At 47.9% G+C, this 576716-nt stretch overlaps 1 protein-coding gene and 1 long non-coding RNA gene across 3 annotated transcripts; one reads left to right on the top strand and one right to left on the bottom strand.

The window, feature by feature from the left end:
• Nucleotides 1-214657: 214657 nt before the first annotated feature.
• Nucleotides 214658-304411, bottom strand: LOC138570168 (uncharacterized). Its single transcript, XR_011303412.1, has 3 exons — nucleotides 304063-304411; nucleotides 217553-217618; nucleotides 214658-217458 (listed from the first exon to the last, which is right to left on the bottom strand). It is a non-coding gene; the product is annotated as an uncharacterized lncRNA (long non-coding RNA).
• Nucleotides 304412-304482: 71 nt separating this feature from the next.
• On the top strand, nucleotides 304483-552057 carry SNRK (SNF related kinase). Of its 2 annotated transcripts, none has more exons than XM_069648838.1 (6): nucleotides 304483-304930; nucleotides 335007-335695; nucleotides 418820-418961; nucleotides 441020-441232; nucleotides 535735-535869; nucleotides 548234-552057. In XM_069648838.1, the coding sequence occupies exons 2-6, from the start codon at nucleotides 335107-335109 to the stop codon at nucleotides 549441-549443; spliced, it is 2289 nt and encodes a 762-aa protein (XP_069504939.1). In that variant the 5' UTR covers nucleotides 304483-304930; nucleotides 335007-335106; the 3' UTR covers nucleotides 549444-552057. The 2 variants fall into 2 exon arrangements, with proteins under 2 accessions (XP_069504939.1, XP_069504940.1); XM_069648839.1 differs by lacking the exon at nucleotides 304483-304930 and adding an exon at nucleotides 304945-305161.
• Nucleotides 552058-576716: the final 24659 nt, after the last annotated feature.

Raw genomic sequence — 576716 nt, 5'->3', positions numbered from 1 at the left:
GCGGTGCAGAAAGTCACTTGGCCCGCCCCCCCCACCACTTTTGCAAACGTGTTTCCAGTACCTGCTTCCCCTGAGACTCTCCGTTCTCCCAGCGTGTAGCAAAATGGTGAGGAAACCCTCTGTTTATATTGCTAAACTAGCTGATCCATCTGTAACTGCTTCACTCTGGGGAGTTTGCAATTTTGTACCTCCCGCAGTGTTCACCAGTGCAGAACAATGGCTTTAGTTCACTTCCAGTCCCTCGTGTTTGCAGATCACCAACTAATCTAAAAGGGAGACAGGCAACAAAGAATGGGCCAGCATAGTATCCCAACCCCAAAGACGCTTGCCCGAGCTCAGAAACCTCATGATTTATATACAGTTTTACACAATGGACCTCACACAGACAAGTCCGTAAAAGTCATATAGGGCCTCATTACACGTTGTGCGGTAACCATGGCGCTATTAGCGCCATGGTTGCCGCCAGTATTTTAACGTGTCCGCCTTGGTGGATAGCGGAATTACCGGCCTACTCCAAGGTGAGCGGGGCCGGTAATTCCCCATTCACCAAGGCCCTTCCCCATTCCCATTTTTGCCCCCATAGGGCATAATGGGAATGGGGAAGGTGCAAATTACGGTACCGTAATTAGCACCGAGGTCACTTTGCGGCACCCTACTTTAACGGCTGGTAAAACCAGCCGTTAAGGTCGGGTCCCGCAAAGGGAACTCGTACTAAGGCAGTAAGGGTTTACTGGTACCGGTGCCCTTACCGGTACCGGTAAACCCTTACCGCCTACCGTGTAATGAGGCCCATAGTCTGTTATATTCCTAATGGTACATCCTGGGGGCATCCAAGCTCAATGTAATACTGCTCAGCCCACCCACGTGTCACCCACCACCTCCTTTCCGAGAGCTTTCCATTAAACTTAACTGCACAGAATTGTGGAGTCAGCACTCGTGTTGTCAGAAGCAGCTGAACTCGCCTTCATGAACTAACGCGAGGTGAAGAGGTAGGCGTACCAATGCTCAGACGCTGGGTTACTTCATCCTCACACAGCCTTATGGGCACGTGTGCGCTTGCTAACCAATCGCTATTTGTTCTGTGCCAAATCCCCCATCATAATCGCAGTTCCATCATCGTTGGCAGAATTATGGATACAATTCAGCACCATCAGAGACTCATATTCGTGCACAGAACTGAAGTAAAATGCCACTTGTCATGTTGACGTTCCCATGGTAATGCAGGGGCGGGAGGGAACGAGGAAGGGGAAGTGACGTAACGGGGGCGGGATCGGGGAGTTCGGGGAAGAAGTTGAATAAAGAGGACGTGAGTGTCAAGTGCTCCGTGTCCTGCGTCTCTCTTGCTGTGCTGCAGGCCCGCTATTCTACGCGAGGTCACCACAATGGAGACGAGGATGGGATCGGGGGCAGGGCAACGCTCCTAGGAGCCCACAGCAGCCCACCCCTGCCGAACGCAGCGAAGAAGCTTGCAGCAGTGGGCCCCACCAGCTGGCATAGTTTACGTGCGGCCCGAGCCGTGGCGGTGAGAAAACACCCCCGGCGACGCTTCAGTGCCTCGGGCGAGGCCCAACATCCGCGCCCGACATCCACGCCGGGAGCAACCTCACGTGGCGGCCATCCGGGACACAACGCTCACGTGTCCCGTGCTAACGAGAGGAAGCGCAGGCTCAGGAAGCCCGCGAAAGGCCCCGGGCACGTGAAACCAGGAGGTAAGCCCTGCAGGCCGTCTCGGAGCTCACAGGGCGCCGCATGGAGTGCCAAAGGCCTTTCCCCCGAAGGAACTTGAGCAGGGTGCCCCCCCTCTCTGCAGACTGTGTTCGTGCCCTGTGAGGCGGCCGTCCTACACCGACAGAAGGCGGGGCCACACCGCAGAAGAAAGGTCAGAACCAGCCTTCCCAAAGGCACGCCACACAGTTGAGGGCTTGAGGCGTCAACAGAACGCCCATCACCATGTCAGGTCGATGGCCAAGGGGGGCAGGCACAGGCGATCGCACCCCCAGCACAGGGAACACCCGCACCAGATCAAGTGCCCTATCAGCTACTGGACACCTTGGCTGCCCAAATGCCAGGAGCATTTGATGTAACGGACACAAGTAACATGGGCCCTCGGTGGACCAAATGGATCCGAGATTTCGACCTGTACATGGGAGCTACAGGCCCAGTCGCAGATGCACGACAGGTATGTCTGCTAAAGCTAGCTGTAGGCCCTGCAACCCGAGACATAATCAATGAAATGCCACAAGACTCCATAGACACGATCAAAGACCTCAAAGAAGCATTAGCGGCATATTTTGCACCCCATACCAATGTAGATTACGAAAGACATCTATTTCATAGCACCAAGCAGATCAAAGGGGAGTCCATGGATGCCTATGTGATGCGACTACGCACCAAGCTAAAGCACTGTGACTTTGCCAACTATTCAAATACCGAAGCACTAAGATCGCAAATCATCTCGGGGTGCGAATCACAGACTTTTCGACGGAAGCTGCTGCAGAAATCTCGCACGCTGGAGGAAATTCTAGCACTGGCGACAGTAGAGAGAGCCATCGACTCCCAGGTCGAAAGTTTCGGCAACACCACCATAGGGGAGAACGTCAACAAATCGCAACTGGAAAGGAAACCCAAAGAACTCTTCTGTTATAAGTGCGGTTTCGAATATCCACATGAGGGTACATGTCCAGCCATAGGCCAACGGTACACCTCGTGCGGTGAAGAGGGTCACTTCAAGGCGGTGTGCAGACTGTTCCGTGACAGAGGTAGAGACAGGCCCAGGGAAAACACCTCTCGCCCAAGAAGCAGACACGGAGGGTCCACAAGCAACAATCCAGTCCCCACCACAGGGACCACTCCAAATCAACCTTCAGGTGATCAGCGAGACAGAGAGTCCGGAGAAGACCGGCAAAGAAGAAGGGAAAGGAGAAGGCAAGCCATGCGCCCATGAACGGACCGCCGGTCCCGTCGCCACGTGCGATACCTGGTGGAACAGTCCCCCACAGATTCTGACCTCAGCTCATCAGGGAGCGATCAGAAGAGGAAAGCATATGTATATGCACTAGGGAACCCCACAGCAACCGCCCACAGCCCAACGCTCATCATCAAACTTCAAGAAAAGCCCACCGAATTTCTCATAGACACTGGGGTCACCGTCAATGTGGTAAGCGAGAAGATTTACAACGATCTCCCACAAAAACCCAAATTACACCCCGCAACTGTGAACATATATGCATATGGAGCCAAGACACCTTTGAAATGTTTGGGACAATTCAATGGCCTCTGCAGGTACAAGGGCCATGAAATGAAGGTACCCATACACGTACTAGCCACCGAGACAGACAGTGGTTGCGTCCTTAGCTTTAAGGCAGCCGCGGACATGGGCCTCATTCACATTTTGTACAACATCATGGTGCACAAATACATAGACCCCGCGGAAATGGTGAACAACCTATACCCCAAAATCTTCAAAGGGATAGGGAAGCTTCGCAACAGACAAATACGGCTCCATGTGGACGACTCCATCCACCCCGTAGCACAGCCATATCGAGGGATTCCAGTTAACATTAAAAAAAAAGGTGGAGGATGAGCTCAAAAAGCTACTCGAACAAGACATCATCGAGAGGGCCACCGGTCCCACAACATGGGTCTCACCGATTGTCCCGGTTCCCAAGAAAGGCTCTGATGCCATAAGACTATGGGTCTCATTACACGGATGGCGGAGAACCATGGCGCTATTAGCGCCATGGTTCATGCCGGTAAAATACCGGCACCGCCTTGGCGGAAAGGGGAATTACCGCCCCATTCCAAGGTTGGCGGGGCGGTAATTCCCCCTTCCACCATTGCCCTTCCCCATTCCCATTTTTGCCCCATAGGGCATAATGGGAATGGGGAAGGCGCTAATTACGGTACCGCAAATTGCGGTACCGTAATTAGCTCCCTGGGTCCCTTTGCGGGTTGGTTTTTAATGCCTGCAAAAAGCAGGCGTTAAATCCCCCAACCCGCAAAGGGACCTCGTAGTAAGGCGGTAAGGATTTACCGGTACCAGTAAATCCTTACCGCCATCCGTGTAATGAGGCCCTATGTGTAGACATGCAACGCCCTAATCAGGCCATCAAAAGGGAAAGACACCCGGCGCCAAGAATCACAGACATGATACATTTGCTGAATGGAGCGAAAGTATTCTCCAAACTGGACCTACAAAAGGGATACCATCAACTAGTCCTACACCCAGACAGCAGAAACATCACGACGTTTGTTACACATGTTGGTCTCTTCAGATACAAGGGGCTAAGCTTTGGGGTGTCGTCGGCCGCAGAAACATTCCAGGCTGAGGTCCACAACGTTATAAAGCACATTCCGAACTGTCTAAATTATTCAGATGACATACTGGTGTTCGGAACAGATGCTAACAAGCACGATGAGACCCTGATGTTGGTGTGCAAGGCGCTACATGATGCCAATCTCACGCTTAACAGAGAGAAATGCGAATTTCGGAAGAACACACTGAAATTCTTCGGACACATCTTCTCTGAAGCAGTTATGACCACGGACCCGGACAAAGTGGCAGCACTTAACGACACGGCAGCCCCCGCCAATGTGTCAGAGCTTCGGTCGTTCTTAGGTCTTGCCAGCTATTGTAACCGATACATTCGAGATTTCGCATCGGTCAGCGAGCCGCTCAGACAACTGACACATCAGGACACCAAATTTGAGTGGACACAAGGCTCAAATTTGAAGAGTGCCAAAAGGCTTTCGAACTGATAAGGGAAGAGTAGCCAAAGCAGAAAATAGGTCCTACTAGGACCCAAGCAGAAAGACTGAACTCGCGGTTGACGCCAGCCCTGTTGGACTGGGTGCTATCTTGGCACAAAAGGACCCGAAAGACCCGTCGAGGAAACACATAGTAGCCTACTCCAGCCGCAGCCTATCCTCCACTGAAACAGCATATTCTCAAGCGGAAAAGGAAGGATTTGCTGTCGTATGGGCGTGTGAACATTTCCATCTATTCCTTTATGGCAAACCATTCTAAGTTGTCACCGACCATCAGGCACTCCTGTTCCTATATAGCAACCCACAGGCCAAGATGCCCCCGCGAATCGCCTGATGGGGTCTGAGGCTTCAAGACTATGCATTCGAGATCATCCACAGACCTGGAAAAGGTGAAAACCCGGCTGATTTTCTATCCAGGAGACCAAGAGGAGAAATTGCCCCAGAAACATCAGTGGCTGACAGATACTTACGATATCTTGTTCACCAGGCTGCCCCAGAGGGAATCAACATGGAAACACTAGCCAGGGAAACAGAAAATGATCCAGCTTGCCGCATCATTTGTGAAGGTCTGGAGTCAGGACAGTGGCGAAGAGCAAAAGAAAAGGGGAGAGCTGCCGGCGGTAAGGTGCAGGAGGACGTGGAACGACTATTACAAGTAAAAGACGTACTCACAGTATCAGAGGATCACATGATCCTAAAGGCCTGCAAGTTATTCATTCCGGAAGAAATGAGGGCCAGAGTCGTGGAACTGGTACACGAGACACACGGAGGCATGGTCTCCACCAAACGCATGCTCCTGCAGAAGGTGTGGTTTCCCCACATGGATGCGCTAGTAGAGGCCGCCCTGAGAACATGCCCCATTGTTGCCTCATTACGCCAAACCGACACCCCGAACCACTAGTCATGTCGGAACTTCCACAGAGAGTATGGGAAGCTGTGACGGCGGACTTTTTCGGGCCCAATGAAGGAGGGAAGTACGTCCTGGCAGTAATGGATGAATACTCACGGTATCCCGACGTGAGGATCATATCATCCACCGCAGCGCATCATGTCATCCCAGTTCTGGACCACATGTTCTCAGCCTACGGGGTACCAAGAGTACTCAAGACGGACAACGGGGCCCCATTCTGTGGACATCAGTTCACCCAATTTGCAGAATACATGGGTTTTCACCACAGAAAGGTCACGCCACTATGGCCTCAGGCAAATGGGATGATAGAGCGATTTATGGCCAATTTGAAGAGAGCCCTCGCTCACAGGCCAGCCATATGAGCAGGTGCTAAATCAATTGATGAGAGACTATAGAGGAACCCCTCACAGCACCACAGGAAGGACACCTGCCGAATTGATGTTTGGACGCAATACCCAGACACGTATCCCACAAGCAGGAGGCATGACACCATCACCCGCCCTGGATCAAGAGGTGCGAGAAAGAGACGAAGCAGCGAAAGCTCGCATGAAAGAATATACTGATGCTCGCAGGCAAGCTCAGCCCTCCACGAATGGAGTCGGAGATGTAGTAGCGGTGCGACAACCGGTGACACACAAGCACACGGCCCCCTTTCGCGAAGAACTTTTGCTTGTCACCCAGAAAAAGGGGTCCATGATCACGGCCCAAGGGCCTGAGGGGTCCGTCACGAGAAACTCATCTCACTTCAAAGAACTTCCTCCCAGTGGAGCCAGGAGGCTAAGCGGCAGGGTGCAGATGCATCTAGACTTTGAGTCGGACGACTCCTACCAGGCGGATCAGTGGGACTCAGAGGACGCCGAGCCGGAAAGAGAAAGCCCCAGCGTGGGAAGCAGACCTTCGCCCGGGCCAAGTCAGGCCCGTCCACAGCGGGCTTGGAACAGACCTCGTCGATGGATAGAGGAAATGGACTAGAAGCCCACCAGAACCTCGCCCGTTGCGAGAAGACTGGTAACCGTTTAAAAAGGGGGGAGATGTCATGTTGACGTTCCCATGGTAACGCAGGGGAGGGAGGGAACGAGGAAGGGGATGTGACGTAACGGGGGGCGGGATCGGGGAGTTCGGGGAAGAAGTTGAATAAAGAGGACGTGAGTGTGAAGTGCTCCGTTTCCTGCGTCTTTCTTGCTGCGCTGCAGGCCCGCTATGCTACGCAAGGTCACCACACCACTAGCTTTCCTTTTTTCACTGTGTAATTTTCTATCTGCAGGACTCTCAAATCAACATCAACTTCGGTATGACTCATGATGGAATAGGTTTCCTTGGGCATCGGTGCCGGAGGTCAAAATGTATTTTCTCACTCGTCGGGGGTTTTGACACATTGCAAGGTCGCTCCCTGCCAGGGAAGGGGTTCCTTGCCTGAGGTGGGAGTTTGGCTTTGGTTGGAGGGTGCTTCAGACTTCCTCTAACCTATGGGGGTCCCTACCGCGTACCCCTTTGACTCTGGGAGGACCTAGACTCCACAGATGGGTCCCCTGGGGCCTGCATGTGACGGTATCTTACCCAAGGGCACAGGCCTTTGTAACAGTGGATAAAAAGCCAAGCAACATTCAGGGGATGTTCTTCCTCCCATGCAATCACATACCTATCTTCAAATGACAATACTTTTGGCTAGTAGGCTGCGCTTACAGCAACTCCTAATAGCCAAAACTAAACATATGCAATGCCGTCCTGGCCGGGAGTATAGCTCAAGAGCAACACGCTTGCCTTGGAAGCAAGACAATACGGAGCAACATCGGCTCTATCCCTAGGTCCGTGCTTAGAAACCTCTGGGTATTAAGCGCGCTATAAATAACCAATTACAATTCTATGTGGTAAAAACCTATCAAGGGAAAGGATTGGTTAAGGGATCATATCTATTTACAGAATATATAATGATTAGTACTTTATTGGTTACTCTTTGTCTGTAGGGCACGCCTTGAACTAACTCTACATACATACAGTATAAATAAATAATGGACAAACTCTCAGTGGATTGGTCTTTACAGCATTTTATGTTAGGTTGTCCCTCAAACCCACCAAATGGTTAGCATACTATTCCAACCTTGGACGTTCGACTCTTTTAGCAGCACATAAGCGAAACGAAACGTAGGTGTTTGATTTCTGTCCGACTACTCCCTGTTTTCCCAATTAGTTGATAACCTCTCATCGGTAGGCCATAAGCCAAAGTCTTCTTTTTGTAGTTGCCCTTGCTAACTGCTCACTGGCCTGGAGCATTCAAGGGAGTGTAAGCACAACACTATCTTTGTGTGAGGCTTAATGAATAGCTCTTGTTCTCTTCTCCGAAATTGCATGTTAGCAGACCACAAATTTGGCGATTTCAGCCTTCTATTTTCTGCTATGTGATTTAACTATGCTGGCTGTTCTTGCTCCTCTTGGCCGCCACAGACTGGCTCACTCTCTCTCATATGAACTTTGTGCACTTTTAATTGACCAACAGTTAGCTCTTGCAGATGCTTTCTAATTCTTCAATCTATGAGGAATGTTCCATATTCAGAGTTTATCCATGTAACTCCCTTTGTGCTCTGTGCTTATTCCTCAAAATAGCATCCTTTATTCTGGGCCAACATTGATTTGTGGGTTCTGCAAACGGAACTATTCTTCCCCATTGTTACTCTTTAAGTATTTTCATATCGTTTTAACTGTGAGGAAGGCATGGTATCAAAGCAAGACAGACGCAAGTGATCACAGTTCAAGGGTGTTTATTAAACTGTAAAAATGGGTGAGATAAACAAACCTAAATCAAGATGAGAGCAAGCTACGACCATCAAATAATAATAATAGTGGAGTCCAGTCAAAATAAAAGGGCCTATACAAAAAAAAAAATATTCCCATTCCTTACCGCTATACTACAAAAGAGTGTGGGATAATGTTCACAAGAAAAGAAAGAAGTGTTCATAAAATGATAAGTCAGGATGATATGGCTGGGGTCTCCCTTCCCCACGTTTTTAGCACGGGGCCAGGTGGGACTCTCGAGCACACTCCTGGGCCTTTCCGGCACAAATGTACAGTTCTTTTCCAATGTCAGCGCCTTCTGTGCCCAAGTCTCTTTCATGCAAAGTCTCTTGCTTCAGAAGGCCTGGTGTAACGTACACAGCAACAAACGTTTATTTGGTTACTCTTTACGGTGGGCGATTACTCCTCGCCCCTGGATCTCCCTCAGCCGGGCTACGATCCTTCTCTCAGAGTAGTCTCCCTCAGTCAGCCTCATACAAATCACTCACTGTGGAGATCCCTCAGTCGGATTCCCGTTTGTTGACACAATGTTTGCGGTGTATCACTGTTCACCCCAATTTGTAGGCATCCCTCAGTCGGGTTTACATTTGCCATTAAATCTAAATATCATCACTTCGTAATATTTGGGAATCTTAATGTCTTTTTAAACAATTGTGCAGCTCAATCTCTTCCTTGACGGTTTCCAAAAACACTCGCCAATTGAAACAAAGACTTCCGGAGGGCGATTACGTCTCGCTGGGTTATTTGGTTTTCCCCATGATAGACGTTGGTTTTCACAAAATCAAATGGCGTTCCCCTCTTCTAGGCGGAAACGACCCCTTCCCAATTCCTTTAGTCTCATGCACACTTTCACTACGTGTCAAAGACCTTCGACTGTACAAGGGGTTTGACTTGACCCTCGCATGGCCACTTTGACACTTTATGTCGGCCACCATAAGGCCTCCTCATTCGGTAGTTTTGTTACCCAAATAGTTGCTTGTTTATTACTTTCTCTTTCCCTACAAGAGGGGTACTAGTTAGAGACATTCGAATGGACGCCCACATGATGCCGGACCACTCTATCTTTAGTACAATGTTTGTTTCACAAAAAGACCTCTGTCTATTATCTTCCTTCTTATGATGTTGCCACTGCAACCTTGAGCCTAACACAGTCCGGTTCAGTATCAGTTGTCTCCGACTCATTGGCTATGCTGAACTCGCTGGTTCTTTTTCTGCCTCAGGCGTCAAGGACTATACCACGGTGGCAATCGCTTCTCCCCGCCCTGGCTATCAGTGCCGGAGGGCTGCGTGTACCGTTGACATCTGTCACACCAATTGCCAAGTGCGATTCCTGGTCTTACAATTCCTTTTGCAGAGGCCTCGCAGGTCTGGGTTGAAACGGGCGAGGGCAATTCCCTCCTGGTTGTCCTCTCAGCTCCCATGCCTTTCTCCTCCATTTAAACTCCCATCCTGGAATGGCTGCTAACTCGTGCGTTCGGCCTTGCTCAAAGAGTGCTCTCGTGCTGCCCCTTTTATGGGGGAGACAAAAAAGGTCAGGTGTGTGTTGTCAAGGTGTGGTGCTTGACTGGCCTGACCTTATTAGCGGTACAGCACCTAAGGGTGAAATTAGAAGTATTTCTTTCCTTGGGTTCAATGCCTGGAACATGTACGGAAGAAAGGGGATTCTCTCTGCCTCCTAATTCAAACCCTCATTTTAGGGGGGTTGGTAAACTTGGAAGGGTGAAAATTGTAGGGTTTGTGAAATGATAATTCCATAAAATACTATTTTTGAAGTCTGGCAAGGAAATTGCTAGGATTATTGTCATGAAACGAAAAGGGGGGTTTGTGGGAACTGTAATGTTTTGTCCAAGTGGAATGGGCGCCAGAAAATAGTAATCAGAGGGATGGAGAAGAATGACTGGAAGTACTCGGGTAGGTAACTGGAAAATAGGGATTCTGGGAGATGTAGTTCCCCCGGCAATTGGGTTTGGATTCGTAATAGGTTTAGCATATGCGGAGCGGTTGTTGAATTCTGGTGAGCGAGATTCATTGGGTGGAAGGGAGGCTGATCTGGAACAGCTTATCCCCACGTTGTAATACTGCGTCTGGGGCACCCAGGTGATCCTCCTTCGCTCGTCTACCCCCAGGGTTGTGATCAGCCCTTCCCAAGCCACCTGAATAAGGGCTTCTCTGGGCCTATTTGGGAGAATACCCTCAGTTTGCTCATATAACATAGGTTAATATATCTTCTTTATGACATCACTCTATTCTCATCAGATTTCACTTAATGCTCCATGATGGCCACAGGTGTGTGCTGGCATCCTTCTATGTGGCATACTTCTACTGCCTCAAAGTGAGGGTACATTGTGTACGGCTGTCTGAGTGCATAACGTCTCTCATACACTTGATGTCGTATGGGAGCGACACAGGGGGTCCCATTTACTGTTCTTCTCAGACCATACCAGTATGATGGTGGTGAGGGGGCGGGAACTAGTGAGAAACAAACAGCTGATCCTCTACACAGCATGTGTGGCATACTGGTCGGGGCAGACCAAGGATCTACCGCATGTGTGGGTGGAGCAGGGCCTGGCTACCCCCTATTTAGTGGCGGTAGAGGTTACTGATGAGACTGATATGATATGATATGGTATTTGTAACGCGCCTGTACACAAGTGTTTCAAGGCGCGACGAGGCAGGGAGGGGGGGACAAGGGGAGACAGACAACGATCCTACTAGGCCAGGTGTCATTCAGATCGCGCAAGTGCAGGGGTAGGGGAGTGGGAAAAAGTGCAGGGGGAAGGGGAGGGGGAAAAGTGCAGTACAAGGTAAGTGGCGTACGTAATAAATAAATAAATAGGACCAGCTGGTGGCAAGTGTGAGGTAAGTGCAGAACAAGTGCTGGGGGAGGGGGTGGCTGTAGGGATACAGAGACAGTCCCGCAGTGCAAAGGGGTTCCAGGGCATCAGTGCAAGTGGAGAGTGGCAGGGCCCAGGACCGAGGCCGTTTAGAGTGGTCCAGTTGCAGGATCAGTGCAGTTTCAGTGAAAATTAATTAGCAGTTCAGCAGGGGAGAGGGAGAGGGAAAGCAGAAGCAAAGAGGAAGGTTTTGAGGTGCTTCCGGAACCGGAGATGGTTCTCCTCAAGTTTCAGGGAGGCAGGAAGGCTGTTCCAGAGGGAGGCCCCTGCCGCGGAGAGAGATCTACCCCCAGCTCGTTGCTTCGAGAAGCGGCTAACCCTGAGGGAGTTGGAGGCGGATGAGCGAAGGGCTCGGGAAGGAAGATATTTGGGAAGAGAGAGTTGAAGGTATTTAGGACCCAGGCCCCAGAAGGCCTTGTGGACAATGCAGAGGGTTTTGAACTTTATCCTCGCAGCCACTGGGAGCCAGTGTAGAGATTTCAGTCCCGGAGAGATACGGTCCCCGGGCTTGAGGCCAAGGACAAGTCTCGCAGTTCTGTTCTGGATGAGTTGCAGAGGGCGGAGAGTGGAGGCAGGCAGATTAAGATAGAGGCTGTTACAGTAGTCCAGCTTCGAGAGAACCAGGGCTCGGGAGACAGTGAGCTTCTGGGGGAAGTAGAGGAAGGGAAGAATACCTCTGAGGAGGTGCAGCTGGTAGTGTGACCTCTTGGCGACGTCAGAAATATGAGGAGAGAAGGAGAGTGTGGAGTCGAAGATGACCCCAAGGTTTTTAGCCTTGCAGGTAGGAGCAGGGAGGGGGCCAAGGGAGGCAGGCCAGAGAGCTACAGGGAAGGAGGGAGTGGGAGTACCGATGAGTAGAATCTCAGTCTTACTGGCATTAAGGCAGAGGTCATTGGCGGCACACCATTCTTGGATAGCAGACAGACAGTCAGAGATGAGGGAAGGAGAGGGGGAGGCTGAGGGTAGCCTGAAAATGAGCTGGGTATCGTCCGCATAGCACTCCCCCAACGGACCTGAATCCCATTAAAATGACGTACTGGACATGCCACCAAACGGGTAATATAGTAAACAAAACCAGCCTCTTCGCCCCTTGTCTCAGATGGTGGAAATCCCCAACCCATGAGATAACGCTAGATCCTACGATGTACAGGATGTGGGAACAGGCAGGCATAGGGGAGTGGGAGGACCTGCTAGTGGGGTCAATTCATAACCGCTGGAGACTTCTTTGCCGAAAACACCAGTAAACACCTTTATGTAGCATAGATTAAGGTCTGCTTTGAAACACAAATGGAGGGACCATCCAGTAGCAACTCCAACCTCACAAATTGTCCAAACCGTCATAGGTGCCACCAACAACTCAGGCTTATTTTTCAAGAATGTATGACTACATACAAAATAACAGGAAGCTGAATGCGCCCTCCGCCCCTCAAAAGTGGAGGGCCATATCCAGTCGGGGAGTGGGGGGAGCGAGGATAACTGGAGAAAAATCTGCAGCGGCCTCACTAGAGGCACAGCCATAAGTACGAGGCTGCACCTGATCAATACAAAATATATACACAGATATTACTACGCCCCGACCCGCCTGCACAGGATGGTCCCCACATGACCGCATGAACACCCGAGATGTCCGGAGGATTGTGCAGGGTTTCTGCATATGACATGGGCGGTGCTCCCAGATCAAAGAACACTGACTATGGGTGACACAGACGCCAGCTGAAATTCTGGCCTGCGAGGTCCCCCTCGACCCCATGGGATGCCTACTGGGCATCTTCTCTGCTAGCCAGGAGCTGAATGGCAGGTGTGGAAGGCTGGCCCTAGTCCTGGCATGCAGGAGAACAGCCTTACACTGGCTGAGGAAACAAGCACCCAGGGATACCGATTGGGTGAGGGACATGATTGACATTAGTGATATAGAGGCTGGCTTCCCACAACCATGCGACCCCCGGCCTGCCCTATGGACATATGGGAAGGGTTTAGAGCAGGGTTGTCCAGATCCAAGCATTGCGGGCCGGAAACGTATTAGGTTTTTCAGGATGCCCCTCATTAATATGCATGAGATAAATTTGCATACAATGATTATACATGCATACACATTTCTTCTCATGAATATTAATGAGGGATATCCTGAAAACCGGTCAGGATTTCGGCCCCTGAGTCCTGGAGTTGGACAACTCTGGCTTTAGAGGTTTCCTCAGCAAAGGGAGTAGAAAAAAGGGGGAGGAAGGCATGAAAGTTGAATCATTGCAACATAACACACGGCCCTTCGCAAACATGCACGAACCCAAAGGGTTGGCGAGTACATAAAAGAGAGAGCGACCACGTCACCTCTGACCCGTAGAACACATAGCACTGCTAGATTGTACTAAGCAGGTCAAACCGGGAGCCAGCCTGAATTCACATGGTGGCTAATTCTGTCAACTTCAATCTTTTTCTCTCCCGCAGGCGTAATGGTACCATGTGCTGTTCGAGGGTCACACTATTGGTTTCCTGGTGTCCACTTTTTTTAAAACTTGTGTGCAATCGAATACATGAAATCGCATGAATAAAGGTGTGATAAATAAATACATAAATAAATAAATAAATAAATAAATAAATACATCAATTTCATTCATATAGCGTCTTCCCCATGAGGGTTCTTTATATCTGACTAACATTTGCAAGAAGCCTCCCAATGAAGAATGATGTCACAGAGGGGGCTTGGTCTCACTGTCACTCCCAATTCTGCCCGCCTCCGCCCTAGCCCGCCAGCCTCCCGGGATGAATTGGTAACGGGGCCTAGGAGGGGGACACCCACACACCGCTCACTGCAAATATGGCAGCACCTTATTAATGCAGCAGGCTGAAGGGCATGTTCTGGCCATCGCTGCAGATGCAGAGGGGTAGCTGATGCAGAAGAGCATGCTCCTGCCATGCATGGGCCATAACGAGCATGTCAGGATCCTTCAGCAGAAGCAGCGCATGAGGAACTAGCTGCCGGTCGCTGGGTCTAGTACCGACTTGGTGGCAGCCCACTAAGTGCTTTTTCTTTACATATGTCGTTGTCAATGGCAGGTCAGTGGCAATGATAGGATGTCTTGTTGGCCCCATGAAAGCGTTTACTGGGGAAGTGCTGCCATATGGTGAGAGCTCAGTGATCATAAAAGCATGCTTTACAGTGGCAATGCTAGCAGATATTGTGAGCACAAGCGTCATGAAACTGTGTTGCTACATGCTCATGTGTGCTAGGGGTGACCTGCATATATTGTACTTTTCCCTCTGGTACCCCAAATAAATGATTGCAAATTTGATGGCTATTCACCATTTTTCCCTAAAATGCTGTGCTGTAAAAAAACGACCTCAGGGAAGAACTTTGGTGGGAGCGTTTAATAGGAGGCTTGAGACCATCTTGGACTATAGCAGCCACAAAAATTTTGGACCAGACCTTTGCACACGCACCTCTGTGCTAGAGTGAGCCGATACAAACAGATGGTGGGGAGTGTTCTCACTTTGTGATTTTGCCTCCGCTTTCACCCTCACTATTCTCATCTTCACCTTTACCTCCATCTTCATCTTTATTTTACTTTTGAAACCTTATAATATCTTCACGACTTTTCGTTTCATTTTTTTGATTGGACAAATATGCTGTGAAATTTCTGTTCATCTTCTTGTAAAAATCACTACGGTGATTATATACTCGTATAATAAAAAAAAAAACACTACTTCAATCCATTATTTTAAAAACCTTCTCTGGGGGAGGTGGCCTTCCTGCCTCCTAATCATTTAGTGTACTTCTTCTCCCACTGTGCTTGGTCGCGCCTGCTATTTCGGGGGTAACAATAGCATATCACAGGTTGTCATGAACCTTAAATCATTTAGAATTAAGGTGCTCCTTTAGCTGCCCCACCTGGCACCAAGAGCTCCCTCCAGCACAGCACAGAGGAGAGGCAGCAGCCATTATTGAGAACAGAATCCACTCAGAATCTGCTGGCTCCTGGTGCCACCTAAAGGAAATGAGTGGCCACAGAGAGGCGATGAAAGAAGGGATGCATGTGAAGGATGACAGAGGCAGACGGGTGGACGGTCAAAATCTCGAAAAAAAATCTCGAATGACAATAAGGTCGAAAAAAAAATCTCAAAAAAAAAAGTCGAATTCCTCTTTTTTAATTATATATTTATTTTGGGGTCCGGGATAAAAAAAAAATGGGTAAAAAAAACAAAGGGGGGGGTTAGGGGGGAACCCCCCATTTCGAATAAAAAACGGCATAAAAAAGGTGACTTTTTTTTTCGACCTTTTTTTTTCGACCTTTTTTTTCAAGATTTTATTTTTCGATTTTATCACTATATACCAGGCAGACGAGGTTCAGCTCGCCAGGGCAGTAGGTACCCACTGAAACGATTGAAAATGAGGCAGCCCAGCCTTTTGGAAACCTCCTGAAGCAAACCAGCGGCAGGAAGATGGCCCACCTATGGGAGAGGAGCAATGTGGCAATCTCTAGCCCTCACCTCCCTACACTGTTAATCCCTGTAAGAAGCAGTGGAATGAGCACACGTGCAACAGCAAACACCACAGCAAGCACGCACTGCTTGCCCACAGACCGTGGACAGAGGGAGCTCTGTCAGCCACAGACCTAGTCTTGGTCACTGGTGTTCATTCACATGCTATTGGAGCAGGAACATCCACAGCCAGCGATGACCACATCATAAACTCCCATGCGCCCACTCCATAGTAAGACGCATAAAAACACTCAGTTTGAACTGGGTAGAGGGCATTGTCGATTGTAATGTAGGTGCTTAAACACAGTCCCTGCCCACTCTCAGCTGGGGAAAAAAGCTTAAAGAACCCCCCCCCTCATCTCCCCAGCTTTTCTGTGCATGAAATGAGCATGCATCCCTGACAGCATTGCATTTCCATTTTAGTGGCCATGGCTGAATGCCAATGGAATCTGTCTGGTTTTCGCAACTGCATTAACCAGAAGGTTCTTACATGCCAAGGTAGGCCGCCATGCACGTAAAAGGTGGACATTACTATGATTGCTAGGAAACCGCAGACCGCGCAGATTTCTGTGCATGATTCACACTTACGTGAGTAATATAGCACATACAGAACTGCTTACAACCATGCATATCTGTAGGTGATTAATATAGCACAAGTCTTGCTACAAAGTAACTGGGCAACACACAAAAAAGGGAGTAGAAAATACAGGCGCAGATTGGCTTGTCAGTCGATGGTCCTTATTTGTAGGTGAAGTACTCCTTGAAGAACAGGGTCTTCAGATATTTCCTGAATGGCAGGAGGAATGGAGCCAGCCTGATGTTATCAATAAGAGTTGGGAGTATAGCTGGAGAGTTCTTTTCTTCTGGTCTGGGTGAGATCTTGACTCCTGGTGCTGTGTTGACCTCCTAAGAGGGTGATCTTTTCAGCTAAGTATGTTGGAATCTTGGATTTTAGAGCTTTGTAGGCGAAGCATTCTATCTTGAAGGTGATGCGAGATTGGATTCATAACCAGCGTAGTTCCTTGAGAGAGGATGACACTTGGTTTAATGTCTTCAGTCATGCGACATGGCATGTTGTGGTGTGCTGGACAGCTTTCGCAGGGGACAGAGAGGTGGCTGGACCACCTGCCAGAGGGCTTTGCCACCATCCAGTTGGGTGAGCACCAGGGCCTGGACGAGGTGGGGATGAAGGGTTCAATTCGGCATAGGAATGAGAGCAAGTACCATGCTGTTTGTGTCTTCTTGGCGATGCAGATTGTGACCTCTCTTTTTGAAGGAAAGATCAAAATCAATAGTGAAGCCAAGGAACGTTGCACTAGGGGTGAGTTAGAGGGAGATGCCATCGAGATCTATCTGTGTCAGCCAGTTTTTGAACTTGGGTGCATTTGGTGGTGCCCCTAGCGAGGATAATTCTGTTTTGTTAGGGTTGGCATTTCAGATCTAGGCTTGAATGAGGGACAGGCAGTGTTTCCAATGTTGAATATCATTGAAGCAGTTAACCTCTGTTAAGACGGATTTCTGAACTCTGTCCTGGTGGCGCAGAAGTTCAGAAGGCCAACCTAATTACTTGGAACAGGGTAACCTCTGGACGAGCCAGACCAATCAAGGTAGCGATCGCGGCGGTCAAGACTAGGTCTCAAGAGGGGTGAGGGTGACTGAAAGCCCGCAATGAGCACACAAAGCAAGATCACTTACAAACTACTCCAAACAGTTGTTATATCAAAAATATATACACATTTATTTTAAGGCCTTTTGTGTCACCGCCATACTGGTGGATTCTGATGTTGAAGCTGCCCAATAATGCCCACAGTGGCTCCATGAAGAGTTTGAAGATTATGGTAGACAGGGTGGATCCTTGTGGGACTCCACAGGTCATTGGGAGTGATGGGATCTGCAGCTACCCATCTGGATGATCTTTATATGTTGCTGAGGTTGGAGTAAAACCATTGACTGTGGCATCAAATCCATGCAGGAGGACAGAGGGGTGAGTAGCACTTGTGTGGCCGACTGTGCTGAATGGGGCAAAGAATTGACCAGTAGTGGGTGGCATGGGTCACCCTTGTCCATGATAAGAAATGCCTCATGGATGACCTCAATGGTGGTAGTCTCGGCATTGCACCTTGGTCAGAAACAGGACTAGCATTCTTGAAGTAGTTTCTTTTGGCCAATCTTTTCATGTAGTTGGAGCATGACTGTCTTCTTGATGATCTTGTCAATGAAGGGTAGGTGGGTGATGGGGTGGTAGTTAGCAAGGTCGTCCGGGTCGAATGTGGGCTTCTTTAATGGGGACAGGACCTGGCCAGTTTTCAATGCTATATGCTAAATTCATATAGTTTCAGATGTGCACCAATATACATACATGTGCATCTGAACATATGCCATCAGGACAGCCATTCATTCATACTGAACCAACACAATCCTAAGAACAAGTACCTATCAAACCCAATCCTGTTACAGAAGGGCATTCATTGTATTCTCTGACATGTGCTGCAGAGAAGTTCGGAGGAAAAAAACCATCAGAAAACCAGGCCGAAATCATGGCTTGCAGACAGCATATAAAATCAAAGTCCTCAAACGCTCAACAACCAACCTGTCACCCAAGACAACAACACTCAATGGTCACAATACTAAACCACTACAGAAAAAAGAAGATTGAATATCTTATACGTCTGTTAACCTGCAGTCACATGCAAAATCAACAAACACTGAGGCTTGAATTATTGATTCCATTTCAATGATCAATCACCACTCCAAGAGTGTCTCTCAGATGACAATCCCGAAGTTTAGAAAATCACAGTGTCATCCCTTCTTACAGATACATTCTAGTAGGGCAATAGAAAAGTGTGTCACTAACCTCCATCTTTCCACCAACAGGGGTAGGATTCAAATTGCATGGTATCCGGAACTGCGCCATGCTAAACAGACATGTCCTCAACTGGCACATTTTCTCATAGTGATAGTAAAGCCTCCCATGGCATGTATTTATGGCATTGCCACAACCATTAATGCATGACCACTCCTCTTGTTCCATTTCTCATTACAAGTGAAGCGACTGTTACCGACAGCGACATGGAAACTGCTAACTGCACCAGCACCACCTCCCATAGAACCTCCCCCAAGGTCACCATCTCCATCAATCCATCTGTCACTCACTCCACCACCAGATCATCTATTGGGATTGCTTCTGGCAGGGGTACTATCAGCACTGCCTCTTATTCTGCTGCCATCCCCAGCCTTGCAGCCTCAGCCAAGGCAGTTGGCTGCCAACCATGTTATAGCTGGTTACCTGAACAGAAGTCAATTTCCAAGGGGGTCTGTGGGGTCTGCAATGTTCATCTCATGCTCCTCTTGCTGCATTGCCATCAAAACAAGAAGTTCCTATTGTGGAGTCTGTGCCAATGGTGATGGCAGTGGATGAGGCGGAAGGGAAAGATGCAGAACCTCTTTCAGGGGGGGGAGGACTTCCAAAGTGATGCTCGTCATCATCAGAACACACTTCACATCACTGATGGCAAAGATGGAGATCATATTGGTGGGTCGCATGTGCCAGCACCACCCCTCAAGCCAATACAACATGGGCTCCACCCCAAGAGGGGTGACACCCGGGTGGTGCTAGAGGGCCCAATCCAGCATGGCAGGCTCTCCGTGAGCTCCGTCAACTAGCCTGATTAATCCTTTGAAAGCTGCTGTCTACAAGCCCCTTTGCCACCCCGGGGGTAGCAGAGAATGCAGCAGAACTCTGGCAGAGGAGGTTGGTGGCTACATGGCTCCTGGACCGGCCACTGTTGCAGGCTGCAGGCTTGAGTGAGCACGGAGGGCAGAGGCCGCGCGGCCCGGTCCGCAGTGCAACAGAACGGCGTGGTGGGTGAATATCCCCAGCGGACTGATCCCGCTCCCAGTGGGGGCAAGAGGTCCTAGCGTTGAACAACTTTGTGTGAATGCCAGTGCCCCCCCGCCCCACCCAGTTCGGTTGCTCACTTTGCTGCTGGCACACCGTGGAAGAAAGAGGTGGAGCCATCACAGAGCCGGTGCCTCCTGGCTGGTCCACACACTTGAAAAGGCTGCAAACCCAGGCCCAGAGGAACACTGAGCAGTCGGTGGACTCCGGCAGATGTGCGGCTTGAGTGGAGACACGAAGACTGAGGGGCCATCTGCTCCCTGCCCGTAGCAGTGCTGATGGCAGAGACCCGGTCAGAGCTCGGGCAAAGGGGCTGTACGCTGCAGACAGAGAGGTCCGACGCAGGCCTGGCTACAGCACGGGGGCCTGACGCCCCAAGGCCACCCCTTTCCCCCCCTATTAAGGAGGCCTTGAATGTGGTACTCGAGGGAGTAGGAGCATTGTGGGGCTGGGGGGGGCTTTTTTCTCTAAATGTGCAGCAGGAACCTCAGGGAGATTAGCATTCTGACACGCTGCACTGCAGGTGGACAATGATCAATGCCCTGCAGCCATGAAAGCAAAAATGGCCAGGGAGATGAAGTGCCATTCAAACTTCGTAAGTGAGGTCGCACACTTAATCAAGCACACTTACTTAAGCAGGGTTTCTACAGCTATTTTCTCAAACCTTAAATCACAAAGTAGGTTTCTGTAATTTAAATTATGTTCATTTTTTGTGGGAATATAGCAGTTATCTACATCATGCTTAATAAAATGCTTTACTATATCAAACAATAAATGACACATGATGTTACCTGCACACAGATATCTGCAGAAGGTGCATCAATCGACTGGTGCCTGTCGGATTGCCGAAGAAGGAAGCTGACACAAAGATGGCATAGTGGTGGTTATGGTCTTTTATTTGTGCATAAAAAGACCCTCACTATCCCTATCTTCTAGGAGGGGTTTCCCTGCCTCAAAACTAATACTAAAGGGTCCATCAGAATGGCCGTCAAATCAAACTCCACCATCCTGTGTCACAAACTATTTCTATCCCTTACACTATAACTAAAGGATAAACTAACAGAAAGTTCCTTGTCGAGGAAAATGTCACCCTTTGCCTGATGCTTAGATAGTATTTTAAAAGAATGTTCTCTTGCAACAAGAAAGCCAGGGGGAATGACTCCCATCCCCTGGCTTGCGGGTTTCACAAAGCCTTAGTATAATGTATATAATGTCCACGTCCAGGAGAATGGCTCCCTTCTCCTGGTATAAGTCTATACAGTTTCCAATAAAGCCAGGGGGAATGACCCCCTTCCACTGGTGTCGCTAACACAACTCTCAGTTCGAGACCAGGAGAATGACTCCCTTCTCTTATATTTCTTGGCACAGTTCACACCAAGGTCAGGGGGAATGACTCCCTTCTGCTGGTGTCTAAAATGTTCTTTCCCACACTTTTCATCTTGATGTACACTTTGCCACTCTATTATGGTGTTAGCAAAGTCCCAAATCCTTCTTTGCTGATAACTAGGCTTAAAGCCAACACTGCAATGAGGTTTTCCTTGCTTGCTTAGTTCCCTTTTGTTGGGGTCCCAGACCCTTATCTGGGGGTTAGTGGACTTATTACTGCCACTGTGACAAGGAAGGTATACTCGGGTGCTTGGTTTCCAATAGTTGGGGTCTCCAACCCATCTCTGGTGGTCAGTGGGCTTATTGTCACCACTACGTTGAGGAAGCTGTCCTTCAATGCTTATTTTACGATTGTTGGAGTCTCCGACCCGTCTCTGGTGGTAAGTGGACTTGCTGTTGCCACTGCAGTGAGGAAAACCTCCTTGGATGCTTGGCTTGTAGTGATTAGGGTCTCCAACCCGTTTCTGGTGGTCAGTGGACTTATTGCCACCACTGCATTAAGGAAGCTCTCCTTGGATGCTTGGTTTTGTACTGGTTCAGGTCTTTGACTCGTCTCTGGCAGTCAGTTGGCTAATTGTCGCCACTGCAATGAGGAAACCATCCTCGGATGCTGTGTATACAAGTGTTAGGAACCCCAACTCATCTATCTTCCACACTATCGACCCCTCTGGGTCTCTCGCATCTCCCGTTACCTTCTGAGAGATTTCGGCATGCCACTGGGATTTCCTGGGACTGGGGTTCTTCTTTCCAATGCACCAGGCTTCTCTCTCCGGTTTCCACAGCAGTGCTGCAGCTCCACGCTCTGTTATGCTGCTCTGCTTTTTTCTCCTGCTTCATGTTCGGGTCTGCATCAGCTGGACCCACAGAGAACTCCTTCCACGCTTTGCTGGCGTCCTCTGCTCTCCTCCGACTCTTGTCTCCCCACAGCTTTTGAAACTCCCGCTGGTTTCTGCACGTTACCTCTCCCGACTGGGTTTGACAACAAGGTAAGTCCATCTTCCATTTTTATAGGCGTTTTCATCTTTGGATAGTTACAAGAATCTTTTGTCAGTTTTACTAAGGCGATCTCTATGCCTCCTCGGGGCTTCCTCGTCCTATTACTACTAGACCTTCACAAGTTACAATATAGCATCTGAGTACAGGAAGGCGTATCTGGTGGTGTACAGGTATGCTGGATGATGGTGTTATTTAAGGAATACGGTGGTTGTTGTCCAGAACATACGTCCTCATCCCCAAGAGGGGAACCCTCCCGTGGAAGGCCCTCTCGCATGTTACCACCCCTAGGGGAAATATTGCTTAGCAGCCGCACTGCCCTAGCCTTATAGGGAAGTGCTCCCCAATGTGTAGAAGTGACTTTATTGAGAGATTCATCACAGGGCCCTTTGAAAATTACATTGGAAATATATATTCTGCTGCATTAACAACTTAAGTGCAAGTAAAGAAAATAAGGTTGGTAGTAACAAAAATGTAATTCTGGAGGGGAGAGTAGTAAAATCAAAAAGTGATGAATGCAAGGATTTCAATTTAACATTACCACTCATTGCTCTGCACAACATTCCATGCCATAATTCTTTAGTATGTCTCTGCTATTACAGAAGTGGACAAGCCATTAGCAAATGACTCTTGGTACTGCCACCAAAAGGTGCAGTTCAGTCTCAATTGCTAGGTCATGTAACGTCTGCACTAGAACACAAGCAACCACAGGCATGTTTAGGCTTTGTGGTCTAGCACTCTAGCAGTTTGGGCAGGGCTGCTCACATTAGTGGCACGGCCAGGGCTGATTTCCAGATAGTGGTATGGACGGCTGACCAGAGCAATGCCGGTGGTTACGATTGGATCAGACACTTGCATCCATCCTTTTTTAGTTTAGCTTACTAGGTGTAAACCAGAACCTTTGCAGTGGAACACAGATAGGATGGAGACAAGATATGAGGAGAAACACACATCCTACGGGTGTGTTTTGTTATTTACCCACCCAATGACTAAATGACTAGCCATGGCTATGTGAATGCCTATGACATTACTACCAACTACCTGCCCCTCACCACCAAAACATACCATTTGAGCAAGCTCTATCACACAGTAACACCAATCTTTGCGCTGTATAAGACCTGGCAGAGTTATAGCGAAGCATTCCTTTGAGTGGTTAATTACTTAATTCCCTCTGTAAATTAGCTCCTAGTGTGATAAAAACCTCTTAATGTGTGTCTTCAGCCAGTCAATTTTATGAGCAATATCTGTGTCAATTCCTCTGTTCTTTGCACGTAAGTTCTGTCTAAAACAAGCAATCACACAGCCAGCAGTTGTGGCTTGTGTATAAGTATTAGACAGACATTTGCCAGGCAACAACTTCATATGCCCAGGTACTCGCACAGTTCCCCTACTGTTCCTATTTTATGGCCAGGCGATACCCTTGTGGCAGTGCCTGGCAAATGTCTATCCATGCTTAAGCAATAGCCAAAGCTGTTGAGTTTGCCAATGCATATTGGTTTCAGTTTGTCTGCCTAAGTGAAAGTGTATATGCCCGGATGTGGGTCTTTTGTTTGCTATACATAGGGAATTAAGCAGCACATCGCTGACTTTGTTCAACAAGGCCCTAGCTGAAAATGACAAGGCGTGGATGGCAAGTATGGACCAATTTCAGATCTTCTCATGAGTACTTGCCAGTGGGGCTCCGAACTAAATAGAATGTATCTTTGTCTGTATGGAAGCCTAACCTGAACTGCTAGAACTTTTAATGATTCAAACTGATAAGTACTGAAGGAATAACCTCCTACTGCTTGAATAACTTAACAGATTTTGCATGCAAACAGAATTAATCATGTGTATTGGGGTCTTGTTTGGAAAGTATGATGTAAATCCTGGGTGATAGGTGTTTAGGAAGTGCCGGAAATGGAAATTATTTGCTGTGGGACCCACCAGTGATGAGGAGGGGAGCGGGTTGGGAGAATGGTTCCCAAACCCCCAAAAAACATTTGCCTCTCAGAAGATTAATCATGAACACCCGTAAAATAACACAAGAGAAGAGCATTTCGTTTAATGTTGCGGGCAAAGTTAAAAGATGCATCTTTTAAAACTAAAAAACAGTATTTCAATATTTCCTAAAGAATGCTGGCAGAGGTGGATTTAACATCTGGACAAGAGACAAATGCCCATTCCCCTTCCACCTGCTTTGCCTCTTTCCCCTCAAACACAGACAGCCCGGGCTACATATGGCTACATATACCCTCCCAGTGAGGTCTTATCTTTTCAATGTGTCTCAGAGGCAGATTATTTACAACAGGAAGTGATTAGAGATTGTAAAGGTAACTGGCAGTGACCATTGCTGTGACACTTTTTTCTTAAAATTATATAAGGTGGGATTGTTGGGTGATTAGAAATTAAGGGGATGCAGAACAATCTGTGTGAAACAATGACCTGGGCATGCATTTCATTTCACTTTGTCTCTTTAGACAATTTTTGTAAGTTCTATTATTTTCTATGCTGGAGCTTGTAGGCTTGCATTCAGGATGAGGAAAATAAAGCTACAATCATAAGGGGTCATTTTCCAAGTCAAGCGAAGTGGAATGAGTGGGGCAAAAGCATTAATCAACACTTTCATGCACTGCAGGATTTTGCATGATTTGGCAGGCGAAGTTGGAGAGCAGATCGGACTTAACATGTTTGCCTGTTCATATATGTCCCCCTGCCGAATCCGATTGGTTTTCCACCAGCATTTATTTTTGTGTTGGTAGAACACCAATGCATTCCCATGGAATCTGCCCGACTTTTACACTCTGGTAAAGCTGGCAGATTAAAAAAGAAATCATTGCTAGAGGGCCATCCAAGATGGCCGCTTAGGTCAGAGCTCCCTCGTAGCCCCGCATCAATCCTGGAAAATCCTGCGGATCCTGGCGTTACTGACCCCCAGTCTGCCTGTACACGAACTGCTGATGTCCCCAGCTATGCCACCCTGAAGTTTCGTGTAAAATCGGAGCTCCCAGCCCGAGACTCGGCCCGAGAGGCCCAGCTGCCGTAACTCGCGGGGTCGGCCACTCGGCCCCGCGCATCAAGAGCTGAGCTCCTTCACTGCGGAGCCCGACGCGCCCCCCCAGCCACCCACGAGACGGGGGCCAGTATCCTGGCAAGGAGTCGGCAGTGGCCCGGGAAGGCCGGCGGGAGATCCTGACCACCCCCCTCCTCCCGCCCGGAGCCATCGCCAGAGCGGAAGAGTCGGCCGTAAGACGCCAGGGCCTCCCCCACGCCCGGAATCTGCACCTGCGGCTCCGGCATCCGGCTTCCCAGCCGAGGACCGTGGAGCGACAGGCCCCGGATGGCGGCCGGCCACCCAGCAAGAACCCCCACACCCACCTGGTGGCGACGAGCGAAGGGGTCGTTCCCGGGGCCCCGGGAGGTAAGGAGTGGTTGGGAGACGGCACTGTTCCCCCCCCTTCCGCCTTCGGGACTCGGCAGCGGCCTTACCCGCAGTGGCAGGGGCAAGCAAGCAGCACAGCGCCCCCCGGCAAACCATTCACTTCTGCAATCCGCTGGGCTGGGACGGGTGCGGCACCCGCACACACGGACGACCTGAACCCCACCACTTGGGGTTGAGCATCCTCCCTGTCGCGGACCAACACACAGCCCTGTACTACGAACCAGGAGCACAGGGGGTTGTCCAACACTTCACCCCCTGAACCAGGAAGAGCTGGCAGAAAGCCTCTGTAAACCTCTTTGACACGAGCCAACATAGCGCCTTAACAGTCAACCCCTGCCCGCATAGCGGGTAACATACATCCTACGCCAGTCTTCCACTGAAACCCACCAAAGGGGCTGTGCTAACAGTGGAAGAGCACAGCGCATGACGACATCCGGCCCCCACCCCGCATTGCTGATCAAGCACCACATTCAACCAGCCGCGGCCACCCCGATCCGGAGGGGGGTCCGAGGCACAACTTGACCACCTGCAGCCAAGATGGGAAAAAACGATAAATCTCAGAGGAAGCTAAACTTTGAGAGTGGCCCGACCCCCAGAGCCCCTCACCACCCAGAAGATCAAGCTTCATCGTCCGAATGCTCCCACCAGGATGGAGTGGCGGAGAACCCCTTTGAAATCAAAGAAATCCTCCTTGACTTAAAAGCAAGCATTGGCAGCCTAAGTAACAAAATGGACGGTCTTGCGTCCAAAGTCGATCTCATGCAACACCGTATGGACTCCCAGGCCGAACGCCTAAACGAGATGGAGCAGAGGGTGTCAAATCTCGATGACAGTTCGGCAACCCTCACTAATAGAGATTCGCAGCTGGAATCGCAAATGAAAGTAACCGCCGCCAAGTGCGAGGACCACGAAGGTCGGTCGAGGAGGAATAATCTACGGATAGTCGGTGTGAGAGAACATCAAACGCAGGAGAAAATGGAAGACTTCGTGGAAGCCTTATGCATCACTCTATTCGGCCGCAAAGCCCTATCCCGCCTATTCATAATCGAGAGAGCCCACAGGATTCCCGCGACGAGACCTGCTCCAGGGGCTCCCCCTAGGCCCATAATAGCGAGACTGCTGAACTACAGAGATCGCGACTCCTTGCTCCGCCTCGCCAGAGAAAAAGGCGAACTGAGCCACGACGGGGACAAAATTCACTTTTACCCTGACTTCTCCCCGGCAGTTCAGACACAAAGGAAAACATTTGCAAGCGTCAAACAGAGACTCCGCAACAGCCAACTGACGTATTCCATGCTCTACCCAGCACGCTTAAGAGTCCAACACGAGGGAAAGGTCCAATTTTTCCAAACCCCAGATGAAGCAAATTTGTTCCTGGACCGTCTAGGGCTCCCGGATCAGAATCAGGCTCGCCCCAGACCACAAAGAGACAGAATCCCCAGGAACCCTCCTTAAACGGTTGGACACAGCTGGACGCAAGACCCGGCACAGCAGCATTGAGTCGGCCAGACCAATTACAGCAGCACAAGTCAGGGCTGGGACACTTGGGAGACCCCGGGTGCCCCTAGCTCAGCTACCGTTAAGTTACTGTTAGCCTGAGTGGTGTCTGCCCGGTGAGGCGTGGACCGCACATCTCGGCATGGCGACTCCAAGGGCCGTTTTGGTTTGGGGTTGGGAAAGTTGGAACCTCCCGATGAGCATGTTCAGGGTTGCCCACCCTCGGGAGAGCTACGTCTTGGGCCAGTTGGGGATTGCCCGAAGTTTGAATATTACAAAGTTAATGGAGAAGTTCAACGCCACCGGTTCCCGATTGTGCCACTCGCCGCCTGCTCCCTACTCGCTGCCATATTAATCATCGCATTGTGACTCCCATCCCTCACATACAGACCCAGTCAGCAGCTCTGGCTCAACCCGACCACGGCCGCCCGCTGACTCAGAAATGAGATCCGAAATAAATGCAAAGTTGCCCCGTTCAACGTTTTAACATGGAACATAAGAGGAGGTAACATCCCGGCTAAATCTAGGAAAATTCTGCATGATGTAGACGTGGCCCTGATTCAAGAGACGCACTTTACGCCGGGGAGTGTCCGCCAGTGGGCCAAAAGCTGGGGCTGCCACAGATACTTTTCATCCTACTCCACGTATTCGAGAGGAGTTGCAATCCTCATACACAGGCGGCTCAGCTTCTGGCTACTGCACACGGCAAAAGACGAGGAAGGCAGAGCACTAAGGGTGAGTGGCATCGTCGCAGGTCAGAAAGTGACCTTTGTCAATTCATATGCTCCGAATGTGGATGGCCCTAACAACTTCGGCTGGGTGTTGATACAGCTCTCCGCGCTCGGCCCAGCCACGGTCGTCTGGGGCGGCGACATGAACACGGTTATGGACCCTTCGAGAGATAGATCATCGGCCATATATCAACCATCCTCAAAAGCTGCTCTCCAGATAAATGAAATCTGCAAAACATTTGATTTACAGGACACTTGGAGAGTCTCCAATGGGGAAAGGCGCGAGTACACCTTTCATTCTACAGTCCATAATACAAGCTCCCGAATTGACTACTTTTTTACCTCAACTAACAGCACCCTGGCGTGTGGCCGGTGCCACATCCACCCGAGAACACTCTTGGACCACGTGCCAATCTTCCTTAAGCTCAGGCCAGCTAGCCCCACCCCGCCGCTACAACGCTGGCGCTTCAAACAGGGATCACTGCGGGACGAGGTCTTTGCCTCCGAATTAAGCGAGGAAATAGATGTGTTCTTAGGAGCCAACCTGGGTTTGGTCCCCTCAGCAAGCATAATTTGGGAATCCTTTAAATGCTTTATCAGAGGGGTCTGCCTCGCCAAAGAAAACGGCATTCTCAAGCTCATTAGGGGCGAGCTTGCAAGCAGCGAAAATAAATTAAAACAGCTCGAAACTCAGAACGCGAACAATGACAACCCGGAAGCTGCAGCGGCATTGAAGACGGAATTGCAGAAATTCAACGACGCAGCGGAACGTGAGGTTACATTTCTGCACCGCACCAACCAAATTCGCCAATACGGCGAGGGCCAGAAACCAGGAGCTTTACTGGCAAATCTAATTAAAGCCGACAATAAACAGTCCCAAATCGAAAGGATCAGAACTAGGCAAGGGGAAGTGGTCCACACTGACGAAAAGATAGCGGAGGAATTCAGCCTATTCTACCAAGATCTTTACAGTGCCAAGCTACCGAAAGACTCGCACCTCCCCCTGGAATATCTGGAAGTCACAGAGCTCTACTGGGTCGAACATCAACTACGTGAACCTCTGAACGAACTAATCGCACAAGAAGAGATTAAAGCAGCCATAAAGACCCTACCACCCTCCAAAGCACCAGGCCCTGACGGCCTAACGGGAGAATTCTATAAGGCCTTTGCAGAACCCCTGGCTCCGTTGCTGGCAGCGGTGTACGAGGAAGCGCTAGAGGTTGGGGCCCTTCCTCACTCTTCGCGTGAGGCCAATGTCATTCTTTTACACAAATCAGGAAAACCACCAGACGAATGCGCCTCGTATCGCCCGATCTCCCTGCTCAATCTGGACAATAAAATCCTTGATAAGATCCTGGCGAATAGATTGATGCCCCTGATGCCTGCCCTAGTGCTAGCAGACCAGGCAGGTTTCATACCTGGCCGCAATACGACCTTCGGCATCCGGAGAATGTTTGGAATCATCGAGGCTTTAGACCCTACAGGCCAGGCAATCGTGGTCCTGCTTGATGCAGAAAAAGCATTTGACTCAGTGGAGTGGCCGTTCATGTTCATGGTGCTCACCAGAATGGGGCTGGGGGCCCGCTTTATCAAACTGGTCTCTCTCCTGTACACCTACCCACAGGCCAATATCATAGTGGGCAAGGCAAAATCAGCAGCAATAAACCTGCAGCGCGGCACGAGACAAGGATGCCCCCTGTCAGCACTAATATTCGCTCTGGTAATGGAGCCACTAGCCTCCAACCTGCGGGATCCACGCCAACAAATGGGACTCACCATCGGCCCACACAAACTAATCGTATCCTTATACAACGACGACGTAGCACTATTCATAAGAGATCCTGAAGTCAATCTGAACCTGGTCATGCGGGAAGTCATCAGATTCGGGGCAGCCTCCTGACTGAAAACCAATCACTCAAAATCAGTCGTCTTCCCACTGACCCGAGACACGAAACAATTCGCCGAAAACTTCGGACTCGAGTGGAGAACCTCGAGGGTCTGTTATCTTGGAATCCAACTGTCACTGGACCCACAAGAGGTATTCCGGGACAATTATGAGGAGGTGTTTAAGTCTCTACAGGACAAGGTCACGCGCTGGAGGACGCTCCCACTGACACTCTGGGGCAGAACCTCCTTAGTCAAAATGGTAATGCTGCCAAAATTACTGTATCTCTTCAACAATATCCCGCTGCTACTACCACAATCCTTCTTGAAAAGGCTGAAAAGCTTGGTTCTGGATCTACTGTGGGCTGGCAGACCAGCCAGAGTGGCGTACACAATACTGACGCTTCCCGTGTCCAGCGGTGGTCTAGCCCTCCCCGACATGGAAAAATACTTCTGGGCAGCCCAAGCACAGAACCTCAGCCATTGGTACGCAACGCAAACGATTCGCCCCCATGTACAGGTCGAGAGGGCGTTGGCAACTCCCAACTTCCTAACTGCCGTGGTTTTCAGTCAGCTTCCCGTTCCCAACCGCACAATGAACGTGATGCTCACAACCACCAGTGGGTCGACAAACTACACATACAATCCCTAGGAGACCTATTCACAGAGGAGGGCTTCCTGACCCCTGGCCAAGCCAAACAGAAAGGGGGCAACTCAGCACTAGACGTGTTCCTCTACTTCCGAACTCGATACACTATGCAGACCCACCTGCCTGGTTTCCCGAGACAGCCACCGACCTGGCAGCTACTGCATGATGTCATTCAAGCACAGGGGGAAGGCAGGCTGGTGTCGCAAATCTACAAAGCACTGACCACCGGAACGCCCCCCGTCAACTCTGGAGCGAAAACAAGATGGGAACGAGCGCTAAACGCAAGTATACCGGAGGTTGATTGGGACTACATTCTGAAGCAGACCCAGAAAATTACACTTAACTCCCAGCTCAAACTTATCCATTTTAATTTCCTCCACCAAACCTATTATACACCGGAAAAAGCTAATAAACACCATCCCGACACCCAGGCAGAATGCAGGAGATGCAGTATTCTATCAGCGAGCTTCATACACCTGGCATGGGAATGCCCTGAAGTAGCCCCATTCTGGACACGACGAGTGTTGGACACGACATCCGCAATCGTGGGTGAAGTAGTACAACCGAGATGCACAGCAGCTTTGTTGGGAATGACGAGGTTGCTATCCACGCCGTCGAGGAAACTGACCGGAGTCCTACTGACACTAACCCGCAGGAGAGTTGCCATGGCATGGGGCCGCGGCCCCCCACCTTCCTACACCGCTTGGCGGAAAGACTTACTCTACTACCAGGACACAGAAGCAGATTTCATAAAACTCCTCCCGCTTCACGCGCGCCCGCCCGACATATGGGGCCTACTGATATCCTCCTGATAGGGGAGGCCGACACCTCCTCAGAGGGACCACTAGACGCTGGGAACACACCCTGATGCAGTCTTAACTCGGACTGACAAGAATTACCACAGGGTCGCAGGGAGGCTGAAATGATGCACAATGGGGACGATGCGGAGATGCGGCAAGGGCTGGGGGGGACTCGGAGGTGGGTGGGGGGGTTGGGGCACTGGTTGACGGCGTAAAGTTAAATCCACCCTAATGTGGGTGCGTATTTGTATGGTGTGTTGAAAGACCAAAAATAAAGGTTTAAAAAAAAAAAAAGAAACCATTATGGATGGCTCCCACAATCGTTACTTGTGGGAGGGATTTACACTTTTCCAGACACGTAGTGGAAACGTGAAGATCAAAGGTGATATTTACCAGTGTTTTATGCTTTACTTTACCGGTACTTGGTGGAAGCAATTCAAATTTCATGGTGGAGTTCTTTTGCAAAAAAACACTAGTGGTCCCCTCTGTGCAATTTAGGATTCAAAACCAATTGACTCCTTTACTCTTTTTATCAACACGTTTCTACAATGATGCGTAGATTATCAGGTTGGTTTATCATGTGACTTTTTAAAGTAATTGTATACAATTAAGTATTGTTGTAAGTTAAACCAAAATTCAACACATATTTGTACCAACTTGAGCTTAGAAGATGCATGGTCAAGTTTCAGCTAGACTCAAATTCCGACTTTACCACTTAATCAAAGTATGTGATCCTGGGCAAATCATTTAATCACACTGTCCCTTACCTGCAAAAATCAGGTGCCTCTAGAAGTGACTTAGTTCACAGTATAAGCTATTTCAGAAAAGCCTCACTCATGGTTCGATAGATGGGCAGCACATGTTTCAGGACCTGCCAAGAACACACACACACACATCTTTTTTGAAACTATCAGGTCACATTATTGAAAAGACACATCAAACAAAAAGCCAACATGGACAATTGCATATTATAACCAGTATATAAAGAGTATGACCCAAACAATGATGTACAGGGGCATGGCAGGGGAGCAAAGGCCCCTCCTCCCCGCCAAGCCCCACCGGAAAGTGATACCAGGAAGCTGCAAACCGCTCAACCTGCACTGTCCGCCTCCTGATCCCTCTCCGTCCCCCACCCACCCAGGCTCTCTCTAATGCATGATAGCACTCCCTTGTGCACTCAACTCAACTCAATTAAAATGGTCTGCAAAAATGCAACAAAATAATAAAATGTTGCGATTTGAAATGTCATTTTGCAAGAAACAAAATGTCCCATTCCTTGCTTCAGTATTCTGGAGGGTGGGGCCCTGTCTTTTACAACAACATGGCGGGACTACAAGCACCTCCTCCGGGGTCTGCCTGCATAAGCCACAGTGTTCAGGGTGGCATTGTTGATTGCACACCATCTGAGATGGAACGAAGACTGGTGGACTTGCTGCTCAGCCCTCGCAGAGGAGGAAGAAGCATCACACTCAACCCAACCAGGCCAAGAAAGAAATGGTGATGGTTTTGGGGTAGGTGGGATTGGAGGTAAATGGGAATGGTAGTCAGGCAGACCTGACCTGATGGAAGGTGACTGGGGGTCAAAGGTGAAGTAGAAGTGGATATAATAGTAACGGGAGGAGCAGATGGCAAGGAGAGATAGGTGGATAGATGCAACACTATTTTCCTTGTTACTCCTTTGCTCTATAGTATTTTTTATAGAGCGGTGCAAATGTATTTTCCGGATCTGGAAAGGCATTTACTGCTGGATCACGGATCTGGGAAGTCTGGATTAATGGTAGCCCTTTGTTTAGGGTACTCATAGGAAACAAACCTGGCCCACCCAGATGAAAATTCCATAAACAGGGCCTGGACCAAAGGAGCTACGTAGGTGAGGCCTGGGACCACAAACAGTGCTTCCTTGCCTGAGAATCAAAGGTCCTTATAACACGGACAAGTGGGCGCACATATAGCGGCTTGAAACAAACAGCGGGCCCTTGGTGCTGAGGTATCCCCACCATGGGGAAAACCGATAGAAACCAGTGAACCTTTGAAGGTGGAGCGGTCGGTCGTTAAGCAATCCAAGACCCTGCAGCAACACGCCGAGTCCAGCAGAGACAAGGCGGTGTCCCCGGTAAGCATGGGGGACCAAGAGACTGGTGTCAAGGAGCTTTGTCACCACCTGAAAGCTGCCATTGGTGGACTGGACTCTAAGCTAGATGCCCTATCCAATAAGGGAGACATGCTGCAGCTGAGATTCGACAAACACGTGCATGCTTAGACAAGCCCGAAACTGGAAGACAATACTACCACAATAGCATCCATGGTCAAGGCGCTGGAGTCTGCCATCATGGTGGTGTTGGCCAAGAATAAAGATTTGGAAGGACAGCGGGCTGAAACAACATAAAGCTGGTGGGCATCTGGGAGCACCAGGGGCCAGGTCGGATGGAGGAGTTTGTCGAGAAACTGTGCACAATGGTGTTCGACAGCAACAAGCTCTCCCACATGTGCATTGTGGAAAGGGCACAGAGGATTACGGCGACCAGGCCAATACCAGGCCCACACCCCTGCACCTCATTATTGCGACTGGTGACTGCGACTGAAGGAGAAGCTGTCATTCGCCAGGTACCAATTACAGATCTTTCCCGATTTCTCGGCAGTATTCCAAGCACCTAGAAGAACCTTCAACTGGCATGAAGCGCAGGCTGCGGGAAAATAATGTCAAATATTCAATGCTGTTTCTGGCCAAACTTCGCATTCAGCACGGCGGGAAAGTTAGTTCTTTACATCCTGAGGCCGCAAGTGCATTTCTCGACAAGATCGATAACGCTGTATCCAGGGGCAGCCCAAGGCCCATGATGGAGGGAACTGCTGTGGGATCGAGGGCCAAGTAGATCCCTGAACAAACACCTGGACATCCTTGCCTCAGCAGGGGAGGATTGTTCTACATGGCCCTCCACGAACAACATAATTGCCTATGTTTCCATTCTATCTGCTTTCTGTCTGGGATGACCAACTACTCTTTCCTAATTGCATGGACGGGCTGGTACTGGGGAGGGCACTGGCGCCACATGCACGGCTGAGTAATTAAAAAGTTGAAGGGTGGGGTAGTGCATCGGACAAGTTTGGGTTGCTGGAGGGATTTTGGGGTGGGAACTGTCGAGCTGGGGACATGGTTGTTACTGTTTTGAGTATCCAGTCTATAAGACCTATGGAACCGCTGGGTCAAAACTGGAGAAGAAAACTGGTTGGTGCTCTAGGGGAGGTATTGCTAGGCATATATGCTAAAATGAGGGGCTGACACCGACCTTTAAAGTAATCACATGGAATATAAGGGGTGGTAACCAGCCCAGTAAAACGGGAAATCTACTCCTGTACATGCAGCGCCATAAAACTAACATTGCATTCATACAGGAGACACACCTCAGGCCCGCCACTGAGAACATATGGGCCTCGCAGTGGGGCTGCCATAGATAAATCTGCCATATAAATCTTTTGGCATTGATGGCAATATCATCAACATTGCTAACGAGATAAAAACTCTTGGGGTCTACATCGACTCTTCACTCACCCTAACACTATACGTTAATGCTATTGTCTCGTCTGCAGCCGATACGCCAACATTAATCAGAGCCAGCAGTCCTTTCCTCTCTGCAGATAATTGCATTACCCTGGCTAGAGCACTGATCCTTTCTAGGGTTGATTACGGCAACTCGCTCTTCGGGGGATCCAGTACGAGAAGCATCAGCAAACACCAAATTGTACAAAACAAGGCTATTAGAGCAGCTCTGAATATACTTAAAAACAAACACATATCGTCAACCAGACGACACATTCACTGGCTTCCAGTTCAAGATAGACATTATAATACTTTCTTTCACCCACAAATGCCTTTCAAACAACGCACCAGCATACCTCAGCAATCAAATTACCAAAACCCAATCTAACAGACCTACACAGGCCTCCTACTCTAACCTTATTGTTACACCGAGATTCAGAAGACAGGAAACTAACGGATCCAGCTTCCCTGTGGTAGCGGCTAAACTGTGCAAGTCTCTGCCTTTATCTCTAAGGAATGACACATCCCTGTGGTCATTCCGAAAAAGCCTAAAAGTTCTGCTCTTCAATCTAGATTCCCAGCAATAGCCACTGTGACCAGTTCAAAAAGTATATATCTAACATAAGGGTTGACCTGCATAAAGAAGAAAATCTTGTAAATCCTAAAACAAATAGAAGCCTCTGCAATTCTATGTAAGGTATGTTATGCCTAATATGTATACATGTATGAAAATACATGACGTACTGTGCTTGTATAAGATGAATCACACGCCTGTAACCAATCTCTTAAGTTCAAGCACCTAGATACCTCTGGGTTATGTGAGCTATAGAAATGTTCAAATAAATAAATACATAAAAAATATATACTACTCATCTTACTCCTCATATTCCATTGGGGGTCCCACAATATTGATTCATACTTCCTCAAATCCTGTCGTTTTTGGTTTTTTAAAGATCAAGAGGGAACAGCCTTGATGGTAACTGAGTCCTTGGAAGGCGCGAAAGTGATATTGGTTAACACCTATGCCTCTGATGTTGACGACACAGGTTTTTTTGACTGGGTGTTGATCAATCTAGCAGAATGCAAAGATGCTACACTGATCTGGGCTGAAGACTTCAACATGGTTTTGGATCCCGCCATGGACAGATCCAATAGTGTTGCACAGTCTCAGTCCAGGGCGGGCCAGAGGGTGGTTGACATTTGCAGTACGTATGGGCTTGTGGATTCCTGGCGAATATAGCATATGACAGAACAAGATTACACCTTTCCTTCCTGGGTACATGGGTTGGCCTCTCGGATAGATTACATGTTGATTTCTAGAACCAGGAAGCTTACGGTTGGTCAATATGAAATTCTCTCTAGATCACCCTGTTCGATCATTCCCCCGTCAACCCAGATTGCCTCATTGCGGGGAGACCAAATGGTGCAAGAGCCTGGTGGTCCAAGTCAGAGTGAACCATCGTATATAATGTTCATAAGTTAATAACCATCATATTGTATACTTGTGTTTGTCGTTGAATAAGAAGAAATGCATAAACAACATTAAAGGTTTGTGGAAAGAAATGGGGAGGGGGGAACAAATATCTTAAATGAATGTCAATAAACCACTGATCAAGTTCACTTTCATGACTGTCTTATAATGTGGATAACAAATAATTGATTACTTTGTTAAAATCCTTAACTATTTTATTATGCTAAATGTGTGTTTTAATTTGTCTGTAAATTCTTTTTATGTTTTATGTAGTGCGAAAGGATAATTTACCACATGCACTATAAAAAACAAATCCTGTATTGGTCTTCAGACGTGTATATTCTCTCCATAGATAGACTCCTCCTTGTATTATATGTAATATTGGTTTTAAATGTATTAAGAATATATAAAATGTAAGTCCTAGACATAATATGCTGTTTACTTTGAGAATAGTAACTCACCGTTTCAAGTTTCATTGTATTGCTCATTTGAATGCTATGAAAAGAACGATATAGCCTTAATGCAATAAAATTAGTGATAATCTTTGAAAAGTGTAATGGTATTGAATGAAAAGTTTTGAAGATTTGCCTAAACTATAAACCGCCATGATTATGTTACTTACATTGGAAAACTCAGGTTTCCTTGTTAGAGCCATTGATGGTGGCATCCATTCTTTACAATGGTGAGTGGCACATGTAATCTGGCATTTGTCCTCAAATCAGGACATCAATCAGTAGTGTGAAGTCATGATGTTTGGCGTCACTGCGTGTGACATGTGTGTTGCCATTATACTGTCAAAGAGTCATAATGATGAGCATTTAATGTCCTGTTGTCTTCAATGGTAGATGGAGGGATGGGGACATCTCTCTATATATAATTTATCTTAAGATTGAGCTGACATTACGCTTCTAGTAAAATATATTGTGGGCCATGTTTAACAGGAACATAATGCCGCTACATGATGTCATCACATGTGACGTATCGTCAAGTTTAATAATACACTTGTTGTTTTTGATATGTTTTTACTTCCCTTACAAAGAAAACACATAATATGGTGTTATTAAGTATCCAAATTCTTACTGCCCCCATTTGACTTGAACACCAAGTCCCTGCGTGACATAGTTACCTATGATGTTCCACGTCAACTTCATAACACTTATAGTAACATGATATGTTTATCTTCATGTGATAGAAGAAATATGCAACATCTCATTATAATTGAATCAATGTCTAATTGTGTTGTGTGTGTTAGGAGCCATGTCAATTGTTTATGATTAAGTACTGTGGTATTATAGATATTTCTTGCCTCTGAGTCCTACACGAATATCATTTTGTCTTATGTATTGATTTATGGTATGCATAACGAAGATGCATATTAGTTGATACGGAAGGGTAAACAGACAAATGCTTTATTGACACCCAAATCAAAGAAATCAATCAAAGATAGTAATAACACAGCTAGTTTCATTAACCAGTACAGTGAGCATAACTAAATAATATTTCAGGTGCTGCCCAAACCTTGGCACTTGCTAAAACTAGATAAAGATCTACACCTAGAAAGACATCAGTGGAGTACCAATACGTGTTCAAACCCCCTTTTTCTCAGGTTTAATTTCATTTTACAACTTTAGCTCAGCTTTTATTTTGGTAGGGAAAGCTGTCATTTATGGTGTCAGGATTGGGATCATACAGACTTAGCTTAAAGGTGAATTGTACTTACTTGAGAACAAAGGATTGTGACACTACCATGACATACAAGACGCCACAATACAAGTAGGTGTACAGTAACTCATGAGCAGCTACATGCCTGTGAAGACATTTAGATACTACAAAAGCTACTTGAGTGTGAAGGAAGTGGAGAATGCAGTGAATCCATCCAAACATCCCATAACTGTTGGATGGTCCGAAGCCGGACTCAAATCCTGCTCCCAATTACTGGGTAGAGAAAAAGGGAAATGGAAACAGGATCATGTGAAAGGAAGCTTTCCTTCCACCAGAGATCATTGTAACCTAATAGTGATCAGTGATGGACTGCTTTGACACGACATGACATGATAGGTTATGGGATCGAACCTGTGGTGCTCTGTGTCGTCGTGTTTCCAAGACGAGCACATTGCCCCTGAGCTATCCTCCCGAGCCTTGTGATTATTGTCTGTTGTATACTATATTTTTCTTGCAATTGTGACATTTGCATACATAATCACTTTGAGGAAAAATACAGATACCGAGATCCCTGCAATGCTGCAAAATCCCAGTGGTGTACAAGAGAAAAGGCAAAAGAAAAAAAATCTATATAGTTGGTTTGTTCAAACCTATTGTTTACTATAGTATATCCCTGAAAAGATAAAGCACAGTCCAGTTGAAGAATGTACAAAGGTATTTAGCATCTGGAAAAATGATGCACTTTAGTTTTCAACTACACATGGATGACTTTGTAAAACCCAAATCCCAAACACAGGCAAATACCCTTCCACCTGCAATAAAGCTTTATACAAAACGGAAAAAGCTGATAGCAACTGACATCAATGAAAGGTAAAAATGCTCCATCGTGTAGTATTCCCCGCTGTTACAGTGCAAAAACCAACTCTCCAACTGAGCAATTTGCATATGTGCAACCAGGAAGCAGCCATACCTTCCAATTGAGGGAGAATGGTATCCCAGAGCTCACAACAATGACATGATCTCCAGTGAGGTCAATTCACCATAACAACAGACGGGAAGAGAAATCACGTGACCTTTGGTCCTGATTACATCACAGAAAGTAATATTGCATACCATTTGCCCCTAATGACATCAATGTCCAGAACTACAGTCAGTGTAAGATTAATAGAATAACGCATCATTACTAAGACAAAATGCTGTTTTAGTTGCCAACCATATAATTATTAGAGAATGCTGCCTTGATATGCCGTGGGTGCAATCATGATATGCCAGGGGCCAACCCACAAGAACCACTATAGGCCAGGGAAAAGGCTTCATATATCAGTGTTACTGTTGTCTCATGCCTTATACAGCCCACTATGCCAGATAAGGTTAACACATGCTGAATGCTTCCCTAAATGCCCAGGTGTTGATATAGGTCAGGTTCTGCCTCATATGCCCAGTTATTGCCATATTATGGCAGTTATAACGTCAAAGAGAGGTATATTCCACATATTTAGTGTACATAGTGTACACCCTCCTATTTCTGGTTTCTGCCAACATATGCCTGGGGAAGCCTGAAATGGCATACGACTGCTATCATATGCCGAGTAGTCACATTTATCAGATAAAGCCTTGAATGCAATTGCTGTATAGAAAAACCAAAATACTGAAATGTTATGTCAGGTAAAGCCACATATGCAATGTATCAACACCATATGCAAGGTGCAGGCTCATGTGCCCACGTGTTTCCATTATAGGCCAAATAAAGCCTCAAATACCTAAGTACTGACAGCTTCCAGCTGAAGTCTTATATGCCAAATAAAGATATCTGATGCAAGACAAAGTCAGAAATCCACAGATGCTACCATCCACAGAGCAGTTCACTCTCTACAGCTTTGTGCCAAAAGGCCTGCCATTCAAGCCCACCACAGCCAGGTTAGATTAAGGACAGATGTTACCATAGGCAGTAATGATGTGGAGTTGGGAAAGGTGATGGGGGGGTATGGTTTGGGGTGGTAGAGTTTGGATGGTTTGGGTATGCCAGAGCATTTTAGTCACAAATATGTCAGCGTGTTTGTGTAGCACACACTGAACCAACCACTTCTACCTGATTGCTATTTCAAGAGTGAAGAAAAAACTACATTTGCAAGAATGACAAAAAAGATAGGTAAATGCTTTGCATTCCGCATTGTTATAATTCTTGCAAAAGTAGTTTGCATACATATAAATCTGTCACTCATTTTTCTTTACTGTTAAAATTGCAATCGTGTAGAAGAGATTGGTTCAGTGTGTGCTACACAAACACGCTGAAACATGTTCACCTAAGATGATCTGGCATACTCAAACCACCCATCCATGTTTTATGTGAGATACTTCATCATTGCACACAATAACGTATCTCACATGAGACATGGATGCACACACCTTTCAGAGATTTAATCTGATCACCCTGTGAGGTTGGCATCATGGAAGGAGACACAGACAACAGATTCAAAGTTTGAACAATGTTTATTAAAGAAGGGGTCAGGATGGATTAAGGCCTAACTTGCCCTATAGTGAGGTGTGATTTCCCTACCTAAAAGAAACTAAGGAAAATCTGTGCCATTATGTCCAACATAAAAGTCTGTCTGTGTTTAAATCCTATACTTGTCCTCACCACTAGTATAAAAACAATGTGAAGGGACATCAACCGTAACCAACATAACGTTCTGACCCAGTTCCGGCTCTAGCTTACTCGTCAGTAAGTAAGTTCAGTAAGTTCACCACCAAGTTCAGTTTCTCCATCTTTGAGTATTAGATGAAACAGAGTTTTATAAGTTCGGGGTGCCCTTCCCTACTTTCAACACAATTCCAGGGTAACAAAGTTCCAGGACACCAAAGCAAAGGGTTCTCTTCCCCAAGCGTAATGTTCATATCAAAATGAAATATATTGAAGCTTTTGATTTCTCAGCTGAACTTTAACAACTCAGGGGTCCCTTCCCCAAGTTCAACACAATTCCAAGGTAGCAAACAGTTTCAGGACATCAAAACGTATGGTTACCTTCCCCAAGTCTAATGTTCGAAGATATTTTGTTTCCTGTTTTCACCACAGCAGGCTTCCTTGTTGACATAAAGAAGTTCTCTGGTAAAGGCGCAGTTTTAGACCACACAGTCCACCCATTGCAGATCACGAAAACAGGAACTTTTAGATTTCTTTCAAAGTTTAATATTTGACTCAACAAGCAGTTTCTTAACGTGCAGCATCACAAATTATATCTTTGCTTCTGCCTTTCAATTCGGTGTTCAACTAAGACCAGCTCACTTGTTACATTCAGAGTAGTATTCCATAAATGTAGCTTTTGCTCAGTTTATTCAATCGGATTATCAAAATAAGTACTTTTCACTTGATTCATTCAGTTCAGTATTCCTTAGGAGCAACGTGGTCCATTTCATTCAAAGCGTTAAGTTACTTTTACTAATTTCGTTCAGTATGGTATTCAATACAGTAACTTGGTCTGTTTCCTTCAAAGCGATGAGTTACTTTCATTTATATAATTCAATTCAGTAATAAATAAAGTAACTCAGTTCGGTCTTATTTCATTGACCATTATCATCTGTACATTCTCCTTCAACCGCCCTAGGTATTTTAAGTGTCCCAACACTTAACCCAGTATCGGCGGCTCCTCCGGTAGCTCCTTCCATTCTTTTCCTGCTTCCGAGGTACAGCCAAATAGCCGGGCGCTTCACTTTGCACTTGCCGCTGTCTTTCAGAGCTTTGCCTTCGCCTTTCTGCAGTGCCTACTGCCCACCGACCCCTTCTGTGGGGCCTCTGATCTGCGAGATTCCAGGTGATTCTTGTGGTGCCCTGGCGTCTCAGCTTTTCTTCCCGTAAGGCTTCCACTCTTCTGCTCCTGCTCTTGCCTTTCTGCCTGAAATCCCGACTTGTATACACCTTTGTTGGACTAATTGGCTGCAAGTGTAGGTTAGGGGCTTGCCTTGCCTGGCTTGCCTGACCATGATTAAGTAAATCAATGGAACATGCCTGACCTTCAGGCCTCTTCCTCGTCCCAGTATGTGAATGGGAAATGGCGGTAATCTTCACAGCTCCTAGTTGCTTCTTCCTCGTCTCAGTATTGTTTATACATTTGCAGTCTCAAATACAATTGATAGCGAATTGGTCTTTGGTTGGCAGTGTTTTTATTTTGATAAAGGTAATTTGGGTGCTGCTTGGTGGTGACTAGTAACACTCAGACTGCCGAGTGTGTCACAATTTATGAAGAACAGAATTTTCAAGTCACCTTCTAGCGCACCTGAAGTTAACACTAACTATAGGTTAAATGATGTTCCAAAAATCATGTTTGTTGTATCATGAGGCTTTTTTATTCCAAAAATGATCCTCCAAAAACTGTTCTTAAATAGTAGTGCCCTCTACACGTGTTTCACCAAATCTATTGGCTCATCAGGAGGGATTTATAACAGAAAATTAATTCAATTCAAATTCATTGATTTGATATAAACATGCCTAAAAGAAAAAAAAATCATATATATAACTGATGTGCATCTCTAGCACTGTGAAAGCAAAGGAACAATACTTGTATCACAAAAATAACAATTGGCGCAAAATTAGGATCAATCTTGAGAAAAACAGGCAGTAAATTCATTTGAGAATGAAAGTTAACATGTTGTTAGCATATTTCCTTGTTATGCATAACATTGGTAATCTTACCTAATGATTAAATATGTGCATTCATCTAGAGAGCTTGGTCCATGTTTAGATTCCAAATTAGTTTGAAATTGGAGTGGTCTTGGTAACATGTGTGTTTTGGGGTTTTCTGGAGAAAGAAGGAAAGAAGACGATTTTCAGAAGCTCTCAAGTCTCAATCGAAAGACTTTAAAGAAACTCCTATTGGGGTAAAACAGCACAGGGGAAACCCCAAGCACACATGTTACCAAGACCACTCCAATTTCAAACTAATTTGGAATTGACACATTTTCAAACTTTGCATTTATTGTACTGAATGACTACATTTTTTAAAACAACTTTTTGCTGGCTACATTTTCACATTACTGGATTTTCTTGGGGACATTTTCACAAAGAAACGAAAAAACAAGGATCATAGTTGAGTAGGCTTTGTCGGATCCACTATACGCAGAGAAGTAGACATCCTCATTGTTTAGGCTTACGTCTGTGATGGTAAATTGGCTTTAGAAAGATACTACTTTTAATCTAAAGATCACCTAATCTGGCAACAAATGAACATATGGCTTTAAAAACTACAAAGGAACTCCATTCCTACCTTACAGTAAGCAGCAGGATGATAATGGTCCTCTCATGTGGCACAAGAAATCTCAAGCTTGCAAGCCAAATGACCGGCATTCTCCATGATGCAACTTACATGCTCTTCTGTGTCCTTCGCCCGCTCGCCTCCCTTTGTTCTTCTTCCCCAAGCTACTCGCACATGGCAAGACAGGCAGCCCTGATGCCTTTTGATCAGCCATAAACATCAAAGACTGCCAATGAATGTAGAGATGGAAATGTCGACAGCCATACTGGATGTTGATTTCTTGTTTCTCGATCTGTGACTATCACTGTTTTATGTGAGGGATGTTCTACTGATGTATGCCATGGGTCTGTGACGCCACTTGCCATGACTTTTATAGTAACACTTCCCTGAAACAGCACATGTTCATACCTACCACCAGCTCATTTATTCATGGAGGGATGAAGTAAGTCGTGCTGGTGGTGGCTGAGAGAACATCATTGCTATCTTGAAACAGCTCCTTATCTTTTAGTCCAGCTCTACTCTGTCCTGTTGTGCATATGCGTCCTCAATTAGTGGACACTGCAGTCCCATGAACACCCCATATACTGACAATGGGATCAGTCGAAAGTTTATGAAAGTCATAGGTATTCCTCTAGATTATTGGATCATATACACAATGAATCACCAATAATCAATGTGTACATATGCCAGTTCAGTAAATGTAAATATTGAATATTTATTCTTAAATTTCAACAAGAATAGTTCAAAAGGAGAGAAACAGAAATATGATAAAAGAGCTTGGCGCGTTTCGGGAAAGACAGTCCCTTCATCAGGGGGACAATTCATACAGTTCAAAAGCTTGCTTCAGTCTGCAAGCTGCAACTTTATCTCCAAAGTAAATTAAACACTCATGTCAGTTTTGGATCTCTGATTGTGTACTTAATCTAGTGAATCATATGTGTATATATACATAAGTGTCACCTTTCTTGATGCCAGAAATTATACATCTGCTAATTGTTGACCAAAAGATCTTCTCAGTCTGCTCTCTGAGTGTAAAGGGTGTTTCTTGTCTTTGATTCTAGAAGATATACCAGACAAGATGATCTGTAATTCTCCTGCTAAATGCAGTTCAATAATATTGTTCAATATAAACGAAGAGCCCTGCCTCTATTGTCATCAATCTTAGTGCACTCTTGTAGTGTGAATGTGGTATTTCTAAGACATATGTGCACTGCTTTCAGCAGAATCTTACAATTCAATTATTTTGTTCATCTAGTAAAAAATATAGAAGATGTCAGTAAAAAAAACGATTGGGAAAGATTAGCTTTAAAAGAGATTGCCAGCACATTCTTACCTCGTAATGGCTGGTGATGCGCACCATTCAAAAATATTGAGGTAGCTTTCTGTATTGTATAGCTACAAAAAAGTACAAACATGACTAGCAAAGTCTTAACTGTACGCTTGTGTAGCTTATCAATATGGCTTGTAAAGTCATTTAATACCTTTTGTGATTCCTATTATTTACTGATAAGGAGCGTGTACAGCTGTCTGTTCTTTAAGCAGAGCAGAAGCGCTCTGTTTTCAAAATGGCTGCATTAAAAGATGTTTGGAAGAGAGAGTTGGATGTAGTGCAGGCCTCTGCCCTAGAATGCCTTGTGAACGATGCAGAGAGTCTTGAACTTGATCCTTGCAGCCACTGGGATATGATTGGTTATTTATAACGTACTTAATACCGAGAGGTTTCTAAGTGCGGACCCAGGGATCAAACCTTTGTTGCTCTCGGTCATCTTGCTTCCAAGGCTTGCACGTTGCCCCTGAGCTATCCTCCCGAGACCAGGAGCCAGTGAAGCTATTTCAGGGGTGGAGATATCTGGTCCTTGGTTTTGAGGCCAAGGACAAGTATTGCAGTCCTGTTCTGGATTAGTTACAGAGGGTGGAGAGTAGAGGAAGGCAGATTGAGAAAGAGGCTGTTGCATTAGCCCAGCTTAGAGAAAACCAGGGCTCGAGGGACAGTGAGCATCTCGGGGAAGGTGAGAAAAGGAAGAATACCTCTGAGGAGGTGCAGCTGGTAGTGGGCGTTCCTGGCAAGGTCTGTGATGTTAAGAGTGAAGGAGAGAGTGGAGTCAAAGATGAAAGCAAGGTTTTTTGCCTCACAGGTAGGAAAAGGAAGAGGGCCCAAGGGGGGCGACCAGAGTCAGAAAGGGATAGCAGGAGCAGGGGTCCCAATGAGAAGGATCTCAGTCTTACTGGCATTAAGGCAGAGATCCTTAGAGGTGCATCATTCCTGAATCGCGGATAGACAGTCAGAAATGAGTGAGAGAGGAGGCCGAGGGGAGCCTGAAAGAGAGCTGAGTGTCATCCACATAACACTGAAGGTTAGAGGAGAAGGTAGAGATAAGGTGGGCCAAAGGGGCCAAGTAGACATTGAAGAGCTAGGGTGAAAGGTTAGAGCCCTGGGCAACACCACTGTGGAGAGAGAGGCGGTGGGGAGAAAAGGACCCAAGTTGGACCTGGGAGGGTTGATCCGGAAGGAAGGAGGTAAACCACTCCAGGGCCTGATTCGTGATGCTCAGGTTCTCACACAATAGATTGATCAGGATGGCGTGATTGACCATTTCAAAAGCAGAGGAAAGGTCAAGGAGGATGAGGGCAGAAGGATGGCTAGAATCAAGATTTGTGAGCAGATGATATGATATGATATGATGATATGATATGGCATTTAAAATGCGCCTATACACAAGTGTTTCAAGGCACGACGAGGCAAGGGAGGGTGAAACAGGGGAAGACAGACAATGATCCTACCAGGCCAGGTGTCATTCAGATCGCGCAAGTGCAAGGGAGGGGAGGAGGAGAAGTGCGGGGGGAAGTGGAAGAGGAAAGTGCTGTACGTGGGGTAAGAACACTAAATTAATAACAATAAAATAAAAAAATAAAGTGCGGCCAGCAGGTGGCAGGTGAAAGGGTAAGTGCAGATGTCCGGTGTCAAGTGCAGGAAGTGGAACCGTAGGGATACAGAAAAACAGTCACCAAGTGCAGGGGTTAATCAGGACCCGACTGGCAGGGGAGTGGATCTAGGCCCGAGATCGAAGGGTGGCCAGGTAACCAGTGCAGTTTCCGTGTCAGCCAGGAATCAGCAAGGGAAAAGAGGAGAAAAAGCGGACGAGAAAAGAAACGTTTTGAGGTGCTTACGGAACCGAAGATGATTCTCCGCAAGTTTCATGGAGGCAGGGAGGCTGTTCCAGAGGGAGGCCCCGGCCGAAGCGAGAGATCTACCAGGAGCTCGTTGCTTGGAGAAGCGACTGACCCTGAGGGAATTGGAGGCAGATGAGCGAAGAGCTCGAGAAGGAAGGTATTTAGGAAGAGAGAGTTGAAGGTATTGAGGCCCCAGGCCCCAGAAGGCCCTGTGGACGTTGCAGAGGGTTTTGAACTTAATCCTCGCAGCCACTGGGAGCCAGTGCAGAGATATCAGTCCTGGAGAGATACGATCCCTGGGCTTGAGGCCAAGGACAAGTCTTGCAGTTCTGTTCTGGATAAGTTGCAATGGGCAGAGCGTAGAAGCAGGTAGATTTAGAAAGAGGCTGTTACAATAGTCAAGCATGGAGAGAACCAGAACTCTGGAGACAGTGAACTTCTGGGGCAAGGAAGAATAGGAGGTGTAGCTTTTAGTGTGACTTCTTAGAGACGTCAGAGATGTGAGGAGAGACGGAGAGTGTAGAGTAAAAGACGACCCAGGGATTTTTAGCCTTGCAGGTGGGAGCAGGAAGGGGGCCAAGAGAGGCCGGCCAGAGAGATGCAGGAAAGGAGGGAGTGGGTGTGCCAATGAGGAGAAGCTCAGTCTTACAGGCATTAAGGCAGAGGTCATTGGCGGTGCACCACTCCTGGATAGCAAGCAGACAGTCAGAGATGAGGGAAGTAGAGGAGGAGGCCGAGGGTCACCTGAAGATGAGCTGAGTGTCATCCGCGTAGCACTGAAAGTTGGGGCAGAGAGCAGCTATGCGGTGGGCCAAGAGTGCCAGGTATTGGTTGAAAAGCCAGGGAGAGAGGTTGGGCCCCTGGGGGACACCACAAGTAGAGAAGAAGATAGCAGAGAGGAAGGACCCAAGTTGAACCTGGGAGGATCGGTCAGATAGGAAAGAAGTCAGCCACGCCAGAGCCTGACCAGTGATACCCAGGTTAACAGGGAGACGATTGAGCAGGGTGGCATGGTTGACAGTGTCAAAGGCAGAAGAGAGATCAAGCAAGATGAGAACAGAGGGGGTGTTGAAGTCCAGATTGGAGAGCAGGTCTTCACGGATGTTCAGGAGAGCAGTTTCCGTGCTTCTTGCAGCTCTGAAGCCTTCATGACTGATGGTCATGAAGACAGCCAACAGATTCAGTGTGGAGATTAAGCTGGGAGATGGCCAATTCCTCCAGGAGCTTGCCGAGGAAGGGAGTGATGGAGATGGGGCGATAGTTAGCCGGGCAGGAGGGGTCAGCAAAGGGTTTCTTAAGAAGGGAGTGCACAAGGGAGTGCTTCAGGGCGGATTGGAAGACTCCAGTGGCAAAGGAGTGATTGCAGAAATTAGCAAGGGCAGGAGCCAGGGAGTCAATGTGGTCCTTGATGGTTTTGGAGGAACATGGGTGAACCTGTTTTGACGAGGCTTTCATAGATCGGACTTGTCTAGAAACCTCATCAGCTGAGAACAGGGGAAAGGCAGAGAAGGAGGGAGGAGAGGAGGCTGCAGAAAGGCCAGAGGAAGAGCAGGGGAGAGAGGGAGGGAGGGGAGAGGAGGAGAGTGAGGACAGGATGTCCTGAGTTTTAGAGATGAAGTGAGAAACCAGTGCTGTGCAGAGGGCCTGGGAAGGGACAGTAGAGGTAGAGAGAGCGCCAGGATTGGCCAGTTCCTTGCAGATTTTAAAGAGTTCAGCCGAGTTGTTGATGCCGAAGAGACGCAGGCTAGGATATGAGCTCTCTTCTTGGTTATGACGGAAAGCCTGTATTGCCTCTGGAGCAGGCGGCAGGCCAGTTAGTCAGAGGATGTACATGAAGCACGCCATTTCCTCTCGGACACCCTGCACTTGCGTTTTAGGGTGACGAGGTCAGAGTCGTACCAGGAGTTGCACTTGGCTCTGGGTTTCAGACGTATTCTCATGACAGGGGCAACGATATCAAGAGTATCAGATATAGCAGAGTGGAGCGTGGAGTGGGCTGTGTCAGTGTGAGAGTCAGCCAACAGGGGGGTGGGGGTGAGAAGGTGGCGGCGAAAGCTTCATGAGTGTTCAGGAGAGCAGTTTCCATGCCTCTGGCTACTCTGAAGCCAGACTGATGGTCATGATTCAGTCTGGAGAGTAAGATGGGAGACGGCCATGTTTTCCAGGAGTTGGCAAGGAAAGGAGTAACAGAGATCGGGCGGGATTTTGCCGGACAGGTAGGATCGGCAGAAGACATTTTCAGGAACGGGGGCACAAGGGAGTGCTTGAGGAGAGAGAGGAAAGTTCCAATGGCAAAGGAGTGATTGCAGAATTCGGCCAAGGCTGGAGCAAGAGTGTTAATGTGGTCCTGGATGGTTCTGGAGAAGCAGGGGAGTACCTGTTTGGACGACACTTTTATTGATCGGACTTGTCTGGAAACATCGTCAGGTGTTGTCAGAGAGAAGGAGGAGAAAGGAAGAGGAGAAGGACAGGCGGCCAAAGTGGGCTTGGGCGAGGTAGAGGGAGAGAGATATGAGGAGGAAAGCGAGGACAGGATGTCCTGACTTTTAGTGGTGAAATGAGATGCCAAGGCCGTACAGAGGGCCTGGGACCGAACCAGAGAGGTGGAGACTGCATTAGGATTGACCAGCTCCTTGCAGATTTTAAAGATTTCAGCCATGTTGTTCGATGCCGCAGAGATGCAGGCTTGGATATGGACCCTCTTCTTGGAGAAGACAAAGAGTCTGCATTGCCTTTGGAGCAGGCCGCAGGCAAGTTTATCAGAGAATGTGCCCAAAGCCCTCCACTTCCATTCATCCACCAGTCAGTCACTTGCGTTTCTGGCCGGCGAAGTCGGAGTCATAGTTGGAGGTAGGCTCCAGATGCATTCTAATGACAGGGGAAAGGATGTCCAAGGTGTTGGAGATGGAAAGATGCAGGTTAGAGAGGACTGTGTCAGGGTGGGAGTCAGCCGCAGGAGTAGGAGGAGCAGAGGAAGTTGAGATAAAGGCAGCCACTGACACTCGCTTCATGGGTCGAATGGCCCGAGAAGGAGGGCGGCAGTGCCGGGGAGGGCCTTGCATGGGGGACAAGAAGATTCAGGTGGGAGGAAAGCAGAAAGTGGTCAGTCCAAGAGAGAAGAGTAGTACAAGGTTTAAAAAGGGGGATGTCGGAGGAGATGACAGCATCCAAGGTGTGTCCAGCAGAGTGTGTCGGACCAGATGGTAGAATGGAGAGGGAGAGAGAGTCGCAAATGTTGCAGAGATACCGGAGGAGGGATTAGAAGCATCCAGGTGGATATTTAGGTCTATGAGGAGCAGAAATTGAGAGGTAGAAGCAAGGAGAGAAGAGGAGAGGTCAGCCAATTCTGAGAGGAAGAGAGTGACCTGGCCAGATGGCCTGTAGATGGTGGTCACAGTCAGAGAGAGGCTAGGAGAGATAGAGAGCCTGCAGACCCGGTATTGAAAGGAGGAATAGGCCTGCGTAGGAATGACAGAAGCAGGGACCACTGAGGGAAGATCAGGGCCACTCCACTTCCAGGCCGGTTAGTTCTGGGTTTGGAGAGGATCTTGTAGCCCTCAGGTAGGAGAGTGTCAACACCCGTGACAGAGCTGGCCGTGAACCAAGTCTCTGTGAGTACGAGGACATCAAGAATTTGAATTTGAAGGATGTATAATACGCACACAACAAACTGAATCGAGTCCTGGCGCAAGTGACACCATATAATGGAAAAGGAACACCAACCTAGTTGACGCCACAGAAATTCAACAAAAGCCACAATCACCAGGTTTACTTGAATAGGTAGGTCTTTAAGCCTGCTCTAAAACTCAATAAAGAGTTTCCCTGTCTTAGGCGCAGTAGGAGACTATTCCATAGTCTTGGTCCGGCAACTGAAAAACAGCGATCTCCTCTCGAGATACAGTTAGTCCTAGGGATAGCGAGGAGAAATTGGTCTTCAGACTTAAGGACCTGAGTTGGTCGATAGCACTTCAGTTTATTTATTCAATAAACTGGTGGCAGCCTAGTAAAACATTTGTAGACAAGCACCCAATTTGGGGGTGTTCTTAGCTACATCAAAGACCAGTCTTACACCCGCATTATGCGCTTTTTGAAGACGGTGGGCCAGGTTCAAGATGAATCACCCAGATTATGCCCCCCTACCAAGAAACATATTACTTTGAGGAGGCTCTAGTGTTCTATTTGCGTTTTGATATGCTGGACCTCCTGAGGTCTGCACACACCCACCATTGAGACCATGGGCCTAATTACGAGTTTGCCAGTCCGGAAACAAGGGTGTTGGTAAGCTCACCCGGCACCCTTGTTTCGGGACCGGCAAACTACATGTCTGCCTGTCGTGGCCGCTGTGCCTGACAGGTTTGACCCAGCCGGGCGCAGTGGCCACGGTAGGCAGACCGTTCACGGAAACGCTGGCACCGTTAAGAACGGTGCCGGTGCTTCCAATTCCCCACTCCCATACAGTCCTTTCGGACTCTATAGGAATGGGGACTTATATTTTACCGTCACCTGACTTCCCGGGCTGCCGGACTTGGAATCTCCCGATGGCACCTGGAAGTCAGGTGCCAGCAACATTTTACGAGTCCGGCGGCAACCCACCGGTAGCACCGGCAGGGTTACCGCTGGATCCATAATGAGGCCCCATGTCAGTGTACAAGTGAGTGAGTGTGTGAATGAGTGAGTGAGCTACTTTATGGCATTTGCACAACAAATTACATCGCCTCTTGGTGATGGGTCCAAGGAGCCTATAAGAAGGTTTTTAAAATGAACACTTGCCTCAATGTCAGTCGTCTATCCTTAAACCTCTGAAGCATTTCAGAACCAGGTGTGTCGGGCTATTGCCAATCATCAAAGTAAGGTGTTATTTGTGCTTGAAGGCCTTATTGGAGAGCTTGACATCTACACATAATCACATTTTACTCAGCTGTATTGCCTTCTATGTGATGATTATTGGTGAGACCCATGGAGATTGTCTTTTCTGTGTGCTCTATAATGCCTACTTGTCTTCCTCGAGATTGTCTAACTCTTTCTCACCCTTTTCTTACAAACAGCATATATCATTGGAGTATAGCCAGATGCTGCACCATTCCATCAAGGTATAGGTGCATGATAAAACGGTTGTCTATGGGTTCAAGAAGAACCGCAGCCGTAGATATAGTATAACGTATATCTTTATTGGTACAGCTAAGTCCTGGGCAAGGAACAAGCCGGTGTCCTATTCAGCGAGCTAAGCTTCCAACCGCCACTCTCTGGAACACCTGCACGTCAACGCTCAATACACCAGCATCCACGCGATCACACTCACATGAGCCCACAGAACCTAACTACAACACTTCTCCTCCCGTTAGCTTCACAACCCAACACACTGCTACAAGTGGACTACAACAGTGCACTTGCCTGTTTTATTTATTTATTGAACTTGTAATGCACACTTGCCAAAACGCTGTATATACGATTTAAACAAAGTGGTTATCAGTGAAAGAGTAAAAGCAAATGGAACAACAAAAGTCAGTAATTAGGCGTGAGAGGAAAGGTGTAATTGGGCCTCATTACGACCCATGCGCTATTAGCACCATGGTCCAATGCCGGTCTCAGCATGGTGGATGGCGGAATTACCGTCACCATCACAAGGTTGGCGGGGGCAGTAATTCCCCATTCACCATTTGCCCTTCCCCATTCCCATTTTGCCCCAAAGGGCATAATGGGGATGGGGAAGGCGCTAATAACGGCACCGTAAATTACGGTTGCCGTAATTAGCTCCAAGGTCCCTTAGCGGGTTGGATTTTAACACCTGCAAAAAGCAGGCGTTAAAGCCTCCAACTCGCTAAGGGACCTTGTAATCAGGCGCTAATGGTTTAACGGCGCCGAGCGCCAGGGTCGTAATGATGAGTCTTAAGTAGAGAACAGAAAGTGGCAAGAGTGGGAGCAGAACATAGAGGGAGGGAAAGGTCCTTCCAGAACTTGATTCATCCAGGATATCGTCCAATTCACACTTCCGTCCACCCTCTGCACAGTGAATGTACTCCAGGTGAAGTGCTACTTAGTGCTGCAGCTCAGCGTGGTACCAGTCCTGGGTTCAGTCACACATCTCTTCTCTGTCACTGCATTCTCCCCATGTTGCATCTTTACTTTCAATGTGCTTTGTAACAGGAACAGGGAGGTGTGTCCGTAGGCAATCATTCTTGTTATCGTGCAGGATCAAGATCAGAGCCTGCTGACCTGCTCCACTGCCATTACATTTTCAAGAGCGCCTGTTTCTATCAGGGATATCACTTCTCACTCTCGCAGGATCACGCCAAGCAGTGTGGTGACATGAAACGGAGGGGGGACAGTTCGCACCTCACCATTCGATAAACAGAACTGGAAAACAATACAAAATGGGTTCAGCCATCACAAAGTCACATGACTTACTTCGAGACATCTTTACTCTAGCGTACTGTCTTGTTACTTGAGGTCTTAGTTCTGTAAGAGTAGGTTTCAAAGTCTGGTTATGTGCACTCCATTAGTCCAATATTGTTCGACACAGATAGTTAATTTGGGCTTCTTTGATCACTCTCACAATTTGTATGGTGAAACTCCTTTGTTGACCTGTAGTCAACATCAATTCATTTTTTGTCTCATGATGGACTCCTCAGAATTTCTATGCAATGGCTTTGCTCTTGTAATAGATGTTTGCCTTTTTTTCTGTTTTGATAGTGCCTCTCCCATTGATGGTTCTTGTTCCTTGCATGCATGAACTATGAGGTACCAACACGTTTGGCCTTCCTGGTATGAGCTTATGAGCTAGGATGGAGATACTCCAGTTATACTGTTGGGCCTTACTTGATAGGCTGCTTCTGTCTTATGAGCTTTTACGATAAGAATGCCTTAATATCTACGGTGACCAGTTGAGTGGGGAGGCCTTCAATGTAGAATACTTCCTTAAAGAAACATCTGGTTACTTGGGTGGTGATCTAACACATGCCAACATCATCAATTCCATTCAGGAGACACTAGTCCACTCCTGCTCTTAACTTTGCATTCTGGGACTTATTACCCAGGGTTTATAACGGGGAAATGCATGATATGTCTTCCTTCACTATTCGATCCTCTTGAAAGCCAGTCTGTCTATTCACCACTCCCAGCTCTCTGGCACCAAAGACTCGCCAGGGGCTATAACCTATCCCTGGGCTGATTCTCAGGTCTTTTCCCTCTGCAGTGGCATTCTTTGGAGACTCAAAGCCATACAATTCAATGTAAATATGCATTTTATGTTTGGGGGCTCCCCAGCAGCTTCCACAAGGGAGAAGCACCTACTCTTGGGACATATTCATTTCTTCTATTAACAGAAATAAAATTGCTCATCACAGCCATCATATCCTTCCCTTAGTTACTATCATTGTGAAATCTGCCATTTTCACCAGTCATTCGTTCTGTCATCCTGTCACTCACAATTAATCCTCCCCTGTTAAACAGCCCCTGTACATCACACTGCCCCCAAAGGTGAGGGCTATGTCATCGGAGGCCAGATAGGATGTCCAATGAGAAACCAGTGACGCTTCAAACAGGTCGAGGAAGACAAGAAAATGTAATCACTTCCGTGGGGTTGGGGGCATTATTTGTATATATTTGAAGAAAAGAGAGGTCAATTTCAATCGGAAATGACACACAATAAAACATCTACAGAAGGAGAATGCATTCCCCAGAAGGGGGCCTGCACAATAGCACAACAATGTGAACAAGTGGTGTGTTGTGAAGTGCGGGCATACGTTTAAAGATAACCTGTAAGATTACCCGAACACAGTCCACCTGTGGAGTCCAGAGTTGTTCCAAGGCGCTTTATTTTACATATGTATAGCATATGCAAGGTTCCGGTTACTTGTCATATATACACGTAGAGACAGGACCTGGTTGGGAAAGAGACATATAGGGAATCACTCACTGGTCACCCTCACCACCCCAGCTGACAGGAGAGAACGTCTACATCCAAACAGCCATGAACATTCCACAAGGTGACAGTCAACCCAGTCACAACATTCTAGGGTAAGCACTCACAAGCCAGCAGACATGCAACAGGATAAAACACACAACATGGGGAGTCCGTTTATGAGGGTGTTAATAGAGTTGGACACAGACCAGGAACAAAACAAAATGAAAAACGATGACTTACAAAGGTAACATTACCCTGGAGGACAAGTGCTGCAAACTAAGCAGGATTCATGCACAAATATACATTATAACTTGCCATTAATTAGTGGTGGGGCCAGGTAGAGAAATGGTTTGGGGAGCTCCTCTGTGGCAAGCAGATGAAGCTTAAGCCAAGCTTTGTATGGATCCCCCATCGGACGGGCTTTCATTTTCATGCACAGAGCGTTCCAATGGAGTGGGTTGCGGTAGGATAAAGTGCGGAAGTGAGAGGAGGCACCAGTGTCATCAGACAGTGAGCATGAGTGTAGAGGAGGAGCAGAGGTATATGAAAGATGTATTATGAGGTATATGAGCCGGAGACGTGGAACAAGTAAATACTGTTTATTTACTTATACAAATATTCCGGCGCCCTGCCTGCAGCTCCTTCACTCCGCTCCACTCCAGCCAATCAACCGACCCCAACCAGAACCCACGTTCGTACCCAAACATTCCAGACATCACACGCGCAAGCAGGGACACCGCTCATAAACAAGATACAAAATCACCCCCCCCTTTTACAAAACAATATACATTTTCTTTCTTTCATTATAAACAGAATAAAGAAGTAAACAAAGAACAGCTACAAACATATAAACTGCATGAAGGATAAACCCCCAAGATTTAAAGAACATTAGTTCCCAACAAGCTAAATGGATATAAGATACAATGGAACATTAAATAAACCTTATTTTTCCATAACATAGTCTCTGGACCAATATGGAAACTTTCTCTCCCTCGAGCTGTGTGAACTCCTATTTCTAGCATTGGTATCATAAATTATTCTCCGCTGCATACCATCTTCATCACTAATTCTAGCATTGGTACCATGATTGTCTCTCTGTTGCACATCATCAACCTCTCTCTGCACATCATTATCCACATCCTCATTAACCACAACATCTTGAATAAAAACACCATCTCCAAATAGATCAACTGCCCTTCTGTCATATTTTGACTTTCTAACTGAACCACCTTCTCCTTTCCACAACCACTTACTCACCCTGTCCAAATTCCATACAGAACCACCACTGACCTTAATCACTCTTTTAAACACTTGAATCACCTCAACTGGGTCGCTATACTTAGACCCACCCTTCCTCACACTGCGCCCCAACTTAATCCTCACAAAATCACCTGGGAGAATCCTGACTTTGGATTTGGACTCTCCAAGAAACACTTCAGGCCTCTTCCTTGGCTGTTCATAATCTCTCTCTAACCTGGTTTCCAAACCCCCCCTTCGATTAACCCATTCCGGATTAAGTAACGTGTTGGGAGCTCTCCCTCTCATTTACTCAAATGGAGATACCTTCATCCCACTTTTAACTGACATTCTCACACTCCAAAGCTTCTCCAAAAGGGCCTCATCCACTGATATGTTGTTTCTAAATGCCAACTCCACAGTTTCTACAATCACTCTGTTAGCCCTCTCCACCAACCCATTGGTTTGGGGATGATACAAAGCAGAAAACCTCCATTCAATTCCTGTCACTCTGGCAAATTCCTTAACTTCTCTACTCATAAATTGAATACCATTATCACTAATGATAATCTTTGGAAACCCTTCTCTCCTGAAAATTCGTTTATGATATGATATGATATGATATGATATTTGTAACGCGCCTATACACAAGTGTTTCAAGGCGCGACGAGGCAGGGAGGGAGGGAAACAAGGGGAAGACAGACAAACGATCCTACTAGGCCAGGTGTCATTCAGATCGCGCAAGTGCAGAGGTAAGGGGAAAAGGAGAAAGTGCAGGGGGAGGAGGTGGGGGGGAAGTGCGGTACAAGGTAAGTAGCGTAAAATAAATAAATAATAAATAATAAATAAAAGGGCCAGCTGGTGGCAAGTGCGAGGTAAGTGCAGAGCAAGTGCTGGGAAGGGGGCTGTAGGGATGCAGTGACAGTCCCACAGTGCAGGGGGAGCCAGGGAGGCAGTGCAAGTGGAGAGTGGCTGGGACCTGGACCGAGGTCGCTGAGAGTGGCTCAGATGCAGGTTTAGTGCAGAATTCAGTGGGGAGTTAAGCAGGTTTAGCAGGGGAGAGGGAGAGAGAAGGCAGAAGCGAAGAGGAAGGTTTTGAGGTGCTTCCGGAACCGGAGATGGTTCTCCTCAAGTTTCAGGGAGGCAGGAAGGCTGTTCCAGAGGGAGGCCCCTGCTGCGGAGAGAGATCTACCCCCAGCTCGTTGCTTCGAGAAGCGGCTGACCATGAGGGAGTTGGAGAAGGATGAGCGAAGGGCTCGTGAAGGAAGATATTTAGGAAGAGAGAGTTGAAGGTATTTAGGCCCCAGGCCCCAGAAGGCCTTGTGGACAATGCAGAGGGTTTTGAACTTAATCCTCGCAGCCACTGGGAGCCAGTGAAGAGATTTCAGTCCTGGAGAGATACGGTCCCTGGGCTTGAGGCCAAGGACAAGTCTCGCAGTTCTGTTCTGGATAAGTTGCAGAGGGCGGAGAGTGGAGGCAGGCAGATTAAGATAGAGGCTGTTACAGTAGTCCAGCCTTGAGAGAACCAGGGCTCGGGAGACAGTGAGCTTCTGGGGGAAGGAGAGGAAGGGAAGAATACCTCTGAGGAGGTGCAGCTGGTAGTGTGACTTCTTAGAGACGTCAGATATATGAGGAGAGAAGGAGAGTGTGGAGTCGAAGATGACCCCAAGGTTTTTAGCCTTGCAGGTAGGGGCAGGAAGGGGGCCAAGGGAGGCCGGCCAGAGAGCTGCAGGGAAGGAGGGAGTGGGTGTGCCGATGAGTAGAATCTCAGTCTTACTGGCGTTAAGGCAGAGGTCATTGGCGGCACACCATTCCTGGATAGCAGACAGACAGTCGGAGATGAGGGAAGGAGAGGAGGAGGCCGAGGGTAGCCTGAAAATGAGCTGGGTATCGTCCGCATAGCACTGGAAGTAGGGGCAGAGAGCGGCGATGCGGTGGGCAAGGAGTGCCAGATACTGGTTGAAAAGCCAGGGAGAGAGGTTGGATCCCTGGGGGACACCACAGGTGGAGAAAAAGATGTCAGAGAGGAAGGAGCCCATTTGGACCTGGGAGGGTCGACCGGAAAGGAAAGAGGTCAGCCATGCCAGAGCCTGACCAGTGATACCCAGGTTATCACGGAGACGGTTGAGCAGGATGGCATGGTTGACAGTGTCAAAGGCAGAGGAGAGATCGAGCAGAATGAGAACACAGGGAGTGTTGGAATCGAGGTTCAGGAGCAGGTCCTCACGGATGTTCAGGAGAGCAGTTTCCGTGCTTCGGGCCGCTCTGAAGCCGGATTGATGGTCATGAAGATTACCAACAGATTCAGCATGGAGGTTAAGCTGGGAGATGGCCAGTTTCTCCAGGAGCTTGCCCAGGAAGGGAGTGATGGAGATTGGGCGATAGTTGGCCGGGCAGGAGGGGTCGGAGGAGGGTTTCTTGAGGAGGGGGTGCACAAGGGAGTGCTTGAGGGGGGATGGGAAGACTCCAGAGGCGAATGAGTGGTTGCAAAAGGCAGCCAAGGCAGGAGCCAGGGAGTCGATGTGGTCCTTGATGGTTTTGGAGGAACAGGGGTGAACCTGTTTAGACGAGGCTTTCATAGATCGGACTTGTCTGGAAACCTCATCAGCAGAAAAAGGTGGAAAAGCAGAGAAGGAGGGCGGAGGGGAGGCTGCAAGAGAGCAAGAGGAAGGGCCGGGAAGAGAGGGAGGGAGGAGAGAGGAGGAGAGCGAGGACAGGATGTCCTGAGTTTTTGAGATGAAGTGCGAGGCCAGTGCGGTGCAGAGGGCCTGGGAGGGGACAGGAGAGGTAGAGACTGCAGCAGGGTTGGCCAGCTCCTTGCAGATTTTAAAGAGTTCGGCCGAGTTGTTAGATGCCTCAGAGATGCGGGCTTGGATAAGGGCTCTCTTCTTGGTGAGAACGGAGAGCCGGTATTGCCTTTGGAGCAGGCGGCAGGCCAGTTTGTCAGAGGATGAGCATGAAGCACGCCATTTCCTCTCTGCCACCCTGCACTTGCGTTTTAGGGTGACGAGATCCGAGTCATACCAGGAGTTACATTTGGCTTTGGGCTTCAGGCGGATTCTCATGACGGGGGCAAGGATATCGAGAGTATCAGATATAGAGGAATAGAGGATGGAGAGGGCTGTGTCAGGGTGGGAGTCAGCCGAGGGGGGAGGAGGGGGCGAGAAGGTAGCAGCGAAAGCCTCAACTGACACGCGCTTCATGGGTCGGATGACCGAGAAGGTGGGTGGCAATGACGAGGGTGGCTTTGCCTGTGGGGTAGGGAGGGAGAGGTGGGAGGATAGGAGAAAGTGATCACTCCAGGAGAGAGGAGTGGAGAGAGGGAGGGAGAGGGGAAGGTCAGAAGAGATCAGAGCATCAAGAGTGTGCCCTGCAGAGTGAGTAGGCCCAGAGGGGAGGATAGAGAGTGAGAGAGAGTTGCAGAGTTCGCGAAAGAGACCAGTGGGGGGACAGGAGGCATCGAGGTGGATGTTGAAGTCACCGAGAAAGAGGAGTTGGGTGGTTGAGGACAGGAGTGAGGAGGAGAGGTCAGCCCACTCAGAGAGGAAGGATGAAATTTGACCAGGTGGCCGATAGATAGTAGCCACGGTAAGGGAATGGCTAGGAGAGAGAGAGAGTCGGCAGACAAGACATTCAAAAGAGGAGTAGGTCTGCGTAGGAGTGACAGTGGCAGGAATCCACTCAGGGAAGATAAGGGCAACACCACCCCCTGAGCGGTTTGGCCTAGGCATGGAGAGGATCTTGTAGCCGTCAGGTAGGAGTGTGTCGAAGCTGGTGGCAGAGCTGGCAGTGAACCATGTCTCAGTGAGACCGAGGACGTCGAGGTCCAGTTCCTCAAGAAGGCGACAGATATCAGAGGAGTGCTTGATGGCAGAGCGAGAATTTAGAGTGGCAATGTGGAGAAGGTTGCCACCCTTGAAAAACTTCCGGGGAGGGGTACAGATCAGAGGTACGCCCTGCGGAGGTGTTAGAGAAGGAGTTGAAGAGGGAGCAAGAGAAGGGGCAGGGAGGGAGGGGAGAGGCAAGGTAGCCGAGGACAGAGGAGGGGGGACAGCGGGAGCGGAGAGGAAGTTGATGAGGCGTGGGAAGCGTCTATCAAAGAGGTGAAGGTTGGCCTGCGGGCCTTGGACCAAGACGGTCCCGTTAGCATAGACATTAATGATGGCCTTAGAGGAGTGGAAAGGGGCCAAGAGGACATCCCAACGGGTGCCACCATTAATGGGAGAGGAGGAGAAAGGAGAGAGCACAGCGACCATGTGAGGGGTCCATAGGTCAGGTGAAGGCACGAAAAAGAGAATGTCAGTAAGAGTTTCCCTGGAGCAGGCGCTCGTGTAGGTGTCAGCGATAGGGAGGCCTGGGTTGGAGACCAGGATGTCCTTTTTAAACTTTTTCCTACCAGATTTAGTGAGGAGAGCAGGATAGTCAATAGAGAAGCAGTTAGAGTAGATAGGCGAGATAGAGAGCACCATGGAGAAGGAGGGGAGGCGGATGACACGAGTATGCAGACAGGAAGTGGGTGGAGGGCACTAGTTTACCACAATGCAGAGCAAACAGTAATGCGTAGTAGGTCAAGGCCACCTAAGTTTGAGAATCCTGCGAGGGGAGAAAAGCACCCTAGTTTAACAATAAAATGGAATAGGGGGGCGAGGCATCATGACGATTTCAAAAGAGTCAACTCTAGTTACAGCTTTCACCTCTAGCCGACCTGAGTAATAGTCAACTACTACTATCAAAAATCTCTTTTCCTCTGTCAACCTCTCATAAGGTCCAACAATATCAATGCCCAACTTCTCCCATGTACATTAATCGGCTCTGACTTAAAGCTTTTGCAACTCTTGTCGCTGTTCTGACACGGCCAACAATTCCTAACGAATCTCTCAATCGTTAAATCCATCCCTGGCCACCAATATTTTGCCCTCACGTTACTTTTGGTACCAGTGATGCCAGGATGCCCTTGATGCGCCTTTTCTATCAGTTCATTACACAACACCAAAGGAGGGATTAACTTGTCGCCCCTCAGTAAAAATCCATCTTCCATGGACAACTCATCCCTTACTTCCTAGAACTTTGCACACCCTTCACTAACTAACCTCTTCTCAGGCCATCCTGATTCAGTGAATCTTTTGATTTCTTGCAAAATTTCATCCTTGCTGAATTCATCCAACCAAATTTCTTTGGAAGTAACTTCTAGAACAACTGCCACCATTTCTTCATTTACTTCTACTTCTGCCTCAGCATCTCTTAGCGGTAATCTTGATAAATAATCAGCAACAACATTTCTCTGCCCTGGCACATATCGTATCACAAATTGGTAATATTGCAACTTAATGCTTAGCCTGGCTAATCTAGGTGAAGCTTTACACAGTCCTTTTACTGTAAGAACCTCTATTAAAGGCTTATGGTCAGTCTGTATAATGAATCTGCTACCCCATAAATATTTCCTGAAATAATTCATAGCCCAGGAACAAGCCAACAATTCCTTTTCTATTACCGAATACCTACTTTCCGTGTCCGAAATAGCTCTGGAAGCGTAAATGATTATCTTCTCATTACCACTTCCATCAATTTGGGACAACACTGCACCCACTCCATTTCCACTTGCATCCATCGTGACCTTGGTCACATTCCCAAAAACAAATCCTCCTAACTCTGCAGTGTTACAAATTTCATCTTTTATGCATTTCACTGCTGCATTACATTCACCGCTCCATTCAAACTTGACGTCCTTTTTTAATAGTCGTCTCAAAGGTTCCGTCACGCTTGCAAAATTCCTTACAAACCTGTTATAATACTCACACAATCCTAGAAAAGATCTAAGCTCATCTTTGTTGCCAGGATTAGGTGAGTCCTTAAAGGAATGGTTCGGTCAAAATTTATTATTGCCCCTTCGGGTCAGCCATGTGTTTTTAAGCCTAAGTCGCTCGATTTTCGAACAATTTCCTATGGACCTTTGTCACACCGCTTCCTACTCAGCCGAAGACACGCCCCTCCGCTTCTACCACTATCAGCGCTTCCCGGCACACACGCTCAGATTCCTGCACAGCATTTCCCACTCACGTTCCACACGGCAGGGCACGGCGTGGCATGTTTGGCGGTACAGGCATTTATCGCCCTTCACTGCGGTGGCAAACCAAGTGGAGACTTTTGCAATCCAGGAACTCATATCTTCCGCGGAGATCAGTGCTGCCCGGCGCGTCACGGACTATGTGACCCTGGTTTCCTAGCAACGCGGCAACGCTGTCGGTTCGCTTCCACGTGACGTTGTCACGTGTGTCCTTTCCAGGGATAAAAAGAGTTCGGAAACCGAAGGCGTTGCTTCACAGCTGTTTCAATCAGGATCACGTGACGCACTCTCTTCGTTCTACAGACCTGTTTTCATTGTCGACCTACGCCTGCTCCACGGATTGTCTCTGCTTAGCCCTTCTCTGACTCTGGAACTTTGGAACTTTGGATTGCCTATCATCGACCTACGCCTGCTCCACGGATCATCTTTGCTTAGCCCTTCTCTGACTCTGGAACTTTGGAACATTGGATTGCCTGTTGCCGACCTACGCTTAGTACACGGATTGTTTTTGCTTCACCCTTCACTGACGCTGGAACATTTGATCATCAAGTTTCTGACCTCGGATTTCCACGTGTTTCCAGTTGGACCTCGGTCCTACAATAGGTGGTTGCCTGCTATACCATACAGCCTTGTCCCGCCACAGTCTGGAGGTTCACACCTCTTCCAAGTCCTCACAGGTATTTTAGTATCTGCTATTTACATACAAGTAATTGTGTCTTGCTTTCATACTTACATAACCATTGTACCTTGCCTTACAGCGCTCAAGGGATTCTTCCGGCTGTTCCGCGTCCTGGTTTGGGGACTTCCACCTGTGGCCTTAATAATCATGCTGACAGTATTTTAGGTGTTGTCAGGGTGTTTCTTGGGGACAGAGGGGTAGTTCATACTCTACACGACCAACGAACTTCGTAACAGACTGTGAAGCCCTTTTGGTCGTCCGGAGTATGAATCCCTCCGCCGGGGATCCAGTGACCGCCTTATTGCAGGCAGTGGCGGCCCTTAGGACCGACATGGTTACCGCCACGACGGCCATACATCACCGCCTGGACGCCTTACAGAGCACACGTTTCCCATTACCCGCAGATGCCGATTTCGGGGACCCAGTTCCCCCAGTCCAGCCAACACCTGTCACGGCCCCTGCACCCACTCCTGTATGGTTTCCTACACCCGTCCCTCTTGCTGCACCAGAACGCTACCAGGGGGATCCCCGGAAATATCGTACATTTGTTAATCAATGCAAATTACATTTTTTGTGCCGGCTCTTAGCGTTTCCTGATTCTGTTACAAAAGCCGCGTTTCTTCTGTCCCATTTGTCTGAGGTTGCGGCCACTTGGGCGAATCCAATGATGGAAAGCGATCATCCCGCTCTGTATGATTTCGATCTTCTTGTATCAGAAATGGCCAAAGTCTTTGATACGCGCTATAAGGCCCAATCAAGGGATCTCGAACTCCTGGATCTTACACAAGGTAAACAATCATTGATAGAATACATTACTAAGTATAATCAACTCGCTGCTGAAACATCCTGGCCAGAGGAGAAGAAAGCAATCGTATTCTATCGCGGCCTATGCAACACCATGAAGGATGCCCTTTCAGTGGTTCCTGCCCTTCCCTCGGTATTTTCGGATCTGGTGGATCTCGCTTTACAGGTTGACGCAAGAAGATCCGAGAGAAGGACCGAAACTACGTTCTCTAGTCAATCTGGGCCTTCCGTTCTTACCACCCCTGCTGAACCCATGCAAGTAGGCGGTATCCGTAGTCCGATAACATCATCCGAACAAGAACGGCGAAGAAACAATAACGCCTGTTTTTATTGCGGGTTAAACGGACACTTTGTAAGGGAATGCCCCCGACGCCCCAAGAACAAAACTTCGGGTTTTCAGAAGGCTCGCCCATGATACAGGGGGTACCGGCGAGCCTGTCTATGACCCCCTCTGAACCCATCTTCGGGCCTATCAGACCAGTGGTACTTCATGCTCTACTAAAACCCACTAGGGAGATCGCTCACACAGTTCATATTGTAGTTGATTCTGGGGCCACTGGTTGTTTCATCGATATTCCCTTGGCCCATCGTCTCAATCTGCCCCTGGTCAGGAAAAAGCATCCAGAGCCGGTAAACGCCGTGGACGGCACTTCCCTGTCCTCCGGCCCAATCAGGTTCCAGACTGCGCCAATGGAAGTAGTGATACAAAACATCCATAGAGAAACCATGTCGTTTGACCTCATCGATACACCACAGTTCGGCATCATATTGGGAATTCCCTGGTTAAGGCAACACAACCCATTGATCAACTGGGGAAACGGACAAGTCACGTTTGAATCCGAGGTGTGTCAACGGTTTTGTCTCATCGAAGCTGATCCGCTGTCCACTCCTGCCACGATCCTTGGTGCCATGGCTGCCACTCATATCGACGACATCGTTCCTAATCCTTCGTCGTCGCACACGGTGGGGGCCGTTACAGCTAACATACCCGCTGCCTATCATGATTTCCATATGGTTTTTGACAAAGTCACCGCTGAGGGTTTACCCCCGCATAGACCATATGATTGTCCGATTGATCTGGTTCCGGAGGCTCCCATTCCCAGAGGTAGGGTTTATTCATTGTCACAGTCAGAGGAGCAAGCTCTTAAAGAATACATACAACAGGCTTTGCAGTTGGGTCACATACGGCCCTCTTGTTCTCCAGCTGCCAGTCCAATCTTCTTTGTGCCAAAGAAGTAGGTCGATCTACGTCCATGTGTGGATTACAGACGGTTGAATTCCATCACCATAAAAAACAGGTACCCACTTCCGCTCATTTCCACGCTGTTGGACAGGTTGACTAAGGCTTCTATCTTCACTAAGTTGGACCTAAGAGGGGCGTACAACCTGATTCGTATCCGGCTTGGGGACGAGTGGAAGACAGCGTTCTGCTCCCGACAGGGATTATTCGAATACACAGTAATGCCCTTTGGGCTTTGTAATGCTCCTGCAACGTTCCAACGATTCATCAACGACGTATTCTCGGACATCCTGGATACGTTTGTGGTGGTATATCTGGATGATATTTTGATCTACTCATCCTCCCTGGAGGAACATGTCGGGCATGTCAGAGAAGTACTCTCTCGCCTCAAGGCAAACGCCTTGTTTGCTAAACCGGAAAAGTGTCTATTCCACTCAAGGGAAGTGGAGTTTCTGGGTTTTCACATCTCCCCTGGAGGCTTGTCCATGAATCTGTCTAAAGTTCGTGCTGTCACTGAATGGCCAACTCCCGTCACCGTCAAACAACTCCAGTCCTTTCTCGGCTTTGCTAATTTTTACCGGCGATTCATCGCCGGTTTCTCTTCTATCGTTTCTCCTCTGACCACTTTGACCAGTCCTCTTGTCCCATTCTCTTGGACCCCTACACATCAGAAGGCCTTCGAAGCACTCAAGGCCAGGTTCGTCTCTGCCCCGGTATTGCAACACCCCGATCCCGACCTTCCTTATGTTCTGGAAGCAGACGCCTCCTCGTTTGCCCTAGGAGCAGTACTGTCCCAGCCTTGCCCAACCACGGGTTGTTTGCATCCAGTGGCCTATCACTCACGCAAGTTCTCGGCAGCCGAATCACACTATACTGTAACTGAGAAAGAGTTATTGGCCATCAAGGACGCTCTGCAAACGTGGAGACATCATCTAATGGGGGCAAAACACCAGATGGTGGTATATACAGACCACAAAAATTTACAAGACTTAGCCTCCCTAAAATGTGCAAACAGCAGGCAGGTGCGTTGGCATTTGTTTTTTGCCGCCTTTGATTTTGTAGTCAAACACAGACCAGGTCGCATCCATGGTAAGGCTGATGTGTTATCCCGTTCTCCTGGCGGGGAGTCGTTACCTCTGTTCCCTGACACACTACTGGGAAAAGGCCATGTTATCTGTATGTGTACGCCGTCTCCCACCATGCTTACCGACATCAAACAATGGGTTTCCCAAAATCCCCATGCACTCACCGAATGGGACGTTGTCCTTCACGAAGGGTTACCTTTCATCCAGGGCAAATTGTTCCTCCCTACATGCGACGTACGCAACCAGGCACTCGCTTGGTCGCATGATGCGGCAATAAACGGCCATCCAGGGCAACAACGCACATTAGACTTGTTACAACGCTGGTGCTGGTGGCCCTCCATGAGAAAAGACATTGAACATTACGTCAACACATGCTCCATATGTGCCCAATGCAAAACACGCAGGGGACGGCCTTTAGGGCTACTCTTACCGTTGCCGGTACCTCCCAGGCCTTGGCACACCATCTCTATGGATCTCATCACTGACCTGCCCCGCAGACAAGGCTACGATACAATATGGGTTATCATCGATTCATATACAAAAATGGCCCGCTTTATTCCCTGCACAGGTATACCGTCTGCCCCAACCCTGGCTCGCTTGTTCTTTAGAGCTGTCTTCTGTCTCTTTGGCTTGCCACAGGTCATCATCTCTGATCGTGGATCACAGTTCACGTCCTGTTTCTGGCGCTCTCTCACTAAACTCCTGGGTATAGATGCCCGCTTCTCTTCGGCCTATCACCCTGAAAGCGACGGGCAGACCGAGAGGGTGAATCAGGCTCTAGAGCAGTACTTGCGGTGCCTGTCCCTTCAGTTCCAAGACTCCTGGTCCAAATTATTGTATATCGCTGAATTCGCGTACAACAACTCCCGCCATTCCGCCACTGGTTTCTCCCCCTTTTATGCTCTGTATGGGCAGCATCCTCGCACCTTGCCGCTACCTGACTTCCCCTCTGCCACTCCTGCTGCTAATGCCTGTGTGCGCGATCTTGCAGCTGTGCATACTCAGACATTGGTTCATCTCCGTGAAGCTCAAGCGGTGATGAAGGCCAAGGCTGACCGTAAGCGGGCGAAGGCTCCGGAATATCAGGTGGGCGATCGGGTATGGCTATCGACCAGACATTTGCGGATCCCTGGTTGCCGCAAACTGTTGCCCCGTTTTGTGGGCCCTTACCGGATTACCAGAATCTTGAATCCCGTGGCTCTCAAGCTCTCTGTTCCCCTTTCCTGGCGGATCCACCCGGTGTTCCATACCTCTCTCCTCAAACCGTACCTTGCTCCCACTCGTGTCCTTGTCCCGCCTGCCCCGGTCTCTGTCTCTTCCCAGGATGTATTTGAGGTTAGTGCTATCCTTGGTTCCCGTTACCATCGGGGTCACCTTCAATATCTGGTGGACTGGCTGGGCTATGGTCCCGAGGATCGCTCCTGGGTTCCCTCTCGGGATGTCCGGGCCCCGCTTTTGGTGTCACGGTTTCATAGGGACAATCCTGCTAGCCCACGTGGTCGTGGGCCCTAGAGGGGGGATTCTGTCACACCGCTTCCTACTCAGCCGAAGACACGCCCCTCCGCTTCTACCACTATCAGCGCTTCCCGGCACACACGCTCAGATTCCTGCACAGCATTTCCCACTCACGTTCCACACGGCAGGGCACGGCGTGGCATATTTGGCGGTACAGGCATTTATCGCCCTTCACTGCGGTGGCAAACCAAGTGGAGACTTTTGCAATCCAGGAACTCGTATCTTCCGCGGAGATCAGTGCTGCCCGGCGCGTCACGGACTATGTGACCCTGGTTTCCTAGCAACGCGGCAACGCTTTCGGTTCGCTTCCACGTGACGTTGTCACGTGTGTCCTTTCCAGGGATAAAAAGAGTTCGGAAACCGAAGGCGTTGCTTCACAGCTGTTTCAATCAGGATCACGTGACGCACTCTCTTCGTTCTACAGACCTGTTTTCATTGTCGACCTACGCCTGCTCCACGGATTGTCTCTGCTTAGCCCTTCTCTGACTCTGGAACTTTGGAACTTTGGATTGCCTATCATCGACCTACGCCTGCTCCACGGATCATCTTTGCTTAGCCCTTCTCTGACTCTGGAACTTTGGAACATTGGATTGCCTGTTGCCGACCTACGCTTAGTACACGGATTGTTTTTGCTTCACCCTTCACTGACGCTGGAACATTTGATCATCAAGTTTCTGACCTCGGATTTCCACGTGTTTCCAGTTGGACCTCGGTCCTACAATAGGTGGTTGCCTGCTATACCATACAGCCTTGTCCCGCCACAGTCTGGAGGTTCACACCTCTTCCAAGTCCTCACAGGTATTTTAGTGTCTGCTATTTACATACAAGTAATTGTGTCTTGCTTTCATACTTACATAACCATTGTACCTTGCCTTACAGCGCTCAAGGGATTCTTCCGGCTGTCCCGCGTCCTGGTTTGGGGACTTCCACCTGTGGCCTTAATAATCACGCTGACAGTATTTTAGGTGTTGTCAGGGTGTTTCTTGGGGACAGAGGGGTAGTTCATACTCTACACGACCAACGAACTTCGTAACAACCTTACCCGAGTTTTCGTCCATTAAACGCACGTGAAAACAGGCACCAGGGAGCCGCCATTTTGTGATAATCCTATCATTTCCCCCATCGCCCTGACTGACCTGCTTTTGCGGCACTAAATCATATCCCCCACCCCTGAGCCTGACATTATCAAAACATTCATATTCCCCGTCTCTCTCCGTGACGTTACTGTGCCACGTAGGCAAACGCGCCCAGTCGTCTTCTATGCGACTTCACACAGAATCCGGAAACCAACACAGATCAGCTCACAACACAGCGCGCCACAATTCGGAATATGAAACTGTACTTTAAATCAAACAGCAACACAGTAAATTTGGTAAAGTACATTTATTTGACATTAAATGTTTATAGAATATTCAGCAATTGCCATATGAACTCCGAAAGTCATTTATTTTCTTTTATCTCTATCCGCAAATCCGTAAAATTTTATTGTGAGTCACGCGCTGTTCCTTTATGGTACACAGGGTGTTGGTTTTCGTTCAAAGAAGCACTTTTGTCGCACGTTGAACCGCAAGGCTGTTCCATCAAGTAGGCACTAGGCCAGCGTAAAGGTTGAGATATTACTTCTAGCCGCTAGTACCGCGTAAGGGCATATGGGCCCTTGGCGATCGTCCCATAAGATCATCAGAATGGTGCAGTTGTTTACATTAAGCTGCAGCTGATGGCTGAAGAAACCGTCTGCCGGTGTCTGAAACTGGTGGCAGTGGCAAAAGGGAAGTATATACCTGTTTTGAAAACATAAAATTTATAATTAATCTCGCCAGCCGATCTTTATTAATATTATTCATTTTATGTATTACGGCCGAGCTGAAACTATTTTTTTTCAAGGATAGTGCAATGGAGTATGTTCGGCTCTAAAATCAATGCGAACAGTAACGAAACAATTCGTGGTTAGTACACAATGAGAAACGACTTTTTGTCTACATGCATGTGGAATGTGGACCTGCATGCCCATGTGCCCGCTACAAGGACGATCCCACAAACGTTTTCAAAGCTCTTCATTCATTCATTTATTCATGCATCCATTCATTAATTCTTCATTCCGGTATAAAGCGTCTAAAGAGTTACTTACATTATATTTGCAATTTCCATTGTGTCTCTGCGTAATGCAGTCCGTAAATCCCACTGTTCTCTTGACAACGATTTTTCGTATACTGAACTAACATGAACCTCGGTCTAGTTTAAGAATGTTCTGCCTTATCGTCTCTAATGTTATTGCACCCCCCAACCCCCCTTCAAATGAAGTTCTTTCGGCATGGTCCCTGTCTCTCAAGGTCAAAAAACAATAGAACCTTATACTGCTGCCAGTGCGAGTTGTGGGCCTCTTCAGGGCGTGAGCTGAAAATCAAAGCCGCTGACCTTCACTAGAAATGAGCATACATTCTTTCTTTGCAACATCCCGTAGTAAAGCCATCTGTGAGAACTTGAAGTTTTGAATCCATCTATGTAGTGCGCCTCAATGTGCAAATGCAAACTGGCTTCTCTCCCATCTGCAACGGCTCGCTTGGCGCGTTCTAAGGCCCCCAATTTTGTCCTCGTTGTCTGCGAGCTTTGAAGCCACAAAGAACCATAACTATTGAGACTTTTAATTTTTTGGGGAAGGTCGGGGAAAGTATAAAGTACCCGAGGAGTTGAGTTGAAAGTGAGATTTGTTGTTTGTTTGTTTTATTATTTGCAATATGCAAGCCTCCCCTCGGTTAACAGTGCCCAGCATTTATAAGAGATTGCGAAAATGAGTTACATCAACAAAAATATATACATACACATATAGACAAGGGCAGCAATATGAGGTGAATAGAGAGAGAATTCAAAGATGACACCCAGGTAGTTCGGCACCCAGGATGGTGAAGGTAGGGGTTAGGGTTAGCGTACTTTGTATGCACACTGTACAATAAAATGTATTTACAAAAAGGCAATTGTATTACAATTATTTAAACCAGGATTTGTACTTCACAGCCAACTCTCCTTTGGGTGGACATGGCACAGTGGCAATGTTGGGTGGCGATGGATCAGTGCTCTGTGCTTCCATATCTGTGCTTCTCTAATACAGCAAAAATTAAGGCTTTTGACAAAGTCGAACTCCATTTCCTCAAAGACTAGTTTGATCACCCATTGCTTACTTCTTTTTGAAAAGGCCTTAGTGTAGCGAGGCATCCTTACATTACCCTTAGTCCTGGATTGTTCACGGCCGAGATTCCCGTTATGGGCCAAGATGGCAAGTAGAGTCCTATGTCTCATGCCCTGTATGCTGAAATGCAAGCGCTTTGGCCTGTACTTTAGGCACATATTGTGGAACACCTCCAAACCTCCTGTGTGACAGAATTCTGTCAGTCCCCTCAAATCTCTTGATAGAGTTTTATCGAAAACAATCTTCTCAATGGCTTTGTGTGTCGGTGAAGATGGATTCAACCACTTCTTCTTCCGTGCCTCAACTGGGGATAAAGGGCCATGTTCACATTGGTGGAAATGTAGGTTTTCTGACCAGCTCCAACAAAGATGGTTGCTGATAGACTGGGACCACTCTGAAATACTTTCCAAACCTATTTTTTCCCTGCAGCCGAGATTTTCTTATTGATTGATTTAGCAAGATGCCATACGTCAAATTGATGTTTAATATGTGGGAACTGCTCTCTCATTGTCTTGGCAATTGAAACGTGTCTGTCCGTGGCTATGAGGTCGATGTGCATTCCACTCAATTGCAGATATTCCACTGATTTTATAAATCCTAGTTTCTCCATGGCCACTGAGGATGTACATTGTGTTACCTGCACGATCACCGAACTCACAAATTTCTTACTATCCAGGTCCTGAAAGTGGTAGGTGCAGTACTTGGCAGAAAATCCAGGGCTGTCACACTGTCCATCGCCGGCTAGCCTGAATCGTTTGCCTTCGAATTTACTTGCTAGAGACAATTGTTCAATTTTCCAAGCATCACTAATGGCCGGAAACAGATAATCATGTTGGTATTTGTAGTACTGCGTTTTTTAAATGAAATGGAGTCCCACAAACTGAAAGAAAGACTTTCACTTTCTAAAAATGGAGCCACTAAAAAGAGATGCAGCTGCACACAGTAGATTGCCTGCTGGCAGTTTCCCCAGCATCGGTTGTGCAGACCATGAGAACGTATGATGTAATCTACAGGCGACATGTATTGTGACGTTACTGCCTTGTTTTTGACAAGTCACATGAATCAATGGCTTCCCACATACTTTCCCTCTGACGGAATGCCCACATTTCAGCATACTTATAATATCCATCAAACAACTGTCGAATACTATGTATTTGTCCTCTTTCATTAGACTGTCATCCTGCGTCAAAGTTGTTTCGGCCTGTGACGTTGAGGACATATCACCACATTTGATAGAAATATCGCTGCTATCAAGTTCTGATGCGTCAGTGAATGCTGCTGCTGGTTCATTCTCTGTCATTTCAACATCTGCTACTTCAACATTGATGGGAGAACACAACAATGTCGACAGCTTTTTTGGTGGCAATTTTTTGGCGGGTGTAGATTGTGTAAATTGATCTGCGACTAATTCAGAGTTATCTTCAATACATCCAGTATCATGTTGTTGCAGTGGTGCTGTCGTACTGTAGCAATGGTCCAATACAACTTTGCCGGATTCTCCAGACACATTCATTTCATTTTCTGTACATTGGACATGAGCATCCCGAGTCTCAACACGCCGCGTCTGAATTAATAGTTCCTCCATAACCTCCATAGTGTAAATGGTCTGGCAAGCAACATCTCTCATTCGCTTCACTGTCTGTGTATGTATAGTTCGTAAAACCACGGGTAACTAGAGGACAGATTGGAAAAGGGATGTTCAGTTTAAACACAAGATAAAGTATAGTACAATTGACTGTTTCTAAAGTTATGAACTGTTTGTAACTAACCTTATTTTTGTTTCTTTTCTTTGCAACTTTTTTGCCTCGACCTTCAACATCTGCACGCTGTTGCTCCGATACATATCCGCATGTCTCCCCTTCCTCTTGCGCTGCAACGACTATATTTTCTGTATCCGCATAGACAGCACGGAATGAGGCTCCATCGACTCCCTGAAACATAGTATTTTCATTACTGTGTATCAAAATATTGTTAGCATAAAACGCACATGAGGACGAACACAAATGTACATCTCAATAGCCAAACACGATTTAAACATTGTGTGGAACCATCAAACGACAAGTATTCGAGCTCTGATGACCTAGTTCGATGGAGCTGTCAGTATCCATACCTCTGGCTCTGCATGGACTGCCACGAATGATTGTATTGAAGAGGAGGCATCAGCAACTCCCTGAAACGCAGTACTTGCGTTAGTATGGTTTTCAATATCGTAAACATAACACATACTTGGGGTCGACGGCACAGGTACATATAAAGAGATAACCACAAATGTTGCATTGTGTCTAAAAGAATCAAGGAATATTTAAAAATGATCAGATTTAATCGACTTATTTCTCCGATTTCTTTACATCTGCATCATCTAAATGGGATGTTGTGATTGTAGTGGAAGCTCCATCATCTCCCTGAAACACAGTACTTGCGTTAATAGGGAAGAAAGTATAGCAAATGAAATCACATTATATGATCACGCTCGATGGAGCTGTCAGTATCCATACCTCATGCTGCTGAAGAATATCTAGGGCTGTTGTCAATGTGGTGCGCACTTCCGAAAGCTATTGCGCTGATTCATATCCGCATGGTCCCACTTCCACCGGAATTACTTGAATGTCAGGCTCTGCATCAAGTTCGTGGGTTGACGATTCAACAACTGCCTGAAACATAGTATTTGCGTTAGTAAGGATTACAATATTGAAAACACAACACACGCTTGGGGTCGACCACACAGGTACATATCAACGGCTAACGACAAATGAAACATGGTGTAGAACAATCAAACGACAAGTGTTCCAGTCCCGATGATCACGGTCAGTTGAGCTGTCAGTATCCATACCTCGGGCTGCTGAAGAACATCTAGGGCTGTTGTCAATGTGGTGGACGCTTCAGCATCTCCCTGAAAGACAGTACTTGCATTAGTATGGATAACACTAATTATAACTGAAAACAAACACCAGGGGACGACAACTAAGGTGTATATCAATTGGAAAACACTAACCAAACAATTGGTAAAATAATCACACGATACATACAAACTATTACTTGACATGCATAAAACAAGTCTGTATCGGAATAGCCAAGTATGATTACCTGATACACGCTAGAAGTGGTTGATAACTGCAAGCACGTGACGGAAGTAGAATGTTCTTGCTTCAGATTCAAGGGATAGTCAAGAAGTTCTAAAGGTAAATTATTGTTTGATAATGAAATGCCAATATTTAAAATTGCCATGTAAGGAGACAGAATACTTGAGTAGTGCGCAATAAAGCACAGTTCCCTGTGCCCATATATAGATTTCGTTTGTGGGTTATGAAATCTAAAAATAATATATTGATAAATGTCATTATTCAAAAAGCTATACACTCATATCAATGTCGAAAGTATTACAAATTGGAAACAACACCTAAAATATCAATGAATCCATTCGGCTACCTACACACTACCGCAAGGCCTAAAGCTAAAAACGGACACTTGACTCACCAGTGGCAATTGTGGACGAATAGAGTGGGAATAGCGTTTGCGAGCAATTTTCGTGTCGATCGCCGTTTATTCTTCTTTGTTACCCAAGATGTGGTGTGCATGTTCGAGGGAAAGTGCCTGCTGCAGATGCGGTATCGATCACCCCTCTTGTCCTCAAAGACTTGTTGGACTCTACTTTCCAGATCATCCAGTGGATATCCGCAATGTCTGACCCATTCTCTTATTCGATCAACAGTTTTCGGGAATACATGCATTGTAGTGCCTTCAGATTTAGCATGGGTCTTCGAAGGGCAACCGCTAATCGAACAGGCAGGCATTGTTGAAAATTCTGAAAAGTAAATATCAAGATTATTATAAAACCATGATGAATAAAAATGTCATAAAAAAGTAAATGAACCAAACCATGCTCAATGCAAGGTTTGTTTTGGTCGCCAGAACTATACCAGTTCATCATGTGCGGCTTAGTATTTGCATAAGTTACAGACATTTTTTAAATTATGTGACTAAACTCTGAACATGTGACTCGTCCCTTGGATGTTCTGTCTTGCACGAAAAGGAACCATGCTTACATTATACACTGGACCCCCGAAGGATGCAATTCGATGACAATTGACACAGATGAAAATAAATAGATCTATTGATAGCATAACAATTGAAGCTCAAGTCAATAGCAATGAGACCAATGACCATAGCTCTATTGGGTACTGTAATAGCAAATAGATTGAAATGTAAAAATGACCGAAATATGACTAAGATACATGGCCTTACCTTGACCAACAAACAGTTGGATTCAGCAGGCCGAGCAGTATGTTGCAGGAGAACAGGTAGATGGCCACAGGTAGCACACTGACGAGTTTGCTCGAAGCGGTCACAGATAGCATGGCGACGAGCAGATTAGCATAGATCTCAGTGCTTCTCAGGTAGAAGGTTCAGGAGTTGACTTGCAAAGCACAAAGATGTTCTCATGAGACATATCAAGTGGTTTATAAAGTATTAGAAACAGGGGTGTGTTTGTGAATGAATGACAAGTGTATGTCGTGGTATTATGTTTATTGCAGGGGAGCGGCCTGCCTCAGGGGAGGCCTGCCTGGAGACATGGGGTCTGAGGAGGCCATGTGAGCGATGGCCCCTGGGCGTGGGATACCTTTTGAAGTGTACATGCTGTTTGGCATCTTGGCCGTTTGCGCCCGTCACAGCCCCCCATGCCAGCGCTCATCCCCGGGTGTGAACCGCCTTTGATAGAGGGGGTGGGATGGATGGGCCTGGGGCGTGCAGATAAGGCACAGGAAGACTGCTGAATGGAGACACACTTATGTGGATTGCAGGGGGGCGGCCTGCCTCAGGGGAGGGCTGCCTGGAGACACGGGGTCTGAGGAGGGCATGTGAGCGATGGCCCCTGGGCGTAGGATACCTTTTGAAGTGTACATGCTGTTTGGCACCTTGGCTGTTTGTGCCCGTCACAGCCCCCCATGCCAGTGCTCATCCCCGGGTGCGAACCGCCTTTTGGCGTGCAGGCAAGTGTGTGGGAGCGAGGGGCCATCAGGCCCCTCTCATCCTTTACTTCTCAGTAGAAACTTGTACCAAGGGCCTCCAGTAGTGGGTTCGCCCCTTGCCCTTATGTGATGTTAACTTTGGATGACATTCGCGAAGATGGGAACACTGAGCAGGACACGGAGAATCAATTTTTGTTTCCACTCCATTTTGGTGACCAGGCCTCACTGCGATAGTACAGCGCGCAGAGCACATGGCCCACAGCCTCGTTGCCACTCTGACTGGAAAACTCCAGAGGTATTTGCAACAGCTAATAAATGTAACACATCACTCTCTGAGATCACGGTCCTGCATGTGAACCGGCCTAAACCAAGCACATGGCTCGTTCATCTCCACAAACGTGTCCTTGCACACGCACCCTCGCCAGTGGAAACATACTGCCATTCTGACCCTGTGTCCCTGCAAGGTATTCTCTTCATGTGCCAGACCACTGACCACGGCATGATGCCCACCTAGCAGATCCCCAACTAACATTAGACCCCTACTGCAGTATATCGTTGCCTATCAATAACAAATGCCACATACCGGAGATTCTTGTGAGCACAGACCCACACTTCAAACAGTGTATTATAGTGGTCAAGACCCTTGACCTAAGGACTGTATAATCCAATGTTAATTGATAGTATAGATATATGTGTGACTTTTATAGAGACATAACCAACTGAAAGACTTTGAACAAGTGTTATTTAGTGCATGCATTATTGATAATATATTATGTTAGCTTAGATAGTGACCACCCCGCTTCACAGCGACCTGTACTTCACCCATTCCGAGCACAGGTGTCTGACGTCCATCCTTGAATGGAGACACACTTGATTGATTTAAAAAATCGAAACAACCGTTGTTATAATATATGTGGTGTTTTATTTTGTAGCTTATTTTGATAACACAAAAATACAAAACTTTACACATTGTACAGTTCAGGTTGCAGCACAGCGAGAGAAAATCCCCTGTACCGACCGCTGTCACTCGGAAACGTTTCTCTTATGGCACGAACGGCACAGGCGGGTATCACTCTTCGAACGCGGTGTCCAAGCCTCCCGTGAAGCCACCATGTAAAGGAACGATAGGCCACCAGCCTGTACCACCTGGGAAAAGGAATGAAACAAACTGTTTTTAAATGACCAAGATAAGTTTAATAAACGTTTGTTGTCAATGACAATTCTTGTAACTAATGGCATTCTGCTTGGACAAATGCTATCTAGACACTGCACACTATTGAAAGACTTTCGTGCGTTACAATGATATGTATATGTAATTTTGGATATAGTAGAAGACAATAAAATAGGAGTGGCATGACAAGCAGAGTATACTCACTCGTTACTCGGATTCCGAGGACGAACAGTTGCGCAAAGCTCGTGCATGAGCACCATAATTATCCTCAACACGGACCGTGTGAGGCAGGCTACCCTGAAGTCTGGCAGCTCGGTGATGCATTGCGGTCGTGGCTCGCCTTCCGAAATGTAGGCCACGCATCCCGAGTTTTCACAGCAGCAGCAGTTCTCGTCCTCGGTTGGCATTAGCTCACACCGATTGCATGTGCACCCGGTGGAAACACTGTCCATGCGACTAGGTCCAGGCTCTTCAGCTGTTGAATCGTCCCCCCAACTGCCGTCCGAAGACCCATCGTTTTCGCGTGTTTCCCTTTCCAGTAGTTCCTCCTCGGTATACTCGGGCTCGTACATGTAGGGCATTATTGTATCCATTGTGTGTTAAACAAACTAAAATAATTGATAGCGGTGGTACTGGTATCTGTTCACACGGGCTACAAGCAACGAAGGTAGCTGACCAGAGCACAGAAACGAGTCACAGAATACTCAAAGTAGCACAGAGAGAGGAATGGAATAGAAAATCTGCTGCTGTGTGTTGTGAAACGGTCTGTTTATACTTATTGAGGAAAGAGGCGTCCTGCCATTTCCATGGCGACACGTCATTAGCTGAAGCGCAGCGAATGTTGACACGCGACGTGCTTTGGTGTTGTGAAATGGGCGGTATGCGTCTGCTGATGACAGGCTCAGGGGCGGGGAATATGATTTAGTGCCGCAAAAGCAGGTCAGCAAGGGCGATGGGGGAAATGATAGGATTATCGCAAAATGGCAGTTCCCTGGTGCCTGTTTTCGCGTGCGTTTAATGGACGAAATCTCGGGTAAGGTCCATAGGAAATTTTTCTAAAATCGAGCGACTTAGGCTTAAAAACACATGGCCGACCCGTAGGGGCAATAAAATTTTTTGACCGAACCATTCCACAGCCTGAAGAGGGGCGGTGTAGAAGGCATGCATTTGTCGCTTTTTTGTGCAGCTGTGCCATTGTTCAATCAGCCTCGCGCTTGCTGTTTCATTCCTGGCCACCAGCAGTTTCTTGAAGACTTTTCATTGTGAGGGTCCGGGCCTCCTATAGGCCCTGCACCAGCAGGACCCTTCACAGGCAAATGCAATCAATCTTGTGGATGGCAGCAAAGATAACCTCTTACCTCCCACTTGCCCTTTGTGGAAATTTCAGCTCCACCTTGGGAGTGGCTAGAAAGCAAAGCAAAAGCTTCAAAGCTGTCATTAGAGGACATGTGGTATATGCACAGCAGGGGCTGGGCGGGCAGCCTGACACTGTGTCTTAGATTGTTCTGAGAACTTAATAATTAGCCACGGACAGGCACCTGCACAGTCATGATAGTGGAATGTTTTGCTGACGAACTGCGCTGGCACATTTATATCTGAATACCGAAACCCCAGAGAGATAACAGTTACAGTCATTAAAAGCCTTTATCTAAAAACATTTTTTTTTAAACTGTAAAGTCCATTTCAGTTATATCGGTTTCATTTTTTCGTGGCATAAACGATTTTAATCACATCCTCAACATTCTAAATTCAAGCGTCAATGATGAATAAATGCGAGCTATATATCAAAAGGGTCTATTTGGAGATAAGGCTGCACATTTAAACCACACGAGATTTTTACAGAGCTCTTGTGTGGTCCCAAATCAGGTGGTTTGATAAGCCAGCCCCAGCTTTTAGTGTATTGTATTGTATTGTATTGTAGTGTATGTATTATACTACACATTTGGGATGAGTGAAAGGTCGTACCTTGAGGGCAATCAGAAATAGTTCTGGCATTCAACGGGCCAAGATCAGATTTCACAGCAAGATCGTGCTAACAGTGCCCTACCTTATAAAAGCAGAAAATGGGGGACACGTCATAGGTCTGATTTTCCCAGTGACACTGCGCAGGTCCATCAGTGAAGAGCCACAGGGGGGCATTACCGTCACCCACAAATGAAATGTCCAATTTCTCGTTCTACCATCTTTCAAAGTCTTGCTGTACCTTAAGATGTGCCCCAACGCCTCTAGAAGAGAGAGGTGACCAGTCCTGGTGATCGATATCCAGGTTATACATGTTCACAATGTCCAACTCCCCACCATCTTTGATGGTCAATCGAAGGTGGAGAATACTCTCAACATCACAGGGTATAACTTTAATATGGTGTTTAAGAGCCCTAAACCCCAAATGAGGAGCCCTCTTTTCAGACAGCTCTTTGGGCTCTTAGGAGTAGCTAACAAGTAAGCACATTCCTTTGAAATCTTCCCAGCCATCCAGGTTTCTTGTAAACAGATGATCTGGTGCCAAGCCATACATTCCTGCCAATCAACAGCCCCTCATTTTTCTCTCAACTGTGAAATAAACCAAAACAGCAGCTGATGTGTTTGGACAGATGACCCATAAACACTAATTTGCATAGCTTTAACATTTAGATGGGAGAATAAAATGGCTGCAACATCTTTAGCCCCTCTTCTCCTTCCCTCTTCTCTGTAGTGTAAATAGCTGGTAATGGGTGAGGCGGAACTTTCCCTGTCTCAGGGAGACCCCCACCCCGTGGGGAACAGCTCACGCCTTGTGCAGGTGATAATCGCTGACAGCCCTTCCCTACCCTTGGAAGGCCAGCCCTTAGAATCTGGAAGTATAAAGCATGGCGGTCTGTGGCCTGCTCCAGTCATTTTAGCTGTGGCGAAAGTAAGGGTAACCCCTTGAGACCCTTAGCTAGAAAGGGGCCATAAATACTGGCAACTTGAAATTGCAGACTTATAGGAAAGCACATCACATCTCCCAGCCCCAGAAGCCCTGTCTGTCACTTCCAACAAACTACTCTGTACAATACTGCAGCTATTACACCTCAGCGTCCCCTTTTTTACATCAAGGTGCAGCACATTTTTGAGGAATCTCCATCTTTTGTGCTTCGTATTTCACCATGAAGAAACCCCTGCAGGGCTGCAGCATTGCTGATACCGAAGGCCTGGTGCCACGTCAACACCTGGTGAGTTTGTGTATGTTGGTGGCGATGAAAGAGGGATTTTCACTGTGGACTGCGTGAGAAGAGTTTGGGGCGTGAGGGAGACAGCAAGGCAGGCCTCTGGGTAAAATAACCAGAGACCAATGCCTGACAAGCTCCTTTCCCTGCCCAAGACGGGCCCTGCCATGAAGGGCAGACTTCCCAGAAGACCACTGAGCTCAGCACCTTTGCATGGTAGAGTGAGCTATGAGGCATCCATCCCTTAGCCTCCCAACCAGCATTCTAAGCAAGGGAAAATGGGTGACTGAGGCGCTAGATTTCAATTAGCCCTTTCTCTGAACCAAAAGTGCCTGCCTCCCATAACCCTTAGCTGTTGTTTATGCTAATTGCCTGGAGTTCACAAACTGCCTAACCCTGTCCCTTCAACTACCAACACACAGATGCTTGTTTGCTACACATGGGATACAATACATCGATGTGAGAGAGAGACAGAGAGTGGGATTAGCTTGGACCTGTGTGCAAGAGGTCAGTGGTGGGAGTGCAGGGTTGCAGGTTGTTTTGCCTTGACTACGTGTTATTCAGTGTGCCTGTGTTCTTCATGTAAAGCATAGCAGTGCTCTCAACTGTAGAAAATTGCCTTATGGGTTGATAGATACCCATTCCCCCACTGCCACTGCAACCCATAGAATACAGCAGAGACCCATGAAAATGTTGGTTCAGCTGTCACATAGTCACTGACATAGCACTCATCTCTGTGCCTGAACACAATGCTCTGCATGATTTTTATAATGTTTTAAAACTAGTCAGATCTGCTAGTAAATGAACAGTCACCAATTCGAATTAGAATTTGCATGAAAAGTAATGCTCTTTTATGTTCATGTTTGTACAGACTACGGTCTTCTGAAGGCCCTGCCATCCCACAGCACTTTGAAGCAATAGTAATGGCTGTAGGTGCTATACAAATATCAAATAACATAGCGTAACTACATTGGGTGACAGAGGGCCCAACTGAGCCAGAAACCTAGAAGAAGAGTTGATCGGGGAATCTCCTGACCATTCCCTAACACACATATATCTTCAGAAAATTAGATACATATAGGATTGATTTATTTCTATTTGTATTTATTGATTTATTAAGCACAATTAAACAACATAATACATAAACAAACAATATAACAGTTGAAGCAAATACATTATGAATCAATCAACAAAACAGTGAAAAGAGCAATTAACTGAGGGGGTAGGGTTGGGAAGGGGAGAGGGAGTGGATAGGAGGGGAGAGGTGAAGAATGGTAGGAGGAGGGAAGGGGGAGGGTGAGAGGGAGGAGAGGGGGGAGATAGTTAGGGGAAAGAATAGGGAGGAGAGGGGGGAGCAAGAGAGGGGAGGTGATTCAGGGAGGAGAATTCAGGAGGAGAGATTTAAGGTAAGAGCGGAATGAGGTGAAGGTGGGGGTAGAGTGGATAGCAAGAGGAAGGGAGTCCCAGTGTAGAGGTGCTAGGAGTTGGAAGGAGCAGAAACGGGAGGAGGCACAGGGGGAGGGAGGTACAGTGAGAAGGAAGTGGTCAACTGACCGAAGGGAACGGGAGGGAGAGTAGAAGGAGAGAAGGGAGGAGAGATAAGGGGGAGCGAGACCATGGAGAAATTTAAAGACAAGGCAATTGAAATTTAAGTTGGGAGTGAAAAGGAAGCCAGCCAAGGGAAGAGAGAGAGGTAGAGATGGAGTCACGGGTGGTAAGTAGACAGAGGGTGCGAACAGCAGAGTGGTGGATGGATTTAAGAGGGGCAAGGTGAGAAGTAGGAAGTCCAAAGAGTAGGGATGAGCAGTAGAAGAGGCGGGAGAAGATGAGGGAGGAGATTAAGAGTTTAGTAGCGTGGAAAGTGAGAGAAGGACGGATTTTGCGGATATTGAAGCGGTGGTAGCGACAGGTGCGGGAAGTGAGGGAAATATGTTGGGAGAAGGAGAGAGAGGAGTCAAAGAGAACCCCTAAGTTACGAGCTTGAAGAGCGATAGGAAGATTGGAGGGAGGAAAGTGAATGAATGGGGTAGGGGAGGAGGGGGAAGAGAGTTAGAGGGAAAGAATACAACTTCGGTTTTGTCCGTGTTAAGAGAGAGAAATCGGGAAGACATCCAGTTCTTAATGGCAGTAAGACAGGAGGAGAGTTTTTGGTGAAGGTCAGAAGAGAAGGAGGAGAAAGAGAGAAAGAGTTGAGTGTCGTCGGCATAAAAGTGGTGGGAGAAACCAAACGAGGAGATAACAGGGGCAATGAGGGAGGTGTAAAGAGAGAAGAGGAAAGGACCAAGTACCGACCCCTGGGGTATAATAAGACTCTTAAATACATTTTCATACTGATTGAATGTCTTTGCCAGTGGTTTACATGCTACCTGAATCTGTGCATATGTTTTTCTACCACTCACTTCCATTTTGGAGCAAGCATCCTTTAAAACCTGTAACAACTGTTTTGTTAACAAGTTTTCTTTTTCCTATGTGATGGGAGTCTTGTCTTGCTCTAAGGGTTACGGAAGGGGAGACAAGGGAGCCGGGGCTCTGCCACCCGCTATGGGAACCTGGGCCTGGGGGCAGCATCGGGAGAATCAGCTGACCTACTCTTCCCTCTCCCTCTGGTTTTGTCGCAATGGCCTAACCATCAGTCTATTCACTTTAAGGGAAGCACTTAGGAGGGGGTGCAGAAAGAGGATATAACTCAGAGAGGGTGAAAGTTGGGCCCACGTCCTTTGGGCCTATGGTTAAAAGTTGAAGGAGTTTGGGGAGAGAGGAGGCGATAATCAGATCACCATGGAGTTGTCGAGGGAGAGCAGAGGTAGTGATTTGGATGAGAGCAGGGGGGTTGGTTTAGGGAAAAGAGGGAGGAGGAATAGAACCCAAAGAGGCTTGAGATGGAGAAACAGAGGAGGTTATGAAAAGAGAAACCCAAGAGGATGGGAGTAGGAAGACCCAGGAGGATAGGGATGGAGAAACCCAGGATTCTTGGAAGAGAAAGAGTCAAGAGGCTGGGAATAAGAAGCCCAAGGAGGTTGGGAAGAGACAGAACCAGATGCTTTGGAGGAGAATGACCCAGAAATCTAGTGTGAAAGAGACACAGGAGGTTGAGGAAAAAGAGACCCAGGAGGATGAGGCGAGAGAGAGAGAGAGACCCAGGAGAATGAGGAGAGAGAGAGAGACCAAGGAGATTAGGAAGAGATCAACCCAGGAGGCCGGAAGAGAGAGACCCACATGAGGCTGGGGAGAGAGACACCCAGGAGGCAAGAACAAGAGAAGCTTTGGAGGTTGGGGAAAGGAATGCCAGGAGGCCTGATAGACAAGGAGGAAGAGAGCGGGATAAGGATAAGGTGGAATTAAAGGGGAAGAGATAAAAATCCAGGTGATGGTGGAATGGAGAAGAGAAGTGGATCGGGAGCAGGAGGGGTGGTAACATTACAAAAGAAGGAACTCAGAGAGCAGAAAAGAGGCAATAAGGAAAAAGGAGGAGAGAGTGGAGGGGATTTGGGGTTAGTACGGGTGCCCCAGAGCCAGAGCTCTCTGTCTCTCCTCTGAGACCCAACCAGCCAGTCAAAGACCGAACAGAGGTCTCAAAAAGTGCAGTTGGTGATGCAGCTTTTCTTCCATCTTCAGACAGCAATGGTGTGACCCCCTGGAGCCATGCCCTACACTAACAACACCCATGACTGTACGTGACTATCATCCCCCATGAATTGCTAGTGAGGGAGGGGAATACATATGAAACTGACTTTTGGCTTTATTACTACCGAGAAAACGCTGGTGGGCCAATTATTTACTCATTTGTTTCAGTTTGAGGAGAAGCAATCTTGTTATTTATTTGTGACTTGTTTGCAACTGAGAAGTCATTGTGCAATTGCTTTGACTTAAAGATCTTTTGCTGTTTTTACTTCCCACATAAAATACTTTAAACTGACACTGTGGCCGAAGTGTTTCATTGACGCATGAATACATGTCTCGAATTCAGTTCACACACTTTGACAGATGGGAGGTTGTAAATCTATCATAACCCACGGAATTTCTACGGCCTACGCCCCAAACCTTCATTGTTGTACTTTGTGTGCCATTAGAGTAGGGCAAAACCCATATGCAAATCACTCTTGGTCTCAACCGAAAAGGGGCAGTTTATCCAAGCTCATTTAAATCGGAACCTTAGTATGTGTGCTTAGAAGCTTATTTCAGCCACCTGCACAATCGTGGGCTTTGTGCACCACTGCAATGTTGTAATTCCCTATTCTGCTTGCCCAGTCTTATAGTTTCTTTAAATATGGCGTCCAGCATTGTGCACTTTTATTTATAATGTTCATTAAATGGTTGTTGGTTACATGAAAACCCATTTGATCAATGTATATTGTTTTAATCTGCAATAATGTTGTCGGCCATCTATCTTCAAAAGGTGTGCACTTTTTATAGTACGTTTACACTGTAAGATGCTATTCGCTTGGCATGCAATGGTATTGTGCACCCGAAATGCCATAGTTAAGGTCCTCTACAATTCTGGACAACCCATATAAGAGCTGTCCGATGTGATGATGTGTGATAGGTGAGGAAATGTTAGCAAGTGTATGTATATCCACCTCCCTAATGCTAAATTAGTACAGTGGTCCAGAATGACGAGCTAAATACTCAAAAGATAATGTCCAATTTATTTAAATCATCCAAGGATCATGTCTTTCATGTTCCCCTCATTACGGTCTCTTCCCTACTGCAACACTTTTTGCATTCATTCGCAATGCAGTGACAGCTCACTTCAGATCAGCTAAGAAAACATATACATGTCATGCAGATAGGAAATGTCCTGGCTCATTATCCTATGGGATAGTTCATTTGGTGTGGCTGTTGACCTTTTTCTTTTTTTCTTTAAGATGCTGGGAAATCACCTATATTTTGCTGCACTTTTGCTTCCTGATTATTTTAATCTCTGCTTGCCTCCTTCATGGAGCATTCAAACTGTACTCCCCATTTCTAAGTTGAAACTAGTGGTTTCTGATGTATGGGCATCCTCAGTGCCTCCTCTGGCCATAGTAGAAGGTGTTCCTGAAGTGTGAGGTTCGAGCCAGCTTGTATTTATTTATTTATTTTATTGTTTGCATTTGTTACAGCGCACTGAACCCATGGGTATCCATGCGCTCATTACATTGATAGATCAGGAGTAAGAAACAGCAGAAGAAGAGATGATGATGGGAGAGATGTTAGTGGGTACATGGAAGGTCAAGTTTAGTACATTAAGAGACGAGGTTGGTGGATGATCCAGTCTAGGGACGTGGTGCTTTCAATGAACAGCCCAGTCTTTAGGTTTGGGCTCCACACACATGAGAGGTTGGCTTAAGTACTTGGTTGCCAGGAAAGGGTATGGACAGGAAGACTGTTAATGGGAACTGGCCTCTTTGTGCGCGCTCTAAGTTGGATCATCAGTTTCACAATCATTTTCACTGAAAATGTTCACCTTCCAATCATTTGGATAACCAGGGATTTAAGGGGAGGGGCTTCTGATATGAAGAAGAGAGAAACCCTGAAGAAGGAATTCACACGTGGTTCACAACATACATATTTTGAATTCCCTCTGAACGGAATTCCTTACTTGTGGAGGAAATAGCCTGTTAGCAGTGGGATTCTGAGATAAACTCATAATTAGTATTTTCAAACAGAAGGTTTCAGCAATTGTTTGACTTTTAGAAGTTGACCTAATCTAAGTGTACATGGGATAAACACAGTAAAACAGCAACAAATTCGATAACATCTATTGAAGAATCGCAGGAAAATCCTGTGCGATCCCAGGCTCTGTCTCTGTGACCCCTGATTAAGGGTTGCAGAGGCAGAGAGAAACCGAAAGTAAGGAGGGCACTCGGATGACATCCCTCGTTTCATGGAACGCTCTGGCTCCCCTGCTCCGCCCATAAAAAGAACCAGAGCTGGTTCCTTGCGTGAGCATGGGAGACAGAGGACCTGGCCTGAGAGCAGCAATGGATTTAAAAAAAGGCAAGAAAGTGTATTGTATTTAATATGTGCGCATGGATGCATGAAAGGGTCTGTGTGTATGAATATGTATATTACACACTGTGTGTGAGTGGGTGCATGATGTATGGGTGGCTGGGTCTGTGAGTGAATGGTGGATGGGTGCGGTGTAAATGAGCTTGTGAATGGTGCGCTTCTGTTCAATACCTAGATTACTTACCTGCAATCTCATTACTCCTGGTTCTACTCTTCCTCGTCCCAGTACTTGCCTATGAAGCACATTGCCTCCAGTGATGTGTCCAGAATCTTTTGACTGGGGTGGCCCAATTGGGGCACTGACCTATGCATGGGTGGCACGAAGTACAAGCGCACACACACAAATTCCCACCAGGTAATGATCATAGTTTAGGATAATGGGGTGGCAGTCAGATTCCAGGGGTAGCACGTGCCACCTCAGGCCACTCCCTGGACACGCCTATGCTTGCCTCATACCAGGGTCAGACTGGTCATATCGGTCATTCGGCCACTGGCCGATGACCTTGTGGACCTGGGGGCTGGTTTTTCATGGCGCCAACCCCTGGGCGAGTCGCGGTGCAGGCTCTGCAGTCACAGTCAGTGCGAGTGTGTGACGTGGTACGGCGGGCAGTGACCCAAGCTGAGCCATTTCTTTTTGTTTAAATTAAATTATTTGTGATGAGACAGAGAGAGACAACTGAAACCGTCTGCCTGCCGTGCCTGCGGCCCAAGCAGCTCAGCTCGCCTCGCTTGAGGAAACTGCCACTGTCTGCAGCAGGGGGCCAGGGCCTAGGCGGGCCGCAGGCTGGGCTCAGGGCTGTGCAGCATAATCATCAAAGCAAGGTAACAACACACACACGTTCTTACCTTGCTTTGATGATTTGCATGCATCATAAGTATGATGCATGCATCATGCAGGGCCGCCGCCGCGCTCGCCTCACCCGCGCCCGGCTCACTCTGATGTGCTAATATAAAATAACACCTACTGCACAAAGAGACACAGCGGCACCAAGTTCACTCATAACAAGTTGCTTTCAACTTTCCAGAAAGTACAACAAATTTGTTGCACTTTGCAAAGTTGAAAGAAACGTACTTGTGCCTGGGGCTGGATGCAGCTGAGCAGAGCCGCCGACACAGACTCCGTGCCTCCATGAATTAGATGGACTGCAGTCATCATTACCATAACACACACATTTGACGTGAGACTGAGAGAGAATATTAGGTGGGGACCCTGACCTGGCTGGGCATGATCATTTTTTTGCCACGAGTCGAAACAGCACAGCAGCCAGCCAACACTCGACACAGACCGGTGCGTACATCATACAGCAGCAGCAGCCCAGCCCAGCAGACCGTCACCACACACCGTAAACCAAAGTTCTTGGCTTTTGCTGTTTGGCCGCTTGGGCAGTGGGCTCAGGCTGGGCAGTGGCACACACTGCAGCACTGGTGCACTACAGTCAGAGGCAAGCACTGTCTGCCAGTGCCGACTGCTGCCCCGGCACCAGCCACCTCGCTCAATGGTGGGTGGACTGGCTCCGCAGTAGCAGGCCAGAGACGGAGAGAGACTCTGGAGCTCTGAGCCAGCCCTGAGGTGAGGTAAGTGAAGTCCATAGCGCAAATGCGCTATATATTATCTGGCACACCCTAAGAATAATAATAGTCTTCTACTCTTCTGAAAGATAATGGTTGTATTGAAGTTTTAAGTCATGTCCTTGTGTAATGAAAATTTCCTAAGCGAGTATGCCTTCAAGCGCCCGCTTTTTAAGCAATGTGTGATCTTGCATCTCTTCCCTACAATACATTTCTGTTAAAAAACATCACAGGCAAAACCAACAGTTTTGGCTTTTGTATAGGCATTTGCCAGCTACTGCCATCATATGCCAAGTTGTTACACACCGTTTGACGCAGTTACCATCATATGGCCGGGTAGTAGTAGTAGAATGGCAGTGGAGGGAGCTTAATGGGTCTGTATTTTTCAATCTCTCGTTTTTGCCGTAGAGATGCATTTGTGTAAGTGGTTGCAAATTTATTCAGGGCATTATTAGTTATGCTCACTGTGAAGTATCTCTGGGTGAGCATTCCAGTTCCCAGGTAGTAGCGGAATATAAGGGAGTGGTGGTGTGCAGTGTCTTTATTTTAGAAGGCAGGCACTTCGCTTATCCATTCTAAGTTAATGTGATCTGGAAAAAGAACTATTGGTTACAGTGTTTTCATGACTTTTATGTGGCGTAGCTGGTGCCAAGTTTCTGTTCTCTTGGTGCTTTGGGATCGAAGTGGAATCAGCGTCGGACTGGGCCATAAAATTGGCTCCTGCACCAATGAAAAAGCGGCCCACAGTTGCAAATGGCAATTCATTCCTTTTGTGACATGGTTTGAATAGTAATCAAGGGGGAGTTTTTTTATAAAGTGTGATGCAAATTGTGCATTTTAAAGAATATGTATTCAGCAACACTGGTCAAAACTACTAGCCGCAGACTGAATTAACTCAAACCGGCCCAAATTGGACAGGAAAGTGGCCCACTTTGACCAGAAAATCTGGCCCACACCAGCATTTTGTGTTTTTGATTCGGCCGTGGGCCTATTGCCCTATAGGCCAGTCCGAGCCTGAGGGGAGTTGGTTGGATTTGTTAGTGATTGTTCATGGGATGCAGTAAGTTTGCACACACGGTGGTATTCCTTTATTTGCCGCAGAGTAATTCAACATCCTAATATAAAATAATCAAAAAGTAGCCTGATTCTATGGGGTTCAAAAAGGTTCTTAGTGATTGTTTCGAATGCAAAACTTTTGAATGCCATGGTTTCGAAAATAAATGCATTGAAAAAATGCATTTTTGTTATGGGGGGTCCCCCAACCCTTGTTTGTTTACCCCTTAAAACCCATTGTAGTAAAAAAAAAAACTTTACCTACAAAAAAAATGCATTTTTTCGATGCATTTTTTAAAAAACTTTGGCATTCGAAACTATATATTCGAAGCAATGCCGGGATACCGTTAAAAATAACACCCATTTGGTAACGATAATATGCGGGCAAATGTTTACCTTGTTTTATCAAGTCCACGCCCCGCCCCGGAGCGGTCAGATTAGCGTTCGGGTGTTTGAAAAACACTGTTGTGCATCAGTTGAATGAAAAAGTTGCGTATATCATGTGATCTCGAAATGATGTAGATGTACTCTCACGTATCTCCACAAATATTAGAATGGTAATAAAACAATGACTGTGTGTGCTGGATATGTGTGTAATGGCGAGTTTATGGTTATGTGTACAAAAGGCTTTAATATACAAATGCGTAAAATATAAAAAAAAAAACACTTCTGTACATGCTTTTATAAACACTGACAACAAAATTAGAAAACATATTTGAAATATGTCACTGACTGTAGCCCTGATAAGGAAGCCCATTCGTATTTATTTTTCTTTACGGAGTCAAGGTTCTGTTATGTGTGTTATACACAACCTAACTGATGCCAATCTTCCTGGTCACGATTAAGGCAGATTACAGAACTCATGGTACGATATAGCCAGAACCTCTCCATGGTGGATAACATTTCACATGCCACATATGTCTGGTGCTTCCAACTCTTTAAGTCAAGTCCGTGCATTGATTGTGTAGCAACATGTAGATGGAGCTGCGGTTCCTTGAAACTTGGCAGTTCCCACTAAAGGAAAGAGAGACCCAAGACTGTTTCTGACCTATTGAAGAAGTTATGTGTCCACAAGAACTTTAGTAGTTTTCAAGTTCATTCATGATGGTGGGAACTGGCAGGGCATCAGCATGACTCCTGTTCGGATCTCTGAGGCAACCCTCTGGCAAGGGTGCAAAATCATGTTTTATTTGCATTCATAAAATCATGTGGATAGTAAAACTCAAAAAGGACCTAATTTCAACAACAATCAAACTATACTTTTGAAAGCACATGGCCTTCCCATCCCAGGCCGTATAATAAAAGTAAATCAATCTCTTATGTCAGAGCCAAATGCAGCTACCCATTTTTTATTTTTTTGTTTGAGTCAAATTTAAGAACACGCATAGCCTAATTCTGAGGTTAAAAAATAGAAAATAAAGATGAAAATATACACTGGTATACAGGGCCCCCGGACATTTCTTCTTCAAAATAACAACATATATAAGTGCCCCACCACCCACGAACTGAATGCATTGCTCTTAATATCTTTGAGTGTGACGTCACCCAGCCATAACATTAACCATGACTTTTATGACGTGCGCTTAGAAGCTGGTCTCTGGTATTAAGCACGCTATAAAAGAACAATTTTAATTATAATTATCAGCAAGGATCTTCCATTACCAATGGATAGGAAAGGGCCATGAACCCCAATGCTTCCTGTCCTATGTACTGCATGGCCAACAACTACTAGAAATATGCGTGGGAGTGAGTCTAGTAAAACAGATGACGCAGAATATGTTGTGTGAAAGCAAGTGCCGGCCACTAAGCCATCCCGCTTCCCCACAATCGGACAACATTCAGCAGTCAAATGGTAAGAATATTACGCCAAGCACAAAGAAGACACTCGCCAAGGGAGGTTTTTGGTTGGGGACCTGGGGAGGTTGCATGAGAGTAAAGTAAACTGGCAAGTTTGGACTGGGAAACACATCATGAAGCAGGCATGCGATTGCGTAAAACTGAAATATAACGGTACTAATTAAGATGGCAAGGGTCACGGCCCACCGCCACAGGGTCTCGCCCACTGCATTGTTGCCATTCAACGAGTGAGCTGCGCCACTGGAAGCATTCAGCGGCCACATGTGCACTACGTGTCCGCCGAGGCCACTGTTGCATTTTTCCAATTCCAATCGGGGGTTGGGGGGGAATATCGAGGCCGTGAGTGATCCATCTGCATGTCCAGGACCAGGTTCGTGTTGTTGTCTGTGTCGAAAGCGTTGTTGAATTCCGTGTAGGGTGTGTACTGTATTTTATTTTTCTATTTGTAGAGCGCACTACAGCCAGCGGGCATCGCGGCGCTATGAGAACCCCAGCACACATACTTGATACAGTAAGCTAGTTGCAGTAATCAATGCACATTATCATGATCAGGGAGAATAGCTGTGAACATTTTCATAACGGGTTACACAACACATGGGACTGTAATGTGTCCTCCTGGTGTGGCCACTGGCCAGCGGTTGTCTTGCGTTCATACTGACTTCTGTAAGCGGCCTAGTCATCAGGGACACAGGGGGATGCGACAGCAACTTCAACTAGAGGAGGCCAGCAGAAGTCGGAAGAGGTAAGAGCCCCTACATGGTCTCCCCCTGCCCATAACGGAGTCAGCCACACAGCACTGGAATAGCAGAGGTGGTGCAGATTTACTCTGGTTGAGCGCCATGTCCATGTGCAGCCCGGAGCTGAAATAGGATAGCAGGCAGCCAGCATGCCCTGCAGAAAAGTCAACAGGAATTTACTTAGTAGGCTTGTCAATGTCATATTCTGGTGGGGAGTGGGGACTGGGGAGCTGTGTGTGCAGGCAGCATAGCATCCGGGTTGGCATGCTTTGAGTTTGCACACATGTGCACATATCCGCTAACTTTAAATGTCACCATCTATTTTACTGTGCTGTGCATTCATTTACCTTATTTCTAGCATGTTGGCCAGTGTGTTTTATATGCACCATACCAGGACTTGCTCATTTGCACTACGAAGTTCCCACAAGTCCACCATGAAAGATGCGTGTTTGTTTCAACCCCTGCAATGGCGCCATCATGGCGATTCCCTCCTTCCCCCTAACCTTCCTCCTAACGAAAATATGCATCTACATCTATATACTCCTCTCTCTTGCGCTCTCATTCCCTGTATTTTATTTATTTGTTGTGCATTTGTAAGGCGCTTATACATCAAGTAAATTGTGTTTCAAAGCACCCCAATTGTTTCTCTTTCTCTCAGACACACACACACATTTTTTTTACAACCCCTTGCTGTCTATTTGAACATCTTTACTTGTTGTTACTTGTTGCTTGTTTTTGCAGGCAGGTCGCTGTTCAAGTATCAACTCTAGTCAGGCTTTAACAGAGCTACCAACAGCCAGCCAGGCGAGTCCAATCTGTGGGTGAGTAACCACTAGTGACTGTAGATCTTCAATGCAGTGTAATGTAAGGTGGTTGTGTATAGCACACGTAAACCACTTTAGCTGCCTTTATTATGCATACCTTTTGTCTCCCCCCAGAAGCCTGGCCCCCCCTAGGCACCTCTAGTTCATCCTATAAGCAGCAGTTACCAGGCAGAACTCCTATCCTATTCCTTCACACCCATATTAGAATTAGAGAATCGGACGCTCTTCTCTTTCAAACTGGCCAAGTTTTGTTATTGTGAATTTGCATCCAGGCTTAATGTGTGCCAGGGCAAAAGAAACACCTGGATTACACCTCTCTAAAAAACGCCCTGTTGCAGAGCATCCACTAGGGTGGAGTGTAGAATTATTACACCAATGTGTGCATTTGTGTGCATGCTATATATGTATGTATGCTGCATGGCCATTTGTGTTTTTCATGGGTTTATGAAAAGGCTGAGGTAGCTTTCCTTTTTGGCTACTATTTTTTCTGAGATGTCAGACAGGCCACTGACACAGACATGCATGCAGCCAGTTAATTTACCATGTAGGTTATGGTGAGTCTGGGGAAAAGTCAAATCTGGAAATGCTGACAAAGCACTTGTTTCTTCTTAATGAAATGCTAGTTTGGGTTTTGGCAGCCAGGTTTCTTAGACCTACTGTGATAAAGGCAGGTATCTGATGCCCATTTAAGGTGATTTTATTGTTTAGGAGAGAAATGGATTTAAAAAAGAAAGAAAGGGAGGAGCAGAAAAACTATGAGTAAAGAAGAAAAAGTGGATTGAGGAGGAAGTCCGGCAAAACAAAAAAATTGAAGATCTGTTTACAGGTCGGACCACCAAAATGTCACGTGGCATTGCTGGGAGAAAAGTGGAGGGGGGTGACCAGGCAACTTCTTCAGGTACAAGAGTTAAACCTGGTTCTTCACTGGAGCCATCAACAAGAGCTCAAGATGTAAGAAGAGAGAAAGTGACAGAAGCCAGAGTCTCTGCAGTTATTGTGGACATCTCAACAGAGGCCGATGCAGCAGCTACTACAATGTCAGCAATCATTTAAGGTGCCCCCCGAGAGGAAGTGTCGGAAACCAGTGTGCCTGAAACAATTGAGGGTATCCGTCTCGAGGAAGTGGCAGCCGGTGGTGGTACCAGCCTGTCACAAACAATTGAAGATTCCCCCAGGGAGGAAGTGGCTGAAACCAGCGTGCCTGAAATAATTTAGGGTATCCCGTCTCGAGGAAGTGGCAGCCGGTGGTGGTACCAGTCTATCACAAACAATTGAAGATTCCCCCAAGGAGGAAGTGGCAGAAACCAGCGTGCCTGAAATAATTTAGGGTATCTATCTCGAGGAAGTGGCAGCCGGTGGTGGTACCAGTCTATCACAAACAATTGAAGATTCCCCCAAGGAGGAAGTGGCAGAAACCAGCGTGCCTGAAATAATTGAGTGTATCCGTCTCGAGGAAGTGGCAGCCGGTGGTGGTACCAGTCTGTCACAAACAATTGAAGATTCCCCCAAGGAGGAAGTGGCAGAAACCAGTGTGTCTGAAATAATTGGAGACGTCACTATCCCCCCAGAGGAAGTGGCAGATACAAGTCATTCAGAAGAATCTTTATCTGTGTTACTACATACAGAAGACTCAGGGAACTGGGGTGTGCAGCACAGAGCACGGAAAGATCATCCGCAGGTGGCAGACTATTTGTTTCAACGTCCAAAACCAGATCAGCTTTCCCATTTCTTTCAGCACCATCCAATTCAACCTCCCAAACATAGACGCAGTAAAGCAGAGGTAGCATTTTGGAGGAAAGATGGGAGTAAACAGCATTGGTGAAGTTACACTGAAATACAAAAGGCCCTTTTTTGCACAGTTTGTTTAGCGTTTACTAAACATGGAGAGAGGGTCTTTTCATCAACGGGATGAAAAACTGGAGGCGTCTTTACCAGCGCATTGCAGAACATGAGGCATGCCGGAGGTGCACAGATTCATATATGTTGACGTTTTCAGGGGTCGACGTAGACAGCTTACTCTTTCACCGACAGACATTAGCTCAAAGTGAGCAAATCAGAAAAAGGAGAGACATATTGGAACACGTTATTGACGTTGTAAAAGTCATTGGGAAAAGGAGGCTCAGTTTTTGTGGGAAATCAGATTCCATGTTCGAGCTGGATAACAAAGAGCTGGATCATGGCAACTTCCTTGAAATCTTTCTGCTCCTAAGTGAATATGACAGACGTCTAAAGGAACATATTGAGGCCATTCAAACCAAATCCAAAAAGAAAACTGGGCAAGGCAGGGGTGCTTCGGTGACCTTCATGTCAAAGACTACAGTTGGGTATGTGATTGAAGTCATTTCCAAACTGATTAAAATGGTAATCTGTCAAGAAATAAAGGAAGCAGTACTATTTTCCAGTCATATAGACTCAACCCAAGATGTGAGTGTTCCTGTCAGTGCTTAATAATTATTAGATATGCTACTGGCACTGTATATGAACGCCTGCTAGCAACTGCACTTTGCCTACTCGAATGCGGCTGTCTGAGTTTGTGCAGAGTGTTATTAAAAATAATGGTCTGGATTTACGCAAGTGCATTGGAAATTCAACCAATGGTGCATCCAATATGCAGGGCCAGTACAATGGTGTCACATCCTGGCTCAGTAAGGAATCTCCTGGTCAAATACATGTCTGGTGCTATGCACATGTATTAAATCTTGTACTTGGAGAAGGGACACAAGCATCAAATGAAGCCACATCTTTGTTTGGCCTGTTAAACTCCTCTGCCGTTCGGTTTCCGGGTGTCCTACAAAAGGATGGATGTGTGGCGTGAACCATCTGTGGAAGGCCGCTTGGAGAAACAAGGTGGTGGGCAAAGGATGCAGCATTACAGAAAGTTTTTGGCTCCATTACTAACCTGAACAAAACAATATTCATTGATGTGGTTGTAGAACTCAATATTATTGGCTCAAATACAGATAGATTGTATGCAAAAGTCAGTTACCAAGCTTTAAACTTTTCTGAGGCTCTGTGCAAATTCCAAACAGTGCTCACAGCCCAGTTATATCTCCGAGCATTCAATTCAACAACCCCATTATCTAAGTACCTCCAGAAAAGTGGAATGGACATCCTCCAGGCACAAAGAATGGTCTCGGACACTCAAAAAGCGCTTGCTGCAGAGTCAAAACATTTTGATTCTGTGTACACTGCAGCAGAAAAAATTTCTGAATGGGCCAACGTTGGCTTGGAAGAGAGAGAAAGGAGTGGAAACTCCACTTCCAGAGGGGAGAGTGTCCCACAAAAAGAGGATGCCTGGAATGAGTGCAAGGGATGAACCAATCACTTTGGTTAAATACCGGTTGTGAGTTACTGTACATAATGCCATTATGGACAATATTATTCAAAGCCTAACTAGTCGCTTTAAAACCCACTCATCTCTTGCCGCAGATATAGCATGCCTCGATCCCAAACACTTCAATGAAAGCCTGCAAGACAATGCTTTTAAACATATTTGCTCCTTCCTTGAAAGACTGGATGACTCCATAATGGTACAGGGGTTAAGGGAAGAACTCTCAGACTTTGCAAGCAAGTGGACTAAAATGAAGAGGACACTACCAGAAGAGTATGCCTTTGACGCCCTACATAGTAAAGATCCAGCACTACAAGAAGAATATGGAGAGCTACCTAAACATTTAGTACAGAAATGCAATACATGCCGTAACTGTGCAGTATGTTGCTACTCAATTCTAAAAAAGTATGAACTTTTTAGTGGTGCTTACCGGCAATTGTATTTGGCATACAAGTTCATCTTGACCTTATCTTGCACACAGGTAGCATGTGAAAGAGGTTTTTCGAAATTGGAGAATATTAAAACCCACCTCAGCCAGGACGACCTCGAAGCCTTTATACTCATGTCTGTGGTTCGGAATGTGCATGTCCAATTGCATAATCCAGGCATAATCGACCTGGTCGCACAAAAAAGTGCATTGTTCAAGGGACTCTTGATTGAGTGATTTCCAGGATTACCAGGAAGCTGGAAGCAGGATTTCCAGGAGCTGTGGGCTCTGTCAAAGAACTGTATGCATAGTTATGTTATTTTATGAGTTGTGTTGTTATTTGAGCATAAATACAACTGGCATCTGGTACTTTCCGGTGTCATCATTAGGCTGTACTGCGTATTAAATGCAACTCTATTTTCATTACTGGTGGCAACGAGTAGACATGCTTTGAGTCTGGTTTGGTAAAATAAGTATTTAGCAATGTGATGATGTTGTTTTAAAAACTAGAACAAAAGGAATGTTATCACTTTCTCAAGTGTTTACACAAAACATAACATGCAACAGACACATGAACCCTCCGTAAGTAGTATTTTCCGGAAAGTCGTGAATTGACGCAATTCACGGATGAGGGTTTGAGGGCCACATTTATGAGGCGTGGGGTGGGGCACTTTTTGTTGGGTGTCCGGGCCTATTTCTTATCCCAGTCTGACCCTGCCTCATACGTAAGTACTGGGACAAGGAGGCGGAACATGGAGGTAATGCTGGGATAAGGGGTTGATTTTGGGGTTGGAGGAGGAGAGTGGGGGGCATAGGGGACGTGCCAGGAGGGGGGTGCGCTATAATGTTATGGGTATCCACGATAAAGCAGACATGATGTGTGTCATTATTGACTAAACTCGCATTTTGGTACATCGAGTCTAGTTTGTGTTATAAGTAATTTCTTACTGCGTCATGGAGTATTTTTCTGGGCATCCATAATGAAATAATCATCATAAGCAGGGCAGGTTGCTTGTATCGTGGGCTTATTCCCACAATCCAGGCACGCGTGCAAAGTAAACCGCCCATCATTTCCCCCCCTCACCTGCTACATGTTAAATTTCCCATCCCGCTCACTCCCATGTACCTTTTTACTTCAGAGGCTGCTGCCGCTCTGTCTCCCTCTTGGCCGCCATGGATATGGAGCCCCGCATTCCTGATCCATGGTGGCCATCTTGAGAAAGTATTTTCTTTCAATGAACAGGACGCCGTGAGGCATGATAAGCATTATTTCCTGTGTAGACTGGCATTTAGATGCAGTCAGTCTAATCATTTCTTACTGTGGCATGACATTTTTACAGGGCATCCATAATAAAGTAAGCATGATAAGTGTTATTACCTGTTGAGACTGACATTTGAGTGCAGCTAGTCTATCCATTTCTTACTGCTTCATGGCATATTTTTCTGGGGATTCATAATGAACTAAGCTTCATAACTGTTTTTACATGTGCGCTGTGTGTTACTGTGTGCTGTGCTACCAGGGACTCTGCTGCTTTCTGCAAGTCGTCTGAGGCTGGGTTCCAGTCTTTCTTCCCTTTCTACCTGCCGTGCCTGGAGGCTGACCTCAAAAACCCACACTGGCGTGGAGCGCACTGTGTGCGCTGTGTGTTACAGTGTGCTGTAATGTCAGGGGCTCTACTGCTTTCTGCAAGTTGTCTGAGGCTGGGCTCCAGTCTTTCCACCCTTTATACCTGCTGTGCCTGGAGGCTGACCTCAAAGACCCACACTGGCGTGGAGCGCACTGTGTGCGCTGTGTGTTACATTGTGCTGTGCTGCCAGGTGCTCTACTGCTTTCTGCAAGTCGTCTTGGACTGGGCTGCAGTCTCTCCTCATTTTCTACCTGCAGTGCCTAGAGGCTGACCTCAAAGACCCACACCGGTGTGTGTTTCAGTGTTGCAGTGGGTCCGCAGGGCAGCTCGGTCGGGCCTGTTCTATTTTGGATTTTGCATAGTAAATAGAAAGGTGTTTTTCAAACAAAGTAAACTTTCTTTATTTGTTTAATTAACTGCAACCTAATTAAAAGGAAAAAAAACAGAGTGTGCAAGTACGACTTGTGTAGTGCTACAGCACAGGCATGCAAGCATAACCTGGGCATTTGTCTATCTCTTTACCATCACACATCATACTTACTCATTCCTCTTTGCCCCTTTCCTCTCCCACCCAGAAAGGTGCAGAATGAGACAATAACAACATAATAAATTCAAAATACTGACACAATTTTGTGAAAATAGTTCTGAAGGTGCGGCGACTGCTCCGTGTCCAAAACCTGCTTCCCCTTTTCCCAACAACGTCACAGTAGGCACAACTCCCCCAACATTTCGTGTCTCAGCCCCGCCTGCCCATGCAGGTGTTCCTTGGCTGGGAGAGCGTTGTTTATTTGGGGGAAGCTGAGCCCTCATGACTACCACCAGACGCCCCCGCCGCTTAGGCTCCCAAGAGGCGCTGGTCCCGAGAAGAGCGAAGACCCTTCTGGCTTTGCCATGGCTCATTCAGAGTCTGGCTCTTGTCCTGGTTGCCACTAAAAAACCACCTCGCCGTCCAGCGACATCGACGGCCAGGCCTTGCCGTACCGCTATTCCTTATGTAGGGTGGGTGGGTGTAAAACAAAAACTTGTCCTTAGGTGCGTCAGACGTCCTTCTGCTTGGGGCTGGATGCTCCTGCAGCAGGACGCCCGCCGGCTTATATGGGCTTGTCACGGCCCCCTCCTTTGATGCCCTTCGCAGGCTTTCCTCGTGCTTTGGCGCACTTTGCACCAACCCTCTCCCATACCCAAGGGGGGGAGGGAGGAGAAGGTACCTGCCCTGGTTATCAGGGCACCTCCTCCATTGCTCTTCGTCGTCACCTTCAGTTAACTCAGTCTTCGACAAACTGCATTAATTCGGCATCAAGGAAAGACGTTTTAGTCCACCATCCAGTTGAAGCATGGAACTTATTCCGGAAAATGAGAAGGCTGCGCTGGTTAACATTCTAGGCGAAAGCGCAAAAATTACAGACTTTTTTAAAACGACCATTGCTGGTAGTTTAAACGATAACAACAAAAACAAAAATACGATTGCAGCAGCCTCGATATTCCGTTAGATTGACGCAGTGCTTGGGAGGAGTGTCTGATGAAAGCTCTCTGGCTCCCCTCCTATTGATAATAACAATTCAACACTGAAGCTTTGTTTAGGTTTCCAGAACGAGCCAGCTGACGTGATTAGGCAAACAACAAACTCAGTAACTAAGAACAACAACGTGATGGGCAAACAACTTTCAGCTAGGCTGGATTTGGAATGTTCGCTCTTTAGCCCATCTCGCTCTTCCATAAGTGAAAGTGATTGTGGTCCTGCATAATCCGTGCATTTTCTGCCATTGAGCACTGCTTTCTCCTTTGCCACCTTGAATGCAGTGGCTGCTTCTGTAGATGTACTTTATGCTGGACTCTTGCAAAAGAGCAGCTCGATTTGAAACGGGTTTTAGCTCTGGTCGTCGATATTATTCTTGCAAACTCCTGTGACCCGCCGACCGTAAATGCCAATATGCCTCCCTCTGACCTGCTGGCTATAAAAATGCCTTCCAAAATTGCTCCATCTCCGGAAGAATTCACTTCTTACAATTATCTATTGCTTCATATGCAAGCTCAGGCTCTTAGACCGAAAAAAGTGAAGGCTGTGCCTATGCGAGTGATGGAGGTAGGTGAAGTACAAGTTTGCGCACAGGCGGTGAACTCGAGCAACCGCACCACTGGCACAAAAAAATAATGGCGGTGTCGCAAATCAACCTGCATTAAAACGAGCACTTTGTCGGCTAGCGCTGGGTGTTGAACCATCGGTAGTTGCGGTTGAGTGCGTTAGTACACAACGAGTAGCACCTACACTCGCACCAGCCTTAAGGTCAATTGAGGATGGTAGTACTAGGCAACCATCATCATTGGGGCCGATGGACAAGTAGGTACAGCCAGTTTCACATCCAGTATTGCGTGAATTGCATTAGAATGTCGTGGAGGACACTAAAGTTATTTCAAACACTCCTATAGGTGGGAATTCTAGGCCTCTTTGTAAATGGGTTCAATTAGAAGAAGTATATCCCACCAATAGCAGCCCTTTTTTTAATCGAATATTTCTGTTGGAGCTATTTCACAAAATCGAGGTTCCGAAGAATATTTCTTCAGACGTAAAATTCATAGAGCTAAGATTGATAGCCCTATCAACTGGGCCGTAATGGAATTGGCATCAGCTGCAGTGGTGGCCTTACTGAGTACTCGCTATTCTGCCATTAGTAATGTAGGCTTTCAAGTAACTGTTTGTCATAAATCTACGACATTAGTACTCAGCAGAAATGAGCAACCTAGGGCTGTGGAGCTTTCTGTTTTAACTAAACAAAAACATGTCTTCATCTGCCTGAAAAGACCACCTCGTGGCATCTGTTGCATCTACCCAATACATTAAGGGGGACACAAAGGAAGAATCCAGTTGGGTTCCATTCACATATGAGTGTGACAGATATTGAAGGTGTGCTAAATCATCTACATGTAAATGGCTAAGCTGGAAAGCCGCGGATCCAATCAATTTCTAACAAATACTTTGGAAACCTCTTCATTCTTTAAAGTGACAATTTTATCTTACAGGAGACAGGGTTGACCGAATCTTTTAATGCAGATGGATGCAATGTTGTGTGTTACTTTGCTAGCCCCCACCCCAGAGGCCGCTCAAGGGGTAGCTTAACTGTTAGAGAAAAAACATATCTTAATATCGAGTTGTTTATTTGTGATCCTCCGTTACCCTACGTCCTGCCAGTATACACTACAAGAGGTAATCTATCCAGTAGTGGGTTGCTGATTATCAATGTATACAACCCTCCGGATGCGTTGGTATCAAAAACTATTCAAGAAAAGGTTCAAGCATTGGTGAGACCATGGTTTGATAAGTACCCGGGTAGTTATATTGTCATGGCTGACGACTTTAATGCACATCTTTCTTTTGAAACCCAGAGATCGAACGATTTTGACGAAGTCGATGATCCAATGTCCTATACGTTATCTATGGAAAATGTTGATTGTGCAATTCTATTGATTTCGCCTGTCTACACAAGAAATGACTTAGGGGTCTACCATAAACGGACGTGGTCTAATGGTAAATATTCTTCCGTTGTTATGTTTTTCTGGATCTTACTTTATGTGCTAGTTGCACCCCTAGTTATGGAATAAAAAAATGAGCAATCACTTTCCCATCTCATGGACGAAAACTTTATGTAGCACGCATCCCTTCCCATTAGCTGATCACAATTCTTGGGTGAGTCTATAAGGGAACAGTATAATATGGTCAGACAGAAAAATAAAAAGAATGTATGCTTTAATAAATCTCGATCCCCACATTTTGGAATCTTGGCTTACAGATAATGAGGGTCATTAATGGATTAATTGTGCGCTGAAATGTCTAGCGCAAGCGTGCGAAAGGCACACGTGCGCCCGTTTACCAATTCATAAAAGGCACTGCGCGTGGCTTACCTGGGACCTGCGCTGAATCTGCGTGTGGCACATCCCGAAAACTGTGCGCAAGGCGCCCAGTGAAGGCGCACAACGTCCAGCGCACAGACCTAAAAAGGGGGCGGAACACGCAAAATGGGGAACAACATGTCACAATGTGGGCGTAACGGGGGAAGTACAGCAGTGAAACCCTTGCAACGCCCACACGCGCGCTAACAACACGTATTCATGGAATTGAACAGGACAAACCCGCGCACGCCAAAAGACACGAAAAGCCAGAAACACGTCCGACCACGCGAAAGCAGGTGGAAGCGGGCCCGCGCAGCATAAAAGCATGCACCAACAACAAGCAAGCATATACAGCTAGGATGAATGTCCCATTCCTTGGAGCAGTGATCGTGGGACACCGCTGGAGGAGGAGGATAGCCACGCCCTGCATTTTCTTACCCAGGACCAGCCTTTTTGGGATTCCTGATGACCAGGTCTATGGCAGGTATAGGCTTCCACCTCATATCATCCTAGAACTGGTCACTAAGTGGGAGGATGACCTCACGTCACCCACCTTGTGCTCCCAAGCACAGAGCCCCTTAGAAAAGGTGCTCAATGTCCTACATTTTTTGGCCACTGGGTCATTTCAGCAGACAACTCCCATAGTTGGGGGTGTCTCACAGGCCATGCAGTCACACTGCCTACACCAGGTGTTGGAAATTATGATTACACGCCCCTCAGTCCGCAGACACATATATGCCCAGAACACCCGCAGAAAGGCAGGCTGTGGTCCTGGACTTTTACGTGGTGGCACACTTCCCCAGAGTGCTCAGTGCCATTGATTGCACCCATGTGGCCCTACGTCCACCTAGGGCCACTGAGCACATCTATTGCAACCGCTAGCACTGGCATTCTATCAATGCACAGGTTGTATGCGATGCCAAGGGAATCATCACCTCTGTCTATGCAAACTATCCCGGGTCCACCTCATATTCAGAATGTCAGCCCTACACCGGGACCTGGAAGCTGGGAGGCATGGCAACACATGGCTCATTGGTGAGTACAAATGCCTGTGCACATGCATGCATGTCACACACAGACAAATACACAAGCCCAACTAATGACAACCATTATCACCTCCCCAGGGAACAGTGCCTACCCTCTGAGCACCCACATGATGACTCAATACGGAACCCCACCACACCACAACAGGTAAGATACAACACAGCCCATGTTGCAACCCGGGGCATAGTGGAGCGCACATTCAGAGTGCTCAAGTCACGTTTCCGCTCCCTTGACAGCTCTGGTAGGCAGCTACTATATGCACCCCCAGTAGTGTGCAGGATCATTGTGGCAGCATGTGTCCTGCACATGTTGCAACCCGGCGGGGCGTACCGGTGGACATGGTGGTGCCCCCACATCCCCAACCACATGCACGCCCGCTGCGCATGGGAGGGGAAAGGGCACGTGGCGAGGCAGCCCATACCCCGCTTGTGGCTACATTTTTCACCTAAACTCCCGTCCCCTGCAGAGTGCACACAGGCCTGGCACATTCCAGGTGACAATTGATGATGACAAAGGGATAGTCAACTGTCACAACCTTGACACCCTGAGAATGTGTCCTTGAATTTGCAGCAATGTGTGCATCCCTAGCCACTTAAAGAAACACAATCCTGTGTGACCAAAAGGCGCACATGCAAGCTACAGATTACACCCCCCATGCAAAATAGCACATTCAAAAGCTGGTATGTCACCTAAACCTCCCTCAACCCCATGTCACCCACCCCACACACCATGCCATGTCATGCAATGTGAAAACCACTATACAAAATATCAACACACATGACACAGCTGTCACAAAGCGCACTGTTACAAATGGAAACAGGCCACAGACAATCCCCTCAGTCACGCACTCTGAAGGAAAGAGTGAGCAAAAACATCCAACCTATACTAAAAGTAAGTAAATGCATGACACCAAAGGTCTGAACACCAAAACACCGAACCTTTGGTGGCATGCATTTCAGCGAATTCCAAAAAATAAAATGCGGGTGCTGCAGGGTTGTCCCCCGCAACACCCCGCTCACCGCACCACACAGTATTGTGAGTGGTGTTTGCGGGCTGGAAACCCCTGCAGCTGCATAAAAAAACAAAGGTAAAAAAACAGCCAGCGGCGCCAGTTCACGATCACGAACGTCAATGTGAACATGTGCAGCAGGGACACAGCATGTCTCAGAAGGCAATTAGTGTGTGGGTGGGTGGATGTTGGGCAGGGGTGTGGGTGTGTCGTGTGTGTTGTGGGGGTGTGTTTGCAGGGCGATTCAATGCATGTTAGCATGGGAAATGCATGAACCCACATTGTAGCATACATTTTCCATTTTAACCACTCTGTTGGGGACACATCTGCAACGGAAACATATTGCTGATCCTGTGACACATCAAAAGCAAAGCCAACACAGGACTATCAAGTTATCAGCATAACACATCATGAACACAGGACCCAACAGTGACAGACAGTGGGCCTCATTACGAGGTGGGCGCAAAGGGATACCGGGCACCGTTAAGGACATTGGTGCCGGTAATCCCTTTGCGCCCTATTCCGAGGTCCCTTAGCAGGTCCCTTCCTTAACACCTGGTTTTATCAGGCGTTAAGGACGGGGCCTGTTAAGGTACTTCAGAGCCAATAACGGTACCACAATTTGCGGTACCGTTATTAGCACCTTCCCATTTAGCTCGATGGGGGCTCAAATGGGAATGGGGAATGGCCTTTTCAGTGGGGACTTACCGGTCCCACCAAGGTCGGACTGCCCGGTAAGTCCCCATTGAACAGGACCGGACACGGTCCCGTTATTGGTGGTAGTCATGGCGCTAATAGCGCCATGACTACCACCAACCTTGGAATGAGGGCCAGTGAGTAAACACCATGGCACAAGGGCCCTCAATGTGACATTACCACCACACGTCCACCTATCATCATGAGAGTGGCCTTGATAGCTATAGGGGGCATGGGACAGTATGCAGCATGAAGTGCATCAACAATGTATACAGTCAAGGCAATACATGAATTAGCAGAATGAAATCATGCACAGTCAACAATATACTCACCAAAATACAGTCCAACCATGCACTGGGCAAACCATCATGAATCCCCACTAGGGGTGTATACTCAAGTTGGACTTCAGACTGGCCACAGATATGACGGAAGTCCAATGCCTCTGTGTAAGTTACTGTACTGTCACACAATGCCATCCTTGCGAGCCTATGGAAAAGGGAAGCAGGAGTGGCATATGTGTCCGGACCCCAAGCCACAAACACGAGACAAGCCTGTATGGGCCCAGCCGGAACACAAAGTGGATGCTACATAGCACCACACTGCAACATAAAAGCACAATAGACAAAAAATAAAAATGCCCATAGTGGACCCGGGGGAGGGGGGCATTCAGGAGGGGGGAGGTGCAGGGTGCACCTCAACACCCACATGTGTCGATGTTGAGACAAAAAAAAATCCTCCATGGGCTCATGGTATTCACGGCATGACCTGAGTGAGAGATAGGTCGTCGTCATTGTCACCCCCTGGTTGTACATCAGGAGGTGTGCGTGGCACAGGTGCCTGACCATGCATAGCCTCAGCAAGCCCCTCAACGGCAGCAAGCATGCAGGCCTGGTGAGCCTGGTTCTGTATGAATATGGCACGGAGGTCCCCATGCACCACCTCACGTGTAACACAGAGTTCCTCCTGCAAGGACTCATGTGCTACACAGAGTTCTGCCAGGGAGGCCTCACGTGATAGACGGACCTCCTCCCGGCTTGCATGGAATTGAGCCAAGAGGGTGCGTTCCAGCTGCACCATCCTCTGTTCTGCCAGTGTCTCCTGGTCCATGATGAGATCAGCCAGAGTACTTCTGAGGGAGGATTGATCTACCCTCAGGGCTTCCCTGTTGGCATGTGCATCAGCAGAAATAGCTGAGCTTAGAGCCACCAGTTCAGCCCAGCGGGCCCTGTTGGACGCTGCCGTGCCTAGCCTGAGCGAGCGGCACGTGGACTGCGTTGCCTGCTGCTGGAGCTCCACCTGCCTATAAGGGGGGAGAATGGAATCAGCCACATGTTCCATGCCTTGAGCCAACATCTCAATTGCTCCCCCCTGTTGCTGTGCAATAGCATACATGCATTGCTCCCACCCAGTGTTCCCCGGTGGCACACGGCCACCGCATTGCTGGACACCAAGCCTGCGGGCCCAAGGAGACGTGGTCCTTGCTGTGCCGGCATAGCCTGCGGCTGCAGGACTGCATTCCTCTGTCGATCTGCTGGCCCAGGAACAGGAGCAACTGGTGTGGAGTGTGACTCTGCACCCATAACCACCACAGGCCGACATACCAACACTGACTGGCCCCTTGAAGGGTCTACCCCCACTGCAGGTGTGGCGGACAGAACAGAATCCATTGCAGAATCACCCACCGTCGATGGCATGGATTCATGAACATCAGAGTCAGAGAGATCCTCAGAGTCGTACTCAGAAGCAGTCCTGGACAGGATGGCCTGGAGTACCGAGGGAAGTTCGTGGCCTACCACCTCATGACCACCACTGGTGCATGGTTGGTGACCTGAATCCTCCACCCTGTTTGCCATCTCCACCTCCACTGCTTCTGGTGCATCATCACCTGTAAAAAAATTAAAATAAAAATTAGTACACATGTCAGTAGCACATACCACACACATATCCAACACTATATTGAGGGCCAACACATGAGGTAGCCATGTCACACACGACACAAACTCATGCATGCATGCAGTGACAATGAAATGGAAAGGGACCCTGAAAGCAGACATGGATGTGTGTCAAATGGGAAACTCACAAATGTACTGCATGTTGCATATCAACTGCATCACACACAACCTTCTGGCAGGCCTATATATTTGAAAAATATTTCAGATGTCAACAAAGAGATGGCACGTAGCATAGCCATGGCACAATTCCCAAATAGCCACAGCAGTAAGTCAAATAGAAGTGTCCATGACACATACAAAATGCATGGCAACATGGACTACAAGAATATTAATATCAATAAAAGCACACGTGTCACGGGATCAACAACGCAAGTGCCTTAATATACAGTGAAGGGAGGCAAATGGATACATACATGGCAGGTCACTTTGACAACACACAAGTGAATAGGCATGTTGAAGGGTGAAACATGGCTCAGAAGTGTGTGGGTGCAGTGCAGCACTTGTGTACGTCCTCAACTATCAACAGAACCAGAAATGTAGTGATGTAAATCTTGTGACATGGCGGCACTGTAAGGGCAAGTGCAGTCATCATGTGCAAAGTGTTGGCACTGGGATGTAGGGATGCACCCCCCAGGCTCCCACAGAGAATGGCAGGGAGCCAGTGCATGGCTCTGAATGGCTGACCACAGTACTGTGAAGTAGCAGACAGTGTTTGCAGGTGTCAATGGCATTGTCTGAGACAACTGAGACTACAGCAGATGAGAGGGGGACAGAGAGCAGGACACATGAGGAACCATCACAAGTACATCTATGCAGGAAGATCTACAACACCAGTTGCCTGGAGGCATTGTGGCTGTAACAGAGAGAGGCCTGTGCTCGACACAGACAAGGACACCATAAACATGTGCATGATGATGAAGTGACCCTGAGTGAGCATGATATGGATGACCAAATACCAGGAGACGGATAAAATACTGGAGATGGGGGTACAATGAGTAGCCTGCCACCAACCCACAGGGGCTTGCAGGGATTGCAATGGTCCATAAATGAACACTCATATGTACTCTGAGCCTGTGCTATCTGCACAGTCCAAGTGGGACACCCTGCATCAAGAACAAATGATGTACCCCATAGCACAGGTATGGCAGGGTTGCAGAGGGAAGTGTGCACGTACACAGGAAAGGGGAACAGGCCATTGCAGTATTCCAACACGGAAATCACCAGTACCATGGAGACAGTGAGCTGCAGGGTGGTGGAGAGGCAAGGAAGCATGCCTGTGAGGAGGAGCAGCTTGCAGGGTGACCTCACATAGCCATCAGTCATGTGACAGCATAGCTGAGTGTTGGGTGGAACTACACCACAGGCTATATGCAAACATGTCAGTGAGCCTGTACATGTACAGGAGAGGCTGCCGAGTGACTTGCATGTAAGTAGTGTGCATGTGTGGTGATGAGGACTGCCCCCGTGTGCAGCACATGTCCTGAATGCAGACTGCATGACAACAAGCACGCATCAGTAAAGCATTGCATGTGTCACACATGTCACTCATTAATACATAGCCTGAACTAGCAGTCAATCACAACACATCACACAGCAAAACACACATGGGCTGGACACACACGCATCAAGACTCACCGGACGTTGCATCATAATCCTGCATCTCTTCCACTCCCTGGATCTGTCCCTGATCGATGAACTCCGCAGTGATTTCCTCGTGCGGAGTGAGTTCACCCTCCTCTGGTGGTGGCCCACTGCCAGTCACCAGAGTCCGGGAGTAATTAGAGGTCCACTTTTGTTTTGCACAGCGTCGGAGGACAGTCCAACGCTTGTAGCAATCCTGAGCTGTGCACCTCTCAAATCACATAGCATTCACACCATCTGCAATGAACTGCCAGTGGACCTGACGCTGGGCAGGCGGAATGTGGCAACCTGAGACCACCAGCATATCGCGGTCATGTGCCGTCACCTAGTCCACAAGGAAGTCCAGCTCCTCTCTACTGAAAGGCTTCTTCCTTGCCGTGCCGGAGGCCGATGCCGTGTCTGGGGTCCCAGCCTCTTGCGCAGAAGCACACTTCCTCCTCTTGGCCGGTTGTGTAGACCCTGAGAGGCAAATGCTGCTCCGGTCAGTTGGGGCAGTGGCGATGGTGGACTGGCCAATGGGAGTAGGAATTGGCATGAGGACGGAAGGCCTGGATTGTGTGATTGGCTGCCAGCACCCAGCAGCACAACTGGCCTGGATTGTGTGATTGGTTGCCAGCACCCAGCAGCACAACTGCCTCAGTGCAAAGGGCTGTGACCGACACAGTCATGGCTGGCATACTCACTGTCGGGGTGGTGTCGGCTGCATCTGCCCATGCAGCTCCCACCACCTGGCTGCTTGATGCAGCAGATATCAAAACCGCCCCAGGAACATGTGCCTTGGTCACAGCTACCTTGGACACACGTGGCTTGGCCTTCCTGCCCTGAAATTCTGCCTGGGAGTCCTGTGCCAAGGCAGCCTGCGCTGTATGACCCCGAGTCTGGGTGGTGGTTGACACAGCTGCACCTGCAGCTTCCACTACCTGGTGGCCTCTGACTGTGGGGTCAGATGTGCACTGGGGATGACTGCAGCAGCAGCATCTCCCTGAGGCACTGGGGCTGGTGGCATGGCTTTCCCAGCAAGTTGCTGGACATCCAGCCCCTATGGTACACCCTGGCCATGTCCCCCTCTGCGTCCACCTTGGCCTGCCTGGACTCCTTCAATTCCCTGGCCACCCCGGCCACGTGCGCCACCATGCCCAGCCCTGGGAGGTCGCCCAGCTTTGCCATCCTTGCCTTTTGGTGGCCTCCCAACCATGGCACAGATGGTATATTGCCAATGGGAGGTGCACAAAACAATTGTCCTGGGCAATTGGGGTGAAGGGGGCAGTGTACATGATGTTAGATGCACCCCTCTGCTCCTGCAAGGCTGCCTGTGACCCCTGGTGATAAAATATGGGTCCCGCAACGCTCAGGCACCCCAAAAAATGATAATAAACGTGCACACAACACCCGGTAGCCCACGTGCATGGAATAAACCTCCCGCAGTAAGCTGTGGCACCCAGGGACACAAAAAATACATATGCGTGGAACACGCAGGCTATTCTGACCTCGAAAATGGGTGCTCGACAAACAGGGACAATCACAGTGGGAAAAATAAGCGTGTGCGACTCACCGCCTGCCTTGCGTGGAAAAGAAAAAAATTTGCATGTGTACGCGTAGGCAACTCCCCCGCGAAAACAAGAAGTAAGAACTTTAAGCGATGTGAAGTGATCGCGTGTGAACACACAAGTAGAAGAAACACACGCGGTCGGTCTCCACGAAAAGCACATACAGCGAACTGCTTACCCGCGCTGACCTTTAACCCCTAGCGAAGGCAACACCCGCGCGCATCATGTCACTTACACCCTTACGTGCTAAGGGCCTTTCCTCGGATTGCACGCTCCCTTTTTTTTTCACATGCTGACTCTGCATCAAGCTGGACACGCGACAACACGCGGAAGACCACACTACTTCCCAGAAGGCCATTTACCTGCCCCCCAGAGCCCTGAGCAGCCTCCTACTAGTCATCTGCTGCTGCCAGCCTGCCTGCTGCCAACGTGCCATGCCATTTGGTGCCTGCACAGAAGCCATTGCCAGGAATCCTGTTCCTAAGAACACCTCTGCTGACCCAGAAGACTCCCAACTGGTGTACCATCGCTCCACAGTCAAGCCCCAAGACCAAATTACCCACCCATACCTGCCTTGGGGGTTGCCATGTCGGACCAAACACCATCCGGGGTAAGTGGCAACCCCCGGCAGACAGGCAGAGGGCTGTCAGCTTCACTGCAAATGAAGTTGGCATCCTGGTGGAGCAAGTCTGCGGAATTATGATGCCCTCTTCTCAACAACATTGTGCCTCGACAAGTAAGGACGGCGAGGATCTGGTTGGACATCGTGGATGCCATCAAAGCGGAGGGGGTGGCATCCCCCGACTACCAACGCGTCCTGAAGCGCTGGGAGGTCTTCAGGTCCAGGACCCACAGCAAGGCCTCATTGCAGCTCGTGGAGAAGTGGGGCGCCGGGGCCAGTTGACCAACATCCAAATGCTGGTCCTGGAGCGCACACGCCCAGTGCTTCACCACCAGGTCCTCGACTTGCAGACCCGTCTGGAGTCGAAAGTGTCCATGGGGGTCATTACGAGTACGGCGGTAGGGGGTTAACGGCACCGGTAAGGATGCCGGTGCCGTTACCCCCCTACCGCCGCATTCCGAGGTCCCTTAGCGGGTCCAACTAGGGCCAGCTGGTTTTGCCAGCTGCCCTTAGCGGGACCCGTTAAGGGACCTGGGAGCTCATAACGGGCCTGCAACTTGCAGGCCCGTTTTGAGTTCGTTCCCTATGGGGGCTCGAATGGGAATGGGGAATTGTTTTCGGAATGGGGACTTACCGGGTCCGCAAGGGTCAGAATGTACCGGTAAGTCCCCATTCCGACTCCACGGACACGGGTTTGGAGGCAGCCATGGTGCTATTAGCACCATGGCTGCCTCCAAACTTGTAATGACCCCCCATGTGTTCTTGTCCAGCGTAATGCATGTTGAGGTGTGGCAGGAGTGTGCACCATGGCCTCATGTCTAGCATGCCCCATGTATGTATGTCTGGGTGCAGGGCCATGACAGTACTGCATTTGAGTCCACTCAAGCCTGTTCCACGTCAATGGTGTATGTGTTGCAATGCTTGATGTGCAACAGCATGTGACGATGCACACATGTTTGGGCTGCGAGACATGGATGCTGATCTCACCGTCATGGTCATGCATGGTGTGCATGTGCGTGTGTCTGTGTAGTGTGTGTGTGACTGGGAAACACCATGGATGCATGACACATGACGATCACGATGCGTGAATTGACGGATGCGGCCTAGTTGTCCATGAATCCACTGTGACAGGAGGTAGACATGGGCAGATGCATGACTGTCCGGTGGTGTGTGTACATGTGATCAGCATGTCCCATGATGCATGTGACGTTCAAGCCCCCATTGGATGCTCCAACAGTGCCTTCAACATGGATGTAAATGTCTGTTGCACGTACCATGGCTGTTTGTGCATGTGTGTTGCTTGCACTGACCTGTATGTTGTGGTGGGTGATGATGGAAGTGACGTTTGACAGTGCCATTCATGTGCAATTGCTTTGTTTCTAGCAGACTATTGTTCAGTACCCTGATGCTTGTGTTCAATCTCTCCTTATCTACAGTGGTGACTGAGGAAGAGAGCGGAGACGGCACTGTGGAGCAGAGCAGCGGGGATGCCTCCACCAGGCGGGGACACATGGCCCGGTCACCCTTCCAGGACATGTCATCTTCCGGGAGCGAGGAGACTGGTGCCACGACCATGGCCGGAGCTACCGAGGGGATGCCCGAGAGACGGAGGTTGGAAGAGGGCTCCTCGGCAGCGGTAGGGGCAGGTGAGGCCCCATAGAGGCTGTCCACAGCGGAAGACGGTGCGGAGGCATCCAGGTCGGTGGTGGGTGAGGAAGAGGAGGAGGCCGCATCAGACCCATACATGGGGTCTGGTGGGGGCTATTCCACTGGTGCAAGTGGTGCAGTCCAGGGGAAGGGGCAGGAGGCAGCACAGGTCACCGCAGAGGGGCCTGTGCCTAATTCTGTCCCTGATACTGAGACTGCATCACCATGCACCAGCAGGGATGCACCGTCCCAGGCCCATCTGCAGGTAGGGGGGCGGTCCACATCAACTGGCACTCCTCTACCTGCGGACGTGGCGATCCGTGACAGGGATTAGCCTGTCCTAATCGGTCTCACGTTGCACACACGCATGATTTGTGATGAAGTGTGTGCTTCCTGGCAGAAGCACGCACGACATCATGAACAGGTGTGTGCCAACGTGAACCGGCTAGGAGGACTCATTGTCAGGGGTTTCCTCCATGTGCTGGGCACTCTTGCAACCCTCTCTTCCACTTTACACACTATGCGCCAGTCATACTCCATGCCGTCTTCTGGCCCACATGCCACCGGGGCCCCCTTTGGACCTGCCCAAGCCACCACAGACAGGCTGGTGAAAATCCCATCCCTGCCACAGTCGGGAGTCGGAGGTCCAGCAGAGGTGGTCACCAAAGCAACTGGACCCCTGGCAACAGAGGTTATGCAGGCACCATTAAGCAGGGCACGTGCACTACGGCCCCAGGTGTTGCCATCTTCTAATTGGGATCTGGGAGCGCTTATTTACTTTTCTTGGTCGATGACTTAATCTAAAGGCCCTGATGGGAAACCTGCAGTATGGTAGAGAGGGAGTATTTGATTTACTCACACAACAACAAAAAAGGCTGTATCGCAAAGAAAGAATAAAGATCATGGAGGATAGTATTATAGCAGAACATGTGAAAGACAAATTACTTAGTGCCCTGGCTACCAGGTATAAAAACTGGCCTAGGTACTACAAGTATAATATTAACCGGAAATGCATGCTTGCCCTATTGAAAACCAACGATAATAAGAAATTCTTGGCATATTACAGACACTATCTTACTAATACTAACGCCCCGGAAATCAATGCGGTATCAGAAGAGGCATGGCTCGAACATCTTTTTTCTTTGTATTGGGATGATACTTAACTGAAAGTTAAACTGCCACCAAGTGATTCCTTTGTAGAGACTATGCCAAACTGGGACTTGGATGACATCCTATTACTGCTACATAAATTGAAGTCATCCCGGGCACCAGGCCCTGATACCATTGCAAATATGGGTTTCAAGGCAAATCCTGAATTCTGGGCCCGCCAGCTAGACCAGGTATTTTGACGAATCATGGTGAATGGTATTTTACAAGATAGTTGGAGGAATCCATCCTGGTTCCAGTCCACAAGAGAGGTGACATGGAGGATCCCTCCAACTATAGACTCCTTGCCATGACCGACTCTAGCTTTTTGCATCTTTATTATTAAAGCAACTATCACAGTGGGTCGAAGCAAATTACCTCCTTAGTAAATTTCAGACTGCTTTACAAAGGGGTATAGCACGGTTAATAACTTATGCGTTCTCCACTATCTGTTTGCTGAAATTTCTAAGCATTCTGATTGGAAATTTTATATTTGTTTTATAGACCTTTCAAAGGTGTTTGATTCAGTTTCCCGCCCACTACTGTGGCATAAACTCAGAACCTGGGGCCTGGACCCTGCCCTTTTGTATCTCACACAAAGGTAACCATCCGCTTAAATCAAGAAGAGGCTCTTTCTAAATAGCTGAGAATAAAACGGGGATTGAAGCAGGGGTGAGTTTTGGCACCCCTGCTGTCCAATCTCTATGTATCAGACATGGACAATGCACGTAGCACTGTGCAATTTTCCTCCACGTATAGGAAATGAAGCAGTGCCGTAGATGCTATACGCTGATGAGACTGTACTAATTGGTACCCCTATTGGTTTGCAGCAGTCTATTACCGCACTTTCTTCCTTTGCTTTGCTGAACCAATTTACCATTAATGAAACTAAAACCAAAGTAGTGATAATTGAGTCTAAGCGTATATCGAGAAGCCATTTTGAGTTTCCGGTCAAAGATTCTAATCCAAAAGGATCGAATGTCATAGGATCGAGTCAATTTGAACTAAAACAAAAGGATCGATTTTTTTTTTATATATATATTTTGTTTTGTGTTTCCATTTTGGAAGAAAAAGTGGTTTTTACCACAAAAAACGGAGTTTGGGGGGCATCCACCCAAAAAAAAATGTTTAAAACAAAAAAAAAATCGACCATTTTGTTTTAGGTCCTTTTGATTCAACCCTTTTGTCATTCGATCCTTTGCATTCAAATCTTTGACCTATAACTGCCATTTTGTATGGAAGTTGGATCAGAATTCCTTGGATGTGATACAAAATTACACATACTTCTGATTTCTTATAAAATCTTTGCCAATTAAATCCTTTCACGAAGACCACATTTCAACAAAGGTTTGGAAGAAATGGATGGTAATTAAAATATCTATTGCGCAAAAACATGGAAATAATGTTGGGGGGTTACTGACCATTTATTCTACTATTATTGTGCTAGGCCTCCTCTGCAGCCTTGAGACATGTAGAATGGCTAGAAAATTCTGCATTCTATTTTAGGCGTGCCCAAAACGGTCTCTGTAGAGACAGCAAGAAGCGAGTTGGGTGTTATATCAATTAGATCCCGCTGGTTAATTGAGCGGTGTAAGCTATTTAGCCAACTCATTGCCTGTCTGCCTGGTGATCGAACTTTAATGGGGCTCGGGATAACACGTATTATGGCGCTTTGTGTGGACGTATTTATTAAAGGTCTGAAGAAAACTGCCACATCTCATTTTGCTAATATTATCTTCTCTGTTGAACAAATGCTGAGCCTACCCAACGCCTGGCTTGTTCTGAAGAAAAGTACGATGTATTGGGACAGTGCTGAGAATGTAACCAAAATGCAGAGGAAAGACGTTTTAGCAAATATATTCTTCAGAGTCACCATTTCTGAATCCCATGCTTTTATCTCACCAACTTGTGTGATGGGAAACTGAGAAGGTTTATAATCTACTTACGTTTTAACATCCTCCCGACCCGGGAACATACTGGTAGTTGGTTAAACATCACTCTTTAAGAGAGACGCTGCAGACTTTGTAATATTGCAGTGGAAACTTCTTATCATACCCAAACAGCTTGTTCTGTTTTACAATCTTTACATGTGAAAGGATATCGGGACACGTTAACCAATACCGACTTTGTTACCTTTGATCAATTTTGTAGCTCTACATACTCTGCAAAATCCTTAGTTATTACCACTGTGGCGTTTTATATATGGTGTGAATTTTTATCTCTACCTGCAATTTACTAATAGTGTTTCTTTTTTAAGTCTTTACTATGGAATTTTTTGTTATTATGTATTATGAAATGTTAACTATATTTAAATTTAGGTGAATCATGTTGAATATTGTTATTTCTGAATTCAGGCTTTGTACTGATTATTTATGAAGATTTATGAATTGTTTTCTCTTAGTATGTGCCTAAGGTTATGATTAGCCAAGTGCACAATAAATTAAAAAAACGTTTTTAAAAAAGTTATTACGTGTCTACAGTAGCATTTTGCTGCAGCTAGATAAGCCATTTCTAACTGTGGCATGACAGTTTGTACTGGGCATCTGTGTAAAAGCAATCATGGTAAGTGTAATTGCCTGGCTAGATTGGCATTTGGGTGCAACCAGTCCTTACTGTGGCTTTGTATATTTGTCTGGGCAGCTACGATGAATAAGCATAAGTGTTATTACGTAGTTAGATTGGCATTTTGGTGCTGCCAGTCTAGTTATGTGTCAAGATCCGCCATCCCTGGAAACTATGGCGGAAATGGAAGAAGGGCTACTGAGCGGAAACTAATGCAGCGCTCTAGTTGTTTACGACGCGTCACGCCTAAGCGACGATGCGTTGCAACCCTCCTTCTTTGGGTATACACGCTTGTTCTCCGTCCACTGTTCTGGTGGTTCGCGCTGCCTTCCCGCCTTCATTGCTTTGTCTTCTCCGTACCTTCTACCTCACTTCCTCCTAGCGGTTCGTTCTGTTCTACTGACCGCCATTCTGCCCCTCCTCTGCGCTCCGCTTTCCTTCGGAGCATTCTTCCACTCCAAGCCTTCTCGAATTTACTCCCTTACTCTTACATTGTAATTCTACTACTCATCTGTTATCACGCATTTGCGTTTCCTCTTCAATACCTGCTGGAAAGACTGGAAATGCCAATTTCGTCTCACGAAGTCTACTGCATTCAAGAACCGCAGTTTAACATCGTCTCAGGGTTTTTCAGCTTTGCTTTTCCCTGGTCGTGGGGCGGTCCCCCTGGAGGCCCCCACTGCCGGGCTGGCTGCTAGTAGGCAGGGTGGCCTCCGGCGGGGCTCTTCTTAAGACTCGTCCAAAAAAGCCGGAGCACGCCTGGAGAAGCCGGAGGGAGATATCTTCCGAAGACTCATCTGAAGAATCACACCCAGGTGAGGAGGAAGGGGAATCTGGGTCAGAAGAATTGTTCTTGGTTAGTTTACCCCACATTCCTAAGAGTTTGCAATACCAAGAGATGGCCAGTTTAGAACAATACCAAGAGCTTGTTAAAGCCATACAAGCTATTACAGTCGAACTACAGACTTTGAAAACAGAGAACAATGCATTGAAGGCAGACAATGCTGCATTAAGACAACAGTACATACGTAGAGAAGAAGATCGGGGAGATCTCCCACCAGTATCTTTACCATGCGGCAAATACGACGGGAATACCAAAAGACTTAAAGAATTTCTGGACGCCTGTCAGATTTATTTCACTTTTCGCCCCTAGATGTTTGAATCTGACCAGGCCAAAGTTGGATTTGTTGTCTCAAACTTAACGGGTAATGCCCTGGCCTGGGCAACCCCGCTGGTCACCGATGCCGATCCAGCCCTCAATGTTTATGGAACTTTTATCCAACAGTTCCGGACCAGGTTTGAAAGACCCGAGGTGTTGTTTACGTCTTATGAAAGTCTCTTAGACACCAAACAAGGCACATCTGACGTTCAGACATACGTGACCAATTTTCAGAGGATAGCCCAGGAGACTGGATGGCCAGACTCTGCAAGACAGACTTTATTCAGAAGGGGTTTACAAGAGGAGATAAAGGATGAACTGTCAAGAATTTCTAAACCTGCATCATTTCAGGAACTGATTTCCCTAGCTCTACAAATTGAATTCCGACTGTCGGAGCGCCGGGCAGAAAGAAGACGACCCAAGTTGCTTGCTCCTCACCTTCCTTCTCCCAGTGTGCAGACCACCCCAGAAAGGAATAAACCTTCAACGGAAGAACCCATGCAAATTGGGACTACCAGAGGACCCCTAACGGCTGCAAAGAGAAAACAGTGAAAGGACTTGAGCCTGTGCCTGTATTGCGGATCTGACAAGCATCTCCTGAGGGATTGTCCTGAGGTCCCTCCTCGGAGGTCGGGAAACGAACAACCCCGTCCGTGAACAGGGACACAGAAGGGGTCTATCGGGCCAATCCCTGTGTTTCAAAAAACCCCATAGTAGATGAAGTCTCACACCAACTCATGATCCTCAAAGTGGTATTAGAATGGAAGAAGAACTGTAAGGTGGAATGCCTGGCCATGCTAGACTGCGGAGCAGCTGGCAACTTCATGGACGATGAATGGGCAACAAAGCATGCCATACCTAGAAGAAGTAAGCATCTACCAATACCTGTGGAAGGGGTAGATGGCTCTCCCCTATCCTCGGGTCCCATCAAACAAGAGACTCATGAATTAATAGTCAGGATGAACACCCATCGAGAAAGAATTGCATTTGACTTGATAAGGGCGGCCCACTTCCCAGTGATTCTGGGAATCCCTTGGCTAAGGAGACACAATCCCGGTATTGACTAGAGCGCAAATACGCTGGAATTCCGCTCTAACCTCTGTTTACACAACTGTTTGTCTCAAGAGACTGAGCCGATTCAAGCTAATAACATGATGCCCATCAAGAGCGTGATTGGTATCCCGGAAGAATACCAGGAGTATTCAGATGTTTTTTCCGACATCCAACCCAAGCCTCTACCACCTCACAGAACAGAAGACTGTAGAATTGAATTAAAACCAGAGGCAGAGGTTCCGTTTGGAAGAATGTTCCCGTTGTCCCTACCAGAGAAAGACGCCCTGAGGGAATATCTAGCCACCAATCTACAGAATGGTCTCATCCGAGAATCGACCTCTTCTGCAGGGGCTTCTCTGTTCTTTATCCCCAAGAAAGGTACCACGGAGCTCAGGCCCTGTATCGAGTATCGAGGTCTGAACAGTCAGACAATCAGAGACCGCTATCCGATGCCTCTTATTAAGGACATTCTGGAGGCTGTGCAAGGAGCAAAACGGTTTACAAAATTGGATCTCAGGATTGCTTATCATTTACTAAGAATACATAAAGGAGACGAATGGAAGACGGCTTTTCGTACACCCCTGGGTCACTTTGAGTACAGGGTAATGCCTTTTGGCTTAGTTAATGCTCCCGCTCAATTCCAAAGATTTATGGACAAGATTTTCTCTGATTTGTTGTTCAACAAGGTGGTAGTGTATCTGGATGATATATTGGTCTTCTCAAAGACTCTTGAGCAGCATCGTCTGGATGTAAAGGAAGTCTTGGAACGGCTAAGACATAATCATCTCTACGCTAAACCTGAAAAGATCCAGTTTGAAGCCTCTTCTGTTCCTTACCTGGGATTTATACTTTCGGAAGACCAACTGACTATGGATCCGAACAAGGTCAAGGCAATATCCCAGTGGCCCACTCCCGCTTCGGTCAAGGATGTTCAACGATTTTTAGGCTTAGCCAATTTTTACCAGAAATTCATCACCGGGTTTTCCAACATTGTCCTACCAATAACCGCCCTGTTAAAAAAGGGTGTAAAGTTCACATGGTCAATCGAAGCAGATCAAGCCTTCCATCAATTAAAAGAAGCTTTTACCACCTTCCAATACTTAGCCAACCTGACCAGACACAGCCTTTTATCATTGTGACTGACGCTTCGTATGGGGCCCTTGGAGCCGCTCTTTTACAGAAAAAGGAAGACCAGTTGGAACACCCAATTGCTTACTATTCAAGAACCCTCAATTCTAGTGAGAAGAATTACTCGGTGATCGACAAGGAACTCCTTGCCATTCGACAAGCTTGCGAAGAGTGGAGACATCTTCTGCAGGGAGCACGGTTTCCTTTTCAAGTCCGCACGGATCATAGAAACCTTAGCATTCGACAACTAATGGAATGCAGGAATTCCCGCCATGCCAGATGGGCATATTACTTTTCCAAATTTGACTTCGAACTGATCTAAAGGAAAATCATTTAGCCGATGCTCTTTCTAGAAGTCATGGGGAAGAATCAGGAAAGTACTCAGGTCAAGAATACTTACTGCAGGGTAAAACCTTTATCAACTCCATAAACACTTTTTTACAAGATGTTCTGGAAGCCCAGAAAGACCCATCCACCACCCTTATTCCTCTCTTGACTCAAAGAGGGAATCTCTGGTTTCAGGAGGAAGGATTGTATCTTCCAACTCAGGAGCTCAGGACAAAGGCACTTACATGGTACCATGATATACCTACCGCAGGCCACAAGGATCAGTCTGCCACTCTGGAACTATTACGTTGACATTTCTGGTGGCCGAGGATGGCTAAAGATACCAAGGAGTATGTCTCCTCATGTCCCACCTGTGCAAGAAACAAATATAATACAGCAAAGCCCTTGGGACTTCTTCAACAAGACTGTCCTCCTTCGGGACCCTGGCAACACCTCTCGATGGATTTCATTGTAGAATTTCCAGACTCGGCAGGATACACGGCAATCATGGTTGTTGTTGATTCTTTTAGCAAATTGGCTCATTTCACTCCTATGAGGGGCACTCCGTCAGCTTCGGAGATGGCCCTTGCCTTTCTCAGAGACATTGTGCGTCTACATGGAATTCCGTTTACCATAGTTTCTGACAGAGGTACCCAATTCACCTCGAAATTCTGGACTGCTCTTTGCAAACAACTTCAGATCCAAAGAGCTTTATCTTCAGGTTTCCATCCTGAGTCCAATGGACAAACGGAGCGTCTTAACGCTACTCTCGAGCAATACATAAGATGTTTTTGTCCCCAAACACAGGATGATTGGCATCAGCTATTACCGGTGGCTGAGTTTTCTTATAACAACACAGTACACTCAGCAATCGGAATGAGTCCATTCAAGTGCACCTATGGATAACATCCTCATCACATCCCTTTTTCTACCATGCAACCCACCTCGTTACCTACCATCGATCAGCTTCTACACACACTCAGAGACACGCACAAGGAGGTTCAAGAGACTCTATCGGACAGCCTCCAGAAGAACAAAAAATGGGCTGACAAGGGTAGAAGACCCAATCCTAAATGGAAAGTCGGCGATAAAGTGTGGTTGTCAACCAAGCATCTTCCAAGATGGGTCCATCCTGGGAAGTTTGCCCCAAGATACATTACTCAATTGAAAAATGTGTCAATCCAGTAGCCTTCCGACTCTCTTTGCCATCTTCCTTACGAAGAGTCCAACCTGTATTTCACACATCCCTGCTCAAGGAATACAAATTCGATCCATATAACAGGCAACTGAGAAAGAAGACTCTGGGCCTCATTACGACCTAGGCGGTAAGTTACCGCCTGGGTCGTACCTTTACCACCATGGCGTAAACTACGTTTACGCCATGGTGGTTGGCGGACTTACCGCCCCATTCCGGGGTTGGCGGGGCGGTAAGTCCCCAATCCCCATTTACCCTTCCCCATTCCCATTTTTGCCCCATAGGGCATAATGGGAGTGGGGAAGGCGTTAATTACGCCACCGTAAATTACGGTGGCGTAGTTAACATCAAGGTCCCTTAGCGCCATGGATTTTAACGTTAAAACCTCCATGGCGCTAAGGGACCTCGGAATCGGGCGGTAAGGGTCGGCGCTGTTTACGCCGCCGTAAACCCCTTACCGCCTGAGTCGTAATGAGGCCCTCTGACTCCAGAAGGCATCCAGGAATATGAGGTCTCCCAAATATTGGACTCCAGGTACAAACAAGGCAGAGTCCAATACCTCATACTCTCGAAAGGGTATCCCTGGTCCGAAAGATCATGGGAACCTGAAAGGAATGTGAAGGCACCCAGGCTCCTACGTCAGTTTCATAGAAATCATCCAGGCAAACCAGGAGGGGTGCCCATAAGAAGGGGTCATACTGTCACGATCCGCCGTCCCTGGAAACTATGGCGGAAATGGAAGAAGGGCTACTGAGTGGAAACTAATGCAGCGCTCTAGTTGTTTACGACGCGTCATGCCTAAGAAACGATGCGTTGCAACCCCCCTTCTTTGGGTATACACACTTGTTCTACGTCCACTGTTCTGGTGGTTCTCGCTGCCTTCCCGCCTTCATTGCTTTGTCTTCTCCGTACCCTCTACCTCACTTTCTCCTAGCGGTTCATTCTGTTCTACCGACTGCCATTCTGCCCCTCCTCTGCGCTCTGCTTTCCTTCGGAGCATTCTTCCACTCCAAGCCTTCTCGGAATTTACTCCCTTACCTTGTAATTCTACTACTCATCTGTTATCACGCATTTACGTTTCATCTTCAATACCTGCTGGAGAGACTCGAAACGCCAATTTCATCTCACGAAGTCTACTGCATTCAAGAACCGCAGTTTAACATAGTCCCAGGGATTTTCAGCTTTGCTATTCCCTGGTCGTGGGGCGGTTCCCCATGGAGGCCCCCACTGCCGGGCTGGCTGCTAGTAGGCAGGGTGGCCTCCGGCAGGGCTCTTTTTAAGACTCGTCCCAAAAAGCCAGAGCACGTCTGGAGAAGCCGGAGGGAGATATCTTCCGAAGACTCATCCGAGGAATCACGGACAGGTGAGGAGGAAGGGGAATCTGGGTCAGAAGAATTGTTCTTGGATAGTTTACCCCACATTCCTGAGAGTATGTCCTACTGTAGCATGGTATTTTTTATTGTGCATCATCAAGGTTACAGCAAACATGAATAAGTGTTATTACGTGTCCAGCCTACATTGTACAGCCAGTTTTGACATGCTTTCTTATGGTGGCCTTGCATTTTTAACAGCAAAGTGGTAAGATAGCTCAGTCGGTTCAGCAATCACTGCTGCGATCTGTGTGTGACCTGCAGGTCACAGATTAAAATCCTGACAAGGCCAACTCACTCTTTCATCCTTCTGAGGCTGATAAATGAGTACCAATTTCGGTTGGAATGATAATTGTATACACATATGTGGTGTGTGAAGCACTTTGGCGAAAGCACTATATGAATAACCTATTATTATTATTAATTAAAACATTAATGTTCTTGTGCAATTAATGTGACTTGCATCTATTGGACTTTTGGATACTGTACTATCTCAGCAACTAGAAATGAAGGGGATCTACTTTTCATATATAACAATACCAGACATGCAGCCTATAATTGGCATAATATGGAAGTACCTGGCCATACAGTGCTGAAATGGCATATCAATGGCACTGCCTCCGCCTATTTTTTTGTATTTATAGTTTATTAAAAAGGTTATACTTCACAACTCTTAGTTAATTACAAATGGCAATAAATTAATTCAAACACAACAATCAAGTTAAAACAAACATTATCGACATTAACTAATTCAACATAATACAATATAATATCATATACTACATACCTATCAGGGCCTCTCTTTCTACCCCCAAGATTATATTTTCCACCTATCCGACAAATTACTCCCTTACCTACTTATGAGACCCCACCTTTGCAGTGAGTCTAGTAAGTTAACACAAAAGCGCATAGAAATGTAATTTCGGCCCTGGGAATCTCATCACAAAGGACTGCATCTCCTTATATTTCCTCAGATGTGTGGTTATTTCCCTTTGTAGTTTATACAATGACATTCCTTGGATAGCGATCCCCATTTTACAATTTTCATTTTGTTGTACATCTTTACCGGGTTTTCCATCAATGTAGTTTTGTCTGAGTCCCTTTCAGCAAGAATCAGGCCACAGCACTCCCCAAAATTGCTCAATGCTTTGTCATAATTATTGCTTAAAGATATATTCAAATCTTCAAATAGCGAACCCGAAGGTGGAACCAATATTGCCTCAGGCTGTGTTGTACTATTGCGTCTAACCCTATCATATCACGACCCCATCTATGGCCTTTGAAGGCAGCACCCTTGTTAAAATGTGGTTGGTATCTAAAATATTCTTGCTTTCTTCAGCATATATTTGTCATTTTTAATTTTTTTTTTTTTACGCCCCAAAGCCACTTCCGGTAATGTCACTAGGATTAAAGAGGAACCAATGCCAGATCTGGGTCAATGGTCAAGTGAAATCACTTCCGGTGATGTCATCAGTAATGTGATGTCACTTCCAGTACTCCCGACGTCTCTGTGCATACCATATAAAAAGCTCAAAGGAGGCACCAAAGAATTCGTTATTAATTATGGATTTAAGGAACTGAACTACATATTAGGACAAGAAATGTGTAGTGTCCACTTTGGAAGATATAGTGAGAGACGAGGGAGGTGAAGTAAGTGGAAGATATAGTGGGAGAAGAGGTAAAGTTCCCCAGTGTTGTTTTCCTACAGGAACTTGCAACTTGATGCATCTGCTTGCAACTTAATGAAGCCCTTGCCCTTTATATGTACATTTCATGCTTTCCCGATTGACATGTAAGGATGTAAATGACACAAATAGTGATAAGAACAAAAGGCACAGCAGTTGTCAACACGCTTATTGACTAAACAGTGCGATTGACAATGCCATGACAGAGACGTGCTTATTCCATCCTCAACTGACAACTGACTCCTGATAAGCTGGTATCACAATTAAGAACACGAAAAACGACCCAAGAATAAACACTTCAGCCCACACATTGTGATTCCAAATAGAACACTAAGATGTCAGATTGGCAGACCTTCTGAATACAGTGGCACATCAATGCTAACACATGAAAACAGAATTAATGAGGGAGATGAAACAGGGCTGTCTATATCTGAACTGCAATTGTATTTGACTGTGATTGGACTTGAAGAATGCTGCACACCATTGTGGGATCAGCAGCTCTTGCCGCCAGGGCTACACCTCCCTCAAAGCACCTTCCAGCGCTACATCGCCTTCTAATACCTAAAACAAGTGCGCATTCTCTCTTTAGGAACCCAAGGCACTTCTATCAACACCATCCATGTTCCAGCTGCACTCATTGTCAACCACTACTACCAGGCCTGTCTCACTCGAGTGGGATTTGAAAACATCTTGGAACTGCCCACACACCCACATCAAGACCATGGTCATGACCCAATGTTCCACGTGCATTTCTCAATAAGTAAAATCTTTAGTAGTGTCTCCCAAGTCCACACCAGCTGCAATTGTAAATCTAAGATTGAATGTGTGTATGTTTGCCTGCTTGTTTGCTATAGAAATGAAGGGTAAACTATCTCTTCTAGAGGGCTCCAAAGGGCTCTAACAGGGCCAGCTTTTTACGATGAACCTAATGATGTTGGTCAAATTTGCTAAGTGGTACTCCTCAGGGGTGCCGAGTACGTGGGTGCCCCCAGGCCCGGGCACTCGCCTGCAGATGGCCCTTTGTTCCATCCATACTGTGTCTCTCTCTGGCAGCCCGGGTAAAAGCCGTCCCTCAATTTCTAAAAATCGGATTTTTAGAAATTGAGGCACAGATACAAAGCAAGTCTGTCCCTCAATTTCTAAAAATCGTTTTGGGTTGGTTGTATTTGTACATCTGTGCACCCCTTTTGCATTGCATCTGCAAAGGGAGGTGGCAGGGAGAGGGCAAATGAGACTGTTTGCATGTCTCTGAGTGTGTATGTGGTGAGGGTGAATGCTATGCTATGGGCGGGGAACGGAGGCATTGAGGGAGGTAACTCCCCTGAATTCTAAGGAAGGTAACAGCGTGGGAGAGGGTGGGAGTGTGGGGTGAGGTGGGATCACCTTCTTGGGAGGGTTTAGAATGTGATAATTCAGCCTTTTGAAGACCACACAAATCAGCCGAAATAAATCAGTCTTTTTTGTATTTGTTCTTCAAAATGCAGAATTATCACATAGAACCCAGTATGGACCTTGCCATACCGTTGGCCTTGTTCAGTGTAATAGCATTCAATGGGACAGAACTTGCAAGGCCTAATGGTGCAGAGCTAATGGCTTCTATATTTTTAAAGAGACCGTAACAGCACTTCTCAGCAGGGCTGTGTAATCTATTTTCTACTAGAGCTGCCATGTTTGAAATGGGGCAATGCTGGTACTCCTCAGTTAACTCGCTAAACAGGGCTTCTATAAATGAAATACTATGCTTTTGTTGAGGCAATGCTAGTTCATCTTAGTGGGGCTATACTTTTGATGGGACAACATCAGCACTTCTCAGTTGTGCTGCTACACTCTTATTGACAAGGACCCAGCACTTCTCAACAGATTTATTTATTTTAATTGGTTATTTATAATGCGCGTAATACTACCCAGTGGTTTCTAAGCACGGACCCAGGGATCGAACCTCTGTTGCGCGGACCGAGGGATTGAACCTGTGTTGCTCCATGTCGTCTTGCTTCCAATGCGAGCACGTTGCCCCTGAGCTATCCCCCCCGAGACTATGAAGATCTGAAGTACATTTAATGATACCGAACCAGAACTATTGAGCAAGTCTAACATCATCATCTTCATCATCATCACAATAACTCAACACTGTTGTGGTTATACAAGAGCTAATATATTTAAAGGGATGGAATTGCTGAGAATGTGGCAGCACTATTCAATAACTCAAAGTGCTTAAGCATAGTTAATGTGAAAATACTACACTTCTCACCATTGGGACAGTACTGGCACTTCTACACCTTTTATGGGGCAGCACTGATCCAACCTACTGGACAGCTTCACTTTTAATGGCACTTCTCAATAGGGCTGCTATACTTCAATAGGAAATGACCAACACTACCCCGCAGGGAATTGCATACTCTTGATGCCACCGAAGCAGCACTTCCACCCACCACAGCTGCTTTATTTATAATGGCACAGTGCATGTACTTCTCAGCCACTCTGCTTTACATTTAAACAGTCCGAATTGTCATTTCTCAGCAGGACTGCAACCCTATACCATTGTGTTCTGTATGTTGAGTGCTTCTTCACTAATGTGGGTTCATGGCACTCTCCCAGTATCTAAATAGTAGATCTGGCTACATTCAATTGGCAACAGGCATGTCCCGAGCTGCCTGCTGTCCATAAGCTGCCGCTCAGAATGTTGGAAGCTGCAATGGGGCAAGGGATAGAAGGCTCGAGCCTGTAGGATAGCAGAATCAGCAGGGTCTTAAAACCTGCTCACTCACTCTGCAGTGAGGTGCTATGGGGCAAAATGAGCCTGATCCCACATACAGGGGGTTGTTACCCCTTTATCACCCCTGCACACACAATGAATGAATATGGTATGGCTCTATAGATCGAGAAAACTGGAGTGAGAATTCAGAGTGTTTTAACAGAACTATAATTGTCTTCCCAGATGGAAGACTGACTCCAATAATATACATGGGGTCACTGAGATGACCAAGAGTGAAACTGTACGTTCAGTTGTGAGATCACCAGCAACGGGTATAGTATGCTCCAAGGAGTGAGGTGCCCACACAATATAGCACACTGTTTAAAGGTGTGAGACCCATCCTGAATGTTTGCCCAAAGAGCTTTGGCCAGAGTTTCACACTGAAGAAGTGAGCATGTGATCCGGGGTCTGTAGCCCACACACACACATGAGATTCTCATGCACCCACTTGCAAGATTTGCACCAAATTAGTGAGATTGTGCTCCAAGGTAGGAGGCACATGCACAGTCTTTGCTCTGAGGTTTGATGCACTCACAGGATGGGATGGCATTTCGTTCTCCCATCCTAGTTGTGCTGCTCTGCCTTTTGAGGGCTACTTCAACCTGGATGATTATAGAGGGGTGGAGTAGGGGCAGTGTTGGCCTACTGGAATGCAACTGCAAGGCTTAAACCTCCTTCTTACTTGACTTTAGTATATGCAGTACATGCTAGCCAATGTTTACACTGTTCTGTGCCCCCCCCCACCCCTCTCGCACCAAGTTGGCGACTACGTGCAAATACGGTCATATAACTGCTGGTGATGTCACTTTCTATATTTAGGCACCCCCCCCCCCCCCCCCGGAACTTCATAAGTCGGCTCCCCTGGTACCCCTGGTTGATAAACTTTGAGCCGATGCTCATTTTGCTTAACAAACAAGCATAGTACAAGCTAAAAATGCACCAAAGATAAGTACAAACAACCAGGAACATTAACAGACAACAACAATTATAAACTAGAAATGCGTCAAAGATTAGTACACGAAATCCTGTAAAATGAAGAGAATAAATCTTGGCAATTAGTCTTAATAACACTCTACAAGTACACATCCCCACTGACAAAAAAACCTGTAATTCCGTCATCATGCCAACCAAGAGAGAATCTATTTTGGAAACGCCACAGGCCAGACAACAGGCTGATGCAGCTAGGCAGGCTTCAGAACGAAAGCAAGAGACACCAGATTAACGTCGAACCAGACAAAAAAGGAATCTTTTTTGTATGCCCTTGCTGGAAAGACATGCAGCATAATGTATCTTGAGGTGTTCAGTGATAATGTTATCATTTCTAAGTATGTGCATGCATGACTAGGCATTGATAAAGTAGACAGAACTATTCTGCCAATTCTCATGTCTCTTTATTAACCGGGGGTAAACCATATGGAATGGTTGGTTATTTTTTAGCTGGGGCAACGCTGAGTATATCTGCTATTAATGTATATAAGGCCACAGCAACTCACATATCTCCCAGATGCCTACCTAGTAGTGCAGAGTAGAAGGATAATTCAATAGTTCTCAAAAGGCCAACATTAGGATGCTGGCAGATGGACACCTCTTTAAGGAGAAGCTAGGCTTCTTCAATTAAAAGAAACTTGTGAATAATCCTGCTGACTGTCCCCAGTCTTTTTAAATAAATTGAGTTAGATGATAGAATTGAGTGTGCTCTCCTTAGGAATTTAGAATAAATTAGTTAATAAAAATCTGTATAGGCCTAATCACAAATTAACCATAGCACAGTTCAGCCAAGAAAAACAAGAGGGCAACTCTAGATTAGCGTACCTATCAGATGAAGAATAGGAGGAGAACAAACGACTACAAGTTGTCCAAGGAATCGAGTTAAAGTTCGGTTGCAGTCCTTAGCCCTTCCAGGACTCAAGAGGTAACCAGGTGGATCAGGTACAAGGGAGCATGCATAAGTAGTTCTCACTGATGCCGAAGCATACACTAACCTTTCCCTTATATGTCTCCCCTTTTTAGTGGCCGAAGAATGGAGGAAGCGGCCGTACAGTTTTCTTTTTTCTTTTGCCCATTCGCTGTTTCCCCAGCAGATCGCTGCAAAGCGTCAGATTTTGGTTGGCCTTTGGCACTGAGCTGTGGGGAAATCTGGGGAAAATCCACTTCCTCAGTGCCTCTAACCAGTGATCCTGACACTGGGTCTGTACACTCCTTCAAAAGCTTAAAAGAGGTTCTCTTTGGGCCCAACACCATCCGCTAATTTTGCATGCTCCATATAAACGACCTTTGTTAGAAAGACATACACTTGTCCTTCTTCAATGTTAAGCCACTTTCCTGGCGTTTGGGTAAGACACAGCAACTGTTAATGCTCACTCACATTCGTACAATAGCCCAGTAAATTGTCCTGAAAGCACATCAATTTGGCTTCCATGGGCAACTGAGAATGCACGATTCACACACCTTAGTCCCACTGACAGGGCTCAACAGCTCTGAGAGGGCGACAAACAACTCACATCCTCCCTACATAGGGAAGGCCTGTTTCTCCACAATAGATAGCAGGTACACAACAATTGGAGACATTATGCATCACGTATTCCTTGAGAACAGTGCAAATTACCCAGAAAACGTTAGACCATGTTGCGGCAGAAGAGGACACAGAGCCCTTTAAGGAACGGGGGTCACGTGATGAAGGGAGGGCGCGGGAGCGGGTTGAAGGAGAAGGCCAGGGGCAGGAAGATGCAGCTATGTAATGGAGGAATAAAGTGGAGGGTCGACTTTATCTAACGCTCTGTGTAGTCTGTGGTACTCGTACATAACAACTGGCGACAAAGTTGAACACTAACACAGTCCGCAAGAGCCAGATCACGAGGGCGAGAAGACAGCTGCAGGCGCTCACACCAAGTGTGCGCTGCGCCTTTAGCCTAACGGCACACACGAAAGACAGTGTGCAACATGAGAGGCTGGAAGGAGGACGCAGCAGCACAGTGGAAGACCCCACGAAGTGGGTTGGTGGAAAGGGGCTGCCTTGACGCCTAGGAGGACGGTGTTGGCACAGAGAGGTCTGGAGGACAGACGCAGGCACACACGGCATGTGCTCAGTCTGCCGGCAGAACTGCAATGTGCAAATATCTCCGCAAAGATTGAGGAGGAGGAGCAGGCTGCTGCTACAGGCCAGGGACATATAAATGCCACTGTGAGGAATACGGTGGGGGAGAAGGCCCCTGCAACAAGCAGATATCACCATAAGGAGGACGTAGGGGGAGGAGGACCCTGTCAAAGGCCAGGAGCAGCTAGTGGGCAGAAAGGGAGGCAGAAGTCACCACATAGATTTGAGGGCAGGAGTAACACCCACCTGCCCAATACAAAGATACAGTACACAGCAGACTGCACAGCAGTAAGAAAATCTGCAAAGCATCATGGCAGACAATGCACCACAGGCTGCTGATGGCGGATTAGGAGACCAGCGTAACCAGTCATAGGAGCATCATCGAGAGCAACGTTCCTGAGGTGACCCAGCCCTTTCCCCCTTTAACTGCACCACGATCAAGAGCAAAGATGGGAAGAATGGATGGAGGAGTTTGAAGACTTCATGAGGGCAGTAGGAGACCAAGACGCACCCAACAAGGCAGACATACTCGTGAACCTGGCGGGGAAAGAAATAACAAGCATCCTAAAAACGATCCCGCCTCAAGAGACGTCCACCGACACACTGATATGATACGATATGACATGACATTTATAACGTGCCTATAGACAAGTGTTTCATGATGATCACAACTATCAACCGGAAGCTAATCATAATAGGGATTAAGAAAGATATGCATTTAACCAATGCACACAATTGCCAGGTGAGACCATAGGAGAATCTGTCATTAGACTACAAAGGAATATAATGCACTGTGACTTCGCAAATTTCTCCGACGAAGAAGCAATTCAGCTCAGGATAATTGAGGGATGCACATCCTCAGTATTTAGGAAAGACCTCATAAAGAAACCACTCTCACTACAATATATAATAGACCTAGCCAGAGTCTATGAGAGAGTAGATGTACAAGCTGCAGCCATAGAAACTCCAAAGAAAAGTGACAGTGTCGCAGACATACAGCAAGTACAATCCACAAATAACAATCCAAGGAACCGCACCGGGACCAACGCCCAGAAACCCATACCCAAAGACAGCCAGGAAAAAAACAATGCTACAGACGTAGGTTCAAATTCCCTCACAAGGGACAGCGCCTGGCAATAGGACAAATGTGCATGAGGTGTGGCCAAGAAAACCATTTTCAGTGTTCAAGGAAAAATTCACACTCCCCAACTACAGGCCCACATCACCACCAGAAATTCGGAGACGACAAAAACCACCCCGATGGCTCCACTACAGAACATATCCAGATCAAAATGCACAGAAGATATACCGAGGGAGGTACACAACACCAAGTGGGAACCAAACAGGAGTGATAAGACCGATGGAAGAGCTAACACTACAACCACTGTCGCAGCACCACAATGATTACAACGACCCGCTGAACATGGAGGAATACCAACTCCAGCACCTCGAGTGGTCCGATTCCCATTATGGGACAGACCCTATGCAAACTTGCCACCCAACTACACCTGAGACCCTTATCAGAACCCGCTCACAGAAAGTGACGAGGAGCCACACTACCAACATACGATCAATACAACAGATACAGCAAAGAGTATGTGCTACTAATCAGCGAAGAAACAGACGAAAACACGGCCCCAAAAGTCACAGTGCAGATAGGAGGGCTAAACTACCACTTCATCGTGGATACATGAGCGACAGTGAATATCATGAATCATGTCATACAGAACACCATGGCAGGTCGTGCCTTCTAAGCTAAGCACTGGAACTGATAGACAAATATCACAACCAATCTAAGGTCGTCCAAGCATTCCTGGTGCAACCATGTGAACTCAATACAGTGACCTGCCATGAAGTGACTCTCCGAAAAATCAAAACTTTGTTCCCGGCACTATTTGAAGGAGTAAGAATGCTCAAACATGCAGTGATCACCGTCCGCATCGACCCAATAGTCACCCGAGTGCCCCAACACCCATGCCGGGTCGGTTTCCATCTGTAAGTACGAATGGCGCAGGAGCTACAACTCCTCCTAGACAATTACCTCATTGAAAGAGTAAACAGCCCAACGCTGTGGGTGTCGCCACTAGTGGTTGTCCTGATAGAGAATGGACGATTACACATGTGCGTCAACATGCGCATCTCCAACACCGCCATCAAGAGAGAAAGACACCCCGGCCCCAATATAGAAGACATGATGGTCAGGCTAAATCAAGCCACTCAGTTCTCCAAGCTGGACCTTAACAAGGGGTAGCACCAGCTGGTCATTCACCCTGACTCTAGACCAATCACCACGCTTGCAATGCACAAAGGACTTTTCGCTACGAGCGGAAGAACTTCGGAATATCTTCTGCAGCGGAAATATTCCAGGAAACCATTTGCAGGCTAATAATAACCAGTTCCTTGTGCAGTTAATTACAGCAATGACATCCTAGTGTTCGGCAGGTCACAAAACCAGCATGATAAAGCCCTAATGAGGGTCTGTGACATTCCACCCTCTGCAGGCCTCACTCTCAATGGGGCCAAGTGCGACATAAACAAGTGCAGCCTCAAATTCTTTGGGCACGTCTTCTCAGATCAAGGGATCACAGCCGACCCAGAAAAGATAAGTGCCATTGTGGAACTGACACTCCCCCTCCCCCGACAGAGGTTTGCCAAACTCTGCTCATTTCTGGGCATGGCTGGATACTGCATTCGCTATCTCCTGGATTACGCCACACTCACGGACCCCCTCAGACTGCTGCTCAAAAAGGACATCCCCTTCAACTGGGACGCAGCATGCAGAAACGGCGTTCAGTCCATCAAGAGGGAACTAACCAACAATAGAGCACTGGCGTACTTCAACCCAGAGTCGGGCCCTGAAATCACAGTGGATACCAGCCCCGTGTTCCTAGGAGCGATCCAGGCCCGGACTGTACCCAACGGACGACAGGGCTGCAGCATCGTGGCCTACGCAAGCAGGGCCCTATCGCCCATGGAATTCACATACTCCCAAGCTGAGAAGGAGAGCCTGGCAGCTCTATGGGCGTGCAAAAGGTTTCATCACTTTGTCATTGGAAGGCGGTACAACCTCTTAACGGACAATGAAGCATTTACCTCAGTGTTTGGGAACCTGAAAACAAGAATGCCCCAGCGCATTGAAAGATGGGGCATCAGACCCCAGGAATATGACTTCTGCCTCATACACAAGCCAGGGGGAGACGCAACCCCAGCCGACTATTTGTCTAGGCACCTGGAGGGGCGCCTGAATGACACACTAGAGAAAGAGGAGGAACACTACGTTCAATATCTGTCAGAGAACAGACTTCCTCCAACACTTACCCTCCCCTTATTTGCGGACAAAAGCAAAATCGGACCACACCATCACAGCAGCCGTGCAATTCACCAACACAAACAGATGGAGAAACCGATGGAAGGAGGTGGCAGACAACAGGGAGGTGGACGCGAAGGAGATAGAAAGAATGGTCAAGATACAAGGAGAACTGGCCATCATGGAGCAAGGCATCCTGCTAAGAGGAAACCGACTTGTAGTCCCTAAGTGTCTGAGGTAAAAGATTGAAAATGTATCACACGAGGGCCAGCAAGGGCTAGCGAACACAAAAAGATGCTTTGCAACCAAGTATGGTTTCCCTATGTGGACGCCATAGTAGAAGACATCTTGACACACTGCCAGGCCTGCCATAGAGTAGCAGCAACCACAGTCCCATGACTTCTATGAATAGTACCACTACCCGAGGAACCCTGGCAACAGGTCGCATTGGACTTCCACAGCCACCTGGAAGAAGGTGGCTATCTACTGGTTGCAGTGGATGAATACTCAAGATTCCCAACGGTGAAGCCCATACAGTCCACAGCATTCCACAATGTAGTAGGAGTAATTGATGACAAATTCAGTGAGTGGGGAATACCAAAGGTCGTAAAAACGGACAATGGTCCCCCATTCCAAAGACAAGAATTCTGGAAACTCACAGCACACCTGGGATTTCAACACCAGATAAATAAACGATGGTCACAGGCCAACGTGATGGTGGAGCGATTCATGTCCACCATCAAGCGAACAAGGCAAAAAGCTCGCCTCAACCAAGCATCGTTCCCACAAGCAATGTGTCAAATGCTGAGAAGCTACAGGAATACACTGCACAAGGCCACCAGTAAGACGCAGATGGATATCATGATGAAGTACTAACCCTGAACGTGTCTGCTACAAATGGAGAAATAGACCACAGAGGAAGATGCAGAGATACAGCAACGAGATGCAGAGAGGAAGAGGAAGACAAAGGAATGGGCCGCCTAGCGGAGGAGAGCCAAGGAACCACAGTTACCAGTTGGAGAGTTGGTGCTGGTACGTCAAAGACAACAAAGAAAGATGGATTTGCGATACGTCCCAGAACCACTCCTGTGACTGAAGCCAAGGGATCAATGATCACAGCAACAGGAGATGGACGTGAAATAACACAGAAGGCCTCATTCTTCCACGAACTGCACATGCAAGAAACCAGAGAAATACCACACAGAGAAGGAGAACAAGGAAACGGGGAATAAAATAGGATGTAAACAAGGGCTGAAGATCAGCCAGAGAACAGCCAAGAGGCTAGATCTGACGAGACTCATAAGTCACTGGGAAGTCCACACTGATTGGTAAAGAAGCCTTTGCGACTGATAGAAGAGATGTGAGTGCGAGGACTTTCCATAATAAGCAACAAAGAAATGTTCCGGCAGAAGACGACACCAAGCCCTTTAAGGAACAGGGGTCATGTGGCGAAGGGAAGGCGAGGAAGGGAAGCGGCAGGGACAGGAAGGGGCAGTTATGTAATGGAGGAATAAAGTGGAGGGTCAACATTATCTAAGGCTCCGAGTCGTCTGTTAGTACCGGGTTTGACTCGTACTTAACAGACCAGCAGTGGGAGAGTCCGTATTGTCTGCCTGAGCCAAGAGTAGATCAGTGCTTGCACCGAGTGAAACCCTGTCATCAGCAGCCTGTCGTACTGCGAATGCAGCCGTGTGCGTTGTCTATGGTCACACGCAGGTTAGAGGGAGACGTGACCTTCAAGTCACAAACATTGTAGTAGAAGGACATTTCAGAGGCAGGTTGCATGCCCTGTTAGACTTTAGGGGTATTGTGTGCATGTTACAGTTCACTTCCAGTTAAATGCTCATTTAATGCCATTTTGAGGATCAGTGTGTCATCACAGGTGCTTATGTTTACAGCTAACACAATCTGATATGTCTTAGGAATTCTGTGCATAGCAATTTGAGGATTAACCGACAATAGATATTCGATGTTACTTGGGCGCAGTCACCATGCTCATTCTAGGAAAATCGGCGTAGGACCTGGTACAATTGTTATGATGAGGAATGATGTAGCTTTCTATATAGCCTTTTTATGAACAACTATTAACACTTAGGGTCTCATTACGAGTTTGGCAGTACTACCGCCAAATTCGGTTACCGCCACATGGTCTGGCGCAATTACCATTTATGGTCATTGGTAATTCCACTGATTTGGCTGTTCCTCTGCTTCACCAGCAAAGTTGTAGTACTGTGGTGCATATAATGCAGCGATAATGCAGTGGTAACACAAGCGTTTGTTTTCTGCACCCCGATACTCATGAGTTCCTTAATGCTCATGACAATCAATCAGTTATGAACGACAGACCATCCCTAAACTGCCGGCCAGAAACTACAAGGTTTGCAATATTCCCTAACATTACACAACATAAAATAAAGACAATGTATGTTTGGAGCTAAATCATGTGCTAGCCTAAATATGTCGAATGCACATTTCCATTTTATAGATACTTGGTGCAGAGAGCTTCAGTACAAATATAACTAGCTGTACCCGGTGGTATTTACCCATCGGGTCACATCCCAATGACCGCATTTGGTGAAGGGCCATTTTGCCCACATTGTTTGCTGGTATTTCTGGGGAGGGTGCGGGGTCATGGAGTAGAGTAAAAGGGGGTTTGAGGTTTCAGGTGGGTGTAGGGGGGGTTAGTGGAAGGAGGTCTGGATGGATTACCCACGTAAAAATGCTGCAAAAGTTGCAGTAAAATGGCCCATGCAGCCCTACAGATAAGGAGTGCATCGGCCACTTGTACTCCCTCAAAATAGGCAAATACTCCCAAATAATAAAAATAGGCAGTACAAATACTCCCAACAAAAAATGGGAAACTGACACATAGGGCCTGATCACGACCTCGGTGGTAACGCTAACGCTATTAGCACGGGGGCTATTAGCGCGACCGCCATAGCCCCCGGCGCTAATAGCGCGGGATCATGAGTTGGGCGGACTTGGAAGTTCCCATTCCCCATTGAGCCCATTCGAGAATGCCCCATTCCCCATTGGGCTCAATGGGGAAAATTTGCACTCTTACCGCCGGCGGATTTCCCGCCGGCGGTAATAGCGTGAATTTATGGCGGATTTCCCCCCAGCCAAGAGCTGGGGCGAAATCCGCCAAAGGCCTGATTCGGCGAACCCTCAAATCCGGCGGTAATAGCGCTACCGCCAGATTTAAGGGTTACCGCCGAGGTCGTGATCAGGCCCATAGAATCTTGTTCACCAACACAGTTCCATGGATATGTTTGGACCAGTAGTGCACATAGTACCACAGGAAGAAACAACTATTATTAATGCTTGATCGGAAGAAGTAAACCAGTTTATTTTAATTTGCATGAATAAGTAGGTGCAAAAAAATAATTATTACAAAATCATTTTTGCTTTTTCGAGTTAAAACATATTTTTACTCGCTTACAAAATACTCCCACTAGGAATTGGTCTTCCATTTTTACTGTATAAAAAAATCATTTTACTCCCAACTTTAAAAAATAGAGAGTAAAATACTCCCACTTCTAAATCTAAACGGGTCCACTGGGCCCATGTGACCAGAAGTACAAAGTTCCATACCCGGTTCATCTCTCTCTCTCCCCCCCTCTCTCTCTCTCTCTCTCTCTCTCTCTCTCGCATTCTTTCTCTCTCTGTCTTGCTCTATGTCTCTGCCTCATCCTATGTGAGATAGAGTCATGGTGTCAGGTGTTCCTTTGCTAGAGCCACCCCTGCCACTGCTGACAGTAGCCCGACCAGAGAAATAGTACTGCTATCTTGAGGGGGAATGTGTTTTTCTGAAAAAGCAGCTATAAAAAAGTAAATGATTTAATGATATGAACATTGTAAACTGTATAGTATTTACATCGTTCTTTTCGAATGATTACTAGCATATTGTAGTCATAATAAGAACATTACACTGTCCTTCCTGAGCAACGCGTATTATCAAAACCTAGACTAACCACATAAATTACTTTCTGATAGCATATATTCCAAGGTAGGCAGTCGGACATGCACATTTTTTAAATAACCACAAGGGTAAGAGGTGAAATAACACCAGGACTCTGGATCCTGACAACCTAGGTAACTATACCCCCATCACCCATCCCTCCTCGCTAGGTAAGATCACTGAGAAAGCAGTAGCCGCACAACTGCAGAAACACATCGATACCAACAATCTCCTCCAAACCTACCAATCCGGGTTGAGACCCAGATACAGCACGAAGACAGCAACCATACTGGTTCTAGTCGACCTCTCGGGTGCTTTCGACACAGTAGACCACAACGCATTTACGGAAACCTTAGATCAGTAAATGGAGATCAGCAAACTTGTCCTACGCTGATTCAAGCCCTACCTAGCCAACTGCTGGCCGTCTGTTCAGATGGACTCCTCTATGCTACCCGTCGCCTGTGGAGTCCTGCAGAGTTCCATTCTTTCCCCAGTGATCTTCAATCTATACATGGAGCTGCTGGCCACCCTTGTAGCCATACACAAGATCCTCATTCACCAATACGCTGATGACACACAGCTATAGCTCAAGATCGACTCCATCAAGGACATCCATAGGCTCAAAACCTGGCTCTCGCTGATCCAGGCATGGATGTCAGTGCATGCTTGAAGCTCAACCCCTCCAAGACAGAATTCCTACTACTCAGCAAAAAACACCGAACACACAGAAATACAGACCTGGCTATCAACCATGCACTTGAGGGCTTCAGATCCGAGCTCACCTCCTGCGCCAAGTTCCTCGGGTTCCACATCGACAAACACCTCCCCTTCAAGACACACATAGCTAAGAAAACTCAGACAGCTTTGTATCAACTCTCCCTCCTGTCAAGCCCTCCTCCTTCCGTACAGCTTTAGATCCACTGTTGAAGCACTGTTCCTATCCCACCAGCATGGGGGCAATGCACTCCTCGAAGGCCTCCCTCGTCCTCTCTTGTGCCCCTGAGAAGTGTCCTACACACAGTCGTACGCCTCATCAAGGGTTTACGCAGACACAATCACATCGCCCCCACCCTTATTGACCTTCACTGGCTCCTACTGCATGCACAAATCACCTTCAAATCTTGCTACATCAACTAGAAAGCAGTCGTTCTCAAGTCACCCAGCTACCTCTCAGAAAAACTCAGCATCTCCAGCGGACAGTGCACCACCAGAAGAAAAGAACTCAAGACCCACCTCTTCAAGGATTCTCTCCTCCTCGACACCTGGGCCATCACATCGCTCCTCGCGCCACCTGACTCACTAGAAGGCGCCCACACCACTCCTCCCAGCCACCTGGTACTGCTGTACCCCCTCCTGTGTGCCCATCTGTATCCTACACCATGCTGTATATCTGTTCTGTTTTTACCTCTATAAAGCGCACCGTTATGCATCTGTACTATTATATACCTCTGTAAAGCGTTCCGTTATGCATCTGTACTGTAGCATACTTCTGTAAAGCGCTCCGTTGCTTCTCAAAGCTAGGTCCACGCTCAATGAATACCATAATAATAATAACAACTACAAACGTGAGAGGACCTGCCTGCTTTGCAAAAAATCAAAGCGCATTTTGGGTACATGATAATGACCGCAGATCTTAATATTTGATAAATGTCTGTGATAAAATGGTTGTTTGTCTGAATCACTAATTGGGCTTGGTGGTCATTCCATTTTTCAAAGCACTGTTAGGCAGACCCTGTGCCGTGCCCTTAGGGATCACTACACACAATTAAGACTACAGGTGGCAATACAAGTTTTACCTTTGGTACAAGCCTGTACTACTATGTTAAAGTGGTAGCAGTAGCGGAGCAGCCAGGCTTATCTCAAGAGTATATGAGCAGTAGCAAAGATTACACAAAGGGACCGCGATTACTGTGACTCAAGCAAACACTGACTCAAGGTTTCAGATAGAAAAATATAAGTACATTTATTTTTAAACCATTCGGTATAAACACTACACTTCTATTAATTCAAAACCACACGTAAAAAATATACTACAACCAACCAATTCACTTTGGGACACTCTAATCCAAGGTAAGTACCCTGTGTTTTAAGGGACCAGTGTTGCAAAACAAGAGACGTTACCGGGAATACACTTGCGATCACTTTTTATAGTAATGACAGTTTGGTCCTACTAAAGAAACGCGTATCCGCGGCAAGAATTGTTACCGGGGCAAAAACACACTTAGCACCTGGATTAACCAGAGAGAGTTGGGAGCAAAAATCATAGGCAATACTTTTGTCAAGGCAAGCAGAATCAGAGAATACTCATAGACCGAAATTCAAGAGTCAATAGGCCGGAGCCAGTGTCAAGTGGAACCGGGTTCCTGTTGTCGAGGATCACACAGTTGGATAGTTCGAGATTCAACGTTGCCAGGAGTACTTAGATATTGTCAACAGAGGAAGCAAAAGTTATAAGAAGGAGGGAAGCCTTGGAGATGAAGAAAAGGGATTCACCCTTATTCCTCAAGCAGAACACAGTACCTCATTCAATGGAGAAGCTGGTGCCCTGACAGTTGTTCCTGTTGGTTTCCCGCAGACCTACGGTTCCTGGAGCTTTGGTGTGAAGGAGGACGTCTTGAGGGGTCTGCACCACACAGGGATGAAGCCGGTAGCAGCAACGATGAATAAAAGGTGCGCTCCTTAAAAACAGGAGAGGCTCTTCAGATGGCTATCCGGACCACTACAGCCATAAGCAGCGATTTCGACCAAGAAGAGGATCCTCTGGCTGTGGAAGATGAGCTAGTTATCCTCACCAAGCTCTAAGGAAGAAGACTCCGGACTGGATCTTCTTTGGTCGTCGAAGGGTAGATAGCTCAGGACTGCAGCAGGGCTTCACCAGGACGGGGTAGTTGCAGCAGCCATCTTCTTCTCCGCTTCTCTTCACTTCCTTGTAGTTCCAGTGATGACTCTGACTTCTAGCCCAAGAGACCTACCTTTTATGCGAAAATCCCCCATTCACACAGCCTGGCTGTCAATCACGCAGTAGGGGGGTTGTCCGGCCCGGACAACCACCTCAACCAATCACGGCAAAGTGCAACTTGGGTTTCCTAGGATACCCTGTGCAGGGGGGTGACTACACCCCTACCTCACATTCAGCCCACCTAGACACCCAGGTGCCTAGAGGAGGGCTTCTGAGCAGAAGCCCGCCAAAAGACGGTGAACAAAGGAGGTAAACCTGGTTTGCCGCGCAAAGTAAAACACATGAAGGACTGTAACAAAAAGAAATGGCGAATAAACTCGACCGGAGCCAAAAGTGAAAGTATTTGGTCAAGCGGGTAAAGTTCGAGGCTAATATAATAGCCTAAAACAATACCAAGTTTATATAGTATAGTTGCGGTAGAAATGTTAGGGTAGATACCACTGCCACCAGCCAAGTCTAAATGTTAAGAGAGCGAAACAATGCTCTAGGAGGTACAGATACAAAGGGATACGAAGTCCCCTTTCCAGTACTCCATGAAGATGGGGTGTACTCGATCTGTGGTAAATTGACTAAGTAAAGTTAATGGCAATTTTACCCTTTTCTGAGGGACTGTAGTCAGCCCCAGAAATGGAGTCAGTGGGAAGTCTAAAAGACAACCCTGTGTCAATACACTGAAGGTGCTGGGTAACACACAAAAGAAAGGGGACTACTGAAGTGATGTACCTCAGAGTCCACAATCATAAAAACAGGTAAAGACACATGGCAAAACATGGGTAAGAATGGTGGAAAAGCTCACACTCTTACCAAGTGAAAAAATAATAAACTCCAGAAGTCCAGCAAAGCTGCTGGGGGACTCACTAGGTCAGGGAAATTAGCCATAAATGAGAATTCTCCCTAACAAGCACTCACCCTAACATTAAAATGTTAATAACCTGAAATCATATACACCAATTTGGAGAGCCTCAAGATTTGGATGTGAGGAGTGAATGGCTGTGACATCTGTCCCTCCGTTAGGGGTTCAATGGCCGACACCCAGACAGCATTTTAGATTAACGTTCAAAGAGCGATCTTAGTACATTTGTAAGAATGAATTAGTTATTGTAGTGAAATGTTTGCTGCAAAACAGTGCGCAGTGCCTGCCGCTTGATGCGATTATTCTCAAATTATTTTTGTTCAGGTTAAGATGTATTTACAGGGCTCAAGTCGAGGGTACACACGGGTGGACGGAGTCCCTCCACTTATTTCAGGAGTCCCCCCACTTTTTCAGAGGGTACCTTGATATGCTAATTTCTACATTGCATTCTACGGCCAACTCCCCAACACGAAAGAGACTGGAAGTCTGGTTAACTACATCCAACAGTACATAACAGTATCACCTCCTTCAAAGGAGGCAGACTAGAACTGAAACTTCATTCAAAGTCTTCGAAGCACGGAGGCGGCAACCTTTCTATCCTCATTTGTGTGTGGGTTGCTCTACCAGTGGGACCCCACCAACATCTGGGATCCCCATTCTCTACAGTTTCTCATTATCCACTGATGTCCTTGAACATCAGTGACGAAATAGATCTTTTAACCCCAATCACCGTTCACAGATGTCCTTCAAATGGCAGGCGCAAGTCATGTGTCTGGGATCTCGGATTTTGTCTGGGATATTCGATTCTGATGAGTATCCATTTCCCACATGGAGATCTTCCTTCACTATAAAATGTCTCTTACTCGCCTTTGCATTTAATGTAGCCTCTGGCTTGTCAGCCCATGAGCAGCGGGGTAACCCCCGTTGGGGAGTGTAAAACAGTATGATACTCCAAAGCTCTCCAAATCCCTTGACCGTGGGCAATGCTGAACGTCTTGTTCGGAGTCCTTAGGAAATGCTCTCCGTAACCATTTTTCCACTGGCAGTTTGGTATGATCCTGATATGATACTATATTCATGTCTGCCAAAATTGTCTGGAACTCACGCCCCTAAACAATGGTGCATTGTCCAGTCTAACAGATTATGTGAGGCCATGGACTGCAAATATTTTCTCTTGAAATTATACTAGGACCACTGCTGCTCTGGATTCAGAAACTCTGCATCCGGATACCTGAACCATTCAACCAGGATGACCAACAAGAGTCAATCTCTGTGAATGGTGCCAAAATCCATAATGACACACTGCCACAGTAGTGCCTAACTGGGAGTGATTCGGCAGAGGTTGATTAGACGTACCTCTGGCATTAGCAATAATAATAGTGATGAACGGCTATCTCAACATGTGCCTTCGAGTTGGGAAACTAGACCTTTTCTCGCAACCTCGACTTTGTTTTTGCTATTCTTTGATGTTCAGCATGTACCAACTCAATCACCTTCTGTACAAGTGCAGTTGGAACCATAATAATTCAAGTATTCCCTCTGGCGATATGGTGAGCTCTACCCTTCGTCTCTATATGGCCACTCAGGCTGCCTCAGTGCAATGCGATCGAGACTAGAGCAGGGCTCCCCAGTGTACTGCCCCGAGGGCTTGTGAGACCAACACAAAACATCGATCCTTCCCAGATACCTTTCTAATTTCCTCTCTGGACATTAATATAGGAAGCACCGCACCAGTGACCATTAGCACATAGGCTTCTGCCAAATGTTCCCCTTCATTCCCCACAACAGCACTTAACAGCCGCTGTCACAACTGGTAAACAGCGGGGTTGTCTACCCCGGAGCAAGGAGTTAATGTGAGGTTATACTTGTAGATGAAGGAGCCAGCGTTCTATTCTCAACAGAGGTTTCAGGGCAAGGACCAGCATTATGGAGATAGTGAAAACGTTCCTACAAATACATGCATGAAAATGTTGGCAGCCACATAGAACAGGTTTGGCCTCATGTTTTTTCTCACATTACCTTTGTTCGGGAAAGCGCAATGCTGATATATGCAACCAGGCAAGCAACTCCCACTCCATCCAACTTTACCAGCACAGATCCTAGTCCATACGTGCTGGCATCCACTATTAGATCTGTGGGCTGCAAACAGACCCAGGAATATGGTTTTTGAAAAGGAAGGTGATGAGAGGTCCTGCATGGGAAGTGTCATGATTTGCTCCCTTTGCTCCATTCCTGCCACTCGGGGGCCTGATTTGGGGTTGTTTCCTACTGGACTTTCCTTCTGGACGTCATGTGACAATGCTGTGGTCAATTGGGAGCACAAAATCCTTATTTTCCATATTACTTCCTGAGATGCTGGAAATGCATTAGAGGTACCGGGGCTCCATGTCCTTATCCTGTACTCCATATCATGTGTATTCTGTGTTGTTTTCTTCACAGGTGTCCAGTTGGGACTCCTGGCAGTGCGATTCTTGCTCTTTTTGGTTGTGGTGAACAGAAGTTTACCTTATCATCCAAGCATGGATGGCTACTCATGGCCTGTGCTTGAACGATGATAAGACTGAGCTAATAATTCTGGGCTCACAGGCCAATATCAAAAAACTAGGCCAAGAATGTTCCTCTTTTAATATTGATGGGAACACCATTAAAGTCTCGAAGGATGTAAAAACCCTTGGATTCTACTTGGATTCACATTATCCTTTGATAAACAGATTAAATCCCTTACCTCCTCTACTGCTTACACTTGCAAGCTACTCAGAGCTGGCAAGCCGTTCCTCTCTGACAACAGCTGTTTGATCCTGGCCAGAGCCCTAATACTCTCTAGAATTGACTACTGTAATGCCCTATAGAGTGGTGCTAATAAATCTACCATCCAAAAGCTCCAAACACTACAGAACAATGCCCTAAGAGCAGCCCTAGGCATAAATAAAAAAAAACACATCTCCTCTGTGAGACGCCAGCATAAATGATTATCTACTTCCAATAAAATACAACTAAAAACCCTCTCCTTGACCTACAAAGCCCTCAATAACGCAGCCCCCAGTTACTTTATAGATAAACTCCAAGGAAGAACCTTGCTCAGACCTACCAGAACTTGGAATGCTAATTGTCTGACCATACCTAAATACAAGCTTGCTACTGTCGGTGGCAACAGTTTTACTGTAAAGGCCGCTAAATTCTGGAACTCACTACCCCAAGATCTGAGAGCTGACCAACCCTACCTACATTTGAGAATAAATGTAATAAAATACATCATCGCCTCTGACCCCTAGTTTCCTGTACCTGTTGTATACCTGCCTATCTCTCTAGAGACCTCTCACCGTGCATTAATAGCGTAGTACGGCGCCACTTTTCGAAGACAATGTACTATCTAGTCTTCCTGAGCGCTATCCAGTCTACCTGCGAGCATAAGTGATACACGAAAGGCCTTACTTTGTAATATATATTTTTGTACAGTGCTTATTGTTTATATCTGTATTTATATAGGCCATTTTTATTCGCTGACATTATTTTTGTACTTTGTCTATATCTTGTAAGTATGTAAATATTGTATCTTGTGCTCATGTCGCAACTTTGTAAGCTTTGCATCTACATACTGCTGCACCCTTTTACTTGCGAGTCTGGTGCGCATAACAAATGAATAAACAAACAAACAAACAAACAAACAAACAAACAGAAGCCCTTGGGATACCCTTATGGCACCCATGGGTGGGGGTACAAACCTGTACACCTAGTGTGTGTTTATGGGGACCTGTATGTGGCCCACGGAGCAAGGTATGTGCTGGTGGTAGCTCCATGCTGAATTTGACAGGTGCTCTCAGTATCCTCCATTTTGGGATACCCTGGCCCTGCCTTAGGAATATGTGGATTCCTGATAGGAGACAAGATGGCCCCTGTGGCCTCTTGCTTTCTATTGCCTGTTACCTTATTTTCCACCTTGCCTAAGAACATTGAACAAATGGTACCCTTGCCAAAACGGTTGACCGCTTTGTCCTGCCGGAGCAAGTCGAGGCAGTCGACGACTAAGGAGAGTCCGCCGGTGGGTTTCCTGCCTCCCGAAGTCAACAAAGACACTGACGGAGTGAAGATCCGAAGTCCAGCCCATGGTCGAGTCCCGATCACCGAAGCTATCTTGACATCGGCTTTTATGATATGATATGATAGTTTATTTATATAGCACCTATACACAATTTGTTTCACAGCGCTTCAAGGCAAGGGAAGGGAACAGGGGAAAATATAATGACATTCTTACAGGCAATGAACAGTAAGGATGTGAAATTAACTATCGTACTCTGCCTGACGACATTTCAGATAGTGCAAGAGCTAAGACATAGATAAGGAAGGGAAGGGAAGGGAAGAAAGCAAAGGAAGGGAAGGGAAGGGAAGGGGAGAGGGGGAAGGAAATGGGAACAGACAAGCGACTACCGTACTAGGCCTGACGACATTTCTGGTAGAGCTGGAGAAAAACAACAGGTGAGGGTGAGGGGTGCAGAAAGGGAGGGGAGAAATAAAACAAGCGACTATTGTACTAGACCTGACAACATTTCAGATAGTGCTGGAGGGGAGGAGAGGAACATTAAGGTGAGGGGGAATGAGACAGAAGAGGTTGCTATCATACTAGGTCCAGGGACAATTCTGATAGAGCAGTGCATAGAAGAAAGTAAGGGGAGGAGGGAGAAGATAGGGAAAGGGAGAGGAGGAGAGAACAGAGAGTAAGCAGTCAAAAAGACTAGAGAAGCAAGAGCGGAGAGCGAATAGAATTGCAGAAGTCAGTAGTAACACATAACGTTTCAAGCCAGGATACAAGATGAAGAGGGAACAGCATGATTCGGGCCACCATGAGTACAAAATGCAAAGGAAGTCCAGCATGAGAGTTGAGAAAGGGTGACGCACCGTGAATCAATGAAATGCTGGGCTCACATTCATCACTGAGTCTTCTTTGCGGCAACAAACTCTTTGCATTGAGGTAGACGGCATGCCTCATCTTCACAGGACTTCCACGATCAATCGAAGAGCACTGCAAGGTCGAAGCTGCAGTCGACGCAAGTGTTCATCTTTCTTCGAGGAATCTCAACTCCCTGTAAACAAACCATCGAAGAAACTCATCTATCCGAGGCACATTGTGGTGGTTGAACATTTTAACCAGGAAACAAGACTAAACATTATTGGACTGGGCTCCTTAATTTGTTGCAACATGTGCCTAGGGTGATAACTCTTTAGCTGATTAATATGAACCCGTTTCTCTTCTGTCAATTTGCCTTTGGGGATGCGGATTCTGTAGGCTAGGCCTGGCATGATGAGCTCTCCTCCATTTCTGAACTTCAATGTCCAATGGTAGCACTGTGGCTGACCAGAAGGCTTTCTTTAGGACTGCCAGTGCCCTGATATTTACTCTCCAGTTGGGACCGCGCTTGGCAATAACTGGGACCCAAATTAATCTCGAGTAGGTTGACGATATGACTGCTCATGTAAAAGGCAGAAGGAACACATCACACTACCCAACAAATCTGTTCAATGCATTTGTCACCTCTAGACATTTTTATCATACAACTGCTAAGCAGAAGATGTTTGGAACGGGGAATTTCCAGGCCCCATACCCATTGATAAAAATACTCAACAACGGGCAGGGTCTGGTCTTTTGGGAGTTTCCTGAATAATACTTCACTGATGAAGCTTTCTTCTTCGCTATTCAAGTCAGCTCGGGCGAGAACAGACTCCTTTCCGTCAGAATCGCGAAGAAGAGTTGTTCGCCCCTCGTCTGAATGCCATCGACACTTTGTGCTGGTTGCTATCAATTTTGGCTATAGAATTGGGACTGTCAGATTGTGAATCAGTATAGAATTTCAAAGTATTTCCTTCCAGTCTGGAATACCACTTGAGACTGGAAGGAAGGTTGATTTTCAGGAATGGAGAGGAGTTCCCATCACCAGTTTGTTGTCCCACAGCAATTATTGTAACAATCGGGTATTTCATTATTTTGAAGATGAAATTTAATTTGATCTGGTTTTTGTTCAACCATGCGACATGTGCCATTTAGACTAACATGGTTGACACTCTGTTTTAATTTTATTGGCCTGTGAGTCTGGGTACCTTGTTCACACAGTCTATTAGGGGAGACAACCTACAAAGGATGTCATTCCCTAATAGACAAGGGGTTTCCTCTTGAGCCACCACTATGACCTGGTGCTTCATCTTGTGTCGCCCAATTTTTATTTCCAAATCAGCAGTCCCCTCCACAGGAACTTCATTCCCATCGAAGTTCTGGAGTTGTCCAGGAAGAGGGGTGAGAGGGATCTGGTATTTCTCCCCCCTTCCTGAATTTTATTGTTCAAAGGCCCTTTTTGACAGAAGAGTGGCTTGGGATCCAGTGTCCACCATCGCCGGACATGCACACTGCCCTTGCACTTGGACCGGGGCATAAAATATACCCTCCTTCTCCTCGAGGGGACAAAGATAATGTACATTTTGGGCAAGCTTGGTGGTCAATTTCCTTATTTTTGACTCCGACACAGGGGTAGTTTGGGCAAACTTCTATGTGGGAGTTTGTGGATCTGAAAGAAAAATTTGACATTCGGATATTTGGGGAGTTTTGGGCTCTCCTTTGTCTGATTCTGAGCTGCCCTTCCCCTTTTTGGAGGCAGTCACCAGAATTGGTTTGTGAGTTTTGGGATCCCTCTGTTACTATTGGGTTTACTGGATGCTCAAACTGGGGTTCAAGGATGGGCGATTCTGACTCTGTCCCCCCATCCACCCAGTCTTCATATAAATCTCTTGTGACCCATTTGTCTTTGGGAGGAGTCTCCCCGTCCCTGAAGGAGAATATCTTTTTCCCAGAATCCTCTAATGATTCTTCCCCTTCAAATTGGAGGACATTAACTTCTTGCACGAAATGGGCCTTACGGGGGCAGGAGATTTTTGTTCCGGTTCCTGGGTGTCCAGGGGCTTTTCACGAGTAAGGAAGGAAGCTTCCTCTAGGGCTTTGCATCCCTCTCCCCTCTGTGCCTCCTCCTCTGGAACCGGTGAGTTGTCAGGGTTTTCGCCCCGTCATTGTTCTGGGGTACCAGACCCTTGGTTTGTGGTGTTCTGAGCCGCCATGTTTATCTGAGGGTTCGGTTGAGCCCTCAACATGCGACCCAGATCCTGGGTAAGGTTTTGGACCTGGTGCTCCAGTTGGGACACCCGTTCTGGCTGGTACGGGGATCTCTGGTCCACCCTAGGTGGATCACGGGAAGGGTAACTATCCCTTCTCCCGTAGTAGCCTGGATATGGGGAATTTTGGTAACCCTCCACCCTTGGCCTCCCCTCTCCCGGATTGGGCTTTCTGGGATCCTGAAATCGGGGAATGAAAGGAGGGTTGTCCTGCAGGTTGGGGTTTTGTGGGTATCAGAAAAGAAACGTAACCCAGCATTTGGGGAATTACTGCCCTCCTGGGGGAAGTTAGGAGGGAAGTTTCCCGGGGCAGTACGTACCTGATTGGACTCCCCCACTTGGGCTGGGGGAGTCCACACATACCCCAGGATTGGTTGGTTGCCCTTGGAACTGTTCCCTTGGAAAGTAATATTTCTGTGGATCTAATTCCCCGGCCTTACCCTCATAGGAGACTTCCTTGTCAGAGACATCAGTCTTAATGTTTGAGTATTTATACAGGGAAGCCCGTCCATCAATTTCTGGGGGGCGCTCACCTGTCAGCTCCATCGTGCTAAACCTATTGAATTCTGCTGGCCTCATGGTTTCCGGCTCATGTGAACCGGCAAACATGAAGTTGGCAGTGTTCACAGTATTAAATGGGTTTGAGTCCCTTAGTACAGAGTCCTTATGCTATGATCAGGGGTTGCCCTGTCCCTCTCTACCTGTTCAGGGTTCCTCCAGTCAGGATCAAATCTAGCACCCTCTTTCACCAACTGTACTAGTTTCTCCTTCTCAGCACCCACTTCTTGATAATAAGCAAAGATCTTTGCCTTTTGCTCAGCTATCAAGGCTTTACTGGCCTCCATGACCCACTCTTGCGCTGTCACTTGTTTGTGGAGCCCATCATTCTTTTCACAGAGGGCCTCATTGTCTCTCTGCGCTTCCTGTATGGTTTGGGAATAATGAGACAATTTCTGTTGCAGCAGACTCACCTCCTGAGTTTTGCATCTTTGGTCTGGGTGTTCTCTTCCAGAGCACCTAATACCCGTCTGGCATGCTCCAGTAGATTCCCATACTTTTTTTGGAGTTAATTTAGTTTCTGGAGGGCTAACTCACTTCCCTGTAACTCTATTTTTCATATGCTTACTTCCTGGCCTAGGGTGTCTCTCTCCTGAGTTAGGGTGCCTCCCTGTTCAGCCAGGTCATCCCTTTGTTTCCTTATGATATTGAATTTCTGGCGCTCTTCATCAAATTCTGTTTGAAAGTGGAGGTCTCTCAAAATTAACTTATTGTTTTCCTCTTTCAATTTCTCTATCTGGTCTTGTAGGGTAAATATCTGCTCTGCGCAGACCCTGTTAGTTGTTGGGTCAGCTTCTAGTCAACCATCTCCTGACACTCTCGTCTTACTGCGTCTAATTGAGCCTCTTGATCTGCATGATTTTGCTGTTGGAGAGCCAACTCTTCTTTTAATTTTATGATATAATTTCCAGATTCTACCTCCAACTCTTGGCTCTTCTGTAATTTTTGTTCTGCTAAATCTAGATCAGTCTGGATTTTATTTTAACAGTTCAAATTGATTCTGCGCAAGAGTCGTGTTTTCCTCATGCCTTTCCCGCATCACTCCCATGTTGAGATACATGTAGGCCGTGATTTTGGCAATTTTGTATTTGCTCCTCTTTCATTTTTGGGCTTATATATAGCTCACTCAGAGCTTGTTGTAATAGGCCACCATCCGGCCACGTGTCCAGGTTCATGGTAGTGACCTGTTGTGTTATTTCTTGTAGCCAGGCTTTTTCATCCTGTTCTGGCCGCTCACCTCTGACAAATAGCTTATGCAGGAGGTGCTCCCTAGCCATATTGATTTCTAGTACGGTCATTTTGGACAAGTTATTTCTTTATTAATGTATTTATTTATATAAGGGTAACCTGTATTCTGTTGCTTTTCTGTCTATTTTGGGGTCGATTTTAGTTTTAGTTTTCTAGACACATTCCGGGTACTTAAGAGTATTTGTTGTGCTCTGTCTCCGTCCAACTCGATGAGTTGGACGGAGACAGAGCACAATGAAACTTATGAGGACAGACATAACACGAAGATCTAAAGAAAATAGAACTAGCTAAAAGAAAGAAATAATTATCGGTACTGAGGACTCACAGGGCACTAAGGAAGTCTCTCTACAGGAATTGCCCACCCAGTTGCCATCTATAAGGGGGCAGCCAGAGACAAAGGGTGCATGTCTGTTATAGGCGGTGAAGAAAATATACACGACCCAGAGAAAATTTGGCAGTGAGTCTGAAATTGACCTAGTCTAATAGGATATTAGGTTCCTAATGAAGGATTGATTCAACCACATCTATCTACATCCCCGGAGTTGGTACACAGGGATTTGGTATGGCTTACTCCAGTCCATGAGAGAGGCAGGACATCTTGATTTTGCCTTACGTCTTGATGAAGGTCCTAAGAAGAAAAGAACAGTATTTTTTGTCCGAAGTGACCAAAACACGTGTCGACGACCACACAAACTGTTTGAAAATTATAAAACAAACTGTATATGACACTATTAACAAGTACAGGGTCAGAGTAAATAGATGCTGAACAGTGATTTGTGAATATTGGTGTTGTATTAGATTGTTGCTACACTACGTATAGTAGGCCATTATGGTTTTATGTATGAAAGTTTGAATGAGGGATTGAGAGTTTAGATGCCTGAGTTGTGAAAGATTTGTGTCTTTTTTCTTGTACAAATGAAAATGTTGTTTTAAAGGAAAAATACAGATCTTTGTTTATTTTTTATTTATTTAATAAAAGGTGTATTACTTGAGATAGTGAGTTGTGTCACCCCGATCCACTGGTCCATCCCTTTGTGTTTGCCATGTTGTCAAGTGTGCCTTTGCTAGAGCAACCCCTGCCGTTGCTGACAGTTGCATGTCCAGTGAAAACAGTACTGCTATCTTGAGGGGGAATGTGTTTTTCTGCAAAAGCAGCTATAAAAAAGTAAATGATTTAATTATATGAACATTGTAAACTGTATACAATTTACATCGTTCTTTTCTAATGATTACCTGCATATTGTAGTCATAATAAGAACATTACAGTGGCCTTCCTGAGCAACGCATATTATCAAAACCTAGACTAACCACATAAATTACTTTCTGATAGCATAGAAAGGCCACCAGCTGGCCTTATTTATTATTTTTTACGCTACTTAGCTTGTACTGCACTTCCCCCCTCCCCTTCCTCTTGCACTTTTCCCTTCCCCCCACCCCTGCACTTGCGCGATCTGAATGACACCTGGCCTAGTAGGATCGTTGTCTGTCTTCCCCTTGTTCCCCCCCCTGCCTCGTCGCGCCTTAAAACACTTGTGTATAGGCGCGTTACAAATGCCATATCATATCATATCATGATTCCAAGGTAGGCAGTCGGACATGCACATTTTTTAAATAACCACAAGGGTAAGGGTTGAAATAACACCAGGACTCTGGATCCTGACAATTTAGGTAACTATCGCCCCCATCGCCCATCTCTCCTCGCTAGGTAAGATCATCGAGAAAGTAGTAGCCGCACAACTGCAGAAACACATCGATACCAAAATTTTCCTCCAAACCTACCAATCCGGGTTGAGACCCAGATGTAGCAAAGAGACAGCAACCATACTGGTTCTAGTCGACCTCTCGGCTGCTTTGAACACAGTAGACCACCATGCACTTACGGACACCCTAGATAAGCAAATGGCGATCAGCAAACTTGTCCTACGCTGGTTCAAGCCCTACTTAGCCAACCGCCGGCCGTCTGTTCAGATGGACTCCTCTAGATCAGCAATGCTACCCGTCGCCTGTGGAGTCCTGCAGAGTTCCATCCTCTACCCAGTGATCTTCAATCTTTACATGTAGCCACTTGCCACCCTCCTAAGTACACACAACATCTACATCCACCAATACGCCGATGACACAAAGCTGTAGCTCATGATCGACTCCATCAAGGAAATCCATAGGCTCAAAACCTGGCTCTCGCTGATCCAGACATGGATGTCAACGCATGCTTGAAGCTTAACCCCTCCAAGACAGAATTCCTACTCCTCACCAACAACACCGAACACTCAGAAATACAGACCCATGCACTTGAGGGCTTCAGACCCGAGCTCACCTCCTGCGCCAAGTTCCTCAGGTTTCACATCAACAAACACTTCTCCTTCAAGACACACATAGCTAAGAAAACTCTTACAGCTTGGTATCAACTCTCCCTCCTGTCAAGCCCTTCCTCCTTCCGTACAGCTTTAGATCCACTGTTCAAGCACTGGTCCTATCCCACCGGCATGGGGGCAATGAACTCTTTGAAGCCCTCCCATCGTCCTCTCTTGTCACCCTGAGAAGTGTCCTACACACCGTTGCATGCCTCATCAAGGGTTTACGCATATACGACCACATCGCCCCTGCCCTCATCGACCTTCACTGGCTCCCACTGCACGCACGAATCACCTTCAGGTCTTGCTACATCAACTTGGACGTAGTCATCAAGTCAACCTGCTACCTCACAGAGAAACTCAGCATCTCCAGCGAACAGTGCACCACCAGAAGCCAGGACACGTGCAGACCACAAAAAGGAAAGTATCAGAAAACAAGGCTTCTCTGCCTACGCCCCAAGACTATGGAACCTCCTGCTCGTCCGCATCAGACTCGCCCCCATGCTCCTACAATTCAGAAAAGAACCCAGGACCCACCTCTTCATGGAGTCTCTTCTCCTCAATACCTGGGCCATCACATCGTCCCTCTCGCCACATGGCTCACTAGGCACCGCCCTCACAGCTCCTCCCCGTCACTTGGTACTGCTGTACCTCTCCTCTGTGACCCTCTGTATCCTACCACCCTGCACTCTGTTATGTATCTGTATTGTTGTATACCTCTGTAAAGCTCTCCGTTGCTTCTCAAAGATAGGTCCACGCTCAATGAATACCACAACAATAATAATAATAACAACAAAAGTGAGAGTACATAAGAATGACCACAGTTCTTAATATTTGACAAATGTCTGTGATAAAATGATTGTTTGTCTGAATCTCTAATTGGGCTTGGTGGTCATTCCATTTTTCAAAGCACTCACTCTAACATTAAAATGTTAATAACCTGAAATCATATATACCGATTTGGAGAACCTCAAGATTTGGATGTGAGGAGTGAATGGCTGTGACATCTGTCCCTCCGTTAGGGGTTCAATGGGCGACACCCGCATAACAGTTTAGATTAACTTACAAAGAGCGATCTTAGTACATTTGTAAGAATGAATTAGTTATTGCAGTGAAATATTGAGACATTCTTATTTTCATGTTTGCTACAAAACAGTGTGCAGTGCCTGCCGTTCTATGCGATTATTCTCAAATTATTTTTGTTCAGGTTGAGATGTATTTACAGGGCTCAAGTCGAGGGTACACACGGGTGGACGGAGTCCCTCCACTTATTTCAGGGGTCCCCCCACTTTTTCAAAGGATACCTTGATATGCTCATTTCTGGTGACGCCACATTCAATTGGTATCTTAATGAGTACTCCCACTTTTTATTTTTTAGGCCTTGATCCCTGTGTATTTATCATATTGCTACATTTTATGCAGAATGTTGCAAGTTATTCTGAATGCAGATGGGGTGTGTATGTTGAGGCATTGCCCAAATCCAGATAGAATGGGTCAGAAAGTGTGAAGCTTGCGCATGTAAAGTCAAAGAAATGCCTGAATCCTGATAGGATGCATCAAAAGCCTATCATTGACAGTCAGTTTCTAGGGGTGTGCCAGACGGTGCACTACCTATCAGCAGTATGCGCCTTCCCTACAGCATGTTTCAACCCTTATGTGGGTCGATAACAAGTGGAAGTATTGTTGTATTAAAGCGGGCAGTGTGTGTGCACGTTCTATGTTGAAGATGTTCCTAGTACATTGGGCTATGCAACATTTTCAGAAGCTTGATGTGTGCCCATGTGAAGTGTGAGGAGTGTCTTATTTCCAGATCAGGGATTGCCCAGGCCCTGATCTGATCAGTAGTGCTGTGTGCAGAACAGAAGACGCAGAGATTGTGGATGGCTGCAAGCTTATGTGTGCCAGCCTTTTTTAATAAGCTTGCATGCTGATGCAACAAACATCGTCACCTCACCGCAAAGCCTGCATTCTACGGCCATCTCCCCAACACGAAAGAGACTGGAAGTCTGGTTAACCACATCCAACAGCACATAACAGTATCACCTCCTTCAAAGGAGGCAGACTAGAACTGAAACTTCACTTAAAGTCTTCGAAGCACCTATGCGGCAACCTTTATATCCTCATTTGTGTGTGGGTTGCTCTACCAGTGGGTCCCCACCAACATCTGGGATCCCCATTCTCTACAGTTTCTCATTATCCACTGATGTCCTTGAACAGCAGTGACGAAATAGATCTTTTAACCACAATCACCGTTCACAGATGTCCTTCAAATGGCAGGCGCAAGTCATGTGTCTGGGATCTCGTATTCTGATCAGTATCCATTTCCCACATGGAGATCTTCCTTCACTATGAAATGTCTCTTACTCGCCTTTGCATTTAATGTAGCCTCTGGCTTGTCCGCCCATGAGCAGCGGGGTAACCCCCGTTGGGGAGTGTAAAACAGTATAATACTCCAAAGCTCTCCAAATCCCTTGACCGTGGGCAATGCTGAACGTCTTGTTCGGAGTCCTTAGGAAGTGCTCTCCGTAAACATTTTTCCACTGGCAGTTTGGTATGATCCTGATATTATACTATATTCATATCTGCCAAAAATGTCTGGAACTCAAGCCCCTAAAACAATGACGCATTGTCCAGTCTAACAGATTCTGTGAGGCCATGGACTGCAAATATTTTCTCTAGAAATTATACTAGGACCACTGCTGCTCTGGACCTAAGAAACTCTGCATCCGGATACCTGAACCATTCAACCAAGACTACCAACAAGAGTCAATCTCTGTGAATGGTGCCAAAATCCATAATGACACACTGCCACACTAGTGCCTGACTGGGAGTGATTCGGTAGAGGTTGATTAGACGTACCTCTGGCATTAGCAACAATAATAGTGATGAACGGCTATCTCAACATGTGCCTTCGAGTCGGGAAACTAGACTTTTTCTTGCAAACTCGACTTTGTTTTTGCTATTCTTAGATGGCCAGCATGTACCAACTCAATCACCTTCTGTACAAGTGCAGTTGGAACCATAATTCTTTAGGTATTCCCTCTGGCGATATGGTGAGCTCTACCCTTAGTCTCTATAAGGCCACTCAGGCTGCCTCAGTGCAATGCGAAAGAGACTGGAGCAGGGCTACCTAGTGTACTGTCCCGAGGGCATGTGAGACCAACACAAAACATTGATCCTTCCCAGATGCCTTTCTAATTTCCTCTCTGGACATTAATATAGGAAGCACTGCAACAGTGACTAGCTTCTGCCAAACATTCCCCTTCATTCCCCCAACCGCACTTAACATCCGCTGTCACAACCGGTAAATAGCGGGGTTGTCCACCCCGAAGCAAGGTTAATGTGAGGTTATACTCGTGTAGTTGAAGGAGCCAGCGTACTATTCCCCACAGAGGTTTCAGGGCAAGGCCCGGCATTATGGAGACAGTGAAAACCTTCCTACAAATACATACATGAAAATGTTGGCAGCCACATAGAACAGCTATGGCCTCATGTTTTTTATCACATTACCTTTGTTCGGGAAAGCGCAATTGATATATGTAACCAGGCGAGCAACTCCCACTCCATCCAACTTTACCAGCACAGACCCTAGTCCATACGTGCTTGCATCCACTATTAGATCTGTGGGCCGGAAACAGACCAGGGACTATGGTTTTTGAGAAGGAAGGTGAGGAGAGGTCCTGCACAGGGAGTGTTGTCACGATTTGCTCCCTTTGCTCCCGTTCTTGTCACTTGGGGGCCTGGTTTGGGGTTTATTCCCTACTGGACTTTCCTTCTGGACCTCATGCGACAGTGCTGTGGTCAGTTGGGAGCGCAAAATCCTCATTTTCCATATTACTTCCTGTGATGCTGGAAATGCTTAGAGGTACAGGGCCTCCATGTCCTTGTCCTGTACTCCCGTATCATGTGTATTCTGTGTTGTTTTCTTCACATGAGTCCAGTTAGGACTCCTGGCAGTGCAGTTCTTGCTCTTTTTGTTTGTGGTGAACAGAAGCCCTTGGGATACCCTTTTGGCACCCTGTACCCCTAGTGTGTGTTTACAGGGACCTGTATGTGGCCCACGAAGCAAGGTATGGGCTGGTGGCAGCTCCATGCTGAATTTGACAGGTGCTCGAGTATCCTCCATTTTGGGATACCCTGGCCCTGCCATAGGAATCTGTGGATTCCTGATAGGAGACAAGATGGCCCCTGTGGCTTCTTGGTTTCTATTGCCTGTTACCTTGTTTTCCCCAAGTCCTGGGAAGCCCTTCCCCTGATTGGCCGTTGGGTGGAAGGACCATATATGGTATTGTGGGGAGGTACTGGCAAGACTGGCTGAAGTCTTCCCAGTGACTGTATGTTGTGGGTACACCCTTGGGGTGGGACCTAGGTGAATAAAGTGTGTGACCAATATGCATTCTATGTTATGGGTGTCTGGCTTCTGGAGTATGACACAATGAATGAGACAGCCCTGCCTGAAACTGACATGAATGCAGTGTGGTGTGCTGAAAGGCGGGGTGCTCCAATCAACATTCGTTGTTATGGGTGTTTGGTTGATAGTGAATAGCCTGAATGCCCGCAAGCCTGATTGGCTGCCTACCTGCATGAATGCCCTTCTGTTTGATTGGCTGACTGAGCTTGGCTCAGCAGAGTGAACGAGGGACAGATGTGTATATCTGGGGACATCTCACTTCCAAATTTGTTCAGAAGCTGACGTTGAAACTTGAAGCTGCTTATCCTTGAAGCCCAGCTGGAAGAAGAATTGCTGCTGCTTTCCTTCAACCCAATCTGAACGCTGTTGAGCTTATCAAGGACTGATCCGAGAGAGGACCTCTCCCCAAGCTACGAGGGAACACCGGCCAGAAGCTGACCTTCATCGAGGCATGCTAGAAGACAGCCCCGAAAGGCTGTCCACTGGAGAAAGGGCCCGCCGAGAATCTTGAAGTAAAGCACCAGGACATCGAGGCCATCAAAGTCCATTGCCGTCGACCAGGGTTCGGAGGATTTCCGTAACCACTTGAAGCAAGTTGAGTCGTGTTGCCCAGAAGCGGGGACAGCTTGACGCTGTGCTGCTCGATTACCGGAGCCGCAACGCTCCACCTTCCCTAAGAACATTGAATGAAGGGCACCCTTGCCACCACGGTCGACCACTTTGTCCTGCCAGAGAAGGTCGAGGTAGTCGACGACCAAGGAGAGTCCGCCGGTGGGTTTCCCGCCTCCCGAAGCCAACAAAGAAGCTGACGAAGTGAAGATCCAAAGTTCAGCTCGTGGTTGAGTCCCGATCGCTGAAGTTATCTTGACGTCGGCTGCTGGGCCCACGTTCACCACTGAGTCTTCTTTGCGGCAACAAACTCTTTGCATCGAGGTAGACCGCATGCCTCATCTTCACAGGACTTCCACAATCGATCGAAGAGCACCGCAAGGTCGAAGCTGCAGTCTCAACGCAAGTGTCATCTTTCTTCGAGGAATGTCAACTCCCTGTTGACAAACCATCGAAGAAACTCATCTATTGCAGGCACATTGGGGTGGTTGAACATTTTAACCAGGAAACAAGACTGTTTAAACATTAATGGGCTGGGCCTGTTAATACCCTTTATTACAGGTTGCCCTGGTGGGGGGATCCTTGCTCAGAACTGCTTCTAGGTAGAGGGGGTCAGCATTCTGCCATTGTTTAGCATAACTTGCCTTCCTTCCTATGATCTATGTTGCTACACATTGCTATATTATTTGTATGCCATTATAACTGTCAGCAGTTGGTGCATTTTAAAGGAGTCAATAGCTAAGAGTGGTACCACATAGACATTGTATATATTTGCCATATTAGCATTGCCAGAGCACAAAGTGTGTTGTTAATTGATGTATATACCTTGAACCTTATTTTTATATAAAGATCTGTGGTAGCACATAGCACTGTGTGGACATTCCTTTGTGGGGGCTTGGGGACTACACTGTACTTAAGAACCTTCCTGCATCACCTTGTGAGATTTTAAGCCTTGGTTGCTTGTCCATTGCTCCCACAAGAGAGAACTTTGGCTGGCGTGCCCTGTGCTTCTACTCTGCCATATAGAGGTCAGGAGTACAGATACCCCCCTCCTGTCTTTACACTGGTGGCAGCGGTGGGATGCTGATGGTTTTAAAAATCAGTGTGTAACCTTGCCACCTACAAAATATCCACACTTTGTTAATTTGAGGTTTTAGGTGTGTACTAGGATAACTACATTACAAGCAACGGGATCTGTTTCAAATGGCAAATTGACTAGTATGAGCTCAGAGGCTCTCCAGAGTGCTTGTGAAGCCAGGGAGTTAGACTTTGAAGATAGGTCTAGGGCTGAGCTGATAGCTGCACTGGTGGACTGCCAGACTGATTGTGATGCTCTTAATGAAGGGAGGGAAGAAACCTTTGAGGACCCTACCCCTGGGATTATTACTGAATCTGTTTCTGGGATTGTCACATCTCCTGTCACCTCTATTCCGAAACCCAGCATTGTTTCTTCAGGGAATAACTTGAAACTTGAATTATAAAGGATGATTGAATCTAAAAAGTTGGAAACTTAAGCTGGACTAAAGAACGAGGAGTTGGCACAGCAAGTGATACTCAAAGATAGGGATCATAAACTTAAAAACAAGGACACTGAAATGTCAGAGAATCCAGCTAGAGAAAGCTAGAGTGTAGACTTCAGCCAAACCAGTTGAGAGTGTCAGGTCCCCTGCCACCAAGTTTATGAAAGATTTGGTTGGTGTGTATGTGGTGGGTTCTGATATCCTCCAATGGATAGTAGCATTTGAAAAGGCTTGTGGAATCAATGATGTTGATAAAAGAGATTTGGCAAAATGTTTGTTCAGTAAACTGCCTCAGACTGGTTATGACTGTATTCTGAAACTGAGTGTGGGAAAAAGGGGTCAGTATGTGTGCATGAAAACTGAGTTGATTGCCAAGTTTGGCAAGACACCTCCCCAATACCTTAAAAGGTTCAGGGAATATAAAAAGAGAGAGAATGTGTCTTGGGTTGACTGGGTGAGTGGAGCATATTAACATGATGGGGTGGATTGATGGATACAAGGTGAAACCATTTGTTGAATTTGTCCCACCGTTGGTTTTTTGAGCATTTTTCTGAAGCCTGTTCATCAGAGCTGCGTCAGTAGATTGCTGACCTGAACATTTTGAATCCCTTTAAGCTGGCCAGGTCGGCTGACAGGTGGGTCTCTCACCGGATGTGTGCCCTACAGAACCCAGTGGGAAGGTGTTATGATTCCTGCCCCTGTTCAACCTGGGACCCGGGTAGCAACGTCACCGCAGCCAGTAGTAGTCGCCGGGGAGCCAGAATTCGAAGTCAAGGTCATCCTAGATTCAAAGAACGTCAGATCCAAATTATACTACTTAGTAGACTGGAAGGGGTATGGTCCACAAGACAGGACATGGGAGCCTTGTGAGTGTATCCATGCACCTCGCTTGCCTAAACAATTTCATCAAAACCATCCAACCAAACCAGGACCAAACAGAAGAGCCACCTTGAGAGGGGCCTTGGGGGGGAGTGCTGTCATGATTCCTACCCCTCATGTCCCCAGCCCATCAAGATGTCAGTCTGAAGCCAAGCCACGATCACCGACATGGCCCTCAAGGGCCTCTCCATCCCTCCAAAGACCCACTTGGAGTCAGACTTGGCGCTTGTGGCACCAGACTCACTCACTCCCATAGGATAACATTGGGGATTGGACTTGTAGTGCATTGATGGGGACAAGATGGATGCCCCCACATATTTCGGTTCCCAGAACTGCATGTGCAGTCTAGTCTTTTGGGTGTGGTTCAGCCCAGAGACACCTGGGATACCCAGACACTATTTAAGCCACGGCCAGGCTGAGAAACATGCTTTGTGTTTTCTGCAACTGCAGCGTGACACTCAGCGTGTTCAGATCGGTCTCCAGTAGGCCTGCATCTTTCTTCTGCGCTCAGCTCCTGCAAGAACAAGAACACAGTTAGGAACAGGCTTACCTTGCGGCGCTTCTGCCCATCATTCATCGCTCCTTCTGTTCTGCGGGCATCTTCGGTGGTGTCATTCCCATCCCGGCACGCCGCTTCCTAAGGAAAAGGGAAAAGAACAGAAAAAAGCCATTAGTAAGCATTCTGCAAATCTTCACTTATTTTTAAATACTGTGCGAGCTTCAAACAATTACCTGAATCTCAGCCGCTCTGGGGGAACTCTGTCTCTGGAACTTCTCATCCATCTGCAAGAGGGAAAAGACACCCCAGGTTAGCGTGGAAACATCTAGAGGCGCCGCATACCGCGCTTACTCACCGCATTTGTTTTTCATAGCCGGCATCCACGCTGAAAATGTTGCGGCACCTTAAAGACATAGGAAAATAACTCAGCTCAATACGAATACGAAAGGGGTGTATCGCGCATCGCGCTCTCACTCACCTTCAGCGCTACTCATCTCAGCAGCAAGCCGCCATCCCCGGACGCCGGCCATCATCTAAGGAAGGAAAGGAACGAAGTTAGAGAACTGTTCAAAAGACCCATTATACCTACCTGTCGGACTCTTGCCAGTGAAGTAACTAGGCAGCAACAAGCCCGCATCAATCAACGCGCCCCTGCGCTGAAAGCAGGATGGAGAGCACCCTATCCAAGAAAAAAAGGTGAGCTGTGGATCAAAGGGAAGGGTTGGACCCCGGGGAAGAAGGGGTTCAAGCACACAGAGACAATAGGGAGTTAAACTCTACCACTCCTGTGTTTCAGGCACAGTCTCTAGTTGAATAGCCTCCAGGGAAGGGTTCGAGGTCGTAAGAGATCAGAACAGGCTGAGCGACGTCCCCGTGGATACAAGGTGAGCGTTACAGAACACAAAGCCACACATCAAAATCCACCTGGGTGTCATGGAAACGTCAGAAACCGACCAGTTAGCCCACATGTTGGGGCAGCTATGTTCCGAAGTACATGCGGCCAGGCAGGAGACCAACACCCTGAGGAGAGAGCTGATAGTAGCCAAAGATCACACTGATGATTTAAGCCGGCAACTTTTCCAGTCACAAGCAGGGCATGCACCATTGCCGGGAAGCATGTCCACGATGCCAGCGCCATCAGCCAATCCCGTTCAGATAACCCTTCCTGGGGTGGTTCCCTTGGCCCCGCCCGAACGATTTACAGGGGATCCCAAGAGGTTTGCAACGTTCATGAACCAGTGCCGCCTGCACTTCCTTTGTAGACCAGGGGCCTTTCCGAATGACCGATCAGTGCAAAGAAACAAGTCACACGTCTCTTTGCATTGGCACCTGCGTATGCACCATCTTGGAATCTCCTGCAAGCAGTACGCCCGGGGATAAATAGGCTACAGCATCCAGTTGGGTGGTTAGTTCCATGGTCAACTATACCATCCCTGGCCAGTCTAACAATAGTTCAAAATCAAGCTCCTGAAGCTGAAAAGGTGACCTGGATGCAACTTAAGTGTGCACTGGGAGAAGATTGCCTCTGGCGTTCCCCAGACGGCTGCTTGGTGGCACTGAAGAGCAAGCTGCCCATCTGGCTACTCAAGTTCAGAGACTGGCTGCAGCCCTTTCACATTTAGTGACACAGCAGTGCTGATTAACCGGTTCGACCTGTCCTAGGAGCCTGCCCCACAAGCGAGATTCATGACAAGGCTCCAGTGGGGCCTCCTATTTGCCCTGATGAAGGCGTTTCATATAGAGTAATACTGATCCGGCTGATGTAGTTGGAGTTGGATACTTCCTCCGCTGAAACGTGCACCATTCGCAAGGGGGTCATTTGCATCAATAAGGATGTTTTGGGACCTATGGACTACTTATTGCCAGGCCTACATTCGATACCAAGAAATGTGACTACGGTCCCCCCGTCACGTTGGCACCTTTAATATCATCTGAAAGATGAGATGCTTTATTGAATACGGTGCACGGGTAGTACCCTACACCCACCCTTGCACTGAAGCATAGCCTTTATGATTTCACCAGTGATTTATGCCATGTTACATGATAAAGGACTTTGAACAGATTTATGTACTGAAGCAAAACTGTGATTTTTTTGGATTCCTTTATGTTCATATTATTTGAGTTTTTCACACACAAATTATTTATAAATGTCTCCATGTTCATGTTCATGTTTGAATGTTTCTTATTCTAATACAAACCACGTTTATTCACCATCATGGTTGTATGTGATTTTCCTTGTTTAACCCTTATCTTCTTTCTGGACATTTCCATGGAGTAGAAACTTAGAGGTTTTTTTTCCATTATTACCTCAAATACCAGGATTGCCATCACTAGGATATAATTGTTTCATTTATTGATAACATATGGGAACACACCTGGTCAGTAGCAGTACTAACTCTTCTTGGTTCCTGCCTTTCCGAATGACCAATCACAGGTCGCTTTTGTGCTATCCTACCTGAGTGGTAGCGCCGCGGACTGGTCTGTACCCTTTGTTACCCAAGACGAGCCTTTGCTGCATGACTTCAGGGGCTTTCAGCAGGAGATGGAAAAGCTGTTCGCCCGTCATACTCATGGGCAGGCATTAGACAACGAACTTCTGTCCCTACGCCAAGGGAATCAAGACCTATTAACATACATTGCCATGTTCAATAGACTCGTAGTTGAAGCAGAATGGCCAGTGGAGAAGAGAACCACGTTATTTCATCAGGGGTTGCGGGGGGAGCTCAAGGATGTTCTCTCACAAGTAGTGAACCCCCCAAAACACTGCTCAGAATTCATTGACCTTGTTGTTCAAGTGGATCATAGGTTGCCGGACCGAAGAGCAGATCGAAGCAGACCGGCTCCTCGCCCCTGCGTTCAAAGGAAAATACTGCCCAAACAACGGAAGGTTCAGGAGAACCAATGCAAATCGGGGGGGTCAGATCACCCTTGACTAAAGCGGAAAGGGATAAAAGGAGACAGCAGCAGTTATGTCTGTACTGTGGAAGGTCAGGTCATTTCCTTAAAGAGTGCAATGTGAAGCCACCGAGGACGACGGTAGGGGCCACGGACAAGGAAGATACCATCAAGGAATCGGAAAACTCCCGAGCACGGCAAGTATAGGGGTCCACTTGTCGAGCGAAGAAAGTGAACTACAGACCTCCCATTTTGCACTATCTGTGGTCTCGATCTATCACCAAGAATCTATAGTTTTCGACCTCATTAAGGCACCACAGTTCCGGTTGATTTTGGGAATGCCATGGTTGGAAGCTCCCAATCCTCGAATCGGTTGGCGAGCAAAAGAATTGGCCTTTCCCGAGACTTGCGCCCACACATGTTATCGCCAAGAGAAACAACCAATAGACACCAGAACCTCCACGCTTGCGACTGTGGCAATCGGCACCCTACCAAGTGAATACCAGAACTTTCAAGATGTCTCTCAGAAAGCACAGGCTAATACCCTGCCACCGCATAGACCATACAATTGCCAAATCAACCTGATACCTGGCGCATAAATCCCTTGTGGGCGAATTTACGCACTCACGGAACCAGGAAACCAGCACCTGAAGGCCTATCTTGACCAATACCTGGCCAACGGGTTCATCCGTCCCTCGAAATCTCCAGCAGCCAGTCCTCTATTCTTCATACTGAAAAAGGAGGGGGACTTGAGAACGTGCATCGACTATCGCGCACTGAACCAGATTACGTAAAAAAACGCTACCCCCTGCCACTGATCCCTGAATTGATTGATCAAGTCAAAGATGCCCAAATCTACAAAAAACTAGACCTGAGGGGGGCATATCACCTTGTTCGCGTAAAAGAGGGGGACGAATTGAAAACCACTTTTCACACCAAATACGGCTTGTACGAATATCAAGTAATGCCCTTTGGCCTTTGCAACGCGCCTGCTGCATTTCAATACTTCATGAACGATGTCCTACGGGAATTGATTGATATCTGTGCTCTAGTGTACATCGACGATATCCTAGTATATTCCGCATCAAAGCAGGACCACGTTAAACACGTCCGATCCATATTGGAGAAACTATGTGAACACCAGCTCTATGCCAAGCTCGAAAAGTGCTCATTCCACGTCTACGAGGTGGAATTCCTGGGCTTTATTCTCAGCCCGAATGGAATCCGAATGGATGTACACAAGCTAGATGCTATCCTGACCTGGCCATCCCCAAATTCATTCAAGGGGGTTCAAAGTATGCTAGGTTTTGAAAACTTCTACCGCCGGTTCATCCCAAGATTTTCGCAAATCGTGCATCCCATCACGTCATTACTAAGGAAAAGCAACAAAAAGTTCCAGTGGACAACAGAAGCCGAGGAGGCTTTCCAGGAACTCAAAACAAGATTCACATCTTCCCCAATCTTACGCCACCCTCGCCCTGAACTCCCATACCTGGTGGAAACTAACGCCTCAAGCATGGCTATAGGAGCCATCCTCTCACAAAAGGACCCCGAAACAGACCAGTTACACCCTGTTGCCTTTTGGTCGCGTAAATTCACACCCCCTGAACTCAATTACGATATCACAGCCAAAGACCTCCTGGCCATTAAGTCAGCCTTTAAGGCATGGCGGCACTACCTCTTGAGTGCCAGACACACAATCACCATAATAACTGACCACCGGAACCTCCAGTACCTAAAAACGGCGAAGGCCCAATCCTCAGGACAACTACGTTGGGCTCTTTTTTTTGCTGAATATGACTACGTGATTACATTTCGACCAGGGGTGAAAAACGGGAAGGCCGATGCCCTTTCCTGTATGGGGGTGGAAGAGCAAGGGTATCAGACGCCTGACCCAATAGCAATCATCCCGAGTGACAAGCTCCTAGGAATCACAGCAAACATAACTCAGAAAGAATTACATGAAGAAATCCAAAACCTGATTAGTCCGGAGCAATTACAAGTGTGGAGTGCACAAGGAGGACATTACATGATAAAAGATCAGTTGCCCTACTTCAGGAATTGTTTATTATTACCAAACCAAGAACTACGAGAACAAGTCATGTCCGGTTATCATGATTCCTTGATCGAGGGCCACCCCAGAATCGCTAAAACTCTAGCCAAGGTAAAACGAAATTATTGGTGGCCCACGTGGCGTAAAGGCATTATCCAATTCATCCTATCTTGTGGAGTGTGTGCTCAAAACAAGTCATCCAAGCAGAAACCGGCTGGCTATTACAACCATTGGAAATCCCACCAGCACCCTGGCACACGTTGTCCCTCGATTTTATTACTGACTTACCACCCACTCAAGGGTTTAAACATTATTCTTGTGGTCGTGGACCTATTTTCAAAAATGGCACATTTCATTCCTCTTAAGGGGCTCCCAAATGCTTCCACTCTGGCAAAGGTATTTCTTGAAGGCATTGTACGGCTCCATGGGTTTCCTTCAGTTTTGGTCTCAGACCGAGGAACTCAATTCGTATTTAACTTCTGGAGAAAATGCTGCTCTATGGCCCAGATCAACATCCGGCTATCCACCAGTCACCATCCCCAAACAGATGGTCAAACTGAGAGGACAAATCAGATGCTCGAGCAGTATCTGTGTTGCATGTTACACCAAGCTGAAGGAAGCTGGTTCGACCTATTATGGATAGCTGAATATGCTTATAATAAATCCCTACACACCAGCACGGGGCAGACACCCTTTTATACAATGTATGGCAGGCCCCCCATGTACTTCTGAGTTGGACATTCCTACAACCCTGGAAATGCCAGCAGTCAAAACCTTGCACACAACCATTTCTCAAACCTTTAAAAGGGCAGCTGAACACCTACTTCAAGCCAAGAATCGCCAAAAGAGGTTTGCTGATCAACAACGAGCAAAGGCCCTCAACTACCAAGTGGGAGACAAAGTCTGGCTGGCGTCTAAACACGTGTCCATTAAAGGAACCCGACCTTTACGTTCAAGATACCTGGGTCCATTCACCGTCACCTCCGTGATAAATCCTGTGGCGGTCAGACTAGCTTTGCCGTCAAACATGCAGATTCATCCTGTGTTCCACATGTCTCTCCTTAAACCTGAAACTAAAAAAGTGAGGGGTGGAAGGTTTTCAATGAATCTGTACCAGTGGCGTTGCTCTGGGCAACCTTCCACACCACCGTTTTTTAGCCCGTCTGCGCCATTGCAAAAGGGGTCCAGCCATATACAAATCAGTCAGGTACTGCCACCAATGGGAGCAGCCCTGCCCGAACTGCTAGGCCAGGTCCCCTCTGCACGGAAACACAAGCAACCCCAGATATGTTTGGGCCTTGTTGGGCCTCCTCAGTGAGGTGAAGCTTGGTTCTCTATGGCGCAGCGAGCAAGGGACGCACGTCTGGGCATACCCTCTCTCACATAGAGAGATAAACTGAAACCAAAAAAGTGATGGGTGGAAGGTTTTGAATGAATCTGTACCACTGGCGTTGCTCTGGGCAACCTTCCACACCACAGTTTTTTAGCCCGTCCGCGCCATTGCAAAAGGGGTCCAGCCATATACAAATCAGTCAGGTACTGCCACCAATGGGAGCAGCCCTGCCCCAACTGCTAGGCCAGGTCCCCTCTGCACAGAAATACAAGCAACCCCAGACATGTTTCGGCCTTGTTGGGCCTCCTCAGTGAGGTGCAGCTTGGTTCCCTATGGCGCAGCAAGCAAGGGACCCACGTCTGGGCATACCCTCTATCACATAGAGAGACAAACTGAAACCAAAAAAGTGATGGGTGGAAGGTTTTGAATGAATCTGTACCACTGGCGTTGCTCTGGGCAACCTTCCACACCACCGTTTTCTAGCCCGTCTGCGCCATTGCAAAAGGGGTCCAGCCATACACAAATCAGTCAGGTACTGCAACCAATGGGAGCAGCCCTGCCCGAACTGCTAGGCCAGGTCCCCTCTGCACGGAAACACAAGCAACCCCAGACATGTTTCGGCCTTGTTGGGCCTCCTCAGTGAGGTGCAGCTTGGTTCCCTATGGCGCAGCGAGCAAGGGACCCACGTCTGGGCATACCCTCTCTCACATAGAGAGACAAACTGAAACCAAAAAAGTGATGGGTGGAAGGTTTTGAATGAATCTGTACCACTGGCGTTGCTCTGGGCAACCTTCCACACCACCGTTTTTTAGCCCGTCTGCGTCATTGCAAAAGGGGTCCAGCCATATACAATTCAGTCTGGTACTGCCACCAATGGGAGCAGCCCTGCCCGAACTGCTAGGCCAGGTCCCTCTGCACGGAAACACAAGCAACCCCAGACATGTTTCGGCCTTGTTGGGCCTCCTCAGTGAGGTGCAGCTTGGTTTCCTATGGCGCAGCGAGCAAGGGACCCACGTCTGGGCATACCCTCTCTCACATAGAGAGACAAACTGAACTCCTGAAACTCCTTAAACCTGTTCAACCTGGGACCCGGGTAGCAACGTCACCGCAGCCAGTAGTAGTCGCCGGGGAGCCAGAATTCGAAGTCAAGGTCATCCTAGATTCAAAGAACGTCAGATCCAAATTATACTACTTAGTAGACTGGAAGGGGTATGGTCCTCAAGACAGGACATGGGAGCCTTGTGAGTGTATCCATGCACCTCGCTTGCCTAAACAATTTCATCAAAACCATCCAACCAAACCAGGACCAAACAGAAGAGCCACCTTGAGAGGGGCCTTGGGGGGGAGTGCTGTCATGATTCCTACCCCTCATGTCCCCAGCCCTCCAAGATGTCAGGCTGGAGCCAGGCCACAATCACCTACAGGGCCCTCAAGGGCCTCTCCATCCCTCCAAAGACCCACTTGGAGTCAGACTTGGCGCTTGTGACACCAGACTCACTCACTCCTATAGGATAACATTGGGGATTGGACTTGTAGTGCATTGATGGGACAAGATGGATGCCCCCACATATTTCGGTTCCCAGAACTGCATGTGCAGTCTAGTCTTTTGGGTGTGGTTCAGCCCAGAGACACCTGGGATACTCAAAGACTATTTAAGCCACGCCCAGGCTGAGAAACATGCTTTGTGTTTTCTGCACCTGCAGCGTGACACTCACTGTGTTCGGATCGGTCTCCTGTAGGCCTGCATCTTTCTTCTGCGCTCAGCTCCTGCAAGAACAAGAACACTGTTAGGAATAGCCTTACCTTGCGGTGCTTCTGCCCATCATTCATCGCTCCTTCTGTTCTGCGGGCATCTTCAGCGGTGTCATTCCCATCCCGGCACGCCGCTTCCTACGGAAAAGGGAAAAGAACAAAAAAAAGGCTTTCTGCTAATCTTCGCTTATTTTTAAATACTGTACGAGCTTCAAATGCTTATCTGAATCCCAGCCGCTTTGGGGGAACTCTGTCTCCGGAACTTCTCATCCATCTGCAAGAGGGAAAAGACACTCCAGGTTAACGTGGAAACATCTAGAGGCGCCGCATAGCGCGCTTACTCACCGCATTTGTTCTTCATAAGCGGCATCCACGCTGAAAACGTCGTGGCACCTAAAAGACACAGGAAAATAACTCAGTTCAATACAAATACGAAAGGGGTGCATCGCGCTCTCACTCACTCACTCACTCACTCACTCACTCACTCACTCACTCACTCACTCAGCGCTACTCATCTCAGCAGCACGCCGCCATCCCCGGACGCCGGCCATCATCTAAGGAAGGAAAGGAACAAAGTTAGAGAACTGTTCAAAAGACTCATTATACTTACCTGTCGGACTCTTACCAGTGAAGTAACTAGGCAGCAACAAACCCGCATCAATCAGTGCACCCCTGCGCTGAAAGCAGGACGGAGAGCACACTATCCAAGGAAACAAGGTGAGCTGTGGATCAAAGGGAAGGGTTGGACCCTGTGGAAGAAGGGGTTCAAGCACACAGAGACAATAGGGAGTTAAACTCTACCAATCCTGTGTTTCAGGCCCAGTCTCCAGTCAAATTGCCTCCAGGGAAGGGTTTGAGGTCATAAGAGGACAGAACAGGCTGAGTGACGTCCCCGTGGATACCAGGTGAGCGTTACAGAAGTACAAGGACAAAGAGAAAGAGACCTCAAAGAAGTCAGAATCCCAAAAGCAACCACAGTCGAGTAAACCCAAACCTCCCTCTCCTAAGATCCAAAAATCTAGTGGGGATCTGTCTCATGGGGGTGGGAGCAAGAGTAGCAGTTCTCCTGCTGCAAAGCAGGCTCCCAGTGGGCCTGCTACTGTACCCCACATTCCTGGCACTTGTTGGGATTGCAGGGCTCTGGACCACAAGAAGGGTGACCCAATTCTAAAGGCAAGGCACTTGGAGTCCAGGCTGTCAGCCTGACCTACCCTTGCTTCATGCCTGAGGTGGAGGCCACTGTCTCCCTTCCTCTACAGGAATCACATTTGGTGCTCCTGCAGAGACTTCCCTACTGTCCATTGGGGCCTGAGACCAGTACATAGAAGTACTGGCTACTATCCCACATGACACCCCACAGATTTTTGAGAAGTGTCCTCCTGAATAGCCAGCTATCTACTGGTTTGAGAGATACTGGGGCAAGTATGACAGTGGTGAACAGGACCTTGCTCATGCCAGAGGGCTATCTATGTGCTCCTCTGAGAACCACCAGGTTAGCTGGTGGGCCTCCAAAATGATCTCCTGTAGCCCTAGTAACCATCACTATTGCGGACAAGACAGCAAAGCTTCCCGTCCTGGTTCAGGACAATGTGCCTGCCAACATATTGTTGGGGAATGAACTAGTGGAGTTGAGGTTGATCTCTGATGGATTACCCCAGAATTCTGCTGCAGTCACTAGGTCTCAGGTCACTCAGGGTCTGACTGATAGCCAAACGAAGGGAGAAACCCAGGGCGAGAAGGAAGAGCAAGAGGACTACCTCTGTGAAGGAGGCTCCTGTTCCTGCTGTTTCAGCAGTACCCGCTGGGATTCAGGCTCCGGAAGGGCTTGGTCCAGTGGTAACCCAGCCCGTCTGTCACTGTTTGCTTAGTTTGTGAATAAATACTCTGAGCCAATAAGTAGCTGTATGGATTTCAAGGAGAATCCACTTCTTTTATTAATACCTCTCTTTCTTTTCTTTTCAGGCTTAACGCAAAGGATACGTCTTCTTTAGTTCCCGGCAACCTCTGGATTCATGCTGGTAAGTATTGTCTCTGATGGATTTGTATGTCTTTTCTTTTCTCTTTACAGTGTTCAGACTTGCGTGATTTATTGTCCCTCTCACTATACTGGAAGTGTGCGACTGCTTGAACTTTCAGATCCCTTCAACATTCGCTCATACAGTTCTCCTTTTTGTTACTTGAAAAGCTTCATCAATCTCAAAGAACAGTCTTCTCCATGTATCGCCTTTAACCTTCAGACCTTGTCTAACATAACAAAGAAGAGGGTTCCCCTTTCAGCGTCTCTCAAGATCAGGGTTCGCTTTCTTCCCCGCCTGCTGATAATTCCTCCTCTTACGACTGTACTGAGTTTGCCTGGTTTTAGCCGTAGTTGGGCCCCGCCTCCCTGTGCCCTCTTGACTCACTGTTTTGATTGTTCGTGGGCCGCGTTGAACAGCTGATTCGGGAGCCTGCCGTAACGTCATCTGTTATGAGCTGTCAGGAAGGGCCTGGCACCCTTTGCAGGCTCCTCCTCCCGCTACACGTTCTCCTCTGTTATGGGAGACTCGATCAGCTGTGAAGCGGATCCCTTTGTCTTCAGCCCGTAACGAGGAGAAAAGTGGCGTCACTGCTGTACCGTTGCTCAGCTGGCTGCTGCTCCGTCACTTCGCTCTCTCTCTCTCTCTTATCTGGTTCTTTTTTTTTTTGTTTTTTTCTCGTCGGGATCGGCCCACAAGGAATGGTCTTCTCTCCGTAACGCTTATACTTTAACTACAGTTGAACGAACTCATAAAACGGGCGCAACGGCGCATATAACTTCATTTAGCACTCTTCAATACGCCCACTGGTAACGGACGTCTTTTTCCTCCCCTTCCAAGATGCTTGTCTCCTAGGTAACCAAGCAGAGAGTCACCATTAGAGGAAAGGCCATACATCAACACTTCCCTATGTTTACTTCCTGTATTTGGGATCAAGATCTTGCAGACTATAACATTCAGGCACGTAACAGACAGTGAAGAGATAGTCTCCACATTGTCACACGGTCACACCGTCCTACCGACTCAAGAAGAAGAAGAATTGCTGCTGCTTTCCATCGACCCAATCTGAAAGCTGTCGAGTTTGTCAAGGACTGATCCGAGATAAGGCCTGGCTAGGAGACCTATTCCTGAGCAACAAGGGAACATCATGCAGAAGCTGACCTTCATCGAGGCACCCTGGTAGCCAGTCCCGAGAGGCTGTTGACCGTAGAAGGGGTCAGCTGAGGATCTTGAAGTAAAGCACCAGTTCATCGAGGTCATCGAAGTCCATTGCTGTCGACTTGGGTTCGGAGGATTTCCTTCACTGCTGGAAGCCAGTCGTGTTGCCCAGAATCGGGGACAGCTTGACGCTGTGCTGCTCGATGGCTGGAGCCGCAACGCTTCACCTTGCCTAAGAACATTGAATGAAGGGCTCCCTTGCCACCACTGTCGACTGCTTTGTCCCGCCGGAAAGTCGAGGTCGGTGACGACCCAAGGAGAGTCCGCCGGTGGGTTTCCCACCACCCGAAGCCAACAAAGACGCTGACAGAGAGAAGATCCGAAGCCCAGCCCATGGTCGAGCCCCGATTGCCAAAGCTATCCCGACACCCTCTGTTGGGTCCACGTTCACCACCAAGTCTTCTTTGCAGCACCAAACTCTTTGCATCGAGGTAGACGGCACGCCTCATTTTCACAGGACTTCCACGATCGATCGTCGAAGAGCACCGCGAAGGTCAAAGCTGCAGTCTTGACCCAAGTGTTGATCTTTCTTTGAAAAATCTCGACACCCTGTGACTCCTGCTTAACAGGGAGTCCACTCTCGAGGGATCTGCCGACGAACCATCAAAGAAACTCATCTATCTCAGTTACATTGGGGTGGTTGAACATTTTAACCAGGAAACACGACTATGGGGTTGTTAATATTCTTTATTACAGGTTGCCCAGGTGGAGGGATCCTCACTCAGAACTGCCTCTAGGTAGACAGGGTCAGCATTCTTCCATTGTTTAACCTAACTTGACGTCCTTCCTATGATCTATGCTGCTACATATTGCTGTATGGTTTGCAGTCAGCACTTTCCTGTGCAGCCCAGTTTGTCTGTGTTCTTTATTATTCCTTTGACTTTGTCCTATTCAGCAGCAAAATATTTATCCTTTAGTCACTCCTCATGTATGGATGTGGTATTTTGTCCCAGCTTGCCTTTCCTTCCCTGGGTGGGGAGTGGGGAGGTTTTGCCTTTGTAATTTCGTTTCCCCTGCTCCTGGTCCTTTAATTTCTCTTGGAGTCTGTTCCAGGTTTTCCCTTGCACTTTTCCCTTTGTTCCCTATTGATTGTTAGGTATGGTGTGCTGTTGTAGCCAGCCCCTGTGTGAATGCCTATATTTTCCTCACTATTCTATAATCTCTATTCAAACTTGTCCCTCCTCAGGAGCCTGATGTGTTAAGTTCTCCTTCCGTTAGAGCCTTTCTAGGTCACTGTTTGATCAAAAGGGTTTGTGGGCTTGCTGACATTTCAGGTGGTATTTCTCGTCCTCGTGAGTATTGTCTTTAAGTTACCTTATACAATACCATCAAAGGTGTTAGCTCAAAGATCCTGTTGCTGCTTGCCCTGTATGTGGGCTTAGCGCTGACAGTGCCTGTAACAGCAATTGTGGTTAAGGAGCTTTCATGACTTTCTTTGTAATCATAAGGAGCTCCCTAGAGTTTTCCCCACATCCCTTTTCAAATATTTGCATTCCTATCACACTCTACTTGCATATCCTGGGTTTTAGTGTACGTGTCTTGGTTCCTGAGTGCATGTTGTTTGACTCAAAGCTATTCACTGTGTGATCTTGTGCACATTTCCCTTGCCATATTCACTGCCTTTGTCCTCTCGTGACAGGTTTGGACTAGGAGTCTGTGAGGTCGGCTGATGAGGCGTTTTAGGCAGAATTGTCATAAAAGTGCCAATTTCTCCCACCTCCAAACTTTGGGACTTTGAACTTTTTATTTCTATTTGTTTCGTTTCTTTTGATTATTGAGTTTTAGACAACTCCATAGGCATCATCTTTTTATTTGTGTCACACAGCACCCTTAGTGCAGTGACACAGGGAAAGCTTTTCAGGCTTTCCCAAGGTTTAAATACGTTCTCTGGGATAAACTACTGTTTCCCAGAGAAAGTAAAGTGAAATTGACTGTACTAATCTTTTCAAATTCCTAGACCCAGCATACCCAATCTTACAATAGAGTGCTGGAGGGGTTACTTAGTATCCCCAGTGTCTAGAAACTCGTGTAGCAGTCAAATACTACCCTTTCCTTTCGAAATGGCTGGTGGCAGTGGTTTTACAACGAACTACCATGATTTTTCCAAACCGCGAACACCGGTAGCGTTAAATCGCGGGAGCCATGTTTTTCAAGATGGCGTATGAGCCCCCTTTGTTTAAACAAGTCTCGGTCTTCTTTTTTTCATTTCTTTTTGGAAAGGTCCTTCTAGAGTTTGTCTCTGTGCGCTAATCCAGGTTTGGTCCTTTTGTTCCTACGCCTTTGGCGGGCTTCATGACTGAAGACCACCTCTGGCGCCCGAGTGTCTGGGGTGGGCAGGAAGTGAGGGAGGGGCCCGAAACTCCCAAATGCATTCTGGCGCGATTAGCTGGCTGACTGTCCGGCAAGGACAGCCACCCTGCTGGGTGAGTGGCAGCTAGGCTGGAATGAATGGGAGGAAACTTGATAAAAGGCAAGTCTCTTGGCTTGGAAGGCAGAGTCAACCACTGGAACGAAAGAACCGAAGACGAGCTGGAAGAGGACGGCTACTGCAACTCCTAGAGCGTTGGTTTGCCCGTTGAAGGCCTGCTGCAGTTCCAAATTGCCAAGTTCTTCTCAACAGAGAAGCCCTTCAAGGACAACTTCTCCCATTGAGTTGGTGGGACCAATCAACTCGTAAGCCACCTGGATGCCATTCTCGGAGCTGTTTGTATTTTTCGCAGCATGCTGCAGGAAACCGAATAGCCAGGGAGAAGGACACCAGTTTGTGTGCTTGACTACAGCTACCTGAATTGAAAATGTGCCTTTGCCAGCTTTTTTACCAGTCCCAGTGCAGTGCAGGAGTCCCCCGACGTCCTTGCTCTTTTCCCCATGACTGAGGCTCAGGAACAGCGAGATCTGCAGGAACCGCCAGGAACAGACGTACTCAGCTGCATCTTTTTCTTCATTGTAGGTAGGGCACTGCGAAAGTGCTTGAAACTTTGGCAACTTGCACGTCTAGTCAGCTGGTGACCCAACATATAAACCTTTCTTTTAAGAACTACTTCTGGGAACTTTGGCAAAGACTTTTCCGTTTAACTTCCAGAACTGTTTATCCTATACAACACTTTAGCCCATTGACTTTGGCCTAACCTATTGCATTGAAACAACTCCTCTGGTGAGCTCAAACTATTTGCATCGTTTAAGAGTAACTGTAATATTTGTTTAATTAACTTATGCCTTTTTGCTCCTACTTCAAATGCTCTAAATGTCATTTTGCTCCTCCTTTAAAGTAGTTTAAATGCCGCAGAACCTGATATTGTGAAGTACTGAAGTATATTTTTGTGTGATATAGATTGCCTCCTTCTAGTGAATGTTTTATATCTGATTGTAAAATAAATTAATAAGTCTTTTACCAAGAAACCTTGAGTATAAGAGTCTATTGGAATACTTGTAATTATAGACCTCTTTGTAACATCCTTACAGCTCACATTCCCTCGAGATAAACCTGGCTGCTCAGCAACGCTAGCATAAAAAAGGATGGTTTTGCTTCCACCTGTAGTCCTAGTCGTATGTAGTGGTCCTAAAGGGTACGGCATACAAACCCTGCCTAACACGGCAGAAGAGGAGGAGTGGGACAAGGTGAACGAAGTAGAGGGGGAAGAAGCCCTGCCCACGGGATCACCACAGGTAGAGAGTTTGTGGGCACCTAGGTTGAGGAACCACTTAGGAAGTATAGGGGTTCTAAATGAGCAGCAGGTGGGGAAAAAGCAGGTGAAGAACAAGGCAGGGTACAGTTTCTGCTGTTGTACAAAAGACCTGGGACAGCACAATGTGTACCATGGCCACGGGATAGGAATAATTTAATAAAAACACTACCCACCCTCAGCTGGGGTGGGAAAGTGGATATATGCATTTGAGAAGCAGACTGCCAGTGTTACCCTGGCTGTGGGAGACGTGAAAGTGTGTTTGTCGTCATCTTGGGTGATCAGGCAGCCCCTCATTTGGGCTAAATCAGGGTATCCCAGGGTGAGATTAGGGAATGACCTTCATGATGGTGCCCATTTCAATGATATCAGGGCCCAGGTGTGGGCGGCACTGCGACACGTCTATCCCGATACACCAGATCGCCAGTCAAAAATATAACGTGCAATGCGGGATGGTGAGGACCCAGCTCTGTACATATTACAAATACAAGAGATAAGAGATTTGGAGGGCAGAAACAAGTGAACACTGGGACCGGTCAATTATATTTTTTATTTTGTGGTCAATGAAGGCCTCTGCAAAGAGGTGCAGAAGGCACTCGATAAGATAGTAGGGACTGAAGCAAAGAGTTGGGCGGAAATACAGTCTATAATTGTGCACCATTGCAAGCGACTGAAAGAGAAAGAAAAGGAGACTGCACAGATGGAGGAAGCAAGGCTAGTACAGAAGAAGTTAGTGAAGTTGTCAGTAGAAATTGGCAGTAGTAGCCGTGCACCTGGATCGACAGGCAAAATAGAGGGTCGTTGTGGGTGAGGTGCGAGCAGCATCCGCAATGGGAGGTGGAAATGGTTGGAGCAGTAGGTATCAGCCACAGTATCAGGGATGGCACCCGGGAGGGTATCCCAGAGGTAGAGGGGGGTATGCAGTCCCCAGAGAGGAAGAGGGTCTTTGGAGGAATGGGCCAATGGGGCTGGGGGGGAACATGGCACCATGTTGGACTTGTGGGGATTTGGCCAGACAAGCGGCTGCATAAAATCCATACACGCAAGGTGCTCCCACCCCCTACACTCAGCCCTATGCCTAAGCACCCCCAAAGGGTCTGCATGGCACACCTCTGTCCATGTCCCCGCCTGCTCGCTCACCACAGTGTCCTAGTGCCACACCAGCTTATGCAGCACATCCCGCACAGCCAAAGGCCCTCAAGTGCCAAACAGTAATGCAGTGCCTCATGGCACAGTGACACACTATCAAGGGGCCAGTGTGGTTGGAGGAAATCCTTTCATCTTCCAAGGAACAAACACGTACCCTGATTAGGACAGCCCACAGAAAACATTGGCGCCCAATCTGATCAGTCACTGCCAACACAGAAGAGGAACTATTGGTGGATGTGGAGATAGGTAGCAAACCATTCATCTTATGGCAGACACAGGTGCCAAAAAATCAAGTATCAGGGAGGGGCATTTCTCTTTGTCAGGTGACAAAATGGACGTGCAAGGGTTCTCTGGGGCAATAAAATCGGCTTTGTTCACAGAATAAATGCCTATTAAAGTAGGTGAAAGGGTGGTACGAGCACCATTGCTGTTTTTGACGGCATCTCCTGTTGGGAAGGGACATAATCAGCAGATTGAATATGACTGCCTTGTTCACTGAGATGGGGTGGTGCGCTCTACCCCAGGCATATGTTATGTAAGGGCAATGATGATCATACATGCACTGGGGACTAAAGGAGCAACTAGGGGAATACCAGTGCACCCAGACCTGTTAATGTATTGGACTACAGTATTGCTGAATGGAGTACCAAATGTAGCCGACCGGTCTTGGAGTGTGTCATCTGAGTCTTTGCTCTGACCAGCCCAGCTCCAGGAACATGTTGCGGGATCCACCCTTATGCTGCTCGATCTGTAAGGGGTGGTAGTGTCAAAAGAGAAGATTGTTCTGATACAGACAGATACTGACATCTGGGCATGGCACACAGTTATGTGCTTTGACGTGACTCGGAATCGTACAAAAATGTCGACCTGGGAATTGCGATGGCCGAAAATGCTGACTTTTTTAGAGTATAATATTAATATGGGGGAGGGGCTGCCGGGGGTCTCCCCCCCCCGCATATATATGTGGTGCAAAGGGTTAAAAAAAATCGGCATTTTCGGCCGTCACAATAATCACATAGAACACCTGACTCAGCCTTTAAGAGGAGTAACAGACAATGATCTGTTTGAAGATATGGACAATGAACAGAAAATACTGTAAATGTGTGCCCCCTGTGAGATAGTGGTACAATATCTACATGTCCCATGCCCCATGGTGTTGAGAAGTAGTGTCCCATCATTTGCCCAAAGAGATCTAGCACAAGTACCCGATCATTTGTGGATGAGTAATCCCTACGATGTGGGGTTCTTCTGTAGTGTTGCCCCGATTCACATCTCCCTCAAGGCTGGTGGGGTATTGCCCAGAGTCACAGAGTACCCATTGTCCAAGGAAGCTGAGGAAGGGATATACAACACCATCACAGCTTTCTTACACCAAGGCATTATCGTGCCCTCCAATTCTCCCTGCAACGCGGCTATATACCCTGTAAAGAAATCAAAGGTATCTAGTTGGAAGATGATCTAGGATCTGCATGCTCTAAATAATATAGTACAGGATGAGTTTCCCCATTGTGCCCAACCCTGTGACAATATTGTGCAACATACAGTGTGAAACCAAAGGGTGTCTCACCCGCTTGTCCTCAGGGACTTGTCATCCAGGTGGCCAGAACACGGGCATCGCTTTTGGATCCAGTTCCTGGGGTGGACCAGTGCGGGAGGATCACCTGGGCAAGGGGTTTCGGGAAGTGGGGGTGAAACAGCGGATGGTGAGACACAGTATTTCCCCTTTTTTGTTCATCTAACCCATCCTATTTATCAGGATTCTCTGAGGTCCCAACTCCCCGCCCCCTTTTTACACAAACACTAGGCCGAGGAAGAGCCTGACTGAGAGTAACCAGACCAACTATCATACATCGTACTGGACATGTCCCGTTAATCGTGTCAGGCAAAGTAAGGCACTTGACTTTAAGGGCATACACCTGTTACCGATTAGCTCTCCTCACACAGATAAAAGGAAGGCAGAAGCTAGAGACACACTGAGCAATGTGGAACACGAGTATGAGCAGCACTTACAGGGCAAAGGAAAACCTACTGGAGCAGAGCGACGGACCAAGGGACGAGAGCAACGGGTCGGAAACCCCAAGAGTTTGCCACTGGAGGTTGATGCCGGCGACAGGCAGCGAAAGACACGTGGAGAAGACCAGATCCCATATTAGAAGGCTGCATTGTGTTTCAAGGACGCCATCGACCGTCCCAGGTGAACGGTGGATTTGGGGAGGCAAGGCCAAGCCTGTGGTACTAACCTTGACTTGTGAACTGAAATCAGAAAACCAAAACGCACACAGCCGGTGAGCTGGTAAACGACCTGAGAGACTGGTGTGTGTTAAAAGAAAGTTTGGAGTGGCAACAATATATCGCAAATGAAGGCTGCACGCATGTAGATGAGACGCAAAGAAAGGCAGACCTATGAATGTCCTTTGAAGTAAGGACAGATGTGAAGTCAGCAATACTGAGTAACGGAGTGGTCCAGCAAAAGGAAGTAGCCCACTCGAAAGTCTCTGTAAAAGGTATATTGTTTGTAACGATAAAGCAAGTGTACTGCAAAAGCCAAGTAAGCAAAGTTAACACTGAGAGAAGGAGAGAGTGAAAATTGAACCTTGAACTTTTGGTCGAAGTGGTCCTGCAGAGGTTTGTAAAGAAAGCCATGCACATTCAAAAGTATTTGACATCTGAAAGCGGTCTGAGTCTGAATGAGGGATACCCACAGTGTAATAAGCTTCGGGAAGGGAACCGCATTGCAATTCTTGTTGAACTTTGTTGTGAAAGGTCTGACCCTGGCCAAGGGGTACCTATGTGAACTTGTGGTGAACGGTCTGAGCCCAGCCAAGGGGAACCTAAGTGAACTTTGGGGTGAAAGGTCTGAGCCCAACAGAGGGGGACCTGAATGAGCTTTTTGTTGAAACATTATTTGGAAGTCTGGAAAGAGAGACTTTGATCTGGAAGGCATGGCGGGCCTTAATCCACATTTTGGAATTGTTTATTGTGTTGAGAACCCGAGCCAAAGTGTGTCATCCTGCCTACAGGGACTGCCTTACTCTGTGTGGTCTAATGTGGGGAGGAGAGCTGAATCAAGCCACATTTATTCTTTTGAACACAGATTTTTCCTTTACATACATTTCTTCTTTATACACTTTTTTGTACAAGAGATAGGGCATGCATTAGATTTTGTTAGCATAAGCCATTTTGATTTGACGGATTCCACTAGCACGGTTTTGTTTATCGTTTGATGGTCGAGACTACTCCCATCTTAGTCATAGGGTAAATTGAAGCTTTCCAACCCCAGAAACTTCAATAAAGGTTTTATGAATTGTAGCATATTGCGTCAGTGTCATAATTGTGATACCATGCCCCCCCTACAATACCCACCACAGCAACCCATTTCACGGTTATTGATTTGAAGAATGCTTTCTTCTCTGTCCCATTGCACCCTGACTCTCAATACCTCACTGCGTTAACCTATGGCGGGAGGCAATTCCAGCACACTCGTTTACCACAAGGGTACTGTTAGTCTCCTAGTAGTTTTAACAGGGTTTTGCATGTGGGTCTGGTAACATATATGATATATGATAGTTTATTTATATAGCACCTATGCACAATGTGTTTCAAAGCGCTTCAAGGCAAGGGAGGGAACAAGGGACAAAACAATGACATTCTTACAGGCCATGAACAGTAAGGATGTGAAATTAACTATCGTACTCGGCCTGACAACATTTCAGATAGTGCAAGAGCTAAGACATAGATAAGGAACAGAGGGGGAGAGTGGGATGGAAATGGAAACAGACAGGCGGCTACCATACTAGGCCTGATGACATTTCTGGTAGAGCCGGAGAAAAACAAAAGGTGAGGGAGAGGAGTGCAGAAAGAGAGTGGAGGAACGAAACAAGCGACTATCGTACTAGGCCTGACAACGTTTCAGATAGTGCTGGTGGGAAGGGGGTAACAGTAAGGGAATGGGGAAGCGACAGACGAGGTTGGTATCATACTAGGTCCAGGGACAATTCTGATAGAGTAAGTGCGTAGAAGAAAGTAAGGGGAGGGGGGGAGGAGATAGGAAAATGGAGAGGGGAGGAGAGAACAGGGAGTAAGCAGTCAAAAAGAGTGGAGAAGCAAAAGGGGAGAGCGAATACAACTGCAGAGGTCAGTAGTAACACATCATGTTGCAAGCTGGGATACAAGATGAAGATGGGAACAGCATGATTAAGGGTCACCATGAGTACAAGATGCAAAGGAAGTCCAGCATGAGAGTTGAGAAAGGGTAACGCATCGTGAATCAATGAAGTCCATAAAAGTAAAATCCAGCATTGGCCACAAGACAGTGATGGTGAAACCAGTATGTAGCAGGACAGACTCCTGTGTGTGGGAAAGGGGGGGGGGGGCACAAGGGAACAACACGGGGGAACCAGAGAGGGTGAGAATGATCTGTGAGGACAGAGGGTGTAAACACATGTTGGAGCATGCTTACCTGCTGTCATAGCAGGGGTCCGGGTCCTGGTTCCTCCTGGTCCGAACAGGTCAAAACAGAAATTGCCCTTTTCTTTGACTGCCCTTCACTTTGGACGCCCGGGCGAGAGACACCCTTGATCTAAGAGTTAAGAGCAGGAAGGAAGACGCAGGGCTAAGAAGGTGGGTGGTGCTTAGGCCAGGTGACCTAGATCCACTTACACCCGCTGCCCAGCTGCAAAGGAAAAGAGGCTGGAGGACTTCTTAAGTAGGGAAAAGAGCGGCAAGCAGGAAGGCACCAGGTGGACGGGGCTTAGGCCAGGTGACCTAGATGCACTTACACCTGCTCCCCAGCTGCCAGTACTATGTGCGGAGTACTATCATTCAGTACGTTGATGATTTGCTAGTAAGTAGCGCCAATGAGAAGCAGTGCAGGGAGGACTCAATTTCGTTGTTAAGAGTACTGGCAGCCAAAGGCTATAAAGTGATCAGAGCCAAGCTACAATACTGTCAGCAAGAAGTCCTGTATTTAGGGTACTTTATTTCTCTTAATGGCAAAAAGGTAACCCCAGAGCATGCCACAGCAATGCCAAACACAGCCCGACCAGTGACGGTTAAAGACAGTCAAAAGTTTCTGGGGTTATGTAACTACAGTAGGGCCTGGATATTGGACTACACGGCTTCGACTTCTTCCAGATCGGCCGCGACCTCGTCCAGCACCCTATAAATTCCTCATTACATTGAACTGCGACGGCCCGTGGCACTTCCCTATGAACTCTATATTGCTTTCTTTGGCTTGGTCATTTGCCTGTACCATCCTGTGTATCTCCTACTGCATTGTACTACTATGGCCCTTGGCACTTCCCTGTGAACTCTACACTGAATTGTTTGGCTTGGTCACCTTGGCCACCTTGTGAACCTTTCACTGCATTGCTTTGTCACCTTGTGAACCTCTACTGCATTGTTTTGCTTTGGCCTGTGGCGCTACCCTGTGAACTCTATATTGCATTGCTAGTTTGCTCATTTGTTTTGCACTAGCTTGTGAACCTTTGCTGTATTGCCTTGCTATGGCCCGTCACAGTAAACAGTGAATTCTATATTGTATTGCGGGATATGATTATTTGCTCTCCATTACCTGTGAACCCCTAACTGCACGGCTCCTTGCCAGCACTGACTGATTGCCCATAATTTGCTACGTTGACCACTACATTGTTTATCTACCATGTGCGCGCATATTGAGTAACTGATAACCCGCGTCTTACTCCCCAGGTACTATGCATCTCCAAAGTGCAGCATTCACCTTCCTTCAACTTGCATTTTGCCTGCTAATTAATTTTACAGCAAATCTAACCTCAGCACTATCTGGCCCTAACACCCCCACAGTTGCACCTTCACAGAATTACAATCACATCTTCCTGTCATCCATCCGTGCATCACAACAAACACCCAACACAGACCTTCCTGAGCACGTACAACGCCTCAGCAGTACCCGCGACAACGCCCTCCAACAACTCCCTTTTTACTTAACCATGGACGCCCTGGGGGGGCGTGGCCAGCGAGCACGGGATGAGGACGTGATTCCTCGGAGCTCCCGCGGCCGTCAGCCAAATCCTGGAAAATATCCTGTAATTTGGGCACCACAACGGCGGAAACTGTATCCAGGCGCAGCGGAGCCTTGGGCGCTTGGGTCGTCATAATACCGACCCGAACCGCAGCTCCAGTCGGGAGCAATTGGTCCGAGAAGCCCGAGACGCCGGCAACGGACAAGATGGCCGCCGGAATGGCGACCTAGAAGAGGACGCGTAATACGGCGCCAACTGCAGGAGGCAGACACCCTGCCCCGCTGGGGCCTGGAGCAGCCGCGCAAAACCATAGCGGAGAACGGAGAGCGGAGGGGAGAGACGAGCTCGTGGACTCCTGCCGGGCGGAACGAATCACACGAGCGGGAGCCGCCTGCGACTGGGAAGGTAGGCGGTCCCCATTGCTGGCGGCCACACCACGCCGTGTGCTTCCGAGCGCACAAGAATCCGACCCCCCGCAGCCCCCGCGGATGCGTTTGACCGCTGGAGCGGCAGACACCCTGCCCAGCTGGAGGGCGAAGGGGGGACACGAACCCGTGGAGCTGCCCGCAAGTGAGAAGGTAGACGGCCCCGCTCCTAGAGACCACATCCTCCTGTGTGTTTTCGGGCGTACATGGGCCCGGCCCCCGCGGGAGCGCTGTCTCGCCGGAGGCAGACCGGACTCCGTACCCCGCCCCGCGTGATAGAGCTGGTGGAAATCTGAGACCCTGGAGATCGGATTGGAGAGAGCGGCACTGAGGCGCCGGAGACGACGCACCAAACCAACATAGTGTCCATCATTAAACACTATATGAGCAGCGACTGGAGTGCCTGTATACCTGAGGTGACCTGAGGCTTAGCGCTTGGGACGCAATCTGTAGACTGACCTCTTAGCAATGCCACAACGAGAGATCAACAACCAAGCACACAGTGCGGCAATAGAGGAGTAGAGGCAAACCAACCCACCCATCAGCCGTTGGGCGCCAACATACCCTACCAGCTCCGGAACGGGGTGCCGCACCTACCCGCCCTACAAACAGCCTTAAGAAGCATACGTCGCAAGCCTTATAAACAGTGCGTGAGTGGGGCCGACCTCTCGAGGTCCACTAGATACCTTCAGATATGGGTAAGGATAAGGCAAGAGGCACGACAACGCAGAGCAAAATAGAGCAGTATGCGATCCCCGCCCAAGCCCTCCCGCCGGAGCAACCCGGTACTACCGCAACACCAGAAACAGAGGAGAACATTTCGCTGAAGGATGTCATGAACGCCATAGCAAGTTCGAGAACCTCCATGGAAAAGAAGATGGATGGCATCAGCGCAGATGTGTCATTATTACGCCACGACCTCCAAAAACTCACAGCCCGTACCGGAGAAGCCGAGGGTCGAATATCTGAAACAGAGGGCAGTTTAAGGACGATGAACCAGCAAATGTCAGGAGCGCTAGCTCGCCTCAAAGCATTGGAAGAAAGGGTGGAAGAGGGGGAGGGCAGAGCGAGACGAAACAACATTCGGATCCTCGGTCTGCCGGAGAAAACGGAAGGAGCAAGCATGGAACTGTTTCTAGAGCAATGGCTCGCAGACATCTTTGCCCCCAAGACCTTGTCGAACTTCTTTTCAATTGAAAGGGCCCACCGAATGCCAACTGGCAGGCAAATCCCAGGTGCCCCACCCCGCACAGTGATTGCGAAACTGCTGAACTATAGAGACCGAGACGCAATACTCCAAATGGCCAGAGCCAAGGGCACTATAACGTTCAACGGCTCCAGGATAGGTTTCTTCCCGGATTTCACTAGAGAAGTGCAAAGAGCTAGACAATCCTTTGGCCCTCTCAAAAAACGTCTCCAGACCCTCAACGTAAAGTACGGACTCCTATTCCCGGCGCAGCTGAAGATATACTTTAATGAAACAACTGTGCACTTCACGGACCCAGCGGAGGCATGGAGTTGGGCGGCAAGACACCTGGAGGGTGACTGGAGGCCAGACGGAAGACAGGGTAACGGTAGGAATCGCCCGAGGCGAGACAGGGCACCTCCTGAACCCCCGCAGCACCAACCCCAGGCACAGCCAAACAGGGACAATGCCTGTGTAACTGACGGCCCGATCCACGCAACCCCCACGGCCGGAACAGGGCAACTTAAGTCTAAGTAGTGTTATACCACTTGAGGAATAGTCCTAGGTTGATGAGTTGACTGTCCCCTGACAGTCGGTTGTATTTGTATGTTCGGGCGACAGGTACTTCAAGTTGGGGTGGAGTATAGGGTGGGGATGAAAGGGAAAGTTTTAATGTTGTTTTGTTAGTTCGAATTCATAGCATGTCCAACCACAGACCTAAAAACAGTCCACTGTACATTACACCCTGCTGTACTGGGTATTGGAACCATATTCCCAACAGACACACTAAGGGGAGGCAGCTCTCCCGACCCAGACATCCTGCGTGTCCTCTAACGGGAAGCTCTAGATGACACACCCACAAACACACCCACCCCCACCCGATCGCCCCAGGTCCCTTAAGCTGCTCAGTTGGAATGTGAACGGAATGGGCTCTGGGATTAAAAGACGTCTGATTAAACAGCTGTTGAATAGGCACTCTCCCGACTTGGCCCTCCTATCAGAGAAGCACCTAGCGGGAACACACTGCACCCTTTTTCAGAGAACAAATTACAAGACCGCATTCCATGCAGGGTACACGATGGGATCCAGGGGCACCCTTATTCTTATACACAAAAGGCTCTCGTTCTCCCCACAGGTGGTGGAATTGGACCCACGGGGTCGCTATGTACTCATTCTAGGTTCACTCTGGGGCGAAACGCTGGCCATTGTGTCAATATACTCCCCACCCGGACTGGGCCAGGGACTCTTGGAGGACGTCACCGCTCTCCTGGGGACGCACCGCCCAGATCGATGGGTCCTGGGGGGAGACTTTAACGACGTCATGTGCAATACTATGGATCGTACCCATCTTAGAGGGCGTAACCCGGATGCTCCCACGAAACTCTCCAACTTTGTGTCCGCCTTGGGCCTCCGAGATGTGTGGCGCGAATTACATCCCCAGGGTAGAGGCTACTCGTTCCACTCGGGAGCACATGGCTCCCTCTCTAGACTTGATTACCTCCTGGTCCCGAACACAGACCTATACAGGGCAATATCCGCTGAATACCTCCCTCGTGGAATCTCGGACCACTCCCCCCTATTGACTGAAATACGAACACACTTTGTAACTCCCCCTAGAACGTGGAGGCTAAACAGCTACCACCTTGGCTTCCCAGAGTTGGTAGACCGCCTTACGGAGCTGTCCGATGAATACTTTGACATAAATATACCGGCAGTGGATGACCCGGTGGTGGTGTGGGAGGCTTATAAAACGGTGTTGCGTGGGGAAATTATCTCCTGGGTGGCAAACAAAAACGGGAGAGATTCCAAAAGATAGTAGAGGCGGAGGCTGAAATGGTCCAGGCCGAAAGCACGCACATTCTTGACCCCACCCCGCAGACTCAAAGGTCCCTCAAACAAACCACAGAAACCCTCAGAAATATCATGCTAGATAATGCCAGGCAGGCTCATTGGGACACCAGAGCGAGGATATACGAACTGGGAGACAAGGCGGGCAAGATGCTGGCCTGGCTGGAGAGGAGGGAGGAGGGGAGGCGTCATGTCAGGGAGATTGTTGCCCCAAATGGTGTTGGGTATCAGACGGATGCTGAAATAGCAGAAGCATTTGCCCAGTTCTACGCGGAACTCTACCGAGGCCCGACAGCACCTTTCGACCCGACCCTACTAGATGAGATTACACTCCCAGCACTGACACCACAACAACGGGAGGAGCTAGATTCGGATCTCGCTGAATCCGAGATAGCCGAAGCCCTAGCGCAACTCCAAACAGGGAAAACACCGGGCCCCAATGGTTTCCCGGCCGAGACCTGGCAAAAACTTGGAGGGAATAAAATGGCGACCCCCCTATACAAGATGTTTCTTGGTGCCCGCGACCAGGGCACCCTCCCACCTGACCTATGTAAAGCCACTATTGTGGTCATTCCCAAACCCGATAAGCCCCCGGAGCAGTGCGCCTCTTATCGGCCTATCTCGTTAATTAACAGCGAAGCCAAGGTTCTTGCGAAGCTCCTTGCCAACCGGCTGCAATCAGTGATCCATACCCTGATCCACCCGGATCAATGTGGCTTTATGCCACACAAATCAACGCGTATGAACCTGCGCCGGCTCCATCTGGCGCTGGAGCGGGCCCCGATCATTGACACCCCTCTCGCCCTACTGGCAGTAGATTTTGAAAAGGCCTTCGACTCGGTTAGGTGGGACTGTCTTTGGGAGGTCATGAGGCGTATGGGGTTCGGGGACAGCTTCCTGAAATGGGTGAAATTACTCTACACCAACACTCGAGCGGAGGTCAGAGTGAATGGTTGGTCGTCCCGGTCCTTCCCGTTGGGAAAGGGCACGAGACAGGGGTGTCCCCTTTCTCCCCTTCTCTTTGCCCTGGCAATTGAACCTCTAGCCCTTTGGCTTCGACAAGACGCCGCATGGACGGGGTTCGGATGGCCTGAAGGGCATGAGGACCGTGTCTCCTTGTATGCAGATGACCTCCTGATTTACCTGGGAGACCCAGCTCGGTCCTGCCCCAAGGTGACGCAGATGCTTACCCGTTTTGGTGTCCTTAGTGGGCTTAAAATCAATTGGGGAAAATCAATTCTTTTCCCGGTGAAAGGCAACGTGCAGGCTGACCCTCGGGAATGCCCGTACCGAACAGAACCGCAAGGTTTTCGATACTTGGGGATCTGGGTGACCACAAACCTGAGTGAATACACCCTACGCAATTTTCAACCGGTCCTTGACCGTTTCGTTAATGACGCCCACCACTGGAGACTTCTTCCTCTTACGCCCATGGGAAGAGCCGCACTCTTTAAGATGATAACTCTCCCAAGGTTTCTCTATGTCTTACAAAATGCCCCACTAAGGATCCCAGACTCCGACTTTAGACGGGTTGAATCCCTTTTTCGGGAACTAATATGGGGGGGTGGTCAACCGAGGATAGCGCTCACTACGCTCCAAAGATCGGTCTGAGAGGGTGGGATAGGAGCTCCGCGCCTCCAAACATACTATTGGGCCGCACAGCTGGCAGTAGTCAACGACCTGCTTCATGGGGATAGGGAGCTCCCCCACATCAAGGCCGAGGTTGCAGCCATGCACGATACCGACCCGTGGCAAATGCTATACCAAACCCTTCCGAGACCCCTCCCACCAACGACCATCGTTCATACTATTGTGGTTTGGAAACAGGCGCATAGATTCGTTGGGTGGGAAAATAGTGTAACTGTGGCACAACCCTTGTGGAGAAATTGTAACCTGCCCGAGATAAAGAAGCTTCAACCATGGCCTCGATGGGTAAGGGCTGGAATTCTGAGGGTTGGGGACATTATTGAGGAGAGGGATATAGCCTCGTTTGAAACTATCCAGCAAAAATTCCAACTCCCGGATACTGAGCGATACCACTATGTACCGCTGGCCCACGCCCTAAGAAACCACATACCTGCAGGCACCAATATCCCGGATTACACACCAATAGAACGTAATATGTTACCAGCTCTTATCCCCACCAAATGCACCTCCATCCTACACAATGCTATTACATCCTTTGCTACGCCGGAACTCACGACCCTGAAAACTAAATGGGAGGCGGATGTGGGGGTGATGGATCCAGAAGACTGGATCCAAGTACTAATGCACCCACGGGAGGTGGCCATTTCTTCCAGGATTCGGCTGGTTCAATTAAAGATCCTGCACAGGGTCTATTACCCCAGGACGATACTATATAGATGGGAAAGAGCCTTGAACCCGAACTGTCTCCGTTGTGGGGATGAGGAGGGGACCTTCTTCCACACCCTGTGGGCATGCCCCCAAATCCGCACCTTCTGGAATGAATGCTGTACTGTACTCGGCAATGTCTTGGCGTGCCGCATACCACTAGACCCGAAGATTCTCATTTTGGGGGCTCCGGCTGAGATTGAACTTACTAAATGGGGCAAGCTGCTCCTGAACACAGCAGCGGGACTGATGAAGCGCAACATAGCGCAGAAATGGGGAGCCCCGGAGTCCCCAACGATGGAGCAATGGGCAACAGATATGAACAATTGTGCCACCATAGAGCACCGAGTATATACCGCCAGAGGATGCCCTACTAAGGCGGACAAGATATGGGGGAGGTGGGAGGAGATTGGTCCCTAGAACCGGCTGGACCCGGTCGTATGCAGTGGGAGGGATATGGTCGGATTGCACTAAAACCTGGGGTAATGTCTTGAATGATTGATACATGGTCTATTAATGGTTGTACTTTGGGAGGACATGCTAATTCATGAAAGCTGTTGTTGTGTAGTTTGGAATGTTTAAAACAATAAAAAATGTTTTATCAAAAAAAACCATGGACGCCCTACTGGCTCACCCCTACCTTAACAATCCAGCGCTCTGGCTACAACACTTCACCAGGAAACCCACACCTAACCAACCTTGCGATGTATCATTGAGAAACCTCACTCCACACTGTCACACATCGCCTACCATCACTCTATCAGTGTTAGACATTCCCTCAGGCATCCACACGAACATCAGAACACAGCTAGCATTCCCACAACACCTCCCTCCTGTTCGCACACTACTCCCAGGTTACGAGACCCACGTGATTTGGTTGCCCCGCAGGACCGATTGCACCGTACCAGGTGTAATGTTCGAACCCGGTTGCAGCCTTTCCTGCACTGGAAGTTACCATGGAGAGCACACGCCAGAAGGATCGGCAGAACGCTTCCGCATCGCGCCACTGTACGCTCACGTGACCCATGACGGCGTCCGTCACATGATGACAGAGCGCGTCACGTGACTAACGAGCACCCATTACAAAACGCTTGATGCGCAAAGCAGTCACCGCTTCTCAGCTGTCTTGCGGAGCCTGTTTGGCGCTACATTTGGACTTTTCTTTTGTTGGTTTACCTTGACTTCGGATTACTCACCTGCACTCCCTCGGATTACCCGTTTGTCCTTCTGCTTGGAACTGCGTATTTGTCGCTGAACCTCAGACCGTCCTTCACTTGCATTTGGATTTACCCTTTGGAACTTTGTGCGTTTCCTCTACGTCCTTGTCTCTTGGGACTCACGCTACGCATCCAGTCCTTGGCTCAGGTGGGCCGACCTGCTTTCACGTGCAACTCTGGTCCCTGTTGATCTGGGGGCTACCTTTCATCTGAGTCTCGAACCTCCTACACTTAGGTCTCCCGTGTTTCCCTACCAACGGATAGGTAAGCTTTTCCAGACTTTGTGATTCGTGTTATACTGTCATTGCCTGGTACTTAACCTTGTTCTTTTTGCAGCAGCATCAGTGTTCTTGAGGTTCCGTGGATCCGGGAAGCGACATCTCCCATCTGTGGCCCCAAAGGTCGCACAGGGTGTTCATCAGATTCCCCTGTGCGTCACTTGGGGACGGAGGTATCAACGGTCTACACGACACTCAAGTCAGAACAATCAGCACCCAGTCGACCAAACCCTCTGACACCAAGCTCACAGCTGCTACCCACTACCTGGCTCCCAACCCTTCTTGGACTCACCTTCGATTGACCCTACCCCTGATTCATATACCTTACCGTCCATTACACAACCTGCATCAAGTATCAAAGCAGCCCTGATCAACTATAGATCTCTCACCGCCCATGCCCTTGACATGGCTGATCTTATCACTACTCATGACTTGGACATTATAGCGGTCACTGAAACCTGGCTCCATGCGGCCTCAGGACCTATGCTATCCCTTCCGAACCCTGAAGGCTACACCATCCTCAGAAGTGACCGCAACACTGCTCAAACTAAAGGAGGAGGTATAGCCATTATTCACAAAACAGCTATCAATCTCCGTCTTTCCTCTTCTGGCCAATTCAAATCAGCAGAATCCCTCACAGCTAAGCTTGCCATCTCCCCCAACCAGACTGTTCCCGTCCACATTATATACAGATCCCCTGGTCCCATATCCACCTTTACTAAGGATCTCGCCCACACACTGTCTGAAAATTCCAAGACTACTTCTCAAATCATCGTATTAGGTGATTTCAATGTAGGCCTCCTCGACTCTAACAATGCACCTGCCCATGATGTCAATAGCTTTTTACTCAATCTAGGCTTCACACAACATGTTACCGCTCCTACTCACTCTAAGGGCAGAATCCTAGATTGGATTGCTGACCATAACTGCGACGGCAAGGTCAATTCCAACCTACCATGTGCTTGGACGGACCATCATTTTATCACCTTTAGCATCCCCACTAAAACTGCCCTCTCCACCCCTAACATAGCACCTGCCACACTCACTAGGAATAAGCGTAACATGACATGCGCCAAACTTATTCCACTCATCCTCCCTGCCCTTAATGATCTTGCCTCAGTATGTTCGGACCCTACTGTCTTAGTAGACTCCTACAATCAGACTATGTTAAAAGCATTAGATCTCATCGCTCCAGCCAAACTACGTAAACCCAAACCCCGGGCTCACCTTAATTCCTGGTTCACGCCTCAGCTGAGAACCCTACGCAAGGAGAAAAGGACCCTTAAAACATTCTGGAGAAGCCACCCGACTGAAACTAATAAAGCAAGTATGGCATTAGGGACGCTAAACTATAAAGAAGCCATACTGTCTGCAAAGAAAGAGACATATAATATATGCACTGAACTTGCCCAATCTAATACCAAGGAGCTTTTCAAAATCCTAAAGGAATTGGAATCTCCCGCTCCTCCTCCAGACACCTGCTCCAAAGACAGCACTTGGTGCACTAACATCCAAGAGGCTCTCCTGGGTAAAATTACCATGCTCCAAACTAAAATTAATGGGGAAAAAACAGCCTGCACTTATTTATATCACAGTTTGCTCCTCAGGACACCCACAAACCTAATACTGCATCTTTGCAACCATTCTGCATCTCACCTCTCTCCACCACTGAAGTTGAACACATCATCAACAGCCTTAAGCCTTCTAACTGTCAGGGAGACTCTTGCCCTCCCACTATTATCAAGGAGGCCTCCCACAACTTGGCACCTTTCAGCACCGCACTCATAAACTCCTCCTTCAGAACGGGGATCGTCCCAGACAACCTCAAGGATGCCTTGGTCATTCCTCTTCTTAAAAAACCTACCCTGGACGCCAACATTCCCACTAACTGTAGGCCAATTACCACTGTGCCATTCCTCTTAAAAATTCTCGATGAGCGGTATATCTGCAGATCCAAGATTATCTTGAAACTAACAACCTCCTGGGTCTAAGGCAATCGGGCTTCCGCCCTCGCCACGGTACAGAAACTGCACTGTTAGACTTAAAAACGCAGATAGAAGACTTAAAAGACAAGGGAATATTGGCGCTCCTACTCTTATTAAACCTTTCCGCAGCATTCGACCTAGTCCACCATCAAATCCTCTGCCACCACCTCAAAACTGCAGCCAACTTTCCTGAGAAAGCTACAGCATTGATCACCTCCTTCCTGGACAACAGATCTATGAGGGTCTTCTCCCCTACCACCACTGCAGAACCTTCCCCTGTCACATGTGGAGTCTCTCAAGGATCATGTGTGTCCCCGACACTTTACAATGTCTTCACAAAACCCTTATTTGACATACTGGACCGCATGGGCGTCACGTACACTAATTACGGTGACGACACACAAATACTTATTCCCATTAGAGGCAATTACAAAACTGACTCCCTACCTATCAACGCCATTTATCAAGTCATCCAGGCTTGGATGGCGCAGCATGAATTGTGCTTAAACGATGAGAAAACTGAGCTCCTCATCCTAGGCTCACCCCAGAAACTCAGTAAACTTGACTCATTCAAGTCCTTTACCATTGATGGTAATTCAAGTGGCCAAGGACACTAAGACACTAGGTATGTACCTTGACTCAACCCTCTCCTTAACTAGACACACCAATGCAGTCTCTTCAGCTGCATTTTACACATGCAAGTTCATCACAGCTTGCCGTCCCTTTCTGTCCCTTTCTGTCACCAGCCAACTGTACTACCTTAGCCATGACCTTGGTCCTATCCAAAATTGACTACTGCAATGCCCTCTTTTTAGGTACGAACCAATGCAATATTAGAAAACTCCAGTTCCAAATTGCCAAGTTCTTCTCAACAGAGAAGCCATTCAAGGACAACTTCTCCCTTTGAGTTGGTGGGACCAATCAACTCGTAAGCCACCTGGATGACATTCTCGGAGCTGGTTGTATTTTCCTCAGCGTGCTGCAGGAAACCGAATAGCCAGGGAGAAGGACACCAGTTTGTGTGCTTGACTACAGCTACCTCAATTGAAAATGTGCCTTTGCCAGCTTTTTTACCAGTCCCAGTGCAGTGCAGGAGTCCCCCGACGTCCTTGCTCTTGTCCCCATGACTGAGGCTCAGGAACAGCGAGATCTGCAGGAACCGCCAGGAACAGACGTCTTCAGCTGCATCTTTTTCTTCATTGTAGGTAGGGCACTGCGAAAGTACTTGAAACTTTGGAAACTTGCACGCCTAGTCAGCATGTGACCCAACATATAAACCTTTCTTTTAAGAACTACTTCTGGGAACTTTGGCAAAGACTTTTCTGTTTAACTTCCAGAACTGTTTATCCTATACAATACTTTAGCCCATTGACTTTGGCCTAACCTATTGCATTGAAACAACTCCTCTGGTGAGCTCAAACTATTTGCATTGTTTAAGAGTAACTGTAATATTTGTTTAATTAGCTTATGCCTTTTTGCTCCTACTTCAAATGCTCTAAATGCCATTTTGCTCCTCCTTTAAAGTAGTTTAAATGCCGCAGAACCTGATATTGTGAAGTACTGAAGTATATTTTTGTGTGATATAGATTGCCTCCTTCTAGTGAATGTTTTATATCTGATTGTAAAATAAATTAATAAGTCTTTTACCCAGAAACCTTGAGTATAAGAGTCTATTGGAATACTTGTAATTATAGACCTCTTTGTAACATCCTTACAGCTCACATTCCCTCAAGATAAACCTGGCTGCTCAGCAACGCTACCATAAAAAAGGATGGTTTTGCTTCCACCTGTAGTCCTAGTCGTATGTAGTGGTCCTAAAGGGTACGGCATACAAACTCTGCCTAACACGGCAGAAGAGGAGGAGTGGGACGAGGTGAACAAAGTAGAGGGGGAAGAAGCCCTGCCCACGGGATCACCACAGGTAGAGTTTGTGGGCACCTAGGTTGAGGAACCGCTTAGGAAGTATAGGGGTTCTAAAGGAGCAGCAGGTGGGGAAAAAGCAGCTGAAGAACAAGGCAGGGTACAGTTTCTGCTGTTGCACAAAAGACCTGGGACAGCACAATGTGTACCATGGCCACGGGATAGGAATAATTTAATAAAAACACTACCCACCCGCAGAGCTGGGGTGGGAAAGTGGATATATGCATTTGAGAAGCAGACTGGCAGTGTTACCCTGGCTGTGGGAGACGTGAAAGTGTGTTTGTCGTGATCTTGGGTGATCAGGCAGACGCCATTTGGGCTAAATCAGGGTATCCCAGAGTGCGATTAGGGAATGACCTTCATGATGGTGCCCATTTCAATGATATGCGGGCCCCGGTGTGGGCGGCGCTGCGACACGTCTATCCCGATACACCAGATCGCCAGTCAAAAATATAACGTGCAATGCGGGATGGTGAGGACCCGGCTCTGTACATATTACAAATACAAGAGATAAGAGATTTGGAAGGCAGAAACAAGTGAACACTGGGACCGGTCTTTTAAATATTTTATTTTGTGGTCAATGAAGGCCTCTGCAAAGAGGTGCAGAAGGCACTCGATAAGATAGTAGGGACTGAAGCAAAGAGTTGGGCGGAAATACAGTCTATAATTGTGCACCATTGCAAGCGACTGAAAGAGAAAGAAAAGGAGACTGCACAGATGGAGGAAGCAAGGCTAGTACAGAAGAAGTTAGTGAAGTTGTCAGTAGAAATTGGCAGTAGTAGCCGCGCACCTGGATCGATAGGCAAAATAGAGGGTCCTTGTGGGTGACGTGCGAGCAGCATCCGCAATAGGAGGTGGAAATGGTTGGAGCAGTAGGTATCAGCCACAGTATCAGGAATGGCACCCGGGAGGGTATCCCAGAGGGAGAGGGGGGTATGCAGGCCCCCAGAGAGGAAGAGGGTCTTTGGAGGAATGGGCCAATGGGGCTGGGGGGGAACATGGCACCATGTTGGACTTGTGGGGATTTAGCCAGACAAGCGGCTGCATAAAATCCATACACGCAAGGTGCTCCCACCCCCTACACTCAGCCCTATGCCTAAGCACCCCCAAAGGGTCTGCATGGCACACCTCCGTCCATGTCCCCACCTGCTCGCTCACCACAGTGTCCTAGTGCCACACCAGCTTATGCAGCACATCCCGCACAGCCAAAGGCCCTCAAGTGCCAAACAGTAATGCAGTGCCTCATGGCACAGTGACACACTATCAAGGGGCCAGTGTGGTTGGAGGAAATCCTTTCATCTTCCAAGGAACAAACACGTACCCTGATTAGGACAGCCCACAGAAAACATTGGCGCCCAATCTGATCAGTCACTGCCAACACAGAAGAGGAACTATTGGTGGATGTGGAGATAGGTAGCAAACCATTCATCTTTATGGCAGACACAGGTGCCAAAAAATCAAGTATCAGGGAGGGGCATTTCCCTTTGTCAGGTGACAAAATGGACGTGCAAGGGTTCTCTGGGGCAATAAAATCGGCTTTGTTCACAGAATAAATAGCTATTAAAGTAGGTGAAAGGGTGGTACGAGCATCATTGCTGTTTTTGACGGCATCTCCTGTTGGGAAGGGACATACTCAGCAGATTGAATATGACTGCCTTGTTCACTGAGTTGGGGTGGTGCGCTCTACCCCAGGCATATGTTATGTAAGGGCAATGATGATCATACATGCACTGGGGACTAAAGGAGCAACTAGGGGAATACCAGTGCACCCAGACCTGTTAATGTATTGGACTACAGTATTGCTGAATGCAGTACCAAATGTAGCCGACCGGTCTTGGAGTATGTCATCTGAGTCTTTGCTCTGACCAGCACAGCTCCAGGAACATGTTGCGGGATCCACCCTTATGCTGCTCGATCTGTAAGGGGTGGTAGTGTCAAAAGAGAAGATTGTTCTGATACAGACAGATACTGACATTTGGGCATGGCACACAGTTATGTGTTTTGACGTGACCCGGAATCGTACAAAAATGTCGACCTGGGAATTGCGATGGCCGAAAATGCTGACTTTTTTAGAGTATAATATTAATATGGGGGAGGGGCTGCCGGGGGTCTCCCCCCCACATATATTTGTGGTGCAAAGGGTTAAAAAAAATCTGCATTTTCGGCCGTCACAATAATCACATAGAACACCTGACTCAGCTTTTAAGAGGAGTAACAGACAATGATCTGTTTGAAGATATGGACAATGAACAGAAAATACTGTAAATGTGTGCCCCCTGTGAGATAGTGGTACAATATCTACATGTCCCATGCCCCATGGTGTTGAAAAGTAGTGTCCCATCATTTGCCCAAAGAGATCTAGCACAAGTACCCGATCATTTGTGGATGAGTAATCCCTACGATGTGGGGTTCTTCTGTAGTGTTGCCCCGATTCACATCTCCCTCAAGGCTGGTGGGGTATTGCCCAGAGTCACAGAGTACCCATTGTCCAAGGAAGCTGAGGAAGGGATATACAACATCATCACAGCTTTCTTACACCAAGGCATTATCGTGCCCTCCAATTCTCCCTGCAACGCGGCTATATACCCTGTAAAGAAATCAAAGGTATCTAGTTGGAAGATGCCTATGCCTAAGCACCCCCAAAGGGTCTGCATGGCACACCTCCGTCCATGTCCCCATGATCATAGTTGGAAGATGATCTAGGATCTGCATGCTCTAAATAATATAGTACAGGATGAGTTTCCCCATTGTGCCCAACCCTGTGACAATATTGTGCAACATACAGTGTGAAACCAAAGGGTGTCTCACCCGCTTGTCCTCAGGGACTTGTCATCCAGGTGGCCAGAACACGGCCATCGCTTTTGGATCCAGTTCCTGGGGTGGACCAGTGCGGGAGGATCACCTGGGCAAGGGGTTTCGGGAAATGGGGGCGAAACAGCGGATGGTGAGACACAGTATTTCCCCCTTTTTGTTCATCTAACCCATCCTATTTTTCAGGATTCTCTGAGGTCCCAACTCCCCGCCCCCTTTTTACACAAACACTAGGCCGAGGAAGAGCCTGACTGAGAGTAACCAGACCAACTCTCATACATCGTACTGGACATGTCCCATTAATCATGTCAGGCAAAGTAAGGCACTTGACTTTAAGGGCATACACCTGTTACAGATTAGCTCTCCTCACACAGATAAAAGGAAGGCAGAAGCTAGAGACACACTGAGCAATGTGGAACACAAGTATGAGCAGCACTTACAGCGCAAAGGAAAACCTACTGGAGCAGAGCGACGGACCAAGGGACGAGAGCAACGGGTCGGAAACCCCAAGAGTTCGCCACTGGAGGTTGAAGCCGGCGACAGGCAACGAAAGACACGTGGAGAAGACCAGATCCCATATTAGAAGCCTGCATTGTGTTTCAAGGACGCCATTGACCGTCCCGGGTGAACGGTGGATTTGGGGAGGCAAGGCCAAGCCTGTGGTACTAACCTTGACTTGTGAACTGAAATCAGAAAACCAAAACGCACACAGCCGGTGAGCTGGTAAACGACCTGAGAGACTGGTGTGTGTTAAAAGAAAGTTTGGAGTGGCAACAATATATCGCAAATGAAGGCTGCACGCATGTAGATGAGACGCAAAGAAAGGCAGACCTATGAATGTCCTTTGAAGGATGTGAAGTCAGCAATACTGAGAAACGGAGTGGTCCAGCAAAAGGAAGTAGCCAACTCGAAAGTCTCTGTGAAAGGTATATTGTTTGTAACGATAAAGCAAGTGTACTGCAAAAGCGAAGTAAGCAAAGTTAACACTGAGAGAAGGAGAGAGTGAAAATTGAACCTTGAACTTTTGGTCGAAGTGGTCCTGCAGAGGTTTGTAAAGAAAGCCATGCACATTCAAAAGTATTTGACATCTGAAAGCGGTCTGAGTCCGAATGAGGGATATCCACAGTGTAATAAGCTTCGGGAAGGGAACCGCATTGCAATTCTTGTTGAACTTTGTTGTGAAAGGTCTGACCCTGGCCAAGGGGTACCTATGTGAACTTTGTGGTGAACGGTCTGAGCCCAGCCAAGGGGGACTTAAGTGCACTTTGGGGTGAAAGGTCTGAGCCCAACAGAGGGGGACCTGAATGAGGTTTTTGTTGAAACATTATTTGGAAGTCTGGAAAGAGAGACTTTGATCTGGAAGGCATGGCGGGCCTTGATCCACATTTTGGAATTGTTTATTGTGTTGAGAACCCGAGCCAAAGTGTGTCATCCTGCCTACAGGGACTACCTTACTCTGTGTGGTCTAATGTGGGGAGGAGAGCTGAATCAAGCCACATTTATTCTTTTGAACACAGATTTTTCCTTTACATACATTTCTTCTTTATACACTTTATTGTACAAGAGATAGGGCATGCATTAGGTTTTGTTAGCATAAGCCATTTTGATTTGACGGATTCCACTAGCACGGTTTTGTTTATCGTTTGATGGTCGAGACTACTCCCATCTTAGTCATAGGGTAAATTGAAGCTTTCCAACCCCAGAAACTTCAATAAAGGTTTTATGCCCCACCCTACAATACCCACCACAGCAACCCATTTCACGATTATTGATTTGAAGAATGCTTTCTTCTCTGTCCCATTGCACCCTGACTCTCAATACCTCACTGCGTTAACCTATGGTGGGAGGCAATTCCAGCACACTCGTTTACCACAAGGGTGCTGTCAGTCCCCTAGTAGTTTTAACAGGGTTTTGCATGTGGATCTGGTAACATATATGATATATGATAGTTTATTTATATAGCGCCTATACACAATGTGTTTTAAAGCGCTTCAAGGCAAGGGAGGGAACAAGGGACAAAACAATGACATTCTTACAGGCCATGAACAGTAAGGATGTGAAATTAACTATCGTACTCGGCCTGACGACATTTCAGATAGTGCAAGAGCTAAGACATAGATAAGGAACAGAGGGGGAGAGTGGGATGGAAATGGAAACAGACAGGCGACTACCGTACTAGGCCTGACGACATTTCTGGTAGAGCCGGAGAAAAACAAAAGGTGAGGGAGAGGGGTGCAGAAAGAGAGTGGAGGAACAAAACAAGCGACTATCGTACTAGGCCTGACAACGTTTCAGATAGTGCTGGTGGGAAGGGGGGAACAGTAAGGGGATGGGGAAGCGACAGACGAGGTTGGTATCATACTAGGTCCAGGGACAATTCTGATAGAGTAAGTGCGTAGAAGAAAGTAAGGGGAGGAGGGGAGGAGGTAGGAAAATGGAGAGGGGAGGAGAGAACAGAGAGTAAGCAGTCAAAAAGAGTGGAGAAGCAAAAGGGGAGAGCGAATACAACTGCAGAGGTCAGTAGTAACACATCATGTTGCAAGCCGGGATACAAGATCAAGATGGGAACAGCATGATTCAGGGTCACCATGAGTACAAGATGCAAAGGAAGTCCAGCATGAGAGTTGAGAAAGGGTAACGCACCGTGAATCAATGAAGTCCATAAAAGTAAAATCCAGCATTGGCCACAAGACAGTGATGGTGAAACCAGTATGTAGCAGGACAGACTCCTGTGTGTGGGAAAGGGGGGGCACAAGGGAACAACATGGGGGAACCAGAGAGGGTGAGGATGACCTGTGGGGACAGAGGGTGTAAACACATGTTGGAGCATGCTTACCTGCTGTCATAGCAGGGGTTCGGGTCCTGGTTCCTCCTGGTCCGAACAGGTCAAAACAGGAATTGCCCTTTTCTTTGACTGCCCTTCGCTTTGGACGCCCGGGCGAGAGACACCCTTGATCTAAGAGTTAAGAGCAGGAAGGAAGAGGCAGGGTAAGAAGGTGGGTGGTGCTTAGGCCAGGTGACCTAGATCCACTTACACCTGCTGCCCAGCTGCAAAGGAAAAGAGGCTGGAGGACTTCTTAAGTATGGAAAAGAGCGGCAAGTATGAAGGCACCAGGTGGGCGGGGCTTAGGCCAGGTGACCTAGATGCACTTACACCTGCTCCCCAGCTGCCAGTACTATGTGCGGAGTACTATCATTCAGTACGTTGATGATTTGCTAGTAAGTAGCGCCAATGAGAAGCAGTGCAGGGAGGACTCAATTTCGTTGTTAAGAGTACTGGCAGCCAAAGGCTATAAAGTGATCAGAGCCAAGCTACAATACTGTCAGCAAGAAGTCCTGTATTTAGGGCAGTTTATTTCTCTTAATGGCAAAAAGGTAACCCCAGAGCATGCCACAGCAATGCCAAACACATCCCGACCAGTGACGGTTAAAGACAGGCAAAAGTTTCTGGGGTTATGTAACTACAGTAGGGCCTGGATACTGGACTACATGGCTTCGACTTCTTCCAAATCGGCCGCGACCTCGTGCAGCACCCTATAAATTCCTCATTACATTGAACTGCGACGGCCCGTGGCACTTCCCTATGAACTCTATATTGCTTTCTTTGGCTTGGTCATTTGCCTGTACCACCCTGTGTATCTCCTACTGCATTGTACTACTATGGCCCTTGGCACTTCCCTGTGAACTCTACACTGAATTGTTTGGCTTGGTCACCTTGGCCACCTTGTGAACCTTTCACTGCATTGCTTTCCCACCTTGTGAACCTCTACTGCATTGTTTTGCTTTGGCCTGTGGCGCTACCCTGTGAACTCTATATTGCTCATTTGTTTTGCACTAGCTTGTGAAACTTTGCTGTATTGCCTTGCTATGGCCCGTCACAGTAAACAGTGAATTCTATATTGTATTGCGGGATATGATTATTTGCTCTGCATTACCTGTGAACCCCTAACTGCACGGCTCCTTGCCAGCACTGACTGATTGCCCATAATTTGCTACGTTGACCACTACATTGTTTATCTACCATGTGCACGCATATTGAGTAACTGATAACCCGCGTCTTACTCCCCAGGTACTATGCATCTCCAAAGTGCAGCATTCACCTTCCTTCAACTTGCATTTTGCCTGCTAATTAATTTTACAGCAAACCTAGACTCAGCACTATCTGGCCCTAACCCCCCCACAGCTGCACCATCACAGAATTACAATCACATCTTCCTGTCATCCATCCGTGCATCACAACAAACACCCAACACAGACCTTCCTGAGCACGTACAACGCCTCAGCAGTACCCGCGACAACGCCCTCCAACAACTCCCTTTTTACTTAACCATGGACGCCCTACTGGCTCACCCCTACCTTAACAATCCAGCGCTCTGGCTACAACACTTCACCAGGAAACCCACACCTAACCAACCTTGCGATGTATCATTGAGAAACCTCAGACGAGGGTCCAGACTGTCACACATCGCCTACCATCGCTCTATCAGTGTTAGACATTCCCTCAGGCATCCACACGAACATCAGAACACAGCTAGCATTCCCACAGCACCTCCCTCCTGTTCGCACACTACTCCCAGGTTACGAGACTCACGTGATTTGGTTGCCCCGCAGGACTGATTGCGCCGTACCAGGTGTAATGTTCGAACCCGGTTGCAGCCTTTCCTGCACTGGAAGTTACCATGGAGAGCACACGCCAGAAGGATCGGCAGAACGCTTCCGCATCGCGCCGCTGTCCGCTCACGTGACCCATGGCGGCGTCCGTCACATGATGACGGAGCGCGTCACGTGACTAACGAGCACCCATTACAAAACGCTTGATGCGCAAAGCAGTCACCGCTTCTCAGCTGTCTTGCGGAGCCTGTTTGGCACTACATTTTTGACTTTGCTTTTGTTGGTTTACCTTGACTTCGGATTACTCACCTGGACTCCCTCAGATTACCCTTTTGTCCTGCTTGGAACTGCTTATTTGTCGCTCAACCTCAGACCGTCCTTCACTTGCATTTGGATTTACCCTTTGGAACTTTGTGCGTTTCCTCTACGTCCTTGTCTCTTGGGACTCAAGCTACGCATCCAGTCCTTGGCTCAGGTGGGCCGACCTGCTTTCACTGCAACTCTGGTCCCTGTTGATCTGGGGGCTACCTTTCATCTGAGTCTCGAACCTCCTACACTTAGGTCTCCCGTGTTTCCCTACCACCGGATAGGTAAGCTTTTCCAGACTTTGTGATTCGTGTTATACTGTCATTGCCTGGTACTTAACCTCGTTCTTTTTGCAGCAGCATCAGTGTTCTTGAGGTTCCGTGGATCCAGGAAGCAACATCTCCCACCTGTGGCCCCAAAGGTCACACAGGGTGTTCTTCAGATTCCCCTGTGCGTCACTTGGGGACGGAGGTATCAACGGTCTACACGACACTCAAGTCAGAACAATCAGCACCCAGTCGACCAAACCCTCTGACACCAAGCTCACAGCTGCTACCCACTACCTGGCTTCCAACTCTTCTTGGACTCACCTTCGATTGACCCTACCCCTGATTCATATACCTTACCGTCCATTACACAACCTGCATCAAGTATCAAAGCAGCCCTGATCAACTATAGATCTCTCACCGCCCATGCCCTTGACATGGCTGATCTTATCACTACTCATGACTTGGACTTTATAGCGGTCACTGAAACCTGGCTCCATGCGGCCTCAGGACCTATGCTATCCCTTCCGATCCCTGAAGGCTACACCATCCTCAGAAGTGACCGCAACACTGCTCAAACTAAAGGAGGAGGAATAGCCATTATTCACAAAACAGCTATCAATCTCCGTCTTTCCTCTTCTGGCCAATTCAAATCAGCAGAATCCATCACAGGTAAGCTTGACATCTCCCCCAACCAGACTGTTCCCGTCCACATTATATACAGACCCCCTGGTCCCATATCCACCTTTACTGAGGATCTCGCCCACACACTGTCTGAAAATACCAAGACTACTTCTCAAATCATCGTATTAGGTGATTTCAATGTAGGCCTCCTCAACCCTAACAATGCACCTGCCCATGATGTCAATAGCTTACTACTCAATCTAGGCTTCACACAACGTGTTACCGCTCCTACTCACTCTAAGGGCAGAATCCTAGATTGGATTGCTGACCATAATTGCGACGCCAAGGTCAATTCCAACCTACCATGTGCTTGGACGGACCATCATTTTATCACCTTTAGCATCCCCACTAAAACTGCCCTCTCCACCCCTAACATAGCACCTGCCACACTCACTAGGAATAAGCGTAACATGACATGCGCCAAACTTATTCCACTCATCCTCCCTGCCCTCAATGATCTTGCCTCAGTATGTTCGGACCCTACTGTCTTAGTAGACTCCTACAATCAGACTATGTTAAAAGCATTAGATCTCATCGCTCCAGCCAAACTGCGTAAACCCAAACCCCGGGCTCACCTTAATTCCTGGTTCACGCCTCAGCTGAGAACCCTACGCAAGGAGAAAAGGACCCTTGAAACATGCTGGAGAAGCCACCCGACTGAAACTAATAAAGCAAGTATGGCATTAGCGACACTAAACTATGAAGAAGCCATACTGTCTGCAAAGAAAGAGACATATAATAAATGCATTGAACTTGCCCAATCTAATACCAAGGAGCTTTTCAAAATCCTAAAGGAATTGGAATCCCCCGCTCCTCCTCCAGACACCTGCTCCAAAGACAGCACTGGGTGCACTAACATCCAAGAGGCTCTCCTGGGTAAAATTACCATGCTCCAAACTAAAATTAATGGGGAAAAAACAGCCTGCACTTATTTATATCACGGTTTGCTCCTCAGGACACCCACAAACCTAATACTGCATCTTTGCAACCATTCTGCATCTCACCTCTCTCCACCACTGAAGTTGAACACATCATCAACAGCCTTAAGCCTTCTAACTGTCAGGGAGACTCTTGCCCTCCCACTATTATCAAGGAGGCCTCCCACAACTTGGCACCTTTCATCACCACACTCATAAACTCCTCCTTCAGAACGGGGATCGTCCCAGACAACCTCAAGGATGGCTTGGTCATTCCTCTTCTGAAAAAACCTACCCTGGACGCCAACATTCCCACTAACTGTAGGCCAATTACCACAGTGCCATTCCTCTTAAAAATTCTCGATCGAGCGGCATATCTGCAGATCCAAGATTATCTTGAAACTAACAACCTCCTGGGTCTAAGGCAATCGGGCTTCCGCCCTCGCCACAGTACAGAAACTGCGCTGCTAGACTTAAAAACACAAATAGAAGACTTAAAAGACAAGGGAATATTGGCGCTCCTACTCTTATTAGACCTTTCCGCAGCATTCGACCTAGTCAACCATCAAATCCTCTGCCACCACCTCAAAACTGCAGCCAACTTTTCTGAGAAAGCTACAGCATGGATCACCTCCTTCCTGGACAACAGATCTATGAGGGTCTTCTCTCCTAGCGCCACTGCAGAACCTTCCCCTGTCACATGTGGAGTCTCTCAAGGATCATGTGTGTCCCCGACACTTTACAATGTCTTCACAAAACCCTTATTTGACATACTGGACCGCATGGGCGTCACGTACACTAATTACGGTGGCGACACACAAATACTTATTCCCATTAGAGGCAATTACAAAACCGGCTTGGATGGCGCAGCATGAATTGTGCTTAAACGATGAGAAAACTGAGCTCCTCATCCTAGGCTCACCCCAGAAACTCAGTGGCCAAGGACACTAAGACACTAGGTATGTACCTTGACTCAACCCTCTCCTTAACTAGACAAACCAATGCAGTCTCTTCAGCTGCATCTTACACATGCAAGTTCATCACAGCTTGCCGTCCCTTTCTGTCACCAGCCAACTGTACTACCCTAGCCAGGACCTTGGTCCTATCCAAAATTGACTACTGCAATGCCCTCTTTTTAGGTATGAACCAATGCAATATCAGAAAACTCCAAATTATCCAAAGTAATGCTATTAGAGCAGCCCTTAACATCCATAGGACTTCACACATCTCAGAACACAGACGTAACCTCCGTTGGCTTTCAGTTACCCAAAGAATCTCCTTCAAAGCTCTGGCACTCACACACAAAAGTATCGTGCACAAAGCCCCCAGCTACCTCTCCAACAGGTTCACAATTCATTCAGCTGCAAGACCCCTCAGGAGCACACACGCTAATTGCCTTGTCATCCCACGCTTCAACCTCCAAAAATCTGGTGGTCGTAGTTTCCAAGTCCTCGCGGCTAAGCTGTGGAACACTCTACCCAATCCACTCAGAGCTGAACCCTCATTCCCTGACTTCAAGCGTAAAGCTAAAGTTTGGCTGTCCATCCTTGACTAGGCACAACCTTGACTGGAACTTTCATATCAGCATCATAGGCCGCCTTTGCATTATAGCTTGACTGTATATTTTGCAAGACTGTGTAACCTGTACACATTCACCTATGTATCATGTATATTCTGTATATTTTTAGATAAATATTGTGTCTGCAACCATGTATATTTTGTATATTTTAATGTAAATATTGTGTCTTATGTAACCTGCCTGTAACTAAATAATGTGCCCGGTTGCCCTCGGGCCTTTTGCGCTATACAAATAAACAAAAAAAAATACACAACATACACACAACCATTATTGCAAGCACTCCCTGAGGCCCAAAAGAGTAAGAGTATTCTTACATGGACGGAAGAGATGATCGCTAATTTCCAAGAACTGAAGGATGCAATAGTTATTGCCCCATTATTAGCAACACCTGACTATACACAATAGTTTTATCTCTTTTTCACGGAGATAGACAAATGATGACAGCTGTCCTGACACAGAAGAGTACTATGAGCCACAAACCCTCAACGCATTACAGCGGCGTGTTGAACTCAGTGATGCAAGGACAGTCTCCTTGTGAACAGGCTCTGGCCGCAGAGGTCTTTGCCATCAAGAGGTCTGCCTCTGTTACAATGGGATGTTCAGTAACACTATAGGTAGAGCATGCAGTATTTGCTATCCTAGAAAGGTCCAAATTCACACCAATGATACAGAGGGTATCTGCATACAAAGTAATACTATCCAGTCCATCCATCAATATCGTACAGTGAAAGACAGTGAACCCAGCCACATTCATAACTGAACCGATCACTGACGCTGATGACGTGACGACTGTTACATATGAAGGCCCTGATGATGACATACCAAAAGCTAAGGACTCTGTTCCTGAGGATGGCAAGGTACTCTTTGTTGATGGCTCAGCAACCATTGACCAGGAGACAGGTAAGAGAAACAGAAGGGTGGCAGTAGTACATCTAGTGGACGGAGAACCTGAGGTGCTAGTGAAGAAAAGGTTACCCATGCACTATGCAGCCCAAGCTGCAGAGCCTATTGCCCTGATCGAAGCGTTAGAAGCCTCCCAAGGGCACTGATTTACCATTTACTCTAATTCAGCATATGTTACCATTGTCATGATGGCAGAGGAGGAGGTTCCGGAGAGCAGAAGGATCCCCAGTGCAACATGCCACTTTGTTAGAGAGGCTAATATATGCTCTTTCGCGGTATACACTTGTCGCGATCATCATGTGTGCCACCCACACTAACAACACAGACCCAATCTCTGTTGATAATGAAGCAGCAGACCGGGAAGCCAAGTTAGCTGCCTAACTCCCTGTATAGGATATTGCAGAGTACCCACAAATAGCGAGCATGCAGCTACAGTTAAAGGTACCCTATACTGCAGTACCAGTCACCCACATTGTCGAGTTGCAAGGGCAAGCAACTCAGGATGAAAAGTTGTTATGGCAGAAAAGGGTGTGTGAACAATCCCCCACTGATTGGTTGTGGAGGCAAGTTATTACAGGTAAGGTGGTAATGTCTCAGGAATTGGTGATGGCGGCCTTCGAGCAGCTGCACTACCCCTTGCATGTATCGAAGCAGCATATTGCTGCAGACATTCTGGAGGACTGGTACGTGCCTAACATTTCGGGAATGGAAAAATGTGTTTATTTCCAACTGTACCATTTGCCAAACACACAATACTGGGTAAACATTACCGATGCTGAGAGGCACATTACCATGTCCTAGCGGACCGTTCTGTGAATTACATATACAGTATGCAGACATGGGTGAACAATGCAATACATATCGATACTTGATTATTGTTGTGTGCCCCTTTACCTGTTGGGTTGAGGCTGGACCTTGTGCACATCCAGATGCTAAGTAAGCGTCCACATATTTGGTGTGTGAAGTGTTTCTCCGCTGGGGAGTGTGCAAAGTCGTGGAATCTGATAATGGCACCCACTTCTTTAGCAAGCTATTTCAAGAAATAATAGCTCTTTTAGGAGAAAGCTCAAGATGTGCTTAATTTACCATCCTCAAGCCAACGGTTTTGTTGAGTGGATGAATGGCATCCGAAAGGCTAAATTATCTAAATTGTGCGTTACCCTGAAAAAGAATTGGGGCCACTGTTTGGCCTTGGCCCTATTCAGTTTCCGTACACAGCCCTGCAAGGACCATCTCCTCATTCCTTACAAAATTGTGATTGGCATTGCATGCACACGCCACTTTCATCTTCACGTAGTGCCTCGGATGCTCACAGGGCTGTGTTCATTCTGGGTGATGAATTTAAAATGTACTTGTACCAGCTCAACAAAACTGTGCAGTTATTATCTTGACAGATTACACAGAGAAGAACAGAGGACACGTAAGCTAAACCTAAATCTAAAATGGGAGCAAGATACGACCATCAAATAATAATAAAGCAGTCCTAGTGGCTTTGTATCAAATAAAAAGGGCCTATACTATAAAGAAACTCCTGCCAATCCTTACAACTAAGTTACAAAAATAGTGTGGGATAATTAACAGAACACATAAGTGTTCACCAAATGATAAGTCAGGACAGTACGGCTGGGTGTACTCTCCTTCCAGGTATCTTTCACTATGTCTCTTTCATATGCTTTATGGATTGTCTGGTATACTCCCCTGCCAGATATCCCTCCTTCTGGATCTTGAAGAGCCCCTGGTGTACACTCCTGCCAGGTAACATTCTCCAAAAAGGGTTCACTGCCTGATGCATTTCTTTCACCAAGTTTTCCTACAATGTTCACTTTCCTTCCAAGTATAACACAGTAGCACCCCTCAATAGCATCAGGTACTACTTGTTCCGACTCCCCCCGCCCACCATATTGACATTGCATGTGTGGAGATGTATTCAAGTTCTATCTGTCAACTTCTTCATTAGTATTTCTTGGCTTTTGGCAATGCTTGTTCCACCTTTCCTCAAATTTACATTTTATATAAGGAAATGTGTACAACTTCTGCCCTTCAACTTCTTCATTAGTATCTCTTGACTTATGGCAATGCCTGTTCCATGTTTCTCCAAATTGACATTTGAAGGAGATTTGTACGACGTTTGCCCTTCAACTTTTTCGTTAATATTTTTTGGCTTATGGCAATGCTTGTTCCAAGCTCCCCCAAATTCACATTTCATACGGGTGCTCTTCAACTTGTCTGTTAATATTTATTGATTTATGGAAATGCTTGTTCCAAGCCTCCCCAAATTGACATTTCATATAAAGGAGATTTGTAAAATGTTTGTCTTTCAAATCTATATGGTCGGTATTCAAAATAGTTATTCAATTGTTCCTATGTTTGCTGGCATGTCTCAGCACCCCCAATTTCTCTAGGCCGACTCACCAGTGTAACATTTAACTGCGGCAAAGTTTCGTCCCTGCAGGCTTCCCCTGTCATGCAGACTCTTGTCTGGTTCCCGGGTTGACTTCACAACCACTTGCCGATGGAACCGAGGCAGCCCCAAAGGACTGCGTCTCCTACAACCTCACGTCAGCTGTCTGCCTTCCAGTGGGCCCTCCAAGGCACCTGTTGCACTTTCACTGGACTCCCGTTCCTTCGGCTAAAGTATGCTTCCAGGTGGTTGCCTGCAAGCATCTGGCTTTCCGGCACCGCTCGTCTCGTCTCTGTGTGTATGCTTCTGCTGTTGGGTTATCTTCCCGCTTCACCTGCTGTGCAGATCTCCTCTCCTCTCCTTAATTGAAGGCGTTCCTCAGGTTTAAATGTCCCACCCTGCTGATTGTTAGGATGACAACCAGTCTGAACGTTTAACTTGATGTTACTTTCATTCCACATTGACTCCTTACTCCTCACCCTCGCTTTATGGGAGTTGGAGTTTATGGAGTTTTAAACCTTTTTAAGTTACATTGCTTTACATTTTTGTTTCCATAACAATCATTGAGATGTTATGTATATATGAAGAGTGAATGGTATTCTGTCTAGGGTGTTTGACAAGAAGTGGTTTCAGGGTTTTACAGCTGGAGGGCTTTGAATAATGACATGATGCTATCAGGAACTCTGAAACTATAGTGTCTTCTTCACATGAAAGGAAAGAATACACTGTCTTCCCAACAGCCAAATCCTACTATGGGATCCACCCTCATAATACCACCCCCAGGGTCTGGATCATATAGCGGCTGCCTTCCCCTGGCCACATGGGAGGAGATCTCTGGCTGGGGATCAGTGATGGCTCTGCAGGATTCATCACATTATATATTTACTAGAAAAGGTTATATGGGTAGGTCATATAAAGGGGGGATGTAGTATAAAAAATGCTGATGTTGGTTTTGTTGATTTTTGTACGTACGGTACTAGTGATGATGGAATGGTTCCAAGAAATGTATTACATGCACCACAAACGCGGGTGGTGGATGCAGCCACATGGCACTGGACGTCTCGAGTAATAAAAGGGGTTAAGGAAGTAAGAGTACGACCATTATAAAGGGGTCGTGCTTGATACAATTGCTGATGTGCACCATTCAGAATTTACTTATCTATGGTATATTCACATGTGCTCAGTGGGGAAGCAGAGGTCAAATCTGAGCTGCTCGCTCCTCCACTACGCATCAGGGCACCCAAAATGTTAATACCTCAGGAGATGCCACCTCAGGATGCCCAGTGTTTGGCACATTTGGCAATGTGTCGAGTTCAGAGTATGTTCCAGGGGCACAATGTACAAGTTGCGCAAGAGGGATAAAGACGAAGAGAAATGTGGGAAGAACGAAAAAGACCCGGGGTGCAAAGTGCGCTGTAAGGAAGGCATGGTATAAACAGTAAGACTGACACAAGTGACCACAGTTCAAGGGTGTTTATTGAACTTCAAAATGGTGTGATAAATGCCTATCTAACCCTAAATATACAGATGGGAGCAAGCTACGACTATCAAATTATAATAATGCAATCCTAGTGGATTCTCGTCAAAGTAAAAAAGCCTATACTAAAAAACCTATGGCCAAACCTTACCGTTAAATACAAATAGTGTGGGGTAGTATTCAAGAAAATAAAGAAGTGTTCACAAAATGATATGTCAGGATGTTGGCCTTCCTTCCCCAAGTTTTCAGCATGAGACAAGGCGGTTCACTCGAGCAAAGCACACACTTTGGCTTCTTCAGCACAAGGATACAGTTTTGTTACCACGTCAGGACCTTCTGTGCCCAAGTCTCTTTACTTGAAAGTCTCTTGATACAGAGGGACTGATGTACCAAAACAAAACACAAAGTTCCATTTTTTTATACATACTCAATTCTTGGGATTTACCCCGGAGCCCCCTCAGCCGGGCTCAGATCTCTTTTATATCACAATCGTTACTGTGGGGCTTAGATCACCCAATTATAATGTTCTGAGAATATTCTTTCTCATGACTCACGGTTCACCCCGGATCCCTCTGAGCAGGGCTCAGATCCTTCCTTTTACACAATTAGTCTCCCTCAGCCGAGCTTGGCCCAATTTCAGTTTGCATTAAACTATCAAAGACTTTCGAATGTGGACAGGGTTTTCGTTTCACCAGTTGTAGGACCACTTTGATCTCCAATTTTTCCCTTTTCATAGTTGCCAACCCTTTGGATACCTAACAGAGACCCTTGAAGGAGCATGCACGTAGCGCCAGCCCACTATGTCTGTCTCAGGTTTGACAGGTTGATCAATCACAATGTCTATACAACTAGCCCACTCCTCACCTGATGATTCTGTGGGGTATGCAGTAGGTTCATCAGTAGAACTCTCCTTCTTCCTTTCTCTCCAGGCTGTTCTTGTTGATTTGGTGCCGGTCTTGCTCTTGGGTTTGAAGAGATAAGGACGGGCTCGCCTGGAGACCATTTTGCTTATAAGGCTATTTGCCCGGCAGCGGGGACTCCAGGGAGCCCACCCCAAACCAGGGAAAAGCTGGGTGAAAACCTGGTAGATCTTGTTAAGGTGGGTTGTGGTTGGTGCAGTTTGTGGAGTAATCCAGCAATGGAAATGGTGTGGGTAATTATCGCCTACAATTCCCAGGATGCACTGGGGTGGTGCAGTAGTAGTCAATTGCCAATTCTGGGGAATGACTACAATGACCAGCATGCATTGGTGTCACCATTAGAGCTCCGAGGTTGTCAAAGCAGTGGCCCAGGTGGCGTGTGGATAACACGCGGCAAGAATAGCCCAGCAGAGGAAGGAGGGGCCGTGAGAGAGAAACGCAGGAATGCAGCAACAGACGTCGCTCACAAAGAACAATGAAGGCTGCAAAACCCGCCCGGAGCGGGATTAAGCACAGCAGGAGAAGGAGGGGCCGTGAGGGAGGCTCACACGGCAACAGCAGCAGACGCTGAGCACAGCAAAGGAAGAAACACGCTCAGAGTGGGAGGAGGCAAAGAAGGAGCCGCTCGAAGTGGAAAGGAAAGCTACTTACAAATGACAAACAAGGCAGTGGAAAAAGCGGGGAAGGAAGTGAGAAAGTTGCAACGCACGGGTGCTTCTCATTGGCAGGTCTTTAAGGCAGCTACTGAAGGAAGACTAGAACGCACCGTACGATGAACAGAACAGTTCAGTCTTTCTTCCATATCGCCCATCTCCTCCATAGCTTCCACGGGCGATATGTGACAGTCTGCTGTATCTTTCTTGGCTTCCAAAAGTTCAGTCACTCCTCTAGTTTTCAGTTATAATTATGTTGCTCGTTCCATACTTTTCACACACAGTTATCTTTAGATTTCTTCATACAATATTGCCGCTTGCAACCTTGGTTCTAACACAGGCTGGTCTGGTATCAAGTCTCTCTTAATCACTGGCTGTGCTGTCTTTACTGGTGCTGCTTTGTTGTAGGATCCAAGGACAATACCACAGCAACAACCACAGCAACAACCATTCCTCCTGCCTTGGTTATCGACGCGGGAGAACCCCAGGGAGCTCCGACACACAATGCAGGTTTCTTCAGCTTTAGTCCCTAATTTTCTAAGGTTCACAAATGTAACTGTGTGAAAAGGTCAAGGGCACTTCCCTCCTTGCAAACCTCGCTGGTCTCGCCGTCATTCTCCTTGTATTAAACTACCAACTTGGAACTGTTGCTTCCTTGTGTGCTTTGCCTTGCTCAGAGTGTGCTTTCATGCTCTGCCTTTATCCGTGTGGGGAAGTGTGATGGAAGTCAGGTGTGGGTAATGATCAGTAATTGCCTGACCTTGCCTGACCATTGTATTGGGACATATCAGGTATACGGCTCTAGTGTTAGTCTGTTTTCGCTCAAGGTGAACTGTCCATAAAAAAGGTTTTTGTGTCAGGAAAGGTGGGGGTTGAGCTCCTAAGTATCCTCGTAGGATGGGTAAAGGGTGTTACAGCGAAGGGGATACCACATCTCACCATCTGGTGTCCCACTCCCATTTCACAAAGATCCCCCATCCAGGTGGTCCGCCTGCACTGGTCCACCCCCAGTAACTTGATCCAAAAGCGATGACTGTATCCTGGACACCTAGATGACAGATCCCTGGGGACTAGCAGGTGAGACACCTTCAGATTTCTCACAGTGCTCACTGCTAAGAATGTACAAAGCTATTTATTTAAATTAACATGGATTGAAAGTGAAAGTGCAAGTGGTGGATAAACCAACAGCAAATGTACAGTAAATGTAACAAGATTTTGTATATTTCTGATGTCAGCAAGAGTACAGCAGCACTCATGGACATCTTCTGGGTGTGTGGTCAGCAGGCCAACATGCACCTCCCACCATCATGGAGAGGCATATGTTTGTTAATGACTTTGCATTCAGCCATTATCATGGTTCCTCAGGCCCACCTGGCCATAGCACCCAGAATTGTCGCATCATCATCCAAATGGCCCTAATCCCAACCCCCACAAGGGAAGAGAAAGAAGTACTCACTGAGAAAACAGCAAAAAACCGCAAAGAAGGTCAATTTATCAGTCCGAAGATTCTGCAAAACTGCAGAAAGAATTCCAGATAAATACCATCTGTATACCAAAACGGAGGTGTTCTTCTCCTTCCTCCTGCTACCACGGGTCCAGGCCGCAGCCAACGCAAAATGCAAAGTGGCTACAGATCGTGAGGTGGGTGATGATCCAGTTGGCGAACGATACTGAGCAGGGGTTGAACGTGATCAAGACTGGGTTGCATGCGATCCGGTTGATGAGTCACAAGAACTGGTAGATTCACGATATATATTAATGGCCAAGGAAGGGGGGCTGTGCAAAAAAACTCAGACTATTGTGTTGCACAAACATCCCTCCACCCCCAAATGATGCAGAAAATGCATCCCTGTCACACATCATAGGGGCTCTCCACAAGTCGAAGACCGGCATGGCAACTGAAACAGGAGTGGAAGCTGAATATTGGTTCGACACGCTGTTCTCGTGGGGACCAACATGGCTCGGAGTAGTGGTGGAAAAATTGGTTCCTATCATTGTGCTCTTGCTGGTGCAGTTCTGCACGTGCCAAATGATACTCTGGTGCTGCGTAAAGACACTCCCGAACTGTGCCATGATGATGGTCTTCATAGGGGCAGGTAGAACTCCTCCTAGTACAAAGAATGGGCCTGATCAAATAGATGATTCAAACAAGCAGCGTATAGTAAGGCTCGAACGACCTATAGATCCCCCTGGTACTCTGACTTTAACCCCATCGGACCCAGGAAATTATGCTGAGCACTGGGTTGAACGAGCTGGAGATAGGGCTTCCCTTTATCTCACATGTACCCCAGGGAAGTATGCCCAAGATAGGGGGGGTGTTTACGTCATGTGTGCTGCGTGTGGCTACCCAAGGATGACAATTGTAGAGCTTGGGAAGCAGCGGGGTTAGTTAACGGAGGATTAAAAAAAGGGGGAAACGTTCTGGTGCACGTTCAGGTCCCATGTCCCCCAAACGATTTACAGTGTGGAAAATATAATAATGTGCAAGGAAATGCATGGGCGCGACTCCAGGAGGGTAGGGCACGTGACACAGGAATAACACATATAGTATTTTTAAATAGTCATGGAGACGTAGGTAGGCTCCAGCATAAGGTATGAGTAATGTTAGAGTGTAATAAGTGAACTGTAGTGTATAACTATGTAAATGTAGATCCTGGTCCACGCCGCAAGAAAGAGGTCGACAGGCCAGACACATAAAATGCAATTGTCTCGTGTTTCAGGCTTGCGAAACCCAAAAGGAATGTCAATGGCCATGCATAGACAGGGCTGTGCTCCTCCCACGAGGGCTAGCCCATGGGAGCTGGGACAGAGATAGCGAGCTGCCAAAGGTCCGGCCTGGATTTAGGACCCTAGCGCTCCCCAGAATGATGACCGTCTCTTTGAACTGCCAGATTCCCACAAACAAGATTCCTGAATCCATCTGAGTGTGGCTGATTAGTGGGGTTTCCAAGAGGCCGAGGCGGTGCTCCCAGGTGGGGCAGCTGACAAGGGGGGAGCCAGGAGGGATACTTCCTGTCATTTATACTGCGAGGAGAGCATAGTAAGGCCAACAAATGTAGTACTGCAACGGGGAGGTACGATGGGGGAACCCGTGTGTCTGGGCTGAAGAGACACTCTTATTTATTCTAAAGGGACGATTTGATCTTGCGAGTATTTGGTGAGCTCATGTTAATGACCAGTTGCATGCCATGTGACTATTACCTGTCTGCATTCATTGAACTAACCCAGTGAGCTCCGTGGCAGTTAGGTTCTACTGCACCCTCTGTCACCTTTTTCCTTTCTGTATACATACTAAATCTAGTTTCCTTACAAAGAGGTGCACCAGGCTTTTTTCCTTAGAGGATTGTTTTCTTTGGCATGGTTGTCTGGTGGTTGGGGTGGAAACAGTTGGGATGACACTTTTGTTTGGCTACAGCCTCTTTGTTGGCTGCGCACTGGAACCTCGATCATGTTCACTGGGGGCGAAGGACCCACTGCTGGTGCCAAGCACCTTTCTAGAGTGGAGATGCAGAGAAAAGCACTTATCTTCTCCCTGGAGTCACAGGATTGGGCTTCCCAGCATCTTAGAAGTCCAGAAGCAGCTAGAACCCATTTCACAGCCTTGAGAAACCGTAGAGCCAGTTCAACCATGCTCAGTGCACTTTGGGCCACTCAACGACTAGTGTCACTGCTTTTGGTATCTTTGAACCTCTTTTTTGTTGCCATTCAGGCACCGACTGAACTGATTGAAGCAGACTGCCTCATTTCAACCACATTGCGGTCTCAATTCCTAGGATGCAAATTATTTGAAGGCTGCCTCAAACATTTGGAAGTCGTTGACTCAACCCAACGTGAGCATGCAAATCAAACCCACTCGATGCTTAATCGCCAGTGGGACGACTTGAACGTCTCGACATTGACTCGATCGCAGTAATGGGACCTACAAGCTCGGCTCAACGCTGTGGAGCACCCAAGACAAAAATTGTGAAGAGGCCGTGCCCCTCTGGTCCACTTTAAGGGACCATAGTGACTTTTGAGCCCCTTTTTTAAAAAAAACTTTTTGAGAACATATCCTTGAACACTGACTGCAGCTGCAATATTTTGCCTGAACACCACTGCTTATCAATTTAGAGTGCCCTTTCTCATCAACATCTCTGTGTTTCTCATACAGGGGTGGGTAATTAATGCTTTTAATCAATTCTTTGCCATTACTGTTTTTTAAATTCCCTATTTTTACAGAACCTTGACTGGACATTCTGTTATTTTGGTACCACCATACTCTTGTTGTTTGTGTTGCAACTGTGTAGCTCGCACACACCTCCTATATAGCCTGCTCTCGTCCCACATTACTGTCAGGGTAGATTTCTCTTTACAGCACATTTCCTTCCATTTCTATGGACCTCCAAACTTTTTGCTTTTACTTTTGAACCTGACCTGCTCTTGTTGCAGTGCAGTAAATCCTTTAGCTTCACTACCCTGGATTTTGCTCATTTGTCATGTGGAAACTGATTTGCCCTTCAGGCTGTCAGTATTGGGAAACATTGTTCCCTTAGTCTTATTACTTTGTTGGCACTTTTGGTAACTTTTATCACTTTGGTAACTTTGTATCATTGTACAATGCATCTTGCAATGCAGTACAATGGAGTATACTTTTTGTTTTGCCCTAGACTAACACTCAGAGGATTTATGGTTACTTCAGGTGTGCCTAAGGAACAAGCTGGTGGCAGAAGGTACTTTTTGCTATCTTGTAGTGTAATTTACTTTAGACTTACTGCGTTTGGCTACTAACTGTGGCTAGTGCCCAAACATGGCCGTGCCACATGGTTTATCGTATCTCCCTCGGCAATCTTGTCCTTTACCATTCTTCCTGGCCTATGAAGCTAGGAAAATCCTTACATCAACTTCCAGCGCCCGTGAATGTGGAGGCTTATTGGCGGGCTGCTGCAGGGCCATGGGTGTTTACTGCCAGGAAGTTGGTTGGAACTGTCTGGTCCCAATCCACAAACTGGTTTTGTTGTGTCTGAGTGGTATTCATGAGCTGCGCCACCAGTGGTCCTGATTGGACCGCTGCTGGGGTGTGTGTGGCCCAGATCTGTCATTGGCTAGTGGAAGTCTCAGCTCTTACCTGGCTTTTTGGATAAGAAGAGGACGCCTGCACCCACTCTAGAGAGATCCTGGAAGAAACTGAAGGAGCCAAGTAGCCTGTCCAGTGGCAAGACTGGCATGGGAAGGGGTGTGGTTATGATAGCCAGAGAGGGAAGGTAGGCCTCGAGAAGGGTCCCACCATCTTCTTTGCTGCTAGTGCTTTCTTCCCTTTTCTGCTGTAAGGAAACCATTGTATCAACAGTAAGAAGACAGACACAAGGGATCACAGTTCAAGGGTGTTTATTGAAGTTAACAATAGTTTGAAAAACACCTATCTAATCCTAAATCTAAAGATGGGAGCAAGCTACGACCATCAAATAATAATAACACAGTCCTAGTGGTGTCTTGTCAAAATAAAAGGGCCTATAATAAAAAATCCATTCTCAATCATTACCTCTAAATACAAATACTGTGGGAAACAATGTTATGTAAAAGAAAAGTGTTCAGGAAATCATATGTCAGGATATTGAAGCCGTAGGCTTCCCTTCCCCACATTTCAAGACGGCATACTCGTGCTTAGCACAGTCTCTGGCTTCTCTAGAACAAGGGTGTAGTTCAAAACTTCAACATCATAGCCTTCTATGCCAAAGTCTCTTTGCCATTCAGAGTCTCCTCTTTTAGAGGGCCTGATGCAACAAACAATAACGTTCCTTTTCTTTTAATATTTCGCATCTACACAAGTTTCTTTGGATTTTCATGTATTCAATTTCACGAGTGCTTCACTGTTCACCCCAGATCCCTCTCTGGTGGGCTCAGATCCACTTTGACACAAAATCTTCAATCAGTCTCCCTCCGCCTGGCTCGGACCATTGCTTTAACACAAAGATTTCAATTGATCTCCTTCTGCCGGACTTGGACCAACTTTATCTACTTTGCCATCATCTTTCTTTACTGTATCAACATCGAAGACTTTCGATTGTGCACAGGATTGTGCTTGACCCGTCACAGGACCACTTCGATTCACAATTCTTTGTCTCTCTTTCACTTTTGGCACCTCTTAGCTGGATACCTTACAGAGACCTTCAAATGAGCACACATGTGGTGCCGGACCACTCTGTCAAAGGTATTGTATCTTGGTTTCAAAGTTCAGTCACTCATCTGCAGCTCAACTTTACTTAGGCTTCCCTCAGTCGGCTCGAATCTGAGTTGGTTTCAACAGTTTATTTTAGACACCTTCCATCACAACTCCCATTTATCTTTCTATGTTGCTGTTTTCTAGAACTACAGGTTCCACAATGCAACAGTCACTTGTTAGAATAATTATTTGAGATGTCACAAACCGCGCTCTCTTCCATTGTACACAAGAATTCACTGGTTGTCTTGGCCTTCCTTTTTATCAATCTTGGTCTTACGTAGGGGCCTCCGGTGCCGGCCTTGCTCCTCCCCAACTCCGTCGTTCAACCGGGAGGGAACTGGGCAGCCTCCAGGCACCCATGGCAAGTAAACACACACAGTTCAATGTGGGGGCGAAGGGTTTGGAAGCCTTCACTCTACACCTCCACCTCTTCTGCCTGGCAGTCCTTCCGGGAGCTCCTGCTCTGCTCCACATCCGTCCCTTCAGCAGTCAGTCTGGGGCTTAAAAGGATCTGGGGTTCTGCTCTTTGCTCTGTGGCTCCCCTTTACCAGTGCTGGGTCTGTCCCACTACTTTCTCCCAGTGCTTGGGCTTCAGGTACGATCTTCTGCCGGACTCAGCCTTGCAGCCTCTCTCCTGGTATCCCAAGAGCAACTGACCCTTATTGCTCAGCAGCCTTCCTTTATACACCTGGAAGATGTTAACAGGCTGCAGGTGTTGGGTCAGGGTGGGGTCTGCCTTACCTTGCCTGAATCCATTAGTGGGAGAGTCTACTATCAAGGTGTGATAGTCTCTCTGATTCCTAGGGGGTTTTCCTTGGTAATACTTATACTCTTAGTCCCTCTCTTCTTCGTCTCAGTCTTTGGGTATTTCAATAGGGGAATGGGATTATGGGAATTGTGGTGTTCTACAAAAAAGGGATACAGATGTTGTAGGTTTTTTTGTCAGGAAAGGGGTTTGAATGTAGGGTTGTTGAAAAGTGGGTTTCGAGGAAAGAGCGGTATAACTCTTGCACTGTAACTAAGCCTCGCAAGAAACAGCGCTGCGATGCCTCTGGGCTGTTTTGCGCGCTATATAAATAAAAATAAATAAATAACTCATGTTGAAATTTAGGGATGGGTTTGTTTTCCCTGATGGTTTCGCCTTTTCATTACAGAAAGGTATTGGGTATGATGGGACTCTGTTGACAATATCCCAGGACAACTGAGGGGATGTCAGGTAAGAGTATCGGAACTGGAGGAATACCATGTCTCACCTGAGGGTTTTGTTTAACAATTAAAGACAATGGGGTACAATTAAAGGCTTAGAGATTCATCCCCATTAAACAACTTACGTATATTTCTCAATTATAGGAATCTCATAAGCCTATGTTAGAGTCGACAAAAACCTTGCGTCACAATCTCTCAGCAAATTCAAGATTGAAACTATAGCCATTAACAATAAGTTAAAATATCAAAATGTTATTAGGTCATTAAGACAATATTTTTTGTTAAAAAACAGACATCAGTTACCTAAAACAATGTTAAGAGAAGTAGTAAAGCAACAATTATAACATCATTACGGCAAAACAGTAACATAAAGTGCAGTTACAACTTCAGTGCAGTTTAATTATGAATTTTCTTTTTACACCTACGGATTAAAGTTTCTAAAAAACGTCTTAACGTTTATATCAAACTAACAATCCTGATCCTCAGGTCAGGTATACAAAAACGGTTCCCTTCTTTCAAGGGTTACTCGTTGGCAACATTAATTGCTCTCATGTAATGAATCCTACTAGTTAACCCAGTTAGGTTATAATGTTGCTAAATTGCACTTAACTTTACAGAGTCATCAAACCCAACATGTTTCATTCTATCTTAATCATTTTAATTTTGATGAAAACTTCTTCATGGGAAACTTGACCAAGCAGAAGAAAAATAATCAAATACGTTCTTTCTTGTCTTGAAAGATTTCAAGGCACTTGGATCTTCTCCACCCTAAGGGAAAACAACACACATGGTACAGCTATTAATTATGCTGTACTTACAACTACCAAAGCTACGGAGTATAAGTCGCCAACTATTGGCTCACCTTTTGAAAGTTGTTGGTTCAACCATTCGTCGGTTAGGTAGACGTGTCTCCTCTGTAGACATCCATCTGTCAAAACAATACATACAATTCGTCAACCACTTCTAAAACTGCCAATTCATTAGTGTGTAGATTAACCAGATCGGTACATAGTGTTTTCTTGATGTTCAAATAACCTTGCTATAATGTCTGTAAAATCTTGTAGGTACACATAACAGGCTATATAGTTGGTCTGCCTTGTACAGCCCACATTTTTCTCTCAGCAGCCAAGAGGTAACCTGCTTTGCCTTATCGAGGTAAACATGTTGATACAGCTTATACCCCCTTAAAAATCAATCTCGTATCCTTTAATGCTTTTCATCCAGTTTGTATCATATGGGAATTACTCATTTCTCATCGGGAGAGTCGCGTCCTTAAGGTGTGACTCAGTACACCGTTTTACAGCGTGACTTTCGTTTGCATACTGCTACACGTTGTGTATAATTTCTGTCACGTTAGCCCTTCTTAAATATTAGGTGCGTCGCTGGCACACTAGAGATAGAACAGAGGAAAACAGATATTAACACGTTGCGGCAAAACGTTCCATAATCTATGTTTACCTTCGATATTTTTATAATATGTGCATCTCGCGCGCTTGGCATTATACTAACGCCAAAAGGGGACTGGTCATGCCGTTAATTCCTGTCTACAACCCCTTTCCTTAATCAAGCGTTCTCAAAGGCTTCAACCTTGCAGTATCAATGATCAATATAGTCCAATCACGTCCGCATTTATTGGCTAGATAGCTCCATTGGATAACAACATTTTTGTTATCCAAAAATAGCCACAGCTCGTTCCTGACTACTACACCTTGCGGCAGAGACCCTGATCTTACATATTCGATCATGATCGAACCGTGTAGCTCTGTACAGATTAGTCTTTTCTTCAGTTGTAATAATTCATCCCAATTACTATGGTTGGCTACAAAAGAGGGTGTGTCCCCCATAGTCCCCAAGGACCCCCTGCCCAGGTGACCCTCCCACTCTCTCCTCCGCCCTCAGGGTAGGTATCCAAGAGAGATGGCCCTTCTCTGGCCACCTGAACAAAGGATCCCCGGGAATAGCCTGGGAGAAGCGCCTCAGGATTCTCACACTACCCCCTCCATTGCAAAATATTAAAAAAAAACATAAATGTAAAGACTGTAACCTTGTATGCAAGAAGAAATCAGTATAAATCTGGTAAACCCAGTAAGTACTCCAAAGTCTGCGCAGTCAGAAACTCATTTAAAAGCTATCTTTATTTTTACAAATTCATGAAACTCTAGATCAATAAAAAAAACAATGTATTAAATGGGAGGAAAAATGTGCATGTTACTGTGCTCCATTGAGACCACTAGTATTTGATCGCACATCTCATGCAACAAATCATTCAACTTCCTTTTAGTGGATACATTTCAAATCTTTTGTTTATGAAAAAAGGTGAAATCATTGTGTTCCGGCCCACAGCAAGCATATGTGTATGATTCTCTCTTGGTATTCTGGCCTTCATCAGGATGAAAAAAACACAGCCACTGTGCCAAAAATAGATTTCCATATAGATGACAAAACACTGTGTGAAGGAGACAGCAACGCAAGGCTGACAACATTTTGATTATTGTTCAAAACATGGCAGTTAATTAAATAAAAAATGATATCAAAATGCCTCACTATCCCTACTCTGATGAGGATTACCTGCCTAACAAAACTAAAGGGAAACACTCTTAACATAAGATGTCTGGCCCTCACACTAACCATCAAATATAAAAGAAAACATATGGCTATTCAATTAACATCAATAATGATATTCACAGTTTCTTAAAAACCTTTTAGCAAACTGGGTAAACTCCTTTCATTTATTTATTTTTACATTTACAGCAATGCACAAAACGCAGAGGCATCTAGGCGCTAGTTACAGTGAATGCGGTAAACAGTCCCAGATGTGCTGGACTAAGCATTAAGGTTGGTAGATTTTGAATGCATGCTACGGAAAGCTACGCCTCAGGGTACGGGGGGCTACGTCAGGTGTGCAGGTATGCATAGAATAACATTTGAGTAGGTGCACATTGGGGTAAAGCCACGCCTCATGGTATGGGGCTATGTCAGGTGTGCAGGTATGCATAGAAAAACAACATTTGAGTAGGTGCACATTCTGGTAAAGCCAGGCCTCATGGTACAGGGCTACGTCAGGTGTGCAGGTATGCATAGAATAACAACATTTGAGTAGGTGCACATTCTGGTAAAGACACGCCTCATGGTACGGGGGCTACATCAGGTGTGCAGGTCGGCATTACAGTTACAAGTTCGGAAGTAGTGAAATAGTTACAAAGGTAGGGTATTCAAGCAGTTGCGGTGCTGAGCAAGGTTCAAACATGAGTCTGCCTGTAAAGGCTTAGAGGATGTGCCCCTCTTGCAGGGTCAAATTGTTCATGGTGGGCATGAGGGGCATAACAAGCATGATGGGGAGCAGTAGTATAGTATATTGTCAAAAGCACGCCGGGAAAGCCTCACCCGGTGACAGGGGCTACATTGGGAGATGTAAGGAACTCATGGTGGCAAGAGTAGAGACTGACACAAGTGATCACAATTCAAGGGTGTTTATTAAACTGTATAATGGTTAAGAAAAACACATAATCTAACCCTAAATCTAAGATGGGAGCAAGCTACGACCATCAAATAATAATAAGGCAGTCCTAGTGGTGTCTTGTCAAATAAAAAGGGCCTATACTAAAAATCCTATTGCCAATTCTTACAGCTAAGTTACAAAATAGTGTGGGATAATGTTCACAAGAAAAGAAAGAAGTGTTCACCAAATGATAAGATGGGATGGTATGGCTGGGTCTCCCCTCCACAAGCTTTTTTAACACGGGACAAGGCAGGATCTTTGAGCACAGCACACTCATGAGCCTCACCAGCACAAGGAAACAGTTCTTTTCAACGATGTCAGAACCTTCTGGGGCCAAGTCTCCTTTTCTGCAAAAGTCTCTTGCCTTAGAAGTCCGGCCGTACCAAAACAATAAACAAACAAAAGTTCCTTTGGCAATCTTTTCACATTGGGCGACTGCTCCTCACCCCTTGGATCCCCTCAGTCGGACTCTGATCCTTTTTGCAACGTCAGCCTCCCTCAATCGGGTTCACTACGGCCTTTCACTCAATTGCTTAACAATCTCAGTATCCATTGTGCTAACTATCCATTGTGGACATACCTCAGCCGGGTTCACACTTGTCAGTTCACAATTCTCAATTTGCAGGCCTCCCTCTGTCGGGTTCACATTTGCCACAGTTCACAAAAAAACTCTCATGTGTCAAAGACTTTTGAGTCTACGAGGGGTTTTGCTCAACCCTCGTAGGACCACTTTAACAGTTTACACGAGCCTCTCCCGGGGCCTTTTGGTCTTCATAGTTCCACCACAAATATAGCCCCAAAAAGGCTTCAGTCAGAGTCCTTTGAATGAGCGCCTGTGATGCCTGACCACTCTGCTTTTGAACCTTTTCCTTAGGTTTCTTTAAAGTTCAATTACAGGGGTTCTTTGTTCAAACAAGGTTGCCACCCGCAACCTTGGGCCCAGCACAGTTCGGTTTCACTATCTGTCTTTTCCGACTCATCAGCTGTGCTGAACTGTTGGAGTCTCTTGTCTCGGGAGTCGGCACCACAGTGGCAAGCGCTTCTCCCCGCTTTGATTAACAGCGGGTGGGCCCGTGTGTCGTTGACACCTGTCACACCACACGCCAGCTGGACTTCCCGGGCTTATCGTTTCCCTTTCGGAGACTTCGCGGGTCTGCGGTGAAAAGGGCAAGGGCAATTTCCTCCTTGTCATCCCTCCAGGTCTTTCCGTCTTTCTCCTCCATTTGAACTGCCGGTCTGGAATGGCTGCTTCCTCGTGCGTTCAGCCTTGATCAAAGTGTGATTTCAAGATCCGCCTTTTATCCCAGAGAGAATGGAAAGGGCAATCTGGTGTGCATAGTTTTTGTCAATTACCTGACTCTACCTGACCCTTTTGTAGGGACATGTCAGGTAAACGGCTTGGTTGTTAGGCTGTTGTCTGTCACAGTGTAGGAAAGTGTTTATGTTGGAAAGGGTGTAGGGGTAGAATTTCTGAATATCCTACGGGATATTATGGGGAAAAGGTGTTATAGGAAAGGGGGTACCGCATCTCACCCGTCGGTGTCCCACTTACACTCCCCGAGGACCCCCCCATCTAGGTGATCCTCCCACAATGGCCCACCTCAGGAACTGGATCCAAGAGCGATGGCGTGTCCTGCCCACCTGGATGACAGATCCCTGGGGACTAGCAGGTGAGACACGTTCAGGATTATCAGAGTGAGCAACATGTCAGTTGGTAAGCTGTGATATAACAGGGGTAAGGCAGTTACAGTGTCTGCAGTTACGGTACATTTGCAGTGAGTCATGAACAAATGAAGCCTGGGCCAGCTTCTGGGTAAACATAAGGGCTATCAGAAGAATGCAGTAATGACAATTGGATGGTGCGATTAATAAATCAAGGTCTGTGGTGTATAACCTGGCAGTGTATGCATGAGAGGGTCCATACCTTGGTGTGATGATGCCTGTCACACCACTAGCCAGGCACAGAGAGTCTCCTGCTTTGTTCATTCGCCTTCTCCATGAGGCGCTGCCGGCTTCCCATGCTGGCTTGTCGAAGCTGTCGAAGCTGTGTGTGGATGGAAATCAGTAGCCAATCCGGATTGCAGGTGGGTTGGACTTCGAACTGGCCATAGATGTGATGCTTTAACTTAGAAATGGTGGTGGCCATCTTCAGTTGGATCACAGGCTTCATCTCCCGCTTACCGGATGTAGCGCGAAGCTGTGTTTTGCCATTTCAACAAGTCTGGTATTGTAGATCACGCAGATGCTGCATATAAGTATTTTAATAAGCATGGTAGAGTGGTTCACACAGGGTGTGTTTGGGTCAGTATTACATACCCAGTTGGCAGAATGCGGTGGGATGAAGCAGCTGGTCATTTCTACCAAGGTTTTAGGATGGATCACGCTGGGGGTTGCACAGACAGGCTCCTGCCTTGTCCATTTGCCTTCTCCATGAGGCGCTGCCGGCTTCCCCTGCCGGGTCGTCAGAGTTGTAGGTGTATGGCTAATCAGTAGTCAATCCGAAATGTAGGTGGGCTTGACTCCGAACTGGCCATAGATGTGATGCTTTAACTTAGAGGTGGTGGCAGCCATCTTCAGCTGGAGCACAGGCTCCATTTCCAAAGTGGGTTTTTCGACAAAATTGCATCTTCCGCTTACTGGATGCGTTTGGAAGTTGCGTTTGGGCATTTCTCACGATTCAAAATGTATTCACCTTCAATATCCACCACAAGAAATAAGGAAATCCACATAGATAGCAAAGATGATTGTCGAAAGCGGCTGTCTGAAGGTAGAGTGTGTGAATTCGAGAACACGGTGCGGCTTGACAATATTTCACATTTGAGAGGTCCTTTCCTCTATTCTGAGCAGCGAGTGGGGAGTTGCAAGCCCAGAGTGTTTGTGTCCTGTGTCTCTGCGTCTTGGTCAGAGGCTTGGCAAAGAGAGTCGGGCTACAAGCAACAAGCAAAGTTGCAGCAGACTCTTTCATATAATGTGAGATATACAGTGAGATATACAGTGAGACTGGAGTGAGGAGACCGCCTGAGAAGCCTGTCAGTAGGGCTCTGAGCTCCGAGCTCTGAGCGAAGGAGGGTAAGACCCCCGGCTAAATTATCTGCTCTTCTCTCTCTGTTCTGACTCGCCTGCCCGCCCGCCAACACCTCCGTGGGTTGAAGTCTTTGGTAGCCTTTTTGAAACTTGTGTCGGGAGTGAGCAATAGAGCGGCTGCGCTACTATTGAACTAACTTCGCGTCTCCCTGAAAACAAAAAACCTCAAATTAATGGCCGTTGCAGTAGCTGACCCCATCGGCCGATTCTGTACTTCTTATTTGCTTATTTGCTTACACCTTACACCCTACCACAAACCCCACTCTTTGTAAGCTACTTGGCTGTTTCCTGCTTGTCCAGCCTGGTTGAGCTCAACTTGTCTAGCTCTGCGGGAAGGGAACAGCTTTCAAGCCTGGTGAAGAGGCGAACTGCGAAAGGGGACCTCAGAGTGCAGACATCGGACTGCTTTGATCCATATAAACCATAGTAGTCGGCCACAATTTACATACAGTGTTCCTGGGGACTGCGGGGCATTGCCACTTGGCTTCTCCCTTTGACCCAGGAGCAAACTAAGAATACCGGACACCGGGTCAAAGAGGTTCCACTAGATACGACAACAGAACCACAACGTATTACAACGTATTACTTAAAGAAACCCATTATATTGTTCCCGACTAAAGGAGTAAGTCACCCTGAACAGGATGCGGTCCAGTCTGCGTAGCGGAATCGGACCACACGCAGCAGACGCATTGGTGAGTGAATTACTTTCCATCCACCTATCGGACCAAACGGACTGCAATGAATTTACAGAACACAACGTAACACCGATATTACAAAACACTGGCTCGGTGTAAACCGTATTACCCATACCTGAATGCGACACTGCGAGAATTCAAGCGAGAGAATGAAATAAAAACAAAACAACAACTAAACCTAGACGACCTGCCTGAATGCGAGAATGCTCTTTCAGAAAATATTTGCCCCACTACTCAAATAAGCATGCAAAACCATGCTCTGACAGAACGGAGTACCAGACAAAAGAACTAGAAACTTCCAAAGTGGAACAAATAACGATAAATGAAACAAAAGAAAAACTGCAAGACACATTTAATACCATCAGCACTATGCCATTTAATTCCTAGAAATGGAAAGCAATACAAGAAAAACAAGTATGGCAAACTAAATATGCAAAAAGAGGAATTGAATTGCCAAATTTAAAAACAACTACGCTGACACAAACAAACATATGGAATGCCTTTCACTGACATATCTGAAATTGAAGATATAATGGCAAATCATGAAAAAAAGAAAGCAGATCTTTCATTCTGAGAGTAACACCAAGATAACAACATCATCAAAAGCAGATCTGTCCTCCCAATGGCAATTAAGGCTAGCGGACATAGCACGGAGCGACAGAGCCGATAAAGCTCAACTGACAGCAACAATGTTAGAAATTCTACTCAACAAACAAAAGAAAATCTACATATGGAAATAAAGCCGAGCCACGACTTGGAGTGCAAGTGCAACCAACAAAACCAAGAGCTAAGGAACATCGCGATGAAATGAGACTGACACAACCTGCAGTAAACAATACTGAGGAATGAAGTCGGTTTGAGATATCACAAACTCTGCAGATAACTACAAATATACCAGATGCAACGGTCGACAGATCTGAAATGGACACAAGGAAAGATCAAAAAGATAAAATTAGGAATTTACCTTTGCAAAATTCACAACAAACCAATAGCAACAAAGCCCTAAAGCAATAAGGTCATGAAACCTTTTCAATTTTCGAACAGAAAAAGAAAGGAGAGGCCAATAAAAACAATGCCGTAAGCATTGAACGAGGTAAAGCTTTCCCGGTAAAAAAGAAGAAGAATGCTAACAAAGGTTCAAGAGCATTTTTATGTAAACTAACACTGCCAGAGAAAACTGGAAAATTACAAGGAAAAAATGTTATTGCCATAAAAGAACTTTTTCCTCAGAAACTAAATAAAACCACTATCACGGATCAACCAATCAAGTTTACACTGGAAGAGTTAAGAGAACAAGAGGCCTTATTGAACTTATCCGTTTATGTACATGAAACATCTGAGCAGCCTAATAATCGAGACAAAACGGACCAATCTCTCTCTCAAATCATCATGAATGAGTCCGAAGAAGGACACACTAGAACAAGCAAAATCTTTGATCTCTCATGCGAGAAGATATGAAATGATGAACTATTGATTTTGGATACAGAGTATAGTACCATGTCACTAGATTCCACGAATGAACAAACGTATTATGAGAATAGAGAAATGGAGAATGAGATAGCAAGTGATGCCTCCAATTTAGGAAACAATGACCTCCGAGACCCCATCTTTATAGATCCTAGAAGCAAACTGATGGCCTCTAAACTGTTGATTGAACGTATTACAACAAAGTCTGACGGTTTAGTCCTAAATAGGACTAATATACTTACATTACTACAAGTTATACCAGAGTTAAATTCAATAAAAACAGAGGACATTAACCGAGTGGAATTTTGTGATGAAGACTTAACAGACCGAATACAAATCCAATTCAAGCAATCACAAATTTTCGAGATGGTAATGTCTAAAGTAGACTTATTTTAACAAACTAGGTTACCGATGTACGTATAACCAAATTGAAGAAAATAAGACCAAACAACAAACAGGCAACGATCCTAGGAAAACACCATATAAAGACCAACAAAGAGCATTACAACACTATAAAGAAAAACTGGATAATTACAAGACTAACCAACAATGGACAGCAAACAAATCAGGTAAATCAATGTAACCGTACAGAAATAGACCTAGAAAATCATCATTGCATCGTGAACTAGAAACATCGAACCCTCAGTGATCTATAATGGATTCAACAGACCATTAACAATGAACTGAGTCCCCGAACCAACATCTTTCTATTTGTTCATGGAACACTAGAGGATCGGAACACTTAATATATGAAGAAAATATGGACCTACCAGATTATCATATAATCTGCTTACAAGAAACCTGGATGCATACGACTCTTTGTGACGGATTTAGTTACTATGAAGCCAGAGATTATACAGTGTAAAGGCTGACCCGCTTCAGGACTCCTAACACTAATTCAAAAAAATGGAGCATTGGAGCTTAAAAAATCATTCAATCCAAATCCCTGGACGCAAATTTCGTTTATTAAAATGAAAATCTTGAATCAAAGAAACGAAATGGAAACAACAGATCTAGGGATTATAAATTTATATTGAAATCCCAACGCCATCAATACCGATTTTTACATTGACATAGTCTGCACAGCAATTGATGACATATATCTCACACATAAGAAATTAAAAATCATAATATGTGGAGACCTTAATATTCATTTATTTGATAAGGAAGGGAAGAAGCAGCAAGCAAAGAAGCTAACATCGAGAGCCTGTCTATGGTCCAAGGAAATGGACAAAAGACAAATGACATTGATAATGGAAATCACAACGATGATATTCCGTTAAGAGCGACATGGTCAAGAGGTCTCTCTTTAGCTTGCTTGGATTACATATACACCTCAGAGACAAATGTAGGGGAGGAATGGCCACGAGGCCCTCCTCACCTACAGCTCCCTCCCCAGGTGAGGACCATGGCTCGGTGGGAGCACCCTCATGCCACCCGGGCCCAGGTGGAGGGGGGTTCACCCGCCGACGACATTGCCCACACGCACCCTGTCTTTGCATTTACCGAAACTTAAGTTAGGCCTAGACGCCATCGTGCACAGCAAACATGGTGTGAGTTCAGCACACTGTAACGAGGCCCCCACCTTTGGAGGGCCTTTCATGCATCTCTGCCGCCTCAGCAGCCCTGGCAGATCCGCTGCGAGCGCGTTCCCATGAGAAAGTCGGAGATGAGCTAAACCCGAGATGCCAACACGGCAACATTATATTAGTAACAATGTGATATTGCACCCCGTATGACCCAGACCGCAAGGCCGGGGCAACGGGGAAAAAAGCTGAAGCATCACTATCTGAAGAAGGTAGAAAATAGTTCAAGTATTGGTGTTAATGAACTACCTCTGTTTAAAATGTGAACGAACCATAAAAATGTAACGTTATATGATATCCCTCCAGGTCTGGACTAATGCTGCTATAACCACGGAGAAAGATGTTGACCAAACGTGTAACCTCTATCTGTAAAAGTGTTTTTCAATAGTATGTAGAAACTTGAACTCATATATGTTTTCTGAATCACCCAAAGCGGCGAGCATCAATCTCTGTAGGCCATAACCTAGATATCCCTCGTATAACGTCTAATGTACATACAATACGCACACAATGTAGTGAACATAATGTTAGGTAATGAAAAGGTACTGGAACCGACTGTATTAAAGAAATGTGTAACGAAAATGAAATATATATATATGTATATGTGTGTCTGAATAACGTTAAAATGAGGCAGAACAGTATAAAAACTTCTGCATTCACTGATCAGCAACGCACGAGGAAAATACCTTTGTGAGTATATGCAAGGTCATTCCCTCTCCCACCCCACCAAGCCTGCCAGATAAAAAAGCTAAGACTTGTGCTGCGCTCCCTCACCTCCCCCAACCAAGCTGGCGTTACTTCAGAGAGTCAGAGGCCCCGGCGCCGCAACCAAGGCCACAGCCCGCCACCTGTGTTATTTACAGCACGGTAATAAACCCACGGATGAACCCACTGATCTACCAGCACCCTCTCATAAATCCCCACGAACCCCCCCCAAGAATCCTGACCCCGTGTAAGGACGACCCCCATCATTGGGACAAGACACAGAGACCCATCTATATAATAACTTCTAACGCAGCAGACAGACATGTATCACTCGGCCCAGGTCCCAGAGCCCCGTCCCGCGACCTAAAATACCGGTCAATAAGACTCAGGTAAATCTCACCCCAACCAACAACCACCAGACCTCTCACGAGGTGCATTCCTCATGTGTTGCGTTTATTTTATAAGATAAGCTACGGAACAATTTATTAGTGAACGTAAATGTCATTTTCTGAATAACTGCAGTGTGCATGGCCTAGGGCAACTAAGACAGGAAAGGTATTCATCATTGTCACAGGCTGCCCCAGCGCACCAACACCGCACGGATGACCTCAAGCCGGCCTGCCAGGCCCAACCCAACCCACGAGGCTGACCAGTGACGTCGTCTTGCCAAGACCAACCATGCTGCAGCAACACCTATAGTTAGTCGACGATACCCAATCCCAATTAACTTGTGCCCCCTATAGTGTTTAGGTGTTGATGACGTTTTCTGTATTAGAAATACGCCTGTCTTTGCTATTGTCAGACAGAGCGCTCTCGTAGGTTGCAGAGTTCTTTGCATGCCTTATCCTTGGATAAACTCCCACTTACGCTCACCCGCACTCTGTCTTGGTCTTATTCCCACTACGGGAGAGTCCCTTATTGTCTCTCATTGCGGGGAGGATCGTGCTGAATTGGGGGCGCTTCCTTTCAGTGGTGACCCCGATAGCGTGATATCTCCAAACTATTTTTCCTAACTCCTTCTTAAACGACCCCCTTGTGGCACGAGAATCTCCGGTCGAGAAGGGATACGCACGGTGAGCCGTCTCCGGGAGGCCGCCCGCCAACGGCGACCGGCACAATAAGAAGTGCGCACTCAATGAGAAAGGGTACGGGATCCCGATTGGAAAAAAATCCCCTTTGAGTGCCGCTCGCCGGAGCCAGGGGCTGACCGTTGAGTTACCGGTGACGCCGCCTGGACGGACCCAGTTTCGGAGAGTATCGGTTCAAGACGGGCACGTGAGTACCGAGTGCGAGTGATCGTCAAGGGGAAAAGAAAGGGAATTGGGAATAACAGAACGGGGACAGGTAGAGGAGAAGAATATCGGGGGTCTACTACAGACGGGTCTTGAAATTTTCTTTATTCTTTCTTTTGCATATGGCCATTAGGAGTAAGAAATAAGTGACGTGGTAGAAGTGACGGAAACCTAGCTCCGAGAGGGGGTGGAAGGCGGCGCCGCATAGTACTATCTAAATTAGTACTGGGAATATATGAAGAAGTGAGAAATAAGTTATTGGTGTCTAGCAAAAGGAGACACCGGGAATATTTTTTAGTGATTGTGCTCTCTCTCTCTCTATTTCTTTTTTTTCCATTTCCACGGGGTAGGGGGTGAAAATGAGAAGGGTATGAAGTAGTTAGAACATCTTAAAAAGTGGGGACTCAGTAGTGGCACGTACAGACGTGAACACAGTAACCTTAGTAGGGAAACAGGGACAGCTGGCTAGGGAGGAAAGGGAGGAGAAAGACAAAGAGTGTGAGTGGAAAGCATTGTGAAGGGTGCGCGCACCGTACGAGTGTTAGAGACGAACAGGTGGCCGTGAGGTGGTGCCAAAGAGTGTGGACATAACCAGTACTAGATCGATTGCCAGTGAAATCACATAAGTGTGCCTGAGAATGAGAAAGAGATGAGATATGGTGAGTGAGAAGAGATTTGTGCACTGAATTACAGTGGGTGACAATTTTGAGAGGTCCGCTCTTGTCTGTGCCATAAAGGTATACGTACGCATATTTACACCTATTTAAAAGTTACGAAGGCGAACGCGGTAGCGCTGACGATTTAGAGGATGGGGGCTGAAACTCCCTTGTCACACATTTGTAAGAGCTTGCCGGGATATGCTGAACGCATAAATAAATATCATGATCAATGGTTAACAGAATTGAAAGGGGAGGGGTTGCCCCAGATTTGGCCAGAAGGAGGGTCTTTTGACAAAAGCGTTCTCGATATGGTATGTACCTGTATTCGCCTCAAGTATAAGGGGAAAAAATGGCAGACTAGGAAGGAGATATTAGATCTCTGGAGATTGTTTGAGGAAGTACCCCCACCCAAAGCCCCAGCACCAAATATTGATTTACCCTCCACCACAGACAATCCACTAATGATCCCGCGAGAGGAAAAGGAACAGTTAAGTACAGAACAGCCTGCGGAAGTGGTTATGTTGTACCCAATATTACCTAAACCAGCCCCTGCAACAGGATATAGCGACCCGATTTATGTGCCTCCCCCTTCAACCAGCACGCCACAAAGACCAACTGCACCCCCACCATACGAAAACACTAGAGAGCACACCCAGGGAGGCACACAGAGAGTGGACATAGAGAAGTTAACGAGTGACTTAGAGTCGAGGCTTACAGTGGCACGAGATGAGCTCTCAAGAATAAAAGACATATGTGAACGCACAGCGTGCGCCCCCACACAATCTGGACGCACGTCTAGAGCGTCGAGCGAAAGTAGACAAATTGAGGAAGGATGGAAAAAGGGGGAAATACTGTTCAGAATTGAGGAAGAACCGACCAGGATAATAGAAGTAGGGACAGCAGAAGGAAGCATTGGTGATGTCTCGAGAGAGAGAGGGATCAGAGAGGATTTGTTATGTGATGTCAGAGGAGGGGGGGATGAGAGTGATAGATTGAGCATGGCAGTAGGCGGAGAAGGCGAGGAGCTAGATGGGGCACGTTCACTGGGGACTATAGAGGATGAATGGATAGGACGACTAAGAAATAGGGTGGGGAAGATGGCGTCATTAGAGTCAGCAGTGACCAAGGAAAAGGAAGCTGCAACGGCAAAAGGGAAATTACAACTACCATTACTCCACAGGGGAGGTGGGAGGCCGAACTATATACCGTGGGCTCAGATGGACAAGGCTAACTTAATGAAATTACTACCACAGCTGTCAGGAGGGGCAAGCAAGTGGATATATGCATTTGAAAAACATACCGCGGGTATACCGCTGGCAGTAGGCGATGTGAAAAGCCTACTAGTGTCCTCAGTAGGGGATCAGGCAGACAGAGTGTGGGCTAAAGCGGGTTTTCCAGCTGTAACTTTGGAGTGTGATCGCCATGATGGGGCTTCTTTTAACACCGTGCGAGCAAGGGTGTGGGACGCACTGCGGGAAACTTTCCCAGATACCCCTGATCTGCAGTCAGTAATGCAATGTACCATGAATGATGGGGAGGACGCTATGGATTACATTCTCCGGGTGCAGGAGATGTGGAGAGCGGAAACGGGTACGCCCTGGCACCAATCCACGTCTCTATTTTACTTCATCATTAAAAGAGGGCTCCCAAAGGAAGTGCAAAAGGCACTAGATAAAATAGCAGGTGTTGAGGCAAAAGGCTGGCCGGAGATCCAAAGCATAATAGTACACCATTGTAAAAGGATCAAAGAAAGAGAGAGGGAAATAGCACAGAAAAGGTTGGCGGACGAGGCGAAGTTGGTGCAATCAAAATTGGTGAAGGTCGCAGCAGCGGTAGCGGGACTCCCACTCATACGGGAGGGAGAGGAAGGAGAGGAGGGGCAAATAGCAATACAAGGAAGAATAGCAGCGAATTGGGCAGGACAAGGGCAACGACAGTGGACAGAGCAGGAGCAGAACGGAGGTCCAACGTGGCAAGAGTGGGCCCCAAGAGGAGGAAGAGGTGGGTACAGGGGGCGAAGAGGAGGACAAGGGTATGGAGGAATGGGAGGAAATGGGTGGCAGGGTCCCAGAGGTCCACAGGGGAGCTGTTGGAATTGTGGGAGATGGGGGCATTACTCAAGGGAATGTAGGAGCAGACAAAACAACGGTTTCCAAGAGATAGAACAGTACGGACACCCCCATCCAGGAAGCCCCTACGGCCTCCCCATGGGACAATACCAGCAACCAGACAATGTAGTACAAAGGAGTAACGCACAACTACACGGACATCAATACCGAACACAAACCAGCCCACAGAATAATGACAATGTGCACTACACGCCTGGTAATACTTTCGCCACAGGAGCTAATGGGGCACCAGCCCCCGCACCTTACAGTGGAGTGTCAGTAGTTTCGGGGAATATTTTCGATCAAGGGGGGGCAATGAGACACCCCGCATAGGACAGCCCACAGAGAGCACTTGCGTGTCCAGTACTGTCTACGACCCACAATGCATCAGAGGAACCATTGATAGGAGCGCAGATAGGAGACAAGCAATTCATATTCATGGTGGATTCGGGAGCGGAGAAATCATGCATTAGAGAGGGCCGGTTCCCGTTATCTAATAGAACGTTAGAGACGCAGGGGTTCTCTGGGGCTGTAATTGAAGTTCCTTACACAGAGGTATTGGATGTGACAGTGGGGGGTAAAACAGTGAAAGCACCCTTACTGTACTATGAAAACTCTCCCATCAACTTACTGGGGAGAGATCTCTTGAGCAAACTAAACATGACCATATCATTCACAGGGAGCGGCATCGTATGTTCAACGCCAGGCATATGCCCCCTCCGTATATTAGCAGTAATACACGGCCACACAACAATAAAAGAGATCAGAGGGGTACCAAGAAATGAGGAGATGTTTGTTGAAGGCATGAGAACATTGGCTCTCATAGTACCAGAACTAAAAAGGGTGGAGTGGAGAATACCAGCAGAATTCCTTTTTCGTCCCATAGCAAGCCCTGACACTGCTCTTGGGGAAGTACTATCATTGGATTTGCATGCAATACATGTATCAGCAAACAGAATATGCGTGATTGGTATTGACATGGAAGGGTGTGAGTGGCGGACAGTATTGTGTACAAATGCAAATATCCCCCTGAGGGAGCTCTCGGACGAGGAGCTATTTTCTGACACTGAGGGAGATGGTGAAGTAGTGATGGAACTGGCAATGCCCTGCGACATCGTAGTTACAGCCAGACAAACTAAAGTTGAACTAATGGCGGTAGTAGGAGCACCGCATACATTTTTTGATGAAGACATGAGTTCAGTACCCGCTAACTTATGGACTAATGGCCCCCACGATGTAGGGTTGCTACATGAAGTTCAGCCTGTGGTGATAAAAGTAAAACAAGGAGCAATACTGCCCCGGGTGAAACAATATCCACTGTCGCGAGAAGCAGAAGAAGGGATCAGAGAGACAATAGAAGCACTGCTAGCACAGGGTATAATAGTGCCCTCAAACTCCCCATGCAACACATGCATTTACCCAATCAAAAAAGCGAAGGGGGGTTCATGGAGGATGATACAAGATTTACGCCCATTGAACGATGTGGTAATGAAGGAGTTCCCTTTAGTCCCGAACCCGGCGACAATACTGTGCAACATTCCAAAAATAGCATCACACTTCACAGTAATTGACTTAAAAAATGCATTCTTTTCGATTCCCTTGGCAGAAGAGAGCAGGTACTTGACAGCATTTACATTGGGAGGAAGGAGGTTCGAACACTGCAGACTACCACAAGGATATTGCGAAAGCCCAAGCATATTTAACAGGGTACTACATGAAGATCTGGGGAATTTGTCTGTAGAAAGCACAGTGATTCAGTACGTTGATGATTTATTGGTTTGTGCACCGGCTGAGGAAGAATGCAGACAGGACTCGATAACACTATTGACATTATTGGCAAATAAGGGGTACAAGGTGGACAAGGGGAAGTTACAATACTGTCTGACGGAGGTCCTATACTTGGGTCAGTTGATATCAAAGGATGGCAAGCGAATTATACCAGACAGGGCACAGGCGATTAGAACAATTGGGGAGCCCAAAACAGTAAAAGAGATGCAGAAATTTCTGGGTATGTGTAACTATTGCCGAGCATGGATATTGGACTATGCAGCGTACACAAGGCCCTTGCTACAGGCACTGAAAGAAGCACAACAGGAACACAAACACATAGAATGGACAGAGGTGATGAACACAGCATTTAACTCACTAAAAGAGCTGATATCAAGCGCTCCAGTACTAGCAAACCCAGATTATGGGCGCGAATTCTTCTTATTTTCACACTGCAAAGGAACATTGATGACAGCAGTACTGACACAGAAAACATCTTTAGGGCACAAACCACTCGCTTACTATAGCGGCACCCTAGACGCAGTAATGCAAGGTCATTTCGCGTGCGAGCAATCCCTAGCTGCAGCCGCGTTCGCAATTGAAAAAAGTGCCACGATAGTAATGGGCTGCCCGGTGACACTGTTCGTGGAACACTCACTTTTTGCAATATTAGAGCGAACAAAGAGCACATTGACAACACAACGCGCCACAGCATATGAGATAATACTGTCCAGCGCTAACATCCATATAGTAAGATGTAAAACAGTGAACCCAGCCACATTCATCACAGAGGCATGCACCATAGAGGACATGCAAAACCACAACTGCGCCACGTACATAGGTGACGAAAGTAAGGATCAAGTGATTTTTGAAAATGCCCTGACCGAGGGTGAGGTGTATTTTGTGGACGGGTCAGCATCAATAGACATGGAGACAGGAGAAAAGCATGTGGGTATGGCAGTGGTACGATTAGAGGAAGATGAATATGAGATACTAGTACAACACCGCCTCCCATCACACTATTCAGCGCAAGCAGCAGAACTAATAGCGCTAATAGAAGCATTGCATGCCGCCAAGGGGTGCGCAGTGACCATATATACAGACTCAGCATACATGACAACAACAGTTCACGGTGGGTTGGCCCGGTGGGGGCGGAGAGGGTTCCGACGAGCAGACGGAACGCCAGTCCAGCATGCAGAATTATTGAAAGAACTGATTGAGGCCCTGCAAGACCCCACGGCAGTGGCCATCGTAAAATGTCAAGCTCATACCACCAATACAGATTTTGTATCTTTGGGGAACGCGGCAGCAGACGCCGCTGCCAAAGCAGCTTCATATCTACAAAAAGGTGAAATAGGAGAGTACATGTTGCACCACACAGCAAGCCAAGAAGTCCCCACAGGATACAACATGATGTCCACACAGGAGATAATAGAGCTGCAAGAGGGAGCTAGTGCAGAGGAAAAATTGCTGTGGACTAAGAGAGGATGCAGCAAATCACCGACTGATTTATTGTGGCGACAAGAGAGTTCAGGAAAAGTGGTAATGCCAATCACGCTGTTAGAAATAGCATTTCAACAACTACACTTTCCTGCACACAACACAAAGAAACACATAATGGCAGAGATACAAGAAGATTGGTTTACACCTTGCCTCCAGGAACATGTCACAAGGTTAGCTCTAGAATGCACGACATGTCAAATTTACAACTCAGGTATGACATTGCGTACACTAAGGGGTACGATACCAAAACCAAGTGGCCCATTCAGAGAGCTCCACATTGATTATGTAGACATGGGAGAAAGGTGTAACGGGGCTCGATACATGATTGTGGTTGTATGTCCATTTTCGAGGTGGGTGGAGGCAGGCCCTTGTGCCCGCCCTGACGCGAAGGGCGCCGCGAAGTTCCTAGTGCGGGAAGTGTTTCCGCGCTGGGGAATTTGCGACGTTATTCGCTCAGATAACGGGACGCATTTTGTTAATGAACTCTTTAAAGAAGTGACTACATTATTGGGAATAAAGCACAAATTATGTTCGATTTATCATCCTCAAAGTAATGGCGTCGTAGAAAAGATAAACGGCCTGTTAAAAAGCAGATTATCAAAACTTTGTTTTTCCCTTAAAAAGACTTGGATGTACTGCCTGCCTTTGGCCTTGTTTGAGCTACGAAACCAGCCAAGTAAGGATCACCATTTGTCCCCGCACGAGATCGTCACGGGAAGAAGAATGCACACAGCGCATTCGCCTCTCCGTGAGCGTTCTGATGCACACAGAAGCGCAGCCATATTGGGGGAGGAGTTCACAGAATACCTGCGAAAATTGACAAGGGCAGCGCGCGTAATTTCAAAGCAACTAGCCCCCCCCTCGACAAGAGAGGAGGGGAACGCGACTGAACCAAACGGTTTGCCTGAAAAACCACTACAGCTAATGCCTGGGGACCTTATATATGTTAGAAGTTTTGTGCGGAGGTGGAACGCACCACGCTTCCATGGCCCCTATGAGGTAGTGTTTTGCACGCCTACAGCAGTAAAGGTTAAGGGCCTGCGATATTGGGTGCATTTGACAGATGTACGTAAAGCTTACAGCGCTGCGGAGAGTGAGGTGCAGGATGAGGCACAGGCAACAGCGGACGATGAAGTTGTGCGGAATGAATGATTTGAATTTCGTGTGCTTCATGAGATGAACAGTGAACACAATTAGCGCGCAACAAATGTCCTGGACTAAAACATGTACACATGTATATGTAAATTTTCTTTTTACAATTTTTGAAAGTTTTGCGTGGGGTTCTTTTTTTTTTTCCCCTTCCTGTACTATTTAAGATGTTTTTTATTATTGTTGTTTTTAGAAATGTCATGTTTTTTTTATTTATTTATATATATATATTAAGTTACAAATAATATTGACTGAAAGCTACCTTGTCTGTCAACAAACCCCCTTCCTCACCCAACCCTATATTTTATCACCGAAACGTTACAATGTGGAAATGCTTACATGTTTGTATTTAATGAACTTTTGTGTCTCAAACAGGATTTATCATGGCATCGAATGGGCAGCCTGCAACTAATAGATATGTTAGATTTAGAGAAATGTTAGTGGCTAGATTAACATATTCATTTGAATGTGGTTTATCAATGTGTGCTATCGTGTTCTTCATCTCAATGTTTTGTCTGGTGTTACACTGGATTATAGCGTTCATCTCTACCGAGATGAACGAGGGGGGAGGGGGGAACAACACCACCCTTGCTCCTGGAACGAAAACAATTCCGACTGTAGGTATCAAAGAAGGTGATTTCTTGATCTGGGATGGAGCACACTTTGTGTGGGGATACTATACTACACCACCCACTGCTGTCCTCTCACAATGGAGAACCAAAAATGTAGATAATGACACAATGTCCCAACCTGGAACATACAACAACCACACGATCCCTCCCGCCCCAATTTCAAACAACGATCTCTTGTTTATTAATGAGGATGGAAAAGTGATTATGATGGCAGAACACACGCCCCTATATGAAGAATTAGAAAAGGGGGGTGGGAGGGAGGAAGGGGGGCCTGGTTCTTCACCTCCTATAACGAGAAGGTACAGAAGAAGGGAGAAAAGTAGGCGGAGAAGAGAGACTGGTGGAAAAGGGTATGATGAGTATTATGGGCTAGGGTTAGACAAAATGGAAGACCCACGACACCCTCACCAAGCAAATAAATGGTATGCAGATATGAGCACAACAGCTAAACAAACAACCAATGAGAGCTGTTATGTCTGCTCACTTATCCCCCATGCATCAGGCACACCTAAAGTATTGTTGCCACGAGAATTGCCCATTGTGGATGCCCAATGTCTCCTTCATCTCACGCTGTGTAGAATAAAGAACACTTTCCAAGCACACGATGTCTCTTTCAGAATGGTACAGAACAACAAAACGTGCTATTCGCAAGCGTCTGGAGTGATCTGCCTTAAAGAACCTTTCTTTGCAATACAAGGGACACTGTTTTCCGAAAACAAATGGAAAGACGAAGAAGTGCTGTGCAAGGCAGAAGCGCTGAAAGGTGTCCAACCGGACAAGTTGCGGTGGATGGAAAGAACGTGCTTGCCAATATGGAAAGAACACATCCCTAAACTAACATGGGTAACAGCGATGGAGAAACCCTTCAAGCTACAAAGTGAAATACAAAACGAACTATGTTTCAAGGGAGAAGGAAAAATGGCAATGGGAACGAACACGAACTGTAACAAAACTCTCACCATCCCGGATATGAAAAAAGGGACAGCAGCATTAATGGACACCTACTGGGTATGCGGAAACCAGGCGTACCTGCACCTTCCCCAATCATGGAGTGGTAGCTGCTCAATGGCCACCTTGCACTCGACACTAATGGTGATTCCAGAAAGCCATATTGACAGAAGTAACATGATGAAAGGAGGCTTGAACCAGAATGCAGCTTCTCCAACTACACAAGCGCACCTTTATGTCCTGTCCTCCGGGGGGAAGGAAGAAAAGCTCTCAAGAAACAAGCGAGCCTCGAACTACATATCACAAGCATCATCTGATTTATTGGCACAGATCCCAGACAAGTATCGCCTGTTCAGCTCCGTGGAAACATTCTTTGCTTCACTAGTGTCCAGTGTCCAAGCAAGAGCAAATGCAAAATGGCTCCAGATCACACGGTGGGAACTGATCCAGTTGGCCAATGACACTGAAGAAGGGTTCAACATAATAAAGGTGGAACTACGAGCTCTGCGACTAATGACCATGCAGAACAGGTATGTTCTAGACCTGTTGACAGCTATCGATGGAGGTGTTTGCCGAAAAATAGGAAGTGCGTGCTGCACGTTCGTACCTTCTGAAGACGCAGAAAATGGGTCCCTGTCCCACGTTATTGAAGCAGTACATAACCTGGGCGAGAAGATGAAAATGGAAGGTGGAGCTGAGGATAGCTCTTGGTTCGACAATATCTTCTCCTGGGTTCCCTCATGGCTTGGAGTGACAATGAAGTTCCTGATACCAATAGTGGTGATCATCCTTGTGATGTTCTGCCTGTGCCAGGTGGGCCTCCGATGTTGTGCTAATGCAGTCCCTAACGGTGCAATGATGATGGTTACAATGGGCAACTCCGGTGGTACAATTAAAGCAACACAAGAAGTACACGTGCAGACAGGAACAGACAACACCCCCAGGTACCAGTTAGTGCCTATGTGCCGTGACAAGTACATAGTAGATAAGCTATGGCACACCACGATTAAAGAACCACGAGACGTAGAACTGGAATGGTATGAGGAGGTCTGGGTAGATCTGGAAGAGACCGGCGACTGTATATATTTGACATGTACACCAGACGAGTATGCTAGGAGAGGTGAGAGCTTAAGGGGGGTGTGCAGAGCATGGATGCCTATAAAAGGAACCCCTGCATGGGATGGTGCAGTGTTAGAAGAACAAGAATGTAGAAGATTAGAAGAGCTAAAGAAATTCGTTACTTTAAGTAACGAAAGGGGGGAAATGTAGGGGAGGAATGGCCACGAGGCCCTCCTCACCTACAGCTCCCTCCCCAGGTGAGGACCATGGCTCGGTGGGAGCACCCTCATGCCACCCGGGCCCAGGTGGAGGGGGGTTCACCCGCCGACGACATTGCCCACACGCACCCTGTCTTTGCATTTACCGAAACTTAAGTTAGGCCTAGACGCCATCGTGCACAGCAAACATGGTGTGAGTTCAGCACACTGTAACGAGGCCCCCACCTTTGGAGGGCCTTTCATGCATCTCTGCCGCCTCAGCAGCCCTGGCAGATCCGCTGCGAGCGCGTTCCCATGAGAAAGTCGGAGATGAGCTAAACCCGAGATGCCAACACGGCAACATTATATTAGTAACAATGTGATATTGCACCCCGTATGACCCAGACCGCAAGGCCGGGGCAACGGGGAAAAAAGCTGAAGCATCACTATCTGAAGAAGGTAGAAAATAGTTCAAGTATTGGTGTTAATGAACTACCTCTGTTTAAAATGTGAACGAACCATAAAAATGTAACGTTATATGATATCCCTCCAGGTCTGGACTAATGCTGCTATAACCACGGAGAAAGATGTTGACCAAACGTGTAACCTCTATCTGTAAAAGTGTTTTTCAATAGTATGTAGAAACTTGAACTCATATATGTTTTCTGAATCACCCAAAGCGGCGAGCATCAATCTCTGTAGGCCATAACCTAGATATCCCTCGTATAACGTCTAATGTACATACAATACGCACACAATGTAGTGAACATAATGTTAGGTAATGAAAAGGTACTGGAACCGACTGTATTAAAGAAATGTGTAACGAAAATGAAATATATATATATGTATATGTGTGTCTGAATAACGTTAAAATGAGGCAGAACAGTATAAAAACTTCTGCATTCACTGATCAGCAACGCACGAGGAAAATACCTTTGTGAGTATATGCAAGGTCATTCCCTCTCCCACCCCACCAAGCCTGCCAGATAAAAAAGCTAAGACTTGTGCTGCGCTCCCTCACCTCCCCCAACCAAGCTGGCGTTACTTCAGAGAGTCAGAGGCCCCGGCGCCGCAACCAAGGCCACAGCCCGCCACCTGTGTTATTTACAGCACGGTAATAAACCCACGGATGAACCCACTGATCTACCAGCACCCTCTCATAAATCCCCACGAACCCCCCCCAAGAATCCTGACCCCGTGTAAGGACGACCCCCATCATTGGGACAAGACACAGAGACCCATCTATATAATAACTTCTAACGCAGCAGACAGACATGTATCACTCGGCCCAGGTCCCAGAGCCCCGTCCCGCGACCTAAAATACCGGTCAATAAGACTCAGGTAAATCTCACCCCAACCAACAACCACCAGACCTCTCACGAGGTGCATTCCTCATGTGTTGCGTTTATTTTATAAGATAAGCTACGGAACAATTTATTAGTGAACGTAAATGTCATTTTCTGAATAACTGCAGTGTGCATGGCCTAGGGCAACTAAGACAGGAAAGGTATTCATCATTGTCACAGGCTGCCCCAGCGCACCAACACCGCACGGATGACCTCAAGCCGGCCTGCCAGGCCCAACCCAACCCACGAGGCTGACCAGTGACGTCGTCTTGCCAAGACCAACCATGCTGCAGCAACACCTATAGTTAGTCGACGATACCCAATCCCAATTAACTTGTGCCCCCTATAGTGTTTAGGTGTTGATGACGTTTTCTGTATTAGAAATACGCCTGTCTTTGCTATTGTCAGACAGAGCGCTCTCGTAGGTTGCAGAGTTCTTTGCATGCCTTATCCTTGGATAAACTCCCACTTACGCTCACCCGCACTCTGTCTTGGTCTTATTCCCACTACGGGAGAGTCCCTTATTGTCTCTCATTGCGGGGAGGATCGTGCTGAATTGGGGGCGCTTCCTTTCACAATCCAAGAAGTTATCACAGAATACACAAATAAGAGTTGTAATAATAGTGACTACAATAAAAAAGGAATCAAATGGCAAATAAAAACCAGTGAAGATTCGAAATTACATATTCCGACATTAGTTTTGAACAACGGCATGAATCTCCTGAGAATATCAGATAAGCAAGCCGGCGAACCCACCAGAACATTTCATATGGAAACTTTCCAAGATATTGAAAAGCTTGAATATGGTTGGCTGCTGAAACCTTTTAAGAATAGAAACAAGTCAATTAGCAAGCAATGGAAGACTCATACCCACAAAAACAATAAAAAGATAAAAGAAAAGAAAAAGGGATTACCGAGAAATGTCAAACAAGCAGGAAAACTCGATATAAAAGATCGAGCAAAAACAATACAGCAATTGAAGCAACGATACATAACCGGAATAAATTGGTAAAAGCGACAATACTACAAAATGATGCAGAGGTAATGTTAAGAGCCCTTCATAATCAAAATTCCAGAGACCTGTGCGACATATTGAACGGGAAAGCCGGAATACAAACCAAGCTGACTCAAGAAGCTACTGAAAAAGACTGGAATTTGTATACCTCAACCCTTTATCAGAAAAACGTGTTGGACAGCCTGAAGAAACCGAAAATATTGAAACAGATAATTGGACAATATTCTGGGAGGACAGTGATATTCAACATCATTTGAAACAGCTAACCCCATCTCGAGCCCCGGGCACTGATGTTCTAAGTAACAAAATCCTTTGACAAAATCCAGAGATTTGGGCAGAAATATGCAACAAATTGTTTGAGATAATCATCAGGATGAGACATATTCTATCAACATGGAGAAAAGCAGTCTTGATTCCGATCTATAAGCAGGGTGATAGGAAACATCCAGCAAACTATCGCCCACTAGCTCTGTTTGATCCAATGGGCAAAGTTTTTGCTGCTCTACTATTAAAAAGATTGATTGCCTGGGAAAAAAAGGTGGGAAGATGCGACCCCAGACAGACAGGCTTTGTTAAGAATGTTGGGACTAATGTGAATCTACTTCTTTTAAACATCTTGAAGTTTGAAGCAGCAAAGGAAAAGACAACGACTCATGCAGCATTTATTGACCTACAGCTTGCTCTATAAACCGAACAAAGCTTTGGGCCAAATTGGAAAGATGGGACTGCCCGAGTAACATCTTACAACCAATTAAAGCATTGTATACAAATACATCAATAAAAAATAGACTATCTCAGCAAGGCCATGCAACTTCGAACATAGCAACAGGAATGGACTAAAGCGAGGCTGTCCGCTAGCTGCGACATTATTCAGCTTATTTGTTTCAGACTACCAGGACTCATAAACAATCGAAACAATCAAGCCCCCAAGACTCAACAATATGAAAATAAGCTACATGATGTATGCGGACGACCTGGTGATTTTGGATAAAACACAAGTCGGTCTACAGCAATAAATGGATCAACTAGACGCTTATGTAACTTCTAATGATTTTAAAATGTAGGTAAAAAAACCAAAAGTGATGACACTTGTGAGATACCCGAATATGAATAAGAAACCACTGGTAATTTTTTTGAATGGGAACAAAGTACAAACAGTTAACACCTTCAAATACCTAGGAATGCTTATAAACCAATCACCCATCAAAAAAGAATGGACAGAGAGACTAAAAGAAAAAGCCCTCTCCTTAGCCCGGCAAGGCAGAATCCTCCACCTGAAATACGGGAAATTCTCGCTGAAACCAGTTGTTGCCTTTTATAGACAGAAGATCATGGCAATACTTACATGCAGTGCAGAAACTATGCTTAACACACCAAGAGAGCCATGGGTACAATTGGAAGGCCTAATTTGGAGGAAAATCTTAGCCTTACCAGCAACTTTCCCAATGCCAATAATAAGGTTCGAACTTCCGCTGCAATCACTGGAAACTGCAAAGAACTGGAAAAAACTCTGATGCTATATAGGAAAACAATAGCAAAAGAGGATATTCTGGGAATAGTACTTTTGCGTCAGAAAAGCAACACATCAAAAGCAACAGTGCTAAACATCTGGAAGGAAGCATACATCCAGATAATGAAACAAGAAGATATATCTCCTGACATGCTAATTAACCAACCAGAAAAAGCAAAGGTACGAATATTAAGAAATGACTGGATACGAACTCAAGAGCTGAAATCCACATACAAACTGACCATGAAAAGTAAACTAGACATACGTCTGTTCAATCAACTCCTGTAATACCTTCACATTTTTCCAGGAAAGCTCACCAGAGATACATTCATGAAATTACGATTAAATATCTTCCCGACAAGGCAAATTCTGGTTAAAACCCATCAATAACCAGCAAACCTAATTTACTGTAGATTTTGTACAGAAATAATCAGGTTGAATCTTTAAGACATTTGAAAATGGATTGCACCGCGCGCCAAGAAAAAAGACCTTTGTTCAGTGGAATGCTAGCTAAAAGTATCATACAGCTAGAACCAGAACAACGATGGTCCTTGATTATTTCTGGAAATGATAGGCAACTCACAATTAGAGTCATTCAATTCTGGAATTCAATTATGGAAGAGAAAACATGCCTGTAAATGTGGAAAGTAAAATCTGGACTTACATTTTACTCTTTTTAATTTAATGTTCATTTAATGTTTAGTTTAATATGACTAAATGGAATGCACTGAAAATAATTTCAAAACATGAGTGAAAAGTTTGTAATAAACTATAACATTCAATAAAAAAAAAATAGCAAAGTCTCAATTCAGTTTCTGAAAGTTCAATATCAAGGTAAAGTTTTGTTAAAGTTCCAACAACAACAAAGTTCTTCTCGTTGGTAAAATAATTTCTTTACACTTCCTCAGAATAGCAACAACGGTTTTCCCAGCCACAATGTTTGCCACCACCTCCAGTTATCCAAGAAGACTTTGTACGGGTCAAAAGAAATATAACTTCTAGAAATGTTAGTGGAACACAATCTTGGTAAAGAGCTATTATGTCTCATCACAAGATTATGATTCACAATAGGTATAGTTGTCAGGATGAATTCACAGTGCTGCTGCTTCTACTTTAACAATTTCACTTTACCATGAGGACATTCTCCTTTGCCTCATAGCATTCCACTTCTTTGGTACTACTGAAGTCTTGCATCTACGACAACCAGATATACCACCACAGCTTTAGCATTTTGTAATTCCACCACAATTTCAGTACTTTGTACCTCAAAACAGGTTCTGACAAGATTCACTTTAAGGTACTGCAACACCTTCAAATAGGCAAGGCACTCTTGCTCGGAATATCTCTCTTCAAAAGCGGCAGCCTCTTTGCCTCTCTTGTCTGTCTGCAACCAAGACAACTTACAGTATTTAGGTAGAACAAGATTCCCTTTCGGGCCCTTCAACTCCTTCAAGTAGACACGGCACTCTTCCTCTAAACAGAGGGGCAGTCTCTTTCTCTTTCTTGTCTGCCTACCACAACATAAACCTAAGGCTGCCTTTAGGACCCACTTCTCTCCTTCTCCAACAGTCTTTGGCAATATAGCTTGCATCAACTTCAAATACATTTTTATAGGCAGCAAGATTTCCCTTCCCCAACTTTGCCTTTACCTATTTGCCAACTGTTAGCCAAATAAGAAGCATTGATGCCTTGTGGCTTCAGGTAATGCTTGCACGGTTGTATCTTAGGCAAGGATGTACTTCTGTTGGGCTCACAGTAATTGTTAGATTGTTTTCTGACTTTCAGAAAGGCTGCTTTCAATCTTAATACAGGAATTCTCTTGGCTTGGCCAATGTTTGCCCTCTCTTCCAACTGCAGATACAATGTTAAACACTCGACTTCTTTTTTTAAACTTAATTTGCATTGATATTTGTTAAGGAAACAAGACATTACCAAATTCCAGTTATTTGACTTCACATTACAAAAAGACAGTCCTAGCTCCTCAGCGTTATCGACCCCTCCCCCTGCACCCAATCAGCATCCCCCAAAATGCTCTGCGAAACTCTAAACCTTGTCTAATAAGATCCCCCTAGCACTCACTCTCCACCCTCCCCCATACCATTAACGCCTTCTTAAGAACTCATCCCTGTGTGCCGATATCCATTTAACCAGGTCTCAAGGGATCAGTCCTGAAATAATCCTTACTGTCCTATTTCAGCTTCCTTAGCGGCACCTCTCCTTCCACGCTTGCTCCCCTCAGGGCTCGCCAAGCCCCCCTCGTCCAGTCCCCACTTCTACCCATTAAACCCAGTCAGCCCATCATGCACCACAGCCGTCAACCTCTCCATGACCATCATATCATGCACTTTCGTCTCCCACTTTTCTTTCAACAGGAGAAGGTTATGGAAGGCATGGAAGGGAAAAGGCGAGAAGGTAATCAACCGCCACCTAGTGCACACCACCAGACGGGGGGAAAACCACCTGAGAGAGACACAGCATGACCAAACTTTCAGGACTGGAACAGCGAGGTCAGGAGCATAAGGGCGAATGTAACCCGGCAACTGACAGTCGCAAGACCCCAGAGGACGGCGCCAGAAGAGACGCGGACAGGATTACTCAGGCTGTCACCGCTTCCCTGTGTGTGGACTACCCGGGGAATGTGTGTTCCGGCGAACGGACGCACAGGACCAGGGATGGGCGGACCATACGCCTTCCCGGGAACCCGCTGGTTTACCAAAAGGCGGTTCCTCTCCCAGTGCGGCGGAGGCCGTTGCGGGCCGAACGCTTTCCCAGGCAACCGCTGGGTTGTCACCACGCGGTTCTGCTCACAGTGCAGCCGTGGCCGTTACAGGAAACGCGGGAAGCCAAATCCTATTTTCGGGTCCTCCACCAACACTCACCTTCATGTGGCGTTCCAGAGACCATGGGGGTACCGGCTCACATCGGGACAGGGGTTTTCTGCGGGATTCCGGGCTTGACGGGCCAGGCAGGAGGGCAACCTTCCACACAAGAGAAAGGGGGTGGGGCTTATGGGAGAATTTATAGAAAATCAGGACAAGTCCGCACTGATTGGCTACCTAGACCCCAACCCCTATATAAAGTGGACACAATTGACGGACTGTGTGTCTCTTTGCCATTCTCTTGTAGGACTTTGAGAGAGAGAGAGCTGCACCCGAGACGCTCTGGGCTTACGAGGAATAGCTGCAAAGTCGTCAAGCCTCATCCCTATTTTAGAAAGAAGAAGAAGCATTCTTGAAACTTTTTTTTTAAATTTAATTCATTGATTCATGTATGCTGAATAAAGGTTTTCCTAAGTTCGCTCCTGGCTACCTGCCCTCTCATTACAAATTTGGTGGCAGCGGTGGGATAAGCAGCACGCCATGGAAGGTATTATCAAAACCCTGGTAGAAGGACAACAGCAACTTGAGCAAATAATACAGGTCCAGTCTCATCAGGCACAGACAGACCGTCAAACCACACAACAAGCTCTCCAGTTGCATGCAGCCAATCAAGATGCACTGAAGAAAATGACGGAGGCTGTGGTAACCAGTAGAGGAAATCCAATGCCTCCTACGGCTGTATTACAAAAGTTCCAAACCGGTGAGGACCCATGTTATTTCTTCACCATTTTCGAAAGAGTAGCACGCAATGCCCAATGGCCCATGGAGATCTGGGGAACCTTCATTGCACCCTTGCTGACTGGCAGTATGCAAGGTGCATATCAAGCGGCCAACCCAGCGGGGGACACTGCCTATGCGGACATCAAGCGGGCCATACTTGAACGTATGGGCATGGATAAAGAATCATACTGGATCCAGCTCAGGGACACTATATCCTATCCATCTAAAGAAGTTACCATAGAGGTAAAAGGTGTAGAATCCAGAATGAAGGTTGCCATTATGCCACACCTGCCAACCCCGGTTCTCCTGGTAACCGATCTCCCTTCATTCCAGGAGTGTTTAAAAGAGACATAGTGGTTACAAACAGCCCCTTTTTCACGAATGGACCTAAGGCCACCCCTCCCAAGGTCCCCCAAGAAAAGCCAAAGCGAAATAAGAAGGGAGAAGATGAAGTGGGCAGAAGAAAAGAAATTTGCGGAGGTCATAGACTGGTTACCCGACGACAAACAACCTACTTTTCGAGGTGAACTGGCCATAGACCCTACCTTAAGAACCGCGTGGAACCAGGCCATTGCCCACCCAGAGAAGGGAGCAACGTATCTCTGGTTCAAATCATCAAAAGGCTTGATATACCGGATAACCAAAGATAGGGGCGATCTGGAAGTAGAACAACTGTTGGTACCCCAAAGTTTCAGGTCCACCGTCCTGAAGCTGGCCCATGATGCTACAACAGGTGGACATTTGGCAAGGGAAAAAACGCAGGACAAGGTGCTGAAAAGATTTTATTGGCCTGGGGTGTTTCGGGACGTGATTAAGTATTGTGAGGCGTGTGTTGTTTGCCAGATACCACCCAAAGCCCCATTGCAACCCTTACCCTTGATAAAAGAGCCATTTTCCCGGATAGGAATGGACATAGTGGGACCATTAGAACCCAACAGCCATGGTTACCAGTATATCTTAGTCATTGTAGATTACGCAACAAGATACCCTGAGGCCTTCCCCATGAAAGGAACAAGTGGCACACACGTCTGTAATCTGTTGGTTCCTTTTTTTGTCGAGTGGGACTCCCCGACGAAATACTTACTGACCAAGGGAGAAATTTCATATCAGGAGGTATGCGGAGGGTATGCCAACAATTACACATAAGACAGATCTGCACAACCATCTACCATCCACAGACAGATGGTCTGGTAGAACGGTATAATAAGACTATCAAGCAAATGTTAAAAAAAGTAACCAAACCCATGGGCACTAACTGGGACCGGACACTACCATGGGTACTCATGGTGTTAAGAGATACCCCACAGTCATCCACCGGATTCTCCCCCTTTGAGTTGTTGTTCGGCCACAAACCCCAAACAGTACTAGACATAGCTTGCAATGAATGGGAAAACCAAGAGGAAGAAACCCCTCTCACAGATTATGTAATTAATCTTCGGGATAATCTAATACACATGAGAGAACTGGCTAGGGAGAATCTGAGCCGATCGCAATTGACACAAGAGAAGTATTACAATCACAACACCAGAGTAAGGTCCTTCCAAAAAGGGGATAAAGTACTGGTACTATTGCCCACGTCATACAATAAGATGCTGGGCCAGTGGAGGGGTCCATATACGGTACTGGATGTACTCGGGCCAGTCAACTATTTAATAGAACAACCCGACAGAAGAGAGAAAACCAAGAACTATCATATCAACCTTCTGAAAGCATGGAAAGAGCCAAGCACGATTCCAAGAGGATTGAATGTAATGTGTCACGATGCACAGGCTAGTGAAACTGATTTCTCCGCCTTGCAGGCTGTTCAATGGGGTCATAATTTAACGAAGAAGAAAAAACTGAACTCCTGGAGGTTCTTAACCCTCTGAGCGAGGTCTTCTCTTTCTTTCCATGCAGAACTTCACTAGTAGAACACCGAAACGGGACCATACCGAACCAGTTCGTCAGGTTAAGACCCTACCGACTTCCTGAAACCAAAAGGGCACTAGTGCAGGCTGAAGTCGAAAAAATGTTGAAATTGGGCGTAATTGAGAGATCAACAAGTCACTGGTCTTCCCTTAATGAGATCTCAACCTATCAGGCTTACCCCATGACTCGTATAGACGAATTGTTGGAACGACTTGGGGCCGCACAATATCTAACGACTATAGACCTCATTTTGGGTTACTGGCAGATACCCTTACGGAAAGAGGACAAGATCAAAACTGCTTTTTCCACCCCATCAGGGTTGTACCAGTTTACAGTCTTACCATTTGGTCTCCACGGGGCTCCCGCTACGTTCCAGGCATTGATGAACCAAGTCCTGATACCTCACAGCAACTATACATCGGCCTACTTAGATGACATTATAGTGTTTAGCAAAACTTGGAAAGAACATCTTGAACATCTTGGAAAAGTCATAAAAGAACTAAAGAAGGCCGGCTTGAAAATCAACCCAAGGAAAACGACCATTGGAGCCCAACAAACACGATACCTAGGGTATCTAGTGGGTGGGGGAAAGATCCAACCCCAACTTGACCAAGTAGAAGCCATTCAGAAACTACCCATGCCCAACAACCGCAAACAAATCCGGGCTTTTTTGGGTTTTGTGGGTTATTATAGATGGTTTATACCTCTGTTTTCCTCAGTGGCAGCCCCACTAACAGAAGCCTTGAAATGCACCTACAAGAAAGACATCTGTTCCGACCTAGATGCAGTTGGGGCGTTTAACCATTTGAAAAATTTAATCTCAGACCTACCTGTTCTATGTTGCCCGGACTTCAAAAAATAATTCTTCCTACAGACTTATGCGTCTGGTTCTGGTTTAGGTGCAGTACTTTCACAAGGGGTAGAAGAGGACCTATAGCCCATCGCCTTTATCAGCCGAAAACTACTATCCCATGAAGCGTCTTACTCGACGGTAGAAAAAGAATGTTTAGCGATCAAATGGGCAATCGAAGCCTTGAGATATTATCTCCTAGGACGAACATTTACTGTTTTTACTGATCACGCGCCTCTACAATGGTTGGCCGTACAGAAAGATTCTAATCAGCGTGTGCTGAGATGGTTCCTCACTTTACAAGAATATCACTTCAAAACTGTACACAAGCCCGCTTCCTTCCAGGTGGCTCCAGATTATCTTTCCAGGAGCCTTGATCGACCTGAACGGTTTGAATCTTCGGGAGGAGTTTGTGAATGGAAGGTTATGAAAGGCATGGAAGGGAAGGTTATGGAAGGCATGGAAGGGAAAGGGCAAGAAGGTAATCAACCGCCACCTAGTGCACACCACCAGACGGAGGGAAAACCACCTGAGAGAGAACACAGTATGACCAAACTTTCAGGACTGGAACAGCATGGTCAGGAGCATACGGCGAATGTAACCCGGCAACTGACAGTCGCGAGACCCCAGAAGAGACGCAGACGGGAGTACTGAGGCTGTCACCGCTCCCCTGTGTGTGGTCTATCCGGGGAATGTGTGTTCCGGTGATCGGACCCACAGGACCAGGGATGGGCGGACCATACGCGGTTCCGCTCCCAGTGCGGCGGAGGCCGTTGCGGGCCGAACGCCTTACCAGGCAACCGCTGGGTTGTCACCACACGGTTCCGCTTGCAGTGCGGCCAAGGCCGTTACAGGAAACGCAGGAAGCCGAATCCTATTCTCAAGTCCTCCACCAACACTCACCTTCATGTGGCGTTCCAGAGACCACAGGGGTACCGGCTCACATCGGGACAGGGGTTTTCCGCGGGGTTCCGGGCTTGACGGGCCAGGCAGGAGGGCAACCTTCAACACAAGAGAAAGGGGGCGGGGCTTATGGGAGAATTTATAGAAGATCAGGACAAGTCCGCACTGATTGGCTACCTAGATCCCAACCCCTATATAAGGTGGACACAATTGACAGACTGTGTGTCGCTTTGCCATTCTCTTGTAGGACTTCAAGAGAGAGAGAGCTGCACCCGAGACACTGTGGGCTTACGAGGACTAACTGCAAAGTCGTGAAGCCTCATACCTATTTTAGAAAGAGAAAGAAGAAGAAGAAGCATTCTTGAAACTTTTTTTTTATGTAATCCATTGATTCATGTATGCTGAATAAAGGTTTTCCTAAGTTCCGCTCCTGGCTGACTGCCCTCTCATTACACCCACTTTTTCAAATTTGGGCTATGGCCAATCTCCCCACTCTCAGCATGGAATCCCACATTCTGGGGAGTCTATATTCCCCCCTGGTTTTCTCCAGGACCCCCAAGAGTATCTGCAGAAGGTCTACGCTGAGCTTGACTCCCGTGATTTCCTCCATCCAACCTAGCACTTCCGACCAGAACACTTGTTCCGTGGGGCAACGACAACCACATATGGGCCAGGGACCCCCTCTAACCACAACCCCTGGGACACACAGGAGAGGCCCCCACAAACATTCTGGGCAGCATCAGGGGATCGCTATGCCAGCCCATCAATACTTACAAATTATGCTCTGGTAAGACGGGGGCGTGGCCAGGAGCGCCAGTGATGTAGCGGCTTCCCTGATGGCCTTCGCCCGAGACCCGCGACATCTGTCGGTTTTATAGCGTTTTTCAGATCGGATCCAAGCTACCGTCCGATTAATAGTAATCGGAAGATCTGAGGCACCGGCTGCAGTCTAGTAGGGCCTCGCTAACCCCTATCCTGTCCTGATAAAGCCTGAACTCTCCGACAAAATCAGCCTTCAGTCTGCCCTCCCAAGATGGAGGACGGGAACCGTTGGCCGGCCAAACGAGAACCTCAACGATAGGAGTCCCCGCGCGAGCCGAGCTGCGGATGCTGAGCCTGGAGAGCACCGACGGTATATTCGGGGTGGCGGGGAGAGCTGCCCACTCCTCGGCTGTGCCGTACGGGAGTGCTGAGTCACGGTGGCGGCGACCTCCTCCTCCCCCCTCTGCCTCCATCCGCTTGCTTGAGGCACGAGCCGCGGCTCTGCGCGGCAGCTCCGAGAGGAGGGAGAGCCTGCTCCCCCGACGAGACGATCCTGCAGGGGAGGTGAAGAGATTCGGGCCCGAGGCGCCGGTCGAGCGGGAGCTCCCGGGCCAGGCACTACCCCCAGAGGAAGGACAGCGGAGCCACTGGTGACCAGCAACAACCCGGCCCATCGGAGGTGCCCAACGGCGGCGTCTGGAATCCAAAGAGGTGAGAGCATGACAGCGAGGCCAGTGGGGGGACCAGTGAGCCGCTGCTGCACAGAGGATTGATGGCCCAACCTCCGATCTGGCGGTGCATCCCTTGAGCTTTCCTTGAGCCCTTCTTAGGCTCCCCTAGATTTCCTGGGGCGCCCTGGCCCATTCTTCCATTTTAGCCAAGACGTGAGGCTGCCTGACGACAGTAACACCCCCTGGAGCCCTTCTCCTGAATCCGGCCGGAATCCTCTGGCAGCCAGGCCCTACCCTGCCGACCTCATTATCATGGTGACACATCTACCCCGGCTCAACTTCAACGCCACGGGAGCCTGGGACTGAGGCTCCCGCCGCACACACCTACCTGGTGACTTCCTGGGGCGCCCCTGCCCATCATCTTCCGTCATCTGCCTGCTGTCCCAGACCTCCAACTTCGTGTCGGGCGAAACCCCTCTCCATATCCTGGGATGCTGTCGGCCAGTATCAGGGGCTTCACTCTGTCTCCCACCCTTACATCGCCCCTGAGACCGGGGTGACAGCATCTCGGACCCCCCTGGGACTCTTAGTCGATTGCCACCTAACTCCTGGAAAGCTTCTGAATCAAGCCCCACCATACCGTACATTCTCGGATCCCCCCTCTCTCTCGCCCCTCTAAATAAAAGGATCCCTGGGGCCTAGCGGACCTTCCCAACTCAAGCATTGCAGGCGCAGGAATCCCGGCGCCCACACCCCGCATGATGTCAAAGCTTCCCAAAGCAACCAAATCCTCGGACATCTCCACAATGCTTCTAGCGGCGGAAAAAGCAAAGAAACCGGACCCACCCTCTAAACTAACCCTACAGAAGGCCCCAGAGGAGCAAGGGAAACTGGCCACCAAGGAAGACTTCCAAGCCATCATGCGGGACATCAAGGCAGAGTTTCGGTCCTGCATGACGGAGCTCACCACAAGGATGGAACAGACAGACCAAAGGCTCACTGAAGCGGCACAGAGGCTGGGCGAGGTAGAGGACCTGGCCCAGAGTCACGAAGCCACTCTACTAGACATGAGATGCGTGATTCAAGCCTTGATTGAATCACGCATCTAGGAGTGAAGTGTTAGAGTTCAAGCAGGAAGACCTAGAAAATAGGGCGCGACGAAATAACCTGCGCATTCGGGGGGTCCCACTAACGATCCAAGACAAGGAGCTGCCAGAATACATAGGCAATTTCTTCCAAGTGCTCCTCCCGCTCATGGACAAAGCCCAACTCGTCCTGGACTGCAACCATAAACTACGCCCAAGGTGAGGAGTGGACTCGGATGCACCCCCGGATTTAATTACCAGGGTCCACTTCTATGCCACTAAAGAGGCTTTCTCAGCAATTAGCCGCACCAAGGAGGAGCTCTCATTCATGGGAACCCGCCTCCAGATATTCCAGGACCTCTCCATGATGACCCTACAGAAAAGAAGAGCCCTTAAACCCTTGACCCTATTCCTGCAGAATCAGCAGATCCGATACCGATGGCTGTTTCCCTCCACTCTCCAATTCACTTTCCGGGGAACCCAGCGCAAAATAAGCCACACAGAGGACGCGAAGTCCATCCTACACCCGAACTCACCGGAGCCTTTGCCGACCCAGAGCCCACTTCGCCCGCCAGAAGAGGCCGAACAGCTCCCCCAGAGACAGCAACAGCAGCCCTGGGCCAAAGCGCAGAGACGCCGGAAGATAAAATAATCTGGCCACGACAGATGATGGTGAAATGACCGATCCAATAACTGAAGCAGAAATCAATGATGTTGCGGGTCCCGAGCGGACCATACCCCACTCCAAGGAGTATGTCAACTACCCACCCTTGGAGACAAACCCAACTGGATGGTTTGATCCTAGCCCCGTTGGCTGGGAAGACAGTTATGGCCCAGTTGGCCATGGGAAGGGGTCCAGCCCCCCACACAATTAGTAGTTTACCCTACCGTTGGAGGGAACATAAAATTCAGCCACAGGAAATCCACACCGAATCTAAGTTGTTAGATGATGGCTGACAACCTTAACACCCCCAGACCAGCTACCCCAACTGAGGATGCCCAGGAGACTTCCCCTCCACACCAAAAATTGAAATTTTTAACGATGAACATTAGAGGTCTCAACGCCTCGCAGAAGAGGAAAGAGATACTGCGGCGCCTACAGAACGACGAGGCCTTCATAGCCTTCCTCCAGGAGACACATCTGACCATGGCTGATTTCTCCCGGCTTCGTAACCGGCAATTCCCACTACAATTCCTGGCGTCAAATGGCACAAAGAAGGGTGGTACGGCGATTCTATTTGCCAAGGACCTCAGGCCGCAGATCCTAGTCTCCTTGCACTGCCCGGAGGGCTGCTTTGTAGCGATAAAATGCTGAATCCTCAGCCAGCTTTACTCTCCGATTTCAGTTTACGCTCCTAATGATGAGCAGGAAGAGTTCTATGCCGCTCTGGGAAAAGCCCTCCTACCATTTGCCGAGGGCCAGAATATCATCGGGGGTGATTTTAACAGGGTACCTTATCCAGTGACAGACAAATCACACCCTCCGGCTCGTAGAGACTTTGGCCTGGCGACAGCTTTACTCAAAGTATTTAGAACCCTGGATGTAGTGGACACCTGGCGAGTCCTCCACCCGGAGGTCCGAGACTACTCGTTTTACTCATACGTCCATAGAACATACTCACGCATCAACCTCCACCTGGCCTCCCCGCAAGTCTTAGCATTCATAGATGAGGTCCTAATTGGTTCCAGAATCCTCTCGGATCACACCCCAATAACCCTGATGCTTAGAGCCCACGACCCTGACCCAGCCCCGCGCCGCAGGTCGGCCCTCTATGACCCGATTTTGGGAGAAATGTCAGTAAGAGACGTGGTGGCCAAAGCAATAAAGGAGTTCTTCAAAGAAAATAAGAATGAGGATACTTCCCCTGCAAACACATGGGATGCAATGAAGGCGGTGAGAGGGGTGCTAATCTCCCAAGGAGCAGCCTACCACAAACAAAAGCGATTGCTCTGCCAAAAACTTGAGAGCAAGGTGTAGGAGGCTAAGACAGTGTGTAAAGCCAGGAACTGGACCCCGAGAACCTACCGAGCTTTGCAGGCAGCCCGGAAGAAGTTGGAGGCCCAATATGCAGATGACACAGCTCAACTTCTAGCCAAAACGAAACAAAGCTATTATGCCAATGGTAAAAAAGCAAATAAATTCCTGGTGGAAAACCTAGTGAAACTCAAGAAGAGAAACACAATCATAGGCCTACGTGATCCCCAGCACACAACACAGTTTGCGGATCGCGACAAACTGCGGATTTCAGAATCCCACTTGTTGGACATGATGTCGGCGACCCCGAGATCTAGCAGAGAACAGCACACCTACCTGCGAGACGCCGCTTTACCTCACATCACAACCACAGGGAGGGAAGAGTTAGAAGCCCCGATCCCTCAGGAAGAAGTTGACGTGGCCATTAAAAGCCTGAAAACAAGAGCCCCTGGACCGGAGGGATTCTCGTCCCGATTTTACAAACTCTTCCGGCCCCAGCTGTTGGCCCCCATGGCGATGCTCTTTAATTCCTTTGCTACCTCGGGATCTATCACCCCATCGATGCAAGAATCAATCACGGTGTTAATTCTCAAACCAGGAAAAGACCCCAGAGATATCTCGGCATACAGACCCATCTCCCTGTTAAACCTAGATGCGAACATTTATTCGAAGATATTGGCTAACCGACTAGCGAGAATTCTCCCAGACATTATAGACCCGGATCAGACAGGCTTTGTAATGAACAGGGCAACCACAGATAATACATGCAGGGTCCTTAATCTGATCGGGATAGCCAAACGAGACTCCCGAAAACTGGCTCTGATGGCCCTGGATGCAACCAAGGCTTTCGATAAAGTGGACTGGTCGTTCCACCGACTCACCCTGGAATCCTTCCATTTTTGGCTCTCCTTCTTGAAGCTTGTCCTAGCAAATTACCAAGCCCCGAAGACCCTCCTCCGGATGAATGGCCTAATATCCAGCTCAATTCCGCTATCATGTGGCACTAGACAGGGGTGTCCGCTCTCCCCGCTCCTCTTTGCTCTGGTAATGGAACCTCTAGCCCAACACATCCGCCTCAACTCCAGAATTAAGGACCTCCAAGTAGGCCCCTCCCAACACAAGATTGCGCTATACGCGGACGATGTGATGCTAACCATAACGGACACCTCCCAGTCACTGAGGGCTGCCCTAGCAGAAATCCATAGATTTGGTAGAGTTTCGGGATTCTCCATCAATTTTGTGAAATCAACAGCCTTGGGGATAGGCCTAGATCGGGGAGATAGAGAGTCCTTTGGAGCACTTTGCTCGATCCCACTATGCGAAAAATCAATCCCCTACCTTGGAGTCCAGATCCCCGCCTGCCCCGAGGACACCTAACGGATAAACTTCCTGCCACTACTCAAGACCTTGGAGAAAGACCTGGCCCACTGGCTCTCACAGGAGATTTCGCTTATAGGTCGCATCGCGGCCTGCAAAATGAACCTCCTACCACAATTCCTTTACGCCTGTTCTGCCCTCCCCACCATAATCCCCCGACCCCCGCTTCAGCATCTTCAGAGGAAGATCTTCAGTTTCATTTGGAAGGGGAAAAAATCACGTGTTCCACAGAAAACCATGCTGTGTGCCCCAAACCTAGGAAGCCTCGGGGTCCCCGACCTCCAAAGATTCCAGATGGCGGCGCAGATAGCTCATACTCGAGCCTGGACCATGGCATCAGGGCACCCTAAGTGGACCGATATAGAACAGTCCCGCTTACCTCTCCCCCTCCGTTTCCTATTACACCTGCCGGCTTCCCTACAGCGGACCTGGCCATCCAACCTGGCCTCAACCAAACAGACTCTAAAAGCATGGGACTGGGCACGCAAATCCAGAGGCATTCTGAGAGACCTAAGTCCATCTGCCCCAGTGTTCCACAATCCGGCCTTCTCTCCTGGGACTTCCCCCTCGAACTTTCAAAACTGGATCTCCGGGGGCCTCAACTCTCTAAGTCAGCTCTTTGAAGGGACTCAGCCACTGACTTTCGCCCAATGTAAAAGCACCTTCGCCCTCTCGGAGACTGATAGGTCCTCCTATATCCAAATCCGGCATTGGTGTTCGCACCTTCAGACCCGCATGGCAGCCACTCAGGAACTAGATCCCCTCGAGTTAACTTTCACAGACCCTCCAAGCCGAGGACAAATCTCGGCTCTATACAAACTATTCCAGACAAACCTGCTTGAAGCTAAAGCAACGTATATGTCACAGTGGGAAACAGAGTTAGGACACCCGATACAGGACCAATCTTGGATAGAGATTTGGTCACAAACTCATTCGTCTTCTTCCTGCGTGACCATTCGAGAATGTGCACATAAACTTCTGTTAAGGTGGTACTACCCACTGCTCCGACTACACCGCTTCAATCAGTCTCTGGAACCGCTATGCTGGCGCCGCTGTGGCGTGACGGGCTCCTACTTATGTGGTGGACATGCCCGATGATGGCGAATTTTTGGTCCCAATGTATAGCCTCCATCGCAGACATCACCCAGACCATGCTGCCACTGGAGCCAGAACCAATACTCCTGGGAGTCCCGATTCCGGGCATATACCCGAGATCTGGTAAGCAGGCGACCCTCATAACTCAGTTGCTCCTAACTGCTAAAATCACAGTGCCCCGAACCTGGAAATCCCCGGAGGGCCCCCTGATGATTTTATGGTGGTTAAAATTTGGGGCCCCTTCATAGCGGAAAAGATCATGGCGGCAAACAGGGGCCAGCTTCACCGCTTCATAAATATTTGGTCGTCCATGATAGACTATGACCAATGCTTCCCAGCGCTGACATACAAGCCACGCCTGGTGGGGAACGCCCTACGGGCAGAAGACAGGGATCTGGCCCAATCAGCTGAGGAGCAAGGTCCGGAAGACAGCCAGAATTAGAGGGCGGGGAGGGATATTAAAGGGAAGGTGAAAATAACGCAAAATGTAATATATGCCAATTTGTTAATAATGTAATGTCTTCCTGTGCACTGACCGAAAAATAAACAAGTTAAAAAATATATATATATGCTCTATTGTGGAAGTGAACAGATTACCCTGGAAGGTGACTTTATAAATTTGCACCTAGCCCTCCTCCGTGAATTTCTCCCCCGCCAACTGTACCCAATACCTCTGAGAGGCCTGTCTCCCCTCTAAGCAAAACTCGTTCAAGGCTTTGTACAATCTAGACAAAATACCCTGTCGCGAGGTAGAGACGTCAAGAACCTTCTTTTCCTCCCCATGTTTGGTGAGTCATTATGCCCTTGATACAGAGATACTCGAAAATTGAGACCAAACCCCTCCCCAGCACCTTCCGAACGGCTTCCAGGTCCAGGAAAACCCCATCGTTGTATAGTTGTCCTACCCGCTCAAGCCTCACGTCCGACCACTTCTGCGAGAAAGCCAGCCCATGGAGTGCAAAGTCAAATGGGGCTCCACATACTGACGACAAGGGGGAGGGCCATGTCGAGAATGTGCAATTACCCTCTGTGCGACTACCCTCTGAGTCATGCCAGACAGACCAAAACACCCCCATGAGGCGTACAGGTACATATTTGCGAGGGGAACAAAGATAGTCCCTCACCTTTAAAAAATGGGCCGTCAAGTCTTCCAGGTAGGTCCAGTAGGTCCTCTCTCGTCCCTCATGTGCTCGAGCATCACCCTTAAGTTGGGGCGCCTTATAATATAAGAAAAAGTCTGGGAACCCAAATCCCTGCTTATCCCTCAGGAGTGTCAGTGTCGCCTTTTTAACTCTGGAGTCTTATTCCGCCATATGAATCTGCAGAGTTCTCCTATTAGTTCTAGCAAGAACCTGTCTGGAGGTTGCCTTGGGATAGCCGCAAACCGATATAATAGACAAGGGAGCACATTCATTTCTATGGAGGTCATCCTTCCGTACCAGGTCAATACCAGGGGGTCCCACCTTTTCAGGTCAGCTGTTAATTGCGCACCAAAAGGGTCATAGTTTGCTAAAACCAGCTTGTTTAAGTCTCTAGTCAAATGGATATCCAGGTAACGTATATGCCCTTTTTCACAACTATCATACCCTGGTATCTCCTTCTCGAGTCTAGAAGAGGCTCTGCCCGAGTATAGGCATAATACATGATTTCTCAACATTAATCTTCAGCCCCGAGAGGCGGCCATACTCCGAGATCTGTGCCATAAGCGCCGGAAGTGCTGGATATCGGTGAGACACCCTAGTATGTGGTCCGCGAGAGCGTGAAATCGATCCCCCCAGTTATGCCCCGAATCTACTTGTTTGCTTGGATTGCAATTGCTAATGGCTCCATCGTCAGGGCATAGAGTAATGGTGAGAGGGGACAGCCCTGTCTTATACCCCGTGTTAGCCAGAAGACCTCTGACAACCCCCCATTGACACACACACTAGCTCTATGTTGGTTGTAAAGTTCTGCCACCCACCTCAGAAAGTTTGTACCCAGCCCCATCTTCGTCAGGACCTTCACCATGAACACTTTCTCTGACTCCAGGGATACCAAGCAGGTATCCAGAACCCCTATCTGAGCACAGTGGATCAGATTCAGGGTCTTACGTATATTGTATGTTCCCTGTTTCCCCCGAATGAGGCCCACCTGGTTGCAACCACCAGGTTAAGTAGTCCCCCCTCCAATCTCATCCCCAAGATTTTCACCAGAATTATTGCATCCTTGTTCAAGAGGGAGATAGGCCTGCATGAAGAGCACCTGGTTGGATCTTTTCCCTCCTTTGGGATTGCTACAATCGTTGCCAAAAGCATTGTGGGGGGCAAGGCCTCCCCCTGCAGGCAGGCGCTAAACACCCTTACTAAGCATGCGGCTAGTCATGACCTATAAAACTTCATCGAGAAACCATCCTCCCCCAAAGCTGTCCCTGACTTCATGCCTTTTATGGCCTGCAAAACCTCTTTGGTCGTAATCGGGCGCTCAAATTTCTCCACTATCTCCGGGGCAAGCCCCGGGAGGGGAAGCCCATCCAGAAATTCTTCTATCTGTGCCCCGTCACCCTTCCATTCTGACACATAGAGGTTGCTATAGTACTTCACAAACTCCTCTCTAATACCTTTTGGGTCAATGATGGACACGCCCTCCCCAGTCACTATCCCTTCAATCGTTCTTCGCTTCCTCTCCTCCCTCAGTCTCCATGCAAGGATCTTTTCTGCCCTATCTCCCTTTTCGTGATATTTCTGTTTCAAAAACAGAGGTTTCTTTTCTGTATCCTGAGTTAGGATGGCCTTTAATTGGGTTTTATATCGCTGCAGTTCTTTCTCTTCTGCTAGAGACATATATTTCCTTTGGGTTCCACCCGATTGTGTCATCGTCATGAAGTCAGGGGCACAGGCATGCAGGGGTCGCACGCAGAGGAGACCTGGGTGGACACTGTGCTGGTGCCTTTGGTGCCAGGCTCATGAACAAAAGGTGAGTGTAACAGATTGTAGCTGTGCTATCTTTCTTCAGAGGGTGGTTTCCTTTCCCCTCTCTCCTTCTTCTTTTAAGAGCCTATCATAATCAATAACCCCCTAATCCTTGCCTTAGAGCCCTCCCATAGTGATTGGATTCCCACCATCCCGGTGTCATTGAAAAGCAGGTAGTCTTTGATACCCGAGATCAGTTCCTGTTGCACCTCCCTCTCCTTCAACAGGAAATCATTACACCTTCAACCCCAACCGTGGCCTGGAGTCCATCTCATGCCCACTGAAATCATCACCATATCGTGATCCGACCATGGGATTGGGGCGACCTGTGAGCCTAAAGCTTGCGCCTTCAGGGTCGGGTCTACCAAGATCAGGTCTATACATGAGAATGAGTTGTGCACTGCTGAGAAGTATGTGTATGGCCTATCACCCTCCAGGGGGATTCTAGCAGGGGGAGGGGTTCCACCAGGCCCAATACTTTGTTCACTTGTCCAAAACGTACTGAGTCTCCAGCCCCCACCCTAAAGGCCGACCCCTCCCCCATCCTCTTACTGTCCCTCACAGAGTCTAACACCATGTTGAAATTCCTCCCTACTACCTGCTGACCCTCCACAAACGTAATCAGATTGTCCCTCACCTCCTCCTAGAATTCGCATTGGCCCACATTGGGGGCATAGACAGAGCCCAGGTTGAGTCAGGATCCCTGAAACCGACACTTAACAAACACGTATCTCCTATACGGATCAGACAGAACTGTTTCCACCAAAGGGCCACTGGGGCTGAGACCAGGACTGCCACCCCCTCCTTTTCCTCACATTAGATGCCATAAACACCCCCCTCCCGAGACGTAATCAGCGTTCCTTGCCCCTCAGCCAGCGCGTATCCCGAAGGCACATCCAGTCCAATTGAGCTCTCTTAAATTTACAGAGCACCATTGACCTCTTATCTGTTGAGTTGAGGCCTTGTGCATTGAGGGAGCCAATACACATTTCACCCACTCCCCGAGATAGATCCATTGCTGGGCCTCCGCCCCTGGAGCCCACGAGACACCAAACCAACTTTCAATCAGCAGACTCTGAACTATATATGAAATAAACAACCCAAACTTGTCCCTCCCACCTCCCGGCCCCTCGGCATTCAACCCCGCCCAGATTAGTCACCTAGTACGGGATCAAATCACCAGTGGTCCCCCCGAGCACAGAACCAGCCCAACATAAGCCCTTTTCCCTGAGCCCCCAGCACAATATATCTCAAGCGTCCTCACTCACCCTCAACCACCTCCTTCCCCCTAATTTCCTCAACCCATTGGAGGCCCCTGTTGGGGGACAGCTGTTTCCGTTCTCCCGCTAACATTCCTATACTAACATTGTCCCTAACAGCACCATTCCTAGCAAATATCAGCGATTCCCCCTTCCTCCCAGGAGAATGGGGGGTCTTAAGTTTCTTGAACATCCATAGACCCCTGTGCCCGTCTTCTTGCCCTCTCCAGCATCTCACCTTTTCAGTGAAGTAATGAAACCTAGCCAGCACCGTCCTCTGACCTCTGCTCCTCCCCCGGCATCGTGGGCCCTATTGATTGTAGATTTGTCAAGCACATCTGAGCCAAACAGGAGCCTCAGCACCTCCATTATTGACCTCTTAATCTCCCTCTCAGTTTCCCCCAACAAGAGACTGTTCCTTCATTCCCTATTTTCGAAGTCATCCATTTTTAGCTTCACTTCGGACTCCCTGCTCTCCAGTTCCGATAGCCTCATGTCCATTTGCGTCTCCAAAGTGTCAGGAGAGGTTTTATTGTTTTCCAGGCCTTGTACTCTTTCATCTATTGAGTCCATTCTCTTGTTCATTTTGTCCAGTCAGAGGCCCAGTGCCGAGCGCAAGCCCCTGATTTCCTCCATCAAGGTAGCAATATCCTTCTTGGTAGACACGGGGTCCTCCTCCATATATTCGTCTGGGGTGGGGGTAGTCGGGCACGCGCTTGTTAGGAGGGGCCTGGTCCTGAAATTTCTCTAGGTCTGGCCTCCAACTCACATATTCCCTGGCAAACCTGGGCCCCCCGTCATCCCTCAATGGCCCGCCCGACTTGATTTCCCAGGCCATTTGCTAGTAGCTGTTGTTGCCCACCTCAGATATGCCCTCTCAACAGTCTTTCCATCAATGCGACCCCAAGGCCATCAAATCTCTGTGGTCCGGCCCCACCTTACCTGCAGGCCTCCCCTTTCACTCACCAGCTAGGTCGAGGAGGTGGGACCTGTCGCCGGCCACTTCTCGCCTTGTCCAGGGGACTCAAATTTGTTCTCTGGTCTCCGTGCTGATGGACTGCCACTCCCCAGCGTCCAGGTGGTGAAGCGCTTTCCCTCCTCGTCTCCCTAACACTCTCCAGTGGAAGGTATTCCGGTGGTGTGGAGAGGCGGGCACACGCCGCTGTTCAATCTTAAGGGACCCACACCTCACCACTGGTATCCTGTATCCTGCGCCCACACCAGTCTTGTTTGACAAGGCAGCCACCTCCTCCTCCAGATAGCACCGTGCTTGGGTTCACTCAGTGGGACGCTCTCACATGGTCGCCGATATTGTGGTGCCCCACCAGCTCCAATGGCTGATAACACAGACCCCCTCTGAGTCTGCTCCCCAAAGGGACCCCCCCAGGCCTCCACCGGGGGTTCTCAGGCACCCCGATTCTCCTCCTGAGCCTCCACCTCTACGCGCCACTCTGCAGGGGTGTCTCCAGCTCGGCCCCTCTCCCAGCCTCAGCAGAGGATCATTCCATGGGGCAAGGTGGCCTCCACCCCCACAGCTTTAGGTCACTGGTGGCCCTAACAGTGTCCTCCAAGGCACCACTTCCACAGCAGCCCCACACACCGCAAATCCAAGTGGGCCTCTGCTGTTTTTGGCACAGCAACAATCAAGCCCCCAGGCCCACTCCTCACTCTGCTCTCTGGCGGCATGGGGGGTCACACCCGTGCAGCCTGCCCGCCACTCAGGGGCACACTCTCGGTGCCACGTCCCTCCTTCAGAGCCTGGTTCTTGCGGGAACTGCGCGGGGCTCCCGTGGTCCGCCTCCCGCAGTCGGTCTCTCCTTCATGCTTCCTCTGTGCCGCCACAGCTGTCGGCACCACGAGCTCGGCAGCCGCAACAGACCTCAGATCCACCCCAAACTTGGGGCGGGGGTGCCCCAGGCTTGCCTCTCCTGGGGGGAATCCTCGTTATCGCCCGGGGCTGGGGGTACAAAGGGTGGGCTCAGTCTCACTTAGTGATTCCAGGCTCGCAAGCTGACGGGGCTAGCAGCTGCACGCCATGCACCCCCCTGGTGGCCTCTTGACTTCTTTCATGAACAACGGTTGTTTGTGTGAACAAAGATGTAAAGTTTACTCTTCACTTGAAAAACAACATTAGGCACACACGACCACCTCTTCTCAAGTTTTAAAGGTTTAAATGTTCAACAATGACTCTTCGCAATGTTCGTTTTGCTTAATGAGAGACACGTGACCACTTCTTCATACGTTTAAGGGTTTAACAATGGCTTTCAGTAGCGTTTGCTTTCACACAAGTAAAAGAGATGTCTCCTTGTTAGGAACTCAACAAACAACTTCAGCTCACTTCTGCTTCTACCCGAGTGAACATTAAGTTGGATACTGTTACGGGCAGGGCTCGCACAAACGATCACAATGCCAGGTTCGACTCACCGGTTTCTGTGATCCTCTCGCCACATATTGCACAACTTCTACTGTTTCTGGCTCACTTGGGACCCACAACCTCGCTGAAGGTGTCTCCGATCCCAGCCACTCGATTTAGGAGCCCCTCTCGCTCCTGAAACCCATGGCTTGACAACAGCTCCTCGCCTCGGTCTCCTACAAATCTCCTGCATGACAACTACTGCATTTAGGCTGACATGTGGAAAGGCAGCCTTCCTGCACACCTTCCGCTGCGCAGCCTCTGCACCTCAGAGTTTGGGAGAACAGAACCCTCTCAGAGCAAGCAGGTGACATCTGCTGCATCCATGTTCCGGCGATACAGTTGATGTTTAGAGACTAAACAGTGATGAAAAGACCTTCTTTCAAAATTACAAAAAGAGCTATTGCATAACTCATCTAACTCAAAGACCACTCTTCTGTTATTCTTAAAAAGGTTAATTACAGAGAATGGAACGGTACGGACAAATTCTCAATCTTGAGCGACTACAGCGGGCAGCGATCGGGAACGGGTGCCTTATAACCTGCTCAAAGAAGCTTGGCAGGTACAGAGCTTCCTTATCACATGATACTACAGTGGGAACCCTGTCAGAAACCCAGCATATGCTAAACAGCTGCACTGTTGTTAATAAGGAGACATATAAAAGAAGTACCCCTTAGTTAAATATATTTGGCTAATTGTCATTATGATGTATCTGAGCCACACATAAAATCTGTGACTTTGGGCACAAATAAAACCTGAATAAGCCTTAATAACACAAAGACCCTTTGAGGTATTTCAGGATAAAAATCCCAATGTAGACAACATTTGCTGAAAACATCCATTCATTTGTTTTAAACACATTCATTTCATTTTAAATCTCAATAATTAGTTTCATTTGAGTATAACATTAAAGAAATCCATATCGATTGTGAGGTGATGACTTTAAAATGCCTGGCTAGTAAGGTATAGGCCATATTACTGTGAAGACTAGGATAATACATGGCATGAGATGACCAATGTGTTATCTCTTCAGGGTGGATACATTAACATCCCATTCAGGAGTATTGCTAACATTTCTTGTAAAGCAATTTTTTATTGAGATATACATCATAAGAAGAATTTTAAAAAGTGAACAGACAATGCATGTCTTATTGTAACCTCTCTGATCATTGCAGGTTTATGTATTTGATGTTGATGGTGAAACCCAGTAAATGTTAGTGAACGAATTCCATCCAGAAGTCCTGACATTATTTGTAGAACAATTGGTATATATATTCAAAAAAGAAGAAACACTTCTGTCTCCACACAAGGGATGGCACACACAGTCCCAAACTCCCAAAAAGTGCCTCACGTAGGGATGCCAAACAATCCAAGTCCTTTGAATTATTCCAGTTTTTATTTCTGACAAGCAGTCATTTAAAAGTAAGAAACACTGTAAAGCATTCAAAGTGTGAGGGACAGAATAGGTTTTCGACACAGGACAGTGGTTATAATTTTGGACATCCCGACAAAGACTGGTCCATTAGTTCATTTTGTTGAGGCCGGGAAAACCCATAAAGAGTTAGGGTGAGAAATGTTTCCATCCCCTCTTATTTTTGGAATAAAGACAAATGTGAAGCCAACAATCCTGTGTCCATCTCATTACTCCGAACCTCACAGTATCTAAAACAATTCTTGGCTCTCTTCTGTATAACAATTCAAAAGGGGAGAATCCTGTGGAAGATTGTGGAGTTTTTCTAATGGAAAAAATGCCCATTGTGTTATAACAATCCCAATTCTTCCCATATTCTTCTACTAGTTTCTTTAGAATATGTTTTAAGATCTTATTGAATCGCTCAACCAATCCATCAGTTTCGGGGTGATAGAAAGAAGTATGCAAAGTTTTAATCTGAAGAATCTCCTTTACTTATGACAAGAGTTTACTCATGAAGGCAGATCCTTGATCGGTCAAGATCTCCTTTCGGAATCCAACTCTTGAAAAAAAGTGAATTAAATGTTTTAGAATCGGTTGTGAGTTGTTATTCCGCAAGGGAAACGCTTCAGGATAACTAGTTGCGTAGTCCAATATCACCAATATGTATCGGTTTCCCAGCTTTGATGGTTCTAGGGGTCTGACTATATCCATGCCTATACGTGAAAAAGGAATGTCTATAATGGGTAAGGGTTGTAAGGGAGCTGGGGGGGGGGCATATAGTTATTTGTTTCCTGACAAAGGGCACCAGTACTGACAACATTATTAATATCAGCATATATTCCTGGCCAATAGAATCGATTCACAATTTCGGCTTGCGTTTTGGCTGTTCATAAATGCCCACCTGTCAGATGAGAATGATTAATTTCTAAAACAATGGTTGTTGACGAATCAACTTCCGGGGCACTAGTGGTCCTAAGATGAATATAGGTTTCAAAACCATCAATCAGCCCCACACCTCTATTACACCAGAAGGGATCCAAACAGATTGGAAACACAGGTAAGTTATAAACCTTATTGTCCAATTTTGGTAACGTGGACAGAACGGCAGGCTTATCTCAGCAAGTTCGTGGATCGTTGGTTAGTTGCAACACAGCAAAAATACAATTATTACCCAATGATATAAGGGACTGTCCAGTGAAGGTTGTATAATAATATCTGCTTTGTTACTATTACAACAGACAGTTCTAGCACACTACCAAATACAACCCACCCTGTAAAGGAACACAGAGGACAGACAGTTTCACAAAGAAAAGGGATACACTCTGGATACTGACAAGAGGGTAGGCGGTAATGCAGTCAGTCTTAACTGTTAGGGTTACTTGCTTTCAGCACCAGGGGAGCAAGGGGTCATAAATGTCACTAGGGGCCTTTGGGGAAGGACCAAGGGGACAGAACCACAATGTAACTGGTGCTTGAGATGATCTTGATGCTCGACAGCATCGAGTCGGTTTCCAGGACGCTTTGCTGCTCTTGTGACAGAGTTCAAGACGGGACACGGCTGCGGGTATCAGGCGACAGGGAGTTCGGCAAGCGAGGCTAGACGGTCAGCTGCAGCCTGGCCTACACGGCGGCTCGGGTCAAGAACTGTTGTCTTTGTGCTGGTTGGTGGATCTGGAATGCTTGTCGAGGCGTCTCAGATGGCTTTAGTGACTGCAGTGTGACAGCACTCAGTGGTGCAGCCAGTCATGGTTCGAGGGCTCGACTGCCACACAAATGTCCTTTAAAGATGGACATTGGTTGATGCTTGTCGGGCACTCCTCCCAGCTTCTTCGCAGGGCTTGTGTCGTCCTTTAAGGCGGACGGCCCAAAGCTGAGGAGAGTGTTTACAGGCAATGGCCTTGTCCTCTGTTCAGAAACTCTCTGGCACTTCCCACCTAGGAAGCGTTCTGGCAAAACCTAGCAGGGTATGCTGTGTGCTGGCTGGGTACCAGTTCTGGAGCTGCTGGACGGGTCCTCCCGAGGTCTGACTCTCCCTCTGTTCCCGGGGAGATGTTTAGGGGAGGGATCTTACTTCACTCTTGGAAATCCTGGCCTTCCTTCACTGGCGGAAGCTATAAGGCAGACTGCACCTTCAGCCATGGTACAAATTAGTCCTTCTTGTTACTTCTTTCGAAGTCGTCGGATGATCTGCTAAGAGAGGGGCTCAGGCCTCTTCTAAAGCCAAATAGGCCCCATTGATTGGTGCAGGCTAAGCCTACCTTAATGAATCAATCCTGGATCTGCATTAACAATCTTCTGTTAGGCATGAGGTCATAACCAGAGTGCTTTGCAACAGGGAAGGTAAGGGGTGACAACATGTACTATAAATTCCCACCCATCTTCCAGTCTGCTGTGGATCAAAATGTCTTTCTGGTTAATTGAGCTCTCTGTGGCTCCTGATCAAAGCGCAGGTCTCCCTGACGTTTGTAGCGAGAACAGACTTTCTGTCTTCATCAAATCACCTACTTCTTCCCTCTGAAAGAGGAACCTCCTGCAGAGGTTGCCTACTGTAAACAGTTGTTCCAAACATGACATCCACTGCCCTTCATACAGAGGGGTGGGACATTCAAGCTAACACATTGAATATCAAAGAGGTGCTGGTTTCCTGCTCCTTTTGTCAGTTCGGTGATCAGGCCTCCTGCAAGACTGTTCCTATTAACTCTCATCGGTATGCGATGCTACCAGCAGACTGTTGACAATAGGCGGGGCGGATCCAATAGGCAGGCTGGTCATGGCAGGAGGAAGGTGTTGCCTTCCCCCTTCCTAAGAGGCGTTTGATGTACCCATGGCTGTCGGATTCCTGCTGAACATGACAGGAGGACTGCGCCTGTAGGCTGTGTCCTTCCAGAGTACACTTGACTATGTGTTTGTTGTGCGGCCAGCATAGTAAAATGGGTGCGAATTAGCCCCACGCATTTTCCAGAGGTTGATCTCCCAACATTCCATTTAATTACAAAATTTCAAAAAAGCCCGGTGAGCCGACACTCCCCATGCGGATGGTCGAAATGACTCTTATGTACCACTATGTGTGGCCTTGGAATCCCTTCAGTTCCAACATCTCCCCTATATAACCCAGATCTTAAAAAGAAATATGGTCCACCTTTTTCTTTCCCTTCCTCCTAGGGCAATAACTCAAGAAAAGGTTCTGCTAATAATTGATAGTTTCTTTCGGAAAAACCTAGGTCAAGAATAACCTCAGATTCTTCTTCTGCTATAGGGACAGGTTTTATTGCTGATCTAAGGGGAGGCTCCATGTCTGCTTCTCCAAGACCTTTAGTTTCTCTATCAGTTTCGTCACAACCCTTGATTTCTTGGGGTTTAGGAAATAGAGCCTTCACCAAAATCCCTTGGGTTATTCTCTCCCCTGCTTTAATCTGGATCTATGACACCAGACAATACGTCTAAGCCGTATCGCCAGGCCAAGCCTGACTTAGAGGCCAGTCTAATGAAAGTACCAGAAGGGGGAATCAGAACCAAGTCAGTGGGTATTAAAGATCGGTCCCCAGGAGCAATTCTCCCCTACTACTGTATGGGTCAAACCCTACAGACTGTTCAGTGGCATTGGTAGGATCAGAGTCTCTCTTACTAAGCTTCTCAAACGTAAGGGTGCCCCAGTGTGTCAACTGAATCCGATTTCATCCCTAACACCATATAGGAGGGGTCAGAAATGAGAGGCAGACACAAAGCTGCAATATTTTCAATAACAGACATCTTTATTAAAGAAAAAAGGTTTGTATAAAGGCCTATCTATCCCAACCCTAAAGAGTGTTTCCCTTCCTAGAAAAATTAAAATCAGTCTATGTCTCGTCGTCAAAATTATGCAAACTGTCCTTGTGTCCAAAACGTATCTGACCCTCACATTAAAACAAACAATCAAAGGTGTAAGGTGTGAGAAAGGCATGGCATCAAAATGGCATCAAGAGATGACACAGCCAACAGATTTCCGATTGATAAGCAAATCTTTTATTAAATATTAGGTTAGTGTAAGGCCTGACTTGCCCTATAATTAAGGTGGGATTTTCCCTTCCTAAATAAACTAAGGAAAGCCTATGTCAAATCAAAGGTATTTCTGTGTCAAAACCTATGCTTGCCCTCACATCTAGAATTAAACACTGTGTAGTTTAGTTTAGTTTATTCATTTGTATTGCGCACCAGACCCGAGGGTATGAGGGCGCATGAGCAGCAAGGTGATTCAAAGCTTGGTTACAGGTTGCTTATACTTTACATTACATAATTGTACTTTACATTACATAATTACAGTGTGACGATGAAGGAACATGTGTACAGTTTGGCAGGAGAGAATGCAGTAAATGTATTTAAAGAATTACAAATATATACAAGTTTAGTATTACAAATTTACAGATTCACTTAAAGCATGCAACGCGGAGAGCAGCCGTGTGGTGTTAGAGGTGTTAGTGATTCGTGTTCTTTAACCAATGGATGTAGTTGCGTCTAAAAAGTGAGTAAGGTTGGGGAGTTCTGAGCGATGGTGGTAGGGAGTTCCAGTGTTGAGGTGCTTTCACCTGGAAGCTGTTGCCACCCATTTTGGTGCGTTTAAACCTGGGGACGGTGAGCAGATTAGCATTGGAGGTTCTGGTGGGTCTGATGGGGGTGTGTTTGCATATTCTGTCTGCCAGATAGCGTGGGGCAGCATTATTCAGGCATTTGTGGGTGAGCGATGCTACTTTAAGCAGGATTTTGTCTGTTGTGCTGAGCCAGTTATGGGATTTCCTGATATTGGAAATGTGTTCCCTCCTGGGAATATTGAGTGCTGCCCTAAGGGCGTTGTTTTGAAGTGTCTGAATTTTGTTGGTGATTTGCTTGGTGGCTCCTATGTAGAGGGCGTTACAATAGTCCAGTTTGGATAATACCAGTGCTCTGGCTAGTGTAGTGCAGCTGTGAGTGGAGAGGAAGGGTTTGGCTGCTCTTATGAGCTTACATGTGTAGGCCGTAGAGGATGCCATCGAGCTAACCTGTTTGTGGAAGGTTAGGGAGGAGTCAAGGTATATTCCTAGGGTTTTTACTTCTTTCGAAACCTTGATTAGGTTCCCATCTATGATGAAGTTGGCATAATTGTGGTCGAGTTTGGTTAGGTTGGACGTGGAACCAAGGATGATGAGTTCAGTTTTGTCATCATTCAGGCATAGACTGTGCGAAGCCATCCATGCCTGGATGATGAGATACACCCTGTTCACCAAGGCCAAATCCTGGTTGTAATCTCCCGTCAACGGGATGAGGATTTGTGTATCATCGGCGTAGTTAGTGTAGGTGATACCCAGGCCATCTAGATCATCAAACAGGGGCTTTGTGAACACGTTGTACAGAGTGGGGGAGACGCACGAGCCCTGTGGGACTCCACATGTAATGGGGATGGGTTCGGCGGCGGCAGAGGAGGAGAAGACTCGCATGGATCTGTTGCTGAGGAATGACTCAATCCAACTGATGGCTTCTTGTGAGAAGTGGGCAGCTGAGTCTAAATGATTACATAGGATTTTATGGTCAACTAGGTCAAACGCCGCAGAGAGGTCTAGCAGGAGTAGTAATGCAGTTTTCCCGTTATCTCTAAGGACGTCTATTTGGGCTTTCAGATCTATCAGGGCTGTTTCAGTTCCATGTTGGGGTCTGAAGCCGGATTGTCTTATTCCTAGAAGGTGGTTTGTTTCAAGATACTTTTGGATTTGTTGGTATGCTGTCTTGTCTAGTATCTTGAGCAGGAATGGGACGGTGGTAATCGGTCTGTAGTTGGTTGGGATGGACGGGTCAAGGGAGGGTTTTTTGAGGAGAGGGAGGACCCAGGACTCTTTAAGGTTACTGGGGACTGATCCTGAGGAAAAAGAGGCATTGATGAGTCTGGTGATGAATGGCGAGAGGTCTCGTGCCGCGTCTTTAATGATTTGTGGGGGGCAGAGGTCACCTTTGCAGTTGGAGGGTTTAAGGCCAAGAATTATTTTTTCTACTTCGAGAGAAGAGACTTTGGAAAAGCTGAAGCGAGCAGTGTTAGGTGTGTGGTGTGAGGGTGGAGGGCTCGAGTGGGCGTTGATGGGGTTGGTAAGATTGGTGAGGGAGTCTTTCTTATTTTTAATTTTTGTTTGAAGGCCAGCGACTTTGTTGTTTAGTGCATTTTGGACACTGGTGCACCATTGTTTGTTTTTAACGCAAGTATCTGGGATTGTTACCAGGGTTTCCAATTCTTTCAGGATAGTAAATAATTCTCTGGAGCTGGAGTTGGATTGGGAGATTCTCTGGTTATAGGATTCTTGTTTGGCCGCTATGATTTCTTTTTTATAGTTGGCCGTTATTTTGTTAAGCAATAGTTTGTTGTGGTCAGTCGGAGATTGTCTCCAGACTTGTTCCAGTTTACTCTTTTCCAATCTAAGGGTTTTAAGATGGCTGGAGAACCATTGGTTGAGGTGCTTTTTTGGTTTGGATTTTCTAAGTTTCAATGGTGCAATGGCGTCTAAGGCTATGCGCATGGTGTTGTTATAGCCTTCTACGAGGTCATAGGGATTAGAGTCTTGGAGTTGGCTTAGTGTAGGAAGAATGAGCGGGATCAGTTTTTCTACTGTAATATTTTTTTTGCTTCTCGTGTGGATGGCTGGGGCTAGTGCCATGTTGGTTGTAGGGCTTGAGGCCTCAAGTGAGAAGGAGAGGAGGTGGTGGTCGGTCCAGGATTGGGGAGTGTTGTTAGTGATCGATACGGCACAGTTATAGTCTGCTATCCAATCAAGGGTTCTCCCTTTGTTATGGGTGGGGTTGGTTACTTTTTGTGTGAAGCCTAATTCAGACAGGGTGTTACTGATGAGAGTGGCTTGATTGTCTTTGGGGTCTTTGTAGCCTAAATTGAAGTCTCCTAAGAGAAGGCATTGTGAGGAGTTTTTTAGGTTGTCGGTAAGGATGGCATTGAGGTCTTCCTCGAAAGATCCCGGGGGTCCGGGCGGTCTGTATAGTAAGTGAATGGATATTGTTTGGGAGTTAGCGATGGGTAGCTTGGCTGTAAGTGATTCACATGATGGGAGGTGTGTGGCGGAGTTGAGTCTGATGTTAAGGTGGGTCTTGGCAATGATGGCCAGACCACCGCCTTTAGCTTCAGTTCTGTCCGCTCGTTAGATGGTGTAGTCAGTGGGGATGGCTAGCGAAAGGGCTGGGCCTGCGGCTGCATGAAGCCAGGACTCTGTTATGGCTAGGAAGTCTAGATCGTCAGCTAAAATGAGATCAGCGATGTCCGTGGCATGGGCAATCATGGAGCGTGCGTTGATGAGGGCACCTTTTATAGGTAGGGTTTTGGCTTTGGCAGGGGTGGGGGTGGTAGCTGTGCTGAGCGCTCTATTGTTGGTTGTAGTGGAGTTGACGGGTTTAGGTTCGGGTTTTTTTAGCGTAAGGTTAGCGCAGGAGCTAATGGATGTTCGGTGTGTGAGTATGGATTGTGTGGAGTCCCTGGCTCTAGGCTCGTGTATTTTGGGAAGTCTGGCTCGTAATCTGGTCAGCCTGTCCGAAAGGCATGGGGGAGCGAGTAGGGTAAGCATGATTGTGGTGCTGGGCTCTGTGAGGGTGGGTGATGCGGTGCCTAGGCTGGTCAAGTTAAGGGGTGAGCTGTGCAGGCATGCGGAATTGGTGAAGTGGAGAATGGTTCTCAGTAGTATAGAGTAAAGGGCCGGGAGGAACATTGTGTGAGGGGGTAAGGTGCAGTGTGTGTCCTGTCTAGGGTCGAAATCTAGCAGTGGACAGTGCGGCCTGCTTGGAGTAGCAGAATACTACCTAATCCATGTAGCGCAAGGTTGCAGGTTGGCATCTGACTCAGATACAGGTAAGCAAAGTGGTCATGGTAAGCGTTTGTCAATTAGCACAGCATTAGGTTTAGAATTGCGCCAGTGTACCAATTAACATCTTGGATCAGAGTAGCATGTATTCAGAATAGCGCCTGGGTTGGGAATAGCACCTAGGTTCAGAGTAACACTTAGTTCAAGATAACACCTAGATTCAGAGTAGCACTTAGAGCAGATTAAGCACAGCATTGAATTTAGTGGCTATAAAAGTATGTTGCGCGGGGACACATTAGTGTTAGGACACTGCCGAGAGTAAAGTGGCTGATTTACGTGTCACGCTGCCTGTGGGCCGGCGCAACAGGGGAGCATCGCAAGTGGGCAGAGTCACAAAGTATTCACAGTCAATAGTGCAGGTTAGTGGTAGTGCAGGTGGCAGGTATACCTTGCATTGCGAATGGGCACGTACCGCTGGTTGATGGGCAGGAAGGGCAATGGAAGCGTGATGAAGTTGCACCAAATTGAGCATAGGGGCATCGCCTAGCGGTAGCGCTCGGTCAGCTCAGTCAGAGGTGGGCCTTGTCTCTAGGCCTTACCTCATTGGCCGGCTCTCGACTGCCGGTGATTGGTGCCAGAAAAAGTAGGAGGATTGGGCCAATCCGGTCGCAGCAGCGGCTCGTGTGAGGTCAGGCAAACAAAACAGACAAGGTCAGGCGCGGGAGGCACAAAGCGCGGCGGCCATCTTTAAAGGCACAAATCAGCCGGCTTTCAGGCAATCTTGTTTGCACAGGGGTGGTAAGCTTGTGGATATTGCATCCAGATAGGTGGGCAGCTTAGCTGGATGAAGCAGGCAGGGTGCTGGGCATTGAAAACGATTTTAGGAGGCTTGGGAGTGAAAGCGACACAATGTGCATGAGGGGCTCTAAGGCAGCTGGTAATATGCCTGGAGCTTACCTCTGCAGCACGGCATCTCGGTGGCCGCAGATGTTGCTCCTGTGGCGCGCAGCGATGTGGATGAGCTCCTGCTCGAATCGATGGAAGGACTGGGGCTCAGCTCAGTCAGAGGTGGGCCTTGTCTCTAGGCCTTACCTCATTGGCCGGCTCTCGCCTGCCGGTGATTGGTGCCAGAAAAAGTAGGAGGATTGGGCCAATCCGGTCGCAGCAGCGGCTCGTGTGAGGTCAGGCAAACAAAACAGACAAGGTCAGGCGCGGGAGGCACAAAGCGCGGCGGCCATCTTTAAAGGCACAAATCAGCCGGCTTTCAGGCAATCTTGTTTGCACAGGGGTGGTAAGCTTGTGGATATTGCATCCAGATAGGTGGGCAGCTTAGCTGGATGAAGCAGGCAGGGTGCTGGGCATTGAAAACGATTTTAGGAGGCTTGGGAGTGAAAGCGACACAATGTGCATGAGGGGCTCTAAGGCAGCTGGTAATATGCCTGGAGCTTACCTCTGCAGCACGGCATCTCGGTGGCCGCAGATGTTGCTCTTGTGGCGCGCAGCGATGTGGATGAGCTCCTGCTCGAATCGATGGAAGGACTGGGATCTTTTCAACCAACTAAAACAGTGTTAAACAAAAAGTGTAAAGCTGCTTCCAGCTTGAGCTCTTCTTTGGCTCCCTTCCCAAAAGTCAATACAGTTCCAATAGCTGCTTACTTCAGAAATGTCCCACCAGGTTCTGGGATTCCCTTCCCGAAGTTCAAATTTCACTTGTCACAAAGTTCAACAGGAATTCATGATTCCTTATCCCAAGCTCAAAACCACACTGGTTCACAAGGTTCAAAAGGAGCTCAGGGTTCCTTGCCCCAAGCTTAAAGCACTGGTTCACAATGTTCAGCTGTTAATTGCTTTCAGATTTCCTTAAACAACTCTCATGGGTTGGTTGGGGGTCTCTGGTCTGGGTGCAGATGACAGACCGCATGGTCCACCCACTGCAGGTCGCACAACACAGGCCCTTGGCTTAATTGCCCCGGTTTCCTTTCACCTTTCCTTGGCTTCCTTTAATGTGTTTACTCCAACACTAAAGGTTCACTTGTCGGTGATCTGCTTTCTTCATCACCCCTTTTATAATCTTACGAGTTTACTTTGCTGGCTCCTAATTCAGGCAACCCTTTGAGGTTTAACGTTCGTTTGTTCTCTTATTAATGCTTTAACAGGTTTGCAGGCTTTCGAAAATGTGCTGACTACACGTGAGCACTCCGACACGTGTAGCTATCAACTTTCGCACGCTTGCGTACCAGACTTCTTGCAATGCGAGAAACTCACTAGTCGCGTTCTTGGTTCCTGCTGCTTCTCTGCTCACACGTCCACCTGTGTCTGAGGTCAGGGTCCACCTACTGCCCCTCAGGGACTCTTGGGTCGGTATCTCCACTCAGGAGAATGAGCACCTTGCAGCCATGATGAAGGGGCGATAGTCCACACGACTCCCTTCTTCCGAGTCCGTCAGCTCCCTGGAGACAGTTTCCTCGCAACACATCCGCAGACTGCTTCGCTCTGCAATTATTCAGCGCCTTGGCACTCTGCTCTCCACAGGTTCACTCATGGTTGGCCCAGACTCCCTGCTGCTCTCTCCCTTCTCTCTTGTGTGTCCCACCCGTTATACACCTGAGCCCTATTAAGGGGCCTCAGATGTGAGTCCTAGGGTTATTCGGCCCAATTGCATTCAGCCCAATCAATGGGACATGCCTGACCTTCAGTCATGTATTCCTCAAACCCCATCTTCTTCATCCCAGTACGAGAGTCGTGTTTTCTATAGGAAGTGTGTATTGCTCTTTGAGGTTTCTTCATCGTCTCAGTACTTTGTTGCAAAAATGTGGGGAAGGATAGAATAGGTACAGCAATACCCTATGAAGGCTGAGGGATGGTAAGGTAAGTCAGTGTTAGTAAAGGGGGGGATACCATGTGTAGCCTTCAGGCACTCTTTCCCCAATCCCCAAGGACCCTCCACTTGGGTGATCCTCCCTCGCTTGCCCACTCCCAGGGTCAGGATCCAAATGCGATGGCCCTTCCTTGGCCACCTGACCAGGAGATCCCTGGAGAGTAGTTGTGAGAGTGCCTTCTGGTTTCTCACAAAGGTAAATGTCTCCCGTTTGATTAAGCAGAAAGTGTGTAAAAACCCAAATATTTGATAATTAAACTAACAATCCTTGGATCCAGGAGGCGGCTTCATTCCCCTGGATTTTTATAGGTAGCAAAGTAAGGTATTCTTTTCAGCCAATGATTCCTTAAGAGTTTCGGAAATGTCTATATCACACACTTTCTACAGGATGGCAATAATATCAAAAGTGTCTCTTTTCCACAATATCTTCTAAAGGAGGACCACAGTGTCTCTTTTCCACAATAGCTTCTTATGCTACAGATCTTGTGATATACTCCCCTGTCAGGTAGACTTCGAAATTGTATTTTCCTTTTTATATGGATTACCCGGTATACTTCCCTGCCAGGAATCCCCCTGCGGTTTTGCAGATCCCCTGGTATAGTCCTCCACCAGGTATCCTTCCCCCAAAGGATCACTGTCTTATGTACTTCTATCACCAAGACTTTCCACAATATTCTGTGTTATACTGCTTCACTTTTTATTCTGCCTTGACTTTAAACACTACTTGTTCCAACTTTCGCCATAGTGACATCTCATATATAAAGACGTGTACAAGTTCTGTCCGTTAACTTCTTCACTGGCAGTTATTTGCTTGTGGCAATGCTCAATCCCATTTTACCCAAATTGACATTTCCTATATGGAGACTTTTACATATATTGCGTTTCAACTTCCTCATTATTGTTAATTTGCTGGTGATAATATTGACTCCAACTGTCCCCATAATGACTTCTCTTATATGAGGACTTGAGTAAATCTTGTCTTTCAAATTAACTTGGTCGGTATTCAAAACAGGGTTTGCATTGTCCATATATCTGTCGGTATGTCCCGGTGTCCCCAACACCTATGGGCAGACTCACCAGTGTTTGCTGGTGCTTCCGACCCGTGGTACACTGTTGCAGAGTTGTTTTTGCTCTGGGAAGGCTTCCCCTGCTCGGCAGACCCTAGCCCGGATCACTTGCCGGCTTTGTGTTCTCCCACCGGCAGAACTGCTTCTTTCCCAGGAGACCGCGTCACCAGCAGCCTCGCCACCATTGCTGGTGTTACAGAAGCCCTTTCACAGCACCCGCTGTGACTGTTTGGGTCTCCCGCTTCTCTGGTAAATCAGGCTTGCAAGCGATTGCTTGTTAGAGCCCGTCTCCTTTAGAACGGTCTGTTACTGTTTGCTGGTGTCTGCCTCCAGTTCTGCTTCCCGCTCCACCAGCTCTGCATCTCTCGTCTCCACCTGTCTATGGAAGTTATTCCCCTAGGTTTAAATGTCCCGCACAGCTGATTTTCATTATGACAATTAGTCTGCACGTTCGGTTTGGGATTTTCTTCGATCCACATTAACTCCTTCCTCCTCTTCCTCGTCTCAGTACTTGAGGCTTTGTGGGAGTTGGCATCCACATGAAGTTTAGAGCTTTTAAAGCTGAGTTGTTTTGGATCTTTGTTTGCATAGACAGGATATGTTAAAAGTGAGCAGTATATGTACTGGTATTTTGCTGAGATTGACAGAATGCCATCAGCACTTTAGATGTTATAGTGTTTTCTTTAGAAATGGGGGGTGTGCGTGTCTCACGTAAATCACGTAAATCACCACCTCCTCCCGGTAGTCATCCCTTCCCACATGATCCTCCCTCAGAATACCACTCCCAGGGTCGGCTTCAGGTAGCGGCTGCTAATCCCTGGCATGTGGGGGGAGTCCACCACCGGAGAATCAGTGATGACTATGCAGGATTCATCACAGATGCTTTTGGAACATGGCCTGCCTGTGGCTGTACTAGAACTAGGACTGTGTCAATGGAGTTGAAGGAAACCCTGTAGGTGTCACCATAGCTCCCCAGAGTGGGAGTGCATTAGAAGGACTCACCTTGTCCTGGATCCGATGATTGGAACACACAGCACCCAGAATTCAAAGAGAATCCTGTTTTACCACCTCAAGATATCTTCAAGCTCCTTTGACGATGCTCAGTACCCTTCTAGCGGACACTGAACCCACGGTGCGGCTGTTGGCATTCCGCAAATTTTGAACGCAGTACCTGCATCTTTGAGCCACCTTAATGCTGTCTTGCACCAGGGAAAATCACCAACGCCTCAATTCCAAAGTGGCTCACTGTAAAGACCGGAGGGGGGGTCTGTACTTCCGCTCTCTATTTGGTAGAGGAGAGACACAGAGACCCCTGCCAAGATTCTCTATTATGGTAGCAATGGACAAGCAATCAAGGCCTAGCTTCTCGGGAGGTGATGCGAGCTGGTTCTTAAGTTCAGTGTAGTCCCCAAGCACCCACAAAGGAATGTCCACACACTGTATCGGTTAAAACACAGTCTTTATATAATTAATATTAAAGGTCATATACACGATCACGATAACTCACTTTGTACTCCGAAAATCAACAATGGTAAATATGTACAATTCTAAAGTGGTACCACTAACGTTATTAGATCTCCTTAAAGTGCATACGGTCAGAATGACACACAGATCAAAATAAAGAAGAAACCAGCAGTAGAGAGAGAAAGGAAAGCAAGCTGGTTGAGCAATTGGCAGAATACTGGCCCCGTCTACCTAGACACAGTTCTGTGTGGAGATCCCCCCCACCTGGGTAACCTGTAGAAGAAAGATATACGCCCAGTCCATGTATTGTTCACACTAGACTTTCCAATAATTCTGCAACCCCAAAGTACCCTGGCGTTGTAGCGTTCCTTGTCGGGGAAATCAACAACGCTTCTTGAGGGTCCTCCCTTTCAGACAGGAATCACGGGTCGTCGAACGTCCGACGAAGAACAGGTCGAGCTACGACAGTGAAGTGGCCGCATCGTTCCTAGCAGTGCTCGTTGACGGGGAAGCGTAAACGTCCTGCCAGGAAGAGGCGTGCGGGGCACCTCGGTGTCGATAGTACTGGACCGCAAAGAGTTGAACAACGGTGGCCCAGCAAGGGCGTTGAGTCGTCGGCGTCTCTGAGGTCTTAGGGTGGCGGGAAACCCACCGTTGGATGCTCCTCGGCGCGTCGACGGTCAGACCTTCTCCGGCAGGATACAGCGGTGACGATGCGGACGAGAGTGTCCTTGGATTAATGAAGTTCTTAGGCAACAGGAGCATGGCGGCTCCAGTTGGCGGCGGCGGTCGGCGACCGTGGTGGACAACAGTCCGGGTGCTTCTCCTTGGAGTTTCCCAGCAATCCCTGTGTCGGGTCGGCAGCCTGTCGAAGGTCTGTCTACCAGGGAGCGTAGGCGAAGATCAGCTGTGCACGATGGTCCCTCGTAGCTCGGGAAGAGGGCGCCTTACCAGGTCCCCTCTGGGTCAGTCCTTGAAGGCACAGCAGCTTTCAGATTGTGAAGTAGAGCAACAGCAATTCTTCTCGTCCAGCAGGGCTCAATGTTAAGCTTCAGTTACTCCAGTTTCTCGTTGTATTGGACTTCAGCTTCCGAACACGATTCCTAGCAGTGAGAGGACCCCAGATATACGGTTGATCTCCCATTCATTCCGCTGGGTCACACTCAAGCATCCAATCACGACTAAGGGCATTCATTCAGGCAGGCAGACAATCAGGAACACAGTGCATTCAGGTAATTCACTTCTCTCCAGACACTCACAACAAGTTATGTGTATTGGGACAAGTACCAAGCCATTCAACTCTCCAAGCTGCATTTATACCGGTTTCGGGCAGGGCTGTCTCAACCATTGTGTCAAACACCAGATACTAGACAGCCACAACATAGAATGCATATTTGTCACACACTCCATTCACCCAGGTCCCACCCACAGGCGTTCCCACAACATACGGTCGTTGAGAAGGCTCCAGCTAGTCTGGTCGGCACTTACTCACACTACCATATACAGAACTTCCACCCAACAGCCAGTTAGGGGGAAGGGACGAAGGCAGGGCTTCCCGGGACTTCGGGAAGATCAAGGTAACAGGTGATGGAAGGCAAGAGGCCATGGGGGCCATTTTGTCTTCATCAGGAATCTACCGATTCCAATGACCTGGGCATCCCAAAATGGAGGACGCTCAGGGCACCAGTCATTTCAGCACAGAGCTGCCACCAGCCCATACCCTGCTCTGTGGGTCACACACAGGTGCCCAAAAACATACAATAGGGGCACAGGGTTGTACCCCTACCCATGGGTGCCCTAAGGGTATCCCACGGGTCTGTTCACCAAACCAAAAGAGAGAGAGCTGCACCGCCAGGAGTCCCACATGAACTCCTGCACGGAAAACACGTCAGAAAACACAATAAAAAGCAGTAAAAGACAAGGATACGGAGGCCCTGTCCCTCCGATGCATTTCCAGCATCACAGTTGCGCGCCCCAGACTGAGGTTAGGGTGCCTAATCTCCCGCGAGATAGACACCCTCATCCAGACGGTTAACATACCTTCTGGAAAGGCCATCTGCATTATCGTGACTCTTCCCTGGTCTGTGCTCAATGGTAAAGTCTAGCCCTTGCAGACTATTGGACCACCTGAGCAGTTTCAGGTTTTCACCCTTCATCTGCATAAGCCACTTAAGGGGCTTATGATCGGTTTGGACCTTGAAGGTAGACCCGGTAATGTAGGGCCTAAAACGCCTAAGGCTCCAAACTATGCTAAAACACTCCTTTTCAACAGTAGCCCACCTACGTTCCCTACCCTTAAATTGTCTACTGATGAATATGATCGGATGTTCTCTTCCTTTGTCATTTAACTGGGACAAGACAGCTCCAATTCCGGTGTTGCAGGCGTCTGTTTGAACGATAAAGAGCTTGCTGTAATCAGGCGCACACAGCATGGGTGCCCTACACAGACTTCCTTTCAAGCCATCAAATGCCCTCTGACAGTCTTCCGTCCAATTAACTTTCCTCGGTTGTTTGGGCGAAGTCAGAGCTGTCAGGGGTGCAGCTATGGGTCCATAGTCTGCCATGAAATTGCGATAATACCCAGTGAGGCCCAAAAAGGCTCTTACCTCGGTGTGAGTAGTGTGAGTCTCCCAGTCATGTACGTCCTGTACTCTACTGGGGAGAGGTTGGATTTGACCCCCTCCTACCTCATGACCAAGATACGTGACTTTCCCCTGAGCTATCTGGCACTTGGTGGCCTTGATAGTGAGGTTAGCCCTTTTTAACACCTGCAACACTTCATCCAGATGCGTCAAATGCTCTCCCCAAGTGGAACTGTAGATGGCAATGTCATCTAGGTAAGCTTCCAGCCCACTGAGCGCATGGTTGACTAATCTCTGGAAAGTGGCCGGGCGTTCTTCAACACAAAAGGCATGACTCTAAACTGGTAGAGTCCCTCTGGTGTTGAGAATGCCGTCTTTTCCTTGGCATGATCCGTCAGAGCTATCTGCCAATAGCCTGAGGTGAGGTTGAAGGTGCTCACAAATTTGGCAGCACCTATCGTGTCTACGAGCTCATCAGCCCGGGTAATGGGTGCGCGTCACTTTTGGTGACATCATTGTCTCCTCGGTAGTGCACACAGAACCTCCAATCCTTGGTACCTGCCTGAGAACTTGCCTTGGGGACAAGGACCACAGGACTGGACCAGGGATTGGTTGAGGGTTCAATAACACCCAGATCCAACATCTTGGCAACCTCAGCCTGGATGTGGTTCTTGACGGTATCTGACATACGGTAGCACCTGCTTTTGACAGGCACACTGTCACCAGTGTCAATCTCGTGCCTGGTGTCAGGGAAAACAGAGAGGCGTACTGCCGGAGCAAAGCCCTGCAGGCCCTCTGTTGCTCTGCTGTCAGATCGGGAGAGAGATGTACTCCCTCCACGGAGCCATCCTGAGGGTTACTATGCAGCAAATCAGGAAGGGGCTCACTCTGATCCTCTTCTTGCCCTGAAGCTAGCAAGAGACATGAGACCTCGGCTCGCCTGTGGAAAGGCTTGAGCCTGTTGACATGGAATGCCTGCGGGGCAACCCGTGAGGCTCCCATGTCAACCAGATAATTGACCTTGCCCATCTTGGATATTAGCCAATAGGGTCCAGTCCATTAATCTGCCAAAGCCCGAGGTTTGGTAGGCTACATCACGAGGACCTCCTGTCCCGGAGTCCAATCCACTTGCAATGCTTTAAGGTCATGCCAGTACTTATTCAATTCCTGGCTGGCCTTAAGATTTGCTATTGCCTGACCCATCATCTGTGCCATCCTCTGTCTGAGGCCTAACACATAGGCCCTCATTAAAACCCTGGCGCTAAACCATGGCGCTATTAGCACCATGGGTGGTGCCGGTGTTGTAACGAGTCCGCCATGGTGGAATGGGGAAATACCGCCCCATTCCAAGGTTGGCGGGGCGGTTTTTCCCCTTTTCACCATGGCCTTTCCCTATTCCCATTTTTGCCCCGTAGTGCTCAATGGGACTGGGGAAGGCGCTAAGTACGGTACCGCAAATTGCGTTAAGGGTTTAACGGCGCCAACACATTTTACGGCACCGTGAAACGCCAGGGTCGTAATGACCCCCAAAGTCCCCCACTTGCTTGGCAGGACCTAGAGGGGTGGCCTCCTAACCTTCTTGGATCAAGGCAAGGGGCCCCCGCACGGGATGTCCAAAGAGTAACTCAAAGGGGCTGAAACCAACACCCTCTTGAGGTACCTCTCTGTAGGCAAACAGCAGGCATAGCAGGAGAAGATCCAACTTCTTCCTGAGGGGCTCTTACAAAGCGCCCAACATGCCTTTCAGAGTTTTGTTAAATCTCTCAACCAAACCGTTGGTCTGGGGTGGTAGGAGGTGGAGAACTTGTGAGTTACTCCGCATTCTTTCCACATGGTTTTCATATAACTCGACATGAAGTTGGATCCTCTATCGGAGACAACCTCCTTAGGGAATCCAACACGGGTGAAAATGGTCAGGAGTGCCCTGGCAACCACCTTGACCGTAACCGTCCGAAGGGGTATAGCCTCAGGGTACCTGGTGGCATGATCTATCAAGACCAGGATGAACCGATGTCCACCCGACGTAGGAGGGTCAAGGGGACCGACAATGTCGATGCCCACCCTCTCAAACGGTGTGCCAACCACTGGCAATGGTGGCAGTGGGGCAATGACTCTGCCTCCATTTTACCAGACAACTGACAAGTTGGGCAGGTCCTGCAATGGGACTCCACTTCTACTCCCATCCGGGGCCATTAGAAATGGGCAGAGAGTCTCTGCTTAGTCTTCTTGGTACCAAGATGACCAGCCATGGGCACTTCATGCGCCAACTGCGGCAGGAAGGGCCTGTAAACCTAGGGTACCACCAACCTCTTGAGGGCATCAGGTTCAGGCTTAGTGGGCTCACTGACAAGGAGCTCACCCTCCCAATAAATCCGAAATGTCCTAGGCACTTCTCCTTGTGCGTGGGACAGGGCCTGTGTCCTCAGACCCTCGAGAGAGTGGCACTCTCTCTGTCCCTTACAGAAGTCTGCCCGGGAGTGTCCCCCTTCAGCTAACAAGCATTGAAGGTCGGGATAATCCTCCGGGTTAAGAGCCTCTCCCACAGGAAAGTCTTCTGGCTCTTCTCCCACAGGAGTTGAGACGGGATCCACCACTGGACCCAGCCCGTCCGGAGCAAGGATCCCAATGGGTGCTGTCGGAACAGCGGGAAGAGCAGGGGCTCCCTCCACAGAGGCGGCCTTCTTACTCCTCTATTTCTTTCGTGCCTTGAGTTTCCCCGTCGGCAAGGGTACCGGGCTCTCAGCCGGACCCTGTGTGACTTGCCATCGGGTGACCGCCAAAGCAGCCATGGGTAGACCATCCGTGATCATCCCCAACTCGACCAAATCGTTTCCCAACAAAATGTTCGCAGGCACGTTGTCCTGAACCAGGACCGTAAGCTTTGCTGTCTTGTCTCCAATCGTAATGTTGACTAAGGCTACAGGCGAAAATTTGGGAGGCCCAGCAGCTAAACTGGTGGTTCTCAGAGGAGCACCTACATAGTCCTCTGGCTTGAGCAGGGTCCTGTCCACCACTGTCATGCTTGCCCCAGTGTCTCTCAAACCAGTAGAAGGCTGGCCATTCAAGAGGATACTTCTCAAAAACCTACGAGTGTTTTGTGGGATAGTCGCCAGTACTTCTGCATACAGGTCCCAGACCCCAAGGGACACTAAGGAAATCTCTACGGGAGCACCGAAGGTGATCCCAGTAGAGGACGGGAGGACGGTGCCTCCACCTCAGGTACGGAGTTGGGATAGGTCAGGCTGACAGCCTGGACTCCAAGTGCCTTACCCTTGCACTTGGGGTCACCCCTTCGGTGGTCCAGAGCCCCACAATACCAACAAGTGCGGGGTACGGTACTGGAGCCACTGGGACAGTGCTTTGCAGCAGGCGGACCACTACTCTTACTCCCACCCACAACAGACTTATCGCCACTAGGTTTTTGGGTCTTCGGAGAGGAAGGTTTTCGTTTACCCAACTGTGCCTGCTTTTGGGACTCCTCCGCTTTCGGAGAGGCCCCCTTTTCTTTGTCCTTGTGCTTCCCACTGGAGTCCTTAGGGGACACCGGGTGGGAGACCCACTTGTCAGCCAACCTAGCCGCTTAAAGGGGTCCAAAATGTTCTGGTCAGCAACATACTGACGCAGCTCTGGTGAACAGGCTTCCGAAAAATGCTCAAAAAACAAGAGGTGAGACAATCAACAAACGTTTTCACTTTGTAACCATCAATCCACCCCATCATGTTCATGTGCGCAGCACTCACCCAGTCAATCCAAGACACATTCTCTCGTTTCTTAAAATCCCTGAACCGTTTAAGATATTGGGTAGGCATCTTGCCAAACTTGGCAATTAAAGCAGACTTCATGCACTCATACTGACCCCTTTCTTTCACACTCAGTTTCAGAATACAGTCATATCAAGTTTGAGGCACTCTACTTAACAAACACTTAGCCCAATCTCTCTTATCAACATCATGAATTGCACAAGCCATCTCAAACGCTTCAATCCATTGGAGGATATCAGAACCCTCTGCATACACACCAACCAAATCTTTCATAAATTTAGTTGCTGGGCAACTGACACTCTCAACTGGTTTCGCTGAAGTCTCCACTCGAGCCTTCTCTAGCTGGATTCGCTGACATTCAGTGTCCTTGTCTTTGAGTTCATGATCCCCATTATTGAGTTCCACTTGCTGTGCCAACTCCTCTTTCTTGAGCTCAGCATCTATTTCCAACTTACGATATTCAAAGCACTTCATCCTTAATAACTCAAGCTCTAAAGTACTGCTGGGGTTTGGAACAGAGGCAGCAGGAAGGGTGGCATTCCTAGAATTGGATTCGGCAACAACCCCTGGGGTCCTCATTGGTTGCATCCCCCCTTCAAGAGTTTCACAATCGATCTGGTAGTCCACCAGGGCAGCTATTAGCTCAGCCCTAGACTTATCCACAAAGTCTAATTCCCTGGCTTCACAAGCACTCTGGAGAGCCTCTAAGCTCATCCGAGTCAATTTACCATTAGCAATAGATTCCATTGCTTTTAATGTAGTTATCTTATACACGACTAAACCTTAATTTAACAAAGTGCAGATATACTTTGTAAGTGGCACTGTTATACACTGAGTCTTAAAACCATAAGCATCCCACCGCTGCTACCAGCTGTAAAGACCGGAGTGGGGGTCTGTACTTCCGCTCTCTTTTTGGTAGAGGAGAGACACAGAGACCCCTGCCAAGATTCTCTATTACGGTAGCAATGGACGAGCATCAAGGCCTAGCTTCTCGGGAGGTGATGCAAGCTGGTTCTTAAGTACAGTGTAGTCCCCAAGTACCCACAAAGGAATGTCCACACACTGTATCGGTTAAAACACAGTCTTTATATAATTAATATTCAAGGTCATATACACGATCACAATAACTCACTTTGTACTCCAAAAATCAACAATGGTAAATATGTACAATTCTAAAGTGGTACCACTAACGTTATTAGATCTCCTTAAAGTGCATACGGTCAGAATGACACACAGATCAAAATAAAGAGGAAACCAGCAGTAGAGAGAGGAAGGAAAGCAAGCTGGTTGAGCAATTGCCAGAATACTGGCCCCGTCTACCTATACACAGTTCTGTGTGGAGATCCCCCACCTGGGCAACCTGTAGAAGAAAGATACAAGCACAGTCCATATATTGTTCACACTAGACTTTCCAATAGTTCTGCAACCGCAAAGTACCTTGGCGTTGTAGCGTTCCTCGTCGGGGATATCGACAACCCTTCTTCAGTGTCCTCCCTTTCAGGCAGGAGTCACGAGTTGTCGAGCGTTCCGACGAAGAACAGGTCGAGCTACGACGGGGAAGTGGCCGTGTCGTTCCTAGCGGTGCTCGTTAACAGGGAAGCGTAAATGTTCTGCCAGGAAGAGGTGTGCAGGGCACCTCAGTGTCGATAGTTCTGGACCGCAAAGAGTTGAACAACGGTGGCCCAGCAAGGGCGTCGAGTCGTCGGCGTCTCTGAGGTCTTAGGGTGGCGAGAAACCCACCGGTGGATGCTTCTCGGCGCATTGATGGTAAGGCCTTCTCCGGCAGGATACAGCGGCGACGATATGGACGAGAGCGTCCTTGCATCAATGAAGTTCTTAGGCAACGGGAACACGGCGGCTCCAGTCGGCGACGGCGGCCGGCGACAGTGGTGGACAACAGTCCGGGCGCTTCTCCTTGGAGTTCCTCAGCAATCCCTGTGTCGGGTCAGCAGCTTGTCGAAGGTCTGTCTACCAGGGAGCATAGGCAAAGATCAGCTGTGCACGATGGTCCCTCGTAGCTCGGGAAGAGGGCGCCTTACCAGGTCCTCTCTGGGTCAGTCCTTGAAAGCACAGCAGCTTTCAGATTGTGAAGTAGAGCAACAGCAATTCTTGTCGTCCAGCAGGGCTCAAGGTTAAGCTTCAGTTACTCGTCGTAGTGGACTACAGCTTCCGAACACGATTCCTAGCAGTGAGAGGTCCCCAGATATACTGTTGCTCTCCCATTCATTGCGCTGGGTCACACTCAAGCATCCAATCACGACTAAGGGATTCATGCAGGCAGGCAGCCAATCAGGCACACAGTGAACTCAGGCCATTCACTTCTCTCCAGACACTCACAACAAGTTATATGTATTGGGACAAGCACCGAGCCATTCAACACACCAAGCTGCATTCATACCGGTTTCGGGCAGGGCTGTCTCAACCATTGTGTGAAACACCAGATACTAGACAGCCACAACATAGAATGCATATTCGTCACACACTCCATTCACCCAGGTCCCACCCACAACATACGGTAGTTGAGAAGGCTCCAGCCAGTCTGGTCGGCACTTCCCCACACTACCATATACGGAACTTTCACCCAACAGCCAGTCAGGGGGAAGGGACAGAGGCAGGGCTTCCCGGGACTTCGGGAAGATCAAGGTAACAGGTGATGGAAGGCAAGAGGCCATGGGGGTCATTTTGCCTCGATCAGGAATCTACCGATTCCAATGACAGGGCCTGCGCATCCCAAAATGGAGGACGCCCAGGGCACCAGTCATTTCAACACGGAGCTGCCACCAGCCCATACCCTGCTCTGTGGGTCACACACAGGTGCCCAAAAACATACACTAGGGGTACACGGTTGTACCCCTACCCATGGGTGCCCAAAGGGGATCCCACGGGTCTGTTCACCAAACCAAAAGAGAGAGAGCTGCACCGCCAGGAGTCCCACATGAACTCCTGCATGGAAAACACGACAGAACACATGATACAAAGCAGTAAAGGACAAGGATACGGAGTCCCTGTCCTCCCGATGCATTTCCAGCATCACACTCACCACTGTGGAAGCATCTGACTAGCAGCATCACGAGCATCGCACTGATCCAACAGAACCTCGTCTCGTCAAGAAATAACCTCTGACTTGACCCACTGGAGCCCATTGTGTCACTTGCAGACTACATCCAGCAGAAACACTGTTTTGACCAGAATTAGCCACCAATGCGAACTACCCACATCGCCTCAAGCGCCAACTCGAGTCGCACAGAGACCCATCTCAAAGCTGACTCTCTGCTAGAGCAATGCGGCTCCACTTGTCTCAATACAGAGTCTGGCTCCACGTTGTCGACAGGGACAAAGAAATAAGACACCATGAAGAGGCCCTGTCCTCCTGGTCCACTTTGGGACCCTACTGATTTTTAAGCCCCCTCCAACCCCCCCTCCCCATCTCTGCCTTTTTCTCAAAAAACATTTTCTTGAATACTAAGATTGCGTCAATTGAATGTCTTAACAACCTTGCATTGCTCATCTACCCAGAATCCTATCCTAAATCAATTTGCATTTTCTGTGTTTCTTTACAGGGGTGGGTTTTCACTTGTGTTTTTAGTTTGTTACATTTATAGTGTTTAATTAAAAGTCTATACTTTTATCGAACATTGACTAGACAGTCTATTGATTTGGAGTCTTTGTACTATTGGTGTTTAGTTTGCTACTGTTATCACCTCCACCCTTCCGAAAGATAGGGTGATATACCTTCTGGGTTTGTGCCCATTTTATCTTTATGATTGGGATCACTACTAGTTTAGGAGTAGTGTGGGGCTGGGCAGGCTGTTTAGCCACTACTCATCCATGCATTCCTGAGGAGTGTTATGGTTATAACTATGTTTGGGGCTCAAGAAGGGGGCCACTGGGGATGGATTGTTGTGACATGCTTGATGGGCATGGGGCATCAGCTGTGGATAGGCGATCGCCTGCAGATGAAGAATAAAGGCGTTCACTTACCATGTGGTCTGCGTCCTTATACTGGTGATGAGGGTTAGTGAGGGGGGCAACCATAACCATCCACATTCCCGCTCTATAGCAGCATCATCATACAGCCTCGAACCCAGCCACGATCACTTGGTTTGCATTAACTGCCATCAGCAGGGAGAAAGAGGCACACTTCACCCATACCAAAGGAGAAGGTAACGGACAAAGTAACACTCAACCTCTTGGTTTTCAAAGGTAAACAGGATACAACTGAAAGTACATTTTGTCGCGGGCCCCTTTGCAATCACTGCGCAAAAGGTGTAATTTACAGGCCCTGGCATAACAACGATGTGTAAGGAGCAGCAGCCATATTGGTGGAAAGCTGGACCGTGTCTGACAGTTGGCAGCATTGCTAGGCAATGAGGTATGTCTAGTTCACCTGCCTGGAAACACTTTATGCTTTATAGGCGCCATATAAATGTTCAATAAATAAATAAATAAATGAAAGAAACAACACGACAGATGTGCATTTCAGAGTTATGGAGGAATATGTCCAATTAACTAGTTAACAAAGACTGCAAAACCTATTAAACATGAAAATTAAATAAAAGTGAACTACACCAACATCTCTTAAGCATCAGAGAAAACAATATCTACGGCTAGCAACGCTCCGCCTCCACTGTTCCTAATTGAAATAGGACCTCCTCAAATCTTATGGACTAGATGGAAGAAAATGTTCAACATGTACTTAATTGCGATGGGGGTGAGGGGAAACTTTTTCTCTGTAAGGAAGGGGCAATTATTTTACACAACTTGGACCCAGGAGGATGTAGCATCTATGCTGCTTCATATGGATGAGGGTTTTGGAGATACCGATGCATTCTGCAAGGCCGTACCCAAACTACAAGATAAATTTGTTCCAAAAACCAACACTGTCTTCAAGAGGCAAACATTCTTTCAGAGGGTTCAAGAACCCAACAAACCCGATGAATAACTATAATGCTGCACTCAGTGGTTTGAGCCATACTTGCTGCTTTTACCTTATCTCTCATCATAGACGAGTTGGTACGGTGCACCAATAACTCCAAAATCCAAGCACGGCTTCTAACTAAAGACCCCTCACTAGAAAAATCTGTGGCATTGGCTTGTAGGAATGAGTAAATGGGCATTTACATTAAACAGATGCTAGGCAAAAGTGATCGAGCTGTTTGTGCTATCAAACCAAATGAGAGCAAACTAAGTGACTACAACAAAGAGACTAAGGGGCCGATTCACAGAACAAACGTGTGCCGAAAATCCCAGCGCAAGCTGGCGCAAGGTGGCGCAAGCGTGAGAAAGCAAGTGCACGCGTGCGATTCAAGGAAGGCGCTGCGCGTGTTTTCCACTTGTTTTGCGCCAAATCCGTGCGTGGCGCACACGGGCACACACGTCATTGCAACAACCCGAACGCCGTGCGCGACGCGCACAGGGACAGCGCACATCGTCCGCGCACACATCAAAAAGGAGGCGGGACACGGGGCATAACGCACGGAATGGGGAAAAACGTGTGAAAAAGAAGGCGTAACTAGGGAAGTACTGGAGGCAAATACACGGAACACACGCACGCGAACAACTCGTATTCATGGATTTGAATACGGGAAACAAGCGCACGCTAAAAGACGCGCACAGGCGTCAACACGTCCGCCACAGGAAGGCAGGCGTAAGCGTCCCTGCGCACAGTATAAAAGCGCGCACAAACAACAAACACGTACATACCGCTACGATGAATGCCCCATTTGACGCACCACTGATCGTGGGACACTGCAGGAGGAGGAGAATGTCCTGCATTTTTTGGCCACTGGGTCATTTCAGCGGACTACTGCCATAGTGGGGGGGGTCTCAGAGGCCACGCAGTCACGATGCCTACACCAGGTGTTGGCAATCATGAATGCGTGCCCCTCAGTCTGCAGGCACCTATACCTGTCCAGAACACCCACAGAAAGGCAGGCCGTGGTCCAGGACTTTTACAGGGTGGCACACTTCCCCAAAGTGCTCGGTGCCATAGATTGCACCCATGTGGCCCTACGTCCACCTAGGGCCACTGAGCACATCGACCGAAACCGCAAGCACTGGCATTCCATCAATGTGCAGATGGTATGCGATGCTAAGGGAATCATCACCTCTCTCTATGCAAACTACCCTGGCTCCACCCGTGACAGTTTCATATACAGAATGTCCGCCCTGAGCCGAGCCCTGGAAGCTGGGCAGCATGGCGACACATGGCTCCTAGGTGAGTACAAATGCCCGTGCACATGCATGCATGTCACACACAGACAAATACACAAACCCCAATAATCACAACCATTATCACCTCTCCAGGGGACAGTGCTTACCCTCTGAGCAACCACATGATGACACCAATCTGTAACTCCACCACACCACCCCAGGTAAGATACAACGCTGCCCATATTGTAACCAGGGCCATAGTGGAGCGCACATTCGGAGTGCTCAAGTCACGCTTCCGCTTCCTTGACCGCTCTGGCGGGCAGCTACTCTATGCACCCCCAGTAATGTGCAGGATCATTGTGGCAGCATGTGTCCTGCACAATGTTGCAACACGGCAGGGCGTACCGGTGGACATGGTGGTGCCCCCACATCCCCAACCACAGGCGCTGCCCATGGGAGGGGATAGGGCACGTGGCGAGGCAGCCCAGACCCAGCTTGTGGCCACATTTTTCACCTAAACTCCCACCCCTGCGGAGTGCACACAGGCCTGGCACATACCAGGTGACAATCGATGATGACAAAGAGACAGTCAACTGTCACAACCTTACCACCCTGAGAATGTTGCCATGAAAGTGTCACATTGTGTGCATCCCTAGCTACTCAAGCCTAACCAATCCTGTGTGACCAAAAGGTACACATGCAAGGGGTGTATCACATACACCTGCAAAACAGGCCATGACAATCCTGGTATCTCACACAAAGCCACCAAAACCACAATATGACATGGCAAGCAATAGCAAAAACCAACACAGTAACAATAACGTACACACTGACATGTGAAAAATGCAAAGTGGCGTCAGACAATGATGCCCAACATGGAATCAGATGAAATGACGGACCAACAACCTCCCACACAAAGTAAGTCATACCCAAATGTATAACAACAGTTGTAGCTTGAACATAATGAATGCCTGTACACATGCACATTGTGCACGGCAAAATCCACACTGCATAATACGTGTGCTGTGTCCATCTCCTGCAACACACTGCTCAGCACACAGCATAGTGACCAGCCATTGTGTGTGATGCACACCGTGAGGATCACATGAAAACGACAAACTAAATAAAAAAACAAATCACGCATTTACAGGATCCACAAATGGTCATAGATCATGTGCTGCAGGGACACAGTGGGCACCAGAAGGCAAACTGAGTGCACATGTGGACATGGAAGGGTGGTTGTACATGTTGTGGATCATAGTGTGAGTGTGTGTGTCAGTAGGGACATGCACTCAATACATGCATGTGCAATCAAGTGACCATCAGTGTGCTCATCACATGTGAACATTGCCCATGTGTACACCCCAGCATGTCAAACCACAACTATACCCTCACACCTGAAAGGTAAACACAACACATGAACAGCCATTGATCAGCTGAATACATCATGTACATAGGATACCACAATTACAATGTCAGGGTGCCCATCACACTGTGGGGCAAGGCAACTGCCTCAATGGACCATGGTGGACCGGAGGATATGTGCCACTGCCCCTGCATGTGCCCCTGACAAGTTTCCCATCAACTAGCCATTAGTCCACCAACACATTTTAGCTGTACTGTGTGCTTCAACATCAATATCTGTCCAAGCTCACCGTCAGTGGTGCTACTTAGCATGCATGTGCAACTGGCCTGGTGGACGGCTGGCTGCGATGTGGCCCCGTTGTGCTGCTCACCTTGCCTGGAGTTCCTTGAAACACGTCAGCTTCTGTAGGATGTATGAGCGCAATTCTTGTGGCTCTGCCTGTGCACACATGCGCATGTCTGCACCACCAAAAGTGGCCAGCTTCCAGATGTCCAATGGGCCATGTCTGCTGGGAAAGGTGGTCTGGAGGCTCATCCCCCTGCAGAAAGGGCAGAAAACACATGATTAAGGCATGAAATTTCCCTGTGTGTGTCTCCTCAGGCATGTCATGACTGGACCATGTCAGAGACGTACATCAGACATCACTCCATCAGTGTGACTTTCACAGGCAAAGTGTGTTAGCCACTGTCTACAGCATGAATTGCATCAAGCACATGTACAGCAAAGATAAGAAGCATATTACACAATGTATAGCAATTGATGCACACATGAATCATGAAACCACCCATCTAGCAAAGGAAGAACTGTGGTCAATATCACCCCTATCATCCCCACTAGGGGTGTCAACACAAGTAGCACAGCAGCAGACATGCCACAGATATGACAGTCCAAAGCCCTTGTGTAATAGGCTGTAACACCGAACCATCCTTGCGAGCCCATGGATAAGGGAAGCAGGAGTGGCATATGTGAGTCAGGACCCCAAGCTGCAAACACATACACGAGACAAGCTTGAAGGGACCAGATGGAACAGACAGTGGATGCTTTCAAAAGCCACAAAGCACCACACCGTCACATGAAAGCACAATAGACAAGCAATTTTAAACTATATTAACTAATTAGACTATGAAAAACCTACATTACCTAATTAAACTAACTATCAAATTGAAAGTTAACTAACTTAACTAAAAGAAAAATAACTATGAAAAACCTACATTACCTAATTAAACTAACTATCAAATTGAAAGTTAACTAACTAAACTAAAAGAAAAATCTAAAATGGCCACATACGACCCAGGGGCCATCCTGGAGGGGGGAGGTACAGGGTGCTGCTCAACACCCACATGCGATGATGTTGAGGAAAAAAAAAAACTCCATGGGCTCAACGCCTGCACAGCCCGACCTATGTGGGAGATACCCTGTCGTCCGAGTCTGGCTCTTCCTGGAAAAGAGGAGCCCGACCACGCCTAGCCGCAGCTTGCCCCTCGTCGGCAGCAAGTCTGCCGGACGGGTGAGCCTGGTTCTGTGTGGCGATGACACGTAGGTCTGCATGCAGAGCCTCCCGTGATACGCATACTTCCTCTTGCAAAGTAACACGTGTAACACAGAGTTCTTTCTGCAAGGCCTGGCTGGACAACTGATGCACCTCCCGACAAGCACGTAGCTCAGCCGAGATGGTACGCTCAAGCTGCTCAAACCTCTCCTCTGACCGCGCCTTCTGGGACATCATGAGGACACCCAAAGTGGATCTGAGGGACTCATACTCAGCCCTCAGGGCCTCTATGTGTGCCTCTGCGTGAGCAGCAATTGCTTCACGCAGAGACAACATTTCAGCCTGGCGTGCCCTGTCTGAGGCCGCCATGCCCAGCCTGAGCGAGCGGGCCATGGACCATGCCGCCCGCTGCTGGAGAAGCATCTGCCTAGCAGGGGGGGAGCACGGATTGGGCCACACACTCCATGCTCACAGCGATGTTCTCCATTGCTACCCCCTGGCGTTCAGAATTGGCAGTCATGTCTTGCTCCCACTCAGTATACCGCGGTTGCGCGCGCCCACCACGTTGCTGGGCTTGACACCTGCGGGACCCAAGGACCGGCTGTCCTCGTTGTGTTGGTAGGGCCCGCGGCTGCACGACTACATGCCCCCGTCGACTTGATGGCCCAGGCACATCAGTGACTGGTGTGGAGGGTGACCCTGCGTCCCGATCCACCACAGGCAGAGGTTCCAACACTGTTTGACCCTTCAGTGCAGGTGTCGCGGACAGAGGAGTGCCCACATCAGAATCACTCACCCCTGGCATATGGACCTGATGCACATCCAACTCGACATGGACGTCAGAGTGGTCATCAGGGCTGGACTTATTGCCAGCCAAAGACAAGATGGACTGTAGCACATGTGGGTTTTCGACCCCCACTTGTGCCGGGTTGCTGTAGTGATAACAATCCTGTGCCTGGCATGACAACACCATCCTCTGGCTCCATTGCGTCATCATCTGAAAAGTAGAGGAAAAAAGGTCACTACACATGTTAGAAGCACACAACACACACACACATAGACATCACACAGACACCAAACACATCAAGCAGACATGTCACACACAAAGGAGAACCTGCCATGCATGCTGGGTCAACTTGACATTGCTTCTGTGATTAGGTATGTAGAAGGGTGTTATATCGCTCAGAAGTGGGTCGATGCAGTGCAGCAAATTTGCACGTTACTCACTATCTACATGTACAAGTACTTCATGATGTGTATCAGAAAATGTGAAGGCAGTGCAAGGTCAACTTCAGGCATCACGTGCAATGTGCATGCAATGGGTAGCATGGCTACAAGCAAACCACCCCTCCCCCCAAGTGCAAATGCAGGGATGCCTTGCATGGTATCAAAAGGATGACCATAGACCTGTGCATTGACAGACAGTGTTGACTAGCATCAATTGCATCATGTGAGTCAAGTGACAACACAGCAGATGATGATGGGACAGTAAGCAGGACACATGAGGAAACCTCCGGAGTACACCCATGTGTGAAGAAAACACTACACCAGTTGGACAGAGTCATTGGGCATGAAACAGGCTGAGGCCTGTGACCCACATGGACTGTCACACCCTAAACATGTGTGCGACGCAGGATTGAGCCACAGAGGCCATAGGAAGGCTGATGAAATGCCATGCAATGTAGGTCACCCTGGACACATACTACAATGATCATCCAGTCAAGGACACACAGGGGCATGCATGGAATGCACATGGAGCATGAATGGCCACTCATGTCCCTGCGGAGCATCTGACATCTGCACAGTCCAAGTGAGACACCCTGCATCAAGTACCACACAGCATATGTCTGGCAGGTTGGCTGGTGGAAGTTAGCATGTAGACAGGACGCATGAACAGGCAACTACTTAACGGCAGAATTGATGCAGACCAGTGCAAAGGTGAAATTGGGGTGCAGAGGGGGTGTGGAGGGGCAAGAGAGAATGCCTACGTGGAGTACCCGCATACAGCCAGAGGACACATGCACGTCAGTCATGCTATGACATAGTCCCAGGGCTGAGAGGAAGGTCACCCCAGGCTACATGCAGAAGGGCCAGTAAGCTGGAACATGGACCGGAGGGGCATCCTGGTGACCAGCATGTGAGTAGGGTGCAATAGTGGTGATGCGGACAGTCCCTGTCTGCTCCACATGTCCACCATCCTGCAGAGCAGCCATGCCTCAGTAAAGCATTGCATTACTTGCACATCAGAACCATGTACACATGACATGTAGTGGCAGTCATGCACACACATCACACAAGTAAAACACACATGTCCTCAACAAACACGCAGCAACACTCACTGGACTGGGCATCAAAGTCCGGCATCTCTCCCACTCCTTCGACCGATTCAGGTGGTATGAACTCCGCAACGAGTAACTCGTGCGAAGTGAGGTCTTCCTCCTCAGGTGCAGGCCCACTGCCAGTCACCAGAGTCAAGTTGTAATTTGAGGCACGCTTAGCCTTAGCGCTGCGTTTGGGGTCATTCCAACGCTTTTTACACTCTTGCGCCGTGCGCACCTCATGGCCGAAAGCACTCATATGTTCCGCAACTTGCTTCAAGTGGGTATCACGGTGGGCAGCCGTAGTATGACAATTAGGCCCCACTAGCATGTCACGGCTGTGGTCCCACACGTAGTCCACGAGGAAGTCCAGTTACTGTTTACAGAAAGGCTTCTTCCTCGACATGCAGGAGGTCGTGGCCGTGTGTGGGGTCCCAGCCTGTGCTGCAGGTGCAACCTTCCACCTCTTGGATTGTGGCGCAGACCCTGGCTGGCAAATGCCGCCCTGATCAGTATGGCCAGTGGCACCGGTGGATTGAGCCAAGGGAGTGGCAGGTGGAGGGACGACCAAAGGCCTGACTTGCGTCAGTGGCAGCTGGGTGCTCTCTAATGGACCCTGCACAGCAACATCTGGTGTGGCAGAGTCATTGACCGCGACTGTCCTGGTTGGTAGACTCACAACCGGGGTGTTGTTGGCTGCATCTGCCCCTGCACTTGCCAACACCCGGCTGGTCGGGGCAGCAGATGACATTACTGCCCCAGGGACACGTGTCTCGGTCAGGGCAGCCCTGCGTGCACCTACGGTTTGCCTCCTTCCCTGTTGGAAATCTTCCAAGGACTCTTCAGGTGCCAACGCAGCCTGCGCTGGCAGACCCTGAGCCTGGGTGGTGGTGTCCACAGCTGCACCTGCAGCTACCACTACCCTTGGGCCCGTGGCAGTCGATGAAACAGACTGCCGGGTCACATGGGTGCCAGTGCCAGATGCAGAAGCTGCATCTCCCGGAACCACAGGGGGTGGTGGCATGACTGCACCGACATATGGCACAACATCGTGCACAAGTGGCGCACCCCTGCCTCTTCGCCCTCTGCGGCCACCCTGGACACCCTTGAGTCCCCCTACTCCCAGGTTATCCTGGCCACGTCCCTGTCCACGCCCGCCACGAGAAGTACGCCCAGCTGAGGCACCCCTCACCTTTGGTGGCCTCCCAACCATGGCACAAATGGAGTAGTGCCGGCACAGATGGAGGAGGGCCAATGGGAGGTGTACACCACAATTTTCCTGGGCAATTGGGGTGAAGAGGGTGGGATGCAAGATGTTAACAGCACCCCTGCACCTGCAAGGCTGTATGTGACCCTGGTAATGAAGTGACGGGTCACACAACGCTCAGGCACCCCAAAACTGCAGTAAAACTGTGCATGCAACCCCTGCAGCCTACGTGCGTAGAATTAACCTGCCGCAGTACGTGGTGGCACCCAGGAACACGAAAAACGCATGCGCGTGGGACACGCAGGCTACTATGACCTCGAAAATGGGTACGCGATACACAGGGGCACCCGCAGTGGAAAAATAGCGTGCGCGACTTACCGTCAGACTAGCGCGATGATGAAAAACACACGTAGCCAATACCCCCACCAAAAGAAGAGATACGTCCTTGATCGGCTGTGAAGTTGTGATGGAACGCGAAACAACACGAAGTAGCAACACACATGTCGGTCTCCACAAAAGGCACATACAGCGAACTGCTGGCCCCACTCACCTTTAAACTATGCTGAGGGAAACGCCCACGCGTGTCACGTCACTTACGCGCTTAGGCCCTTTCCCCGAATTACACGCATTCACACACAGACGTGTGGTTTTTTCACGTGCTGATCCACTATACACCCTTGTTGAGGGAGACACCCGTGCACGCTACGTCACAGACGCGCTTATGTGCTAAGGGCCTTACCTCGAATTACACGCTGACGTGCACTTTTTTCACGTGCCAAATCACTCCGTATCAAGCTGGCCACGCGAAAACACACGGAAGACCACGCTCCTGCCCAAAAGGCCATTTTCCTGCCCCCAAGAGCGCCGAGCATGCTCCCACCTGCCATCTGCTGCTGCCTGCCTGCTGCCCACGTGCCCTGCTATTTGGTGCCTGCACGTCAGCCATCTGCAGGGGTCCAGTTGCTGTGTCCACTCCTGCTGGAACAGAAGACTCCCGACTGGGATACCATCGCTCCACAGCCCAGCCCCGGGATCCAGTTGCCCACCCACGCCTGCCTCGGGGGTCGCCATGTCGGGGCAAACACCATACGAGAACGCTGGCGGCCCCCAGCCAGAGAGGCAGAGGGCCACCAGCTTCAGTGAGATGGAAGTTGGTGTCCTGGTGGAGCATGTCCTCTTGATGCCCTCTTCACACCATCGCGCGCCGACAAGGAAGGACGGAGGAGGATCTGGACAGACATCGTGGGTGCCATCAACGCGGAGGGGTGGCACCCCGAGACCTGAGACACGTTCAGAAGCGCTGGTAGGACTACAAGTCCAGGACCCTCAGGAAGGCCCGGCGCCTCTTAGAGGCAGAGGATGCAGTGGGGCGCCGGGGCCAGCTTACCAACCAGCAGATGAGGGTCCTGGAGCGCATTCGCCCAGTGCTTTGCCACCAGATCCTCAGGATGCAGGCCGTCTGGAGTCGAGCGTTAAGTGGCCATGCATTGCTGTGTGAAACAGGGCATGTTGCAGTGTGCTGGTAGTCAGCTACTTGCCTGTATGTGTAACATAGGCCATGTATGGATGTGTGTGCGCCGGGACATCATGGTAATGCATGTGAGACCAGTAATGCGTGAACCACATGGATGGTGTATGTGTTCCAATGAGACATGGGGAGCTGCATGCAGAATGCACACATGAATGCATGCCAGTCCCTGTTCCTGGATATGGGTGGGGGGTGAGAGATGGGTGCTGCTCTAATGTACATGTATGGTGTGCATGTCTATGTGTCTGAGAAGCGTGTGTGTGACTTTGAAACGCCATGGATGCATGACACATGTCCGTGACGATGTGTAGATTCACTCATGCAGTCTGGTCACCGTTGTATCCACTGTGTCTGTGGTGTACGAGTCATGATGCATGACCCTCCGATGATGTGTGCATGGGATCAGTATGAGCCATGATGCATGTGAGTTTGAAGGCAATATTTTTGTCCATGGAGGGCCTTGTACATGGATGCTGATGTTGATGGCATGCGCCGTGCCCGTTTCTGCATGTATGTTGCGTGCTTGACCCATGTGTTCTGGAGAGACAGGATGGAAGTGACGTTTGACAGTGCCACTCATGTGTTATTGCTTCCTGTCTAGGGGACTATTGTACAGTGCCCTGATGCTTGTGTTCTATGTCTCCCTCTATGCAGCGTTGAGTGAAGAAGGGGGCGGAGACAGCGCTGTGGAGCCAAGCGGCGGGGATGCCTCCACCGGGCGGCGACGCAAGGCCCAGCCACCCTCCCAGGAATTGCCATCATCCGGGAGTGAGGGGACTGGTGCCGCGTCTGCCACTACGACTGTAGCGGAAGGGCCGGGTGAGCCCCCACAGGGGCTTGCAATGGCGGAAGACGGTGCGGAGACATCCAGGTTGGTGGTCTCCACAGAGGAGGAGGAGCCGCTACTGAGCCGCACATGGGGTCTGGTGGGGTAGTACCACTGGTGCAAGTGGTGCAGTCCAGGGCCAGGGGGCAGCACAGGTCACCGCAGAGGGGCCTGTGCACGTTGCGGTCCCTGACCGTGACTGAACCACCCTGTACCAGCAGGGATGCCCCATCCCAGGCCCATCCACAGGTAGGGGGGAGGCCCACGTCATCTGGCTCTCCACTACCTGCGGACGAGGGGTCCCATGACCGGATGGGCTCCGTCGTGATTGGTGTCGCGTTGCGCACGCGTGACATTCGTGATGACGTTTGTGCTTCCTGGGGGGAGCACGCGCGCCATCACGAAGAGCTGCGTGGCAACATGGCACTGTTGGGAGGGGCCCTGGTGGGTGGGTTCCTACATGTGTCGCACACTCTGGCGGACCTCTCCTCCTTTGTGGAGACTATGCGCCAGTCGTTCTCCCTGCTGTCTTCCGGCCCAGATTTCACCAGGGCCCCCTGTGGACCTGGCCCAACCAACACAGCCAGCTTGGTGGAGATCCATCCCTACCACAGTCGGGAGTCGGCGGTCCAGCAGGGGTGGACATGCCAACAACTGGAGACCAGCAGATGGAGGATGTGCAGGCATCATCGGACAGGGCACATGGACAGCAGCAGCAGCAGGCTCTAGGTGGGAGCCATGATGGCTCGGGGCCATCAACATCAGAGGGGCAGGCATCGGCCAGAGAGCAGGAGAACCCTGGAATGGGAGTGTCTTCCGTGTGGCTGCAGTTGGGCCAGCCTATAGATGCGGAGCAGCGGCGGGCGGAAGAGGCGTGGCTCACCATGGTCAGGGCGGAGTTCTCCATGCATTGGGCGTTGAGGCAAGCTGAGTGCCTCGAGGCAACTCGCAGGGAGTTGGAAGAGGCCATGAGTGCATCCCTGGGGCCAGGACAGAGTCCCACCTCCAGGAGATAGACATGGAGTTCGATGATGCCTTGGCCCGCAACATCTCAAGAGTGAGCTGCAGGACTTGCCCGCCGCCATTGTATATAGTTAGTTAGTGATAGGTTTCCTTTAGTTTAATTTTTATTTTGGGACGCTTGGACAATGTCCCACGTTTTTGTATATAGTTGTAAATTAGGTAGGGTTTTGTATATAGGTATCATTTCATTTGTTGGGCTCATTAACACTTGTTGCAATATTTGTACATAGTTGGACAGTGGATTTTTTTTATTACATCATTTACCCTCACCATGGATCAATGTATTTTTTGGATTTTGGTTTCCTTTGTATTTACTTTGGTGGATAAGGATTTCTCACAAACTTTATTTTGGATTCATTTGGATTGTGGCATCATTATTATTTTTTTGTTTTGGACATGCCTTTTTTCTGGTTTATGATTATTTACATGTTTTGAATCACTTTTATTATTTTTGTGCACAATACATTTTGATTTCTTACTTCCATGTGTGGTATTTGCTCTTTGGTTTACTGCATGTCGCAATGTGGGTTTACACAAAAACTCGCACCCAGTGTGTGTGTGTGACGGACATGGGTTGATGTGCATATTTAACTTTTGGTTAGTGACAAGTAATAGGCCTTTCAGTGTGGAGTGGATGGGAAACTTGATTGTGTCTAAAGACTGGGGTGGCGTGCAGTGGGATTTTGGTGGACATGAGGCCCATGAATGTGCATCTTCATGAAATGTTAGGTGGGGACCTGTTTCGGGGCCTGACCCTCAATGCTGGGTGGATGCGGGTGCTGGGGGACATGAGTCAGGGCCTGCTGGCAGGTGCCCGTCAATGCTGGGTGGATGGGGGTGCTGGGGGACATGAGTCGGGGCCTGCTGGCAGGTGCCCGTCAATGCTGGGTGGAAGGGGGTGCTGGGGGACATGAGTCAGGCCTGATGCTCAATGCTGGGTGGATCGGGGTGCTGGGGACATGAGTCAGGGCCTGACCCTCAATGCTGGGTGGATGGGGGTGCTGGGGGACATGAGTCGGGACCTGACCCTCAATGCTGGGTGGATGGGGGTTCTGGGGGACATGAGTCTGGGCCTGACCCTCAATGCTGGGTGGATGGGGATGCTGGGGGACATGAATCGGGGCCTGCTGGAAGGTGCCCTTCAATGCTGGATGGATGGGGGTGCTGGGGGACATGAGTCGGGGCCTGCTGGCAGGTGCCCGTCAATGCTGGGTGGATGGGGGTGCTGGGGGACATGAGTCGGGGCCTGACCCTCAATGCTGGGTGGAAGGGGGTGCTGGGGGACATGAGTCAGTGCTCACTTGTGCGTGGTGACATTTGGGCTGGCTGGGGGGCTTCCCCAGGGTGGATGGGCTGCTTGTGGGGCATGGCCAGGGGTGCAGTGTGTTCCCCTGTGTTGTGGTCTGCCTGCAGGCCCTGGGGAGGGGGGAGCGGCCACACCTGGGAGGATACACACTGTCAGTTTGTTGGGGCACACCCGAAATACACGTAACCCGCTCGCACAGGGCCAATCGCGTGTAAATCTTCCCGCGCACCCCCGAAATACACGTATCCCACTCGCACAGGGCCAATCGCGTGTAAAACTTCCCGTGCACCCCCGAAATACACGTACCCCGCTCGCACAGGGCCAATTGCGTGTGATTATCCCCGCGCAGCGGGGTACGTGTATTCGGAGGGGTGCGCAAGGAGTTTTACAGGCGTATTCGTGGTTGGGGGGCTGTATGCTGGTCCACTGGCTTGTGCGCCATGTATGGGATTTGTGCGCTGTTCATAGCGCAGGGGGAGGGGTTGGGGGCGTAACTGGCGCTGCTGCAGGGTCGCTGCGCCACTCTGCGCCACGGCTGGTTATGGATGTTTAAATCCATGAATACGCTGTGCGCGGAAATGGATTTTGGCGCACGCGGCTGGCGCAGACTGCTGCACATGCACAATGTGCGCCAGCCGCCTGCGCCACTTGTGCGCTGAATTCTATGAATTACCCCCCTAAATGTTTCAGGTTTGGTAATCCAAAACATGTAACCAACAATGAATAATTTCCTGCACGAAATACTACTTGCCTCAGATGCAAGAGACGTAGACATGTTGCATGACTTTGCAGAGAGCCCAGGAACCCGGCACTTCAGAGAGAACTAATAAGTCCACGGAGGAACCTGCAACAGAAGGTGAGAGGCACATTTTTGGAATAACGTTGGTTGAGGGAAAACTGGGGCGATCCGATACTTTCCCGATTGAGGGAAAAGGGATTATTATGAAGGACAACAGTGGGTCACTAAAACTATTATTTCTAGGATGACCTATGTCTCAGAACTTGATCATACCGGAAGACATTGTTAACACCTGACATTAATCCTGGCCTATGGGGAAGTAATATTGATTCAGAGAAGGAGTCCTCTGTTCTAGGTTCGGAGGAGCAGAACATTCTTTGTATATGGATTGACGATTGTGCTCAGGACCCTGTAAGCGGAGCAGAAGTAAAGGATAGTTGGACCCATGTATACCTGGAGGTGTTTACAGACAACTTGAGTGAATTGAGAGATTTTGAGCATCAGATCAAACTTAAAGCCAACATCACGCCTGAGGTGCACAAGGTCTCGCACAATTCCTCATAGCATGTGTGATGGCCAGAGGCAAGAGTTAGATATCATGCTACAACGTGGTGTCATCAAAGGAATCGAACATTCCGAGTGGTTGGCCCTGGCTGTTCTAGTTGTCAAGGCAAATGGTAAACTAATAATATTTATTGATTGTAGAGATCTTAACAAGAGCATATGGGTTGACAGGCATCCTTTGTCCGATATAACTGAGACTTTGTCTACGTTAGACAAGGGCAAAGTATTTATCATGATGGATTTATCATCAGCATACCATCAAGCCAGGATATCAGAAGAATGCCAACATTTAAGCAGTAGCCGTCCAAAGGCTTATGGAGGTGGTCCTGAGCGGACTAAAGTACACAGTGGTGTTCCAGGATAATGTTATATTATATTTTTCAGTCAATGAACATGATCACGTCCTCAACCCAGTGCTATGCCCCTGAAGTCGGCAAGCCTCACCAAACAAAGACGCAAGTGAACAAGACTTATTTGTAACTAATGTACATCGTTATTTTGCTATTTATGGGAAGGGAAATGGTTTCAACTATGGTTGGAGCCCAAGAAGGGGACCACTTGGAATGAATTCTGGTGAAACATTGGAGAGGAACAGGGCGTCAGTTGCATACCTCTCAACCTTTTGTGTTATGAGGGGGAGTGAAGACAAACTATTTTGTTGTGTGGGGGTGAGAGCCCATTGAAGTGTATGGATGGGTGAGGCAGTTCAGTGTACCGATTCCTTGATGGGTAAAACCTGCCAAAATTATGAGTTGAGAGCTATGCAGTTGTAGTTCACCTGCACATGTCATGTTATACAGGTGAAGAGCAAACACGTTTACTTACCGTATGGTCAGAATCTGAATACGGAGCAGTAGTCATTTCCTCAGTAGTGGTTTAGAGGCTGTGTAAGGCAACACTACTCATACTCAGTACTCATGTAGACCAATAGTCATTTGGTCACATCCACATATGCCTTGATATAGAAACGTTATGCACTGCTATAAGATAACCGTTGAAGCCTCCTAGACATGATTCCTTTACTTCTGTTCTCCTTCACCTCTCTCTCTGGGTGCTCACTAACCCCACACAGCTCCTTGGCTTCGGTAAATACGGGCAGGCGCCGCCCCCTCGTCCCTCTCATTCTAGACTCTTCCCAGCCTCCATCCCAGGAGCTGGCCTTTGACCCCGCCTCCCCGCGCCTCCCAGCGGCTCGCTACGCAGGCGCACGTCACGCCGAGAGCGAGCCGCTCGCGAGCTCCTCCTCCCGCGCGGCTGCGCAGTCGCGAAGGGAAACGTCCCTAGCAGCTCTCCTTCCCTCCCCGCTTGGCTTGTTTTGTGTTCAGTGTGTCCGGGGGACCTGGCTGGCTCGGTTCATCTCGGCGGCAGGAGCGGCGTGGCGCAGGCAGCGGCGGCGGCACAGGACACAGGACCTAGCGTGGTGGAGGCCCCTGAAGCGACGGTTGCCTGGAGGAGATTAGTGGGCGCGAGCAGCAGTAGCAGGCAGGAGCGGGCGCGCGCCTCCCGGAAGGCGCTGGGATCCCGAGGACGCGGTGGCCACCCGCGAGGACACGGTCTGCGCCGGCCGTTTGGAGCGCGACGGGAGGAAGAAAGGAAGCCTCGCGCAGTGAAAGAGCACCCTCTCCCCACTCTCAGGCGTGCAGCGCCAGGGGGACGGACAGCGGCGGGGATGAGGGACCCCGCGGCAGTGCCTGTAAGTTGCTTGGTCGCTTTCTATTCTTTTCAACCTCCTACCAGCGTCCGGTTGTATCCCCGTTTTGCCAATCCGCTGCACGTAGGCCTGGCACTTTTTTTCACCTAATTCACCAAGTATCTTGGAACTCCATTCCTGACCCGCTCTCATGGGGAGCGCAGCTCGTCTACGAAGGACGGTGTCTTGGCACTGAACGGGATATACTGGTTGGATTTGTCGCCGGAGGAAGAGGTCAGTGGTAGGAGAAATTCGATATGTCAGAGGAGTCGGCGTCGTGGTGTGCGAGGTTGGATCTGTCAGTGGAGAGGTTGGAGGAGAGAGGTTGGCTCGATCAGTGGAGGGGGTGGGGATGTTGGATCGATCAGTGGGGGGGGTAGTGGGATGTTGGATCGGTCAGTGGAGGGGGTAGTGGGATGTTGGATCGGTCAGTGCCAGTGGAGGGGGTAGTGGGATGCTGGATCAGTCAGTGGAGGGGGTAGTGGGATGAAGTTTAGGGGTGGAGTGGTTGAATCTGTCATTGGACGGGGAAGCTGGATCTGTCTGGTTGGGGCTGAGGGTGATTGGTTGCTCTGCCAGTGGAGGGAGTGGTGAGGAATAGAAGTTGGTTTTGTCAGTGGAGGGGGTTGTTGGATCTGTCTGTGGAGGCGATGAGAGAGAGAGAGAGGTGAGTGGATGTTAGCTCTGTCAGTGAAGGAGGGAGGTTAGATGATAGATGTGTCAGTGGGGGGATGTTGGATGTGTCGGTAGAGGGGATGAGGGAGGTTGGATTTCTCAGTCGAGGAGAGTAAGGGACTAAGCAATGATGGAGTAGGGATGGGGGGCTGGGTCTGTCGGTGCAGATAGGATTGGGGTTGGGTCTGTCAGTGGAGGAGGGTGTTGGACCTGTCAGTGGGTGGGGTTGATGGAGGCCGCCTGGATCTGGGGGGGGGTTGGATCTCTCAGTGGAGTAGGGGGGTGGGATCTGTCAGTGGAGGGGGTATAGCAGGGGGTTGGATCTGTCAATGGATGGATGGAGGGGGGTGGGATCTGCCAGTGGAGGGGGTTGTACCTGCCAGTGGAGGGGGTGAGTTAGGGAAGTTAGATCTGAAAGTGGTGGTGGATGTATCTGTCATGGGGGAATGAGAGAGGTTGGATCTGTCTGTGTCGGGTGTATGATGGTTCTCTCGGTGGAGGGGAGATGTTGGATCTGTCAATGAAGAGGGAGAGGGGGGTGTTGAATCTGCCAGGTGTGAGGGAGAGGGTGGGTATGACAGTGGAGTGTGAGATTTGTGACCTATTAGTGGAGGGGTGATGTTGGATCTGTCAGTTGAGGGTGGGGGAGGAATGTTTTGGATCTGTCAGTGGACACGTGGTGTTGGATAAGTTTATGGCGGTTGGGTCTGTTGGTGGCGGGGTGAGGGAGGAAGGTTGGATGTGGAGGGGGTTGGATCCGTCAATGGGGGGGTTTGAGGGAGGTTTGGATCTGTTGGTGGAGGGGGTGAGGAGGTTGGATCCGTCAATGGAGGGGGTGGGTGAACTTTCAACGGCGATGGAGGTTGGATCTGTCAGTGGAGTGAGGGCAGATGTTGGATCGGTTAGTGAGGGAGCTTTGGAAGCTAGATTGCATCTGCCAGCAGAAGGGGGGGGGGCATTGGTTTTGCAGTGGAAAGGGGAGGGAATTGGATTGTGGAAAGCAGTGCATTTGTCAGTTGCATATGTCGGTGGAATGAGAGGAACCCTTTAGTGGTCAGCTGTTTGGATCTGTCCTTGGAGCAGAGATTGCTTGGATCTTTTGTTGATGAGCGGGGGTTGTATTTGTCAGTGGGGAATGTTAAGGTTGGTTAAGTGAGGAGGAGGGGGTTGGTCTGTCAGTGGAAGAGGGTGCGATTTCTGTAATGGAGAGGAATTATTTTTGTCACTGGAGGAGATGCTATACCCTTCCGGGGAGGTTAGATTGTCCCTTTTCCTGATCAAATTTAGCATTTGATGGTCATGGTCCTAGTACAAATGCTTAGTAACATAGTATTATACGTCCTATCAACATTTTGTCTTTCTTAACGCGCCTAATTTCGACAGCAAAGGTAACAGAGACGCATACATGCGTAGTTTTCACAAGTTTACACAGTTTGGCAAATGCAAACGTCGGGAGTTCATTCCCTGATCTCCAACATCCGAAGTTGTCAGTGTAGCCGCCATACCAAATCCCTTAAGGCACTAGGGGGTGTGGCTGTCACTGGGAGGCAGATTGGCTCTGCCACTCAATACTAGAAAGTGTGGAATGTTATTGGAGAGGGGTCTGTCAGTGGAGGAGTCAGTCATCTGTTTAAGATTTGTGAGGTGGATTAGACATTGTTGTTTCCTGTAGCCTCACTGCCTCATGCATTCCCTTCAGCGCTGCGTCATATACGCTGATTCTCCAATGCTTTTTTGTTTTGGACTGTTCCTCAGTATGATGCATCCAGTTCCTGGGATTTTTTTTGTTTCGTTCTTAGGAAAAAGTGTGACGGACGACATGAACTTTAATGGCATTTTACAAAGTGGAGTATGTAGCAAGTACGGTCTACCTTGCAGTCCTGTCTTTTGCCGTTTCAGGCGACCCCCGCCTCCCCTAAATCAAGTTGTTGGATACTTTGATTTAATAAATAGCACGGGATAAAGACAATGCATTGCTAACTTTTATATGCGGGCGTGTTCTGGTCGCTTTTTCTTTTAAATTTGTTCTAGTAAACGTGGCCGTGAAACCTCCTCCATGGGAGCCACCTTTAACACTACCTTGGTCTTGGGTATTCGTCGACGAACGTGTCCCTGTCTCCTTATTCATTCGCCAATGTAACACTTGATATAAAGATAAACCGATATGACGTATAGTTGAAATGTTACATTGTCAACATTAATATAGTCTTCTGAGGTTAAACAAGCTTTGAATTTCTCCCCCACACATATTCGATTAAGGAATGGCATTTGAATTTTCTTGGGTCACAAAATACTACACTTAAAAAAATCGCAGGATAATTATAAGAGTTCTATGCATTTCACAATTGTTTGCACATTTTTGCCATTTGTGTAAATTTTAGTTATCTTTATAATATTAAATTTGGCTTTAATAATGCTTTTCATGCTGGTCCAACCTCTACGCAGATGACTCAGTATCTAACCCATGCTACTCCGTGTTGTCTTGCTTTGGACGTTGCCTCAGAGCAATCGTCACAGCAAATGAAGATTTCTACAGATTCTTGCAGGGCATCAGGCCCTCCTGGGCCAGTCTACCCCTGCAATTGGTCTCCACTGACTATCCCTCACCCTCCAGGCTCCCCTCCCAACCTGCACTTGCCCCACCTGACCCCTCCCCCTGCATTAGCCTGGTTGGGGCTGCACCCCTTGATCCCTTCCAGTTTTGTGCCTCGCACTTAGCACGCTGACCTTCTTTGCCTGCACTCTATGCATTCCCCTGGCTCTGTTCACCTGGCACTCACAGAGCCATCCGCCCTAACCAGCACTTCCCCTCTCCCCCACACTTGTTGTTAACTGCACTTGCACGATCCGAATGTCACAAGGCCAAGTAGGACAGTTTTTGCTTTAACATCCCTGTTCTCCCTCCCCACCCCTCTTTTGTCTTGCCTTGAAACACATTGTGTATAGGTGCATTAGAAATACACAATACATTAAAAAAATAGTTTTGGCCACTAGAAGTGAAAGTTATTGCATTGGAGTACAGATAGGAGAGAGATGACCTGTTACGAGGGGTTCACAGATTGGGGGGAGGTGTTCGGTTGTTTAACCCCCCATTGACTGCCCAACATCCTCGGGGATCTCTTTGAGCTAGTTCTATCAAGCATTAATATCAAACTTTGACAGGCTTGTGTTTTGTTATAAGTAGTCTGCTGAGAGTTACTGGCTCAATCGCAGGTGAACATGCACTGCTGGTGGACGAAACATGTTTTAACCAAGTGTGCCTTCAGCCACTTGATTTAGAGTAGTTCTTTGCACTTAATTCATGTTAAAACATGCTTTGACAAAGCCAATATTTTGCCTGCCACTTCTATCCTATGGCCAGCTAATCCCACTCTTTTCCAGCTGTTGCAAGTGTATGGGCAGTTAGTGACATTCTGGAAGTGCCTGGCAAATGTCTTTACAATGCAAAAACTGTCAGCCTTGTCAATGCTCATTTTACTCTAGCGTTCGAAATATGAATAGACATTGCTGTAGCGAGTGTGTGATTTAAACAAAAAACATGTTTCACATTTAAAAAGGAATAATAAAGTTAAGAGTGGGCTGAGTACTTTCTTGTCCCAGTCTCAACTAGAAAATGTTTATTTTGTCTTACACAAAATATGGCCACATTAAAACATGAAATGCTACTCAAAAACCTACCCCCTTCCCATCAGTGTTGTGCTCTGATATTCCATTGCTTGTTTATCCTGTATTGTTTTATAAGCATGGGGTCGGATAAAATTTGCCTCCTCAAACTGATGAAATTCAATTTGTTGTATTGTCATAATCAACAAGTTTACCCCTGTGTATCCCAAGTCTACTTTTAAAAATAACTATTGCTTCTCAGTAGAAACCGATGCATGGTTGTGCATTCTATTATTCCCATGACTGCTTTTCACTAAAACTAGACTCATGTTTAGGCTGAAAAGAATGGTTCCCAAGGATCGCGTTTTTCGTCCGTGTCGTACTGCTGCGGGCGGGCACTCGGACCCTCCTGATGTGTATTATCCTAACTATACAGGAAGTTAAGGTTTCAATGTTTGCTAACTGCTCACATGCTGCGAGTGCTTGTGAAAGGGAACATTGATCCAGGGCTCAACGTTTTCACTCGCCACTAGCCGTTGGCAAGTGATAATTGATTGTTGCTGTGTAAGAAATGGTGTGCTGTGTGCATGTGGAGCATTTAGGGGGTGCGTGACTTTCTATGTCTGTCTAGTAGCGTGCCTTTTGACATTGTATGCCCCGATTGATCTGTCTAGAGCCACAAAGCAGATACGTTTTGGTAAATTCAGTGTGTTTGCCCTGCAAAAGTTGGCATCATCTGCTGTAGAAGTCTTTGGCACTTACAAAGCTAATGCGTTGTTCCATCTCTGCAAAGCCTTTTTAAATAGTCCAGTAAAATATATCAAAACCTGCATCTTGTGATTTTTAGTACCCTTCAAAAGGGGAAAACAGCCAGCCCTCTTCAAATGCTGGCAAGGGAAATGCGTAGGGTAAGATAAGGTGTGGTGAGTGATGAAAGGGAAATTCATGCAGTAGTGCTGTGGGGGTTAGAGTGCTGATGTTCAGGTTTGGGTTGTTCATAGGCTACATCTGGGATGTGCAACCTTTGACTCCAGATGTTTTGCACTACGACCCAAAGAACTGTCACCATTGACTATTCTGGCTAAGGCTGATAGGAGTTGTAGTCCAAAACATAAGCAGAGCTTAATGTTTCTGACTCCATGGCTACATGAAGGGGTTTTCTCGTAGACGAAACTTGGTGTTTGCCAGGGGTCTGGGAAGGATGCGTAAGGGAAGCTGGCAACCTCTGTGCCTCTCAGAGTGGGCTTTCACTTGATATTTAAACCCCTCCTCATCAGAGATTCTCCCATGGTATAAATGATTCTCTAGTGAATTGAATGTAGGTGATTAGGGGGGCGGTGACTATTAATATGGTGGTCAGAGACCATAGTGGTGATAGTGTTGCAGCCAAGTGTGCGGGGAGTGGACTGGCAGGCGGCCGTAAGTGTTAGTCTTCCTCGTTCAAGGGCCTTGGCCAATAGCTGCGGTTTCGGGCTTCTGACATTCACTGTAGTACATTGCTGGGCCGCTTTTTTCTTCTTTAGTTAGGTCTTGCAGAAATCCTGTTGCCCGCCTACAATTTAAATGTTTAAACTTCAGCTATTTGGGTGTGGAAAAGGAGCAGAATATTACTATGATTTAAAAGCTTCCTGTTGTATAGTATGTTGAAAAATGACAATACACACAAATACGTATCATTTGAATACCTTTAGTCTGTACAAGTAGCAGAGCGCCTACTACATGCATTTGCAACACTATGCTTCATTTGCCAATAATTGTTCTTAAAAATAAGTTTTCATGTTTTAAGAACGTGCGAGAGAAGATTTGCCTTTTACAGTGCTTTAAACCTTAAACCCAACAGTTCAGGGCTAACTATATCGGCATCACTATTTTTGTTCTATGCGTTCTGTTAACAGTAATATGCAGTTGACCCGTGTTTGACATAGCGCCATTCTATTTGTATGGACAATTGGATCTGATCTGCCATCAAAGCAATCATTGCACGCTAATCGTAAAATGGCATTTCATATTTTTGGATTCGTCACTCAATCTATTTTTTATGATGGTATTTTCGTGAGAAATCAAAGGAATTTGGTCTTCCTTCCCTTTGAAAGATTTATGCACTTTAACTATTGAATGACCTATCAGTCTAGAAATGTAGGTAGTAGATGCAGTGACCTCTGCTCTGTTACCACTGTTAAATCTTGCGTGTCTTGGTTTGATCCAGAAATTTGTACAACATATAGTTTTCTGGACATTCCGAATATGCTCTGTTTATACAGTGAAACATCAGTACAAGCAGTGCTCCAGATAAGATTTTGAAGTGGGATTATTTTACTGCCTATTTTTGAAGTTGAGTAAAATTACTTTTTAGGGAGTAAAAATGAGCCCTGTTTCCAATGGAATATTTTCTATAAACTAGTACACATGTTCAACTGTAAAACAAATATTTTTGTGAGAAATTCTTCTTTGCACTAAATTATTCATGCACATTAAAAGATACATTTGACCTCTTCCATAATTATAGTCGTTGCCTCCTGTGGTACTACACAAACTACTGGTCCAAACACATCCATGGGTCTGTTTGGGTGAAAGCAGGGGCACAAACTCCTGTGTCCATTTCCCCCTTTATTTGTATTGGGAGTATTTAAAATCCCTATTTTTGTTGTTGTGAGCATTTGCCTAATTCTAGGGAGTACAAGTGGCCGATACACCCCTTATCTTTAGGACTGAGTACAAGAATAAGTTAAAATACTAGGCGCTGATGATGATGATGATGATGAGTGAGGTAACGGCAGAAAAGGGCATTAACCTGTTAAGCCCATTTTCTTTTTGGAGACATTTTCCTTCAAGTATACATACTTGTACCCTTTGCAGTATTTAAGATTGTGGACACGCTTCTGGTGTCTAGGCAGACACACACATGTAGTACTGAATGCATGCCCATGATGACTGGCACAAACATTATTTCCACTGTTTAAAAACATTGAGTACAACATGGTTACAGGTGATTGGAGAAAGAGCACAAATGAGAGGGTTAAAAGGTAATCCACTAAAATACTAATTTAGTCACTTTATATGGAGAATATTTCGAGGTGCTATTATTCCCGTGCACACAAGGGATGGCGAAATGCATACTTGGCATTTTTCAATCTAGGCACCAAGAAGAATCAACACAGGCAGATTATGCCGTTAAATATGGGTTCTAGGCACGTGGGTCGTGATGCTTCTTTGCGTTACTGCCCTTTGACATGTTAGATGGTAAACCGTTTGTAGGTGAAACTAGCAAAGTATCATATTGAGCCTAGTTTGCTCGCGTTACATACAATGTTTGTCTAGGTTTTGTTTGTTCCTCTAGATACTTTCCTCGCACCGCGCTTTGAAACCGACCTATGTGGAGCACTGTAATTTTAGATTGTGTGCTCATTGGTCTACAATACATTTTACATCTTTAAATCTATTTCTGAAAAGCCATGATTACATATATATATATATATTTTCAGCAGTATATTTTGTTAGGCATTTTTTTCGGATACATACAACATCAAGTACAGCTTAATTGCAATTCTCAGAACACCTAGACGGGAGAACTTTTTCAATTTGTGGGGTTCCACATCAGGGCTGGAACTGTTGCTGAAATTGCGGATGTCTCTGACTCTGAATTGCATACTCCCGGGATAGGCCCTATGTGAGCCAGTGGGAATGGGCGGGCGTGGAGTCAGACCCGGGAATTTATCTGTATATTCCATGAAGGGGGCCCAGGTGTTTCCGAAGGCTGCAATATTTCCCAGGTGCAGTACTGTGACTTTCCCCGAAACCACTATGTCCCAGCATTTTGTCCTCCACATCGGGATTGATGGCCCCTCAGAATGTTTCCATAGTCTAGCTATGGAGATCTTGGCGGCTGTAAGGAGTTGGTTTCCTATCTGGCCTGTTAGAGGAAATTATCCATCCCCGGTGTCTCCCAGTAACACTATCCCCTGGTCCCAGGGAATTGCCAGGCCCGTGATCAGTTTAATTTGGTCCAGCACGACGTACCAGAATTCGGTAGCTTTTGGGCAAGTCCAGAGCAAATGGAACAAGGAGCCACTGGCTGCGCATCCTCTCCAGCAGCCCGAGGGGATTGCTGGATTACTTTTGTTCAGCAGCTCAGGGGTTATTTAATATCAGTAGCACACCTTGTAACCCCCTTTTCTGTTAGTGATGTATTTAGTACTCCTATGCAGTCTAGTCCATATTCTGTCCCAGTCTTCGATGTCTAATGTGCACCCCAGATCTTTTCCCCAGGATAGCATGTATTTCTCCCTAGTGTTTGGGTCAGTTTTGTCTAACAATCAATATAACGTTGAGATTTTGCCCTTAGGCGGAGATGTTGTCGGGGTGCGCTCAAGTGCTGTCAGTTCCCTCCCTCCTTTCTCTTTAATCGTCCCCTGTGATATCCAGTGCCTTCAATGAACGTAGTAGAATCGTTCAGCCTCTGTGACGTTAAATTTAGCTTTACGTTCTACGAATGTGAAGGGCTCCCGTTAGTCAAGACGTCTCCTATCCTTCTCAGTCCCTCCATCCCCCAGGCTGCAAAGCTATTAGGGAGGTTACCCAGGGTGAAATCCGAATTTTCCCAAATTGGGGTAAGGGGACCCAGGGTACCCGAGCAACCCCATTTGCGTGCCGCAACTCTCCATTTGCCACCGTATTTCTAGTGGCTGAGAGAGGGCCTGAATTTGCCAGGGGTCGTGAGGGCATGATATGTGGGAGGGAGGATAGTGGTGCAGGACACCACACTTCCCCGATTCTCTTCCAGCAGGGTTGGTTTTCAGTGGACTCCCAGGCAAATGTATGGGAGAGTTGAGCAGCCCTGTGCTATCTGGACACATCTGGGACCCCCCGACTACCCAGTCCCCTACGGCGAAGCATAATGCTCCTGGCACTGCACATCCCCTCCCCCCATCCCCAAATGAATTTAAATGTTTTTCTGTAATTTCAGGAGGTCGCCCTCTGGGATATGTTCTGGGAGCGCTGCGCAGTGATAGATAAATCTCAGAACAATATCATTTTAACCGCAGTTATCCTCCCTAGCTATGACATGTCCTTCTTCTGCCATAGTTTCAAGTATTTTTGAAGTTCCCTAAATAGCTGAGGGAAACTGTGTTGATTTTGGTTCTATTTTATTAGGAATCTTGACTCCTAGTTACCCAATGGAGGATCTTGCCCAAGAGAGAGGGGGGGGTTAGGGGTAAGGGATTTCCTCTGTGCACGAGGGATGTTGATCAGAGGTGGCCTTCCGTGAATGTTAAGATCGTAGGGATTACATTGAATGGGAATTTTTCTTGCGCATTATTTGGACAATAGATGGCTGCTATAGTGATTGGTTGCTCTAGGAAGTGAACCTTTATCAGGAGAAATCTACACCGGGGGTCTCTTAACTAGTGTGTGTCAAGGGAATGTTTTCACCAAGGAGTACGACTACCCCACCCTTTTTCCCCCGATGTGGCGAAATAGGATTGCTAAAACTTTTTAAATTTAATTTGCTGTTCGTCTGCTTGTAGCAGATGTCTCCTGCAGGCAAACAATATCTCCAGAAAGTTGCCCGAACCTACGTTCTACTGACCTTTTGCCCAGAAAGAGTCCCTGAACGTTCCACGTAATCATGCGAAGCTCACGCTCATTGTCAGACTCCATGACTCTTATTGATGTACATGCTATTATTTAGGATTATGTGTACCCATTTCCGGATGTTGTGGCGGGGGGATTAGTTTACTCTGACTGTGTATGTCTGTATTGGTTACGGATGTAAATGTCGTGTTACCTTTCGTCTCCTGAATCCACCGGAGTGAAGTTGCTGCACCTTCCCTTCCCACCTCGCACACCCCCTCTGTCCCCCATGCCCATCCCACAACAGTCCGGGATGGGAGCTGCCCTTTACCAACGGGGTATCTGGCTCAATCCCTCCACCGTCTAACCTGGAGGCCAACAGGGTCTGATGCGATTCTAACAGCATAACTCCAACTGTGTTTTTAACAGTGTTTTCGCTCCTTGCAGGCTTGTGACCTATAATTTTTCAACCCTTCAGCCTTTGGCTCGGTACTCCATCTCAACCTCAGGGAAGTCAACCCTTTGAAGGACTGGAATTATAGGGTTGACTGTGTTCCTCCAAAATGTCACTTGGCTGAATCAACGTAGTTGCTGCGTGATGGGGGCCTAGCAGGCGATCAAACTTTACTCTGTCGATATTAATTCCACTTTCAGTTCGGAGGCTTATCCTTCAGTGGGGGGGTGCTAATTCTGCATCCCGATGCACTCTTGTACAGTCGCCTATAGCGGATTTCTCTGTCGGCGCCTGTGCCTTCTCCGCTTCTTTTAAGTTATATATTTTCCTCTTGAGTTCCTTCCCACATAAAGTTTAATGAGATCGGGACACCCCAGCGATAAGGGACCTTTTGTATCCCGCAGCCACTGTGAGGTGCTTCAGCGCTTTTCTCTTCAAGAGGGTGGCATTTGACAACTAGGATAGATGCACCTCTAAACTGGATGTGCTTAGGAGTTTCTGGATTCCCTCATTATTTCCTCCATCTTGAAGAAATTAATTCTTGCCAGGATGTCTGGGTGAGTGGAGAATGTTTGTCGAGACCTGGTACGGTGCACTCTATCGATTCCAAGCAGGGCCTCAACCGGGAGAGTAATAATAAATCTGAAAAGGTCCTTCGTGTAGCTCTCTAGGTCTGTATCAGCGACCGATGCGGGGATCCCCGTGGGCGAATATTATTTTCCTCGAGCGTTTTTCGATGTCGTCCTGTTTCGCTTCCAGTGCCTCACATCTCGACTCTGGGCGGCGGCAATCCTGCTCATGCCGTTCTCGATAACAAGATTGCTCGCAGAGGTTGTTCTCGATGTCCACCGTCCTACTTTCCACCTCAGCTACTTGCTTGACCAAGGTAGAGATCTTACTCATTACCACCTGTGTCCCCTTTAGGAATTCCCTCTTCATAGCTGCAAGCAATAATTGAATATCTGTTTTCGTCAGACTGCGTTGATGGGTTGCTGCATGATGCCCCTGATAGGGCAGACGACTGAGGCTTAACTTGTTCCAATTTTTTGCTGGGTTGATTCATATAAAAAAAAAGACAAACAAGACGAAGGGTGGCTTCAGCCCACCAAAGGTAATTACAAATGTGGATCCTGTGTTAAAATAAAGAGAAAACATTTACTTAATGACAACAAATAGATGATGCTACATAGGTAGCGCAATCCGCAAACTGAATTAAACTGAATCCAAATCTTTCCTTAAATATGAGTGAGCAAAGTGGATTTGTTTTGATTTGATACTTCCCGTAAGGGTCTAAAGTATAATGTTGTAGAGAATATATTTTATTTTGGCGAAACTGAACTTAATGAAGTATATCAAAAATCCATTTCATTAAGTACATGGAGGTTTGATTATTTTGCTCTTGTAGGAAATATTATAATTTTGTATAGTACCCTCCCCATCCCATAAGCAGTTTATAGCAGAGTATAACTCTTTGCGCATTTTTTAATAATGACTTCTGTTTGTAGCTAGTTGGTGGCCATATGAAACGGTATGAGGAACACAAATGCATAATTGCTTTTAATCAACAACGGAAGTGCATTTCAGCATGAGTCCCCTTTTGTGTCTTCCCTGTCACTTAGAGTAAAGTTCAAAATAGTTACTGCATGGTAAGGTTACTTTGATTCCTTTTGGATATACCGGCAAGCTACAACCTGTTAAAATATGTGGACCAAACAAACAAAAAATGTGGACGCAGTGGGTGTGAAATGAGTAATTCTCCTAAGAACAGGCAAAGTTATGTTGACTGTTGAACTTGGGCATTGGCCAAATTGCTGGCGAGAGTTCAATATATTCAAATGAAAAATTGGGATAAAACTAGAGTAAAGATGACTTCTTATAAAAGATTGCACTCTAAAAATGCTTCGAATGCTAATGGTAAGGTACAAATACTCTTGCAAAAGGTAGTAAAGTTTAAGAGTCTAGAAATGAGGGCACATGTGGTTGGATTTTTCACACCGGTTTAACAATAACTTTATTCTGTGGTTGGTCTTTGTCTCTTACTTACTGTCCACAATATGCAGAGCAAAAGCGTGTACAGTGGTTTATATTGTGTTATTGTTGGTAATGATGTGGGTTTGTGTGGGCCATCTCCACCTCACTGGGCCTGCCATGCGAATGTGCGTTTTGTTCCGCACAGCCAGCCTCATACTTTGCATTGGCTATTGTTGAGTGATAATTGACATTTGGCGTTTAAGAAATGGTGTGCTGTTTGTATGTAGGCATGTCACTGGAGGATAGCTCAGGGGCAACGCGCTCGCCTTCCAAGCAAGATGACGCAGAGCAACACAGGTTTGATCCTCGGGTCCGCGCTTAGAACCCTCTTGGTATTAAGCGTGTTATAAATAACCAATTACAACAGGCAATTGGTCTAGTATGCAGTAACTGTTATATATGTCTGTTGTACTGATTTCTTTTGCATGCTTGTTCTTTCAAGTGGTTTGTTGTTGGTCATAACGTGGGCTTGTATGCAGTTGCTTTCATCTATGGCTATTGTATTGAATTGTTTTACTCAAATGTTATTATGTGTGTTATTTTGTCTCTTTTCGGATGTATTATTCCCCATATATTGCTGTATTATTCAGAGTTTGTCTTTCTGTATGCTTAGCGCATATATATATATTTCTGAGGCTTGTGGAATCTGCTTAGATCACATGCTGTGCATAGGCCGACATCTAGTGGAAGCTGCGGAGTATTACAGTTTGTTTTTCGAAAGTCGAAAATGGGCGTCGACACAGGCGTGCCAGTAATACTATCCCTAGTGTGACGTCCACTGTACCCAAGATCCCTCACGCGTGTAGGATCCTCAGATTTTTTTTTTCCGCCATACTGGTCGGAAGCATCTTGCGGAGTTCCCTGGCCTTAGCCATACTTTTGCGGTTATTATAATTATAATTCTTATTCATTCCCTTCCCCACCCCAACGTCGACCCTCAACCTCGACGACGGCTGGAGAAGTCATCGACCGTCGACTGCTGCACGACGGATCTGGGCCTCGGAAGGCCGCTGGCCTCGGCCCGGGCCTAGTAGGCCGCTGGCCTCGGCCCTTACAAGTAGGGAGAGTGGGGGGTGGTACATACTCTTCACTCTTTATATATAGTTACATTTATATATTCCTACACTTAGCAGCCCGCTGCCTTAAGGTGCGTATGGAGGGTACCCCTTTTCAATTCTGCCCCAAGTGCAATCGCAAATACCCTTGGGTCGACAGGCACGCCACGTGCAATCTCTGCTTGCCGAGGGATCACCCCGAAGCGAACTGCAGAGCGTGTAGTAGGTTTAAACCTAAAACACTTAAGGACCGTTCGACAAAGCGTTGGGCCCACCACGCCAGGCAGGAGGCCATGGCAGCGGAGGGCGCCTTCAGCGATGGCAGCGACGCCGTACTTTCGGACGGCGAGGGCATTACGGCGTCGAAAGACAGCCGACGAGCGCAGGTCCCCGACCTCGGAAGGTCGTCCGGCAGGGCGGCTATGGGGAAGACCCCCGGCGACGCAAGCGCTACACACCTAACACACACTAAACACACTAAGACCAACCGGACCTCGTCGACTTCCCGGAAAGAGGCACAAAGAGAACGGTCCGACTCGGTGTCCTCTGGGCGCTCTCGATCGAGATCGCCTCACGACGCAAGGCAATCATCCACTCTTGCCAAGAGTGCCTCGCTACACACATTAACGGAAGTTCGATCGTCGGGAGACGAAGACGACTTCCACCCCCAGGCCGCGCTCCAAGATACCGAGACCGCGGTTAACACCAGTGAGGCCCCACGCCCGAAGCACACAGATACCTCTCCAGACCCTCGGCGCCAGGCGTCGAAAGTCTCTGGGGCCTCCAAGGGACAGGGAAAACATTTTTCCACGCACGGGGAGGGGGGGGGAAACAGCGGAAAGCACAGCCTTCCACCCCTGTAAAGCCTTCTCACCCTAGGCAGACAAGCAAACACAAGTCTACCCTTGAAAAGTCCCATAAATCACCTGCTAAAGTAATACCCTGTTCCAGGGAATGGTCCAGTGAAGACATAGACAGGGTTATGTCTAGGATGTCTTCCTTAGCTGATTTTTATGATAAGAACCCAGAACACTTTCTTTCATATAACCCTCAAGGGGCCACACCCTCAGGCTCCTCCGATCCCATCCCGCTAAGTAAAAAGCCCCGGTTCGAAAGACCTGAACCCTTCGAGGTTCAGCCTTACTCCACTCCATATTCTACTCCACTCCCCAGTTACCAGGGACAAGTTTTCCCGGAAGAGGACCAGGAGTTTGACATTATGGAAGAACAAACCGGGACAGATTACTATGCGGAGGATGAGGACCTGGAGGAGGGAGAAGATGAGCAGGAAAATTACAGAGTAGATTCCCCAGTACAAAGCGAAGCCCCAGTTACTGACTCTCCAGTTGATAACCAGCCCCTCCTTAACGAGGTTCTCGCTCGAGCAGCGGAACACTTCCACATCGACACCCACGGTGTACAGGAGGAAAGGGACTTCGCGGAGGAGTTTGTAGGAGAGAGAAGACCGGTCGCTCAGACCATCCCTATCCTCAAATCCATCCAACGAAGAATAGATCCTTCCCTGGTGAATCCGAACCTCACCAGAGCTGTCAACCCCAGAATTGAAAAGATTTTCCGGGCAGCCCAGTCTGACCCTCTGTATATAAGGGGACATCTTAAACCAGATTCCCTAGTGGTTACCAACACTAGAAAAAGGGCTGGCACGCCCTTATCTCCATCAGAAGCTCCTCCCGACAAGGAGAGCAAAAAACTTTACGGGTTTGGCAGGAAGGTAGCCTCAACGTCCGCCTACCAAGCAAGGATTGCGAATTCCACCACCCTGTTGGCTAGTTACAATTGCCATCAATGGGAAGAAGTCGCGGCGCTCATTGCCTCTGCTCCAGAACCGTTAAAGGGCCAGCTGGCTCGGATCTCGGCAGAAGGGAGAACCGTGTCTGGTTGCATTTTAAAAGCAACTTTCGACGCCGCTGACAACGCAGGGAGATTGATAGCAGAAGGTACTGTTATCAAAAGACATGCGTGGTTACGGCAGTCGGGATTCAAGACAGAAACCCAGGCTTCTTTAATAAACAAGCCAGTGGAACCCGACCTACTGTTTGGGAAAGCGGTCGAAGACGCACTTAAAAATGCAAAAGATGAATATGAGACTCTCAAATCCCTTGGCCAGCTTACCAACAAACCCCCTAACCAGAGGGGGAACAGTAATTTTCGTCGCCCACGCGGCCAAAATTCACAAAGAGGCAACTATGCCCAGGGACAGGGTACACAATGGAATAACAACCAGCAGTCTACCCAGAGTTACGGCAGGGGTAACAAGAGAGGTCGTGGAAGAGGCAGAGGCAGCCCCAACAAGGGAGGTGGCACGCCTCCACCAAAACAGTGACGCTCAGTTCAGGGTCCCTTGCCACGCAACCCCAGTAGGGGGACGCATTTCCACCTTCACCCAGGCTTGGGAAGGGATCACCTCAGACAGATGGGTGCTGTCAACAGTATCCGCAGGATATTGTATAGAACTACTGCAGCGTCCCCGGAACCATCCTCCACGACAAAGAGTGCACTCCCTAGAGCATCAGAGGATCCTTCTCGAGGAGATCGCCATTCTGCTAGAAAAGGACGCGATAGAACTCGTCCCAGGACACCAGGTAAACAAGGGTATCTATTCAACCTACTTCCTTGTGCCAAAGAAGGATTTGACTATGCGCCCAGTATTGGACTTACGGCCTGCCAACAAGTATGTCAAGCCCCAAAAATTCCGTATGACCACGCTACAAGAGGTAATCCCCCTCCTAAAAAAGGGGGATTACATGGCAACCTTGGATATGAAAGATGCTTATTTTCATATTTCCATGCTCCCAGCGCACAGAAAGTACTTGCGATTCAAGGTAGACAGTCGCCACTACCAATTCAAGGTACTGCCCTTCGGGATAGCTTCTGCACCAAGGGTATTCACCAAGGTACTGGCGGTGGCGGCTGCACACCTACGCAGGGAAGCAATCCCGGTGTACCCTTATCTGGACGACTGGCTCATAACGGGGGAAACCCCAGGAATTTGCAGGTCAAACATTCAGAGGACTATCGACCTCCTCCACGAATTAGGCTTCTCTATCAACGAGAAAAAGTCAAGTCTGGTGCCAAGCACCTCAAAACAGTTTCTAGGAGCTATCCTAGATACTCAGAGAGCATTGACCTTCCCTTCGGAAGAGAGAATTCGGAATATACTTCTGCAAATTCCGCATTATCAGTCAGGTCAACAGATAACAGTACGCAAAGCTATGCGGTTACTGGGCATGATGGCGTCATGCATTTACCTGGTCCCCCACGCGCGTCTGCGCATGCGTCCCATACAGGAATGGTTGGCGAAACAGTGGTCTCAGGCAAGTGGTCATTGGGACGATCTAGTGGTCGTTTCGCCAACACTCGTACAGAGCCTACACTGGTGGACAAGAGAGAATCTCGCAAAGGGGAAACCCTTTTACGATCCCGAAGTACAAGCCGTGGTGACTACAGATGCATGCCTGACTGGGTGGGGAGCTCACCTTCTCCACCACACAGCTCAGGGTCTCTGGTCTCACTCAGTAGCCAAGAACCACATCAATCTGCTAGAGCTTCTGGCAGTATTCCAAGCGCTAAAGGCGTTCGAGCCCCATCTACTGAACTTGTCGGTGCAGATCAGGACGGACAGCACGACAGTCATGTTCTATCTGAACAAACAAGGGGGACTCGTTCGCCAAATCTGTCCAAGCTTGCCCAGAAAATCTGGATATGGGCACTCAGACGGAACATCTTCCTGTCATCGCAACATGTTCCAGGGGAGCTCAATTCCCTAGCGGATGCCCTAAGCAGAGACTCACTCCCAGAAGAACACGAATGGGTCCTTCACAGAGACGTGGTAGAAGATCTCTTCTCTCAGTGGGGTTTCCCCACTATAGACCTATTCGCCACAAGCGAAAACAAACAATGCCCAGGATTTGCATCCAGGTTCCCCCAGCCGGACTCCCAAGGGAATGCCCTGTGGATGAACTGGTCAGGGATGTTTGCGTACGCTTTTCCACCATCCCCTCTCATCAGGAAGGTGGTGTACAAGATGAACAAGGAATCGATGACGCTCATCCTAGTTGCTCCCATGTGGGCGAGACAACCATGGTTTCCACACCTACGCAGGATGGCGGTGTGCGAGCCCATCAGACTCCCAGCCTGGTACAACCTACTGTCCCAGCAACAGGGTCAAACAGTGCATCAGGAACCCAACTCTATGAACCTAGCAGCATGGCTCCTGAGGTCATAGAGTTTGGACATCTCAAATTACCACAAAGGTGTATGGACATTCTAAAGGAGTCCAGGAAACCAAATACAAGGCACTGTTACTTTGATAAGTGGAAAAGATTCGTTATCTGGTGCCAGAATAAACAAATCAACCCGGTTGATTGCACTCCTTCCAACGTTGTGACATACATGCTCCACCTGCTGGATGCAGGGTTGGTTTTTAACTCACTGAAAGTACACCTGGCAGCCCTCTCGGCTTACACCACATCCCATAACAAGGTCTCGTGGTGGAAAGTGCCAGTGGTTAAAGCCTTCATGGAAGGAGTAAAGAGACTTCACCCTCCTATTTCGAACCCACCGCCAGGATGGGACCTCAACGTGGTGCTAGCTAAGCTCATGGGACCCCCATTCGAACCCATGCATAAAAGTAGTCTCAAACACCTGACTTATAAAACGGCCTTCTTAGTAGCCATTACCTCCATAAGAAGGGTCAGTGAAATTCAGGCTCTGTCAGTGCAGGATCCTTTCTTTACTATCCACAAGGACAAACTGGTTTTACGCACACACCCTAGGTTCTCACCTAAATTCATATCCAAGTTCCATGTAAACCAGTCAATCGAGCTTCCGGCTTTCTTCCAAAACCCACAAAGCTCGGCTGAGGTGAAACTACACACCCTAGATGTGCGTAGGGCGGTCCTATACTATGTAAATAAAACCAGAACGCTAAGGAAAACAGATCAACTGTTTGTCTCCGTAGCTACAGGCAGAGAGGGGGATCGCGTCTCTAAAGGCGCTATCTCGAAGTGGATTATCAACTGTATACAGCTGTGTTACTCTCTTTCTGAAAAGACTCTGCCTTTTACGCCAAGGGCCCACTCTACTAGAGGCATTGGTGCCACTCTGGCTTTCATTGCAAATGTTCCCCTCGACACCATTTGCAAAGCGGCTACTTGGAGCTCTATTCACACTTTTACTCAGCATTACTGCATTGACACTCATTCCAAGACAGATACACAAGTGGGACAAGCGGTTCTAAGACACCTGTTTGCTCATGACCCTTCTCACATCCCACCTCCTTCTTCTGGTACTGCTCGCTAATCTATGCACAGCATGTGATCTAAGCAGATTCCACAAGCCTCAGAAGGGATACATTACTCACCGTAATCGTATTTCTGATGCTTGTATCTGCTTAGATTCACATGCGACCCTCCCTTCCTCCCCTCCGAGAGAAGGCGCATGATTGCTTGTAGTCTTACCTTTCTGTCTATCTGCTTGGATTATCTGTACTCACGCTACTCCTCATGCTTCCTCATGTCAGAAAAAATACAATCTGAGGATCCTACACGCGTGAGGGATCTTGGGTACAGTGGACGTCACACTAGGGATAGTATTACTGGCACGCCTGTGTCGACGCCCATTTTCGACTTTCGAAAAACAAACTGTAATACTCCGCAGCTTCCACTAGATGTCGGCCTATGCACAGCATGTGAATCTAAGCAGATACAAGCATCAGAAATACGATTACGGTGAGTAATGTATCCCATATATATATATATATATATATATATATATATATATATATATATATTTTCTTGAAAAGTCAACAAATTTGGCATGTGTTGGGAGGTGGCCAGATCAGTTGCTTGCCAAACATGCCTAACTTTCTAGGATAATGTCAAGTTGGAGGAAAAAGTTTCTTCTTTTTCCTCTGTAAAGAGTTGTGTATTATTCTAATTGTATTGTAATTGGTTTTGTTATTTCATTTGTGCCCGTTGTCTGACTGTTGTGCTGAAATTTAATATGTGTTATTCTGAACATGTTGTTGGTCCTCCTTAACTTGCCATCCTAAAGTTGCGAGGACTGTGCCACTGCCACATGCCCATGCCACGGGTCTCAGGAATTAGCCGCCACTTTGGCCTTCATACCATCACAATGGAGCTTAGGCCCATCACGAGTACAGTCAACATGATCGGCTGCTGGGTGTACTGGAGCAACCTGCAAGAATGCATTTTACTAATAAAGCTACTGGTCCGAAAATAAATATAAATGCTGTAGCGAATTAACCTAGAATTTTGACAAACTATTACTACCCGCTTTTATCCTCTAACATTTGACTCGTTTAGCTTAGACAGGATTTCTTTTCTTTTTTCTTTTTTAGTATGAAAGCTTTTGTTTGTCCTTTTGCATTTCTCTACTATACATGCAGCTTTATGTTCTATAAACACACCACTACGAGCACTTAAATACAAATTGACGTGAGCTAAAAAACCAGGATTGATCGATCATCTCACATCGGTATGGGGCAGACGGCGTGAGATTTTGCGTGCACTCCTGTGATAGTCACCTGTTATTTGCTGTAGTGAGTCACGAAAATTCATTAGATGGTTTTGTAAAGTTTATTTTGTGTTTCTGTCTTGGCATAAACTTTAAGCAGCCAACTGGGTGCTTTGTGGGATTCTCACTTTGAAACGGGCGTGTCATACTGGTCAGGCCTCATAATGGTTACTAGCCACTGGCTAGTGATACATGACTTTTGGCGAGTTCTCAATGTTGTTCTGTGTAAATATGGAGAACTGATGTGGCAAATGACTTTTTTCATGTCTGGCAACATGAAATGTGTACATCTGACGTGATGCTTAGCCTTGCACTTTTGCACACCTGGAAGCACAGGAGTAGGCCACCTTTGGAGATTAAAGAATACAGCCTTGTTTTTCTTCAGCACTGCATCTTTGAAGACCTATGCATGTATGACATGCTCGGACAACCAAAGCCTAACTTACTCGAGACCGCTCGCAGAAAGGGCCATTCCACCCCGTCAACAGCCTTCTCGGCATCTATTGATATTAGGGGAGGGTCTTCATCCCTTTCTTCCAACTGGCTATGTGTTCCAGGATTTTGCAGCTATTATATAAACCCTGCCTTCCCACCATGTTACCCCACCTGATTGGGTGGTGTTCTCCCAAAATGGGTTCACAACAGTCAGCCAGGATGCTATTTTCACATCAACGTTAATTAGTGATAGTGGGCGGTATGAGCTGCATTCTGTCCTATCCCTCCCTTCTTTGGGCAAGACTATGATCCTTGCTTGGGTGAATGAGGGTGGAGCCTGGCCTGACTGCAATATGCTGTTAACAAGCTTTGTAAGAAAAGGAGCGAGGGCCAGCCCATATGCCTTGTAGAAGGCTGGTGTATAGCCACCTTGCCCTGGCGCTGAGCCCGCTTTGAGCTTCGAAATTGCCTTCAAGACTCTGTACTATCAATGGGGGCATTAAGCAGTTTGCCGCTGCTTTCGGCGTCTTGGACACTAACCCTGTGAGGTATCTCTCATTGCTACTAACATTTTTGGACCTTTCAATTGTATATAATGCAGTGTAGAATTAAGCAAAACACAAGAGTTATGTCTACTGGGTTAACTCAAACCTCCCCCGCGTCGCTTGATTTGATTGCCCTGCCTGCTCTTAATGCCTGTAATCGGGCTGCCAACATGAGCCTTGACCCTTTCTAAAAAGAAACTCTGCTTTAGATATCGTAGCAGTGAGACGGCCTTTCCCTTCCATATGTTGCCCAGCTCCTTCTGCAATTCCTTCATCTCCACTAGCGCGTCCTCGGCTGGGTCTGCGGAGGGAGCAGCTCGTGCAGACCTCCCCTCAATTTTCATAGTTTCCTGTTTCCTGATTAGCTAGCCTTGGCTATTCAAAAAAATCCTGGCCTCGTCAAAAGGCAACTTGTGCATCTTTAAAACTTCAAGGAACAATGCCACTCAAATATAGAATCAGGTCTACTCTACTTGATCTTGTACTGTCATTGTTGTTTTGTAAATAGAAAGTTTCAATTCGCTAGCTTTTTGGAAGATTTGTTCTTCATTTCTCATCTGGCTTCGATGGGGCTTAGAATCCTGCAGGACTTGATATTGATCCTGCAGGAGCAATATAATTCCTCCTAAATAATAGAAAACAGTAGCTGGTGCTTCAGGTACGATTTTGATGTGTGAGTATTTTACTCCCTATTCTTTTTAAAGTTGGTACGAGAATGATTTATTTAGGTAGTAAAAAGTCCCATTATGAGGCTATTTAATTAGTGAGTAAAAAAACTGTAACTGGGGCTTAGACTCCTGCAGGACTTGAACGAGTCTACATCTTTTTCCAGTATCCAGACCTGTGGTAAAGCACCACTTCAGCGGTTTGTCCTCTCTGTGCCCTCCAGGAAAGCTCACCACACTCGGTGGGATATTATTGTGCACCTAGCAATAAATCCTTAAAATCGATGGCTACACCAGATATTTGACTATTTACATGGAAAACAGCATTTATAGTAGCAGTCACCTGAGCGAATTTGTGAACTTTATGCTGCAGGATATCGCCCTTTTTTTCCGTAATCATTCCTTGGATCCAGAAAGGTGTAGTCCACTGTTTATGCTCTAAAGTTTTATCCTGGCTGAACTATGGAATTTAGGAACTCCGAAAGGCTCTTTATTACCGTTGGAAGGCCCAACAAAGGTGCAAGGTCTTCTAAGGCTGCAGTCGCAAGATAGTCTGTCACCTGCATAATCGAAAGCTACTCAGTTCAGGGTCTCAATTCCCTCCTAAAGGCCTCCATGCAGGTGAAGGCAGCATCAGTAACTTATCAACACACTCTCCCTTGGTATGGTATTGCTAAAGGAGCAACTTGGCCACACCATCAGCCTTCCTCAAATCCTACTGTCTAGTTTGTAAGAATTTGTTCAGCTAAGTTTAACATTCAGCCATCCTCCCTGAAGTTCTAAGTGTTTTGGTTTCTCCTAAACGTATGGAGGAATGGGAACTTGGCATAAGAGTTGGAGAACGTTACTTCCGTAGGACCCTCTCATCTGCTCATAGAGACAAATGTACTTCATATGCCTGCACCTCCCACCCCTCCAAATAAACGTGGCCATCGGTCCATCACTGACTTGGGTGGATAGATAAGGACTGCGAGATGAAACCTCGGGTAGAGAAGGGGAAAACGTGCCCAGACTGTGCACATACCGAGTGTAGCATAAGAATCAGAGTAACCGAAAACTGTATGTGCTCCCAAAACCCTTTGATCTCGTCCTCCAAAAATTAATTGCCACACAAGTATGGAAAAAAGGGGACACTGGATTAGGAATGCAGTAGTCCCTGCAGTAACTTTTTTTTTTTACTATTTCCCATGTGGATTGACCCACGTTAATTAAAACTGAAGAAAATTCTGGAAATATTAAGAGACATCTACTGATAACATTGGTTAACTGTAGTTACCCATTACCGCAGTCATCTGGGGGAGAGGGGGAACACTTCCCTGCCCTCCCTGGCACTCAGCAAGTGCCTCCCTCATATGGGCCTGCGCCCCCAACACTGGTTTCTGTGACACACTTAAATTCCTGATGTCTGGTAGTCGTGGTTATCCCACCGAAAAACCACAGCTACCAGAAAACGTTTTTGCTTTGTGTTCTAAACTTCGTCCCTACTGTTTGGGTAGCTTTATTGAAGGCTTTATGCACCTTGGGTAGAAAGTAAATGGTTGGAACCACAGGGTGCGGGACAATTAAATAAGCTCGTTCTTTGTCTGCAATAAGGCCTTTCCTTTCCCACATCACGATTTGCTCCAATATCTCGTTTTTGATTCCTCGTAACAAAGGGGGGTTGTCAGGTGATTTTCGGCCATCTGTACGTAGTCAGCACGATCCATGATGAGGATTTTTCCCCCTTTGTCGGCTTCTTTTATAACGATGGACTTATCCATTTGGAGATTTTTTAGGGCTTTTGCCTCCTCTATAGATGGGTTGTTGTTTTTGGTTTTAAATCTATTTCTGGATTTACTCTTCCTTTCAAACAGATTATGGATGTCCGTTTTTGGATTACTTTGTGAAATGCATCAAATCATATAGTCTTGGCCAAATTGTGGTGTGAATTACGCACCAGCCCTAGCCAATTTATTTATGAGCAAATTTGAGGACAAATATGTATACACGGATCCGAATGCAAAAGACAAAATTGTGATGTGGACCAGATTCATTGATGACATTTTACTTATCTGGAATGGGAATGACGAAGACCTAATCGAATTTAGGGGTTGTTTAAATAACAATACAGAAGGGATCTTACTCTCAGGACCATCGAGTAACACCAGCTTAGATTTCCTTGACCGAACGATATACGTGATGGATGGCAAACTCGTGACTAAAACTTTTCGTAAACCAACAGAAGCCAACTCAACCCTATTTGCCACAAGCTGCCACCTGAAAACAGTGGTTAAGAATATACCGTAGGGGGAATTCATAAGACCCCGTAGAAATTTCAGCAATGAAGGTGATTTTGTTCAGGAATGCAATCTTTTGAAGCACAGATTCTGTCAAAGAGGCTACAATGAAAAATGCATAGATGTGGCACAAGCAAAAGCTGTCAGGATGGACAGGAATGTAACTCTACAACCCAAGAAACACAAACGAACTGAGGAACAGAATAAAGTAAGCTTCATCACAACGTTCTCTCATGACAATTTTGAAATTAGAAAAATACTCAACAAAAACTGGCATTAGCTTAAACTTGATGATCACCTCAAAGACCTCATTGATGACGAACCCAAACTCATTTTTTAAAAAGCAAGATCCTTGAAAAGCATGCTCAGCCCATCTATACTCCCAAATCTACCCACACCAAGATAAGAACTATGGCTACCTGGTTTACCTATAGGATTCAGGAAATGTGGACCATGCAGCATGTGCAAATTAGCACACTCAAATGCAGAGACCTTCACGGACTCGAGAGGAATAACTTTTTCAAATCAAGGATACCATAAATTGCTGCAGCAAATATATTGTATATGCGATAATCTGCACATGTGCGTGCATATATATTGGCAGCACCATACGGGAACTAACATATAGAATACGTGAACATGTTTATGCCATGAGTAAAGTTGACTCCTCATTACCGCTTGCCCAACATTGGCAAATCAAGCATCAACAAGATGACAAAATGGATGTCAGGTTCATCGAACTCAGACTGGCTTCCATGGGTGAGAGAGGTGGAGACAGGGAAACCCTCCTTCGCCAGTGTGAAGCCCGCAACATATGCAAATTCAGAGATACAGAGTTTGGTCTGAACCGAGACCATGAGATGGCGCATTTTCTTTAAAGTTTTCATTTTTTGTCTATTCTGCTTACAAGCATACAATATGCAGTATACAGTATGACAGGGATTTTATATTAACAAAGCGCATTATTGACATTCCTCTCACACCTTACCAAAGATATGTCTTATAAATCTGACCTCTGTAGCTCAACAGGAATTTATGTATAATGACATACATATATCGGATAACACGTAGTATAGGTTCTGTGTACATTTCTCTGCCTGCTACTCTTATTCGGTACTAAAACACTTTGTAAATGTGTTGCAACCAATAAGCCCTTGAAAAACCACCTAAATATCACTTGGGTGTTTCTGTAACGTCATCGGTTATGAGCCCAAAACATGGCGCTCGTTTGTTCCTTGCCTGCCTTCCTAGATGAGGCTCAATGGAAATAGTAGTAGGACTTTGGGTTGCCATGACAACCTATGTAAACTGTGCCAGTGCAGCGTTCTGCACAATCCAGACGGCAGCAGACTTCAGTGGACCAGGAGGTAGGCTTCAGCGCTATACTATCTTTCTATCAGATATAATTATATCATGTCACATTGGACGATTGCACCGTAATTCACTGTAGCGCTATCGCGCGCGGTTGCAATCCGACCCTGATTTTCTGCCGCTTCCCGGCACGCTCGCTCATGTTTTACTCTAACTTTTCCACTGCTTTGTAAAATGATTTAATAAGTGCACGGCAACTTATAGTTTCACAGCAATGTCCATGGCACGCCCGCTCGTGCGTACTCTACGGTAATTTAAACCTATTTGTGTCAGACGAACTTGTTTTTCTGATAGGCACACATATATTTTTGGCACATATTTTGGTTTGAATAAATTATACTCCATAAAACAGGAATTCTTTATGTTTAAAAGCTATGGCCTTTTAAACCACACATACCTACATATTTTTGATATGATTTCTCATAGGGGGATTTAACCCATGACTGTGTGTTTCACCCAATTGAAAACTTTTGACTTGAGATTTAGGTAAGGCCGACAAGGGCAAAAATCTCCAAACAGGTCAATCATTTAAGCAATTGTTTTTTATTTTTGATGATCTATTTGCTAATGACACTTGTGTTTTTGTCATCTTGTTTATTTGTTTTTTCTCAATATGACTTACCTTTTGACTTCCCTACCCTTCACCCCTCCTTATTTTTCTGTGACCACATTACACCACACCACGATTTTGATTTTGTTTTTTTTTTTTGGTATGGGTTCTTTTTCAATTTGTTTTATCATGACCTATGATTGTAATGCATATCCGTCTATTTTGCCATATGTTCACTGTCTTTATGTTACTTATCAGCATTGCTACATCCCTGATTTGAAAAAGATTGGTGTGTCGAAACACGTGTCATCCGTAAAGGGCATTTTCAATTCAATATAATAAACCAACATACCCTTCACAAATACCCAGTGTGGCGTTTTTTTGAAGTGTGGAGAAGTCCTTTCAACTATTGCTCCAAGGGCTCGGGGTCACTAGTGTCCCCTTTATTCTTGCTCCACACAACCTGAGACACCTTCTCGAATTGGAATAATAATCAGGCACATGGTAACTTTGTAAGTTGGTACCAACCAAAAAAAAAAACGGAGTTGTGGTACAGAAAGTTTGTCTGAATTATCATAGGGACGTGTTTTGCTTAGTTTCTATTTCAATTACCAATGTAACTAATTTTTCTCTTTTTTTTTTTAACAGCGCTTGCACTTCATGGAGAGTCAGATTTTGGTTATTTTAATTGTAGTCTTGAAGATTTGAGAGGCTAAAACACCTGTGATTGGTGTAATGACAATCACTCACCCTTGAGAGACTCTGCTGCCACTGACCATTTATAGTAATGTACCCCATTGACTGCAAGGTTGAATAGATGAAAACTAGACTATGCAACGTCATCATTTTACACACCGTTTATAGAGTGTAAATTAAATTATAAGTGCAAAAAATGATGTGCCTCCGCATGATTATGCACACAGCATCGGAACTCTGGAAAAAATACAATTGCGCAATACTGGTTTCCTTTCACTGGGAAAAAAACATAATTTGTTACAATATATTATCAATTGCAACTTATTTTTCCATTTTATTAATTATACTATCCTAAAATTCTAGTAAAATCAATATGCACAGTGACCTTACCTCTGCACTGCCCTCTGTTCTAAACCTGTGTGTAAATGTACACAGGAAAATAATAAAGCTGTTGTATTTGCAAGATTTTCATGCGTAAAAAGTCCTTGTACGCACCTTATCTGGAGGCCTGCCTGCAGGTACTGTGTGAATGTCTTCCACAAGTTCAGGGTGGTTTGTGTTCCTTCAGCGGTGGTGCTGACCAATGGCAGGTTAATAAAGAACCGAAGGTCAGTAAAAATGTTTTTGACTAATTGCAAACTGGTTTCGGGAGGAGTGGGAATCAAATGTGGCGCCACATTTTTTATTTATTTATATAGCGCTAAAAGCCCGTAGGCATCAGAGTGCTTACAAAGAGACAGGATAACAGAAAATAAGGACGGGACAAGACGTGTGGTGGCCAGTGTTAATCATAGTCGGTTAGATATACTTCCGGGATTCATTTGAAAAGTAATGTTTTCAATTTTTTTCTGAAAAGGAGGTAGTTGGGTTCGAGCTTCAATGAGGTGGGAAGTTCATTCCATTTTTCGATACTTAAGGTCGGGAAGACCTTGCCAAGGCCGTGCTGCTTTTTCGTTTTGGTGGTTTGCAGTTTACCTGTGTTGGAGGATCTAAGGCGCCTAGGTGGTTCGTACCACTTGAATTGTTTCTTGAGGTAAACCAGGGCTTTGCCATATAAACAGCGATGAACCATGGTGAGAGACTTGAAGGAGATTCTCTCTTTCATAGCCAACCAATAGAGAGCCTTCCTTTCTCCGGTGATGTGTTCTCTCCAAGTTCTTCCTGTGATCGTTCTGATGGCATTGTTTTGGATTGTTTGGCATCTTTTCAAACGTTTACTGCTGGCTCCTAAAAGTAGGGAGTTACCATAGTCCAATCTAGACAGTATAGTGGCTCTAGCGATGATTGTGCTATTTTTTTGATCTAACAATGTTCTGATTTTTCTATAAGTTGATATTATATGTTCACTATGGTCTTCATCATTAGTGGTGGTCATGATTTTCTGCATTTCCTCTGAAAGCATGCTGCTTGTGATTTTGTTTTTTCTTCAGATTCCTGGCAAGGACTGGTTTAGGTAAGTTAGCTGGTTTTTCTTTTTTAAAGTTCAATGATAGTGAGATTTCAATTTTGAAATGATCTGACCATATGCAAGGGTAAGAGCCAAGCATGGTTACTTTAGGGCTATTTGTGACAATCCAGTCCAGCTGGTTCCCTGTAGTTGCCGTAGGGCTGTTAATAATGGTGAAGTCGCTATTTTCAAAATCCTCTTCTAGGATTATGGCTTGTTGGTCCTGTTGGTTACCCCTCCATCTGTTTATGTCACCTAACAGTATGGTCTCTGTGTTGTTTGATTTAAGGTTGTTTAGTAAGGTCACAATCTCGTCGTTAAATTACGACACTAAAGAGTTTAATTGAGTTTTCTGCGATGATCGCCACTCCTCCACCCTTTCCAGTTTCTCTATTTTTTTTAGGTAGATGTTGTAGTTTGTTGGTATTGCAGTGTCTATAGTGGGCCCAACTGGCTCTTGTAGCCAAGTTTCTGTCAGGCATAGAATGTCTAGTTTCTCGTCAATAATGTAATTGTGGATTTCTTGAGCATGTTTAGGCATAGACCTGGTGTTTAGTAGTGCAATTTTAAGGTGGACATTATCAGCTCCTGTCTCCAGGTCTGTTTTCGTATTGGGGATAGCTTTGGGTATTATACTTCTTGTCTGTGTTGTGGTTGGGTCGGGTGTCTCATGTCTGTGTCTGAGATAATTTTGGACCAACCCTTGCTGTTGTAAGATGGTGTTTCGGGACAGTAGCTTATTAAGAATTGGGTAACCCATACCTGGCTTTTAGCTGTATAGTCTGTATGTGGAAACCGGAAGCGTTTCTAGCCGTGGGCCGTTGGACGCCGTGGACCGGCGTAGGCCGGCTTCGTTGCAGAAGCGCCGGCGCTGAAGCGCCTGACGTCTCTATGTGGACGTGAGAGCACTCTGGGAACTGTAGTTCCTGACTCTGTGTGCCTGCGGCAGCGAGGGATGCCGGAAGGCACAACAGGTACAAAGGTGTGTTCAAGGACTTAGAATGCTGCTACAGTAAACATAAACTGCTCAGACTATTCAAATGCAACAACTACAGTCTTTGTTTTCAAAATAAAATGCTGGTATGCATTTAACTTCACGTGGTTACTTTGTCACTGCTTCCCGTTATGCTAAATCAATAAGAGTATTATAGGATTAAGTTGCTTCAGTCTTTAGGAGGCTGAGCTTCTATTCCAAAATACAGTTAGTTTGCAAGTCAAGAAAAAGCAGAGTGACTAAGAAAGTTTAGGTTACTTCAAGATGGTGCTCTGGGGAGGAGATGAGCTAAGAGAGCGTGGATCTATTTGCTCCGATCATGTTCTACTAACGCATGTCTAGCTTTAGGGGTATGACTTATTTTAACGAGTAGGCTTCGTGGGAACCGCAAAGATATGAAGTTGGAAGTGCAACTGTTTCCACTACCGTGAACATTGTATTAGCAGTATAAAATTGATGTTGGCTGTATGCCAGTTTGTCAGCCCTCGTCAACCAGTTCTGTTCCACTGCTTTGTTTGCTTTGTGCTCGCCCAGCTGTAATAAACAGCGTTACTACTTCCCGGTGTGCGCTCCTTTTTTGGACTACTTGTGTTAACTATTTATTACAAGCTTTGGGTGGACCCCCGATACACAACTCTCACCGACTAGTGAGCATGCTAGACGTGGGAATGATATTTTGATTTCCGAACGTTCCCTTAATCCAGTGTCCATTTTCTATGTCTCCCACAACTGCACCAGCAACCTCCTGCCTATGTACATGACTGATCCTGAATCCAAATAAGGAATCTCCGGATCTCAGGAATTTGGCCAGTTTTGCATGGTGTACTGTTTTGAGATGCTGAGGAGTAAATCAATAAATATTCAAAACTAAAACGTGGTGTGCTTAATAGCATTCACCGTTCTTTGAAGGAAGCTAGTTCTGTTCTTTTCAGCATTTGATTGTTAGAATGCACTGTGCCTAGTGTTTAATATGACATTTTGTGTGCAACTCTGAGCACGGTTGATCACATTTGCAGGTGTTTATTTCACAGTTATGATATTTATTTGTATTTGTAACGTGATTTTAATAGAAAACGCAATATCACAACGCTGTGTTAGTTATGTAGCATATTGATGAAGACGCACAGTAAACGTTTTCCTGTTTGCCTTGCAGATGTGTTTGACAACGATGAAAATGGGCTGGCTACTTGCTTCGGACGTTCTTTTATGAGACTGCAGTTTGAAACTGCACACACAGTTTTTTTGGGAACAGCATGGCTGGATTCAAACGCGGCTACGATGGGAAAATTGCTGGACTCTACGACTTGGACAAAACATTAGGAAGAGGCCACTTTGCTGTTGTCAAACTTGCCCGTCATGTGTTTACGGGAGAAAAAGTAGCAGTTAAAGTAATTGATAAGACCAAACTGGATTCTCTAGCAACAGGGCATCTTTTCCAAGAAGTCCGATGCATGAAATTGGTACAGCATCCAAACATTGTTCGTCTTTATGAAGTAATCGACACCCAGACAAAACTCTACCTTATCCTAGAGCTTGGTGATGGTGGGGATATGTTTGATTATATCATGAAACACGAAGAGGGGCTCAGTGAGGATCTAGCTAAGAAGTACTTTGCTCAGATAGTTCATGCCATTTCCTATTGCCATAAATTACACGTGGTCCACAGGGACCTTAAACCGGAGAATGTTGTCTTTTTTGAAAAACAAGGTTTAGTAAAGTTGACGGACTTTGGTTTCAGTAACAAATTTCAGCCTGGAAAGAAACTGACGACAAGCTGTGGATCCCTTGCATATTCAGCTCCAGAAATCCTTCTTGGGGATGAGTATGACGCTCCTGCTGTGGGTAAGTAACAATTTTGAGTTGAACCGTGCATCTCTTGTGGAGTAATGGCAGTCTACATTTTTATCGTCTGGTCTTAAGTATCCCCATATTCTTACCTTTTTCCAAATAGGGGAGAGCCATTTGTATTGATCTGATGTACAATGAATGGTACATGGCCAACAGTCCTTGGCAATCATCCAGACTTCATAGAACAGGATTTCAAAGGGGGTTGAGGGGAGGGGAGGGGGGGGGGAAGAGGGGCGGCTGGAGCAGGAGTAGTTTTGACCTTCTTGTCATAGATTGGACTTGACTGGGGCATACACATGTGGTGTACTACAGCCACTTTGGACGCATTTTGTTTTTCATAGCAAGGTTTTCAATGATATTGTCTGACTTCAGATAGTCTTGATTAAGCATTTTGGCAGGAATTGTGCCCGTTTCAGAACTTTACTAGCCGCTTATCTCTATGGTTGCATGACCTTGCAAAGTGTTATGTTGAAAATAAATAAGGCTTAATTAAACTTTGTATTTACACCAGATCGATAACCTTCTAGAAAAAATGTATTATCAGATATTTGCAGATTAGTCAGGGGGTGTCTTTGCTCTGGTAAAGACGCCCTTGGGAAATAATTTAACATAGCAGTGAACCCCCTTAATAAAGTTTGCACATCATTCTTTATACATTTTGTGTATGATTAAGTTTGTGCATTTCTGGAGTTTATTAATTTTGGAGTTTATTAATTTTACCATGCCATGTTGAAATGTTAAAAGTTAATTTAGGAATTCTTTGAATCCTTGAAATAGATCAAATGCATTTGTTTGTATGATATGATTCATAGGGAACCTCCCATGGGATACGCAATGCGCTAATTTTCACCATTCTGTGTTCTTCCAAAGAGTAATTGGATTATGTTTCAGTGCTTGAACAAAAGGCATAGTCGGAAAGCAATCCCTTGCAGCTGTCTCAGTGGACGTGTCTAGAAGGGACTAGCCATTTCATGCTAACCGTAGAATCGCATTATCAGACTACGTTGCACTAGCTTGTCTGATAAACCACTAGATCTTTCCCACTGTCCAACCAATATGAATGACTGCTAAAAGGGCTGTTTACAATTCCCAAATGGGGAAGTTTTGTCTTGTATTCAGTGCAGGGCCCGAAACCTGAAACCAATCCCAAACGTTTAGTTAATTTTACAATAGTTTCTATACCAATAATCTTGATGTTGTACTGCCACCGGGAAGGCCTCCCAAGTTTTACTCGAAATGCTTGTAACCTATTTTACCCTCGCAATACAGTTAATAACTTGTCCTTTTTCTTCACCAACACTTCGTATATACGTCATGCTACTAGATAATTTTGCATTCCATGTCCCTATGAGGAATTGTACCTTGTTCACAAATAACCTTTGCTTTTCTCCCCGCTATGGATCGTAAGCATTTTAATAATCACAGTGATAACTCCAAGTACATTTAAGGCTTTGCATACACCCAACTCTCACTGCTTCAGCACTGAAGTTTGTAGCTGCTGCTTACTGAAACCTTGCCTACTGCACTTTACTATAATGTTGCCCTTTTCTGAAGCCTCTTCTTTTGGTGCGTTTGGTGGCTGTAGCTCCATCTAATGCCCAAAACATTGGTACTGTAAAAGAGAAAAGGGAATTTGGCAGCAGTGTATGGCATTGGCATGGTAGCTTGCAAACGCTTGCTGATAAAATGGCCGAAGCACCAGCTGGGTTTGTTTTTTCAAGGAGGGCTGTGCTTCCACCATTTTCGACTGGGCCAGTCCATCAATGCTTCTTGATTTGTTCACTGACCCGAAGTGGTAAGATATCGCTGGGACCTAAACATGCCTGATGTAGCAATCGCTGCGCAGCATGTAGTAAAGATGTCTTGCCGGATTTCGAAGGCATAACCTGCAGGTTACACAGAGAGCTCTGTAGCTAGTTCATTAAGCCAACGGCTATCTATATAGGAATCTAACTTGCAATTTTCGGATTACACTCTTATCTCTGCGTATGGCCTGTGCATCAACCCACCGGATGCTGATAAATAATTCACTGGACGCCTATAGCTAGAACTAGCAGCACATTTTTATTTGGCCCAGATTTGAAGTGTTGTACAGCAAAGGGCCAGCAGAGGAGGTAGGGTGGAGATGGCAGCTGTAAATGGGCACCATGTGTTAAGGAGCTGGTGCTGCTGCCGGGCTCCCCATCCTGTGTTCCGGAGGTTGCTACAGGTACCAGTGACATCCAACATGAGCTCAGAGCAGCCTCTCTCTCCCAAGCATGCCCAGTGTGGCTGCCCTGAGCATGCTGCCGGATCCTGTGTCAGACTCCGAGCTGCATTTGGGGATGCCCCCTCTGACCTGAGCCCCAGGACAAGAATCCCTGCCACGGTCTGCGGAGTAGGTCCAGCAAGTGGGTACTGGTGAGCATTGATCCTGCCAGGGGCACCAGAGGACTAGGAGTGTGGTGAGAGCAGAGTTGGTAGCTGTCTTATGAAAGGTACTAGGTGCTGTCTGGGAGTGGAGGTGTTAGGGGGTGTTCCGTGAGAGTTTACATTTGAAACTGGGGTAGGGAGCTCTCCAGGGAGGTGGGACTGTCACGGGTAGAGTTGGAGCATGCCCTCTGAGGGGTACTGGTAAAACTGGAGGCTGGATCTCTCCGTTGAGTCGCCCGTCTGGTCTAGTGGACAGTCTGAAATGGGTGTGGGGGGGACAACTGCCCCATCCGACCTTCTCTTACCCCTCTCCCCTCCGCTTTATTTCTTACCCTCTCACTCATACCCTTCCTCGCTCCTATTTCCTCTTTCTAATCATCGATGGCACCCTCTATCAATGGCTTCCTCCCTTGCTCTATTCCTCTTCTTGTTCTGTTGCCTACCTGCACCCCTTATCACATCCACCTTTCAAATCTTGCACTCTCCATGCACCTAGGTGCCTATAAATGCAAACAGTAAATGCCAAAACTGTTGGCATTGCCAATGCTTTTATTAACAATCAAGTTTGTCTTTGTGGCTTTTTCAAGAGATATGTACATTCTCTTATTCCTTCCTATTAGTTATTCCAATATTCAGTTGGATGATCTGATTAGTTGCTCACTGTTTTCCAACATTTCTTGATGAAATCTATAGCACTACGTTTCACTTCTTTCATTGATTAAGGGTGCAGTTTGACAAACACCTAAGGGAAGGTGTTTATATTGTTAGAACTAAAATCAAACTTGGGGCGCTGCAGAGTTTTGGCGTGTCCTCAATGAAAATGAGAGTACACATGCCAGCTACTGAATATCTCCAATGCACAGTTAATGTCCTCTGACCAAAACGAGCAAGTAGTCCCATAGCAAGAATAAGCAGGCTAAAATATGTTGCAGTACATCTAGGATACATATCTGTATTGGGAGCTGGTGCTAGAAGAGTCAATATGTGCGATTTGGCTAAGTGTCACGGACGCTTTTTTTATTATTATTTTTTTTTACGGGTACTTTCTGACTTTGGCAAATTGTGTAACTATGAAAACAGACGTGCAGCAGGGATCTGAATAGTTAGGGGTGCTGTTTCTTGTAATGTAAATTCCACAAATGTCTTGCAAGATGCCCATGGAACCTATACAGTGAACCAAGCACCACTAAAACTGTTCAGCAAGGCAACCATTCAACTCCGGTCGGTTCAGTCAGACTTGACAGCACTGTAGTTGCTTAGCTGCCAAGCATCTAATCACACTTGGTGTCCTACTGGGACAAACAAGAATAAGGATAGTGTTCAGGACCGCTATTTTCCCCACGCTCCAGCCATCTGTGAGTGAAATTAAATTGTTCTCCTTTAATTCATGGCCTCTGGCATCATGGAAACGAGTCGACATGCTACCACTCCCAATCCTCCAGTTAGGTTTCTATAGCATGGGGGGGGTGAGAGCATAGACAAAACGCCTATATATCGGAGTCTGTCAGTGTCCGAAAGAGGACTCATTTTGATGCTCCAGAGAGGACAGAAATGTTGTTTAAGCACAACTTTAACACTCCGATGCCAGTCCCCCTTCCTCATAAACGAGCTCTTATTCAATTCACTTGGGAGATTTTTTCTTATTTTTTAAAAAAAAAAGCAATTTGTTTTCTTTTGAAAAAAATGAATTCTTTTCTTCTTGCTTCTGAGGGTGTTGTCTTTTACCTTTCCATAACCAAAGTAAAATGAAATGTGTAGTTTGTTCCCGAACTTCCTTCAGATCCTTAAGTCTTTTCCGGCATCATGGTGCTCAAAGCAGTTGATTTAGTGATTCCTCTTCAAAAGAATGGTGAGCTGGCAAAGGTGGCAAGCCAGCATCATTCAGCTAACCAAGGTTGTACCTAGTCCTTGCATCACCTCCCCCAGCCCCCTTCCCCCCCTTTAGCGATCGTGGCCTGCCTGGCTGCAGTGAGTTGCGTCTCCTGCCGGAGGGCCACTTGCATCTGCCCTGTTTCGCCTTATAAAGCTGTTAAGCCCTCTCACGTTACAGGAGATGACTTTGATGTTGCTCATCTCAGTCGTGCAGTACCCCACCCTCCTGGATGTCCCACTAGCCCCCTCTTGGTCTACCCTCTCCCCCGCACTTTCACTCCAAGTTGAGACGTACAGTCAACCACTGCCTAGCTTTGAGACTGCCTTCGTCCCACTCTACCATCCTCTGGCCAGCCCCAGCCTGGGGGCATCCTCGCATATTTATGGTGCTGCGCGTCTGCGCCAAAGGGCAGATTGCAGAACAGGTGCTATTCAACCCAACATATAACGTCCCCCAAACATCCCCAACAAATTCCCAACGGCTCCTGGTCCGTTCGGCTCAGCCGCATGGGGCCGCTTCCAACCTCCACCAGAGGGGAGCCACTTCCATGATCTTAGTGGACCTCCTTTTGATGAACCCTCCTTGTCTAGAGACTGCCAAAATAAGTTCTCTGTTTCTGTAGTTTGAGCTTTGCAATCGGAGCTCTGGGCGGTGCCCCTGGTTGGGGTCTTGTGGCCCGTTCCACCGGGAAGCCCTGTGACAGGGGTCGCGCCCCAACCTCCTGAAGCAGCATGTTTTATTTTCCACATACGTCTTGGGGTCTCTGCCCTCTGTCTCCTCTGGCAGGCCCCCAGTATCCTTATATTGTTCCGCCATGCTCTTCCCTCTGTGTCCTCGGCTCTATTTTCCAGTGCCTCCGCTTTCAGCTGTAGCTCTTGCACCTTTGACAGGGCCCCCACAATGGTTTACCTTTTTTGTCGGCATGTGTCTCCACCGTCTGCACCCAATCCACCAGTGCCTGGATGTCCTGCCGCAGCAACCCCACATCTATCCGGACCTAGTCTGTTCCCCTTTCCAAGGTGGTTTGAAGCATAGCAGTGACTTTCAATATTTGGTTCCCCTCCGTGTTTGCCTCTGTGTGGTGCAGCCCTCCTGCATTGCCTCGCTGCCGCCCTCTTCTTTGCGCGCAAAGTCTTCCATTCTGGTCAGCCTGGTCTTCACTTTATCCTTTCTATCCGCCATGTGAGCAGGGTATACTCTGTGTGGTTCTATCTCGGCCATCAGCCTTGCGTCCGGTGTTCTTCTTTGCTTACCATGGGGTGCCTTCCAGTGGTGCTTCGTTTCCCCTTTTGTGCCTTCTAAGTTATGATTTGGTGTGCCGGTGCCTTCCCTTCCTTGTGGCGCCATGCCAGGGGTGCAGGCACACCTCACTGGCATCCTTCTGTCTACCCCAGCGGGGTGATCTATCAAGCATCCCAAGTCTCACCCTGACTCATTGGCAACAGTTGGTCTACTGGGGAGCCAGGCCCTTCGCTCGTGCACCTTTTTGCTCCCCAATGTGCTACTGCCCTGACTCATCCACCTTCAGCCACCACTTGTACGCCAGCGGGGCAGACCACCACTCCACTTCTTGTCACTGCCTGCCAAAATGCATGAAGCTACCTCACTTCAGCCTGTGGTGGCAGGTTGTTCTCCTGGCCTGGTGGGGCAGCCCTCACGCTCTGCTCTCTTCGACTTGCTCTGGCACCTGTGTCGCATGCCTCGCTCTCCGCCACCCCGCTGGTCACAGTGGGGCTGCTGTCCCCAGTTTTCTCTGCTTCCGGCCTAGGCCCCAGCAGCGGCTGCCTCAATTGCAGTTTCTAACTGCAGCCCTGTTTGCACTTGAGCTGCCCTGCTGCTGCTCCCTTCCACTGTGCCCTGGGTTTTCCAATACCCAGCACCCCTCCACCAAATGACTGAGTCAGTCACTCGGCCCCTCTGCGCATGCTATCTTCCAGGGGGGTCAGGCAGAGCACCTCGCCTCTGCTGCCCTCCTCTCCTGCCACGTGTCCCTTGGAGCCTCTCTTGTCAGCCAGCCCACGGTGAGCTGCCGCCTCACCCAGTGTGGTCTGCGCTCCCTTTTGGCTAAAGGTTTCTAAATGCCAGCTCACCTCCTCCCATGACCGCTACGTCACGGCCCTCACTGCACGGTCGCTGTTGTCTCCCCCTGTGGGCCGCCTTGCCTCTTGTTCCGCCTGCAATGTGGGCTGCTACTGGGGATATGCTCGCTGCTCTGACCCCGCAGCTGCAGCGTACTGTCAGTTCTGTCCCCTGATGCCTAGTTCAAGCCTCTGGACCGCCTCCACTGTGGGCGTACTCTGTCGGGGCCAACCCGGCACTGCCACTCCACCTGAGCCCCTGGGTGCACACTTCCCTGAGCGGCTGCTTCTGCCCTCACCGCACTCAGGCTGCCAGCAACATTTTCGGCCGTGGGTGCTGCTGTTGTGTGAACATGTTTCCACTGCTCTCCGGCCACTGCTGCTTGCTGACTCAATCCCATGTTTGGGCTCAATGACTTTTAAATGTTCACACGATTTTCAGCGTTGTTTCCAGGTGTAGGGCTAATCTTTACGGATCCGGCGGGAGCTCATAGAGCTGGTGTCCTCACTGCATGGCTGCTGGCCACGCCCCCCAAGGTTTCTCCTTTGTACTTGACCTTGCATCATGATCTCTTCCCTAGAACTTTAGGGGGAGTTAAGGTACATTGTTATCTTTGTCTTGAGTTTATGAATAGGCCTTGTTTTCTGGTCTTGCACAACGTGTGAAGAGACCATAATTTTTGTCTATCGCTTTTCCATTTAATGCTATTTGATTTAATTATGTCGAGTGTCATTACCCTTTTCGCCCTCTGGAGACTTGGTTGCTCTGCCTCCCATATCCTTTAAGCCTCTTTGATCGTCAATACTTGGGCATTCTCAAATGTTCGCTCATTACGTAATCTTAGAGAAATATGCCCTGCGTATATTGCTTATCCTTGTTGACTCTTTTTGTACCCTTCCGTAAATTCTTGCTGTGGCATCCTTGATCTGTGGCCAACAGCTATTGTTCATGCACACATTTGTATTTCCAGCGTCTGTCAGCTGTGCAAGCCCTGGTCTCTCCTTCAGGCCTTTCACTTACTTTTAGAAGCCGACGTCCATCTTTTCAACATAGCGGCTTCGCCCATGTTATGTTTTCTACTGCAGCAAGCATCTATGTGACTCTGTTACCTTGTGTTTCTGCGTATATACATTCCCTACTAATTTGGTTACATATGTATATTTCTGAGGCTTGTGGAATCTGCTTAGATCACATGCTGTGCATAGGCCGACATCTAATGGAAGCTGCAGAGTATTAGTTGTTTTCGAAACTCGAAAAGGGACGTCAACAGGGCGTGCCAGTAATACTATCCCTAGTGTGATGTCCACTGTACCCATGATCCTTCACGCATCTAGGTCCCTCAGATTGTTTTTTTCCGCCATCATAGACGGACGCTAAAGCAGAGTTCTCCTTTGCTCATCAGTATTTATTATTATTACCAATAACGATAGTAAGAAAAACGATCCTTTATATTCACCGACTATCGAGACCATCAGACGGTGGTGAAGAATAAGAGATGACTGTCGAAGACTCACATCGACGGATCCGTTCCGGCCTTTGAAGGCCACTCCGGGCTTCGGCCCACACAGTACGGGAAGGGCATTATTAGAATGTATATACCCCTTTTCTTAAACTACATTCGCCTAGCTGCTGTCATTCCGTTATGGATAGGATCCCCTTTTAAATTGTGCCCCAAGTGCAACAAAAAGTTCCTGTGGGTCGACAAATATCTGGTGTGTAACCTGTGTCTCCCTCGGGACCATGTTGAGGGTTCCTGTCGAGCGTGTAGACTCTTCAACCGCCTAACTAAACGCTGGGCCACCACACCAGGCAGCTTGAGGCCATGGAAATAGAGGGTGCTTTCAGCGACGGCAGCAACATCGCTGTATGCAAAGGCGACGGGTTTACTCCGGTTTCCCAATCGCAGGCCACTGACCCCAACAGGCAGGCTGGCGGCCTTGTTACGGGGACGACACCCGGTGGCGAAGCGCTCACTACCCCCTCCACCAAACGCACAACCCACGGCCGAGACTCGGCACACGTGTTGAGCAAATGGCAACTCGCGTCATCTAGGGAGAGGTCCGTAGAAACACTGTCCTCTGGGCACTACAGATCGAGATCGCCACATGACAGGCCCCGACTGTCGAAAGACAGAACAGACGTCGTGGATAAAAGCATTCCCAAAGGTCGTGGTCAGCTGACGATACTTCAGATCTGACTGTAGCCGGAATTTCGACGTTCTGCGTCGATAGCGGTAAAAAAAAAAAACTTTAGTTAAACAGCACGTCCCAGAAGGCCTTGTTAAGTCAAGGGAGTCTAAGAAGAGCTCTTCCAAGACCACCTCATAGGGATAAATCACAGAAAGATAGTTCCCCTCACAAGAGCAAAGTTCCCTGTCTTCAGCCTTAAAGAAAAAGGCTGTGCCTTCTACTGTAGTCCCACCTACTCCAGAAGATTGGGTCTTTCACCTCAACCAATGGTCATCCCTAGTTCTGCCCAATGGTCAGTTTAAGAAATAGATAGGGTCATGAGAAGAATGTCCTTCATGGCAAATTTTTATGAAAAATACCCTAGCTACTTCTCAAGTTTTCACTCTACCCTCTGCCCCCCCCCCCCCCAAAACAGCAACCTCTTGGTCTCAGAACCCTGTTCAACCCCCTTCTAAGAGGTTTCGCCCCGTGAGGTAGAACAAGAGCCCACTGTCGCAGATACTGATCATGAAGACCTCTATAGCCAAGAAGCTGCAGACCCTTATGTGGACGATCGACTCCCCAGTTGATAAGGACCCTCCGGTTGTAGACTCGGCCATAGATAATCAGCCGCTTCTAAAGGGGCCAGCCGGCAATCAAGCTCCTCCTCTAAAAGGGAGTAGTCCAACCCGGCTTAACTGCAGGAGAAGCCAGAGAAGCCACGGGCAGAGGCGAAGAAGGCCGAAATGCCCTAGAAGGCCCAATCTGCACAGAATAAGATTTTGTTGATGATGGATTTGGTTGTGGCTGCCCTCACGAAGCTAAGGGGGCTGACCCGGTGAAGGTAGCTCAAGCAGCGCAGAAGGTATCCCTGCCCCTGAGTTGCGAAATCGCAGCAGTGACCCTGGCAAAGTCTGCTGGAGAAGGGGACACCGTCTCGGAACCTGGTTCCAGACCCTCAGGGTGGAAAAGGGGGTCGGGGGCAAGGAGGCCCTGGATCAGTCCCAGGCCATGGCCCAAACCATGGAAGTTTTGTCCACGGACGACAAGGACCTGGAGTCCTTGCACACGGTCCACGAGGACGTGGAAGAGGAGAATGACGGTGCAGGGGCTATTATTCAGATTACGCCAGCTCAGCCGAGGGACCTGTCTCTGGACATCCTGTCGGCCCTCCACAACTTGGTGTCGCAGATCCAGAAGGGGATGCCGCAGGGCCCGGTTCCTTTTGACCCCCCCCGGTCCTCGGTCAGCCGCCAGCAAGTGTCACCCGACGCCCCCATTTCAGCCTCCACATCGGACCCCCTCTAACCCAGCAGACACAAGGGACGGATACAGCGATGACGGACGACAACAGGGCCTACACAGCCTAGGGCGTCCCCACCGGATGAGATGGGGTAGTTATCCATGATCGCTAAAGCCTCTGAGCTATTCCAGCTTGTGTCCGAAGATACCAGGAGGACTGCTTGTAGAAGAGGTGCGAGGCCAAGAGGAAGAATAGCATGGCAGTGCCCCTTCTGGACGACGTGTGGGAGGAAGGCCTGTCCCTCTTGAAGAACTATTGCACGTCTCCGGCCAAATGAGATGGGCTGCAGAAGAAGTACCAGGTGCCAGAATCCACACCCAAGTGGCTGAGGTCGCAGCCATCGCCGGATTCAATGGCTTCAGCGGTCGTGAGGAAACTGTCGGCTTACCCGTCCCCGTCTTCAGTCTCGCCAACATCGAGGGGTTTATGATGGACACCATGGGAAGAAAGGTGATTTACACCTAGTCGTCCACCATCAAGGCGTCCAAAGCACTGGCGATCCTAACCAGGTACGACCGGGAGATGTAGTACAAGCTGGGTCTGATTTTGGAGTTCCTCCCTGACGACGACTAGATGGAGGCTATAGCTTTCTTTCAGTAAAGAGAGGTAGCATCGGATCACACCATCACAGTGGCACTGGACATTGCTGACACATGGATCCCGCAGATGGGGAACTGGGTCTGCTTTCATCGCCAAGGCTGGATGAAGGCCGCAAATTTCCTTCAGGAGGTCCAAGGAAAGGGACTGGACATAACCTTTCGATGGAGATAACCTTTTTAGGATGGCGTCAAGTACCTACAGGCGGATACAGAGGCTCCCTGTTACCTGGGAACCCTCCAGCTGCACCACTCTTCTTTTTGCTCCTTCAGAGGAAAGTCGAGCAGGTCTTCAAAAGGTTTCTCCTCATACTGTCAGTCTTCCAGATCCACGACTCAGGAAGCCTACAGTGGCCGTTCCCAGGTTTATGGTGGCAGAGGACAGTGTCGCCATCTCCCGCAGGACGCCGGTGCTGAAGGAAGCCTGAACCGACAGGACATCGGGGGGGCACCCACCCGTGCACCCCGGTGGGAGACCGACTGACAAGGTTTGTCTGCGAGTGGAAAAAGATAACTACCGACAGATGGGTGCTGGACGCTCTCGCCCAAAGACATACCCTGGAGTTTCGGCACAGGTGTCCACGGATCCCTCCGGTGGTCAGTCAGGAGAAGCACATCCCTCAGCTCTTGGAGGAGGTACGGAGGTACGGGCCATGCTGTGAAAATGGGCAACGGAGCTAGTTCCCCGGCCAACTCCGCGACTCCGGACTCTATTCCAGATACTTTTTGCTCAGAAAAAGACTGGGGGCTGGAGGCCCCTCGTAGACCTGCAACATCTAAAAAAATACCTCGCGTCCCAAAAATTCAGGATGGTAACATTGCCACACATGCTCGGCAAGAGGAGACTTCTTGACGTCGCTGGACCTGGAGAATGCCTACTTCCACGTCCCATTCACAGGAAACACTGAAGGTTTCTAACTCCGTAGTGCAGGGACAGCACTACCAGTTCAAGACCCTACCTTGTGACTTGGAAGTCGGCCCCCAGAGTGTTCACGAAGTGCCTGGCACCAGTGGCACCCCATCTGCGTCTACATGGTATACAGTTATACCTGTACCTCGACAACTGACTCATCCGGGCCCGCTCACGAGAGTTGGCCACCGGACACAAGAGGCTGCTGACGGATCTAGGATTCCCCATCTATTCATCAACATAGCCTGCTTGACACCATCGTACAACACGCTGTTCCTAGCAGCCAGACTCAATACGGGTCCTGCCTGGTGTCGACCTCGGAGCAGAGGGTAGCGGCCATTCAAGGGAAGGCGCAGCGGCTGTTGAGGATCAAGTTGTAGCTCGGCATGATGCCATCCTGCATCTACCTTATCTGGATCTGCAGTTTACAGATGCAGCCTCTTGAGGAGTTTGTGGACGCTCGCCGGATACGTTCACCCATCTGGATACGATCCCTCTCGATGAGGGATGAGGAGTTCCATCAGGTGATAAGGTGGTGGAGCGTCTGCTCCAACATTGCCCGGGGCAGGGTTTCAAAACCTTCCATACCAGGAAACTGTCACCACGGATGCTTCCCTGGAAGGCTGGGGAGCCCACACAGGGCGTCTGCACGCCAGAAGCCTGTGGCTGCCGGAGAAGGATCTCTATATCACCATCCTGGGCAGTGTTCTGGTCCTTCAAGTCCTACCTTCTGCCTCTGAAGGGCAAGGTGGTGAGGATCTTCACGGACAACACCACCACAATGTTCTACATCAAGAAAACGGGGGCACTTGATCCCCAGCGCTCTCCAAAGAAGCGCAGGACTTGTGGTGCTCGGCCGTCGGACAAGAGATGTTCCTCATTCCTCTTCACCTAGCGTGAGTCGAAAACCCCATTTTAGACTCCCTTTTAGACTCCCGTAGAATTGCACTACTGCCATGAGTGGGAAATTCGGCAGGACTAGGTGGACCGCATCTTCGTCAACTGGGGCAGGCCCCAGATCGATCTGTTTGTGACGGCGGCGAACTCCAAGGTTTGCCAGCAGATTCCACAAACCGAGGAGCCTGCGGGATGCGTCCTTCCTGTGGGAAGGCCTGCTTCTGTACACGTTTCCTGCATTGCCTCTCTTGCTACGAGTCTTCAACATGCTCAGACAGTGCCAAGGCAGGATGATACTCATTGCCCCGGCGTGTGTGAGGAATATTTGGTACCCAGACCACCTCAACCTGTCAGCGTTGCCTCCGGCCAAGCTGCCAGTCGTTCTGGATCTTCTCACCAGAGAAGGAGGTGCACTCCTTCACCATCACCCAGGATCGTTGCACCTGAGGGCTTGACTCCTGCAGGCCTAGAGTTTGGAGGATATGAGTTGATTCGGACTATAGGGAGGTCCTCGCCAAGGCCAGGGCATCATCGACTTTGAAGTGCTACGGTCACAAGTGGAAGCGTTTTGCTACGTGGTGCAATTCTCAGAAACTACCCCTCTGAGGGTCACAGCCCCGCAGATTCTTCCATACTTCATATCCTTTGCGAAGACTGGACTGGCGCACGCTTCTATCAATGTGCAATATGGCAGCTATCTCCCTCTGCACCAAGTCTCACTGACTCGTGAAGGAGTTCCTCAAAGGACTGTTTCGATCTTTCCCACCATCGAAGACTCCTACCCCAGCGTGGGAACTCCATGGTGCTGACTAGGCTCATGGGGGAGGAGGGGTTTAGGGGTGGCCCCCTTTGAGCCTATGCATCGGGCCCCACTCAAGTTCCTCTCGTGCAAAAATACTTTCCTTGTGGCCATCACCTCTACCAGGATGGTAGGTGAGATCAAGGCCCTATACTGCAAACAGCCATACCTAACGTTCCATGAATCTAGGCTGGTGCTGCAGACGCACCCCTCTTTTATGCCGAAGGTTCCGTTGGAATTCCACCCCAAACGAGCCTTTGTCCCTGGCTGAAGGAGTCTTGCACTCGCTGGATGTTGCTCGTTCCCTGAAGTTCTACGTGATATGCAGAAAGATTTTTCGAGAAGACTTCACAACTAACTGTTTGTGAACTTTAGTCCTGTGACCCATGGTAAGGCCTTAACCAAGGATTCCATCTCAAGGTGGCTCTCCGGCTGCATCATGTACTGTCATTGGGTGACGAACCGACAGCTGCCTGGCCGTCCGAGAGCCCACTCAAGCAGAGTGATAGCTGCAACAACAGCGTTCCTGTCTGGCGTGCCCCTGCAGGGTGGCTACGTGGAGGTCCACGCACTTCTTCATGAAAATCGACAGGGATTCCAGGGAGGAGTCCAGCGTTGGCCAAGCAGTTCTATGCAACCTGTTTGCTTGAGGGGAGTCTTTTCCAGGGGTAAGAGTTGATTGCTTATGTCGAGCCTTGCCACCTACCTTGGTTGCGTAATGTTGTATTGCTACGTAATGCACAAAAAAAATATTCGTTATTCATGAGCATTTTAATCCATGCCATACCCCATGCTGGAGAAGGAACAAGTTACTTGCCTGTAACTATTGTTCTCCAGCACGGGTCTTGCATGGATGCACATGCAAACCCTCTCTCTCCCTTCTGCCGCTGTGCTTGGTCATACTACCTCTTTACGTGCTAACCAAATCTGAAGATGGCTGCCAGAGTAGGGGTTTAGAGAGAGGACTGTCATTGGATGGGGGCAGTATGAACCAGAGGACAGTGATTGGTTTAAAGGAGAAATGGCGTTTGAAAGTGAAACCATTTTTCTCTTACTGAGGATTCCCAGCCTGATGATGGGGAATATTCATGAGCATGTGAATCCCTGCTTGAGAACAATAGGTACAGGTTAAGTAACTTGTTCCATATTCCCAGTCTGGCAACGGAATATTCAATGCATGTGAATCAATGAAAGATGCCAATGCTGGCGACCGGGAGTTACCGGTAAGCAACACACTCCTCCGCTGTGCCTTGTGTTCTCTTCCACAGCATTATTAAATTCCCTGGTTTCAGTTGACATAGCTTCCTGAGAATCACCACTAATCTAATCATTCTGGGGATAAAGATAGCATGCTTGTTACATTTCCGCGTAGTTTGCTGATTTATCTAAATCATGTAATGATGCATCGTCCTCCCCGCCAAATTTAAAGACTTGGGTTTCAAAACTTTATTTTGGGCTAAACAGTACGTGACATAGGCTATGAAATTAACCTCTTTGGCTATATCTGTTCATCCAACTTGAATGCACCAACACTAGTTTTTATCTGTGTTACTAATTGTGCAGTAATATTTTGTGACCTCGCATCCACATGACATGGACATCTCTGACACACGCCAGCTGATGATGGTTTCTGACACTGGAATCATGTATAGCTTCTCTGCTACACTTTCAGCAACCATTCTCCTGCACGTTTCCGTGGTTGTTGGTAGAAGGTTTTTTATTTTTGGCAAGGAGGTTCGAGATGGAGGTTTGATGAGGAGCTAAAGCCAGTTCCTGGATATCTGGCATCACCAGGAGCTCTCATAGCACGTAACAAATCTAAGTGTTCCTGGGATGCAAATGCAAACATTTGTCCTTGTATGATCTGTTGTGCTTTAAATGTGCCATACTGCTTCTTTATAAACATTCCCAAATAAACAGAGTTAATGTCACACAGCTATGTTTGTAACAGTGCCGCCAATTGCAGAATTTTATATACTTTGCGCTTTTGTTTTTGGCCACATGTCGGACTCTGTATCGATAATCCCTAATACGCATTCCTTTTCTTATTGGTCTGAGAACCAACAATTTTCGTCATATTGTCTGAGTGTTCCCCAAAACCCCCACAAGGGCTGGACAGCGCCACCAGATATGGGCCCAATCAACTTTGCCCCTGCATTCTCTCCAACAGCTGTGGGATACCTTAGTGCTAATTATGTGAAGCCGCTCTGGAGTATGGTGTCATTGCGTCATGGCTTTGTACCATATTTCTCTTGTTTGTATGGCCCTTGTAAGTTTGGGAATATTCTTAGTCTTCCTGCGAAATGTCCACCCCCCTGCCCCCAATTATGTTTTCCCATCTTTTTATGCAAGACCCTTGTGCCTTGTGTTGGAGGTGTACTGTCTGAAATTAATTTGTAAATTGCTGATATAATTTTCCTCACCCCTGAGATAGTGACTCTCAGTGTGTAAGGGATATTGTGGCCGCTCGTTTGTTTGTGGGTTCCGCTAACCAGTGTCTCTGTTGAAAATCTTGTAGCCTGTCTCCTTCACAGATTCCCATTTCAATTTTACATTGAGCAATTTTGTCATGACCTGTAAAACCTATCCCTCCGTTTCGGGCACCCTGCAACTTTCCATCTGGAAAATACCCCTTGTTCCATTGCTGGATCGAATTGTGTATTACAGAAGAGGGGATTTAAGGAGGCGGGGAAGGATGCTATCCCATGAGTTGTCCCATGTTTTCTCCATTAATTCCATTATTGTGCTTTTATGTATGTTTTTTTGTTTGTTTTGTGTGTTTGTATCTGCCTTATCTAACCATAAGACCTCCCCCCAAGGTTTTCCTGTCCATTCTTACCCATAGCTTCGCAGAGGACTTGGATAGCCATTCCCTGTTATCCTTAATTAGGCTGCTTTATAGAAGTGATGAAAATTTGGGAGGCCTAGCCCGCCATTGTGCGTAGAGTTATCTGCTTTTCAAAAACTTCTCTCTAGGTTTTATTTTTCCACATAAATATTGAGCACGTGCTGTACAGTGTTTTGAAAAAACTTCGAAGGAACTATTGTTGAGAGTGCCTTTAAACATTTAACACCTTGGGCAATAATACCATATTAATTGTATTAATTCTCCTTGAGCAACTGACTTTTGATCGATTCTAACGGGTAAATCATTTGCCCCATAGAGCCCTTCCAGTGTTCTGTTATTGTTAGCTCCAACACGTTTATGCCCCCATGTGCCCGCCGGAAGGAAGTGAAGTGAAGTGCTTTGTCCTTGTTATAAGTTCCCCCTCCACTGACCAATTACGTATTTCTGATTTGGATATATGGACTTTTAAACCTGCAACTGAGCCAAGTTCCCCATATTCTCGAATTACTGCTGGTAGTAAGTGAATCGGGTCTGTGATGGACAGGAGCGCGTCATCAGCAAGAACGAATGCAGCAAAGAAATGGTTCTTACTCCTACTTCCTGTCCACTTTCCTCCATACTTGTGGGACATTCCGTTCTTTGGGATGGGAACGGAACACTTTTGTCAAAAAGCATCAAAACATTTATTTTTGTAATTTTATTTTTTATGAGGGGCCACTGCACACAGCCGTTACCCAGCCCTCCTGAGCTCCAACCCCACGCATCGCCCTTCAATCCTTTTCTCTGCGTGGTCAGAGAAGATTGCACTAGCATCTCCGGGAATTTTTCTTTTATTCCCTTTGTCCTTCCTTCCTGCCCCGGTTGCACGGTCATCTTGTCCTCAGTCTATGCCGGATCGTATGGGATACGTGTCCTGTTCATCCTGCGAAAGCTGTTTCTTCAGGGCGGATCCCCACTCTCTTTGCCTGGAGTGGCTAGGCCCGGAACACCGTTGGGACTCATGCTTTTATTTCGACTCCCTTTCCGTCCGGGCACTCCAGCGTTGTCTTGTCCGGTGGGAGGAGGTGTTTCAATTGGTTCCTCCACCACATTTGCAGCTCTTCATCGATGAGAAAAAGAAACAGCTGCTGAGTTCTTTCCTTTTATAGGGTGTCCCGGCAAGGGACTCCTTCCCGGGGTCTTCCAGGACCGGGAAAGGGCTCAAGTAGCTCTTCTACCAGGGGTATCCCTGAGGTGTCCTGCAAGGGGCCGAAAAGCACACCAGAAGTTCCTGCGAGGGTCCCCACAGTGGGCCTGCCAAAACCGGACATTATTCTGAGGTTCCTCGTTGGGGGCTAAAGTTCAGCTCCGTTCTTCTGTGGCTCTGGGTACTGGGGTTCGCCCTGAGGTCTCCATTTCTGGAGCTTTCCACACTGAGTCTCCACTCGAGGCCCCTCTTGAGGGAGCTAAATGTACCGGGTACCATCCCAAGGTTCCCCTTCTTGGGGCTAAATCCAATACCGGCAGAATTGAGGGATCCGCTTTGAGGGTCCTGGCAGTGAGGTATATCCCTCAACCTTCCCACGCTCAGGGGCGTGGTGGTACCATTTCCGTTGAGGGGGCAAAGAATGCTGTCACGCACTACAGGTCTTTGGTATTGCTGATGTTCCTCCACCGGAGGCTAATTCTGGGGCAGTCCCTAAGGTGTCCAGTAAACATGCTAGATCTGCCAGTACCAACTCTGCCGAGGGTCCTTGTTTCAAGGCTAAAATGTCAGAGAAGTCCCCTGAGGAGACCATTGTTTCACTTTCTCCTTTGACGCGGTTCACCTCAGTTGGCGACAAAATGGCGACCCAACCTCCTCCGGATCACGGTGGTAATTTTGAATACCTCTTTTTCACAAACGTTCACTACGGCTGGTGCTGGGGGGTGACTCCTTTTGGGGCTGAGCAGCCTTTTTCACGCCATGCGGATAACAAGAACCCGTTCCGCCCTTCAATCGATTGGCGTGCTCGGGCACCGCTGCCTCATACAGTCTTGCTCCCTCTTGGTTCTGCACCCTGATCTATGTGGACCCAATTGGCAAAGGTTCTTCCTGGCAACAATCTTCATTGCGTTCATTGGGGTATGCCCCTTCCGAGCGGCCTCTGCCCACTCCAGCGCCTAAACCTTTGTCAGAGGATGGTTTTTTGGGAAATTTCAGGCAGCATCTCAACAAGAGGATTGACGCTCGATGCAAGCTTCATACCTTGGAGGACATATCTTTGTCGGCTTGTCTGCTTCCATTGTCTACAGTGGTGGCAGCTGCCACCCTCCAGTCCAAGCAGGCCTCTACATCCTCCACTCCAGGGGCCCAAATCCTCTCCAAGGAGGACAAGCTTCTTGATGCCATTGGCAAAGTCTTTTTCCATTTGGTGCTCCGACTTCAACAGGCTAACGCCTGGTGGTGGCCAATGTCAAGCTGTGGAGGGAACTAGCCGATTTCCAGGAGTGTACTACTGCAGATAGGCTCGAGGTATTCAAAGCGGTTTTGTCGGACGCCAGAGTGTTGGCACAGGACCTACTGGAGGCTGCAGCACACCACGTGGATACCTCTGCTCGAGGCCTTATGGTCGTGTGTTGACCTCTCCCGCCAAGCGTGGCTCCATGCTACGAACTTCTCAAAGGTAGTGCAGGACAAGGTGCTGGATCTTCCTTTTGGTGTCAAGGAATTGTTCCATTCCTCCACAGATGAGGAACTCGAGAAGACTAAGGGGGGCACTCAAACAGCCAAGTCTTTATCGGTCCTGGTGAAAACTCCATCTAAGGCTCCTTATACACAGAGGTCAGTGTCCCAAACTCGGTCCTTCTCTGGATTCACAGGTTTTCAGGATCGCTGTGCGTGCCAATCTGAGGCTTCGGCTTGCGGGCCCTGCCGTAAGCAGCAGCGGCAAGGTGACCTGGTTTTTCTCTCGCCCATCAGCCTCCTCTAGGGACAGGTAGTCTCCCTGCCGATAAATCGTCCAAATTAAATTTTTTGTCGGTCGCCCGAGACTCCGGTGGGAGGACGAATTTCGTCTCATCTGGAGGCGTGGCAGGCCATCACCGAAGACCGATGGGTTTTGTCAATCGCTTGAGTGGGCTTCTGCTGGCCCCTCCGCCTAACCCACGCTTCAACCCTCCCTTCCAGCAGACTGTCGCCCTCCTTCAGAGCCGAGGTACAGAGACTTCTAGACCTCAGAGCGGTGGAGCCTGTTCACCTCAGGGAGCAAGGGGAGGGCTACTCCTCCCGTCTGTTCATTGCCCAAACCCAACCAGGCTGGCCTGCACACTATCCTTGATCTTTCCCAGTTCAATTTTTCTCTCCCCCAAGAGAAATTCAAGATGATCACGCCTTGCCAGATAAAGTCCTCTCTCCGGAAGGGCGACTGGTTCAGTGTGGTAGACCTCCAGGATGCATACATGCACATTTGGATTTGGAGCCCGCATCGAAAATATCTGTGTTTCTCTGTGGAACACTGAACCCTTCCAGTTTGTGTACTCACCTGACTCTGCCTGTCTGTACAAAGATGTCAGTCATCGCAGCTTCCTCAGACTGCAGGGGGTTCATGTATATCCATACAGACGATTGGCTCCTGCGCAGTTCTTGCCCACAGATGGCCTTGGCCAATCGTCAGTCTCTTGTTCGGCTCCTGTTACATCTTGAGCTGTCGGTGAATTGGCAGAAATCGTCCATGACAGTCTCTCAAGACCTGATCTTCCTAGGGTTCTGTTGGAACACAAGCAGTGCCAAGGTATTCCTAACGGCAGACAGGATTGCAGCCCTTTCGACCACATGTCGGCTCTTCCTCCAGTCCTCGCACATGACGGCCTGTTGGTCCCAAAGACTTCTGGGTCTCGTGGCCTCTTGCGTGCTAGCTCTACATCTTGCTCGTCTGAAGATAAGGCGCACTCAGCTAGCTCTTCAGAGCTGCTGGTCTCAGGCGTCGGATCCGGATTCCAAGATAATTCCAGTTCCATCCTGCATGACAGCAGACCTACAATGGTGGTCCTCGACCAACAACCTTTAAGTGGGGGGGCCTCCTTCCTGAGCCCTGCCCACAAGTAACGGTTACTACAGACTCCTTCCTCCCTGGGGTGGGGAGCGATGCTGCGTCACCTCAAAGGTTTTGACCGTGGTAGCCTCAGAACAGGCAGTTTCATACCTATTACTTGGAACTCCTTGGTGTGTTCCTGGCGCTCCAAGCTTTTCAGCCGTCTATCACCAACAGGGCAGTCCATATGTGCACAGACAATTCTGTGGCGATGTTTTACATCAACAAGCAGGGTGGCACCAAGTCACTTCTTGTGGATCTCGCCATATAAATTTGGGACTGGGCCATCCAGCACAAGGTCTAGCTCCAGGCTGTACACATCCCGGGTTTCATCAATGTGACTACAGATTCACTCACTCGTCAGTCGACAGCCAGTTACGAGTGGGAAATGAACAGCAATGCCCTTTCCAACATCTTCCCTCAGTGGGGCACTCCAGAGGTGGAACACTTTGCAACTTCTACAAACATTAATGCATCCAGGGATGGGCTCAGAGCTTCCTCCCTGGGAGACACCCTCGAGATTCCGTGTGACAACATGAAGGCTTACGCCTTCCCTCCATTGCCACTGATTCACTGGTCACTCTGCAAGCTGAAGACAGCATCAAACTGCACTCTCCTGTTCATAGCTCCTTGGTGGCCAACCAGATTCTGGTTTTTGGAACTACAGCAGCTGCGATTCTTTCTCCAATCAGATTGCCGCTGATACCCGACCTTCTTCACCAGAGCGATCACCAGCCGTGTCACCCCCTCCCCTCAATCGTTCAGCTTGGTGGCCTGGTGCCCGAGTTCAGATCTTTAGCGCAGTTCAATCTGTCAGACAATATGTGCATTATCCAAGCAGGCAGGAAACCTTCTCAGAGGGCCCAATATAGGAAGAAATGGCACAGTTGTTTGCCACTGATGCTTAGCTAAACAGCTCGATCCCAGGCATGCTACGGTCGACACTGTTCTATCCTTTGTGTCTCACCTAGCAGGACGGAAGGAAGCCGGCCGGCCGAAGAGGGCCACGGAAAAGGCGTTGTTGTTGCGAAGTGCCCTTCTCCCCATCTACCACATAATTGCCAGGCCGCAGTTTGTTGCACATCCATGTGCCCTCAGTGAGCAGCATACGATCTACAACAGGTTCTTCCTTCATTTATTCCCCTTCAAATGAAACGCTCTGCTGAGCAAGCTACTATCATTTATTTTCACAATAGCTCCCGACTGTGTGGAAAGCACCCCAATTCCACTTTATGCACTGAAATCAGCTCTTTCACCGAAGCCGTGCCTGGCTCCAGAATGGCCTGCGCAGTGCCACAACGAGGCTGCATACATTTGCTAGGCAACTGGCCTTTTCTTCTCTTCTTCTCTCGTACACATCCGCCAGCGGTGGAAGAAAGCTGGCCAGCCGAAGAAGGCCACGGAAAAAGGCCTTGTTTGCCGGAATGCGCCCTTGCCGCCCGGTTCCTACTGCCAAGGTGAGCACTTAAACTCCTTTTAGCTGAACCGCCACTTTTATTCGTTCCGCCAAGCGGCTATGAGTGCGGCCTTCTCACTTATGACCAGTCACGCAACATTTACTACGAGACTCGCTCCTGCCACCATCTCCGCTTCCGACATTGATGTCTGCTGAACGTGACATCCAATATATCACTAACATTTGTTACAACTGCGTAACTGGACTATGCCTGTGTACTGTACCCGAATCAGCATCGGAGCTACTGTGCACCATATTGAAAAGCATAGACATGCCCAATATTAGCAATGCTTAACTGCTCTGCACGACAACGCTCAACACATGTTATTTGTGCTAGATATTTGATACTCCATGTCAGCAGGACTTGACGCCGGATAGTAACATATTGCGACCTACCTGCGTCTTGTACTATTTGTATGCCCACATCCTGTACGTTCGTACACATTTGCTTGCCTCCCTAATCATGTGCGTCTAACTGACGTTCTCTTTGCATCTTGCTGATTGCCGTAGCCTAAACTTTGTTTTTGTGCACACATATTTAACTCGTTGCATCTCTTGGATGTATGAGTAACTGTAGATTTTTGCTCCCCTAGACCTCTGTGTAAATTCAGCATCTTGTTCCTCCAGCAGACTATATGGTGCTACCCGGTTATCAACTCACCCTTACTGATCACAGCCCCGCTGCCCATGCAGACATATTAATAATTGAATTTGTACTGTAGCGTGATATATATGCTCTACTGCTCACAGCCCTTCCGTCTATGCAGACATAGTGAAAATCGTACTAGTATTGCATTGTACTATATATATGATCCCTACTGCCCACCAGTGCGAATTACTAATTGCTTGCTAATGCTCTATCCATACTGACATTATCCATGCTGCCGCACTCTTAGTGCTTTTATTGCTCATTTCTCGCCATGCTCCCTCAACTGCTCAAAACTAGCACCTGTGATAAGCTTCCACCGCTCAAATCACATGGATACCCCTCCAGATCATAGCATCATCATTTCACGTCTTACCAGGACATCTACTCTCACATACTCAGTTGACGCCCCGCCCTCAAAAATTCTGCACCCTTGCATTAATACAGATCTATACCACCCACAGAAGCTCCCCTCTTTATGCCTTAATACGCTTAACACGAACCATCTCCCCAAGCCAGTTTCATTGCATGCCATAGTGTCTAAACCACACACCGCCCTGTCTCTAGATGACACCGTGACCCAGTCATCTGACATTTCTGGATTTATCTCCTCACCGGGTACCACCACCCTGTATTCTCTACCGATGAGAAATTGCAGACTTGGATCCAGGTCAGTATCACTACATGCCTTAGAGGCTAATCCACACACCGCCTGGCCTTTAGATGACACCTTGACCCAGACACTCCAAATTCCTGGTTTTACCTCTACACCAGCCTTTACTACCGCTTGTCCTCTACCGTTGAGAAATTTTAGGCTGGGCTTTAGATCAACACGCCTACACCATACACAAGTTAATCACAGTATGGCGACCTCCACTAACACTGACAACATTACCACACCGCCTATCAAACTGGTCAACAACCGTAAACTTCAAAGGCCTGCTCCCAATAGCCCAGCTACCACTAAGCTGGACTCATTAATGCCAGATCGCTCCAAGCACATGCGTTGGGCATAGCTGATATCATAACACTCCATGACCTAGATTTCATTGCCATCACCGGTCAAGTGGCACAGTGAGTAGAGCGCTCGCTTTGACATCCGTGCAGAGCTTGCTAATGCAGGTTCGAATACCGACAGGGTCAAACTCAGCCTTTCATCCTTCCGAGGTCAATAAATGAGCACCACCCACCGTGGGTAATAATAAGCAGCGCTCAGATACCTGAGGGTTCGTAGCGCTATATAAATTCAAAATTATTATCACGGAAACCTGGCTGAATCCAGCATCAGGTCCCCTACTTACTCTAGCCCTACCGACAACTACACTATTTGAGGGGATTGGGTTCTGCGACGTATTACATATCTGACAGTAATCACCACAGCTGTGCTGCTTTGGAAAATATTCGGCGTCTGCGTCGATGACGTCTATACGCCGCCCTCGAGGACCTCCTCCTCCGACGTCACTGGATGTTATAAGTAGGACGCACGACACCCGTAGCCTCAGTTCCGTTTTTTCCGCAAACGCGTTCGCTTCGTGAATCTCGGTACGCCGCGACTCTTTGGAGTTTCTGTTGTTCATCTCGATTCTTCGAACCAGTTCGTTTGTGAATTTATTCTTCGTGAAGATGTCTACCTCGTCTTCCACACCGCGTCCGGGCTTTAAGAAGTGCGGGGAATGTGGGTCCAAGTTGTCGTTCACGGACTCGCACGACACCTGCCTCTGGTGCCTCAGGGAGGCCCATGACACGGATGACTGTGTCGACTGCCAGTTGCTCACGTCCAAAGCCTTGCGGGAGCGCAGAAGTTATCGGTAGGTAAGGTGTCCAAGCCCCGGAAGTCTAGGTCTGCGGGGCTTTCGACGGACGACTCGAGGGGCGACTCTCCGCACCATCATCGGAAGTCCAGTGGGTCTCGGTCCTGGAGTCAGTCTCGCCACTCCTCTGCCTCTTCGAGGCATTCCCGCAAGCGCCGTCATCGGTCACCTTCCCCGTCCTCATCTGAGGACTCCGCCCGTCGGCTGGTCGCTTACCCCACCAAGCATGCGACACTGGAGGAATGGGCTTCCTTCGGGAAGAAAATGTTGGCAATTCTCGAATCGCAGGGCACTAGTCCGTCCGCTCCTCCGAGTGGGGTCGGTCGTGATCAGCCGAGAGACACCGCTCGCACGCCTTCAGGCTCTGGTGGTCGTCACGATTCGCGGGAAAGGTCCCCATTGGACAAGGGGAATCGTTCTCGGCATGCCCGGTCCAGGTCCCGGTCCTCGACGCGCTCGAGACCAAGTGAACCTGCGAAGTCGTCGACCGGCTCTCTCGAGGCTCCGCCTCCGAGGAAGTTGTCGACGCCCAGGATGTCGAGGGACACGCTCGGGGCTCCGTCTTCGAGGCATGTGTCGACGCTGTTGATGCTGTCGGCGCTGCACCTGTCGTCGAAGCAGATTCTCTCTACGCCTTTGGCTCGGGGGAACCACTTAGAAAGGCTCTGGCCAAGGTCAAGCATGGCTTTGTTTCCAGTTCTGTGCCGCCATCTGGAGTTCATTTCAGAGGTGGATGAGGGCTCTGATGATGGCATGGTGCCTGACGAGATTCACTCGGGCCATAGCCAGTTTGAGGACATGAGGCAGTCCCTGCATGATGCTAGTGGGCTGGGCACCTCTCCGGAGGTGGAGTTTTGTAGGCCTGAGCCTGGCACTCATGCCGATTCTTCATACCGGCGCCTTATGTCACGGGTCACTGAGTATTTAGGATGGTCTGCTCCCCCAGGGTAGTTTGTTCAGGATGACCTTACGGATATCCTCGACATTGGTCCACCAACTGACCCGGTACTGCTATTCCTTATGGCTGTGCAAAGAAGGGTGGCAGCGGCTTGGAGTCCTCCGGAGAGTCTCCCAGCAGTGAGCAAGTCTTTGCCGCGAAAATACCGCCCAGCCAGTAGTGACCCCTGCTACTTGTCCAAGCACCAAACTCCGGAGAGTTTGGTGGTGCAGGCGGCTACGGCCCCGGCAAAGCAGGCGTCGTACCCTACCATCCCTCCTGATAGGGACGACAAGCGTTTTGACGGCTGGGCGAAGAAAGTGTTTTCTGCAGGAGGTATGGCGCTTCAGACGGCCAACTCCATTTGTGCCTTGTCTCGTTTCACGCACACTCTGTGGAACTGTTTCCTTGGCGGCTGAACATATTCCCGAAGGGGATGAACTGGATGGTTTCCTTGCCATGGTTCAGAATGGCAAGGATGCTGTGTGAGAGGCCGTTCAGTCGGGTTTGGACATGGCAGATTGCGTCAGCCGGTCCATGGCGGCGAGCACCGTGATACGCAGGTTTGCGTGGTTGCGGAAGTCGGGGTTTGCTCCTGATGTGCAGGCCCGGCTCCTCAAGATGCCCTTTGACGGGAACATCTTTTTGGCAGTAAGGCTGACGAGAGCCTTGAGAGGTTGCAGACCTCCAAAGCTGCAGCAAAGTCGTTGGGCGCTGCAGTTCGACAACCTCTGCCTTTCCGTCCTAGGGGACAGCAATGGAGGGGAGGTTCCTTTCGTTATTACTCATCCTTTGGTAAAGCGAGAGGAGCTGCCAGTCAAAGGGGCCACCGTAGGAGTGCCAGAGGTGGAAAACAAGGTACTCAAGGTGCCAAGGCCACTCAGGCTGTTGCCTCTTTGCCCTCAGGCAACGCTGCAGCCGCTTCAGCTCAGTCATGAGGCCATGTCCCATGGTTCGCCGGTTGGGGGAAGGCTGGCGCAGCATCTTGCAGAGTGGCGCGCCATTACTTCAGATGTGTGGGTTCTGGAGATCATAACCCACGGCTAATGTCTTCCTTTCTGGCATAGGCCTCAAGACAATGCACCGGGGAATCTCTCTTTCAAGAGTCCGGATCTGCTCCTTGCGCAGGAAATTCAATCCCTGCTGGAGAAAGGCGCCATAGAACTGGTGCCTGTAGCGGAGAGGAACAAGGGATGGTATTCCCCTTATTTTTTGATTTCCAAGAAAGACTGGGGATTGAGACCCATCATGGACTTGCGTGGTTTGAACAAACTCCTCAGGAACGACAAGTTCAAGATGGTTACTCTTTCTCAAGTCCCCCAGGCCCTTCAACTTCAGGACTGGTTGGCGTCTCTCGACCTCAAGGACGCTTATTTTCATGTGCCGATACATTTGAAGCACAAGAAGTACCTGAGGTTTGCGGTTGGCGACTCGCACTTTTAGTTTCGGGGATTGACCTCTGCCCCGAGGGTCTTCACCAAGCTCATGGTAGTGGTGGCAGCGCACCTCAGGAAAGGGGGGGGGGGGAAATTCACGTCTACCCCTACCTGGATGATGGGTTGATCAGGGCGAGCAAGTCCTGTATCATCCGTCAGTCACCTGCCACTCCCTCCACAAGCTGGGCTTCTCCCTCAACTTAAAGGAAGTCCCATTGGACACCAACTCAGAGGCTCCAGTACATCGGAGCAGTGCTCGACAAGTCCCTGGGGCAGTGTTTTCCTCCCCAGGTGAGGGCTCATCACATTCAGCAGATGGTGCACAAGTTTCAACTTGCCTAGACTCTTCCCAACGTTCGAGTTCTTGAGACTGCTCGCCCTCATGGCATCCTGCATTCTTCTGGTGCCAGAGGCCAGGTTGCGGATGAGATCTTTGCACTGGGCACTCAAGCTCCAGTGGTCTCAGTCCTCTAGCAGGTTGTCGGACCCTGTTCAGGTGCCGTCTTCAGTCGCCCGGGACCTTCTGTGGTTGGCCGACGAAGGCAATCTGATGAGGGGGCTCCATTTTGGCTGCCCTGGCTGGAGGTGACGATCGTGTCGGACGCATCCCTCACGGGATGGGGAGCTCATGCCAACGAGTTGACAGTCAGCGGTCGTTGGTCTCCGTCGGAGTCCAGACTCCATGTCAATCTGTTGGAGCTAAGGGCCGTCAGGCTAGCACTGAAGGCTTTTCTGCCGACTGTGCGAGGAAAGAATGTACTGATCCTGACGGAGAACACGGTGGCCATGCACTACCTCACAAAAAGGGGGGGGGCAGGGTCACTTCCTCTGTGCAAGGAGGCGATGCAGCTCTGGTTCTGGGCGATCCAGCTGGAAGTTTCGATATCGGCAGTTCATCTGGCACGAGAAGAAAACGAGACGGCGGACGCTCTGAGCAGGCAGAGCGCGATATCTCACAAGTGGGAGTTGACTCGGGAGATTCTCCTGGAGATCTTCGCAACCCCTCAAGTGGATCTCTTCGCCTCCAGTGTCAACCGTAAGTGCGAGAGGTTCTGCTCGCGGGAATTTCCTCCAAACGGAGCCTTAGGAGACGCGTTTGTGGTGGAGTGGTCATTCCCACTGCTGTACGTGTTTCCTCCAGTCCCCGTCATCCCGCAAGTACTGCGGAGGTTACGGAGGTTCGGTTCCCGGATGATCCACATTGCTCCGGCGTGGGCCCGGAGGACGTGGTACCCGGACTTTCTCGACTTGTCCAGCTGCCCTTCCCTACCGAGACGATCTGCTCTCACGGGAGAGGGGTCAGGTTCTCCATCCAGAGGTCCGGTCCCTCAACCTTCACGCTTGGTTTCTGAAAGGTTGAGGTATAAGGATTGGGACCTCCCTGAAGACGTGATGGAGGTGTTGCTTTCGGCCAGAAGGCCCGCAAATAAGTCCCTGTACCGTTGCCGTTGGAGAAAGTTCTGCGACTGGTGCAGGGTTAAGAATGTGGATCCTTTTGCATGTGAAATTCCCATGGTTCTGTCTTTTTTGCTTTCTTTGCCCCACACGGGCCTGCAAGTGGGTACCAATAAAGGTTACCTGGCGGCGCTGTCCATATTTAAGTGCTCGTCTGAAGAGTGTCCCTATTTTAAAATTCTTTTAATTTCTCAGTTTCTGAAAGGGCTCACAAATGTGTTCCCTCCGTCACCTTTCCAGGTGCCCGGTTAGGATTTGAACCTTGTTCTCAAGTTTCTGATGGGTGCTCCGTTTGAGCCTTTGCATTCATGCCCTTTGAGACTGAAAACTGTATTTTTAGTTGTTACAGGCACTTTCAGTTAAGCCACCCTTCACTGTGTTTCATAAGGACCAGTTTGTCCTTTTCTTCTGAAGGTGGTGTCGGAATTTCATTTAGGCCAGAAGGTTGTTCTTCCAGCATTTTATCCTCCTCCACATCCTGGTAAGGAAGAGGAGAGGCTACATAGGCTTGATCCTAGGAGAGCGTTAAGCTTTTATATTTCACGCATGTCCCGGGTCAGAGTGGACGATCAGCTCTTTATTGGTTACGCTGGTAAGCGTTTGGGACAGGCTGTGACGAAACAGACTTTGTCTAGCTGGATTATTTTGGCTTTCTGAGTGTTACCGCTTGGCAGGTAAGGACCCACCAGTCGTTTTATGGGCCCATTCTACCAGGGGTATGGCTGCCTCTACTGCCCTGCAGAGGGGTGTTCTTATTCGCAACATCTGTGATGCAGCCACCTGGGCTTCGGTACATACTTTTGTATGTCACTATTCCCTCGATTCCATCCGAGGGCAGGATCTGGCCTTTGGCAAGGCGGTCCTTTACTCCGCAATTTGATTGGGCATGCTAAATTTCTGTTTTCTAAATTCCTTTCCCACCTCCTTGCATTGGTACTGCTTTGGGAGCCTGTCATATGGAATACGTCAGAGGACCCAATCCCCTCGAAGAACAAGTTACTTTCTTACCTGGTAACGTTCTTTTGATGGGATGGTCCAACGTATTCTATATCGCTCCCTCCCTACCTTCCCCGCTACAGAATTTCTTATGCGATTGCAGCTTACATTTCCGCTTTGTGTGTCAGACTGGCAGAAGACTGGTGGCACACGTTCTGGGGAAAAAACTACAACTGAGGCTACGGGCGTCGTGCGTCCTACTTATAACATCCAGTGATGTTGGCCGTCGGAGGAGGTCCTCGAGGGCGGCGTGTCGACATCGACGCAGACGCCGAAGTTTTTCCGAAGCAGCACAGCTGTGGTGATTACTGTCATAGATCTGGAATACGTTGTCGGACCATCCCATAGAAAGAACGTTACCAGGTAAGAGAGTAACTTGTTCTTCTACAATCAGACAGACGCTAGTACCTCCAAGGGAGGAGGAATCTCATTCATTCACAAAACAGCACTAGGATTAAGAATGATCAACAAGCAACACTTCACGTCAGCTGAACTATTATCCATCAAACTATCCACATCCACTATCACCATGCACCTGATTTATCGACCCCCTGGCCCTACCTCTTCCTTCGAAAATGACATTCCACGCTGTCATGATTCCTGCCCCTTATGTCCCCAGCCCTCCAAGATGTCAGGCTGGGCCAGGCCACGATCACCTACATGGCCCTCAAGGGCCTCTCCCTCCAAAGACCCACTTGGAGTCAGACTTGGCGCTTGTGGCACCAGACTCACTCACTCCCATAGGATAACATTGGGGGTTGGACTTGGAGTGCATTGATGGGGACAAGATGGATGCCCCCACATATTACGGTTCCCAGAACTGCATGTGCAGTCTAGTCTTTTGGGTGTGGTTCAGCCCCGAGACACCTGGGATACCCAGAGACTATTTAAGCCACGCCCAGGCTGAGAAACATGCTTTGTTTTTTCTGCACCTGCAGCGTGACACTCACCGTGTTCGGATCGGTCTCCAGTAGGCCTGCATCTTTCTTCTGCGCTCAGCTCCTGCAAGAACAAGAACACTGTTAGGAATAGCCTTACCTTGCGGTGCTTCTGCCCATCATTCATCGCTCCTTCTGTTCTGCGGGCATCTTCGGCGATGTCATTCCCATCCCGGCACGCCGCTTCCTAGGGAAAAGAACAGAAAAAAGGCATTAGTAAGCATTCTGCAAATCTTCGCTTATTTTTAAAGACTGTACAAGCTTCAAACGCTTACCTGAATCCTAGCCGCTCTGGGGGAACTCTGTCTCCGGAACTTCTCATCCATCTGCAAGAGGGAAAAGACACTCCAGGTTAGCGCGGAAACATCTAGAGGCGCTGCATACCGCGCTTACTCACCGTATTTCTTCTTCATAACCGGCATCCACGCTGAAAACGTCGCGGCACCTAAAAGACACAGAAAAAGAACTCCGTTCAATACAAATACGGAAGGGGTGCATCTGGCATCGTGCTCTCACTCACCTTCAGCGCTACTCATCCCAGCAGCACGTCGCCATCCCCGGACGCCGGCCATCATCTAAGGAAGGAAAGGAACGAATTTAGAGAACTGTTCAAAAGACTCAATATATTTACCTGTCAGACTCTTGCCAGTGAAGTGACTAGGCAGCAACGAGCCTGCATCAATCAGCGCGCCCCTGCGCTGAAAGCAGGACTGAGAGCACACTTTCCAAGAAAACAAGGTGAGCTGTGGATCAAAGGGAAGGGTTGGACCCCGGGGCAGAAGGGGTTCAAGCACACATACAATAGGGAGTTAAACTCTACCAAGCCTGTGTTTCAGGCCCAGTCTCCAGTCGACTCCAGGGAAGGGTTTGAGGTCGTGAGAGGTCAGAACAGGCTGAGTGATATCCCTGTGGATACCAGGTGAGCGTTACACACACCTGTCTACCAACACCAAAAGTAACTCCCAAGTCATTATTTTAGGAGACTTCAATTTATGCCTCCATGATCTGAAAGATTCAAAAGCCTCTACCCTCAAGGACACCATATCCGAGCTCTGCTTCGTGCACCGCATAAATAACTCCACCCATAATAAAGGAAGAACGCTAGATTGTCTTGCAGACCTCAACTGCAGTATTAATATACTCTCGCATATCCTGTGCGCTTAGACAGATATCATCTAATCACGTTTACCATTAACAAAGCAGCATCCCTTACCACTCAAATTCAAGCTCCTGCCTTGGTGACGAGAAGCAAACGGAATCTTTCTCTAGAGAACCTACTCCCTCTTCTTCAACCAATTACTCACCCAGGCACATTGTACTCAGACCCATCAGTTCTAGTGGACATATATAACGATACCATCCTCAAGGCCATCAACACTCTAGCACCCCTTAAACTTCAGAAATCAAAACCTTCCGGTCATATTAATAAGTGGTACACCCCCCACCTTAAGACGCGGAGGGAAAATAAAAAGAACAGCAGAATCCACATGGAAAAATTCCCTTTCAGAGCTGAAAAAGGTCAACTTCACTACCGCCTCTTTCAATTATAAGGCACCCATTGTCCAGGCTAAAAAAGACAACTTTAATGATCGTATATCTAAAGCCAATTCCAGTACTAAGGAATTATTTAACATTTTGAAAGAGCTTGAATCCCCGGTCCCAGTACCGTATACCTGTACGAAAGATGCACTATGCTCTACTAACATACAGAATGGCTTACAAGATCAAATTACCATGCTCTTAAATAAAATACAAATAAAAAAAGATCTTCTCGATTCCACTATCCCCCAGGACTTGCCTTCTCCCCCCTACTCTGAATATACCTCAATTTAACTTCAAACCCCTCACTAGTAAAGAATTGGAAACAATTATATTAAAACTCAAACCCTCTAACTGCCTCTCCTACTCTCTACAGTGTGTTTACCAAGCCGCTCTTTGCTATACTTGATTATTTGGGTGTCGCATACACTAATTATGCGGATGATAGCCAGATACTCATACCTATCACTGGCGACCACATTGCAGACAGTAAGACACTAAACAGCATCTACAGTACAATACAGATCTGGATGGCAAAGCATGCTCCATGTCTAAACGTCGAAAAGACTGAACTACTCCTTCTGGGATCCCCAACCACCAAATTGAACAAACTTGGGACCCTATTCACCTCCTTTACATCGACGGCAATATTATTAAAGTTGCCAATGAAGTGAAAACCGTATGAGTATTGTGTTGACTCAGCACTCTCACTCACGAGACAAACCAATGCCTTAGCATCCTCTACTGCCTACACTTGTAAGCTTGTCACGGCCTGCCGCCCCTACCTGACCACAGCTAATTGCATCTCAGTAACAAAAGCTTTAGTCTTATCTAAGCTTGACTATTGCAATGCGCTCTACCTAGGTACATCCCAACACAACATTAATAAAATGCTAGTTATGCAGAATAATGCCATTAGATCTGCTTGCAACATTCCTAAGAAGCAACACATCACTACAACCAGACGGGCCATAAAGTGGCTCAATATTAAGCAAAGAATAGACCTAAAGTCACTCACTCACAAGTGCATCCACAACCAGGCGCCCACTTATCTATCTAACACCTTATCACAACAAACATCGACTTGGCCTACTAGAACGGCGCAAGCACACTGTCTCCATCCCACGATTCAACCAACGACGAGCAGGTGGAGTCGGCGTCCCAGTCCTTGCTGCAAAGAAATGGGATGCACTCCCCATCTCCATAAGAGAAGAATCGTCCTTCTCACGATTCCGTTTTAAGAAGACTGGTTCCATGAGCAGGACCTTAACCAGTGAAAAGAAAACGCCGAAACATTCGCATTGATATGCAATTGCTAAACTCAGCTATACTTCATTATTAGTACCCTTGTATATATGTACTGGTTGTAAATATTGACTGCAATGTGTGTACCTTTTTATCTGACCATATATAATGCCTGTATATTGATGTTGGTGTAACTTGCAAGATTAGCGCCCAGTTGCCTCGGGGCTCGGCTGCGATTTACAAATAAATAAAATACTAATATTTATCTGCCATTGCGGCCTCCATGTCCATAGACGGCTGTTTCTTTTCATGGACTAATCCAGTCATCAAAAGGCATTTTGCAGGACTTCATCTGTTCCCGCCGGTGCGGACTCCTCATCCCAAGTGGGATTTCAATGTGGTCCTCACTGCTTTATGCCATAAGCCATTTGAACCCATGGCCATTACTGATCTTTCCTGGAAGGTTGCTTTTCTGATTGCAATAACATCCGCAAGGCGAGTAAGCGAACTACAAGTGCTTTCTGTGGAACATCCGTTCCTCACTTTCCACAAGGATAAAGTTGTGCTTCGTACTCATCCTTCCTTCCATCCTAAGGTGGTTACTGACTTTCATTTGAACCAATCTATCCTTACCAGTCTTCTTCTCGAACCCGGCATCTGATGCTGAGAGGGTGCAACATAATTTGGATGTCAGGCGAACCCTGAAGTTTTACCGAGATAGTACGACTGAACTCAGGACCTCTTAACAATTTTTTTGTTACGTTCGGTGACCCTAAAGAGAAACCTGCTTCGAAAACACCCATTTCCCGCTGGATAGTATATGCCTCAAATACATGAGGCAATCCAAGTTTTGACATAACAAAGGGGCAAAAGGTGTAAAGTTAACAGGGTATTGCCCTTACTCTTAACATGATTGAACACAAAATTTGGGCAACCAGCAGCTGTTTCATAATTGTTATAGCCCATTGGAATCCAGATACTAAAACCTATGTGGTTGAGGACCGTTGTTCTACAGGCTGTGGCAGAGGACAGAGTGGATAGAGCGAGTTTCCAGCTAGCCCTGCCTGAATATACTGTCTCTGCTAGAATGCAATGGTGTGCCGCTTATCTAATAGGGATAGGATAAGCGGTAAACTAGCCACACTAGGTAGGTAATACTTTCAGCCTTGTTGGTCCTTTACCACTCTCTTCCACTATGTGTGTGTGTGTGTATTGGAAGAGAAACCTATATTTATACTTTAAAATGGTACACCAGTGGTCAAGAGATTAGACATCTAGTAGGGTATTGCATACTTTATTGGCCTACAGATTGTCCATTTGACCCTGGGGAACGACACAATGACAAACAATGTTAAATAATAACATTCAGAAAGAAGACACTAAAGTCCCACCCTCCGCATTAAAGTAATGTTAGTTGACGGGAAGTGGGAATTAGATAAAAAGGTATGCTCTGACTGTAAGATGGGCCCAATTTATGCCTCTTGTGTGTAGCAACCACCGTCGACCGGTTTCAGTGGAAAACATATAAGGGAGGCCACTTTCATGAGGACAGTCTTCCAATTCGATCAATTGGTTCAGTCAGAGAAATTGTAAGCTGAGCATATTGAGGGAATGCAGATACAACAGTTGGAGGTATATATACGTTACCACCTAGTCGTTAGTGCTGTGAGGCTGGATCAATTTATGAAGGAACCTATGGAAAAGAAATGAAACCATAGTCCCATCCGAGCTAGTAGCTTCAAATCAATTGACTGTGAATCACACTCAGTTGCATGTCATTCACAGATACAAACACTGCTGATAGTGCTGTTCCATTTAGTGAAGGAGCTGATCACTCCCGGCTATCTTGGAACTAAATGAATAGATACATGCACCACGCCTCCGTCTATTAGTTCTAATCTTATAACCGTCTACCCCAGGCATCTATATAACACAGGGCGATGCCCGAGGGGAAACATCAGCATCTCATCGTTGAGTTCATCATTTGTTTATCTAATCCTGATTTCATAGATTCTCAAACTTTATGGCTGTCTCCCACATCTACCCCCTGCCCCCCATAAAATGGCAGGCAAGACAAGGGTTAGCCAAAGAACACACCAAGCAGGATGAATGACCCACTAGGTCCACATACCTTAACTAGGAAGTCCCTGTGTGTACTGTCAATGCAGGAAATCCTCTGTCTTCACATGTCTGTGGTGCATGGTGATCCAGAGCCAAGGTTTACTAAAAAACAGCAAAACAGGGGCTTTCATTTAGCTGGATGATTCATAAGGTAATAATGATTCAAAAGTGTGTTCAAAGGGTGTGGTGGATGCCCACACACCTGCCAGTGCAAAGGCTGTCCCAAGGCCAAAAGTAACCAAGCAGTATGTCAAGGCTGCACTTATGACGAGACGGACTGCAGGGGGCAGGATGCCATTAAGCCCCATCATGGGTCCGAGTCCATTGGGGAATCGGGGGAAGGCGCATCCATGTCTACGTCATTCGGATAGAGCCCAGAATGTTCTTAGACCAAATACAGTTTCGTAAATACTGGAGCTATATAGCCAATAAATGCACCAGAGATTGGTTGATTTTAATAATAAACACTGCTAAAACTGTCTCTACGAAATTGATGACCGAAATCGAACAATTCACTAAGTCCGCAGACGTTCTAGAAAACTTCAAGAAAAAACTGGAAGAACTAGATGTTCTGATCAATGAATTTAAAGAATTCAACCTTAAGAAAATTCAGAAATTGAAAAAATATATTTCGGCCTTCTCTCATGAGAAAATCTACCCCTACATCGTAGACACTTACTATGATGAACCACAAGCAGGGGTGGCACAGAAAACTAACTACCCCAGCAAGAGGGGATGGCAACCAAGGCAAAACAACAATAAAAAACGGAATACGCCAGCTCTCTGGACTTTCAGTAGCGGGAGCTCTGATGAGGATAATAGTACCTCCAGAGAACACGAGCAAAATAGTTTTCTCAATCGTGACCAATCTGGTGACAGAAGGGTCCAATTCCAGGCCAGCACCAACCAGCAAGGACAAAACACTAATAGAAGCCCTTTTTTATACCGAGGCTAGTGAGGCAGAGGATGTGGACAAGACCCCGGCTCCCCCGCAGTCACCAGGAGCAGGGGCAAGGGAGTACAACAACCCCAGAACTACTAGTTATGAACCTCTCCACTTACATCTTGGCACCAGTAGACGTACAGATCCTACAAAAAGGCCTTTGTTTTGTGCCGACAGTCCAGCATGATGCCTTTCAAACTAGGATCGAACTGGCTAAACTAATTAGAAATATCCGACTACGCCAACATTTCTGGATTCTTGACCAGAACCCAGATGAATGGAGAGACGGATGCCACTGGGTTACATCCAAGATCATCCTCCTACCCTCCCAACATATCTACAGAGTCCCTAACCTTTAAAAAAGCCATCATCAAGAAGCTGGAAGAGATTGAAAAAGACGACAGAACCAGCTTCCAAAACATTTCCAAGTTGGAACGGGATGCCCTCCGCGACCTGAGTAACAAGGCAGTCAATATTAAACAGGCTGACCAGGGAAGAGCCATTGTCGTAATGGACACCAATGACTATGATCTGATGGTCACTACCTTGCTTGACAATGGTGAACATTACAAAGTACTTACGGGGGACCCTACAGAATGATAATGTGGGACCATCACGAACATTGTGGAAGAGGCAGCATGCGAGGGCTACATCAGTGCCAAAGAAGCTGCTTTTCTTAATCCCATTGATTTTATTTTATTTTTTTTTTAAATTTTTTATTAAGACCAGATATCCCAAAAATGCGATCTTACCTGAAGGACACCGAGTATTCTAAATATGCTTAATACTGTCACCTTTGACCCCAATAGACAGTTTTTGTTTACATTAGATATAGAAGCTCTATACACCAACATTCCCCAGGCAGCAACATTACAAATTGTAGAGAAAGTCCTGCGCAACCTAACTCCATCTCCCGAGATCCCGATAGATTTAATTGTACAATTGGCAGAACTAGCACTTAAAAATAATTTTGTTTTGGTCAACGAAACATTTTACCAACAATGCTCTGGCACCGCCATGGGTGCTACATTCGCTCTGTCGTTGGCCAATTTGTATGTTGCTGAGTTCGAAGAGACGCGCATACTATACATTGAATCCATTTAGATCGCAGGTCTCCTTATGGTCCCGTTACATTGACGACGTGTTGGCCATATTCACAGGAACAACGTCAGAGTTTAAAGATGTTATGGCCTGGCAGAATTCAAGGAACAGGTACCTTAAGTTTACGCATTGCATAGCGAAAGACACCATCCAGTTCTTGGACGTGGAGATTACAGCATCCCGAGGGAAATTAGCTACAACTGTATTCAGAAAACCCACGGTCTGTAATTCTTTGCTAGATTTCTCAAGCTTCCACCCCAGGAGTTTCCGGGAAAACTTGCCTTTTGGCCAGTTCCTGCGTTATAGACGCAACTGTTTTAGTACGCAGGAATATGACACACAGGCGCAGGTTCTCACTGACTGCTTACTGGAACGGGGAACAATAAAATCATCAAAAATGCTAGGAAGCGTGTGAGGATACCTCGAGATATCACATTGCAACAGAAAGAGCGCCCGCAGGAGAGAATACCATCACAGCAGTGTTCAGTTATTCCAACAAAGTCAACCAAATTATGGCCCATCATCAATGTAGGCCCCATCGTCTTACCTGCCCCTCGCTTTACGATGAAAAAGAGAAGAAATTTAAGAGGCACACTGATACACTCGTACACACCCACACATGAGCTTAGAGCCCAAACGACTCTCTGGGATGCCATTCAGCTAATGGTGAACACTCCCTGTGGACAATGCAATGTGTGCACATTGACGAAAAGAACCAAGACTCTTGATTTTGGCCTTAACACCCCTTGGAAACAAAACTCATTGAATAATTGCAACTGTAATTTACTTGATAAAGTGCCCATGTGACAAAAAATACATCGGCATGACCACCAGGCCAATTACAAAACGCATACAAGAACATATGTCCTGTATACGGGCCAAACACGAAAATGCTCCCATGGTGGAACACTTTTTGCAGATAAAACAGCATGCAAATGAATTACAATAGACTGTAATTGAAAAGGTGAAATGCCCCATAAGAGGGGGCGATATGGCTAGCCTTTTACGTAAAAGAGAACAAAAATGGGTCTTTCGGCTGAAAACAGACGCACCCGGTCTGAATGAAAATATCCCACGGCATTTGCTGGCTCTGATCACATGATCCCAGTGAGCCACTATGCCCCTCGCATAATCTGTGGCCAGCCCGTGGAGGCCACCCCTGGAGCCATACAGGCACTCTATTTATTGGGGTACCGTTTATACTTCCCCACAAAGCATTGCCAGTATCTCTCCAAATTATACACGACTGACTAGGGGTGTCACGGTATTAGTTTTATGACGGTACAATAACCTTCTTGCCAAATGACGGTATATCATGGTTATCGCGGTATAGCAGGTGGAGTTAACTAATCTTAAATATTTTCTAAAAGGTCATAAATTGTCAGATTTATCATTACAAACAAAACCAGGCACCCAGGTCCAGAATTGGGCTTTTCAACATACTTTCCACTGAAATGCCACCGCTTGCTTCCACCAAACACAAACATACGTGTGGAGAGGAGGAGGAGGAGGAGGGGGGGGGGGGCTTGCTGCGACTGGCAAAGCAAACTGAATAGCTTTTCTTAAGTGGTCATTTTGGCTTTTAGCTCCCCCACTGGCTACTGGTGAAGATGAACATGTTGCCATCTTGATAACCTGCATGCCACAGATGAATGGAGTCTGATGGTAGTATACGCTTGTGCGCATACACACACACATGCACACGCACTCTCTCCTTACGTTACAGCCTTTAGTTTACTTCCGGGCCAAAAGGTGTACAGTAATCACGGACATGTTACCCTTTGGCATGGCAGCAGGGAATACCCACAGAGATGAGTAAATTTCGCAGTGTGACTTATTATATGTAAATTCAATGATGGAACCAGCGAAAGCCCCCATTGTCATATGTTTAGAAAACATTATCCATTATAGATATATAAACCCCAAAGCCGCCAACCCAAAGTCCCGGGAGGATAGCTCAGCGGCAACGTGTGCGCTTTGGAAGCAAGACGACACGAAGCAACACAGGTTCGATCCCTGGGTCCGCGCTTAGAATCCTCTGGGTGTTTAAGCATGCTATAAATACGCAACTAAGACAAAAACAATTCCACAACTAAATAAACAAAAACAATTTCTTTAACAGCGCCTCGATGCCTGCGGGCTGTGTGAGCGCTTTAAAAATAAATGTAAATTTAAAAAAAAAAAGCAAACCCTTTTCCTTCTTGGCACTGTATTTATTCTTCCTATTGCTAACATATTGATTTTGTGTCAGGCACGTGTGGTTTATGGAATGGCATTAAAAACTGCTCAAACTGAAATCACTTGACAGACGGCACATCCAACAGTGCAAGACCAAGATTGCGCAGCACTTGCTTACTGCAGCCTTTCCAAATCAGATTGAAAAGCACACTTACGGTATGAACGGTATACCGGTATAAACAATGTGACGGTTATTATTCAATTAATTGGTTCACGATATCTTTATCCGTAATACCGTTACATCCCTACGACTGACTGACGTATGCCCTACCCACCATTCTCTTACCTAAGGCATCTCCCGAGTTGTTGTTGACAATATAGAAAGCACCAGAGTGTTTGCACAACAGGGTAGATCCCTATACTAATCGTTAATAATTTACTAACCTTCCACATGCCATAGGTGTTTTTTTTGGGGGCGTTTTTGTTGCTATTAAGCACCATTAGAATTGTGATTGACATGTATGGACACACCATAACCTTTGTACCCCGACTCTAACACTACTTGGGGCGTACACACGTCATCGGGTATTTCCGGGTACATCCGCCTGACTTAGTTCAGACAGCCGCCATTCGTTTGGTTAGCGTGCCCGACTTTCCGAACACACTTCCCTCGCCACCCATGTGACTTTTCTTAAGTCACGTGTTGCGGCTTCAGAATGATGACAACCTCTCTATGAACTGAGAGGGCTGTTCATTCATAACTTACAGCAGAATATCAACATAGATGCCCTCAGGGTGATTGCTCACCCGAGCATCTCCAGATTCAGGCAACGTCCGTCTGACTCTATGCGGATATCTCCGAGCTGCCTGCAGGCCATGCCCGACATCCTGCTCAGGCGTCCGGCCCGGAGCCGCTCACGTGACCTATGTTTTGTCACTTGAGACTGCTTCGCAATCGGTATGAAAGCCACACATCAAGGAGCGTTTCACTGACAGCGGGACAAGTAAGAGCCTGCCCAATATGCCTGCTGGGCCCCTGCAGTCCGTCTCGTAATAAGTGCAGACTTGACATACTGCATGGATACTTTTGGCCTTGGCACAGACTTTGCACTGGCAAGTGTGTGTGGGCATCCAACACACCCTTTGAACACTTTCTTTGAATCATTATTACCTTATGAATCATCCAGCTAAATGATGGCCCCTGTTTTGCTGTAAACCTGGGGCCTGGATCACCATACACCACAGACATGTGGAGACAGACGATTTCCTGCATTGACAGTACACACAGGGACTCCCTAGTTAAGGCATGTGAACCCAGTGGGTCATTTATCTTGCAGAGTGTGTTCTTTGGCTAACCCTTATCTTGCCATTTTTTTTGTAGGGTGTGGGGGGGGGTTGTCGGAGACCGCCATAAAGTTTGAGAATCTATGAAATCGGGATTAAATAAACAAATGGTGAACTCAACGATGAGATGTTGTTTCCCTTCGGGCATCGCACTGTGTTATATAGTTGCCCGGGGTAGATGGTCAGAAGATTAGAACTAATGGATGGAGGCGTTGTGCATGTGTCTATTCATTTAGTTCCAAGATAGCCGGGAGTGATCAGCTCCTTCACTAAATGGAACAGCAGTATCAGCTGTTTTTATATGTGAATGACATGCAACTGAGTGCGATTCACCGTCAGTTGATTTGAAGTTACTAGCTCGGAGGTTACTATGGTTTCATTTCTTTTGTTTTCCATAGGTTCCTTCATAAATTGATCCAGCCTCACGGCACTCATGACTAGGTGGTAACGTATATATACAGCTCCAACTGTCGTATCTGCATTCTCTCAATATGGTCAGCTTACAATTTCTCTGACTGAACCATTTGATCGAATTGGAAGACTGTCCTGATGAGTGGCTTCACTTATATGTTTGCCACTGAAACCGGTCGACTGTGGTTGCTACACACACGAGGCATGAGTTGGGCCTATCTTGCAGTCTGAGCATACCTTTTTATCGAATTCCCACTTCCCGTCAACTAACATTACTTTAATGCGGAGGGTGGGACTTTAGTGTCTTCTTTCTGAATGTTATTATTTAACATTGTTTCTTTGTGTCATTGTGTCGTTTTTAGACCTGAGTTCCCCAGGGTCAAATAGACAATCTGCAGGCCAATAAAGTATGCAATACCCTACTAGATGCCTAATCTCTTGACCACTGGTGTACCATTTTAAACTATAAATATAGGTTTCTCTTCCAATACACACTCACACATAGTGGAAGATGGTGGTAAAGGACCAACACGGCTGATATTACCTACCTAGAAGTAGCTAGTTTACCTCTTATCCTATCCTATTATTATTAGTATTATTATCCCGATTAGATGAGCGGCAATCTAGTGGAGCCAGTAGATTCAGGCAGGGCTAGCTAGAAACTCGCTCTATCCTCTGTCCGCTGCCACAGCCTTGTAGTACACACCCTTCTTTGGGTGACCAAACAACGGTCCTCGACCACATAGGTTTTAGTATATGGATTCCAATGGCCTATAACATAATTATGAAACGGCTGTTGGTTGCCCAATTTTGTCTTAATATATACTATCCAAGGTCTTCAACCACCAAAGGGCATCCATGCACATCTAGTCTGTGGAAAAGCGACTGTAGTTGCCTTCCAAAAGTATGTTCCTTGGGAGTCCATCACCAAGGCAGCTATGTGGGCCTCCCCATCAGCTTTCTGAAAGCATTACTGCTTAGACCTGAGCGGCAGGGCTGATGCCCAATTTGGCCAGGCAGTCCTCAAAAACTTATTTCAGTGAAGGGATTTTCCATCCACCGGTACTACCTCTGGTTGTGCTTGGGAATCTCCCACAAGTATGGAGGAAAGGGGACGGGACATAGGGGTATAACAAAGTACTCTTACGTCCTGTCCCCTTTCCTCCATACTGTTTGGACGTCCCTTGCGAGGAACGGGAAAGTGAACCTTTTTCACCAGAAAAAATCTTCTTCTCCTTTAAATTTAGAGGCACACAGCCCTGGGAGCATGCGCTCGCCTGACTGCGCCCCCCGGCACCACTCATCAGTCCCCTTTTCCGTGTCGACTGGAACAGGCCGAATTCACCAGCACTCCCGGTTTTGGCTTCGGCATGTAATTCCATGCGCCGATACTTCTTCTCTTCTGTCTTTTTATCATTCAGGTACTTGGTCCTCGGGCGTCACGCTCCTCCTCTGCACATGTTGACTTCTAGAGAGTTCAGCAGGTGTCCATCCTGCGATGGCTCTTACCAACTTCAAACACCCATGCCCTCTGCCTACGTTGCCCTGGCCCTAACCACGGCTTACAAGCTCGTACCGCGTGCAACGTTCTTTCCTAGGTCTCCGAAGACAGACTAGCCAGGTGTAGGGAGCTCTCCCAGAGATCGCCTCCAGAGGACCGTAAAGACTTTGTCGATCATCGATCCAGGCCCAGCTCGTATAAATGGCGCCGCGCCAGACAAAATTGCTGCTCATCCAAAACCCTCTCTTGTGGAGCGGGTTGAGGAAAGAGTCACAAGGCGGGACTGGTGTCAGCCAGGTGTATGGCCTACAGTTTATCCCCAGGCACCCCAGGCAGTGTGCCCCAGTCCCAGCTTTTCCTCAGCCACATCACCTACCACCTCTTCAGACTCCAAAGACCAGTTCTTCGAAAGGTTCCTAGGGCTGATGCGAAATCCCCAGTGGTGGTGGTGGGGCATCCTTCGGGATGCCATCAGGGACATTCTCCCTCGGGTCACCCCACTGAAACCCGTAGTCATTCCTCCAAGGGCTCTGGTACCACAGGCCCCAGCCGGCTCCTCCAATTCCGGCTTCCCTGCCTTCCACAGTACAGGCGGTTCCACACCAGCCTCCGCAGCAGCCACCGGCTCCGGTCTCCACTCCGCAGCCCATGGCTCCCAGCACTCTTCCACCAGCTCCCGACCACCCGAGCCTGGTGGACACGGACGAGGAGGAGGACCCGACATGCCATCTTCAGCCAGGGCCTTCCAGGAATGCCTTGCAGCTTTGGCAGATTATTTGGGCCTTCCTCAGCCTGGGGTAGAGCAGCCAGAGGAGGGGGTCTTACTCACCCTAAGACCCCCTACCAAAAATGGGGATCCCGATGCAGGAAGACGAAGTTGCCCTGGCCAAGAAGGGGTGGCTTAAGCCACACTCGGCCCAGCCTGTCACTCGGCGCCAAGTGCAGGCAGATGGTGGGGGACACACTCTTGCTTTCAGCGCATCCTCAAACGCAGTGATGGGGGAGGCGTCGCTCTATTCCAAGCCACACTCGTCCTCGACTCTGCTAGGCAAGGAGGAGAAGATCTTAAAGGCATACGGGAAGAAGCTGTACTCCAATGCCTCCTTGCACAGGCGGCAGGCCAGCGCAGAGGCCATGTTGGCAGCCGCTAACCAAGGACGGGAAATGGCGGACTACCTCCTAGAACTTCCGGCACCGAGCCAAGTGCGCTTCACGGGACTAGGAGAATCCAGGCTGGTAGCGCAGGGCATTATGGAGTCCACTGTGACTCACATTGATACCTCGGCACGGGCCATCTGCATTGCCACGGACATGAGGAGGACGGCCTGGCTCCGGGCTACTAAGTTTAATCCCGATGTCCATGAACGCATGTTGGGCCTTACATTCGATTGCAGTGACCTCTTCCACTCCACCAGGGATGATGAATGAGATAAAAAGAACAGCTCGCAAACCGCAAGGTCTTTATCCCTAGAAAGGCCATGCCCAAGGCCTACACCCAGTCGCAGCTACGCTCTGACAAGGGGCAGGCGTTTGGCAGGTTCCGCGGGCCTCCAAGAACGGAGGTCCAGACAACTGGACCGTCCTCTGAGTCAGCATCGGAGGAAACCAGAAAAGGGGGCCAGGGGGATGATGGGGGGAGGGGGGTTGTAAGGGGTTCTTACAATCGGGCTCAGAGGGAAAAAATGCATGACACGTGCCTGCGGGTCCACGTGTCTCCGGGGGGACAGGCTTGCTTTTCACATGCAATTTTGGCAACAGAAATTTTCGGACCCCTGGATCCTCTCCGTAGTCTCCACAGTGTACCGCCTCCCGCCTCCCGGTTCCTTACTCTCCTCCTTCCTCTCCCACAGATTGGGGCAGCAACTCTGCTGGCGGAGATCCGGTCGCTTGGCAAGAGCCAGGTTGTGGAAGAAGTCCCAACCTCCCAGCGAGGCTTGGGCTTTTATTCGTGGATTTTTGCCATACAGAAGAAGGCGGCTCTTATTGCGGAAACACTGGACAGGGGAGACTGGATGTGCTCCCTGGATCTGAAGGGCGCTTACCTACACATCCCGATTTGGCAGCCGCATTGTTCCTTACTGCGCTTTAGGAGCAGGGGCTTCCATTTCCAATACAAGGTGCTACCCTTTGGCCTCAACTCGGCTCCCAGGGTGTCTACCAGGTTGATGATTGCAGTGGCAGCCCTCCTTGGGGACCAGGGCCACCAGGTCTACCCATACCTGGATGACTGGCTCGTCCGGCCCATTTCTCTGGAAGCGGTTCAGCATACGGCCTCCGCACTGAGGACCACACTCCTACCTGGGGTTCACTATCCATCTCGAAGTCTCGGCTGCAACCCACGCAGATCCTTACCTTCTTGGGCCTCATCTTGGACACAAGCTCTGTGAGAGAGTTTACCTCTGAGGACAAGATTGCGGCCATCAAGAGAGCTACAGCTCACTTCCTCTCCAGGCCCGTGACCTCGGCCTTGTGGTAGAACCACCTCCTGGGACTTAAGGCAGCAGTCCTTTTGGCCGTGCCCCACACAAGACTCAGGTGGCAGAAATTACAGCTGCACTTCGCAGCCCCAGGGAATCAGGAGACTGGCTCCCAAGAGGAGCCAGTCAACATTCCGCCCTTTCCCCCATCGGACCTCCACGGGGCTCCACAGGCTTCAACCTAAGGCAGGGCAAACCCTTCCAGCAGCCGGCCCCTCGGGTCACAGTTACTACGGACTGGAAGGCCATATGATTGGCTCTCAAAGCCTTTCTCCCTCTTCTCGAGGGCAATTTGTTTCTTATCCAGACAGACCACTCCGTCTACAAGCAGGGAGGCACCAAATCCCCTTTGCTATGCAACTTAGTAGTCGGCATGTGGGAATGGACTCTGGAGAACAACATTTACCGCAGGGCGGTCCGCCTACCGGGGGAATCCAACATGGAAGCGGCCAGGCTCAGCAGACTGGGGGCTTACAATTACGAGTGGCAATTGAACGACCTGGTACTAAAAGGACATCTTCCTCAGATGGCGGCATCCCCAGGTGGATCTTTTTGCCTCCCGGGACAACAGGAAATGCCAACAGCGCGACTCCTGGCAGGGGCAGGGCTCCGGCCCCCTGGGCCACGCATCCAGATCCAAGGGAACGACATGACGGCATGTGCCTTCCCACCCACACCCTAGTCCACAGGGTGATCTGCAATATAAGGAATCCCGGCCTCCGCATCATTTTGAGTCTTTCAGACAGACCACCCATTCACCTACTGCTGGGCCCGCCTCCTGGCCCAGCATGGCTCCTGATCAGGTCCCACTAAAACGCTTAAGCCCATCTCCGAGATCTTCCAGGGCGCTAGAAGCAAGGCTACTAGGAGCCGAAATAAGAGTAAATGGTGCATCTGGCGAGCCTCTACAGCCTTTACACGCCTACAAAGAAGCCAAACCCAGTGTGGGACCTGAAGGTTGTGTTGAGCGCCTCGGCGCACAAACCTTTTGAGCCTAGGGCGCGCGTGGGCCTCATCTCAGCACTTGTCAGCGAGATCCAGGCTCTGGTTGCATCAGAAGCCTACAATACTTTTTTCAGGGACAAGGTCGTCCTGCGGACGCACCCTGCTTTCTTACCCAAGGGGATCTCATCCCATCTCAACAAGGAAATAGCAACGCCTTGTTTGTCACCTTCAGTGGGTCAAGGCCATGTTATCCAAGGCCCCCATAGCAGGGGGATGAGTTGCGGCCATTAAGGAGGCCTATGAGGGGCAGCACAAACCAGTGGCAGCTCACTTACATGCCCATGCGGTTAGTGCCAGGGCCATCGCATTCCACAGCTGTGCCGTGGCAGTTCATCCGCAGGGTGGCTTCCTGGTCACCCCTGCTGTTTTCTGTAAACACTACTGTTTGGACGCCGCCTCTAGATCAGATGTGGCATTCGGGAAGGCGGTTCTAAGAAACCTGTGTCCTTAAGGAGCGGCTCCTCTCCACCCTGGGGCTACATTTAGTTGTAATCGCCCATACAGTATGGAGGAAAGGGGATGGGACGTAAGAGTAACAGTTACTCACCGCAGTGACTAACATACTCTTAGTCCATAGTCCCCTTTCCTCCATACGTCCCACCACCGCCCCCCCCCCCCATGATTAATACTGGTGTCATTATGCAATGCCTTTCATTGTCGACACGTCAATGGGGACTGAGTGGCGCCGGGAGGCAGAGTCAGGTGAGCGCATGCTCCCAGGGCCGCGCCCCGCGTGCCTCTACATTTAAAGGCAAAGATTTTTTTTCTGGTGAAAAAGGTTCCGTCTCCTGTCCCTCGCGAGGGACGCCCATACAGTATGGAGGAAAGGGGACTATGGACTAAGAGTATGTTAGTCACTACAGCGAGTAACTGTTAATTTACTCACCGTAGTGACCATCTTTCCTCTATACGCCTGCCCGCCGTCCTCTCTAAAAGTATCCTCTATTGTTGCTTAAATGGTCTCAGACCTGGCGATAGAAAAGGACTGAAGGGCGATGCGGGGTGAAGCTCCGGGGAGGGCGGGGTTACGACCACATGCGATGGCCCTGCATAAAAATAAAAGGAGGGCAAAAATAAAAATGTTGATGCTTTTTTACAAAAGTACTTTGGTCCTGTCCCAAGGAACGGAATGTCCCACAAGTATGGAGGAAACGGGACTATGGATTAGGAGTAAGATGGTCACTACGGTTAGTACCTTCATTAAAATATAATGCTTACAATAGTGGGTATCGAGGGCACCCTTGTTTAGTGCCTCTCCGTAGTGGTATTGTTTGGGAGAGTTGTCTGTTAATCAGTAGTCTGAATGTCGGGTTACTTTATTTAGCTTGTATTTTTTTAAGAACATTGTACCAAATCTCAAACTATGTTGTGCGAAATAAAATGACCACTCAACTCTGGCCAATGCCTTCTCTGCGTCTAACAAGAGAAGTATGGCTGGGGAGGGCTTTGTAGAGATTTGTCAACTAAGTGGCAAACCCTGCAGATGTTGTCAAACGTTTTCTTCTGTTTTATGAATCCAGATTTGAATTTATTAAATTTGGAAGAATATCTTTGATTCTTTTAGCTAATATTTTCATATAGATCTTTGATTCTATATTGATTGGGGCAATGCGCCTGTATGACCTGCATATTGACTGGTCCTTAGCCGGTTTCGGGGACAGAACCGTTTTAGCTTCCTCTATCATTGGAGTAATTGTAGAGTGTAGCTAGCTTGGGAGCAGTAACGTTTGGAATGTTTTGTAGAATATTGCTGGATAGCCATCCAGACCCCGGGATTTATTTAACGGGAGGGCCTTTATCGCACAAAACACCTCCTCTGTAGATCTATCGACTTCTAGATGTTCCTGTTCCATTTATTTGATATTGTAAAGCTGGGTAGATTGTAAATATTGTTCTTGTAGGGCCTAGTCCGGACATTCTGACTTGTATATATACTCCTATGTCCCGTCCCCTTTCTTCCATACTTGTGGGACATTCCGTCCTTCGGGACGAGACCGGAGCACTTTTGTCAAAAAGCATCAAAAATGTAATTCTTTTATTTTTATACTGGGTACTGCACGTGGCCATAACCCCGCTCTCCTGAGCCCCGCCCCGCGCATCGCCCATCTGTCCTTCTATTCACAGTCTGGGCTGGACTCACTTGCACCACCAGGAAAGATTTTTTTGTTCCTTCTTTTCTGCTCCGGTTCTGCGGTCGCTTAGTCAGTCTATGCCGGAGCGTCTGGGATTTGTGGTCTGTTCTTCATGCGAGCGTCGCTTCGCTAGGGCGGATCCCCATTCTCTGCTTGGAGTGTCTCGATCCGGCCCATCGCTCGGATTTGTTTCTACTGTTATTTCCTCTCCCTCTTGGCACTCCAGCGCTGTCTTCTTCGGTGGGAGGAGATCTTTCAGCGTGTTCCCCCACCTCATCTTCAGCTTTTCATCGACGAAAACAGACGCCCGGTAAGTTCCTTACTTTTTAGGGTGCCCTGGCCAGAGGACTCCTTCCCGGGGTCTTCTAGGGGGTTGAGCAGCTCTAGCACCAGGGGTTCCCCTGAGGTGTCTCGCATGCCTAATAGGTGTACCAGAGATTTCTCTGAGGGTTCCCACGACGGACCTGCCAAGACCGGACCACGTTCCGAGGTTCACCTGTCAGGTGCTAAACGTCAGTCCAGTCCATCTGTGGCTTTGGACACCGGGGGTTCGCTCCGAGGTCTCCTTTTTTGGAGCTTTCTGTACCAAGCCACGGCTTGAGCTCCCTCACGAGGGAGCTACACGTACCGGGAGGGAACCCGAGGGTCCTCTTTTTGAGACTGAGGGACCTGCTCTGAAGGTCTTGTCTTTGAGGCTGATTCCCCAACATTCCTGCGCTCGGGGACGCAGTGATACCAGTTCTGTCGAGGGGTCAAAGTGGGTGGTCATACACTGTAATTCCTCTGTTACCGCTTCTGCTGAGGTTCCTCCTCTGGAGGATAATTTTGGGGCAACCTCCAAGATGTCCAGTAAACATCCAAGACCCCCTAGTACTGGTTCTGCCGAGGATCCTTGTGTCAAGGCTAAGGTTTTACTTAAGTACCCTGACCAGCCTGAGGAGACGGTTGCCTCATCAGCCCATGTGACGCAGTTCTTTTCAGGCATCGATAAAATGGCGGCCCAACTCTCAAGGTCCACGCAGCCATTTTGGATTATTCCCTTACACCTATGTTCTCGACGGCAGGTGCTGGGAACCTTACTTTTGGGGCTGAGCAGCCGTTTCCACCTCAGTGAGAAGGTAAAAATCTATTTTGCCCTTCTTATGACTGGCGTGCTCGGATACCGCTGCCTCACTGTCACCTGCTTCTGCTCCACTGGTCTATGCGGACCCGATTTGTGGTGGGCCCTCCTGGCAAACATCCTCATTCTGTTTGTGGGGGTATGCCCCATATGAGAGGCCTCTGCCTGCCCCAGCGCCTAAACCTTCATCAGAGGATGTATTTTTCGGGAAATTTCAGAGGCTTATGCAATCTGACCCTATGAAGAAGTATTTTAAGTGTCTTTTCAAGGAAATATACCCTGAACCTCCGGCTCCACCTTGCACCCCGGCGTTTCCAGCGAGTCCTGCGATGGTACCAGCTGTTCCTTTTGGTCCGACTCCAGCTCTTCCACCCCTACCCTTGCGGTCTCCCATAGAGAAGAAACCGGTAGAACGGGATAGCACTTTAAAACCTATGACGGCCCAGCTGTCTGCTCCCGATTCGCTGAATGACCCTCAAGCAGATCAGGATAGCAATGAGCAGCCACGCTCCGTCATAACATTCCATGACAGGGTTCTGGATATGATGGCCTTCCTTGACATTCCAATAACTGAGGCCCACGCTCCGCAGGAGGGGGTGCTTTCGGGAGCGTTCACCTTGTCGCCACAAAAGCGTACCGGCCTGTTCCTCCAGAAGGACGTTTTGGCTGAGGCCCGTGAGGTCTGGGATAAGCCCCACACTGGGCTGTATATCAATAAGAGAATTGATGCCTGTTACAGGCTTCACACCTCTGAGGAGATAGACTTGGCGTCTTGGCCCCTCCCTTCCTCGAAGGTGGTAGCTGTAGCCACGCTTCAATCCAGCCTCTGCGACCTCAATGGCTGCGGCTCAGATTCTGTCCAAGGAAGATAACTTTCTGGACTCCTTGGGCAAGAAAGTCTTTGCCAACTCAGCACTCTAACTTCGTTGAGCAAATACCAAGCTCATCATTGCTGCAGCTAATATGAGGCTGTGGAAAGAGTTGGGTGATTTCCAGGTGTGTATTCCTGCGGAGAGGCTAGAATACTTGAAAGCCGGTTTGTCAGACGCCAGGGTGTTGGCACATGATCTGCTGGAAGCTGCAGCACACCGTGTAGATACCTCAGCTCGAGGCCTTATGGTGGGAATTGACACCTCCCGCCAGGCCTGGCTCCATGCAACAGTTTTCATAGGAGGTGCAAGATAAAGTTCTGGACCTTCTCTTCGACGGCACGGAATTGTTTAATTCTTCTACGAATGAGGAACTTACAAAGACAAAGGCGAGCACCCAAATCGCCAAATCTTTCTGTCCTGGCGAAGGTCCCGGCTAAGGCCCTTATACACAGAGGTCAGGGTCTCAGTCTCGATCCTTCTCTGGCTTCAGAGGGCTTCAGGACTGCCGGGCGCACAGAACTGAACCCGGGTTGGCGGCACCCGTCAGACAACATGGTCGGTTTTTCTCTCGCCCATCAGCCTCCTCTCCAGGGGCAGGTAGTCTCCCTGCCGACAAGTATGCAAAATGATTATTTTTTGTCGGTCGCACGAGACTCCATTGGGATGACGAATCTCGTCTCATCTGGAGGCGTGGCAGACCATCACCGAAGGACAGTGGGTCTATCGCTCGGTTAGTCTTTCGATGCCCCTACCCCACAACCCTCCTTTCCAACAGATTGGCATACCCTCCTTCAGAGCCGAGGTTGAGAAGCTTCTTAGACCTCAGGGCGGTCGAACCTGTTCCCCTTGGGGAACAATGGGAGGACTTCTACTCTAGTCTGTTCAGTGCCCAAGCCCAACCAGGCTCGCCTGCGCTCTGTCCTCAATCTTTCCCGGTTCAACCTTTCTCTTCCCCAAGAGAAATTCAAGATGATCACGCCTTGCCAAATAAAGTCCTCTCTTCGGAAGGGTGATTGGCTCAGTGTAGTGGACCTCCAGGATGCGTACATGTACATTCTGATTTGGAGCCAGCATAGGAAATAGCTGCGGTTCTCTGTGGGAGCAGAACACTTTCAGTTTCGAGTACTCCCTTTTGTCTCAGCTCGCCTAAGCGCACCGGAGACTCCTCCAAGGGCCCCACAGCGGGTCTGCCAATACCATAATCTTCTTCCGAGGTTCCCCGTTTGGGGCGAAGGTTGAGCCCCGTTCTTCTGTGGCTCTGGCTACCAGGGTCGCCCTAAGGCTTCCGCATCTGGTACTAACTGTACCGAGTCTTGGCTCGAGGTCCCTCTCGAGGGGGCTATATGGACCGGGGTTAAACCCGAGTTTCCCCTTCTTGGTGCTAAATTGGACATCAAAAGAATTGAGGGTCCCTCGTTGAGGGTCTTTGCTGTAAGGTATATCCCTCAGCCTTCCCACACGCGAAGCTGTGGTGATAGCAGTTTTGTTGAGGGGACAAAAGAAGGAGGTTACGCACCACAGGCCTTCCAGTAACAGCTCTGCCAAGGATTCTCCACTAGAGGCTAATTTTGGGCCATTCCTTAATTGGTCTGGTAAACACCCTAGATCTGCCAATACCGGCTCTGCCGAGGTTCCTTGTTTCAAGGCTAAGATGGCACGCAAGGCCCCTTACTTCCCTGAGGAAAATATTGCCTCACTTGCTCCTGTGATGCAGTTCGCCCAAGACGTTCACAAAATGGCGGCCCCAACCTCTGCGGGCCACAGCAGCCATTTTGAATACCTCCCTTTCCGCGACTGTGTAGTTTGTGCTTGCAAGGAATTTGGTGGCAATGTTTTACATCAACAAGCAGGGCTGCACAAAGGTTCCTCTCCTGTGGATCTTGCCATACAGATTTGGCACTGGCCATCCAGCACAATTGGCTCCAGGCTGTACACATTCCGGGTCACATCACTGTGGCCGCAGATTCACTCAGTCGCCAGTCGGCATCAGTTGGGAGATGAACAGTAATGTCCAACATTTTCCATCAATGGGACACCAGAGATGGACCTCTTTGCAACTTCTTCATACAAGAATTTGACTCTTTATATGTCTAGGGACTGGCTCGGAGCGTCCTTCCTGGGGGACGCCCTCGAGATCTCGTGGGACAACATGAAAGCTTATGCTTTTCCTTCATTGCCTCTTATCCATCAGCTGCCCTGCAAGCTCAGTAGCACATCGGACTGCATTCTCCTGTTCAAGGCTCCTTGGTGGCCAGCCAGATTCTGGCTTTCGGAACTACAGCATCTGTCGGTTCCTCCCCGATCAGATTGCCGCAGATTCCCGACCTACTTCGCCAGAGTTTTTCACCAGATGTGGCACCCCTCCCCACAATTATTCAGCTTGGTGACGGGGTGCCTGAGTTCAGATCGTTATCACAGATCGATCTGTCCAGGGACAATGTGTGCATTATCCAAGCGGCCAGTAAGCCTTCTAGGAGGGCTCAGTACAGGAGCAAATGGCTCTGTTTTTGCGTTTGGTGTTTAGCTAAACAGCTCGATCCCAGGCAAGCTTTGGTCGACACGTTCTATCTTTTGTCTCATCTGGCCGTTTCTGGCATCCATGTTCTGTTATGAAGAACTTATCCGCTATTGTGGCCTACTTATCCAGACAGCTGTTCCTTTTCATTGACTAATCCAGTCATCAAAAGGCATTTTGCAGGTCTATTATCTCTTCCCGCCGGGGCGTTATGCCATAAGCCATTTGAACCTATGGCCACTATCGATCTTAAGTACCTTTCTTGGAAAGTTGTCTTTTGATCGCAATAACATCGGTGAGGCGAGTAAGTGAGCTCCAAGCTCCGTTCCTCACTTTCTACAGGGATAAGGTTTCGCTCCGCTCTCATCCTTCCTTCCTAAGGTGGTTGCCGATTTTCATTTGAACCAATCGGTCTCCTTACCTGTCTTCTTTCCTAACCTGGCATCTGATGGCGAGAGTTTTACACAACTTGGACGTCAGGCAAGCCCTGAAGTTTTACCTCAATAGAACGAGTAAACTCAGAAGCTCCTCACAACTTTCTCACTTTCGGAGACCTGAAGTGGAAACCAGCTTCCAAAGCAACAATTCCCTGCTGGATTGCCTCATGTTCTTCAGAAGCCTAAAGCATTCGAGGCCTTCATCCACCGAAGAGGATCCATGCACATCTAGTCTATGGCAAAGCGACTGCCGTTGCCAGTCTATGGCAAAGCGACTGCCGTTGCCAGTCTATGGCAAAGCGACTGCCGTTGCCTTCTAAAAGTATGACCCTTGGACGACCAATGCCAGGGCGGCTTTGTGGGCCTTCCCATCGGCTTTACCTGAGCTCCAGGGCTGATGCCCAATTTGGCCAGGCTGTTCTTAAGAACTTATTCCTCTTTAAAGTTATTTTTTTCATCCACCCGTACTACCTATGGTGTGTGCTTGGGAATCTCCCACAAGTATGGAGGAAAGGGGACGGTACGTAGGAGCATAAGTTGTTCACCTTAGTGACTACCTTACTCATAGTCCATAGTCCCCTTTCCTCCATACGCCCGCCCGCCATCCCCTTTAATAAGTATCCTCTATTATTGCTTAAATGGTCTCGGACCTGGCGATAGAAAAGGACTGAAGGGCGATGCGCGGGGCGGAGCTCAGGAGGGCAGGGTTATGGCCATGTGCAGTACCCTGCGTAAAAATAAAAGGACACAAATTTCATTTTGGATGCTTTTTGACAAAAGTGGTCCGGGCCCGTCCCTAAGGACGGAATTTCCCACAAGTATGGAGGAAGGGGACTATGGATTAATATGGAGTAGAATGTTGTGAATTGATCTAACATTTCCTGATTTGTAGTCTCCCTAGTCCCACTAAGAGTTTTTATCCCCAGTACAGTGTGTGCCGCAACATTTTGTTTTAATAGTCCAGCCAGCAATTTATCGGCCTTACTCATTTTTCTGTCGCATATAGAAGAGGCCTTGTTCGCCGTTTGAAGTAACCCCTAATGTTCCTATATGCCTTTCGAACTTTCACCCCTGCATCACTTTCCATCTCCTGCATTACATCTTTTGAGTTTGTGTTCTAAAGCCTCACCGTTTTCTTTTTCTTGTTGCTTTCATGGCAATCCATCCCCTCCCACTTGCAGCATTGCTTTAAAGGTATCCCACCGACATTATACCTTCACTGTACCTTCACCTCAGAAGAAGTGTTTAGTGCTAAATCCCTGATTCATAGGGCGCTTTTCTCTTTGGGCAGGTTCAGTTGAATCGACTGCAGGACATGGACTGATAGGTTTATTGCGTCCTTAGTCAGATTGTGTTAGTCATCCATAACTCGCATTTGGGCAAACTGATCAACTTTTTACTGCATTTACTATGCTGCCCCTATTCGAGGCCCTTCTCCCTCTACCAAGGTGTCCCAAAGCTAGGTGTTGCTGCATTTACTGTTGTGCCCCCACTTTAGGCCAACCTCCCTCTGTCCCCATGTGTCAAATCGAAGTGTTACTGCTTTGCTATTGTTTCCGCAATATAGGCCTTTCTCCCACTTTCCAGGTATCCCATATCTAGGTGTTGCTACATACTCCTACGTCCCGTCCCCTTTCCTCCATACTTATGGGACATCCTGTGGGACGGGACCGGACCACTTTGTAAAAAACATCCAAAATGTTCCCCAAAATGTGTCCTTCCTCTCTTTCTTGCGCGGGGCCCGGCGCGCGGCTGTAACCCACCCCACGCATCGCCCATCAGTCCTTTTCTTCGCTCGTTCGGGACTGGACGCTCTTGCATCCTCTGAAGATTTTCTTGCCTTCCTCTCTGGCTCTCGCTAGCGATCATGTACTAGTCTGTCTGTCGTTCAAACTAGACTTTCCAGATTGTTCGTCGCTTCGCAAGGGCGGATGCCCATCCTCTTTGTTTAGAGTGTTTGGGTCCGGATCACCGTTGGGACTCCTGTTTTTACTGCGACTCCCTTTCAGTCCGGGCACTTCAACGTCGGTTGGAGCGGTGGGAGGAGGAGTTCCAACGAACTCCTCCTTCGCATTTTCAGGCGTTCATCGGCGAAAGGAAAAATGCCCGGTAAGTTCTTTAATTTTCAGAGCACCCCGGCTGGGGGATACCTTTCCAGGTTCCTCTCGGGCCAGGAGGAGCGTTGATCGCTCTGTCACCGGGTATCGCCGTGAGGTGCCCGTTGGGCCTAATAATTGCACTGGAGTCTTCTGAGGGTCTCCGTAAGGGGCCTGTGGATACCGGAGCACACTCCGAGGCCCCTCCTGTGGGGGCTGTTTGTAGACCCAGTTCTACTGAGTCGTGGGCTACCGGAGCTCGCTCTGAGGCCTCTATCGGCTTCCATCAAAAATAAGACCGGGGTGCGCCCTGAGGCCTTGGTGGGGCTTGGTGTCCTCGAACAGATGTTCGAGGCCCGTGCGGATAAGGCTGTTTCTCACCGTTCCCGCTCTTGTGGCGACACCAGATCTGTTGAGGGGATAAAGAAGGAAAGTTCTTCTTTTACCGGCATTGCCGAGGTCCTTCCTGGGAAGGCAAATTTGGTGGTTGGTATGTCGCAGAAACATTCCAGGCCCCATAGTACCAGTCAGGCGAGGTTCCTTATGTTAAGGCTAAAGTTAAGACCCCTGATCCATCGACGGGGATCCCTGCCTCACTTCCTCACGTGCCGCAGTTCCCCTCAAGCGATGACAAAATGGCACCCGTTCCTGCCACGACGCGGCAGCCATTTTGGGTGCTACCCCTACAACTACGCCATCGGCCTCAGGTGTAGGGCTTGGTTTTTTGGGTGAACATGGAGTTCCTTGTGCGCATCCTTACCGGCCAGTTTACGATTGGAACGCCTGGATGCCACTTCCGCACAATGTTTCGTTGCCTGCGGGGTCGGCACCTTTGATTTATGTGGATATGTCGGTGGAGGGGCTGGTGTGGCACCCTTCCCCGTTACGTCCCTGGAATTGTCCTCCTCATGAGAGGCCTCCTCAGGTTCCAAAGCAGTCCCCGGAGGATGCCTTTTTCAGTAAATTTCAAACGCTCATGCGTACCGACCCCATGAGGGAGTATCAAAGGGCTTTTTAGGGAGATATGTCCGCCCGCGCCTCCGGCTCCACCCGTTCCTACAGTGGTTCCGTCGGCACCTCCCTCGCCTACGGTGCCTTCCCCGACTCTTCCGCCTTTGCCCCCCCGTGGACAAGGCCGGGTCCGACACGGCTCGGCAGGATCCTGACCTGTCGTTTGACGTGCAAGGCGATCAGGACAACGAGGACCTACCCCGCTCTATTAGAGCTTTTCATGACCGGGTACTAGACATGATGTGCTTCTCAGATGTTCCGCAGGCGGGCGTGCTTTCTGGGGCGTTCACCCTGTCTCCTTTGGAGCATACCGGCCTGTTCTTGCAGAAGGATGTTTTGGCCGAGGTCCACAGGGTCCTTGAAAAGCCACACTCTGGACTTTTCGTCAATAAGAAAATTGACGTGAGATACAGGCTGCATTCTTTGGAAGAGGTGGCCCTGTCATCTTGTCCGCCCCCCTCCTCCACAGTGGTGGCTGCGGCCACTTTGCAGTCCAGGCCTGCAGGATCCTCTTCCACGACGGCTACTCGAGTTCTGGGAAAGGAGGACAAGCTCCTTGACTCGCTTGGGAGAAAAATCTTTGCCAACTCGGCCTTGCAGCTCAGGCAGGCCAATGCCGAACTGGTGTTAGCGGGGGCTAATATGCGGATGTGGAAAGGTCTGTCAGAGTTTGAGGAATTCATCCCGGTCGAGAAGCTGGAAGACTTTAAGGGGGGATTATCCGACGCCAGGGTCTTGGCCCAGGATCTCCTGGAGGCTGCGGCTCATCACGTAGACACCTCGGCTCGGGGCCTTATGCTGGGGGTTGATACCTCACGGCAGGCGTGGCTGCATGCCACTAAATTCTCAAAAGAAGTGCAGGACAAGGTGTTGGACCTTCCGTTCGATGGTAAGGAGCTCTTTCATTCTACAACAGATGTAGAGCTCACCAAGACGAAGGATGGCACTAAGGCAGCTAAATCCTTGTCAGTCCTTGTTAAGATCGCTTTCAAAACCCAGAGACCGTTGTCACAAAGCGGACCCTCCTCTGGCTTTAGGGGCTTCCTCGACCGGAAATCTTGCAGAGTGGATACCCCTTTGGGGAATAACCGCCGTAGGCAACAACGGACTTGGTTTTTCTCCCGCTCCTCAGCCTCCTCCTCAGTTTCAGGTGGCAACACCACCGAAAAACCTACAAAATGAGGGTTCTCCGTGCTCGCACGAGACCTCAGTGGGAGGATGCATTGCGTCTCATTGGGAGGCGTGGCACACCATCACCGAAGACAGATGGGTCTGGTCAGTCGCTCGGGCGGGCTACCGTTTACCCCTACCTCCTACCCCACCCTTCAACCCTCCCTTTCGGGTTCGCCCTCCCTCGAAGCCGAGGTTCAGAAACTGCTGGATCTCAGAGCTGTGGAACCCGTTCACCTCGGGGAACGAGGGTAGGGCTTCTACTCCCGGCTGTTTACGGTGTCTAAATCCAACCAGGCTGGCCTGCGCACCACCTTAGACCTTTCCCAGTTCAATCTTTTCTGACCCCATGAGAAATTCAAGATGATCACGCCCAGCCAGATACGGTCCTCCTTGCAGATGGGTGATTGGCTCAGTGTGGTGGATCTTCAGGATGCGTATATGCATATTCTGATTTGGAATCCACACAGGAGATATCTCCGTTTCTCTTTGGGAGAGGAGCACTTCCAGTTTCGAGTGCTTCCTTTTGGCCTCGGCTCGGCGCTGCGCGTCTTCACGAAGATGATGTCGGTGATTGCGGCCTATCTTCGTCTGCAGGGTATCCATGTGTATCCGTATTTGGACGATTGGCTCTTATGCAGCCCTTGTCCGCTGAAACCAGCGGGCAATCTTCAGTCTCTCCTTCAGCTCCTGTTCCATCTTGGGCTGTCGGTGAACTGGCGGAAATCTTCCATGACGGTCTCGCAGGACTCGATTTTCCTGGGTTTTTTCGCTGGAATACGATCGACTGCAGAGTGTACTTGACCGGGGACAGGATGGCGGATCTGTTAGCCATGTGTCAGATGTTTGCGCAGTCGGAGAGCATGTCGGCCTGGTGGTTCCAGAGGCTTCTGGGCCTCATGGCGTCGCGCGTGTTGGCTCGTCCTCTTCCTCTTCCTCTTGCTCGTCTCAAGGTGAGGCGGACCCAGATGGCTCTTCGGAGTTCTTGGCGTCAGGCTGTGGACCCGGATTCCAAGCTGATAATGATTCCGGCTTCCATGTGGACCTGGAATGGTGGTCATCTCTCAGCAACCTGTCGGTGGGTGCGGGGTTTCAGGACCCAGCCCCAACTGTGACGATCACGACAGACTCCTCCCTCCTGGGGTGGGGTGCGACGTTAGATCCTCTTCAGGTCTTGGATCTGTGGTCGCCTCAGGACAAGCTCCTCCACATAAATCATTTAGAGCTCCTGGCGATCTTCTTAGCGCTCAGGGCGTTCATACCGATCATAGCCAACAAGGTGGTCCGCATATGCACAGACAATTTGGTGTCGATGTATTACATCAACAAGCAAGGGGGAACCAAGTTCCCCTCCCCCCCCCTCCTCCCTTGTGGACCTGTCCATCCAGATTTGGGAGTCGGCTGTGCTTCATGGTGTTTAGCTGCTTGCAGTGCACATCCCGGGCCAGCTGAATGTCACAGCGGATGCCCTCAGCCGGTGGACAGTGGTCAGCTACGAGTGGGAGTTGAAGGCGGAGGTCCTCTCGGATTTTCTTGCGTTGGGGCACACCGGCGGTGGACCTCATCGCTACGGCGGCAAACAAGAAGCTTCCTCGGTATGCCTCCAGAGGGGGACTAGGAGCCTCCTCTCTGGGGGATGCTCTTGAGATTCCATGGCACGACATGAAGGCTTACGCCTTCCCGCCTCTGCCTCTAGTCCATCGAGCAATTTGGAAGTTGAAGAACTCGGTGAACTGTTCCCTTCTACTCGTAGCCCCGTGGTGGCCGGCCAGGTTTTGGTTCTCAGAACTTCAACACCTGTCGGTGTATCCGCCGATCAGGTTACCAGTGACCCCCGATCTTCTTCACCAGGGGGAACAGCGGATGTGGCACCCCTCCCCACAATCGCTCAGCTTGGCGGCATGGTGCCTGAGTTCAAGTCTTTAGAACATATTAACTTGTCTGCGGATAACATGCGTATTGTCCAGGCAGCCAGGAAACCCTCGACTAGATCCCAATACAGAAGTAAATGGCTCAGGTTCTGTCATTGGTGTTTGGAAAAACAGTTGGACCCAAGGGGGGTTATGATTGACACTATGTTGTCCTTAGTGTCCTTCCTAGCAGAGTCGGGTGTTTTTCTGTCATGCAGAACTTACCTTTCAGCGGTCTCGGCTTATCTTTCTACGGACCAATGTTCTTACTCTCTGTGTAATCCAGTGGTTAAGAGGCATTTTGCAAGCTTGACACGCCTCTACCCTCCAATTCGAAGTCTGCACCCGCCGTGGGATCTAAATGTAGTCCTGACAGCGTTGTGCCATAAGCCTTTTGAACCAATGGCCACGGTGGCCCTCAAGTACCTATCCTGGAAAGTGTCCTTTTTGGTCGCCGTTACGTCAGCGAGGCGGGTGAGTGAGCTCCAGGCCTTGTCGGTGGAGCATCCCTTTTTGGTCTTTCACAAAGATAAGGTAGTCCTACGGACGAATCCTGCTTTCCTGCCGAAGGTGGTAACTGAATTACATCTGAATCAGTCGATCTCCCTGCCGGTCTTTTTTCCGAACCCTACCTCAGAGGCAGAAAGGGTTCTGCATTGTCTCGATGTCAGAAGGGCTCTTAAATTCTATCTGGACTGAACTTCCGAGCTTAGGAGTTCTTCTCAACTGTTTGTGACTTTTGGTAACCCTCAGGGTAAGCAGGCGTCTAAGGCGACTTTCTCGGTGGATCGCCGCCTGCATTACGGAGTCTCATCGTCAAAGGGCTGAAGCCTCATAAGGGTATTTTCGCACACCTGGTGCGGGGCAAGGCATCCGCGGTTGCTTTTCAGAAATATGTCCCCTGGGAGCCCATCCCTAGGGCAGCTACTTGGGCCTACCCGTCTGATTTTTGTAAGCATTATTGTCTTGACATGAGCTCAAGAGCTGATGCTCAGTTTGGTCAGGCTGTGCTGAAGAAACTTTTTCAGTAAGGAGTATTTCCATCCACCCCTAGTTCCTGTTATGAGTGCTTGGGAATCTCCCATAAGTATGGAGGAAAGGGGACGGGACGTAGGAGTATTACCAGGTTACTCACTGTAGTGACCACCTTACTCCTAGTCCATAGTCCCCTTTCCTTCATACGCCCGCCCGCCGTCCCCTCTAATAAGGTTCCTCTGTTATTGCTAATAGATCTCTGACCTGGCGATGGAAAAGGACTGATGGGCGATGTGCAGGGTGGAGCCAAGGTAGGCGGGGTTACGGCCGCGCCCTGGGCCCCGCGCAGGAAAGAGGAAGGACACACATTTTTGGAAAAAATGTGGATGCTTTTTACAAAGTGCTCCGGTCCCCTCCCACAGGACGGAGAGATGTCCAATAAGTATGGAGGAAAGGGGACTATGGACTAAGAGTAAGGTGGTCACTACGGTGAGTAACCTGGTAATTCTCTGTTGCGTCCTCAGTCTGGGCTTTTCTCCCACCTGTTAAGTATCCCATCGCTAGGTATCAACGCTTTTACGGTTGTCACTGAAATTCTAGGCGCTCACCCACTTACCAGGCATCCCCAAGCTAAGCACTGCTGCTGTGCCCCAGCTTGGGCCTCCCCACAATCCCAGGTAGCCAAGGTACAGGTGCCCGTTGAGTAATCGCTGTGTCTCCAAGCCAGACACCTCCACCTACCATGGATTTCTCGCAACCCAGCACTCCCATCTAGCACATCGCCCCAAATCCAGGTTGTTCCCCACCCCCTCGGCCGTGTCCCCATCCCACGGGCTGCCCAGCCGCTCGGCTGTCGTCCTTCCCCTGCTGTATGCAAACCACTGAGTCTTTACCACTTCAATGGTTAGCTAGCCGCACAGCCTGTCCTCCTCCTTTTCCACTCAGACCTACTCCTCTTTTGAATGCCTTTTCTGTAGGCTCTCCCTATCTCTTCTACCGATTCTCTTACTATGGCTACCATCTACCGGCCTGCTGGTCAAATCACCTCATTTCTCACTGAGTGGGCGGATCTCTCCTCCTCCCTCCTGGCCTCTACCACTCAACACCACCTCGGTGACCTCAATATCCATTTAGACTCTTTGTTCCTTTGCTGTACTCTTCCGTGACCTCTGCGACTCCCTCTCCCTGACCATCCTCCCCTCTGGCCCGACTCACTCTTCAGGGCACACACTTGATGTCTTGATCTCCTCTGACCTCCCCCTCTCTATCCCTCTGACCACTCCTCTCTCCTGGAGCGATCATTCCCTCCTCTCCTCTTATCTCTCCCTCTCTTCCCCCCCAAGCCAAGCCTACCCCAACACTGCCACCTACCTTCTCGGACATCCGACCCATGAAGCGTGTCAGTTGAGTCTTTCACCGCCACCTCCTCCCCTCCCCCCCTGCCTGCCCCTGCCTGCCCCTGGCTGCCCCTGGCTGCCCCTGGCTGTCTCGCATCCTGACTCAGCCCTGTCTCTGCTCTACTCTTCAATTTCTGATACTCTTGATGCTCTTGCCCCTGTCATGAGGATCCGTTTGGAATCCAAAGTGCAATTCCTGATAAGACTCCGACCTAGCTACACTTAAACGTAAGTGTAGGGTGACTGAGAGGAAATGGAAGGCTTCTTGTTCATCCTCTGACAAACTGGCCTGTCGCCTGCTCTAAAGGCAATACCGACTCTGTTCTCACCAAGAAGAGAGTCCACATTCAAGCCGGTGTCTCTGCGTCATCTAACAACTTGGCCAAACTCTTAAAAATCAGCAAGGAGCTGGCCAACCCTGCTGCAGTCTCTACCCCTCCTTTTGCCTCCTAGGCTCTTTACAATGCCCTTGTCTCACTTTATCTCAAAAACCCAGGACATCCTGTCCACCCTCTCCTCCCTTTCCCCATCTGTGATTGCTTACCCTCCTTCAGCCACCCCCCCCCAACCTTCCCTTTCGTCCTTTCCTCTTTTCTCCCCTGATGAGATTGCTAGACAAGTCTGATCTATGAAAGTCTTGTCAAAACAGGTTCATCCCTGTTCCTCTAAAACCATCAAGGACCACATTGACACCCTTGTTCTGGCCCTTGCCGATTTTTGCAACCACTCCTTTGCCTCAGGATCCTTCCCCTCCGAAGCACTCCCTTGTGCATCCTCTTCTCAAGAAACCCACAGCCGAATCTTCTTGTCTGGCTAACTATCGCCCAATTTCAATTACTCCCTTTCTGGGCAAACTGCTGGAAAAGCTGGCCATCTCTCAGCTTAACCTTCATTCCGATTCTGTTGGCTGTCTCCATGGCCACCAGTTTTATCTGGCTTCAGATCTGCCAGAAGCACGGAAACTGCTCTCCAACCTTGATTCTCACATTACCTCTGTCCTCATCCTACTCAATCTCTCCGGTCAGCCATTCCATCCTGCTCAACCGTCTGAGTGATAACCTGGGTATCACTCATCAGACTCTGGCCTGGCTGACCTCTTTCCTCTCATCGACCCTCCTAGGTCCAACTTGGGTCCTTCCTATCCTCTTTCTTCCTCTATACCTGTGGTGTTCCCCAGGCGTCTAACCTCTCACCCTAGCTTTTCAACCAATACCTGACAATTCTCGGCCATTGCATTGCCATTTTCTGCTCATATTTCCAGTGCTTCACTGATGACCCTCATTTTCAGGCTGCTCTCGGCCACCTCCTCTATCTCTCTCATCTCTGATTGCCTAACTGCCATTCAAGATTGGTGTGCCGCCAATGATCTTTGTCTGAATGCCAGCAAGACGGAGATCCTCCTCATCGGCACACCTTCACCATCCTTTTCCCCCCTCACTCTCTGCCCGGCCTCCCTTGGCCCTCCTCCTACCCCCACCTGCGAGGCTAAGAACATCTGCGTCATCTTTGACTCCACACTTTCCTTCTCTGCCCACATCTGTGAGGTCTCTAAAAAGTCAAACTTCCTAATCCACCTCCTCAGAGGTACTCTGCCTTCCCTCTCCTTCTCCCAGAAGCTCATGGTATCCCAAGCTCTAGTTCTCTGTAGGTTGAACTATTTTAACAGCCTCTTTCTAAATCTACCTGCCTCTACTCTCCGCCCTCTGCAACTAATCCAGAACAGGACTGCGAGACTTGTCCTTGGCCTCAAGCCCTGGGATCATATCTATCCAGCTCTGAAATCCCTCCATTGGCTCCCAGTGGATGCAAGGATTAAATTCAAAACCCTCTGCATTGTCCACAAGGCTTTCAGGGGCCTGGGACCAAAATACCTTCAGCTATCCCTCCGCAAATACCTACCCTCTCGAGCTCTTCGCTCCTTTACCTCCAACTCCCTCAGGGTCAGTCGTCTTTCAAAGAAACGAGCTGGGGGTAGATCTGTCTTCGGCTGGAGCCTCCTTCTGGAACAGCCTCCCTGCCACTCTAAAACTTGAGGAGAACCATCTCCGGTTCCAGAAGCACCTCAAGACCTTCCTCTTCTTCTGCCTTTCCTCCCTCTCTCCCCTGCTGATCTGTTCTCTCTTGGCACTGTGCACCTGGCCCCCCTCTGTCCTTCGGGCCCAGGTACCTGCCCACCCTGCCACCCTCCTGCACTGCCTCTGGGCAACCCCTTGCACTGGGATCTGTATCTGTACCACAACCCCTTGCACTGGGATCTGTATCTGTACCCATACAGCCCCCCCCCCTTTTTCTTCCTGCACTTCTCAGACCTACCCTGTCTTCTGCCTTAAACCTTGCACTTGGAAATTGCTGACGGCATTACCACTGTTTGTTGCCTTTATTATTAATCTGTTCTCTCCTGCTTCACACTTTCCACTTCTCCCCCCTTCCATGCACTTTTCCCCTCTCCCATGCCCTTGGCCTAGTAAGATCGTTGTATTGTTATCCCGTTCCCCTCCCTTGTTGCTCTCAAACACTTGTGTACGAGCGCGATGGAAATAAAATATCAATATCAACCTTATCAGTCTATTCAACGAAGAGACCGATCACCAAAGAACTCACCAAAGAACTCAACCTCCCAACAGGCTCAACCAGGAGAGAACCACCAGCAAGGAAAACCAAACCGACAACACACGGAATCAACAATATAAAAGGAAAATCAAACAAACTACACTGCAGCCTTCTCAACATTCGATCCATGACAAAACACTCAGTAGACATCCAGGACCTTCTAAGCAAAGGAATCCGACATGCCCTAGCTTACAGAAACCTGGTTATCAGACAACTACGAGGCCACCGTGAACTAAGCCATACCGGACAACTTTGAATTTAATACACGTCAACAGAAAAAACCAAAGAGGAGGTGGAATCTCAATCATACACAAAGAACACATCCGAGCATCTCAACTCCTCACAACAGACGTAGAATACTTTGAATCCCTCCTCAAGATAGAATTATAATTTTGTTATTACCGCTATTATATCTCGGTCGTGAGTTCAGTTCGTTAGGGGCCGATTGTATGTATCCTAGCAATGTGTATTTCCTCCTCTTTCTATTTCTGTAGGAGGTCTGTGAAAACCTGTTGGGCCTTTATTTTCAAGTCTTTATCTACCATTGCCTCTGGCAAGTTCTGTATGCAAATATTGGACCTCTGAGACCGATTTTTTCAGGTCTTTACTTTGTATCTGGAGGTTATGGATGAGCCTGGACACGCTAGACAGCGGGATCTGTAAGCTATCACTGCAAAATAATGAATGCTAGTAATAAATGTAGGTGTGCCAAAAGCACAATTGCTCCTAATGTCTGTTGAGAAAACTTGGGGGCTTGAAAAAAAAACAGGGCCTCTAATATGGCCCCACAAGTGCTGTAGTATACTACTAGCCCTGTGGATCCCTATTTTGAAGATCTAATTGGTTTCCAGCATCCAAAGGGCGGCAAGGACATTGATGAATGTATGTGCTCGTGACAGCCTATTAAAGCATTCATTGGTTCCCCTTCGTGTGAAGTTCTAGCTTTAACTTCAGAAAGCCTTCAACCCCATCCCATGCCGCTTTGCCAATTATTTGACAGAAGCAATGACCACTTTTCTGCACAATTCTGCATGAATACCTACCTAGCTCTGGCTACCCAGAATTAAGCAATTCTTGCTTGTCATTTAAAAACTGCCCACTCAATTGCACAAGCTTTCGCTCCCTCTCTGAAAAACATCTTACCTGACTTCACTTTGGGAAGAGCTCCAGAGGATGTCAAATGATATATAGTTCTTGTGATCCCTCAACATTCCTTTTGGCAGTCACCGAGCATAAAATGCCCACAAGAACAAGCCTTCAGATGTGATTGGTCAGCAGCACCCAACCCCCTGCTGCCCTGCTTGCCCACCACTAAAGATGCCCACACAAGCCACCAGGTAAGTCCTGCACACTTTATGCGTCAACATCATAAAATAACCGTTACTTTGCTGTGGGCTTTTGTAAGCCCTAACTCGTGGGGATTGCTCTCCTAAAATGTTGCCAGAAAGTAATTTTTATTGTGGGGCGTGTGGTGGTAGGACAGTAGGTCAACTATTTATTTAAAAAAAAAAAATCCCAGGCATCCCTTCTATTCCACAACACCTAGCTTCTTCCTGCTTACTACCCAAAAAGCAGGCACATTCTCACAATTATAATCATGATGAGGAGTCTGCTGTGGCTCTGCATGCTTATTCTTTTACGTCGGGTTCGCTACATCCCTCTTCACACCCCTGTCAACCCTCTTTCCCCTCACTGTTGGGGGCATAACATCCCGTCTTCACACCAGTATGCAGAATGTTTGGGGTCTTGAACGGGGGGGTCAAATACCCCCAACGGTGGAATCGGGGGGGGGGGGGGGGTTATAGGGCGGAATGTGGAGTGAAGGAAACACTTTCCTTCACCTGCTGTCGTAGGGACTAGAAAATAAATGCAGCCTGGAAGGCTGTTCGTGTTTTGAAAGAAAATAGAAACGGCCTACCATACTGCATTCATGTGGGTATAACCACAACCCCTCCTACTGAGGCCCAGCCCCGTCTCTCTCAGCATGTGCTGCAGCGGTCCTATTGGATTTGGCTTACGTTTTCAGACACTGGTTGCACGCACCACCGCAGTCACCCCCCCCCCGGACATGAGGTGCCACCTGCCCCAAAGTATTAGTGAACAAGAACCTGTATCTGATCGATGGCGGTACAGAAACAATAACGCTAGTAGCCAATCAGGACCAGCCCCTCACAGGCCATGTGAAAGGGTAAAAGTCTCTTCACGGGTGCACATGGGTAATAAAAAACCCAGTAAATCATGGGGGCGGGGGGATTCCAGGCCGAAGAGGCAGGAATGCAGTTTCAAGACACTTGTACAGAAAAGTCAACACCTAAATAAACTCCAAGATGGCCATTAAATGACATTAACAAGAGCTTGTTCCGCCAGGGCCCTGAGCCACGAGAAGCAAGCTCCATAAAAGCTTCCAAAATAAAGGTGGAACTGGAGGGAATACTGCATATGAAGGATGACTTAATTCTCAATGGAGCGACCCTCCTGAGACTCCTGCATAGTGTTCCTGAGTTTACCTCGATCCGTTTCAAAGACCTTGATTTGGTTTCCTTTCCAGAAGAATGTAGAAAGTTAAGTTGGTTATTCACCTTGTCTCAAAAGATATACAACATTTATTGATTAGAGAAACTCTGCAACTGACCAGGATGGGTTTCTCTCTAAAAGTAATAAATTCACACGCATTCGAGGAATTCAAGGTATTGGAGGAATGTGGAAGGCCTTTCCCGAAAGGTCCGAAGGCATTTAGGAAGAGAACCGATAGTCCTCTGGGTAATGATCATAAGAGGTCGTTTACGGATGACCTAAAACAGAACGAGCATCGGATACCACAAGAAACCTTAGGATAGTTGTGGATAACCGACACCATAAGGAACAGAGGTCACGACATCAAGATAAATATGCAGAGAATAAAGAAGGCAGATGGGAGTGGCTAGCAGGGGCCCTAGGATCTAACTACTAATGCCAAAGGACCGGGCGGGACGATACTGTGAATGGCTTCAGCCTGGGTTGTTGGAATACTATGGGGTTCAAACATCTGTTTGGTGAAGGGGAATTTACGTTTGAGAAGCTGGATATAGCCTGTTTTCAAAAAACCTGGCTAAGAGACACCCTAATACTCAAAGGTTTTGCATCTTACTGGAACCTGGCCACCAAAGGACAAAAGGGTCGACCTATGTCAGGCTTGCTTTGCCTAGTAAACAGCTACAGTTGCTTTAAGGTAACCTGTGTGAAGAACGTCGCTCCATTAATCCACATTCTCTTGCTTGAGATGAAAACTTCACATGGTAGCATTACACGAGGTTGGTTAATCTGCAATCTTTATTGGCATTCAAACTCCGAGCTGGCCAAGAACTTCAGCGATCAAGTCCTGAATGAGATCTACAGGGCCAGAGTTGCAAGAGAAGACTTAAAGATAATCTTGTGTGGAGATCTGAATATTCACTGCTTTCAGTCCTGAATTAATTCTGATCTTAAATCCTCATTCAAATTCTGACAAAGCAGTCCTTTGTGGTCTGAAGTGGAGAAGGGCTTTAAGCGTGACAAGCTTTGAGATTTTGAATGATTTCACGATGGGAGATTCGCTGCCAAGTGTGACCTGGAAGAGGGGCAACGAAGGTCAGATTTTAGAATACATCTTTGTCTCTGAAACCCTTAGACCGCACATAAGGGATCTAGTAATAACTACGTTAATGAGCAATCACAACATCTTACAACTATGGATCATAGGACTCCAACAAAATGTCCGTCATTCGAGCAGCGGAAACCTCGCCGTACACCCAGGCAGAAACAGGTTGAGACTTTTGAGAGGAAACATAATTGCCTTAACAGATGCTCTCGATACGTCCTCATTGAAAACTGACCTGGACTACCCGAATCAGCTGTGTTTATACATGGAGGAAAATAATTTTGGAAAGAGGAAAACCTTTCAACACAACACAAATTTGATAGGGCAGTGTTTAAAAGAAAACGGGTGCTGAAAAGGCTGAAAAGAGCGAACCGAACATCTCCTTCTGTAAAAACCATAGGTGACCTAAAAAAAAGGTAAGACTGATTACAAACATTGGTTAAGATTAGACAAGTATACTATGATTCAGAAGGATGCTGAATACATGTTACAACTAATCACTAATAAAAATTCAAGTGAAATATGGAGAATTTTCAATTCAATGGAGGCTCCTCAACCATCACTGCTGACAAATCCAATCACTGCAGCAGAATGGAAAACTCAAACCCACAGAACCTTATACGGACAAACAAGATCTGCCATCGTGTCCATGAGCCTTTGAAACCAGTAGGAAAGATATCTTGGACTTGATCAAACTATCCAGCAATTCAAGAGCCGCAGGACCCGATTGGCTAGCTAACATGATCTTGAAGAGGAATCGGGTGGGATGGGCATCCTTTATGTTTGACTTGTTTAATCAAATAAAACTCAGGAGGATAATACCTGCCTCGTAGAGTACCTCTGTCATAGTCCCAATCTTCAAAAAGGGTGATGGGTAATTTCCTGGAAACTATAGACCCATCGCCCTTTTGGATGTAATGGGGAAAATATTTGCACACCTTATCTTGAAGTGCTTCATCGCTTGGAGCAAGGAAATACACCATCGTGACCCCTTGCAGTCTCGCTTCGAATAGGCATTGGTACCTCGCTGAACCTGTTCTTGATAAATCTGTTGTAAATAAGAACTTCACTAAAGAACAGTAAGAACATTTCTGATGTTTGTTAATCTGCTTAGAATCACATGCTGTGCATAGGTCCGACATCCAGTGGTCACTGCGGAGTATTGCATTTTGTTTTTCGTAGTCGAAAAGGGGACGTCGACAAGGCGTGTCTGTAACACTATCCCTATAGTGACGTGCGTTGTACCCACAATCCCTCACGCGTCGAGGTCCCTCAGATTGTTTTTTTCCGCCCAGCTTATGGTCGCCTTACGCGGAGCTCCTAGAGAGACATTGCAAAACACTTACTACGGACCTCGGTCCTTAATTTATACTTATTGTTAAAGATACCTCCCCTCGACGTTAGCTGTGAAGCTGTTTCTCCGCCGAGCAAGTTTTCGACGGAGGGGAAGAGACGGAGGAGATCCTTCGGCGCTGCCGAACACGTGGCCAGGCCTCGCCGGCCAACATACAGTAGGGAGAGTGGGGGTTCGAACTTTTATCTTCTCGTCAAGAATGTCTTTCTTTCTCCCCTATCTTTCCCTTGGGGTTGTTATCACCAGTTTTTATTGCCTCAGCTATGGAGAGGACACCTTTTAAGTTTTGCCCACGCTGTAGGGGCAAATACACTTGGAAGGACAAACACAAGCTCTGTAATCGTTGCTTGCCCCTCGATCATAAAGAGGACGGCTGCGCGGCCTGTAAGCTCTTGAAACCAAGAACTCTTAAAGAACGGAAAGTTAAGAGGTGGGCGGACTACGCTATGTCGAAGTCAGTTTCCTCACCCGCCGCCGCTGTTACAGAAAGTGACGAGGAGGGTGATAACTCGACGTCCGTTACGGAAGTCATTAACCCCCAGAAGGAGCGCTCGCGCTCCTCGACGTCCGTCCCCGGCCCCGACGGGCTCGGCTCACGCCCTGCTTATGGGGATGAACACCCCGGCGACAAGGACGCACACAGACCCCATAGGCCTAAGCACACAACCCACGGCTCTTCTTCGTCGAGGACGAAGGATCCATCAGCGCCGAAGGGGATGCAGGGCACTCCGCCGTCTACCTCAGACCGTAAGGGTCTCAAGCCCCACCCGCAAACGCAGCCGCGACCAGCGATTGGGCTTTCATCTAATACGGGCGCTACCTCAAAAACATCCGACGTAACGCTCCATAGAGCGGCCGTCGAGAAACGACTCGTAACGCAGGCAACGTCGACTCCCGAACCCTCTACTGACGAACTCGTCGTCGAGAGCCTGGCGAGAATTGTTTCCGAAGACAAACGTAAGCGGACAACGAAACAGGCGTCGAATACCGCACCAAAAGATATAGAAACGCCGAAAAAGCACAAGAGTAGCCAGGAACTGCCCCCTTCATCTAAGGGCACTTCTGAACTACCGGAGGGTTTTTCTGAGGGCGACGGAAACCTTTCGTCGATGTTGTGGGAGCGTTCTAAGCGTTTGGAAGGTGAAAACACTGATTTCCCCCCTCTAGACTATTCAGGGGTTCCCCATGAGACCCTTGAAAGACTCCATTCTTGTATGGAGAAAATGGAAAGGTTTTTGGGTAGCCAAAACCCACCCACACCCAAAAGACCAAGAGAATGGACCCAGGATGACCCTAGGGTCAAGATTCCTAGGCGGTTTCCCCCTTCTACAGACGCATATGACCTCACTGAAGAGGAGCAATACCTCCAGGAAGATGAGTGTTTGGGTGGGGAGGAAGAACATGAGGAAGAGGGGTTTGAAGAAGACCCTTACACTAGTGCAGGAGCTTTTGAAGAAGATACAGCTACATCACAGCCCTGACAATCCTCATCAGTGCAGCCTTGGCAATCCCCATCAGTGCACTCAGACCCTGATGCCTTTCACCCTTCTCCTCCCAAAGACTCACCTATTGGAAACACCTCCCCCATAGATGACCAGCCTTCACTTAATGCACTATTGCGCAAGGCAGCAGCGCATTTTGAAATAGACACAGGGGAGACTCTTCCGGACATAGACTTTGTAGAAAAAGTTATTAAAGAAAAAGCCCCGGTTAGTCCGTCTATTCCGCTCCTGGCTTCTATAAGGAGAAGAATAACTCCTTCCCTTTCCAATCCGGCCTTAGTCAGAGGGGTCAACCCTCGGATAGAAAAGCTCTTCAGCCCTTCATCCTCTGACCCGTTGTACATCAGGGGACATTCTATTCCGGACTCACTTGTAGTTACTAATACAAGAAAAAGAGCGGGGGTACCACTATCCACTAGTGAGGCACCACCTGACAAAGAGGGCAAGAAGCTCTATGCACTTGGGAAGAGAATCACGACCTCCGCCGCCTTCTCAACTAGGATTGCAAATAACAATTCCCTACTGGCTAGCTACGCAGATGCACAGTGGAGCAAGCTGCGCAGCGAAGCAGAGGACGTTCCAGAACCCCTGCGTTCACGCCTGCTAGCTATAATCTCAGAGGGAACTCTTGTAAACCAGGGCATCGTAAAGAACTCCTTAGATGCCGCAGAGACGGCTGGCCGTTCCCTGGTTCAGGGAATACTTCTCAAACGCCATGTCTGGCTGCGCAATTCGGGATTTAAGCCGGAAACCCAGGCTTCCCTGATAAATAAGCCCATAGAACAAACACATCTGTTTGGGAAAGCAGTTGATGAGGCCCTAGAACATGCGAAGAAAGAGTTTGATACCATCAAGACTCTTGACCAAATTTCTAGGCCATCTAACAGACGCAGCTATGGCAATAGACGCTCCTTTCGTGGCCAACGCCAGCAGCAAAGCCAATAGCAATTTCTCCAGCATGGGGTCTGGCATGGATTCACATGCTCATGAATATTCCCCGTCGTCAGGCTGGGAATCCTCGGTAAAGAAAAAAACCAGTATCAGTTTCGTTTCTGATCTGTCTTTCGTAGTAATAACCAATCACTGGTCTCTGCGTCATACTGACCACAGCCAATGACTGCCCTCTACCTAAGCCCCGCCTCTGGCAGCTATCTTCAGATTTTTACCGCACGTTCATGTGTTGGGATCCTCGTGCTATTGCTCTCGAGCGTTAGTGCTATTTTTTCACGTTTTTTCTCAAAAACTTCGTTTTTTCGGTCAAAAGAGCCTCAAGCTCCACCGACTCTCCATCCGATCAACGGGGATCCGTGTCGGATTCGTCTGCGCCCCTCAAGGGTGAAGATTTCGTCGAGCTACGCTTTTGGAGGACTCCAGAAGTTTCTCAGGCCCGTCCCGGACATGGCCCAGGAGAAGGGAAGCTCGACGCCAGGAAAGCTGTTCAGGGTCTGCCCTGGATGCCAGCTGCAGAACGTCTGAGGACGCACACTCCTTTTTGTCTTTACTGCTTACATGAGGACAAGACGCACTTGGAGAAAGACTGTGCGTTTTGCGGCAACATGTCGGAGCGGACCATGAAGGACCGCCATCAACGTCTCGGCAACTGGCTGGAAGGGAAGAGGCCGTCCGGCGAGAAGAAGAGGAAGAAATCCGAGCGGTCTTGTAAGACCTTTGAGGACGCCCCGGCGACGGGGGTCCAACACAAGGCCAAGCACCGCGAGTCCGCTGGCACCGGGAGCGCCGAACGGTCGGGCTCTACGGGCGCCAGGCAGGGCGCACCCTCCCCGGTACCATCAACCACGAGCCAACGCTCTGGGTCGGGTAAGAGGAAGGCCGAGCACCCGGCGAAGCTCCTGGAGAGGCCCCGGTCGAGCTCGAAGGCCCCATCGGAGGGGGAGCGAGGCAGTGTCCCCCCCCCCCCCCCTCAAGGATAAGGCGGTGAGCGCACCTAAGGTGGTGAAGGCCTTAATCCATCCGGCCAAGGCCTGTATCGAGACTGTCGCGGCGGCCCTGGCTCAGACTGTGGAGGCTGTGCCAGTGGTGGCGACCTCGGGGCCCAGAGTCTCCCTGCCACCTCGGAGGGAGTCCTCTTTTATGCCCATCGATAGGACCCCCGTGAAACCTCCGGCGGAGAAGAAAATGGGGGGGCAGGGTGTCGTCGTAGACTCGGCTTCGACCTCGGAGCAAGAGCTGATCGAGGTCTTAAGACACGGCCTCGGCGTGGAAGAAGACCGGCCCGTCGGGATGGATCCCGACGCAGGTGACGACGACATCGTCGAGGGCGCCGACGGGGCCCCTGATCGCCCGTCGGATTCCCCTCTGCCAGCGCCGCACGACAACTCGGCGGCCATTTTGTTGGCTATACAGTCCTTATGCTCGGAGATAAGGACGAGACTACCGTTGCCAGCGGAGGAACCACTCCCGTCGGGGGACCCAGAACCGGGACCTTCTGGCGTTCCTCCTCCCAAGAAAAGGAGGATTCACCCTCCACCTCCTTTTCAGCCGTCGCGCCCCGTCCAGCCCTCCTCCCCGTCCGCGACTTGAGGGGATGATACGGGGACTGACACGGCCGCGACGGGTACGATCGACGAGGATCTTCCGTCGTCACCTCCCACCAGGGCTTCTCTGCCCGACGAGATTGGATCGTTCCACTCCATGATCGCCAGGGCATCCGAACTTTTCCAACTCTGCCCTGAGGAGAAGAAAAAGGAAGGATTCCTTTATCAACGGCGCGAGGCCAAGAGGAAGACGGTCCTCGCGGTGCCTCTACTGGACGACATTTGGGATGAGGGCCTCGCCCTCCTCAAGAACCCTTCCACGACGCCAGCTAGAAGAGACCGGTACGAAAAGAAGTACCGGGTCCCGGACGCGGCCCCCCTGTGCCTCCGGGCGCAGCCTACCCCGGACTCCGTCGTCTCCGCGGCGGCCAGGAAGAAACCGGGGGGGGTGCGGCCTCCACATCGACTTCCCCGCCGGACGGCGAGGGAAAGAAATTGGACTCTATGGGACGCAGGGACATCTCGTCTGCAGCAACGACGATTAAGGCGGCCAACGCCTTGGCTATCGTGGCCCGCTACGACAGGGAGCTATGGTACAAACTGGCTCCCCTGCTGGACTTCCTACCGGACGACAAGAGGGCGGATGCCCTAGAGATCCTACAGGAAGGTGAGGTGGCGTCGGACCATGCCATCACTATTGCGACGGACATCGCCGATATGGGATTTCGCCAGTTGGGCAACGGCGTGTGCCTTAGGCGGCGTGGATGGCTCAAGGCTACGGACTTCCGTCAAGACGTACAGACCAGAGTCCTGGACATGCCGTTCGATGGGAACAACCTGTTTGGGAAAACAGTGGACGATTCCCTTCAGACCATTAAAGCGGACACGGAGACGGCCCGGGCCCTTGGGGTTCTGCAACGACGACGGCCGCCCTTTCGGAGCAGCGGAGGCAAGGGCGCCTCCAAAGGTTCCGGCGGCGGTTTCTCCACCTACCGTCAAGCGGCCCGCTCGTCGTCTCAGGAGGCCTATAGGGGACGAGGCAAGTCGGGCAGACCCCGCCGTCGTCGCCAAGGAGGTCAAGGCGGCAAAGCCTTGTCGAAACAGGATTGAACCGGCCGTGGGGTCGGGCCCCCACCGAAGCACCCCGTTGGGAGGCCGGCTGGCGAGCTTCGTCAGCGTGTGAGTCCATCTCCACCGACCGTTGGGTGCTGGACGCCTTAGCCCGGGGCCACGCGCTCGAGTTTCAAAGAAGGTGCCCGCGCGTCCCCCCGTGGCCAGGAAAGAGCTTCACGTCCCGCAGCTTCTCCTGGAGGTAAAGGCGATGCTCAGGAAGGGCGCCATCAAACTCGTCCCAAAGCGGCTCCGGGGCTCCGGAGTTTACTCGAGATACTTCCTCGTGAAGAAGAAGACGGGAGGATGGCGCCTCATCCTAGACCTGCGACGTCTGAACAAGTTCATCAAGGCTCAGAAGTTCCGGATGGTCACCCTCCAGCACGTCCTGGGTCAGCTGGAGGAAGGAGACTTCCTGTCGTTGTTGGATTTGGAGGATGCCTACTTCCATATTCCCATCCTAAGGGGGCACCGAAAATTTCTCAGGTTTGTGGTCCAAGGGCGTCACTACCAGTTCAAAGCCCTCCCCTTCGGACTACGGTCGGCACCCAGGGTTTTCACCAAGTGCCTTGCACTGGTGGCAGCGCAGCTGCGCCGAGAGGGGATCCACGTCTACTCCTACCTGGACGACTGGCTCATCCGGGCCAAGACGAGGGAGCTCTCCGTGGACCACACGGCAAGGACCGTCCAGCTTCTCACCGACCTGGGATTCTCCGTGAACTACGTCAAATCCCACCTGGTACCCGTGCAAGACGCACTGTTTCTGGGAGCGAGGCTCGACACAGTGTCCCTTCTGGCCTCCCCAGTCGGAGGAGAGGACCAGGGCCATCCTGGGCAAGGTACAACGGATGTTGGTGGCCGACGCGGCCAAGGTGAGGTCCATCAAGTCCCTCCTCGGAATGATGTCTTCCTGCATCTACTTCATTCCCCTGTGCAGGCTCCGTATGCGCCCGTTGCAGGAGTTCCTGGACGCGCGCTGGATCCAGACGACGGGCAGCTTCGAGGAAAGGATCACACTCGACGAGAGTTTCCGACGAGCGATCCGGTGGTGGGGCACCCGCGCGCATCTGATGGCGGGCATGGACTTCCAGACCCCAGCCCACCAGGAGACAGTGACCACGGATGCCTCCCTGGAAGGATGGGGAGCGCACACCGAAAATCTGCACGCAAGAGTCCTTTGGCTCCCGACGGAGAAATCACTACATATCAACGTCCTGGAGCTCTGTGCAGTGTTTTGGGCCCTCAGGTCCTTCCTTCTGTTCCTCAAGGGCAAGGTGGTGAGGATCTTCACCGACAACACCACCACCATGTTTTACATCAGGAAACAGGGCGGAACCAGGTCCCCAGCACTGTCCAAGGAGGCGCAGGACCTGTGGCATTGGGCCTTCGCCCAAAGGATATTTCTGGTGCCGTTTCATCTGGCAGGGATAAAAAAACACCATTGCCGACTCACTCAGCAGGGAGCTGCTCTCGTGCCACGAGTGGGAACTACGGCAGGATCTAGTGGATCGCCTCTTCCAACGGTGGGGCACACCCCAGATCGACCTGTTCGCGACGGCGACGAACTCCAAGTGCCGGAGGTTCGCCAGCAGGTTTCCCCAGGCGAGGAGCATGGGCGCTGCTTTCTCGTTCCCCTGGGAGGGCCTGTTCCTTTACGCGTTCCCTCCATTGCCACTGCTAAACCGGCTCATCAACCAGCTCAAGAGGTCACGGTGCAGGATGATCCTCGTCGCACCTGCGTGGCCGAGGCAGATGTGGTTCCCGGACCTTCTGGACTTGTCAGCGTCCCCGTCAATCAAGTGCCGGTGGACGCGGATCTACTCTCCAGGGAAGGAGGCGCCATCCTCCACCACGACCCGAAATCTCTGAACTTGCAGGCCTGGCTCCTGCAGCGCTAGAGTTTGGAGGATACGACATACCGGCCGACTGCAGAGAGGTTCTTGCAAAGGCCAGGGCGTCCTCGACTCTTAAATGCTACGGACACAAATGGAAGAGGTTATCTGTCTGGTGCCACGCACAGAAGATTAACCCTCTACGGATTACGGCTCCCCAAGTACTGCCGTACCTGCTGACGCTGGCCAAAGCTGGACTGGCACACGCGTCCATCAAGATTCATCTTGCTGCGATCTCCCGATACACCAGAACCACGGGGCGGATGTCCTTGTGGTCTCATCGTCTGGTGAAAGAGTTCATGAAGGGACTGTTCAGATCGTTCCCGCCGGTGAAGGCTCCGGCCCCGGCGTGGGAGCTCAACGTGGTGCTGACCAAGCTCATGGGACCTCCGTTCGAGCCTCTGCACTCGGCCCCGTTGAGGTTTCTGTCGTGGAAAACAGCGTTTCTTGTGGCCATCACCTCCGCACGACGAGTGGGAGAGATCCAGGCCCTTTCCTGCAAGGCCCCGTACTTGACTTTTCACGACACGAGGGTAGTGCTCAGGACGCACCCCTCCTTCATGCCCAAGGTGCCGTCGGACTAACACCTCAACGAACCCTTGGTGTTGCCTGTGTTCTCCCGTCGCCTTCGTCGCCGGCTGAGAGGACTTTGCACTCGCTGGATGTGGCTAGAGCGCTGAAGTTCTACGTTGACCGCACGAAGTGTTTTCGGAAGACGTCACAACTCTTTGTGAATTTTGGACCTGTCAATCAGGGGAAGGCACTCTCGAAGGCTTCCATTTCCAGATGGCTCTCCGGCTGTATCATGTACTGTCATCGGTTGGCAAACCGACCGCTGCCTGGCCGTCCGAGAGCCCATTCCACCAGAGCGATCGCAGCTACCACGGCGTTCCTTTCTGGTGTGCCCTTGCTGGACATCTGCAGGGCTGCTACGTGGAGGTCGACGCACACCTTCACGAAATTCTACTGCGTCGATCGGGATTCCAGGGAGGAGTCCAGGGTCAGCCAAGCAGTGCTGCGCAACCTGTTCGCCTGAGGTGAGCCTGGTGAGGAGGTAAGATGCTTAATGTTGAGTTTGATGTAATGCTTAATGTTGAGCCTTTGCCACCTACCGTGGTTGTGCATGTGTGTACTGCTATGTATTCTTTATTCATGAGCATGTGAATCCATGCCAGACCCCATGCTGGAGAAGGAACAAGTTACTTACCTGTAACTGTTGTTCTCCAGCATGGGTCTGGCATGGATTCACATGCGAACCCTCCCGCCTACCCCTCTGCGGCTCTTCACTTGGTCATACTGCCACTTCACGTGCTTCCAAATCTGAAGATGGCTGCCAGAGGCGGGGCTTAGGTAGAGGGCAGTCATTGGCTGTGGTCAGTATGACGCAGAGACCAGTGATTGGTTATTACTACGAAAGACAGATCAGAAACGAAACTGATACTGTTTTTTTCTTTACCGAGGATTCCCAGCCTGACGACGGGGAATATTCATGAGCATGTGAATCCATGCCAGACCCATGCTGGAGAACAACAGTTACAGGTAAGTAACTTGGTCCTTTACTCTGCTACCAACTGGCCCTCTAACCAAAGCACCCAGTTCAGTCAAAGAGGCCAACGTCGTGGCAAAGGAAGAGGTCGCGGCTCCAGCCCCAAAGGTCCCACGCCCAATACCAACAAATGACCCGAAGATTCGGGTCCCCTCCCATGCATCACCGGTCGGGGGCCGGCTAACATCGTTCCTTTCAGCATGGGAGGGAATAACGTCAGACCGCTGGGTATTATCCACCATAGCCCATGGATACTGCATCGAATTCAACGGTCCCCCTGAAATACAGACCCCCACGAAACCGACGCATGACACCGGAACACCTCACTATTCTTCTTCAATAAGTAGAAGAGCTACTGAAAAAAGAAGCTATAGAGGCCCCCTATCTCAGGTAACAGAAGGTATTTATTCAGTGTACTTCCTTGTACCCAAAAAGGATTTAACCATGCGCCCTGTATTAGATCTGCGCCCAGCGAACAAGTTTGTCAAACCCCAAAAATTTCGTATGGTGACCTTGCAGGAAGTGATCCCACTGTTATCACAGGGGGATTACATGACAACACTAGACATGAAAGATGCATACTTTCATATTTTAATGTTGCCAGCGCACAGAAAATACCTCAGGTTCAAGATAGAGAACAAACACTACCAGTTAAGAGTACTACCCTTCGGGATAGCATCTGCACCAAGGGTATTCACGAAAGTACTGGCAGTGGCAGCGGCCCACCTGCGCAGGTTATCCATTCCGGTATACCCTTACCTCGACGACTGGCTCATAACAGGGGATTCTTACGAAACATGCTTCTCCAATACTCAAAAGACCGTAGACCTTTTGTCCCAACTGGGCTTCTCCATCAACGAAAAGAAGTCCAGCTTAGACCCCAGCCAAATCAAACAATTCCTAGGGGCTCTAATTCGAACAAAGGACGGCCTCGTCTTCCCCTCCAACGAGAGGGTCCAAAACATGCTGTTTCAGATCCCCTATTATGTGGCAGGTCGAGAGGTGACGGTACGCAAAGCAATGCGCTTGCTAGGGATGATGGCGTCATGTATTTATTTGGTACCTCACGCGCGCTTGCGCATGCGCCCAATGCAAGAGTGGCTTTACAGCCAGTGGTGTCAGGCCAGCGGACAATGGGACGATCTAGTGGTGGTCTCGCAGGCCTTGGTTCTCTCGCTACGGTGGTGGACAAAGGAAAACCTGTTATTAGGGAAAACTTTTGCCACACCCGCAGTGGAAGCCACTCTAACCACAGACGCATCCCTTACAGGATGGGGGGGCTCACCTATCCCATCAGACTGCTCACGGAGTGTGGACTCCGAGCTTAGCATCCAAGCATATAAACCTGCTGGAACTGCTAGCGGTGTTCAAAGCACTGAAAGCCTTTCAGGAACACCTACAAGGAAAGACAGTGATGGTCCTCACAGACAGCACCACAGCCATGTACTACCTCAACAATCAAGGGGGCACTCGCTCTCCAGGATTGTCCAAGCTGTCCCAGAATATATGGAAGTGGGCTCTCAAACACAACATGTTTCTACTATCACATGTACCAGGGGAACTCAATCTGCTAGCAGACAAACTCAGCAGAGACTTCCCCCTGCCCAGAGAGTAGGAATGGCAATTGCACGAAGACATCGTCTTAGACGTCTTCACGCAATGGGGATTCCCAGAAATAGACCTGTTCGCAACCCTGGAGAACTCACAATGCCAAAGTTACGCCTCCAGGTACCCCCAGAACCAGTCCAAAGGGAACGGTCTGTCGATTCAATGGTCAGGGAAATTTGTTTACGCCTTTCCCCCGACTCCCCTCCTCAACAAAGTGGTGCACAAGATGCACCAGGAGCAGGTTACCATGATACTAGTGGCCCCAATGTGGGCCCGGCAGCCATGGTTCGCTCACTTGATGGAGATGTCCCTATCTCCCCCAATGAAACTTCCCTGCCCGTACAACATGCCGTCACAAGACAAGGGAAGGACACTGCATCCATGCCCTCAGACCATGAACTTAGCAGCCTGGCTCCTGAGATCATAGAATTTGGACATTTACATCTCCCACAGAGATGTATGGACATCCTCAGGGAAGCCAGAAAACCTAATACTCGCCACTGCTATTCTAGCAAGTGGAAAAGATTTGTCATCTGGTGTAGAGGTAAGAACATCAACCCTGTTGACTGCTCTGCCACTAACATTATTCTGTACTTGACCCATTTACTGGATTCAGGTCTAGTGTTTAATTCCATTAAAGTCCACCTAGCATCACTTTCTGCAAACACCACTTCCCAACTTAAAGTGTCGTGGTGGAAGATACCAGTTATCAAGGCCTTCATGGAGGGGGTAAAGAGAATACACCCTCCGATAGCTAACCCAGCTCCCGGATGGGACTTAAACGTGGTACTTTCTAGACTCATGGGCACCCCTTTCGAACCCATGCACAAGGCAACTCTTAAATATCTCACTCTTAAGACTGCTTTCCTAATAGCTATCACCTCCATTAGAAGAGTAAGTGAACTACAGGCTCTTTCTGTACTAGACCCCTTCGTAACAGTTCACAGGGATAAGGTGGTTCTACGCACACACCCAAGGTTTGCACCAAAATTCATCTCGAAATTTCATGTAAACCAGTCTATAGAACTAACAACGTTCTTTCAAAACCCTTCCAGCTTGGGAGAAAAAAGTCTGCATACACTAGATGTACGCAGAGCTGTCATGTTCTACATGGAAAGAACCAGACCACTGAGAAGGACTAATCAGTTCTTTGTCTCTGTGGCAGCAGGAAGAGAAGGAGATGCAGTTTCAAAGTCCACTATATCTAGATGGATTGTTCAATGCATCACTCTCTGTTACACTCTTGCTAAGAGAGAACTACCCTCCAAGACAAGAGTACATTCCACTCGAGGCACTGGGGCTTCCATAGCGTTCATTGCAAATGTTCCCCTTGAGTCCATCTGCAAAGCGGCTACCTGGAGTTCTGTGCACACCTTTACAAAACACTACTGTCTAGATGCACACTCTAGATCTGACTCCCAGGTGGGACAGGCAGTATTAAGACATCTTTTCTCTACTGTTCCTTCTCATAACCCACCGCCAACTCCGGGTACTGCTCGCTAGTCTATGCACAGCATGTGATTCTAAGCAGATTAACAAACATCAGAAGACAATGCATTACTTACCGTAAAAGCATTTCTGATGGTTGTATCTGCTTAGATTCACATGCGCCCACCCTTCCTCCACGCTGGGATGGAAGGAACATAGACATCCTTTTCTATATTTCTCTCTTTTCTGTACTCACTCACGTCTAGAAGGCTCCCTCAGGGCAGAAAAATACAAACAGAGGGACCTCGACGCGTGAGGGATTGTGGGTACAAAGCACGTCACTATAGGGATAGTGTTACAGACACGCCTTGTCGACGTCCCCTTTTCGACTACGAAAAACAAAATGCAATACTCCGCAGTGACCACTGGATGTCGGACCTATGCACAGCATGTGAATCTAAGCAGATACAACCATCAGAAATGCTTTTACGGTAAGTAATGCATTGTCATACCTGGCGTCTGTGGACTTATCGCAGTCATTTGATTCGGTCATCTGTGAAAACCCTGTGGCATAAATTAAGCAAGTGGGGGGTGCCCTCGTGGCATATTGGAAGCCATAAAAAGCCTTCACACATCTACTTCAGTGAGAATACGATTAAACAATGCTAGAGACCTGACTGGATGCAATCACCACTACAATTGGTTTAAAGCATGGTTGCCGTTTAGCACCAGCAACCTTTAATCTTTATATTGCAGGCATGGAAGAGGAGTTCAAAGATGTCAGGTGTTTGCCTCTGAGTATAGCTGGATCACCGGTCAACAGACTGCTATACGCTGATGATGTGATAATCATGGACGAGACTCCAATTGGACTTCAGTGCCAACTTGATGCACTTGCCAACATATTTAGCAGCAAACAGTCTGAAGATAAATCCACTCAAGTCCAGTGTCTTGAACCTCGGGAGGAAGGGGGGAGAAGGGTTTTGGAGGGGGGGGGGGGGGGGGAGTTAAAAGGTTGTACCTGGTCTATTGAAAGTACAAAATTATCCTTGATAACTCAAATGACTTGGTTGGGTATTTCGATAAATGACAGTTTAGTCAATGCACATTGGGTAGAGGCGCCCAACAGGAAGACAAAATGTCTGGCTGTACACACGAAGATAATTAAGCGCTATTGTAAATTCTCACTCATTCCAGTGCACACCTTTTACAAGATGGTGTGTCCCATATTAACATACGATTCAGAAGGCTCACTATCATTGCACTGGAAAACTTGGTCCTTAATTGAGGGTAATTTTTGGAGATATGTTTACCAAACTCGATGCCCGTGGTGATTATTAGGAAAAAACTTGGGCTAACATCGCTAGATTCTCTATTTCCCTGCAAGACCTTATCTCTATACAGAAAGTGCCTCATACCATCCACCGAAGGAGGATATAAGCTTCTAAATCAGCCTCTCCAAGCGAAATGTGAACACGCATTGGAAGAAAGGAGTATCAAATGCACAAGAATACTAAATAGCATTGGCCGGAGTAAAAAACATTAGAAGAAAATCCTGAAAACGTAAAAATAGCTCTGTATGATCAGAAGTGGATTGACGCTAGAATTCGAGGAAACATACTTCTATACTTGATGAAATTTCCATCAGATAAAGGACGCACCCCATTTCTAAGGCTAAGGTTGATCCTCTTACCGAAAAGGGAAGTGCTGGAGACTAGGAAACCTAAGGAACACAGGGATTATCATTGCAGACTTTGTAATCATTCATTGGAATCCCTGTACCATTTAATCATGAATTGCAGAGGAGTTGAGGGCATAAGATTCAACTTGTTGGGAAAATCTTTCTTGGAGTATTACACCTTAACGGAAAGCTACATTTGGTCCCTGTTGATGCTAGGGACTAAGATTTCTGCAACACTTGCTTTGTTGGAACTTGTCGTGATAATCTGACAATTGACAAAACTGATGTGGTACCTAAATGAAAATTGGGGTGGTGCATCCGTTTTCGCATTGTTTCGCTGCTTTTGTTTTTTTAATTTTTTTAATTTAAAATGTTTTGTATATATAGTGATTTAAAGCTGAAAGGTTTCATTACAAAACCATATGCTAAATAATAAAAAATGTTAAAAATGCAAATTTAACTGATCAGTGGAGGTGTAGGTAAAAGAAGTGGGTAAGGTTATATGTCTGTTGTTCCTATATTTTGTTATTATTCCCTAATGTTTTTGCTCGGTGTATTTGTTTTAAGGTAGCTGACGTATTCTGCTTATCTGTAGGATTGGTTGGAACGTATTCATTTGCGGACTCCCTTTGGGCAAAATGTATTATATGGCATGTGTAGAGCTGTTTTGTTGGGACAGTTTGCAAAATCTGCATTCAGGACAACATTGCAAGATTCTTTATAACTTGAAAAATGAAACAAATAAAAAAGCCAACCCCATCCATACACATGAATACATTTTAAGGTACACAAAGAACGGAGCAAACTGTTTCATGACCAGCCCTGCAGCCAGATTTGTGGCGCCAAAGAAATCTACTTTTTTGCAGACTCTTGTTGCTGTGTCACTATTACGTTCTACAATACCTTGGCTGAAAATGGCAGATTAGAGAAGCCTTTGTGCACCCCGCCTGTTGAGAGAAAAATAAGTCATGGAGCCACTGTCGCAAAATACTCAGGTGTCCATGTGATTTAATCCTTTGCTATGTCTCTCCTCCGTGCCACCCACCCCCAGTACATTTTGTTGGGCATCTCAGTTAATGTAAATGCACGAGAGCCATATTTGAGAAGTAAGAAAAGGTTGCACAGTAGACACATTTTGTTCATAGGTTCTCCTCTTGCTTTCAGATATATGGAGTCTTGGAGTTATTCTTTATATGTTGGTATGTGGAACACCTCCATTTCAAGAAGCCAATGACAGCGAAACATTGACAATGATTATGGACTGTAAATACACTGTGCCCTTGCATGTTTCCAAAGAATGTAAAGGGTAAGTATAGCAATGGTCAAATAATTCAAATTGCTGTCAGCGAATGTTGAGCCAAAACATTGCTGTGCGGTTATGTCAATTTAAAGAATATTCAAAATGCTAACAACATTGTGTATATGTTTACTCCAATCAAATTGCCATAATGCTAGATATTTTGTAATTGTTTACATTCAAAGGTGCAAACGCCAAATTTCAAAACATTATTTATTTGGATTTGTAGAGCGTGCTACAGCCCGCAGGCATCAAGGCGCTATATCCGAGCTTAAGGAGGCTTACTTGAGGGTTGCAATGAAGCCGCGCAGATAAAAGAACATTGGCATAGAAATGTCTGAGCTCAGAAGCTAGGTACTTCTCTGATGATCTGTGGTAGGAGTGCTCCTCACTTCTTCAGCTTAAGATCCTTCATAGTGTCAGTGACCAGTCTAGCAATTCTTAAAACACACATGTCACAGCAATGTCACAAAATGACATAAGTGCAAAGAAAGCCTTCATTTTACATCATTTCCACCACATTTTGGTTCTTTCCTACTGCCCATTGAGAAAGGAGGGAGAAGTGTTAGGTTTCTCCTCCCATATTCCTGTTTGAGAAGTAGTCCTGTACCATAGAAATACTATTAGCCTCCAAAGCCCCATAGGGGAGTTGTGCAGGTTGCATGTGGATCTATTAAAGTTAGCACTACAGTTGGAGGTAAAGAACTCATTCTTCTCCAGCATTGGATCTTTTATGGTGTCATAAGTCTGAATAGAGAAGCCAGCTGTGATACACATGTATGCTTATAATAGTCCATAACAAACCTCAATCCACATCTGATCCACCTTTATACGATAAATCTTGAAGGAAATAGGCAAAGAATGCCCTAGCTTAAGTGAAATGTCCAATTGCTTGGTGCAGGGCCGTCTCCGATCTGGACTCTGTATCAAGGTAGTTTTAGCATAGGTATGCAACAACTTCAGTATTACAGTCCTGCACAGTAACCTCAATATGAAAATTCGTTGTCACTGCTCTTTTTGTAGAGTTGGCTGGTTTTGGATCTACACTAGACCGCCTTGCTCCTGACTGTCAATAGTTAATGCAAGACATTATGGTGTCTGACTCATGTTTGTTTGTCTGAAAGACATAATGAGGAAGTCTGTAGTCTTGAATTCCTTTATGCAGTACTTAACCGATGAGATTTACTTTATTTTGGATAAGACCATTTATCTATAAAAGCATAAAACAAGTAAAATAGTTAATGAGATCTACATGACTGACAAAAAAACAATAATACAATGTCATAAAGTACATTATTCTTATTCTGAAAGTAAAGGTAAAATATTTCCGAAAGCAGAAAAAAGGCGAAGAAGCTGAAGTTCTAACAAAGCAGGACAACACTATCTGAAGTATGCATACTTAAGAACAGGGATTAGGTTTCTTTGTACCGCATAAGAGTGACAAAAGAACGTAAAATGCAACAAACCTTCTTTTTGATCCGTGAAACATCGGCAGAGCATGCTCTCTCTGATGCCCTATACCAGTTGTCAGCAAATTAATTTCTCCAGGATGGGGTAAGGCATGGATTCACATGCTCATGAATATTCTCCGTCGTCAGGCTGGGACTCGGTAAAGAAAAAATCAGTTTCAGTTTCGTTTCTGAACTGTCTTTCTTACTAGTAACCAATCACTGGTATCTGGGTCATACTGCCCCCAGCCAATGACTGCCCTCTCCCCCGGCAGCCATCCTCAGATTTTTACCGCACGTTCAAGTGTTGTGAGTCCTCGTGCTATAGCTCTCGAGCTTTTACTGCGTTTTTTTTTTTCTTTCAAAGTGTTTAATCTAATTTTTGTCAGTCAATCGAGCCTCAAGCTCCACTATTTCTACTTCCGATCAATGTGGACCAGTTTCGGATTTTTCTACGGCCCACAAGGGCGAAGCTTTCGTCGAGTTACGCTTCTTGGAGGATTCCAGAAGACCTTGAGGCCTACCCCGTGGACATGGCACAGGACAAAGGAAGCTCGACGCCCGGATCCAAGCTGTTCAGGAACTGCCCTGGATGCGGATTGCAGAATGTCTTCAAGGAGGACGAGCATTCTAGATGCCTCTACTGCCTTCACGAAGACAAAAAGCACGTGAAGAAGGACACTGTGTTTTGCAAGAACATGTCGGAACAGACCATGAACGATCGGCGTATCCGCCTCAATAACTGGCTGGAAGGGAAGAGCCCAGCAGTAGGTGAGAAGCCAGCAGTAGGTGAGAAGAAGAGGTCCGAGCAGTCTTCTCTTTGAGGGCGCTCCGGTGACGGGGGCCCAACAAAAGGCTAAGCACTGAGTCCGGGAGCGCCGAACGGTCGGGCTCCTCGGCTGCCAGGCAGGGCGCGCTCTCACCGACACCATCAACCACGAGCCAATGCTCTGGCTCGGGGAAGAGGAAATCGGAGAACCCGGGTAAGCTTCTGGAGAAGCCCCGATCGATCCCGACGGAAACAGCCGAGGGGGAGCGAGACAGTGACCCTCCCCCCAAGGTGAAGGCCTCAAGCGCACCTAAAGTCGTGAAGGGCATCATTTACCCGGCTAAGGCCTCTATCGAGGGAGTCATGGCGGCCCTGGCAAAGCCTGTGGAGGATAACCCAGTGGAGGTGACCTCGGGGCCCAGAGTTTCCCTGCCACCGCGGAGGGAATCCTCTTTTCAGCCCATCGATAAGACCCCTGTGAGAACCCTGGTGGAAAAAGAGGGGGGGGGGAGGCCATCACGGACACGGGTTCAGCCTCTTCAGAGGAGCTGGCTGGAGTCGTGAAGATCCTCAACAAGAAGTTCGAGGAGGTCCGGTCCCACGGGAGGGATCCCGACGAGGCAGATGAAGAGAGCAATGGTGGTGCCGACAGGGTTCCCGTGGAGGCGGAGGATTCCAATCCCCAACCATCGTGCCCGTCGCAGCCGGTACCCGAGCCTCAGGACAAGTCGGGAGCCATCTTGATGGCGATCCAGGCCTTATGTACAGAGATGACGACGAGGTTGCCCTTACCCCCCCCCCCCCCAACGGACGATCCAGCGGAACCTGGCCTGTCAGGGAGCCCTCCAAACAAGCAGAGGAGAATTCATCCACTTCCAGCCTTCGCGGCCCTCGCAGCCTTCATCTCCTTCCCCTGAATCCTAGGGATGACACTGGAACAGAGACAGCCACGCCGGGGGACGGATGACGACGGTGGTGACGACGGGATGGGCCTTCCATCACCACCTTCTCGGGCCTCCCCGCCCAACGAAATTGGCCCCTTTCATGCCATGATTGCCAGGGCATCCGAGCTCTGCCCCGAAGAACAGAAGGAGGAAGGTCCTCTATCAACGGCGTGAGGCCGAAAGGAAGACTGTCCTCTCGCTCCAGTTACTTGACAACATCTGGGACGAGGGGCTGTTGCTCCTGAAGAACCCGTCCATGACCCCTGCCAAGAGACCAGTACGAGAAGAAGTACCGGTTCCAGGATTCCACCCCTCTGTGCCGTAGGGTGCAGCCGACCCCGGATTCGGTCGTCTCGGCGGTGGCCAAGAAGAAGGCGGCAGGGGCTACGGCTTCGACTTCAATCTCCCCTCCCCCTATGCCCCCCGGACGGCGAGGGGAATAATCTGGACGCCATGGGGTGACGGGTCATCTCGTCGACGACGATTAAGGCGGCCAATGACCTAGCGATTGTGGCCCGCTACGACAGGGAGCTTAGCCATAAGATAGCTCCTCTGCTGGACTTCCTCCCGGACGACAAGAGGGCGGAGGCCCTGGAGATCCTGCAGGAAGGAGAGGTGGCCACGGAGATTGCTGACACCGGTTTCCGCCAGTTGGACAACTGTGTTTGTCTTCGACTGTGTGGTTGGCTCAGGGCGACCGATTTCCGCCAGGATGTGCAAACCAGAGTTTTGGACATACCCTTTGACGGGAACAACCTATTTGGCAAGACACTGGACGAGTTGCTGAGGCCATCAAGACCGACACGGAGACGGCCCAGGCCTTGGGAGGGTTTTGCAGCGACGACAGCCGCCCTTTCGGAACTCTGGAGGCAATCAAGGTGCCTCCAAAGGATTCGTCGGCGGCTCCTCGACGTACTGCTAAGCGGCCCGCTCCTCGTCTCAGGAGGCCTACAGAGGACACGGCAAGTCAAAAGGATCTCGTCATCATCGCCAAGGAGGGCAAGGCCACTGCCAAACACGACTGAACCGGCTGTAGCATCAGTCCCCCACCTGAGCACCCCGGCGGGAGGCCGGCTGGCGAAGTTCGTCAGCGTGTGAGAGTCCATCTCCACCGACCTTGGCCAGGAAGGAAAACCACGTCCCTCAACTGCTGCTGGAAGTAAGGGCGTTGCTGAAGAAAGGAGCCATCGAGCTCGTCCCAAAGAAGCTCCGGGGCTCCGGAGTGTACTAGCAGTACTTTCTTGTAAGAAAGAAGACCGGCGGTTGGCGACCCATCCTGGACCTTTGTCGTTTAAACAAGTACATCAAGGCCCAGAAGTTCCGGATGGTCGCCCTCCAGCACGTGCTGGGGCAGCTGGAGGAGAGCGACTTCCTATCGTTGCTGGACTTGGAGGATGCCTACTTTCACATCCCCATTCTAAAAGGACATCGAAAGTTTCTCAGATTTGTCATCCAAGGACTGCACTACCAATTCAAGGCCCTTCCCTTCGTATTGAAGTCGGCGCCCAGGGTATTCACCAAGTGCCTAGCACCAGTGGCGACGCGGCTGCGCCTGCAGGGGATCCACATCTACCCCTACCTGGACGATTGGCTCATCCGAGCAAGGACAAGAGAACTCGCCGTCAGGCACACAGTGAAGACCGTCCAGCTGCTCACGGATCTGGGTTTCTTCATCAACTTCGCCAAATCCCACCTGTTTCCATCGCAGGTCGCACTGTTTCTGGGAGCTAAGCTCGACACAGTAGCGCAACTGGCCTCCCCGTCGGAGGAAAGGACGAAGACCATCATGGGCAAGGTGCAGCGGCTGTTGGCCATGGATGTGGCCAGGGTGAGGTCCATCAAGTCCCTTCTCGGCATGATGTCCTCGTGCATCTACCTAGTGCGCCAGTGCAGACTGCGGATGCGGCCACTGCAAGAGTTCCTCGACGCCCGGTGGATGCAAGCGGCGGGCAGCTTCAAAGACCAGATCCCGCTCAATGAGACCTTATGCCAAGCGATCCGGTGGTGTGGCGCCCACGCACATCTGGCAGCGGGTGCAGACTTCCAGACCCCGGCGCATCAGGAGACAGTGACGACGGATGCCTCCCTGGAGGGGTGGGGAGCGCACACCAGAGATCTCCACGCAAGAGGCCTTTGGCTCCCGGAGAGGTCACTACATATCAACATCCTGGAGCTCCGAGCCGTGTTCTGGCTCCTCGGGTCGTTCCTCCCGTCCCTCAACGGCAAGGTGGTGAGGATCTTCACCGACAACACGACCACGATGTTATACATCCGGAAGCAGGGAGGCACAAGATCTCCAGCCCTATCCAAGGAGGCCCAGGATCTGTGGCACTGGGCCGTCACCCAGGGGATGTTTCTGGTGCGCTTTCACCTGGCAGGAATAAAGAACACCATTGCAGACTCGCTTAACAGGGAGCTGCGCTCGTGCCACAAGTGGGAGCTGCGGCAGGATCAAGTGGATCGGCTATTCCAACGATGGGGCGGTCACCAGATCGACCTATTCCCGACGGCGGCAAACACAAAGAACCGGAGGTTCGCCAGCAGGTTTCCCCAGCCGGGGAGCATGGGCGATGCCTTCTCATTCCCCTGGGCCGGCCTGTTCCTGTACGCGTTCCCGCCGTTGCTGCTGCGACTCATCAACCAACTCAAGAGGTCCCGATGCAGGATGATCCTCGTTGCACCGGTGTGGTCGAGACAGATCTGGTTCCCGCACCTTCTGGACTTGTCACCGTCCCCCCCAGTCAAGCTGCCGACAGGCGCAGATCTCCTCGCCAGAGAAGGAGGCGCCATCCTCCATCACGACTCAGTCGCTGAACTTGCAGGCCTGGCTCCTGCAGCACTAGAGTTTGGAGGGTACGATATCCCAGCGGACTGCAAGGAGGTGCTTGCAAAGGCCAGGGCGTCCTCCACTATCAAGTGCTATGGACATAAGTGGAAGAGGTTTTCTGTCTGGTGCGGCGCACAGAAGATTAACCCTCTGCGGATTACGGCCCCTCAAGTGCTGCCGTGCTTATCGTCGTTGGCCAAGGTGGGGCTGGCTCATGCCTCCCATCAAAAGCCATCTGGCGGCTATCTCCCACTACACCAGAACTCTAGGGTGCTCATCCATGTGGTCCCATCGCCTGGTGAAGGAGTTCATGAAGGGACTGTCCGATCGTTCCCGCCGGTGAAGGCTCCGGCTCTGGTGTGGGAGCTCAACGTGGTGCTGACCAGGCTCATGGGGCCGCCATTCGAGCCTCTGCATTCTGCACCGTTGAAGTTCCTGTCGTAGAAAATGGCGTTTCTTGTGGCCATCACCTCCGCACGACGAGTGGGAGAGATCCAGGCCCTCTCCTGTAAACCTCCATACCTGACTTTCCACGAGACGAGGGTGGTGCTGAGGACACACCCCTCCTTCATGCCCAAGGTGCCGTCTGACTTCCATCTCAACGAGCCCTTGGTGTTACCCGTTTTCTTCCCGTCGCCTTCGTCGCTGGCCGGGGGGGGGGGGGGGGGGCTTTGCACTTGCTGGATGTAGCTAGAGCGCTGAAGTTCTACGTGGACTGCACAAAGAGTTTTCGGAAGACATCACAGCTGTGAACTTTGGACCGGTGAACCAAGGGAAGGCCCTCTCGAAGGCTTCCATTTCCAGATGGCTCTCCGGCTGCATCATGCACTGTCACTGGTTGGCAAACAGACCGTTGCCCGCTGTCCGAGAGCCCATTCAACCAGAGCAATCGCTGCTACCACGGCGTTACTTTCTGATGTGCCCCTGCTGGACATCCGCAGGGCTGCTACGTGGAGGTCGACGCACACCTTCACGAGATTCTACTGCGCCGACTGGGATTCCGGGGAGTAGTCCAGAGTCGGCCAAGCAGTGCTGCTCAACCTGTTCGCCTGAAGGTGGGCCTGGTGGGGAGGTAAGAGATGCTTAATGTTGATTTGATGAAATGCTTAATGTTGAGCCTTGCCACCTCCCGTGGTTGTGCATGTGTGTACTGCTATGTATTCTTGTATTCATGAGCATGTGAATCCATGCCAGCCCCCATGCTGGAGAAGGAACAAGTTACTTAACTGTAACTGTTGTTCTCCAGCATGGGTCTGGCGTAAGTAACTTGTTCCTTAGTAGCTTTTCTTTTTGTATCCTGCGTCTGCTCAGTGAATGGTATATGTACAGTATTTTTTTCCCAAGGGCAGATACAGTTCTTGTCCAGGAATTGTTTTTGCTGTTGCCTTCATCAACTGAATTGAATCTCTTCCTAAACGTTTTGAATCTGTCCTTTACAGTCCAGTCCTAGATGATTTATTGTCCATTGAATTGGAATAATCCAACCTATTTGTCAGTCCTTATTTGGAAAATTATTTTTTGTTTGCAGATATTAGCCAGGGAATTTAATGCTGTACATCATTATGCAATTGATCTTGTGAGGAATCCCAGGATGTTGTCACTGCTTCTAAAGGGGCAACCCTTCCCATAAGGATAGGAAGGTTAGGATGCTACCCGATAGTCTCTCTGCCGGTGGTATTTAGCGGGTCGAAGAGGTAAGACACCTTGGGAGATACGCGTATAATTCCCCTGCACCCCAACCTCCCTCGGAACAGACAGTGCCCCGTGCCGAAGAAATACTGTGACAAGGAAGAGCAACAATCACCTAATGAGGAGTGAAGCCCACGCTACTGAGACGATGAAGAGAGACAGATCCATATGGCAGGTTTCGCAGAAGCAAGGTGTGCCAACTAGATGCCATAGGATGGCTGATACCATTCTTAGCATAAAAAGGGAAGGAGGACTGGGAAAGAGGGAGAGGACCTCCCAGGAGGAAGCTGATTGACGGCTGTAGAGGAGATAGATGCTGACAGCACTCAGGATGGGATGCTTACCCGCTGGTAAAGGTGTCCTTCGAAGCTCTGTCGCAGATGAACGACTGCGAAAGTCAGAATCCTGAGCTCCCATCTAGTCTGGAAGCCTGGAGCACGTGTGGGAACAGACGCGCAGCTCAGAGGCTGGGAGTCAGTGCAGAGCCGCCACTGTCAGTGCAAGCAGCGAAGTGTAGCTGTGAGAACATGAAGTGCCTGCGAAAAACTGAAGGGCACTGATAATTTCTCCAGAGGTCTGGGAGACCGGGACAGTTGGCCAGGTGGCTAGAAATGAGAAAGAACACAGAAGCGAGTCTGGGACATGCATACATTTGCATAATTAAAGCCTACACACCAATCCTCATAGTCGCAGTATCTGGCAAGAGAATATACCAGGTTGGCTGTGACCAACGAAACAGCAGAAGCAGTAATAGTAGTCGAAAAAGGCGTGTCTGGGATTCACATCCACATGAAGGAGCTAAAGCAATCTTCATACTCGCAGCACCTGGCCGGAGAATATACCAGGTCGGCTGTTCCAAAGGAGGAGGAATCAAACAAGAATACCACATTTAAAGAAAGGCCAGTCTGCGATTCGCGCCCACATGTTGAGGGAGCCAAAGCAATCTTCATACGCACTGCACCTTGCAGGAGAATATACCAGGTTGGCTGTGACCAGCAAAGTAGTAGTGGTCAAGCAAGAAAATGCACAATTGGGAAGTACAGAGAAGACAAACCCTGGGACTCAACATGAAGCAGGATCCAAAGCGTACTTCAAAGTCATAGTCCCTGGCAGGATAGTGGCCATTTAACACTCAAAGAGGAAAAGATCTGCATTGAACATTCAGAGGCACGACAACCTGGAAGTAAGGTTGTCCTTCCTTTTGACGTTTATTGTTGTACTATTTTGAAATTCTATTTTGCAAGTTGGGACTGACTGAAGAATACTGAAGATCCCCTTTGCACATTAGTGTACGTTCTTAGTGTGAGGGCTGCAAATAGTAATTTTGACATGACAGTGGACTTGTTTATTTTTGACTATCCTAACAGACTCCTTAGAATACAATTCTAAGTCAAGGAAGCCCCTCTTATTATTAGGGTCAGGAAGGTATTTCTCCAACCCTCATTTGTTGAATATAAGTGTGAATCTCAAGGGGTCAAGACTGGTGTTAGTGGAAACAGAGGGGCAAACTGATTTTAACAGAGCTTTGCACTCCTGTTGTTCCAGTGTCCGCTCAGAAGAGTGATTAACTCCTATCTTCCCATCTAAAAGTTGTCACCTGAGGAAGTCCGGTAGAGGCTCACTCTCCTCCTCCTCTTGATCAGAGGCTAGAAGCAAAGCTCCCAGTTCTGGTCTAGAGACATGGGCCATTAGGCGGTTGGTGTGAAAGACCCTGGGGTCTTCTTAGGATTGCCTAAGTCCACCAAATAATTAACCTTTCCAAGTTTTCCCACAATCTTGAAGGGTCCAATCCATTTGTCCTGTAAGGCCCTCCCCTCTGCCTTGTAGGTGCCATAACTAGAACTGGCTGGTCTTGAGCAAACTCAACCATGTTGGCCTTGTGGTCGTGCCAATGCTTCACCAGAGCCTGACTTGCTTTCAAGTTATCAGAAGCTTCTGTCATCATGTGTCGGTCTCCTTCAGAGACCTAACAGATAGTCGGTGACTCTCATTGGCTTGTGGGAAGGAGCACTCTCCAACCCCTCCTTGATTAGGGCCAATGGGCCTCTGATCCGGTGACCATAGAGCAGCTCAAAGGGGCCGAAGCCAACCCCTTCTTGAGGGACTTCTCTATAAGCAAAGAGAAGGCATGGCAGTAGAAGGTCCCACTTTCTTCTAAGGGGTTCTTCTAAAGCACCTATCATGCTCTTCATAGTTCTATTAAACCTCTCCACCAACCCATTGGTTTGGTGATGGTAGGCTGTTGAGAACTTGTAGGTCACTCCACAGTTTTTCCACATCGCTTGCATGTACTGGGACATAAAATTGGCCCCCCTGTCGGAGATAACCTCCTTCGGAAAACCTACTCTGGTAAAAATACCAAGTAGGGCCTTAGCCACTGCCTGAGCAGTAACAGTCCTCGTAGGTATGGCTTCAGGATACCTGGTAGCATGGTCACAACCAATATAAATCGGTTGCCTGAAGATGTGGGAGGGTCTAAGGGACCAACAATGTCGCTTCCTAGCCTCTCAAAAGGCACTCCACCACTGGGAGGGGCACCAAAGGTGCCACATTCTTGGCTTCACTCTTGCCAGATGTCTGACAAGTGTGCCCGCTTCTACAAAACCCATCTACATCAGACCCCATCTTGGGCCAGTAGAAATACAGAGAAATCCTTTCCTTGATCTTCTTAAAACTTAAGTGACCAGCTAAAGGAATCTCAGAAACTGAGGTCCCACCTCCTGAGGCACTACAAGTCTTCTGTAGTCCTTTGGGGTAGACTCAGTAGATTCACTGTATAGGAGGCCATCTTCCCAGTACAGCCTGTGTTTCCCTGGCTCTTGCCCTTCCAGCTGGGAAGCTGTTGGCGAAGTCCTTCAAGAGTAGGATCATTGACCTCTGCTGAAGTCTGCCCTACAGGGGCCCCCTTCTGCAAGCAAAGTCTGCAGCCTTTAGGATACAGATCTCCACCAGGGGAAAGGTCTTCTTCCAGCTCTGTCATCAGTAGCTGATTCACCATCTTCTGGTTGAACCTCACGCTCAGCCTCAGCTGGTGGAGTTGTCACAGGTGTGACATGGGACTGTATTCTCGGGGATGTCCTGGTTTTGTACCGGGTGCTACTCTTCTTGTCTCCTGAGACTTTGGGTTTCCCCTCTGTCTCTTTCTTCCTGGAAATAGAAGTTTGCTTTTCCTGTGGACTGGGCGTTAAAGGTTCCTCTGTGACAACCTACTAAGAGTAATCCAAGGTGAGCTCTTTGGCCTTCTTTGTCTGGTGCTGCTTCCTTTTACTGGGAGGCCTGAGAGTGCTTGATTCAACTTGGAGATTGTAAGTCATTCCCCAGCAGGACTCTCCCAGGCACCTCACTTTGTACACTGGCTGGTATTCTTAGTCATATTGTTGCACTGGATGAGAGCTGGTAGTATTGAACCATCTGGAAAGGGCCTCCAGCAAGCTTAGGGGGCCTTTGGGTACCTTGGCAACATCCTCAGGTTTGTAGAAGGTTTCATCCACCACTGTGATGCTGGCCCCAATGTCTCTAATGGCAGGGGTTTCCTGACCATTCACAAGTACATTGTCCTTGTAATATTCCTTTGTTATCTGGAATATAATTTAACACATCTACATTCTGCTGTTCCCACAGACCCAGGGACACTAAAACACTGGCTGAGACTCCAATGGGGTCTTCATCCAATAGATGAGTTTCCACTTGCCGCATGTACTTCTCCCTCAGGGAGAAAGGCCAAGGAGGCAGTGTGGAACCCTGAAGGTTTACCCTTGCATCTGGGATCCCCTTTCACATGGTCAGTAGACCCACAAGCATAACATTTACCAAAGGTTTTCTGGAATGGGGGTTTCTGCTGACCTCCCTCTGGTTTGGGCGCAGAGCTTTCACTAGACTGACCTGGTTTCCCATGGTATTTACCCTTCTTATGTTTGTGGCTCTCTCTTTGATGGGAGGTTTTAGAATTCTCTCATCTTTCTTGTGCCGCTTCCCCTCCTTTTTGTGAGTGGCCCCAGAATCCTTGCGAGTGGCCCTGTTGGCAACCCACAAGTCAGCAGCTTTTGCTAGCTTCTTGGGATCAATCTCTTTTGAGTCAGCCAAGTACTGTCTCAGGCATCATTCCTTCAAAAGTAGTTGCTCTTTAACCCTTCACCTAACTATCTAGGTTTTTCAAACATTCACACGCCCAGGTAACCCAAGGGGTACCATCAGTCTTCTTGAGGGTCCTAAACCTCTTAAGGTACTGGGAAGGAGTTTTCCCAAATCTAGCTATCAAAGCTAGCCTCACATTTTCATACTCCAATCTATCAAGTTCCCCCACCTCCATTACAGCCTCAGTTGCAACATGGGGGAGCCTAGACAAAAGCCAAGGTTTAACTGATTTCTTGTGTAACCCTGAATCCCATAGTTGGATTCAAACACACCCAACCAATCCAAAATATCAAGTTTAGCATCATACATACTCGCTGCTTCTTTAGGCATGCAAAGTCTCTTTGGACTGGAAGACTTGGAAGACTCTGGAATAGAAACATTTTCAAGAGACAATTTCTTGCATATTGCATTTCCATTTCTCTTAGTTTGATGTCCTTATGTTTGGATTCAGCTTGGATGTGTAACCTTTTGAATTCTAACTAGTCTCATTTTCTCAAGAGAGCCATTATTCTGGACTCCGTGGTGGACCTTGTGGGGGTCACAATAGCTAAAGGTTGAGGCAAAAGGGCCTGTTGAGGCAACGAGGGGCTCTCTCTCCCTGAGACTCTTCTTCCTTCTCTGACTCCTCTAAGACATAAGACATTAGAGTTAGACTCTGAATTATCCCCAATATCATTTTCCAGCTTTCCTGGGTTAGTAGATTTAACAGGTCTACTACCCAGACTTTGATGATTCAACAATGTTGCAATTAATTCATTTTTCTTTCCTTTAACAGGGAGACTCCCGGCCTTGCACATTTCTTTCAGTTACTCTGTTAGAATGACCAGGGCATCCTGACTGAAGTTATCCATATTTGGCATGTTATAATTGCTATTCTAGAGGAGCTTAGCCTTCTGAAGGTTTTTAGTTGAACAAAAGCAAAGCAAATTCTTAGTGTAACAACTCTACAATAGATCCTCATCGCCTGCCACCAGTGTTAGGCAAGATTGTATGCAGTACCCTTTGGGTGCACTACAACAACCCTGACCTCCTGGCAATAGGAACCCAACCTTTGGATAAGTGTGTACTACGCAGGTTGGTCGTGTGGTTGAGTAGCCAGGCTTATCTCAAGAGGGGTCAATGTGAGCTATAGGGGAGTTACACAGAGATTCACAGTGACAAGTGTTCAAATAAACTCTTACACACAAGGTTTATTGATTAAACAATTATTCATTTATCAGTCGGTTAGAATAACCCTTCTTCAGAAGGGAGCAATATAAAGCAACACACAAATACACTCCAAAAATACACACTCTTAGTTACCTAAATCAGCAAATGCCCATTTGGGATGACACACAGGCACCTCAGGTGACTTCAATAGTTAGGTTGCTGTTGGCATTATATATCACTGTTACATTTAGAATATTCTTGGGTGTAGTGTTAGAGAAGAGAGTTCGGAATAAAACAAGTATTCACACTGTTATTCTTAAGTAGGTAAGTACTTTCAATACAACCCCCCAATGCAAGTCAGTTAAACCTTCCTGGAAGGAAGGTAAAACGCATAAGCAGAAGAGAGAAGAGTCATTCAGGGAGCCAGGCCAGCAAATGTTAAGTTAGCAAAAGTCAAGGTTAACTGAAGCACTTCTTGTAGGTAAGTAGAAAGTCTTTTCCAATGTTTAAACAGTCTTTGTAAAATAGAAGAAATCAAAGTAGGGCCACAAACTGATTAGGCTTGTGTAGTAAAGAAGCTGCAAGCAACTTTACACATGCAACCAAGCAAGTCTCCAACAAGGACACATGGCTACACAACAAGAGGTAGGTTCTCTTAGACTGTACAGTGCCTTTAGGTTGAAGAAAAAGCAGCAGATGACTTCTGTTCCTGTGCAGCTCTGCAGATCTCGCTGTTCCTGGGGACAAGAGGGAGGACTTCTGGAGACTCCTGCACTACAATGGGACATTCACCGCTTACAATTGGCAAACTTCAAACAAGTGGATGTTCGGGGTTTCAGCACCTCACGTCTACTGCAAATGGCAACACAGCGGTTCCTGGCTGTCAATATGGGCTTTCCTTGCATCTGGGGTCCCACACTCTGTTGATGGGGCTCAGGGTTGGTCAGTCCTGCTTCCTGGGTGTCTGGAAGATCTTCCTGCAGCTTTTGGCCTGCTTAAAGGAATGGTTCGCCTAAAAATTTAATTTCAAAAATAGATGGGCAATATTAAAAAAACTATACTCACTTATTTTTTTTTTTAATTCCCATGTAAAATTTTGAGCTATTCAAGCTCAAAATTGGCAAAAGCAAGCACATGGGCGCATCCATTTTGTGAAATGGATGCCCGCCTGTGCTGGCTTTCGCTTTTGTGGCACTAATGAAGGAAAAGCCAGCCAGCTGTAGTTATTGTTATTATTGTTATTTTGCATTTATATAGCGCCTTATATACCATTGGTATGTTCTGAAGGCGCTGGTAGGTTGAACGCCCTTGGGAACCGAAGTTCAGACCAGTAGAGAGTCAAAAGGTGCGTTTGAGCACCGGTTATGTGTGCAGCTCGTGCGGTATCTGTGTAATAGCTGCTTCTTAGCGGTAGGTGTAGTGGTTGAGAGATCAGGAGTATGTGTTCGTTCTGGCCGGATTTTTCCAGACCGGATGTGGCTGCGTTAGGCCTGAGGAGAATGCCTGGCTGGGGGGTGTGTAACCAGCAGTGTTTAATTAGAGTGATGTGGAGTGAGCAGCGGATGTTGGTATGAGAACAGTTATACCGAATGGTGTCTTAGTATCTCTGTGTTCTAGTTGAGTGATGATGTAAAGGAGAGAGTAAGTGTGGTGGTTTGATATGATGGGTTATATGCTCTTTCCAACGTTCTCTGCATTCCAGACCATACTATATATGTCATGCAATTCTATGCACTCTAGTCCGTTCCATGCACTCCTATCCACCCCATGCATCCCAGTCTGCTCCATACACTTCGGTCCGTGCCATGCACTCATGCATTCTGGCTCGCCATCTGTGCTTGTTCGTTCTACGATCTTGCCCGCTCTACGCAACACGTCCATTCACTCTGGCACTCGTTCGCTCCAGTATTCATCAGGTCTATGCCCTTACATCTACTATGCATTCACCTGTTTTACGCATTCCTCCCCTCTACGCACTCATCCGCTTTAAGCACTCGTGCTCTACACGCATTCAACAGCAATATCCTGTTCGATATATCCCTCTCTACACTCATCTGATCTATACCTTCATCCGTCCTGTACACTCATCCTCACCTGTCCGCTCTGTTCATTGTCCACACTCATGTGCTCTACATACTCCTCCGCTCCACATACTCATCTGTTCTACACACTTATCCGGTTTACGTTCATCCGTTCTGGACATTCATCTGTTTTACGCTGTTCTTCCACTCAGCGCATTCCTTTGTTCCACCTGTTTCATCCCTTCTAACTAATTCATCCAAGCCGTTCAATTCGTTTACTCCGTATGCATTCTGTTCATGTCAGGAGTTTAAATCTCTTGCTGTTTCCGTATGATTTACTCTTATTAACCGTTTCACTGCTTTGATCCACTTTATTCGCTTTAATTGTTTGCCCTTCTAGTTTATATTAGGGGTTATTAGTTTCTCGCATCAGGTGGTTTGATGGATTGGTGTCCTTGAGTTGCTGTTGGTCTGTTTGGGTTAGTTTGGTACTGAATGGTTTTATGGGAAGAGCCAGGTTTTCAGCAGTTTGCGGAAAGACATTAGATCCTCAGTTAGGCGGAAGTGGGGTGGGAGTGAGTTCCATAGCGTGGGAGCCAAGGCTGAGAATGATAATCCACCTAACCTGATTGAGTTTGTCTTCGGTATGACTAGGAGACCGGCTGAGCTTGATCTTGGGGTGCGTGGGGGGTGGTAGGGTTTTAGCTTATCTTGGAGATATTGAGGTCCGGTTTTATGCAGTGCTCGATGGGAGATGCACACGGAAGTCAGTGCAGCGTCTTAAGGGCAGGGGAGATGTGGTCTCTTGGGCCGAGCGCAAGTAGTAATTTGGCTGCTGCGTTTTGTGCCCTTTGGAGTTTATTCAGTTGGTACGTGTGGACTCAGAGGTATAGGGGGTTAGCGTAGTCCAGTCTTAATATAACAATTGATTGGACCGCAGAGAGTCTGTTGGGAAAGGAGAGATATGGAAAGATGCGCCTAATGGTTTTAAGGTGGTAGTGGCAGGACTTTGAGACGTTGTTGACTTGGCGCGAGCGTGTTAGGTCAGAGTCAAGGGTGCATCCAACATTTTTCACTGAGTTGGAGGGGGTCGGTGAGTTGCCCATGGCGGATGTCCTGGGTATGGGTGCGGGAGGAGTTCGGAGTTGCCACATACCATGATTTCTGTTTTGGCAGGGTTTAACAGGAGGTGACTTTGGGTCATCCAGAGTTCTATGTCGAGGAGGCAGGAGGCTAGGTCAGGTCGGGAGTTGGGTTTTGAGTTCAGGCGTTTTAGAATTAGTTGAGTGTCGTCAGCGTAGTTGTAGCACAGGATGTTGTGCGAGCGAATTATTGGTGGGAGGGTGATCAAGTAGAGATTTAACAGGAGGGCATGCTCCTTGTGGGACTCCCGTGTCAACTGGTCGGGCTTGGGAGGTATAGGTGGAGAGTATCGTTATTTGGTACCGATCTTTGAGGAATGAAGCTATCCATTTAAGAGCGGTTCCACAAATTCCTAAGGAGTGGAGGCGGTCTAGGAGGATTGAGTGATTGATTGTATCAAAGGCAGCGGGTAGGTCCAGAAGGATTAGTGCTGCGCATCCCGCGGAGTCTGCCGTCATTTTGAGGTCATCCCATATTGGGGTTAGGGTGGCTTCAGTTCCGGACGGTCTCTGAAACCTGATTGAGCGGGGTCTAGGAGATTGTTGGCTTCGACAAAGGCATTTAGTTGGGAGTAGGCAGTCAGGTCAATGAGTTTGGCAAGGAATCTGGTGTTTGAGATGGGGCGGTAGTTTTTGGGCTCGAGAGGGTCGAACGACGGTTTTTTAATTAGAGGTTTGACATGAACCGTTTTGAATGCGTCGGGAAAGATACCAGAGGAAAGGGAGGCATTTATGATGGACCTTGCATGCTCTCCTCCGCAGGTGGAGGCGAACATTTCTTTGAGGGTTGTGGCTGGGCAAGGGTCCATCGGCGAGCCGGATGTTTTGCGAGCAGATAGAAGTTTGAGAAATTGATCTGGTGATATTGGACTAAAGGATTCGAACGTTGGTTGCGTAGTGGTCGCAGCCGGTGGGCCGGCTGGTATGGGGGGAGTATTGCTTGGTGGATGTAAGAGAGCCAGTTTGGTGGCTAGTGTATTTGTTCTTTCGAGAGCTGTGGTGTAAAAGTGGAGGGCGAGTGAGTCACACAGTGATTGTGAGGGAGTCGGGACAGTCTTGTTGCAAGCCGGATTGGTGAATTCGGAGATGATTTTGTGGAGTTCTTTGCTCGGGTTTTTGCAGTTTACGATTCGGGAGTTGTTGTGGGCTTTTTTGCTTTCCGGATTTCGGCCTTGTACTGATAAAGGTGTCGGGCCAAGCTGTTCTCCAGGGTTTTGTCTTTCTGCCATTTGCGTTCTAGGTATTTATATAGTTGTTTAGTGATCTTCAACTCAGCAGTGAACCATCTTGGGAAGAGGCCACGGCGGGTTGATGGTTTGCAGGAGGGGGTGAGCCGCATCAGAGATGCGTTGAGCCATGAGTCAAAGACGTCGGGGGATAGTTTGTTGAGTTGGCAGGTAGGTGGTGGAGACTGGAGGAGTGCGTCGGCTAGGTCCGGGACGATTATTAGTTTTTTCCAGCATTTGCGTAGATTTGGGGGTTCAGATTCGAGTACAGGAAGGGGGTCGGGTGAGTGAATGGCGAACGAGAGAATTAAGTGATCGGACCAGAGGATAGGGCTGGGGGGCTTTAAATGAATCAGGGTGTTGGAGCTAAAGATGGCATCAAGAGTGTGTCCTTTATAGTGAGTCGGGCCGTTTATGTGGGGTTGGAGGTTAATTGCGTCCAAACCGTCAACCAGAGAGTGTGTCATAGGGTTGGTGGGGATGTCAAGCCATATGTTGAAGTCTCCAAGAAGGGTGAGGTTTGGATGGTTTATTTGAAGAGTGGCAATAGAGTCGCAGAGGTTGTTTGCGAATTGTCTATCGTAGCCAGGGGGCCTGTAGATTATTAGGAAGCTGTGTGAGAGCGACGGGGAGAGGGATAGTCTCAAGAGGAGAGATTCGCAGGAAGGAATGGAAGGTTGGTTGTCCATGATTGAGGCGTGGAAGAGAGACTTGAAGACGAATGCTACTCCCCCTCCTCTGGAGGCACGGTTCAGTGGGATGAGGGAGTAGTCGGGGGGGGGGGGGGGGTGGTGTATGCTTCTTTTGCGATTGGGGCCAAATCGTCCGAGAACCTAGTTTCGGTGATAAAAACCAGGTCTGGTTTGTCAGAGGCGAGGAGGTCAAAGATGCAGTGTCTGTTTTTCGCTACGGATCAGGCATTAAATAGGATGCAGTTTACATCGGCAGGCGAGGTTGGTCTTGGAGCTGGAGCGGAAATGGTGGTGGCAGAGAGAGTGGAGGGGTAAGGGGGGGGAGATGCTCGATGGGAATAGAGGGCGAGCAGAAGAATTGGTGGGTTTTGGGCAGCTGCCTGTGTTAGCATGATCGGGTTTGGTTCGGGGGATCTGAAGGTGGGGTGTGGGCGATTAGGAGTTTCAGTTGCAGTTGATGAGAAATCGAGGGAGAGGGGTTTTAGGGAGGGTGAAGCCACGGGGGGAAAGAGGTGAATGCGGGAATGAGGTGGAGGGTCGAGACAGGGGAGGTGAGGAGTGCTGAGAGATTGAGGGGGACCAGGTACGTTTTCTCTTTAATTTCTTTGTAGCGATTGGAGTGTGAGAGAGGGTAGGGGGATCGGAGGGAGAGAGGGATGTAGCTTCGGTTCTTGCTAGGGCTAGGCGTGCAATTTTGAGGGAGGGGAAAGGGTGCGGTCTGGGGGGGAAGGTGGCAGGGGGTTTGTGGGCAAGGCGGGGGGTTGATGATTGCAGGACGGGGTGTGCCTGTTGTGATAGTGAGGGGAGCGGGCATGGTTAACATTGGCTGGTCGGTGATGGGGTCCTGGGGACGAGTGGTTTTAGGGTGGTTGGCACGCCATCGTGCCCCTCTGGCTTGGTGTTTGGAGAGGGGAATGGTATGGAATGCGAAGGGGGGGTGGGTGGATTTGGGCAGGGGGGGCGGGAGGGAAGGCCGACTTGGGCACACTTTAAATCAACTTTCACTGAGTCTATTGAGCACACTTCTAATTTAATTTTGCATAGAGGTGTTACAGGGCACACTTTTAAATTCAGCTTCAGCTTTCACTGAGTCTATTGGTCACACTTTTAGATCAATTTTCACAGAGAGGGTATTGGGCACACTTCTGTCCCCGCCCTTGCCACACTTATTGTTGGCTTCTTCCTTCTCCTGCGGATACCTGCAGATACGTTCTGGAGCCGTCACATTGGAGCCATCCTTTGCCTTGGGGTCCTTAGCCGATAGGCTGCCGGGCAGAGGGCTGCCCTAGGAAGGTCGGTAATGGCCTGGGTAAAATGGTCCTGGGACCAATCAAGGATTGGTGGGTGCGGAGGGAGGCGGGAGGGCTTGGAACCAGGAAGCCGGTGCGGGGAGGGAGCGAGGAGCGCGGCAAGGGGAAAAAGGGCCTGGGCAGTTTGAGGAAGCAAAAATGGACGCAAGGCAGCACACACAGCAGTGGGGCACACAGAGAACTTACTCTACAACCACGGATGGCAAGTGGGCCTCTTCCACTGGGTGGCTTTTCCTTCATTGGTGATGTACGCAGAGGACGGGGACCGGAGACTACAGGCAGAAAAGCTGCAGCTGCATCTCGGTAAGTGCTATTTTTTTAATAAAAATAAACACTAGCTGCATTTTTTTAAAACCGCAGCTTTAAAAACGTATTTGTTTGCGGTCGCTTTTGAAGCAACGCTCGGAGGAGCCTGGGAAACTTGGAAAGAAAAACCGCAGCATTTTCAAACACAACCGCGTTGTGTTTCTGTCTAAATCTGCTTTCCCATTTGGGGCTCTAGGGCTCCCCATGGGGAGAAACACTGCAGCATTTAGCATTTCCCATTTGGGGCTCTCGGGCCTCCCATGGGGAGCCCGAGAGCCCCAAATGGGAAATCAGCTGTAGGCAGAAACACCGCGGCATGTAAACACATCCGTGTGTGTTTCTGCCTGCCTTGGCTTTCACTTTGGGTCTCCGGTGCTCTACTGGGGGAGCACCGGAGACCCAAAGTGAAAGCCAAGGCAGGCAGAAACACACGCGGTTGTGTTTGAAAAACGCTGCGATTTTTCTTTCAGAGTTTCTCAGGCTCCTCCGCAGCGTTTTCAAACACAATAACGTTGTATTTGTTTGCGGTCGCTTCAAAAGCGACCGCAAACATAAATACGTTTTTAAAGCTGCGGTTTTATTTCTAAGATTCCGGGCTCCTTTTTATAAAAAAAATTAGCGAAAAAAAGACGACCAGGGACATTTTGAAAACAAATGGCACCCATGGGTGCTTTACCGTGGTTGCAAATGCAGCCCGCGGGAAAATCCCATAATGGTAGTAAAAAGAAAACCACTGCCACCAGCCATTCAGTGAAGAAAGGGTAACATAAAAATGTTACATGAGAAGCTAGACAAAGGGGATACTAAGTAACCCCTCCAGCACCCTATTGTAAGATGGTGTGTGATGGGTATAGAAAGTTACAAATGTAAGTAAAGTCAATTTAACATTACTCACCTGGGAAACAGCATTTTATCCCAGAGAAGGTATTTAAACCTATGGGAAATCTGAAAGGCTTCCCTGTGTCACTGCACTGAAGGTTCTGTGTGACACAATGTAAAAGATGATGCCCATGGAGTTTGTCAGACTCCACAACCAAAAGAAACAGAGTACAAAATCACATTAAAACACGTGAGCGAGTGGGAAAAAGGGTCTCGCTCTCTCCAGGTATAAAAAAAATCAAGTCCTCAAAATCCAGCAAAGTTGCTGGGGGTCTCTAAGGTAGAGGGAATTAGCACATTTCTCTTAATTCTCCCTAACGAGCACTATTAAATTGGGTCATTCTAACACTCCTCAGGCATGAAGCAATCCATATAAATGTCATATTGTTACTGGGTGGGTGGTTGTGTTAGAGAGAAAAGGGTTGGAGAAGTAGAGCTCCTCCAGCTTACATAAATCTGTGGCTGAAAAATGTTGATGTATGCCAGGCTGAGCAGTCTCCTTCTGGTTAGTTTTCATGCCTCCCCACTGGTGACGAGCCTCATTTGAGGCCTTGCACATGCCCTACCACAACTGCTTTCCTTACTGTGCAACTTTATGGTAGGCATGGGCATTCTTATCCCTAGTCCAAGATGGATGGTGTATTCTGAGCTGCTTTTCAACCTTCCCTAGTTATCTTTGGTTGGCTGTGATTTTCTTATCTCCATCCCCATTGCAACCTGGGTCCTGGTGTATGCTCCCGATCCAACTGGCCATGCTCAAGTTCCACCTTGTACTGCTCACAATGCTGCCAGCGGACTTTCTAATTGTCCATGTTTTTTTAATCCGTTGAGGGTATTTTCAGCCTCTTCTATGTGAACTATGTCCTTGCTCTTGAGGATTTGCCCCACCTGTCTGGTAATGCCATGTAAAAAAACAATACATTGGGTGACCGTTCCATTATGGACTTTTAAACTGTGTAAGTGTTTTTGTAATGCGTAGTGTTATTTGACCTATATTAATGGCAATTTGAACTTTAGTGTTCTGTTTTGTGGTATATGTGCCTCACGTTTAAAACAAAAAAAGTGGCTTGTACATTTACAATTTGATATTAATTTTAGGGTGCACAAATCGCACATGCCACTAGCCACTAGCCACTGGCTAGTGATACTCTTGGCAAGTAAAACATTGTGTGCTGTCTGTAGCTATAGAATGGAGGTGGCAAGTCCCTTTTATGACTGTTAATTTTGCTCCCTGTTATTTTGAGTATGTCTTCGTAACAGTCTTTGTGAACTGTTCTTATGTTTGTGGAATCTTCCCATCTGCCTGGTAACTCTAGGGTTAGAGATTATTACTTCGAACGACATGCTCAGTGACTTGAAATTGAGCCACTTGTAAGTTTTCAACTATGAGTGCTTTTGTAATATTGCATTTTTTAAACAATTTGCTCATTAAGGGCATTTGGATGTCCTTTCTATACATGTTAAAAGCATGTGTTATGCAAGTTTAAAGAATGGTGGGCCTGGCCTCTTATGGATGCACTTTCTTTTCTAGTCTGATTACTCGAATGTTGCAAAGAGACCCAAAGCGAAGAGCATCTTTGGAAGAAATTGAGAACCATCCATGGCTTCAAGGAGTTGATCCTTCCCCTGCGACAAAATATAATATTCCTTTGGTTTCCTACAAAAACCTTTCAGAGGAGGAGCACAACAGTATAATACAGAGGATGGTCCTTGGAGATATAGCTGACCGCGATACCATTGTGGAGTAAGTTGCAAAGATGGATCATTTTTATTTCATGACTGGGGGAATGTTATCAAACCTGCAGAATATAAACGCTAGCAAAACGGGCAATGCTTAATCCTAATACCTTATGAGGGTGTCCTAGAATCTCCTGATGTTTGCCCTTGTGGCTTGGAAACTGAAATCAATTGGTAAAGCATTTTATTGCAGAGCTAGACTGTGCATTTAGAGGATAGATCTTTTTTCATGCCCTACTTCCCATCTCCAACACCCCACTCCCTCCACCCCCTTAAGAGGGATTGAGTTGACCACCATCTCCCCAGTTGTCCCTCTGGCAGTGGGAGTTTCAATGCCTGTTAACATGGGCACTATCTTTTTTAAAATGTTTTGAAGAAAAAAACCTACAAAGGACCTTTTTTCAAGTAATAAGTGTCTCTGCCTAAGTTTGAAGTTAGTTCATCGTTGATTTAGGATATAGTTTGCATTTATTTCTACTTTTGTTCCTTTGTGATAACTGCATATAGGTCCATTTTTGTTGACTGTTATTTTGAAGTTTGACTGAAAGGAAGCAGTCTAGAGTATAGAAACATACACACCTAGTGTGACAAGGTGACCGTTTTCTTTGAACCTTTAAGGGAAGGTTCAGGAATTTTGGAGGCTAAGGGATGCCACATGCTCCACAATACAGCCCCTTGAGGTGCTGTAAGAATGATCTCCAGAGCTTGCACACTTACTCCTTAGGTCATTCCTTCCAAGAGAGGGTAAAACCATACATCTGAGGCAGAAAATAAGCTCCACTCTTAGTATAAGGCTGTACCACCAGGGCAATGGGGTCGGGGTTGGGGAGTAGCATGGACAGCGCAGCTAGGCTTATCTTAGGAGGGAGAGAGTGCTGTAAAGAAATGATAGCATACATATGGTCCAAAGAAACACAAACACTCTGTTTTGTAAACAAATAAGGGGTTTATTTAAATACAAGTAGACCCAGGTAATTATTGAGTAAGTACTGTAAGTACTTACTCAATAGTATAAAGACAATCATAAAAAACAACTCCATACCCTGTGGTATGCGAACCAAGGTATAACCTTATTTAGAGGAGCATGAAGGAAGTCAAGGGGATCAAACCTAAGGTTATATTTTTAGGATGGTAATATACTATTCTTGGGAATAAAATCAGGTTAGATATACATTTAGATTACAATCAGTATTTTAAGGGTAGTTGACCCGGTCAGTCAAGCAGTGACACTCGGTTATGAAATCATATAATAAACCAACCCTGTTACAAGTATACATCTTGCAGCATTACTTTTTAGAATTCCGTTCAGAGCTAATAAAACAACTCCTACTTTCTGGAGGGGCCTCAAGGTACTCAATTATAGGTAGGAACACTCAACTATTTTAGAATGCACTAAGCAAAGCAGGGAAAGTAAAACCCAATTACACGTTAAGAAAGCCACAATGTATTTCGAGGTAAGTAAATTGACCTATTGGCACATAACTATCTTTTATTTAATAGCTAGTTATACCCAGTATACCTTTTTAAGAAGTGTATCTATCAGTTTCTATGATATGTAAGAACTTTATGAAACTTTTAGAATCGCACCAAAGCAATTTAGGGAAGCATAACCCAGGGTTACAAGTTTAAATGAGCAGCAGTTTATCAAGGCGAGTAGGGCCTGTATACTTTTTAAAGGTGCCTCGAGCTACTTAAAAGTAGGTGTAAAACCTTAAGACTGTTTTAGGTCTTTATAAAGCAAGGAAAAGCAACACCCAATTTACACTTTAAGAATATTGTGTTATTCAAGGCAGGTAAACCCTTTTGGTAAGATTTTACGCTCATTGAGGTAAGCAATGATAAAACAGTACCTACCCGTGTTACTTTTTAGAAGGGTGGAAACGCCTTCAAAGTTAGTAAAGCAAAGTATATACTTTTTAGACGGGCAGAATGTAACTCGAAGTTAAGCATAAACTTAATGACACTTTCTAACGTCTTCTTTCACAGAGATAGTTACCACACTAACATATTCAGCAAGTAAGTACCTTTCCATTTGTTATACTTTAAAGTCAGAATCCCTTGCTTATCCAGTCCTTCCCTTGACTTTTGAGTTCTCTGAGGCAGAAGAGGGACCCTAGTGATCTAGGTGCCAGCTGTAGGCCGGTTGAGATAGGGTTCAGTTGCAGGAAAGAAAGTTCCATAGGAGATCTTCGCAGAAGGCACCCTATATGTATTCCAGCATTAGGCCTGGGCATGTGGTATGAGGAAAACTCCCAACCACACGAATCACCCACTCGGTCTCACAGGATGCACAACAGACTTAAGGTAAGTAATACCCAAGCCCACACAATACCTCAGGAGTAAAGAAGAGCTTGGGGTGGATGCCTTCAGGATGCAGCAGCACAGGACCTGGTCCCTGGATTCCCTGGATTCTTGGTCTGCAGAAGTAAGAACTGGACACTGGAAGGGAAATTACAGCTGCAGTCAGAATATGATTCCAGCAATGGTTTCTTCACAGATGCTCGCGGCTCTGTGGATTTGGTGCCTTTTTACAGCAGCCAGATCACCGGTCAGATTCTCTTCACTAATCTGGTCCTGCACTCAAATGAGCGGACTTCAAGGATTCAAATCGTGCCTCTAGAGATCTGGCAGGAGGCCACCAAAGGTTCGGACTGTTTCGAACTTGAAGACTATGCAAGGTCCCAGGGTATTGGGGGTTTCCAATGTCGCAGCATGTTGTAGGATGGCTCAAATATAGGTCTTCTTGAGACTAGTGGATCTCACCAGCCTCTGGATAAGCGTTGTCTTATTCGTGACCCTTGGGTCGATTGGAAGGAAGTTACCTCAGGCTCTAGTTACACAGCAGGCTCTCCGGTTGCTGGAAATCGCTACAGCAGTCCTTTCTTAATCTTTGGTTTTAGCTCCAGTGGTCAACCTTGTCAGCAGCTTCAAGGTCCCAGAGTATTTAATACAAACTACAGCACAAATTCTCCCTACAGTTTACAGAAAGGGGTGGTCTGACGGTCCAATCAGGAGAGCGAGCCCCCAATTGGGAGTTGGTTCCCATTCACGCATGGTGGAAGCCAAAGGGGTGCAGAGTTAGGAACTCTTACCTTCTCAGACACACTGTAGGCTGGGTGGTGAATACAAATGATTCCCACCGAAGACATCCTCTACTGAGACCTTGGAAACAAAAAGAAAACGAGAGATGGTGAAAAAAGGAGGCACCTATCATTTTAGCATTGTGCATTACTGAGGCTGATTTAACCGCTTGCAAGTAATGAGACTAAAACGTCAAGTTATAGGAAACTACAACTCCAACCATCTACTATGGAGAGACATAAAAAAGGTCAACCATAAAGAGTAAGACTAGGTGAGAGGGGGGAAATGATTTCCCCCTCACCTAGGCACAAGGATAAATAATCTCCAAGTCCAAGCAAAACATTCTGGGGTTGAGACAGTTCAGGAAGATTTATCAAAAATATGAAATTCTTATCTAACTAGGAGCAATATGCTTTGAGAGAGAACACATTCAAAGTAACTGTTTATCATTGTATGTAACTATGTTTCTGAGGCTTGTGGATCTGCTTAGATCACATGCTGTGCATAGGCCGACATCTAGTGGAAGCTGCGGAGTATTACAGTTTGTTTTTCGTAACTCGAAAATGGGCGTCGACACAGGGCGTGCCAGTAATACTATCCATAGTGTGACGTCCACTGTACCCAAGATCCCTCACGCGTCTAGGATCCTCAGATTGTTTTTTTCCGTCATACTGGTCGGAAGCATTTTGCGGAGTCCCCTGGCCTTAGCCATACTTTTGCTAAAATTTAAAATAATAATCTATTGACATCCTTCCCCACCCCAACGTCGAACTCGACGCCGGCTGGAGAAGAAATCGACCGTCGGCTGCTGCATGACGGATTTGGGCCTCGGTAGGCCGCTGGCCTCGGCCCTGCAAGTAGGGAGAGTGGGGGGTGGTACATACTCTACACTCTTGGTATATAGGTACACCTTATACATTTCCTACACTTAACAGCCCGCTGCCTCAAGGTGCGTATGGAGGGTACCCCTTTTCAATTCTGCCCCAAGTGCTACCGCAAATACTCTTGGGTCGACAGGCACGCCACGTGCAATCTCTGCTTGCCGAGGGACCACCCCGAAGCGAACTGCAGAGCGTGTAGTAGGTTTAAACCTAAGACACTTAAGGACCGTTCGACGAAGCGTTGGGCCCACCACGCCAGGCAGGCGGCCATGGCAGCGGAGGGCGCCTTCAGCGATGGCAGCAACGCCGTACTTTCGGACGGCGAGGGCATTACAGCGTCGAAAGACAGCCGAGCGCAGGTCCCCGACCTCGGAAGGTCGTCCGGCAGGGCGGCTATGAGGAAGACCCCCGGCGACACAAGCGCTTCACATACTACACACACTAAACACACTAAGTCCAACCGAGACTCGACGACGTCGAGTTCTCGGGAAGAGGCACAGACAGAACGGTCTGATTCGGTGTCCTCTGGGCGCTCTCGATCAAGATCGCCGCATGACTCCAGGCAATCATCCACTCTTGCCAAGAGTGCCTCGCTCCCTAGGCTAACAGAAGTTCGATCGTCGGAAGATGAAGACGACTTCCACCCCCAGGCCGCGCTCCAGAAGGCGGAGCCCGCAATTAAAGCCAGCGAGGCCCCACGCTCGAAGGACAGGGACACCTCTCCCGATCCTCGACGCCAGGCGTCGAAAAACTCCGGAGCCACTAAGGGACAGGGAAAACATTTTTCTACGCACGGGGAGGGGGGAAAACAGCAGAAGAAACTACCTGTACATTCTTCCACACCTGTGAAACACTCACCCCCCCTAAACAGACAGACAAGCCCAGGTCTGCTGATAGGTCCAGAACCAGCAAAGCTACTCAAGATAAATCCCATAGACTTGCTGAGAGAGTCATTCCCAGTTTCAAAAAATGGTCCAGTGAAGACATAGGGTCATGTCAAGAATGTCTTCTTTGGCTGATTTTTATGGTAAAAATCCAGAACATTTCCTCTCGTATGATCCACAAGGGGCCACACCCTCAGGCTCTACTGACCCTATCCCCCCCGAGTAAGAAGGCCCGGTTTGAAACCCTGATGAAGTCTGAACCCTTCGAGGTACAACCCTACGCAACACCATACTCACGGTATCAAGGAGAGGCTTCCTTTTGTAGAGACCAAGAATTTGGTATGATAGAAGAGCAAACCAGGACGGGCTGCTATGGGGATGATGAGGACCAGGAAGAAGAGGAGGATGACCCGGAAACATAGTAGATTCCCCGGTAGAGAACGAAGTCCCGGTTACCGACTCCCCGGTCGATAACCAACCCCTCCTAAATGAGGTTCTCGCTCGCGCAGCAAAACATTTCCACATTGACACCCACGGTGTACAGGAGGAAAGGGACTTTGCAGAAGAGTTAGTGGGAGAAAGGAGGCCTGTTGCCCAGACCATCCCTGTCCTTAAATCAATTCAGCGGAGAATAGATCCGTCCCTGGTGAACCCAAACCTCACCAGAGCAGTCAATCCCAGGGTTGAAAAACTTTTCAGGGCAGCTCAGTCTGACCCTCTCTATATAAGAGGACATCTGAAGCCAGACTCCCTAGTTGTTACCAACACTCGTAAGAGGGCTGGAACACCCTTGTCTTCGTCAGAAGCTCCTCCCGACAAGGAGAGCAAAAAACTATATGGTTTCGGCAGGAAGGTAGCCTCAACGTCCGCCTATCAAGCAAGGATTGCTAACTCCACCACCCTGTTGGCCAGCTACAACTGCCATCAGTGGGAAGAAGTCGCGGCTCTCATAGCCTCTTCTCCTGAACCGTTAAAGGGCCAATTAGCTCGGATTTCCGCAGAGGGTAGAGCCGTGTCTGGTTGCATTTTGAAAGCAACCTTCGACGCCGCGGACAACACAGGCAGATTGATAGCAGAATGTACTGTTATCAAGAGACATGCGTGGTTACGGCAGTCTGGTTTTAAGGCAGAAACTCGGGCATCATTGTTAGACAAACTGGTGGAAGCCAATCTGTTTGGTAAGGCGGTCGAAGACGCACTGAAAAATGCCAAGGACGAATACGAGACACTCAAATCCCTTGGCCAGTTAACCAATAAACCCCCTAACCAGAGAGGGAATAGTAATTTTCGTCGCCCATGCGGCCAAAATTCCCAGAGAGGATCTAACTATTCCCAGGGGCAGGGTACACAGTGGAACAACAACCAACAGTCTACCCAGGGTTACGGCAGAGGTAATAGGAGAGGTCGTGGTAAAGGCAGAGGCAGCCCCAGCAAGGGAGGCGGCACGCCTCCACCAAAGCAGTGACGCTCAGTTCAGGGTCCCTTCTCACGCAACCCCAGTAGGGGGACGCATTTCAAACTTCACCCAGGCTTGGGAAGGGATCACATCAGACAGATGGGTGCTGTCAACAGTATCCACGGGATATTGTATAGAGCTACTGCAGCGTCCCCGGAACCATCCTCCACGACAAAGAGTACACATCTTAGAACATCAGAAGATTCTCCTCGAGGAGATCGCCATTCTTCTACAAAAGGACGCGATAGAACTCGTCCCGGGACACCAGGTAAACAAGGGTATTTATTCAACTTACTTCCTTGTGCCGAAGAAAGACTTGACAATGCGCCCAGTATTGGACTTACAGCCTGCCAACAAGTATGTCAAGCCCCAAAAATTTCGTATGACCGCGCTACAAGAGGTAATCCCCCTCCTAAAAAAGGGGGATTACATGGCAACCTTGGATATGAAAGATGCTTATTTTCATATTTCCATGTTCCCAGCGCACAGAAAGTACTTGCGCTTCAAGGTGGACAGTCGGCACTACCAATTCAAGGTACTGCCCTTCGGGATAGCTTCAGCACCAAGGGTATTCACCAAAGTACTGGCGGTGGCGGCTGCACACCTACACAGGGAGGCAATCCCAGTGTACCCTTATCTGGACGACTGGCTCATAACGGGGGAAACCCCAGGAATTTGCAGGACAAACATTCAAAGGACTATCGACCTCCTCCACGAGTTAGGCTTCTCAATCAACGAGAAGAAGTCAAGCCTGGTGCCAAGCACCTCAAATCAATTCCTAGGAGCAATCCTGGATACCCAGGAGAGATTGACCTTTCCTTCAGAAGAAAGAATTCGGAATATACTACTGCAAATTCCGCATTATCAGTCCGGTCAACAAATAACGGTACGCAAAGCAATGCGTTTACTGGGCATGATGGCGTCATGCATTTACCTGGTCCCCCACGCTCGCCTGCGCATGCGTCCCATGCAGGAATGGTTGGCGAAACAGTGGTCTGAGGCAAGTGGTCAGTGGGACGATCTAGTGGTCGTTTTGCCAACACTGGTACAAAGCCTTCACTGGTGGACAAGAGGAAATCTCGCACAGGGGAAACCCTTTTACGATCCCGAAGTACAGGCAGTAGTCACTACAGATGCATGTCTGACGGGGTGGGGAACTCACCATCTCCACCACACAGCTCAGGGTCTCTGGTCTCACTCAGTGGCCAAGAACCACATCAACCTGCTAGAGCTTCTGGCAGTATTCAGAGCGCTTCAGGCGTTCGAGCCCCACCTACTAAACCTGTCAGTGCAAATCCGGATGGACAGCACTACAGCCATGTTCTACCTGAACAAGCAAGGAGGGACTCGCTCGCCAAATCTGTCCAAGCTTGCCCAGAAAATCTGGATATGGGCATTCAGACGGAACATCTTCCTGTCATCACAACATGTTCCAGGGGAGCTCAATTCTCTAGCGGATGCTCTGAGCAGAGACTCCCTCCCAGAGGAACACGAATGGGTTCTTCACAGAGAGGTCGTAGAAGATCTCTTATCTGTGGGGTTTCCCCACTATAGACTTATTCGCCACAAGCGAAAACAGACAATGCCCAGGATTTGCATCCAGGTTCCCCCAACCAGACTCCCAGGGGAACGCCCTGTGGATGAACTGGTCAGGGATGTTTGCGTACGCTTTTCAACCAACTCCTCATCAGGAAAGTGGTGAACAAGATGAACAGGGAATCGATGACGCTCGTCCTAGTTGCTCCCATGTGGGCAAGACAACCCTGGTTCCCACACCTACGCAGGATGGCGGTGTGCAAGCCCATCAAACTTCCAGCCTGGTACAACCTACTGTCCCAGCACCAAGGTCAAACAGTGCACCAGCAACCCAACTCAATGAACCTGGCAGCATGGCTCCTGAGGTCATAGAGTTTGGACACCTCAATTTGCCACAGAGTTGTATGGACATCCTAAAGGAATCTAGGAAACCAAACAGAAGGCACTGTTACTTTGACAAGTGGAAGAGGTTCATTATCTGGTGCCAGAGTAGACAAATCAACCCAGTTGATTTCACTCCTTCCACTACTGTTACATACATGCTCCACCTGCTAGATGCAGGATTGGTTTTTAACTCACTGAAAGTACACCTGGCAGCCCTCTCGGCTTACACCACTTCCCATAGCAAGGTGTTGTGGTGGAAAGTACCAGTAGTTAAAGCCTTCATGGAAGGAGTAAAGAGACTCCACCCTCCTATTTCAAACCCACCACCAGGGTGGGACCTTAATGTGGTGCTAGCCAAGCTCATGGGCCCCCCTTTCGAACCCATGCATAAAATCAGTATCAAACACCTGACTTCTAAAACGGCCTTCTTAGTAGCTATTACTTCTATAAGAAGGGTCAGTGAAATTCAGGCTCTGTCAGTGCAGGATCCCTTCTTTACTGTCCATAAAGACAAACTGGTTTTACGCACACACCCTAGGTTCTCACCTAAATTTATATCAAAATTCCATGTAAACCAGTCCATCGAGCTTCCGGCTTTCTTCCAGAACCCGCAAAGCTCGGCTGAGGTGAAACTACACACCCTAGATGTGCGTAGGGCGGTCCTCTACTATGTAAATAAAACAAGACCGCTAAGGAAAACAGATCAACTGTTTGTCTCCGTAGCTACAGGCAGAGAGGGGGATCGCGTCTCTAAAGGTGCCATCTCGAAGTGGATTATTAACTGTATCCAGCTGTGTTACTCACTCTCTGAAAAGACTCTGCCTTTTACGCCAAGGGCCCACTCTACTAGAGGCATTGGGGCCACTCTTGCTTTCATTGCAAATGTACCCCTTGACACCATTTGCAAAGCAGCTACTTGGAGCTCTATTCACACTCTTACTCAGCATTACTGCATTGACACCCATTCCAAGGCAGATACACAAGTGGGACAAGCGGTTCTAAGGCACTTATTTGCTCATGACCCTTCTCACATCCCACCTCCTTCTGGTACTGCTCGCTAATCTATGCACAGCATGTGATCTAAGCAGATCCACAAGCCTCAAAAGGGATACATTACTCACCGTAATCGTATTTCTGATGCTTGTATCTGCTTAGATTCACATGCGACCCACCCTTCCTCCCCTACGAGAGAAGGCGCATGATTGCTTGTAGTCTTACCTTTCTGTCTATCTGCTTGGATTATCTGTGCTCGCGCTACTCCTCATGCTACCTCATGTCAGAAAAAATACAATCTGAGGATCCTAGACGCGTGAGGGATCTTGGGTACAGTGGACGTCACACTAGGGATAGTATTACTGGCACGCCCTGTGTCGACGCCCATTTTCGAGTTTCGAAAAACAAACTGTAATACTCCGCAGCTTCCACTAGATATCGGCCTATGCACAGCATGTGAATCTAAGCAGATACAAGCATCAGAAATACGATTACGGTGAGTAATGTATCCCTTATCTTTGCAGGCATGTATATAACTACCCTGTAACTAAGCTTTTAAGTATCCTTGTAATGCTTGTGCCCAGCTACCTGAGGGTTTTGGTTTGCGCTCTGTCAAATAAACAAACATTGAAACCCCTTCAATTCAAGGTCCAGTCCCCTTCCCAACAGGGTGAAAACCCAGACTAAATTGGCCTCAGAACCACGTCTTGACATTTTTTTGGAACGAGGAAGGTTTTTTAGGACGTTTGTTTCATGCAGCACCTCCATGCGCAAGCCCTGGCATGTAACTCAGACCAGATGATGGCTTGTAAGCAGAAAGAAAGGCGCAGCTCAAGCCATACCTCCAGAATGGAATCTTAAACACCAGCAAACAAACTCACTAACACATCCAAGGGCTCAAACAGTGGATCACGGGACTGGCTTGATGGTGCCCCTGATGCCAACATGCCAGCAAGGCATTTATAACCTCCAACAAATTCTGGTTTACTAAAGATGCACAACACTAGAAAGAAGAGAGGCTATCTGAAGTGCTTCTCTGTGCATCTTAGTGGTGTGGCTTGATGCCACTGACTTCTATCCTTTTAGCCTGCTACTGACAGTCGATGGTGGGTATTGCTGTTGAGCCTTTGAGACTGGGAATTCGGTAACCTCAAAAAGACTGGCTCTGTTGCACGCTCCTGAAGTGTAAGCTTGCATGACCTGGCAGTGAGAGGCAGGCTTGGCTCAGTGATTCTACAGTAAACTCTAGCAAGTCAGGTGAAATGTAGCGACTATATAGGTCATGGTCACTGAACAGATTATAGTGATACCCTGTGTGGCAAGGTGCTCTGCCATGTTAGCTAGTGGTAAGGTGATATTGCCTTATTGGGTGCTTTCTTTAATTCATTAGAACACCAGTTTGTATGCTATTTGGAGGCTTGCATGCTTCCTTATTTTACTGTTACCTTTTCTTAATATTGTCTGTTTTTATCCCTTTATACCATTGACACGTGGCTGTATGCACACTTTAATTCAGGGGAGAGCACTATTTGCCCATCTTCTATCAGAGGACCGCTGTAGGCAGGGAATGTCTGCCACTGGACAAGGCTACCACTTGATAACTTGATAATATATTGCTGGCGTGCAGACGTTCTTGCCATACAGTTGGAGGGGCCAGTGTGATTTTGCAGCCGACAACCTTATCTTAGGCCCTCGTGCTAGAGTGGGCAGCCACAGCAGTCCGTGCAAGTCATGAAGGATTGGAAAGTGTACCACAATTTCCTTGCTAGCAACTTACTGCTGTAAGTAGTAAATCCCTATTTCAGATTTTTTCTTACTTTTGCTCCCAATTCATGTGTGGTATGGCTTGATACACCCCCGAAACGAATTAACACTGAATTGAAGGCGGTGAGCCAAAGCTTACAACTTATGAAGCTACAAAGGGATAGAGAATAATCATTCAATCTCACTAGGGGAGTCCCCAGACCCTAATGCTGTTGCAGGGGAACTGTTAATGCTGCAATTAAGCTCACCACCACTTGAAAAGGGGGGTATAATAGGCCAAAATGAAGAACAAAGAGAGAGTGAACTATGCTGCACAGAAAGTCTCCAGAATTGATGCCACACCCTGAATCCCAAGTAACATTGGTCCCTATAATGGGAAAACCATTATTGATTATTTGGGATCCTCTGTAAAACACACAGTAACAACTTAATCAGTCTCTTACAAAGATGGGTGGTCAATTTGTCACCTAAGTGGATGAATTATGACTTGTCAGCAACTATAAAAGACAAAGCTGCTATACAAAGAGGAAAGCCAAATAATTCCTTGCTTAAACTATGTTGGAGCAATCGTGTAAGGACGTAACTGGAACTAGGCGACTCAAACTGAAGAGGGATGGCGCCAAGTCTAGTAGTTTGATAAGCTGTGATGCTGGTGATCATGATTTGTATAAGGATCCTAATCTAGTGGGTTTGGATGAGAGTAAGGAGAAGGAAGCAAATTCTTTAATATGCATACCAATTCCTCTATTAAGCCCGCAGCAACATTTCGTATTGAAAGCACTTGTATTTCTGCATTAAAAAAACGCAGAAGATGTTGCTATAAACCCCATCTATATTAGTTGATCTCAAATTCTACTGCAAGGCTCTTCTTAATTACTTTATAAGAGCTATAAAGGAGAATAGAGAGAGTTTGAGTGAGGAAAGGTCTGGGGAAGAAGCTGTTAAGATAACTCAAGAATCAAGCATTCATTGTGCGGCTGAAGTAAATGAGATGAATGAAGTGATAGTAATAGCTGTAAGCAATTTGGAAGAAGATACTCTTGCAAAAGAGGATAGAGCAAGAGAATTGCAAAGGTCGGATGTTGCAAAGAACAAAGAAATTGAGGGAAATGAGAAAGGCAAATAAAAAGTAGAGGAGTAACAAACCTGCAAGTTCTGAAGTATCCTCAAAGAAACAAAGTAATTGTAAAGAGCGACCCTATGAACTACACATTGGAAAAAAGAGATCAATAGAAGACCTTGTAAGGGTAGAGCAGATGTATCCAAGATAATCATACTTCTTATGCTTGTTAATTTGCTTAGAATCACATGCTGTGCATATTGTCCGACATCCAGTGGTAACCGCGGAGTATTGCATCTTGTCTTTCGGGGACGTCGGCATAGGCGTGTCTGAAACACTATCCCTATCGTGACATGTGTAGTACCCAATATCCCTCACGCGCCGAGGTCCCTCAGATTGTTTTTTTCTGCCCAGATCACTGGTCGCCCTATAGCGGAGCTCTTCATGAGACTCTTACAGAATTGTCGGTTTAGCCCCGTTAAGTCACTTCGCCCATCAAGAACATCATCGATGAAGACTACGGGGGAATCATCTACGGCTGTGGGTTCCGACGCCTAAGATTCGGCGTTCGGACTGCCACGTGGTCGTGCCTTCCGGCCGACCTACACAGTAGGGAGAGTGGGCTCGGGGTTTGCCATACTGTTATTATGTCTTTCCTTTTTTCCACTGCTTTCCCTTTTGGTCTGGTCACCCTTCCCTTCTGCTATGGAAAGGACTCCATTTAGATTCTGCCCTGTGTGCAGGGTTAGATATCCTTGGAAAGACGAGCACACATCGTATAATGCTTGTCTCCCCCTAGAGCACGACGAAAGGCGGTGTTCAGCGTGTAAACTCCTTAAACCTAAGACCCTTAGGGAGTGCCGGTTAAAGCGGTGGGCCGCATACGGCATGTCACGCGTGGAGCCTCCTTCCCCTGCCGCGACACCAGCCGAAAGTGACAGGGGCACGTCGGATGACCAAAAGTCCAATGCGGATGTTATTGACCTTGAGGCGGACACTTCTAGGGCCGCCAACGCCCGTCCCAGACACTTCGAGGGTCGACTCCGGTCTTGCTACAGGGAACACACCCGACGACAGGGGCATACAATCGCACCGCACCAAGCACACAACCCAAACGCTGTCCGTCGAAGAAGGCGAAAGCGCCAACGGGTCTGCTGGAAATTTCAGCGGTGCCCACGGATCGGTCAGTTCCGAAGCCATCCCCGCATCCGCAGCAGCGCATGACGACTGGGCATAACAAACATAACAAGGGCGCTACTCCCCAAACTACACGCGCCTACGTTTCAGAACAAGAAACTTCGACGGTTTCCAAGGCCCGTACAGGCCCGAAAACTACGAGTAGGCCTCTACCCGAGAAGCCATCCGCTGGCCCTTCTGGAGCCGCGGAAGACATTTCCACTGCCGACACATCATCGGAGGCGTTGTCTCCTGAAGATTCAGTGACTATCCGTAAGAGCATCAATAGGATTGCTACGGCGGTGGGCCTAGTACCGGTTCCGCTCATAGTTATGGGCCAATCCGCCAAAAAGTTTTCCACGGATTTGGAAGACGATCCCGAAGACTCTTACGAAGAAAGCCAGGTACCCCTCTCAAGCACCCTGAGGAGATCCTCTCAACGCCTTAGGGCGGAGAACACTGTTCCTACTCTGCTAGATCCATTTGGGTCATCCAAGTGGACCACAGAGCAATTCGAGGGGTGTATGGATCGGCTGGAGCAGTTTTTCAGGGTTTTGATCAACCGCTGCCGAAAAAAGCTCAGGTAGACCCTAACCCTCAAACACAAGATGTCCAACACCTAGATGTCCAACACCAAGTTGACTATCAAGAAGATGTCCAGATGGACACGTATAGAGACATCTATACAGAAGAAGAGGAGTCCTCTTTTCTGGACAACTATGGGGAAAATCAAGGAGCAACGGACAACTGGGAGGACACCCAGCAGGACGATCACAACTCTGATATCGTTTGCCTCGACTCTTCCCCCCCCATCCACCCCGATTCGACAAGCTTCCCCGGTGGATGATCAAATGGCTTTCAACAACATGTTGAAAAAAGCAGCGGAATTCTTTAAAATTGCCACGCTTGAAGCCTTGCCCGAACAAGATTTCGCAATGAAAAGCCTCCGGCAAGCCAGTCTATCCCTCTCTTGAGCTCTGTAAAGAGACGGCTGGCCCCTTCTTTACTCACACCCGCTCAGACTAGGGCTGTGAACCCAAGGGTCGAAAAGCTTTATTTCCAACCCTCCCCCACCGACCCGCTTTATATCAAAGGACACGCAATCCCAGACTCGCTGGTGGTGACCAACACTCGCAAGAGCAGGGGTTCCCCATGCCACGGGAGAGTCTCCCCCGGACAAGGAGTCCAAAAGGTTGTATGCCTTAGGCAAACGAGTTACGTCGGCGGCGGCCTATACTGTCAGGATTGCCAATAACACGACGTTACTAGCAAGCTACGTCGACGCCCAATGGAACCTACTCCAGGAAAGGCTTCAAGAGGTTCCTGAACCAACCAGAGCCAAGCTTCTCGCCATTCTTGCCAATCAGAATGTGGTAAAGAATACCCTGGACACCGTAGAGACAGCAGGCAGGTCTCTCGCACAGGGAACTCTCCTAAAGAGGCATGCGTGGCTGCGCACGTCGGGCTTCAGGCCTGAGACCCAGGCATCCATTATCAACAAACCCATCGAAGAGGCCAACCGCTTCGGGAAGGCGGTAGACTATGAGTTGGAGACGGGCAAGAAGGAGCACGAGACTATTAAGTCGCTGCACCAAATTTCCCAGAAATCCTCTTCACACAGGGGCAGTCATTCTCGGCGGTCCTTTCGAGGACAAGCCCGCGCCGCACAAAACAATTTCGGCACGGGCAACTTCAACTCAAGTTGACCTGCTGCAAGCCCCACTTAATACCCCTAGAGGGGTCAGAAGCGCGGAAAGAATAGAGGCAGAGGTTCAATTCCAGAGGAGCGTCAACTTCGGGTCAGAAATGACCACCACGTCCAGGTCCCCTCCCATGTCTCGCCGGTCGGGGGCGATTAACATCTTTCCTCCCGGCATGGGAGGGGATAACCTCAGACCAGTGGGTCTTAAAGATGGTCACCCATGGTTACAGCGTGGAATTCGCCCGACCTCCACAGTTCAGACCGCCGAAACATTGACGCCTTTCACCGGAACATCTGCAGATCCTGATCCATGAGGTGGAAGCGCTGCTGGGAAAGGACGCCATAGAAGCCGTCCCGATTCTTCAGGTAAACGAGGGTATCTATTCAGTGTACTTCCTTGTACCCAAAAAGGATCTCACCATGCGTCCTGTTCTAGACCTGCGCCCAGCGAACAAGTTCATAAAGCCCCAGAAGTTTCGCATGGTAACACTGCAAGAGGTGATCCCATTGCTAAAACGGGGGGACTTCATGACAACATTGGATATGAAAGATGCATACTTTCATATTTCAATGCTGCCAGCGCACAGAAAATTCCTAAGGTTCGTGATTCAGGACAAACACTCCCAGTTCAAGGTACTCCCCTTCGGCATAGCCTCGGCGCCAAGGGTGTTTACCATGGTCCTGGCATTGGCAGCGGCACACCTGCGCAGACTTTCAGTTCCAGTTTACCCTTACCTTGATGATTGGCTCATCACGGGGGACTCGTTCGACGTTTGTTTTTCGAACACCCAAAAAACAGTAGACCTACTGTTCAGCCTGGGATTTTCTATCAACGAAAAGAAATCCAGCTTAGTCCCCAGCCAAGTAAAACAGTTCCTGGGGGCTCTAATTCGTACGGAAGACGGTCTGGTCTTCCCTTCCAGCGAGAGGGTTCAGAACATGCTCTCTCAGGTTCCTCAGTATGTAGCCAGTCGAGAGGTGACGGTACGCAAAGCTATGCGTTTGGTAGGGATGATGGCGTCATGCATATACTTGGTTCCCCACGCGCGGCTTCGCATGCGTCCCATGCAAGAGTTGCTCAACAGCCAGTGGTGTCAGGCCAGCGGACAATGGGAACATCTGTTAGTTGTCTCGCCAGCCCTCGTTCTCTCTCTGCAGTGGTGGTCGTGGGAGAACCTCTTGAAGGGGAAAACCTTCACCACCCCTGCAGTGGAAGACACTCTCACGACAGACGCATCTTTCAAGGGGTGGGGGGCTCACCTGCTTCAACAGTGTGGTCCCCTCGGGTAGCGTCCAACCATAAAACCTACTGGAGCTACTAGCAGTGTTCAAAGCATTAAAAGCCTTTCAGGAGCAACTGCAAGGGAAGACAGTGCTGGTCCTAACCGACAGCACAACAGCAATGTATTACCTGAACAAACAGGGGGGCACTCACTCTCCAGGGATATCCAAGCTGTCCCAAAACATCTAGATATGGGCTCTCAAACACAAGATGTTCCTGATATCTCAACATGTTCCAGGGGAACTCGATCTTCTGGCAGACGTACTCGGCAGAGATTTTCCTCTGCCACAAGAGTATGAATGGCGACTGCACGAAGACATTGTATCCAACATCTTTGCAGAATCGGGGTTTCCAGAGATCGACCTGTTCGCTACTCAGGAGAACGCCCAATGGCAAGATTACGCCTCTAGGTACCCCCAGAACCGATCCAAGGGGAACGGTCTCTAGATCACTTGGTCGGGGAAATTTGTCTACGCTTCCCCCCCCCCCTCCCCCCGACTCCCCTTCTGAACAAGATAGTACACAAGATGCACCAGGAACCAGTCACCATGATTCTGGTGGCTCCCATGTGGGCCCGCCAACCTTGGTTTGCGCACCTGATGGAAATGTCCCTCTCCCCACCAGTCAAGCTGCCCTCCCCGTACAACATGTTGTCTCAGGACAGGGGGAGACTCTGCACCCATACCCACAAACTCTGAATTTAGCAGCCTGGCTCCTGAGGTCAGAGTTTGGACATCTGCAACTCCCTCAAAGATGCATGGGCATACTGAGGGAGGCAAGAAAGCCTAACGCACGTTATTGCTATGCCAGCAAATGGAAAAGTTTTGTCATCTGTTGCAGTTCCAAAGGCGTCAATCCTACCGATTGCTCGCCTTCACACATTGTGTTATATATAACCCATCTGTTAGACTCTGGGTTAGTCTTCAATTCCTTAAAGGTTCACCTAGCGACGTTGTCAGCCTACACCATGTCACAGCAGGTGTCATGGTGGAAAATACCTGTGATTAAAGCCTTTATGGAAGGGGTTAAAAGAATGTATCCCCCCATCACTCACCCAGCCCCCCTGGGTGGGATATAAATGTTGTTTTAACTAGGCTCATGTGACCCCCTTTTGAGCCTATGCATAAAGCTAGTCTGAAAGACCTGACTTACAAAACAGCCTTTCTAGTAGCTATCACTTCTATTAGAAGAGTTAGCGAACTACAGGCCCTCTCGGGTTTGGACCCCTTTGTTAAAGTCCACAAAGATAAAGTAGTTCTGCGCACACATCCCAGTTTTGCACCGAAATTTATTTTGAAGTTCCATGTGAACCGGTCAATCGAACTACCCACGTTCTTCCAGATACCTACTAACATGGCCGAAAGAAGCCTTCACTCACACACTAGATGTGCACAGGGCAGTCATGTTCTACATGGATAGAACTAAACCACTGAGGAAAACTAAACAATTCTTTGTTTCTGTGGCAGCTGGTAGAGAAGGGGCCCCTGTCTCTAAATCAGCAATATCAAGGTGGATTGTCAAATGCATCACACTATGTTACACTCATGCAAAGAGAGAACTGCCCTTCAAGCCTCGAGCACATTCCACTTGAGGACCTGGGGCATCCATAGCATTCATTGCAAATGTTCCCCTAGAGTCCATTTGCAAAGCAGCACCCTGGAGTTCTGTACACACTTTACAAAACACTATTGCCTAGACACTCATTCTAGGTCTGATTCTCAGGTGGGACAAGCAGTACTAAGACATCTTTTTTTCTACTGTTCCTTCTCACAACCCACCTCCAACTCCGGGTACTGCTCGCTAGTCTATGCACAGCATGTGATTCTAAGCAGATTAACAAGCATCAGAAGACAGGCATTACTTACCGTAAAAACATTTCTGATGATTGTATCTGCTTAGATTCACATGTGCCCTCCCCGCTTCTTACTACTTTCTCTCTTCATGTACTCACTCACTATAGCCTTGGGCTCCCTCATGGCAGAAAAAATACAATCGAAGGGACCTCAGCGCGTGAGGGATTTTGGGTACTACACACGTTGCGATAGGGATAGTGTTTCAGACACGCCTATGCCGACATCCCCTTTCGGTCCCCTAAAGACAAGATACAATACTCCACGGTTACCACTGGATGTCGGACCATATGCACAGCATGTGAATCTAAGCAGATACAATCATCAGAAATGCTTTTACGGTAAGTAATGCATGTCATTTTAAGTCTGAAAGAATTGGTAAACTTATCATGCTGGCTTCATAATATTAAAATGGATTATGATTTGCATGCAGTTAATGAAACTTATGGTTTGACATAAAAGGAGCTAGGGGAAATGTGAGGATAGTATTGAAGACAGGTTAAAGGAAGGAGTGTATAAGAAATGGACCTTCACATAATTTGTTTGAAACTTTAAATTTAAAAAAAACAGCAATTTCTTAAGAGCTGCTACAACAGATGACTGAACTTGGCTACCTAAAATTCTCCAAATGAAAATGCCCATACGACATTAGTCCAACAACCTGCTGCTTCACAGTGGATAACTTGACGTTTTAGAAACTTTTTGAACATCAGGACCAGATATATTCCCTGGATCTATTTTTTTTCTCAAGCAAAGTGCTTAATCATCCCACCAATAATAGATGGGTATAATTGTATTGCATGCCCAGCTAAGCATTGATTACGAGCCAGACGTGTGGGAGGCCTTCTAATTGAAGTGAAAAACGAATTTCATCTTGAAAAACGTTGGTATATGAGAAGCAGTGGTTTGGTGTTGGCTGGAGTCTTGGAGTGGGGGGTATGAAATAATGGATGAAACGTGTACATGCATGTTTAGATGGAGTGGCCCCTAACCGTATAATGAAGGATTTAACTGTTAAACAAGTGGAGTCGGAGGATTCGATCACAGAAGTCTGGGTTTTGACTCTTATTATCCTCTTCTAAGAACAGGGCAATAACTAGAGTCTATGCTGACAGGTCTTTTGAGTGGGGCATTTTGTATGTGAAGCAGTCGTTTCAACAGCTATTGCCCGGGAACATTCACCTGGTATAAGGGTTATAGGCTAGATTATTTCTTTGCTATGGAAGATGCTATTATGAAAATAAATGTAAATATTGAGATAAATGATCTACGTGATCATTCAATTTTGGCTTTAGGTTGGACACCGGCTTTTGAGGTGCCTGAACTGATGCATTGGGTGGGAAAAATGATTTAGTACAAGAAGGTCTCGGCCTTATCTGGTCTGATCCCAATTGAAAGACCATTTGTACCAGAGCATTAAGAAAGGAGAACCTAATTAATTGCATATTTGGGAGGCAAGGCACTATTGACCCGGAAACCTTTTCTCAGTGTGTACATGCACAGTGTTGGAAATATGCTGTGGTTATGAGAACATCTGCTAGGGGAAAGGATGATGGGAAATGCCTTCCTTCTGACATGCACACTGATGAGAAGAAAAATTGTGTACTTAAAACGTGGCACACCTGACCAAGGACTAATCTCAGTGGATACAGAGACCGCAACCCACAATATTGCGCTATTTTTAAGACACCAGCCAAAACAAAGAAGGGATATAGAAGTTGTTTGAAACTTCTTAGCATGACTTATAATGCCTGGTTTAATATGTTGGACACTATTCGTAAAGGTAACAATAAGCAATTTTGGGCAGTGTTGCAATATCATCTGGATACACAAGGAATGCAATTCAACGTGATTAGGGAAGCAGAGTGGATAAAACACATCAGTGAGACGTTAAATTGTACAGAGAATTCTACATAAGTGTTCTGTAAATGGCACATTCAAACTATGAAAAGGTACTTTCCATTATAAAGATATTTTTTATACTATTAGTTTCTTTTAAAGCTTCAGAGACCTGATGGCTTGGCAGAAGTGTCAAAATATTAAAAGATGCCTGGGCTCATGTGCTCCACACGCTGTCTGAGGAAATAAGAACAGGTGTTTATACCACACACTTGGAAGGAAGTCTAGGTACTTCCTACCAATAAAGAAGGGGACATACAACACCCAAGAAGCTTTGTGGTAGGTGGCTCCAGCAAGATCTTTGCAGGTATTTTGTCAGAGGAGCTAAATCGCTGGAAGTATATTTTGTTCATGAATCCAATATTTCAAACGGGGTTTATGACAGGAGTGGGGACTAAAGTAAATATGGTAGTTCACACACTTGTGCACAAATATCGGAATGGAAAAAAGCACTTGTCATATGGCATTCTTAGATTTCGCTACTGCCTATAGGGTAGACCGAGACCTTATGATAAGAATTAACTAGATGGGGCATTGATGGTGGCTTACTCCAACTAATTGTATTCATACATCCTAACCCCTCTTATCTGCATAAGGCTACAGAGCGTGCCTTTGATAAAAAGATCAGCACTAGTGCTGATCCCTTTTTAGAATATATGTTGCGGATATAGACATGGCAGTGCATTTAATCTAATTTTCCCCCTACACTGGCCTAGAAGCACATTCACTTGTTGGCATATACTGATGACATGGCGATTTTGGATGTTACTAAGAAAGGTCTACAGAGAAGATTAATGGATCATAAAAGGTGAGAACTTGGACGGTAGCGTCAGAATATTTTTTCTGATTCTTGTGAATATACTTGGAATTGCATGCTGTGGGTATAGTCCGACATCTAGTGGTAATCGCAGAGCATTGCATCTTTTTTTTAAAGATCGAAAACGGACGTCGAATGGGCGTGACTGTAACACTATCCCCAACGTGACATGTAGTGTTCCCAAAATCCTTTACGGGGCGAGGTCCCACCAGACTTTTTTTTTCTACCTTTCTGGTCGGTAGCTTAATGTGGAGTTCGTCTGTCAAGTTTCTATTGCTACTTGTTGTGTTATGGCGTGTCCACCCCCAGACATCTTCGACACCTGTTCAACCCTCTCGGCGACTGCTCCTGTTTTGTTGATTATACACCTCCAGCGACTCGATGGCTGTTTATCAGCCTTGGGCTCCGGCCAGGCCTTAAAATAGGGAGAGTGGGGACACGTTTCTGCTGACTATTCTCTTGGGAATGCCTTTTCCTTGTCCCTCCTCCTCTTCCACTTTTCGTCTAGCTGCTTTTTCCCTCCATTATGGAGAAAACTCCTTTCAAATTCTGCCCGTCGTGTAACGACAAATTCCCTTGGAAGGACACTCCTACTCCTAGAGAGTGTAATCAGTGCACAACGAATGGTGTTGCAAGACCTATAAGCTCTTCCAGCTCAAAACCTTAATGACAGACGTACCAAGCGCTGGGGGTCACTCCACAGCCCTTAGACGTGACTACGGAATCCACTGATTCCTGCGTGTCTGTCTTCGGCCCCGATGAGCATGCCGCCGGCAGTGCGATGGGGAGTCTACATCCCAGCGACAGAGACACACAGTCCCATAATCTCTCGGGCTAGCTCAATGGATTCGTTGATGACGTCCGTAGACCTGTTGAAGGTTTCGGTGGGACCTACGAAACCTTGCGGTTCAGGGCCCACTGCCCCCCAGCCAACTGGCGTGGGGCAGTGGGCCCTTAGACTTCGTCCTAACTGGGCAACTTCCATAAAACTTTAGCAAACCTCTCACAGGACTCTACTTCTCAAGATTTAGATACCTGGACCCCTGCTGATGACCGGGGTACTTAGCCCCTGCCCATTAGCCTGATTCGGACAATATATTCCTGGGTGCTCCTCTCGTGCCTCAACCTCGGGAGGCTTCCACAATTGACAATCAAATGTTGTTCTACATACTCCTCAGGAAGGCTGCTGACCACTTTAAAATCGTGAGACAGGAGACTGCACCGACTCTGATTTCGTTGAGGGTATCGTTGAAGAGAAAGTCCCCTTCATTCAGGCCATCCCTCTCCTAAACTCAGTTAAGTGCCTTGCCCCTTTCTTACTTTCACTCGCACCGTCAACACGAAAGTCCCAAAAAATAAATGTCCTGCACGATCGGATCCTTTATACTTCAGAGGACATGCCGTTTCTGGACTCGATGGTTGTACAACCACTAGAAAACATGCAGGAATTCCACTGTCCTCGTCTGAGTGGCCTCCCGACAAGGACTGCAGGAAGCTTTATGCTCTTGCAAAACGTATTACCACCTCAGTTCCTTTCAGCACTCATATAGCTAATAACACCACACTCCTGGCCATCGATAAAGATGTACATTGGGGGCTAGTGCAAAACAGCCTGCAAATTGTTCCATAGCCTACTCGATCACAGCTTCTGGCGGTCGTGAATGCAGGGCAGCAATTGATGCAGAACATATTAAAAATCACCCTTGCTTCGTCGGACAGCAGGACGGGTGCCAGTGGAAGGGACCCTATTGAAGTGCCATGCATGGCTCAAGAACTCTTAAACCTGTGGATGACACTGCCCTCTTTTGGAAAGCGGTAGACGAGACCCTCGAAACCGCAAAGAAACACAAAATGCTGAAGTCACTGCACCAAATCTCGGCCAAGTCTTTTGTTCAACGGTGAGTCTTTAACACCCGCTTATCCTTTAGCTGGCTATCCTTTTCTGGTATTCCGGCCAGAGCACTTCCAACAGTTTCCAAACCCCTCAACAGCAGGGATTTTGGTGTGGCAGGCATAGGGAGAAAAACTCAGCATCCAGAGGCTCCCTGGGCCCAGCCAGCAAATGACTCTGTGGTGCAGGTCGCCTCCTATGTTTCCCCAGTAGGGGGACAATTGACATCTTTCACCCACCATGGGAGGGCATCACCTTGGATCAGCGGGTCCCCAAAACAGTCAGCTGTGGCAATTGCATTGAATCTTGCAGTCACCCCGATACCACCCGCCAAAAAGCAGACGGCTGTCGCTGGGACATCTACCCGTCCTGCTAGAAGAAATCCAGATCCTGCTGAAAAAGGGAGCAATCAAGGTTGTCCCAGATCTTCAAGTTAAAAAGTGTATTTATTCAATATACTTCCTTGTACCGAAAAAGGATCTAACAATGCGCCCTGTTTTAGATCTGTGTCCTGCGAACAAGTATGTCAAACCTCACAAGTTCAGGATGTTAACTCTACAGGCGGTAATCCCGCTGCTTCAACAGGGAAATTACATGGAATTTCAATGTTGACAGCTCACAGAAAGTACCTTGGGTTCAAAATAGAGAGCACTCACTATAGGTTCAAGGTACTCCACTTCGCATTGCTTCAGCTCCAAGGGTGTTTATAAAAGTACTAGCATTGGCGGCAGCACACCTGAGCAGGCAATACATCCCAGTTTACCCTTATCTCGACAACTGGCTCATGAATGGACACTCGCACCAGGCGTGTCTGGAGAACGTCCAAAAGACTGTAGATCTTCTTTTCAACCTGGGGTTCTCAATGAACAAGAAAGTAAAGTCTGGTGCCCAGTCAAGTCCAACAGTTTCTAGGATCACTAATTCGAACGTCCCACTGACCGCTTGCCTTCCCCTCCAATGAGAGGGTTCAAAACATGTTCCAGATCTCTCAGTATGTAGACAGTCGTCGAGTAACAGCACGGAAAGCCATGCGGCTGCTGGGGATGATTGCATTGTGCATCTTCCTAGTTTCACAAGCCCATCTGTGCATGTGCTCTATGCAGGAGTGGCTCTCGTGACAATGGTGTCAGGCAAGCGGTCAGTGGGACGTTCTAGTGGTTCTCGGCAGCCCTCGTTTAGTCTCTACAGTGGTTGTCAAAGGAAAACATTCAGAAAGGGAAATCCTTTACCACCCCTGCAGTAGAAGCCACTCTCACCACGCACGCATCCCTGTCGGGATGGGGAGCACACCTAGAACACAGCGCTCACAGCATGTGGTCTCCCATCAGTTGCAACAAAACATATCATTCGAAGGGATTGTGTCCTCCGACGTATTCCTCATCTTAGATATCTCCTTCCAGCTCTGCTGGCCTCGGAAAATGTTTTCTCTAGAGGGCGCTGCGTGTCGACATCCTCCGAGTCGATGTCCCTCGACAACCGCCGTATCAACGTCATCCTGCCTATAAAGGCCGCGCGCAGCGTCCGTTGCTCAGTTCCTTTTTTCCGCGCTTACTCAGTGCCTCGGAATACCGTTGCTCAGTTCTTAGTCAGATTAATCCTATTTACCTCGAGTTACTCGATCCGTACTCGATGGCTTCCTCGTCGGAACCGACAACTCCTCGATCCGGCTTCAAGAAATGTCGAGATTGTGGGAAAAAGATGTCGTTGACCGATCCTCACAGAGTTTGTCTGTGGTGTTTGGGAGCTGAACACCATTGTTCGGAATGCGAGAACTGTATGTCCATGACAGCTAAGGCCCTGACAGAGCGTAGGGGGAAGCTGGAGAAAGGTAAGACTTTTAAAGCTTCTTCTTCGTCGACGAAGTCGAGACATTCGTCTCCTCGTCACCATTCGCGCTCCAGGTCTCGGAGTGGGTCTCATCACTCCTCGAGATCGAAGCACTCAAAGAGGAGACGTCGAAGATCCCCTTCTCCGTCTTCCTCTGTTTCGCCAAAAAGAATCCCTTGCCCCACGAAACATAGTTCCCGGGCTGAATGGGAGGAATTCCGAAAAAATATGATGAGCGTCTTCGAGAAAGCGGCCTCGACCCCCTCGAAGACTGCCGAGAGCTATGCTCTGGTCGAAAGACCCGAAGGTCAAAAACGCTGCGAGTCGCAGTACCCGGCAAAGGAAACCTCTCGAGCGCGTCTCGAACCTTCGAGTAGGACTATGACCTCCAAACCTTCCTCGAAGGTTCCGTCGACGCCGTCGACGAGGGTTCCGTCGATGTCTTTGACGCCGTTGTCGAAGGGACCTTCGACACACGGGTCTGTCGACTTGACGCCAGCTTCGACACCGGAGTCGACGCCAAGAAAAGTCACGGTTACCACACATCCAGTGACTATCCCCAGGTCCTCGACGTTGATGGCTTCGAGATTGTCGAGTAGAATTCCAATTCTGTCGAGGTCTTCGAGGCCTCCGCCTTTGTTTTCGACGCCACGCTCGAAGCCTTCGACGTCGACGACATCGACGTTTTCGAGGCCGATAATGACAAGTTCGGCACCCTCTGCCTTGGAAATGGGATTTACTCCTTTATGAGTTCAGAACAACTGAGAACTATGTCCTCAATTTTGGAAGAGGGTGAATTGTCTGAACAGGAAGACACATTTGAGTTACAGGGACCTGTAACCCCAATTAGAGAGGAATTTTCCTCTGAAGAGCGCAGGTTAAAGGATCTTCATGATTCCTTACATGAGGCAATTGGGTTAGACACTTCCCCTGAGGTGGAGTTTGCTAAGCCAGACCCAGGGGTGCATGCCGAAACCCCCTACAGAGCCTTAATGGCCAGGATCACAGAGTTCATGGGGTGGTCTGCACCTTCACAATCTTTCCAACAAGATGACCTCACGGATATTCTTGACAAAGGCCCACAGGAGGATCCTGTGGTGCCTTTTCATAAAGCTCTTCAGAGAAAGATCATGACAAACTGGGAAACCCCAGATGTAGTACCAGCAGTAAATAAAAAACTGTCAGTACAGGGTATCTTCTACAGACCCAGAGTTTTTGTCTAAACACCCATCCCCAGAAAGTCTGGTGGTACAGGCAGCATCCTCTACCGATGTCAAGACGGCTTATCCTACCGTCCCACAGGACAGGGACGATAAAAAATATGATGCTATGGCAAAGAAAGTCTTTTCAGCATGTAGCATGGCGTTAAAATCTGTTAATGCTACTTGCACCCTTGCTAGGTTCAGCCATACACTTTGGGAGTGTGCTTCTACAGCGGCTGACTGCATCCCGGAGAAGAAAGGGATGCGTTCCTGAATATTATACAGGAAGGTAAAGACGCTATGTGCGAATCCCTCCAGACGGGCATTGATTCGGCTGACAGTATCAGCAGAGCAATGGTGGCAAGTACATCAACCAGGAGATTCGCTTGGTTGAGAAAGTCTGGTTTTGCCCCAGATGTGCAAGCCAGGCTCTTGAACATGCCATTCGATGGCTCTTCTTTGTTCGGGAAAAAGGCGGATGACAGTTTACAGAAACTGCAAACTTCAAAAGCAGCAGCAAAATCCCTAGGAGCTGCAATCCGTCAGACTCCTTTTCGTCCCTCAGGAACCTCTGCGAGGGGCAAGTCCTTTCGCTTCTACTCCGCATTCGGAAGAGGTAGAGGACAACCGGCTCAAAGGGGTCAAAGAAGAACTACCCGAGGTGGACGGGGTAGATATTCAAAAGCCGCAGCAACAGCAGGTACCTCTTTACCATCGGCATCTGCATCAGCCGCCCCAAAACCACTCTGAGGACTTCCCTCACAGGACACCTGTAGGAGGCAGGTTGACTCAACATCTGGCGGTATGGCAGGCTATCACGTCAGATGCTTGGGCATTGGAAACAGTTGCCCAAGGTTACTGCCTGCCCTTCCTACGTATACCTCAGAGTCATCCACCGGGGATCAGCTCTCAGAAAACTCCAGATCCGCTCCTCTTGCAGGAAATTTGGGACCTGCTAGAGAAAGGTGCCATAGAACCGGTACCTGTAGCGGAGAGGAACAAGGGCTGATACTCCCCTTACTTTCTCATTCCAAAGAAAGACGGAGGACTGAGACCCATCTTGGACTTGCGAGAACTGAACAAATTCCTCAGAAAAGACAAATTCAAGATGGTCACTCTTTCTCAGATCCTCCAGGCCCTTCAGTTCCAGGACTGGTTGGTATCTCTGGACCTTCAGGACGCTTATTTCCATGTGCCTATCCATCTCAAACACAGGAAATACCTGAGGTTCGCAATTGTCAACTCTCACTATCAATTTCGAGTGCTGCCATTTGGGCTGACCTCCGCCCCGAGGGTCTTCAAGTTAATGTCGGTAGTGGCTGCAAGTCTAAGGAGGGAAGGGATTCACGTCTACCCCTACCTGGACGATTGGTTGATCAGGGCTGTTTCTCCGGAACATTCTGGCGTCGTGCAGGTGAGGGAAGCCCATTTCAGACCGGCCTGGGCCTCGTAGCGTAATTGGCATTGTGCTTTTGTATTACATATTTAGTGCTCCCAACGTTGTTGCCTCTGCCTTTCCCTCCCCAGCATCCATTCTCTTGTTAACCTGTTCCCTCCCGCCCTCCTCCCCTGATTGGAGGCTGCACCATTGCGCTTGAGCCTACCTTCCCTGCCGTGTCCCACACTCGCCATTCTGGTGTCGTGCAGGTGAGGGAAGCCCATTTCAGACCCTCCTGGGCCTCGTAGTGTATTCGGCATTGTGCTTTTGTGTTACACTTTTTTAGGCTCCAGCGCTGTTGCTTCTGCCTTTCCTCCCTTCCCCTCCCCAGCATCCATTCCCTTGTTAACCTGTTCCCTCCCGCCCGCCCTCCCTCCCCTGATTGGAGGCTGCACCTTTGCGCTTGAGCCTACCTTCCCTGCCGTGTCCCACACTCGCCATTCTGGCGTCGTGCAGGTGAGGGAAGCCCATTTCAGACCCTCCTGGGCCTCGTAGTGTATTCGGCATTGTGCTTTTGTGTTACACTTTTTTAGGCTCCAGCGCTGTTGCTTCTGCCTTTCCTCCCTTCCCCTCCCCAGCATCCATTCCCTTGTTAACCTGTTCCCTCCCGCCCGCCCTCCCCTGATTGGAGGCTGCACCTTTGCGCTTGAGCCTACCTTCCCTGCCGTGTACCACACTCGCCATTCTGGCGTCGTGCAGGTGAGGGAAGCCCATTTCAGACCGGCCTGGGCCTCGTAGCGTAATTTGCATTGTGCTTTTGTATTACATATTTAGTGCTCCCAACGTTGTTGCCTCTGCCTTTCCCTCCCCAGCATCCATTCTCTTGTTAACCTTTTCCCTCCCGCCAAGCATCCATTACCTTGTTAACCTGTTTCCTCCCTGATTGAAGGCTGCACCGTTGCGCTTGAGCCTACCTTCCCTGCCGTGACCCACACTCGCCATTCTGGCGTCATGCAGGTGAGGGAAGCCCATTTCAGACCCTCCTGTGCCTCGTAGTGTAATTGGCATTGTGCTTTTGTATTACATGTTTAGTGCCCCCAGCGCTCTTGCCTCTGTCTTTCCCTCCCCAGAATCCATTCCCTTGTTAACCTGTTCCCTCCCTGATTGGAGGCTGCACCGTTGCACTTGAGCCTACCTTCCCTGTCGTGTCCCACACTCGCCATTCTGGCATCGTGCAGGTGAGGGAAGCCCATTTCAGACCCTCCTGGGCCTCTTAGTGTAATTGGCATTGTGCTTTTGTATTACAATTTTAGCGTTCCCAGTGCTGTTGCTTCTGCCTTTCCCTCCCCTCCCCAGCATCCATTCCCTTGTTAACCTGTTCCCTCCCGCCCTCCTCCCCTGATTGGAGGCTGCACCATTGCGCTTGAGCCTACCTTCCCTGCCGTGTCCCACACTCGCCATTCTGGCGTCGTGCAGGTGAGGGAAGCCCATTTCAGACCCTCCTGGGCCTCGTAGTGTAATTGGCATTGTGCTTTGTGTTACACTTTTTTAGGCTCCAGCGCTGTTGCTTCTGCCTTTCCTCCCTTCCCCTCCCCAGCATCCATTCCCTTGTTAACCTGTTCCCTCCCACCCTCCTCCCCTGATTGGAGGCTGCACCATTGCACCTGAGCCTACCTTCTCTGCCGTGTCCCACACTCGCCATTCTGGCGTCGTGCAGGTGAGGGAAGCCCATTTCAGACCGGCCTGGGCCTCGTAGCGTAATTGGCATTGTGCTTTTGTATTACATATTTAGTGCTCCCAGCGCTGTTGCCTCTGCCTTTCCCTCCTCAGCATCCATTCCCTTGTTAACCTGTTCCCTCCCGCCAAGCATCCATTCCCTTGTTAACCTGTTTCCTCCCTGATTGGAGGCTGCACCGTTGCGCTTGAGCCTACCTGAGTGCGGGGGGGAATGGCTGAGTGCGGGGGGGAATGGCTGAGTGCGGGGGGGAATGGCTGAGTGCGGGGGGGAATGGCTGAGTGCGGGGGGGAATGGCTGAGTGCGGGGGGGAATGGCTGAGTGCGGGGGGGAATGGCTGAGTGCGGGGGGGAATGGCTGAGTGCGGGGGGAATGGCTGAGTGCGGGGGGGAATGGCTGAGTGCGGGGAACGTACATAATATGCATTGATATGCGGGAACATTCGAATGAACATATATCATACCACACCTCACGCCTACTCTCCTCTTTACACCATCACTCAAATAGAACACAGGGATACTATGACACCATTCGGTATAACTGTTCTCATATCAACATCTCTCGCTCACTCCCCATCACTCTAAGTAACCACCGCTGGTTTAACACCCCCAGCCAGGCGTTTCTCCTCAGGCCTAACGCAGCCACTCTCGAGCTGGATTAATTCTGCCAGAGCGTACACATTCTCCTGACCTCTCAACCACCACACCTACCGCTAAGAAGCAGCTACCACAATAACCCCGCACCAGCTGCACACATACTCTGTGCGCACACGCACCTTTTGTCTCTCTTCACCCTCTCTACTGACTCGAACCTCGGTTCCCAAGGGCGTTTAACCTACCAGCGCCTTCAGACCATACCAATGGTATATAAGGCGCTATATAAATGCAAAATACAATACAAAATACAATAAATCACGTGTGCCACTTCCTTCACAGACTGGGCTTCTCCCTCAATTTAAAGAAGTCACAAATGATACCATCGCAGAGACTCCAGTTCATAGGAACGATCCTGGACACTTCCCTGGGAAAAGCCTCGCCACCAGAGGTGAGGGCTCAAGATATTCTACAGATGGTTATCAAGTTCCAGCATGCCCAACGTCTCCCAGCCTTCGACTTTTTAAGGTTGCTAGGCCTCATGGCATCCTGCATTTTCCTAGTGCCAGAGGCTCGCCTGAGAATGAGATCCCTCCAGTGGGCACTGAGGACTCAGTGGTCACAATTCTCAGGGAGAATGACAGATCTTCTTCAGGTTCCCGGCAGGGTGGCTCGAGACCTTCAGTGGTGGGCCTGTCAGGAGAACATTCTGAAAGGAGAACAGTTTTGGCAACCCTGGCCGGAGATAACAGTAGTCACGGATGCCTCACTCATGGGGTGGGGAGCCCACGCCAACGACTTGACCATCAGCGGTCGTTGGTCTCCATCGGAGTCCAGACTACACATCAACCTGTTAGAGCCGAGAGCCATCAGACTTGCGCTGAAGGCGTTCCTGCCAGCTGTACAAGGGAAGAACGTCCTGATAATGACGGACAACACGGTGGCCATCCATTACCTCAACAAAAGAGGAGGCGTAGGATCACTACCCCTGTGCAGAGAGGCGATGCAGCTCTGGTTTTGGGCAATCCAAGAAGGAATCTCTCTATCGGCAGTTCACCTAGCCGGAGAGAAGAACTTGACAGCGGACGCTCCGAGCAGGCAGAACAGTCTCCCACGAGTGGGAGCTAGCTCAGGAAGTCCTTCAAGAGATCTTCGCCCTTTGGGGAACCCCTCAGGTAGATCTGTTCGCCACCAGCCTAAACAGGAAATGCGACCTGTTCTGCTCAAGGGAATTTCCCCCGAGAGGAGCTCTGGGAGACGCGTTCATAGTGGACTGGGAGTTTCCGTTTCTGTACGCGTTCCCACCGGTCCCTGTCATTCCTCAAATGATCAGGAGGTTGAGAAGATTCCGGCGAACCATGATCCTAATTGCCCCGGATTGGGCCAGGAGAACGTGGTACCCGGACCTTCTAGGCTTGTCCATCTGCCCTCCAATTCGACTTCCACTCAGAGAGAACCTACTCTCACAGAAGGGAGGTCAGGTTCTCCATCCAGACATCAAAACCCTCAACCTTCACGCTTGGCTTCTGAAAGGCTGAGGTACAAGGATTGGGACCTCCCTGATGATGTTATGGAGGTGTTGCTTTTGGCAAGGAGGCCAGCAACAAAGTCTTTATACCGCTGCCGTTGGAACAGATTTTGCAGCTGGTGTAGAGAACAGAATATCAACCCTTTTTCATGTGGTACACCAATGGTTTTGTCCTTCCTACTATATTTGGCAAATTCAGGCCTTCAAGTTGGCACCATTAAGGGCTATCTCGCAGCGCTATCCATCTTTAAGCGTACTGCGGAAGAACCATCCTATTTCAAATTACCCTTGGTAATACAGTTTCTAAAGGGGTTAACCAATGTTTATCCCCCAAGACCATTCCAAGTTCCCCTATGGGATTTAAACTTAGTACTAACTTTCCTGATGGGTACACCTTTCGAACCTCTCCATTCTTGTTCGTTAAGATTCCTTACCCTTAAAACTGTTTTATTAATAGCACTTACATCTGCTAGAAGGGTGAGCGAATTACAAGCTCTTTCTTGTAAACCCCCTCATACAATATTTCACAAAGACAAAGTTGTCCTGCAAGTGAAGCCTAATTTCCTCCCAAAGGTGGTTTCTGAATTCCGTATCACTCAGAAGATTACCCTACCATCTTTCTATTCTCCTCCTCACCCGGGGAAAGAGGAAGAGAGGTTACACAGGCTAGACCCTAGGAGGGCTTTAAGTTTTTACATTAGTAGACTAGCAAGGATAAGACAGGCAGACCAGCTGTTTGTAGGTTACACAGGTCACAAGCTGGGGTTACCAATAACTAAGCAGACCATTTCCAGATGGATCATTCTAGCCATTCTGGAATGTTATAAACTAGCAGGGAAAGAGCCCCCTCAAAACCTTAGGGCTCATTCGACCAGAGGTATTGCAGCTTCATCGGCCCTCAAAAGAGGCGTGCCGGTTAAAGACATATGTGCGGCCGCTACATGGTCGTCTGTCCATACCTTTACACGTTTTTACAATCTGGATTCCTCCTCCAGTCAAGAGCCTAGGTTTGGCAGGGCTGTACTGCATTCTATTCATCAATCGAAGACAGCGTGAAGTCAGTACTCCCTCCTCCGATAATAGAATACTGCTATGGGAGCCTATCTAAGATGAGGAATACGTCGGAGGACACAATCCCTTCGAAGAACAAGTTACTTCTTACCTTGTAACGTTCTTTCGACGGGATGTTCCTCCGACGTATTCCTCATCGACCCTCCCATCCATCCCCGCAGTTCTACTTCCCTTGTTGCAGCTTACGCTCCTTCAGGGTGATTAGTTAGTCCAGAAAGTATTATTGTGGGCTACAAAACGGAACTGAGCAACGGACGCTGCGCGCGGCCTTTATAGGCAGGATGACGTCGGCCGTCGATACGGCGGCTGTCGAGGGACATCGACTCGGAGGACGTCGACGCGCAGCGCCCTCTAGAGAAGAATTTTTCCGAGGCCAGCAGAGCTGGAAGGAGATATCTAAGATGAGGAATACGTCGGAGGAACATCCCGTCGAAAGAACGTTACAAGGTAAGAAGTAACTTGTTCGTCTGTTGGAACTACTTGCATTGTTCAAAGCCCTAAAAGCTTTTCAAACACACCCACAGCGGAAGACCATCCTAGTCCTTACAGACAGCACCACGGCCATGTACCACCTTAACAAACAAGGGGGAACTCACTCTCCAGGGCTGTCCAAACTGTCTCGGAACATTTGGAAATAGGCACTCGCACACTACATGTTCCTATTATCACAACATGTTCCAGGGGAACACAATCTTCTGGCAGACTTACTCAGCAGAGAATTGCACCTACCCATAGAGCACGAGTGGTGCTTGTAAGAACGCTTTCTATACAACGTCTTTGCAGAATAGGGTCATCCAGACAACGACTTGTTTGCAACTCTGGAGAACGCTCAATGCCCAGATTATGCCTCCCAGGTACCCTCCGAAACAGTCCTGATGGATTGGTCACTGGATAACATAGTCCGGGAGATTGGCCTATGCTTCACCACCCATCTCCCCGCCCGGCCCCTCCTCCCCCCCCCGAATACTCTACTCAACAGATTAGTTCACAAGATGCACCAGGAACAAGTTGTGCTAATCATGGTGGCACCAATGTGGGCTCAATAGCCATGGTTCTCTCATCTCATGAGTAATGTCAGTGTCAGTTTCCCCACCCAGAAAACTGCCTTGCTCATACAACATGCTGTCACAAGACAAGGAAAGATACTACACCTGTGCCCTCAAAAACTCAATTTAGCATCTTTGCTCCTGAAGTCGGAGTTCCTCAAACATGTATGGACATTCTTAGAGAAGCACGAAAACCTAACACCAGACATTGCTACTCCAATAAATGGAAACTTTTTGTCATCTGGTACAATACTAAGAACATCAACCCTATTGACTGTTCACCTAAAGATATAGTCCTTTATCTAACACACCTCTTAGATTCAGTACTTGTTTTCAATTCACTTATGGTCCACCTTGCTGCCATCTCTGCGTACACCACATCTCGGAGCAAGGTTTCATGGTGGAAAATTCCAGTATTAAACATTTATGGAAAGGGTAAAGAGACTTTACCCTTCTGTTTCTAACCCAAATCCCGGATGCGACTTGAATGTCGTTCTTACAAGACAAATGGGACCTCCTTTTGAGCCATTGCAATAGGCTATTCTATAAGGCTTTCACCAATAAGACTGTCTTCCTAGTTAGTGGCTATTATATCTACTAGGAGTGTTATTGAACTGCAGGCGCTCTCAGTTCAAGACCCATTGCGGTACTGTTTTCACACCCACGCTTTGCGCCTAAATTCATTTCTACGTTCCATGTGAACCAATCCATCGAACTTCCAACTTTCTTTCAGAATCCCACTAACTCCGCTGAAATAAACCTCCATTATACTAGATGTTAGGAGAGCAGTGGTGTATTACCATGATAAAACAAACCCACTAAGAAGGACAGATCAGTTCTTTCTTTGTTGCCGCTGGTTGAGAAATAGACTCCTGTCTCTAAATCGACCATGTCTAGATGGATTGTTAAACACATCACACTGTGTTGTTCTCTTGCCAAAAGAGATTTACCCTTTATGCCTTGACTGCATTGTACTCGAGGCACATAAGCTACTATTGCCTTTATTGCAAATGTTATTCTTTATTCTATTTGCAAAGCAGCAACCTGAAGTTCTGTTCACATTTTTTACTCAACATTACTGCTTAGACACACACACTCTTAAGACTGATTCTCAGGCGGGACAAGCAGTGCTAAGACATCTTTGCTTCTGTTACTTCATACATCCCACCATCATCTCCTGGCACTGCTCGCTAGTCTAGGTACAGCATGTGAGTACAGATTCACAATCACCAGAAATCATACATTATTCACTGTAATTGAATTTCAGGTGCTTAGATCTACTTGGATTCACATGTGCCCCCCCTACCTCCCCTCTCAGAGTAGAAGAAACATAGACATCTTACACCTTTTATCTTCTGTACTCATTCATGCATTTATAAGGCTCTGTCATGGCAGTAAAAAAATATAACGTTCCACAAGGTTAAGCTTGTGCTTCGCACTCATACTTCTTTCCTTGCAAAAATTGTCTGAGTTGCACATAAACCAATCAATATCCTTACCGGTTTTCTTCCCGAACCCGGTCTCTGATGCAAAGAGGGTTCTGCACAACCCAGTCGTCATACGAGCTCTGAAGTTTTACATCGCCAGAACAAGCGAACGTTGAAGTTCTCCAACGCATTTTTACGTTTGGTGAAAGCTTCCATCTCACGGTGGATCGCTTCATGTATCTCAGAGGCTTGCACAATTCAAGTCCTTCCGCCCCAAAAGGGCGTTCATGCACATTTGGTCTGTGGCAAAGCAGCTGCTGTTGCCATCCAGAAATAACGCTCTTGGGAGTCCATAGCCAAGGCTGGCTGTTTGTTTGTACGTGGTCTTCCCCTTCTGTATTTTGCAGACATTGTCTTGAACTGAGCTCCCGGGCTGATTCCCAGTTCGGCCAGGCGGTTCTTAAGAACCTGTTCCAATAGGGGAAATGTCCATCCTGCCGTGTTCTTTGGTCAGTGCTTGGGACTCTCCCAAACGTATGGAGGAAAGGGGACCAGATGTAGGAGTATAACAAAATTGCTCACACTAGTGACTACCTTACTCCTAGTCCATAATCCACTTTCCGCCATACGCCCATCCGCCACCCCCTCTCAAAGGTATCCTCTATTTTGCTAAATGGTCCTTCGACTTTGGTGATAGAAAAGGACTGAAGGCCTATGCGCGTTGGCCCCGTGGGAAAATAAGAGGAGGAAAAACAGGTGCTCCTGTCCCGATAGACGGAATGTCCCAAAAGTATGGAGGAAAGGGGACTATGGACTAGTAGAAAGAAAAAGTACTATAAAAGCTAAGGTTTTGATCGTAGATGGGGCTGGTTTACTTTGGATCCCTTGATTAAGGTATACAAAATGAATATTGTTCCCTCAGTACTGTGTGGGTTGGAAGCTGGACTTGAAATCCACCTAGAACTGTTAAGGGGCAGTTTGATCTGGAAGCTGAATAACATTCTTCTAACGGGTTAAAGAAATTTGCCAATCTGCTAAAATGTAGATTAACCAATTTAAGGAGGATTGTTCAGGCTTACTAAAGGATATTGATTGATTGGAAATATTAACTAAATGATATGATATTGATCTGAGGAGTATGAAAATGAAAGCTGGAAAGTTTGATGCTCTTAATAGCCTTAATACCTTCAAGTAAGAAATGGTTGGAAAACTACTTGGAATGCTTGCTTATTAAAGGCCAACTTCAGAAATACCTGAGCTGGTTTCTATCCTGAGATTGGAGAGGCACCTTTCTTGGGGTTGGAGCCAATTGCTTGAGTACCTTTTAAAAATTCTGAACCTTTGCTTAAAGCATAAAATAACAGATGTTTCTCTTGTTTAAAAAGGAGGTTGAAACTCTACATCTCTCTTGTGCAGGAGTCTGATATCTTTGAGTATGAGTTTTCGTGATTTGCTCATCATACATAACACATTGAATCAGCAGATATCTGGACACTGCCAATGCTGGGCCATCAGACATCCCCAAGTATTGTTGTAGTATACCTTTTGTACACTATCTGAGCAGTTATTGATGGAAATCAAAGAATATACTGAATAATTCTGTAGTGTTTTAATTGAATTGTATCCATAGTAAACAGACTATGACCTATGTTGAGATTTTGTGCAGTAATGAAAAATGGGATAGAATGCTGAATCTGTGTAATTTTAGATGAATTTGTTCAAATGTTTTCTTGTAAACTGTTAAACACTATAAAAAATATACCGGCCATGCAATTTGGTAGGGAGCGGAAAATAACATTGCAACAGTCACACAATCAATACCTGTCTAAAAAGAAAAACACTAGCATCCAGACTTGCTGTAGTAAGGTGGCATTTCAGGAAGAGTTACCATAGTGATCAGAAAGAAGAGTAAAAATGGCTAAACCTGTCCAGTAGAAGCAGGGACACAAAGACCAGAAGGAATCGTCTATCAGTTTGGCTAGAGCTTGAGATAAGCTGGGTTGCAAAGCCTAGCTCTGAAGAATACAACTTCTTCTGAGAACCTTGGCCAAAGGGGCCAACACTTGAAGGATGTATTTGGAGGAAAGCCAGCTCTGAATTCTACACCAGACCCTGGTGGGAGATGCTTAGCCAGCAGCCCACGCAAAATAAGTCTTTCAAATATCTGAGAAACACGTTTGGTGGGGTGGGGTGGTAGGTGGGTAGAGTCTCCTAGCAGAAAGTGCTAGGTAGGGGGGGGGGGAGAATACCTAAATCAGCCAAGGACAATCCTCCATGCAGTCTGGTATGATACAGGTCTTGCGCCCATAGCAGTGTTGAGGTTGGTGTCTTGTGGTGCGGTCCTAGAAAAAGACAATTTCAAATACCAACGCCAAGACCTCCATCAATGCATGAAAGGCACTGAAGTGTGCTGGCACACTCCCAATACCTCTGACTATTGTGTCCAGACTTCTTAACATGTCCTTTGACGGCACACATTTGTTTGGCAGCAAGGCAGACGGGAGCCTGCAGAAGCTGCAGACCTCCAAAGCAGCCGCCAAATCCCTTGGCGCTGCAATCAGACAACCACTAACTCACCCCAAGGGAACAACTTGGAGGGGCAGGTCCTTTCTCTGTTACTCAGTTGGAAGAGGGTCTTATCATAGAGGTCAGAGAAGATTGACCCTTGGTGGATGGGGAAGAGGTACTAAGACCTCCTGTCCATCTTCCGATTCCCAGCAGGGGCTTCCTGACGCAGCAGGGCAGAGCAGTGGAGCATCTGGACCTAGCCAAACTAGCCCTGGCGGCCTGACTCCTAATCCGCTGAGGCTTCAGCAAGCTCAATTTTCAGATGACAACAGGGACATCATTCAGGAGGCCCTCGGCTCAGTCCCAGCAAATAGACTAGGTACTGCCATTGGGCTCGCGACAAGGGTCTGGACACTGTCACCTGCTCTCTGGATGACGTTTTGGCTTTTTCAGTGCACCTGGCTCGTACTGGAGTTCAAGTGGATGCTTTCTGCACTTATTTGGCGGCCATAGGGCTTTACAAGAATTCGCTTTAGCATTTGTTTTCGGCAGCCAACCCGGTGGTTAAGGCACACCTTAAGGGGTTGTCTAGGCTTTTTCCTCTGGTGCATAGACCGCACCCGGTCTGGGACCTCAATGTGGTTCTTGCAACTTTGGAACGCAAGCCTTTTGATCCAATGGCCTCTTGGTGACACTGAAGACGGTTTTATTGTTGGCTCTCACGTCTGCCCGCAGGCCAAGTGAGCTGCAGGCATTGCCTTTGTACGAGCCCTTCACCACGTTTCATAAGGACCAGGTTATCTTGTTCCCTCACCCTAACTTCTTGCCCAAGGTGGTCTCTGTTCCATCTGAATCGAGAGATCTGCCTGCCGGTGTTCTTCCCGAACCCACAGTCGGAGGTAGAGGGCCCTACAAATCTTGGACCTCAAGAGGGTTCTCAACTTTTCGCTCTTGGACGAAATCCTTTAGGAAGTCTGTGGCACTGTTTGTGACTTTTGGGGGCTCTACCCCCGGCTCTCAGGCATCCAAGGCTTCATCGCCTGCTGGATGGGCCAGGCCATTTCAGAGGCCTACACGGCCTTGGGGAAAAACTGTTCCTGAGGGGAATCGTGCCCATGCAGTCAGAGCCAAGGCCATCTCGTTTCAGAGACCTGCTTCTTGGGATGTCATCAGCAAAGCGACCACTCCGTCTGCCTTCTGTAAATGCTATTCGCTGGACACCAGCTCCAGGCGCGATGCAGATTTTGGTCAGGAGTTTCTGAAGAACCTTTTCGCTTCATCCTAGATATGAGGCACGTTGGTACAGCTTTACCCCATGTTGTTCTTCGGTGGAATCGCCCACAAGGATGGAGGAAAGGGGATGGGACGTTTGAGTGATTAAAGTTACTCACTGTAGTGACTAGAGTACTCCGTCCCTCCCACCTTCCCCCGCTTGTATGCCAATGGTTTATAGGTAATATGACTAGACGGGTATCTAAGTGTCCGATGTGTTCAAAGGGGACTGAGGTGGGTTGCCGGAGAGAAGGGCGTTCCGACCGGCGGGGCGCCCGTGCAGGCTATACTAAATTTAAAGGGAGAAGCTATTTTTTGCTGCTAAAGGTTCCAGTACCGTGCCCATGTTGGGGGATGCCCGCAAGGATGGAGGAAAGGGACCTAGTGACTTTGAGTACTCTAGTGAGTTACTTTCATTTTTTGCAGTTTTTCAGAAAACTGTGTGCCTTCTAGCGAAGTTTAAGCATCTCATTACTGCCTTACACCCACTTGAAGTGTACTTTCTTTTTTCTCCCTAAGCGTTCACTGTAGTATTCAAGCCTCCAGCTCTGCTGTCTCTGAGGGTGTCTCCTGCACCACCTCCAGGGGCACCTTGCCCACAACGCAGGCCCATCCTGCTCCACATATGCCTCTCCACCACAACCGCCCAGTTAGGAACCCTTACCAAAACTAGATAGATTGGCTTGGTCTTACCTTCCAACAAATTCCTCTAATTTTAGCAACGATACACCAGAGGGAGCACATTTGCCCAGATCCAGAAAGGCTTTCCACAACTGAATTGATGTTGTTGACTTTATTCAACAAGACCCAACGGCCAGACTGTGTTCTGTCATTGGTACTTTCTGGTAAACCGGAAAGGACAGGTACCCCTTTACAACCTGTTGAATTTGAAGCCAAGAAGATCAGAAAACATTAACATCTGTTCTCCCACAACAGAAATATAGATGGAAGGAATTGCACTCTCAATTTGCAGTGGTCCGGGAGCCATGGTATAGTGAAAAGCTTGCCACTTGTCGCCTCTTTATCTGTGGCTCCACGTAAGGATAAAGATTTACAGCTGCTCCTTTGGTGAATTCTGGTGCTGTTCTGGCAGCCTGCAGCCCTAGTCTTTGGAAGATATTGCAAAGTTTGCTGCGGACATTCCTTCATACAAAGAGGAGCCAGCACAGTTAGCTTAGAAGTCGGCAGACATTAATTCACATTCCTTCATGGCTACATATTACAAATAACATCAAGTACATGTTGCAAGTAACACCATAAAAAGCATACACTATTTAAATAAACTGCTCAGGCAGAGCAAAGACAAACTGCAAATAACAATTTAAATAAAGAAAATATGAAAAGAAACAAACGTTCATAGCAGGCTTTCCCATAAGTACCAAGAAATATGCTACATCCCTACTATAAGGAATTGACATCCAAAAGTCATCATTTGGAAAACCATTATAGAAAGACAAAACGCCCTCTAAACAAGTACAAAGAAACCTGAAGGATTTTGATGGCAGTATGTGCCTTTTTATAAAGTGAAAGATCCACAGCTACATTAAGTGTCAGTGCAACATACTCACTACACGTTAATAATCATTTTAATTCTCAGTATTAATGCATTTTTTAAGTGGGTAGTAGGTGTATGTAATATTACTTAATATTCCATTTTCAATTCAAGCGATGTACCAAAATGGGAACCAGGCCACTACTACTGATTTGATTCCACTGGGAAAACTTAAATAAGAGCCATTCTTGGTAGGAATAGCGCACACAAAATGCATTACCATGGATATGTTTGAATCCAAGGTGGTCTACTTGCATTGCTGAATATGTCTGGGTCTGGATATAAGAGGAGCATGGCTAAAAGCAAAGAAGTCATCTTTGCAAAGAGAAAGAGGCCGAGAACCTGAATCTCCACAAAGGGGACAAGAAGGGAGCGAGTGTCAAAAATCCTAAGACTGTGAGTGACTGACCATCTTTGACGGGAAGGGAACCCAGAGGATAAACCAGAAAAGATTGCAAATCATGGAAGAAGACCTTGTTTATTCACGCTTACCCTCGAACACCAGCGAAAACTACCCCATTGTCTTGAAAGTGCACCATGAAATCGAATTTATTTTGGGCAATCCTTATAAATATCCTATGCTTTGTTAGACATATGATGTCAATCTGATGTTGATTTTTCTTGGTTTCGTAAGTGTTAAATTGCATTTCAGGGAGATATTCTACAAGGGATATTTCTTCCCGGGATGGGTTTCATGCCCATCTGGCGAGGCGTTTGTGGCCCTCCAGAGGCATTTCTTATTCATATGCAAGTGGCTACTTGGGGCCCCCTCTGCATTTTTTCTGTAAGCATTACTCATCAAATGCCACTTCTTGAATAGATACTAAATTTGGTCAGTCTATCCTGCTTAACATACTAGGTTAGTCAATGCCATCTTTTTAAGTTCCTATTTTGTATCTCTTCTAACTGGGGTGTTTTACAGCCTTCTAGAAGTATGAAGGAAATTGGATGGCATGTCTGAGTAAAAACTTCTTCAGCATTGGATCTGTAATGGTGTTGCAGGCTTATGGAAAACTTCCACACGTCAAGGTGGAAATCCTCTGCCTAACTACACATGATAGTTCAAATTGCCCCCAAGTGCTGTGCTATGTAGTACGTGTCTCCACAAACATTTGGACCAATTTAAATTATTATGCACCACAGTTGCACTCATAATGAACATATGTAAGAAAAGTCCTGCTTCAAGTATGGGCAGAGGAATATGTCCGAGGGGGATCCCCACACAGATTGTGTACCGCCTTTCCTCAATTGTCTGACGAACCCAGGAAAAAACGTAAGACTGCGGATAAAACAAAGGTGAAAAAGAAATCTGCTCTGGAGACAATTGGATCAATTTCTAGACCCAAGTCTTGACCACATTTTAGGGAAACTGGTGATAAAGACCCAGATAGCACTGCCAGTGCCACTTTGTGCTCGGGTTTGAGATGCAACCTAGTCTGTCCCCGAGTGTTGAGAACTGGCAGGCCTCAATCTCTGCGTCACCCGACGCTGCATCCTTCAACAGCACCTCACTCTGCACAAGCCTACAGCATTGGTACAACTAGCATCAAATCTTTCAATGTCTGCAGTTTTATCGGTGGTTTCACCAAAGCCCAGAGCCCTTTCACCAGCGTTTGCTTTTGCTTTAAAGCATGGAATGAAGGTTGACACAGTTTACTGTAATTTTGACAATGGGCAGTTTACGTGCAGGCATGCTTGGTTAAAGTGTTTGATTTTCCGTATTCATTTTCAAGCATTGGTTTTGGAGCTACATTTAGTCCGGCCACAAAACGTGCACACACCACTAGCCATTGGTTAGTGATAATTGGTTAGTGGTGGTTATGAATTATGAAATTGTGCTGTGTGTATGTGGTCAGTAGAGGTGGTGAGTGACTCTTTTTGGCTGACGTTTAGCTTGGAACTTGAAATGTTTGTGCTTCATTGATGAAAAACTGTTAGATAAATGATTTTGCTCGCCCTAAAGGGAGCTTAGTTGGATACAGAACCAACAAACAGTTTGGCTGTAATAATACAGCGCCGGCCCCTTACCTTTGGCACAGGGGGAGGGGAAGGTTGCCTTCTAGGTTTCGCTTCACCAGTACGGGAGATTTGCAGATTAACCTCTTGGTATTAAGCATGTTATAAGTCTCAGGAGGATAGCTCAGCAGCAACGTGATAACCTTGAATGCAAGACTGCGTGGAGCAATACTGGTTCGAACCATGTGTCCTCGCTTAGAAACCTGTGTATTAAGCATGTTATAACTAATTATTATAATTGTGCCAAAAATAAATGCCAGAAGCAATAGCAATAGAAACAGCACGGTTCACAAAGAAATCAGCAGAGATACAGGTTGGCCCAGACATTCCACAAGGGTAGGGGGGGACAGCAAAAATACTCAGCCTACAAAATGCTCCCTCCACCACCAGTTGGGGGCAGGATCAGGATAGCCCACTTTCTCCAGCATTGGTTCTTTCATAGATCCACATGCTTTTACAGGAGTGTTTTCTAGTCTGTCCACCTTTGTTGTTTTTTTTTTCTCCATTGTTTTATGGTTAAAGTTGACCTTTAACAAAAAGAAATGAGAACAATTTCAACTATTAACCCTTTAATTGCCATTGGTTTTTTTCCCCCTCCACCAGTGACCAGGTCTTTTTTGGTGATTTCGATATGTCACCATTCAGTGCTTTGTAACTTTTTTGTTACATGAGAGATCTCGGCTAAAGTTGGCCCCTTTTTTTCCCCGACATGTAGGCGGTCGTAACGCCACCCAGGAATCCTAGTTTGCTGAAGGGGGTAAGAGAAAATAACCAAAGATGGAGAAAATTGTGTGTTTTTAAAGAGTACCAATAAAATGATATACAAAGAAGCCTGTGGTTTTTTTTCCTTGTAAGAGCTAGGAACAAATGGTTTGCTGTGCTGAATTCCCCATTTTCCTGGCTGCCTTGCTTTCAGGAATAGGTTGAGTGGAAAAATATTTTTTTGATATGGAAAACAAGCAATACCACAAGCCCAAAACGGAGCCATGGTACACAGGCGTTTTATGCTTACGGCCTAAACAGACGTACTTGGCGTGTGTAAATAAGGAAAATAAATGCGGTGAAGGACAAGCATACATTTCTTTGAAAAGAGCACATGCAGACCTTTTGAAGGGTAGGTGACTTGTGCAGGTTACAAAGGTGTATAGTGCCTAAAGCAGGAACTGAATGTAGGTCACATTTGTGTGACAAAGAGCAGCAACAAATGGGTCAATGTTATAAAAAAAACACGCAAACACAACAAATGTCGTATCTTGCAACGTTCCCACAGGTGTCCCGACAAACGGTACCTCACATGTGTGGGTGCACCTACCTGGGCGCAAAGGGAGAAGCCAAAAACACTGGTAAACCCAAGTCTTTCGGCACAGCATAATTTCAGGAATTCTGCTCATGTGCACAACCTACAGATTTGGGTTTAGGCTGTCAAAGCCACCAAGGAAAACTGGGAACCCCATGCATTTCCGAAAAGGACACACGTGGGAATCCACAGAGGTCTGACTTGCGCAAATCGGCCCAGAATGTATTAACCAGAACCCACAGCAAAGTCCAAAATGTGGTGAAAAAAAAACACCATTTCCGCACAATTCACTCGGCTCACCCACCAAAACAAAAAATCTTGGGAGATTCGCCAAGACAGACTTCTGTGGATTCCCACGGGTGTCCTCTTTTCAGAAATGCATGGGGTTCCCTGTTTTCCTTGGTGGCTTCAACACCCTAGGTCCAAGTTGTCCGCATGAGCAAAGTTCCTGCATGTGCTGTGCCGAAAGGGTTGGGGTTACCGTGTTTTAGGCTTTTCCATTTACGGCCCGGTAGGTGCACCCACACATGTGTGGTACTGTTTTCATCGGGACACCTGTGGTAATGCGGGAAGGTAGGCCATGTGGTGTTGACGGCTTGTTTCGGTGAGTGAGCAGCGTGCAATCTGCAAAAAGTGGGGGGGTTTTTGCCACATTTCGGACTTTGCCGGGGGATCTGGGTAATACATTCTTGGCCGATTTGCACAAGTCAGACCTCTGTGGATTCCCACGGGTGTCCTCTTTCAGAAATGCATGGGGTTCCCAGTTTCCCTTGCTGGCTTCGACACACTAGGCCCAAATCTGTAGGTTGTCTCCCCAAACCCTTAGGGGATTACAAGTGGTTTAGCCTTTTTCCTATTGTGCGCAGGTAGGTGCACCCACACATGAGGTACAGTTTTCATCGAGACACCTGTGGGAACGCGGGAAGGTCGGACGTGGTGTTGGCGTGTTTTGGTTGGTGGGCAGAGGGAAATGTCTCTGAAATTTGCTGGAAATTAACACAATTCCCGCACATTTCACTCTGGTCACCCACCGAAACACGCTGCCAACAATACACATGGCCTACCGTCCCGCGTTCCCACAGGTGTGCCGACGAAAACGGTACCTCACATGTATTGGTGCACCTACCTGGGCACAAAGGGAGAAGCCTGAAACGGGTGCCACCAAGTCTCTTCGCACAGCAGAATTTCAGGAATTTTGCTTATGTGCACACCATAAATATTTGGGACTAGGGTGTCCAAACCACCAAGGAAAACTGGGAACCCCATGCATTTCTGAAAAGAGGACACCTGTGGGAATCCACAGAGGTCTGACTTGGGGAAATCAGCCCAGAATGTATTACCCAGAACCCGCGACAAAGTGAAAATAGTGTTTTTTTTTTTTCGTTTTTTTTTTCTCCACCAAATATCAAACTCGTCGGGGATAATAAATTCTGGGGCGATTCCCGCAAGTCAGACCTTTGTGGATTGCCACGGGTGTCTTCTTTCCGTAAATGCATGGGGCTCCCTGTTTTCCTTGGTGTCTTCGACGCCCTAGGCCCAAATCTGTACCTTGTCCACATGAGCAACATTCCTGCAAATTTGTTGTGCCGAAAGGGTTACCCGTGTTTTAGCCTTTTCCCTTGGCACCCAGGTAGGTGCACCCACACATGTGAGGTACCGTTTTCGTCGGGACACCTGTGGGAGCACGGGACGGTTGGCCATGTGTTTTTGGCAGCGTGTTTCGGTGGGTGGGCAGAGGGAAATGTCTCTGAAATTTGGGGGAAAGAAACACAATTGTCAGACATTTCCCTCTGGCCACCCACCGAAACACGCCGCAAACACATGGCCTACCTTCCTGCGTTCCCACAGGTGTCCCAATGAGAGGCAGACCTCGTATGCGGGGGTGTCGTACCTGAGTGACAATGGGTAAATGATTTGTACAATAAGTTCTCTTTAGTGTGCTCAGTAAAGAGTAAAGTGCTGTCAGTAAGCCCATTCACATGCACCTTTGCTCACACTTCTCATACCTACAGCTCACAATTTAGTCAGACAGGCAAAGTGGAATTTAGCACATGGAGGAACCTCCTTGTGTAGCACAATGAGGCTTGGCCTTGTGAGCAGTGAAGCCACAGCAAGGCACCCACCTATCACTGGCCCTTCGTACCTCTTTCGTGTCTGCAGTCAGTAGGCATCCATTTCAGCAGTCGTACCTCTACCAAATCACTTGCGCCAGAGCCAGCGTATCTACACACTTATACCATGTGGACATCTGCTCACAATGCAACCGTGTCTCTAGCAATATCTTGTACATCCTTTTCCAGCAATTGCATATCAACTGTGTATGCATTCAAATGTCATGTGACTGAAATCCTATCTGAACACTGATAGCAAGTGCACATTGGCTCACTTGGCTACCTGCCCTACAGGCGCTGTCTTTCACACCAACTTCGAGCATGCCCATAGCAACTATGTTGAAACATTCATATGTGCAACCTTTCTCACACAAAACACACCCTGTAACATGGCAATCATTTCTGCAGTGCGGGGGAAAGTGATTCACATAAATGACATCTGCATGTTCTACGTAGTTTTACCTCATTCACTCACCAATCGTATCCAATTAATTCCTACAGAAGACATGTCACTTACACCACACATAACCTTAGATGATGTAAAACAATAAAGAAGGCAGGGTGTTACGAGGTTGCAAGACACTGCTGCTATAAAGATGGTGTCAAAGTACCACTTTCATGACACTTTGACCTCCAGCGAGGGAGCCAAAGTGGCATGTACTACTTTCAAAAGACACCCCTTGAGTGGAGGGATCCTGAATGGTGTTCCGGTCTTCTCCAATATGCACCCCTTGAGTAGAGGGAGCGGGACAGGCGTTTCTTTGCATGCCAAGCCTTGGGTGGAAGGAGCCGGAATCGCATTCCTTTCCCATGTACCCCTGAAGTGGAGGGAGCTTCACTGTTTTTTTTCTACAGCTGGCCCGAAGTGGAGCAAGCTGTACTAGAGTGCCTTGCCAAAACACCCCAAAGTGGAGTGAACCAGAGTGGTGTTCCCTTCTTCTCTAAGGCACGCCTCAAGTGGAGGGAGCTGGAGTGGCATTCCTTTCCAAGATGCGCCTGAAGTGGAAGGAGCCAGAATTGCATTACTTTGCAAGTTACACCTCGCGCAGAGGGAGCTAGACTGATGTTTCCTTTTGAGGCAGACCTGAAGTGAAAGGTACTGCGGTGGTGTGCCTTTCCAAGGCAGGCCTCAAGTGGAGGGAGCAGCACTAGCATTGCTTGCCAAAGCACACCAAAGGGGAGTGAACCACAATGGAATTACTTTCTTGTGCATGGCACGAGTGGAGGGGTCCGTAATTAATTTTCTTTCGCAGGCGCTCCTCAAATGGAAGGAGCCTGATTCGCGTTACTTTGCAAGTCACACCTTGAGCTGAGGGAGCTAGACTGACGTTTATTTCGAAGGCCTCAAGGGAAAGGTAGGGCAGTGGTGTGCCTTTCCAAGGCAGGCCTCAAGTGGCGGGAGCTGGACTAGCAATGCTCGTAAAGACACGCTTAATGAAGTGAGTTGAAATGCTGTTGCATTTTTTATTGAAGGTACACCTCCAGTGCAGGAAGCAGGAGTGCCATTCCTTTGTAGGACATTAACGAATTCAGAGCCTACGGGTCCCTTTCAAGGAATGATGGGCATTTTCGGAAATCAGATCTCCCAATATTTTTCCTTTGTATTATACAAAAGGAAACTAGGCTCAAAGCAGAGGGCTGGCTTGGAAGGGCTTTGGAGACAGTACACAGTTTCCTTCTTCTTTCCTTTTCTGTAAGGTTGTGTCTTTGTGGCTGTGGGAGGACCATAATCACCAAGTGTCGATCTTGCAATCTGGACACCTCATCTACCTCTGGAAAAGAGGGAATTTGTACATGGACCATAGTGAGAGATTGAACAATTTCTGTTTCAAAGTTCAGAAAGGAGAGGTTGTTTTGTGGAGTAGCTGCACGGTAAACCACATAAGCATTGTACGTTGCTACATGCATAATGCGTGTGGCCAACGTTTTGCGTTCAGCATGGTATGGCTCAATCACTTGGTCGGTTTTATCTACTCCACCCATGTACTTGTAGTCAAGAATGCAGTTGGGCTTCCACACTTGCCGAGTCTGTCCGCGCGGAGTGACTGCTGAAGTAATTTCATCATGAATAGTACTCAGCATGTACACATCCCTTTTGTTGCAGAATTTCACTGCCAACAGTTCATCCCGCCGCAATGCCATATGTGCTCCATTGGCCAACTTCTTACACACACATTGTCTGGGGGAAAGAAGCCTTTGCGGTTACTGCGGATTGTACCGCATGCCAATGTGCCCACATTGAACAATTACTTGAACAGTGGAATTCCTGTGTAGAAATTGTCCACATACAAATGATGACCCTTGTGGAGCAATGGTGTGAGAAGATCCCAAACCATCTTCTCCCTTGACAACCCAGAGGGTTTAGGGTAGAGTCTTTACCAGTGTAGACTCTCATGCTGCAGGCATACCCAGTGGTACTTTCACACATGATGTACATTTTGATCCCATACCATGCTCTCTTGCTAGGGATGAATTGCTTGAACACTAGCCAACCTTTGTACAACACCAATGATTCATTGATGGATATGTTCTGGCTAGGAACATACACCTCTGCAAATCGCTGAGTGAAGTGCCTCTGAAATGGCTGAAGTTTGAAGAGTCTATCAAAGATTGGGTCAGTTCTGGGTAATGCTGCTGAGTTGTCATTGAAATGCAATCTACGTTGCAGTGCTTGAAAGCGATTTCTACTCGTAGCTGGAAAAAACGGGCTTGAATGTGCCGCTACAGTAGACCAGTACATTGAGACAGACGGCTTCTGCGATATTCCCATGAGCAGAATGAGACCCCAACATTTTCTCATCTCAACATCGGTTGTGGGAACCCATGCTTTTGCTCTGGATTGGGGTTTGAGTGGGACCCCTTGACCTCCAAGAACTGTGCAGCGTATAAATTGGTTTGCTGAACCACATCTGCAATGAACCCATCATCAACAAAGGTTAAAAAAAAATCAATAGGCTGAAACCCATCTGTATTCACTGCGCACCCTGATATACCAGTGAAAGGGGGCACAACAGGGGGTGTGGGGGGAGGGGAGGAGGAGGAGGAGGGGAGGAGGAGGAGGAGGAGGAGGAGGAGAAGAAGATCATCATCCATGGACAACTCACTTCCCCAAACACTTTCCCGCTGACCCTCAGAAGCACTATCTGTTTCAGATTGCATATACAGCTCTGTGCCTTGCTCTGAGCCAGACTCATCACTGCAGCTAAAGCCTCTGCACCAGACATTGATCGACGCGAAGCCATGAGTACTGTCGCTATGGAACCCGCCACTGACCAAAGAACAGATGAAGACTGAAACAATAAGTATGTGTGCTTCTCAAAGTATGGAACTTAGTAGAGTAAGTGGTATTCAATGCCACAAACCTACGCCAAAAGGTCCAGACTTTGCTCACAAACTGTAGCAGCCCTCTGCAATATGACGTACTCTTGCAAATACTCAAGTGAAATGCTAAGGACCATCTGACTGCTTTCCTACAAGTGGGTAGAACACACCTGCACCTAAAACAAAGACAACAAAAAATCTAAGGAAGATGCCCTCTTCTATACATTACACAAATTAATGCAATTTTTGACAGTTACATTGTGAGAGCTTCGGCCACAGCTCCAGGACCATTGGTGAATTTGGGCAGTCGACCAACAAGGCAGAGAGGTGGCCAAGGTCATCTTACCCCTCCAGGAAGGGGCACCCTGCAACCACTGCTGAACTTGGGGGCAAAACACCCACATGGGGGAGACACCCACATGGGAGATGGGCGCACAAGGTCAGTGACATCACCCCCGACTGTCCTGCCCCTCTGGCTACCCTGCATTACAGCTTTGCCCCCTGGGGACCCTGGCGGGGCTCACTGGGACCACTGCTGGACTTGGACGAAACAAATGGTGACCGTTGCAATAAAAGAAATGAGCTCTGCACCAAGTGTGCATTGCATGCTCAGAAGAAAAGACCATCTGCATTACTACCACAAAAAAGTTTGAAAAATTGCTGCTAATTATGTTTACCAAGTGTGTTATTCTGCAAAGCAGCCACCTTCCTCTATGCTAGCCACACCCATCATTGCCCCCAGGACCTCCCCACTACCCATTCCCACCCATACCACTGACACTGCAGCCACAGATCCTCCCACCACAGTAACCATCCACCCCCACATTACAATGGATATCTACAAAAGTAATATATGTTGTACTTATCTAAGTCAGCGAAAGCTTTCCAGTAGCCCCAACTGCAAAGGAAACAAAAAAGAATTACATTCAGTACTTAGCTGCCAGACAGTTTAGATGTGTTATTGGACATCTGCAAACATTTTTATTGCTTCCACCAGATACATGACCCATCCCAGTAATTTACAACCATGGAAGGCTGGACTGCACAGTGATAGGAAATGGGAATAAGACCAATGGGCGTATGGCAACCCCCAGCGCAAATAAAACTTTGTGTGGATGGCTAAGTGGCAAACTTCCCTACCAGGGGAACAGCACTGTTCAGCTGTTATGGGGGCAATTCATGAGCTACCCCAGCAAGTGTGTCCCTGGCCACCCCAATACCTCCCCAGATCACCCACTCCCTTTCACACCACCAACACTACAGGCCCAGTTCTCACCCACCCCAGTAGCAATCCGCTGCCGCGTAATATCCAATGGTGAAATAACCAAATTTCAATACTTGCATAACAAGGAGGAAGCTTGAACTGCACATGACACGTAAAGGGGAAAAAAAAACATTATCTGTATCAGCCAGGCCAAAAACAAAACCACCCAACAGCACCCCCCCCCTCCCAAATTGGATGGGGAAGTAGGTTTTGGGCACCCTGGGGGCAGATTGGCACACTAATGTGCCCATCTGCGCCAGGGAGAGTTGGGTAAACCGACAAAAATTGAAAATGATAGGCTGCATTTCAGGGGTGGTCTGAGGGGCACCCTAAACCAAGAGGAATGTTGTGATGGAAAGGGGGGTGGCTTCCCCCCTCCCCCACCCCCACAACAAATGGAGAGGGGGCCATCTCATTCAGCCCTCCCTGGGGGAGAAATGTAGCCTACCATTTTCTATTTTTCTTTACCCAACTTCCCTTGGTGCAGATGGGCACATTAGTGTGCCAATCTGCCCCCAGGGTGCCCAAAACCTACTGCCCCATCCATTGGGGGGCCTGGCCGACATTTTGAGGTGCCCTCCCAGCCCAAATGGAGGGGAGCATCTCATGCACGCCTCCCTGGGGGCAGATAGGGGGGGCATCTCATGCAGCCCTCTCTGGGGTCAGATGCCGCTTCCTCATAGCAGATATCTGCCCCCATGGAGGGCTGCATGAGATGGTCCCCACTCCATTTTGGGGGGGTCCGGAGAGCCATCCCCCTTTCCATTACAACATTCGCCAGCGATTTAGGGTGCCCCCCCCTAACATGCAGCCTACCATTTCTATTTTTTCTTTGTTTACCCACCTTCCTTTGGCGCAGATGGGCACATTAGTGTGCCAATCTGCCCCCAGGGTGCCCAAAACCTACTGCCCCATCCATTGGGGGGGCCTGTCTGACATTTTGTGGTGGCCCTCTCCCTTCCCACCCCAAATGGAGGGGGGCATCTCATGCAGCCCTACTTGGAGCTCCTAAGAAGGACTGCATGAGGTGCCCCCCACCTCCATTCAGGATCCACGACCAGCAATGCTTCCACAAAAGGTGTTGTTGGAAAGGGGAGAATCTCCCCTTTCCAACGACACCTCTCTCGTTTACCGACTTGAAATACAGCCAGAGATCGAGGGAGAAGGGCGCTTACCTTCTCTTCACCGCGGCAGCCGAAAATGGCTGCCGTGGTGAAAATACTTTCACTTTCATGTCAGCGTGCGTTACGCACACTGACGTGAAACTGGAGGTAATCCAACCCCCAGGCTGTGAGGGGGGTTGGATTACAGTTTTGTGTGATTCCTGCTTTGCGGGGATCACCTAAACACAGTGCCTAAAAGGATGAGCCATCTTGTCCTTTGCAACCTGGAGGGAATGCCAAGAACGAGATGCCTCGCCCTTGGCACTTAGGTTAATGACAATTCTAACGCACAATTAAAAAAAAAAGAAAAAACGCCAAAATACACATCAAACACATACTTAAAATTTAAGAATGAATAACCATGCATTCTTACAAATCTGACTGCACGAATGTCCAAGTAACATTTTCAATGCTTCCTACAGACGAACCTAATGTTGCTAATCTAATTGGTGGAGACCCAAACCCATCCCTTTAGCACACATATGCTTCCCAACAAAGACTCCTCAAGAGCAAGTGCAAACGAGGATGAACACTTTTTAAATACTTCAGTCTCAATTCATGTAATTACGGACAGGCTATGTATTTGAGTTTCGTGCACCATTCCTTTCTTATCAAAAATAGACAGCTTGTCTGATCAGCGACCATATACCACATTCTTATCGGAATTTGTCTTGTTGGAAGCAAATGCCAGCAAAATCTCAGGAACATACCACACTTTGCAGTCTACAATGCGAAATATAGGGCTTGGGATCCCAGTTTCTTATGATCACGGCTCAGATGTGCAAGAGGTGGACATTTGTGCATTCTTTCTATGTACTTATCCAATCCTGGTCGAATAAAAGTTTCTTAATCCGCTGAGGATTCACACTCCATTCACTCAGTGAACTACTCACTTTCAATAATGAGGAACAGCAATAATCGTATATCTTTCACCCATTTGCTCCTCCTCGCCTCAAGAATAATCTCTAGATCTTGAGATAGTTGGCCTCCAGCTGCGTTAATCATTTTCCTCAGTAGTGACAAACTTCCACTGAGCACGTTCATTACGAATGGCATCCACAGGGACTGCCTTAGGGACCTGCAATACATACCGCCAGACCAAGGCCTTCAGCCTGGGCAGGAACCCTCATAGTACTTTAGAGCGGATTTCAATGTATAGTTCCCATAGCAACAATCTACCCAAACCAGCTGATTTATTAGTGGACCAATACGATCTCTAACTCAGGCTTTTAGCTTGGTCCATCCTCGGGTTGCCTGAATAAGCAACCCCAGGTATACTAACAAATCCACTTTTTTTACCAGTTCCCAACCTATATCCCAGCTATGATTAGTTCTCCTCCCCTTAGAACATTGGAGAATCTTTCTTTGATGGGTTAATCTTTAGTGAATGAATACTTGTGTAGACAGAAAATCGTCCAACAATCTTTGAGTTCCCACAGGTGTGCAGTCGAATAAGAAAATCATCTCCGTAAGATGACCAATACAGCCTAAACTGATCAATTGCCGGAGAAACAAATGTAGCAGATTTTAAGTGCTCGCCAATGTCTGACAAATAGAGGTTGAACTGGCAGGGTGACAAAACGCATCCCTGCCTGACTCCTTTTTCCGTTGGCATTCAGCGAGATAGCGCTCTAGCACAGTTTAGGTGCTACTGTCTTTCAGTCTGCGTATTCAAACCAGCAAGAAGTCTTAATAACCCTGCCGGAATACCCCACCGCTGTAACTTAGTCCTCAAGCGGTGACGATCGACTGCGTCAAAGGCAGCAGTTCAATCTATGTGGAGGTGATGTAAACCATTTCATATCGTCAACCCTAGGCCAGATGTTGAATGAGTTTAACGATTATCCCATTTAGGGAAGTGCCCACGTTTCTGCAGAAAAACAAATTGCCATTTTGCTAGTCTACTGGCAGGGCACAGGAGGAATTTATACTCTTAATCTCCTCCAAGATGTTACCCTTATCGAAAACTGCCAGGTCCATACCGTCCCTCCCATTGGGTCAAGTAAACTTGATATTATCATTGGGTTGCAAGTACAACCTGGAAAAGTGATAAACAGTTGCTTACAGAGACGGCATTCATTTGTTTCTCAGATTGTTGAAAATCTACAGTATCATCAAACGCAAAAAGTGTTGCTTCCTATTTCTAAGGAGTGTTAACAATGCTTCGGCGTCCACCTGACTTCTGCTACTACAGCTGCATCTCGGCCAGGTCCGGTAGGTCGGACGTAATTGGCTCAGCATAGAGCCCACTATGTCCCAAGAGAGATCTGACCTTTGTTTTTTAAGATCCTTATTTCTTTTCTTAGCTGTTTTTACCACCACCTCCTCACAATAGGCATTAGGAATGTTTAACTGCATACACAAACCCAGAGGTGGGTGGTATAAAATTAAATCCTTTGTAGATTACTCAGTTTGGAACAGAGAATATCCAGTTTCATCATTCCATCGATGAGGACTCGAGGATTTCTACCTAGGATCGGTTCACTCTCTTTACCACGGCATGTAGCCTCGGTAAAGAAGATAGCACAGGGGCAACGCGCTGGTCTTGGGAGCAAGACCATGCAGCGGTTTGAATCCTGGATACGTGCTTAGAAACCACATTTCGAAAAACCAATCTGAGGCAAAAATGTAGTCAATGGTAGTGTGTGAATACCCACTGGACCAGGTAGCCTTGTGTGGTATATTCCCCCCCCCCCCGCACAGTACCCTTGAGAAAGAAATACCCAGTCCTCTCATACTTCGCAACTGTTGAGCACCTCTAAGCTTAAGCTTTTTTAGTAATGAGGATCTATCCTCCATCAGGTTACACCCTTGATCGTTATCGGATGGGCAATCTGAGTTGAGGTCTACCTGGCCTCCAACATATAAGCTACACCAGTCATTATTAAGTCTCGACAAATGTTCCAAAAAGGTTTCCAATTCCATATCATTTTGTGCCAATATATATTAAGTATCAGCACGTGAATAGTCGCCACCCCAAGCAGCTCCACATGGGTCAGTTGGCTGCCTAAAGTTCCTTGCCAACCTGCACCAACCTCCATTTATCTTTACATCTTACCAAAGGTAAAAGACCCCCATAAGGGTGACCTCTGTCCCCCCTCCTAGTTGGCTGGGCGTTCACCAAGTATCCATCCAACACAGGAGTGGATTGTAGCCCGTTCTCTTGCAAGCACACAAACCATTGGGCCGTTAGCTCCCGACCCACAACTTGATTATCAAATAATCTGGAATGATCCCGAGTATTCCAACATAAAATAAATAGATGGGTAGTCTTCCTCCCCCCTCCCCCCCCTACCACCCACCCCACTCCCCACATCCTTGGATACACTTACTGATTATTGTTGCATTGGTCTAAGCAGCCAAGACTTTTCGTCATGCTTCAGAGGCCTTCATTTAGATTTTAATGCCTGAATTTTGGTTTTCACCTGTTGGTTCAGTGCCAGATTTTCCATAGCACCCTCAGCAGATTGAATCCCAGCAAATACAGATCAATCAAAGCCAAAAACTGACTCTTGTGCCTGTAATACAAGGTTCCCAACCAGCTTCGAATTAAAGTACACCACAGACCTGTCCGTACTATGTCTAACCGGGAAGTGAACCCTGTGTATGCTATGCCAGTTGTTGATATACCCTCCGAACTTGGAATCTCTGACAACAGACGCAAAATATTTGTACGATTTAGGCTAACCAGCATATTTTCAGGAATCACGCCTTCAAATAAACTACCCTACTCCTTGCCCATGTCCTTTGTCACACCTGGAATTTTCCTCCCATAGGTCACACAACAAGCCAAAGACTGCTGGTCCCCTCGGCAAATGCTCTTCCCTCCCCTCCACCCCAACCCTTGTTTACCTCAAATTGTGTGTTCTGTTGCACCGGGGACACCCTCTGATCCCGAATGGGCCCAGCCAAGTTCTCCCTCGCTGGACCCAAGTCTACGCCATGATAATTGAGTTCTTTGTGACTGTGCCAATTGTACCAGAGTTTCCTGACGCTGTGGAGTTCCCAATGAGGACCCTTCTCCCCCTTAAAGGGCACATGTCTATCCTCCCTCGGCGTGGGTTTCTCTGGCAGAGAGGAATCCACCCTTGTTGGAGTCTCAAGTTCTTTCCCTGTATCCAATTGGGGGAAACGACGTCCTCAAGTAAAATCTAGAGGCTTGCGAGTTCGAGTTCACTGCATTACGTTGTTTTAGTTTTCATCTCTAAAATGTCCTTTTGTTTCCACCACTCCCGCAGTAGAAACCACTCACCACGGATGCATTTGTGACGGGGTGGCGGGCTCACCTCCTTCAACAGACGGCGCACAGCGTGTGGTCCCCAGCGGTTGCAACCAACCACCTAAACCTTTTGGAACTGCTAGCGTGTTCAAAGCCCTGAAGACATTCCAAACAGACCTTCAAGGGAAGGAGGTCCTAGTCCTCAGGGACAGTACCACAGCCATGTATTACCTGAACAAGCAATGGGGCACAAACTCTCCAGGGCTAGCCAACCTGTCACAGAACATAGGGAAATGGGCTCTCAGACAAGATGTTCCTCCTGTCACAACAAGTTCCATGGGAACTCTATCTTATGGTGGATGTGCTCAGCAGAGACTTCCCACTACCCATAGAGTACGGATGGCAGTTATACAAACATTTTCAACGTCTTCGCAGATTGGGGCTTCCCAGAGATCAAATTGTTCGCAACTCTGGAGAATGCACATTGCCCAGATTAAACCTCCAGGTACCTGCAGAACCGCTCCAAGAGGAACGGTCTCTGGATAACATGGTCAAGGAAATTTGTCTCGGCTTACCCCACCCAATCCACTGACTCCCCTACTCAACAAGATAGTGTACAAGATGCACCAGGAACCAGTCACTGTGATTATGATTCTGGTGGCCCCGATGTGGGCCTGCCAACCCTGGTTCTGTCATCTGATGGCATTGTCAGTCTCCCCTGCGAGGAAACTGCCATGCCCGCACAACATGCTGTCACAAGACCGGGGGAAACACTTCATCCATGCCTGCAAACTCTCAACTTGGCAGCCTGGCTCCTGAGGTCATAGAGTTGGGACACCTCCAACTTCCTCAAAGATGCATGAACATACTTGGAGAAGCATGAAAACCTAACACCAGACATTGCTACTCCAATAAATGGAAACGCTTCGTCATCTGGTGCAATACCAAGAGCATCAATCGTAGTGACTGCTAACCAACACATATTGTCCTATTCCTGACTCGCCTACTAGATTCGAGCCTTGTTTTTAATTCTTAAGTCCACTTGGCTGTACTCTCAGCTTACAGCACATCCCAGAAGAACGTTTTGTGGTGGAAATTTCCAGTGATCAAGCCTTTTATGGAAGGGGTTAAAAGACTTCATCCCCTATCTCCAACCCAGCTCCCGGATGGGACCTGAATGTTGTACTGACTAGAGTAATGGGACCGCCCTTTGAACCTATGGATAGTGCTAGCCTTAAAGCACTCGCATCCCGGTGGCAGTTCCATTAATAAGGAGAGTTGGTGAACTGCAGGCCCTTTTAATTCAAGACCCATTTATCACGATCCACAAGGATAAGGGGGTCCTGCACACTTGTCCACGGTTTGCACCTATATTTACTTCAAATTCCTTGTGAATCAATCAATAGAACTACCCACCTTTTTCCAGAACCCCACTAACGTGGCAGAAAGAAGCCTCCACACACTTGATGTGAGGAGAGCAGTGATATATTATCTGGAGAAAACTAAACCACTGAGACAGACAAACCAGTTTTTTGTTCCAGTGGCAGCTGGTAGAGAAGGGGACTCTGTCTCTAAATCAGCCATTTCAAAGTGGATGGTAAACTGCATCACACTGCTACACACTTGCCAAGAGAGAGCTGCCCTTCAAGACTAGAGCACACTACTCGGGGAACCAGGCCTTCCATTGCATTCATTTCAAATGTTCCTCTTGAGTCCATTTGTAAAGCAGCAACCTGGAGTTCTGTGCACACCTTTACACAACACTACTGCCTAGATACAAACTCTAGGTTTGACTCTCGGGTGGGACAAGCAGTGCCAAGACATTTCTTTGCTACTGATCCTTCACACATCCCACTATCTCTGGGTACCGTTCGCTAAGCTATGCACAGCAAGTGATTCCAAGCAGATTAACGAACATCAGAAGACATGCATTACTTACCGTAATAGCATTTCTGATGGTTGTATCTGCTTAGATTCACATATGCCCACTCTTCCTCTCCTCTTGGAGTAGAAGGAACATAGACATCTTACGCCTCTGTCTCTCTGTACTCAGTCACGGTAGTCATAGGGCTCCCTCACGGCAGAAAGAACACAACCGAGGGACCCCGACGTGTGAGGGATTTTGGGTACACTACACGTCACGTTAGGCACGCCCATGCCGACGTCCCCTTTCGATCCTCCAAAGCATGTGAATCTAAGCAGATACAACCAACAGAAATGCTATTCCGCTAAGTAATGCATGTCTTGCGGGGGCATCTTGAGTCTTGCTGCCGCCAACGCCGGTTTCACTCAACCACGGGGGACTTTTACGACCTTCCTTAGATGCCAAAGATGGTAGGAATTCCTGGAACTACTTCCCCTTTGCTGTCACAGATGACACTTTTTGATGTTGAATCCCCCAATTGCAATTGTTCTTGATGTCTGCTTGCCCAGGATGCCCCCTCGGGCATCACCTTAGAGAAATCAAAATGAAAGACTTCAGGGAAATCTTTCTCAACAGATAAGTAAAAAGTGTTCCCTTTGTGATTGTGGAGAGCAGGCCAAAAAAAATCCCTTTTTAATGCATGTGCTACTTATGGTATGAAGAATGTGTATGAATGTCATAGGCATAAAGACTGTATTTATTGCCTATATCCTACCCACACAAGTTCCGACTGTGACATATGTCAAAGGTTCAGCGCAAAAACACTGAAGGATAGGCGTAGAAAATTGGTGTCCTGGTTAAATAAGGGCAAGTATTCCCCCACCCCCTTCCCTCAGAGGCGAAGGCCTCAAAGAATGTGGCTGCAGGGTGCCCCTTGGAAAATAAATCCCCTCCCAGCCTTATAAGTGGTCAAGTTCAGAGGAGAGGCCACACAACCCGGATCAAAACAAAAAACCCACCGGGCCCGACATGGATCCGAAGAAGACCTCAACGACTCGCGCCTCGACTGCAGTCAAGGTTCAGTTAACGAAGACTCACGTGTTGGCCACAGTGAAGGTCTTTCGACGAGCCGCTAAGATTAGATAATGGGAGGCCCGTCCGCTATCGCCCACGTGGCTGTTGAACACGCACATGGATGGATGCAAGAGCGAACACTCCTCGACGACTGGTCATCAGTCAAGGAATGCCCATGGCACTTAGGAAGCCAGACAATTGACGAGTACGTTGACGGGAGACGAAGCAAGTTACTGTAAATGGGCGAACGGGAAACAAAAGGTTGCTAGTCAACGTTATTACTGAAAATACTAACAACTGCGTTCACCCCTAAAGACCATTCATCGACTGGATCGTCAGCAAAGCCACATACGTGGGCAAAGCAAGAGTACCCCGCCGACGTTATAAGCCATCATCGGGAACATCCCCTGTTGGCAATCCGACTGCAAAAGTGTTGCCAACGGCAGCTCCACTAACAGCCAGCAGACAGTTGGTCAGACAAGACTAGGCAGTCACAGACAAACTAATCTTAAACGCCAAGAAAGACTTCTATAACAATCAAATAGCGCACAATATTCCACAGGGAAACTCAGTGAAATTATTTGATCACTACTCCCCCACCCCCCAAGGATCATATTGGAACACCAAGAACTTTGTTCTGTTCTTTACCAGCATGGTCCACGCCTCCTTTAGAGACAGCTACATCCCCAAAGCTATTAAAATTGTGATAGTCACCCCATTGCTAAAAAAAAAAAAAAAAAAAACTGATTTGGACCGCAAAGATCGAAGTAACCTAACACCAATCACAAATTGCCGCAAATCCTTGATAAGTGTGCTACAGGACAACGTCAGCACTTCATGAAGAATAAGAACACCCTGCACAAACAACAATCGGGTTTCAGGCAAGCCCATAGCATGGAGACAGCACTCATCGGCCTCCTGCAGACCCATATGTTGACTATAATGGATGAAGGAAAAGCTGGAGTGCTGATGTTGCTTGATCTGTCTGCTGCTTTTGATTTGCTGGACCATGACATGTTACTGCAAGCTCTCGAACGGGCAGGAAATTGCTCAAAGGGGGCAGTTGATTGGATTCACTCCTTCCTTGCCATCCAAATGTCCAAAATCTACTGGGGGGGTAGGGGGGACGCGTTCTCACCTCTAGCTCCTATTATTTGCAGAGTACCACAGGGCGCCAGTTTGTCACCTGGGCTCTTTAATCTATACCTCCGACCTTTTTGTGCCCTGTTGGTGGGCACCGGCACGGTCTTTACTAACTACGCCTATGACACTGAGCTGGTCCTAGAGCTGAACAGCAATTACTCCAAGGACTCTAGTAAAATCTCAGGCGTTTATGACATCATTGAGGCATGGATGACCATGAACTGGATGTGACTAAACGGCAGTAAAAACAAACTCCTTATTTTCAGCTCCTGGCAGTCTCGCGCTAAATGTTAAAGCTGAGCACAGATTTCACCACCTTTTAATATCAAGAACCATGCTATCCCAGTCCTACGCAAAGTAAAAACCTTGGGCATCACTTCGGAATCCTCAATGAGTACTGAAGCCCATGTCGATCAAATAAAGAAAAATTGTCAGTATCATCCGCGCCTGCTTAGACTCATCAGGCCTCTAACCAACGAAGAGAACTGCGCGACTGTTGCCAGAGCCACCATACTGTCAGGGCTGGACTACGGCACTGCACTTCTAATAGGGGCAAACACAACTTGTCCTACTAAATGTCAGACAACCCAGAACAGGGATGTGCGCATTATTAAAAACATACCAAGAGGAGAACAATCTGGGCCAGTCGAAAGGATCTACACTGGCTGAAGGTGAAAGATCAGATTGCTTTCAAATCTAGCACACTTGTACTCCGTTGCCTCTTTAGCACAGCTCCCCTCTATCTGAAAACACTAATCTGTTCATATGTTCCTAGCAGACCCCTGCATTCAGGAAACCAGGGCCAGATCAACAGCGTTACTCACAAACGGACCGGATAGATCCTTCCCTGTTAGAGCGGCCAAGATCTGGAACAACCTTCCAACTGCTCGAAGACAAACGAAATAACCTGAAGTTATGCCGTGCATTGAAAACTGCTCTTTTCGTAATCACTAGGATAGACTGTTGGCACATCCTCTGAGGAAGAATAGCCGCAATCTCACCAGCTCTGTCACCAATCACTTACTCAGAACTCCTACCTGATCCGATACTGAACTGACTCATCGACTCCGATTTTAAAGTGCATTAAGGGTATTCCCCCAAGGTTGATTCTGAAGAATCCATACTGATGGAACAAACCCAGTCACCTTTTAATAAAGGACAAAACTCTGCCATTACCATTGGCACAACAACCACTGCAGACAATGCCGGTGCTACCACTGAAGGGGCTACAAACGCCTATACCAGTGCCTATTCAAATGCCTATACCAAGACTGAGTTTTAACCCCCAAATGCTGCTGTCCATGCATGCACTAACGTCATTACAAGCTCTGGTGGTGCAACTAGATAGAAATCTATGGACCCGCAAGAACTGCCAGCTATTATGTAAGGGGAGGCCAATCCACCACCTAGGCCGCACAAACAACTGTTGAAGTCGCCACCACGAAGATCAAGGTTGCCAAAATTAAGGTCACTGCTACCAAAGTCAGGTCGCCCAGACTAAGGCCAAGGTCACCACCATGGTCAAATCCCCAGAGCGGCAAAGGAGATGCCTGACTGACTCAGCTTGCTCTGGAACATCCGGAAGAAGTAGAATCATTGCATTCAGACACTGGCGAGAGCACGAAAGACAGACACCACAACACCTTATGGAGACAATGACTGACAACATCCACAAAGATACTGTACCGAAGGAGCTGCGAAACAATCGCCACCAGACGAGGTCGGAGCGTTCCATACAATCACTATACACCCACTGAACATGAAGTATTTCTTCACATTTGACCTGATTAACACATGCAGGAAATAGATGTCCACATTACTGTACATTAGGTCACGTGTGGGAGGAAGGTCTTCTTATCATGACAAGCCCCAATGCCTTTTCGGAGCCCATATTAAAAGGGAGGCTCGAGAAAAAAGTTTAGAGCAGCAGAATGCCTTGCTGCACAGCGTTCGCCGGCAGCAAACTCACAAGCATCCAAGTGCTCAGTTACGCCAGACAACGAAGGATGAAAAACAGATGTCTTCAGCAAAAAGGTTTTACCAATTGGAGCAGCAACTGTAAAGGCGGTGAACGCTCTAGCAATTATAGCTAGATATGACAAATATGACAGGGAAATGTGCCACAGGATGGCACCCATCCTAAAACACATGCCGAAAAGGAATGAAGCCTTGGCCATCCTTCATAAAGAAGCTGAAGCCTCCAACCACAATATTAATATAGCTTTGGACATTGCGGAAACAGGCTTCAAACAAATGGGTAACGGGGTAGTCCTTTTGAAGGTGGACCAGTTATTTGGCACAAAAATTGACGAGGCTTTGAAGGCGATAAAGGACATTAGTACGGCAAAATCTCCAACATCCCTCAAGACTAGGAAAAATGCCAAAATCAGGATCACAACACTGCTAGTTTAACTATTACGTTGGTGGACGGTACCCTGCAGCATAACCAACGGAATGCGATTGTAGGAACCACCCTATCAGACGACCTTGGTTATGGACGCATCCCTATCAGGATGGGGAGGGCATGTCAACCAATTATGCATGAAAGGGCAATGGACAAGAGAAGACAAGCCTCCATATCAATGTTTTCGAGTTGAAAGTGGTATGGCAAGCACTTTGCCCGTTCCTGCCAGTGCTACGGGGAACAACAGTAACAAGCGTACAGAATAAATAGAATCCTCAGCAGGGGTCCAACTAATGCCACGAATGGGAGCTATGCAACCACCGACTCATGAAAGTGTTCAAGTTGTCTGATAAGCTGCAAGTAGACCTGTTTGCAATGCAACAAAACAGTGTGTAACCTTTGCCAGGAGACTCCCGCAAACGGGCTCAGGAGACGCCTTTGCGATGTCCTGCAAGGGGCTTTTCGCTTACGCGTTACTCCCTATCCTGGTGATTTGCAAGGTCATGCAAATGATGACTAGGTATCCCTGCCACCTCATCCTCGGTGCTCCTGCGTGTTCAAGCCAATCCTGGTACTATGACCGACTGCACGTGTCGATGGATTGCCCAATTTCACTCAGGCCCCTCCCAACCTACTTTCACAGAACGGGGTCAAATACTTCAACATGATCCAGGGTCCATCAAGCTCACGGCGTGGCGTCTGGCTTCAGTGTTCAGACATTTCGAGGAAAGCAGAAAAAGCCCACAGACTGCTACAGCTGTCTCTACCAACAGTTCATACAAGCGGAATCGGTTTTGCACTCTGGAAGTGGACCCTAGGTCTTCCCCCATAGCACAGGAAGGACTACCACACGCCTCTATCCGAGTGCACTTAGCCATCTCAGTGGTTTAGGTGCAGAATCATCAAGTATTCATGAAAGGTCTTTTCAACATTTTCCCACCAATAAAAAAGGCTGCACTGCAGTGGAGTCTCAATATGGTGCTTTCTGAGCTCATGAGATCACCTTTCTAGCCTCTGTCAATGGCACATATAAAATGTCTCTTGGAAGTTGGCTTTCTTGGTGGCAATCGCCTCATTCAAATATTGGAACTCCAGGCTCTAGCAGTCCATGATATGCACCTGCGTTTTGGAAAGGACAAAGTGATAGTGTAACCAAATCCCTAATTCATTCCACCGGTGCCAACAGAATTCCATGTGAATTCCAAAATCGTATTGCCAACCTTTTCTTGAAATGCAACATCACCGGCAGAGATGGCATGACCCTCCCTAGACATAAAAAGGTTAATCAAATGTTATCTGGACAGGACAAAGTCCTTCAGGGATACCTCATAACTATTTGTGGCTTTTGGCCCCTCCACCAGCAGAAATGCCAAATCAAAACAAGTAGTAGCCAGGTGGATTACATTTGCTATGTCAAGATGTCATTATTGAAGCTAAAAGACTGTTGCAGGCCGCAATGTACGCCCACTCTACTAGAGCAACAAGGGGTGTTAGTTATTGCGGGCTGGAGTTGTGCCTCAACCATGGCGGTGTCCCATACGTTTACAAGGCACTACTGCCTAGAGGAACAGGACGCAAGGGAGGCCAGAGTTGAAAGAGCGCTAATAAAGCAGCTGTTCCAATAAGGTAGGCCTTTATCCTTCACACCACTATATATATATATATATGTCTGAGGCTTGTGGAATCTGCTTAGATCACATGCTGTGCATAGGCCGACATCTAGTGGAAGCTGCGGAGTATTAGTTTGTTTTTCGAAACTCGAAAATGGGCGTCGACACAGGGCGTGCCAGTAATACTATCCCTAGTGTGACGTCCATTGTACCCAAGATCCCTCACGCGTCTAGGATCCTCAGATTGTGTTTTTCCGCCATACTGGTCAGAAGCATTTTGCGGAGTCCCCTGGCCTTACCCATACTTTTGCTAAAAATTTTAAATAATAATCTATTGACATCCTTCCCCACCCCAACGTCTAGTTTCGACACTCGACGCCGGCTGGAGAAGAAATCGACCGTCGGCTGCTGCACGATGGATTTGGGCCTCGGAAGGCCGCTGGCCTCGGCCCGGGCCTGGTAGGCCGCTGGCCTCGGCCCTGCAAGTAGGGAGAGTGGGGGGTGGTATATACTCTACACTCTTGGTATATAGGTACACCTTATACATTTCCTACACTTAACAGCCTGCTGCCTCAAGGTGCGTATGGAGGGTACCCCTTTTCAATTCTGCCCCAAGTGCAATCGCAAATACCCTTGGGTCGACAGGCATGCCATGTGCTTTCTCTGCTTGCCGAGGGACCACCCCGAAGCGAACTGCAGAGCGTGTAGTAGGTTTAAACCTAAGACACCTAAGGACCTTTCGACGAAGCGTTGGGCCCACCACGCCAGGCAGGCGGCCATGGCAGCGGAGGGCGCCTTCAGCGATGGCAGCGACGCCGTACTTTCGGACGGCGAGGGCATTACGGCGTCGAAAGACAGCCGAGTGCAGGTCCCCGACCTCGGAAGGTCGTCCGGCAGGGCGGCTATGGGGAAGACCCCCGGCGACACAAGCGCTTCACATACTATACACACTAAACACACTAAGTCCAACCGAGATTCGACGACGTCGAGTTCTCGGAAAGAGGCACAGACAGAACGGTCCGATTCGGTGTTCTCTGGGCGCTCTCGATCAAGATCGCCGCATGACTCCAGGCAATCATCCACTCTTGCCAAGAGTGCCTCGCTCCCTAGGCTAACAGAAGTTCGATCGTCGGAAGACGAAGACGACTTCCACCCCCAGGCCGCGCTCCAGGAGTCTGAGCCCGCAATTAAAGCCAGCGAGGCCCCACGCTCGAAGGACAGGGACACCTCTCCCGATCCTCGACGCCAGGCGTCGAAAAACTCCGGAGCCACTAAGGGACAGGGAAAACATTTTTCTACGCACGGGGAGGGGGGAAAACAGCAGAAGAAACTACCTGTACATTCTGCCACACCTGTGAAACACTCCACCCCCCCAAACAGACGGACAAGCCCAGGTCTGCTGATAGGTCCACAACCAGCAAAGCTACTCAAGATAAATCCCATAGACTTGCTGAGAGAGTCATTCCCAGTTCCAAAAAATGGTCCAGTGAAGACATAGATAGGGTCATGTCAAGAATGTCTTCTTTGGCTGATTTTTATGATAAAAATCCAGAACATTTCCTCTCGTATGATCCACAAGGGGCCACACCCTCAGGCTCTACTGATCCTATCCCCCCGAGTAAGAAAGCCCGGTTTGAAACCCCGAAGAGGTCTGAACCCTTCGAGGTACAACCTTACGCAACACCATACTCACGGTATCAAGGAGAGGCTTCCTTTTGTGAAGACCAAGAATTTGGTATGATAGAAGAGCAAACCGGGACGGGCTACTATGGGGATGATGAGGGCCAGGAAGAAGAGGATGACCCAGAAACATACAGAGTAGATTCCCCGGTAGAGAACGAAGCCCCGGTTACCGACTCCCCGGTCGATAACCAACCCCTCCTAAATGAGGTTCTCGCTCGCGCAGCAGAACATTTCCACATTGACACCCACAGTGTACAGGAGGAAAGGGACTTTGCAGAAGTTAGTGGGAGAAAGGAGGCCTGTTGCCCAGACCATCCCTATCCTTAAATCCATTCAGCGGAGAATAGATCCGTCCCTGGTGAACCCAAACCTCACCAGAGCAGTCAATCCCAGGGTTGAAAAACTTTTCAGGGCGGCACAGTCTGACCCTCTCTATATAAGAGGACATCTGAAGCCAGACTCCCTAGTTGTCACCAACACTCGTAAGAGGGCTGGGACACCCTTGTCTTTGTCAGAAGCTCCTCCCGACAAGGAGAGCAAAAAACTATACGGTTTCGGCAGGAAGGTAGCCTCAACGTCCGCCTATCAAGCAAGGATTGCTAACTCCACCACCCTGTTGGCCAGCTACAACTGCCATCAGTGGGAAGAAGTCGCAGCTCTCATAGCCTCTGCTCCTGAACCGTTAAAGGGCCAATTAGCTCGGATTTCCACAGAGGGTAGAGCCGTGTCTGGTTGCATTTTGAAAGCAACCTTCGACGCCGCGGACAACGCAGGCAGATTGATAGCAGAAGGTACTGTTATCAAGAGACATGCATGGATACGGCAGTCTGGTTTTAAGGCAGAAACACAGGCATCATTGTTGGACAAACCGATGGAAGCCGATCTGTTGTTTGGTAAGGCGGTCGAAGACGCCCTGAAAAATGCCAAGGACGAATACGAGACATTAGAGTCCATTGGCCAGTTAACCAATAAACCCCCTAACCAGAGAGGGAATAGTAATTTTCGTCGCCCACGCGGCCAAAATTCCCAGAGAGGATCCAACTATTCCCAGGGGCAGGGTACACAGTGTAACAACAACCAACAGTCTACCCAGGGTTACGGCAGAGTTAATAGGAGAGGTCGTGGTAAAGGCAGAGGCAGCCCCAGCAAGGGAGGCGTCACGCCTCCACCAAAGCAGTGACGCTCAGTTCAGGGTCCCTTCTCACGCAACCCCAGTAGGGGGCCGCATTTTAAACTTCACCCAGGCTTGGGAAGGGATCACATCAGACAGATGGGTGCTGTCAACAGTATCCACAGGATATTGTATAGAGCTACTGCAGCGTCCCCGGAACCATCCTCCACGACAAAGAGTACACTCCTTAGAACATCAGAAGATTCTCCTCGAGGAGATCGCCATTCTTCTACAAAAGGACGCGATAGAACTCGTCCCGGGACACCAGATAAACAAGGGTATTTATTCAACTTACTTCCTTGTGCCGAAGAAAGACTTGACAATGCGCCCAGTATTGGACTTACGGCCTGCCAACAAGTATGTCAAGCCCCAAAAATTTCATATGACGACGCTACAAGAGGTAATCTCCCTCCTAAAAAAGGGGGATTACATGGCAACCTTGGATATGAAAGATGCTTATTTTCATATTTCCATGTTCCCAGCGCACAGAAAGTACTTGCGCTTCAAGGTGGACAGTCGCCACTACCAATTCAAGGTACTGCCCTTCGGGATAGCTTCAGCACCAAGGGTATTCACCAAGGTACTTGCGGTGGCGGCTGCACACCTACGCGGGGAGGCAATCCCAGTGTACCCTTATCTGGACGACTGGCTCATAACGGGGGAAACCCCAGGAATTTGCAGGACAAACATTCAAAGGATTATCAACCTCCTACACGAGTTAGGCTTCTCAATCAACGAGAAGAAGTCAAGCCTGGTGCCAAGCACCTCAAAACAATTCCTAGGAGCAATCCTGGATACCCAGGAGGGGTTGACCTTTCCTTCAGAAGAAAGAATTCGGAATATACTACTGCAAATTCCGCATTATCAGTCCGGTCAACAAATAACGGTACGCAAAGCTATGCGTTTACTGGGCATGATGGCGTCATGCATTTACCTGGTCCCCCACGCGCGCCTGCGCATGCGTCCCATGCAGGAATGGTTGGCGAAACAGTGGTCTCAGGAAAGTGGTCAGTGGGACGATCTAGTGGTCATTTCGCCAACACTGGTACAAAGCCTTCACTGGTGGACAAGAGAGAATCTCGCACAGGGGAAATCCTTTTATGATCCCGAAGTACAGGCAGTAGTCACTACAGATGCATGTCTGACGGGGTGGGGAGCTCACCATCTCCACCACACAGCTCAGGGTCTCTGGTCTCACTCAGTGGCCTAGAACCACATCAACCTGCTAGAGCTTCTGGCAGTATTCAGAGCGCTTCAGGCGTTCGAGCCCCATCTACTAAACCTGTCAGTGCAAATCCGGACGGACAGCACTACAGCCATGTTCTACCTGAACAAGCAAGGAGGGACTCGCTCGCCAAATCTGTCCAAGCTTGCCCAGAAAATCTGGATATGGGCACTCAGACGGAACATCTTCCTGTCATCACAACATGTTCCAGGGGAGCTCAATTCCCTAGCGGATGCTCTGAGCAGAGACTCCCTCCCAGAGGAACACGAATGGGTTCTTCACAGAGAGGTCGTAGAAGATCTCTTCTCTCAGTGGGGTTTCCCCACTATAGACTTATTCGCCACAAGCGAAAACAGACAATGCCCAGGATTTGCATCCAGGTTCCCCCAACCAGACTCCCAGGGGAACGCCCTGTGGATGAACTGGTCAGGGATGTTTGCGTACGCTTTTCCACCAACTCCTCTCATCAGGAAAGTGGTGAACAAGATGAACAGGGAATCGATGACGCTCATCCTAGTTGCTCCTATGTGGGCAAGACAACCGTGGTTCCCACACCTACGCAGGATTGCGGTGTGCGAGCCCATCAAACTTCCAGCCTGGTACAACCTACTGTCCCAGCACCAAGGTCAAACGGTGCACCAGCAACCCAACTCAATGATCCTGGCAGCATGGCTCCTGAGGTCATAGAGTTTGGACACCTCAATTTGCCACAGAGGTGTATGGATATCCTAAAGGAATCTAGGAAACCAAACACAAGGCACTGTTACTTTGACAAGTGGAAGAGGTTCGTTATCTGGTGCCAGAGTAGACAAATCAACCCAGTTGATTGCACTCCTTCCACTATTGTTACATACATGCTCCACCTGCTAGAGGCAGGATTGGTTTTTAACTCACTGAAAGTACACCTGGCAGCCCTCTCGGCTTACACCACTTCCCATAGCAAGGTTTTGTGGTGGAAAGTACCAGTAGTTAAAGCCTTCATGGAAGGAGTAAAGAGACTTCACCCTCCTATTTCAAACCCACCACCAGGGTGGGACCTTAATGTGGTGCTAGCCAAGCTCATGGGCCCCCCTTTCGAACCCATGCATAAAAGCAGTCTCAAACACCTGACTTATAAAACGGCCTTCTTAGTAGCGATTACTTCTATAAGAAGGGTCAGTGAAATTCAGGCTCTGTCAGTGCAGGATCCCTTCTTTACTATCCATAAAGACAAACTGGTTTTACGCACACACCCTAGGTTCTCACCTAAATTTATATCAAAATTCCATGTAAACCAGTCCATCGAGCTTCCGGCTTTCTTCCAGAACCCGCAAAGCTCGGCTGAGGTGAAACTACACACCCTAGATGTGCGTAGGGCAGTCCTCTACTATGTAAATAAAACAAGACCGCTAAGGAAAACAGATCAACTGTTTGTCTCCGTAGCTACAGGCAGAGAGGGGGATCGAGTCTCTAAAGGTGCCATCTCGAAGTGGATTATTAACTGTATCCAGCTGTGTTACTCACTCTCTGAAAAGACTCTGCCTTTTACACCAAGGGCCCACTCTACTAGAGGCATTGGGGCCACTCTGGCTTTCATTGCAAATGTACCCCTTGACACCATTTGCAAAGCAGCTACTTGGAGCTCTATTCACACTCTTACTCAGCATTACTGCATTGACACCCATTCCAAGGCAGATACACAAGTGGGACAAGCGGTTCTAAGACACTTATTTGCTCTTGACCCTTCTCACATCCCACCTCCTTCTTCTGGTACTGCTCGCTAATCTATGCACAGCATGTGATCTAAGCAGATTCCACAAGCCTCAGAAGGGATACATTACTCACCGTAATCGTATTTCTGATGCTTGTATCTGCTTAGATTCACATGCGACCCACCCTTCCTCCCCTCCGAGAGAAGGCGCATGATTGCTTGTAGTCTTACCTTTCTGTCTATCTGCTTGGATTATCTGTACTCGCGCTACTCCTCATGCTACCTCATGTCAGAAAAAATACAATCTGAGGATCCTAGACGCGTGAGGGATCTTGGGTACAGTGGACGTCACAGTAGGGATAGTATTACTGGCACGCCCTGTGTCGACGCCCATTTTCGAGTTTCGAAAAACAAACTGTAATACTCCGCAGCTTCCACTAGATGTCGGCCTATGCACAGCATGTGAATCTAAGCAGATACAAGCATCAGAAATACGATTACGGTGAGTAATGTATCCCATATATCTGCTGTGTCTTCAAAGCATGTGAATCTATGAAAGATCCAATGCTGTAGAAAGAGTAAATTGCTTACCTTTAACTTTTGTACTCCAGCATTGGTATCTTCCATAGATTCACATGCCCCCGAGCCCACCTCGAAGTATAAAGCCTAATACCAGACATAAGGAATCTTCTTTACCCGCCAGGTTAGAATCTGGAGATGGCCTCTAGGGGTGGGGCTGGGTACTCGAAGTCCCATTCGATGGGGCTAAAAGCACCCATTAAGAAGTAGACAGACTACAAAACACTCCTGTTCTTTCTTCATATTATTAAAAGTAGGAATTGTGTAAACGAGGTTTCCCAGCCTGATGACGTGGAATATTCAAAGCATGTGAATCCACGAAAGATGTCAATGCTGGTTAACAGGATTTGCAGGTAAGCAATCTAATCCTTACCTCGCAGTAGAAGGAAATAAACAATCTGGAGCTCCCAATAGTCCATCAAGGGCACTCTCTGGAAGTTCAACTAGTGCCACTGCCGCAGGCACTGTGGCTAATGCCAAGCACTGGTACTCATTTCACCTTGTTACAAAGGGAAGTTTCAACATTGGAAGACCAACATCGAACAGCATAGACGAGACGTTACTTCCATTATTTTCTAATGAAAATGATCTATGAATGGTATGATCGACATTATCGATTTGGGAAGCGTCAACACAATTATAAAGCAACTGTGGCAGATACTATTCCACTACTGCTCCTTCACTTTGCAGGGCTCATGCTTTCATATCCATAGCCACAGAAAACCTTGCAAATTCTAAGATTTATATTGGCAAACAGCCCCTGACAACTCGCAGGATTGCCATTTGGTCCGTTTTCTCACCCCCTCAAGTGTTCACTAAAGTTCTGGCTGGCCCCAGTAGCAACTCAGTTGTGGAGGGAGGCCTTCCATGTACAGCCTTAAGTCTGATTGGCTATTCGGAGACTTAAAGAACATCTGGGTTAGACTGTGCACCATTGTCTGACACTGAGAACTTGGGGGTTATCCGTGAACTTCATAAAATCATTCCTGAAATCAAAACGCTACAAACCATTTTTTGTGTGAAACGCTGGACACATGAAAAAACCTGACCATGCCTGTAAATCTCAGCGTGTCAAGTGTCTTAAAGATAATAGTCCAATGTAACGATGCCTGTCGGGCAATTCATACTTTTTCTGGGATTTATTTCTTGTATGTTTTGCTGACACCCTCTGTATTGACTGAAGTTGGGGGTTATGATATATGATATGACATTTATAACGCCCCTATACACAGGTGTTTCAAGGCGTGACGAGGCAAAGGAGGGGAAACAGTGGAAAGACGGACACCGATCCTACTAGGCCAGGTGTCATTCAGATTGCGCAAGTGCGGGGTAGGGAGAAAGGGAAAAGTGCCTGGGGGAAGGGAGAGGGGAAAGTGCAGTACATGGGATAGAAGAATAAATACGATAAATAAAAGCAGCCTGATGGTGGCAAGTGCAAGGTAAGAGCAGACATAAGTACTGGTAGGGGGACTGGGGATACATAAACCAGTCCCTAGCAGCGGGAGTTGCCAGGGATGCAGGGCAGGTGTGCAAAAGGCGGAACCTGGCCCCAAGATCAGAAAGGGTGGCCTGGTAACCAGCGCAGATTCTGTCAGGAATTTCAGCAGGGGAGAGAGGCAGAGAAAGCACAATCAAAGAGGAAGGTTTTGAGGTGTTTCCGGAACCGGGGATAGTTCTCCTCAAATTTCAGGGAGGCAGGAAGGCTGTTCCAGGGGGGAGGCTCCTGCCGAAGAGAGAGATCGACCACCAACTTGTTGCTTGGAGAAGCGGCTGAACCTGAGGGAGTTGGAGGCAGATGAGCGAAGAGCCCGACAAGGAAGGTATTTGGGAAGAGAGAGTTGAAGGTAATGCGGCCCCAGAAGGCCTTGTGGATAATGCAGAGGGTTTTGCGCTTGATCCTTGCAGCCACTGGGAGCCAGTGCAGAGATTTCAGTCCTGGAGAGATACGATCCCTGGGCTTGAGGCCAAGGACAAGTCTTGCAGTCCTGTTTTGGATAAGTTGCAGAGGGCGGAGAGTAGAGGCAGGCAGCTTTAGATAGAGGCTGTTATAATCGTCCAGCCTAGAGAGAACCAGGGCTCTGGAGACGGTGAGCTTCTGGGGGAAGGAGAGGAAAGGAAGAATACCTCTGAGGTGGTGCAGCTGGTAGTGTGACTTCTTGGAGATCTCGGAGATCTGAGGAGAGAAGGAGAGGTAAGATGACCCGGAGGTTTTTAGGTTCTAAAGGAAGAAAATCGGCTGCAATGGATTCAAGTGTCGGACATGAAACATGTTCTGGTGAAGGAAAATGTATTCTGACGCGTCTGTATGGCAGGCAGCAGACAGTTTTGCAGCCCAGCTGAAGTAAGTGAGCCCAAGGAGGAGGAGCCCTGTGTTGATGTTTGCTGACATACCTCCCCCGTGGTCCTCCGCGGGGTCAGGCAGTTATGCAGAGCTGCTGGAACTGCCAGTGTTCGGTTTTGTTCACCACTTTGGTTCACACATCCCTGGGATCCTTTTTTGAAACATGAAGGGGAAAGTCAAGGATGCATTATTTTCTATATACAAAAGGGTATTCTGCCTGCAATCACGCTGCAAACCACATTGCAACTACGCCACAAGCATTAGAGCACCACCTGAGGAGAGACAGCGGCGAAATCTAGCTGCGGGTGGAGACGCAGGCCGCTGGAGAGGGCGACCCACTGTAAGCCTGGAAGTCTTCTTAGTCCGTTAAGCCAAATTGGGGGGGGGGGGGGGGTGTGTGTGTGTGTGTGTGTGTGTGTGTGTGTGTGTGTGTGTGTGTGCTGATTGATTCTATTAGCCTGACGTTGAAGATGCGCCGAGTGCTGGACATATTTTCTATGGCATTACGCCCTTATTAAAGCGTGCAGGGTATTTGAAGTGCAGGCATCTGTCTTTTAAGGAATCGCACTGATTTGAAGTACACATCACTTCAGGTGTACAAATTGTTATTGCTCTTAGCACATTCTGATTCGCTCCGCCCCAAGCCTCATGTGAAGATTGTGCAGTAGGGCTTTCTGTGTGACTGAATTCTGAAAACCCACGTCTGCCCTAATAGCAGGAGGGTAAAAAAAAATTTGAACTGTTATTGGGGCAGGCTGTTTGAAGAAATCTGCTTCACATTACGATGTTACTCATTTATTTACCATAATTCAGAACAATCATAGAATTTTTATCCTTGCATTTGTCTCTGCTTTTTGTTTTCACCTGTGTGAGATTACAGAAATCCTTAGAAAAGATTATTTTAATTGTCTTGATTTGACTTGGTTTGGCGGCGCATTAGTTATTTATGCAGTGCTTTCTAGACGCAGGTGAGGTGAAGGAGACTAACTATGGCTGCCTCTTAAGCAGTTAAGCATGCCTCGCCTGGCCTAAAGAATAGGGAGGTGGTTACATTAGACTGATTTAGCCCTTGATAGCTGCTCAAGTTTACTTTCAACTGAATCCCCAGTCGGTGGGTGTGTGGGTCTGCTGTCATGGCCAAACGGAAGGCTCAATGTTCAATTTCCCCTGAGGGGAGAAGTGGTAAGCTGTTGATGGTGATCCACCCAATCACGGATGTTAGTCTCCTAATCGCTGAGATTCAAGGGTTATTGTCGGATATTAAGGAGATTGAAGCACCGCCCGGAAGAACTTTAAAGGCTAAAGAACATAGAATTTCAGGGAACGCGCATAACCTTGTTTTAACTGTAAAATCTAAACTAAAAAGTTTGTTGTACTGTGAATAACAGTATGGAGGACAATATAGGTCTGTTTGAAGCTCCGGCTGGCAAGTCTAAGAAAGATTTGTTTTCGAATGTTCATGCGCACCAGAAAAAAAAGAAAACCGATCCCCTGGCTCCGTTTGAAGTTCTCTTAAGGCCAGGTCAAGAGGGGGGGGGGGGGGGAATTGTTTTCTCAGCTAATGGTGTCGGAGTTAACAAAGTTCGGTCTAGCACCGATACAGTGGACATAATTGAATTGATATTTTATTTATATCGCACTTGTGTTTCAGAGCGCGGAAATGCAAGGGAGGGGAACAGCAGAGAACAAAACAACGATCTTACTATGCCCAGTGACATTGAGAACGTGCAAGTGCATGGGAGAGGGGAAGAGTGCATGGAAGGGAGGGGAGAAGTGGAAAGTGCGGAGCAAAGGAGAAACAGACCAAAAATAATAAATAAATAAATAATAAAGGCAATAAACTGTGGTAGTACAGCCAACAATTGGCAAGTGCTGGATTTAACGCAATAGACAGTATAGGTCTGATAAGTGCAGGAAGAAAAAGTGGGGCGGAGGGGACTGTATGGGTACAGATACAGACACCACTGCAAGGGGTGGCCAAGATGCAGTGCAGGAGGGTGGCGGGGTGAGCAGGTACCTGCGCCCTGAGACCCGGCAGGTGCATGGTGCAGAGAGAGAACAGATCAGCAGGGGATAGAGGGGGGGGGAGCAAGGCAGAAGCAAAGAGGAAGGTCTTGAGGTGCTTCCGGAACCAGAGATGCTTCTCCTCAAGTTTCAGAGTGGCAGCGAGGCTGTTCCAAAGGGAGGCCCCAGACGAAGACGGAGATCTACCTCCAGCATGTTTCTTTAAAAAAATGACTGACCCTGAGGGAGTTAGGTAGAGGAGCAAAGAGCTCGAGAGGGGAGATATTTACGGAAGGATAGCTGAAGGTATTTTGAACCCAGGCCCCAGAAAGCCACGTGGACAATGCAGAGGTTTTTTAATTTAATCCTTGCATCCACTGGAAGCCAATGAAGGGATTTCAGAGCTGGAGAGATACGATCCCATGGCTTGAGGCCAAGGGCAAGTCTTGCAGTCCTGTTCTGGATTAGTTGTAGAGGGCGGAGAGTAGAGGCAGGTAGATTTAGAAAGAGGCTGTTCCAATAGTCCAACATAGAGAGAACCAGCGCTTGGGAGACGGTGAGCTTCTGGGAGAAGGAGAGGCAAGGCAGAGTACCTCTGAGGAGGTGCAGTAAGAAGTTTGACTTTTTAGAGACGTCGGAGATGTGGGCGGAGAAATCTATGGAAGTGGAAATCTATGATTAAAGTAAGGGTGCTTTAATTGGCACTTCTCCATTGTGTAGTATTTGGTCTCCCCTGACCATGCATGTAGAGGCAGAGGAGGATGTAACGAGAGAGAGTTTGAGATTCCTACCATGTTCACACAAACCCCCAATCACTCTTTTAAATAGTTTCACAGTATAAGCTGTAGATAAGCGGGCTGGGTTATTAAAACTGGCTAAGGTAAATATATTAATTAAGGAGCCCACAGAATCTGGTGCTGAGAAGTTACCTCAAGGTAATGACCAGAAGAGCGAAAGAGGGGGTGGTTTGCCTAGAGAGGCTGCTATGGCCATGCAGAAGAGTTCCAGTACCATTGGAGTGCAAACCGAAATATTGTGTTGGTGGAAAATATGAATGAGCATAGTGTGGGCCTTATGGGAGAGTCATTCAAACACTCGATCCGACCCTAATGTAAATAAAAATATTAATGATTTGCTGAGAAAAATCCTGGGGGGATAATTGCCATTAAAGAGAAGGTTGAAGCCATGGGTATGATGCAGGTTACAGGGAGTGTAAATGAGGTAGTGAGGTTAGGTGAAGATAATAACAAAGAATGTAGACCTTCCCACCCAGTAAAGGAAAGGATAAAAGCGGATGATTATGGGAGTGGGGTGGTTGACCTCCTGTGGCTACCCCCATGGGTGTGACTGGGTGGAGCGAAAAAGTGCCCAGGCAACGTCCATGGGTCTGGGCCAACAGTTACTGAATGGGTGGGAGTGGACCCAGCCATGGTTCCATGCTATTGCTAATCAGAAATGTCCATATAACAATAATTCTGATGCTTGTGAATCTGCTTAGAATCCCATGCTGTGCATATAGTCGGACATCTAGTGGTAACCGCAGAGTATAGCATCTTCTCTTTCGAGGATCGTAAGGGACGTCGACGTGGGCGTGCTTGTAACTATCCCTAACGTGACTTGTAGTGTACCCAAAATCCCTCGAGGCCCCTCAGATTGTTTTTTCTGCCCAGCTAGCTGGTCGCCGGTTCCTAGTGATTGCATTGAATGCAAATGTTTCGAATGGCAAAGTTTTGAAACTTTTTTTAATGGGGGGGGGGGGGGGGGGGGGTCAACCCTCCCTGGGATCTTTTTTTTTTTTCTTTCTAAACGGGCCTTCAAAACTGTTTTCGAAGCAATGCCTGGATACCCTGGTCGCCTTATGCGGAGCTCATTTTAAAATTATATTCTTTCAGCGCCCTCCGGTCGTGTGTGTGTGTGTGTGTGTGTGTGTGTGTGTATGTATATGTGTGTGTATGTATATATATATATATGTGTGTATGTATATATATATATATATATATATATATATATATATATATATCCCCTTCTTGGCCGATTACTTCTCTGCCACCACTGAAGACAGCAGAAGACAACCACAGACTTCAACGGCTAGTGCTCCGGTCAATGCTGTCGACCGTGTGGCTGGGCCGTCTGGCTGGCCTATACAGTAGGGAGTGTGGAGTCGGAGGGGGGAGGCGGTTGGGGGTAGTCCATTTCTTTCAAGAATGTATTTCCTTCTCCCCTCTCTTTGCCCCTCTGGTTTTGCCATCGATATAAACCTGAGCTATGGACAGGACACCCTTTAAATATTGTCCTTCGTGTAAAGGCAAGTACCCCTGGAAGGACATGCACCGGAAGTGCAATAAGTGTCTGCCTTGAGGTCTCTACAAGGCGTCCTGTCGGTCTTGTCAGCTCTTGCGTCCTAAGACGATCAAAAAGTTAAACGGTGGGCGGCCTACAACATGATGCAGGCCGAGAGTGACAAGGAATTAAGCGACGGCCGTGGCTCTGATACGGATGCCATCGACCTTTCAGAGGAGCCATTGTGCTCTGAACCGTCTGGCCCCGATAGTTCTGCTATGGGGTGGGTACATCACAGCGACAGGGACGCACCCCCTACTCGTAGAGGCAAGCACACCACCCCCAGTACCGCCTCAACTGTTTCGTCGAAGTGGTCCAAGGCGCCAATGGGTACACCAAGCTCCTCGACAGCACCCGCCAATCCGCATGGTCGGCAGCCCTCCCCGCAACCACGTAACCGGGCACTCCAGACAAGGGCGCCAGCACCAAAAGTGACAAGGCTGTCAAGACGCCCCTTAAGAGCGCACCAACCAATAAGGTTCCCGGCAACGTCAAGTGGCTTCGCCATAGATTAAACAGCCGAAACCCCTCCCAGAGATGCTGAACATCCGCGAGAGTCTCACAAAGATTGTTTCGCCGGCTAAGCCCAAAGACTGGTCGAAAGACACGTCCACACGCCGGGAAAGGCAAGAAGACTATTCCGAGAGCGCCCAGCCTTTTTCTAAAAGTCTCAGATAAATCTCGGCGTTCTAAGCAGGTAGATCCCCAGGAGGAGCCATTTCCCACTCTGGTTCCTCTTTATGGACCAGGAAGAAGTTTGAGGGGTGTATGAATGGGCTTGCAAAGTTTGTGGACTTCTCCGAAAAGTGTACCACGCCCAAGAGGCCTAGTGAGGAAGACCTTTACCCCACAGTGTCTAAATTCCAGAGAACCTCCTGCCCACTTCATGAGGAGATTTTTGACATGACGGATCAGGAAGAGGTTCCTCATGACGCCTATTTACACTATTCACTTACCCATACCCGGGATCCTGACACAATATGCATGGATCCTCCCGCCTCTGCGTCAAGCATCTCCAATAGATGACCAGATGGCATTTAATGCCATTCTGAAAAAAGCAGCCGAACATTTCCAAATAGCCATGCAGGAAGTGGTGCAGGACTCTGATTTTGTGGAGGATATTCTAAAGGAGAAGCCACCTGCCAGCCAATCTATCCGTTTGCTTAACTCCATTAAGAGTTGCATCGCACCTTCTTTACTGACCCCTTCACAGACCAGGGCTGTGAACCCAAGGGTGGAGAAACTTTTCCGCCCCTCCCCTACAGACCCTCTCTATATTCGGGGGCATGCCACCCCAGAGTCTCTCATGGTCACTACAACAAGAAAGGGGCAAGGGTACCCTTGTCCACGGGTGAGGCACTGCCAGACAAGAACTGCAAAAACTGTATGCCCTAGGAAAGTGTCACTGCTGCAGTTTATTCCACCAGGATTACCAACAATATCACGCTGTTGGCCAGCTATTGCGATGTTCCGTGGAACCTGCTATAGGAGGGCCTGCAAGAGGAGGGTAGACTAGTGAATCATAATATCCTCGAGAACAGCCTAGATGCTGCAGAGACAGCAGGGGGGGACTCTGGCCCAGGATGCCCTTTTGAAACGGCACGCCTGGTTAAAGAACTCGGGGTTCAAACCAGAGACACAAGCGTCTCATCAACAAACCGGTGGAGTAGTCTGACCTGTTTAGCAAAGCTGTAGATGAGGCGCTGGAAACTGCCAAGAAAGAACACAAGACTTTGAAATCTTTAAACCAGATAACTCAACGGCCCTTTCAGCAGTGAGGTGGAAGTTCTCGCCACTCGTTTCACGGGGAGTCCTATTCATGTTCCCCACATAACCAATATGGAACGGGTAACACAGGGTCCTCAGGACAAGGGTCCGTTGCCTCAAATCAGTATTCTCCTAGAGGACAGCGCTGTGGGAAAGGAAGGGGTCGCCATGTGACCCCTAGAGGCTCTCTGGCCTCCAGTCAGAAATGAGACTCAGATCCGGGTCCCGTCCCATGCCTTACAGGTCGGGGGACGTATAAAATTATTCTTACATGCATTAGAGGGGATTACAACGAACCAGTGGGTGCTCAAGAGTCACCCACGCTTATGGCATCGAGTTCACCCGGCCACCTCGATTCAGACCACCAAAGTCAAGACGTCTAACACCGGAACACCTCAAGATCCTGCTGCAAGAGGTAGAGATTCTGCAGGAAAAGGGCGCCATCGAAGTCGTTCCCATTCTACAGGTAAATAAGAGTATTTATTCAGTGTACTTTCTTGTACCCAAAAAGGATCTCGCCATGCGCCCTGTGCTAGACTTGCGCCCAACGAACAAATGTGTCAAACCACAAAGGTTTCAAATGATGACTCTGCAAGAAGTAATCCCTCTGCTAACGTAAGAGGATTACATGGCAACATTGGCCATGCAAAGAACTTTCATATTTCAATGTTGCCGTCACACAGGAAATACCTAAGGTTCATGATCGAAAACAAACACTATCAGTTCAAAGTTCTCCTCTTCGGCATTGCCTCAGCCCCAAGAGTATTTACAAAGATGCTGACAGTTGCAGCAGCTCACCTGCACAGGCAATCAATCCCAGTATATCCTTACCTCGACCACTGGTTCATAACAGGGTATTCAACACCCAAAAGACTATAGACCTACTCTTCAGTCTGGGATTCTCCAAAAACGAGAAGTCCAGCCTAGACTCCCAGCCAAGTCAAGCAGTTTCTGGGGGCCCTAATTCGGACAGAAGACTGCCTTGTCTTCCCCTCCAACGAGAGGGTTAAAAACATGCTGTTTCAGATCCCTCAGTATGTAGCAAGTCGAGAGGTGACGGTACACAGGGCTATGCGACTGTTAGCTATGATACTCATGCATGTAACCTCACACACATTTGCACATGAGCCCCTTTCAAGAGTGGCTCAACAGCCAGTGGTCTCAGGCTAGCAGACAATGGGACGATCTAGTGGTTGTCTCAGCAGCCCTCGTTCTCTCTACAGTGGTGGTCGAGGGAAAACCTTCACCACCCCGCAGTAGAAGCCACTCTCACGATGGTCGAATCTCACAGGGTGGGGGGCTAACCTCCATCAGTAGACAGCGCACAGTGTTTGGTCCCCAGCAGTAGAATCCAACCACATAAACCTGTTGAAGGCTTTTCAGACACAATTGCAGGGAAAGGCACACCACGGCCATGTACTACCTGAACAAGCAGAGGGGTAAGGGGGGGGGGGGGAACTCGCACTCAAAGGCTATCCAAACTGTCACAGAACATTTGGAAGTGGGCTCTCAAACACAAGATGTTCCTACTGTCTCAACATGTTCCAGGGCAACTCAATCTTCTGGCAAACGTGCTCAGCAGAGACTTCCCACTACCCTTGGAGTACGAATGGGGACTACACAAAGACATTGTCTCCAACGTTTTCGCAGAGTGGGGCTTCCCAGAGATCGACTTGTTCGCAACTCTGGAGAACTCACAATTCCCAGATTACGTCTCCAGGTACCCTCAGAACCGATCCAAGGGGAACGGTCTCTGGATAACATGGCCAGCAAAATATGTTCTACCCTAACCCACGCCCCCCCGCTTCCCCCAACAATATTGTGCACAAAAAGCACCAGGAACCAGTCACCATATTATTGGTGGCCCCTATGTGGGCCTGCCAACCCTGTTTCTCCCATCAGATGGAGATGTCACACTCTCCTCCAATGAAACTGCCTTGCCCATACAACCTGCTTTCTCGGGACAGGGGGGGAAACGCTTCATCCATGCCCGCAGACTCTCTACTTTGCGGCCTGGCTCCTGAGGTCATAGAGTTCGGGCATCTCCAACTTCCGCAGAGATGCATGGATATACTTGGAGAAGCAAGAAAGCCTAACACCTGACCTTGCTACTCCAATCAACTGAAACGCTTCGTCATCTGGTGCAATTCCAAGAGCATCAATCCCATTGACTGTTTTCCTACTCATATTGTACTATACCTGACTCACTCACTAGACTCTGGTCTAGTTTTTAATTCCCTGAAGGTCCACCTAGCTGCACTTTCAGCCTATACCACGTCACAGCGAGGTGTCGTGGTGGAAGGTCCCAGTAATTTAAAGCTTTCATGGAAGGGGTTAAGAGAATTAATAACCCTATTTCTAACCCGGCTCCCGGATGGGACCTGTGGTATTAACCAGACTTATGGGGTTTCCCATTGAACCCATGCACAAGGCAAGCCTCAAAGCACTCACAAGACCGCCTTCCTAGTGGCAGTCACTTCAATAAGGAAAGTCGGTGAACTACAGGCCCTTTCAATTGTAGACCCCTTTGTCACAATTCAGAGATAAGTTGGTTCTGCGCACTCACCCATGGTTTGCGCCCAAATTCCTTTCTAGGTTCTATGTGAACCAGTCAATAGAAGTACCCATGTCCTTCCAGAACACCAGTAACGTGACAGAAAGAAGCCTACACACTGGATGTGCGCAGGGCATTCATGTACTGTCTGGAAGGAACTAAACCACTAAGGAAAATGAACCAGTTTTTCGTTTCAGTGGCGGCTGGTAGAGAAGGGGACCCTGTCTCTAAATCGGCCATCTCAAGGTGGATTGTCATAAGCATCACTCTTGCCAAGAGAGATCTGCCCTTCAAGCCTAGTGCACACTCTACTCTGGGCACTGGGACTTCCATAGCATTCATTGCAAATGTTCCTCTCGAGTCCATTTGCAAAGAGGCAACCTGGAGTTCTGTACACACCTTTACAAAACACTATTGCCTAGACACACACTCTAGGTCTGATTCTCAGGTGGGACAAGCAGTACTAAGACACCGTTTCACTACGGTTCCTTCTCACATACCACCTCCAACTTCCGGGTACTGCTCGCTAGTCTATGCACAGCATGTGATTCTAAGCAGATTCACAATCATCAGAAGACATGCATTACTTTCTGTAAGAGCATTTCTGATGATTATATCTGCTTAGATTCATAGGCGCCCACCCTTCCTGCCCGTTTGGATGGAAGGAACATAGACATCTTACTACTTCGCTCTTTCTGTACTCACTTACGATAGTCATAAGGCTCCCTCACAGGTAAAAAATACAATCGAAGGGACCTCGACACGTGAGGGATTTTGGGTACAATACACATCACGTTGGGGGTAGTGGTACAGACATGCCCATGCCGATGTCCCCTTTCGATCCTCGAAAGACAAAATGCAATACTCTGCGATTACCACTAGATGTCAGACTATATGCACAGCATGTGAATCTAAGCAGATACAATCATCATAAATACTATTACGCTAATTAATGCATGTCATATATGCAACATGTGGATCATGTAGAATGAAAAAATCCAAACCAGAAGGATATCTGTGCTCCACTCTCGGGCTCAAATTTATTTCCACTGGGTAAAAGGAATCTCTGCTTCAATCCATTGTTTTTTAAATAATGCTGACAATGACAGGAGCCCCTCACTCTATGATGTCTCTCGGTTACCCCTCTGGTGTATTTGAAGATGCTTTGAAAAATGGTTGTGGTGTAGGTCTGCCAAGGGCTGTCTTTCGATAATCAGAGACTCTATCATTAAATGCTCCAGGGGCCCACAACAAAGTCTAGCGTTGATTATAGCCAAGTTTATTTGAGATCATGGAGCCTGGTTGAAGGATTGAGCATCGGTTTCTGTGCACTCCCATCCAATAATGTTAAGATTGGAGTTGGATCACAACAATTTTGGAAAGTACCAGCAGATATGGAAGGGAACGGCCCACGCAAGAATACTAGGGAATACAGTGGCGGGGGAGTGAAAGTTGAGCCGGCTTGAAGCAAGTGGTGGGAATGTAGGTATCTCTGATTTGGACCTGGTACATTGACGGGGGGGGACGTGCTCCTGCTCTAAATAAAATTCTCTTGGACTATAGCAGAACTTAACAAAGTACTCTTTAATCCTGACGTTTGCTCTTTTATATTAGAAGGCACCAGGTAATGCTCTTCCAAGAGATTTCGGCACTTGAATCCATTGAGTTCAAGGGCTATAGAACTTTATTCCAGATATAAAAGGGCCCAAGGAAAGACCTATGGGCGGTCTCCAGATTTGGATTGATGTTAGTCTGGGATGTAAGGTGGATAATGTTGCTACACACTCTCCAGATCTCGTTAACTGTGTTTCGACAAATGGGGATGAGCGGTTATTACTTGTATAATGGACCAAATGAGGCATCTGGAAGTAATACTTTGCAAACTTTGCAGGGCTTGAAATACTCAAATTATCCAAAGATCTTGAGATGCCAATTTACTTTGATGGTAGGAGATTTGAATCTCCAAATAGAACTCTGGAAATGAATTGAAGATCTTTGGGGTGACCAGGATATTGCCTGGGCCATCCCTACTTTATTGGCCGAACCTCCAAAAAGGATACATGGAGTAGCAGTGGAATTGGCTTGTATTCTCTCCAACTTAAAATTAACGGCATGCAATGGCAGATTCTTGAAAGACCGCCTGGCTAAAGCCACATTTAATGCCGGTAATTGGTCCTCCCACATTGGTTATATTTTAATTTGGGCCATATGTGTGGGATACAATCCATGACATTGAAGTAGTCGATAGATAAGAGATTGACCATAATCCTCTCTCGGTTGATCTCTTGCAGCAGAGGTCACCACCCTCTGTTGAGGGCCACACGAAGAAATCAATAAAATTGGTTATACTTCTACGTCCCGTCCCCTTTCCTCCATACTTATGGGACATTCTTCCGTCCTGTGGGACGGGACCGGAGCACTTTGTAAAATGCATCCAAAAATTTTGCAAAATTTTTAGGCCTTCCTCTCTTTCTGCGTGGGGCCCGGCACACGGCCGTAACCCCGCCCATCTTGGCTCTGCATCGCCCATCGGACCTTTTCTCCGCTCATTCGGGACTGGACACACACGCATCTGCAGAAGATTTTCATCCCTTTTTCCCTCTCTGGCTCTCACTAGCGATCGTGTACTAGTCTGTCGTTCAAACTAGACTTTCCAGATTGTTCATCGCGTCACCGCTGCATCGTGAGGGCGGACCCCCATCCTCTTTGTCTCGAGTGTTTGGTTTCGGACCACCATTGGGACTCCTGTTTTTACTGTGATTCCCTTTCGGTCCGGGCACTTCAACGTCGGTTGGAGCGCTGGGAGGAGGTGCCCCTCCCTTGCATTTTCAAGCTTTTATCGACAAAAAGAAACGCCTGGTAAGTTCTTTACTTTTTAGAGTACCCCGGCCAGGAGATAACTTTCCGGGCTCTTGCCGAGCCGGGAGGAGCGTTAGTCACTCTGTCACCAGGGATTGCCCTGAGGTGCCTTCTGGGCCTAAAAGTTGTACCAGAGTTTTCTCTGAGGATCTCGTAAGGGGCCTGTGGATACCAGAGTACACTCCGAAGCCCCTCCTGTGGGGGCGGCTTGCAGACCTCAAAAATAAAACAGGGTGCGCCCTGAGGCCTTGGTTGGGCTTGGTGTTACTGAACGGATGTTCGAGGCCCGCGCTTGTAAGGCTGTTACCTGACCTGGGTCCGAATCCCTCATACAGAGGCTAAAGTTACCAACATTTCTGAGAGGCCTGGCAAGGCCTTATCGGTGAAAGTTGTTTCTCACCGTTCCCGCTCTTGTGGCGACTCCAGAACTGTTGAGGGGGCAAAGAAGAAAAGTTCTTCCTTTACCGGCAGCGCCGAGGTCCTTCCTGAGAAGGCTAATTTGGCTATTGGTATGTTGCAGAAACATTCCAGGCCTCATAGTAACGGCTCTGCCGAGGGTTCCTTACGTAAAGGCTAAAGTTAAGACCCTTGATCCATCGACAGGGACCCATGCCCCACTTCCTCACGTGCCGCAGTTCCCCTCAGGGGATGGCAAAATGGCGGCTGTTCCCACCACAGCAGCCATTTTGGGCGCTTCCCTTACAACTACGCCATCGGCCTCAGGTGTAGGGCTTGGTTCTGTGGGTGAACATAAAATTCCTTGTGCGCATCCTCTTCGCCCAGTTTACGGCTGGAACGCTCGCATGCCCCTTCCGCGCAATGTTTCGTTGCCTGTGGGGTCGGCACCTTTGATTTTTGTGGACACTTCGGGGGATTGGGCCTGTGTGGCAACCCTCCCCATTGCGTCCCTGGAATTATCCTCCTCATGAGAGTCCTCCTCCGGTAGCTCAAACAGTCCTCGGGGGGACGCCTTTTTCGGCAAATTTCAGACGCTCGTGCGTACCGACCCCATGAGGGAATATTTCAAGGGGCTTTTTAGGGAGATATGCCCACCCGCGCCTCTGGCTCCACCCACTCCTCCGGTAGCTCCGCCGGCGGTGCCCTTGCCTACGGTGTTTTCGCCGACTCTTCCGCCATTGCCCCCATTGTCCCCTGTGGACAAGGCAGTGCCTGACACGGTTCAGCAGGATCCTGACCTGTTGGATGAGGCGCAAGGCGATCAGGACGACAAGGACCTGCCCCGCTCTATTACAGCTTTTCCTGACCGGGTACTGGACATGTGCTTTTTGGATGTTCCGTTGCCCGAGGCACCCGCTCCGCAGGAGGGTGTGCTTTCTGGGCCGTTCACCCTGTCTCCTTTGGAACGTACTGGCCTGTTCTTGCAGAAGGACGTTTTGGCTGAGGTCCGTAGGGTCTGGGAAAAGCCACACTCTGGACTTTTCGTCAATAAGAAAATTGACGCGCGATACAGGCTGCATTCTTCGGAAGAGGTGGCCTTGTCTTGTCTGCCCCCTCGTCCACAGTGGTGGCTGCGGCCACTTTACAGTGAAGGCCTGTAGCATCCTCTTCTACGACGGCTACTCGGGCTCTGGGGAAGGACAAGCTCCTCGACTCCCTTGGGAGGAAGATTTTCTCTAACTCGGCCTTGCAGCTCCAGCAGGCCAATGCAGAACTACTGTTAGCGGGGGCGAATATGAGGATGTGGAAGGGTCTGTCGGTGTTCAAGGAGTTCATTCCGGTCGAGAAGCTGGAAGACTTTAAGGCGGGATTGTCCAATGACGGGGTCTTGGCCCAGGATCTGCTGGAGGCTGCGGCTCACCACGTAGACACTTCGGCTCGGGGCCTTATGCTGGGAGTTGATACCTCCCGACAGGAGTGGTTGCATGCCACCAAATTTTCATAGGATGTGCAGGACGTGGAACTGACCAAGACGAAGGACCGCACCCAGAAAGCTAAGTCCTTGTCGGTCCTGGTTAAAACTCCTTTTTAAGACCCAGAGACCGTTATCGCAAAGCCGGCTCTCTTCTGGTTTTAGAAGGTTTCTAGACCGGAAATCTTGTAGAGTGTATACCCCTTTGGGTAATAACTGCCAGAGGCAGCAACAGACTGGTTTTTCTCCCGCTCCTCAGCCTCCTCCTCAGGTTCAGGTGGTAACACCACTGAAAAGCCTACAAAATGAGGGTTCTCCGCGCTCGCACGAAACCCCAGTGGGAGGACGCATTGCGTCTTATTGGGAGGCGTGGCAGACCATAACCGAAGACAGGTGGGTCTTGTCAGTCGCTCGGGCGGGTTTCCGCTTACCCTTACCCTGCCCTTCAACCCTCCTTTCCAGCAGTCGGGGTCGTCCTCCCTAAAAGCAGAGATTCAGAAACTTCTGGATCTCGGAGCTGTGGAACCCGTTCCTCTTGGGGAAGGAGGGAGGGCTTGTACTCCCGGCTGTTTACGGTGCCCAAATCCAACCAGGCTGGCCTGCACACTATCCTAGACCATTCCCAGTTCAATCTTTTCCTACCCCAAGAGAAGTTCAAGATGATCACGCCCGGCCAGATACGGTCCTCCTTGCAGATGGGCGATTGGCTCAGCTTGGTGGACCTTCAGGATACGTACATGCATATTCTGATTTGGAATCCACACGGGAGATATCTCTGCTTCTCTGTGGGAGAGGAGCACTTCCAATTTCGAGTGCTTCCTTTTGGCCTCAGCTCGGCGCTGCATGTCTTCACAAAGATGTCGGTGATCGCGGCCTATCTTCGTCTGCAGGGTATCCATGTGTATCCGTATTTGGACGACTGGCTCTTGCACAGCCCGTGCCCTTTGAAAGCCGCCTGCAATCTTCAGTCTCTCCTCCAGCTCCTGTTCCACCTTGGGCTGTCGGTGAACTGGCGGAAATCTTCCATGACGGTCTCTCAGGACTTGATTTTCCTGGGTTTTCGCTGGAACACGATCGACTTCAGAGTGTACCTGACTGGGGACAGAATGGCAGATCTGTTGGCCACGTGTCAGATGTTTGCGCAGTCTGAGAGCATGTCGGCCTGGTGGTTCCAGAGGCTTCTGGGTCTCATGGCCTCGTGTGTGTTGGCTCTTCCTCTTGCCCGTCTCAAAATGAGGCGGACGCAGATGGCTCTTCAGAGTTCTTGGCTTCAGGCTGTGGACCCGGACTCCAAGTTGATAACGATTCCGGCTTTCATGAGAGCAGACCTGGACTGGTGGTCGTCTGTCAGCAACCTGTCGGTAGGGGCGGGGATTCGGGATCCAACCCCGATACGGTCACGACAAGACTCCTCCCTTCTGGGGTGGGGTGCGACGTTGGACCTTCTTCAGGTCTCGGATCTTTGGTCGTCTCAGGACAAGCTCCGTCACATAAATCATCTGGAGCTTGAACCAAGTACCAAGTCAACCCCCCCCCCCCCCCCTTCGTGGACCTGTCCATCCAGATTTGGGAGTGGGCGGTTCTTCATGGTGTCTGGCTGCTTGCAGTACATATCCCGGGTCAGCTGAATGTCACGGCAGATGCCCTCAGCCGGCGGACGATGGTCAGCTACGAGTGGGAGTTGAAGCCGGAGGTCCTCTCATGGATTTTCCTATGTTGTGGCACACTGGAAGTGGACCTCTTTGCTACGACGGCAAACAAGAAGCTTCCTCTGTATTCCTCCAGAAGCGGGCTGGGAGCCTCCTCTCTGTGAGATGCTCTTGAGATTCCATGGCACAACATGAGGGCTTATGCTTTCCCGCCTCTGCCTCTAGTTCGCTGGACGATTTGCAAATTTAAGAACTCCGTGAACTGTTCTCTTCTACTCATAGCCCCGTGGTGGCCGGCCAGGTTTTGGTTCTCAGAATTGCAACACCTGTCGGTGTATCCACTGATCGGGGGTCACCGGTAACCTGATCATCTTCACCAGGGGAAACAGCAGCTGTGGCACCCCTCCCCACAATAGCTCAGCTTGGCGGCATGGTGCCGGAGTTCAAGTCTTTAGAGTATCTTGGCCTGTCTGCGGATAACGTGCGTATTATCCAGGCAGCCAGAAAACCCTAGACTAGGTCCCAGTACAGAAGCAAATGGCACAGGTTCTGTCATTGGTGTTTAAACAAGCAGTTGGACCCGGGGTGGGGTGACGGGGGGGCTACAATTGACACAGTACTGTCCTTTGTATCCTACTTAGCAAAGTTGGGGGTTCACGTTCTGTCATGCAGAACTTACCTTTCAGCGGTTTCTGCTTACCTATCTACGGATCAATGATCTTACTCTCTGTCTAATCCAGTGGTTAAGAGACATTTTGCAGGCTTGACGCGCCTTTATCCTCCTTTCGTAGTCCGCACCCGACGTGGGATCTAAATGTGGTCCTGACGGCGCTGTGCCATAAACCTTTCGAACCAATGGCCACGGTGGACCTCGAGCACCTGTCGTGGAAGGTGTCCTTTTTGGGTGCCATAACGTCAGCAAGGCGTGTGAGTGAGCTCCAGGCTTTGTCGGTGGAGCATCCATTCTTGGTCTTTCACAAGGATAAGGTGGTCCTACGGACAAATCCTACTTTCCTGCCGAAGGTGGTATCTTGAGTTCCATCTGAGCCAGTCAATCTCCCTGCCGGTCTTCTTTCCGAACCCTGCCTCAGAGGCAGAAAGGGTTCTGCATTGCCTCGATGTTAGAAGGGCTCTTAAGTTCCATCTAGACGGAACATCCGAGCTTAGGAGTTCTCAACTGTTTTTGATCTTTGGTAACCCACAAGGTAAGCGGGCCTCTAAGGCGACTATTTCTCGATGGATCGCTACCTGCATTACGGGGTCTTACACCGTCCAAGGGCTGAAGCCTCCTAAAGGTATTCATGCACACCTGGTGCGGGGCAAGGCAGCCGTGGTTGCCTTTCAGAAATATGTCCCCTGGGAGACCATCGCAAAGGCGGCTACTTGGGCCTCCCCATCTGCTTTTTGTAAGCATTATTGTCTAGACGTGAGCTCAAGATCTGATGCTCAGTTTGGTCAGGCTGTGCTGAAGAACCTTTTTCAGTAAGGGGTTTTCCATCCACCCATAGTTCCTGTAAGGAGTGCTTGGGAATCTCCCATAAGTATGGAGGAAAGGGGACGGGGACGTAGGAGTATAACCAGGTTACTCACCGTAGTGACCACTTTACTCCTAGTCCATAGTCCCCTTTCCTCCATACGCACGCCCGCCGTCCCCTCTAATAAGGTTCCTCTGTTATTTCTAAGAGGTCTTTGACCTAGCGATAGAAAAGGACTGATGGGCGATGCGCGGAGCCGAGATGGGCGGGGTTACGGCTGCGGGGCCCCGTGCAGAAAGAGCGGAAGGACTAAAATATTTGCAACATTTTTGGATGCTTTTTACAAAGTGCTCGGGTCCCGTCCCACAGGACGGAGGAATGTCCCAGAAGTATGGAGGAAAGCGGACTATGGACTACGAGTAAGGTGGTCACTACGGTGAGTAACCTGGTTAATCCGGTTGAAAGGAATACTAAATCGGAAGCATACTCAGCAATTGTAAACAACCTGGGAAATATTTGTAGGAACAGTTTTACGTGATTTCGCCGAATGAAATGTCATCGTGGGACATTTCATCGCCGAAATCTCATCGCCAGAAACCCTGTATTTTTTTATTTTATTTTAATAATCATACCCCAACCCGCACAAAACACCCCCCAAAAAATATTTTTTTAAAAAAGGGTTTCTGGCAATGAGAATTCCGGCGATGAAATGTCCCACGATGATATTTCATTCGGCGAAATGCGTGTATACCGTAGGAACACCATGCTAGATAATAAAGTGATAGTGAATTTAAGCTGTTGGGTAAGAATTTGATTCCGTACCTGACATATATACCGCTAGAAAGATAAAAGGTGGGGCAATGGCGGTCAATTCATGGTGTGAGGAATGTACTAAAGCAAAGAAAGATAATTTTATGTGCAAGATCTGATAGAACCTTAGATAAGAATAAACTCTGTCTCAGAGCAGAATATTAAAACTTAATTACTAGGAAATAAATTGAGTATGTTAAATCACAATGGGGTGCTTTACAGCTGGCTTTAGCAGAGGGGGAAACGATCCTCTTTTTGGAAGTTGGTAACAGCAAAAGAGCTGGACAGGGAGCAGCACCACCAATGCTGTATTCCTTAAGATGTTTGTGGGGCATTTTACTAGATTGTCTGACCGCTCTGAAATATCAATGGGGCATGCATACATAGAATAGTAGCTCTGAACGGCCCAACTCCTATGGGGAATGGCAAAGCTCCATGAATGAGGTGGCAGCAGCACTAAATGTGCAGAGAACTGGAAAAGCAGCAGGTCTGGACTTCGTGCCGGTAGCTTTTTATACAGATGAATTGATGATATGGGCTCCAACTCTGTAGGGTTTTTAATGCTGTAATAAGATCAAGGGCTGTAATCTTGGAGGAATGCAACCATAGTCCCTTGAGATTGCCCAGGGAATTACCGTCCGATATCACTGCTTGACAGCGCTGGAAAAACCTTTGGAAAGGTAATTCTGACTCCACTCCAAAACTGGGCAAAGGATTGAGTTAATCACAGATGCACAAACAGGTTTTCGTACTGGCAGAACAACTGTGGATCATTGTTTTCTGCTGTTTTTATTGATTCAAAAGTACACCGTTTTATGTAAGATGAAGTTGAATGCAGTATTTTTTTAAAATATGAAAACGGCCTTTGACACGGTCTCGAGGAACACTCTGTGGCAAACCTCGACTGACCGGAATTCACCTTTGCAACTGGTGGAATCTAGTAAATCATTGTACTGCAGTGAACAAGGGGGGTCCGCCTGGCCGTACGTCTTCGCGCCCCTCCTCTTTTGCATCTACATCCAAGGGATGGTGGATGCATTGGAGGGAGGCTGCCTCGACGCACCAAGAATCACGTCTAGGAAATGGACAGTGCTTTTTTTATTTTTTTATTAGTATTACAGACGACGCAGTGATTCTGGCAACAACCCCAAAAGGTCTAGAGGAACTAAAATATTAATAAAACTAAAGTTATGGTTTTTAAACCAGGTTTTGCTAGGAGTGGTTCCCTGAGAATAGAAATCAATGACACAAGGTTGTAACAAGTTAAATATTTTGATTATTTGCGGACTAGATTCCATGAATCAGGTGGCTGGACAGAACTGCTTAAAGCTGAGATCAGTTTTGGGAAGTATAGTGGGGGTATACAATCCTTCTTATCCCGCCATGGTTGCGGGGTAATTTCTCCAGCACTAGATCTGTATGGAAAGCAAGCTCTGCCAGCAGCCCTCTATGGGTCAGAGCTTTGGGGCTTTGCCAATGCAATATCTCTACACTGGAAAACACATTCATGAAAAAATTACGTTTGTTAGCAAAAAGTGCCCCTAATTCAGTGCTACATTTAGATCTTGGTGTTTTCCCTATAGCCTGCCAGTTTTCCCTTAATCCAATGTTATACTGGGTTAGACTCTGGAGTTCTCTAGGGTTGGAATTGTATTGGGATTCCCGGAAAAATGTTTTGTTATTGGAAGGGGCTAGTGCATGTAAAGCGATACGAACAGGCCTTATATGTTCGGCTGAGGTTGGGGATTCTTCACACAGCATGGTATACTTGATCATGGTCGCCGTTGAGGTCTGGTTTATGTCCCTTGTACAGAGTTGCAAATGAAACAATTGCACACTTCATGATCATTTGTCCCATTGCCATGCATGTGAGATGTATGTGCTTGAAACCAATATTGAATGATGAAGGGATTCGAGGTACATATGAAGCCATTTTGTTTTTTATGTTCAGTAAACCAGGTTATTTTCACAGCTACAAGATACACCCACAGAGCTTGGCTTCTAAGACAGGATTGTGGGTGATGAGTTTGCCAGACCAAGTAGTAACGCAAACTATTCAAATTGATGGCTAGTAGACTTAAAATATAGAGGCTGCGAGCTTTGCTCTGCTCTGTTTTAAGATGTACTATAACGTCATATTTTATGTTTTAGCTATCTGTTATTGATTGTGGTTCTTATCTAATGAATGTATCTGTTTTAAAGTGTTTAAATTCCTCTTTTTATCCTATCGTATTGAATGCTGCTAAAGGTGTATACTGAATAAAGATTTTATAATTGAATCTGGCAAATGGTACACCGATAATGGGAACCTGAAGCAGATGTCCACATAGTAATTAATACATCAATGGAAGGATGGGGGGGTGGACATGGGAGATCTGGAATCCAGAGACCTCTGGTAAGAGAGGGAGAAAACATTGCACCTCATCTTTGAATTGAGAGCGGTGAAACATTTTCGCCTCAGGTAGACGGCAATTGTGTTGATGGAAACAGCAATTACTACAATTATGTTCTGGGTCAACAAGATGGAAGGTACAATATAATTGGCAAAAGAATCGCAACTGCTATGGAAGTGGGCTGCCAAACAGTTGTGCTACATTTTTGCCAAAAGTAATATCAGATTTTCACACCAGATATCCATTCAATTTTTTACCTTATTCTGGAGGGGTAAAGAAATGTGCACAATCTAATTGTCGTGCTCGACTCTTAAGTTTTATGTGGATATGACCCTTCCATTGGCTCTTTGTTCTCTATGGGGGCAAATCTTGCAGATATTTGGCCTTCAACTCCACTATAGCTCATTGAATAGTTTCTTGTATCACATAACTTCAACGATTGCCTCCTCATTAGGGGCTTAACCGCCATGCAGTTTGGGATAATTCTGCCTAATTGACATACCAGACACCTGTTCCTTTGGAGGTCATTGCCATGGCAACCTCTTGGGCCTTGCTGCTTTTTTCTCCTCATTACCGCTTGGACTCCACTTCTATAGCTTATGCCAGGTTGGGGTAAGCAGTGTTGCAGGATCGTTTCGGATAGGCAGTGCCCGCTTCACCGCCCGTCTTTAGAGTGTGAATGCATGGTAATCTCCAACAAGTATGGAGAGTAAGCAAACACTCACTGCAGTAAATGGTGTTCTCGTCTATCCTCCATACGTCCTTCAACCTTCTCTGCTAATCTAGACATCAGTCAGGTATGGCTAAGGTGATGGAATAGGGCTGGTGGGGCAAGCATCAGGGCGGCGCCTAGAGGGGAATGGCCACGCACATGCGTCCAATCAAAGTTTAGGAAACTATTCGTTTTGTGAACATAAACAATGATATAACATTTATCTTTGCCTTTACCAGTGTGTAACGAAGTAATGTAGTATATATTTGAGTGACCCCTGAAGCGCTCTGTCCCCAATTACTCTAGTATCTTTCGCTTCTACATACCCGACTCTGTTTAACATAATCCTCATATTGATGAATTCCCCTTTTCGAAATACCTAATTAGAAGATCAGTTATTATCCTTTCACTTAATCTACAAGATTCAGAGTGTATGGGTTTTTACATGCATCCAAAATGCTCCAGTCACGTCCCTCCGAACGGATGGAGTGAGATGGGGGAGATGTGACGTAAGTTTGACTATACTGCCTGCCTAATAAGCATTTGCCGGGCATTTTACATGAGGCAAATCTGCGTCAACGGCCTTCCCATCCTATTGAGGGACACCTGCAAATCATATGCCGCGTAATCCCTGATGGCTGAACATAGATGCCCGATTTCATCCTTTGGTGCGCTAAGCAGTGCTGAAGAGCTTTTTTTAGCACTGCTTGGCCCAACCCTTTGTCCACCCCCCAGCTGTTTATACTGCTCACTACTGTGTGTATTCAAAAAAAGCATTTGAATCTGTGAAAGTTTCCAATACTGGAAAAATCAGTTATTTCCTATAGGTAGCAAGTACAATTGGTATATTTTGTAGATTTCATGTGAGCCACCCAGCTTCCCAATTGGCCACAAATGTTTTTAATAGGTGGGCAGTGAATCTGATTTCTTTAATAAAATGGCTGGCAGTTAGGGTAGGGAGCAACACAAGGTAGATGCACATGGGACCATGCTCTTTTATGTCGAAGGTGTTGCTTTGTACCATGTTCCAGTCATCTCCTTTTCCCAGAGACAGCATCCCACAAGTAGGGATAAAATGGGGTTATGATCTAGCATCAGAGTAGTTTACTAGAGGGCGGGGGCGGAGTAAATGTTTCTCAATTATGGAAAATGGGTTTAAACGTGTCCTGGGGTTTTTATTTCAGTGTTGAAATGGGCACATGCGCTCAGCCTAAAGACCAGCTTAGGGATACGGCCCAGCAGGTAAGGATCATTGTCTAAATATTGGTCAACTAAGTTACATAGCTGCATATTGGAACTTCCCAGATGATGGTTTGCCAGACTCAACATATGCATGCTTCTTGTTTAGAGTTGATAGTATTCCAAATGATATTCTAGGAGTTCTCTAAATGAAATGTACTTTGTATTTTAATATGTGCTCAAGTGATGGATTGCTGATCTGCTCTGGTAAATATAGTAGTTACTGTGGTTAGAACTGATGTCTAATCATTTGTCAACAGATGCCACGGGTACTGTTTTTCTCTAGTGGAAGAATTCCGTTTGATATTCAGTCATTGCACAGGGCAACAATAGATTTGAATCACATACGTTACTGTTAAATGCACTTGCTGATGTATTCCCTATACCGCCAGTGTATAAAGTCTTTATGGTCGCTGCAATATTTGAGGCTTACTAGAAAGTGCCTGTGTGCGCGCGCACGCAGAGTTCATTGTGCAGCACTTCTCCTATAATCTTGTAATGGAGGATGACGTTCTTTCTCTTCCTCTGGTACACCAGCTTTCGCTCATGACGATATGAAAGCAAGTCTGGACTGCAACTATATGAATGTGATCTGTAGTTTTTCTACACCACTGCTATCAAATTGTTCAATTAAAGGGGGTGTTTTGCTGAAGGAGGAAAACATTTGAACATTTTAAGTGATGAGAAATACTGAATGTACATGAGTGTTTTGAACTGCACCAGATTATATATGGTATCCGGACACTAGTAGAACTGCTTACAGAAAGAAATGGTATCCAAGTACACCTGTTAAAAGTAATGATTTTTTTTATGAGTGGCATTGTTCTTTAAATTATTAACCTATTGCCTGCCTTTTTTTCCTTTAAGGGCATTGGAAACTAACAAGTATAATCACATCACAGCGACCTATTTTTTATTAGCTGAAAGGATCCTCCGAGAAAAACAGGAGAAGGAAATACAAACTAGATCCTCCAGTCCCAGCAACATCAAGGCCCAGTTCAGGTAACCACTGGGGGCGAGGGAGATGAGTGTGTGTGTGTGTGTGTGTGTGCACGTTAAGTTCTCATCCCGGGTATCTTCATGAACTCATAAACACTTAATATCTCTGCTCATGAGTGTAATACCTGAACACGGTTTAACCTTGGAGAACAACTTCTATTATCAATGTAAAATGAAATGCCCATCACGTGCATAATAAAGTAATGTCCGTACAGTAGGTATTAGACAATTTTTTCTATGACACAAAAATGGTATTTAAGATTCGAAGGATAGGTAAGCATCCTAACAAAACATGTACATTATAGCACTGCCCCTTTAACATCACAGATGGCTGCCCCTTTCGAGTACTGCACTGGCAAAGTCAGTTCTTTTTTTAAGAGAACAATGAAGGAGCAAAACTGAGTTACTATCTTTGTTTCACTGAGACACCAGCACCTCCAGATTGACGAGGGATGAGGCGGGAGGGTTAGTTTTGAACCCATGAAAAATACTCATGATAAAAACGTGGGTTTACAAGTTACTATTCATTCTTTATCCCAGAATCTTCATGTTATTCAGAATTACTGATGGGAAGTCTGTGCTAATTTCCTCACAGGACGAGGGACAATCGAGAATCCATGCAAAGGAAGAAATCGGATACAAAACAGCATTCAAAGTTTGGGGCATGGCCCAAGAGGGAATGTGAGCCTCTTAAAAATAGTGTATCTGGAGATTTAGTGATAAGTCTGTAAGGAGGTTTTCACGACATGGGCATCTGAGTCTAGGCAGTATTTACTGAAAACCGTATGGAAAGGGTTTGAATTGGCTGCCATACAGATTTCTAGGATGGGAATATTCCTCCTGAAAGCCACAGCAGGTGAATTTCCTCTGTTCGTTTTTGATAACCAAGCTGAATAGAGGACACTATGAATCGAGAAATGTACTGTTTAGTTGCAGGGAATGTGTTAATTTCCCCATGGTTGTTGATCTTTAATTGTTTTAATTTGCCCATTCCCTTAGTCCTGTCCAGGGTACTATTGTGACACTCTTAATTAAGATCTTCAATTTCGAACGAGCATCCGGCTGGTAGTGTAAGCGTTACAAAATAACACCAGTAAGGTTATTTGATGATCAACATCAAAATCAGAAAATAATGCATTCTGAAACGCACTTGATCCCGAAGGAAAACTGTGTAGGGCTAGCATCATGGTAAACACATTACTTTTATGGAAGATCACTGTAGGAGAGGTCTTTCAAAATGGAGAAGATAAGGTAGTACTGTTTTTGCTCATCAGGTTGTTGTGTTCTTGCCCCTGTCTTGGCACCAAGGTAAAATCTCTTCCACTTGACGACCTGGGATGACTTTGTGGAAGGTCTGGTGGCTTCTTTAAGAACCTGCTTGAAGTCCTCTGACTGTTTCAAGTATCCATATTGCAGGTGCTCGTAAGCTTTACAATCTGGTTCAAACACTGCAGAATTTGGTGTTCCATGCTGTTCATCCTGGTCAAGAGGTCCTGTGTGCATGAGTCCACTGTGGTGCTATGGATCGGTGGGTCAGGCCAGGGTTTACCACCATTAATGTTGCCAAACAAGAGTTATGAGGATCATATTCAGTCTTTACTGTTTCAATGTAATGACCACCACTGCTGCAGCAGCGGGATAAGAGGAAATGCATCAAGAACACCTTACTAGATGACCCATAGGCTATTCCTCCCCATGCCCCGAGACCCAGTCTCTGAGTACATAGAGGCAAAGCTTGAGCATTTTTCCATTTCTGTTACACACCATCTTTCGAAAACAGATGTCACTTAGCTCCCATTCAGACATCTTCCAGTCATACTCTGCTTGGAAAATGTTAGAGAGATGTCTGTGCTTCTTTGGAGTTGAACAGGCTACCTCCTTGCTTGTTGAGTTAATCCACCAACCACTTTGAGGGGAAACATTCCTTTAGTCCTAGGTTGACTGCTCTCAGCCCCAGCCTGTTTGTTTGCAGAATAGATTGTCTTCGGTCTGTCTACTTTCTTCGAAGACATTTCCCTGGCAGGCGGTTTAAACGGAAGCCTGTCTGGGAACAAGGCGTGCTCTTACTGCACATCCAGGAATTGGGTGGACAGCAGTGGCGCTGACTGTGAGATAAAGAGGTGGTTTGGGGAGAGGTAAGGTTATGTGAATGTGTGTATTATGTATGTGGGGGTGATGTGTGTATGAATGTTTTAAAATTCGGGAACAGGGATTCCCCTTGGCAAATATGTGAACTGGTGAATCTAAAGGCTGGGGCAAAGGTGTTTAGAACTCGTGATCTGGCGTCAGCTTATCACCAGGTGAGACTACATCCCAGCTCTAGAGAATACACTACTTTGATCACACATGAAGGGACATTTAGGCTCGATTTTTATTTTGTATTCTATCGCTTGGTTTGTGTTTTGTCGATCATATGCCCTGCACTTCTCTCCCGTCCTTCTTCTCGCACTTCACCCTTTTCCCCTCCCTGAACTTGCACAATCTCAATGTCACTGGGCCTAGTAAGATCATGGCCTTGTTCCCTTCCCATGCCTCATCGCGCCTTGAAACACTTGTGTATAGGCACGCTATAAATAAAATATCATAAGAGGGATGCCCTTTGGATTAGTGTCTGCTACGTCGTTGTTCCAGAGGGTGATGCATGAATTGTTTAAGGGAATAAAGGGTCTGTTTCCAATATAACATTTTGGTACAGGAGTACCAAGCAAGAACATGATCAGAGGTTGGAAACGGTTTTGAGTATAATAGATGCCTGGCTAATGCTACAGAAGGAGCAATGCCGATTCCGAGTCAAATCCATTGACTATCTGGGGCACATGTTGAGTGCTGAGGGCGTAAAGCCGGAGACAGATTTAGTTATAGCTTTCAAGGTTCTTGACTGCCGAAGAATAGGCAAGAAGTGATGTCATGTTTGGGTTTAGTGAAGTTTTATTTTAAATTTGTGAGAGACTTCTCGGTTAGGTGTAGTAATAAAAAGGAGCGGTGCAAAAGCTGGGTTGTATGGTCTGAGTTTTGTGAGAAAGAGTTCATAGATGTGAAAGTGGCAATAGCAAGCGCTCCAGCACTGCCCTATGTAGATGCCCACTGTGAAGCCTGGATCGTGATGGCTGTCTTAATGCAGCAGTAGCAAAGTATTGACTGGGTCATAGTGTTTGTATCTGAGAGGAGCGGAGGCATGCTATTCGGTCATTGAGAAGGAGGCGTTCAGTGTAATCTTGGCAGTCAACACATGGTATGTGTTTATGTGAAGGAGGCGGCTATGAATTTTAACTGATTCACAAGCCTCTTGTGGAGGTGTTTCATAGCTCAAGGCAAAACCTATTGGACGTAATTTCTCCCCCACTCAAAATCTTTATACATGCGTTTCAGATTAGGTATAATTCCTCCAAAATTGGAGGATATGAACACAAGTCTGTGTCCATTGTGTGGGGCTGGTAATGAGACAATTTGCTTTTTCTGTTGATTTGCAATAAGACTGTTTGCTTTCAAAGTTGCTCACCTGGCGGATGCGGAGTGGAAAGTGAGGTAAAGTGTTCAGCAGTGTTCCGTGGGATTCAGCAGTACAGCCCAGATCCCAGAGTGGCCAGAAATCCTGCGGGCACTAGACACTTGACTGCTGACACCTCACTTATCACTTGAGAGGAACCACAGATAAAGCGTGGCAAAAGTGGAGGACGTAAGAAGTGACAGGCAAGACGCAGACTGGAAGTCTTTGATATAAGTCTCTGAAAGACTTTGTGGAAATTAACATTACAGTAAGGATGCTGCTGTACATATATCAACTCTTGATACAAAGGCGCTATATTGTTTAATGATGATGGGAATATCACTGTGATAAATAGGTGGCAAGGACTGATACATCTGCAGTGACTTTTGCCGGAAATTTCCTAAGGGTGGTTGTCCCCACCCACATTGCCCAGAATCCATTAATGCTGGAAAACTCTTGCTTAATGCGCGTGCGGTTTTTGTGAAAGCGCTGTGGTTTAAGGGCTGTCTTGGGCTGCTCGCGGACTGCAGAGTCCCTAGTTCTGCCTTTTCTTTTTGCTTTTTATATTGTAGATTGTGCTGATTGGGTAGTTCCTGAGTGGCGTCACTTTTAATCATTTGCTCGGAACGCGAGAGCGTGACTACTTCTCCTCAACTGGCGTTTCCCGGGAGTCTGTGTTACCAGATTTATAACAAGCTACTCATACTCGTAACGATCCAGTTTACAATTGGGTTTTTCTACGTGGCCTGTGCTAGTAATGCAGCGTGTACTTCCTACGCTGAAATCTGGTATGCCCCCTATAATAACAGTAAAGAGTAATCTCTTAAACTCATGCTCCCTAGTTCGTATCAGTGAAAGACAACTGCCAAATGCAACGAGCTCTACGCCGATAAGCCGGCTTCCCCCCAAAATAAAGAAATCCATCTATAAAATGGAGGTACTATCAGACATCCGTAAGTACTGCAAAGATCTTTCACCAGTACCGCATGTACAGTCCGACTCAGTAACTGCAGCTTGTGAGCCCACTATAGCACCTGTGCAGCTAATTATACCAACGTCGGTTCCCTCACCAAGACTCTCAGAAGTGATTGGTCCCACGTCTACTTTAGTGGAAGCTCCATCCGTTGCTGTTCAACCTTTGCCGTCCGACAGCATGATTTTGAATAATGTATGCGAGCGTCCTGGGAATCCACTCCCAGCGCTGTTGGTGCCACAAGTTCCAGATGAACAGGTTGTCATTGATATAGATGCACCCACTTCTAGCCGTGGAGAGGACATCACACACCAAAATGTATCCAGGTCTCCAGTTATGTTTCTAGATACCTCTCGCTCCTCTATTAGTTCGATAGCCTCCTGTACGGCCCCCACCCCTCGTAATATAAAGAATGTGGGGGAGGTATACAAGACCTATCAATCTGACTCAATTACAAAAGTGTTGGAGGTTACATTCACCACAATGAATTTAGCTCTACAAACTGACAAAATTGTTTGAATCTCTAGAAGGTAAAATGTCTATGCAGCACATACAGATTGAACAAATACTTTGTTGGCAGTCGGAGACGCCTCCTATGTTACAAAATAGAAAGAGCGTGTGTCTCAAAAAACATGACTGTGATTCCGAAGTTCGTGACAGTCTTCTCAAACAATGTCAAACTTTACATCAAATGTGGAAATGCCTAGTGCAGTACCCCTTATAGATAGTCCAATTTATGAAGTGCTCTCGAAATCCAAGCATACAGAGCCGTTGGACGCCCATGAAGTACCTGCACACCTTTCCCAATCGAAGTCAATTTGTGTGGTTCCAGACTCACAATCAATCTTATCAAGTCCAGTTAACAATAAAAAATCTGCATATACTATTTTCTCGACATCCAAAGTTGTAACTACTAAATTACCGAACACAATCAAGTTATCCAAAAATCAGAAATCGATCCCAAAGAATAATAGCTCCAATTCTAAACAATTCTTCAAAGCACTGTCTAAAACTTGAGGAGAACCATCTCCGGTTCCGGAAGCACCTCAAGACCTTCCTCTTTTCTTATGCCTTTGCGCACCCTCTCCCCTGCTGATCTGTTCTCTCTTGGCACTGTGCACCTGGCCACCCTCTGCCCTTCGGGCCCAGGTACCTGCTCACCCTTCCACCCTCCCGCACTGCCTCCGGGCCACCCCTTGCACGGGGGTCTGTATCTGTACCCATTCAGCCCCCCCCCCTCTTTTTTTATCAGACCTACCCTGTCTGCTGCCTTAAACCTAGCACTTGCAAATTTCTGGCTGCATTACCACTGTTTGTTGCCTTTATTATTTATTTGTTATTTTATCTGTTTCTCCTCTGCTTCACACTTTCCACTTCTCCCTCTTTGCATGCACTTTTCCCCTCCCCCTCTCCCATGCACTAGCACGTTCTCAATGTCACTGGGCCTAGTAAGATCGCTGTTTTGTTCTCCCCTGTTCCCCTCCCTTGCCGCGCTCTGAAACACTTGTGTACGAGCGCGATAGAAATAAAATATCAATCAATGCCAAAACCAGTAATGAATACCAAACAAAGGGGGGTCTGGGAATCTCTCTACCAGCACGAACACAGCCCAATGACCTGTTCTTGGGTGAATAACCCCTGGGAGAGACTCTACCAAGTCTTTAACTCACTGTCCTTTTCACAGAGAAGAAATTTCCCCGCATATCAGCCTTTGTCCTGCCCAGGGGCAGTCCAGCGCCGAAATGCTAGGCAATTCTATTCTGAACAAGAGTACCATCAGTAACCCCATACACGTGTTTCAGCCTTGTTGGGCATCATCAGTGAGGTGAAACTGTTGCCTCTCTAAGAACAGTGAGCAAGGGGTCCACGTCTGGATTGCCCTGTTAACTTAGGGTGAAACCCAAAGTTAATGTATGCAAACAAAGGGGGGTCTGGGAATCTCTCTACCAGCACGAACACAGCCCAATGACCTGTTCTTGGGTGAATAACCCCTGGGAGAGACTCTACCAAGTCTTTAGCTCACTGTCCTTTTCACAGAGAAGAAATTTCCCCGCATATCAGCCTTTGTCCTGCCCAGGGGCAGTCCAGCGCCGAAATGCTAGGCAATTCTATTCTGAACAAGAGTACCATCAGTATCCCCATACACGTGTTTCAGCCTTGTTGGGCATCATCAGTGAGGTGAAACTGTTGCCTCTCTAAGAACAGTGAGCAATGAATACCATTTTACTTTCCAAAGCCATCTCTAAAAAATATCAAAATCTTGATACGGCTAAAAAGTCAGTGCTTACTTGCCGTCCAGAGGTGGCCAGAGTCGTTATTCCCTATGCCCCTTTAGATAGTTTGGTGGACGCGGCAGAGAAACAAAAAAAAATCAAGTCTCACAGAAAAACGATAAAGCACAGTGTGGTGATAAGCTCTACAGCGAAGAGAGATTTGGGAAGCTGTTGACACTTACATGTCAGAACGTTTACCTACTAAAATCTCTTCCAACAGTCATACCTTAGTTGCCGCAAAAACTGCAATAACTCAAATGTGTGGTGATTGTACCAGACTTAATCTCCCACAGCAGGTTAACAATGGGCCGCCTCCGTTTTAGTCGGTTGCCCATATAACTAACCTTGCACAAAAATCGAGTAAATTACCAAAAAATCAAATTGAGTCTGAACCTACACAATTACTTGAACTTGAGTCTTGCACGACAGATCTCTCCTGTGCGCAAAAGGCAAATAAGATTTCTCAAGCCCTGTTGAGTTCAATGCAAGCAATCCATCTCCTACAAACAGCGCTTGCAGGTCTTTTGCCACAGAAGTTCAAGAGACTTAATCAAATCTTAATGTCAAACAGTTTCATCTCAAGCCAAATTATTTCCTATTGGCATAAAGCGACCAGCCGCATATTCACTGATGCTATCTTGCTGCCCGGCACCATTCCCACAGTACGCCATTAATAGACATACTGTTTTAGCCATATTTTCTGATGTCCACCAACTAGAGGACATATTGTCCGCTGACATTGCCCTAGTTGAATTTTCCAAAAATAAATTGGCCACAACAGTGAAACTCTGGATGGAGTCCAGAGTAGTGCAAAATACAATATGGTTGGTGAAAGAAGCACTTTACAATATGGGTTTTGCTATCGCAACAGAGGATCTTCAAGCTCCTACTCCAAGTATAAAACAACCTTTAGTAACAGACCCTTCAGTTCAGCCCTAACGGTGTCACAAGAGAAGCTAACCAACAACCACCACATGAGCTCTCATACACAGAATTAGCTAGGCTCTGTCGTCGTCCAATACCCTTGCCTTAATTAGTTGGAACACAAGAGGCTTTAAGCATTTGATTCAAGGCTTTAGTGATCTTGTAAAGTACGATGTGATTATGTTTCAAGAAACGTGGCTACAAGTTTCACCAATTCTAGATGGTTATGACGCATGTTTAAATTTGGCCCACAAATCTGGCAATGGTCGTCCAACTTTAGGTCTTGTAATTGCAATCAAAATTGCCCCAGGTATCGTCATGGAACCATGGTCCAATCCAAATAGGTTTATACAAATGGTCAAAGTTACAACACCGTTGTACACATTTGCACTTATTCATTTGTATTGGAACCCGGCTGGCATTATAGACACCCCTTTCCTTGAGGATCTTAGTGATCTTATGTTAATGATCTCCCAAGATAAATCCATATTGCATATCATCATGGAAGGTGATCTTAATCTGAATTGTCTAGGTGCTAAATCTTCAAAGACCCAACCGAGACTTAGAGCTTGGAATCAATTAAACTTCCTAACCTCGTGATGCTCAATGGTTCGTGCTCCTCTGATATGCCAGCCCAACCAACATGGCAGTGAGGGAACTAAACAGCTTCGAACGATTACATTTATGTGAGTGCCTCTTTGTTTCCATGTATTGATTTTTGCATTGTGCAATCCAGTTTCAGTGATCACGATCAATTGATTGCAAAATGGATATCTTGCATTCCACCAAGACAAACAGATGGGGCTCTCTTCCTAACAAATTTGACTACAAATGCTAGAAGCATTAGACTATGATGCTCAGATAAGCCTCTGTATGAATTCCACGTCTATATACAGAACTGTCTGAGGTTGACCAAACAGGGTGAGCCGTCAGACCTCAGATACTATGCTATGATGCATTTTTTTATTGATAAGAGAAGAAATTCGCCATCCCTGAAACCGCCTCTGCATATTTATAATGATGAATTGAAAACTCGAAATCTATGTTCAGAAATGAGAAAAGAAATGCTTTAAAACTACCTATTGCATTAAGAGGGCCCACATTGATGACCCGAAATAAAAATTGCTGAGGGCTAGGCGCGCAAACTTATATCATATAGATGGTCAAAATATGCTCAGATTAATACAATCCAAAAATTCATCAAGAACGTGGGCAATCATCAATGGTGCTACGAGTGGACCACAAGGACTCATTCAAGCTTAATAGTGTTATGGAGTCTGATTGGATATCTCACTTCTCTAACCTTTACGCTCACCCAACGAATAATGCAAGCCTGGATACAGTCCATTTTCCTACCAAATTCAACTTGGAATTTGACCTCCTGGATATCCAATTATGCATTAAATCCATAAGTCGATCGAGAGTGTGTGGCCCAGATGGCTTATCCAATCAGACGCTAAAACAGAACCCTAATATGTGGGCCCAGATTCTCTTTAATGTTTCATAATGTTTCCATAGACGCGCCATGGATAATCTTTTCGCGTCTCATCTTAAAGCTTAAACATTGGGCTCGGAATAAACACTTGTTGGATCCTCTACAAGCAGGCTGTGGGCACTATACCCAATATAATGATTCTGAACATAATCAAAGCGAAGTATGCAAAACTTGGTCAACCAATTTATTTTGCATTCGTTGATTTCAGTGTAGCTTTTGACATTGTTCACCGTTTACTTCTTTATCAAAAATTAAAGCATTATAATTGTCCGGGTACACTACTAGCTTTAATTAGGCTGCTCCGCACTAATACTCATTTGCAAGTGAGATTGACTTTAAACGGCATACTATCCGCCCACATTCGCACTCAGAGAGGTTTAAAGCAGGGGTGCATAGTCTTGCCTTTCTACACACAATCTGTGATGCTCCCAAATTAGGCACTCGTCCGATCAATTATCTGCTTTATGCAGATGATCTCATTCTTCTTTCACAAACTCTCAGTGGATTACAAAACATGTTAAACGCATTAAACTCGTATGCATTGAAAAATAACTTTGTCATTAATACTGCTAAAACGCAAGTATTAGTGTGCAAACCGAAGACCCAGTCGAAGGACCGCTCTTATCAATGGTACTTGGGAATTGAAAAACTTGAAAAAGTTAACATGTATAAATATCTGTGTGTTTTGATCTCCAACTCTTTAAGAAATAATAACTAGTCTGGAATTATTCAGAAATTACTTCCTTGGATTACCAGGCGAAGTTATTAACACATAAATATGCGAAGTTTTCCTATTCTCACATTCTTCTTTTCTACAAACAGAAGTGATTCCCATACTTGCGTATGGTGTTGAAACTACATTACCCAAACAACGTACATTTTGGGATGCGTTAGAATCCAAGTTTTGGGAAAAAATCCTTCATCTCCACATGTGCATGTCGAAAGCAATACTGCGGTTGAACTGAGCTTAACATCTCTGCACTCACAAGACCAATGGAAAAGATGCGCGTTATTTAGGAAATGCCTGTTAAATCTCGATTCTACTAATGTAGTTGGAATATTAGCATCTTATCTGGCAACCACAAACGACTCCTTTTCCACGAGATGGATTCAGAATACACTAAATATTCTTGCAGATTCTAACATCTCATTAGAAATATTGTTACATAATCCTGCTAGAGCAAAGTTGAAGTTATTTCAAATGGACTGGATTGTTAGTATTGAGGAATGCTCCCGAAGGAAATATTTTGATATAACTGCATTCGGCCACAAAAAATTAGGAACCTTGGCTGGTTATTTTCAGAAATATCCGTCACCATACTTCTGCAACCAATACTTGCGCTTCAGATGTAACTTATGGCACACTAGGTCAGTACTGCCAAGGAGGAAACTAATACCAGAGAATCAAAACTTCTGTAGATGGTGTAGGGTACAATCCCAGGAAGAAACCTTGAAGCACTGTCTTATAGAATGTCCGAACCTTGGTGACTTGCGAAAGAAATACTTTACCAAAGTCACTTCTTCATTTCTTCCTATAAATCAGTCGGATGCTTGGAAATGGCTTTTTTCGACTTCTAACTTGTCTGTACAAATTGCTACTGTTCAATTTCTGAATGAATTTTTTTAATCTGAAGATGCTTGAATAAGCAATCCCATTAAGATATAGAGTGTTACATTGAATGAAATGTCAGTGTATATATGCTGTTGCAAGTACACTATTGATGTTTTAAGGCAATGCTAAAATGTATTTAGGAGCACTTAATTCATCTTTTGTAAAGCCATATTGGTTTTAACTGGTTTAGAATGTTTAAATGTGCTGATGTTTTTATTTTATTTCGTAAAATTTGAAAGGTTCAATGAATTGAACTAACCAAATAAAAATAAGACTATTTGTTTGAGAAGAATGTACTTCAAACCCATTCTGAGGGAGACAGAGATTCATCACTCTGCCATGCTGTGAGATTTCTAAGTCAGTGCTCAAACTCTGCATGTAGTTTTTGCAACTGCTCACTACATATATTGGGCCTGGTTGCTAAGAGTCAAGACCCTGAAACAGATCACCCTCAACCCTGAAGATTGCTGATGTTTAGGCTAGGCTGCAAGGCTGTTCCTCCTAGACCTTCATCTGAGTGTTTCTCAGTTGGACCCATGCAGGGTTAGGTATAGACATTCTGTATAAATGGGCAGGATAACTGCTTTTTTTTCCCTAACGCTTTTGAGCATGTGCACTTTGGAGTGATTATTTTTTTTTTAGCTTGAAGTGTTAGTGAATTTGTTTTATGTAATCTGCTTGAATGTGTATTTTATGCATGTTCCATCTTATCCCAGTCTATCTAGTTTGCATTTGCTATTGGGCTTTGTTTTTGTTTGTTTTTTACTAGAATCGCACTGAAGAATTTGATCATGTTACTACTACTTTGAATTTGTTGCTGTATTTTATATGTGCTTTTGTGGCAGATAAGCCAAAATAAAGTTGAAATTAATGAATTTATTTTAGTAGAGGTTTTTCTGTCTGATAACTTGGAAAGAAAAGTACTTGTTACTGAGTATTATCATTGTTCTCTTGAGATGGGGCAAGTATTAGACTGTCTTGTTTTTAAAACAATGATCAAATGATGGAATGAATGGGACAGTGTATTTGGTGTTTGGGTATGGTTACAATCTTGAACAGAGCTCCAATAGCATGTTTGCTTAAATGATTTCTCTTAAGTAACATTATTTCCCCATGCTCTATCCCCATCCCAAGTATAGAACGATTTATTTTTTTAATAGGAGACTGCGTGAGGGGGTCATGCCATAATATGGATCTGTCTGCGTGAGGGGGTCATGCCATAATATGGATCTGTGGTTTCCGTAATGAAGTATACAGACATGGTTGAACACTGAATTCTATATCACGTTCTTACTAACACCAAATTAGTAAAGAAAGTATTGACATTTAATTTTTTTGGATAGGTTAGAATAACAAAACGTTGAATCGTCCCCATTCATCAGTGGAACACTTCCTATTTTTCACCCAAAAATTGGAGAGCATGTAAAAACAGATCAGTGAATATTTGTCTTGATTGGCTAGAGCGATTTTGGCCACTTTTCCAAACTATAGAAATATTTAAGAAATGATGGTTGTGAAAATGTCATACTTGTCAGATTTTTTTTTTTCAAACATGATGAACAATTGGTGTTTCATTTAATTGTTCTCTTCTCATCCTATGTAGGCAGTCGTGGCCAACAAAAATTGATGTTCCCCAGGATTTGGAAGATGATCTGACTGCATCGCCAATATCACATACTACTGTTTCTCCATGTCCTGTCCGAACTGCAGAAAGTGTACTCAATGGTCATAGGAATAAGGCACTTTGTGAATCTGCAATGAAAGAAGATGCTCCAGACCTGGCTGGATCAGTTTCTGGGGTTCCACCAGTGGGCATAAAGGCGTCAACTAGTGGACGGAAGTGCTTATTCAGAGTTGAGGAAGATGAAGAGGAAGATGAAGAAGATAAAAAACCTATTTCCCTTTCAACACAAGTGGTTTTAAGGCGTAAACCTTCGGTTACAAACCGGCTCACCTCCAGAAAGAGTGCACCAGTGCTTAATCAGATCTTTGAAGAAGGGGAGTCTGATGACGAATTTGACATGGATGAAAATTTACCCCCAAAGCTTAGTCGATTAAAAATGAATATTGCCTCCCCAGGAACTGTGCATAAGCGATATCATCGAAGGAAAAGTCAGGGTCGGGGATCTAGCTGCAGTAGCTCAGAAACCAGCGATGATGACTCAGAAACCAGGCGGAGGCTAGATAAAGACAGTGGGTTTACATACTCGTGGAATAGACGGGACAGCAGCGAAGGTCCACCTGGCAATCAGGGAGATGGTGGAGGTCAAGGAAAACCTAGTAATGGCAACGGGGGTGTGGACAAAACGAGTCCCAACGATGACGACAAAGGTGGTAGCAGCCCTTCTGCTGGTTCCAGTGGTAGCAACAATTCCTCTGGTTCAACACGCAGCTGTGCTGGGTCCGGAAATTCAGTACAGCGATCTCCACGAACTGCTGAGGAACTTGTTGAAAGTCTAAAACTAATGAGCCTTTGCTTGAGCTCACAGCTTAATGGTAATGCTAAATATATTATTGATCCACAGAACAGCTTGTCATTTTCCAGCGTAAAAGTGCAAGAGAAGTCCATGTGGAAAATGTGTATAAGCTCGAGCGGGAATGTAAGCAAGGCTTCACCAGTGGGCAGCATAAAGTTCTTCACTGAGAAAATGTCAGACACGACTAATGAATTGGAACTAATAAAGAAAAACTTTAAAAATAATGTCCTACAACTACCTCTCTGTGACAAAACAATATCTGTTAATATTCAGCGGAACACCAAGGATGGTCTGATTTGCACCTCCGGTCAGACTAGTTGTTGCCATGTCATATGACAGTAGCTTGACTTTATTATCTTAACTTGACACCATTCTATCTGTTCAGAGCTGTGAACACCTGTTTGTGTACCCCAATTCGTTGTCTTAATATTTGTGAGCAGGCTTTTCGAGCTGTTATTTATTACATTTTTGTTTGTTATTGGTTGAACGATGCATGGTCTTTGTGCATGCTGCTAGGCAATGCATTTTTCTTTTACAAGAGAATAGAATATTTTATGGTGAGTTACACATTATAGTTTTAATATGGGGAAACCTGTTTTAATATGGGGAAACCTGTGTTGAAGAAAAGTGTAATCTAGAGCATAGTGTAAAAGAAGCACTTACTAGTTTATTGTTCAGCACTTAAGCTAGGGGAAAACGTTTTGTTTCCTTGGGGACATTTTAACTTATTCAGACTTTCTCTGATATCAGAAATATGTGATGAAGCATACTTGAGTCTGAAATCGAACCAAAGCAATAATGATTTCATCTTGAAAATCCCATTTGGGGTGTTCCAAGGCTTGTACGAAGCAAGGGTGCACTGAAAATGAGCTATCTTGACAGAGTACAGTCCATACCTGTTTGTCTTAATATAACATATATTTAAATGTGTTAATACATGTCAGTCCAAACATTTTTTTGGCATTTGAGCCTTTTAAAAAATAAATGGGCGGGCCTACCCCTCCATCGCTCACACTGCATCCCCAAACACACTTTCCAAAATTGATTTAATGATGTATTCATCCATAGTTCTTCACCTATGTTTTCTTTATGAATGAACATCTCTTAGAAATATGATCAGTACATCACAAATTATGACCCAGTTCCATCGTTGGGTAGTCCTTTTTTTTAACCTTTGAAAATGCTATTATCTGGAATGCTTTGTTAAAGCGTTGAGGAATGTAATGGTTTAACTACTGTATGAGAATCTGTTTCGGGTATTTATTAATAAGCCAGTACATCTCAGTTATCACCTTCACCCCATCTTGATATTATTCAGAAATCCAGATTTTATATTGAGTGTTCCTGGAATGTCTCCAATATTTTTGTTATGCTTTTATACCGCCATGTATTTTTCTATAAAGTCTCAGGAGACGTCAATATTAATTTGACACATTTTTTAAATCTTTTAGTTTCATTGCTTCAAAAACAGTTGCTTCCTTTTCTTTGGTTCCTCCCATTTTACTATGCCGAAGTAAAATGTCATGCCCCAGAATTCCTGTGCAAAGGAATAGTTTTGACCAAATTGTCTGATATAATGCATTCTAATAAAATGTGACATAGCTATTTATTGAAGGGACACAATTGTGTTTTATATTACTTTTGCATAGTAGCTCAAGTTACAAATAATGGCCTAGCGGAGCACAATCCCAGGTTTTTTACAACTGACATGTTGTGAATGGTCTAACAATGCATTTCATTAATTCTGCATAGCAAATGGATCACCCAAAAACATATTGAAGCCTTTTGTAAACGAGTGCAGTTTAATTAAAGTGGAACTGCAGTGTATGTATTGTTAATACAATTTAGAAATCCCCTGCTGTGCCTAATAGCCAGGTGTTGCTACGTACATCATGTATGCTGGCAGGTCCTGGCCATCCCTGTAGGATTTTCAAGTTGCATGTAACAATTCAGTGGCTTGAAAAATTTACATAAACCCAATTAGGGGAAGAATGGTTTGCAAAAGAAATAACCCCCCCCCCCCCCAGTGGTCGTCATACTATTTATTATAAAATTATGTGGAGTTCCCCTCTTGGGATACTTGCTAAACAAAATGTTTAGAAACTTTTCCAAAAATATGCATCAATGTGCTGCATACCTACAGTCCAGTTTTGTGAAGGGCTGTGAATCCTACTTTCTAAGTAAAGTAATCTATGTAAACCAATTTCTGTTTTAGTCTCATATAATTTAGTGTCATTGTAGTCGAAATAAACCTTCATTAATTTGATTGGCTTTTTTAAGTGAGGCACTTATGAAGGGCCTGAAATAAGATTGTGATTACGATTACAAATGGCGAAGATGTCTATTTCGGAGGGTAGTAAAATAAACATTTCTAATGGGCATTGGCAATAATTAATTTGTTGCAGCTGTTTTTCCAAGTATTGTAAATACTTTTTAAATGTTATATACAGCCTTGGCACCTTTTACCTTATTTTATTTCCAGCAATGTTTATATGTAAATATGTGTATATATGGTGCTCTCTTTAGAACAGCAGTGTTGACCATTTATGCTGTGCATAGCTGTATTATAGTCCTATTAATCTTTATGGTTGATTGAAATTATGGGTGTATTGATGCTAGTCTGACTGTTGTCTTTTTTGCCAGTTGTTCAAAGGTGAATGATTGTGCATGTGTTGTACGTCATATTGTGTCATGTAAAAGGGAGAGAATAACCACTACATTAAGATATTGGACCAAACCAGTTACTTGCTCTTATTTTCTGTCTCTAAAAGTTGCATTTAGTTACAGTAATGTATAAATTAAGTATTGTGGAAAAGCAATTGGTCTTGTATTTTTCTGTATGTGAATACGATTATGTAACTAGCAAAATTACCTGTATTTAAGATGTGACAATCTTTAACAGTTTGAAGAACAGCAGTAAACCGACCCAATAAAGGAATTTTGAACAGAAGCATTACTTGCCAAATATGTGATATCTAGATGACAACATGGTAGTGGTATAGTTTGATTTTGCCTGAGTGTTTGCAAAGAGGTTTTGAATTTTTGTGTAACATTTCTTGTAAATAAGTGATCTCTTAATATTGCGAATTTAAACTTGTGATTTAAGTCAACAACCTGTTGCTCTCAATTACCTCCAGAACCGCCATTACTCAAAATATGTCCATGTAATTAAGCAAGTTCACTACAACTCTTTACCTTCACTGGATGGGTTTGCCCTCATTTTCTTTTGTGCTGGAACCTTTATATGTTTGTTTACAAGGTACTCTTCTCAGTGATCTTCATGTTTTATGCATTTCAAGTACAGCTATTAACAACCAATATCTTCTTATTCTACAGCACTGAATCTTTCATACAACCAACATTATTTGAACATTAACCATTGTCATTTTGGGGATCCTTGGTACATTGAAAATTACAGTTTTGAAACATCATTGAAGCTACAGCCCACCCCCTTGTGTGATTTGCTAATCCACCAGTTAGGCCTCCTGTTATGACCATGTAGGCCATCTTCAGCACTTGACATCGCTTGAGAGAGCACTTATTGAGCTCTTCAACAGATTAGTTCTCTTGGTAGTGTTTTCTGATTTCTTTCTGTCAGATAGGTACACTGATCAGGTGTTCTTTTTGTCTTTTTAGTTTGCTTGCTATTTAATTGTTAAAATCTTCTGAATCATCTGATAAGCGGTCTAAGGAGGCTCACCTATTCGTCATGAATCAAAAAAGCACTTTATTAAAATCTGAGAAGTGTGGATAGAGGATTAAGGCTGTATATATTTCTAATGAGATCTTGATATTTTTCACAGCTAATGCACTGGATTTTATATTGGCGCTTTCAAAAGGTTAGTAACGTTGCTTTCATTTCAAAATGAATTAGCAGTCTCGTCACCATAGGAGTTTATTTGTGTTGCGGTTGGAAACTATTGAAGTCCCCTATATATGGTGCTTCGACTTTCTGCTGCCAAGCCATCTACAGCTGATTTGCCAATTTTAACTTCTCGGCTACACCAACAACCTTCATGTCATTGTTCTTAAACCCTCTTCAATACTCTCTCTTGTTAGCAGCTCCTCTTCAAGTTGAACACGGTCTGACTGATGACTGCACCAACTGTGGTACCACCTTTCTTTTTTTCTTTTTTTAAATAACATTTAGTGATTTCAAAATCTGTGTCTGTGTAAGAGATTCATTGCTCTCCAGGACTTCTAAAATGATTCATAAAAATAGTGTACTCTATTTTCCCAGGAACTAATTTACAATTTAGGGATGCATGATGAGCATTTCATTCACCTCAAAAACGTAACTGTCTACCACCTCTCTATTCACACAAGGAGTCAAACCTTGTCAGATATATACAGGAGTTTGGTGTCCTACACCACTTCCTACAACTCCAAGGGCTATTCTTGGCTCAGTTACAAAATCTAGGCCACTACTGTCTCCCGTCCCATTGAACATGCTGTCAAATACCTGCGACTTTTGAAACCATGTATTCTTACTACTGAAGATGCTTCTAAGCCTCTCTAATTCTTAGGACAACAATGTTCCACAGGGACACGATTCAAATGAAAAAGATGGAGATTACGATCATCGGTTTGTATCTCTGAAGCTGGCCTCAACATTTGTACTCCCCACCAGTCATTTGCAAGAGACAATGTACTCTCTGTAATTAAAATGGTGTGCTGTGTGCATGTAGATAACTGAGAGGGCACGTGACCTTTTTATGCCTCACTAGACGCTTGTAACTTTTTTTTACCTCCATCTAAAGAACTTTTCTGATTACTCCTCCCCCACCCCCAAAGGAGTCTACTCCTGACAGCATCACTAACATTTATTCTTATTTTATTTGTATATGTTGGTCAAAGGTGTTGCATGAAACAGTACACATTTTCTTTCACCCCTAACAGAGAAATTGGCAGGGTTAACCAACAGCAACACGTTTCTTGATCACATATGGGGCACAGGGGAGGACATTAGGAGATCTACATTTATCCAGCATGAGGTCTGGCATGGATTCACATGCTCATGAATATAGTCCCCGTTGTCAGGCTGGGAATCCTCGGTAAAGAAATAAATCCGTATCAGTTACGTTTCTGATCTGTCTTTCTTAGTAGTAACCAATAGCTGGTCTCTGGGTCATACTGCCCCCAGGCAATGACTGCCCTCTCCCTAAGCCCCTCCCCTGGCAGCCATCCTCAGATTTTTACCATACGTTCAAGTGTTGGGAGTCCTCGTGCATAGCTCTCGAGCTTTTACTGCGTTTTGCGTTTTTTTCAAAGAGTTTAATCTCTTTTTTTTTCGGTCAATCGAGCCTCAAGCTCCACCGGTTCTACTTCCGATCAACGGGGACCTGTTTCGGAATTTTCTACGTCGCTCAAGGGCGAAGTTTCGTCGAGTTACGCTTCTTGGGGGATTCCAGAAGATCTGAGGCCTACCTTGTGGACATTGCCCAGGACAAGGGAAGCTCGACGCCCGGATCCAAGCTGTTCAGGAACTGCCCTGGATGCGAATTACAGAATGTTTTCAAGGAGGATGAGCATTCGAGGTGTCTCTACTGCCTTCACGAAGACCAAACGCACGTGGAGAAGGACTGTGCGTTTTGCAAGAACTTGTCGGAACGGACTATGAGGGATAGTCTGATCCGCCTCGCCAGCTGGCTGGAGAAGGGCCCAGCAGGTGAGAAGAAGTCAGAGCGGTCTTCTAAGTCCTATGAGGGTGCCCCGGCGACGGGACCCAACAGAAGGCAAAGCACCGCGGGCACCGGGAGCGCCAAAGGGTCGGGCTCCTCGGCTGCCAGGCAGGACGCACTTTCACCGACGCCATCAACCACGAGCCAACGGTTTGGCTTGGGGAAGAGAAAATCTGAGAACCTGGGTAAGCTTCTGTAGAGGTCCCAGTCGATCTCGAAGGATTCAGCCTAGGGGGAGCGAGGCGGAGACCCTCCCCCCAAGGTGAATGCCTCAAGCACGCCCAAGGTGGTGAAGGCCTTGATTCACCCAGCTAAGGCCTCCATCGAGGGAGTCGTGTCGGCCCTGGCAAAGCCTCTGGAGGCGACCTCGGGGCCCAGAGTTTCCCTGCCACCACAGAGGGAATCCTCTTTTCAGCCCATCGGTAAGACCCCCGTGAGAACCCCGGTGGAAAAAGAGGGGGGGTGGTGGCATTGGCCATCAATGTCACGGATTCAGCCTCTGAAGAGGAGCTGGTTGGAGTCGTGAAGGTCCTCAACAAAAGGTTCGGGCGAGGTCCGTTCCCACGGGAGGAATCCCGACGAGGCGGACGAAGAGAGCAACGGTGGCGCCGACGAGCCCGTGGAGGACTCCTCCATCCCCCAACCATCGCAGCTGGTGCCCGAGCCTCAGGACAACTCGGGGGCCATCTTGATGGCAATCCAAGCCTTATGTACGGAGATAAAGACGAGGTTACACTTACCCCCGACGGACGACCCAGCAGAACCATGATCGTCGGAAAGCCCTCCACAGAAACGGAGAAGAGTTCATCCACCCCCGCCCTTCCAGCCTTTGCGGCCCTCTCTGCCTTCATCACCGTCCCCTGATCCTAGGGAGGGAATGGGAACGGATACGGCCACGATGGGGACGGATGACGACGGTGGTGACGACGGGATGGGCCTGCCATCACCACCCCCTCGGGCCACCCCGTCCGCCGAAATGGGCTCCTTCCACGCCATGATTGCCAGGGCTTCCGAGCTTTTCCAGCTCTGCCCCGAAGAACAGAAGGAAGGCTTCGTCTATCAACGGCATGATGCCAAGAGGAAGACTGTCCTCTCGGTCCCGTTACTTGACGACATCTGGGACGAACTGCTGTCTCTCCTGAAGAACCCGTCCACGACGCCCTCCAAGAGGGACTGGTACGAGAAGAAGTACCGGGTCCCGGATTCCGCCCCTTTGTGCCTTAGGGCGCAGCCGAGCCCGGATTCGGTAATCTCGTCGGCGGCCAAGACGAAAGCGGCGGGGGCTTCAACTTCGACCTCCCCACCGAACAGTCAGGGGAAGAAACGCCATGGGACAATGAGTCATGTCGTCGTCGTCGGCAGCAATTAAGGCGGCCAACGCCATAGCGATTGTGGCCCGCTACGACAGGGAGTTGTGGTTTAAGATCGCTCCCGTTCTGGACTTCCTCCCGGACGACAAGAGGGCAGAGGCCCTGGAGATCTTGCAGGAAGGTGAGGTGGCGTCAGACCAAGCAATAACGGTGGCCACGGACATTGCTGACACCGGTTTCCGCCAGTTGGGCAACAGTGTTTGCCTTCGGCGACGGGGATGGCTCAAAGCGACTGATTTCGGTCAGGACGTGCAAACCAAAGTTTTGGACATGCCCTTCGACGGGAACAACCTGTTTGGAAAGACAGTAGACGAATCTCTGCAGGCCATCAAGAGCGACACGGAGACGGCTCGGGCCTTGGGAATTTTGCTGCAACGATGGCCGCCCATTCGGAACTCCGGGGGCAAGCAAGGTGCCTCCAAAGGCATACCGCCAGGCGACTCGCACTCGTCGCAAGAGGCCTATAGAGGACAAGGCAAGTCAGGAGGATGTCACCAAGGAGGTCAAGGCGGCAAGTCCGCTGCCAAGCGGGACTGAACCGGTCGTAGTGTCGGGCCCCCACCTGAGCACCCCGGTGGGAGGCCGGCTGGCTAAGTTCGTCAGCGTGTGGGAGTCCATCTCCACCGACCCTTGGGTGCAGGATGCCCTGGCCCACGGGCACACTCTAAAATTTCTAAAGTGCCCCCGCATTCCTCCCGTGGCCTGGAAGGAGAACCACGTCCCTCAACTGCTGTTGGAAGTAAGGGCGATGCTGAAGAAAGGAGCCATCGAGCTCGTCCCAAAGAGGCTCTGTGGCTCTGGAGTTAACTCGCGATACTTCCTCGTCAGAAAGAAGACAGGCGGTTGGCGACCCATCCTGGCACAACCAGTTCAAGTCCCTTCGGGCAGCTTCGAAGACAGGATCCTGCTCAACGAGGCCTTCTGCCATGTGATTTGGTGGTGGGGCACCCGGGCGCTTCTCGCGCGGGAACAGACTTTCAGACCCCGGCACATCAGGAGACTGTGACGACGGACGCCTCCCTGGAGGGATGGGAAGCTCACACCGGATATCTCCACGCAAGAGGCCTTTGGCTCCCGGAGGAGAGGTCACTCCACATCAACATTCTGGAGCTCCAAGCCGTGTTCTGGGCCCTCAGGTCGTTCCTTCCGTCCCTCAAGGGCAAGTTGGTGAGGCTCTTCACCGAAAACACCACCACGATGTTCTACATCCAGAAGTAGGGAGGCACCAGATCCCCAGCCCTATCCAAGGAGGCCCAGGATCTGTGGCACTGGGCTGTCACCCAGGGGATGTTTCTGGTGCCCTTTCATCTGGCAGGAATAAAGAACACCATCGCCGACTCACTCAGCAGGGAGCTGCGCTTGTGCGACGAGTGGGAGCTACGTCAGGATCAAGCGCATCGACTCTTCCAACGATGGGGCAAACCCCAGATCGACCTGTTCGCAACAGCGACGAACTCCAAGTGCCAGAGGTTCGCCAGCAGTTTCCCCAGCCAAGGAGCATGGGCGATGCTTTCTCGTACCCCAGGGACGGCCTGTTCCTGTATGCGTTGCCGTTGTTGCGACTCATCAACCAACTCAAGAGGTCCCGGTGCAGGATGATCCTCGTCGCACTGGCGTGGCCGAGGCAGATCTGGTTCCCAGACCTTCTGGACTTGTCAGCGTCCCCCCCAGTCAAACTGTTGACGGACGTGGATCTTCTCTCCAGAGAAGGAGGCGCCATCCTCCATCACAACCCAGGGTTGCTGAACTTGCAGGCCTGGCTCCTGCAGCACTAGAGTTTGGAGGGCACGATATCCCGGCGGACTGCAAGGAGGTGCTTGCAAAGGCCAGGGCGTCCTCAACTCTCAAGTGCTATGGACACAAATGGAAGAGTTTCTCTGTCTGGTGCAGCGCACAGAAGATTAACCCCCCTACGGATTACGGCCCCGAGAGTGCTGCCATACCTGCTATCGCTGGCCAAGGCGGGGCTAGCTCATGCCTCCATCAAGATACATCTAGCATCGATTTCCCGCTACACCAGAACTCCTGGGCGAACATCTCTGTGGTCCCATCGCCTGGTGAAGGAGTTTATGAAAGGACTGTTCTGTTCATTCCCACCGGTGAAGGCTGCGGCACCGGCGTGGGAGCTCAACGTGGTGCTGAGCAGGCTCATGGGGCCACCATTCGAGCCTCTGCATTCGGCCCAGTCGAAGTACTTATCGTTGAAGGCAGTGTTTCTTGTGGCCATCACCTCCGCACTTTGAGTGGGAGAGATCCAGGCTCTCTCCTGCAAGCCTCCGTACTTGACTTTCCACGAGACAAGGGTGGTGCTGAGGACGTACCTCTCCTTCATGACCAAGGTGCCGTCGGACTTCCACCTTAACGAGCCCTTGGTGTTACCAGTTTTCTTCCCGTCGCCTTCGTCGTCGGCCAAGAGGCCTTTGCACTAGCTGGATGTAGCTAGAGCACTGAAGGTCTACGTGGACCGCACAAAGAGTTTTCGGAAGACATCACAGCTGTTTGTGAACTTTGGACCTGTGAACCAAGGGAAGGCCCTCTCGAAGTCTTCCATTTCCAGATGGCTCTCCGGCTGCATCATGCACTGTCACCGGTTGATAAACCGACCGTTGCCCGGCCGTCCGAGAGCCCATTCCACCAAAGCGGTCACTGCTACCATGGTGTTCCTAGCTGGTGTGCCCCTGCTGGACATCTACAGGGCTGCTACGTGGAGGTCGACGCACACCTTCACAAGATTCTACTGCATCGACCGGGATTCCAGGAGGAGTCCAGGGTCGGCCTAGCAGTGCTGCGCAACCTGTTTGCCTGAAGGTGGGCCTGGTGAGGAGGTAAGAGATGCTTAATGTTGAGTGCTGGAGAAGGAACAAGTTACTGACCTGTAACTGTTGTTCTCCAGCATGGGTCTGGCATGGATTCACATCCGAACCCTCCCTCCTACCCCTCTGCGGCTCTTCACTTGGTCTTATTGCCACTTTACGTGCTACCAAATCTGAGGATGGCTGCCAAGGGAGGGGCTTAGGGAGAGAGCAGTCATTGGCTGGGGGCAGTATGACCCAGAGACCAGTGTTTGGTTACTACTAAGAAAGACCGATCCGAAATGAAACTGATTTTTTCTTTACCGAGGATTCCCAGCCTGACGACGGGGAATATATTCATGAGCATGTGAATCCATGCCAGACCCATGCTGGAGTACAACAGTTACAGGTAAGTAACTTGTTCCTTTTTATGGTTTGGTGGCTGGTCAAGGGAATAGGAATAAGGCATCTGATAGTCCTGTAAATATTTATCGGATTAAACCTGTTACAGGTGCAGCCAGAAGAAAATCTATTATAGCCCCACAGCACAGAACAAAAGACCTGTTCCCCAACCACACATTAGGAGCATGCAGATGCACAAAGGTAATTTCTTTGCAAGGTTACGGATGTTGATGCAAGCAGAGCGCATGATCGATTACTTCAGGAACCTGTTCCATGAGTTGATAACTCGACCACAGGAAACGTCTTCTCATGCACTCATCGCCACCCCATGTACCTAAGACACTGGAGGCACCCTCTGCAGATCCACAGCTGTTACCCAAAGCCAGGTCCAAAATATCCTTCAGGAGTACCAGATTATGATGATACCACAACGTAAGGGGAAGAGATCTTTGTTGGCACAGGCCTTTCATGATGGTTTAATGGACCTCATGTGGTTTCTAGATGTCCCTTTCTGAGAAAACAAAGCCACATGGAACCCTTGCATTCATCTCCTAGTATTGTCAATCGACTACGCAGACCACCCCTACCTTGGAATGCCACACCTAACATGACAAACATTTGTATGCAACAAACAACCAAGGCCTTACCCTTTCGGATTCAACAAGCCAGTGCACGCAATCAACTCATCTGCAAGCCAACACTCACAGATGCCAGTTTCTCCTGGTTCTGGATCAATTCTACCCTCACTAACCCACCTCTCCCTCTTTCTTGAAGAGCCACGTGAGCGCCTGGTAACATAACATCTGCCATAAAGGTATTGGCTGGTGCTTTTTCAATTAAGACCTTGGAAAATTCAGCAGTCGGCCTGCAGAAGGAAGGTTTGGTCAAAGCTCTACTCATACTGACCAGATGAATTGATGTGTGTTACACTGCTGCAATGAAAGGTGATCTCCCTCAGGTCTTGCCCTCAACGGTCCTCCCTGTGGCAGCTACGCCGAACTCCAAGCCTTAATCTTCTCCAGCATGGGGTCTGGCATAGATTCACATGATCAAGAATATTCCCGGTCAGACTGGGAATCCTCAGTAAAAGAAAACTGTATTTTGAGGGGATTGGGTCCTCTGACGTATTCCAGATCTATGACATGTAATCACCACAGCTGTGCTGCTTCGGAAAATCTTCAGCTCCTGCGTCGATGACGTCGATACGCTGCCCTCCAGGGCCTCCTCCGACGGCCGATGTCACTGGATGTTAGAAGTAGGACGCACGACGCCCGTAGCCCCAGTTCTGTTTTTTCCGCGAATGTGTTTGCTTCGGAGATCTCGGCGCGCCTCGACTCTTTGGAGTTTGTTCTTTCTCAGTTCTTCGAACCTGTTAGTATTGTGAAGAATTTCTTCGTGAAGATGTCTACCTCGTCTTCCACCCCGAGTCTGGGCTTTAAGAAGTGCGGGGACTGTGGGTCCACGATGTCGGTGACGGACTCGTACGACGCCTGCCTCTGGAGCCTCGGGGAGGCCCATGAAACGGATGACTGTGTCGACTGCCAGTCGCTCACGTCCAAAGCCTTGCAGGAGTGCAAGAAGAAGTTGTCGGTAGGTAAGGTGTCCAAGCCGCGGAAGTCGAGGTCTGCGACGATTCGAGGGGCGACTCTCCGCATCGTCGTCAGAAGTCCAGTGGGTCTCGGTCCCGGCGTAGGTCCCGCCACTCCTCTGCCTCTTCGAGGCACTCCAGGAAGCGCTGTCATCGGTCGCCTTCCCCGTCCTCATCCGAGGACTTCGCCCGTTGGCGGGTCGCTTATCCCACTAAGCATGCGACGCCGAAGGAATGGGCTTCTTTTGGGAAGAAAATGTTAGCGATTCTCGAATCGCAGGGCACTGGTCCGTCCGCGCCGCCGAGTGGGGTCCGTCGTGACCGATCGAGAGACGCCGCGCGCAAGCCTTCGGGCTCGAGTGGTTGGCACGATTCACGGGAGAGGTCCAGCTCGGACAAGGGGAATCATTCTCGTCATGCCCGGTCCTCGACGCGCTCAAGACCGTGTGTACCTGTGGTGTCTTCGAGCAAGACGTCGGCGCCGAGGTCGTCCACGGACTCTTTTGAGGTCCCGCCTCCGAAGAAGTCGTCGACGCCATCGGCACCTCGAGGCCTGTCGACAACATCGATGCCGATTCACTCGATGCCTTTCGAGGCTGTTTCGACGGGGGTACCCCGTGGCTCGGTGGAACCCCCTAGAAAGGCTCTGGCCAAGGTCAAGCATGGCTTTGTTCCACATTCTGTGCCTTCTTACCGCCATCTTGAGTTTATTTCAGAGTTGGATGAGGGCTCTGATGATGGCATGGTTGCTGATACGGTGCCAGACGAGATTCTCTCGGGCCATAGCCAGATTGAGGACCTGTGGCAGTCCCTGCACGATGCCAGTGGGCTGGACACCTCTCCGGAGGTGGAGTTTTGTAGGCCTGAGCCTGGCACTCATGCTGACTCCTCGTACTGTCGCCTTATGTCTAGGGTCACTGAGTACTTGGGATGGTCTGCTTCCCCCAGGGGATTTTCTTCAGGATGACCTTAAGGATATCCTCGACCAAGGTCCACCAACTGACCCGGTACTGGCGTTCCATATGGATTTACAGAGGAGAGTGGTGGCGGCTTGGACAGACAAGTCTTTGCCACGAAAATACCGCCCAGCCAGTAGCGACCCCTGCTACTTGACCAAGCACCCCACTCCGGAGAGTTTGGTGGTGCAGGCGGCTACGGCCCCGGCAAAGCGGGCGTCGTATCCTACCATCCCGCCTGATAGGGACGACCAGAGTTTTGACGGCTGGGCGAAGAAACTGTTTTCTTCAGGGGGTATGGCTCTTCAGGCGGCCAACTCCGTATGTGCCTTGGCACGTTTCACGCACTCTGTGGAACTGTTTCCTTAGCGGCTGAACATATTCCCGAAGGGGACGAACTGGATGGTTTCCTTGCCATGGTTCAGGATGGCAAGGATGCCATGTGTGAGGCCGTTCAGTTGGGTTTGGACATGGCAGATTGCGTCAGCTGGTCCATGGCGGCGAGCACCGTGATACGCAGGTTTGCATGGTTACGGAAGTCGGGGTTTGCTCCTGATGTGCAGGCCTGGCTCCTCAACATGCCCTTTGACGTGGAACATCTTTTTGGCAGCAAGGCTGACGAGAGCCTTGAGAGGTTGCAGACCTCCAAAGCAGCAGCAAAGTCATTGGGCGCTGCAGTTCGCCAACCTCTGCCTTTTCGTCCTAGGGGACAGCAATGGAGGGGAGGTTCCTTTCGTTACTACGCATCCTTTGGTAAAGCGAGAGGAGCTGCCAGTCAAAGGGGCCACCGTAGGAGTGCCAGAGGTGGAAAACAAGGTACTTGAGGTGCCAAGGCCGTTCGGGCTGTTGACTCTGAGCTGAAGTGGCTGCGGCGTTGACTGAGGGCAGTCATGAGGCCATGTCCCATGGTTCGCCGGTTGGAGGAAGGCTGGCGCAGCAACTTGCAGAGTGGCGCGCCATTACTTCAGATGTGTGGGTTCTGGAGATCATAACGCACGGCTACTGTCTTCCTTTCCGACCGAGGCCTCAAGACAATCCACCGGGGAATCTCTCTTTGAAGAGTCCGGATACGCTCCTTGCCCAGGAAGTTCAATCCCTGCTGGTGAAAGGCGCCATAGAACTGGTGCCTGTAGCAGAGAGGAACAAGGGATGGTATTCCCCTTATTTTTTGATTTCCAAGAAAGACAGGAGTTTGAGACCCATCATGGACTTGCACGGTTTGAACAAACTCCTTAGGAAGGACACGTTCAAGGCGGTTACTCTCATGTCCTCCAGGCCCTTCAACGTCAGGACTGGTTGGTGTCTCCCGACATCGAGGACGCATATTTTCATGTGCTGATGCATCCAAAGCACAAGAAGTACCTGAGGTTTGCCATTGGCGACTCGCACTTTCAGTTTCGTGTCCTGCCGTTTGGATTGAACTCCGCCCCGAGGGTCTTCACCAAGCTCATGGTAGTGTTGGCAGCGTACCTCAGGAAAGGGGGGGGGATTTCTGTCTACCCCTACCTGGACGATGGGTTGATCAGGGCGCGCTCTCCCGAGCAAGTCCTGGATCATCTGTCAGTCACCTGCCACTCCCTCCACAAGCTGGGCTTCTCCCTCAACCTAAAGGAAGTCCCATTTGACACCAACTCGGAGGCTCCAGTACATCAGAGCTGTGATCGACACGTCCCTGGGGCAGTGTTTTCCTCCCCAGGTGAGGGCTCATCACATTCAGCAGATGGTGCACAAATTTCAGCTTGCCCAGAGTGTCTCAGCGTTCGAGTTCTTGAGATTGCTCAGCCTCATGGCATCCTGCTTTCATCTGGTGCCAGAGACCAGGTGGCGGATGATATCTTTGCAATGGGCACTCAAGCTCCAGTGGTCTGTCGTCCGGCAGGTTGTCGGACCCTGTTCAGGTGCCGTCCTTGGTCGCCCAGGACCTTCTGTGGTGGGCCGTCGAAAATAATCTGATGAAGGGGGCTCCATTTTGGCTACCCTGGCCGGAGGTGATGATCGTGACGGACGCATCCCTCACGGGATGGGGAGCTCATACCAACGAGTTGACAGTCAGCGGTCGTTGGTCTCTGTCGGAGTCCAGACTGCATATCAATCTGTTGGAGCTGAGGGCCGTCAGGCTAGCCCTGAAGGCTTTTCTGCCGACTGCGAGGGAAGAATGTCCTGATCCTGACGGACAACACGGTGGCCATGCACTACCTCAACAAAAAGGTGGGGGGGGGGGGAGTTAGGATCACTTCCTCTGTGCAGGGAGGTGATGCAGCTCTGGTTCTGGGCAATCCAGCAGGAAGCTTCGATCTCGGCAGTTCATCTGACCAGAGACGAAAACGAGACGGCGGACGCTCTGAGCGGGCAGAGCGCGATCTCTCACGAGTGGGAGTTGGCTCAGGAGATTCTCCTGGAGATCTTCGCCCTTTGAGGGACCCCTCAAGTGGATCTCTTCGCCTCCAGTGTCAACCAGAAGTGCGAGAGGTTCTGCTTGTGGGAATTTCCTCCAAAAGGAGCCTTAGGAGACGCGTTTGTGGTGGAGTGGTCATTCCCAATGCTGTACGCGTTTCCTCCAGTCTCCGTCATCCCGCAAGTACTGCAGAGGTTACGGAGGTTCGGTTCCCGGATGATCCTCATTGCTCCAGCGTGGGCCCGGAGGACGTGGTGCCGGGACCTTCTCGACTTGTCCATCTGGCCTCCACGTCGTCTTCCCTACCGAGACGGTCTGCTCTCACGGGAGGGAGGTGCTGCTCTCTGCCAGACTGCCCGCAACAAAGTCCCTGTACCATTGGCGTAATTTCTGCGACTGGTGCAGGGTTAAGAATGTGGATCCTTTTGAATTTGACATTCCCATGGTTCTGTCTTTTTTGCTTATTTTGGCCCACAGGGGCTTGCAAGTGGGTACCGTTAAAGGTTACCTGGCGGTGCTGTCCATATTTAAGCACTCGTCTGAATAGTGTTCCTATTTTAAAATTCCTTTTAATTTCTCAGTTTCTGAAGGGGCTCCCTAATGTGGTCCCTCCGTCACCTTTCCAGGTGCCCGGTTGGGATTTGAACCTTGTTCTCAAGTTTCTGATGGGTGCTCCGTTTGAGCCTTTGCATTCATGCCCATTGAGCCTGTTAACTCTTACAACTGTATTTTTGGTTGCGGTCACTTCCGCTCGCAGAGTGAGTGAGTAACAGGCACTTTCAGTTAAGCCACCCTTAACTGTGTTTCATAAGGACAGGGTTGTCCTTAGAGTTCGTTCTTCCCTTCTTCCGAAGGTGGTGTCGGAATTTCTTTTAGGCCAGAAGGTTGTTCTTCCAGCGTTTTATCCTCCTCCACATCCTGGTAAGGAAGAGGAGAGGCTCCATAGGCTTGATCCTAGGAGAGCGTTAAGCTTTTATATTTCACGCATGTCCCGTGTCAGAGTGGTCGATCAACTCTTCATTGGGTACGCTGGAAAGCGTTTGGGACAAGCTGTGATGAAACAGACTGTCTCGCTGGATTATTTTGGCTATCCGAGTGTTACCTCTTGGCGGGGTAAGGACCCACCGGTCAGCTTGCGGGCCCATTCTACCAGGGCTATGGCTGCCTCTACTGCCCTACAGAGGGGTGTTCCTATTCGTAACATCTGTGATGCAGCCACCTGGGCTTCGGTACATACTTTTGTACATCACTACTCCCTCGATTCCATCCGTGGGAAGGATCTGGCCTTTGGCAAGGCGGTCCTTTACTCCACAATTTGATTGGGTATTCTAAATTTCTGTTTTCTAAATTCTTTCCCCACCTCCTTGCATTGGTACTGTTTTGGGAGTCTGTCATATATATGGAATACGTCGGAGGACCCAAACCCCTTGAAGAACAAGTTACTCTCTTACCTGGTAACGTTCTTTTGATGTGATGGTCCGACGACGTATTCCATATCGCTCCCTCCCTGCCTTCCCCGCTACAGAATTTCTTATGCGATTGCAGCTTGCGTTTCCGCAAGGCTTTGTCAGACTGGCAGAAGACTGGTGCCACATGTTCTGGGAAAAAACAGAGGCTACGGGCGGTGTGCGTCCTACTTATAACATCCAGTGACGTCGGCCGTCGGAGGAGGTCCTCGAGGGCAGCATATCGACGTCATCAATGCAGGACGCAGATGCTGAAGATTTTCCAAAGCAGCACAGCTGTGGTGATTACATGTCATAGATATGGAATACGTCGTCAGACCTTCTCATCGAAAGAACGTTACCAGGTAAGAGAGTAACTTGTTCTTCTCTAAACCAATCACTGCCCCATCCAATGACAGTCCTCTCAGTGGTAATAGTTAGAATTTTGACTGATTTTTGCTTGATCATCTTCGATGAAGGACAGAAACCGGCAGCAGGGATCCGCTACCAGCGAAGATCTTCACCCACCGTTGGATCGTCATCGAAGTTTCGAGAAGTCCCGGCCTTTGGCCTACTTCGCATCTTTCAGCCATGACAAGAGAAGGAAAGTCGAAGCCTCTTCAAGCTCTGCACAAAGTGTGGATTAGGAAAAGTTTTCGCGGAAGCTAGGCATCCTAAATGCTTGTATTGCCTGCACCCAGACCACGATGGTGAGGGATGCGAGGTGAGCCATGGTTTCTCGAAGAAAAATACTGCTACAGCAGACTGGCAGCGTGGCTCAAGTCAAGAAGGCCACCGACTCAGCTGTGGGGTAGGGCCAAGCCTCATTGATGACCGGCCGGTCCCAGTAGCGAACTGCCTCCGGCGGGAGGTATAGCTCTTTTGAGGACACCCTCTCTCACGGGGGTCCAAGAGCAGGCCAAGCTCTGCAACGCTAATATTGCTGGGTTCCCTGCTGGTGTGGGTCCCGAGTCGGGCAGAAGGTGAACGCTATCACAGTCGGCCACTGCGGTGAGGCTACCAACGAAAGGGGCCACTTCGAAGAGAAAGTCTCTAACCCCGTCCAAGTATTTGCAGCTAAAACGAGGGAAAAGTCTAAGACCTTGCAGCATGCCAGGTCAATGTAGTCAACGAAAGCACCATCGACGCAAGCAGCACATCGTCGACGACGTCATCCACAGTGACCATGTTGAAGGAGGCGAGTGGGTCCACGAAGAAAGTGTCGAGCGCTCAGTCAGTGTCATTACCCCTTAGGCGAGATACGGCTGCAGAGGCAGCAACGAAGCAGACTACTGCACCGGGGTCAGGGAAAGACCCAGCGGCCGCACAGACCCACCAACCTCCTGCAAAGGAGAGAGAGGGGGACACAGTCCCTACCAGTGGACCTTCCCCGGTACGTGTACGAGCTTGCTACTCCAGACAGGCCAGAGCAGTACTTCCTGAGTACCAACGAGGACGATGATCGGCAGGCAAGATTATTGCTGTACAGATCAAGAAGGGCAAGTAGAGGTGTCAGCCCAGACCCTCCACCGCTGGCTCCATTCACCCCTAAGCCCAGGGACGTGTCGTTGAACATTCTAGCGTCCCTGCACACACTGGTCACTGAAATCCAGCTGAGGATGCTTCCAGGACTTATGCCTTCACAGTACACGCAAGAGCCTCTGAGGCTAAGCTTGCCCCTGCAAAAGAGAAAGGCCAAAGGGGGTGCTGGTCCTCCCCATTATCCCACTCCTCCTCCGCCACCACCTCGTCAAGAAAAAGACCACTTTTGGAAGCACCAGCCCCGCACACGCACACGGACATGGCACAGACACAGCTACCATGACTACTGGCACCAATGACTTCATCGCGTTCGACGGGGAGACCCCGGACGCAGACGAGTCCCATACGGCCTCCCCACTTGAAGTTGGAGCCTTGCCTTGTCATGTCAAGGGCCTCTGAACTATTTTAGTCCTCGATCATACCAAGAAAGAATGCTTCCTGTACCAATGGTGCGAGTCAAGAAGGAAGACCATCATGTCTGTCCCCTTCCTGGACGACATCTGGGAGGAAGACCTGGCTCTAATGAGAAACCAGAGTACGGCCCGACCAAGTGGGACAGGTTGGAGAAGTAATAAAGGGTTCCAGATTCAGCCCCCACCTGATTCGGTCGTCTCATTCCCAGCCAGGAACGCTCAGGGATCCAGTCATCGGCAGCAATACCACCTCTGGACCAGGATGGGAAGAAGCTGGATGCAATGGGCAAGAGGATTATTTATACAGCAACCTCTACCATCAAGGCAGCGAATGCCCTAGCCATTTTGTCTCGAAATTACCAGGATCTTTGGTTCAGGTTAGGTCCTATTCTGCACTTTCTGCCCGAAGATAAGGAGTTTGAGGCACTAGGGCTCTTTCCGAAAGGGAAAGTGGCCTCACACCATCACGGTAGCAGTGGACATCACAGACACATGTTTCCGTTAGATGGGAAACTAGGTGTCCCTGCGTTGGCAAGGTTGGTTGAAGGCAACCAACATCTGCCCAAACATTCAGAGGAAGGTGCTGAATATGCCATTCGACAGGGGGAAGCTCTTCGGAAAGGCAATCGATGTGTCTTTGCAAGCGATAAAGACAGATACAGAGATGGCATGCTCCCTGGGAACTTTGCAGCAGCAACGGCTGTCTTCCTTTCTCTCTTCCAGAGCAAAACCAGGAAGATCCTCCAAAGGTATAATATAGCATACCGACAACCTTCACGCTCCTCCACTCAAGCGTACAGGGGTCGCTCTCAAAGCAGCGGAGGACAGTGGCAGCGGAACCGGCAGGACAGAGCTCCGATCCCCAAGCAGGCCTGAACCGGCCGTGGCCTCAGGCCCCCACTTATGCAACCCAGCTGGCAAAGTTCGTCAGCACGTGGGAAAAGATCACCACGGACATAAGGTTGCTGACGCTCTCGGACAGGGGCACACTTTGGAGTTCCAACGCAGGTGTCCTCACATTCTGCCGATTCAGTGACAATAACCCGGACCAGAGCTTCTGCAGGCAGTGCGGGTCGTGTTACAGAAGGGGGTAATGGAACCCATACCCAGTGTCTCTGTGACTCCGGATCAACTCTAGATACTTTCTGGTTCTAAAGAAAATGGGTGAAGGCTGGTCCTGAATCTTTGCCATCTCAACAAGTACTTGGAAGTCCCAAAAGTTTTGGATGGTCACATTGCAACACGTGCTCGGCCAGCTAGAGCAAGGAGATTTTCTGACCTTGTTAGATCTGGAGGACGCTTACTTTCACATCCCCATTCACAAGAAACACTGCAAATTCCTGCGATTCATAGTTCAAAGTCAGCATTACCAGTTAAAGGCTCTGCCTTTCTGCCCGAAATCGTCCCCAAGGGTTTTTACGAAGTGTCTGGCCCTGGTGGTGGCGGCACATCTTCGTCTACACAGCTATCCACGTGCGCCCCTACCTGGACAAATGGCTGGTGCATTCGCTCACACGCGCTGGCAGGCGAAACACACACATAGAAGACCGTACATGTGCTAACAGTTTTGTAAGGCGCCATATCAGGACTCGTTATTTCTAGGTGCCTCAAAGGAGAGGGCGAGAGCCATATAAGGCAAAGTACAGTGCTTGTCGTCTGTTCAGACAGCAACGGTTAGGTCCATCAAGTCACTGCTGGGCATGATGTCCTTATTTGCCTGTGCAGATTTCACATGAGACCTCTCCAGGAGTTGCTGGATATGAGGTGGATGCAGGTGTTGGGGAAATGTGCAGACACTGTCTCGCTCAACAAGGAGTTCTGTCGGGTGATACAGTGGTGGGGTTTATGGCCACATATGTTTCAGGTTCTTCCTTAGCGGGAGATGGTCACAACAGACGACTCTCTAGTGGGATGGGGAGCCCACACTGGACAGTTGCATGCCATAGGCCTCTGGCAACCAGAGAAGACGGACCTCCACATCAATGTCCTGGAACTTCAGCCCGTATTCTGGGCCCTCTAGTCTTTTCTCCCATTGTTGAAGGGCAAGGTGGTGAGGATCTTCAGACAACACCACCACCACCACCATGTTCTACATCTGAAAACAGAGGGAGGACACGCTCACTGGTGCTTTCCAAGGATGCTCAGGACCTGTGGCGGTGGGCTGTTCGTCAAGGCATGTTCCTTGTCCTGTTTCACCTAGTGGGAGTCAAGAAAACCATCACCGACTTGATCAGCAGGGAACTGCGTTATTGCCATGAGTGGCAACTTCACCAGGACCAGGTGATTTTCTGTTTGGCAAGTAGGTCCAGCCCCAGATCGATCTCTTTGCGACTGTGGTGAACACCAAACACCAAAGGTTCGCCAGCAGTTCCCTCAACCGAGGAGCATGGGGAACGTGTTCTTGTTCCCGTGGGAGGGACGGTTCCTGTATACCTTTCTTCCATTTCCACTCCTGTTACGTGTGATCAACACTCACAGTGCCACTGCAGGATAATACTTGTCGCCCCAGCATGGCCATGGCAAATCTGGTATCCGGCTGCCGCTGTCCCCAGACCTTCACGCAAGCAAAGGGGGTGGGGGGCTGGGACGAGTTTGCATCACATCAGTCACTAAACGTGAGGGCATGGCTCCTGCAGCTCTAGAGTTTGGAGGTTATGCTTTACCCGTGAAATGTATGGGCTTCTTGACCAGGGCCAGAGCCTCTTCAACGTTTAAGATCTACGTACATAAATGCAAACACTTCTGTGTGGTGCTGGACTCAGAAGATTACCCCTCTCTGGGTTACTGCTCTGCTACTTCTACCATACTTGCTTTCCTTGGCCAAAGCGGGACTGGCTCACGTCTCTATCAAGGTGCATCTTGCCACCATATCCAGCTACACCAGCTCCCTGGGCAGACCTGTGCTGTGGTGTCACAGGCTCGTCAAGGAGTTCCTCAAGGGACTCTTCAGGGCTTTCCCGCCGGTGAAGGCCCCTGTCCTTGCATGGGAGCTCAATGTTGTATTGACTATACTCATGGGAGCGCCCTTCAAACCTATGCATCAGGCCCCGCTCAAGTTTCTCTTGTGAAAGGCGACTTTCCTCGTGGCTGTCACCTCTGCCAGGCGGGTCAGGGAGGTTCAGGCCTGTCTTGCAAACAGCCTTACTTGTCTTTCCACGTTTCAACGGTGGTACTGCATTCTCCCCCAAACAACCCTCCACCGTTAGGCTAAAGGTACCGTCGGAATTCCACCTCAACGAACATTTAGTGTTACCTGTCTTCTTCTGGAATCTGTCTTCGCCAGCGGAAAGGGCCTTGCATTCGCTTGATGTTGCTCGTGCCTTGAAGTTCTATGAGGCACGAAAGAATTATTTGTGGAAGACTTCTCAGTTGTTCATAAACTTTGGACCTGTAAATCAAGGAAAGGCCTTGTCGAAGGCGTTATCTCCAGGTGGCTCTTCGGCTGCATTATGCACCGTCATCTGATTAGCAGACTGCTGCCAGGCCGGCCTAGAACCCACTCCACCAGAGCCATTGTAGCAACAACAGCATTTCTCCAGCATTGGATCTTTCATGGATTCACATGCTTAGAATATTCCCCGTCGTCAGACTGGGACCCCTCGGTACACATATATAGCCTTTTCCTATAGGAAAACTTCAGACACTTTTGTGTCCTATCTACGTCCTTTCAGGACCCGCCTACGCATGCTCCGTAGGCTGTCACGGTATAAGAGGCCCGCCCCCGCGGTTCCCCTTCAGATTTCAACCGTCTCCAAAGTAGTGGGATCTCCTCGCGTCGTCTTACTATTTTGTACAAGGTTGTGCACTTGGAGTTGGAGTTGGGTGAATTTTTCCTCCATGTCAGGAAAAGCTCTGTTCCGTCCGTGCGTGTCTTGCGGCTTGAAAAAAGTTTACGAGGGGGACGGACATATGGATTGTATATACTGTCTCCACCCTCATCATTCGGCTGATAACTGTGACATATGCAAAGGGTTTTCTCAAAGACCGAAATTGTCGGCTGGTGGCATGGTTGAATGGTGGAGCGGGGGCATATCCCCCTTCGGAGGTAGGCTCCACACAATCGGCGAAAACATCACACTGCGCTGTGTCGTCGGAACCACCGGCGAAGAAATCTCGACCGACGGAAAAAGAGTCATCTCGGAGTCATTCAGCTAGAGAATCTTCATCGAGAAAATCGTCATCTTCTTCAAAAAAGCATGACAAGGAAAGGCCGAAATCCTCCTCGGGCGATCACCATAGATCGACCACGAGTCGAGAGTCGAGTAAAAGCAGGCCAAGTGTGGAAAAGGCGGGACTGCCTAAACCACCTAAGCTACCGTCGTTGACGGCGGTCCAGTCATCGGCCTCCACCCTACCACTGACACATGTGGTATCCACCGTCCCACCGACAACGACTGCGACGGTGGCCTCGTCAACGGAGGTTCTACAGGAAGCCTGGAGGCCTGAAGTTTTTGATCCGATCCCTCCGGATACTTTACTGCAGGAACAGGCAGTGTTGCTGTCCTCGGGGGAGGACGAGAGCGGGAGAATAGCTGGCCCGGCAGACCTCGGGCTACGAGTGGTTGACAAGTCGTCGACGAGGGGATCCGGAATTCCGGTGTATGCCCCTCTTCTCAATCCTCAATCTGTTTTCTCGTTGGAGATTCTGTCCACGCTTCAGTCTTTAGTACAGTCGTTGGACCAGAGACTACCTCAGGTAAACCTGCCACAGTCACCCGTCGACGAGCCGGGCTGGTCCCGTCCACCGACTCACTTACGCACACCAGTCTCAGCACCACAGGCACCCCAAGAGGAAGGTGAACTGCCAGATTCGGAGTCTGACAGAGGAGCCATGTCGGATATCTCATCATCCCCCCCTCCAGGGATCCAACCTGGGAGTCAGAGGTGGAGTTAGAAACCCCAACTCACCCGTTCCCCTTCCCCCCCGGACGATATTGCATCATTCCAGTCTATGATGGAGAAGGCGTGTAAGGAATTTGGTTTGTCCCAGGAAGAACAGAAAAAGGACTGTTTTTTGTTTGACCACATGGGTAAGAGAAGGTCAGTGTTCTCAATACCCATACTAGATCACGTGTGGAAGGAGGGTTTGCAGACAATGCGTCACCCCTTTTCGGAGCCGGCGGTAAAAGGACGCCTTGAGAAAAAATTTAAGGCTCCAGAGTCTACCCCCAAGTGCTTATCCTCCCAACCAACGCCTGAATCGGTGGTGTCGGTGGCAGCGGCGAGGAAAGCGTAGGCCCAGCACAAGTGCACGACTCCGCCTGAAAACGAGGCAAGACGTCAGGATGCCTTTGGCAAAAAAATGCTATCCGTGGGAGCAACTACAGTAAAGGCCGCAAACTCTCTGGCTATTGTAGCCAGATACGACAGAGAAATGTGGCAGAGGCTGGCTCCGTTGCTGGATCATCTTCCGGAAGAGCATAGGAAGGCAGCGATGTTACTTGTCCAAGAGGGTGAGGAAGCCTCCAATCACGCAATAAACATCGCGGTTGACCTCGCTGAATCGGGCTTCAAGGAAGTCAATAATGGGGTTGTGTTAAGACGACAGTCATGGCTTAAGTGTACCTACTTCAGACCAGAGGTACAATACAAAGTATTAGATATGCCCTTTAAGGGAGACCTTCTATTCGGAGAGAAAGTAGATGAGGCCCTAAAGGGAATGAAAGAGGACTCGGACACGGCACGTTCATTGGGTGCCCTCCAGGGTGGCCGAAGCTACAAGTCTTTTCGCCCCTTTAGAGGGGCTTCAGGTAATTCCAGATTCTCTGCGTCAGGAGACAGATCCTTTGGTAGGTCGGCTTACCCCTCCCAGGGATACAGGCGTGCTTCCCAAACTGCAAACCGACACCGGAACTGCCAGACTTCCAGGAAGAGACCATCCTATCCGTCGTCGTCGTCGAGAGAAAAGCAAAATAAAGATCAGCAATGACGAGCAACACACCGTTCTGGGGGGAAGAGTATCAGCCTATGTCGACGAATAGGAACGAATAACGACAGATCAATGGGTGCTGGACACAATAAGGAATGGGCATTCTCTACAATTCAAGCACAGCTCTCCGCACATTCCACCTGCGTTCACCGCTCATTCCCATCTGAGGGTACTGCAACAAGAGGTAATACTCATGTTAGCAAAGGGCGTGATAGAATTAGTTCCAACATCACAGAAAGGTCAAGGAGTCTACTCAAGATACTTCGTCGTAAAAAAGCAGAACGGAAAATGGCGTCCCATTCTAGACTTACGCGATCTCAACAAGTCCTTAGAGCCTAAAATTCAAAATGCTCACGCTGCAAGAAGTGATCCGAGCCGTTCAAGAAAGGGATTTTCTAGCGTCCCTGGATTTGCAGGACGCATACTTCCATATTCCAATGTGTCGGAAACACAGGAAGTTCCTGAGGTTTGTGATAGGGCGGACTCACTACCAGTTCACGGTTCTCCCCTTTGGGCTCAAAACCTCCCCCAGAATGTTCACGAAATGCCGGGCCCCAGTAGCGGCCTGGCTAAGGAAGCAAGGCCACCATGTATACCCATACCTCGACGACTGGCTGGTAAGGGGATCCTCCCCAGCGTCGACCAACACAAGTTTGCAGGCCACCATGCAACTTCTACAACAGCTGGGATTTGCCATAAACTTTGAAAAATCCTCTGCGGCCATCGAGAACTTTGGTGTTCCTGGGGGCACAGTTCGAGACCCAGTCGGGGCTAGTGAAGCCTTCCCTCGACAGAACCTCAAAACTCAATCAACTGGTGAGCCGACTACGGCGAAACACGAAGCTCTCAGTGAGGAAATACGTTTCGGTCCTAGGGGCCATGGCATCCTGCATCCATCTGGTGGCAAACTGTCGCCTATTCATAAGGCCAGTTCAGGAGTTCCTCGCGGACCGGTGGACACAGGCCCAAGGATCGTGGTCAGACAAGATAACCATCGATGACGACAAACTGCTTTGGACCCTTCAGTGGTGGAAGAGTTTCCAGAATCTGAACAACGGTGTACCCTTACAGGAACCGGAGTTCCAGCGAACCATAGTCACGGATGCGTCCCTAACTGGATGGGGAGCTCACATGGGCACTCTTCAAACGCAAGGTTGTTGGTCTCAAACGGAGTCACTCCTACACATCAACGTGTTAGAGCTCAGAGCAGTGTGATGGGCCTTGAAGGCGCTCCTACCACACATCAAGGGATCAAGAGTATGAGTGCTGACGGACAATACGACGGCCATGTTTTATTTGAGAAAACAAGGAGGGACGCGATCCAGGACACTTTCCATTGAGGCCCAGAAAGTATGGCATTGGGCATTAAAGCACGAGAGTTCCATCGTGGCTCACCATCTCCTGGGAGTGAGGAATTCGCAAGCAGATTCCCTCAGCAGAAGGATGGCCCAGATACACGAATGGGAAATGGACACAGTTCAGCTGACGAAAGTTTTCGAGAAATGGGGTCACCCCCCATTGGACGTTTTCGTAACGAAGGAAAACGAGAAATGCGAACAATTCGCAAGCAGATGGCCTCAGGAGGGTTCAATGGGGGAGGCGTTCTCCTTCCCATGGACGGACAAGTTCCTTTATGCTTTTCCTCCGTTTCCCCTCATACGGAGGACAGTGCAGTGGATAGGTTGCCAGACATTTGGTCGAAAAAAATTGGTCGACCAGACAAATGGTCGAACCAATTTGATCGAAAACCAAATGGTCGAATTTTTTTTTATTTTATTTTAACCATTTTTTTACCTGCTTTTTTTTTCTCTAAAAACCCCTTTTTATACTAAACGAAAACCCGAAAAATAAATATATAAATAAAAAAAATTCGACCATTTGATTTTCGACCAAATTGCAGTCGACCAGTTTTTTTTCGACCAGTTGACTGGACACCCAGTGGATACGCTGGTACAGTTGCCGGGTAATTCTAGTGGCACTGTACTGGCCGCGGCAACTGTGGTTTTCCGACCTGCTTCACCTGTCGCTGGAACATCCAATGGCGTTTCCGAGAGTCCCGAACCTACTGTCCCGGGACAAAGGTACGGTGTGGCATCACGACCCGGACAGTCTCAACCTCACAGCCTGGCTCCTGACTTTTCGGAATTCGGTACCTTAGACGTTTCGGAGGATTGTCAGAAAATTCTGCAAGCGGCTCGGGCCCCTTCTACCAACAAATCTTACACCTATAAGTGGCGAAGGTTCTGTGAATGGCGTTGAGGACAACAAGGTCTACATCCGTTGAAGGTGACTCTGGAGCAAGTTCTACCTTACCTGCTTCACTTGGCAGAGGGGGGTTTATCTTTCACATCGATAAAGGTGCACCTGGCGGCCATCTCTAGGTTCACGAGGAAGAGACAGTCGTCTCCTCTATTCAGCAACAGACTTGTGAAACACTTCTTGAGGGGCTTATTTTGAACTTTTCCCCCAGTAAAACGTTTCCCACCAACATAGACCCTCAACATAGTGTTGGCAGGCTTAATGAAACCACCCTTTGAGCCTATGGCCACGTCGGACATGAAATTCATATCGTGGAAGTTGGCATTCTTAATTGCTATCACGTCAGCTAGGAGAATCTCGGAACTGCAAGCGTTGGTCGTAGACCCTCCATAGCTAAGATTCTTTAAAGACAAGGTGGTTCTGGCAACTAATCCTACGTTCGTCCCGAAAGTTCCTACAGTGTATCACAAACACTCGTCCATTATTCTCCCTACTTTCTTCGCGACCCCATCATCGGCAGCAGAAAAAGCTCTTCATACCTTGGACGTTAAGAGGGCCCTAAAATTTTACCTACATCGTAAACAAGAACTCAGATCTACTCGAAAACTGTTCATCGTGTATGGTCCGTCGACGAGAGGAAAGGCAATTTCTAAGCAAGGATTGGCTCGATGGGTCTCGTCGACGATTGCGTTTTGCCACTCGAAGGCCGCTGCAGGGGCATCCTAGAGCCCATTCTACAAGATCAACGTCCTCAGCAGCATTATGGGCAGGAATTCCGCTAACGGACATATGCCAGGCTGCGGCATGGTCAGTGCCCCACACGTTTACCCGCCACTA

Source organism: Ambystoma mexicanum, chromosome 2q (genome assembly GCF_040938575.1).
Source record: "Ambystoma mexicanum isolate Mex_15411 chromosome 2q, UKY_AmexF1_1, whole genome shotgun sequence".
NCBI lineage: Eukaryota > Metazoa > Chordata > Amphibia > Caudata > Ambystomatidae > Ambystoma > Ambystoma mexicanum.
The sequence above is the reverse complement of the archived record's forward strand: the minus strand, read 5'-3'. Positions and strand labels throughout refer to the sequence as shown.

Bases quoted from the DNA above. Each gene is read 5' to 3' on its own strand.
- SNRK (XM_069648838.1), top strand. From the start codon at position 335,107: ATGGCTGGATTCAAACGCGGCTACGATGGGAAAATTGCTGGACTCTAC. The intron at 418,962-441,019 runs GTAAGTATAGCA...TTTCTTTTCTAG, and splicing joins GTTTCCAAAGAATGTAAAGG to TCTGATTACTCGAATGTTGC. The intron at 441,233-535,734 runs GTAAGTTGCAAA...TTTTCCTTTAAG, and splicing joins GACCGCGATACCATTGTGGA to GGCATTGGAAACTAACAAGT.